We start from the raw sequence: 444,134 nt of genomic DNA on the forward strand, positions 1-444,134 counted from the left end.
TGTATCACATCATCGACATTGGCAATTGAGGTCTTCAACAAAATGGATTTTGCTCACCTCTAGCAATTTCCTCCCTTTTTCTATAATTCAGTGTGTGCTATGTTATGTGTGGTAACTGATAATCCCAAATCTCAGTGTCTTAAAACTACATAAGTTATTTCTTGCTCATGCTACATAGTCACTGCTATATGCTTGGTGGTATCTGCTCTGTGTCATCCATATTATGGGGCCAAGGCTGACACAGTAACCACCAGTTGGAGCATTGCTAGTAGCTGTAGCAGAAGGAAAGAGAAAATGGCTGAATTGCATGTTGGCATTTGAAGCTTCTTCCCAGAAGTCATACATGTCACTTCCACTCACATTTCATTGGCAAAGCAAGTCATGAAGTCATTCCTAACCTTATAGGAGCAAGAGCAAGGAAGAGCAATTATATCATGTTCCTGAAAGTTGGGAGAACCTGAAATATTTGAGAATAGCATAAATGTGAACAACCACTTCCAAGGTCATTACTAATATTCTTCAGCACTCAGGAAAATATCTGTTCAAAACTTCAAGCAACTAAAATTATTTCACTCATCCTTACTAAGAGCATTCACTGTGTAGGACATTATCAGCCTTTTACTAGTGTATTGTAAAACAGTATAGATGACAAGTTTTGTATTTCGAACTCAACTTTAACACGCTATTATCGTTATATTGAAATATTCATATACTTGTATTTATTTGCAGGGTCTTATAGAGATAAGGGTCGAACTAATGCAATGGTGGAAGAAATAGAAAGTAGGAGTTGGATAAAAAAAGAATGTTTAGTGATAGAAGCAACAGAACTTTGTGACCAATTGAAAGTGGAAAATAAATGAGAAGGACCAGTTAAGGATAGCGGAGGTTTCCCTAGTTGGGAGACTTATTGGAACGGTGGTGTCATTGCCCATTTAAGGGAATGCACTAGTAGGTGGTGTGAAGGTGATGAGAGCAATACTTAGTTTTACTTTGGAAATACTGAATTTCGACGTCTATGGGAAGCTCTGCTCTAGCTAAGTGTCCCTTTGCTAGGAATGGATAAAGGCAGGAGAACAAACTACCAGAAGGAGACTGGGAAGGAAGAGTCTAACACATTGTGTTATACAAATGAAGAGAAGAGTGAGTTTTGAGGATGTCTTTACTCTGAGGTATTTAAATGTAAACAATTTTTAACCTCCTTGGAGTGCAGGCACAGGTGCCTCCTCTACTCTCTAAGAATCTCTGTGTTATCATTATTTTACTTCAATAATGTCTCCAGTTCAGCATTTTAATGTAATATGTTAAGAGGAAAAAAAACTTGAAGGTGGGAGATAATGTAACAATATGTACCAACAGATGGGCAGCAGCCACCAAGGAATCTAAAAAAGATCTGCTGTGTAAGAATCTGTTAGTGTGCCTCTAGCACTGTCTAGGGGAGAAACAGAATAGTGGAGAAAAAAAGACTCAAGAATATACTGTATTGGACAGAATACAAGATGCTGGTTAAAATACAACCTTGACCACTAACTAGTACTCACATTTATATAGTGCTTCCTATTCACCATGGACTGTGACAGGTGTTCTAAATATTTCTGTCTTGGAATCATCATGATGATACAAAGACTAGATATGTTGGCCCCAATTTGCAGTTAAGGAACTGAGGAACAAATTGTTAAAAAAAAAAAAAAACTTTTCAAGGTCAAAGTACAGTAAATGAGAGAATTGTAAGTTCACCCAGATGGGTCTGACTTCAAGGCCTGGGCTCTTCCACTATAGCCAATATACCCCAACCTAGGTGTGCATCACAATTACCTGGAGAACACGTCGAAACACATTTTCCAGTTTCTCACTCAAGACTGTCTCAGAAGATGGTACTATTAGTATAGTACTTTTCTCTTAGGGTTGTTGTTAGGATTAAATGTAATAAAGTATACTGGAGTGTTTGATAAACTGCAAGTGTAACATAGATATGCTTATAATTTACTCGTTTCATTATATCTGATTGCCTAATTCGCTTTCTTTTGATTTTCTGGTCAGAAAATAATTTTCTGATAAGTAATTAGGCTTATAAAGTGCCTTGAAATCAGGAAAGGGTGCCTAATATTATAAATTTTGGTTTAATAACTACATTATAAATTAATACATTTAATTTCTAGCTTATAAATCAGCATTCTTGTGAGTCTGACCAGTGCTAGTCAAATTCCCCCAGTTTAATCATCTTTTTGTTAACTGAAGAAACAAAATTGAAATCAGCAAAGCTGAGGAATAGTTAGAACAGAAGAGATTTGAAAATTGTTTTTATTGGGAATAGAATATCAGGTTTTTGCCCTGGAGGTCAGTTTGTTACAAAATTAACTCGTTCTAATATGCAAGACCACCTTTTCTCAGCATTAGTAGAAGGTGTTTTTCTCAGTTCTAATACGTCATAGCTAGATTAGGTTTGATAAAAGAATTTTTCACACATTGAGGTATGGGAAAGTCATTCGGGCTTATAAATGAGTTAACTTGAATTTTATGCTAACTAAAACAGCCTGTTTGTACCTATCAAACATATGTTGTACATCTGCTTTAATTATTAAAGAAAAGGGCACATTGACCAGGAGAATGTCCATGTTAAAAATAAAGATTAAATGACCCTCTTCCTGGGATGCCAATGCTGGTATGCCTTTGATGATAAGACTTCCTTCCCAGGTGCAGGGGCCATACTCTACGTGTTGTACGTGTATGCGCTAGTCTGGTTTTTTTTTTTTTTTTTTGAAATCTTGAAGAACTATACCCCTTACTTGTTTAATGTTGTTTGTTCTGACAAAATATAAAACTGTGCTGAAAACCCTCCTTCTCCAGAGCAGTTCATCAGAGTAATCTGGAAAGTGGGCTTCTGGGCTAGACTTCAGTTTGACTCAAAACAAAACCTCCTTTCTGTTCTTGATTAAAAATTTTTTAAAAAATTGAATTACAGTTACAATTTATCAATTTCTGGTGTGCAGCACAAAGTCTCAGTCTTTAAGACTACTACATACATATATTCGTTCTTGATTGTTGATTATTTTCCTCGACAGGATGAAGCAGAAAATGTTATAGGGCCACCAATACAATGTAATCTCCCGCCCCTTTAAAATGCCTCCTGCTTCTCTTACCTCCACTTTCCCCCACAATAGCAGCTTTCCAAGAAAGGTCTGGTCTATCCCAAGAGAAATTCTAAGCATTATTTCTACTTGCTTCTGACAGTTTACTTGTAGGCAAGTACCCTTGCTGTTTTTTTTTTTTTTCTTTCAATATTTAAAAAGGAACTCAGCAGGCACATAGTAAAGGCATGCTCCATGAAGAAAGTTAAGCTGTTTCCCTAAGACAATACATATCAAACGAGTGGGGGGGAGGAAGCCTGAAAGTGCCGGTTATATCCAGTCACACTCCCATAATTACCCAAACCGCCTCAATCTCAGCCCAAGGGCAGGGCTTTCAAAGGGACAAGAAAGGAACACCAGGGAGGTAAGAGCCAGGAAATCGGGAGAGGTGCTTTTCCCGGCATGCTCTGCAGCACACTGAGGGGCGCCAGACGTATCCCGGCGTGCATCGGGGAGCGCCCAAGGGCGATGGTTCCCGGCTCCTGGAGAGGCACGCGAAGTTAAAGCGGTAGGTGTGAGCTTACTTGCTTTTGAGACCATGCTTTCTCATTCTCCCTTTATGAACGTAACCCCATACGGGCAGAAAAGGAGGTCCTCTGACTACCCTCCCTTTCCGCGTGCGAAGGACTTTCGGTGGCGCCGCTTCGAGCTCGGTGCCAGGTGATTAGCGGTTAGGGGCGGGCCTGAGCCGAGCACGTGACCAAACCTGGCCGCCAATGACTAGCCGGGTGGTCCAGCAGCGCGAGGATTCCCGGACCCGTGAGCGGAGCGGCGCGTCGGCCCGCTCCGGTCGGCCCTGGCAGGTATGCGCAGGCGCCCTGGTTGTCGCGCGCCCCGACCGTCCCCACGCGCCCAGCGGCGTGTACTTGGCGCGAGGTGTTAAAAGTCTGGTTGTTTTTTGGGGTGGTGGGTAAGGAGAGGGTGGGGGGCGATGGCGTCACGTGGACGCCACAGCCAATCGCAGGCCCAGGCGCAACCACAGCTTTCCCTGGCGCCCCGGGGTGCGACGTGTTCAGTGAGGTTCGGCTCAGTCCTGCCAGCCCCAGCGCTCTTTCGAAGCGCGTGTGCGGCCTGTAAAATCTGGCCGCGGGTTTTCGTGGAGTCCCGCTCCGCCGTGAGCACGGACGGCAAGTTCTCGGCAAAATGGCTGCTGTAAAGAGTCGCCTAGCAGGGGGAGCGCTGGGGCCGCGTGAAGGTCACATGACGAGGTTGGCAGCGCGTGCTGCTGGCGCGGGGAAGGGGGAGGGTGGGAGGGCAGAGGCGTGGCCAGTCACGTGCTTTCGACTGCGCCGTCCCTCGGTTTTCTAGCGCCTTTGCTTTGGTCGGATCGTCTTTTACTCCTCCCACCTCGAACCTTGGCAAGTGTCGGCGAGAGGCTGTATGGTGTGGTGGAATGAGCAGGATTCTGGGAATCGGGAGACCTGGGGTCTAGGCCTTTGGTTACTTTCGCAATTAGCAAGTCACGTTGCCACTTCTGGCCTCCATTTTCTCTATTTTAGCTCTGTATAGGAGGTTTTTTTTTTTTAGGACCCTTTAAAGGTATGTGACTTCTGCCTAATCCCAGTGTCATGCTGATAACAAAATTAAAACGATTAGGTCATTAACAATCATTGTGAGACAAGCCAGTCTCACAAGAAAAAAACCCACCACAGCCCCCCTCCCCTCCTTATTGACAGTGATGTGGGAATCTTGGTGGAGTTAATTCGTTGTAATATTCTGGGCATGTCTGTCCATATTTATCGATAGCATTAATACTCTATACCTGTCTGGTATCTCATTTGAAAAGTATTCTTTTGGATGTCTAGTCCCTATGTGTTTTCCTGGAAAGAAATCGAGTTAAGTAGTATTGTCATAACTATAGAGATAGGGAAATAAGAGTGGTTAGAGGAACATGTTAGTGCCCCTTTCAAGCTGACTAGAAAGAAGCTGTCTTCTCCACTTGGTGGGCCAATCTTTTTTTTTTTTTAACTTATTTTTTTTATGGAGGTATGGGGAATTGAACCCATGACCTCATGTATGCTAAGCATGTGCTCTACCGCTAAGTTATGCCCCCTCATCCGCTAATCCTTATAAAAATTTTGAGGCTTCTTGCCAGCAGCCTTTGGTATTTTTATGCTTCTCTGCTCCCAGTTCCAGCTCTTCATTTTACGGAGGGTCAAGGCCTTAGTGAAATGAAGCAGGCATAAATTATATATTTTTCGTATCACTGCTATGTTTTATGCTACCCTTTGATGTAAATTAAAGAGCCTTTGAATTTGTGGGAGCACAATCTGGAAAACATTTATTGAGCAATCATTATAATAGTTATCACTTTGGAACAATTATAATAATGGTTTATATCTTTCTAGTGTAGTACTGTGTATGTCTTAACTTCATTTAGTTCTCACAACAGGTCTATGAGTTAAGTACTGTTATCTCCATTTTACCAGTGAGGGCAATAGTGACAGAGAGATTAAGTAACTTGCACAGGGTCATATGGCTGATGATTTACATAATTCCAACCAGGATTCCTTTTGAAAACTTGACGAAATTATTTTAAATTTCATTTGGAAGAGTGAACCAGTAAAGTATAAAAATGTTTGAAAGAGACAAGTGCAAGGGGGGATTTGCACTAGTGAATATGCAAATAAAGCTATGATTAATGAGACACTAAGTGGTAACTCTGGCCTGGAATAGACAGAGCAGTGGGACAGAATAATAAATCTAGAAATATATAAAACTCTTTAGTATTCTAAAGATGACATTTCATATTAGTTGAGAATTTCAAAATTGTGTTGTAACAATTGGCTAACCATTTGAAAAAAATAAAATGGAATCCTGCCTTAAAATGTAAGTAAAATCTAGGTGACTTAAATATTTGTAAAATATGAAGCCAGAAAATTACTGCTTTAAAAAAATGTGTAAATGATTTTCTAATCTTGACATAGGATGAGCTGTTCTAAACATGACTGCAAAGGCAGAACCTATAAAGGCAAAGACTGATAGAATTACTGCATAAAACAACCTCTAGTTGGCAACAACACCATAAAGTTAAAAGACAAACTTACTCATTTAGTATTTGCTTTACATTTATTGAGTGCTTACCATGTGCCAGGCAGTTTTTCAGGTGTAGGGGGCCTAGTGATGAGCAAAGCCAGGCAAAATGGGGGAAAAAAAATTTGCACCATGTGTTGGACACAGAAAGTTAATGACTTTAGTATCTAACAGATAGGCAAAAGATCTGAATAGGTAAATCACACACTTAGAGAAATAAAAATAACCAATAAAGTTACATTATATATGTACAAAAATACGTTATTTTCCACTTATAAACAACATAAAACAACCCCTCCACCCAGCAGATTGGCACATATGTAATAAAATGTTAATATCTAGTATTGGCATAGGAGTGGAGAAATTGACACATTTCTACACTGTTGTTGGTAGATATTTACATTTGAACATCCTTTCTGGAGAGAGTTTTGGTCATACCTAATTGAGAGCATTAAAAACTTGTATGTCAAAGCTTTGAATCAGCAGCTCCTTTTCTTTATTAAGGAATTAATTGGTAAGTTTGCGAAGATGTTCATATGAGTTGTCTTTGTAGTATTTTTTTATAATAGCAAAAAACTGGGAAAACTTAAGTGTTAAGTCATTGGGGATTGGTTACATAAATAATATGCCTTTATGGGGGGCATATTTTGTAGTTAGTAGACATGATAGAGATTTCTAGTAGTGACTTAGGAAGCATATTTTATATATTGTTAAGTATAAAAAGCAGATTATAAAATTATGTGTAGTATGATCACATTTTTGTAGTTATATATCTCTATCCATTTACAGAGAAATCTAAACAAGTATATATCAAACATAAGCTAACAGTGATTTTATTTGAGTGGTAGGATTTTCGGATGAATTTAATTTAAAAAAACGTATTATTTTTTAGAACAGTTTTAGATTTATAGAAAAATTGCAAAGACAGTATAGAGAGTTTCTAAATACCCAGCACCCAATTTTCCCTATTATTAACATCCTTTGTTAATATGGTCTATGTGTTATAATTAATAAACCAAGATACATGATTATTAACTAAAGTTCATAGTTTAATCAGATTTCTTTAGTTTTTATCTAATGTCCTTTTTTGGTTCCAGAATCCCATCCAGGATACCACAAATACTTTTTTTTTTAATGTCCTAATTCTTTATTGATGGGTCAGATTCTAGGGAGAAAGGTGTGAGGGACAAAAGAAAGTAAGGTAGGCAAAAAGTGAGAACAACCATAAGGGATGTGTTACCAAGATGGCCATAGCTTCATTGCAAACAAAGCTGGCTAGTTGATCTTCCAAGGCATCTCCGGAGAGATCATATAAAGCTCCTGCCTTTCAGAACCTTCCATTATGCAACCACAATACTTTCAGTAATCATGTTCATTTAGGATCCTTGTGGTTATGATTTCTCAGTTTCTCAGACTTTCCTTGTTTGTTTGTTTATTTGTTTTTAGACTTTTGTAACAAAATATTTTGTTTTATTTGTTTTGTTTTTGTTTGAGGAGGAGGTAATTCAGTTTATTTATTTACTTATATATTTTGATGGTGGTACTGGGGATTGGACCCAGGACCTCGTGCATACTAAGCACACACTCTACTACTGAGCTGTACCCCTGCCCCAGCTCTCCTTGTTTTTGATGACCTTGATGGTTTTGAGTGGTACTGGTCAGGTATTTTGGAGTATACCCCTCAGTTGGGATTTGACTTTATTTTCATGATTAGACTGAGGTTAGAGTGCATACTGTCGACATGTTTTGTCACTCTTCATGTTGACCTTGATCACCTGCTGTGAATGTGGTCTTTAAATGTTTGCTTTTCTGTAGTTTCTATTTTTTAAAATAATTTGTGTTACTTGCAATATAAGAAAATTTGTTATAATATTCTGGGCATGTCTGTCTATATTTATCCATAGCAGTTATAACAAGCAGTACATTGACAAGCTGATAATATAGAAAGAGGATAACTGAAGTTACAGTCAAAGAAAAATAACTGGCCAAGTTACTGGGAAGGGCTAAATATAGAAAGGAATTAAAGGCATTAGTATAGTATAGCTTGTTTTAACAGTCTTTAAACTGTTTTAGAACTCTGTTCTAGGAAGAACAGCCTGGTAACCATGAGTTAGATCTAAATTTAAAGGTGAGGACAGAATTATTCAATTATACATAACAGGATGAAAATGTAAATAAGATAGATTAGGAGAGTTAGGTAAATTCATTCATTTGACAAGAGATAATTAATGGGCCTTACTGTATGCCAGGTATTATACCAGATTTAGGGATTGAGCAGTGAATAAGGCAAAGTCTTTAGTGTCATGCAATTTATATTCTAGTGGATAGACAGTAAACTAATAAATAATATGATTTCAGATTTTGTCAGTGCTATGAAGAAAATAGTGCAAGAGTATAGAGTCCTACTCAGCCATAAAAAAATAATAAAATAATGTCATTTGCAGCAACATGGATGGACCTGGGTATCATCATTCTAAGTGAAGTAAGCCAGAAAGAGAAAGAAAAATATCATGTGATATCACTCATATGTGGAATTAAAAAAAAAGAAAGACACAAATGAACTTACTTAAAGAACAGAAACAGACTCACAGACACAGAAAACAAACCTATGGTTACCAGAGGGGAAAGCGGGTAGGAAGGGATAAATTGGGAGTTCGAGATTTGCAGATACTACTATATATAAAATAGATAAGCTACAAGTTTTTTCTGTATAGCACAGGGAACTATATTCAATATCTTGTCATAACCTATAATGAAAAAGGATATGAAAAAGAATGTATATGTGTATATGTATGACTGAAACATTATGCTGTACACCAGAAATTGACACAACATTGTAAACTGACTGTACTACCAAAAAAAAAAAAGAATATAGACAGTGGTGGTGGTAGGTTTGGTGGTTCTTTTAGATAGGTCACCAAGAAAGGATTCTCTGAGGTAACATTTGAGGATAAAGAGACCTGAATGAGAAGGAGCAAGTCATGCTACATGTGGAGCATTTCAAGTGGTGGGGATACTAATGTAAAGATTCTGGGACAAGAATCAGTTTGGGATTTTTAAGGAAGTGCAAAAAGGCTAGTGTGGTAGAGTTTGGAGATTGCTGGGGTATTAATTGGTGGTGGTGGGGTCTGGTCATAATGATTTAGGGACCTTGATGGGTCTCAGATGCTATAGAGCCTGTGGACTAGAAGGACTTTGAATTTTATTCTACAAGTGGTGAGATCCATTGGAGAGTTTTATGAAGAAGAATGATACAATCGAATTTGTGTTTGAAAAAGATCACTTTGATTACTGTAGAGGCAAGAGGTGCAGCTGGAGGCCATTTAGGAAGTCATTGGAACCCTACAATGCAGTACGGTGGCTTGGATCAGGGAGACAATGATGGAGGCAGTGAGAAGGGGTCGGATTCAGGGTATATTTTGAAGTTAGAACAATGGAATTTGCTGATAGATTTGTTGTGAGAGGTGAGAGAAAGAAAGGAATCAAAGATGACTCCAAGGTTTTTAGCTGGAGCAACTGGTGCTGTGTACAGGGAAAACTGGAAGGAGCTAGTTTGGGGTTTAAAATAAAGAGTTTAGTTGTATGTGTTGAATTTGTGATGCTCACTAGGTATCCAGGAATAGGCAGTTAACTGTTCAGGTCTGGTGTCCAGAGTCAAAGTCATGGTTCTGAATGTACATTTGGATTGTCATCAGTAAAAACATGGGTCTGGTGAGATCAGCCAAGGAGCAGAGAAGAGGGCCAATGACTGAGCCCTGAGACTCAGCTGAAAGCATGAACAGAGGAATAGGTCACACTTAGATTTCTATTGTATCTGCATCAGCACAGTATTTACTGATGTCTATATGATGTAATATTAAATAATGCCTTTGAGATGATTGTAATGTAGCTTAGGCTCTTCCTGTTACATGAACTGGTTCTTCTGGGTTTTGTCACTGTCCTGCCTGAAGATTTCTCTCCATTTCCTGGGGGCTTAAACTCCATATTTCATAGCTTAGCATACCAGACCTATCATTATCTAACTTTATCCTACCTTTGTCTGCTCTTTATCCTCTCTGCTGTTTATCATTCCTGCCATGCCCAACATGTTCTGCTTGTGTATAGCCCTCTATTTGCCTGGAATACTTTCTACCCCTCTCCTGCTCTTTGCCTTAAACTCCTACTCAGTCTTCAATATCCAGATTAAATTTGCTATGTAGTTTCCCCAAATTTCCACAGACAGAAGTTGGCTCCTCACTGCATAGTACTTCCTCCGCTCTGTTGTTTGTACTTTAATTTATAGCAGAATACAAAGTCAGTTGATTTTGACTTTTTAAAATTCATTTGTTTCCCCAGTGCTTGACATGTTTTAGATGCTCAATCTAATGCTTTGAAAAATTTTAGAAGTTTTGTTTTGGCAAAAGAGAGTAAATAATTAAAACTAGATCTTATAATATGCAATCATATGTATCATTAGTAGAGATTTTTAGGATTTATCTTATGGTGAGTTTTTGGTTTTAATAACATTCATTGTGATGAAATTTAGCTAGTACAGAGTTTAATGAATTGATGTCAGTTAGGAGTCTTAGTTCAGAGACATTTTAGGAATGGTTTAATCTCTAGAGTTGAATAATGCTTATTCTTTTGAGGCAAGCTATTATAATAGATTCTTCCTTCCCTTGCCCACTTTCCCACCCACCTTCTCAGTAGTCAAGAATTCTATTTTAACATTACACTTGTACTTTGAGCTCTTTGCTAGAGAAGAAACCTAATGTAATAAATCCAGTAGAATCGGCAGTAGGCACCCCAGGAATGTCCTTTAAACTGTTGCATAGAGAGAGGCTTATTGGTGTTAATTGTAGGTGTGAGAGTTTCAGTCTGTGAGCTCAAAGTAGGGTTAATTATTTTGTCTTTCAGTTGTAAGCATGTACTGAGCACCTGCCATATATGGGCACTGTGTGTGGTGCTGTGGGGGACCCACAAAAGCAGTAAAAGTCATGGTTCCCTGCACATGAATGCCTGACAATTTAGTCAAGGAACTGAAACATAGCATTAGAAAGGAATTTAATCTTAGCAAGCAATATATCAATAAATGCAAAATCCCGTGGTGTAGATCAAAAACTTTGCATTTCTTGAGCCTAAGTAGATTCTCAGAGCTGTATGCCATTGTATCTTGCATCAGTTTTCAACATTTTGATTTGATTTGCAAGGTCTGCATTTTCTCCTATCCTTTAACATTTTTAGTTTCAAAAAGATATTATTGATTTGACTCTTTGATGTGATGAAAGCGCTATACAGGAAAAGAGTGCCCTGCCAGTACATCATTGCTTTCAAACATTTCATTCTTTCACGTCTATAAAGCAAATGCGTAATTGGTAAAGGTGGAATTCATTGATCCTTATATGTGTGACAGAGGCATTCTTTTATACTTTTGGTATGCGTAGGTTTTCTTAGACATATCTTTTTCTACCTATGACTCTCCAGAGGCTAGGGGGTGGAGAGGAGAGAAGAGTATAAAAAGCCTCGAGAAAAAATTGTGTGTGTGTATGAGTTTTAAAAGTACTTATTTTTGGATTTGAATTATACAGGGAGGTTTCTTCTCATTTAAGAAGATATAAAAAACATAGATAAGCACAAAAAAGGAAATAAAATTTTCTAGTATACTGCATTGTCAACCTTATTGGTGTGCTTCTAGGCTTTTTTTTTAAATTGGCATGTTTTGTTTTTTAGTAAATAAAATTAATAGTGCAGATACCTTTAGGAATAAGTAGATAATTGTCTTTACATAAGGTGGATCTGATCAGTTTATTCTCAATAAAATTCTTTGGTAGCTTCTCATAGTAAGTGGAATCAAGTTGAGACAAGTTCAGATGCTTTAGCCTAGTACATAAAGTCCACTATCTTATAGCTTATCTCATCTACCATATGTTTTATCTATACTACTTTCAAGCCTCTAGACCAGGGGTTGGCCAACTTTTTCTGTAAAGGGCCAGGTAATAAATATTTTAAGCTTTGCGAGCCTTACTGTTCCTGTCAGTAACTACGCAAATATGCTGTGGTAAAATGAAAGCAGCTGTAGACAATATGTAAATGAATGATCATGGCCATGTTCCAGGGAAACTTTGTTTATGGACACTAAAATTTGAATTTCATACAATTTTTGCAGGTTATAAAATTTTATTATTTTAATTTTTTTCAACCGTTAAAGAATGTAAAAACCATTCTTAGTTTATGGGCTGTACAACAGAAAATGGCAGGACACGGCCTGCGGGGTTGTAGCTTGCTAAACCTTGCTGAAGACTACCACACTTGCTGTACCTCTGCCTGTATTCAGTAATCCTCCCCCTGTTTCTTTCCCACGTTTGACTGTCTTGTTTAAAATTCGTCTTGGGAGGAGGGCATAGCTCAATGGTAGAGAGCATGCTTAGCATGCACGAGGTTCTGCGTTCAATTCCCAGTGCCTCCACTTAAAAAATAAATAACCCTAATTACCTCCCGCCACCAACCCCCCAAAAAAAGCCAGTCCATGTCATGTAAAATTCATCTTAGATGTCATAGTCTTGGAAATCAGGGTTTCTTAGATCCTTTTCTGGTAATGAAAGTGCTTTTCAAACCTTTATCATTGCACTTATATGATTGTATTTTTAAAAATTGTAGTAAAATCTGTATAAAATGTATTGGTTTAACCATTATTAAGTGTTCAGTTCTTTGACACTGAGTATGTTCACATTGTTGTACAGTCATCACCACCATCCATCTCTAGAATTTTCATCTCTCCAGGCTGAACTCTGTACCTGTAAAATACTAACTTACTATTCTCCCCTCCCTCTAGTCCCAGGCATACCATTCTACTTTTTGTCTATAAATTTGACTGTGCAGGTACCCCATGTAGTTAAATCATACAAAATACTTGTCCTTTTGGAACTGGCTTATTTCTCTTAGCCTAATGTCTTCAAGGTTCATCCATGTTGTAGCATGTGTTAGAATTTCCTTTCTTTTTAAGGCTGAATAATATCCCATTACATGTTTATACCACTTTTTTTTGTATATCCATTCATCTGTTGATGGACATTTGGGTTGTTTCTACCTTTTGGCTATTGTGAATAATGCTACTATGAACATGGTGTAGAAACATCTCTTTGAGTCTCTACTTTATTCTTTTGAGTATATTTCTAGAATTAGAATTGCTGGATCATATGGTAATTTTATATTTAATTTTTTGAGGAACGGCAGTGGCTGCATCATTATGACTGAGTTTTTTTAAATAAACTTTTTTGGGGAATAATTTTAGATTTATAGAAAAGTTGCGAAGATTGTACAGAGTTTCTGTATACCTCTCACCCAGTTTCCCCTAATTTAACATCTTACATTACCATGATATGTTTGTCAAAACTAAGAAACCAACATTGGTCCATTACTGTTAAGTAAGCTCCAGACTTTATTTGGGTTTTATTAGTTTTTCCACTAATATCCTAAATCTGTTCCTGGATGCACTTGACGATACTACATTGCATTTAGTCTATATGTTTTTTGTTTTTTCCAGAGTACTTAGCACAGAGTGTGGTACATAATAAGCATAGTAAGTGTTTCTTGAATGAATTAATCATTTCCTTTTAATTTTTCTCCCCATTTTGGGGTATGTTCATTAACTTTCCTTTAGATTTACTCAACTGATTTATTTACCCTCATATCCTTTCATCCCTCTTCCCCCACCATCTGTTTCTAAGGTCCATTACAATTTTTTTCACTAATTTTTTTGAGTAAAAGTATTCATGGTATATGTGGCAAAGACCACTAAATGTCACATCTGCTCTCCGCTTCTTTGGGCACACTGCTAGTCAGAATCCCTCAGTCTCCTTTGTAGTTTGATGAGACCACGTGACTGAAGTTTTCTCTAGTGGAATGTGATTGGAAGTGGACTTGACCTCCTTCATGTGTTTCTCTTTGTCTGCCTCTCCTAGCTATCTAGGATGCAACAATCTGGGACAACCTTGGAAGCCTTGTACTCAAGATGGCAGAGTCCTGGAATGGCTCTGGAAGAGAACTGGCTTAATTAATAACCTGAATTTTCAAAATATTCATTCCCCCCAGGCTGACATTTTGGATCTGTTTGTGTAGTGTGCCCTACCCTTTCTAGTAAGTGTGCTATATGCTCAGCTCTGAATAGGATCATTATGAACCTTGCGTAATTAGAATCATATAATTATATTGGGAAGACATGGGAAGTGTGCACATGTCTGGAAATATGAATGGAAGGACAGCTAAATTCTCATCTTCTATAGTGGGAAGTTAATAGTGCCACAAAAATTGATTGCTTTTTGCTAAATATATCTGGTGAGAGGGAGCTTACCACTTTGTGAGCAAACCTGTTTCATTGTTGGATAGTTTTAGAAGTCATAAGGTTATTCCTTTTGCTGACATGAAAACTTCCTTTCAGAAACTTCCATTCCAGGACCCACTAGAGTATATGTTATAGTCTAATCCTGCTTTCATGGCAACTTTCAAATGATCCTTTAAATTATCTTCATGATTTACCCCCACATCTTAAATTTTCTAATCAATGATGATGAAAATCATCTTTGATTTTGAGACTGATTATCACCAAATCCTTCCATATCCTGGTCCCCTGGCTCGTGACTGTTCTTTAGATATTGATTTGGTGGTTGTGTTGCAGTTGACTGTGTTGCACAAACCTCTACTGCCTGGTGGCCTTAATCTGCAACTGGTGTTCTTTTGTGATCTTCTCAAGAGCTGACCTCAGTGGTGCCTTTGGGATTATCAAGTGTTGACTTTATAACCGCCTTTATTGGCCTTTTAGCTTCTCCTGGTAGCACTACACTTCCCATTAAGTTTCCTAAAGGTTAGCCTCATGCTTTTAATTTCTTATAGCTTAGACTTCCAAGGAATTTAAGAAAAGCTCTTCTTGGGGCTAGTGCACGATCACATCATGCCAGAGGTGTCCTTCCTTGCCAGTAGCCAACCAGGGTTCCTGAATAGAGCCCATATACCTCTACTCTCTTTCACCTCAACAAGAATTCTCTTTTCTACCTGAGGTTTTGCCTAGAGTGATGGGATATGGCCTGTTTCCTTATTATTTAAGTGTGTTAGTTCTAATGCTCTGGACTCCTACTATCAGTTTTAAAGTCCTCCTGCAAACCTAACAGCTCACTGCCTACTCTACCCAAGTTCCTCTGGAGAGTGAAATCCCTCCCACCCTAGTCCTCTGTTGCACTTATAGCAAAAGCTGGACATAAAATGTATTGACAAATAGAGGAATATTAAGTAAATTGTGGCATTAAAAGTGAAAAATACAAATCAAAGGCCGTGTAGCAACTTGGAGAGTATGTTTTAAAAATAATGTTAAATGAAGAGTAGAACCCAGATTGCAAAGATCTTGCTTTAAATTATGGGGAAAAAATCCTATAAAAATATATACAAATGCATGTAGAAATTCAGAAGAATGAAAAGTCATGGTCAGCGGTAAGATTGTAGGTGAGGTTGTAAGTATCTGGAATTATTTATTGATCTTCTGTGTTCCCCATTAGAATATAAGCTCTAAGAGTTCAGGAATTTTGGTCTGTCCTAGAATAATGCCTGGCCTGGAGTAGTTTTCAGTACATCTTTGTTGATTTTTTTAATGAACTGAATGTGGAAATTTCTTCTTGATAGTCTTAGTGTTTAATGCTATTGTAATGCTAGTTAAAATTAAAAGAAGAAAATTAAAAAGAAAATTCTCAATGATTTCAACCTTTTAAAAATATATTTTAATTTCTACATATTTTCACCACCCTTGTTGCCCTTCTCTGGTCTTCATAAAAAGTGGTGCCCAAAACAGGATATATTGTCCAGTTTTTGACAAGCCAACCTAGCATATAGAAGAATAATTTCCTCTCAGGTTCTAGATACCACACTTCCATTTTAGAGTTTTTTGCAAATATGTCCCACTGTTGACTTACACTGAACTTGCTTTGTTGCTATTTAAAACTTTAGTTTTGCTAACATAACAATTTTCAGCTCTTTCCCAGTAAGTGTTTGCCTGCTGATACAACAGTACTAGCCAGCTTGACTTTTGAGTATTTTTGTTTTCCCTGTCCACCTTCATTGGAAATGCTAGTAAGTAGCAGAACATTCAAAAGATGGGCAGCCAGAGAATAAAAGAAGCAAAACCTCTGGAAAGTCTACATATTTTATAATTATCTTCCAAGTAATTTCATGATGATTATACATTTTCTAGGTGCTTTCTTAAGAATTTCTGAACCGGCAGGAAGTAAGTACTTAGATAAAAATCAGAAACTGATCTCTTGGCTCTGTCTTCAAATAGTATTGAAAACCTGTTTCTTTCGGAAGATGTGCCATTCCAGTCTTACCCTTATTCTCCAAATGCTTATCAACTGCCATCAGCTTTCCATTTTTCATGGCCATTATCGGCTCTTACATTCATTGACTAGGAGTTGGCAAATTTTTTCTGTAAAGGACCGGAAAGTGAATATTTTAGGCTTTGTCTTAAGAACAACTCTTAAGTCTTTGCCTTAAGAACAACTCATCTGTGCTGCTGTATCACAAAACCAGCCATAGACAATACATAGATGAAGGACATGACTGTGTTCCAGTAAAACTGTTTATAAAAACAGATATCAGGCCTAGTGGTCTGATGACCCTTGTCATACACCCACCACCTTCACCATCTAAGAAGATAGAATGATGGAACTCCATGGTAGAAATCATTTTCTTTCAGAATTTTTGAAGGCTTTGCTTCTAGCTTCCAGTATTCTTTGGAGAAGTCCCTTGCTATTCTGATTTCTTGATCCTTTGTTAAACCAGTCTCTCCCTCACCCGGAGTCTTCTCCTGGCTCCCATCACTTTCTGTGTGCCTCCTAAAAGTTACTTAAATTCTCATCACTTTTCCTCCTCAGTATGATGGGGATAATAATGTCTACTTAGGCTTGCCGTGAGGATTGATTAGATAAGACTGTAAAGTGCTGCAAACAATGCTTGGCCTACAGTAAACACTTAGTAAATAATTGTTGCTGTTATCATCAACATCATCATCATTTTACAAACCAAAATACCTTTTTCAGCGTTCTTGACTGTCCATAACTATCTCCTGGAACTGTGGGGTTCCTTTGGTGTGGAGTCTTGATTTCATAGACCAAGTCTGGAATAGCTTGAAGTAATACTATAGGGCTTTAGGGTTGAGGAGTGGGAATGGGATAGTCCTGTAACCCTGAGCCTAACATGGAGGTTGGAGGCCCATAAGAATTTGGTCCCAAGTTACATTCACCAAGTTTGGAAGGAGAGGTCAGGATACACTTGTACCTTTCTCCGCTCAGGTGACTGCTTACCAGGACTTTGCATGTTAGTGTCAATCATACTGTTTTTCAAGCCTTTAACCTTATTTATATTTAAAAAATGAAAGCTTTTCAGCACTGCAGGTTACTTTTCAGTTCTTTTTACAGAGTTACAAGTCCCTTTTTATTTTGAATAGTGCTCGTTCTTGCTACCAGCATTTTATATGGCCAGTAAGAATTTAAGATAATTAGATCAATAGAGATAACCAATCTTGGTGCTATTTTGAAACAGTAGATTTGAAAAGAGCAGATTTTCCAGATTGAAATATTTTTATGTAGAAGCACAGTTTATGTCCTCAAATTCTCCTTAATTTTGTTTTTTGGGACACTCTGACTTCTGAGTGGCGTTCTAGTAGAGATGTGGATAGGAAGAAACCTTCCTGTGTCATTTTTATGGGGAGTAAGGAATCATTATAAAAATCATCAATTATTATTTGTTTAAGCATTTTTATTTTTGATGAGCCTAAGATTATATGAGATACACTTGCCTTGCCCCAAACTTCAGCCTTAAATTTAGCTGGTTATTTTACTAGCGTTTGGTCCAACAGGATAGGAATTCATTCTTACTCTGGGAAAAAATAGCCATCTTTTAAGAGACACTTATATGCCAGACATTGTGTTAAGCATCATAATCTAATTTAATTTCCTAAACGGTTTCTTCCTCCTGACTTTGTTTTCTAATAGAATATTCTTAATGTAGTGGCCAGGGGAATGCTGTTAAGTCAGGGATGCTGTTAAAGTCAGGTCATGTCATGCTCAAAACCTGCCAATGGCTTCCTATTTTTGGCAGAATAAAAGCTAAAATCTTCACAGTGGCTTATAAGGTTCTGATCCTCTCTTAGATCTCTGACTTCATCTTTTACCACTTACCCCCACTCTGCTCCAGCTACTTAGCTTCCTTGGTTTTCCTTAATTATGCCTTTTCATTTCTGATTTCCTCTGTTTGGAACACTGCATGGCTGTTTTCTCAATTCTTTCATTTCTTGATGCAGATTTTGGTATTTCCCCTACCCTCCTTCTCCGCTTTATTTATTTATTTTTTCCGTAGCATCTATCATTAGATAATAATAACGTAGCCTATATTTATTTATTTTGCTTGTTTGGTATTTCCCTTACTAAAATTTAAATACCAGAGAGCAGAGATTTTTTTACTGTCTTGTTCACTGCTGTCTCTGCATCACTTAGAACAATGCTGGTGCACAGAGTAAGTGCTCAGGAAAAGTTTGCTGAGTCAGTGACTAAATTGCCTCAATACTGTGGCATGGGCATTGTTAACCTTCATTCTTCAGATGCAGAAACTAAAGCCCAGAGAGGTTAAATAATTTGTGTAGGGTCATATAGCTCTTAACCATCCTCCTGAATGGTTTTGTTTCCTCTTATATATCACCATGAATTCTGTGCTCAGTCATAGGAGACTATTTTTGTGTGTGTGTGAATCTCATATACATATTCAAGCTCCTATGCCTATGCTCATATTGTTTCCTCAGTGGGAGTATTCTTTCCTGTCTCCTACTGAGGCAGAACTTTATTTACAGAAGAAATGTTGATTTAGGGAAGAGTCAAGTGTATGACTTGTTTGAGGAGATGGAGGGATGAATATTGTGAGCTAAGGTCACATGGTGGGAAATGGATGTATGTTCAGGGGGCAGTTTGGCTAGAATGAGGTTCTGTTTAGGGATATGATAGTAAAGATAGAAAGGGAGAAAGTTATGGCCCTATTACTGGGAGCTTTGAACTTCAGGTTAAGGAGCTGATGTTTTTTATCTTGTTGCTCTTTGAAGGTTTTTGAGCAGGAGAGTGATCATGTATAACACTGCTTTAAAAAATACTTGATTTTGCTATGGTGATGAGAATGCCTTGGTGTGGGAAGAGGCTAGATGGACTGGGGGAATGTTTAGGAGATTATTATAATGATACAGTCTTTAAGTGAGATGATAAAGGCTGAAGTTGAGAAGTGAGAGTGGAAATTAAAGCACAGAGATGAGGTACTTAAAGTATGACTTGTAAAATCCATACTCTTTACTGCGGCCTGCGATGTGCTGGATGATCTGACCTTTGCCTGTCTCTGCAGCCTTATCTCCTGCAACCTTTCCTCTCATTTTCTATGCTCTAGCCACACTGGCTGTTTTTTTCTTTGAATGGACTGTCTTGACTTTAACGTCTTTGCATGTACCTTCTCTTTGCCTGGAATGTTCTTCTCCAAGTCTGGTTCATTCAGTTTTCAGTTTAAATCACCTCTCAGGTCTTTCCTGATCACCAGTTTTAAACCACCGTCTCTTATTTCTTCATTCTTTTTTGCTATCGTCATAGTATGTACTCATCTGGTTTTAAAAAATGTATTTGCCTGTCACTTACCCTTAGAATGCTGATTTCATGACAGAAGGGACTTTATCATTTTCACTGCTGTATTCTCATACCTGGCCAGTACTTGGCATTTAACTAGATTTGAAATAGGACTTAAATCATCTGAGTTGGAGGAGTCCTCTAAGTCCAAGGTTTTCAGTTTGAGTATCTGTACTATTGATCAAAATAGGAAAACCTAGAGGGATTTTGGTTTTTGAAGGAAAGATGGAGTCTGAGGTCGGGGCAAGACATCTAGATGGTGTTGTCCAGTAGACAGTAGAGATGTATACCTGCAACTTATGAAAATGGTTAGGACTGCAGCTATGATTTTTTTTTAAACTGTGGTGTAACGTATATATAGAAAAGTACAGATGTCATAAGTGTACAACTAGATGAATTTTTACAAAATGATCTAGCACCTGGATCAAGAAAGAATGATTACCAGCACTCGTAAGGCCCCCTAGTGATGAGCTATAATCTTTTAATTGGTATTTGTTCTGTATCCCCTTGATTATAAGCACTTTGAGGCAAGGACCATACTTGTTTAACTTATCAGAGTGGTCCAATAAGATGATTTTTGTTAATGATTGCTCAGGGGAGTCTTATTTTCAGGACTTTCTGTTAATTGCATCCAGTCATTGTTTTCCTTGTCTCTGAACTTCTGTAGCATCAGTCCACTCCACTTGATTTAACACTTCATTTCTGTTATCTGTTGTTCTTTACTTTTTTCATGTGTTCAGTTAATGTCCCTAATAGTAAATTCCTTGAGATTAGGAACCTTGTCTTATACTTCGTTCTGAATTCTCTTAGCTGCTGTTAACAGCGCTGAGTAAGTGCTAAGTAAGTACTTCATGGTGAATTATTTTGAACCAATGCTAGATTTGTATAGCATGTTGTAAGGAGTTCTTCAGATGTTAATAACAATAGTAAATAAAAAGAACACGTTAAAGTGAAAATTTATACTCAGCATATAACGAAAAGTTTTAAAACAATGTAAATAGTGTTTTGACAAAATTTTTTTGAAAATAAACTTTTATTTTTGTTTTACCTGCTCTTAATTACTTTTTGTGCAATACGTATTTTAAAGACTAAATTCCAACTAAGAATAATGGAAAACCTTAGATTATCCTTAAGTAATGTTTTAATTATAGTGAGCACTATAAAGTAGCAGAGAGCTATTAGGTTTTCTTTTTTTTTTTTTTAATGTATTCTTGTGGGTAAACTGTCAAGGAATGCAGGCATATGTTAATATTATAACATTCCCATATTTATCATATCTTCATAGATAGTTTTTAAATATAAAAATGTTTTCAGATTTTCATGATTCTATTTTAAAGTTTTTTCAGTCTTCATATATATGTGTATGTATATGAATCTCAGGTGTAGTTGATTTTCTCTGGGAATCTTTTAGATTCAGTATCAGGTAGGCAAATATGAAGAAATATATGACATGGATTTTTGTTTTTCTGCATGACTTGAAAATAGCACAGCATGAGGCCATGCAGGTGGGTTGGAAGAATGCTCAGTTCAACTGAAGATTAAATACCTATGTATGTAGTTGAAACTGAAATTCTGTTTTCTATAATACTTTTCACTGGGTCATGGAGAACCTCCTATGAGGTCAACACATCTAAGTATCATAACCAGGGAGAAGCAAATGCCCTAGGTGTCTTATTTCAGTGAATATTCCTTTCAGGAAAAGTGATTTGTCAAATGTATAATTAAATGCAATTTAACTTTTATACTTAAATGAGATTTTTCAAATTCACTTTTTTTGAAAAGTCTTCATCAGTGTTAATTTAGAAAATATGAGCATTATATTACTTAATTCTGAATACTTCATAATGCTATCCTTGTTCAGTTTTCTCATGGCACTTGATTATATCATCTCATTTCTGAGAATATTTGTAATTGAAGGAGAACCATATCTAAATTATTTTTTGTTAATTTTATTGTAAGTAATGCATTATTTGTATGGTAAAAACTCAATACAGAAGTTTATAGATTAAAAAAGGAAATTTCCTTTCATGTTATCTTCTCTGCACCCTGCTTTCCCTCCTCTCCTCCAGTCTTCCTTCCCTCCCATCAGTGCTGCTGTTAATAATTTGGTATGCATCTTTTTTTTAACTTTTTCATTTGTATTTACATATATGTATACATCTAGTTGTTTTTTAAACTTAAGTGGAACATCAAGATTTTTTTTTTTTCACTTAGTATGTTTTAGAGCTATGTCATTATTTGTATATAATCACACTGTTGTATATTATGGTTGTTCTGTAATTTATTTAACCATTACTTAAATGTCCTTCAATAGGGTATTTCCCAGATTATTTTAATCATCAGTATAGTTAAATCCATGTTACTGTTCCTGGTTTATATTTCTTTGTGTAAATGTTCATATTTCTAGACATGATAGGTACCAAGAAGTGGTATCTCTAGTTTGAAAAAGAATTGATATCTTGTTTTGATTTGTATCTCTCTGATTGGTGGTGAAGTTGAGTATCTTTCCATATGCTTACTGGCCTTTGTACTTCTTTTTCTGTGAATTGCATACTCATATTTTTTGTCAGTATGTATACTGGATACTGGAGTTTTTATGTTCTGGATATTAGGCCAGATATTATTCCTCTGCATGTCAAGTACACTGTTAATATTTTCTCTTCACCTGTTACTTGCTTTTACCTTTTTTAAAATAGTGTGCTCTATTACATAGAAGTTTTAATTTTGATGTAGCGATAGCTGCTAGTCTTTTCCTGTATGACTTCCAGATTTTGTTTTCTTACCCTCTGATTGTATAAAATTATCTTGTCTTCATATATATATTTTATTTAAAATATTTAGCTTTTTTAATCCCTCTCAGTTTATATTTGTATATGGCATAAGATAGGGATTTTTTTTCCATGTGGTTAGCCAGTTGTGCCCAATACAATTAATTAAATCCTTTTTCAGTGATTTGAAATGCCTCTCTCTCTCTCTCTCTTTTTTTATTGTGGTAAAATACACATAACATAAAATTTACCATCTTAACCATTTTTAAGGGTATAATTTAGCAGTGTTAAATACATTCATAATGTTGTGCAACCGTCATCACCATTCATCCCCATAACTTTTGTCATCTTGTGAAACAAACTCTATGCCTATTAAATAGTAACTCCCCATTCTTCCATCCCCATCCCCTTGCAACCACCGTTATACTTTCTGTCTTTATGATGAAATGCCTCTTTTATCATATATTTGATTCTCAGTCAGTTAATGGAGTCTCTGTTCCCTTCATTTATCTGTGCATCAATATTATATACACTTTCAGTTTCCTATTTTATAGGAGTTTGAGAGCAGATAGAGAAAGCTCCTCTACTCTTCTAAAACTTTATTGGATATTTGCATTTTAATTTCTAGTTTTAGAAAATATTCTGTTGGGTTTTGATTAGAATTAGATTGAATTTATAAAATAATTTGAGGAGAATTTGACATCTTCACAATATTGAGTCTATTATCCTAGAATATTATATTTTCTTTTCTGTTTTTATCATTTTTATAGTTTTATCATTTTGTAATTTTCTTCATATTGGTCTTGCATGTTTCTTATTAGACAGTTAATTAAAACTAATCTCCTTTGGTTAACTTTACCTTTGTAAAGCTTTTTTTTTTTTTTTTTACCATTTTAAAATTTATGTATTTATTTTACAATATATTTTTAAAATTGAAGTAGAGTTGATGTACAATACTGTATGTTACAGGTATAAAATACAGTGATTCACAAAATTTTAAAGGTTATACTCCATTTATAGTTATTATAAAATATTGGCTATATTCCCTGTGTTGTACAATACATCCTTGTAGCTTATTTTATACCTAATAGTTTGTACCTCTTAATCCTCCACCTCCATCTTGTCCCTCCCCCTTCTATCTCCCCAGTGGTAACCACTAGTTCCTTCTTTACATCTGCGAGTCTGTTTCTTTTCTGTTATATTCACTAGTTGTATTTTTTTAGAGTCCACATGTAAGTGATATTTTACAGTATTTGTCTTTCTTTGTCTGACTTACATGACTTAGCATAATGCCCTCCAAGTCCACCCATACTGTACACCAAAAACTAATAACGACATTTTAAATCAACTGTACTTCAATTAAAAAGCAAACAACCAACTAACCAACTCATTTAAAATATGGGCAGAAGAGCAAAACAGACATTTTTCCAAAAGAAGAGGTGCAGATGGCCAACAGGAACATGAAAAGTTGCTCAACATCACTAATGTCAGGGAAATGCAGATCAAAATCACAATGAGATATCATCTCATACCTGTCAGAATGGCCATCATCAAAGAACACCAATAACAAATGTTGGCAAGGATATGGAGAAAAGAAAACCCTGTACACTGTTGGTGGGAATGTAAATTGGTGCAGCCACTATGGAAAACAACATGGAGGTTTCTCAAAAACCTATAAATAGAACCACCATATGGCCCAGCAATTCCACTCCTGAGCATATATCCAAGAAAAACAAAAACATTAATTTAAAAAGATACATACACCCTGCTATTAACAACATTATTTATAATTGCCAAGATATGGAAGCATCCTAAGTGCACATCAATAGATGAATGGATAAAGATTATGTAGCATACATGTGTAATGGAATACAACTCACCCACAAAAAAGGATATTTGCCATTTGCAGCCCTTCATTCATTTTTTTTCTTCACTTCAAAAACCAGATTTTTATAATTGGCATAAACATTTTCACTGCATCAAAAACAACAAAATACCTAGAAATAAACTTAACCAAGGAAGTTACCTATACTCTGTAAAACATTGATGAAGGAAGTTGAAGATGTTACAAAGAAATGGAAAGATACCTTGTGCTCTTGGATTGGAAAAATCAACATTATCAAAATGGCCGTGCTACCCAAAGCAATCTCCAGATCCAGTGCAACCCCTGTCAAAATACTCGCTACATTTTTCATAGAGTTAGAATCAAAATTTATATGGAACCATAAAAGACCCTGAATTGCCAAAGCAATCTTTTGTAGGTCTTTTTCTTTCTTTCTCTTTCTTCTTTTTGTTCTCTTTTTTTTAATGGTTTGATGACTAGAGAAGTTCCTTTAACATTGTTGTAAAGCTGGTTTGGTGGTGCTGAATTCTTCTAGCTTTTGTTTATCGTTGAAGCATTTGATTTCTCCATCAAATCTGAATGAGAGCCTTGCTGGATAGAGTATTCTTGGTTGTAAGTTTTCCTCTTTCATCACTTTAAATACATCGTGGCACTCCCTTCTGGCCCCTGTAGAGTTTCTGCTGAAAAATCTGCTGATAACCTTATGGGAGTCCCCTTATATGTTATTTATTGCTTTTCTCTTGCTAATTTTAATATTTTTTCTTTATCCTTAATTTTTGTCTGTTTGATTACTATGGGCCTTGGTGTGTTCCTCTTTGGGTTGATACTTTGTGGAACTCCCTGTGCTTCCTGGACTTGGGTGACTGTTTCCTTTCTCATGTGGGGAAGTTTATGGTTATTCTCTCTTTACAAATTTTCTCAGGTCCTTTTTCTCTCTCTTCTCTTTTTGGGACCACTATAATGCGAATATTAGTGTGCTTTGTATTGTCCCAGAGTTCTCTTAAACTATCTTCATTTCTTTTTATTCTTGTTTCTTTTCTGTTCTGCAGTAGTGATTTCCACTAATCTGTCTTCTAGCTCACTGATCCGTTCTTCTGCCTCATTTAGTCTATTCTTGGTTCCTTCTAGTGTGTTACTCATTTCAGTGATTTTATTTTTCAACTCTGGGTATTCTTTATATTTTCCAACTCTGCTAAAAACTTTGCTCTGTGCATCCATACTCCTCTTGAGTTCTCTGAACATCTGCGCCATTAATACTTTAAACTCTTTCTCAGGTAAATTGCCTATCTCCTCATTACTTATTTCTTCTTCTGGGATTTTATCATGTGCCTTGACCTGGGAGATCCTGCTCTGCCACCTCATATTGTCTGTCTTTCTATCTGTATTTTTACGTAGATTAGTTACGTTTCTCAACCTTGGAGAAGTGGCACACTGTGGGAGACGTCCAAGTGTCACAGCAGTATACGCCTCTCTTGTCACCTAAAGGCCAGGGTCCAGCTAGTCCCAGTGTAGAGTTTGGCCTGTGTTTGTGGATTCCTTCCACAGGCTTTGGCATTGTTGTTTTCTTATTTCTGATATCTACTCCCTGGTGGATGAGACTGGACTAGAGGTTTATGCAGGTTTCCTGTCAGGAGGTGCCTGTCCATTGTTGGGTGAAGCTTGGTCCTGGACCTCTGGTGAGTACGGCCGCATCTGGAGGCATTTGTGGCTCAGAAAGTCTGATAATGGGTGGGGCTGTGTTCCCTGAGGCTTTGCAGCCCTTTTGTCTACAGGCTGTTGGGTGGAGCTAGGGCTTGGTGCTAATGATCCAATCAAGATGTCAACCTCCAGGAGAGCTGATGTAGATGAACACTTCCGGAATGTCCACCACCAGCTTTTATGTCCCTTGGGTGAGCCACAGCTGTCCTCTACCTCCCCAGAAGACCCTCCAAAACCAGCAGGCAGGTCTGGCCCAGATTCCTATGAAATCACTGCCTCTGCCCTTGGCCCTGGCACACTTAAGATTCTGTGTACTGTTACCAAGAGCATGAAGTCTGTGTTTACCCCAGTGCTGTGGGCCTCCTGGAGTTAAGCTCCACTAGCCTTCAAAACCAGATGTCCTGGGATCTCCTCCTCCCAGTGCTGGAAACCCAGGCTGGGGAGCCTTATGTGGGGCTCAGAACTCTCCCTTCTGTGGGAGGGCCTCTGTGACCTAATTATTCTTCAGCTTGTGGGTCGCCCATCTGAGGGATATATGGTCCGATTATATCACAAGCACGCCTCTCCTGCTGTCCTGCTGTTGTTCCCTCTTTATGTTTCCAGTTGAAGATCTTTTTTGCTAGCTTCCAGTCTTTTTTTTTTTTCCCCCAATGGTTGTTTAGCAGTCAGTTGTGGTTTTGTTATAGTCGCAAGGAGAGGTGAGCTGGTGGTCCTGCTACTCTGACATTTTGACTGGAAATCTACTTTTATAAGGCTTTAAGAGAAAAGAAATACCCAAAATTGTTTTGGTGACTAGATATAATAGACTTTAAATAATTCATTTTGTTTTTCTTTTTTGTGTTGACAGTACTACAGAGGCTTTTTCTTCAAACTTGTCAGTGTCATGATAGAGCAGCTATTGTTTCTTACATTTGGTAGGTGGCACCAGTTGAGGTCAATAAACTCCCAGCCTTACTCTGGAGTCTGGGATCAATACTGTTCCTGATCAAGGAGAATTTAAGAAGTTCTAGGCTGGTAGTACAGATGTAAGTAAAAAAATAATTTTTTTTTTTGCAATTGTAAAAAATTCTGCAATTCATGCTTCTGTAGAATAAATTTCTAGAAGCGTAATAATCCCTAAGTAAAGGGTGCAAAAAAGAAACATTGATAATTTATACTCCCACCAAAAATATATGCGTTCTTGTTTCCCTGTAGCCTCACCAACAGTAGATACTGTCTTTTTTATTTTTATCAATCTGATAGATAAAAAATGGTATTTTGCTGTTGTGTTTAATTTGCATTTCCTAATTTCTAGTGATATGAGGCATATTTTAATAGAGTTATTGACGTGTATTTCTTTGTATGTGAATTGCCTGTTCATATCCTTTGCATATTTTTTAAAAAATTCATGTTTTATACTGGTTTTCTTTTTTTCTTGTTTTTAAGATTATGTATCATAGTTGATAATTTGTCTCTGTATGTTTAGAGACTATCTCCCAATCTGTCACTTATATTATTTTTTAAATGGGTTGCCTACTGTAGTTTTAAGAAATTATTATTTTTATATAGTTATATCTGTGTATCTGTTAGTTTTTTTCCTTTTCGGCTTTCTCCAGTGCATTTAAATTGAAATAATTTAGATATGACTTTTAAAGAATATATTCATTATATAAACCTAGTTGTGTTTATATAATAGTATTTTTACATATATTTTATTAATAAAGATAAAAGTTTTTCTGCCTCCTAAGCACTTGACTTCTCCACGAAGAAGTTGCTGTGATTTGAGCTAGACCTTGAAAGAAGAATGGGATTTCCTTTGTGGTGAGCATATGCACATAATACTTCATGTAAATTTTTTTCATTTGATCTTTCCAGCAACCCTATGAGACAGGTATAGTTTCCATTCCTCTTATAGAAATGAAGAAGCTGCAGAGTAGAGTGTATGTTTTCAGTGGGTCCATGTATGTATGAAAATCATTAAAAAAAAGTCTGGAAGGATACACACCCAATTTAAATATTGGTTACCTCTGGGGAATGGCACTGGGATTTTGGAGGTAGAGGTCAAAAAGAGGCTTTGGAATTTTGGGTTTCATTTAAAGGAGATGTATTACAAGAGAAATGAATATTAAAAAGAAAAGTAAACATTTTGGAACTAAGATAACAGGAAAGGAAATCTCAAGTACGAAAGTTTTTAGAAAAGAGTAGAGACCTACTTTGCAAAATAGTCGGAGTCAGATTTAGACTGGCTTGCTGAATCAAAAAATAAGGGTATTTATTGGGACAAAACATGGGATCACTAAAGTTATTGAGTGTATATTTGTCATGGTGGAAAACAACAGTTCTTTAACATGATTATTATATCCACAAAACTCATGACATTTTTTGGATATTAGTGTTGTAGAAGTTAGAGAAAAAGATGTTTAATTAGGGAGTCCAAGCTTACTCCCTAGAAAATACTCAAGATTTCATTTATCTTGGGGATCACAATTAGAGCAACTCTTATTTTTTATTTATCTCGAGACAAAGTTTTCTTTTTCCTATTTATGGGATGTGACGTTTATTCATAATAATGGCAAGGCAGTGTCAGCTTTGCTTTCCCAGTGCTTTGTTCAAGGTCACATAGCTAACAAGTGGTGCAGGCAGAATCTGAACTCAGATAGTCTGGGTTCAAAGTTCTAGATCTCAGCTACTCTGCTACTAAAAATGAGGAAACAGGAATTCCAAAGGGAGAAGCAGAGTTTACAGAGGAAGGTCAGTACAAGTTATGTTGAGGGTGTAGTAGTAAACCAGTGTGATTGAAGGGCAGTATTTATGGCAGGCAGTGATGGGAGATAAAAGATTAAGGGGCTATTTGGGACCACAATGTAGATTATTTTGTAAATCAGGATAATTAAATGGCCCAAGGATGGATGAAAAGGATTCATTCATTTTACAAACATTGTGTCAAAATAAAATTGCAGATACAGAAAGGATCATCCTTTGAGGTAAGAATGAGTGAACTTGTAGCATTGTGATTTATCCTTTCTTTACAAAGGTTATTTATTTAGCATCAGCTGATCTTTATACCAGATTCTTTTCAAAGGAGAGAATAAAGTCCTATCTTAGCAATTCTACTCAAATTTTACCTGGGATGCCTCTTTGAAATTGTTACCACCACTTTTCATTGTGGTAAATATACATAACATAAAAGTTGCCAATTTAAGCATTTTTAATTGTATAGTTCAGTGGCATTAAGTACATTTACATTCTTGTGCATCACTACCATCTGTCTCCAGAACTTTTTCATGTGCCCAAATTGAAACTTTTTTTTGAGAGTTTAGAAGAACTTTATTGGTGTGGGATATAAGAGCAGGACGTAACATCTAAGATGATGAGTAACATTTAAATTCACCTGTCAAGTAATATTTCATAAACCAAGACTTTCTAGATCCCAACACTAAACAATACAAGGTTAAAACACATTTGGTGTTCTCTGGGCAAGGCATCAATCATGCTGGTTCTTTCCAAAGTTTCCCTATCCTTGCTTGAGTAAGCCATCTCCATAAATTGATAGTTTGTATGAAGAAATTTAATGATATAAATCCCAACTTGTGCCTTGAGGAAAAATAGCTTAACAACAAATTTGTTTTATTTTACAGAGGTCTCTGTGGATACTGCATTTTGAACTATTTGTCTTCTGTAGTCATAAGGAATAAATCAGATTTTGATAGATCTTTCTTTTTTGTCTTAGGTTGCTTTATTTTTAATATATATTTTTTAATTGAAGTACAGTCTGTTACAATGTGTCAGTTTTTGTTGTACAGCCCAGTGTCCCCGTCATGCATGTACATATGTATGTTTATTTTCATATTCTTTTTCACTGAAGGTTATTACAAGATATGGAACGTAGTTTCCTGTAATATACAGAAGAGATTTTTTTGATGGATCTTTCTAGCTTCAAGTTCAGTCAATGCTAGTCCAATGTTCATTTTCCTGACTTTTTCCTAAATTGAAACTTGTACTCATTAAACTCTAATTCCCCATTCCTTCCTCTAATCCATGGCAGTCACCATTCTACTTTCTGTGTTTATGAATTTGACTTCATTAGATACCTCATATAAGTGGAATCATACAAAATATTTGTCCTTTTGTGTCTGGCTTATTTCACGTAGCATAATTAAGTTTCATCCATATTATAGCATGTTAGAATTTCTTTCCTTTTAAAGGCTGAATAGTATTCCATTGTTTATATATACACCACAGTTTGTTTATTTATGGACATTTGGGTTGTTTCCACTTTTTCCCTTTTGTGACTAATGCTGTTATGAACATTGGAGCAGAAGTATCTATTTGAGTTCCTGCTTTCAGTTCTTCCAGGTATATACCTGGATCATTTGATAATTCTATGGAATTGCTGGATCATTTGATAATTCTATGTTTAACTTTTTGAGAACTAACCAAATTGTTTTCCACAGTGACTGAACCATTTTACATTCCTACTAGCAATCCACAAGGGTTCTAATTTCTCCACTTTCTTCCCAACATTTGTTATTGTCTGTTTTTTTTTTCTCTTGATTATACCCATCCTAACGGGCATGAAGTGGTGTCTCATTGTGGTTTTGGTTTGCATTACCCTAATGGCTAATGATGAATGGTGTGGAGAATGTTTTCATGTGCTTGCTGGCAATCTGTGTATGTTCTTTGGAGAAATACCTGTTCAAGTCCTTTGTCTTTTTTTGAATTGGATTGTACCACCACTTTTAAAATCTAGTAAGTCTCTCAGTTGTCATTTGTGTTGAACCAAAGGCTCTTGATAATTCATTGCTACCACTTAATTTGTAACAGTGTTGTGAATTGTGATAGAAAGGGACTTATTAGGAGATTGATATTAGCTATTAAATTAATCTGAGAAACCACTTAGCTGGGGATGACTGGCTTAGATTGTTTACCTAGATATATTTTTCCTATGCTATGATCACCATTATAAATTATCCATGTGTTGCATAATCTCTGCCAGGAAGATGAAAGCCATCATTGTATTTATATTCTTTGGTTTTTCTGCTGCTAGAAACTATTTCTGTTTTGATTTCTAGTTTTGACTAAGGGTGTGCTTAATGGTCACCTTGCTTTTAACCTTTGGCCTCTGTCCACTTTCTCTAACTCATTGATTCAGATGAATTTTAATGTTATGAGGGAAAGCCCTTCACTTGCTCTCTTTAGCAGTCTTATAACCTCATGGTCATTCCAAATGGAAATATTTTCCAGTATGGTTCACCTGATAAAAAGATGAGTAGAATAAGTAGTACTTTTGCATAAGGTAGAATAATAAAGCTTTAATTTTTCTCTAAAAGAAAGCTACCGCAAATATCTTTAGATATATGAAAGCTCAAAGCAGTGAACACTACAAGGAAAGCACTAAAAAATGTGTTAAGAGGTAATTTTTAAATCTAAGGACGAGTTTTCTTAAGGGTTGCCAAAGAGGTCTGTTACTCTGAGTAATTACACGCCTCCTGAGAAAAAGTATGTATTGACATTTGGTATCACTCTTTGGGACTAGCTAGAAAGAGTTGATATGTTCAGAGTACGATTCCTGCTGGCTTCCTGACAGTATTGGTTTAAGTGACAGGTAGAATATGTTAGCCTAGCTTACAGACTTCAAAGTGGAAATCTAGATGTAAAGGATGTGAGCTCCTTAAAGGACTTAGTCTTTTTCAGTTTTATATGCTCCAGTGGGTACTTAGGCACTTGTGGAGTGAAAGTATGTGAGTGGACAATTGCTTTCAAACATTTATTCAGTAAAGTGAAATGTACCTCCTTTGCTAGGCATTTAATTTGTCACTTCTATTTTGCTAAATGACTTAAACATTTTTCTGAATTCCAAAAATTTGTTGACATCTTTTGTTGTGTTCTTTCCTAATCTATTTGTCCTTTTTTTTTCTTCCTTCAGTCTTGTCATCTTTTTTCTTTCAAAAAATGATTTTACTGTTTTTGGAGGAGGTTAGGGAGGGAAAGAGCTTAATTTTATATAAGCATTTCTCCAGTTAACCAGCCTCCTTCTAAGTGACTGCTTAGTATTTCATTGTGAGAACATACCTTAAGCTTTGACTAGGCCCTATTGTTGGAAACTTGAGTGTTGCTATTACTGTTTAAACAAACCATGATAAAAATTTTGGTGCATAAAACTTTTTCTAAATTTCAGGTTATCTCCTTAGAAGCAGTACTTAGATATGTCCTCTGGGATAGAGGATAAGAACATTAAAAAAACACTATTAATTATAAAAGTAATACATGTTCATTATAGAACATTTGAAGACTATGGAAATATTATATAGAAGATAATTAAAATTAGCCATAATCTTATAATGCTGTGATAACAACTGCTTTAATAGTTTGGTGAATTCCTCTCTAGAAATTTAGTATCTGTCTACCCATATATATTATGAATTTTAAAAACCATTTGTGATATGTGTTGGGGCTCTTTCCAAAGAGGTTATACTGTTTTACATTTCCATGAGCAAAGTATTCTAATTCACTGTTCACTTGACAGAATTAGGAATGCACTCATTCATCATTCATTCAATAAATAAATGTTTAGAGTAGAACGCTTGTCTCCATGCCTACAATCAATCTCCTCCCATTTTTTTCTTGAATTCAGTTAGGCTTTTGACCCCAGTAGTCCTCTAGAATTATACCTTGTGACCGTCTATCTCCACATTGTTAAATCCAGTGGTCCTTCCTCATTTTACATGATCTGTCAGTAGCTTTGCCATAGTTGATTACTTCCTTGTTCTTGAAACTGTTTTTCCATTTGCTTCTAGGACATCACAATCTCCTAGTTCTCCTTATATATCAGGATCTCTCCTGCTTAGTGGGTACTAATTCCTCCTAATCTCCCTACCCCTCAACGTTAGAATGCTCTAGGACTCACACCTTTGTCTCATCTTTTCATTTTCTTTCATATTTTTATTGAAGGATAGTCATTGTATAGTGTTGTGTCAATTTCTGGTGTACAGCATAATGTTTCAGTCATACATATACATATATATATTCGTTTTCATATTCTTTTATTTTTTAAAATTTTATTTATTTTTAAATTCTTTTGGTGGGTGGAGATAATTAGTTTTATTTATTTATTGAGGAGATGCTGGGGATTGAACCCAGGACCTTGTGTATGCTAAGCATGCACTTTGCCGCTGAGCTATACCCTCCCCCCGTTTTCATATTCTTTTTCATTATAGGTTACTGCAAGATATTGAATATAGTTCCCTGTGTGATACAAATTTGTTGTTTATCTATTTTATATATAGAAGTTAGTATCTGCAAATCTTGAACTCCCAGTTTATCCCTTCCCATCCCCTTTTCCACCGTAAGTTTGTTTTCTATGTCTGTGAATCTGTTTTTATTTTGTAGATAAGATCATCTGTCTTTTTTTTTTTTTTTTAGATTCCACATATACGTGATATCATACGGCATTTTTCTTTCTCTTTCTGGCTTACTTCACTTAGAATGACAATCTCCAGGTCCATCCATGTTGCTGCAAATGGCATTATTTTATTCTTTTTTATGGCTGAGTGGTATTCCATTGTATAAACATACAACAATTTCTTTATCCAGTCATCTGTTGATGGACAGTTAGGTTGTTTCCATGTCTTGGCTATTGTAAACAGTGCTGCTGTGAATATTGGGGTGCATTTGTCTTTTTGAATTACGATTTTCTTCTGATGTGTCATAATCTTTTAAAAAATCTTTATTTCCTTGGCTTAGTCTCCTACACTGATGACTTCCAAATTTATGCCTCTTGCTTTGACCTTTTCTCTGAAATCTAGACTCATATTCAGTTATCTACTCAAGGTCTCTGGTTGAATATCTGGTAGGACTTTAAATTTGACCAGTCCAAAACTGAGCCCTGCCCCAAATCTCCAACTTGGGAGTGAGCAGTCATAGAATAGTCATGCTGTGGTTGCCTTGCTTTGGTTTACTTAATTGTCTATGTGAGTAGCTACAGAACTGGCTCAGAATCAGAAGACAATTAGGTCTTGTATTTTGGCATACTTAGCAGAGATGTGCGGAGATACTCAAGGCCCATGGTGGACATTAAGTGATCTGCTTCTTCCTCTCTGCATTACCTCTCTGATTTCATTTTCTATTATTGTTCTTCTGCATCATTTCTCTTTAGTCCTAATATCTCCTTGCTATCCCTGTATTCCTCAGACACTCTTGGAAAGCTCTCACCTGAGGGCCTTTGCCTGGAATACTCCTCTTCCACATAGGGCTTATTCCCTCAACTCTTCTAAGTCTTACTTAAATGCCACCTTTTCAGTGAGCCCTTAACCACACTATTAAAACATGTAATCCTTCCCAGTACTACTAGTTTTCTTTCCCTGCATATTTTCCTAGCACTTAATCATCATCTTAACATATGTTTTACTTCTTTACTTTTGTCTCTTCCTCCTCCCCCCAGATTAGAATCCTGTATAAGCTTCAGGGAGACAGTGATTTTTATCTATTTTGTTCACTGCTGTATCCTCCAGCACCTAGAAGACTGCCTGACATGTAGTAGGGGAGGCTTTGAGTGTTAAGAACATTTCATAATGTTATTTAAAAAGCAAATGCAGCAATACCTTGAGCTCTTCCTTTCTGACCTGGACCAGGCAGAATGGCTCCTGTAAAGAAGAGAGGCAAGAAGAAGATGGGCCATTCTGCCATCAGCAGGGAAGTGTCCAGAGAATAAATACATCATTACCATTCACAAGTGCATCCATGGAGTGAGTTTCAAGAAGTGTGCCCTTCAGGCACTCAGAGAAATCCAGAAATTTGCCATAAAGGAGATGGGAACTCTAGATGTGTGCATTGACATCACGCTCAACAAAGCTATATGGGCCAAAGGAATAAGAAATGTCCCATACTGAGTTCAAGATTTATAGATACTGACAAGTATATATAGAATAGATAAACAAGTTTATACTGTATAGCACAGGGAAATATATTCAAGATCTTGCAGTAGCTCACGGTGAAAAAGAATATGAAAACAAATATATGTATATTCATGTATGACTGGAAAACTGTGCTGTACACCAGAAATTGACACAACATTATAAACTGAGTATAACTAAAAAAAAAAGTCCAATACCATATCTGAGTGCATTTGTCCAGAAAACGTAATGAAGATGAAGTAACCAAACAAGCTCTATACGTTGGTTACCTATGTACCTGTCATCACTGTAAAGAATCTGCAGTCAGTGTGGATAAGAACTGCTAATTGTCAAGTAAAGTTATAAAACTGCAAAAAAACAAACAAACAAAAAAACCCAAAAAAACTAATGGCAGTTTTGGAACATAAATAGTAATATGCCTAGAATGATAATTCTTAGTTTGGGAGTGCTCAAGGACAGCTTTAACAGTTTTATGAAAGCTATATGAATTGCTTCATTATTAAAAAAAATTAATAGGTCTGAATTGAACTTTCTGAATTGCTAGTAATGTTGAATGTTTTCAATGGTTTTAAAAAATAGTCACTTTCTTCTTTTGTAAATTTTCTGATTTTTCCATTTATTTATCAAGTTATATATTTATAGGTATGTGTGTAATCAGTATATGTATGTGTGTATTTTATTTACATTCCACATTGTTTATCTGAGTTTACAGAACTTTAAAAATTTTATGCAGTCAAACCTGTGTTTTCATTGTGATCTGTTTCTAAACTTAGAAAATTATCCCATCTTCCTCTTTTCTTCCTTCCTGCTCAGAGATTTGATAAGTATCAATTTTGTTTTGTTCTAGCTTCTTCCTAAAAGAATGAAAGGGTATGTGGAGACCATAGAGTTTAGGAAATCATAGGCATATGGTTGGTAACTTAGGTCATGGGAGTGGAAGAGATCATTCAGGAATAGTGTTTAGCTGAAGAGAAGAAAAGAGAGGGGGAACCCTACAGAGGATCAACATGTAGGTAATTTGCAAAAGATGAGAGTTAAGTAAAGGAGACTAAGAAGGAAGTCAGTGGTAGGAGAATAAGGAGAGAGAAACAGAGCCCAGGGTGAAGCAAATTTTAGGAAAAGTAGAGTGCTCAGTGGTATCAAATACCTTAGGATAAAGGCCGAAAACTTAAGGATAAGAACTGAAGAGTGGTTATTGAGTCTGGGCGGTAGGAATTCTTGGTGATCTTTAAAAAGGAGCGTTTTAGAGGAGAGGTGAAAGTTGTACAAGTGCTTACAGTTGTAGACTTTGAGTTTATTAGGGAAAGGATGGAGAGAGAGTGGGTCACAGCTTATGGAATAGGTAGACTTGAGGAAATTTTTTTTTTTAAGAAGGAAAACTTAAACATATTTATAGAATGAGAAGATACAGTTATAGGAAAGGCAGATACTGTGGGAAAAGGAGTTAATTGAAGTTTCTGCAGGAGGTTGGGGGTTCTAGGGTTAAGAGTCTGGGTAGGGATTAGTTTTAGAAAGATGGCATTCTTTTCCTTTAAGATGGATAAGAAGAAGGTAAGAATGAAAATGAAGGAATAGGAGGGATAAGAGAAAATTCAGAGCCTGGACCTGATCACCACTTTTTAGCTATGGAAACTTATAATCAGTAAACAACCTAGGCTTTAGTTTTCTCACTGTAAAAGAATATTAATGCTGCCTGTTTCATAGACTTGGTGTGAGTTAAAAATGAAACAAGTACATGTTAAAATGCTTTAGAAACTTAAAATGCTGTACAAATCTCTAGCCTATTGTTAGTAGTCAAGTGTTACCTATGTACTTTGCTTTGTATAGAGAATATACTTAACTAAATAAAAATGCTCCACATAGGAAGAAGGTACAGAGGATTTTGGTGTTTGGGGGCCATAATGTTTGGTCTCTGAGTCTTTATCTTGTATGTGGAAAGGTTTCTTTACAAGTCAAGAATGTGTTTTAATAAGTACTGCTGCTGACTTTAGCACCTGAAATCATTTAAAACGTTGACGGTAGGAGTAATTAAGGGAGAAATGTGTGGGAAGAAATCTGCTTAGAAACAAAGTGAATTTTCTGTGGTTTAAATTTGGCTTGAGATGGCAGTAATTCTTACATTCTCATGTGTGTCTTCTGCTAGTTCACTTCTTACAACTTTTGAAAAACTAAACTTCAAAGTTTATTTATGAACTCTTAATTATTTGGTGCTTTAGACTGATTTATGCTTAGCTCTTTTCCTTTATATGTGTCCTCATGACAAATAGGTATAGTTTTTGTCAAATATAGGGAGTTTATTTTATGATATTTAGGAAAAAATGCAAAAGGTTTGTATTGTGCTTTTCTTAGCACCCTAGATTCCTTTAGCAGTTTCATTACTTTTTCCTTGCTATCATCAGTCCTGTTTTCTGTTTATGATTTCTGGTGCTGAGGGTGACTGGTGAAAATCATGTAACTGAGCAAATTGTTTCATTACTGATATGTGCTGCTTAGTCTAATTTGGTCTTTGATGTTGTAGTTAATTACCATGAATATTTCATGGAATATTGACTGATTCTCATTCTCCAGATAGAGAAATCCTTGATGTTTCACTTTGTACCTTTATTCATTTATTCATATATATTTGAGAGTCTACTGTGTGATGCCCAGTGTACCATTGTGTAGAATAGTTTAAGAGGGAGACAGCAACAGTGTCAAATACAGTACATTGGTATAAAACAATAAAGACAGGAAAGATGTTCATTTGATTTGGCCATTAGGAAATCATGTTAACCTTAAAAGCAGTTTCAGTAGTGAGTTAAGTGTGGAATCCTCCTTACAGTTGGTGGAAGAGTACATGGCAGGTGATAAAGGAAGAGGGGAAGAAGAGGCTAGAGAGAGGGGAGGAGGAAGGAGTGAGGGAGTGAGAGGGGGAAAGAGAGGGAAGGAAGAGAGGGAGAGTTGCGGGAAAAGAAGAAGGGGAGAGAGGGAAGGAAGGAAGGAGAGGAAGAAAAAAGAGTAACTTCTCTTTGAGAAGGTTTGCTGAGAAGTGGAAGAGACTGGATGGGAGTTGGGAAGGATTTTCTTTTTAGGATAAGACCTGACCTTGTACATGTGATGAGGGGAAAGATGCTGCTAGGGAAGGAGAGGTTGAAGATTCAAGCTGTGGTATGACTGATAGAGCAAGGTGTTGAAGGAAGTAGGAAGAGGGTGGGAGTCACAGTGTGAGTCAAGGATCCAAGTAAACGGCTTTGAATAGGGTGGACATTTCATTTTCTAGAACTGAAATAAAAATAGTTAAGGAGTGGTATAGATATAGGTAAGGTTACAGGTAGGGGTATGGAGGTGGAGGGAGAGCACTTTTGAGAACTTCTGTATCTCTATAAGATGAGAAGCAAGACTGTTGGTTGAAATGGAAAGGTCTGGGCAGGTGGAGGTGGGGCTTGAGTTGAGAAAATGAAAGAGTTGTTGAGGGGCATGAAAGAGAGAGTTTATCACATTTATTTTAAAGGACTATTGTTGGAGACTCTGTAGTGGTATCAGTATTTCTTTGGAGTAGCTCAGTTTCCAGAAACAGTATTGACCTGGAGCTGTGGTTATGTGGTCAGGTTCAGAGATAGGGGTGAAAAACCTGAAGTTGCTAAGAAATTTAGATGTCCAAATGTAGGATCTGGATTGGGAGGAATCAGGATTTGAGGGACAAGAGATTTCTGTAAAGTTATAGAGTAAGGTCAGAGTAAGATTTTTGTGAGCTATCAGAGTAATCAAGGGACAGCAGTTTCAGATGATGGCAACATCCAGAGTAAAGAGCTGAAGAATAGGTGCCCAAAATTGAGTTGAGCTAAAAATCTTTGGAGCTAAAGAGGTCTGTGAATTCTAGTGTACTGTAGTTAGATGGGTAATCTTCATGGACATTGAAATCTACCAGGAGAGAATTTAGTAGAGAAGAACTTGAATGAGGTTCCCAGGTCTTCAGTGAAGGAGGAAGGTATGACTAAGGGATCAGAAGATGATAGTAATGAGAAGAAGATAAATCTTGAAGGTGGGGCCATAAAGGCCGTTAAGGAGGATGATCATGATCTGGACGTTGCAGTAGAAAGGCAAGTGAATGCTCTTTAGGGGTATGGATTACAGTAAAAACAGAGAATTGTGAGAAAATCTTCAGGGGAAAGCCAGGTTTAAGTCAGGGTAAACAAGTAGAAGGAACATTGTTAAAAAAAGATTGAAGAAGCCTGGAATTTAGTAACAAGAGAATGATTATTATCTTGGGCATAACGGAAAAAATTTGGGCAGTGACAGTATGGAAGAAACCAGGGCTGAAGGCATTTGGATGAGGAAGGTAGATCATGGTGGGGATCTTGTTGCCTTTGCATGTTGGAAGTTATTGATTGGGCTCAACTGTGAACTTTGACACAAGTTATTTTGGTAGTGAAACTGGTTTAAAGTCCCAAATAGTATGTGGCTTGATCTCAGAGGTGGTGAAGGCTTTTTATAAAGTTAATGGCAATGGCAACAAAGGGCATATTCTGGGTGAGAGATTGATGTCCTCAGCAGAGGTGAAGTCCCTTGTTAGGTAAAGGCTCCCAGGAGGAAGTGTATGGTCAAGGGCTGGTTGTGCCCAAGGACTCCCCATGATACTTACAGAAGGACTGTATGTCCATGTTGGGGGAGGGGGAATGTGGTGACAAGGATTATTTTAGAATAGAGTGATCATCTGTTTAAAATTAAATGGCTTATGTAAATAAACTAGAAACAAATGAGTAACTATTGTGTTAGGATGTTGAGATGTGGGTTAACTTTTCTGTTATAAAATATGCTAAGATTTTTGTAAAAAACTAAGAGAGAAATGTGAACTATAGATTTTTGGGGAGCTTCTATATGAATTAAACTTGGTTGCAAGTGACAGAAAACCCAACCCAAACTGGCTTAAAAAGAGAATAATTTGTCTTATATTATTGGAAGGTCCAGGGAAACCATGGCTTTTGTAGTTTATATCGTGTCATCAAAACTTAGTCTCTTTTCTGAACTCAGATGTGCTTTCCACTGTTTGTTAATTTGATCTTTATGTTTCATCTGGCAGCAGGATGGCTGAAATAGCTCCAGTTGCTGCCCTTCCTCTTCAAGTGCAGCAGGAAGAACTTCTCATCTAACAACTCTAACAAAAGTCCTGAGCTTGACTGTCATTGACCAGAAGAGCCATGTGTCCATCTTTGATCCAGTTATAGCCAGAGGAATGTCATGTCCTGATTGACTTATGTGTGGGTCACTAGTAGTTATTGATTAGGATCAGAATCTTTCTCACTGCTTTGGACCTCTTTGTGTACAGTGGAATAGTCTTATATGTCTGAATTTTCCTTTGTATCTAGATTGCTTCTGGTATCTGGTATCTGGGTATCTGAGACTTCATCCATTTAGTATTTCCACAGTAAATGCCTTGAGTATTGAGTTTTGTAAAAGGCACAGTTCCAGGTATTTTTGAATTCTAAGTTGAATAAACCTAGTCTTTGCTGTCAGGGAGGTGACTGCTTATATAAGGGTTATTAGGGTATGTTAGGCTTTTTTCTGTCACAAGTAATGAAGAGAGACTTGGGTTTCTTCAAGGAGTGGATGTTCATTGCACAGGTCCTCATGGTAAAAGGGAACCTGGAGTCCCATGGTAATCCAGGATGAGCAGTGTGGACCCAGGCCTCAGGGAGACTGGGATGTAGTTAGGGAACTGGAAAGATCCACTGAAGCTGTGGAGTATATTTTCTTACAGCTTTTTCAGCTGTAAGACAATGGGAATTTGTCATTATTTACTCTGCATTGGGGTTCTTTTTTTTTTAATCTTAATTTTTTTATTACAGTATAGTTGATGTACAATATTATATAAGTTTCAGGTGTATAACATAGTGATTCATAATTTTTAAAGGTTATATTCCACTTATAGTTATTATAAAATATTGGCTGTATTCCCTGTGCTGTACAGTATATCCTTATAGCTTATTTATTTTATAAATTGTAATTTGTACCTCTTAATCTCTACCCTACTTTACCCCTCCCCCCTCACTTTCCCAACTGGTAACCACTAGTTTTTTTTCTATATCTGTGAGTCTGTTTCTTTTTTGTTATATTCACTAGTTTATTTTTTAGATTCCACATGTAAGTGATTATCATACAGTATTCATCTTCCTCTCTCTGACTTGTTTCACTTAGCATAATCCCCTCTAAATCCATTCACATTGTTGCAGATGGCAGAATTTCATTCTATTTTATGGCTGAGTAGTATTCTGGCATGTGTGTGTGTGTGTGTGTGTGTGTGTGTGTGTGTGTGTGTGTACACACACCACATCATCTTTATCCACTCATTCTATATCTTGGCAATTGTATATAATGCAGCTGTGAATGTGGAGGGTGCATGTATTTTTTCAAATTAGATTTTCCAATTTTTTCAGATATATACCCAGGAGTGGAATTGCTGGGTCATATGGTAGTTCTATTTTTAGTTTTTTGAGAAACTTCCATACTGTTTCCCTCTATGGGTCGTAACATTTGCAAATATTTCCTCCCATTCAGTAGGTCATCTTTTCATTCTGTTGATGGTTTCCTTTACTATGCAAAACTTTTAAGTTTAATTAGTTTCATTTATTTTTACTTTTGTTTCCTTGGCTTTAGGAGACAGACCCCCAAAAATTATTGCTATGATTTATGTCAGAGAGTGTGCTGCCTATGTTTTCTTCAAGGAGTTTTATGGTTTCTGGCCTTACATTTAGGTCTTTAATCCATTTTGAGTTTATTTTTGTATATGATGTTAGAAAGTGTTCTAATTTCATTCTTTGACACGTAGCTGTCCAGTTTTCTCCCTCTGCATTGGGGTCTCTTAATGTCTTTTTTTAGTCTTTGGTCATTCCTGTCTCATCCAACTCCTGGTTTTGCTCTCTTCTTTGTATATGGTTTTTCTTACCTTATGGTTTCATCCTCATGTATGGTCCATGCTATCTTACGGCCTCTTCTCCAACAATGTTTTAGTTTCTCTTCTTGCTTCCCAACTACATGAATCTCTCCTACCACTTTCCATTCGGTTGAGAGAGAGTGAGAGAGTGCATTTGTACATCTGAGAAAGAGAATCTGTCTTGTTATTCCTGTTGGGCTAAGCTCCTTAGCAAGCTCTTTCCCTATAGGCTGACAGCTAGACTGTAGGTCTGGTGACTTTTGGGTCAGGTGCATCCCCCTATCTAATAGGCTAGGCCCAAGCACCAGAGTCATATGGTACTTAAATAGAGATTAGGGGAACACTGAATTAGAGGCTACCACACAGTTCTTTATAAGCACAAGGGTCTGTTGGTAAAGCTTGTACCTTGAGAGGGAATTGTGTTGATTCTGTCCAGCATAGTGAGAACTAGATTGGATGCACCAAAAGAGAATTACAAACAAAATTCTTGTGATTTATAAGAAGAAGGCTAATGTTTACCCAGCAAGGGCATCAAGACAGGCTCCATGAGAGCACTAGACTTTTAAGAATGGGGAAGATTTCAGAAGGGGATTAGGGAGAACAATGTTGATGAATTTATGGACTGCAGTGGCAGAGAGAAGATACAGTATGGACAGTGGCAATTGTAAATGCAAAAGGTTCAGGTTAAAAAAAAAAAAAAAGAAAGCGTGAGGCCTATTTAGTCCAGTATATAGCAATAGTGAAAAAGCCAAGTCCAGAGTAATGAAGTCTTTTTCTGCAAAGTTAAAGAGTTTAGATACAACTCAGTGCTCATTGTTTAATTGTCTTGAAGTTCTCACTGACCTTAAAATCACTATAAGAATTTACAAATGAGCAAAGTTTAGTCCAGGGAAGTGAAATAACTTTTTTCTTGGAGTTAGGATGAGATCACTCATCATTTGCATCTTAATTTTGTGACATCACTACTATTTTTTTCTGTATATGTATTTTTTAATTGAAAAAATATGGAATGCTTCATGAATTTACGTGTCATCCTTGCACAGGGGTCATGCTAATCCTCTCTGTATTGTTCCAATTTAGTATGTGTGCTGCCGAAGTGAGCATGACATTACTACTCTTGTTCAACATTTATTTGTAAGACTTTCCTCTGTGATTAAAAAAATTGGGGGGGGATATAATTCACATACCATAAAATTCACCCATTAAAGTATACAATTCACTGGTTTTTAGTATATTCACAGTGTGCACTCATCACCACAGTCAATCTTAGAACATTGTCATCATCCCAGCCAGAAACCTTATATCCATTATCAGTCACTCCCCCATTTCCTCTCATCTCCTCAGCCCTAGGAAACCATCAGTCTACTTTATATCTCTGGATTATACAATATGAGGTCCTTTATGACTGACTTCTTTCACTTACTTTTTCAGGATTCATCCACATTGTAGCCTGTATTGGTTCTTCATTCCTTTTTGTGGCTGAATAATATTCCACTGCATGGATATACCATATTTTGATTACCCATTGTGTATTTGATGGAAATTTGTGGTGTTTTCCATTTTTGGTTGCTATGAATAATGCTGGTATGAACATTCATGTACTTTTTTTTTGTGAAGATATTTTTTCATTTTTCTTAGGTATATACCTAGTAGTAGAATTACAGGATCATAGGGTAATTTCATTTAACCTTTTGAGGAACTGCCAAATGCACCTGTACCATTTTACATTCCCACCAGGAGTATGAAATTTCAATTTCTCCACATCCTTGCCAACATTTATTATCTGTCTTTTTGATTAAAGTCAACTTAGTGTGAATGAAGTACCATCTCATTGTGGTTTTGATTTGCGTTTCCCTAGTCACTAATGACTGTGACCACTTTCCATGTGTTTATATTGGCCATTTGTGTATCTTTGTTGGTGAAATGTCTAGTCAAGTCCTTCGCCCATTTTTGAATTGGCTTATTTGTCTTTTTGTTGTTGAGCTGTAAGAGTTATTTATATATTCTAGTTCTTTTTTTCTGTTTGTCTAATCTGTCTTATCTGTCTATCTCCTGTATCAGATATATGACTTGAAATACCTTCTTCTATTCTGTGGGTTATCGTTTCACTATTAATAGATTCTTTTGATGTACAAAGGTTTTACATTTTAATGGAGTCCAGTTAATTTATTTTTCTTTTGTTGCCTGTGCTTTTGGTGTCACTGCCAAAATCCAAGGTTGTGAAGATTCTTCCAAATGTTTTCTTCTGAAAGTTTTATAATTGTAGCACTTACATTTAGCTCACTGATCTGTTTTGAGTTACTTTTGCATATGGTGTAAGGTAGGAGTCCAATTTAATTCTTTTACATGTGTATATCTTGTTGTCCCAGCACCATTTGTTGATGTTCTGTAATAGTAATGAAGTGTTTCTGCATGCTTTGTGTAATAGGATATTTCTTCATAATTTATAAGTTGGTCTAAGCTCTCATTCAAAATATTATTATACAAAGTGAATATAAAAATTATCATTATTGAAATATTGGAGTTGGAAAGTACCATAGAGATTTTCTTCAACCCCCTTCATTTTATAATTGTAGAAACAAAGACCTGGGAAGTTAATTGATGTCCAGGGTTGTAGTAGCTAATCAGTTAGAGCTAATGCTTTAACTTAGGAGTTGGCAAACTTTTTCTGTAGAGGGCCAGACAGTAATTTCAGGCTTTGTGGGCCAAGGAGCTGATAGGGTATTATGTAGGTACTTCTATAATGTTTGACAAGAGAAAAGAATAATAATTGAGTGTTTTTTGTAATACCTGTCTGCTGATAAGAATGGATTTCTGTTTTTGAAGGATAATATTTTATTTAATTGAAGTTCAAAGTTAGTGTTCCTAAGCGTCAAAATTGATGGCAAATGTTATCTGTTATTGCTGATCTGTTTGAGGTTTTGTGTGTTTCATCTTTGAAAATGTCTTTTACATAGACAGTTATTGCCAAATACTGATACCAGTTCACAAGCCTATGTTTCTAATTGTGCATATTCATTGCTTAGAAGGCACGTATAGAATTCTGTTAGATTTTTTTCTCCTGATACTTGCCATTTAATATTAACTGCAGATTAATTGCTTTCAATCTGAAGCTATATGGAAGCTCCTCAGTTGCACAGGTAAATGGATTTTGAAATAGGGGAGTACCCTTTCATTTGTATCAAGGTCTGAAAAACACTGCTGGAACAGTAGGTGTATTGGAAAATATATCTACTACAAATTTGTATAGGAATGGACATTTCCCCCAACTTTTTAATTTCAGTTTTATTGGGATATATGACATATAGCACTGTATAACTTTTAAGGTGAAAGTATAATAACTTGACTTACATATATGTGAAGTGATTGCTGCAGTAAGTTAACATCCATCATCTCATATAGATACCTAAACAAACAAACAAACAAACAAATAAATAGTTTTTTCTCCTTGTGGTAAGAACTTTTAGGATTTACTCTCTTAGCAGCGCTATACCATACAACGCTGTTAACTATAGTCATCATGTTGTACATTACATCCCCAGTACTTACTTATAACTGGAAATTTGTACCTTTTGACCATCTTCATCCAATCCCCATCCTGGCTTCCCCTCCACCCCACCCCCGATCCCCTGCCTCTGGAAACCACAAATCTGATCCTTTTCTATGAGCTTTTTTTTTTTTTTTTCCAAGATTTCATGTATGTGAGATCATACAGTATTTGTCTTTCTGTATGACTTATTTTATGTAGAATCATGCCCTCAAAGTCCATACCTGTTGTTGCAAATGGCAGGATTTCCTTTTTTTTTTTTTTAAGGTTGAGTAATATTCCATTATATATATATATATCTCACACTTTATCCATTCATCTGTTGGTGGACACTTAGGTTGTTTCCATGATGTCTTAGCTATTATCAATTCTGCTACAATGAACACAGGATGGTGGTGGTCGTGGTGGTGGTGCAGATGTCTCTTTGACATAGTGATTTCATTTACTTCAGATGTATACCCAGAAGTGGAATTGCTGGATCATATGGTAGTTCTGTTTTTAATTATTTGAGGAACCTGCATACTATTTCCATAGTGGCTGTGCCAATTTATAGTCCCATCAATAGTGCACAAGTTTTCCTTTTTCTCTGTGTCTTTGCCAGCATTTGTTATCTCTTGTCTTTTTGATGAAAACATGCATGAGGTGATTATCTCTGGGAATGGACACCTTGAGTATTTGTTTAACTCTTGATGGCATGGGACGTGTATGCAGCTTGACATTACTTGTGACTCAAACTGTGTTAGTTTTCATTGAAATAACATTGCTGCAGTATATATTTTGAATATAATCACTGTTTTGCCTGTTGATTTTAGGTTAAATTCATTGAGAAACATTATTGAGTCTGTAGGAAAAGCTAATTTACAAAGCTATTCACTGTTCAGTAATAGCTGTTTAGGGTAGTTCTTCAGAAAAATTTCAGCTCAAAAAAATTGCAGTAAAAGGAAACCATAAACAAAACGGAAAGACAGCCTATGGAATGGGAGAAAACATTTGGAAATGATGAGACCAAGAAAAGGATTAATTTCCAAAACATACAAACAGCTCCTATACCTCAATAACCAAAAAACAAACAACCCAATCAAAAAATGGGCAGAAGGCCCAAACAGACATTTCTCCAAAGAAGACATACAGATGGTCAACAGGCACATGAAAAGGTGCTCAACGTTGCTAATTATTAGAAACTACAATGAGGTATCACCTCACACCAGTCAGATGGCCATCATCAAAAAATCTACAAATAATAAATGCTGGAGAGTGGAGAAAAAAGAACCCTTGTACACTGTTTATGGGAATGTAAATTGGTGCAGCCACTATGGGGAACAGTATGGAGGTTCCTTAAAAAACTAAACATAGGGTTACCATATGATCCAGCAATCCCACTCCTGGGCATATATCTGGAAAAGATGAAAACTCTCATTTGAAAAGATACATGTACCCTAAGGTTCACAGCAGCTCTATTTACCGTAGCCAAGACATGGAAGCAACCTAAATGTATATCGACAGATGAATAGATAAAGAAGATGTGGTATATATATATGAATATTACTCAGCCATAAACAAGAACAAAATAATGCCATTTGCAACAACATGGATGGACCTAGAGATTATACTAAGTGAAGTAAGTCATACAGAGAAAGAAAAAATATCATATGATGTCACTTATATGTGAAATCTAAAAAAAATGATACAAGTGAACTTATTTACAAAACAGAAATAGGCTCCCAGACATAAACAAACTTATTGTTACCAAAGGGGAAAGAGAGGGGAGGGATAAACTAGGTGTTCAGGATTAACAGATCCACACTACTATATATAAAATAGATAAACAACAAGGACCTATTGTATGACACAGGAAACTATATTCAGTGTCTCATAATAACCTATAATGGAAAAGAATCTGAAAAAGAATCTGTCTATCTATCTATATATCTGTCTGTCTGTCTATCCATCTGAATCACTTTCCTATATATACACCTGAAACTAACACAACATTGTAAATCAACTGTACTTCAAAAAAATTTTTAAAAATTGCAGTAAAACTTTACCACTGCTAAGCCTGCTAACTGCTTAGTGCTAGGGCAAATCAGGATATTCATCTTCTATTTCTGAAAAAAATTCATTAAGTCAAGGATGGTTAAGTCCACAAGAAGGAAGTTAACCATTGACACTACTGGTTGAATAACACTTGATAGATTCAGTTGTTTTCTGCAAGGTATCTTCCCATGAATAATGGAATGAATAACTAGGCTTTAAACATCTTAAATTTTCATCCTAAATTAAACTTTGTAAATTTGTCCAGTTAAATCCTTTTCTGCTCACATATATTTTTACCACCCTCAGTTGTAATGTGTCTTAGCATATTCCACTTCAGGTTGCACTGAATTAGTGTTTTCCCAGATTTTTTGAAAATATTCTTGCTTGTTTTTGTTTCATGTTGATTACTCATACAGGCTAATTATTTAGTCACTTCAAACTTGTAGTACCTTCACAAATAAATTACAATAATGAAGAAATATTGGTAACTCCTACTAACTCATCACAACCAAAGCAAGACCCTCAGAATCATTTGCCTTGATATTATGTGATTGTTTTTTAATTGATGAATAAAATATCTTTATTGATACTGCTACCAGTGTCTTCAACTCCTTGACCTACTGTTCTTGCCCAAAGGCTTATAATCCCAAATAAATTTGTTTTTTCTAGACATATTTCTTTGGCTGCTATAGTTAAACATGATTCAATCAACTCATCATTGATAAGAGGCTTTCCTAGGCTGGCTAACAAATGAGCCACTCAGAAGTTTACTTTGGTTGCACCCTCATTTTTATTTTTGTGAAGAAATTTTCACCTTAAATTTTCTATTTTTTCTGTTTTCCTATGAGTTGGAAATAATATGACGAGTGCTTAATCTGGTAATGCATATTGTGTTCTTTCAGCACAGCTGTAGTGTCATTGCATAATAAACATGCTTTGCCAATCTAATTTGACAAGATTATATACACTCCATTGTATCTTAAAAGTATGACTTTGGAGCCCACTTTTATCTTCTTGTTTTGACTTGAAGGGTAGGCATTGAAAGTAAAAAATAAAACATGGGGATAACTGTAGTACTTGAAAAGCTGTTGTTATAATTGCATTGCTGTAATTCGTAGGGCTCTGAGCAGCAATGCAAAACCATTAGAGTGCCATATATGGTCTCTTATAAATACTGAAGTCTGTCATTGTAAAAGCAGCCATATACAATGTGTAAATAAATAAGTATGGCACTGTTTTAATAAAGCTTTATTTATGGACACTTAAAATTAAATTGTATATAACCTTCATATCATGAAACATTCCTTTTTTGATGTTTTTCCAAACATCTAGAAATATAAGAAACATTCTTAGCCCGTGGGCTGTACAAAAATAGGCAGAGGTCTACACATAGTTTGCCAACTTCTCCCTTAACCTGAAAGAGTAAGTCTACTGGGAGGAAAATCATGCTTGACGAAGGTAGATTTGTGAGGGAAATCATTCTGGATGATGTTTTGACAACCCTTAAGTCATACTTCTGGTTTATGTCAGGATTAATATCATCCTAGAAAAAAAGTTAAAAAAAAAAAGAGAGAGATCAAGAGTTTACGTAGTTTGTTTTTTACTTATTTAAGGGAAGACTTGTACAGTTTTGTGTCTTCTGTGTACTACCTGAAGAACTCTTAGACTTTGGAGTTTCTAATCCTAAGTGTTTTGTTTATGTAAAAAAATATATATGAATATGAACTTTCTTTTCCCTTAAGAAAAATGTGTTTATTAATAAGGCTTATGACCTAGAAAGGAGTAAATCTAGAATAATTTAATAAAAATGCCATGTACTGCTCTTACTTTGATTTGAAATTTTAATCTTGGATGATTTTGTGTAGGATAGGAAATAATAATAAAGTTTTTATTTTTGTAACTTTTGTTTCCACGTCTCAACATGTTGGAGGAAGCTTTGACAGAGATCTATAAAATTGTAAGTATGGGGAATTTATCCTCAGAGACCATTCAGGAAAGCTAGGTATACTCTTACCATAAATATGGTATAAAAATCCTTTATTAGAATTGAGTGGCGGGGAGGGTATAGCTCAGTGGTAGAGTGCTTGCCTAGGAAGCACAAGGTCCTGGGTTCAATCCCCAGTGCCTCCATTTAAAAAATAAATAAGTAAATAAAATCTAACCACCCCCCCGCCAAAGAAAGTATACAGTGCTGTATGTCAATTATATTTCAATTAAACTGGAAGGAGAAAAATGTAAAAAAAAATTAAATTGCTTAAAAAAGAATTGAGTGAAAACCATATAATCCTTCATTCCTTCTTTCATTGTGTATATATGTGGTTGTGATTGTTTCTTTATTGTTAATTTTAAAAAATGGATTTTAAAAATAATTTATTGATGTATAGTTGATATACAGTATTATATAAGTTACAGGTGTACAGTATAGGGGTTTACAATTTTTAAAGGTTATACTCCATTTATAGTTATTTAAAAATATTGGCTATATTCCCTGGGTTGTACAATATATCATTGTAGCTTATTTTATATATAATAGTTTGTACCTCTTAAGCTCCTACCCCTACTTTACCCTCCCCTCTTCCCTCTCCCCACTGGTAATCACTGGTTTGTTCTCTATATCTGTGAGTCTACTTTTTTGTTATATTCACTAGCTTGTTGAATTTTTTTAGATTCCACATACAAGTGATACCATACAGTATTTGACTTTGCCTTACTTGTTTCACTTGGCATCATCCCCTCCAAGTCCATCCATATTGTTGTAAATGGCAAAACTTCATTTTTTATGGCTGAGTTATATTCCATTGTGTGTGTGTCTCTGTGTCTGTGTGTTTGTGTGTCTGTGTCTGTGTGTGTGTGAATTTTTGACAGGCTATTGTAGCTTAACTGTTACAGGTGAATTAAATTAAACAAACCAAGAACATATTCTTAAAAAGATAAGAGCCAATACAAATGTGAGATTATCTTTTGATGAATTTAGCTGTGTAAATGAAAGTGATTTTTGATTATTTTATTGCTTTTTTGGTAATAAACTTAGCATTTATATGCAATTTTCTATTTTTAGAGTAGTTTATGGTGATTTAGAGAAATTCTTGGTTTTTCTTAAAAGACATTTTAAATTAAGTGGGAGAATATAGGAGAATAGGGGAAAACAGCCTTAATATTCAGAATGAACAAAAATACTTAAATTTAGGGCTCAGAGACAATGGTTATAAAGTACTATTTGTCCTGGTTATTGTAGAAAAATAGTTAATTAAATACATGTACATCATTGATACAAAAGACACAATTCCTGCTCTGTAGGTTAACTTAGAGTGGTGATATTTGAAGAATCTTAACGTTTAAATCCATTGTTCTCTGTTATCTAAGAAAGTACAAAGTCTACTTTGAGACTGATTTTTTTCAAAGTTTTGTTTATTTTAAGTAGTTGCTGTAAACATAATGTAATAAATGACTAATATTTTATTTTATTTTAAAATCATTATTATTATTTTTAATGGAGGTACTGGAGATTGAACCCAGGACCTCAAGCATGCTAAGCATGTGCTGTACCACTTGAGCTATACCCTCCCCGTTACAGTGTTTATTTTTAAGTCATCTTTACAATCCCATTAGGTTTGCTTCTCAGGTAAAATAAGTAGTCCTCCCTCCCACCGACCTGTTTTTCCATCTGTCTGATATGCCTGAATCCCAGTTAGATCTGCCTCTCCTTTGACACTATGAGCCACCATATGTCCCACAGTTTTTCTTAAGTATGCTGTGATTGAGTGGGTGGTTCACCCAGTCTGACCTTGACTCTCGATTTCACCGCAGTGTTCTCATATAGCTCTACCAAGGTTCTAGGATCTTTCCACAGTGCAAAAGCTATCATCCTGTTTTCAGTGACTCCCTACCCCCCTCCACCAGCACACACTCAAAGTAGTTTGCTAATCATGTAGCTGTCCTTTAGTCTGGATTGGGGTGTCTCCTGGCTAACATCCCCTTCTTTTCTGCTGTTGCTGGTGAAGAGAGGCTGACTCTTGACTTCTTGGCAGGGTGACTTATACCCCATCACTTATATGTTATTTTTCCTCAGGAGACCAAATCTTAGTTTTCCAGGGAGCCTGCTATATGGCTAGCAGTCATTTTTAAATACCTGCTGCAAATTTTCAGTGGTATACCATGAAATAAGGCCAGTGTAGTACATTTTTCATCTATCTAAATATATTCAAAATAAATGACTATTATTCATTATGAGATATGTTCTTCTTGATTTTTGGCCTTAAACTATCCATTATTTTAAGAAAGAATGGTAATAGTAGGTGGTATACTTGGTAAGATAAAAATTTCATCATTTTATGATGGTCATCTGAATCTTTTTTAGAGAAATTTTACTGGTTTATGATGGCCCAGTATTCTCAGAACTGCTGGGTTGACCATCATAACTCATTCCCATGAGGCAGTGGTGTCCTTCATGTAAAGTAAGCATGGCTTTCGTATGCATTTGCAGACAATTTTTCAGGGTGTTTTTCTGTCATAGGCTTCTTGATTTTGGCCTGATTCCAGCCTTGCAGTTTACTTACTATCTTGCAGTCTCTTCTTTGGCCAGTAGTACTAGTTTTAGTTTTTATATGTTCTCGTGTGTTTTAAAGCCCTGTGCTGCTCTAGGCTTAGTTAGATAAAACTTCTTCCTATTCTTCCTTTTATGTTTTCCTAGATAAGAAGTTTCTTCTACAGAGTCAATACTCCATTGAAAACTTACTGTTTCTGTTTCTTATAAACCTATTCTTTTTTGTTTTGTAATCCTTCTGAAACTAGCTTTCTGAACTAAGAAGTACAGGGTACCATGAGAGCATATAACAGCAAGAACTTACCTGATATTGGGGGGTTAAGGAAAGTTTCTTGAAGAAGTGACATTTAAGCTTAGGTATAAAAAGTGAGTAAGTCAAGTTTGAGGCATGTGGGAAGTTCTTAGGCAACAGGTAAGGAATATGATTGTGCAGCTTTGAGATATGGGGCAGCAAGAGGGAATGGTGTTTCTTCATGAACATTGGTAACATTCCATCACATTTCTATTCTTTTCTATCCTTACTTTTCTTAACAGATATTTTCTAAAACATGCTTTTAATCACATTACTATACTAATTAAGAGACTTCAAAAGAATTTTTGTTATAATTCTTACTTTTTATTAACGTGTAGTTGATTTACAATGTTAGTTTCAGGTGTACAGCAAACTGATTAAGAAACTTTTAAAGCTCTTCATTGGATAGATTATTAGGTCCTTGAGGGTAGTACCCTTGCCACTTTTAATTCCTTAGTCCAAGTTTCAGATACTAGAGTCAATCATACCTTGCCCCTCTACATGAACTGGTTTCAGTTGCAGTACTAAATGGTAGGCAAGGATGGAGTTGTATATAAGTTAGTATTATTCCCTTTTTCCCTCCTGCCTAGCACGCAAGTTTTTGTGAAATTTGGCTAATATATATATATATTTTTTTTGGTAAAAAACAAGCCTCTTTTGTAACCTAGTCTGTATGTAGCTCTTATTCTAAGAATGGTCTTTTTGTATTGAATTAAGATATTGTAAACAAGACTACAACCCTGGAGTTTATGAAGAGTGGTGATGTCGTCTGAAGAATGTGATCATTTTCTCTTTTAGTCATTTGAAGGATGTATGTCTTCAGTAGAAGTTGGAACTGGGAAGGTGGAGTCTGGATAGATTGGGTAAGGAATATGGTTTGTCTTGCTGGTGGATTCTGTTAAGTTCTGCTAACTCTTTGGGGTTCTAGTATAGATATTTGAATAGCACTTGAGGTGCCCGTCTTTCTCCTATCTTCAGCATATTCAAGGCACTTAAATATTTGTTGAATAGGAAAAATGTGCATGTAAATGGGATAGGGTTTGTGTGTTCATAGGGCAATCTTGGATCAAAACTGTGTACTTTCTAGGCCAGATTGTTTATATTCCATGCATTCTCTGTCCACACCTCCCTAATATTTAGTAGAATCTCTTTGAAATTGTAACCAAAGAAAACCAAGGAAAAGATTTTTGTATCAGGCTGGATGAACAAGGTGAGTTTTGATAATTGGAATGAAAATTTTAGTAGAAAAGTGAAACTCCCAAGCATCAATTCAAGCAGTTAGCTTGGCATTTTAAAAACTTGGGTTATATAAGGCTGCTTTTTAAAGGAAGATCTTATATATCCAAAGAATATAACCAATGATTCTATTTTGAGAAACATTGCATTAAACGTTTAATGTAACTACAGAGGTTCCTTGAAAATGTGGTTACTTGGTTCCTGTGTGATGGTAAATCAAAAGTAGATCATTGAAAAAGTGTGTCAGTATTATTAGTTTTAGATTATCTCTATAAAAACATAAGTTCCCAGATTCTTGATGGTACATCTCTAAATCTTTATAGGTTAGGCAGACCCCACTTTGAAACATGTTTGGTGGTATGTTTTCATTTAAGTATCTGGCATTTCATAATATGTTTGCGTGGTAGAGGGAGAGAGTAGCACAGGAAAAACTCTGTCCTCCCTCACCCCCAAGGTGTCCTCACAGATTCCCTAATTAAGATTATATCATTTGTGATAACTTGTCCTTTTTGCGATGCAACTACCACGAGGCATGGTTCTTAACCAGGTCACCATTCATTTACACCTTAGGATGAGATGCTTTAATGCTAAGTCAACACAAATTTTATTTCTGCTTCAGAAAATGGAAATTTTGTATGAGGAAACCTTAGACCTTTCAGAGAAAGGCATTTTTGGATGAAGTGGGAGATTCTGACAAGTCAGCTTGCAGGAAAGAGGTTCTTGGGGTCAGGGAAGAGGAGGAATGTGTAAAGGAAATAGTTACTTTTCAATTTTGCCTAAGATTTGGGATATTATTCATTTGTTGCACTGCTAATGCTCTGGTTGACAGTGTCTGAATGGGGGTTTCAGAGCAACTTCAAAAGTCCCTAAACTTTAGCCTACACATTTTCCATTCCATACTAATTCCAGAACAGTTTCTCCCCATGGGGTGGCATATCCTTTCAGGAAGAGCAGAAGAAAGAGAAAGAAGACCCTTAATATGCCTGGAGTCCAGCTCAGATCAGTCTTATTGAATAAGCCTCTTCCTCTTGGCTCCTTTCTTATAACCTCCTCAGTTCTCCTTCACAGTGTTTTGTATTGTCACCTACATGTAGAAGGTTCTCAGTACTTGCCAGTTCTTCCAAGAGAGTGAAAGAAAAGTTTGGAAACATGGACCACAATTTCTGCTCTGTATTGCGTCTTTTCTCTCACTTTAAACAATTCTCCCCCCCCCCCCTTTTTTTCAACTCTCCCTTTTTAATGGAGTGTTAGCACAGAAGAAAGAGCGGCTGGTAGAGGGTTGGGAAGAAGAAAGACAATTTTTGATGTTTGGGAGAAATACTGTTAACTCAGTTCGGCAACTGCCTGATACATAAATATTTGCTTGCACCTCATAGCTTAAATATCTTGAACAAACAAAAATTGAAAATGCAGGATCAGGGCACTAAAGCTCAGATAATACTATCGTGCAAAATTCTCATTTCCACGTTTTACTGTTTTATCAGGACATTTTTCATCCTTACATCAGGCACACTAGTGGCAACTCTTCTTCCCTTTCCACTCTGCATTGAGGTTTTCGGTCTCCTCCCTACTTTCCTAGTGTTCTTCAGTCGTGGATGTGGCAAAGTCGATCACCGTCTCTTAAGGTCTTTTCTTCAAGGTTTCCCGACGTCCTGGCCCTCTCCAAGCCCACAGCACATTGGAGAGGAAGATCTCGGATTCATTTGACGGGCTCGTGAAGCCTTGGGGGCTGAGGAACCCTATGTGGGTGGGGCTGGGCGCGGCAGGGGCGGGACCGGCGAGGAGCCCAAGGGAAAAGGTGGAAGGCACAGTTGAGAAAGCCAGCGGGCAAAGGTTTCACAGTTTTCGTGAAGGCTTCGAGTGCGAGACTGAGGGAATTGGGGTGCCTCCCTCCTGCCTCGCCCCTCTTGATTCTGGAAGCTTCAGTAGGCTTTTCTCGGTTGCTGGGACCCGGAAAAGCAGCGGCTTGAGCTCCAGGGGCGGGTCCCAAGGGTCTCGTCGCTGCTCCGGGGCCGTTTGGCCTCCTGGTGTTGGGGGAGGGGCGAGGGAGGTGCTGCCCGCGCCTCCTTTTGCGCTTGCGCGGCGGGCTCCGAGCGGGTAGGAGCGCGTGCGCGGTGACGTGGACGTCCGGTGCGCGCGCAGGCTCTTCAGCTGGAGCGGACACACGGTGTGCGAACCGAACAGAATAACCCGCCCCCAGCGGAATGTGAAGGACTCCGGGTGAAGCCGGCCACGCCCCGCACGGTAACTCTCGGGCCCGGGTGGAGGGCGTCTCTTTAGTACTAGCCTGATTGGAGTTTTTCGAGAGTTTGAAGCTCTTGTGTATTTTAACGGCGTGAGAAGCGTTCCGCTGAGCGATCTTCGCACGCCCCAGCCAGGCCGGGCCTTGCGCGGGGCTGCCTTTGGCGCGCGCCTATGGCCCTCTGGGCGAGGCTGCGCATGTCACCTCGCGCGCGTCCCCGACCTCACTTCCGCGTCGCGCAGCAAACTAACTAGGAACATCGACGCCAGCGAGAGCGGCCACGAGGCGGGCGGGGTGAGAAGCGCCCATGGCGCGGCCCTGCCCTCGCGTGCGTGGGGTGCCGCACCGCATGGTACGATCCGCGTGACGCCTTCCAGACGGGCGCGGGGCTTTAGGTCGAGAGCGGTGCTTGTGCGCTTTGCCTTTTGGAGCCCAGGTCTAGGGGTTCCAAAACTCCGAGGGAAACGGTGGTGACCTCGCTTTTCTAAGGAGCTGTGTGAGGCGTTTTGACACCTGTACAGACCTCTCTTCTAGCATGTAATTTCCGGGCAAGTCGGTTGAGGCAAGACCGCGAGTTTAATAAAGAAGGAGGGCGAGGAAGTGAGCTGTATAGGAGTGGGAACTTGGTAAACAAAGGACTGGTGGTACGTAAGTGCAGAAATGAGGGCGGGGAAAACAGGTGGGAAGAGCAGGTGTTATTTTCCTTTTCCCTCTGTGGGGCGGCCTTTGGCTAGTTCTCCGTTTATGAGGCTTCCGGTTTCTGTTAAATTGTCAGGTAGGTCTCTGCCCTCATTGGTAGGTGGGTTTGGGACATGAATAAACCGCTCCGAGTACCAGTAACCATAGTTGAGGAATCTTTGTGCGAAGAGTATAGAGAAGTTAGGGATCATTTCAAACTGGGTTGAGTTATAGTATCTCGCTGTGAGCATTTTTGCTTTACCTTCGGAACTCTGGAGATGTCTCCTGGCGAGGGTGGAAGCAGGGAGGGTGAAGGAGGTCTGAAAGGAGGGGTTGCTGATGGCAGAACAACGTAACCGAAGTACTCTTCCCTCTGAGGGAAGCTGCTCTCCCAGGGTTCACGTCGCGGGAGCAGACACGTGGATCAAGAGAATTCTGGAGCCCACCCGCGCGCAGCCTGTGTGTGTTGTAAAGTTCTCGGGCTTCTGCGGCAGAGTCCCTGGCAAACACTGCCTGATCTGCCTCTTTTTGGGCACGACGCCGCGGTTAGGCTGCAGGGGAAAGTGCCTGGAGGTGGCGTAACGGCTGCTGGGAAAGGGGCTGGCCTGGGAGGGCCGGTGGCTGGTTCTGTAGTCTCCACGGTAACAGAATGTGACTGGGTCCCGCCGAGCGATCGGCGGGTTCCGGCTGGCTGCACGTGATCTGTCGGGACTGTTCTTCCCCGGAAGAGCTTTCCTTGCGGCATTTTTTCACGTGGTTCTTGGCTAGCTGGTCCCTGCAGTTGAAAAGCTGTGATTGTGGGCCCTCATAGTCGACGGTGACTATCATTTTCCAGGACTGGCAGGCTTTTTAATTTCCAAGGGTATGGAGTCAGCGCTAGTGCTTTATGCTGCTGTAGGGTTATGTTTCCCGTTGTTGTGTGAGTTCAGTGGGTTGGGTGCACTTTACAGAAAACACATGCTTAGAATTTGAGGAAATCCATTGTCCCCTATACCTTGCTATACTTACTCCAAGGCAGGGTGGCTGTTAGATGGCTGTCCATTTCTGCCATAAAAGTTGGTTCTTCAAATTCTATTTATGCAATTGTTAGGGACCCGAGAATTTGCTAACCCCCGAGATGTAGTTAAGGAATTATTCCTCAGAATAGAAAATACTCATGAAGCCAGCATTAAAGAATGCTATTTGGGTAGAGGAGAAGAGGGGGCATACTGTCTTCGGCAATTGCAACCGTATGTCTTAAAAACTAAAGCATTTTAGATAGTATTTTGAAGTTTACCTTTCAGATTTAAGGTTGTGGTGATGATAAAATGCCCAGAATATATAGTCTGGTGCAAAGTAAGTGTGTGGTAGTAGATAGCAAAAGCCATTTATTTAAATATTAATCTAATGACAATTAAGAATGAGTAGTTGCCTCTTCACACCATTTGTTCTCATATTTTCTAATTATATTTATGTCCAAATTATGCTTTTTGAAAGGTTTTTCAAATTGCTGGGCCCGTTTATTGCTAAATACTGAAATTCGAGTGAACCTATTTTCTTACAAATTTGAGTTTCATAAACGTAATTTAACTTAATTCACTCTTGTAGTGAATGATTATATTAAGGAGAAAACTAACATCTTTGTGCCTACCATACAGAAATGCAGTTGTATGAAGTGTTATGATTATTTTTAGCAACTTTGGAAACATAGGCTAGTTGACCAGCATTTGAATATTTTGTGTTTTAAATACAAAATATTCAAATTGAAATGAGAATTTTATTGATTTGGAATTTTAACTTGGTGTTTGTTTGTTTGTTTGTTTTGGGTTAGTACCTGAATCATTGAATTAGGTGGCTACGCAGTGAACTAACTAGTGTATTTTGTCGGTTGCTTGAGGGTCATGGCTTTAGTAGTTAAACATTTCCCAAAGAGGTCATTGGTGAAAAGACATTCAGAATAGGGACTCTGAAGTTGTAGCAACTAAATTATGGAATTTGCCACATTACCTGAAAAAAAATTCTGTGAAGTTGCATTTGTGTGTTTGTGCCTGCCCGTGCCTTCTGATGTTGACATTTTCAGAATGTTACTTAAGAGTATTTCCCATTTACAACTAAACTTATTTCCTTGGGTCATTATTATAGTTATTTTATGTAGATAAACGTTTTATCTTGAAAAGCTGAATTGAGTTTTTTTTTTTTTGAATGTTAAGTTTTATCTGTGTACCAAAACTGTGATCTTCCTTAAGTCTTTTAGAGAGCCAAACTCAGAGTATTTTTAAATCTTGCTGGATAAAGATTTATTGCTTCATGAATAGCCTAGCTCTTCCTAAAGTACATTTGATTTTTCAATTGGTTAAAGTTATCTTAGGCTTTAGAATGGTATTTGTGTGTCTGAAACAGCTGAATTTGCTGAGCTGACTATCCTTTCATTAGAAAATCCAATATAGTATCCCAGAGCATAGGCATATGCTTATAGTGAGGTGAAATTTGTGCTTAAAGATTGTTACGGAATAAAATTTTATTCCTTGTTTGTAAATCGGTAGCAGTGTATGTCTCAAGATAGAGATTGTTTTGGTCATAAATTAGGTTTTTGGTTTTATGCATTTTGATCAACTCACGGGATTTACTGAAGGATTTAACAAAAAGACCTTATACAAATCATAAGTCTAAAAGTTCTAACTTTTTTTCTTTTTCATACATGTTTTTACATTTATTAGATACCTGTGTACAGCAGAGTTGAAATAGGACAGTCTGACTTTTCGGCACTTAATTTTTTTGTTTAGGAAAAAGGAAAATTTTGAAGTGTGTGTTTATAGCATAAGCATAAAATTTACTTCAGTACAGTCTGTAATGTCTGAACTGGATTTCTTTCTGTAGAATTTTTGATCCTTCATAGATTAATTTTTAAAAGATAGTGATTTTCACAGCATTCGTTAACACTTCTTTGCCCCATCCAGTTTTACCTGTAAAAATGATCTGAGAAATCAAGGTTTTAATATTATAGAAGGTTTAATATTATAGCTGAATTTTTTATTCAGAGAGTTCTTTGCTGCCTGTCGCATTTAAATGCACTTAGTAAGTGTTTTTACATAATTGCTTACAAAAATACCTGATTGGTAACAAAACTTTGAACTTTATGGACTAAATACAGGGTAGGAGTTTGTATTGTTTGACTTATACATCATTTTAGAGGTATTGGTTTCTGTGAGTTTTCTGAATGTTATTATTTTTATGAAGTCACCTAATTTGTGTGTTCTAAGTGTTTAAATTTGTTTTATCAATCTCTGATAGGTGTTACTTAGACTTCTTAGTTTTAGGAAACCAGTAAACTTAATTGCCTTAAGCCTGAGGCAGGTTTTGAAAAGAATCACCCTAAATTTTATCTATCTCTTGAAAATGAACTCTAAATCAGAGGAGAGACTCTTTCTTCACCTTTCTGGGTATTAGTGCTTTAGTAAAAGGACCTGAGTATCTAAAATAATATCTAGCTATAATAGGGAACAATAGCCAGCCTTTTTTGAAGTCTTGATTTTTGAAATATTATCCTTAGGCTAATGAATAATTTAAGTTTTGGAACCTTTTTTGGGGGGAGAGTGGGGCATCATGTGGCCAGTTCTATAAGAAGAGGTAAAATTCAGGTCATATGCTTTTGTTACTTGTCAATAGCTCTGATGAAAAGTAAAATTAGACTTTTAATTAAAATGAGGAGCACCAGTAAGTGGCTGAATTTGATTAATCAAAATTACTGACCCATTTAAACAGGAGTAGTGAAGTAGTAGCATTTTCCTTTTTTGTATAAAAGCTAATTGGAGACAATAGCTTTATATCTTGTAGATATTTTAACACACAACTTCACTTAGATGTTACAACCTAGGATTTCTTTATACTTTATTGAGATACAATTGACATAAAATTCACTGTTTTAAAGGGTATGTTTAAGTGGTTTTTAGTTTCTGAATATTTCCCTCACCCCCAAAAGAAACTCTATACCCATTAGCAATTGTCCCAGTTATCCCTCTCCCTGTTCGCAGGCAATTGTTGCGCTACTTTCTGTATAGGTTTGCCTATTCTGGACATTTCATAAATGGAATCATACAGTACATGTATGTTTTTCATTGTAACTTTTATGGATTAACTATTTTAGTTTTAACTTTATTTTCTGAATAGGTCATATGTTCACAAGATACAAAATTTAAAAAGTGTCAGAGTATGTATTTTTCCAGCCACCCTCTTTTCCCTTGGTAAAGCCAGTACTACCAGTTTCTTTTCTTTCTTTACAGATGGTTTGTCTATATCAAGCAAATACATATTCTTTTCTTTTTTTAGCCTTTTGAAATAACTTTCTAAAGAAGTGTGTGGCATAGTCTACAACTTTTTTGAACATTATGCCCTTAATATACCTTGTAGATAATTTTGTATGAGTCTATAAAGTTTATAGTTCTCTTTTCTAGCTGCAGAATATTCCATTCTGTGGTTGTACCACTATTTATTTAACCAGCCTCTATTGGTGGACTTCTTTTCCTCCATTTTTTTACTGTTATGAATGGAAATGCTGGGAATAATCTTGTACATACCATTTATCATGGGTGTGTATGTGTGTATTTGCATGCACATATATAAGATAAACTCCTAGAAGAACTGCTGTCACATGGGATGTGTGCATTTGTACTTCTGATTTTAATGTTACCCTCTGAGATTCTGTCATCTTGTAACTCTGAACAACTTGTTAGATGAGAATGCTGATTGATGTATCCTCTTTCCAACACCTCTGCCAAACTTTGATTTTTGCATTGTGATAGGGTAAAAAATAGTATCTTAGGTTGGCTTTAATTTCTGTTCTGAGACTAAGTACATTTTCATAACCATTTGCTCTTCCTATCCTTTGCCTACTTTTCTATTAGAAAAACTGAATTTTTTTTGTCTTGTTGATTTCTATAAAAAGATCCCTTTTTATATTAGGGAAATGCATTCTTTATGATATTAAGTTGCAAATACCTTTTTCCAGTTAGTCATTTGTTTTTTAATTTTGCTTAGTTGGTTTTTGCCAGGTTAAAAAAATTTACATGATGTTGAAGCCATCAAAAATGTCTTACTGACTTTAGGATTTGTATCCTACTTATGTCACAACACTTTTCTCGGGATTGCTTTAAGAATTAAAAAACATTACACTGAGACTTGGATGGTGATGAGGTGGGAGGATTTAAATGTTTGGCCCATCTGGAATTTTTTTCAGTGTAACATCTGAGGTAAGGAGCCAACTGTTTCTTTCCCAGTAAGTTCCAGTGATTTGTCATGGTTTCTTTAAGTGTATGTACCAAAATATTAAGATAGCATTTTACTTAAGTATGAACTCATGCCACTACCATAATAAAAGAGCTAACTGTACAATGGTAACATGGAAATTTGTTAACTTTTGCTCATCCTAGGAGAAGTTGCTATGTAATGGAATCCTCTAGCAAATTAATTCATAAAGTATTGGGATCCATTTTAAATGCATACAACCTTCCAATTTAATCTTCTTAAGTCTGTGTACTTTTATACTTTCATACAGTTTTTCTAAAATGAATATACACTTTTGCTTATTTTCATGTGGGATTATAGTATGTATGGTGAATTATTGGAGGACTGGGCTATGAGTAATTTAATTAGATTAAAATGAACTTTAAAAAGATATTCAAATATTCTAGAGGAAGGTAGAAGCAAAGTTTTAGAAGAATTTAGAGGTATGTTTTGGGAATAACATAATCATTCTTGTATTTTTGTTAACAGAATAAATGTTCACTTGATTAAAGGGTTTTGGGTTTTTTGTTTGTTTTTTAGGCTGGGAATGCCATTGTGACTATGTGGTAACTACAGTTATCGTACTACTGAGCTTCCCACTGGAATCATGGAGGAGAAACAGCAGATTATATTGGCTAATCAAGATGGAGGGACAGTGGCAGGAGCAGCACCTACCTTCTTTGTCATCCTAAAACAGCCAGGAAATGGCAAAACTGATCAGGGAATTTTGGTTACTAATCGGGATGCCTGTGCTTTGGCTAGCAGTGTGTCATCACCAGGAAAATCTAAAGGAAAGATTTGCCTTCCAGCTGATTGTACTGTAGGAGGAATTACTGTCACCTTGGATAACAATAGTATGTGGAATGAATTCTATCATCGAAGCACAGAGATGATTCTGACCAAGCAGGGAAGACGCATGTTTCCTTACTGTCGTTACTGGATAACAGGTTTAGATTCAAATATGAAGTACATCCTTGTCATGGATATATCTCCTGTGGATAACCATCGTTATAAATGGAATGGTCGCTGGTGGGAGCCCAGTGGGAAGGCTGAGCCCCATGTTTTGGGAAGGGTTTTTATTCATCCAGAGTCTCCTTCCACAGGTCATTATTGGATGCATCAACCAGTATCTTTCTATAAACTCAAACTTACCAACAATACACTGGACCAAGAAGGGCATATCATCTTGCACTCTATGCATCGCTACCTGCCGAGGCTTCATTTGGTACCTGCAGAAAAGGCTACTGATGTAATACAATTAAATGGCCCTGGTGTCCATACTTTTACCTTCCCACAGACTGAATTCTTTGCAGTAACAGCTTATCAGAACATTCAGATTACCCAGCTGAAAATAGATTACAATCCATTTGCTAAAGGCTTCCGGGATGATGGGCTGAATAGTAAGCCCCAGAGAGATGGAAAGCAAAAAAACAACTCTGACCAAGAAGGGAATAGTGTTCCTAGTTCTCCTGGTCAACGGATCCGTCTTACAGAAGGTGAGGGGTCAGAGATACAGCTAACCGATGCAGATCCTTTATCAAGGGGTCATGAAACATCAAGCAAGGGTTTGGAGAAGCCTTCCCTTAATATAAAACAAGACTTTCTTGGTTTCATGGATATTGATACAGCACTTGGTGATGTTCCCCAGTTGAAGCAAGAGGTTTCTGAAAGGTAGGTAACAGTTTTTCTGTTCTTAGAGATAAAAGAAGGATTTTGAATTTTAACATATTGGTGGTGTGGACTGCTGCCTTTAGATACTGATAAATGTAAGCCAGTATAGAATATATCACAGTTGTTTTTATACTCTGTGAAGTGACAGTTCATTTTTCTGTAATGAATTGGGTCAATCCAGAATTGTGGGCAAATTTTAGATGATTTATCAGAATGGGGATCTTTCATTCCTTTACGTTTAGACTTTTGTTAATCATGCATGATTGTTCCTTGTTAACATATAGAGACAACTTTTAAAAAACTGAAGTACAGTATACATACACAACTGTTGATTGAGAAAGGGAAAAAAATGACCCCCAAACCATAACTGAAACAAAACTTATATCTTATTTATATGTAGTATTTAAGAATTTGCTGCCCTATGGACATCCTAATCCATAAATTGCCTGATTAAAAAACAAGCCTAAGTTAAAATAGCATGATACACTGTTGTGCTTTTTGTATTTGAACTTGTGTTTTTTATTTTTATTTTTATCAAAGACTTTTTAAAAGAGCATTTTAAGGTTTGCAGCAAAATTGAGAGGAAAGTATAGAGATTTCCCATATAGCCCCTGCCTCCACACATGCATAGCCACTCCCATTATCAACGTCTCCGACCAGAGTGGTGCATTTGTTAAAATTGATGAACCTACATTGACACGTCATAATCACCCAAAGCCTGTAATTTACATAAGGGTTCATTCTTGGTGAAGTATATTCTCTGGTTTTTGACAAATATATAATTCTTTGCCCTAAGAATCCTCTTTGCTCTGCCTGTTACCTGCTCTGCCCCTGATCTTTTTATTGTCTCCATAGATTTACCTTCTCCAGAAAGTCTTACAGTTGGTTTTTTTTGGTTGTTTGTGGGTTTGTTTTTTGTTTTTACAGGGGAGAGATAATTGGGTTTATTTAATTTCTTTTTTTCTTTAATGGAGGTACTGGGGATTGAACCCAGGACCTCATACATGCTAAGTATGCGCTCTACCACTTGAGCTATTATACTCTCCCCCCACTGAATGTCATATAGTTGGAATCATACAATATGTAGCCTTTTCAGATTGGCTTCTTTTACTTACTAGTATGTATATAAGGTTTCTTTGTGTCTTTTCATGGCTTATTAGCACATTTTTTTTTTTAGTGCTAAATAGTGTATTTCCTTGTATGGTTGTACCAGTTCATTTATTCATTCACCTACTGAAGGGCATCTTGGTTGCTTCCCAGTTTGGGCAGTTATGAAGAAAGCTGCCATAAACATCTGTGTGCTAGTCTTCAGTTCATACAGGTAGATACCAGGAAACATGATAACTAGATCATATGGTAACAATATGTTTAGAGTTGTAAGATACTGCCAAATTCTTCCAAAGTGGCTGTACCATTTTGCATTCCCAGCAGCAGTGAATAAAAGATCTTGTTGCTCTACATCCTCTTCAGCGTTTCATACTGTCAGTTTTCTGGATTTTGGTGTGACTAATAGGTGTATAATAGTATCTCATTGTTTAAATTTGCATTTCCCTGATGACGTGATTTGGTGTATCTTTTTATATGCTTATTTGCCATCTGTGTATCTTCTTTGGTGTCTATTAAGGTCTTTGAGCTTTTTTCTAATCAGATTGTTACAGTGTTGTCTTAAAAGTTCCTTGTATATTTTGGATAATAGTCCTCTATCAAATGTATCTTTTGCAGATATTTTCTCCCAATCTGTGGCTTGTCTTCTCATTCTTTAGATGTTGTCTTTCACAAGGTAGAAGTTTGTTAATTTAATGAGGTTCAGCCCATTAGTGATTTCTTTCATGCATCATGCCTTTGGTGTTGGTCTGAAAAATCATTGCCATATATATTTGAGGTCATACAGTTTTTGTCTTATGTTATCTTTTAGCTTTCTTATAGTTCTGTGTTTTACATTTTGGTTTATCATCCATTTTTAATTAATTTATATGATGGTTGGAAGATCTGTATCTAGATTAGTTTTTTTGCATGTGGATTTCTTGCTGTTTCAGCACTATTTGTTGAGAAGACTCTCTTTGTCTTTGCTCCATTGTCAAAGATCAGTTGACTTTATGTGAGTTTATTTTGGCTCTCTAGTCTGTTCTATTGAAGTATTTGTCTATTCTTTCACCAGTACCACACTGTTTTCCTTACTGTAACTTTATAAGTAAGTCATGAACTTGGGTAGTGTTAGCCCTTTGACTTTCTTTGTCTCCTTCAATATTGTGCTGGTTATTGTGGATTTTTTTTCTCCACATAGACTTGAGAATCAATTCATCAATATCCACAAAATAACTTGCTGGGGTTTTGATTGTGGTTGCATTGAATCTATGGATCAAGTTGGAAAGAACTGATGTCTTGATTGTATTGAGCCTTCCTATTCATGAATATGGACTGTCTCTGCATATATTTATTTCTTTACTTTTCTTCATCAGAGTATTGTCATTTTCCCTGTATAGGTCTTGTACCTATTAGATTTATACCAAAGCATTTCACTTTTTTGGGTGATAATATAAATGATAGTATTTATAACTTCAAATTTCAGTTGTTCATTGTTGGTATATTGGAAAGTGATTGAAAATGTACTGTAACCTTGTATTCTGCAACCTTACTATAATCACTTAATTAGTTCCAGAAGTTTTTGTGGATTCTTTTGGATTTTCTACCTAGATGATAATGTCATTTGTGAACAAAGATAGTTTTAGTTTTTTCTCCCAAATCTATGTTCCCTTTCTTTGTTTTTCCTGTCTTATTGCATTAGCTAGAACTTCCAGTATGATGTTGAAAAGGAGTGATGAGAGGAGATATCCTTACCTTGTTTCTGATCTTAGTGGGAAGGCTTCTAGTTTCTCACCATGAAGTATGATGATGTTTGCTTTAGGTTTTTTGTAGATATTCTTAATCTAATTGAGGAAGTTCCCTTATATTCCTAGTTTACTGAGAGTTTTTATCATGAATGGATGTTGAATTTTGTCAAATGATTTTTGTGAATCTATTGATATGAGCATGTGATTTTTTTTTTCTTTTTGGTTTGTTGATGTGACAGATTACATTAATTGATTTTCGGAATGTTAAACTAGCTTTGCACACTTGTGATAAATCCCATGTGGTCATAGTGTACAATTCTTTTTATATTTTTTATTTGATTTGTTTTATTTTGTTGAGGATTTTTGCATTTATATTCTTGAGAAATGATGGTCTCTTGTCTGGTTTTGGTATTAGGGTAATGCTGGCCTCATAGAATGAGTCAGAGTATTCCCTCTGCTTTTATCTTCTGAAAGAGATTGTAGAGAATTGGTATAATTTCTTTCTTACATGTTTGGAAAAATTCACCAATGAATCCATCTGGGCCTATTTTCAGTTTTGGAATTCAATTCAATTTTTTTGTTTCAGTTTTTTTAAGTATAAGCCTGTTGTGATTATCTGTTTCTTCTGTGAATTTTAGAAGATGGTGTTTTTCAAGGAATGGCCCGTTTCATCTAGGTTATCAGATTCGCAGGCATAAAATTGTTTGTAGTATTCCTTCGTTACTTTTTGACGTCCATGGGCTCTGTAATGATGTCCCCTCTTTTATTTTATTTTATTCTTTTTGAGGGGGGAGGGAGGTAATTGAGTTTTTTTATTTTTGGAGAAGGTGCCAGGGATTGAACCAAGGACCTCATGCATACTGAGCATGTGCTCTACCATTGAGCTATACCCTGCTCCCCCCTTTTATTTCTGATAGTAATTTGTGTCTTCTCTCTCTTTTCTTTTTTCTTAGTGTGGGCTAGAGGCTTATTGATTGATTTTATCGTTCTTTTCAGAGATCAATTTAAAAATCAAGTTAAAAATAAGCTTTTGGTTTCATTAATTTTTCTCTTGATTTTGTTTTCAATTTCACTGATTTCTTCCCTAATTCTTATTTCTTTTCTGCTGTTCTTTGGATTTAACTTGCTGTCCTCTCTCCAGTTTTGTAAGGTGGAAAACTAGATTATTGATTTTAAATCTTACTTATTTTGTGATACATGCATTCAGTGCTCTGTTTCCTTCTAAGTACTGCTTTCTCGGCATCCCACAAATTTTGATAACTTGTATTTATATTTTCCCTTAGTTCAGAATATTTTAAAGTTTCTCTTGGAATTTCTTCTTTGGCCTATGTGTTATTTAGAAGTATGTTCTTTAATAACTTACTTTGGGATTTTCAGTACTTTTCTGTCAATGATTTCTAGTTTAATTGTAGTTTTTAAAATTTGTTAAGATGTGTTTTGGGGTCCAGAATGTAGTTTATCTTGGTGAAAGTTTAATGTGAGCTTGAGAAGAATGTGTATTCTGCTGTTGTTGGATGAAGTAGTCTATACATGTCAGTTATATTCAGTCAATTGATGGTGTTATTGAATTCAGCTATCTCTTTACTGATTTTCTGCTTGCTGGATCTGTCCATTTCTGATAGAGGGTGTTTCAGTCTCTATGATAGTAGATTCATCTGTTTCTCCTTGTGTTTCTTTTAATTTTTCTCCCATAGTTTGATAGTGTTTGGGGCCACATACATGTTAAGGATTGTTATGTTTACTTGAAGGATTGACCCTTTATCATTATGTAATGCCCTTTTTTATTCCTGATAAACTTCCTTACTTTGAAGTCTGCTCTGTCTGAAATTAAAAAGGCTACTCCTCCAGAAAGAGAAAGAAAAATACCATATGATATCACTCATATGTGGAATCTAAAAAAAAAAAAAGACAAATGAACTTAAATATAAAACAGAAACAGACTCACATAGAATACAGACTTGTGGTTGCCAGTGCAGAGTGGGGTGGAAAGGGACAGACTGGGAGTTCGAGGTCTGTAGATGCTGACAGGAGTGTATAGAGTAGATAAACAAGTTTATACTGTATAGCACAGGGAAATATATTCAAGATCTTGTAGTTCATGGTGAAGAAAATATGCAAATGAGTATATGTATATTCATGTATGACTGAAAAATTGTGCTGTACACCAGAAATTGACAAGCATTGTAAACTGACTATAACTCAAAAAAAAAATTAGAAAAGTTAAAAAAAAAGGCTACTCCTGTTTCTTTTGATTAGTGTTAGCATGTTTTTTTCTCCATTTACTTCTAATCTTCATGTGTCTTTATTTTTAACGTGGACTTTGTAGACAATATATACAGTATATACTTGGGTCTTTTTTCTTTTTTTGGTGGGGGAGGGGGAAGGTTTATTTATTTATTTATTTTAATGGAGATACTGGGGATTGAACCCAGGACCTTGTGCATGCTAAGTGTGTGCTCTACCACGGAGGTGTACTCTCTCTACTGGGTCTTGTTTTATTTGATCCATTCTGATAATCTTTGTCTCTTATTTGGTGCATTTAAACTATTGACATTCAAAGTGATCAAAGTGATTACAGAAATAATTGGGTTGATATCTACCATATTTATTATCGTTTTTCTTTTGCCCTTGTTCTTTGTTCCTATTTTTGTTTTCCACTCTTTCTGCTTGTTAAGGTCTTAGTTGAGCATTCTATAGGATTTGGTTTTCTCTTAGCTTGTCAGTTATCCTTTTTTTTTTTTTTTTTACTCTTTTTAGTGGTTGCTCTTCAGTTTGAATATGTATTTATAACTTACTTAAGTCCACTTTCAAATAATACTGCACTGCTTCATAGGTAGTGTGTAATTCCTCCTGTTCCTTGTATCGTTGCTCTCATTCATTTCACTTATATATAAGCATGTATATGTTTTTTTTATATATATATATATATACACACACACACACACTCTCTCTCTCTCTCTCTCATACATATACGTACTCATATATGTTGTTGCTATTATTATTTTGAACAAACTGTTACCTGTTAGGTCAATTAAGAACCAAAAAAAAAAAAAACCCCGGAAGTTTTTATTTTACCTTCATTTATGTTTTTCTCCCTTTTTTCTTTATGGAAATCCAGTTATCTCTCCTGTGTTACTTTCCTTGTGTCTAAAGAACTCCTTTTTATTTCTTGCATGTTAGATCTACTGGCAGCCAATTCTCTTAATGTTTGTTTGAGAAAGTCTTTATTTCTGTTTTACTTTTGAAGGCTAATATTGCAAGGTACAGAATTCTAGGTTGGTGTTTTACTCTCTGAGTGCTTACAGTATTTCACTCTCTTCCTGATTCTTTGGTTTCTGAGGAGAAGATGGTTATTATTCTTACCTTTATTCCTCTGTAGGTAAGATGTTTTTTTCCTCTGGCTGCTTTCAGTATATTTCCTTTATCTTTGATTTTCTGTAGTTTAAAAATGATATAATTACATGTAGCTTTTTTTTTTTTTTTAAACATTTATCCTGCTTAGTGTTCTGTGAGTTTCTGGTTTTGTGGTATTTGGGGAAATTCTGTCATCATTGTTTCAAATATTTCTTCTTTTTCTTTCTTCTTCTGGTACTTCTACTATGTGTATGTTACACCTTTTATAGTTGTCCCACAGTATTTGGGGTTTCTGTTCTTCTCAGTCTTTGTTTTCTTTCCTTTTCAGTTTTGGAGGTTTCTGTTAATATTTCCTCAGCTACTAATTAGTGTCCAGTCTGTCATTTCCCATCAAAGCCATTCTTCATTTCTTTTACCATGTTTTTGATCTTTAGCATCTCTTTTTGGTTCTTTCTTAGGATTTTCATTTCTCTGCTTACATTGCATATCTGTCCTTTATCCATTAAAACCCTTAGCATGTTAATCATGGTTTTAAATTCCCAATCAGTAATTGCAACATCCCAATATGGTAATTTTGATTCTTATTTTGAGTCTTCAGATTGTGGCTTTTTTTTTTTTTTTTTTGGCCTTTTAGTATGCTTGTTAATTTTTTCTTGGTAGCTGTACATGATGTACTAGGTAAAAGTAAGTGCTGTAAATAGGCCTTTAATAATACAGTGATAAGGTATGGATATGAGGAAAGAGCAAGTGTTCTTTAGTCCTGTGGTTAGGTCTCAGTGTTTTAGTGAGCCTGTGCCTCTGGACTGTGAACTTCACAAGTGCTGCTTATATCCCTCCTCCCCTCTTAAGTTGAATAGGATTGACTAGAATAGGTTGGAGCTGATTATTTCCCTTTCTCCAGGTCAGTTAGGCTCTGATAAAACCCCAGCAGGTTAGGCTCTGGTTAACTAGTTTCTCCAGAGGTCAGTATTTGCTGTTAAAAAGCATCAGACTTCCCCCGCCCTTCAGATTTTTCTCCTTTGGGGATATTTACTGTGAGAACCTGGTCTAGTTCCTGGAGGAAAACTCAGAGAAATGTGGGAGCCCCCCAAAGACTGGTACCCTTGGAGTTTTTAACTCAGACTTGTCTACACTGATCCTCCAGCAATTTGTCAGTTACAGTTCAGATTTTTCTACCCTGATACTGGTTTGAAAGGTGGTTTCCATTGTCAGTCACTGTTCCAGTGAAGCCTTGATTACCTGTACTCACCTGTCTGTTTCAGCAGTTTGCACTGTGTCTTCACTGTCTCATGAATCCAAAAGAGTTGATTTCTTAGTCGAATTCTTACTTGTTAAGACATAGTGTTTTAACAAGCTGTTTGTATATGCAACTGGAAACTTGCCTTAGTTTGAACGTTAAAACTCAAGTTGGGCAGAAGTACATCCCTGCCCAGGACTTTTCTTTTACCCTCCTTTTATCACTTAATTCATAGCCCATTAACAACTACTAACTGTTCTTTGAGTTCGGAGTCCCCACATTCATGAGTTCCCCTTGACTTGGTCTATTGCCAAGTTAGTACTTTGCTATTTTCTAAGAGTTGTTGACAGGTGGAGTGAATGTTGCTTAAGCAATATAGGGTTTTCTATTTTTCTGTCAAGAAGGAAAGATGTTTTCAGTTTATGCTTTTCACTGTTTTTTTTTTTTTTTTTTGTAGTTGCAGCTAGCGGATGCCATCTATAATACTTGGTTGTCCAACCATAGTCTAATCATCTTGATTACCCAACACAATTTAAAAAATGTAAACACTTTATCACCAATATTTTTACCTTCAATATCCAGAAGCAGTTTAATATATCCTTGGATGATGGAGAATTTACTTTTAAAAGTAATTTGGAGGCCAGGGTGAGAAGGAGTTTGTTAGTGAGAAGGTCATTTATTTCTTTGTTACAGACAGTAGTTTTTGGTGTTATATGTGGTGTTATAAGCTTATGATCTTAATTTGACCAGAAAATGGTTTAGAGTTATGAATGAGTGTCTCTGTCACTGGAGGGAAAAAAATAACTTGAAGTGCATGCTCCAAGAAATAGCATTATCTTCATGTCTGAAAGTGGTATTTAGCTATATGCAAACCTTGCCTCCAAGTGCTTGATTTGAGAGCTGAGATTATTTTGAGGCAGGCGTTGGCCAAATCTGGCCTGCAGCCTCTTTGTATATATGAATATGTGACAGAGACTGTAAGAGACTTGTAAAGCCTAAAATATTTACTGTCTGCCTCTTTATAGAAAATGTTTGCCACCCTGTGATTTACTGATTTAAGTCTTTAAAAAAATTACATACATTTTTTGAATTTCTTGTTTCCTATTTTCTTAGTCTACTGAAATAATTGCTCTGTCATTCTATTTTAATTAAGAATAAATTCTTTACTTGTAAATTTGCTGATCATTATTCAGCCTTAATTTGTTACGTTTGCTATTGTTTGACCATCTCCTGCTTTAAGCTCTTTTTTTCTTTCTTGATCTATACCAGACCATTCACCGGGTTTTCCCAACTCTTGATTTTTCCCTTTTTTTCAGCCATCTTTATGGGTTCTTAATATATTCAGTCAATTATTAAATTATGGTATTTCCCAGCATTATGTTCTTACAGTCTATCCATGATTTTGTCCTTTGCTCCCATGTAATATTGATTGTTTTGAGAGCTAGTAGTACTTCAGCTTAGATTTGACTGATTTCTTAGCTCCAGACCTCTAGATCATCCTGGCTCCAGGAATTCTACCTATAGTGTTCATTGTTACTGCCAACTCCAATTGAATTTTTCACCTTAAAACCTGCTCTTTTGTATCAAGTGTCATGGTTATTCACATTGGAAATGTCTATATTATTTTTGCTTCCCTCTGCAAATCCATTATGTCATTCTCCTATTGATTGACATTTGGATTGTTTCAAGTTTTTAACCATTAGTAATAAAGCTGCTAAGAATATTCTTATACATGACTTTTGGTGGACATGTACTAATTTATTTTTTGTTATAGATCTAGGAGTGGAATTACTGGATCATAGAGTCATTGTACTTTTAGTTTTAGTAGATATTGCCAGAATTTTTCAAAATGATCGTAGCAGTTTACACTTGTACCAACAATGTATGGGAATTTCTTTGATTTCCACAGTTTTGTCAACATACGCTGTTTTCTGTTTTTAGCTATTCTGGTCTTACTAATCTTTTGAGGCAGCTGATTCCATTATTGGATGACTGACTGCTTATTTCCTGTAAGTTGAAATTTGTATATTTGCCCTCCTTTTTTGTAAGTTTGCCCCCATTTCTTGATAAAAAGATAATCGTGGTTGTAGAGGGCAGAATTAACCCATATCTTTTATATGACTCTTTTTAATGTTTAGAAAAATTACTTTTACCCCTTTAAGAGTTCTGTTGTTCTTTAACAGGTATTAACCAAATAAGGCTGAATACCTTCTGGTTTCAGGCATTTTTCTAGGTCCCAGCCAAAATAAATTCCTGCCTGATGGATCTTATATTCTACATAATTACAACCAGAGCATTCATAGATCCTTCAGCTTTTCCATCTGTGGGAGAGTTTTGAGATGTTTTCCCATTCGATTGGTTAACTGAGCACTACCATGGGTGTGCCTGGAGTTATTGACACATGTGTTTTTCTTCCAAGAAAGCACATCATAAGGCAGGTGAGCAAGAATGACATTATTATAAAAGAACCACTCTGGTTTAACAGGGAAAAAAAATACTGAATCACAAATACCAAAATTTGCCATACATGAGAATAGTTTTGCAAAAGTAGTGCTCTAAAGTCTAGAACCCTGCTTTTCTTTCCTCCCCTCAACAGTGTACAGTCATTTTTGTAGGGCTTTTTGTTAGAATCCATAAAAATGGAGGTGATCAGTCTTCTAGATGGACCTTGAGATTTTTTTACTTGTTGAGCCACTACAAATAATGCTTTCAGTAAAATTCCTATGTACATATTCTTATACACTTTTGCAAATATAAGGTTCAGTTCTTACGAATGAAATTGCTTGGATCAAAGGGTATACAGATTTTAAATTTTGGTTAATTGTTAAATTATATTTCAGAAGTTTATAACCATTTATATCTTCACCTATAGTATATGAGCGCACTGATTTTTGTACTGTCTTTACTACCACCATTTTAGTCCAAAACACCATCCTACTACAGAGCATGTAACTGGTTCCCTCAGCTGCTGCTTTTCCCCCCTGCAATCCATGCTCTACTAAGTTTTTTGTTTGAAAAATGTGAATCATATTATGTCACTCCACTCTTAAAACCCTTCCAAGGCTTTCTATTGTACTTAAAGACTTCTTGCCTCTTTCTCTCATCTTGTCTTGTACATACTTTTCCTAGTGTGCTACGATTCAGCTATGTGAGTGTATTCCCACCTAAGTTAGACCTTTTTCTCTCCATATTCCCTCTGTCTTTAATGCCTTTAGTGCTTTTCTCTGTTATAATATTGTTGGTACACACTCAGCGTTGAAATCTAGTCTCATATCTATCTTATTTAACCTATTATACCATTTGTAGTTTGTCTGTTTTGGTCCTTTGGGGTCTTCATAGCATTTATCACCATCATCTTATTTGTTGGCTAGTGTGTACTCATTTTTGCGTGAGCTTATAAGCTTCCTAAGAGTAAAGATCTTGTTTTACTTGGTACTGATTCCTCAGTCCTAGAATGATAGCGGGCAAGTACCTTATAAATATTTGAACCTGCTTACTTTCTCAAAAACCTGAATAGTGTTGATGAAGTGAAACTTTTGGAGTATTAGAAATACCATTTATAAACACTCATTTGGTTTTTCATTACCTTGAGTAGTTGATAGTAAGTTTTTTTTTTTTTAATTGAAGTATAGTTGATTTACAGTGTTGTATTAGTGTCTGGTATATAGCATAGTGATTCAGTTATACATAAATATTCTTTTTCATTATAGATTATTACAAGGTACTGAATATAGTTTCCTGTGCTATTCAGTAGGACCTTGTTGTTTATCTATTTTATATATAGTAGTTAGTATCTGCAAATCCCAAACTCCTAATTTATCCCTTCCCCACTCTCCTGTTTGTTAAACATAAGTTTGTTTTTTATGTCTGTGAGACTGTTTCTGTTTTGTAAATAAACTCATTTGCATCTTTTTTTTTGGATTCCACATATAAGTGATAAAAATATTTTTCTTTCACTTACTTCACTTAGTATGATAATTTCTGAGTCCATCCATGTTGATGCATATGGCATTATTTCATTCTTTTTTAATGATAGTAAATTTTTAACCTGTTATTAATTTGATATATTTTTGTCTAAGGCTGTTAAATGTTTCAGCATAGGTTGAGAGGATAGAGTATTTTACCCTTTGGAAATTAAACTTTCTTATTAGTGAAGGATGGTGTTTTTACATTGTACTCTTTCCAGGATCTTTAGTTTCTTTCTACTTCATACCCTTTTTTTTTCTTTTTAAAAACGTGAGAAACAGAAGTTTTTAATTGTCTATTTCTATTATCATTTACTTTTGTTCTTTTGTTACCAGCTTTCTTGAACAATTGTCTCCACCACTGCTTACATTTTCTCACTTTTTTTCTTTCTTCATATCCCCTGTTGTCTACTTTTCCTAGACATACTAATGTACTTATTTTCTCAAAGGTCACGTGGGATCCACTTAACAGATTGATCAGATTGATCCACTTGACAGATTTTATTTTGACAAATAAGATACTTCATTTCTCTTTAGATATTACTATCCTGATTTTTTGTTCTTGTTCCTTAGAACATTATCTTTTCAGTCCTCATGTTGGGTTTTTAAAAAAGTTATTCTAAATTTTATTCTGTCTACACTGTCATTTGCACTGCACCCTTATGACTAGGTATCATTGTACAGTGATGACTTCCAAAAGGGCTCCATTTTTAGATGTTTTATTCAGCTCCATTATTTAGTTACAGTAGACTATTACAGTTTCTTTTGAGGCTCAAATTGTGGGAGTCATCTTTGATGATTCTGGGGTTTTTTTGCCTTTTTTTTGTATATATATATTTATTGAAGTATAGTCAATTTACAATGTGTCAATTTCTGGTGTACAGCATAATGCTTTAGTCATACATGAACATACATATATTCATTTTCATTTTCATATTCTTTTTCACCATAAGTTACTACAAGATACTGAATGTAATTCCGTGAACTATAAACTTGTTTATTGGATTTGGTGAATCCTCCTGTATTTTGAAGCAAGAGACACTGTCAGAGTTCAGTAGGTGTTCTGTGTGATTCAGTGGGCTTGTAGATGTAATTCTTGGTGTTTATTAGTCAAAGAGGGTGAGCTGTGAGTCTCTACTCTGCTACCTTGGCACCTTCTTGTTTTTTTGCTTTTATTCTTATTCTACTCTGCTATCTAATCTTACTGGTTCCACTTCTGTGGCATATGAGATTTACACCCTTCTTATTACTTCTTACAATCATTACTCCTAAATTATCTGCTGGTATTTTCCTTACATTCTCTCCTGCATAATACCAACAAATTTATCTTTTTAATACTTTTTTCTATTTATTTCTTTTTCATTTTTTCAGTTTATTAGGTAGAATTGTTACAGTTTGACTGCACATATACAATATATTGCATGTAAATACATATACACAATATACTACTCTTTTTTAAAATTTACATATATGTACTGTTTATTGTTTCTAAGAATGTTTAGAGCTTTAGCTTTTTAAACTTACGTAGTTATCAAAGGAATAAAGCCATCCAAAAATAAGAGTTAATTCAAAAAGATACATATACCCTGCTATTAATAGCAATATTATTTATAATTGCCGAAATATAGAAGCATCCTAAATGCACATCAATAGATGAATGGATAAAGAAGATGTAGCATATGTATGTAACAGAATACAACTCACCTGTAAGAAAGAAGGGTATTTTGCCATTTGCGGCCCCTCATTCACTTTTCTTTTTTCTTTTCTTTTTTTTTTTAACTTCAAAAATGAGAATTTTACAACTGGCATAAACATTTTATTACATCAAAAACAACAAAATACCTAGAAATAAATTTAACCAAAGAGGTTACCTGTACTCTGAAAACTGTAAAACATTTATGAAGGAAATTGAAGATGATACAAAGAAATGGAAAGATACCTTGTGCTCTTGGATTGGAAGAATTAACATTATCAAAGTGGCTGTGCTACCCAAAGCAATCTCCAGATCCAGCGTAACCCCTGTCAAAATACTCAAGGCATTTTTCATAGAATTAGAACAAAGAATTCCAAAATTTATATGGAACCATAAAAGACCCTGAATTGCCAAAGCAGTCTTTTGTAGGTCTTTTTTTTCTCTTTCTTCTTTTTGTTCTCTTATTATTTGATGACTAGAGAAGTTCCTTTAACATTTGTTGTAAAGTTGGTTTGGTGGTGCTAAATTCTTTTAGCTTTTGTTTATCTGTGAAGCTTTTGATTTCTCCAACAGATCTGAATGAGGGCCTTGCTGGATAGAGTATTCTTGGTTATAAGTTTTCCCCTTTCATTACTTTGAATATATAGTGCCACTCCCTTCTGGCCCCTGTAGAGTTTCTGCTGAAAAATCAGCTGATAACCTTCTGGGAGTTCCCTTGTATGTTATTTATTGCTTTTTCTCTTGCTGATTTTTAATATTTTCTCCTTATCCTTAATTTTTGTCTATTTGATTACTATGTGCCTTGGTGTGTTCCTCTTTGGGTTGGTCCTGTTTGGAACTCTGTGCTTCCTGGACTTGAGTGACTGTTTCCTTTCCCAAATTAGGAAGTTTTCAGTTATTACTTAGGTTTTCAAAGTGGTTTTACATCCATGTTGTAGTATGTATCAGTGTTTCATTTCTTTTTGTGACTGAATAATATTCCATTGTGTGTATATACCACACTTTGTTTATCCATTTATCTGTTGATGGACACTGGGTTGCTTCCACCTATACTGGCTATGGTGGATTATGGTGCTATATGAACCTGGGTGTACAAATACCTCTTTTGAGACTCTCCTTTCATCGTTTTAGGTGTATTTCTAGAAGTGGAATTTCTGGATCGTGTAGAAATTCCATTTAATTCTTTGAGGAGCCACCATATTGGTTTCCATAGTGGCCACTGTTTTACTTTCCCACCAGCAGTGCACACGGGTTCCAGTTTCTCCACATCTTTACCCAACACTTAATTGTATCATTATGGTTTGGGTTTGTATTTCCCTAATGATTAGTGATGTTGTGCATCTTTTCATATGCTTATTGGCCATTTGTATATCTTCTCAAAAAAATGTCTATTCCAGTCCTTTGCCCATTTAATAATTGTGGGTTTTTTGTTGTTGTTGTTGAGTTGTGGGAGTTCTTCATGTATTCTGGGTGTGAAACCAATTATTAAATAAATGATTTGCAAATATTCCCCTATCCTGTGCATGGAGTCTGATGATAGTGTTTTTATTGCACAAAAAAGATTTTAGTTTTGATGAAGTACAGTTTTTCAATTTTTTTCTTCCACTGGCTTGTGCTTTTGTGTCTTACTTCAGAAACTGTTACCAGTTACAAAGTTAAAAAGATTTTCTCCTAGGTTTTTAAGAGTTATATATGTTTCAGTTCTTAAATTTAGGCCTTGTATCCATTTTGAGTGTTTCTGAGTTTAAGGTAAAAGTCTAGCTTTATTCTTTTGCATGGGTATATCCAGTTTTTTCCAGCAACATTTGTGAAAAAGGTTGTCCTTTTCCTATTCATTGGTCTTGGCACTCTGGCCAAAAATCAGTTGATTATATATGTGTGTGTTTGTTTCTGGGATCACTATTCCATTGGTCTGTATGTCTGTTTTTAAGCTGATAGTACAGTGTTTTGATTACTGTAGGTTTGTAGTAAATTTTGAAATCGAGAAGTCTGTGTCTGCCAACTTTGTTCTTATTTTTCAAGATTGTTTTGGCTATCTGAGTCTCTTAAAATTTTGTGCGAATTTTAGTATTTGTTTTTTCTACTTCTGCAGAAAGTGCCATTGGGATATTGATAAGGATTACACAGAATTTGTATATTGCTTTGGTTAGTGTTGTTACCAAGTCCAAACTTGTTTTGCTTATTGCATGACAAGTCAGTACGTTGGGAGATGAGGTGCTGGGGCAAGGAATAACACTTCATTTGGAAAGCCAGCAGACTGAGAAGATGGCAGGCTAACGTCCTGGAGAACCATCTTCCCCAAGTCAAAATTCAGGCTCCTTGTATACTAAAAAGTTGGGGAGAGGGGGTGTGCTTGTTGCAAACTTCTTGGTTTTGGAATTCTTTGTTCTTACAGCCATCCATGTGGGTCAGGTTATGGTATCCCTGTAAACCTCCAACAAAACAAATGTTATTTTCTATTCTGCAACTTTTAATCTTTATGTGAATGCGGAAGTGTTAATACCCTGTAAGGCCAGAGCCTTGAGAATAGGCTATCCTATTCTTATATTTCAGACTACAGGCAACATTCTTTTGCAAAAGGTGCAGAACCAGTCTAGGAGACAGAGCACAGGGGTAAAAGCCAAAGGAACAGATCTAATACGGAGTCAAATTTGTTCTTTTCTGTTACAGTGTTGTTACCTTAACAATATTGTATCTTAAAAACAATCCATAAACATAGTGTATCTTTCCATTTATTTAGATCTTTAGTTCCTTTTATGAGTACTGTAGAGTTTGCAGTATAAGTCTCTTACCTCCTTGGCTGAATCTAGTCCCATGTAATTTATTCTTGTTGATGCTATTGCAAATTGGATAATTTTCTTAATTTCCTTTATTTTTTCCCAAATGACAATTACTCATGTTTATTTAAGGCATCTAAACAAATCCATTACTTTAATTTGAATTCATGTTACGTTAACATAATTTTGCTCATTCCAAGCTACATCAAATAACTGTTATAGCATGGTTATATCACAATAATAGCAATTTTTAACGTCTGTTGAAAGCAGGTCTGTGCCAGGAATTCCCTCCCTCCCTCCCTCCCTCTCTCTGTCTCTCTTCCTCCCTCCCTCCCTCTCTTTCTTTCTGTGTATGTGTTTACTTCCAATGTTACTGAGATATAATTGACATGTAGCACTGTATATAAGTTAAAGGTGTACATCATAATGATTTGACTTACATACATCATGGAATGGTTATCACAAGTTTAATGAATATCCATCATCTTATGTAGATGCAAAATAAAAGAAAAAAATTTTTCCTTGTGATGAGAACACTTAGGATTTAACTCCCTTAGTAACTTTAATATGTAACATACAACAGTGTTAATTGTGTTGTACGTTACAAACTTAGTATTTATTTATCTTATAACTGGAAGTTTGTACCTTTTCACCACCTTCATTCAATTTCTCTCTTCCCTGCCTCTGGTAACCACAAATCTGATCTCTTTTTCTGAGTTTGTTTTGGAGAATAATTGACCTACAACTCTATGTTAGTTCTGGTGTGCAACAGAGTGAGTTGATATTTCTATACATTACCAAATGGTCACCATGATAAGTCTAGTTACCATCTGTCACCATGCAAAGATATAAACTTCTTATTGGTTATGTTTTCTATGCTGTTTCATCCTTGTGACTTACTTATTTTGTAACTTGAAGTTTGTACCTCTTGATTTCCCTCACCTATTTCATTCATTCCCCCACCCTCTCCTCTGGTAACCATCTGTTTTCTATATCTATGATTGTGTTTTGTTACACATGTTCATTTGTTTTTTTAGATTTCACATAAAAGTGAAATCATACAATATTTGTCTTTTTGTGTCTGACTTATTTCACTTAGCATAATATCTTCTAGGTCCATCCATGTTGTTGCAAATGGCAAGAAATTTATTCTTTTTTGTGACTAATATTCCATTATCTGTCTGTCTATTTCACATCTTTATCCATTCCTCCATTCCTCTATCAGTAGACACTTAGGTTGCTTCCACATCTTGGCTTTTGTGAATAATGCTGCTATGAATGTAGGGGTACTATGTCTTTTTGATTTAGTGTTTTTGTTTTCTTTGGGAAAATACCCACAAGTGGAATTGTTTGGCAATTGCTATGGAATTTCTATCTTTAATTTTGTGAGACTCCTCCATATGGTTTTCCATAGTGGCTGCACCAACTTACTCCCACCAACAGTGCGTGAGGGTTTCCTTTTCTTCACATTCTCACCAATACTTGTTATCTATTGTTTTTTCAGTAGTAGTTATTCTGTTAGGTGTGAGGTGATAGCTTGTGTTTTGATTTGCATTTCCCTGATGATGAGTGATGTTGAGCACCTTTTCATATGCCTGTTGCCCATTTGTGTCTTCTTTGGAAAAATATGTATTTAGGTCCTCTGCCCATTTCTTAATTGGGTTGCTTGGTTTTTTGTTTGTTTTTGATGTTGAGCTATATGAATTCTGTGTATATTTTGGACATCAACACTTTATCAGATAATTGTTTGCAAATATCTTCTGTCATTCAGTAGGTGGCCTTTTCATTTTGTTGATGTTTCCTTTACTGTGCAGAAGCTTTTTAGTTTGATGTGATCCCATTTGTCTATTTTTGATTTTTTTTTCCCCTTGCCTGAGGAGACATATCCAAAAAAATATTGCTAAAAGTGATGTTAGAGAGCATACTGCTTATGTTTTCTTTTAGGAGTTTTATGATTTCAGGTCTTACCTTTAAGTCTTTAATCCATTCTGAGTTTATTTTTGTATATTGTGTAAGAGAGTAGTCCTGTTTGATTCTTATGAGTGTAGTTGTCCTATTTTCCCAACACCATTTGTTGAAGAAGCTGTCTTTTCCCCATTGTTTATTCTTGCTTCCTCTATTGTAGATTAATTGCCAGTATAAATGTGGGTTCATTTCTAGGCGCTCTGTTCTGGTCCATTGATATGTGTCTGCTTTTGTGCAAGTACCATACTGTTTTGATGACTTTAGTTTTATAGTATAGTTTGAAATCAGTGATCATGATACCTCCAGTTTTGTTCTTCTTTCTCAAGATTGTTTTGACTATTCAGGGTCTTCTGGGTTTCCATACAGATTTATAGTTATTTGTTCTAGTTCTGTGAAAAATGCCATTGGTATTTTCAGAGGGATTGCATTGAATCTGTAGATTGCCTTGAGTAGTATAGTCATTTTAATAATAATATTTCTTCTAATCAATGAGCACAGTGTATCTTTTCATATGTTGTTGTCTTCTTGAGTTCTTTTCATCACTGTCTTATAGTTTTCCCAGTACAGATCTTTTACCTTCTTAGTTAGATTTATTCCTAGGTACCTTAATTATTTTGGATGCAATTGTAAATGGGATTGATTTTGTTAGTTTCCCTTTCTGATAGTTTGTTGTTACTGTATAGAAACACAACAGATTTCTGTATTTTAATTTTGTATCCTGTACCTTTACTGAATCATTTATTTTTTCTATTAATTTTTTAGTGGCATCTTTAGGATTTTCTATATATAGTATTATGTCACCTGCAAACAGTAGGTTTTACTTCTTCCTTACAATTTAGATTCCTTTTATTTCCTTTTCTTGTCTGATTGCTGTGGCTAGGACTTCCAATATTATGTTGTATAAAAGTGGGTAGAGTAGGCATCTTGTCTTGTTCCTGATCTTAGAGGGATTACTTTCAGCTGTTCACCAGTGAGTGTGGCACTATGTTTGTCATATGGCCTTTATTATGTTGAAGTATGTTCTTTCTATACACACTTTGTTGATAGTTTTTATCATAAGTAAATGTTGGATTTTATCAAAAGCTTTTTCTGCATCTATTGAAATGATATTATTATTATTCGATTTGTTAATGTGTATATCACATTGACTGATTTGCATTAAATTAACTCATCTTTGAATCCCTGGGATAAATCCCAGTTGATCATGGTTTGTGATCCGTACAACTATTGTTGAATTTGGTTTGCTGATATTTTGTTGAGGATTTTTGCAGCATTTCTGTTATAGATACTCGTCTATACATTTTTTTCTTTTTTCTTTCTTTTATGGTGATGTCTTTGTCTGATTTTGTTATCAGGGTGATGCTGGCCTTGTAGAACTTCAGAAACATTCTTTTTTCTGACACTTTGGAGTATTTTGAGAAGTACAGGTGTGAATTCTTTAGAAGCTTGGTAGAGTTCACCCATGAAGCTGTCTCTTCCTGCGCTTTTGTTTCTTGGGAGTCTTTTAAATTACTGATTGAATTTTATTATTGTTAATTGGTCTGTTTATATTTTGTATTTCTTCCTGATTCAGTCTTGGGCAATTACACTAGGTGATTATTTCTAGGAATTTATTCAGTTCTTCTAGGTTGTCCATTTTATTGGCATACAATCGTTCATAGTAATTTCTTTATGATCCTTTGTATTTCTGTGGTATTGGTTGCTACTTCTTTTTTATTTCTGATTTTATTTGGGTCCTCTGTTTTTTTCTTGATGAATCTGGCTAAAGACTTGTCAGTGTTGTGTATCTTTTCAAAGAAGCAGCTCTTAGTTTCATCCTAATTGTGTTTTTGAAAAGGAAACTGCTATGTCATACTGCGTATTTCTCAGTGTATGGAAATATAGCTGATTTTTGATTTTGATTTTGTATCCTGCAGCCTTGCTTAATTTACTAACTGGCTCTGAGTGTGTGTGTGTGTGTGTGTGTGTGTGTACTTAGAGCTTTCTACATATAAGATGTCATTTACTAATAATGATAGTTTTACTTCTTCCTTTCCAGTTTTAATTGATACCATTTTTTCTTACCTAATTGCTTTAGTTACAGCTTTCAGGACTATGTTAAATAGAAGTGATGAAAGTGAGAGCATTTTGGTTTTAATTTACATTTTTCAAGTGTATTTTCAGTAGTTTCCTCAGAAAGGATGTATGAGGCATCGAATTTTAAAATGTTTAAGTAAAACTACTTCTGAGAAAGATGGTAGTCCTCTTCTTCACCCCTCTCAACCCATGATTTTCTTCTTGCATATTGAAAAAATAGCTTTATTATGTATCCTCTTACTTGATAAGATTTTTGTGGAGTATAGAATTCTGTGCTGAAAATGTGTTGTTGTATTCCAGTTTGCTGTTCAGAAGTTTGATTCCTGGTAGTTTGAAGGCTCTAAAGATCTTTTGTTGGTCTCTCATGAAATTTTGGTGCTGAGCTTTGGCATGGTTCTTCTCAGCATTGTGAGAAAACAGTTTTTCAAAACAAGAAATTGAAGTTGCTTGGTCCTAGAAGCATTTAAGTATTATTTCTTTGATAATTTTTTCACTTTCATTTTTCTGTTTTTAAAAATACAAGTCTTGATAGTTGGATGTTCCATCTACTGAATTGATTATCTTATATAATCATCTTTTATTTTCTTTCATTGTCTTTTTTTGCTCTACGTTATGTGAGATTTCCTTGATCGTGCTTCTAACTTACTAATGTTTTTATTACAGCTATCAGATTTCAGTTTCCAAGAGCTCTTTTCTTTTCTTTTCTACTCTACATTCCCTTTTCCAGTGGATTTCTTTTTTCTTTTACTCTAATCACCAACTTCATGGAAGACATTATGTTATGGCCTTTTCTAATATGCACCCTTAGTACCTGTACATATCTTTACCTTAGTACCTATTAAATTAAATAACATTATATTGTCTACTTGTCTTTCTCCTGCATTGGTCTCTAACTTCCTTGAATGCAGGGACTGGCTTTATTTATATTGGTAATCCCTGTGCCCAACAAAATGTGTCTGGCACATTGTAGGAGCTAAGTAAATGTTGACTGAATGAGTTTGGCTTATCCACAGCACTTAAAGCTTTTTAGTGTGTTTCAGAAGTGGCTGCTATATGTCATTTATTTATTGCATTGATTGTGTATGCCAACAAAAAAGTAATCCTTTAAGTTAATTCATGTTTACAAGTCAGAGGTTTTACTCATATTCTTGATTAGATAATATTTCAACTAGTTTTTTTGTGTAGATACTTCCCAAAAGTATGAAACTTCAGGGTGCTTACAAAATCTTCCTGCCAAGAAAAAAAAAATCATGCTTTATGCATAAAGTTTTTATTGGAAGAGAAAGAGAAATCCTTTCTGAGAATGTTTCTAAGTTAGCAAGTTTAATTTCTCAGGAAATGTGAAAGCAGTTAATTGCAGTAGCAGCCAAGATTTAGCTTCATGAGGTTCTCAGCTACTGCAAACATAATTCAAGTCATATGGTTAAGTGAAAAGAAGATAGAGATTATTTTGGAAGTTCATGTCTTGAAATATGAAGATTATGAAAGAACTATCATTAAGTGTGAATTATAAATTACTTGATAGGGAATTACACATAAATAGACATAAAAGCTTAGATAATAAGAAAAGGGAAAAGAGGGGGCTTGTTTTGTTTAACCTTTAAAAACAGGTTAAGTAAGAGTGGATTGTGGTGTTGACAAAACTATAAATTTAATAAAAATCATTGAGTTGTCACCTAAAATGGGTGGGTTTTAGGATATGTGACATATATAATAAAGCTGTTAAAAAAAACCCAACAGATAAAGAAAAAGGTATTTTCACCAGTTAAGTGAAATTTTTCAAACGGGGAAGATGTTTTAGCTTTCACATTCAAATCGAATCCATCTTGGCTTAGTTTTTGGGTATGGCATGAAGTTGGAGGTCAAGGCTCATATTTTCCATGCAGGTATCTACATGCTCTAGCATCATATTGAAAAGACTTTACTTTTCCCATTAAAATGCACTGGTGCCTTGGAAAGTCAAGTGACTATATGTACATGGATGGGTCTATTTTTAGACTAGTTTTTTGTTCTATATATTTGTTCTTTTGCCAATAACATATAGGCTTGATGACATAAGGTGTAATAAATCTTTGAATTAGGTAGTGTAAGTTTCCAGCCTCTGATAGTATGTAGAAATACAGTTGGTTTTTCTGTCTTGATCTTGCATCTGAAGACCTTGCTGAATTCACTTAATTTGTAGTGTTTAGGATTTTCTACATACACAATTAATGTTGTCTGTGAAGAAAGTTTAACCTCTTCTTTTCCAACCTTTATTACCATTTTCTCTTTTTTGCCTTATTGCACTGTTTGGATTATGTTGAAAATGAATTTTGAGAATGGTCATTCGTGTCTCTTAATTTTTAGAAAAAATCCTTCAATATTTCTTATTGGATATTATGATGTTGCCTGTAGGTTTTTGTAATGCCCTGTATCACATTGAGAACTTTCCTTCAAGTTCTAATTTCCTAAGCATTGTTAAGAATGATTATTAAATTTTATTGAATGATGTTCTTGTATGCATTGAGATTTCCTATGTTTTTCTTCCCTTTTTTTTTGTTAATATGGTTAGTTACATTGATTGATTTTATAAGTAAGCGGGGATGGGGTGAGAGGTCTGGAAATGCTATAACAGCTTTGCATTCCTGTGATAAATACTACTTGGTCATAACAACATTCATTTTAATATTGCTGGATTTAATTTACTGATATTTTATTCCTCACATTTGCACCTAAATTCATGAAGGATATTTGTGTAGTATTATTTCTCATATTTTGGTTTCAGGGTTTTGCTTTCTTCATAAGACAAATTGTAAAGTGTTGCATTCTCCTGTATTTTCTGAGTTTGTGCAAGATGGTAGTTTTTCATGTTTTTGTTAAACTTTAGGGCAGCCATGGAGTTTTCTTTATTGTCAGATTTCAAGCCATAAATTCAGTTTCTCTGTTGTTTTCTATTTCATTGATTCCCCCCCCCCCCTTTGTCTTATTTCCTTTTTGCTTGCTTTTGATTTAATTTGCCTATTTCAGTTCAGGGCTTGGTAGACTAAGACCTGTGGACCATACTAGCCTGCGTGCCTTTTTTTTTTTTTTTTTTTTTTTTTGGTATGGCCTGCAAACTAAGGTTTTCTTTTGTTTTTTGTGGGGAGGGAGGTAGTTAGGTTCACTTATTTGTTTTTGGAGAAGGTACTGGGGATTAAACCCAAGACCTTGGGCATGCTAAGCATGTGCTCTACCGCTTGAGCCATATCCTTCCCCGCTCTAGCCTGCAAACAAAATGGTTTTTATGTTTTTAAATGATTGGTGGAAAAAGACAAAAGAAGAGTAATATTTTTTGTAACATGCAAAAATTTTGTAAAACTCAGATTTCAGTGTCCATATGTTAAAACACAGCTATGCTCACTTGTTTATGTATTGTCTTGTGGCTTCTTCTTTGCTACAGTGTCAACTCGTTAAGTAGAGACTATGGATCTCAAAGCCTGATATTTTTATTTACCTAACCCTTTACAGAAAAGTTTATCAATCCCCAAGATAATTGATTTTAGATTTCCTCTGAGCACTGGTTTAGGTACATTCTACGATTTCTGATATGTTGTGTTGAAATTGTTATTGATTTGTAGTTTGATTCTATTGTCAGAGAACCTGTGACTTAAGCTTTGAAACAGAAATTTGTCATGACTTTGCTTTTGCTTTACTGTCTAGCATATGGTTTGTTTGATTAATACTTCAAGTACAGTGGAAAATCATGTATGTATTGTACAGTTGTTGGATGGTGTTCTATAGAGTCTTATCAGGTAAATTTGATTTGTGGCATTGTTCAATTCTTCTGTTGTCCTTACTGATTTTTTTGGTGGGGAGGGGCATCTGGTTTGTTCCATCAGTTACTGAGAAAGGTGTTTTAAAATCTCCCACTATGGTTGTAGATTTGTCATTTTTTTCTATTTAATACTGTGAATTTTTGCTTAAGATATTTTGAAGCTGTTTGATAAGGTACATACACATTTAGGATTATTTTTATGTCTTTTTGGTGAATTGAGCTTATAAAATTTTTAAAAAGACACTTTTAATTTCTTATGGTACTCCTGTTTTAAAATCTGCTTTGACTGATGTTATTAAGCTGCACTGGCTTTCATCTGATTTTCTGTTTGCATAATTTTATCTTTTCCTCTCCTTTTACTTTTAGCCTATGTGTCTTTAGATTGAAATTGTGGGTCTTTTAAATGGCTTACAGTTGGGACTTTTTTCTTTGTCCATTGTTGACTTTTGATTGGACTGTTTTGTTCATGCACACGTAATATTACTGATATGGCTGTGCTTTAAGCATTTCATCTTGTTATTTTCTGTTTAAATCACTTATTCTTTGGTTATCTGTCTCTGTTTTCATTTGGATTGCATTTTAAAATTTCTGTTTGTGTTGCCTGTGGTTTTTCAGCTGTGCCTCTATAATTGTTTTTATGTGGTTGTATTAGTCTTCTGTGGTTGACATAACAAAATACTGTGGACTGGGCAGATTTTGGTGTTTGTGGGGAGATCTGGAACCAATCTCCCTCAAATACTGGGGGAATGACTGTATACAAGATCATGTCATCTGTGAGTAGAAAATTTTACTTCTTCCATTTCAGTCTGGATCTCTTATTTCTTTTTCTTGCCTGATCACGCTGGTGGAACCTTTAGTACGAGAGCTCACATCCTTGTCTTGTTTCTGATCTTAGGAAGTAGTATTTTTTGTGAAGTCTGAATTCCTTCAGATGTTTGGAAGTGTCTTTAGCGTTGAAGGCTTCTTTTGGTAGGTCTAGAACATTTGGTTGGCTATTTAAATACTTTATGAATGGTGTTATTCCATTGTCTTCTGGTTTACATTGTTTCCAATGTGTAGTTTGCCTGTTACTGTTTTTCCTCTAGTGTTGTGTCTTCTTTCCTCCCCTGCTTATAAGGCTTTTCTCCTGATCTTTTTTCAGGTGCCTGATCTTCATGTGGGTAGATGTGACTTTATGCTTGGTGTTTGCTGAGCTTCTTAGATCTGTGGATTAAAATCTTTCACTTTTTTGGAATATTTTTGTTCATTTTCTCTTCAAATGTTTTTCCTTTTTTTTCCTGCCTTTTTAGAAGTGCAGCTACTAATATGTTACATATTTGATGTTGTCCCACAGGTTCTGACACTTTTTTTGCTTTCCCCTTTTCTCTTTCAGTCTAGATGATTTACTTCAGTAAATTTGAGCTCACCTTGGCTTTGTTTGGACTCCTCTTTATGACAGGGCCTTGGGATCTAAGTGCTGTGAGACTATAAGTACTCTGTTTTCAGGCCAAGTTTCCTGCATCATTGGAAATTCTGCAAAAGTCCCCTAGATGATAGTTGGTAGGAGCAATGACTTGTTTTCTGTTTGGGTCCTCCGGATTCTAGTCTACACATACTCAGGCATTAGAAGTTTGGTTTCTCTGTGTCCCAGCAAAGATTCTTTGCTTATAGCAGCTTTTTTTCCTCTCTCCACTTGTGCTTCAGGCAGTGTAAATGCTACTCAGGGTGGTTGAAAGCAGTAGCGATCTGTGGTCACTTAGAGAAATAGAGAAGGCAAATCCTGGAATTAAGTTTAAGTTCATTTAGACTTATTTGTACCCAGAGGTCGTCAGTGGCTTTAAAGAAAATAGGGTTTTTAATTTTCTAGTATTTTGTCACTTTTGTGGCAGAAGTGATGGTTTTTGTGATCTTCTACATTCTAATTGAAAGTGGAAGTCCTCCACTGAATTTTTGAATAAGGTCAAGATCTTAAGTTTTGTAAGGAATAAGTATCTACACATTGATGTAATGGTTGCTTGTGCATATTTGAGATAAATGAAAGTTTTACAGAGAATATCAGTTTAATTGGGTTAGTGAGTAGTTCTAATGTGTCCTCAGAATACATTGGTATAGTTAATGTACTTTCAGTGGTCAGCTGGGAGAAAAGGGAAACTAAAAAGATCATTTGTTTTTTTTGATGAATTATAAACATTAAATCTAGACATGTAGTCGCCTTCAACTACCCTACCCTTTTACTTTGGAAGAATTATGGTGGAATCTTTACATTGAAAGTGAGTTTTTAAATTTTAAAGTCAAAATAATCACCTGAAAAGAGTATTGTGAATACACTGAAAAAAACTGCTGGATTGTACATTTTAAAATGGTTAAAGTGTTATGTTTTATGTTATGTGAATTTTATCTCAAAAAAAAATCCCTGAGCAGTTGAAAGGCTCTTCCTGATGTTTATTGCAGTTTTTAATTGTAATGGACATTAGTTTGCTTTTGTTGGCAGGTGTCAATTTGTGTAGATTTCTAGAGTTTGATTTCAGGTCAGTGCCAGTTTACTTTCAAAATTGAGTTGGCTCATTTGAAGAATACCATTAGGAGAATAAGTGTTATGATAGATCTTGCTTTTTTATTTAGTGATGGGAGCTACTTGTTAAAACTTCACTCTTTATTTTATATATTTTTCATGAGAATTTGAGAGAATATGTTAAAGTGTGATGTTGATAGACAGTTGTTGAGAACCTTGTTATGCTATAGTGTTTTTGTTTTGATGAATGGTTCTTGAAATGTGATGTTTTTACTTGGTTTCCAACAATCTTTTTTTCCCCCTCCTGAATCTTGTTTGTGGATAGTTCTTTCCTTTTTAACAACCCCTCCCCTGTCTCTCTAGTCTTGTTGCCAACAGTTTTGAAGATGGCTCCCATGTAACATCACCATTAAACCCGAATGGAAACTTCAATGTTGTCATTAAAGAAGAGCCTCTGGATGATTATGAATATGAACTTGGTGAATGCCCAGAAGGGGTCACTGTGAAACAGGAAGAGACAGATGAGGAAACAGATGTATATTCAAACAGTGATGATGATCCTATACTAGAGAAACAGCTCAAGAGGCACAATAAATTTGATAACCTAGAAGCTGACCATCTGTCTTCTAAATGGCTACCAAGTAGCCCATCAGGTGTTGCTAAAGCTAAAATGTTCAAATTAGATGCTGGAAAGATGCCAGTAGTCTATCTGGAGCCCTGTGCTGTCACCAAAAGCACAGTGAAGATTTCTGAGCTCCCTGATAACATGCTTTCCACAGCTCGGAAGGATAAATCTTCTGTGTTGACAGAATTAGACTACTTGCCTACGTACATTGAAAATTCTAATGAGACTGGCTTTTGCTTAGGCAAGGAATCAGGAAATGGTCTTAGAAGACATTCACCAGATTTCAGAGTGGTACAAAACTATCCCTCACTTAATGAGCCTCAATGGAAATATCCTGATATATCTGACAGCATTAATACAGAAAAAATACTTGATGATTCAAAGAGTTCAGCTGGGGATTCATTTTTAGGAAAAGAGGACTTGGGCAGAAAGAGAACAACTATGCTTAAGATTTCAACGGCCTCTAAGGCTGTAAATGCTAGTCAGAATGCCCCCCCAAACGTCCCTGGAAAAAGAGGAAGGCCACGGAAATTGAGACTCTCTAAGGCAGGGCGACCACCTAAAAACACAGGAAAGTCTTTAACTTCTACAAAGAACACTCCTTTGGGCCCTGGGAGTACCTTTCCGGATGTGAAACCTGATCTGGAAGATGTAGATGGTGTTCTCTTTGTTTCCTTTGAGTCTAAGGTAAGATTGTCATTTTCAGTATTCTTTTTGAGGCCAAATAGTTATCCTTGAATTGTATACTGGCTGATAACTAACTTAAAATGTAGTTGTTATGAATGCGTCCATAATGTGAGGTTGTGTGCGTAGGGAGGGGACTATCTCCAAAATGTTGGGTTAACAGGCATCGTTAAGGTGTTTTGTTTGAATGGACTTTAAAAATTATGTCTGCTTTGATCTCAGACTATGATTTTTGCACTGTGTTTAGCTGGATTTTTAAATATCTTTGGCTTTTACTGGAATTTTCATTATTATATTATGGACTTTGAAATTGTGTAAATAAATGAAAAGTTTACTAACTCTTTTGGGATACTCTATCCCCTGATTTTCATCAGCAGTAGCAGAATACCAGTGCAGAACCAAATATCAATAGTTTTATTAATTCTGCTGTCACAGTGATAGTTGCTTTATTTTACTCCAACTCTTCAACTAGATTATTTTTCTTTTAGATTTTTATAGAAGCCTAGTCTTTGTAAATTGGCTGCATAGAGGTTGAATTCTCTCTCCCTGGTCTTTTCTTTCCTCCTTGTTAATTGCTGAGTAAGCTATCTTTACAAAGGCTCTAAGAAATCAGTATACAAATTGGGATAAATAGGCATACATATAGTTTTAAGTCAGTTAGCTGAATATATTAAAGTTTTTTGCGCCCTCCCCGTTATTAAAGTGATGCTAATGTATAACATTTAGAAAATAGTGAAAATTATCAGAATGAAAAAGATGCTCCTGGTTTACTTTTAAACCTTTAGAAGTGATGTGAACTACTTTTTGTTTCTTTTTTTTCAATATAGGAAGCTCTAGACATTCATGCAGTTGATGGAACAACAGAAGAACCCTCTAGTCTTCAGGCATCAACCACAAATGACCCAGGTATTATATAATAGTATAAAAAGATATATTGGAGTGTTTGGCTCTAGAAGGGAAAGATGCAATGTGTATTCTTCTGTAGTATATAGTAGCTTATTTTATCATTGTTTTTTGAGCAGGTTGCAGAGCAAGAATTTCCCAGTTAGAAAAGGAATTGATAGAGGATTTGAAGGCCTTGCGGCACAAGCAGGTGATACATCCTGGTCTTCAAGAAGGTAATACTCTCTTAAAAAATACACAAGCCAAGTTTTAATTGTGTTCTCTTCTTTCCTCCCCCACCCCCCACTCCTTTTGCTCCTTCCCTCCTTTTTTCTATTTTTCCTCCTTTCCCCCATCCTTGATTTCATTTCCTTCAGCTTGCATTTTTCTCTTCTCTGTATGGTTGTTTCCTTTAACTTAAAAACATATCTAGGTCTTTTACCCTAAGAGAAACTGTTCCAACTCTGAAGATACTGTTTTATCTTTGTGAAGCATAATATATTATGCATTAAAAATGTATCATCATAAGAAAGTGGTGTTTTCTCTTTTCTTTCTTATAACCCAGTTTTATTTCTTCTAAATTCTGGTTGATTTGTTTCTGTGGGTTTTTTGTTTTGTTTTGTTTTGGGAGGGGAAGGTCCTTATTCTTCTATACTTAGTAATGTATTTAGCTATGTAAATAGAACACTTTTTTCTCATTGTGTGGCTGTAAACATATTCCATATATTGCTTGAGACTTAATTTAAAATTTTCGTTATTATCTATTTTGTTACAATAGTTTATCTTGGCCTTGATTATGTGGCTTTAATCCTTTTTAAAAAAATAACAAAATTTACTCTACTTATTGTCATCATAATTAACTACTGATTTCCCTGTTTGTACTGTAAATGAAAGACTGTAAGCCATGCCCTAGTAGTTAATTTCCTTATATTTTTTATTTTAGGCGTACTTCTTGGAGTAGTTTGTTGAGTTTTTGACTTAGTCAGTTTTCTTTTCACAAGACTGTCTAGCTGATTTATATTATCTAGTAGATCATTTATATGAGAGTGGAAGCATTATTTGCCAACAAACAAAAGGTTGACTTATAAAATGATCGTTCAGTGTCTAAATTAATGGTAATAACTAGAACTTTTGCTTTAATGTGAGACTGTGTGGCAGTGTGATCTTAAAGTATGCAAATCTCAATCCAGTGATGAGGACTGGATAGTATGGATTGCAATGTAAAATCACAGTCACATCCTAGTAATCTTGCTGGTAATATCGTCTGCTATCATTTATTAGCTTTCACTTCTGCTATTTTATTTAAATAATATTCTCTTTCCCCTATCAGTTAACTTTCTCCCCTACCTCCTCTTTTTTTTTTTTTTTTTTGGGTTAGTTACTCTGATAATGTATAAATATTATTTTTATATTGTGTTCTTTCAACCTAATCCCACATTTGTTTTAGTCTTAGTTTTAGAGTTAAACATATATTCAGTACTCCCTGCTGGTCTTTTTGCTCTGGTTTGTTTGCCTATTTTTTCTTGTTTGGCTAAGGTGTGAGTTTTTTCCTTCTCTTAAGACGTTTTAGTCAAATCTGTAATTTTTTCCCTTTGTGTAATGGGTGTTCAAAGTCAAATGCTTATGGAAACTAAGCAAGTAACATAAGTAAAGAGAAATTAGCCTGAATTTGTGGGTGGGGTTGGACTCTCGTGAGCTGGAGTGAGGGGCAGCCACATCAGTGAATTGTTGTCATATGGAAATGTAGGCTACTGTTTTCAGAAATTCCCATTGCTCTTTTTCTGAAGTCAGTATTTTTATGTAGTGTCTTTCAATTTTAAGTGGTGGTAGCTGATAGTTTTTTGGGCAAAAAAGTGTGTGAATCGTCAGTTTTCACTTGTGATACAGGTTATGCATTTGGTGTTGTCATGTTTAAGTTTTTACGTAGTCCTCACATTGTTAAAATTAATTCAACTGTTTTCCTGTGTAGTTTTATTTTTTAAAATGGTTAAATCTGTAAGCGGTATAGCACTTACCTAATGAGGTAAAGTTTTATTTTGGATTTTTCCTCTATTTTATTTTGGCACACGTCTCCCCAGCCAACCAGCCTTTGCTTCTTAAGACTTACAATATTAAAAGATTTAAGTTAGTTTGGCTAAATATTTGTAGTAACTGAGTGGTGCCAACCCCAAGTGTCTGAAGATAATGAAAGCATTCTTCTAGTTCCCTTTTGAAAATTGATGCTTGAAGTAGATTGTCATATTTCAGTTCAATAATGTCATATTTCTTTGCTTTTCTATCAATTATAGATTTTCATTATTCTTTAAAAAATAAGCACTTAAAAATCCAAGAAGTTTTTGAGCTGAAAAGAACTTGAAAAACTTGAAAAGCTTTTTGAGCTTGCTTTGAAATAGTGGAAATGTTGGTTAAACTGAGAAAATATTTTTATTGTTGTTTGTAGTTTTGTTGCTAAAGTAGAATGATTCTTAATTTTGTTTTCCACAGTATTATGTTTTTCTGTCTCCTGTACTATCTTTGCTACATGCAAATTGTTTATTTACTAAGTCCATCAACCTGAAATTATCATGTTTTTGATCTTTAAAGGTATTTTTCTAAAAGCATTTCTACATCACTGCTACCAATTTAATTCTATGTCAGTTTTTAAATGAACTTTTAATTTTTGATAAATTTCAGATTTGCAGAAAAATTGGGACTATAGTACAGAGTTCTCCTATACTCCATCTCCAGTTTGTCCTATTGTTAACATCTAGCATTTAGTGCAGTACATTTGTTACAATTAGTGAACCAATATTGATATATTATTACTAACTAAAGTCCATAATTCATTCACATTTCCATAGTTACATTTTTGTTGTTGTTTTAAGGGTCCCCTTGGAGAATTACATAACATTTAGTAGTTGGGGGTTGTAATTGGCTGTAAGGAGGCTCCTATTGGCTGAGACAGTTTCTCAGACTTTTGAAAAAGTTTTTACTTACCTTGACTATTTTGAGGAGTATTCATCAGGTATTTTGTAGAATGTCCCTCTGTTGGGATTTGTGTGATGTTTTTCTCATGGTTAGACTGGATTATATGTTTGTGGGAGGAAGACCACAGAGATAAAGTGCCATTCTTTTCTCACCATATCATGGGTACATATTATCAACATGATTTGTCACTGACCTTTTCATGCTGCATTCTTTGAAAGGAAGTCACTGTGTAGTCTACACTTAATGAGTGGGAGGGAAGTTGTTATGATCTGCTTTCTTGAGGATGAAGTTCTGTGTAAATTATTTGGTATTCTTCTGCAATTAGAGATTTCTTGTTTCTTCCTCATTTTTATTCAGTCATTTATTTATATCAGCATGGACTTCTGTCACTTTTAATGTTAAATTCCTTTATGATAATATTCTCAGAACACTGCTATTTCCTTTTTAGTTATTTTAAAAAAATACTCTGTAGTGTTAAATCAGTGGTTGGCTGGAGTTTTTCTTGTATCTACTTTTCTGTTCTATGTTGACTAGTTATGTAGGTGTTTTATTCTTCTTGAGTGTATTTTTGTGGCTCCTTCATATTTAGTGGGTTTAGCCAGAGGCAGGCATTTTCTTTTGCTAGTTGATTGTAGGTGATTCTGCCTTGGAACGTAGAGGTTATTTTTTTCGTTTCTGTCTTTTGGGTCTTTTTTTGTAATGATGTGATAATATGTCTTTAAGAAGTAGCTTCTAGTATGATAAAAAGGTAAAAAGTATTTAGGAGTATGATTTAGTTTACATTAACATATGTGGAAAGGGTTTTATGCCTTTTTGGAGGAAATGTTTTCTATGAATTATTTAACTATCTTATTTTGGCAAGCTAAAATTCTCATTCATATGAAACCAACTAAGTCTAGGTCTTATATTCTGTTATTTGGGGAAGGATTTTTTTGTAGGGCAAACACTTCAGGATGTGCACATAAGGTAAATTGGGCATTACATTGAGCAATGTCCAGGTGACATTGACCTTGTTACTTTTTGGGCTTTAAAAAAATTAATACATTATACTTAAAATAAATTTGTCTTTTTTTGTTGATGTTTTTAGGATCACTTGGTATCACTTTTGGGGAAAAGTGGCTGTTCGAAATATAAGTAAATGCAGACAAGAAGATACATAGGAAAAAGTCTGAATTTGATTGTATAGATGTCTAGATTTTACACGTCTACCTACTTGGCTGTATGGATACTTTTTAACAACTTAATTCCTTTCTCCTTTCTCTGCAGGCAGCTGTCTGGCTTTTTTTTGTCAGTTATAATAATAGAGTATTTTTCTCTTTTCAAAGCACTACAGTATCTCATGTTATCCTTTGTTTAGGACTCAGTTTCACTTGAATCTCTGCAGTATCTTGCTTTCTGTTTCTACTCTCTCTGTCTACCTTTCCTAATTAATTCCTACTTAATTCTTATTTAATAATTACACCCTCTGTGAAGTTTTACCAGATTGCCTTAGGCTTTTCAAGAGTCATTTCTTTTTATTTACCTCTTATAGGATTTATTTACCCTATTGTTAACTACTGCTAATGAGTCAGTTGGGAAAACAACGCAAAAGCTCCTTGAGGTCTGGGAAATCTTTTATCTCTATCATCAACTGTATTCCAGGGTATTTCAAAGAGAAGGTGCAGTTATTCTTTCTTAAAACATAAAACCCAGTGTGGTGGATTGGTATTTATTTCACTGATGAGGAAGCAGAAGCTAAGAGAAGTTTAGCCCAAAGACAAGATTAGAAACCAGCTGTTTTGACTCATAATCTTATTTTCTCCCCAGTTGATTGGAAACATGAGGGAAGAATGTTTTAGTTTATTGATACTAGCTTTAATTACATTGTGTGATTGAATCAAATAAAAATGATACTTAACGAACTAGACTTACAAATTAAAACAGAATAGCTGTCTTTTGTTTAGTTAAGTTCTATGTAGAGGATACATAAATTAACCTTAAGAACTTGTAAATTATAACCTGCTTATTATCTTTACCTTTTAGGAAGCCAGCACTACATAAGCTTTTTATTAGAAACCTGTACCTATGACTTTTAGTGGTTATTACTATGATACTTAATGCTTTGACTTACTTTTGGTTTCAGTTTTGTTAAAATTTAAGTTAACTACTTCCCTGCTCAATAATATGAAGCCATTCACAAATGAGGAAATCCAAATTAAAAGATCGTCACTAGTAACAGAAAAATGAAAATTTAAGAACAATAGAATATAGGCTTCTACCAATAAGATTTTTAAAGTTCAATGATACCAGATGTTGGAGAGGATGTAGATCAGCAAGAACTCTTACACTGTCTAGCACAGGGAACTCTATTCAGTATCTTGTAGTAACCTATAATGAAAAAGTATGAAAAGGAATATATATATATATATATATATATATATATTCACACACACACACATATACATATATATATGTATATATATATGACTAAAACATGCTGTACACCAGAAATTGACACAACATTGTAAACTGACTATAATTTAAAAAGAAGAAAAAGAACTCTTACACTGTTGGAGGGTGTACAAATTGAGAGTAATTTGGCAATATCTAGTGCACAGCTTCACAACTTGTGTGTTGTTACATATGGTTATCTATGATTGTGTGACTGGTATGCTCTTGAGACACTGATCTCCTCAGAGTGGCCAGGCAAGACCAAGAAAAATTAATATCAGTAGAACTGGCTGCCTCCAGCCATAAGTAGCCTCATGTTATCCTAGTTTATTATGTAATTATCATTTTCTTATACATCATTACATAAGGATTCAGAGTAACTGAATGTATCAAAATTCTTAATTGCAAGCATCAGAATCCACTATACAAGTGAAATGGAATATGAATTTATTAAAGAATATCAAGTGACTTACAGAGAGAGTCTCCTGAAAGGCCAGAGAAACAGACCCTAGGACTGTGCAGTCAGGAGAAATGCCCATATTACCAGACAAGCAATCTTGCAACATTGGATGATTATACCATTTTTAATAAGAACACTGAACACAGTGTAATACAGCTAGGACATTGGTAACTTTTTACCTCTAAAAGTTCTTAACTTGGCCAAACACAGTCAACCTCATTTACACAATTCTGCACAGCATCCCTTTCATCACAGTGTTCTCTTCTAAATTGAAGCCTTTTGTGGCTGCATCTGTTTTTTAACACCTCAACCTTGAAGAGGTAATGTGGAAAAGAAATAGCTATAGGAAAGGTGTTTGGAACATTTTGGGCAGCCACATGTATGTCAAACACAACATCTAATAAAATTGATAGATGAACATATCCATTACATAGCAGTTCCACTCCTGGGTAAATGCCATAAGGAAAAGCTAAATGCACTAGAGAATTTCACACATATCGTGTGTGATGTACATTGTTGTGCAAGATGTGTAGTTAATCTGCAGTGTTGTTTATAATAGTTTAGAATAGAAAACAACTTAATTCTCATCAAGAGGAGAATGGTGAATAAATTGAAGGAATTAATCTGGAATAGTGTGCAACAGTGAAAATAAATTATCTAGAGGTTATCTGTCAACATAGACAAATTTCAGATGTAAAATATTAAACAAACAAACTAGATAGCATGGAAATCAGTGAAGTTAGAGCATTTCCTCACACCATACACAAAAATAAACTCAAAATGGCTTAAAGGCTTAAGATACTAAGCCTCGTAGATGAAAACATAGACATAGGCAAAACATTTTCTGACATGAATCTTAGCAATGTTCTCCTAGGGCAGTCTACCCAGGCAATAGAAATGAAAGCAAAAATAAACAGATGGGACCTAATTAAACTTACAAGCTTTTGCACAGCAAAGGAAACCATAAGCAAAAAAAACCCCAAAAAACTACAATGTATGGAATGGGAGAAGATACTTTCAAATGAAGTGACTGACAAGGGCTTAATTTCCAGAATATATAAACAGCTCATACAGCTTAATAACAAAACAAACAAAAAACAACTCAATCCAGAAATGGGTGGAACACCTGAAGAAGCAGTTCTCCAGTGAAGACATACAAATGGCCAATAGGCACATGAAAAAATGCTCAATATTGCTAATTATCAGGAAAATGCAAATCAAAACTATAATGAGGTATCACCTCACACCAGTCAGAATGGCCACATTAAAAAATCCACAAATGATAAATGCTGGAGAGGATGTGGAGAAAAGGGAACCCTCCTACACTGTTGGTAGGAATGTAGTTTGGTGCAGCTATTACGGAAAGCAGTATAGAGATTCCTCAAAAAACTAAAAATAGACTTACCATATGATCCAGCAATCCCACTCCTGGGCATATAACTGGAGGGAACTTGAATTTGAAAAGATACATGCACCCCAGTGTTCATAGTAGCACTATATCCAATAGCCAAGACATGGAAACAACCTAAATATCCACTGACAGATGACTGGATAAAGAAGTTGTGGTATATTTATACAATGGAATACTACTCTGTGATAAAAAAGAATAAAATAGTCCCTTTGTAGCAACATGGATGGACCTAGAGATCATAATTCTAAGTGAAGTAAGCCAGAAAGAGAAAGAAAAATACCATATGATATCATTCATACGTGGAATCTTAAAAAAAAAAAAAAAAGACACAAATGAACTTACCCACAAAACAGAAACAGACTCACAGGCATATTAAATAAACTGTGGTTACCAGTGGGGGAGGGAGGAGGGTATGAAGGATTAAATTGGGAGTTCAAGATTTGCAAATACTAGCTACTATATATAAAATAGATAAACAACAAGTTTATACTTTATAGCATGGAACTATATTCAATATCTTACAGTAACCTATAATGAAAATGAATACAAAACAAATATGTGTATGACTGAAACATGCTCTACCCCAGAAATTGACACATTGTAAACTGACTATATTTCAATAAAAAAAAGTAAAAGGATATGTAAAATAAATCCTTTCCCTAAAAGATTGCTTCTTAACCTAGAAATAAATCATAATATGTATAGGCTGAATTAATCATAAATGCCGTTAATAATAACTAGAGAATTAGTAGCCATAATAAGGACAGAAGCTTAGACTGTCTGCCACTTTCAATTTTTATTTCATTATTTCTGCTCTCTACTTTTTCTTTATCTCAGTTATCCCCCTACCTCACCACATCCTCCAACCTAAAATGAAGAAAGCCAAATACAATTTATGGTCCTTTTTTCTCTTGTAGTGGGCTTAAAATTGAACTCGGTGGATCCAACAATGAGCATTGATCTTAAATACTTGGGAGTACAGCTACCTTTGGCTCCAGCCACTAGCTTTCCTTTCTGGAATCTTACAGGAACCAACCCTGCCTCTCCTGGTAAGTGCATAGCGTTTGTAAAGTCAAACAAATTTGTGCTATAAATAAAATGCTACCATTGTTAGAAATATTTAGGATATTCTAAAGTAGATCTTTTATCTAGTGGTGAGTCTGATTTGTACATTTTAGATGAAGTCTTACTAATTAATTGGATATTAAATGTTGGATTGCTAGAATTTTGATCAGCTCTTTTACCTTTTCTTTTATAGATGCTGGATTTCCCTTTGTTTCTAGGACAGGGAAGACCAATGACTTCACCAAGATCAAGGGATGGAGGGGAAAGTTTCATAGTGCGTCTGCATCTAGGAATGAAGGTAATCTTCTTTTTAAAAATTTATAAATATGTTCTGAAACATGTGGCCAGAGCCTTTTGTTAAAAGTAAGCCTTGGTGACTTTTCTTTATGTCTTTTTTCCATGCTTTGAAATAAACTGAAAATAATTGTCTTGCCTATTTTTGTTCATTTTCTGTGTCCTGAAGTCCTGATCCTGGGGTTCAGTCCCTAACCATGTCAGGCTTAAATAATCCTTGCAGTTTTTTCAAACTGTACTTTCTATTTCTACAGTTATAAAAAGCATCATTCTCAAGCATTATTTCAGAGCTCTGTACTTCAGAGCTGTATGATTGATTCCCATTAGTGTTATAGTACTTCAAAGTAAACTTCTAAATCCAATCTAAAATCTAAATTTTGACTGTATGCCTGTTGGTCTCCTTTCTTAGTGCTTCTCCTTTCCTACTGTACTTGTTTGCAGTTTATTCTCTAACCAGATACATTTAACATTTGTCCATAGAAGTTTTTTTAATCTTTGAATCTTTGTACAGTGGTCTTTCTACTAAATTTGCTTTTTCTTCCTTAAAAACTAAATTTTATACTCCTCTTTTTGTGCCTTTAACCTTGTGTTTTGTGTTACAGTTCATATACTGCAATCTCTTAAGTAATCTCTTGGTATTCTTTTAAGGTCAGATTTAAATATATTTTTTGCTTTTGTGCTTTTACTTATGTATGATCTCTGTATTAAGGTCATAAGTTGTCAGAGGTTGTTGAGTCTTAGTGTTAATTACTACTATTGTTAGCACTTTGCAAAAGTTAACACGAAATATACATAATAAGATAATTTTAGATAATAGATTTTAATGTAATTAGTACGACTTTCAAGTGTCTTCACTTGACTTTATATTTTACATTTTTCCTTCTTTCTGAGGAGGTACAGTTTAGAAGATTCAGTAGCTTATAACTTAATGCTCCTGGCCTTTTTAAGTGTATCTTTCTAGAGATCTAAAAATCTGTCCTAGATTGCTTTAAGTATCTGTGTCTCTTTACTTCCAGGTGGTAATTCAGAAGGCTCACTGAAAAACCGTTCTGCTTTCTGCAGTGATAAGCTAGATGAGTACTTGGAAAATGAAGGCAAGCTGATGGAAACAAGCATGGGTTTCTCTTCTAATGCTCCCACATCTCCTGTGGTATACCAGCTTCCCACCAAGAGTACCAGCTATGTTCGAACACTTGATAGTGTACTAAAGAAGCAATCTACCATTTCCCCTTCTACCTCTTACTCTTTGAAGCCTCATTCTGTACCCACTGCCTCTCGAAAGGCAAAGTCTCAAAGCAAACAGGCAACTTTCAGTGGCCGAACTAAATCATCTTATAAATCCATTTTACCGTATCCTGTTTCACCAAAGCAGAAACACACTCATATAATTCTAGGAGATAAGGTTACCAAGAATTCTTCAAGTACCATCTCAGAAATTCGGGTGAATAACTTGGTTGTGCCAACTTTAGATGAAAATACATTTCCAAAGCAGATTAGTTTGCGGCAGGCACACCAGCAGCAGCAGCAACAGCAACAGGGAACTCGCCCTCCAGGCTTGTCTAAATCTCAAGTGAAGCTAATGGATCTTGAAGACTGTGCACTTTGGGAAGGAAAACCAAGGACCTATATCACTGAAGAGCGAGCAGATGTATCCTTAACAACTCTGCTTACGGCTCAAGTAAGTTATCTGTTGTTTTCTAGGAGCATATTAGTTCTTGGCTAGAAAGAATCAGGTACTGAGGAGAAGTGGTAATGGGGCTTCTTGACAGAAGGATGGGGCATTTAGTTACCTTAGTGACAACTAAGGAGATGTCTTCCACATTTGTTGTTCTTTATCAACTAGATATCAAGTGTAGATTCCTCTTGTCAGCAAAGGGAGACAGTACAGTTGTGCTTTTGAATTGTCCCTCTCCTGTATAAAGGCAGCTGGCCATTCTGAAAGTTCCTGGTTTCATTCTCTAGTATATGGGCAAGTACATTTATTGATCTTGTTAAATAAAACAGCTTTGAAAACTACTTAGAAGGTACTTAAATCCCAGAAAATCCCCCAAATTGTAAACCTATAGGGAAAAAGCTTTTGTCTTTTGTAAAATTTTATATTGATAATTTTTCATTAATTGTAGATTTACCTATGTTAGTAACCTCTGGTGCGTGTTAAATGGTACAGCAGGATCTGGAGAATTCTTTTGTCGTGAAATTTCTATACTTTATTTTCTGTTTTTAAAATTTTGTGACTAAATTCTGGAGCTGAAGATCATCAGATATTGGGACTAAATACTGATTGTGTCCTTCATTTCTAAAGACTTTTATGCATGTTTTATCTTACTCCCTTTTTAATTACCGTAGAGCAGAGATTGGTAAACTATTTCTGTAAAGGGGCAGATAGTAAATATTTTAGGCTTTGCAGGCCATACACTCTGTTGCAGTTACTCAGCTCTGCTATTGTGTGCCATAGATACTATGCAAATGAATGAACCTGGCTGTGTTCCAGTGAAACTTTACTTATGTAACAGGCTTGGCCCATGGACCTTAAGGTTGTCAACCCCTGCCCTAGGACATTATTATGTGTGATTTCTATTGAGAATAAATTTATCCTTGTTGATATTTTGGCTCATAATTAATTAAAATATTTATTCTCTTGCTTGTCTGTGCTGTGCATTAGAATGGGGGATTGCTCAGCATTCTGGTTATATTCCTGTTTTGTCCTTTGAGTCTGCTCTTACCTTATATTGTTAGTACTGAGTGCTCAGAGTTGGAGAAGGCAGACCACTATATGATTGTAAATTGTTAGGGGATGATTTAGTAGATTTATAATTTTCTACTTTAACTTTAGGCATCTCTCAAAACTAAACCTATCCACACGATCATAAGGAAGCGAGCCCCTCCATGCAACAATGACTTTTGTCGATTGGGTTGTATATGTTCAAGTCTAGCTTTGGAGAAGCGCCAGCCTGCTCACTGCCGCCGACCAGACTGCATGTTTGGCTGCACTTGTTTAAAAAGAAAAGTTGTGCTTGTTAAAGGGGGATCCAAAACGAAGCATTTCCAAAGGAAGGCTGCTCATCGTGATCCAGTATTTTATGATAATTTGGGAGAGGAACAAAGAGAAGAAGGAGAAGAGGGAGTCAAGGAGGAGGAAGAACAATTGAAAGAGAAAAAGAAGAGAAAGAAGCTGGAATACAGTGAGTGTTAACTGAGAGTTAAAACAGTATAGTTTTTTTTAGAAAAGTATAGTTATTTGAAAATCTATTTCAAATATTACTATTATTTACTTTATTCCTGATCAGTGATCTAATCAGAATTTAATTCTTAAATGCTTTCTATATGGCATTTGTGACATTGACACATGTGCTTATTTCTTAAATTGAATTTTTCTCTTGAAGATAGCTATTTTGTGCTAAATATGAATTATTCTCTCATTTGGATTTTCAGAATACCTTTGAGGCTTCATCTCTTTTCTTGTGTCTAGTTCCCCACTCCCTACCCCCTATATTCTTTGAGTATACAGATGATCATGATAATCCATCATTTTCTCTGCCCCCCCAGCTGTATTTAGGTGTAACTGACAAATAAAATTGCACATATTTAAAGTATACAACATGATGATTTGGCTTAGGTATACTTTGCGAAATGATTAGCTCAAGTTAACCAGCACATTTCATTTTATTTTTTAAAAGGAGAAATTCGTAGAAAGACCCTCTGGTTGTTGTTTGAGCCATTCACCAGGTGGTTGGAGATTGGGGAACAGAATAAGGGCATAACTGAGTTGAGCATTATGTACTCTTGAAAAGTTTATTTTTCCTTATTGGTACAATACTATGTAGACCCAGGTTATGTATTATTTCATTCTTGACTTTTTTTTTCTTTTTTTGTTTAAATATATTGACTATAATTTTACCATATAATTGAAGAGTATCTTGCTTCTTAGTTTGTTAGAGGATTGATTTTCATTTTTTGGCAGTTTATGTTTATATTTGCTATTGCTTGCTGTATTCTTACTTCAGTCAGATTGAAAGAATATTATTTTAGTGTATGTTCGTCTAGGATTTCCTTTAATCCACTTGTGTGTATGTGTACATACATATACGTATTTTTGGCCTTTGCTAAACTATATTTATTTATTTATTTTTAATTGACGTATAGTTAGTTCACAATGTTGTATCAATTTCTGGTATATAGCACAATGTTTCAGTCATACATGAATATACATACATTTATTTTCATATTCTTTTTCACTATAAGCTACTACAAGGTATCGAATATAGTTCCCTGTGCTATACAGTATAAACTTGTTTAGCTATTTTATATATACCAGTCAGTATCTGCAAATCTCGAACTCTTAATTTATCCGTTCCCACCCCTTTCCCCTCTGGTAACCGTAAGTTTGTCTTCTATGAGTCTGTTTCTGTTTTATGTATAAGCTCATTTGTCTTTTTTTCACATACATATATTTTTATAGAAATGGAACCACTATATATGTGGTAACCTTCAGAAATTTCATATCATAAGGTCATGTTCTGCTTTCCGTGTTAGTAAGTGTAGATCTATATTGTAACTTTAGTTGTAATGGTTTCATATTATAATCCTTTTGGTTGGACATTTGGCCTTTTGGGGTTTTCTTTATTATAAACTGTACAGTTATGAACATCCATGTTCAGTACAGGCCATTAAAAGTGGAATTGCTGTGACAGTGAATGCTCTTTAAACATTTATAAATGTTTCAAGAGTTGTACCAACTACACATTTATCAATACTTGAATAGCAGCAGTTCTTCTGTATTCTTAACACTGGATGTTCAAACTGATAGGCAGAAATTGATATCTTGTTGTAAATTTATACTTCTTTAGTGATAGGTTTATTGACCATTTGTCATAAGCTTTCTACTGTAAATTGCTTTTTCAAATTCTTTGCTAACTTTTATTAGAGTGGCTTTGTTTTTTTCCCACCTGTTTCCAAGAGTTTTATTTTTTCCAGGTTGTAATTTTGTAACTTATATTTTAATTGTTAAAAATTCTTCACACCTCTCCCTGAAAAAGAAAAAAGCAGGGATGGTTAAGTGTGGAGGTCTCTTCCTATTATAGTTTAGGTTCTTTGGAATTGTACTTAGAAGGTCTTTCTCTGTCCTAAAGGTTTAAAAATATTTAGATTCACAAATAAGCTTGAAAAATTGTTAATATATCTGGAATTTATTTGATGTGAGATTTATGCCAGGAAATTGTTTCTCTCCCAGATCGCTAGCCAGTTGTACCATTACTTGTTGAGAATAAATACTTTCCCTACTGGTCTAAAATGTCACCTATGATGTAGAAAATTAGAATATATTAATGTCTGGGTCTGTTTCTGGTCCCTGCTGTTTTGACACCAGTGCCAGGCTGTTCTAATTGCTATTTCAGTGCTTAAGTATTACCTTCATATACCTAAATGATCTTTTTGTAAATAAGATTTAAAAGGTTTAAAATGAAATACAATACAAAATTACTAATTTAGTTTTATCCATATCTCCTTACTGAGTTTTTCTCGCATCTTGCACTTAGAGCAACACTGTTCCATTTCAAAGCAACAGGAATAAGTTATAAAAGTCACACCAGTAGGAACACTGTATCTGTGAGGTTTATTACTTTGCTTTCTTAGTTAGCATCTTTACCCTGTGTCTTAATCAAAGTTAAACTCCAGAAGCAAGCCACTTATAATTTTTTTTAATGCTGTTAGGGAAAGATGAGGAAAGAAGGGAAGATACTATTAAGATATGATTGCTGTGTAAAAGGAGTATAAATAGGAAAGAATTTTGGAGGCAGAAATGTTGCAGAGATTAAAAGCAAACAAAAATAAATACAAAAACTGGAAGAAATTGAAATCTGTCAGTATGTTTTGCAAGAATGTTACATGGAAATGAGAAAAAAAATGCTGATGATTTAAAGGAGTTGGGGAAAGTGAGGAGAAAATGAAAAAGAGAAATTACTCAAAGAAATGATGTTAAAAAATGTCTTAGAGCTGAAGGACATGGAATTTCAGGTTAAAAGGAGCCCCTGACAGGGGGTCTTTAAGGAGAGTCTATCTGGACACATCCTTCTGACATTTCAGAACATTGAGAATAAAAAAGATATCCTGAACAGTTTTAAAGAGAAGCCACTTCTCCCAGAAAGAATGTACAATCAGTTTGATGTCAGAGAGATTATCAGTAACACTGGATGTTTGAATAATTGTTTCTAAAATCAGAGTTAGCTGAGGATTGGATGAATATTTGACCTAGAACTCTTAGCCAACCAAATTATAAATAATAATTTTTGCCTGAAATAAAGATATATTAAAACATACAATCAGGATGCGAGATGTTGATCTCTTACAAACTCCTGATGAATTTCTTGAGATTGTGCTCCAGAAAATGAAAAAAAAAAGAAAAATTCAAGCAGCATGAGATAACATCTAGAGAAGAGTGGACCCAAACCAAAAGGGAAAAACAATCTTAAGATAACAACTACAAAGCAAGAGTAGAAAGCAAGCAGTCTGATTTAAAGTAGGAAATCTGAAGATGCTGAGAAGACTATATTTAAGAAGATATTAGATCAGTTTTAAGAAATAACATGGTTAAGAATCTGGATAATTCATCATGTTTAGGGGTACATACCACGTTCATCAATTAAAAAAAAAAGAGAAAAACAGAACAGTGGAAAAAAGATTTGTATAGGAAAATTGTGGTCTAGCTGTGAATCAATAAAATTTTTGGTAAAACTTTGAGCAATTACAGTATGAGAAAAAAGAATCTGTTTCATCTGAACTATTTGAACAAATTAAGTGGTATACAGTTATATTTCCTGAGGGGTCAGTCACATTAATTGATTCTGCAAGGATTAATCACAGAAGCATAATTTTGTAAGCAAATGGATTGATACTTTGGCTTTTAGCGGGGAGGGTATAGGTCAGTAGTAGCTTGTGTGCCTAGCATGCACAAGGTCCTGGGTTCAATCCCCAGTACCTCCATTAAAAATAAGTAAACAAACCAAATCGCCACCCAAAAAAAAATTTAAAAAAGAACATAGTTGGTAAACTTACACTACCTGATTGTAAGACTTACTATAAAGCTGATGTAGTTGGGATAAAGAAAGACATATACAGGCATACCTCATTTAGTTGTACTTCACATTATTGCCCTTCACAGATAATGCACTTTTTACAAACTGAAGGTTTGTGGCAACATAAGGTCCAGGAAATGTATTGGTGCCATTTTTCCAACAACATTTGCTCCCTTTGTGTCTCTGTGTTGTATTTTGGTAATTCTCAGAGTATTTCAAACTTTTTCATTATTATTACACTTGTTGTGGTGATCTTTGATCAGTGATCTTTTATGATACTTTCATAATTGTTTTGGTACCCTATGAACTGTGCTGATATAAGATGGCAAACTTAATAAGTGTTGTGTGTGTTCTAACTGCTCTGCCTGCTGGCTGTTTCCCATCTCTCTCCCTCTCCTCAGCTTGAGACACAATATTGAAATTAGGCTAATTAATAATCCTATGATGTCCTCTAAGTGTTTAAGTGAAAGGAAGAGTCATACATCTCTCATTTTAAATCAAAAGCTAAGTTTGGTGAGGAAGGCATGTCAAAAGCTGAGATGGACTGAAAGTGAGGCCTCTTGCACCAAACAGCATATTCAAGTTGTGAATGCAAAGGAATAGTTTCTGAAGGAAAATAAAAGTGCCATTTCAGTGAACACATGAATGGCAAGAAAGCAAAATAGCCTTATTGCTGATACTGAGAAAGTTTAAATGATTTGGTTAGATCAAACCAGTCACACCATTCCTTTAAGCCAAAGCCTAATGCAGAGCAAGGCCCTAACTCTCTTTAATTCTGTGAAGGCTAAGAGAGGCGAAGAGAGGCTAAAGAAAAAAAGTTTGAAGCTAGTTGAGGCTTTTTCTTGAGGTTTAAGGGAAGAAGCTGTCTGTAGCATAGACGTGCAAGGTAAAACAGCAGGTGCTTATGTAGTAGCTGTGGCAAGTTATCCAGAAGATCTAGCTCCAAGACTGCTACACTAAACAGATTTTCAGTATAGGTGAAACAGCCTTATGATGGAAAAAGATGCCATCTAAGACAATTCTCAGTTTTTGCTTCATGTATTTTGATGGTCTGTCATTAGGTGTGTAAATGTGATAGTTATTTCTTCTGTGTATATTGAACCTTTTATTAATATGTAATATCTTTGTCTTTCATAGCGTTTTTTGATTTAATGTTTATTTTGTCTGATAATAGTATAGCTACCCCTGCTCTCTTTTGGTTATTATCTGCATGGAATATCGTTTTCTATCTTCCATCTTCCCATTTTTTTCCTTTCACTTTAAACCTCTTTATGTTTTGGGGTCTCAAGTGACTCTCTTGTAGACAGGATGTAGTTGGACCATGTATTTTTTAATCAATTCTGCCAGTCTTTTGATGGGAGAATTTTTTTAAACCCTTGATATTAAATACAGACATTGATGGGAGAATTTAATCTATTTATATTTAAAATAATTATCGATAAGGAGGGACTTCGTCATTGTGCTATTTGTTTTGTATATGCTTAAAACTCTTGTCCCTCATTTCCTGCATTACTGTATTGTTTTGTGTTTAGTTGGTATTTTGTTGTGAAATGTTTAAATTTTTTCTCATTTCCTTTTATGTATATAATATAGCTGTTTTTTTGTGGTTACCATTGGAGTTACATTTGCCATCCTAAAATTATACTCTAATTTGAATTTATACTAACTTAACTTGAATAACCAAAAAAAGAACCCCCAAACAAAAAACCTCTGTTCCTTTATAACTATATTCCTACACCTTTAGGTTGTTGATGTTAGTGTTAACATATTTACACATAATGTGTCCAAAAGCATAAAACAATAATTTTTTAAAAGGTGTTAATCTCTTAAATTATGTAGAAAACAAAATTTGGAGTTACAAACTAACTGTACCGTAACAGTAACTTTCATACTAATTTTTTTCCCTTTAAATATACCAGTCTTTTAATTCCTGTAGAAAACAAAAAGTGCAGTTACAAACCACTGATACAGTAATACTAGCTTTTATAATTGCCCATGTATTTACCTTTAGTGAGACATTTCTTCTCCCGTATAGCTTTGAATTATTGTCTAGTATTCTTTTATTTCACCTTGCAGAGCTCCCTTGAGCATGTCCTGTAGGCAGGTTTAATGGTTGTGGACTCCCTTAGCTTTTGTTTATCTGAGAATTTCTTCATTTCTCCCTTACTCTTGAAGGGCAGTTTTGCCACATACTGTATGCTTGATTGATAGTTTTTTTCTTTTGGCACTTTGAATATATCAGCTGTCTGCTGGCTTCCAAAGTTTGATGAGTAGTCTGCTCATATTTCTATTGAGGATCCTTTGGATGTGATAATTTGTTTCTCTCTTACTGCTTTCAAGATTTTCTCTGTCTTTCTCTTTTGAAAGTTTGATATGATGTGTTTCATTGTGGTCTCTGTGAGTTCATCTTACTTGGAATTTGTTGAGCTTTTTGAATATTTATATTCATGTCTTTCCTCGAAATTGGGAAGTTTTCAGCCATTATTTCTTCAGATATTCTCTCTGCCCCCTTCTCATTCTTTTTTCTCTCAGAAATGCCTGTGATATCTATATTGGTCCACTTGATGGGGTCCCACAGGTCCCTTAGGCTCTGTTCACTTTTCTTTAATTACTTTTATTCTTATTTCTCAGACTCCATGATTTCCAGTGTTCTCTCTTCCAAGTTCACTGATTCTTTTGCCTTTTCAAATCTGCGTTTGAATTTCTGTAGTGAATTTTTCGTTTCAGTTACTAGACTTTTCAGCTCCAAGATTGCTTTTTGACCAGAAGCAGCAATCAGGACAGAGATCCCTGATATTTGGAGGACAGGGTTCTTTCTGCCCACCCTGGCTCCCACTGTGTGTAAGCTGCTCCGGGAACACATGCACTGCTGCCTGTCAGGTGGCTGAGGCGATGAGGAATGGATAGCTGCTATTGTGCTGAGAGCTGATGTTGAACACAATTAATGAAAGTTTACTATCCAAGTCTTCCCCAGGAAGTTGTAAGCCTTCAACAGACTCTCTTCAGAGTTTCAAAAGAAATCAGACAGACTTTGCCAGTGCAGTTGTTATTCAGATCTGGGGACATATATCCTGGTGCTACCTGCTCCACCATCTTCCTAGAATCCTCTCAATATCCATTCTTAATTAAAACAAACTTAAAAAACCTGTTAGCAGGCAAAACTGAATATTGTAATAGTATCTCTTCTCTTTTTCATCTGTAATTTCATTGTAATCGTAATCAAAATATTGACAGGTTTTTATATGAAACTTGAAAAGCAGATTCCAAAATTTATATGAAAAAGCAAAGAACCTAGAAATAGCCAGGGCAATCTTGAACAGTGACAAGGTGGGAGGACTTGCTCTACTAGATGTCAAAACTTATAAAACTCTTACATTTAAGACAGGGTGACACCGGCTTGAGTATAAACTGATTAGGCCAGTAGACAGAATAGTGAGGCTACAATAGATTCAAACATATGATACTTGGATTGACAAAAATGGCAGAAGATAAGGAAAAGGATGATCTTTTTAAATAAATGTTGGTAGGATCATTGAATATCCATATGGGAAAAAGTGAAATTTTATTTATTCCTCACACTATACATAGAACTAATTTCTAGGTAGATTATAGACCTGATTGACAAAAACAAGCAATACAACTTTTAGAAGATAATATAAAATATATATATGATCTCATTAATAAAAGAGTTCTTAATCATGACCCAAGAAAACACCAATCCTTAGTGTAAGTTGAAGTAAGGGGTTCTTTGGGCTGGACTGTAAACATTAATACATTTGATTAGTTAAAAATGGAGAAATTCAGGTCTTAAAGACATTAAGCAAATGAAAATGTAAGCTATGGTGAGAAAACAAATGTTTGCAATGTTTAAGGACCTGTATCCAGAATATATAGAGATGTCTACAAATTAATTAGAATTAAACAGTTCCATTAAAAAAGGACAAATCTGTTAGAGGCACTTCATGAGGAGGGATGTTGAATATCTCATTTACAGTTGAAAATCCAAACCACATCCACAGCAGAATTCCACTACATGCCTGCCAAAATGGTTAGTTCCTCTGATAATATCAGTTGTTAATAAATGAGAACTCTCATTCACTGATAATGGAAATGTAATTTGATATAACCACTTTGGAAAGTAGTTTGGCAGTATCTGCTGAGATTGGTTATTCACATGCCCTTGATCTAATAATTTGACTCCAAAGTAACCAGCAGAACTGTGTTGTACAAGAATGTTTATGGCATCACGAATCACAGTTAACTAAAACCTGAAAACAATGCCAGGTATCTAATAGCAGTAAAATGAATAAACAGTAGTATGAAGAATCAGTGGTGTAGTATACCACAGTAAAAATAAATGAATATGTACAACAACATAGATGTTTTTTTACAAATACAATGTTGATTGAAAAGGAAAAAAGCTAGGCAGAAGACTGTATCTCTAATTATGTTTATGTAAGTTTCAAAAGCAGGCAAAAATTAAACTCTGATATTTAGGGGTATGTACTTTGGCATTGAAAAAGGAAAGCTGAGAGGTGACTATCATTAAAGTGATTCCCTTTTGATAAAGGATTGTGATTGAGAAAGGCATGCAGAGCCTTCTGGGGTATTTGCAGTATTTCATTTCTTGATCTGTATAGTGTTTACATAGTTATATACTTGTTAATATGTATTAAGCTGTATATACATTGTTTCTGAACTTTATGGGTTTTATATTTCACAGTAAAAAGGTTTAAAATGCTTTCAAAAATGGGAGGGAGGTGAATACAATATGCTGATTACTAGTGTAGCAGTTTTCTGGGGCTTACATGTCTGAAACTTCATTTATGGAGCAACTACTCTGGGCACTGCTAGGAGTTTAGAGGAGGTAAGATTTAGACAATTAAAACTAAGGCCATTTCTAGGAGGTTACTGTCAGTTTGATGAAACATATAGATACATGTTTATGATAATATTAAGTGCCACAATAGTGAAAATGTCATGTTTTATGGTTCGTAAACAAAAAGACTTATTTAGAACTCAGAGGACAGAGTAATAATGCTAGGGAACCTTGGGAAGGTAATATATATTAGAAGGCGTTTGAATAGAAATAAATCTTTCTTGAAATAGGTTTCTGTTCTTGGCATCTGTGAATATTTGGTACTCTAGTTTTCTTCTTACTCCTGCCTTTGCTAGCTCCTTTTTTCTGGGCTTCAGATGGAAGGTAGGAGGATCTCTAATGTATTATGAAGGGAAGCAGATAAGTGCTCTATCTTGGATTCTAGGCTGTGTAAAAGAATCAGGTGGATATAGTGGGCTAATGGAGTGAGGAATTGGTTTGTTGTTCTGGCTCTTGTGTGGAGTCTGTTTTCATGGCTTCAGATGTAGTCTTTACCCAGTGACAGTCCTGATTTTTATTGCTTTCTCTATTTGATAATGTGGCTTCCACTTCAGTCTTAACATTTTCTAAACAGAGCTCCATTCTCAGTTAGCCTCTTTTATATACTCCCCTGTTTACTGGAACCACCATTTTTCCTTTTATCCACAATTGAAACTTTAAAGTTGTCTTTGAGTCCCTATGAGGAATTAAGACGTTTTAAGACATTTTAAGAGATTTTCTTTTGATGTACTCTACTGTGTATTTAGGAGTACTGTACTATGTATTAATTTTTTCAAAAGATGAAAAGAGATCTTAGTATAATCCTTGGTTTACGGAAGCTTAGAAAATCTTTGAAAGATGATTGAGAGAGGTAAGACAATAAACTGATAAACTGACCTGAAGATTTTTAAATGTAGAAAATGTAGAATTATTATGTGTATAAAATGATTAGTAAAACTAGACAAAGTTTTTACTATATACACCACCTTCATTGTGAAGGTGTCCCTTGTTACCCTTTTAAAAATTGCAGCACTCGCCCTCAAAATACATACTCATACATACTTACTAAACAGACTTTTTACTTCTCTTCTTTTTTTGTCATAAACACCGCAATCCAACATATTTTCCTTATTTGTCTTATGTATTGCCTGTCTTGCCCCCCCCCCAACTTTAATGTAAACTCCATGAAGGCAGGGTTTTCATCAGTTTTGTTCATTACTATGTCTAACAAAGTCTGATACATAGTAAGCATTCAGATACTTGGATACATGGATGAATACTGCCGTTTTAAACAGCCTTTGTGAGTTATATGATGAATGACCTGTTAAAAAGGTTGGTTAACAGAGACTGCTAACTAAGTAATTGGCTCTCACTTTCTAGCTGTAAATGTTTTTAACTCCCTATTTTAATCTTTAAGCCTTTATTCAGTATTTTATGGTTATACTCAGTATTTTATGTTTATGTATGTGTGTGTATGTATATATATTTTATATATATATGTAAAATATATATGTATGTATGTATGTATGTATGTATGTATGTATGTTAGCCTTAGGAGCCTTTTAGGCAAAGTTGTTCTTTACTAGTTGGGTCTTTTTTTTTTTTTTTTTTAATGTATTTTTATTGAAGTGCAGTCAGTTTACAATGTTGTATCAGTTTCTGGTGTACAGCACAATACTTCAATCACATAGGAACATACATTCGTTCTCATTAGTTGGGTCTTAATGTTCAGAACAAATATACTTATGAAATCAGCTAGTAGTTTGGATACTGCTTTGTTAATTAAAGATTAATCAATGCTGCATAGTCACATTTTATGTGACTTTAGGCAGAAATTTGGGATCTTTGGTTTAGAATCAGCTATAGTGTCTGATCACTGACCACTGAAATGCAGAATACAGTGTTTGCTTCTCTGTAGCTGTCTTCTTGATAAGAATAGGCAGTGTGCTTTAAGAATAAAGCCAGCAGCTTCTTAACCTAGATCCTCCATTTAATTTGGTTACTAATCAGTGCATAATTTCCTTTGTGGAGAACTTCTTGATAGTAAGATTTCATCTCAGTTGGGTTTCTTGCTTGTCTGTTGATTATATTTTTGCTCCTGTGCTGAGTTCTGGCTAGCTTTTGAATAGAATTTGTCATCAGAAGGTAACGGTAACAGCTTGGTCTCTGGAGCTGGATTGACCAGGTTTGATCCTGGTTCTGCATCTTACTGTTGGACTTCCCTGAACCTCTGCTTCTCAAGTACTATTGTTACAGTTATGTGAGTTAAAACATACTTAGTGCCTAGAATCTGTATATATAGTAAGGTTCAATAAATATTTGTTATTTGTAAAATTAAAAACTGTAGTATAGAATGATTACCTTTCCAGGATAACAGAGAAGGCCTCTTCTGACCATGCTAAATATAAATAGCATCTCCTGTTAAGTCTTTTTTTTTTTTTTTTAACAGACTTTATTTTTTTTAGAGCAGTTTCAGGTTCACAGCAGAATTGAGCAGAAAATACAGAGAGTTCACACATATCCCTCCCTACCCACAAATACATACTCCCCTACCCTCAACATCACTCATCAGTGTAGCATATTTGGTACAATCGATGAACCAACATGGACACATTATTATCAGCCGAAGTCCATAGTTTACATTAGCATCTCTGGTTAACTCTTCATCCGTTACCCTGCTTTATTTTTCTACCTGGCATTTATCATTATTTGATACTGTATGTCTATTAGTTGATTTTCTTCTACTGGATTACGAACTCTGAAGGCAAGAACTTTTCTTTTATTCATAGCTGGTGTTCACTCATGTCTAAAACAGTATTTGATTTATAATAGGTATTCAACAAATATTTGGTTAATAGATGAATAAGTTAAAGTGCATGAGGGTAACTAAAGTTTTTTTAGGGGGCATCTGTTTGATTATTTTAATGGGTTAATGCTTTTTATGAGGGAGAATATTTTGTTTTGGCAGTGCCTCAGTGAACTTTTGTTGCCAAAGGCATCTAAAAATCTTCCCCTTTTTTTTTGTTAAGCTATATGTGAAACCGAGCCTGAACAGCCTGTTCGACATTATCCATTATGGGTGAAAGTAGAAGGTGAAGTAGATCCAGAGCCAGTTTATATCCCAACGCCTTCTGTCATTGAGCCTATGAAACCATTGTTGTTGCCTCAGCCAGAAGTTTTATCTCCTACTGTGAAGGGCAAATTGCTCCCTGGAGCTAAACCTGCACGGTCATATACTCCCAAACCCAATCCTGTGGTAAGCTTGGAGTTACATCTTTTATTGCAAGTTACAAAAATCATTTGTAAAGATGATAGATGTCCACCAGATTTTTGGTTTGTATTTGTGAATCATGGTGCTTCCAGCTAATATGTCTGCAAGCCATCTACCTTTCTGACTTAATCAGTTTAGTTGATGGCACTTAAGAATGTAATAAAAGTAAAAGTAAATAGTAGTACAGTTGACCCTTGAACAACGTGGGGATTAAGAGCATGGACCCTCTGTACAGTTAAAAATCTGCATATAATTTTACAATCAGTCCTTTGAATCTGTGGTTCTCCATGTGTGAGTTCAGCCAACTGAGGATCGTGTAGTACTGTAATATTTACTGTTGAAAAAACCTCCATGTAAGTGGACCTGTGCAATTCAAATTACAATTCAACTGTAATTCTTAAAGATAGCCAAATCTCTCTTCGGGAGGATCAAATAAAGATGGGCTTTTTTTTAAAACATGACATGCAAAAACCTTCTTAAAGATATTCTTATTCCTGTAGTGTAAGAGATTGATTGAGATATAGTACACGTTATTAGAAAAACATCAAGAAAAAGCTTTAAAAAGTAAATGTCTTTTTAGAGCAAATTTCTTTATATACAATAACAATAAAGTTCAAGATTTAACATAACAGTTGACGTGACTTTGTGAATTCTGACAGGTAAAAGCTGATGCTTCTCTTGTGTTAAAGCTTAAGCAGTTCTGATTATTAAATCCATTTCAGTCTTTCCAGTCCATTAAATTGAAGAAAGATTCATTAGTACAGTGCTATTCAGTGTGGTCTCTGTACCAGTGCTGATCCATAACTGTTTGCTACTAGTCTGTGATGAAATAAGTATAGAAAATGAGAATAGATGTTTAGAAATTTTCACTACGAGTTGGTAGGGTAATTTTATACCAAATCTAATACTGAAAAACTTGGGCTTGTACTTTCCATGTGTTTTTCCAGTATTTTATATAAGTATCAGCCTATGTGTGACTGGTAATTAAGAAATTTATCCTTCACTGCAGATAATTTAAGAAACACTGCTCTGGTGTGCTGAATTTTCTTGAAAGAGAGGCAGGTCCTTTCTGACTGTCCCAAGATCCAGCATATACGACTGTAACTGTACTATTTAAAGTTTACATTTGAAAATGTCAGGTGTTGTAATAGAACACTTAGATATAAGATTAAACATCTTTTTCCTTTTGATGTGCCAAGATGTTTTTCCCCAATGTTTGGAATGTTTTGTTGTATGAAACTTAACAGATTCGGGAAGAAGACAAGGATCCAGTCTACTTGTACTTTGAAAGTATGATGACTTGTGCCCGAGTTAGAGTATATGAACGAAAAAAGGAACAGAGGCAACCATCACCATCCTCATCATTCCAGCAGCAGGGCTCATGTCATTCGAGTCCTGAGAACTGTAGCGTAAAGGTGAATTACTTATTGCATAAATTTCTCTTTTTAACTTCCAGTTCTTTGTTGCTGGTATTAGAATTTACATTACTATCAGAATAATTGGAGTAATTCTTGAGGTGCTGAGGTTTACATGATGTGTATATCAATTTGTCTGTTTCTCTGCATACTTCTTCTAGAGAATAGTCCCTTAGGGGCGTTGAAAGTTATTCTTTCTGATGTTGGAGTAATTTTTAAGTTTAAACATTTCTGGTTTTAATTAAATCATTTATCCACAATTAGGATTTGCATGTATCCACATAGGTGAATTTTCTGAATAAGTGAAACTTGTTCCATTAAACATCAAATTTTTTTCTTCTTTATAGAATTACACTATAAAATGCAATGTTAATTCTTTTCTTGGTAATTCAGTCATTATCAAGGACTTGAGAGAGCAAGACTACTTGTTTTTGTGGTTATATAGTATGATAGTTACGCATGTAGGTATGAAGATACTCTTTGAGCTCAATCTTTCTGCTCTTTCAGGCTGCTTTGAGAGATTATGTCCCACTTTCTGTTGATATTAAATATGTATCAAATTGAAGTATTTCTGTGTTATTCTCATCTTTAGGAGCTGGATTCTGAACAGCAGCCCTTGAAACCAATGACTTGTGACCTGGAGGATGATTCTGATAAATCACAAGGTCAGAATGAAAACTAGATTTAGATAGTAATTGTATAGGTGTGGTTTCAAATAATAATGGGAAGAAACCAAAGCTACTAATCCAGAATATGTCTAACTACCCTGTTTCTAGTTTTTGCTAAAAATAGAGATGATAAGTTTTTTCCAGTTATTTGCTGTGTCTGTCACTCCTTTTCTAAGAAATACAATTCAGTGGTGTTGACGTGATATGTTGTTGTAAGAGATATTTAGGATGAAGTCCGTGATTTTTTTTTCTAACCCTCTTTACAAACCTCCGCAACATTGGCATCATTAGCTATTGAAATTTTCCCACAGGTTCTTAATAGCTCTGCCATTGGAGAAATGCAGAGGGACAAAGGAAGGAGTATCACTGATTTATCTAATAAAGGTTACTGCCAGAATCACTAGGTTGAGGGATAGTGTCTAGGGAGTTAACTATTCTTGGTTTTGCTTCTTTTTTTTTAAACATTTTTTTTATTGAGTTATAGTCATTTTACAATGTTGTGTCAAATTCCAGTGTAGAGTACAATTTTTCAGTTACATGTGAACATATGTATATTCATTGTCACATTTTTTTTTGCTGTGAGCTACCACAAGATCTTGTATATATTTCCTTGTGCTATACTGCATAATCTTGTTTATCTATTCTACATTTGCATGTCAGTATCTACAAATTTTGAACTCGCAGTCTATCCCTTCCCACTCCCCTCCCCCTTGGCAACCACAAGTTTGTATTCTATGTCTGTGAGTCTATTTCTGTTTTGTATTTATGTTCTTTTTTTTTTAGATTCCACATAAGAGCAATCTCATATGGTGTTTTTCTTTCTCTTTCTGGCTTACTTCACTTAGAATGACATTCTCTAGGAACATCTATGTTGCTGCAAATGGTGTTATGTTGTCGTTTTTTTATGGCTGAATAGTATTCTATTGTGTAAATATACCGCATCTTCTTTATCCAGTCATCTGTTGATGGACATTTAGGCTGTTTCCATGTCTTGGCTATTGTAAATAGTGCTGCTATGAACATTGGGGTGCAGGTGTCTTTTTGAAATAGGATTCCTTCTGGATAAATGCCCAGGAGTGGGATTACTGGGTCATACGGTAAGTCTATTCCTCCTCTTTTGAGGAATCTCCATACTGTTTTCCACAGTGGCTGCACCAAACTGCATTCCCACCAGCAGTGAAGGAGGGTTCCCTTTTCTGCACAGCCTCTCCAGCATTTGTCATTTGTGGACTTTTGAATGATGGCCATTCTGACTGGTGTGAGGTGATACCTCATTGTAGTTTCGATTTGCATTTCTCTGATAATTAGTGATATTGAGCATTTTTTCATGTGCCTGTTAATCATTTCTATTTCTTCTGTGGATAATTGCTTGTTTAGGTCTTCTGCCCATTTTTGGGTTGGGTTGCTTGTTTTTTTGTTATAAAGTCGTATAAGCTGCTTATATATTCTGGAGATCAAGCCTTTGTCGGTTTCATTTGCAAAAATTTTCTCCCATTCCATAGGTTGTCGTTTTGTTTTACTTATGGTTTCCTTTGCTGTGCAGAAGCTTATAAGTTTAATTAGGTTCCATTTGTTTATTCTTGCTTTTATTTCTATTGCTTGGGTAGACTGCCCTAGGAGAACATTTTTGAGATGTATGTGAGATGATGTTTTGCCTGAATTTTCTTATAGGAGGTTTATTATATCTTGTCTTATGTTTAAGTCTTTGATCCATTTTGAGTTTATTTTTGTGTATGGTGTAAGGGAGTGTTCTAGCTTCATTGATTTACATGCTGCTGTCCAGTTTTCCCAACACCATTTGCTGAAGAGACTGTCTTTATTCCATTGTATATTCTTGCCTCCTTTGTTGAAGATTAGTGGACCAATCTAGATTTGTAGATTCATTTCTGGGCTCTCTGTCCTGTTCCATTGGTCCGGTTTTGCTTCTTAAGACTTCATTTGCCTCCCAGCTTTTTCTTTATGGTATGATACACAGAAAAAATGACAATATTTCTAGCACATTGAGGTAAGTGGAGGAGGCTGCCTAAGAGCATGACCACCCCAAAGGCTGAGGAGATCTGTATCCTGACATACCTGTAACTATAGCACTTTGGGAGATTCTGCTATAGAGATCCAGGTGTCTAGTGAAATACACATTTAGTTAAGATGTTGCCATGAATATAAATACTTGAGACCACTTGAGTAGTCTTGCATAAAATGTGAAAGTGAAGCAGTCATATCTAAAGGCACAGAAGTAATTCAGAAGTATTTTTAGTAGAAACTAAAGGTAGAGTACACCTTAAAGAAAAAAAAAATATCTCTTGCTGTTCTTTAGGATTGACTCTACACATCATGTATTACAAAGCATCTTGGAAAGTATCTTTGGTTTGCCTATATTAATGTCAAGAATACCAAACAGTACCAAATAAGCCTAACCTTGGTTATAGGTCATGCTTTGTAAGCTAACACGTTCTTATGTAATAGTTATGACTTTTTAGAGCCGTCTTTTAGGACTCCATTTTATTAAGAGATCCCAGTGAGCAGGATAGTGAAGACTGTTATTGTCTGATTCTCTAGAGTCTTTTTCTTGGAAAACTCTCAAATTGTGAGTGTTTAATTACCACTAAAAGTACATGGCAATGGGACACTGGGCAACTGTTGAATTGTTATGCCCCTGACACTTTCCTGAGAACTCAGGAAAAATAAAAATCTTTCAAAGTTTGGTGCAAAATGCTTTGATGCAGAAATATCTTTCAATTCCTTATCAGAAAAGAGCTGGAAGTCTTCCTGCAATGAAGGGGAATCCTCTTCTACCTCCTATGTGCATCAGAGGTCACCTGGTGGTCCCACCAAACTGATAGAAATCATCTCAGACTGCAACTGGGAGGAGGATCGGAATAAGATTTTGAGCATCTTATCCCAGCACATCAATAGCAACATGCCACAGTCACTTAAGGTGGGCAGCTTCATCATTGAGTTGGCTTCTCAGCGAAAGAGCCGGGGTGAAAAGAATCCTCCTGTTTATTCTTCTCGTGTGAAAATCTCTATGCCATCATGTCAAGACCAAGATGATATGGCTGAGAAATCTGGATCAGAGACTCCTGACGGTCCATTATCCCCTGGGAAAATGGATGATAACTCTCCTGTGCAGACAGATGCCCTGGATTCAGTAAGGGAGAGATTACATGGAGGCAAAGGTCTGCCCTTTTATGCAGGGCTTTCTCCTGCAGGGAAGCTTGTGGCCTATAAACGTAAACCCAGTTCAAGCACATCTGGGCTTATCCAGGTGAGAATTATCTTTAATCTGGATGTAGCACCTTTTTATACTTAGGTAACATCTTGATTTTTCAGAGCCCTTTGTGGGCCTTATATCATTTATTTTTGCATTTCCTGGGAACTGGGTGACAAAAATCATTATTTCTTTTTGTAATAGGCCTAGGTTAGATGCATACCTAGAATGAATTTTGGGCACTTTTACAAACAGAATGGTAGAGCCCTGTGTCAGCTTACTACTTTTCCCAGACTTGAACTGCATTTTCCTACTTAAAACTGTATTACCTGGGCTGTGGTGATATTTTGACAGCCAAGCAAGGATAATAAGGGGATTCAGTCTAGTTCTCGGGCTATTAGCAGATAGCTTTCAATATAAAATGAGGTGAAATTTTGAGATAGGCAGTAGATGTTTGGAAACTTGGGAGAAAATTTTAATTTAGTAACGTTGTTACTCAAATACATAAATTGAAAAATGTTGAGCCACAGTTTACTTAATTACTTTTTTCATTGATTCATAGGATTTTTGCCAGTATAATCATTGTTATAGGACAAATATTTATATCCTTGCTAATTTACTAATTCAGGCAGGTATATTAGTAAAATTATACAGACATCTAGAAAATCCTTTGGAAAGAAAAGTTCTGAAGTAAAATGTAATCACAGTCAAAGATTTTCTCCCTTCTGCTCAGTGACATTAAATGCATTTTTATATCAGAGTAGCAAATGTGGGGTGGTATCTGACATTGTTGCTAAGGTTACTTGACTTTACTAGCTTGACTGCTTCTCTGGGCTAAGGATTGTTCCATTAATATGACTGATCTACTTTAAAAAATTTTTTATTGCAGTTGCTGTGTAACTGCTTCTTAAACTCTTAGTGAAGAGGAGAGTATTTTCTTCTCATTTAGTTTGTGATTTCATACTTTGAGAGCAGAGACTTACCTGAGATCATTTCTAGTGAGACTAGGACCCCTCCCCCCCAATACAGTCAGAGAAATTTTGTGTTCCTTCTCCTATCGAGGACTCAGAAAGCCACCATAAAACATGAACTTGCATAAGCAGTCAGGGCATTGTAATGTACTTTTTGGGGAAGCCGCTGAATAGTCTTCAGAGTGAGTCCCAAAGGAGCAGACAGGGATATTTGACCCAAACTCCACAGAGCCTGGAAAACTATATAGTAATGTTTACTTTAGGATGGGTAAATCATATTCTTTGTACCAAAGTTGAGGCATGTATTTCTGACCTGTCTGGAAATAACAGTTTTACTTAAGTAGCAAAGAGTAATTTTGTTTTGTATCTTAGAGGAGAGAATAGCTTGCTGTAGCTGTTCTCACCAGTTCCCTATTAATTTAGAGTAGGATTTTCTCTCACTCCACTCTCTTACCCCCTTAAACAATGGAAAGGAGATACAGGAAAGGATATCTTCTCTAGTCACTCAGCAGTATGACAAAGAACTTGGTTAAGAAACTTGGGAGGTTTTTTTTCTTTCTTTTTAAAACTATTCTGCTGCCCAGCTCTGTCAGTCTATCAACTTAGGCAGCAGAGGAAAATCTTTACCTTGTTCATTCATTGACTTTCATCTGACAGTTTAGTGACTATTTTAAAAATTACGAGTTTTGACTAGTATTTATCATAAGCCCAAGTTTTGTCCAAAAGATGATGACAGTTACCTTCAAAGTTGAGTTTTTTTTTAAAACTGAAAACCGAGATGACTTTGTGGCTTAGGTATTTGTAACAGTGGCTTTCTCATAACTTAAAGTAGATTCACCATATATTTTCCAAATATGAAGGATGCCCTAAAGGACCCTTGTGAGAAGGCTTCATTATGCCTCTGGTCTTGTCAGAGAGATTCTGTGGAACACAGTTACTCATTTTTTGTTGATGATTGTTAATCGCTTAACTAGAATTGCTATTGATAAGTAAAACAATTGGAGGAGTCCTTAGATTTGACTGTATCTTCCACATATCTAGGATATAGGTATGATGAGTTTTTAAATTCTGTTTCCAAACTACTAAAATGAAGATGAGTTATAGTTCAGTATATCAAATGACACAGCATTTTTTTTCACCTCCTAAATACTCAGATTATACCATATGGAAAAAGTCCATCTCTTTTTCCCTTTAAATATGAAAAATAGACTTTTAAAACCTTGTAAAAATGAAACCCTTGTCAAGGGAGATGAGTTAGCAAGAGAATTTTATCTTTACAGAATTTCTCTTTGCCACTTGTTTCAGGTTAATGGTAAGAGTTACCCGCAGGCTAAGTTGCTATTGGGACAGATGGGGGCATTGCATCCAGCCAATAGGCTAGCTGCTTATATCACAGGCAGGTTGCGACCCTCAGTCCTGGACCTCTCAACCCTCAGTACTGTCATCTCCAAGGTAGCATCCAATGCCAAGGTGGCTGCATCCAGGAAACCACGTACCCTGTTGCCTTCAACATCCAATTCCAAAACGACATCCTCCTCCGGCACTACAACAAATCGCCCTGGGAAGAATCTGAAGGCATTTGTCCCGGCAAAAAGACCAATTGGTAAGTTGGACTGTGTGTATGTTTTGGAAAGGGTTGTGACTTGGTGCTCGGCCAGTGGATACAGATACGGGGGTTGTAAAAATTAGAGAAATACAGAATTTGGCATTACTCTTATTCTTGATGTCTATCTTCCGTGAATTTTTAAAAAATTGTTTAGTAACTCTTCTGATAACCTGCAGCACTAGATGAATTGAATTCTAGTTAGTTTTACAGTTATTTCCCAGACTTTTAGACTGTTTTATTAATGTAGAAAAGACTTAGGTTTTTAGTCTTGTTTTTAAAAAGGGAAGGCATATTCTTAAATACTTATCCTAATATAATATTTCTCCTATAAGGACTGGTGTTTTTGGTACGAGTCATCTGTATGTTCCTTAAACTTGTGAAACCAAGGAGCTTGCAATATCAAAGTACGTTGAGTTAGTATGGGCTTAGAGTAGAAGGCTCTTGTAAAACACAAGTTTGGATACATTGCTTTATTCTGTTCATTCCTTTTCTGTGAATAAAAACCTCTTTTGTTCAGCATCGCAATGCTAGAGTCTGTAATAAATTACCTTCTTGAAATTCTGTTTTAGCATTGAGAATATATACAGTTGGCTTATTGGATTCCTCTTTTTGTTGTTTCAAATCTGTTTAGGAGTGTTTAGTAAAAATATCATTTGCTCTATTCTTATTCCTCTAATAGGAAATTGAAATCTCTGGCTGAATGCTGGAGTTGTGTGAAGATGGAGGATGGGCATTGTATGCCTTAAAAAGAACCCATTTTACCACTTTCTTTAAAAGTAGCTTTAATTGGTGAGGTTAAAAAAATAATAATCTTATCCTGCCCTTTTTTGAAAAATGTCTATACATTTTAGAACTATGCAGAACTTAATTGTCTTGTAAAAGGACAGCAATAAAGAGGTGGAGGTGCTGGGACAGGAGGAAGTAGTGGAAACAAGTTTTAAAATTAGAATTAGGAATACAATTTCCTTCTTACTTTCTTCATCTGTTTTAGATGATGAAGTTGTGTGCTACTGTATTGTCTTTCTAGTTTCCTGGCAGTTTGACTGTATGGCTATATTACATAACCAGCAGAATTTCAGAAGGAACACCCAATTTTAATCCCTTATTGTTAGAATTTTAAAGGTTTGGTTGGGTTGAAGGATGTGTTGGATTTCTGTGGGTAGAAATTGGCATGTGTAATGCAGGTAGGTAGTACCTGTAAGAAATTGACCCAGTGGTACACAATAAATGTTGATAAACACAGTCACTATGAGAATAAAATATGAGAACTGAAGAATTTTGACCTGCAAATTTTTATTTGCAGCGGCTCGACCCTCTCCTGGTGGTGTGTTCACACAGTTTGTGATGAGTAAAGTTGGAGCCCTGCAGCAGAAGATACCTGGAGTTAGCACACCCCAACCCCTAACAGGGCCACAGAAGTTCAGTATCAGACCTTCTCCAGTAATGGTCGTCACACCTGTGGTTTCTTCTGAGCCAGTTCAGGTGTGCAGCCCTGTGACTGCTGCTGTCACTACTACCACCCCTCAAGTGTTTTTAGAGAATGTTACTGCTGTGACACCTATGACTGCTATTTCTGACGTGGGAACTAAAGAAACTACTTATTCTTCTGGTACCACCACTGCAGGGGTTGTTGAGGTCTCTGAAACTAATACCAGCACCCTTGTAACACCTACCCAGTCTACAGCCACTGTGAACCTTATCAAAACGACTGGGGTAACTACCCCTGTGGCTTCAGTTGCTTTTCCTAAGTCTTTGGTAGCATCTCCTCCAACCATAACTCTTCCTGTTGCTTCCACTGCTTCCACCTCCATAGTCATGGTGACCACAGCTGCATCTTCCTCCATGGTGACCACACCAACTTCATCTCTGAGCTCTGTTCCCATTATACTCTCTGGAATTGATGGGAGTCCACCAGTGAGCCAGAGACCAGGTAAGGCCTAGATGTTACTAGCTGGTTTACTGTATAGCTATTTGTATAACTTTGTGGTTGTGATAGGATTATAGGAATATCAGGTGTTTCTGCTAAATATGATCCATATCTTCCTAAAAACCTTTGCATTCTGCAAAACTGAACATGAAAAATAACAGAGCTCATGGTTAATACAGGGTTAGGACAGTCACTGAGAATTCATGCAACTTTGTAAACAGAGCACTAATAAAAACTATGACTGGTGCCTTGGAGATAATTTGAACAGCCTTGACAGCTGGTTTAGTGGGGCTAGAGATCCTCAGGAGATTAAAAATACGCAAAAACATTAGAGTGGAAATGCTATTTGCAGGATCCTGAAATATTGTGTATGGGAGTGGAACTCTGAGCCAGTAGAGCAGCTGTTAACTAAGGTGGACACCACAGCAAGTGCACACTGTTGTGTGCTGTGTGCTAAGTAGGGGCACACACCTCTGAGGAGGGAAACAAGTGTAAGTGCTCCCTCTTGTGTGTGTGTGTGTGGAGGATGCTGCTTCTTTATAATTAATAAAGAGAGGGCTTCTGCTTCTGCTGCATCCAAGTTGAGGGCTTTTTCTTTCTCCTCCTTGTTGAAGATAAAATTCTAGTTTCTCTGGCCTAGTGAAAATCATTTGTGAATCAGCCCAACTCCTGTATGCTGACTGACAGTATTCTCCTTTTTAATTATTATACATAAACTTATTGAAATAGAAATAAAGAGGACTGTTTCTTTGTTTAGGATTCTTATATTTTATATGTTTCTCAACTTTTTTGTTAAAGTTAAAAATTTTCTCTTATTGGCTAAGGTTAAGTGAATTTGAAATAAGAATATCTTACACTTTGGTAATTTTTATATCCTAATTCAGCCAGCTAAAGTAAGTTGTTCTCTTAGTATACTCAAAGAGGCATTATTGTGGAAAAGAGTGTGAAAGACTTTGCAGGATTTAAGGGGAAATAAATAGCCAACAGCAGTTCTGTCTTGGTTATTGATATTTTTCCTATTAGATATTTTTGTTTTTGGTGGCATAGTCCAAATCCTTGTTGATAATTTTAGGAAAGAAGTGATTTATAAATTGAAGTGCTGTTGAATGGAAAAGTGGATCACAGTATTAAATTTGTTTTTTGCTTCTTCCCATAAATATACATACCAAAAAAATGGTTAAAATACAATTTCAGAAGTAAAGTTGTTGATGATGAAACTGTTTTGATTTCCTAATTGAATCTCAAGGTTCATACCTTGTCATATTTTAACTGGTCTGGTTTTCTAAGTCATGGATTCCAACCTTTCGTTATATTTTTAATTCTATCATGAAACTGTAAAGTAGTTTAGCTTTTTATAGTTCATTTTTTCTCAGATTTCAGTCACTTGGAATATACATCTAGGTATTTTGCTCTGATTCCCATTTGTACTGGCATTGACTTAATATTCTTATTTAATCAAATCATTTGTTCACTTAAATGCGTTTTTTAAAGGAGCAGTATTACTATAATTGGAAGCCAATATTACTTGCCAAAATAGAGGTTAACCTCATAAATAAATACACTGGAAACAACAATAATAAAAAAAATACTAAATTCTGACTAGCTACTGTATGTTCTTAGCATGTAGCTTGCTTTTTCTGTTAATGAAGAAAGCTGGAAAATACACATATCAAAGACTGGTATATAATCTGTATATAATCCAAAGTTTAATATTTTGACACTGTGAAACAGTGTTATTCTATATCCATATTATCACCTTAAAGTATCTTCTGTAATACCACTTGAAGAAATAATATTATTAACAAATTTTCTTATCTGCTTTTTTATAAATGGAGCTGGCTCAAATAACTGCAGCTTTTAAGGAAGTGTGTGTGATTTTGTTCTAGTTTCTTAAAGAGGATCCCAACTTGGGTGTTCAGACATCTATGACTTTTTCATTTGACTTACCTTCTTTTGTCTTTCCCTTTTTTACTGTCTCACACATTTGAGTAAATAATCATAATTGTCTTTCCCTTTTTTTCCCTCTCACACATGTGAGTAAATAATCACATAATGTATTAAAGGCTACTTTTATTCTCTGAATTGGAGTAATTTGGTTTTAGATCACTCTCTAAAACTAAATTTGAGTGGGAATGTTCAGGAAATTAAGAATGCTTTAATATGTTTCTAAATTCATATAAGATAGATGAATGTTTTTGTTTAAGTTGCACACTTTTTTTATGAACAGTTTGGTCTCTTTGTTTTATTTCATTTTCAAAAGTAGTCCTGGAGCTTCTATATATAATTTGTTATGTAAATGTTAAGATATGTTTTGTGGGCAGAATGCCTGTCTGATAGAATATCACATATTAAGCTAAAATCTTTGTTTTGCTTGGCTTGTTGATTTTTCTGTTTGGTGATAAACTAATGAAAATTTTTGATTAGTAATAATGTTAAAGAAGTTCCCTAATTTGAATGCTAATGTTAGACTACTTATGCTTTACTATTATCATTATTTCTGTCTCTTTATCCCCATGGCCAATGTTTTTTTCCCCCACATTTTAGTATTTCTAAATATCTCTTCCAAACATTGAAGTGCATCTTTAGGTACTATTAATGTTTTGAAATCTCTTTTAATTCACATTTTCTGCATTAAATTTCTCCTTTTTCTGTTCGTTTTGAAACGGTCTTTTGCCTCTTCCTAATCAGGCTTTATTTCCCTGCTTTTTTGATGTCTCTTAATTTCATTCCATTGGGGGGGTATGTTTTTTTTCCCTTCTGAAAAATAATTTCCACAAATCTTTATACTTTGCTTATTTGTCAGTGAATTTAAAAGCCAAGTTTTTGTACCTTGTAATTTTTAGCCCTTGACTTTATCTTTCTTGAGTATGACCTGTGGAACTAAGTCATAAGTCTAGTAAGTGTTAACAGCCTGAATTTTTAAGTTGAAAAAAGAAGACTTTATCATCAACTTTAATGCAAATCCAGGTTTAGAGGCCTGCCCATGTTTTTCATTAGGCACAAGTATTATCTCTTCAAATGCACCTCTTGACAAGTGATACGTTCTTTTTTTTACCAGTATAAGTGTAAGGCCCTGCAATGTATGGTTAACTTCTAGGTTTTTTAAGATAAATTGTTTTCATTCAGTAGACTAGTAAGTAGTATTTCATAGAGGTACAGGATTTTACCAACTCTGTGATTTAGATTAGGAATTATTTGTAACATGGTTAGATCCTATGTCATAATTTTTTCCTGTGCATTACAGGGAAATTCTGATACTATGTTTCCATTTCCTGTTTTTCAGAAAATGCCCCTCAGATTCCAGTGGCTACTCCACAGGTCTCTCCTAACACAGTGAAACGTGCTGGACCTCGACTGTTGTTGATTCCAGTGCAGCAAGGTTCTCCTACTCTTAGACCTGTCCCAAACACACAACTTCAGGGACATCGAATGGTCTTACAGCCTGTTAGGAGCCCAAGTGGAATGAACCTGTTCAGGCACCCTAATGGGCAGATTGTCCAGCTCCTCCCTTTGCATCAGCTTCGAGGCTCTAATACCCAGCCCAGCTTACAGCCTGTCATGTTTAGGAACCCAGGTATAAAATTAGAGATCTTTCTGATAAATTTTTCTTTTCTTGAATCATTTGATTATGTGGTATGTTAATACACCAGAATTGGCTGTCTTAGTGTCTTAGAGTCACCTGTTAAAAAAGAAAAGCATACTTTGGAAGTCTTGATACGGGCAATGGTGATTTAAAGTGTTCTTTTTCTTAACAGGATCTGTGATGGGAATCCGGTTACCCACTCCTTCCAAACCTTCAGAGACTCCACCGTCTTCCACTTCATCCTCTGCTTTCTCTGTTATGAATCCTGTAATTCAGGCTGTTGGGTCTTCTCCAGCGATGAATGTTATTACTCAGGCACCATCATTGCTTTCTTCTGGACCTAGTTTTGTGTCTCAGTCTGGCACATTGACTCTGAGGATCTCCCCTCCTGAACCGCAAAGCTTTACAAGTAAAACAGGCTCTGAAACAAAAATAACCTATAGCTCAGGAGGGCAGCCTGTTGGTACAGCCAGTCTTATTCCTCTCCAGTCTGGTAGTTTTGCCTTGTTGCAGATTCCAGGACAAAAGCCGGTTCCCAGCTCCATTCTTCAGCATGTTGCTTCACTTCAGATGAAAAGAGAATCTCAGAATGCAGACCACAAAGATGAAACGACCTCTTTAAAAAGAGAGCAAGAAACTAGGAAGGCCCTACAGTCAGGAGGAGAAGCTATAGACCCTGAAACTAATATAAGAAACCAAAATTCAGCAGCTGCTGTCTCAGAAGAAACCCTGAATGATTCCTTGGAAGATAGAGGTGATCATTTAGATGAAGAATCCCTTACAGAAGAAGGTCCTGCAACTGTTAAGTCTTCTGAGCATGCCAGTATCACTGGGTCTCATTCAGGTGAAGACTATTATAAAGATGTTGATGAAGAGTATGGGACTAAAAATCGTAACAGTTCCAAAGAAGAACTGACTATTCTAGAAGTTAAGACCATTTCTGAAAGAGCCAGTCAGACAGTCCAAAGTGTAAGTAATATGCAGCTTAAAAAACTTGGTGATGTGACAATAGAACAGCAGAAGGGCTTAGACAATCCAGAGGGAAAATCGAATGAATTTCCAGTCATCTCTAAAGAAGAAAGTAAACTTGAATTTTCGGGGAGCAGAGTTGTGGAGCAGCAGTCTAATCTGCAACCAGAGGTCAAGGAGAAGGGATGTGGAGATTCTCTGGAGAAGGACAGCATTAGGGAGAGATGGAGAAAACACCTGAAGAGCCCTTTGACCCAGAAATGTGTTAGAACTTCAGAAGAATGCAAGAAAGAGGCAGATGAACAGTTAATTAAAGAAACAAAGACTTGTCAGGAAAATTCAGATGTGTTTGAACAGGAACAAGGCATCTCTGATTTACTTGGAAAAAATGGAAGTACTGAGAATGCCAGAGTTTTAAAAACTGAATGTGATTCTTGGCGTAGGATTTCTAGTCCTGCAGCCTTCTCCATTGTTCCTAGGAGAGCTACAAAAGGGAGCAGAGGGGAAGGACATTTTCAAGGTCACTTACTGCTATCAGGAGAACAGATAAAACCAAAGCAAGAGAAGAAGGGTGGGAGAAGCAGTGCTGACTTCACTGTTTTGGATTTGGAAGAGGATGACGAGGAAGATGAGAATGAGAAAACCGATGATTCTATTGATGAGATTGTGGATGTTGTTTCTGACTACCAGAGTGAGGAGGTTGATGATGTAGAAAAGGTGGTGAGCCCATTTTTGTTGTGACTGAAACCTCAAGGATTTAAATGATTTATTAGAGACAAGTAGTTTTTTCAGAAGATCACTAAGTCCTGATACATTCACTTGGATACCTAGGTTTAGATCATGATTAAACGACTTTGTAGTTTTTAGGCTGTGTCAGTCAGGTAACATTTATTGAGCTTATTTTGTTCTTGTCTGATACTATGGGAAGGCTGGCTTGAGCCTTTAGGGGGAATAGATGCTTGAGAGTCCCTATCAAATTAGTTAAAAAAAAAAAAAAAGTCCTGAAAACACTACTCTCATTTGATCTCAGTTTCTTTGACATTTTCTATGTGAAATGTTATAGCTTATCTGGTAGATATATAAGAACAGGGAATGGGTGGCCTTAGAACTGGAAGATAATTTATAGATCTGCATTTATAGAGATGTTTTTCATTTTAGAGAAAAATGAAAAATACCGTTTAATATTTTACTATAACCCTGATTAAGATGTTTTCTAATTATCTCCTGAAATTAAATAATTAGTTTCTAGAATTAATATTCTGAACTTTGGTCATCTTCCTTTGTAATATGACCTTTATAATTTATTATTTTATTATTCTGAGGCCATTTTGGTAGACTTTTATTTAGGGTTGTATTTGCAGAACTAAGTAACTGAGAGTCAGGTCTGATACAGAGCAGGGAGTTGGACAGACTTTTTTTGTGAAGGACCAGATTATAAATATTTTAGACTTTGCAGGCTAGCTGACTTGCTGTTGCAGCTACTCAAATTGCAGATTGTAGAGTGAAAGCAACCATAAACAATACTAAGTAAATGAGTGTGGCTGTGTTCCAGTAAAACTTTATTTACAAAAACAGGTGAGGGGCTGTGGTTTGCTGATCCCTGACATGGGGTCTGATGTAAAAACATAAGGAGGTCAGCTGCCTCTGGGGTGGCCTGAAATCTAAATTGTGTCCTTCTGTCCAGGAGCAGATAATATGGCCCTCTGCAATGATTGTCATGCATAGCTGTTTTAGAATCTCCCTTCCTTGAGATTCATTTCAGCCTCTGTGTTACCTGGTCCTTCTCTGTTAATGCGTAACTTCCTTATGCAGATAAACTAAAACAAAAAAGAGTTTAAAACCCTAAAATGTTTAAATATTCTAATGTTCCTGTGTTGGTTATTTCTGTACCTCAGCTGTCTCATTTGTAAAATGAGGATCTAGCTCTACAATTGGCTGCTTTTATATGCATTTGCCTCACATTCTGTCTATAGGTTATTCCTTTTTGAGGACTTGTATCTATAGGTAGTTTTAGGAGTTAGATTGTAGATCTTCTGGCACTTTTTGCAGAGTCTCTCATTGTAGTTAAGCCTATGTAAGTATCAGACCAAAAATAGTCCAAATTTAAAACCAGTGAAAAACTATTGAAATCAGTAGGACTGATTTAGTAGTACAACTTTCAGAGTGTCTTAATCATATGGGGTGGCAATGCTTGAGTTTCCTAATAGAGAATATGACAGAGGTACACCGGCCTTTTTTAAGTAAGGGCATTATATTAAATGATCTCTCAGTCTTTATTCTATATTGTATCTATGTACATGTCTGACACCTATGATAACTTTATGCCTTTGATTAGCATTATATTGGAATAGTATAAGGAAAGTTGTGCCTCTTTAATTTAAATCTTCCCCAATGAAGTTTATTGGATATTATTTACAAAGCCTGCAATTAAAGCCGTGCAGTATGCATTCTTTAGTTTAAATATTGTAAAGCATCTACCTAACATTACTATTTAAACTCTTTAGATTCTGTTGGGGCTCTGTTGATTTAGCTTCCTGAAGTTAATTTTAATATACATTGTTTACATTTAACAGACATTGTTTAGATTATGCTTAAATTGGGCAGCATAAATGATGGCTTGCATCATTTATGTCTATCAGCCATATGGAGCGTGTAATTTGGGGGTAAGTAATATTTCCAACAGGTTTAAACATAGAATTAATAAACTGATTGGGATGCTTCATTTTGAGTTGTGCCTTTCTGGTACAGTACAGTTAAGTAGATAACATATTCTCTGTTTAATTTCCGACATAATGAACACCACTTTTAAAGGTGGACTTAAAAATATTTGTGTATCTCATAATCTGTGTAGTCTACTGATAATATAATAAATTTACCATGAGTTTCTGTGATGGGTGCTCAATAAATGCTTACTGATTGACTCATTTTTGGCATAATTAGCAAGTACAGCAAGCCTGGGCTTCTTTTGATACATGAAATTCTTTAAAAGTTCTCTTTCTTTGGGGTTGAGAGAATTAGAAGATTGGGCTATATATTCTGTTTCCATATCTGCCTTGAATATATTTTTGTGGATATTTAACATGGAGTTAGCCATGAAGCACTCTTAAACTAGAACCTGAATTTTTCTTATACCTTCTGTCTCACCAAATTTTGTTTTACTCCTATTTAATCTTAAGATCTATGCAACTTTAATATATCTGAACCTGAATTTGTCTGCTAGAAAGAACTCTGAAGCATCAACACAGCCCCTTGTGGACTTTATCTGTTCAGTCTAATGATACCTGTTTAACATATATCTGCAATTTATAATGTAGTTCTTAGTTGTTAGCTCTAGCCATATATTATCTTTATGACTTCATTCCTTCTTACCATTCATGAGTTTAGGATTGTCAGTACACATGGTTTAAGATCAATATTTGGCACTGGTTGGTTTTATAAGGGGAGTACTCAGTTGAAAAGTTTAGGTGTGCTTGTTTCCCAATACTTTATTTACTGTTGGAATGCTGTATTTCAGAATAACTGTGTAGAATACATTGAGGATGATGAAGAACAGGTGGACATCGAGACTGTGGAAGAGCTCTCTGAGGAGATTAATGTTGCCCACATGAAGACCACAGCTGCCCACACACAGACTTTCCAACAGCCGTAAGTCTTTTTTCTCTTTGGCTTGTTGTAGGGGTTTTGGTGGTGGTTTTGTGACCATAAGCAAAACCAAATGTTCTGTTCAGAAGTTTTGGGTAACTGACATGGTTCCTTTATTTCTCTAGCTTTTTTCTTATTATGTAGGTGAGGAGAGGAGCTGAAATTCAGAGGTAATTAACTTGCCTTGTTATTGCTAGGAGACACTGTATTAATGTGAATAACATGCTTTTGGAGCCTGACTAGTTTTGCTAGTTCGTAGCTATTTAACCTTGCAGAAGTCTGTAATCTCTCTGAATCTTAGATTCTTTACCTGTTAAATGAGGAAAATGCCCTCATTTAAAGTGTTGAGTGAGATAATACATGAAATAAATAGCATAACTGGCACAAGGGGACTACTCAACAGTGGTTCTTCATCTTTTAAGAATATGGCATTAAATTCTAAATTTGGTTTCTTTACTAGTCAGACAGGTGAGATACATTTAGGGGAATTTTCTTAACTTTTCAGCTGGTGAGATGAAAATGTAGAGCAGATGTCTTAGAAAAATTTGTTCTGTTTTCTGTTTTGATATACCTTGTATTGATTAGGAATTGGGGTATAAAAGAAAGAAGGGAGGAAAGAAGAAAAGAGTTCTTATTTTGTAGCAGATATTGTGCTTTTCCTGCTATCTCATTAACTACCATTTAAGTAGCAATGACAAATTTTAAGGAGTGAGAGGAGTATTCTTCACTCCAGGGTTATTTGGAGGCTACATCAATTGTCCACTGGTTAAGGTTGAAAGAATTTAAATCTCTTAAAAACTTAATTAGATTTAAGTTCAGCAGTATTGTGGGGTATAAATTCAGTACACTAAAATCGAGTTCCTAACCAATAGAAACAAACAAACAAAAAACACAATTAAAAATACTGTTTACAAGAATAACAGAAAAAAAGCTGTTTGCGACTTCCATAAAAGCTGCACAAGACTTTTATAAAATGTTATCAAAAGACACTGTTAGGTAAACAACAAGTTTATACTGTATAGCACGGGGAACCATATTCAATATCTTGCAGTAACCTATGGTGCAGAAGAATATGAGAACAAATGTATATATGTTCCTATGTGACTGAAGTATTGTACTGTACACCAGAAATTGACGCAACATTGTAAACTGACTATACTTCAATAAAAATACATTGAAAAAAAGGACACTGAAGTACGGAGAGATACCATGTTAATGGACTGGAATAATAACGGGCCGAGAATAACCAACACACAAGTAGCACAGATCCTAAAGGAACAGATTGTTAAAATGAAAATAATTTTTGCCAGTGAAAAGGCAGTCTCAGACTATAAGGAAAATATTTGCAATATGTGTTTGACAAAGGGTTAGTATCAAGGATATAAAATAATTATTACAACTGAGTAAGAAAAAGATGATCCAGTAAAAAAGTAACTAATGGATATCACAGGCAGTTCACCAAAGAGGAAACCTGGGCTGCCAGTAAACATATACAAAATTTGTTCAACCTCACAATTAATTAGGGAAATGCAAGTTAAACCATTTGACTTTACCAGTTTATACCTATAAAATTGGCAAAAAAAATTGAGATTTCTGCTAGTATTGTCTAGTTGTGGAGTAATAGGAGTATCCTACAGGTGGGAGTGTAAGTTGTTAATAATCACTTTGAGGAGCAGTGTGCCATGACTAAGTTACTGGATGGGCATGCATTTCTTCCACTCAGCAGTTCTCTCCTAGGTATGAACCCTAGAAAGGCTCACACACAAGTACAGAGCAGCATTTGTCCATTGCAACACTTGTCCATTGCAGCATTTGCTGTTGTGAAGTTTGGACACAACCTAAATAACTATTAACATTCTAAAAAAATAAATTTTGGAACATTCACACTTTGGAATATTATATAGCAGTTAAAATGATTGAACTGAGATGTATCAACATATCTCAGATATAATATTGAATAAATCAGTTGAAGAAGGGTATACTACATATAATGTAGGTTTAAAATGCTACATAATATTTTCTGTTTAGGGATCTATCGATACATTCCTGCTGAAACTGAAGATGTGCATGGTAAACCCAGTTTGAGAGTGTTTACTTATGAGAAGGAAGGCAGTGCGCCCATATTTTGGAGATATTTTTTTCTCAAGCTAGGTGACAGATACCTGGATGTTGATTATGTATTTGTACAGTTTTATATATCTGAAATAGTTCATGATTGTAAAAAGGAATGTGCAGTTATAGGATCTAGGGACACTTTTATTTGAAAAAAAAAGTATATTGTTGAATAAATCATATTGCTACATATTGGACTTTGAGGAAAAGAAGCTGGTTACAGTTTAGACAGTTTGTGATGGTTTGGTTTAATATAGCTGTAAAATAGGTCTTAAATGATTGAATTTCAATAAGATATTGGAAAATACTGTCTTTATCTAGGTGCCGTACACATATCTCTGCAGATGAAAAAGTTGCTGAAAGGAGTCGAAAGGTATTTACAATGTATTTAATGAGAATTACTCATTTAATGAAATTGATAACATTTGTCTTTAGGGATAAAACAACATGAGCTATATTAGCTATGACTTTTTTAGGGCCATTTTTACCAGTGAGTTAATATAATCAGCCCCCTTAATGAAATTATACTATTAATGCTTTTTTCCCCACTTATTCTCTCCTATCCACATTTGATAGAATAATTTGGAGAAATTAAAATGGGCGTGGAGTTTATGAAAATTGATGTGCGTATTTGAAAACTAGTCCTATAATATAATGATACGATGTAAAACAGGCTAGCATTCTTATGTAGGCTCATGATTTTTCTAGTGACCTAAAAATTTAATTATTCTCTGAAACAATGGCTCGCAGTTCAGTGAGTCATGAAATCATAAATCTTCCTTGACTTAATGTATTCAGGTATTGTGGTACCATAATTAAGCAAGATTTCCTCTTTATCCTTACTAATAACTAAAAGTGGAGAAGAGTTTGGTTGTTTAACCACTTTCCACTTGTTTTTCTGTCTTCTAAATTTATGAGATAAAGACAGCGATGAGATTGGGTTGATGTGGAGGGTGGTATTCAGGTCCTTTGAAAAAGTACTAGGAGATTAGTTTGAGTTTGGTCTGATTTGGGAGATCATATGATGCATATTTGTATGGTTGTAATTATTTGGCATATGTCACTATTTTCACTGTATTTATTTTTTCATTCATCCTAAAACATTTTTTAGATGTAAGAATTTTTACAATAGTTCATTATGTAGTCCTTTGTTTTATATTATAATTATTATATGCAAATTATTTGTAGTGTCTTGGTGTATTTAAACTTGGTATTAATTTTCTTTCTATCTGGTTGTATCTTTGATTCTCTCACACTATTGTAATGTACAATCAGTTTTGAGCTTTAGAAAGACAGTAATTTTGTAGAAGAGTTTTGGGTGCTATCCTATCCCATGATATAGCACCACTATTACTATGATAAAGGTGAACAGTATTAGAAACAAACACAGTTAGAAACATGGGGGGATTTAAAACTTCTATAAAGTATGGAAGACAGTTTCAATCTTGAAGACTGTGTAAGTACAGATGACAAACTGGGAGGTGAAAGAGGAAGGAAGAAATAAAGAGAAGAATACAAGTACCAATACCCTTATTTTACAAAGAGATTCTGTCTATTGTTGATAAAATGAGAAATGGAGATAGAATTATATTCTGGTTGCAAAGGGATCAATAGAACTAAAATTAATTTTATATATTTATGGAAGGTGGGATAGTGAGATGTAAGAGAATGGTGAGCTTAGTTCTTTTCTGCATAAACAGAAGTAAATAGATTGCACTGAAAATTGTAAAGAGTAAGCTTGTTTTACTGTTTTAAACTCAGGATGTAGACTTAACCGGAAAAAGCCACTAAAAGAATTAAAAGATGGTTGTTTCTGAGGATCCAGGTACAGGCACAGTTGCTTTTCATTATAATCTTTTCACATACTTAGATTTAAAACAGGATATGCATTTATTACTTCTTACAGTAAATAACTTTAAAAATTGAAATAGAATAAATAAGAAAAGAAGCCTAAGGCATTCTGAGGGTCAAGAAAGACTTTCCTGAAAAATGCAGTTTGAGTTTTAAATGTTAAGTTATGGAGGGGAGTGGGAGGGAATAGGTACGGGCAACAGCTTGTGTAATGGCGGGAAGTATGGGATTATGGTGTGTTTAGTAAACTTCTAGCACTTTGGAATGATTGCAGAGAATGGTAATTTAGAAAGAATGGCAGTTGATCCTTTCTCAAGTTGTAAAAAGTTTTAAAATTTTTTTCCAGCAATCAAGATTTTGTTAATTTTTTTTCCAGCAATCAAGATTTTGTTAATTTTTTTTCATGTAATTTGTGTCATGAAAACAAATTTAAATGATAAATTATATAGATAAGCATTTTTAGGTCCCCTCTCAAATTCTTCCTCATTTGACAACTTACTGAAATTTGAGCTGGGAAGTGATGATCACATTAACATGTATTAGGATTTACACAGTTGAAGTTAGATTTGGAGGACGGATAGACTGGTAGGTAGTAAGATGACCAGTTCAGATAGTCCAGGCAGAAGATGGTATGTGTCTGATACAGAGCAGTGCCATTTGGGGTGGAGGAAGGGGGCAGGCACATGTGAGGGATACTTAGGTGGCCATCTTTTGTTTGAACAGGCTCCACCAGTTCCTCTAAAACTAAAGCCTGATTACTGGAGTGAAAAACTACAGAAAGAAGCAGAAGCTTTTGCTTATTATCGCCGGACACACACTGCTAATGAGCGGCGCCGGCGTGGTGAAATGAGGGATCTCTTTGAGAAACTGAAGATCACATTGGGGTTACTTCATTCTTCCAAGGTTTCCAAAAGTCTCATTCTTACTAGGGTAAGTGTTTTGTGTAAATGACAGACAAATAAGAGCTTGACTAAAATAATCTTCTAGAGATCTAACTTATGAGAAAGAGGATGGACTAAATTAGAGCTTGTATTTAACATTTGAATGTGGACTAGTGAATGCCCAATAAATCCCTTAGGAAGAAAAGTCCTAATGTTGAATCAGAGTAGCATTTCATTGAGGGTCAGAGTCTTAAGTGGCAGAGTTATTATTGTCCTTCCTACAAGTAAAATGGTAAACTCTGTTTACCACAGCTCTTTACACTGGTGTTCTCCATAACACACAGGAAAGTTTATCACAGTGAAAGGCACAACGTAACTAATATTTTGATATACTTTTTAACAGTTGACAGTCATTTTAAAGGAAAATCTGCAGTATTCAAGCTAGCAGAAGTGTTAATTTTGCATGTAGAATATCTAAGGTAAGTAGGAGTTGGAAGAGTCTAAGGCAAGCATTCATAACAGTTTAGAACAAAGTTACTTCAACCAGACTTTACTTAGTAGTTCATCTTAAAGTTGATCATTGAGGTCTAAACCGAGTAAAATGTATCTCTTTGCGGTAGTGGAAACACCTATTAACTACTCAGTGATGCTGTTTGTAAACAATTACTTTCCCTAAAAGTGTAAGCCAGAAAAACCTCCTGCAGTTTAACAAAATGTAAATTCCAAAACATCAAAAATTGTTTTAAATGACATTATACATTTCTGTAAAATAATAGATTAATTTTTTTTCATTAAAGAAATTGTGTAGGCCTCACCTGTTTTTCAGAAAAAAGGGAATTGATGAACATGATATTACTATTTCTGTTTTAGGCATTCAGCGAAATTCAGGGACTAACAGATCAGGCAGACAAGTTGATAGGACAGAAGAATCTCCTGACTCGAAAACGGAATATTTTGATACGGAAAGTATCATCTCTTTCAGGTGAGATATGTGAATGATCTCTGATAAAGAGTATGAATACAGCTTTAGTGTGGAGAAATCCTTAGTAGACCTCTCAGATACTACTTAGTTTAAGGCTTGGTTCTTGGAGTTAAGAGCAGAATTATCTTTTGGTTGGGTGGGACATTTCTTCTGGATTATAATCACTCTTGCCTTCCATAGTTTTGGGGAATATAGTTAAATCAACTGGATTTCAGTTGACTCTATTTCTCATTATTATGTGGGGTCATATAGAGTGACAGTTTATTTCCTATCAATCTATAGGTAAGACAGAAGAAGTGGTCCTGAAGAAGCTAGAGTATATTTATGCAAAACAACAAGCACTAGAGGCACAAAAAAGAAAAAAGAAGATGGGATCAGATGAGTTTGAAGTGTCTCCCAGAACTAGCAAACAGCAGGAAGGATCTTCTGCATCATCTGTAGATCTTGGACAGATGTTTTTAAATAACAGAAAGGGGAAACCTTTGATTCTTTCCAGAAAAAGAGACCAGGCCACAGGTAGGAGGGACATTCTTTGCTTTCCTTAATGTAGATGAACATTAGTTTAGTTTGGAGGACTGAATGTCTTCACTTGGCCATAATTTTAGTTTAATGAATTAAAGATGGGTTGTATAAAAGCTAGAATATTAACTACATTAGATTTCAGTTTCTAGCTTTATACACTCTAGCAAATCTTAATAGGCTATCAGTCATGGTAACATATAAGATCTACTTTTGACAGCATTCTCTAGACATTTATTTTCTTCTAGTGTTGTCAGTATTTTTTTTAAGCTGTCATCTTTTCAGACTTTATAAATGAATTCTTTTTTTTTTTTTGGTAGTGGGTAGGTAATTAGGTTTATTTATTTATTTATTTTTAGAGGAGGTACTGGGGATTGAATCCAGGACCTCATGCATGCTAAGCATGCGCTCTACCACTTGAGCTATACCCCCCCGCCAAAAATGAATTCTTGATTTCCTTGCAGTTCCTGCTCGTGAGTTGAGGACGTTTGAATGTAGCTGAGACAAATAAATTGGAAATTCAAAAAAAAATTTTTTTTTGGTTGTTAATTCAGGCTCTGTTTTCCAGCACATTGTAATCTGTCGATGAATTGGTATTAAGGAACAAAGTAAATTGGTTTTGAATTCTAACTCTCCTATCTTGATTTTGGAAGTGAGGTTATACTGATTCTACGTGACTTGTTCATATCCTTTGAGAATGGTACATGCTTTTTTACTCTTTGGGTAGCCCAGTGGATAAACCAAGGAAATCCGCTTTATTACATCAACTAAGAAGTGGTGAACACTAAAATGTGAGTTAGTTTTAACATGCACATTCAAATGATGTTACTTCTAAGAAAAGATTTTAATCATCATTTAGTGCAGTCACCTTATTTTACAGATGGAAAAAGTGAGGTCGAAAAACTTGAAGTAATTTGTTAGAGGTACATAGGAAAGCAAACCCTAGGGATAGAATTGTGTGTGCCTTCATCCTGATTCTCCATCAAGACTATCAGAAGCATTCCATTGAAAAAGTGGTTCCATAGCTCTATTCCTCAAGAATAAGAAATTCTGTCTCTTAAGAGAGTCATTGGACAGGTAATCATTACTCAGTGAAAAGTGATTCAAAAATTATATTCCTAGTTGAGGTTCCCTAACTAAATTTGAAATTTACTTCTTGCATGTTAAGTCAGAGTATGTTTTTAGGGATGTCTCCTAGGTCCTAGGCTATATGTACACTAGCATTAGGTGAAGATCTTTTATCCTTAACTAATTTCTGATCTTCCTTACAGAAAATACCTCACCCTCTAACACTCCACACACCTCTGCTAACATCGTGATGACTCCGCAAGGGCAATTGCTCACCTTAAAAGGTCCCCTATTCTCAGGACCAGTGGTAACTGTTTCTCCTGCTCTCTTAGAAGCAGATCTAAAACCTCAAGTTGCCAGCAGTGTTGTGGCTCAATCAGGTATGTCATAATTGTTGTCCTCTATGGATGGTAAAAAAGAGTTATCTCTGGTATCTCACAGTGACACAGAAAGCCATTGAATGTGTTCTGAAATGTTAAAGAGCTATTGTATTCGAGTGTGCCTCTATCAGAGAAGATTCTCTTTTTAGAACATGTTTGGCTCGATCTGTGGTATTGATTAGTCTTTTTTATCTGGGTTTGGGAGCTATTTTGTGATGTCTCATTATTTCTAAGTAGGAAAAGAATTGGAAAGATATGAAAGTAAAAGGAGGATGAGGAATCATTGTTTTAGTTTTTGGTGTTGATAAATATTTATCAGTTTTGTATTGTACTCAGTGATGGTGCACTCCTACATTACCAGCTTGATTTAATTTGAGTACCCTCCCTTTTGGGGATAAGGAGTAGAGTTGAAAAGGAAGTCTCACTTTGATGATTTAGGTTATAGGCACCTAAATTTCTATTAAGGAAAAAGAGTATCCTTACTAATAACTGCTAAACCCTATCTGGAAGAGTCATACTTTCTTACACTGCTGCCTTTGGGGCTTCATTTTTCCCTCAGTAGCAGTCAATGGGGTAAACAGAATTGATATTCATGTCTGCCTCAGGATAAAAAATAAATTTGGTGAGCATTTCTATAAAATAATTAAATAGAACTTTTATTGATGATGGAATATCAGAGTCTTTTGGTTAGATTTTACCTATTTTCTTGTTAGGCTAGGTCTATAATTTGAAACAATGGATATTTCCTTTCATCTTCTTGATAAAAGTACACTCGTGAAATTTTAACTACAACTCCCTGAGATAGTCATTAGGTATGAATGAAAGAGATGCTTACCATTTAGATATAAATGAATTTTTTTTTCCCCCCCCAGAAAACGACGACTTATTTATGATGCCAAGAATTGTTAATGTGACATCATTGGCCACAGAGGGAGGTTTGGTAGATATGGGTGGCAGCAAATATCCTCATGAAGTTCCTGATGGCAAGCCACCTGACCACCTGAAAAACACTGTCAGGAATGAAGATAACTCCTGTGAAGATTCGGGTAGAGTCTCTTCCAGAGGCAACCATAGAGATGGCCGAGTGACATTGGGCCCAACACAGGTTTATCTGTCAAATAAAGATTCTGATTTTCCACAAATAGTTGATGTTTCCAGTATGCAAGAAGCACGAGAGTTCTTACCCAAAAAGATTTCTGGTGATGTGAGAGGGATTCAGTATAAGTGGAAAGGGAGTGAATCAAGACGGGAGAGACTGAAGCCGAAGGAATCTTCATTTCATAAATTAAAGGTGAAAGATCTCAAAGACTCAAGCATAGAGATGGAACTGAGAAAGGTAGCATCAGCTATAGAGGAAGCAGCACTGGATCCCAGCGAACTGCTAACTAACATGGAAGATGAGGATGATACTGATGAGACACTGACTTCTCTGCTCAATGAGATTGCCTTTCTTAATCAGCAGTTAAATGATGACTCTGTTAGCCTGGCTGAATTGCCCAGTTCTATGGATACAGAGTTCCCAGGGGATGCTCGGCAGGCTTTTATCAGTAAGCTTCCTCCTGGGAACAGAGCAGCTTTCCAAGTTGGCCACTTGGGAACTGGTTTGAAAGAGTTGCCTGATGTACAAGGGGAGAGTGACTCTGCCAGTCCCCTCCTCTTGCACTTGGAAGATGATGACTTTTCTGAGAATGAGAAACAGCTTGCAGAACCAGCCTCTGAGCCAGATGTCCTTAAGATTGTTATTGACACTGAGATAAAGGATTCCCTTCTTTCCCACAGGAAAGTTGGTGATGGAGGGAAGAATACTTCTGGCATCCCTGCAGAGCCTGAAAGTGTGTCCTCACCCCCCATCCTACACATGAAGGCTGGCCTAGAAAACAGCAGCACAGATACCTTGTGGAGGCCTATGCCAAAGTTGGCACCTCTGGGTTTAAAAGTAGCTAATCCTTCCAGTGATGCAGATGGTCAGAGTCTCAAGGTGATGCCTTGTTTGGCACCTGTAGCCACCAAAGTTGGATCAGCTGGACACAAAATGAACTTAACAGGGAATGACCAGGAATGCCGGGAGAGCAAGGTGATGCCTACATTGGCACCTGTTGTGGCCAAACTGGGCAATTCTGGGGTCTCACCAAGTTCTGCAGGGAAATGAACTTATTTGTCCTCAGGCAGAAGACAGGCTGTGAGGGGAAACCTCCTTTCTCTGCAGGCATCTGTTTATTTGTGTCATGGAACTGTGATCCTTGACTTTGATGCAGTGGATAATGGTAGAGAAAGGGGGTAGGGTGCTGACCTCGGTATAAGAAATTACTACTATGAAATTCTGATCATGTTAAAATGTGTTACCTCACTTGTGGTGCTGGGTCTCCTCATCCTCTTAGAAGATGTGATCCATTACTGAACACGAGGTGCCCCTCTTACCCAAGGAGTTCATAGCAAGACTAGGGTCCATAATGGTTCCTAGTTCTTCCCTCCCAGAGAAAAAGCTGCTTGAGACTTTGGAGTTGCTATGGACTGATCCTTAGTTGATAGTGGTGTTCTAGTTGTTTTAAGTCTGAAATCCAAGGAATGTGATGCACTTGTGCAAAGGGATCCAGAAGAGATAGTTTTTAGATGGTGTTTCAAGAGTAGGGAGAGAGAGGATGGGTACCATGGAATACCAAAGTGAAGGACTTTGTGTCGTTCAACAGAATTTTCTCTTCTTTCATACCCCAAGTAGCTTCCATTCCCTCACCTTTTCAATCAGAATTATAAATCCAAGCCTTCTGGTAAAGTAGGAATGCTTTAAAATTTTTTTAAATTACTAAGGTAATCATTTTTGAGATGTTAAAAAAAAATACTAGTTCTCCCTTACTGTCTTTGGATGTTGAAAAGACCATTTCACAGTAGTAGGGTTTTCTACCTGGAATATATATTTTGGAGGTGTAGGCATAGAGGGAGCCCCTTTCACAAATCACATCACTCAAGAGAGAGCTAAAGTGAAAAGCATTCCCATACCAGAGACAGTGGCCAAAATAAAAAACTGTGGGGCTGGATATTTCCCAAATCAAACCAGCCTCCTGGTGCTTGAAGGTTTCATTCACTATTACCTGCACAGGATGTAAAGAAATGAAAAGTCACAGTAGGCACTCTTTACCAGGGAAATAAGGCAGTATTTGAATCACAAGATATATTTTTTATTACCTGCTACCATGGATTCAGTGATCTGTAGAGCTTTTTCACTCATTAGCTGTCAGGATGTGAAGGACTGACAGCCTGTAAAGATAAAGATATTTATATTTTTGTATAGTTGTTTTCATAGATTTCTCAAAGGCTGAAGTTTTCAACCTAGAAGATGAGATTTGTATTGAGTATAGAAATGATGTTTCCTATCTAGTTTGTAAATAATCATGGTGCACTTGAGGGGTCTCTTGGAAACTCCTGGGGGCAAGAATCACTATTCTGAAAATGTATAAACTGGGATTTAGCTGCTGCATTTTGCCTTTCTTAAGTAATTATATTTGGAATGTAACCCCTGTTCTGTCTTCATTGACAGGATTTGCTTGTGTTGTGAAACACTAACACAAGAGCTTCCAGTGCCTGGGCTGTGCCTAGGTAATGCTGTTTCTTCTACATCCCCTGCCTTCTTTATCCCAAATCCCACTCAACGTATCTTCAGAACTAGGTTGTGAGACCAACTTTGGAATGGTCCTAGCTGGTGAATTACTTCCATGGTTGGTTCCCTTTCTAGTAACTCTGGTAATAAACAGATTGAAAAGGGTGGGAAATTTTCCTCTGCAAATTGCAGTGGGAGCAAATTCTTTGTTGGTTTTCTGCTACTTGCCTTTCTAGACCTGCTCATCAGCATTCAACCTTCCCACCTCTAAAGGTTACTGAAGAAGCTTGAAGTAGGTAATGAGTACCCCTCAGCTTCTCATTATCCCTCCCACTTCTCTTTACCCAGGAGATTTCATTCAATGCCTTAGCCAAGGAGTCCAGCACCTGTCTTCCCTGCTAGTAATTGTCCTTGGAGATGCTAGTACTTTAATCCAGGTATAGCAGTTTCCCATTATTTCTTTGCTTGTCTTGTCTTCACATTTCCTCCTGACTTCCCAAGGCTCTTGTTACAGCTTTTGAGGGTCAGCCAAGGAGCAGGCAAGTGAGCGAGTAATCCTCAGGAAAAGAAGGACCATTCTGCTTCTGAACACTGTTCTCTTTTTTAAGAAAATAGACAAATAGAAAATACTCAGTTCTTGATGGGAAGATATTTGACTCTGTTTATGAGATGTGTACAAAGATGGAAATGAGAGATGAGACCAGGTGTTCAAGGAAGGCTGCAGATGTCATTACAAACCTCCAAGATAATGGTGTTTTCAAGATCTCTTAGAATTAGAAAGTTGTCAGGGCTAATTTGAGGAGGGATCAGTCTTCAGAACAATCCTGCAGTCTTGATAGAAATCTAAGATCTCCAAAAACTCCTACCCTTTAACCTTACCCCAGGAGAAACTGATCTATGAAAATTACATGTGTGATTATGAAAGATGTAGTTGAGTGAGAGGAGTTAAGGAATTGGGAGGTTAGTGAGCTCTCACCCTAACTCTGTAAGAAGCATGATCTCAGTAGACCAATAATTCGCCTTTTTATACATCTGTAAATAAATGGAATGTTTTTAAGAATATAATTATGTCAGATTTAGCTTTTTCTTTTATATATTAAATATATATCTTTCTTTTTCTGCTTTTGAAAAATGACTATTTTTTTAGAACCCTAAGAAGAAATTTGGCAAGTGGAAGTGAGAATGTATAAACTTGAAATAAATCAGTTAATAATAATTAAAGCAGGACTTGGTTGTTGGGAGGTTTTTGCTGAGTTGGAGTAGAGAATGCTAATTCCCTGAAACATTTGGGAGAGGTGTCACTGAAGGAGTTTAATCATAGGAATTCCTTACTGTTTTCAAAGTTTCTGACATGCCATTTGGGAGAGGTTTGTGGTATTCTAATCCTTGCAATGTGTTTTACATGGAGACTTTGAAATTTTGTACAACTTAATGGCAAGTATTTGTCTCAGAGTCATTCTACAGTGAAGAAAGATTAGCCTCATACTACCAGAGTTCAAGGTAATATACCTGTTACCTTGAGGAATAACAGGACATAAACAGGTCTTTGTGGCTAAGGACAACAGATGTTCTTAAAGCAAGCTATATGTTAACTAGTATCACAGTTTACAAAAACTTGACATTGAACTACTCTAAGGTCACCAACAGATCAAGCCCAATTAATAAACTTCATACAGTTTACTTTGTGTAACTTTATAGTAAATGCAGGGTGTCCCCCCCCCCCCCAGTTATGATGAAATATTTGACAATATGCCTTTCTGTAACAAATTTAAAAATGTTTTGAACAGAGAAGACAGACAATCCATATACTATTTGGAGCAGGGTTTAATTAGTATAGTCCCCCCCTACCCAATTATACTAGTTGAGATTTTGAAATGGAATGGTATCAGGTGAATTGAGAGGTAAATGCACTTTGAAAATGGGTCTGAAAAGTGGGGATTAACCTTCATTCCTCACTCCTAGAAGATTAAAAAAAAAAAAGCACAGAGGCACTGAGTAGGCACGTTTTCAGGGTGCTTTTATAGAGAGTGAGTGATAAACAAGAGTCAATATATTTCTTGCACAGAATTGTTGATTTTTAAGAAAATGCTTATAAGGAGATCAGTACTTCATTTTATTGTATTATCGCTAATGAAATTTTACATGAATATGAATTTGCTGGATGCAGAGAAAAATTAAAGGTTGCGGTTAATAGACACTGCCATTTGGAGAAAAAAATATCAGTCAAAAATGCATTTTTGAAACTAAATTAGAAAAATAATTTGACATGCAGCATTTGAACTGAGGCATAATAGTATATTAAATATGACTCAACTACTCTACAAAGATAGGTTGAGTGCTGAATAATAGTGATGGAGGTTTGTGTGGTGGGTGAGAAGGCTAAACCATGGGATGAGTTGGAAAATTCTGAGACATCTAAACTCAACTAAGTTCTTATTGTAAGTTCTGCTGTTAGATTCTGTTAAGTAGGAAAGTAGGCTTGGAAGCATTTTGAGATCTATCCTGTTTCCAACTGCAAATACTGGTCTCAGCAGTCCCACAGTGCCTTGCATGTAAAGGTGCTCAATAAATATTTGAATCAGTGAGCAAATGTTTACTCTAGACTGTTAGTTTTCCAGGATCTTATAATTGCATCTATTTGCATGTTAAGCCTAGGGTGAATTTAAAATCTGATCTAATGAGCATAGTGCAAAACAGACATGTACAATTTTAGTATCTGACAACCATGTATACATATTTAGGATGTAGACAAGCAGAATAAAAAGTGAAATAGCACATGGATAGTGAAATACATAAGGGACAGCTGCATTTTGGAGGGTGGGATAGCAATTACTTAATTCGGAGAAAAGGGAATAATGCTTCTATTCACACTGGACCTGGGACTACTATTTTCTGAGCAGAAGTCTCTTCATTACACTGTTCTCAGTTGGTTTTCGCCTAGATCATCTTAAGACAACGAAAGCAGGAGCTTGGATTTTCTTCTGCAACTTTATAGCTTCAGATGGGAGTAATTTGGGGAACATTTTCTCTAAGGGGATAAACCAGGGTAGCTCCTGACAGGAAATGACCAATGACATTTTTTTGTAAACTCGTTTCCTGGCCATAAGTGGTTAGGTAAGTGAGAAAACCACTAGTGGACACAAAAGGATCTGGAGAGAATTAGGGACAATTCTAGTGGGTGGAGATGGCAATTGCTGGGGAATGCAGCACATAAACAAGGACACCAGGTGGCACCATTAGCAGTGTTCCATTACCTCTTGGAGATAATCACAGAATAGCAAGGAGGTGAAGGAATCAACCCCGTTTCATACTGTTGTGGCTAATGACCCTTGCCTTCTCAAGATTTGAGAAATAAATGTGAAAATCCCATTTTATATGTCATTTCATCTGCGGTGCATGCTTAAAGGGAAGGAAGCCTCATGCCTCTGGTAGCTGTTGCCAGTTGGTCTTCTAGGAGATGACTTCCCAGATCTTTATGTCAATCTGTGAGCTTTACAGTTTTCATTTTTAATACGTGCTACCATATACACAAGTACATAACCTGTTTTGCCTCTTGGCTGTACAAGACGCAGTCGCAGCAGTGGGTTGGGGTTCCTTCCCTTTTGCTAACATTGCCAACTTCCCCAGGGGTTCCAAGGACCTGGATTGGATGAGTGATACATTAGTGTACTATTTCTCTTTTGGCGTAAGCTAACCTTTTTTTAAGGTAATTTGTTGAAGTAGCAACGAGGCAGAAAGGCTACTAGAAAATAAACCTAGGTCGAGACACGTGTGAAATAATACGTAAAGGTATTCTTCTGTGTGTCCCCCCCAGCCCCGCTCAAGAGCTAGAAAAACGATACCAGTAAATCTAGTGCCAGGAGGCTTGGCGGTGACCTTTACTGGAAAAATGTTTCACCAGTAAAATTTGACAGGAACATGGAAGAGATCTGGAGCAACAAAACTCTAGTTAACTCTAGATGAGCGCGCGATGGGACACTGGAGGCTTAAGAAATCACGAAACAAGTTAAGTCCCATAGGCACATTCACTTTTGCCCCCCTCCCCGCCTAAAGCGCTGTTCTAGACTATCAGCTCCCACCCCTTTTATCATGGTCAATCAGGTAACCTAGTTCAATACACTTCTTAGCTGTCGAAAAAATTACGCAGGAGAGTCATTTCTACGTAGGCCAGGACTCCAGGCAGGCGGCAAGCAGGAACTATTCCAACAGCTTTAAATCCCAGCCCCTGGCTGGGGTCGATGGGAGCAGAGCCTTACGGCTGTACCTCAGTCGTGTAATTCTGAGCTAGGAGTTAGTTTCGCCTCTGGTCCCTAGGGCCTATCGAATGCCAACCGTAACACCCTGGGGGCGTGGTTACCGTCTTGTTGGGGCTCTGAGAAGTGCACTTGTCTGGGGGACCAGGCCTGATAATACCATAAAAGGCTCGGTTTCTCAGTTGTGAAACCATGTTCTGTTGACCCTCCTCTAGGAGCGATACCCGCGACTGCATGTGAGGAATCCGTGGTTCTTGAGTCCCGCAGTCCTTAACTTCCTAGGCCCTTTCACTGGCTCCGCCCCTCACAAGCCTTACTCGTCCACCCTGGGAACGCCCTCTTGCGTACACACCGCACCCCCCGCTTCGGCTCCTCCCATCCAGCCTGTAGCTGAGCCCGGGCGGTAGTTCGCGTTTTGAGCCGCTCGTGCCACCATAGCTGCTGCTGCCGCTGTCGCTACGAAGCTGAAATCGCTGAGCGCGATGCCTGAGGGCGCTGTGAGCCCTGCGGCCCCCGCGCCCCGGGGCTGGTGAGGCTGGGGCCAAGCGGGGGCGCTGGCGAGTAGTAGGGGGCTTCTGAGGGAGCTGAAAGAGATAAGTCTAGGGCTCCTGTGGAGGGCCGAGCGACTCAGGAGGGTCGTGGGTGGGGGAGGGAGGCTCCCGTGGCAGAACGGGTTGCAGGGCCACAGCGAGCCCCGCCGCCCTCAAGGTCCCTGCGGCTGCCAGCGCAGGTGCCCGGGCCCCCTGCGGGATTCCTCGGTGACCTCGGCGGCCTCCTTCTTTTGGGCACTGCAGTGGCCATGAGAACAGTTGGGAATTAACGGGAACCAGACTGGCCACTAACCCTACTAGGGCCCATCCCATCCTTACAGTCGAACATCTCTGGCAGGTGTTGGCCTGGCGTTTCTTCACAACTCAGGCTTTTTAAACGCCCCCTAACCTCCTTTTCAGGAGTCTGTCCTTCGGGCATTGTAAGAAACCGTTCAGGGCTTGAAGGCGGGGATGGAGAAGCGAGAGGGCAATACCTAGAGATAGGAGCTGCAGATGGCTAGGCAGAAGGTAAGGTGGACTCTGCCGTCTCAGGTCAGTGAGAGGGCATACTGAAAGGCCCTGTGGAGTGGGAAAGCAGAGCCGCTGTTGAGACAAGTCCCAAGATTGGGCCAGACACTGACCCGGGGGCTCCTCATCATGATGGCTGTAGAAGGGTCAACCATTACCAGCCGGATCAAGAACCTTCTGCGATCCCCCTCCATCAAATTACGCAGAAGTAAGGCAGGAAACCGGCGAGAGGACCTCAGCTCCAAGGTGAGTCCTAGTATTGGAAGCCACCTCTTTCCTCCCCTTCCCTCCTCTGCTCCATGTACCTCTTTTACCTTACACTTTCTTGGGAAGGAGAACTAAAAGCTCATGTTGGCTCTAAAGGATCAAGTGTGCCCAGCTCGGCCCCTCAGAAAAGCAATGATTTAGTTTTAGATTAAAGGAAAAAGAGAAGCACCGGTGAGCATACTAAGACTCATGGATGAAAAGAAAGGAACGTGAGGAAGGCAACCTGGGTTCAGTTGTGGCTTCACTACGAAGAGTTGCTTGAGGAAGCCTGCTGTTATGCTATGACTCAGTTGCCCTTCTTAGAAGAGGGTAGTGGGACCACATACCTTGTGAAGGGCTAAGCTACCAGTAAGGTAGCCGCAAGTGTTAGTGTCACAGCTGGGGTTATGTAAGACATAGCAGCAGGAAGAAGTATGCTATAACACCTAGTCTGAAGAATTGGCTTGGTAAATGCTCTTGCCTGGGCTCAAAACAAATTTATTTGTTTATTCAAGGGACCTGAAATAATTTAACTGGAGCTTCTTGGCTTCTTAGGAATGATAACATGCAAGGGGCCAAATACTTGCCAACCAAGCAATTCTGGTTTGCCCTTGAGCATTGCTTTTCTCATTCACTGTATGCCAAGAGCCATATCCCACCCTGCTGCAGAAGTTCCTCAGAGACCAAGTCCCTTTCCATCCCTTCACTTGTCTGGGTGTTGGTGTATATGCTCTCTTCAGCTTTGTAGAGCCCCACAAGTTTGGGAATACAAAAGTAGACTTAATTTATTTAATCCCTGAGGGAATTTAGGGCCTTGTTTCCTCAGGATCAGATTAGACTTTTGTGTCTTACTAACAGCCAGTGAACACAGTAGCCTTGTGTGGTGCAGGAGTGCTACAGTGCATTTGAGACAGCCTCATTTTATTGCCTTGCTGTATCTCTTCAGAGATGAGTAGAACCAGTGAGGAGTGATTTAGAGTGCTAATGTACAGCATGGCAGAGTTCTGGGCAGACTTAGATCCCTGTCCCTTAGCAGAACCATACTTGGATTTGGTCAGAAGGTGAACACCTTTCCTGTATTTTTCAGCAGAGATTGTGTTGAATCAAAATTGGCCACAAGTTTACATGGCCGTGGAGATAGTGACTTTTCCAAGGACCCTTATTAATAATTGTTCATAGTCTCCTGAAGCAGGAGAATGAGCCTGAAACATAGACATTGTGTTAGATTTGGCTCTGTTCACTCATTTGTTGTGTTGGGTCAGTCTTAGGACTGTAATCTCTCATACTCTTGGTTGGTAACTTGGCAACAACTAGCACTGTTAGAACCATCTTCTCATATCTTTGGCCTCTTTTTCTGACCAAGAATGGTAGAGGTAATAGACATGTATGATGGGAGTTTAGTCTTCAGTATTAATACTGTAATTTTGGTCTGAAACTCAGAAGGTACGGTCACCATTCTTTAAAATTTACCATGTCATTTATCATTGATGCATTCAACAAACGTTTATTGTGTGCCTATCATGTGTAGAATCAGTGATAAATAAAGCATTATCCTTGCCATCAAAGAGCTTGTGGCCAGTCAGACATATAAACAAATAATTACAACATAATGTGGCAAGTGCTGTCCTAGAAGTATGTATAAAGGAATGCTAATGGCAGCACAGGGGAGGGAACCTAAATCAGCTTAGGGGAATTAGAAAAAAAACTTCACAGAGGAAGGGATGCTTGAACCATGAATCCTGAGGCAAGAGGAGAGGAGAAGTGCTGCAGGAAAACATTAAAAAAAGGGCATCCTTGGTGTCACCATTAAACATCCCTGTTTCAAACAGGAATTCAGTGCTTCAGACTGCTTTAAGTGGCTTTGTTTGTCCCAGAGCTGTGAATGAAGGAAATACTTAGCTGAAGTTGAATGACCCTTGAGTAGTCTGACAGAACAAGAGTGCTGGTGTATATCTTTAGCACCCAAAAGTAGTAGCTATCTTTGTGTTCCTGGGACCCTGCAGATGCCTGACTCCCCATATTCCTTATTGAAGACTCTCTATCAAAGATGATTCTAAAAGCCTGCCTCATGGTAACCAACGTTAAGACCTGGAATATAAGACTTTGTAAGCTGCTCTAATATGTGGTAGCTGTGGGTAATCATGGCAGTAGTCAGAGATCTTGTGATTCATGGATAACTAACCCTGAAACAAAATTTGAAGACCAAAAGACATATGCCTTTCACGAGGTGGGGGTAGGGGCAAAGAAGGAAGTGACAGGGGGCCTTTATGCAGCTCTTACCTCATATGGCCTGCTGCTTTGAATCATAACTGTTTCTTCTGTATACAGTAGCCTTTTCACCAAATTCTCCACTTATTTTTAGATCCAACTTTATATTTACTGGAGCCACACAGCCTTCTCTGACTAGCCCCACTACCTGGGAACCAATCTCTAATTGTTCTTTTATGTATGTCTTCATTTCCTAAGGTCATGTTCTTTTTCCTTTGCTTCACACTGTTTAGTATGGTGTAAGATATGCAGTAAATATTAAATGAATAAATGACTGAGAGTAATTTAAAGATGTCAAATATAGTAGAGATATACTTGAAATTCCAGGAGAATAGCAAGTGATTAGGAGGAGTTTGTCACCTCCTTAGAAGAGAAATCAAAGTTAGGAATTAAAAAAGAGGAATAATAAAATGTTGAAAAAGAAGTAGACATGCAGCCTATTTAGGTATGAAGGGCATTAAAGAGAAGGGGAACTACATACATGCGGAAAGTCGTGCTCATTAAAGGCTTTTTAATTCAGGAGAGACCTAGTTAGAAATATGGTCAAAATATGGCTAAAAGCTGAAGTGAGAGCCAGAAGAGATGAGGATTTAAGTTATTAGAGAGAGAGCAGATGAGAGCTGGAATTTTTACTAAACTTTTTCCAAGGGAGGGAAGTCTCTGCAGCATAATAGAATTGGAAAGGAGTAATTTGAGGTTTTATGCCAGATCTGCTGAGTCTTGATGAAGTGTAACTCAAAGTTATCAGATGTAAACACCCTTCAACTTCAAATCCTGTGCAACTGTCGGTTCTTTCTGTCGTCTCAGTTGAGGCTGTGCTTTCCTTAAGAAGCCAATGCGTGTGCTCTTGGTTGCTAACCCTCCCCCTCTTTTCTTAAAGTTCCTGAAGGATTTTTATGTGGAGGGAGCTGGGTTGTTTTTCATTTTAACAAAGGACAGAAATGGACTGAAGCCGAGCAGGCAAGATTTAAGTTAGAGATACAAAAGGATTGCCTGTGCTAGAGGGTTGTTAGGGTTTTAAAAAGTGAGTGAAGAAGGTTTTGAAATTTTCTTCCTCCTTCATAGCCATTAATCCAATCTGAGTTACATATTATACCTTTGAAAACAATGGGCAAGGTGGCTGCAACTTTCTTCTCGTTCTTAGTTTTCATGAATATAAGTCCAATCTTCCCCACCCCACCCCCAGTTTTTCTCCTGCCTGCTTGTATGGTGGTGTTTTGAGCCTTTTAAGCCTTTTAATATGTGGCTCCAGGAAGAGTTTGTGTAGGTGAATTTCATAGAGGAGAAAAATACTGGCAGTAATCTAATTTCAGCTTTTGCTTAATATTTGAGCCCTATATCAGTATTGAGATTATTTATTCTGCCTGTTTGGTAGTAGGGGATCATACTCACTTTCAAACATTCATGGATCACTGGCTCTAGCTTGATAGCGCTCAACATCGGGGTGGGGTCTGGAGGGCAGTGAGACATAATTTAAAAGATATACATTCCTGGGCCCTATCCTAGCTATATGGAATCAGAACCTCTGGGGGTAGAGTTTGGTAGTTGTGTATATATTAAATTCCATCAGAAGCCCAGTTGGATTATGAACTCCTGGCTTAAGTGCTAGGACCCTGAAATCTGTCGACTTCGTACCCAAGTCCCCATTGAGGCTTCTTGAGAATATATAAATATAAATATATATAAAATATAAAGCTAGCCCAGTAAGTATACTCTTCTCCTTGAATAGTTTTTTTGGTGGTGGTTGTTTTTAAATCTCCTTTGTGTCTTCTAGACTGACCGCTCTGTAAACTGCTATATGAGGGATAGATCTGAGAGAAACTGCCCTTTGCAGGGTCAGATATGAGGAGCTGATCATTGCCTTACTAAGACAGATCAGCAGGAATTTCCTCAGGAGGCAGGAATAGGAAACTTTATGATAATATCCCTGAGTCCTGGCCAGTTTTTTTATGTCACTGTTCCACCACCCACTTACCTTGGGATTCATAGGAACCAAGAGTTTTTAGTGTTTAATACACACTCCCTGGGCTCCCCAGCTAGAATAGATGACCAAGAGGAGAGGCCTCTGTGGCCAGCAGCCCTGCCCCTCACCTGTCTTTGTTGGTGAACTTGGGTAAGTTCTTGTTGGATTTTCTGTCTCTGATGTATTCTTTAAGGCTTGCAAAGTGTCTTGAGATCCTCAGAACAGGTGGTGTACAATGAAAAGTGTGAGGTGTTCTGTTTTTTTCCCTTTGATCTCCATTTCCTTCTCCTTCCGGTGTCTGCAGCTGCCCTCAGCCTTCAAAGTGATTCTCACCGGAGAGAGAATTCTTCTCTCCCCAGCCCAACACCTCTTGCTATGCTGTCTAAAATAGTCCAACCTCTTCAGGCTCTAAGTTGTCTTATAAAATCTTCCCTCATCTACTTGGCCTCACTCGTTTTGGAGTCTACCAGCACTGCTACTGTCCAAGTTTCTTTTCCCTTTCTCAGCTTGCAATTTAGGGCAAGTTTCCCCTGTTGGATCATTTTGAGTCACTGTCTTATTTCTTGCCAGTATTTTGAATGTCTTTGGGGCCATTGGTGTTTCTCTGACTTCACTTCTTTCTTCCATTTGTTACCTGTGTGTTTTCATTTCTTGATTAATTAAAAAAAAAAATCATAGAAATGAGGCTTCAGCTTGACCTCTGTAACCTCTGTCAACCACCCGAGTCTAAAGTTGGACTTGTGGCTGTCATCCCTGCCCCTTTGGAAAACAGTCTATGGCTTAAAATTTGGGACTATGTTTATTGAAACTAAGCTTCTCTGGGAATGTGGTGTGTCCCACTGTTGTTCTCAGAGTGTCTGTTGGTTTTTACTTCATGTCCAGACTGCTGTGTTGGTAGGGAAAGAAAGCTACAGTGTTTTCAGCAGGGTTTGTTGTATTATGCATCACATTCCCACTGCTATAAGCTATGCCTCTCCTCTGAGCTCCATTGTTTTCGGTCAGCTTCCTTTTACAGCAATTCTCAGTAGAGATGTGGGATGAGAATTTCCCACCTGTTTGGAAGTTTACTGAATCAAATCCACACTGTGGATTTTTCCTTAACTTCTGTTACCTCTTAAAAAAAGGGAGAAGGGTAGGGAGAGCAAGAAATAAAGTGAATATGACAAACAAATTGGGCAGTGTAGATCTTGAGGGTTGGTATTTTTGGTTGTTCAGATTTTCCAGATCTTGGTTTCCTTCCTCCCAACAGTTATATCAGCAAGTCCACAGTACTTCTTAATTGGCCACAGCATTTTCCTCTGGTTTTAAAGAGCGGTTACAGAAGAACGAGTTCACAGTATGGATATCTCCTCTTCGACTTTTAGGCAGTAAATTCCACCCTCTCTTATTTTATTGCAGAGAATGTTTGTAATGCTTTGTGTGTTGCTTCCCTAGTGTATAAAACTATCTTTTTTAGATTATATATATATTTTAAGTTTATATACTTTATCTCTCCCACTAAAACTGGAATGGAGCTAAAGACATTTTCCCTTCCCTGCCTCTTCACTCATAATTGAGATTTAAATATATTGGAAGATTTTGGAACAACACTTTGAAACCACATGGCTGTCCCTCCACCCACCACCACCACACACACACTTTGTCAGATTCTCTTTTGGAGGAATCCTGAGAAGGAATTCCTTAGGTTCTTCTGGATTTGAACATTGCTTCTCATTTGTGCTGAGCCCACTACAGTTTCTGGCTTTCCATCGTACCTTTCATCTGGCTTTGCTAACTCTGTTCCTTTAATGGTGCTTCTGGTCATTTACCTGTAAGTTCAGCTGACCCTTTAAAGATGCTGGCACTTAAAAAACAAAACTTAAAAAAAGATGAAATATAACATGGAAAAGTTTATGGAATATAATAATACAGTGTTATATTGTGAGTGATTATAAAATGATTGCTCCTGTTACCACCACCCAAGTCAAGAGATAAACACTGCCAGTGTGTTGGTAGTTTCTGAAGGATGTGATACTAGCGGTGTCATTAAGGTGAAATGAGGTTTTTGTCTTGCATAACTGAGATGATTTTATTGTTAGAAATTAAAATACCCAAGGACTTGATCTTGTCTATTTGTCCTTTGACTTTTCAAGTTGCGTCTTTTCCCATCCATTATAGATTGTGCCATTCAGCACTTCTAGGCAATATCCTTATTGAAACCACCCCTTTCCAACCTTTGTTGTCAGTGCTTCTTGTCCATATCTTACTCTCCCAATCCTGGAAGCAATAATATTTGTAGTGGTGATAATGGCTAACAGTTATTGAGCTTTTTGCTATGTACTGTGCTAAGCATGTACTTATATTACCCCATTTAAGTTTCACACCATCCCACTACAAGTACTATTACTCTCCCCATTTTGTAGATGAGGAAACTGATGCCAAGAGAGGTCAGGTGAGTAGGGGGTGGTTATATAGCCAGTAAGTGACTGAGCTGGTGTTCAAACCTTGGCTATCTTAACTCCTTCTCTTAATCTTTATCCTATACTCCTCCCAGGGAATCTTCATGTGCAAAACGTGACACTGAGCACAGAAGTTTGCCTAATATTGCTAGAGCCAAGAGTCACATCCAGCAATCAGCTTGGAAAAGCATAGTACCTTAAAAAAATACACTTTTCCCCCAACATTCCCCATAAAAGTTAATGTAATGAACTTCTCAGACTGATATTTTAGAACCATCATTCGGTATCCCTTTTCACTCTACATCCTTGCTCCTCTTCCCACTCCCAACTCCACAGATTTCCTGAACTGTGTCCCCACTTTTTGTTCTGGGGTACGGTTAGGAACTGTACAACTTGTGGTTCTGGGTTACATGCCTATCAAGTTGACAGGATGCAGCTGTGTGGTTCCAGATGCTTATAAGCTACAAGCAGTTGCTGCTTCTCTCTTGAGGTTGGAGCAAGGTAGAGGGGGTGAAGTGGAGACCAACAGATGCCTTGGTTGTTTCTGTGTGTGGGTATCGTGGGGCTTTAAACTGTTCTCCTCTTAGGTGGCAGTTGATCATGTAGCCCACACTCCTCACTGCTTGCTCGTGCTACCTACCCCAAATCTCTCCCTCTTTCCCTCTGTTCTCCATCTCTTTGTTACCTCTTTGGCTGTCCCTACCCACACCTGACTTGGTCTTTGAAACTGGACAATCACTGAGTTAAAATGCCTATTTTCTGTGAAAGAAACTGGATCTAAAATGCCCTGTGCCAGGGCTGACCTGGATGATGACAGTCACAGTTCAATGAACATGAAAATGAGCAAAAATGAGGTCATTTGCCCACCTGACTCTGTTTGGCTAGGGTGGCTCCAGGGTTGCTGAGTGCCTTGCCTCACCTGATCTCAAATGTGTATTATTTTGATTTCTTTCCTCAGATAGGAAGCAGTGATAACATTATGGGTGTAAAATCATAGGATCTTAATGCATGCTTTTCTGCAGCTGCCCCAGTTAGTCCTGATGAGAAACCCCAAGCTAGTTTGTGATAAGGGGGGGAGGAGCTGAGAGCATGCTCGGAAACCTTGACTCTTGCCATCACTCAGCTCCTGCCTGGTGAAAAGCAAGCAGCTGCTTGTCAGGACGAAACATGCAACAGGCTGGCTGCAGGCTTGCCTCCAGTACCCTGACACTGTCAGTCAGCTTCTATTTGGGAAAGCATAGTATCTTTGCACATCATGATGGTTTTCATACGACATAATAACCTGCTGCTGACTTTTCTAAACATGGCCTTTCTCCTTATGATGTCCTTCCTTCCCCAGGCTGCTTTAGTCTCCCTTGTGAGGCCTCCACAGCAGCTGTGGGAGAGACTTTCCCTCATAGCAAATCCAGAACTGGCTAATGAACAGGGCTTTTAAGAGTTAAGGTGCAGACAGATTAGTGGCGGGGGTGGGGTTGGGGCAAGAGGCCAGTGGTCTTGTTAAAATGCAGATTGAGTTTCAGACCCGCCCTGAGACTCTGCGTTACTACCAGGCTCCCAAGTGATGCCCCTAATGCTCTAGCTTGGGCAATATTTTAAGTAGCCGTGTGTGTGTGTGTGTGTGTGTGTGTGTGTGTGTGTGTGTGTGTGTGTGTGTGTGTGTGTGTGTGTGTGTGTGTGTGTGTGTGTGTGTGTGTGTGTGTGTGTGTGTGTGTGTGTGTGTGTGTGTGTGTGTGTGTGTGTGTGTGTGTGTGTGTGTGTGTGTGTGTGTGTGTGTGTGTGTGTGTGTGTGTGTGTGTGTGTGTGTGTTGTAATGGGGGCTGGCGAGACAGCTTCCTTCCTCACTTCCTCACTTCTGAGCTGGTTTCTTTGTGAGTATTAAATGATATTTAATGAACGTGAAAGCACATTGTAAGATCTAAATAAGTTTACAGCTATTACGGTGTTGCTAATATTATCAGGGTCCATAGATTTCTAGAATACCCAGGAGTTTTCTTCTAATTTGTTGGCAAGATTTTATTCCTTCAAGTTTCCATTTGTGAGAAGTCCTTTTTTGCAGGTTCAGCTCCTTCTGTTCTAACATTTAATCATCCTCCCTGTGTAGCTTTTTATCATGACCTATCTTCAGTACCTTTTTCTTGCCAATATTCTAACTTGTATCAATAATACTTTAACTACCCTGACCAAAAGAAAGGCTTAGCAAATATTCCTTTCGATACTAACTACTGTGTAATTTATTGCAGGGCTATGAATATGATTTTGGGGAATTAAAAAAGTCAAACTAGTGAACCAGGAATAAGGAGAGTCCTAATTGACTGTGTCTGATTGGAAATCACCGAATAATGAGCATGCTTTTTAACAGCAGTATCTTCTCTAGAAATAGATAAAACTTTTTTCTTCTTTTAGGGCTAATTCATTTATATTGAGAAATTATTTGGGAAGTGAATTGGTCTTAGAGCTTCCTTTTAGACTAAGAATTTGAAGGCAGAGTAAAAACTGTTCATTTTAAAACCCATTGTTTTAAGTTTCTAATATTGTGATGAGTGAAATATTCTATTTAAATAATTTTTGCTTAAAGAAAATTATGTGAAGATGGGGGAAACAAGTGCATTCGTACCCTTACACTATTGGTAAGAGCAGATGTTGATCTCATGTTCTTAGAGAACAACTTGGAAATGTCCTTTAGCAAAAAATTTACGTATTTTTAGCTTTTGATCTAGCAGTTATAGTTTTGGAATCTTATTCTATGCAAACATTCACACTACAAAAAAGTGTATATAACTGAAAATTTTTTGGGGGGGGTGTTATTCGCAATAGTGAAATCTTTGAGGTAATCCAAGTAATCATCAATAGGAGATTGGTGTACATCCATAAAATGAAATACCTTATACTTGCTGAAAAAGAACGAGGTTAATCTATATGTACTGACATGAGAGGGTATACAAGATCTATTAAGTGACAAAAAGCAAACTGTTTAACAGTTTTTATGTTAATGATTATTTATATTTTGTTAAAACATGTTTATTAGTATATGTGTAGAAAAAATTGTGAAGCTATAAATACCAAACCATTGTTAAAACTGGTTACCTCAGGGAGGGATAGTAGATTATGGTGGACATTCACTATCTACATTTCTATATTTCTGTAATGTTGGAATTTTGTACAACGAATCTGTATTATTTTTGTAAGTAGAAAAAAACAATAAAGGTAAAAGTCTCTCCAATTTAAACGTGTATTTCATACTTAAATCTAAAATGTTTAAATTTTAAAATCTGTATACTCATTAAAGCATTTATGTACAAATGTTGGAAAATATATCTGGTATAATAAACTTGGTTTGTTTTTTAAGTAATAATAGGACATAAAAATATTTTCTTACCCATTTGTCATTAACCTGTTAAATTTGAGATCATTCATTTCTGATATCTTCAAAGATATTTCCTTGGTAAATAATTTTTTTTTTGTATTTTCTGAAGTACGTGTCCTTTCTGAAAAGATTTTTTTTATACTATATGAAGAACCATAAAGAAGAAAACAGGCCATTCATAATTCTAACATCCAGAATAACTACTGATAGCTACAGTCATTTCTGATTAAAAAGGACAGTAAAGCTCTTTTTTTTTTTTAAAGTTTTTTTTTTGAGGGGGAGGGAGGTAATTAGGTTTATTTATTGATTTATTTTTAGAGGAGGTACTGAGGATTGAACCCAGGACCTCGTGCATGCTAAACATGTGCTCTACCACTTGAGCTATAACCTCCCTCCTCAGTAAAGCTCTTTTTAAACAATAGTATTGTTACTTTTACGAAACAAAAATTATCTCTGATCCTTTTAGGCTTGTTAACTATAATTTTGTCAGATTTATGAAGAGCCATGCCATGCATGTATTTGCTAAAGTCGGGGATAAAACTGTTTTGTTTGTAATCATTGAAGGCACATGGCTTATTCCCTTTAGGCTTTCCCCAGTCTTTTCTGGAAAGGTGTCAAAATACTGCTTCCTACTCCAGTTTCTACAGCTGGCTGTGATAAATGGAGAATTCTCTAGGAGCTTAAAGAATTTACCAAGTAAGATAAATCAAAGAATATTCACAAATATTTTTAAAGTATTAAAAGTGGATTCAACAAATATACTATATTAAACACTGTGCCCTGTGCTGTAAGTATAGAGTTGTGTGAGACACAGCCTCTGCCTCCCAGGAGATTATAGGCTAGTAGGAGAGATAATACAAAATCCATGAAGAATTCCTGTACAAAGTACTGAGTAGTACCTACCATGTGAATGATGCAAATTAAGTGCTGCTGTAAAGAATACCAACGAGGGAGGAGTAATTTATGGCCAGGGTGATCACAGAAAGAATCATAGGGGATGTGATATTTGAGCTGGTTCTTAAAGGAGGGGTAGGGTTTCAGTATGGGGTGGTGGAAGGGAAGAGCATTCCAGGTAGAAGAATATAAAATAAAGCCGCGAGGCTCCTTTCCAGAATAATGAATAATCCAGATTGACAAATACACATGATTCATGGAAGTGACTACTAGGAAATAGAAGAAAAAGAGGGCCCACTGACGGATGCTAAGCCAAGACATTTGTAATTTATTTAGTTGGCAGTAAGGAGCCATTGAAAGTTTTTGAGCAGGGGAGAGGTGTAATCATAGTTATGCTATGGAAAGGTTATTTTGATAAATTGGCAGGGGTAGGATAGGGACTGCAGTAAGGAGATTGATTGGAAAGCCATTGCCATATCCAGGAATGTGGTACTGAAAGTCTTAGCCAGGGCATTGGCCTTAGGAATGGAAAGGAAGTGAGCATTTTATAGAGAATAACACGTTGAAGAAACCTTCCTTCTTCTAGGAGAGTCTCATGGCACAAGTTTGCATGATTGTGTGGGCACCAGGAGTCCTCCCCACTCCCCTTGATGTCCCAGAACACACATTCACTTTGCACACTTAGTCCAGATAAGAAACAGTTAGGATTCTCCCTGGTTACAACGTTTGGAAACCAAAAGATTAAGAAAACCCAGGCATGTAGAGTTGGTGAATGAGGAAGAATTCGACCTTTCTTGATGATTAGACTTTTAGCTCATAAAGCTTTGTTTGTGATTCTGGTCTTGCTGTAGCGAAGAGTGACCTTAGAGAGGAAAAAAATATTTTTCTTATTCTGGTTGCTTAAATTGAGCTGTCCTCTATGCTTATCTTTCTGATAACTGGAGGAGAAAGGTGGGGTAGGAATCCCTGCTTTATCCCAGGCACTGTGTTGCCAAGGCTTCTCTTTGGACTTGGGCGCGTGCTGTTGGTTATATTATAATTGAGTCCTTTAGCTAGAGGCCCCTCATTCCCTCCTTTCTGGTCTGAGGTCTGATACCATCCTTACCTCTTCCTCCATCTGCACACGGAATCAGATTCCTCTTCTTCTGACTCTGTAATGTCAGTTGCCTTGGAAATGAGTGTCAGCTGTCTGTTGACTGTAAGTTCTGGTGCCAGCTGGACGTGGGCAAGCTCTGACCACGTGGGATACTCTGACATTGGAAGACCCTCTGTGCTCTTTCTCTGCAACCATCTCAGTGTGGAGAGGTCAGAACCCATTTTTAGACCATTAAGCTACTGATAAGACCAGCTAATTTTTTAAAAAACAGTAAAGCTAGCAGGAGAGGACTCTGTCACCTCTCTACTACATCCTGTGCCCTTTACCTTCTCCGTTGGTTCTCAGACCTGTCCCTAAGCCTCTGTGATGGCATGGTGACTTCCCCGTGTACTCTTTCAGAAACTGCCAACATTCTGGTGATTTTGGACAACCTGAACTCTCTCCTTGAACCCTATGGTTTCTGGAACCAAGCAGACCTAGGTCTGAATCCTGGTTCTCCCACTCGCTACTTACCTAACTCCTTCATCTGTAAAATGGAGATAATACTAGTCCTTCATAAAGTTGTCAGAAGCATTAAATGAGGTGATCTTGTAAAGCGTTTAGCACAGTTTTGCCCACAGAGTTCACATTCAGTAGATGGTAGCTGTTATCGCTGCAGATCCTCTCTCTGCCCAAGACCCTTCACAGCCCATGTGTCTTTTTGAAAGAATACTCGGAACATTGTTTTTCTTCTTAGTCTCAGGAGGGGTTAAAAAGGCCAAATGCTTTATAATTTAATGGTTCCCCACCTGATTAATCACTAGAACCACGTGGAGAACTTTATTATGCAGATTCTTGACCCGCTCCATGGCTGTGGATCTAGAATCTTGCGGAGACAGGGGATGGGGAAAAGCTGGGGACTGCTATCTGAAAAAAACTCGTTAAGCCCTCTGAGTAATTCTCTCAACGGGCCAGGATTGGGAACCTCTGTTCTCTAGTCTCCAGGGGCTTATGGCTAAAGGATCTCTAAGGTCACCTCCTCCCAAGCAGTGACAGACTCACCTTCCTTAGAAGCTGAGGCTATTTTAATCCCAGCACTGTGGAATTGGCTCAACTCCAACTAATCTTGAGCTCTAAGTGAGGGAGCCTGGTTTTTCTGTCATATTAAAAGTTGTTTGTTTCTGGGAGACTTCATGGTAATAGACAGTAAGACTATAAATCAGCTAGATGGGGGAGAGATTAAGAGCTGAGCAGAGAGGCAAAGTCTGTTCTACAGTCTTGTGGTGGCCATTGTGTCCCTTCCTGCCTCTGACCAGATGGCACTTTGGACTCTGAAGGAGCAGGAATGAGTGAGCTTGGGCATGATACCCACCTCCCCCTTCCTCCTACCAGGGCTGGTCCCTGGGTCTCTGCCTAGCTGGCTAAGTCTCTGCACAAAGCCTGCTGGCCTTGGGCTTCCTCTGTGGCTTTTGCATAAGTGGCAATTCTCAGAGTCTGGGAGAGAATCTGCTTTGTGAGATGAGAGTGTAGTGTGTGGACAAGAGACAAGCATAGTTATTCTTAACCTGCAGGAAGGGAGGGAAAGGCAGAGAGGGCTCTGCCTCGGACAGGTCTGTGACATGTTTGTTTATAGAAATAGCAAGCCCATAATTTGGCTGGAATGACTTATAACTCAGGTATTTATAACTTGTATTGAGTGGGATTCAGAAGTGGAGAAAAGGAGAAGGGGGAAGAAAGAAACTGGTGGCAACAAAACATGGCAACCAAAACAGAGATCCACTTCCTCCCAGTTGCTGGGGCTTCTTTACCAGTTTGAGGTCAGCTAAATCCTAGATGACCCTGTCCTTTTGTGGCTCTGGGCTCTTAGTTTTTGTCTCTCCAGGAAGCAGCTGCTCCCTCGCTTCTGCAGACTCCCTGTAGAAGTCCCTCATACTAAGAAAGGAAGAACAGATTCAAACCCCCTATGCCATGGGCTCAGGCAAGAAGCCTTTCTCTGGCAGTGCCGTTGTCTTGGCTCCACACACTGGATCTTTCATTGGCTAGTGCCTCTCCTCTAGCTTGTGAGCTGATCAAATCTCGGGACTGGGTGGGTGGGAGGGGAAGAGGGAGGGAGAGAGAGAGAGAGAGGAAGAGAGTGAGGGAGAGAGACCAGAAAAGCTTAGAAGGCTTTGCCCAGAGTTCCTGAGATCCTGTGTTAGAGGTTTGGGGCTGCTTGGGACCCTGTGCTGTGCCACCTATGTTGCAGATGGTTCTGGACTCTGGAGAGTTCGTTTCTTGCCTCCTTCACTTCTTTATAGCACTTACATCAACTACCCCTTCCTTCTGGGAACTCTCCCCTTCGCTGACATCTTGGTTCTCCTCTTCCCTTTCTGACTGCCTAGGACCTCATCTTCTCCATACTCTAAAAATAGGTATTGCCCACATCTCTCTCCTCAGCCTCAGCCTTCCCTCTATCTTCTGTCTCACTGTATTTTCACTGGTGGTTTTCACCTCCATGTGAATAATTCTCAGATATCTATTTCTAGTCCTGACCTCTCTCCCAACTTCTTGTATATGTTGCTAAATTAAATGTTCCATGGTTCCTACTAAATATCCCTGAAGCATCTTAGGTTCAGCGTGTCCAAAACAGATGTCATTGGTTCCCGTCCTTCCTCCTTTGTCCAGGGCCTCTTTCTGATCATCGTGCCATTTCTTTTCATAGCACCACCTAGTTCCCTATCTCTGAGGTTCAAAATTTGAGTCTTTTGTCTTTTTCCTCCAGAATTGTACAGTTCCCAGTCTTGCTAATTCTGTTTGCTTTGCCATCTTTTCTTTGTCATTATTTCTTTTCTACGCCCACTGTCTTCTTACTGGGCTAGATCCTCATTCCTTCTCACTTGTACTACTATAATACATCCTAATGGGGCTCCCTGCCTGTGTTATATGTCTTGTATACATCATCACCAAGCATAGCTTTGATCGTGTCCCTCACTTGAAACGCTTCAGTGACTTCCCAGGGCCCACAGTTGACCACTTAGTTTGGCAAACAAGGCCCTTCCTGGTCTGGATGCAGTCTACCTCACCTCACCTAATTCTCCTACAAAAACCTTTGCTTTTCCTGCTGCTCACCTGCTCTGTTGTTTCCTTCTGCCAAACTCACTCATGCAGCTTCTTCTACTGAGAATTCCTTCTCTCTGTATTTCTGTTTGTCAAATCCTGTCCTCACCGCAAGGCCCAGGACAAATTCCATTTGGTCTTCCAAGAAACCTTCATTGTTTCCCTTTCCTGATCTTGTTCAGAAATCATCTCTCTTCTTTCTCTTTGAGCGCTTTGTATCTTTCTTATGACCCTCATCGCATACTGGATTGCTTTGCGGTGTATCTACTCATCTTCCCTAATGGATTTTGAGAGTAGAGGGTTGAGTCTTATATTCTTCATCCTAGGATCCCCACAGCATCCCAGTGGCTTTTAAACGTTTTTGAGAACAACTCACATTAAGAAATACATTTTGCATTGTGACCCAGTACACATGCACACACTCACAAAGCACAGACCCCTCACAAAGTAAAGTTTCATGATCAATACTTACTGTTACTACATGCCATGAAATCTGCTTTTTGTTCTATTCTAGTTATTTGTTACCCACTAAATCAATTTCAGATCCCATTAATAGGCTGTAATCTGCACGTTGGAAAATACTGTTCCATCTAGTATGAATGAGTAGTCCTGTCTGTCGCCTCTGAGCCACCTGTTTTCTCCATCTTCTTTAATGAGAGCCAAAAGCGCTCTTAAACAGTTGGCTTTATTCTTTCCTTCTCTCCTGGGGATAGGCGATTCTGAAGTTATCCCTTTATCTCATTACAGTGAGGGATGATTTTGCTTTCCTTCTTTCTCTCGAGAGGATACAATCCTGCCTGGCCTGGTGCATGTTGGGAGGGTGGGCATTCAAGCCTTCCTCTGCAGTGTGTCTGTGGTAATTCTGCCCTCCTGCAGACTTGCTTCCGGGGGAAGATGACATTATCTTTCAGGTTGATATGGGCTTTCCTCCATCTTAATACTCTCCACCTTCAGGGGAAGGCTGGGCCATAGCTTGAGTGTTCTCCCTGCTTCTAGGCTGTGTTTCGGATGTGGAGGCAATCACTGCAGAGTACAGAAGCGGTGCCCCCTTCTCAGTTCTGAGTTTTCACCTGTGCATGATGTTCCTAAATCTGTGGATGTGTCAGGGTGCTAGCTGCCCGTAGCAGTGGTGTCTCATGTTACTGGCCGTAATCAGTTACTTGGACTGGTGTGTCTTTTGGGCTATGTTCCACAGCATTGGGCCACGAGGATTTGGAGCTGAAGTTCCTGTCAGGACTTGGGGCCCTGTCCCTGACTAGAGGACAGCTGTTTTCTCATAGGGCCTCTTCCCTGCCTCAGTTTCCTCAAACGATGCCTGAGGCAAGAACTCTCATACTAGTGAGAATGCTTCCTTATTGTGAGAGATGCTGTAGTAGTGTTCAGGAGGAGCTAGGTCATTGGTTCCCAAAGTGTGATCAGAGAATCCCTGTGGTCCCCGAAACCCTCTTAGGGGATCTCTGTGATCCCCCTTTTACAATTACATTTCCAAATGAGGTCAGATTTTCTTTTATCTTCACCTTGAATAACATACCACAACAGATAGAATGCAGATGCAGATAGAAGAATCCAGCCATTTGCTATTAACCCAGACATTAAAGAGATCTGCAAAAACATTAAACAGTGCCACTCTTCTCACTAAATTTTTTTGCTTTTGTTTTGGAAAATAGAGTTTCTTTTAATAAAAGGGCTAACGTGATGGATTTATTGTTATTTTTAAATGATTAAATGTATTTAAATATTTCCATTGTAATTTCTAATATAGTAAATATTGATAGATATAACTGGTATAAACAAAAGCTCCTTGGGATCCTTGGTAATTTCTAAGAATGTAAAGAAACCAAAGAGTGGAAGAGATCAAAAAGTGTGAAAATTCCCCAGCAGGTCATGCTGTGGTAACAAATCACCTCCAAGTCTCCCTGACTTAGTGGATAGTTTATTTCTTGCTCATACTTATGTTCAGTGTGGATCGGTGTGGGTGTTCTGTTCATCAGAGTTACTCGGGGGCCCAGGCTGAGGGGGCCGATCTCATCACCTGCTGCCACATTTAGCAGTCAGGGAAAGGGATGTGCACAGTGAACCTTGAAAACTTCTACTGGAAGTGGAAGTGACGTGTCAGAGCATCAAAAACATGTGCAGACTTATGAGCACTTAAGTGAGAAACCTAAATCAAATAAAACCATACGTTCTGGAGTTCTTTCTACCCTTTCTCATCACATTGCTTGGTCACTGGGTGTCAACGAAGTGGCCTGAGGATAAAGAGAAGTCAGGTATGTGAACTGCAGAAGGATGTTGCTCATGAGGTGCTAAGCCCCACGCCACATCCCAGACCCTATCTTTTCTCTCTTTTTAACATTTGCTCTGCAAGATTTAAGACATACAGCAAAGACATAATCAGTGAAGGGTAGCAACTTAGGCCTTGCCCTCAAGGAGCTCATATTTTGGTAGAGGAGACAGACAGTAAATATGTACACAAAGATATAATTGATGTTGGGTCACCATGTGACTCTAAGTGCAACAACAAAAAAATAAAGCAGGGTAAGTTGGGTATCAAGTGATAGCAGTAAAGCCAGTCTGAAAAGTCCTCTCAGAGGAGGAGACCTTTGAGCAAAGACCTGGGTGAATTAGCTGTGGGAATAGTTGAGGGAAGAGCATTTTATGGAAGGAATAAATAGCACATGCAAAGGACCTGAGGTTGGAATCTGCTTGAGGTGCTTGAGGCAGCCAGGGTGGTTGTGTAGGAGGAGGGTGTAGGAAACGAGGTCAGAGAGGTAGCCAGAGGCCAGATGACTTAGGGCTTATAAACCAGGATAAAGTTTGGATTTGACCTTAAGGATTAGAGGCTTTGAGCAGAGTAATGACATGATCTCATCTATATTTTAAAAGAATCACAGTGGCCTGCCATATTGCGAAAAAGACTATAGGAAGTAAGGCCTGAAGTAGAGTGAACACATGGGCATTACAGCCATAGTCCTAGTGAAAGAGAGAAGTTGCTTGAGCCCAGTGGTGCCCTGGGAAATGTTTACATGCTCTCTGAAGAGGAGGAAAAGGGCCCTGATTTGTAGCATTGTCTGATTTCATGGTGTAAGTACTCCTGCCATGGTGATTTCAAGCTACCAGTGTGCTGTCACTGAACATGGAGCTGGGAAAAGAGGTGCACAGTCGGTCCCCTGAGCCCATGCAAGCCAGCTGCAGCACACCGCTGCTGACCCCGGGGGCTTTCAGCCTGGGCGTGTCTGCAAGGGGGTGTCCAGGTTTGTCTCCATTCCCTAGGGTGGATGAAAGCTATACCACCTTTTTGGAAAGAAGGGATATAGAGAGGATTATGAGAGGGAGAGAATCAATTTATAAAGTCCACCGTGCTGGAGCCTTGTAGAATAAGCCTAGATGTTGGAGGCCTTGCAGGAGCCCTGGACTCTCAGATCCTTTGAAAGTGGAGCTCAGCTCCAAACCTCCCTGCAAACAGGAAGCTGGTTTGAGTTAGAACATAAAATAAAAACCAGCTGATGCCCCTGAATGTTTTTCCCCTGCTCCTCCTCCTCCACAGAGCCAAAGGAAACTGCCTTTTTTCCCCTTGGATAGCTGCTCAGAAAGCCAGAAAAAGCCAAAAACAAAACCCATAAATCCTTTGAAAATCATCCAAGTTTTGAGCCCAGGCAAACTCCTGTCTGTGGGGTTTCCTAGCCCGGATGTCTCCGCTGCCGAGAGTCCTAGGAGGAAAGTGACAGCAGGACACAGAGGTGCCAGGGACCAGGCTGAACCCAGGCCCAGCGGGGAGAGATGGTCCTTATCAGGGTCTCTCAAACTGCAGCTTCCAGCCCACTTGTAGGTCATGAAGTCAGTAAAGTAAAGACCAGAACTGTTTTTAAATGAAATAGAATATAATAGAAATTGGAGTATATAACATGCAGTAAGAGTAAATATTGTTCTGTGAAACTTTCGTTTCACTTTTATGAACATGCTCACACATACATGTATATTTATACTGGGTCATGATATAAAATGTGTCTCTTACTGTGGCCTGTGGTGAAACTTTCCTGCTTTTTTTTTCCCAGTGTTTTTTTTTTTTTAATTGACATATAGTTGATCATTTTTTTTAATGGAGGTACTGGGATTGAACCACTGAGCTATTATCCTCCCTTATAATAAATCTTTAATTTAAAAAAAAATTTTTTTTTTTTGGTGAGTGGGAGGTAATTAGATTTATTTATCTATTTATTAATGGAGGTACTGGGGATTGAACCCAACCTCGTGCATGGTAAGCATGGACTCTACCACTGAGCTATACCCTCCCCACTCCTTCCTGCTTTAGATTGCTGTTGAAAACTCCAAGCTAGTTCCAGAATTAATCTCTGTGGGGCTGGATCATCTACCCACGAAACACCTACCTAAATTCCTGTCAGAGGAAAGGGAAGCTGAGAACCAACAGACTGGTCTGATTCTTTAGGACCAAAGCTGAAGCATAAGGGAGGGACTGATGTGAATTTGAAGCCAAAGGATTTGCCTGAAATCAGATTAGCTGGAAGAGAATAGGCGTTGAGTGGCCTTTTAGCTCACTGCACTTGCTTTTGTGACCTTTCCCATCTATGCAGGTCATGCTGGCCTCAGGCTTCTCTTTCTCTTTTCTCTGCAGTAGGCAGCTGGTGCAGCAGGAATGTTCCTGAGTACCCCTCCCCCTGGGAGAGCCAGGGGCACACTGCCAGGATGGGGAGTGGCACCCTGAACTGAGTATCCCCAGACTTCCCCAGGGTTATTTTGTACTCTGGTCAGTGTGCACGCCTTTCAGAAAGGTGATTGGGTGCCAGGGGGTCATTAAGTATGGAAGGAGGCATAAATTAGGGCAAACTATCAAGAATGCATAGAGTAGGCTAAAGTTTGTCCCCCACTAGGTTTAGTGCCTCACAAAGGTCCAAGTGTAACTGGCAAGTTTGGTGCTTGCCACGTGCCTGGGGTAGGTACATTGCCCTGGAATTAAACTGCCTCTGTCAGTGACACATGTTGGACACACATTGTAATTCCTGGTCCATATCATCAAGAAGCACAGAAGACTCTTGGGGACCTTCCTGGGGAATAAGTTTTAACTATAGCGTCCTTATTTTGGTCTTTGGCCACCTCAGGGAATTTCTTTCCAACCTAATTCAAACTAAAATGGTCCTTGGAGATAAGAATTTAAGCAGGCCCTCTAGGAGCACTGAGAATCCTCCAGCTGGGAGAGTAAGAGGGAAGGAGCAGTCCTAGAGTACCCTAATTGACTCTGGGCTTCCCCTCTCTGGATACTGGCCCGAACTAGGAGTAGATGGCCCTGTACAAGTGTGAACACCCCTGAAGTGTTTCTGGTTCACATGGCTCTCTTAAGGCCCCTGAGACTCTCTTAGCAGAGTACACTCTACCCTGTTTACATTGCCATTTTATGTTCAGAAGCCCCTCTCTGAGCCAGTGAAGACCCAGGACATACCTGGGGAGGGCTGTTGCAGGGAGTCCAGACAGGGCTAGACCTGGACATGCGAGATGTCGTGTAGCAGACGGTGAGGTGGAGTGATAAGCAAGAGGTGACAGGGCTGTTTGAAGCCTACATGGCATCATCTAGCAGAAGTAATTTGAGGCTAGTCCATTGTGCATCCCGGGCCTGCAGACAGTGCAGGGTAACAATAGTGATGATGAGAGCGATGGTGAATGGCTCATGTGGCCATGTCCTCTCTGAGCACTTTTCATGTGTTTCCCTTTCATCTCTGTGGGAGTTGTGGCTTAATAATAATAATTAGAGTACTCTGAGCATCTGTGCTTTGCAAAACACAGCATTAAGCCATGTTTCTGCCTCCTAAGCTTGTAGTCCATATGAACTGGCACACATGGGTGGGTGGAGTCCTCTGATGGAGGGCAAGAACATGATGGAATGCAAAGATCAGGGATAGTCTGAGTCACCTAATTGATGCCTAACATCCTAACATTCTTCTGGCTCTTGGAGATCAGAGTGGCCAAGGCACGAAGATTAGTGACCTCCCCTGATTCTCAGAGTGACCCAAGAGGCCAGCCTGGGGACCCACAACTCTTATCGTGTAAAGGGAGCCTTCCTGGATTGGGGGAGTACTTGTTCCTCTGTGGCCATGAGCTGAGTTTTAACCACTTTATTTTCAGTAGTTTGATTGCTGTTTAAAAGCTAGTGATGCACACTGGCTTTTTTCCATGTGGTCAGGGGGCCTATGGCCAGGTCAGAACCTGGACAAGTCAGTAGCCCCATTCCCCAGAAGCCAGGGCCATCAGGAAAGCAGTCAGCATTGCAGAAGGTGCTGGGTACCTTCAGCACTTTTTTCCCAACCCCACTCTGTCCATGACATAACACTTTTCTGTCTTTCTCTAACAGGTGACCTTGGAGAAGGTGCTTGGAATAACAGTGTCTGGAGGCAGAGGACTTGCCTGTGACCCCCGATCGGGTTTAGTTGCCTACCCAGCTGGGTAAGTGGCTTGGAAGAGGTCTTACTGCATCGGAGCATAGCCATGCTAAACCAGTTGGGGTGGGCATGGGTTTTCTGGTATCTTCTGGGAGATGTGTCCGGGTTAATGTTTTGGTGGCATTTTTATAAAGGAGATTCAGGGCCAGGTGAAGACTCTTTGTTGATTGTTGTCCTTGTAGCCATCCTGTCCTGCTTTTTGGCCACTCACACCCACCCACAGACTCACACTTTCTGTTACACATAGCTTCCAACACCATCTTCAGTATCTTTGACATCTGCCTTCTAGTCATTTTTAAAAACAGCTTTATTGAGATGTAATTTACTTTTTACAACTTCCCCATTTAATATGTACAATTCAGTGGTTTTTAGTCTATCCACACAGTTGTGCTGCCATTACACAATTTTAGAACATTTTCATCACCCCAGAAAGAAACTCCATGCCCCTTAACAGTCACTCTGTACTTCCCTCCAAGATCCCCAGCCCTAGGCAATCTCTCCTCTACTTTCTGTCTCTGTAGATTTGCCTGTTCTGGACATTTTATATAAATAGAATCATATTTTTTGTGACTGGCTTTTTTTTACTTAGCATGATGTTTTCAAGGTTCGTACATGTCATGTTGGGTGTCAGTATTTCATTCCTTTTTATGTCTGAGTAACATTCCACTGTATGGATACACCATATTTTAACTATTCATCAGTTGATGGACATTTGGGTTCTTTCTGCTTTTCGGCTGTTACGAGTAACGCTCTGAACATTTGTCTACTCTGGTCCCTTTAAGAGATTATCAGTGCCATGGAAGAGAAGTAGGGTCCTGGGGCTGGAGTTCCTCTTTCCCTTGCTGCCTTTTCACTCCTCTGCTTCTTCAGATGAGAAACCCACAACCGTAATTGCCTTAAGCTTCTGCAGAAGTGTTTCTTTTGGAGGCTTGGGGCCTCTCCTGCTTTTGGTTCTGTCAACCTCTGTTCCTTGCTGTTGGTCACAGGAATGTGAAAATGGGAGGGCCACTGCTCTGCCTCTTTCCCCACTGTCATGTTGGGAATGCTGAGTTCCCCAGTGTGATTTCCGTAGCAACTCCTGTAGTTTTATATCTGTTACATGATTTTTTTTTTTTTAGTTTTAGCATCCCATCAAAAAAGCTGCCTTTATCAAGAATTTTTTCTGTGCCAGACACTTTGTTAAGCAATTTGCAGGAATTATTTTGTATAAGCTTAGAGCAACCCTGTGAGGTTGGTACTATTATCATCCCATATTTTAGAGGAGGAAACTAAAATTCAAAGAGATTAAGCAGTTTGCTCCAGGTCACACAGCGGGTATATGTCTGTATTGGGATTCCAACCCAAGTAGTTTGATGGCAGAGCTCATTCTTAAAATGGTGTGGGGTGGGAGAAGACCAGATTTTCTGCTAGGTTTTAAAGCTGCTTTTCCCCTAAGCCATCTACCTGCCCTTCAAATAAGAAGAGGCCAGTTGATGGGGAGCTCAGTCTATGCCAGGGAGACTTCTGCTCCTGGGCTCTGGAATGTGTTTCTCCTGGGTGGCTCTTTGGCATGTGATGACTGTGAGAGTTGCACTGGCTTCACCCTGCAGAGGCTGAGTTGGCCACCTTCTCCCCCTCCAGAAGCAAGCTGATGAATGATCTCTGTTGCTGGATCCCCTCTGCAGTCTCCGGGGAATTCCACTCGTGCTGTCTTGGCCTGGGAAAGCCAGGTTCCTTCTTGTTGGAGGTGGAACTGGTGGCTGGATGTGGGGCAGGCAGGAAAGGCCTGGGCTGCTCCTCCGTACATGCTGAGCCCTGTGTCCCTGCCCTGGGGAGTGTGGAGCCCTGCTCCACCTCCCTCCCCACACACCCAGACCTCAGGCCCAGAGCCTTTAAGGGTGTGTGCTTCTGTTTGTGGGCAGGTCCCAGCCTGGCTCGTGCCTGGGAGTCATTTTCCTTCCTGGTGGTGTATGGAAGCTTTCCTGCTGTCACCTCTAGTAGGTTTCCTGAGTGTGTTTGGCTTGGGCCAGCCCTGGGCAGTGTCCTGATCCACTCCCTGACCTTTTGGTTTCCTAAAACTTTGAGTCCTCTCTTTACAAATAGCCTTTTTCTGGGTGTTTTAGTTTTGCTCTGTGCTCGAGCTCCCTGACGTGCCTCTGGGGTATCTGGGGACCACCAAAGCCTATGTGAGCCAAGCAGACTCTTCCCCCTCAACCCCGTCTTCCTATCTGGTGATCCTACCCCACCCCCATCCGCCACTCTCTAGTTTCTACTGTGCTTGTTGCTGTAGAAGCAGCTCAGGTATCCTAGAAACAAGAAGAGAAACAAAGCTCAGAAAATTCTCCCAGAGGCCTAGAGGCAAAGATCAAACCAAAACAAAGTTTTCTGAAATGAAACAGCTCAGGGAGGGTGGAGTGGAGGGCGCTGTGTGTCAGGCAGAGGTGGGTTGAAGTCTCTGGGTAGAGACCCCTCGGTTTTAGTGGCTCCTGCACCTCTTCTCCAGAGCTCCCCCTTTGCTGCTGTTTCCCCACAGGAAGCCCACCCCTCACCTGTCACATTTTAAAGCTCCCCCTGCCCTGGAAGGCCACGCTGGGCCCCAGATAGCTTCTTTGAGGCACTCAGTTTGGTTGAACCCTTGTAATTGACTTAGGCCCCTTCCCTAGCGGCTCGGTAGAGGGGCCAGGGCCTTTAGAGCCCAGCACAGCCCTTGTCGCTGTGGAGCCGGTCAGTTTGGAGAATGGGTTTCTCTTGACCCCTAATGCCTGAGTGCAGGGCCTCTGTGCAGAACAGCTACTGGAGTGGGAGCTGGCCCTATCCGGCAGCCAAGCACCAAAAGGCTGGTTTAAGTAGGGAGGAGGAGGGGAAACCCAGCTCTCCTGAGAAGGCCCTCCACTTACTCAGCCCATATTGGAATGTATGCTAAGATCTCCAGCGCCAAAGCTTTGAACTGTGTGTGGAGCCACGGAATCTCCTCCTGAACTGTGTTCTAGTAACATCTGAGCTGAAGGAGCACGCAGCTGCCTTCTTCCTGTCTGTGGTAAACACTGTGTGGAGGGTTGCCAGGGAGTGTGTGGAGTCGTGGGGAGACTGGGTGGACTGGGAGAAGAGGATGCTGGGACTCGCTGTCCTGATGGCTATGAATCATACACCAGGGCACTCACAAGCATCAGTCCTCTCAGCGCCTTTTCTCCTGGTTTCCCAACAGAGCTCACACCTGAAACCAGGGCCCCTTAGTTCTTCCCAAAACAGCTTGTTCATCGATACAGTCTGTTCATTCATCTGTTCAGCAGATACTGCTCTGGTCCAGGTAGTGTTCCAGCCACAGGGTGTACAGCAGTAAGACAGACAGTGTCACTCACTGCTTTTGTGAGGTTTAGGGTCAAAGAGGACAAGCAGACAGTACACATGTAAACAAATAAATGAGCATATCAAAGAGTTGTAAGTGTTCTGAGGAGAATAAACCCGAATGATGGAAAGGAGAGTACGTGAGTAACTAAGAGCAGGGTAGGGTGGGGCTACTTTAAGATTGGATGGTCAGGGCTCAGTGGGTGCTAACATTTAAGCTGATGTCTGAATGATATCAAGGAGGAATCTGCAGTGAAGAGCTGCACTTCCAGAGGGAGGAGACCTCAACAGCAAAGGTCCCAAAGAAAGGAGGAATCAGTTCATTGCTTGAGTAGCTGAACAGCGGCCATGGTGGCTAGACCATAGTGAGTGAATGGAAGGGGGCTCAGACACTGTCTTTTGGACCTGGCTTGTCATTCTTACAGCTCACAGAGATTCACCTCTTGTCCTGGAAGGGAATATGTTTAGAGTGCTCTGGGCAGAGAGAAGTGTAATTCTCTCTGTTAGTGTAGTGTAATTCGCTGTGTTATTCACTGGCTTATTACCACCAAGTCTTTTCTCGTGCCTTTGGGGGACAGCGCCTCATAGAGCATACTAGAAACTGAGATCACAGTGGGTCTCATGGCCTGGCCTAAGAAAGTTATTTATTTGGAAAGCATTGGATTCCAGATATCTAAAGAGGACCACAACCAAGGATGTCCTAGGAACCATCCTAGACTCAGTATCTCTTAGAATAATTAAAGCTATAAGATTTCCCCTTTGGGCGCGAATCTGGGGGGACAGTTTATAATTCCACACCTGAATGAGGACCCTAGCAAGTCCTGCCTGGGATACCGTAGTTTGGCTTCCTGTTCTAACTGCTGACCCTCTGGCTAGCCCTTTCTTTGTTGTTGGTGCACCAGAGTACTCGTCAAGAAGATGACTAGGAGCACCATGCTGGTTACTTTGCACATTATTCAGTTCTCAAAACAATTCTGTGACATAGATATTATTATTCCTGTTTTACAGATGAGAAAACTGAGGTTCAGAGAAATTAAGGAATATGCCCAAGATCACACAGTATGTTAGCAGACAGGTCTGCCTGACCCCAGTTTTCTTGTTCTTTCCACCATCACCCCACCCTCAAGTGTCAGTGAGTCCTAATAGTCTAAGGGAGAACTGTGGACCTACCCTGGGGCCTGCTACTCAGGAGGTCCCTTGGCAGTCAGGGCTTTGAGATCTGGTAGCTGGTGACTTACAGATTTATTCGCTAATGTTTACTGAGTGCCTATTTATTTTCTAGGCCCTTGGGATGTACCAGTAAACAAAATAAACAAATACCACCATCATAGAGCAGTCTAGTGATGAAAACAGATCCTCTCACCCTCCCCCCTCCAAAAAGTAAATTATACGGAATATTACAAGTTGATTTATGCTTTGGAAAAAGTATAAGCAATAAGCAGTGAAAGGGAGTAGGGAATGTAGAGCTGCGGGGTTGTAATGTTAAACAGGGCTACGTGGTGACATTTGAGCAAGGCTTGAAGGACCTTTGGTGTACCTCTGTGAGTCACCTTCTGATTTTACTTGGTCTGAAAGAAATTCTGCGGTGCAGGGTTGCTGCTCAGGCCTTCTGTGTCCTGCTCCCTGTATGTGCTTCTGCATTCATTGTCCACTCAAGTCTCATTTGTTTCTGCCTTCTGGAGGATGGAGTCATAGGAGGTGGACCCTGTGGGCATGCTGGGCTCTTTGTGATGGCACTGGACCTGTCCAGGGAAGTGGCTGTCGAGGACTTGGCCCTTCCTGGTTCAGAGAAGTTCCTGGGCAGTGGGCCCAGCACCCGGCAGTGGTGCTCTACCATGTGACTGCCGGGTTGAGGCCCTGAGGGCCGGAGGCCTCACTGTCTCCCTGTGAGAGTGAGCAGCCTCCCTGCACCCTGGGGTTCTGAATTCTGAGCCAGCCTAGCCCTTGTCACATTGGGCGCTGCAGCCAGTACTGCTGCACAGACATGTGCAGATGACTGCCTGCTGGGCTGGCCAGGGTCAAGGGATGTGGAGGCCAAGGGCCAAAGTTTGATGCAAACCACACCCCACCGTCCCTTCCCCAGCAAACTGAGGAACTTGCTCAAAGGTCAAAGAAGACTGAGGAGACTCCCACATCAGTGTTTCTGAGGTCTTTTTTCTTGGGAAGACCTCAGCAAGCTGGGCACAGGAGGACCTTAGATGTCTTTGCCAGGATCTGCCTTCACTTCACCATCTGCATTTTTGTCCTTGCAAGTGGAGCTGTGACCATGGGTTGGTCTTTTTCTTCCTCTTCCTCTGTTTAGAAGATTTCCAAATTTGAATAATTGGAAGTAAAAATTTCAGCTTAAGGGCCTACCTCTGTGTGTTTCCCTCCTTTGCTTAACTCTCCCATGCCACAGGTGAGAATTCTCCAGGCTATATATACCTGAGGGGAGGGTTGGGAGGTGTTAGAGAAGGGAAGGGTTGCCTCATCGCCAGTCTCTATTTTTCTGTCTCCATTGACTTCCTACACACACAAGCCACTCTCTTTCCTCCTTCTACTGTGGAGTCAAATTGAGGGGAAGCAGGAAACAGAAGACGTGTGGCCCAGCAAGACTCAGAATTTATGTGTAGTGACTTGGAAAGTTGTTTTAAGCCGTCTAATGCACTGCCCTTGAAAGGTCACCATGCAGCTTTGGGTTTAAAGGAAAACTCAAAAGCCTACCATAGAGCCCTCATCACCTGCCTTTTCTGGATTTGAAATGTGACTGTCCTGAATATGCATTGAGTCAGTTCAAGTCAGGTCAGCTCTCAGCCGGAGCCCTTTGCCATGGTTTATCTCGAGCTGACCTGAAAGCTAGGTAACCTGGAACCACTCAGACTGGAAGCCATTGCCAGAGAGGTGAGCCTGCAGAGGGCCTTCTTAGCAGGTCAGCACAGAGAGCGAGAGAACGTCTGTTCTCCCAAAAACTTGCTGGGCTTTTCATGATGGTGGCCTGGGGGTTATCAGTTTTCATACACTGAATAAAGTATTAAAATCTAAATGTCTAGAGCTATGAACTTTGCACTATAACTGCTATAATTTTCATGTACCCTGTTATGATTTCCAAAATTTCTGTAGCCTGAATCCTTTTTCCCTCCAAGTGTCCCTGTCGTTTCTTCCTCTTCTCAGAGGCGCCCCAACCCCTCCGACTCCCTGAGCATTAGGTCTGTGTGCTTCCTGCGTTTAAGTCTCTCCTCTTCCACTTCGGTTTTCTCTACTTTCTCCCATTCACTCCACTATGCTTTTCTTAGAGCTCGGCTGCTGGAATCCTGGCTCTGTTTTGCGTTAGCTGAGAGGCCTTGAACAACGCCTCTGAACTTGTTTCTCCATCTTAAAGTGGGGATGATTGTACCAGCATCACAAGCTTGTCATAAGGATTAGCTAATAAGACCAGACGTCTAAGGTGCTTAGCAGAGTACCTGCTACACAGAAAATGCTTGATAAATGGTAACTCTTGTTATTGAATGGGAAGAGCAGTAGACCGGTTACTAAAAGCAGTGGAAGCCTTCGTGTTTAGAGTCCGTTGAAGCTCTCGTGTAGTGCTTGCTTTTTAGCTTAGCCAGGAGATGTCACTTCCTCCATCTTTATGTTTCTGTGCTGCTGTCCTAGACACTCGAGGTGGTTTCTCCCTCTCCATTTCCTCCATCCCTTTCTTGCTACCTTCCAAGCTCATCATCTCCTAAGTGGGTGAAGATGGAGATATTTTCTTTCCCCAAGCTTAACCCAGCTCTCCTTCCTTGGTTGCCTTCCCAGAACAAAAAATAAAGCCTCTTTTAAAGTTTTTACCATTACTCAGATCTTAACAGGACTCACCTCCATTTTTCAAAGGAAAAACCCAACACAGTCCTGAGCACCTTGTTCCCCACTGCCAGGAGTCTCTTTTAGCGTCCTGTCTGTGCTCCAGGAGGAGTAATAGTAATTTGCTATTTGTTTGGCTCCCGCTATGTGTCAAAAATTTTTACTTAATCTCCACAGAAGTTCCAAGAGCTCAATCCTAGTGGCTTCTTTTTTACAGATAAGGTAATAGGCTGTGACTTGCCCAGCCAGGGTCACAAAGCTGTAGATGGCAGAATGAGGACTCAAATCCTGTTCTCTGACTCCAAAGCTCACAGTGTCCTCACTGCCTCACACTGTCTCAGAGGACCCAGCGGTCCTCAGTGCTTCCTTCCACAGAAGACAGATGGGGTAGGCAGGAGGGAGGAGAGCTGGACCTACAGATACCTGAGCGGGACCAAGCTAGTGGACCAAGGCGGGGCGTTCATACATTCAATAAATGGTTCTTAAACAACTGCAATGGGCCAGACTCCACTAGGCACAGGAGACAAAGCAGTTAGCGAAGCTAGACACACTTCTCACCCTCATGGGAGGCACAGTCTAGTGGGAGCGGCAATCAACAATGAATGTAAAATTGCAGTTGTGATAAATGTCATGAAAGGTTGATACAACTGTGTTATGAGATCATATACTGAGGCCATCTGACTTGAGATCGAAAGAGGACTAAGGGTTAACTAGTTGGAAAAGGGAGAGAAGAATGTTCTAAACAGGGGAAAGGGCTCTTGCAAAGGCCTAGCGTAGGAGGAACATAGCAAGTTAAAGGGAGTGAAAGAATGTGGTTGGAGCATGGTTCGCGGTGAGGATGGAGACTGGTCAGGGGCCACACCACCCAGGGCCTTCATGTGTACTTAAGGGCTCGGGTCTTAGAAGCTCCCCAGGGACGCTCAGCAAGAGTGACACCGTCAGATCAGAGGTGCGCACCTATTTGGTGTAAACAGCAGTGGACACTGGCAGACCTGTGAGTTCTGGCTCTGTTCTTTATAGGAGCCTATGTTTCTGAGCCTGAGTTTCCTCATCTCAGAATTTTGGAGGGTTGGACCAGGTGACCTTTATAGTCACCTAGCACAGTGTGCTTAATTCCTTCCATCCTTCTTTCCAGCTCTAAGGTTCTATGAATCTTATCTATTTTGGAGGAATTAGGCCCCGTGTATCTGGGCCTGCCCCTAAAGGAAGCTGGACAAGTGTGCATGGTGTGTGTGTGTGTGTGTGTGTGTGTGTGTGTGTGTGTGTGTGTGTGTGTGTTGGGAAAGGGGAGAGAGACTGATGGGACACAGGGTTTCCAAAGCCATTTAATTTTGGTCATATTTTTAAAAACCCTCCTGACATGGCATTCTAGAAGGGAAGGGGTGGGAGAGTGGAAGTTGGTATAAAGAGAGAAATGACAAAGTACTGAGGAAAGGGAAGCAGAAAAGTTAGCAGGTAGGAGAGAAGAAAGAAAACAGTGAAGAAGGATTTGGGGGGGGGGTTAGAGGAGAATATGATGTGACTCCGGAATTCCAAGGCTGTTGGTCAGCCTGGCAGCTCTGAGCATAGCTGGTATACCTCTGAGATCCCAGCATCCCCAGCAACTACCAGTGGAATTTGCATATTGAAGTGGTTTATTGAGCCTGAGATGCTGAGCACTCACCCGCAGCCTGTGCCTGCCTTCCTTTCGAATTTCTAGCAAGCAGTGGGTTTCAGGTGTGGGGGTTGCAGTGGTTTCCAGCTAAACAAGGCTGTGTCTGGGGGATGTAGCCCTCTGACAGTTCTCTCCCCATCCTCTTATCTGGTGTAGCAGGCTCCACGCTTGCTCCTGTCAGGTAGTTACAGTGCTGATGAAGTGATGAGGCAGAAGGGCAGCCGGGGAGCCTGAGGGAGAATGCTGCTGGCCGTGGCTTCCCGCTTCCTGCCCCTGACTCCTGCTACCCGGCCTCCCCTCTGGAGCTGCCTCTGGAAATCAGTCTGATCCTGATCCCATCCAGCCTCACCTTCTGGCTGGAGAGGGTGCTCCCAGCCTTTTCTGATTGTCTTCTGGCAGTCTGGAGGGTTCTTCTTAGGCTCCTTGGGGCCAGGGATTCTCAGAGCTGGGCCCAGGAGTTCTGAGGCACTGAACAGGCTTCCCTAGGCCCTCTGAGGCTCTCCTGCCTCTCCCTCTAGGCTTGCTGAGCCTCCTTGCAGTTCTGGCCCCCTGCCTCCCACCCACTCCCTCACCTCCATGTAGAAGGTGAGAGGGGTTGGCCCCTGCCAAGTACACACATGGGCACACACTCACATGAGGTCTTACTCTTCCTTGGAGCACAAATACTTGATTCATGTGTGGCTCCAGCCTGGGAACTGGCTATCCATCTGTGGCCTGCTTTGCCCAAATCACGTGAGTTCTTCCTCCTGGGCCCAGTCCTGGGCTATGCATGAGGACCGTGGGAAGGTCTGTGTCCCTGCTGCCCTTTGTGGCAGAGATAGTGCTGGTGCTTAGGGACCCGGTGGAAACAGACTTCCAGGGAGCCCTTTAACCCTCATGCAGCTGCAGAGATAGGCCCCTGTGGGTGGTGAAAGGGAGCAAGAGGAACAGGTTTCCAGGAGAGAGCAGTCAGTTGCCCTCGGTGGCAAGCAGAGCCCCTCTGAGCTTGCTCACCTGGTCTCCTTCTGCTGGGTGACTGGAGTTCCTAGGGGAGCTGTGGTTTGGTGCTGAAGTTGGTTGTCTCATTCATCTCCCCAGGTGTGTGGTCGTGCTGTTCAATCCCAGGAAGCACAAACAGCACCACATCCTCAACAGTTCCAGGTAAATGGGCCTGGGCCCTTGGGGAACATCTCCTGGGGGCTGTGAGATGGGCACTGTTTGGGGTCTCTGTGGCCCTGGGTACTGGGACCTCGTTGGAACCCAGGTCCAGATAGGGAAATACCACATATGCTGTTGATGTCCCTGGTCTTGCCTTTTGGGGGGACTGTGAGGGAGTCAGGCTGCCAGTGCCTTTTTGAGCCGGCCTCATTTCTTGCAGGAAAACCATCACTGCCCTTGCCTTCTCCCCTGACGGCAAGTACTTGGTCACTGGAGAGGTGAGTGGGGAAAGGGGGGCTGGAGTACTCTGAAGCACACGGGTGGCCTGGTCTCAGCAGAGGGCTACAGTCCTATAGGCCTGGTTAGGGCCTCTGCCCTTCTGGCCTCCTGAACTGATGCCAGATCCCAAGTTTTTGCTGTGTCTTGAAGCAGTGGTTCTGCAGCCTTAGTGGTTTAGTGGGTACCAGAATCATCTGGAGGGCTTGTTAAAGTGCACGTTGCTGGGCCTACCCGCAGAGTTTCTGGTTCTATAGGTCTGGAAGGGGACCCCAAAATTTGCATTTCTAACAGGTTCCCAGATCATGCTGATTCTGCTGGTTTGGGAAGCACGCTTTGAAAACCACTGCCTTAGAATATTCCTTATCCCCGGAGGCCCCCTGCTGGGCACAGGAGGGACACCTCTGCCATCTCAGCCTTGTACAGGGAGGCAGTGGGGGCAGAAATAGGCGTGGGTGGTAGTGGTTCTCAACCCTGGCTGCTCACCAGAATCACTCAAGGAGCTTTGAACAAAAACAGAGGTGCAAACCCTCACCGAGAGATACTGAACCAAATCTGGGGCTGTTTTCTCTATTAATTGTTGTTGTCCTGAGATATTTATCATGTTTTCTCTATACCTTTGCTCTGTGTAGCACTCTGCTCTCATCCAGGGGGGGTCATTAGACTCTACCCAGGAGCTAGAGGGGTGGGGGCCCCTACCCTGAAAGGCTGGAGGCTGCTATGTGCCTCTGGCCCTCACTTCCGGTTCTTTCCTCTCTGCAGAGTGGGCACATGCCAGCCGTGCGGGTTTGGGATGTAGCTGAGCACAGCCAGGTGGCAGAGCTGCAGGAGCACAAGTATGGTGTGGCTTGTGTGGCCTTCTCCCCTAGCGCCAAGTACATCGTCTCTGTGGGCTACCAACACGACATGATCGTCAATGTCTGGGCCTGGAAGGTGAGTAGGCTTGGTGGGCTAGCCTGGCAGCCTCATAGGGGTCCAGGGGCCTTCTGGGAAGCTGGGAAACTGCTGACCTTAGCCCTTCCATTCCACTCTGCTGGTCTCAGTCTCATTCTAGAAAACGAACTGAAGCAGAAAAAAGCAACTGCGCAGCCAAGCATGTTGGTAGAAAGAGGCTAGCTTTATGCCTTCGAGGATTGAATCTCTTCAACTCCTCTAGAAAGTGATTCTCCTCCCTCCCCTCTTTTTCTGACCAGTGAATCCTGGAAAGAAACTTTTTTTTTTTAAGTACAAATCCTATCTAACCTTCCTCCATCCTCTGAGCCTCTTTCTTCTTGGCTCCAAGAGGCAGAACTTTGATTCTTCCTTTGGCTTTCCCTCCAGAAAAACATTGTGGTGGCCTCCAATAAAGTGTCCAGTCGGGTCACAGCAGTGTCCTTCTCTGAAGATTGCAGCTACTTTGTCACTGCAGGCAACCGGCACATCAAATTCTGGTACCTTGATGACAGCAAGACCTCAAAGGTAAGGTCCTGAGGATGGAAGTAACCCTGGAGGCCAGGGTCTGCTCAGCCCACCCCAGGAGACCCTGCTCCCTTTGGGACCCTCTCTGCTTGCTTGGTCGCCATCCATAAGTTTTGGATGAGCCAATGCTATCTGGGCCGAGGGATAGTCTCAAAGGGTAAGGGAGGCTTACTGTGTCTCCTCCCTCACTCTCCCCAGCCCATGGTGTCCGGGGCTGGCCCCCGGGAGGATGGGTGGGCAGCAGAGATGTGTCTCCACAGGTGAATGCCACTGTGCCCCTGCTGGGCCGCTCAGGGCTGCTGGGGGAGCTGCGGAACAACCTGTTCACCGATGTGGCCTGTGGCCGAGGGAAGAAAGCGGACAGCACCTTCTGCATCACGTCCTCAGGGCTGCTGTGCGAGTTCAGTGATCGGAGGCTTTTGGATAAGTGGGTGGAGCTGAGAGTAAGTACCTCTGTACCAGTGCGGGGGTGGGGAGGCTGCCTGCGTCTCAGCTCAGGGGAAACTGATGCTGCGGCTCCATGCCGGGGGCAGAGCCCTTGTGTATGCAGCAGGGGACCCCAGGAGAAAGGAGCTCGAGGGAGCCAGAGCTTGGCCCGGCTCTAGCCCATGCAGATCTGTATAACTGCCTCGTCTCTGCTCTCTCTTTCTGTCTTTCTTTCCCCTGCTTTCCTCTTCTGCTCAGAACACAGACAGCTTCACAGTAAGTGGTGCTAGACTCTCCTCTCTTTCTCTTGCTGCTCCTTTCTCTTTGTTGGGCTTTTCCTATTTTGTCCTCTTTGCCAAAACCTCTAGTGCCCTAGAAGGGTCCCCGACACCCATCACCCATCTGCACGTGGCTGTGGGCCCTCTGGCCACCTGCTGCTGGAGGGTGGGGCATCTCTACATGACAGCTGAGGGGCTCAGGCCAGAGCAGCTGGGCTGCTTTCCCCTCTCCCCTGCCTTGGCTGGTGTCTCCTCTTGGCAGGTAACTGTTGAGGAGGGGTTGAGCAGGTGGCCCACGCTGACCTGAGCCCCTCTGCCTGCAGACCACCGTGGCCCACTGCATCTCCGTGAGCCAAGACTACATCTTCTGTGGCTGCGCTGATGGCACCGTGCGCCTCTTCAACCCCTGTAACCTGCACTTCCTCAGTACCCTGCCCCGGCCCCACGCGCTGGGGACAGACATTGCCAGTGTCACAGAGGCCAGGTGAGCTGTGTGGACCCCCTGCCCTCCATCAAAGCCTTACTCTGTGCCCAGTCTTCCTTGCCTGTGCTTCAGGGAACAAGGTGAAGAGTGTATTGATACCCCAAAGATTCTCAGAGGAACACCTTTGTACACACACAAATTTGCTTTATTGGTACCCCGCTCACCTGGGGGACTTTGGAGTGTCTTAGCTGTAGGTGTTAGGAGGGGCTTACTGTAAGATTTGGGCTTGTGTTAGATGATTTTAGGAATGGTTCCAGGGACTGCAGTTTTGTTCTGGTTGGATACTGTGAGGAGATGGGGGCAATTCTACTATTGGACATTTAATAATTAAAGGGAGAAGGAAAGGTACGAAACTCAGGCTGTAATTGGTAAAGAAGGAGCCATCAGTCCTGAAAGATGGGAAAGGGTGATGTTCGGTCATTTTTGTGGTTTTACAATGATATTTTTATCTGTCTCAGACACGGTTACAGAGTGGTCTTGTTTTTGTTTTGCCCCTTCATGGCCACAGAGTTACCTTGTCTGACTTTGGCGTTCTGTGACCTTGTTTGTGTTCATCAGGAGAGACCGTGGCCCAGCAGCTTGTGCTGGGGCGGCTCCCAACTGAGAGCTGTCAGAGGCAGCTTTTTCCTCTCAAGCAACTGCTTCCAAACCTACGAGTCTGGAGCGGCTCCCATGCTCTGCTCCTTCCTTTGTGGATTGGCTTCTGTTTCCATTCCCCTCGTCCTTCATTTCATCAACTCCTCACTCACCAGTTTGCTCTGTCCTCTTCCCCACAGTCGCCTCTTCTCTGGAGTGGCCAATGCCAGGTATCCAGACACCATTGCCTTGACCTTTGATCCTACTAATCAGTGGCTGTCTTGTGTGTACAACGACCACAGCATTTATGTTTGGGATGTGAGGGACCCCAAGAAAGTGGGCAAGGTGTACTCGGCTCTGTATCATTCCTCCTGCGTTTGGAGTGTGGAGGTAGGTGCGCTGGCTTGACCCCAGCCTGGTTTTGGGGGAGTACCACTGCGAGGTTGGAAAGTGGGGATCCCCAAGTAGAATGTTATGTTCCTGCTGCCTCCTCATTTCTCCAGCAGCATCCCTGTGTATCTGCATATCCTCAGATGGGTCCTGAGGACGGCACTAGAATTTTAGTGCTTATACATCTCAGGCTTCTTCCAGTGTGCCCCTGTCCATCCATAGCTTTGCCTCATCCTGGGCTGGATGATCTTGGACAAGTTATTGAACCTGACCGAGCCTCATTTCTTCAGTGGTAAAATGATGTACCTGATTTATCTAATTGTTCTAAGAATTAAATGAAAGAATGTAAATGGGAGGCATGGAAGAATGCCTGTCCACAGTAGGTGCTTGGTTAATGTGCTTTTCCATACTGATTTGAAGAGTATCTACTAGTTACAGCTTACTTCCTATGTAACTGACACAGGGCTAAGCCTTGGCCAGCATCAAGCCCTTGCTCTCATTCCCTTCTATCTCCGTGGGCAGACAAGGAACTGCTCCTAACTGGAGATCTGACTTTGTTCCCTCTGCCCCTTCAGGTCTACCCCGAAGTGAAGGACAGTAACCAGGCCTGCCTGCCCCCCAGTTCCTTTATCACCTGTTCCTCTGACAACACTATCCGCCTGTGGAACACAGAGAGCTCTGGGGTGCATGGCTCCACCCTGCACCGGAACATCCTCAGCAACGTGAGCCACGGGGCCCCCGTCCACACCTAGTACCGCATCCCCTTGCCTTCACACTTCCTTCTTAGGAACTGGGTCCCCAGCTCTTGTTTGGCTGGCCTCTGTGAGCCAAGGGTTTATCTTGTCCAGCATTCCTCTCCCCTTGCCTCTTTTCTGGGTCAGGCCTGCCTTATCCACTTCTCCTCCTGACCTGCTCCGCTAGGACCTCATTAAGATCATCTATGTGGATGGGAACACTCAGGCCCTGCTGGACACTGAGCTGCCTGGGGGAGACAAAGCTGATGGGTCCCTGATGGATCCCCGCGTGGGCATTCGTTCTGTGTGTATCAGCCCCAACGGACAGCATCTAGCTTCAGGGGACCGTGTGGGCACACTCAGGTAAGGCCAGGTCTGGAATGGGTACTGCCTGAGTCACGTGGTGCAGGCTGGGAGAGTTAGGTCCCCGAGGACACAGCTTTTGAAAAGTTTGGCTCAAAGAGACTGGAAAAAAGATATTCCTATACAAGGGAAAGACAATTACTTTATAATGAAGAAACCCAGCAGAAAGCATCTTAATCAAGTAACCAAGCTTAGCATCCTCACATCAACATCATGAAGCCCATAATATGATGCACTAAGAAGGACATAGCACTTCTTTTGTGATATTCTTGCCAAAAATGTGTAAACTCAGTCTAGTCATAAGAAAAGTCAGACAATTCAAATTAAGGTGCGCGTATGACAGGATGCCTGTACTGATCAGTACTCTTGGTTATGAAAGGTAAGCAAAGACTGAAGAACTGTTACAGATAGAGGACTAAAGAGAAATAACTCAATGCAGCTTGGACTCTGGATAGGATCCTGAGTCTAGAAAAAGGACATTGTGGAAAAACTGGTAAAATTCAAGTAAAGCCTATGTAAATTTCCTGGTTCTGACAATTAAACTGTTATGTCAGATGTTAACATTAGGGAAAGCTGGGTAAGGGAAATAGGGAAATCCTCGGTACTCATTGCAACTTTTCTCTAACCTGAAAGTTAAAAAATAAAGATAAATTTTTAAAAAGGTCATAGGAGGAGATGTAGTAGAGAAAGCAAGGTGACTCTCTCCTCCTGCAGCCTGGCAGTGACCTCCTCCCTCCTCTCCTCATCTTTGCAGGGTGCACGAACTGCAGTCCCTAAATGAGATGCTGAGGGTGGAGGCCCATGACTCGGAAATTCTATGCCTGGAGTACTCTAAGCCGGACACAGGTAAAGAATGGATGCCCAGTACCTAGACCAGAAAAGCACAGGGCTTCCCCAGTCCTGCTAGTGCCAGTTACGTCTACCCTGGCTGTTGTATGTGGGACTGAAAATCCTTGGAATAATTTGGTGTCTTTGCAGGTTTGGAGGAGGACAACTCCATCCCTGCTCCATGGTCCACTTGGCTTAGGGATATGGGACTCAGTTCCTCTTTGCTGGGCCCATATAGAGGCCTGCTCTGGGCACTCATGGGCTGATGGAGTTCTTCCAATCTCAGGTCTGAAGCTGCTAGCGTCAGCCAGCCGGGACCGGCTGATCCATGTGTTAGATGCTGGACGGGAGTACAGCCTGCAGCAGACGCTGGACGAGCACTCATCCTCCATCACTGCTGTCAAGTTTGCAGGTAGGGGCAGGGCAGTTGAGATACATTCTGCCACCTACCACTGACATCTCCCCCGCCACCCACTGCCACCTGCCTCCCACCTCCATGAGAAGGGTGTGCCTGTCAGGGGAGTGATGGACAGGGCTGGCAGGCCTGGGGATGGAACATGGACTCTTAGTCCAGGGGACCTTGAGCAACCAGCCTGGCTGAGGATAGGGGGAAAGAAAAGAAAGCTTGGGTTTGGAGGGATGCATCCTGGTTTAGTTGGTAGTCCCAGCCATGCAGAGTAGCTCCACAGGGGGAAAATATGGAGGGAAGCAGAGGAAAGGCTGGCTCCCTTGTGGTGAGAGCAGTGGGAACAGCTCGGCCCCCTTTCTCCACAGCCAGCGATGGGCAAGTCCGCATGATCAGCTGTGGAGCAGACAAGAGCATCTACTTCCGCACTGCACAGAAGGTGAGGTTGCTGGGCTTCCCTGAATGGGGCAGTGGGATTGGGGCTGGGGGGCAGAGGTCGCTACTGTTCCCCTACCTAGGGTTACAAGGAGGGAAGGGAGGCAAAAACTGGGCTTTCAGGGCCTGGTGAGGCATTTGGGCATGGGGGTCTGCCCATATGCTCCACCCCTGCAGTCTGGAGATGGAGTACAGTTTACACGGACACACCACGTGGTACGGAAGACGACCCTCTATGACATGGACGTGGAGCCCAGCTGGAAGTACACAGCCATCGGCTGCCAGGATCGAAATATTCGGTGGGCATCCCCTTCTCAGACCATCCGACCCTGAGAGGGTCAGCTCTAAGCAGCTCAGTCCCCGGGTCTGTCTTTTTGTCCGGGACTCTGTGCCCCGCTGAGCCTGCAGAATAGGTACTTGGCTTCACCCAAGAGGTGGTAGCCCCTTTGGTGTTGGGGAGAAGCTTCCAGAGAGCACAGGGCTGGGAGTGAAGCTGGCGTTGCTGCCACCCGAGGGTGCTTGATTGTGACCGCCTCCTCATGTGAGTGTCATTCTTTACAGGATCTTCAACATCAGCAGCGGGAAGCAGAAAAAGCTGTTTAAAGGGTCGCAGGGTGAGGATGGCACCCTGATTAAGGTAAGGGCCCAGCAGACTGGGCAGTGGGCCAGAGAATGGGAGAACAGAGGGGTGCTAGGTGGAGAGGGACTGGTGCTCCCTGTCCTCTTCCAGCTGTGTGCCCCACTCCTCAGGTGCAGACAGACCCCTCAGGGATCTACATTGCTACCAGCTGTTCCGACAAGAACCTCTCCATTTTTGACTTCTCCTCAGGCGAGTGTGTGGCTACCATGTTTGGCCACTCAGGTGAGTGTAGCCCCAGCACTGGACCCCGGGAACTTTACTCTTCCTTCCTTTAGTTGCTTGGGTCCCAGCAGAGCTGTCTGTCCCTCCCCTTTAACCAGCCTTCCATCTCCACCTGGCTGGGACTTCAGGGTGGCTCATCAGCCATATTCTTTGTTCTTCACAGAGATTGTCACTGGCATGAAATTTAGTAATGACTGCAAACATCTCATCTCTGTGTCAGGGGACAGGTGAGCAGAGGCCAGCTTCCCTGAGACACAGATTCTCCCTCTGTGCCACAAACACACCCTGTCCCTCCCCTCTCTTCACCTCAGTGATGTCTTGGGAAGTGGGGCTGAACAGGGATATTTCTTGGCTGGGTCTGACCTGACACTGGAGGGTGGCTCTGGTCTCCTTGTCAGCCCGTGGAGAAGGGGTACTAGTGGTGTTGCCTCCCCTAGAGTCCTGCCTTCCTCCTCCCTCACCCACCTCTGTGTCTCTACCCCAGCTGCATATTTGTGTGGCGCCTGAGCTCTGAGATGACCATCAGCATGAGGCAGCGTCTGGCTGAGCTGCGCCAGCGTCAGCGAGGGGGCAGTCAGCAAGGACCATCCTCTCCCCAAAGGACTACTGGGCCGAACCGGTGAGAACAGAGTGTGGGATGTGGAAAAGCAGTGGGTGGACATCCATATTGCTCGCTGTGATCTCACTGCTCACCCCACTCGCTCTGGACCTGCCACTCAGCAGCTTTGTTTCCCAGCACCTGTTTCTCACACAAAGACCCATGATGCTGGCCTCTTCCCCTCGCTGTTCTCCTCTCCCCGTGACCTTCCTTGTCTTGGACTTAGGCACGAGGCCCCATCGATGCTTTCTCCTGGACCTGCTCTCTCATCAGACAGTGACAAGGAGGGAGAAGACGAGGGCACTGAAGAAGAAGAGCTTCCAGCTCTGCCCATCCTTGGTACCAAGAAAGAGCCAGGTCCGTGGAAGTGCAGTGTAGGGCCAGACACCAACTGGTACAGTGGCTAGGTGTGCCCTTGCTGGGACCGTGGGGTGAGAACAGCATGAGCTGAGGGAACTGGAGCATCGCTGTGGCCTCTGGGCTTGCGTGTGGCGGGAACTCCAGGTTGGTTGGGCAGGATACACTCTCTGACTGCCTGTCTCTGTCTAGCCTTGGTGCCCAGCCCAGCACTGCCCCGAAGCCTGTCCCACTGGGAGATGAGCCGGGTGAGTCACCATCATTAAAATGTTCTTCCAAGGTTACAAGAGGTAAAGGAGGGTGAAAGCAGGGCTCTCTGCACCTGGCAAGACATTTGGGCACAGGGTCTGCCCACATGCTCCACCCCTTGTGTCCAAGGGAGTTGGAGCCACTGGGCTGGTCCCAGGTGGCGGGTGACAGAGCTCAGGTGTTTCCTCCCTGTGACCAGGTAAAGTGGCCTGCAGGGTCAGTCACCACTAGGGGAAGTACTCCACTTGTTTCGCTACCTGGGAGCCTGGGGGTAAATGTGAACAAAGGACGGGTTGAAGTGGGGAGTAGAAAAGGGGTCTGAGCAGAATGGTTAGAAGTAAATTTCAAGAAAGTCAAAGGGCTAAAGAGGAGAAATCTGGAGAAACCGTGGTTCTAAAGACCCAGGATAGGAGGTAAGCCCAGAACTTCTAGAAGAGTTAGAGAGATGCCATAAGAGGACCAGTAACTGAGTGGTGACTTCAGGGTAGCGAGTGGTGGGGGGCAGGATAAAGGCTTTCAGAGCAAGCCCTGCGGCAGCCTGGACTCTCCCTTAGTCGGGATTGCAAGAGCCAGCACCTCTCGTTGTCAGCAGTAGTGTCATAGGATATAGTGGTGTGGTGTCCAGTGCCTTCTGACCAGGTCAGGGGGGCTCAAGCCTGGGCTATTGGTTTGTCCTTGGTGCTGTGAATGGATTGAGGCTGTCCTCAGAGTGGGGGACTTTTAGAGACTCCCAGCTCTGAGGTGTTCATGATACTAGGTGAAGACTGAGACCAGAAGGTCCTCTGGGACAGGACACAGAGGGAAGCTAAGAGTGTGAACTCTGGAGCCAGACTGCTTGAGTTGTAACCTGCAGGCAGACTGTCTGTGGGACTTGGAGAAGTTACTTAAGCCCCCTGTGCTTCAGTTTTCCCATCTGTAAATTTGAAGCTAATAGTAGTACCCACTTCATAAGGTGGTTGTGAGGATTAAATGAGCTCATGTGTGTGAAGTGCCTGGAGCACAGTAAATGGCACGTGTTTGCTAATACTCTTGTGTGATTGTTACCGTTACTCTACTCCCACCCCCCACCCCACACCAGGCACAGGAGACAGAGGAGTTCCTGGACCCAGCTCCTTCAGCCAACCAAAGACCCAGAAGAAGGGGGCGCTGGGCTCAGCCAGGTGTGGAGCTGAGTGTTTGCTCCATGCTGGACCTGCGGCAGCTGGAGACACTGGCCCCAAGCCCTCGGGGCCCTAGTCAGGACCCTCTGGCCATGACCCCTTCTGGTCCTGGGAAGCATGGTCAGCAGGCCTCTGAGACCTCACATGCTAGCCAGGTGAGCCCACTTTCTCCCAGCAATCTAGAGATCTCCAAGGAGCCTCAGCCAGCCTTGTGCCAACAACTGGGGCCTGAGCCTTCATCCAGCTATGCTTGCTCTGCCCCTGTGGGACATGGGTAACCTGAATGGCAAAGACAGGTGGAGCCGGCTAAGCTGTGGTACAGTGATGGGGTGGAGAAGCAAAGGATTGCCTTTGTCCTTGGCTGGGTTCCTTGGAGGGCTCATGATGTGAAATGGTGGCTGGAGGTTGGCAGCCCAGAGTGCTGATGTAGATCTTCCAGAAGCTCAAGAACACTTGGAGCCCAGCCTGGCTTCATGGGGTCTGACCTCAGAGTTGGAGCTTCCCTTAGAATTGGTGCCCACTGAATCCTTGCCCACCTCCACCTCTTCTCCCAGACCCTTGCTTATGTTAGCAAACACCCTGCTGCCCTTTTGTGTGTTCCCAGAATGAAAAGCCCCCTCGGCCTCAGGCTTCCCAACCCTGTTCCTGCCCCCACCTTATCCGATTGTTGTCCCAAGAGGAAGAGGTCTTTGCCCAAGACCTGGGGCCTGCACCCATCGAAGATGGTATTGTCTACCCTGAGCCGAGTGACAGCCCCACCCTGGATACCAGGCAAGGGTCCTGCAGACCTCTAGGGCCATGCACCCCTCAGTCTTCCTTCCCTCCACATGTTCTGTACTTGGGTGGGGGACTGGCCCCGGGCACTCAGGGCTTGCCCACCACTGCACCTCTGCCTCATCCCCAGTCCTGCTCATGGGTGGGGCAGAAGGAAGGCAGGACTTACCACTGCTCCTCCAGCTCACCACTGCCTACTGCCTCCTCTTTCCCCTGCTGGCCTTCCTGGCAGTGAGTTCCAGGTGCAGGCACCAGCCCGAGGGACCCTGGGAAGACTGTACACTGGCAGCAGGGGCTCAGAGAAGCACAGCCCTGACAGCGCCTGCTCTGTGGACTTCAGCAGCAGTCGTCTTTCCAGCCCTGAGCACCCTAATGAAGGTGAGGCTGCAGCCCTGAGGTGGGGCCAGGACCGCGAAGGTCGGTGTGCTGAGGTGGGAGTGGAGGCTCGCGACAAGTGGGTGCAGCGTGATGCTTCTCTCCCCTCCCCTACGTCCAGACTCTGAGAGCACGGAGCCCCTGAGTGTGGATGGCATTTCCTCAGACCTTGAAGAGCCAGCCGAGGGTGATGAGGAAGAGGAGGAAGAGGAGGGAGGCACTGGCCCCTATGGGCTGCAGGAAGGCAGCCCCCATACCCCGGACCAGGAGCAGTTTCTAAAACAGCACTTTGAGACTCTGGCCAATGGGGCTGCTCCAGGTGTGGTCAGAGGGCCAGCATTTGGTTACTGCAATCTAGCCTTCTTCCCTCCTCGCCCAGCTGAGAGGGAGGGTCTGAGGGCAGGCCGTGCCCTGGGGTTGCCTTCTGGGAGAGGCAGAATCTGGGCCAAGGGCTCACTCCCATACATGATTTCTGTCACCCTGGCAGGGGGCCCAGTCCGGGTACCAGAGCGGACAGAGTCTCGGAGCATCTCTTCACGATTCCTGTTGCAAGTGCAGACCCCCCAACTCAGGTACTCTCCCCACAGCAGCGCTTGCTTTCCTACAAGGAGCTCTGGCTCTCTTGACCTCGCAGTGCTCCCAACAGGGCCAGTACTGCCCCTGGGGCAGCAGGCAGCCTTCCTCTCTCCAAGGCTCTGTTTCTATGCCCAGCAGTATTTTGCACTCTAAGTTTTGGGACAGCCGGCTTGGCTGGCTTTGTGCCTGTCCTTCTCTCCTAGCACCTCTCTAGTGTTGTGAGAGCCTCTCCCCGTCTTGGCAGGCAGGAGCCCTGAGCCTTCTCTGGGCCTCCTTCCACATTTCCTCCCTGTAGGGAACCGTCCCCATCTTCCTCAAGCTTGGCACTGACGTCGAGACTGGTCCAGGTGCCGCAGGCTTCTGGCGAGCAGCTGAGAGGCAGTGGTGCCAATCCTCCAGGAGCACCCCCAGAGGTGGAGCCTTCCCCAGGGAAGCCTGGCCCCCAGCAGGCAGCCCCTGTGCTGTTGCCACGACGCCGTCTCAACCCAGATAGTAGCTGCGCCCCCAAGAGAGTATCCACAGCCAGCCCCTCAGGCAGACTCCAGAAAGCCCAGTCTGTGCAGAGTCTGGTGCCACAGGGTGAGGAGCCTGGCGGGCTCAGCTCCGGGTGTGGGGAGTGTGGAACACGGGGGTGTGCTAGAGGAAGGTGGGCTCATGTAGCCCTAGGTGTCACTGTGCTTGCCAGTGGGTGTCCCTTGGTGGGTATGTATAAGGCACAGCAGCTCCTAGGGAGATGACCCTTAGAACCTGAGACGCTGCCTCACCCCCTGACCTGTGTGTGTGTCTCTGTCTCTGCAGATGAGGCCCCTCCACCAGGCCCATTGCTCTTACAGGAGATGGAGGTACAGAGGCGCCTACGTTCCCTACCCCAGGCTGATAGTCGTCTGTCTCGGCCCCATTCCTACCAGAACCCCACCACAAGTTCCATGGCCAAGATATCCCGCAGCATCTCTGTTGGGGAGAACCTGGGCCTGGTGGCTGAACCTCAAGCTCCTGCCCACATCCGAGTCTCACCACTCAGCAAGCTGGCCCTGCCCAGCCGGGCTCACCTGGTCCTGGATATCCCAAAGCCACTGCCTGATCGTCCTACCCTGGCCACATTCTCACCTGGTACCAAGGGCCGGGCCCCTGGTGAAGCAGAACAGCCTGGCTCCCCAGTGGGCCTAGGAAAGGCTCACAATACATCTGAGAGGCCGGCCTGTTTTGGGGAGGTTGCCACTCCCAAGCCTAGGACAGAGTGCCAGGCTCAGCCTGGGCCCAACAGCCCCCATGCTCAGCAACTGCCAGTCAGCAGCCTCCTCCGAGGCCCTGAGAACTTGCAGCCCTTACCCCTTGAGAAGACTCCCAGCCCCATGGAATACACCAAGCCAGGGGCAGCCCTGAGCCAGGACTCAGGTGTGCACAGCTACCCAGCTCTCACCTCCTGCCCCATCCTCTCTCTCCTGTCTCTGTTGGCCACTCTCTGGCTCCATCCCATTTTTGTGTGTCCAGCCTCTGGCGTTTTTCGTCCTGTCTGCTCCTGTCTGAGTCCATAAGTCACACCCCTGATGGTGAGACACTCCTGTCAACCTTCATGAGCTCCCTGTGGCCCACTTGCCCCTTCAGTGCCTTTTAGCCCCTGGGACTGGGACTGGCCCTTTCCTCTTGACCTTGTTTTCTGTGTGGTGTTGGGAGGGTGTTCGGAAGGAAGGAGGCAAGAGGAAGGGACTGAGTGCAGGTGATGCTGGGGGTGGGGGTAGGCCTTTTTCACTCTGAGTGGCCCCTGGGTGGGGAGGACTGAAAGGGCAGCTTTGCCAGGCCTTACTGAGCTGTATCTGTCCTTCCCAGAACCAGCCATGAGCCTGGAGCAATGCGAACAACTTGTGGCAGAGCTCCAGGGCAGCGTGCGCCAGGCAGTGCGGCTCTACCACTTGGTATGTGTCGGGTACCCGCGGGCAGAAGGAAAAAGCATGTCGGTAGTGCGAGCTGAGTGTCCAGAACATAATGATAAGGCTCTTGCACTGACGGGTGGGTGGCGCAATTAAGAACATTCTGAGGAGGCGAGTGGGTTAGAGTTCAGGGCTCTTAAACTGAGCACATTGGTCATTTCTGGCTAAGAGCTGGAGATATCCTCAGACAGGGGGGTGGGGTGTAGAGAGCCCACGTGTCCTAGTTTGCTCAGAACCATCCCAGCTTATGTCTGTTGTCTCAGTGTAATTATTATTCAAAAATGATTTGGCTATAGACGTAGGGGACAGTCCAGCAGAGGCCAAGAGTTGAAGAGGAATTGATGACAAGATGTAGATGGTGCCATAATCTGATGGTCACCCCCAGGGTCTGCCGCCATCCCCTGGCCTCTGGTCATACCTGCTGATCTTGGGAGCATGGAGCTCCCAGCCATGCCCACCAGGGCATGTGGCCACTTCTTCCAGGGCAGGCTAGACCCAGGTGGGGCCTATCCCTTTTATGCAGTCCCCTCCGCTGTTCCTCCAGCTCATTTCTGGGCTCCTGTTGCAGGTGTCCAGCTGCAAGACACCCTCAGTGGAGCAAAGTCGCATCACTCAGCTCCTCAGAAACACCTTCTCTTCAGTGCGGCAGGAGCTTGACATCCTGGCCGGGGCTGCAGTGTCCAGCCCTGGCGGGAGCCCTGGGGCAGTGGGGGCTGAGCAGACGCAGGCCCTGCTAGAGCAATACTCAGAGCTGCTGCTTCGAGCCGTGGAGCGGCGCATGGAACGCAGACTCTGAGTTCCAGAAGCCTGTCCCAAGTGAATGCTCCCCCTCTTCCAAACTGTAGCCCTTCCTCCATTCACCAAAACCTGTGGGGATGCTTGGAGTGGACAGCAGGGATCAGTGCTCAGAGGGGAAGCAGCTTTCCCAGCTGCTCCTCATGGGACCCCTGTATTTATTAATTTATTTCCCTGACTGTTGCCTCACTTTCTTGGAACTCCTGCCTCCACAGCCCTTCAAGTGGCTTATGCAGGGGTAGGTCTTGGTTGTCTTCGTCATCTTGGTGCTGTGAGGAGTAGGAGGGCAGCATGCCCCATCTAGGGGAGAAGCTAGCCCTCTCTTCTTAGAAGCCATTTGAAATTACTGCAGGGATCAGCTCCCTGGAGTGGAGCACACACAGGGTATTCAGTGGGGTAGAGGTGAGAGGTGATCTGGTATCCATGCCTTTTAGCCAACAGCGGAGCTTTACCTCTACCTCCACTTCCCCTCCCACACCAGCTGCACTCCCCTGGCTGCCAGAGCAGCGGTTATCTATTTCCCCCACTTCTTGGCAGTTCAGAAAGGCAGAGCCCTCTGGCCCTCCAGGGCACTCCCAGCCATCAGGAGGCTTGAGTTGGTATCAAGGCCTGAGCCCCCACATTCCACTCCCATTCCCCCTCCAAGAGGGCCCTAGCATTGTCTCTTCCTGTGCCCCTCTCTCTCTCCTGGCCGGAACTTGTGGAGCCAGCTGTGGGACATTGCTGCAGGACAGTAAAGCCCTCTGCTGGGCATACATGAAGCCCTGGCCTCCTTTCCTCAGCTCCTTGACCTTCCCTGTCCTCCAGCCCTGGTCCCCAGCAGGTTGCTGGAGGCCACCTTCTCCCTGCATCCTGAGTGATGCTTAGTCAGAAGCCTGTGTTGGAAATTCCCTCATGGTTTACAGGGCGCTGGCTCACCTTCTAAGGACCTTGGTCACAGATGAAATCTATATAAATGCACGCGCGCACACACACGTACGTACGTACGTACGTTGATGCTGGCTGATGTGTGCCTGGTTTCCTCTCATGGCCTGCCCTAGCTTTACCACCTTGCTACTATCAAAGAACGTGAAAGGGAATGGAACACACTAAACCTGAATTCTGGATTCTTGGTGTCCGCAGCCTAGTGGAGATGGCCCACAGTTTATCTGGTTTGAGTAGAAGGAGCCTCCTCAGAGGGGTGCTCTAGATACTGGAGGTTGAAGAGAGGGAGGTGCATGGGACTGCAGCAGGGGTCAAGAGACACTGGAGAGGTGGTAGGTGGGACAGGTAAGTCGTAGAGGTGAGGGGATAGATGAGAATTAGAAGGGCAGTTTTAGAGGTGAGGAGATAGGGCACAGTGGGTAAGTACAGTAGGACCAAGTAGTGAAGCGAAGAGTTGGGGTAAAGAATATGTGTCTCTGGGCCCCACTGCTTCCCTCTGTCTCAGGTAAGTCAGGGCAGCTCTGCCACAGCTCTAGGCCACTAAAGCCCATTTTCCCATGGACAGGCCTTTGGGCCCTGCTGGCTTTATTGGTGGAGGCTTAGAAAGAAATTGGATTCTGAAGGGTGCCAGCTCTGTTGCATCAGTCTGAATGCACCTGAACAGATGAAACTTATTTCACCCTCACTTTTCTCTATTACCACCACCTGCGTCGCCAAGCTGCAAAGAATCCTGGCCCAGGAACTCTCACAGCTAAGGGTGGACACTGGGCATGACTGCGGCTGCCCGGGTCAGGTTAGAAATCCACTCACGGTGTACCCCTAACCAGCACACCAGCCACAGTCCACCCTAAATGAGCTCAGGCCTGGTCCTCTGGTTCTTCACCATCCTCAGCCAGTCTGTCCCTCACAGAAGGAGCTACACTCCTGCCAAGGTTTGTGAGAAGGTGGCCGCCCTTTCCCTACCCCAAGCCCAGCGTGGGGGAGGTCTTGCGCCCGTCCTCTTCTGCATGTCTGAGGCCACCGGCAACTGCCGCCCCCGTTGAGATTTGCCCTGACCCAGTTTTGAAAGACCCTTATTTATAACTTTTATACTTTGTCCAGGCCTTGGCCCTTCCCTACTCCCCAGGTCTCATGGGGCAGAGGCTGTTTTTTTTTAACATGTTCGTTTGTATTGATGTATGAACTCGTCAATAAACACAATCATTTGCTAATTCTGGGATGCCCTGGAGTGGAGCAGGCGAGAGAAGGCACGGTTTCTAGCTCGCCGCTTGGATTCAGAATCTGTCGTCATGTCGGGGCGGGGGAGGAGGCTGCAAACGTCAGCGGTAGGAGGAGCACAAGGTGTCGGGGAGGGCTGGCAGCCTGGCGGGCTGCAGGAGACAGCCCTGGAGCGAGGCCGCGGGGAAGGGCGGGGCTTCGGGGCCGGGGCGGGGTCTCGGGGCGGCGGCATCATGGCGGAGGCGGCTTTGGACGCCGTGCGGAGAGAGTTACGAGAGTTCCCTGCAGCGGCAAGGGGTGAGTGGGCTGTCTCGAGCGCGGAGCAGCCTCATGACGCGCGAGGCGCCTTGGGCTTGCTGGGAACCGGGTCCTGGATTCGGGCGCGCCCTGCTCCTTCCTGGGCCGCTGACACCAAGGTGCACCCTGTTTCTTGTGCACAAGGCCCTCGTAACCGCGTGCACGTGACTGGTGGGTGGCCCCCTCTGACTACTCTTCTTTCACAGCCCCCTGGGTGGGTCTTCAGCCCTCCTGTCGTGTTCCCACAGCTTCGTGGCTACTTGGGGGTGACTCTTCACCTTATTCTCACGGCCCGGTCCAGTCTTGACCCTGGTGCTGTCCTGTATTTCCCGCGGTCAGCCCGCACCGAATACCAGAACATTCTCTCGTTGCCCTTCCTATCCTTTCCCGTCTTGAAGTCTAAGGCGGTGGCTTCGCCCTCTCTCAACCCCAGCTGGATCTCTTCACACAGGAAGAGACTCCTCCAAGCTGGGAGAGCTGCAGAGCTTTGGGAAGATTGGAGGCAGCTGTGCTAGTCATCCCTGACTCTTCCCCTGCTTGGTTTTTATTTTTCTCTTTTCCTTCCTCCCTCCTTTACTCCCTTTTCTCTTTCTATTTTTAAGCAATTTCTTATCATTGAATAGTAACAGAGGTACATATTTTAACAAACAGAGGGCTTATAATGTAAAGTAAGCTTCCCTCCCATTCCAGGCTCCAGTGTGCGTCCTTCCAGAAATGCCGTTGGTATCTGCACACACGCATATATCTCACTTTTTATACAAATGGTAGCCTGCTAAGTACACTCTCCTGTACTCTGTATCTTGAAATCATTCTATATTTCTCTACTTCGATCTTTTTCAGTTCCACAATTGTGTACTAGTGCTGTAATTTACTTAATCAGCCCAGTATTGATAGGCATTTTGGTCTTTTCCAATCTATTGTTTTCATTCCTGCAACGAATACTTCAAGTATTCATTTAATGAAAACTTTGCACTTCAGTGTGCCAGGCTCTATTCAGTACGTTTAGGATACATCACTGAACAAAACAAATCTCTGCCTTTGTAGAGCTGACATTCTAAGTGAGGAGACAGGCCATAGGCACGCTCAATGAGTAAATTATATGGTAGAAAAAATGGGTTAGAAGGTAAGTGCTATGGGATAAAAAAGTAAAGCAGAATCAGGAGGCTCAGGATGTGGGGGTGGGGCACAGGGCACAGGTTTAAATAAGAAGGTCAGAGTTGGCCTACTTGATAAGGCGACATTTGAGCACTAGCTTGAAGAAGGAGGGCATCAGGTGAGCCAAGAGAAGCACAATCCAGATGGAGGGCACACGGGGCAGATACCCTAAGGTGGGAGTGTCCCCGGTGTGTTCAAGGAACGGTGAGGAGGTCGATGTGCCTGGAGCAGAGGCTTTGTGCACATGTGTATTTTTGTCAGTTGAATTCCTAGCAGAAAGATTGTTCGACCAAAGAAGTTGTTTGGATCCTTTCTGAAGTTCTCACTTTGAAGCCCCAGGAGGGAACAGTGGCTGTTCTCTAAAGGAAACCTATTAAATAGTGAGAAAGTAAAACTGAAATAATTGCAGAAAATACAAAGCGTTAAAAAAAAAAAAAAAAAGGCAGTTTCCACGTATTTTAGGAATGCCAGTGAGAATAAATGGGATTTTTTGAACCCCAAATCACCCCCCGTCCCAGATGACTGTTTGGATGGGCTGACATGACTGGGAAGGTCCTTTGCCAAATTCTTCCCCCTTGCGCTCTCATCTACCTGGTGGTTTCCATCTTGCCTCTCTAGCCAGTGAAGCAGGCACACTTTTCCAGGGTTCACCAGTCTTCCTGCTCAGTTTCAATTTTTGATCTAAAGACATTTCACCTTCCAGCTGATTGCAAGGCCAGGATGATGAGCATAGAGATGTTGCTATGAGAGACAGCATGACCTCAGAGGTGAAAATGAGGGCAGTGGCTTTTAGGATAGGATGTAATAACCACCCACTGTGGGCCAAGATATTCAGGCGAGACTTCAAGGGTGAAAATAACACAGCAAAGCCTTTAAAGCCTTTATAAAAGCCAGGAGGAAGGCATTCCAGTCTGAGCTGTAGGAACAATGTTTGGCACCAGCTGAGTAGAATGTGTGCTAAGGGACAGGCACCAGACAGGAGGAAACCCAACTGGAAAAGTAGGTTGGGCCAGATCACAGAGCACCATGAGTGTGCCCCAAGGCAGACTGTATTTTTGTAAGGAGTAGTGGTAAGCCATCAAAGGACTTTTTACTAGGGGTGTGACGAGATGAGATTGTATTTTAGGAAGATGACTGGGGCCAGCATGAGGGATGCTTCGAGGGGGAGTAGAATTAAGCCAAGGAAACCAGTTAGTTCACTGCAGCAATCATCCAGCCAGGAGATGCTGGAAACTTTCATCCAATCATTAAGCAAATATTTACCGAGTACCTGTGTGTGCCAGGTACTATTCTAGGTCATAGGGATACGTCAGTGGACAAGACAAGCATCCCTGCCCTCAGAGCTTACAGTCTAGCAAGAGAGAGACACCAGTGAATAACTGGGATAAGTAAAATACATAGCGTGTTAGATGGTACTACATGATGGAAATAAAAAGGAAAGGGACATAAGGATTGTTGGGGGCAGGTTTCGATTTTAAAAAAGGTGGCCAGGGAAGGAAGTCTTGTTGAAGTGGTGTTTGAGGACCCACATGAGCTAACTATGAATGTGGATACCAGCAGAGGAAAGGGGGGTGTGCGGCTTGAGAGGTCTGGGAGGTAGAATTAACAGGACTTAGAGATAACCAACAGGATGACAGGAGTGAGGGAGAAGGAAGTGTCAAAAGGGAGAGATTTTTGTTAAGGGGGACACAGAACCACTCTAGACGACTGCGTAGGTGGCACACTGCACAGGCTACTCAAATGCACGTGGTAGCCCTGGGTGTCTGAGGGTGGTGACGCTGTTCGGTTAAGACCAGAAAGACACTTCAGCCCTTACTTTTCCTCCAGTGGTTTTGCGTAGCAACCTGTCTCCTCAGTTAGGTTGTAAGCTTCTCGAGATGACACAGATCATTCCTGAATACCTCCACACTGGTCAGTACTGAGCTCATTTTAGGTGCCCAGTATATACTGCTGTTGGAGGGCGCTTTCCAGAACCTTGGCCCACCTATACCAGCGTTGGCTTTGGGGCATCAGCTCTACCCATTCTGGACTCACAGCACTGCCTCAGTGGCTGCCTTTCCTAATGGTGCCAGGAGGTTGGCCAATCCAGAGTAGGAAAGCCAAGGGGCCACTGTGACCCCATGAAGGGTTCGGGTTGTGGGCTGAGCCCCTGGCCACGTGGATTCTTATAGGCCATCCTGGCATGTTTATGGTGGTTTCACGCTTTCTCCCTCAAATTCCCCTCCTCATTCTTCTATTCCCGGTTGTGCAGGGTCCCTTGGTCACCTATAGGGATTGCCCCGGGGCACAGTGGGTCCTGCCCTTCTCCATCTCTTATGCAGGCAGTGAGGCAGCAACTAGGTGCTTTTGACTTCAGCCCCCGACCCCATCCTCTTTCTCTCAGAGCTCAGTGTGCCTCTTGCTGTGCCCTACCTGGATGAGCCCCCCAGTCCACTCCACTTCTACCGTGACTGGGTCTGCCCCAACAGGCCCTGCATCATCCGAAATGCCCTGCATCATTGGCCGGCCCTCCACAAGTGGTCCCTTTCCTATCTCAGGTGAGGGCTGTCCTGGGTGGGATGTGGGCAGTGCTTTGAGGCCTGTGGGCACGGGCCGAACATCCATTCCTCCAGAGCCACAGTGGGCTCCACGGAGGTAAGCGTGGCAGTGACCCCAGATGGTTACGCGGATGCCGTGCAAGGGGACCGCTTTGTGATGCCTGCCGAGCGCTGCCTGCCCCTCAGCTGCGTGCTGGATGTGCTGGAGGGCCGAGCCCAGCACCCCGGAGTCCTCTACGTACAGAAGCAGTGCTCCAACCTGCCCACTGAGCTTCCTCAGCTGCTGCCTGATCTGGAGCCCCACGTGCCCTGGGCCTCTGAGGCACTGGGTGAGTGGGGGCCAGGCAGGGGAGAAATGGGAAGGAGGGAGCCAGCCCTGCCTGCCGTTTCTCTCCCTTTGGTGATGAGGCCCACACAGTTGGCCCCAGAGGGTCAGGTCCCCTGGTCTTGACTTCAGATTGATGAACTACTGAAGGTTGCTGCCCTTCCTTCTGCTCCAGGGGACAGAGGCACTTGCCCATGCTTGCCCACCGCTGCCCCTTCTCCCTGCTCTCTCCCTGGGGCCCCTCTGCGCCCCATCCCGGTTCTGCCCCAGTATTACTGTATGGTGCTAATTCCCAGCCTGGCCTCCCAGGATGCCCTCTCCTAACCGACCCTCCTCCCTCTGACCCACAGGAAAGATGCCTGATGCTGTGAACTTCTGGCTGGGGGAGGCATCTGCTGTAACATCGTGTAGGTGTCATGGGAAGGCAATGGTGGGGAGAAGGTGAGAGGGAGGGAAGGCAGGACCGAGAGTGGAAGGCTCGGCCTGGAAGGAAGTTGGGCTGACTGTTCTCTGAGATTTCTTCGGGGATTTTGGGGCTCAGGCACAGCAGAGAGCCTCCCCCGACAGCTCAGGTGGGTGAAGGTGCCCATGGCACTGGCGGTGGGGGACACTGTTTCTTCTAGGTGCCTAGAAAGCACTCTGAAGGCCAGCTAGGTCAGGGGGTAAACACAGAAGAACCCTGTCTGTGCGAATTCCCCTCTTGGTGAAGGTGAGCCCTGGGCTTGGCGAGCATCAAATCCCTGGTGGGCAGAGATCTGAGATGCCTGAATGCCCGCTGGACTCCTCGGCATTGCCCTGAGCCTGCTGTGAATTTGCGTACTCTTCTGCCACACCACAAGCTGTCTTGGGGTGCAGGGCCCCAAGTGTGATCATCTGCCTCGTCCTGTGCCCTGCCCCTCATAACCCTGCCCACTGGGCCCTCTGTGTCACAGTGCACAAGGACCACTATGAGAACCTCTACTGTGTCATCTCAGGAGAGAAGCACTTCCTGCTGCATCCTCCCAGCGACCGGCCTTTCATCCCCTATGGTAGGGGGCGTGGCCTGCAGGGGCGAGGGAGCAGGTGGCCCAAGATAGAGGGAGGGCAGTGGGGAACCCCAGGCAGACTGGGCCCCAGGCCTGAGGTCTGGGCACAGCATCTCCACTGCACTGGGACCCTCTTGCCCCTGCACCCACAGAACAAGTGGCAAGCTCCAGGCCCTTTGAGGGTCCCCACACCTTTCTTCCTCTGGCTTCAGAGCTGTACACACCGGCAACCTACCAGCTAACTGAAGAGGGCTCCTTCAAGGTGGTGGATGAAGAGGCTATGGAGAAGGTGTCTGCCTTGTTCCTAGGCCCCAGGGAGGGGGAAGCCTTGGAGTCTGGGCTGTAGAGAAGTAGCACCTTGCTCTGAAGAATCCCTTTGTGTGGGGCCTCCCAGTGCTGAACAGGGCTGGGCCTGTGATGTTTACTTTTGGCAGGGACAGAGTTGGAGGGCGTGGGGGCTTTGGGCCTGCTTATTGGCATCTGCTATGTCCCCAGGTGCCGTGGATCCCACTGGACCCCTTGGCTCCAGATCTGGCCCGGTACCCCAGTTACAGTCAGGCCCAGGCCCTTCACTGCACAGTGCAAGCTGGGGAGATGCTCTACTTGCCTGCCTTGTGGTTCCACCATGTCCAGCAGTCCCATGGCTGCATTGCCGGTGAGGGGCTGCCCAGGTCACCTGGGGGTGGGTGGGGAAGCTTAGGTTAGAAGGGGGACCCTCATGCTCTGGTCTCCATTCTCCCCCCCAGTGAATTTTTGGTATGACATGGAGTATGACCTCAAGTACAGTTACTTCCAGCTGCTGGACTCCCTCACTAAAGCCTCAGGCCTCAACTGACAAAGCCCTGGTGAACGTCGCCAAGACAACTTGTGAAAAAGGTCGTGCTTGTCCCAGGCCGGGTCAACTCTAGAGGCAACTTGGAGTCAGAGGTGCTGGCTGCTGGCCCTGCTGGGCTTAGGGTCAGCTTTGGAGGCTGGTGAGGCGGTCTGCAGGACCAGGAGGTGCCAGGCAGGTCTGGGCTCCCTGGGAGTTGGCGCACAGGTCAGCAGCCTGTGCTGGAGGGGGAATGGGGCTTCAGGTGCAGCCTCGCCTCGCGCCAGCACCATGACCTTGGGCGAGTTACTGCCTCAGAGCACTGGTGTCCTGTCTGTAAAATGGAGATAATGACGGTTCCTACCTCACGGGTGTTGAAGATGGTATCTGTAAGGATGACACAGGTCTGGCACAGGGGAGGTGTTCAATAAAAGGCAGCTGTGATTCACGTGTGCTCAGACTCCCTCGCAGTTGCCTGCTGTGGTCTGGTGAGGGCTGGAAGGTTTAGGTGACCTTGGTTGGGGGTGAGGGCTGGGTCTAGGCTGGGGCCTGAGGACCTCTCTGCTGCCAAGACCCCTCTATCCAGGATGGCCATCGCAGCCCCCCTGGGGCAAGCAGGCTGGCCTCAGGCCTGTAACTCTGGCGTGGAACTCATTGACGCAGGGCCGGTAAAGCTCTTCCTAGCTTTGCTCTGGCCTTGCTTGCTCTCCTCCGGCTGGGGCCCGGTGCCCCGAGAGTCAGCCTTTTCTCTCTCACAACAAGCACTGGTAGGAGGGGACAGAAACCCTCCTGAGGCTGCTCCCCAGATGAAGGAGTGGGTCTCTACACTCAGACTCCGGCCCTGCCCCACCCTGGCCCTGGAGACGGAGGAGCCCCCTTGCCCAGGTGCCAACCCAGAGGCCTCCTCCCCAGCCACCCAGCACCCAGCTCCAAGGTGGAGGCAGCCTGGCATGTGGCTTTCAAGGGCTGTTTCCTGGAATAAGCCGCAGCCCTTCCAGTTTGTGCTGGGGCTTGGGGTGCTCCTCAGATTGGCCAAGCACTTCAGTCGGGACTGGGTGGTTCAGTCACTCTGGCACCAGGCGGTTGCGAAAGGCCCTACGCTGGGGGACACAGCTCTTAGATTTGCTGCTGCTGCTCCGGGGCCCACTCCCTGCTTCCTAGACCTCAGCAGCCCCTCCAGGCCCCCCCCTCCAGTCTTGCACGCAGCCTCTGACATTGAGGTCTCCTGGGGGCCCCTCTAGGTCCAGGCAGGGAGAGCAGGGCCGGGTGGGTAGGTTAGACCCAGATGGTGATGGCTGGAGAGAATGTCTTCCTGTGTGTTGAGCCCCCATCATGAGGGTGTCAGTGACTCCATGTATGTTTAAGGTGTCTCATTTCCCGGACAGGTGGTTGGTCTGGGTCTGGGTATGGGTGTGGGGCTTGGCTGGAGCGGAGGCGGCTGGGAGGAACCAGGGAGGAGCTTGGGACTAGCTGGGACATCCCTGGCTCTGGGTTAAAAAGCTGACAGTCCTCAGTCCTGCAGGCACAGCCCGTCATTCTTGCCTCCCGAGGACTCCACCCTATGGCTCTGGTAAGATACGGTTGGGCACTGGTCCCTCTGGGGCCGACTTAATGCTGTTTTTTAAGGGAGTTGTGAGTTTCTCCAGGCATTTGCTGGCCTTGGACCAGGGATGGGAGCAGAAGCCCGGGAACGGGCAGGGTCTTGGGATGAAGGGTCATCCTGAGTTCTTTCTGCCCTAGAGATGGGCTCCAGGCAGAACTCCCTGGCACCACGGACTTGGACCCTGAGAACTCAGGCTCCCAGCTGCTGTCCTGGGGCCCCAGAGGAAGTGGCTGCTCCAGTGTTCCTTGTGACTCAGTTGCTTCGGGTGTTGGGGCCCCAGGGCTGACACTGATGGATGAGCTTCCCCAGCTCTGCCCCTGGACTCCATCTGTCAGAGCCTTTCTGAGGCAGGGCCGAAGGCCAAAAGGAAGAATTGGTTGGCGCAGGGTCTACATCCCCATACCCAGAGTCATGGGTTTGGATGGGGCCACCTGGGGTCTATCTTTAGCCTGAACTTGTAGGACCTGGAAGATGGGACAACCTGTGGGTGATCTGAACTGGTAACTGCCATCCTAGCCTAGCGGAGAGCCCTTTCCAGAACTGTCCCCTGGCCAGGGGTGGAGAGTACAGGAAGCAGCTCAACCAGGGGCCCTGACATACCTCTCCGTCTCCCTCTGTAGCCTTATGTCCACACCCCTCCACCACACTGGGACCCCCCTCCACCCAAGACCAGCCTCAAGGCTGCTTAGAAAAAGGGAGCCGGGGACGTGGAATGGCAAGAGTAAGGATACCATACCAGGAACTGGAAGCAGGGAGGTGTCGGGTGAGAGCTCCAGTCAAGCTAGCCCGGTCCAGTCCTGGCCCTGGACCTCAGGGAAGCAACGACTTCGCCTTTCTGTGCCTCTCTTTCCTTGTGGGGTTGGTCATGATAAGTAGTCCCCACGCACAGGGTGGTTGTGTGATTAAACTGAATTACTTTACATAAAGCCCTGGACCAGAGGCTGCCCGGAGTGTTGTGTAAGTGTCGACAGGCGTCATTAGGAGATACTGTGGCCTCATTTTGGCTCACAGCTGGTGGGTGGAGGACAGGTCTTTGGCTGGGCAGGGCAGGTCCTTTGATTTGGGATTAGGCCTCGGGGTGTCACCCCAGCCTCCCCTTTGGCCCTTGTTGCTTTGGGGCCCATCAGCCTGCAGTAAGCCTGTTTCTCCCTCCCTCCTCAGCAGCCAAAGGTACCCGGGACATGCTTGCTCACCATTCGTGTCCTGCAGGCCCGTGGCCTGCCCTCCAAAGACTTAGGTGAGTGCTGGGTCCAGGGAGGGCAGTGGTTCTGCAGTGGGAAATGGAGTGGGGCAGGGCAGTGGGAAGAGGCGTCAGCAGGGCTGGGTGTGCAGGGGGTTCTTGGGGAGGGTGCTGAGAGGAGGTACCAGGTGGATCGTTGAGGTGGGGCCTGCACCTCCTGCCCCTAACCCAGCACCATTCTGTGGGTCTCTAGGTCCCCTGCTGGAAGAACATGGGCTCCGGGCAGCTGGACTGGGAAGGACTCTTGGCCCTCACTGGACACTCGTTCTTCTATCCCACAGTGACCCCCTCTGACTGCTATGTAACTCTGTGGCTGCCCACAGCCTCCAGCCACCAGCTTCAGACACGCACGGTCAAGAACAGCAGAAATCCCATCTGGAATCAGAGCTTTCACTTCCGAATCCACAGCCAGCTCAAGGTGGGCGGGTGTCAGCCCTGCCCTTGCTCGCTGTCCCTGTCCACCCACTGCCACTGTCCCCTCCCAGCCCCTTGTCCCCTGCCCCACCCCTCCTTCCTGCAGCCCCCTCACTCTGTTCCCCTTTCAGAACATCGTGCAACTCAAAGTCTTCGACCAGGACCTCCTGACCAAGGATGACACCCTGTTGTCGGTGCTGTTTGACGTGGGGACTTTGCGGACGGGAGAGTCCCGGCGCGAGACTTTCTCACTGAACCCTCAGGTAAGGCTGTGCGCAGGGCGGCAGGGGCCTCGGCCCTGGGAAGGGGGTGCTTTGGCGGGTAGCCAGGAACATGGCTGCTTTCTCCAATGAGTGGCCCAGGCTTCCTTGGCATCCCAGAGGCCTCTGTCAGCCAAGAGCTACTGTCCACCAGAGAGCAGTCCTGTCCTCATTCTTTTTCTTGGTTCCTCTTTGTAACTTGCTGCTTTCTCTCTCCAGGGCAAGGAGCAGCTGGAAGTTGAATTTCGGCTTCAGAGTCTGTGAGTTGGGCCAAGGGGCGGTTCCCGTGTGGGAGGGATTCCAGCGCACGCAGAGCTGACACCCTTCCTGGGAGGCACCAGGGTGGAGGAAAGCCCAGGCCTCCTTGGAGGGTGAGAACCTGAGAACCTGGACTCTTCCTAAGGGTCAGTGGGGGCTCTTTCCAGGACAGACTGTGAGCAGCTGGTCAGCAATGGCATCCTGGTGGTGAGTCTAGAACCCTCCCTCTTGCCATCTTCTCGCCGTCCTCCCCGGGCCTGAACCTTGTGCCCCACCATGGGGCTCAGGGGTAGAGCTGAGTGGGGGGCCCTGGGATTTCAGTTTAAAGGGATACAACCCCAGCCACATGATTGGTGACTCAGAGCCAAGGTAATAATATGCTGAGGAGCAAGACCCAGGGTCCTGGGAGGGTGGGGTCTCCAATAGGAGAGGGGCTCGAGTCTGAGGGGCTCTCTTCATGCCCCAGGCCCGGGAGCTCTCCTGCTTGCATGTTCGACTGGAGAAGGCAGGGGATCAGAAGGGTGAGTCCCCCACCCTCTTCTTCTCCTTTCTAAGGGGACCCTGGAGGGAGGGGGTCTTGTACTAGCTGCCCTCAGCTCTCAGGCAGGAGCAGGGGTTGGAGGGAAAATCCACACCAGGGCTTTTCCCCTTAGACCTCAGAGGGGCTGTGGTGAGGGCTCCATCTTCCAGCCTAGGTCTGGGCCAGACCTCCATCGCAGTAGAGATGGCCCCTTAGGTAAGACAGGGGCCTCTTTGGGGGCCTCCTATTCCCAGCCTCTCTGCTCTGGTTCCTGTTTCCAGGGTCAGAGGGCAGAGTTCAGCTGGTGCTTCCTGGGTCCCGTGAAGGTCCGCAGGAGGCCTCGGTGGAAGCCGGCTCCTTCTGCTTCCATTGCCCGGCCTGCTGGGAGCAGGAGCTGAGTGTTTACCTGCAGGTAGTGCACGGCTTCCTCCTGGGTGCCGGAGCTGCAGGGCCCCTCCCCCTCCTTCCCAGCGCCTCCTGCCAGCCTGTCCCTCTGCTCACCCTGAGCCCCACTCCCCATCAGAGTCAGGCACCTGAGAAGTGTGGAGTCGACCTGTCTCCTGTCCCCCTTCCTATTGCTTTTCTGTCACTCCCAGGGGCCGTTGGTGAGGTCCCTGCTGGAACAGAGGGGTGGAGATTCTTAGGTCTTCTTTCATCCTCCCTGCAGGACGCCCCCCAAGAGCGACTGAAGGTGCCCCTGAGGGCCCTGCCCTCTGGCCAAGTGGTGAGACTCGTCTTCCCTACGTCCCAGGTACTGGTCACCCAGAGAAAGAAAGCCAGATGCACGGGCAAGGCTGGGCCCAGGCCCCGGGCCTTGAAGGGCTGGCCTGCTTCTCTAGCAGCTTCTGTCCTCAGGCCCTGACCTGGACAAGTGCTGGGCCAGACTCTAGGGAGGGGGTCCTCTGAGCATCCCTGCCCTCAGGCCTCAGACCTGGCCCCTGTGGAGATGGCTGGGGCCCAAGGGAACATCGAGCAGTCCTGGGACATGGCTTGGGTTGGGATGAGGGAACAGAGTGGCCAATCTTTGTGACTGGAGTGTTCATGGTTTTCAGGAGCCCCTGATGAGGGTGGAGCTGAAAAAAGAAGAAGGGTGAGAGGCTGGCTGGGCCCTGGGGAAGGTCACGGGGGACAGCAGCCAGGGCATTCAGCCTGGAGGAGCGAGAGGGATGGGCTGACTCCTAGCAGAGATGCTCAGGGGTTGCTCCCAGGGTGAGGCATGAGGTGTGGGAGCCTCGGCAGATGAAAGCTCTTTTTGTCAACTTTTCACATGCGTTTTTGAAGCAGTCCGAGGGCTGTGTGCCTAGTCCTGTGCCTGGCACTTAGGAGGCACTTGCTAAATGTTCGGCTGGAAGAACAGGAGAAGGTGGGAGAGTGGTGAGAGGCAGATGGCAGGAAACTGAGAGGCGCGCAGTCAAGGCCCTTCGGGAGGCAATTGTGGACGGGCCTCAGCTAACCTTCAGGAGACAAGAGGAGCCGCCCACAAGGGCCCCCCGCATGCCCGAGACTAGCTTCCCCCCATGAAGTGGTGGGAGCCCTGTTCCCCACCCACTCTGAAGTCATTTTTGGGTGGGTGACACACAACAGCTGAGAGGTGGAAGTGGATCAATGGTGTTGGGTCCCACCCAGGGGCCTCTGGTCACTGCTCCTGGTCCTGTGCACTTGTTGTGCTGCATTGCCCAAGGGTGTCCCCACAAGGGTCTGGGTTCACCTCCCATCATCCACACACGTCACACGTCAGTCAGGGCACAGGAGCAGGGCTGAGAGTTGGGGAGAGGAGGGAGAGAAGGATGGTGGTGGGCCTTTCCGGGGAGGCAGGCCCAGCTTCCCTTTCTCTGACGAGGCCGGGAGCTGCCTCACGGTCCCTTCCTTCCCACCCAGACCGAGGGAGCTGGCCGTGCGGCTGGGCTGCGAGCCCTGCGCCGAGGAGCGGGCCTTCCTGAGCAGGAGGAGGCAGGTGGTGGCCAGGGCCCTGAAGCAGGCCCTGCAGCTGGATGGAGACCTGCAGGAGGACGAGGTCTGGGGACTGGGCTGGATTGGGTGGGCGTCCCCCAGTTCAGTGCCTGATGCTGGGACCGGTTGTTCCCTAACCGGACCAGAGCCGGTGCCCAGCCAGGCTTGAGCCCTGCTCTGCTTCCTGCTCACTTGCTGTTGTCAGGAGCTCGATGGCATCAAATGCAGAGCATTACATGAGGCACCTGCAGCTTTCAAGCTGCCTCGCTGGGCTAGCTTTCCTTCTCATTGTTTCTTGATTCCTGGCCTGGTCCAGATTTTGAGACTAGGCCCAGTCTGATGGATCAGTGAGACATACAGCCTGAGGGCCACCGGCTGGCCCAGGGCAGTCCCTGGAGGTTTGGATCGACCTGGTGCATCTCCTAAGGAAATGACCTCTCCTTGCGAGAGGGAGAGGGGTGGCCATGTGGGGGACTTGGGGGCCCAGGGGCTTCAAGAAAGCAACCACCAAACTCCTCAGGGGCTGGAGGTGAGGAGATGAGGACTGGAACTTGTCCGTTCTTCCTGGAGTTCTTAAAACCAGACAGGCCTGACCCTCGCAAGGTTACTTTTGACTAGACCCTTCTTAGGAGGCTTGACTAGAACTGGTCCCAAAAGCCCTGATCAGATCTTGACCAGCCTTAGCTATGGGTGAGCTGAGTCGCCTCTTGGCTTGCTACCTCCTCTCCTGTGGCGTGGCCTTCCGTCTTCCTAAGGCCTCTCTGAGCCTGGCTGTTCTCTCTTCCAGATCCCAGTGGTAGCTGTTATGGCCACTGGTGGTGGGATCCGGGCCATGACCTCCCTGTATGGGCAGCTGGCCGGCCTGAAGGAGCTGGGCCTCTTGGATTGCATCTCCTACATCACAGGGGCCTCTGGCTCCACCTGGTGAGCTGGCAGCAGGTCAAGTGCTGGAACCTGGGGGTGGCTAGTTGGGTCTTGGCAGGATGGTGTGGTGGTACGGCTCTCCTAGACTCCACAGGCCTCTCTGACCAACTTGGAAGGGCTGGGAGAATGCACGTGCCAGAGAGAAACGTGTTCAAGTGGACCCGGGCCCCTGGATGGTGCTTGTCAGACTCTTGTCCTAGGGTACAGAGCCCAAGGCCTACGACGGGGTCCTTGAGTGATGATCCCTCTGGCTTTGGCTTTTCCCAGGGCTTTGGCTAGCCTCTATGAGGACCCAGAGTGGTCTCAGAAGGACCTGGCAGGGCCCATTGAGTCACTGAAGGCCCAGGTGACCAGGAGCAAGCTGGGCGTGCTGGCCCCCAGGCAGCTGCAGCGGTATCGGGAGGAGCTGGCTGAGCGTGCCCGCCTGGGCTACCCGAACTGCTTCACCAACCTGTGGGCCCTCATCAACGAGGCACTGTTGCACGGCGAGGTGCGGGGAGGGGTGTGGCTTGGGAGGGGAGTAGGGCGGGGAGTTGTTGGGGGGCGGGTGATGGGGGGTGGCCGGCCACCAAAGGGCCAGGTCCAGGGCTGGAGAGCAGCCTTGGGCATCAGGGGGTGGAAAAAGCCCTGGGAAGCCATGGCTTTAGGTTCAAATGATCTTCCCCTAGCCCCATGACCACAAACTCTCAGACCAGCGGGAGGCCCTAAGTCGTGGCCAGAACCCTCTGCCCATCTACTGTGCTCTCAACACCAAGGAACGGAACCTGACTACCTTTGAATTTGGGGGTGAGTAGCCCCAGAGCTGAGGCCCGTGCCCTTATAGTTGGCAGGATGAGAGGTAGCTGGGCCTGCGTATGAAAGTGGGTGTCACACCTAGCACTTCTGGGCCTGGCCCCATGCTTTCCAGAGCCTGTCATCCTACTGGAGTCACTCAGCTTTGGGATGGGGCCAAGGGCCGTAGGTCCAACACTCAGGGTGCCAGCAACAAGGCTGAGCCTCCTGGTCACCAGGCTGCCTGTCACGAGGCCTGTGGTGGGTGCATTGGTGCCCAGGGTCCTCAGGTTCTGGGCCCCACGGTGAGTCCGTGTGGCCTCTTCACAGAGTGGTGCGAGTTCTCCCCCTACGAGGTCGGCTTTCCCAAGTATGGTGCCTTCATCCCCGCTGAGCTCTTTGGCTCTGAGTTCTTCATGGGGCGCCTGACAAAGCAGCTTCCTGAGTCCCGCATCTGCTTCCTGGAAGGTGAGGGGTCTGGGAGGCTGGGGAAGCGGGGATAGTGGGGAGAATGGGCCTGAGTGGAATGGTGGGCTCTGCCTTCCCAGCTCAGTCCCTGGGTGGGTTGGGGGAGGGTCAGGTTGCAACAAAGTGGGAGACTCTCCCACTCGTGTCTCCTTCTCAGGTATCTGGAGCAACCTGTATGCAGCCAACCTCCAGGACAGCTTATATTGGTCCTCAGAGCCCAGCCAGTTCTGGGACCGCTGGGCACAGGATCAGGCCAGCCTGGGTAGGTGTCCAGGCTCCTTCACCTGGATGGGAGAGGCAGCCAGTGGAGCTGTATTTGGGGAGGGTGGGGGTGCCTCTCAGGCCTTTGGGAGTCCATAGAGGCCAGACTAAAGGTCCAGGGATCCCTGTTCCCCCTTCTTGACTGCAGACAAGGAGCAGGTTCCCCTTCTGAAGATAGAAGAACCTCCCACAGTGGCTGGCAGGATAGCTGAGTTTTTCACTGACCTTCTGACGCGGCGTCCACTTGCCCAGGCCACCCACAATTTCCTGCATGGCCTCTTTTTCCACAAGGACTATTTCCAGCATCCTCACTTCTCTTCCTGGAAAGGTATCTGCTTTTCTCTTCCTGGTCCCAGCTCTTCAAAGTCTTCCCATGGCCGCCTGAGCCTTGGGTCCCTGGTCCAGACATGTCAGCCCCAAGCCCTTTGAGCTCAGTTCCCTGGGTTGCTTGGAGCTGGAACCCTTTTTATTCTCCTTATGTTGGGGTCGGGGCCCATCCGTGAGACCTCAGGAATTGAGGTGCTGCTTTGGCAGGATTGAGCAGGAGCTGGAGGGCAGGGCCTTCTTCCCTCAGCAGCAAGGAGCTGGTGTTAGGCTGGAGGGGGCTGGTGCTCAGCACCAGTGACAGCTGCTCTCCACCTGACACCCTACCTTTCCAGCCACCAAGCTGGATGGCTTCCCCAACGAGCTGACACCTGCAGAGCCCTACCTTTGCCTGCTGGATGTTGGCTACCTTGTCAACACCAGCTGCCCACCCCTCTTGCGGCCCACACGGGACGTGGACCTCATCCTGTCACTGGACTACAACCTCCATGGAGCCTTTCAGGTGGGCTGGGGGCAGGCTTGGGAGGTGGGGGGCAATCCAGAAGCATCCTGACTCCTGCCTCTGGATAGATTTGCTTAGGAGTCTGGTTTCTGGGCCAGCTTCCCTTGGGGGCTGTGACATGACTCTGTGAATGGAAGGCTGTGGAATCTATGAACTCACCACCAGGGGAGTAGTGATGGGGAAGCTGGCAGTGTTTTAAAATGTATCCTATCTGGGTCTCCTTTGCTATCTCTGCACCCTGTTTGGTCCTGGACCTCTAGAACTCCTTGCTTTGAGTTTCTGTGTTGGTCCAGTGAAAATTTTTGTCTCCCAACTGCAGAACCTGGGGTTTGTTAGCAGCCCAGCTTGGTTGAGCCCAGAGGAGCTGCTGTAGACAGGCTACAAGGTTTAGAGCGTTTTTTTAAGTCAAGTCTGGCCTTTTGGGTCCACAAGAGTCTGACTTGGCATCTGGGCACTCAGTTCCATGTCTTAGTGGCTCTCCACGTTCCATCAGCCTAGTGTGGAGGACACAGGAGCCCATGCAGGCCCATCCCACTGACACTGCCTCTGTTCGCCCTGCAGCAGCTGCAGCTCCTGGGCAGGTTCTGCCAGGAGCAGGGCATCCCGTTCCCACCCGTCTTGCCCAGCCCAGAGGAGCAGCGCCAGCCCCGGGAGTGCCACCTCTTCTCTGACCCCGCCTGCCCCGATGCCCCCGCCGTGCTGCACTTCCCGCTGGTCAATGCCTCATTCCGGGAGCACTCGGCCCCAGGTGAGTCACTGTCCCCCACCCCCCGCCCCCAGCGGTTGCGCCCATGCCTAGGCTGCATTCTCTCCACAGGGGTCCGACGGACAGCCGAGGAGCAGGAGGCTGGGGAGGTGAACCTGTCTTCATCCGACTCCCCCTACCACTACTCGAAGGTGACCTACAGCCAGGAGGATGCGGACAAGCTGCTCCGCTTGACGCATTACAACATCTGCAACAACCAGGAGCGGCTGCTGGAGGCCCTGCGTGAGGCCGTGCAGCGGCGGAGGCAGCGCCAGCGGTGCCGGCCCGAGTGATGGGCGGGGAGGCTGCTGTGCCCTGGCCTGCGGCTCTAGCCTGGCCCCCATGGCCCCTGACTCCTTTTTTAGGCTCACTCTCTGGCCGCCTTGCTTCTCCAGTTGAGTAGGGGTGGAGACCATCATTGACAAGTTCCAGAGCTGCTGGGAGTTTGGACGGCGCATTTGTGGTACCCAGCACCGCAGCCACGGCCCTGAAGCCGACACCCTTGGGTAGGGCGAGGATCTTAAACAGGGGCTGGGCCCTCTCTCCTCCGGTTTTGGTCTCCATGCTGTGGCCAGAGAAAATGCAGACGTTCTGTGGCAGCGGGGGAGAGTGGAGCAGGATTGGCCGTATTTGTAAGAGCACAGAGGCCGGGGCCTGTGTGTGCTTTCCCTTCCTGGCTACCTTGAGTAGCTGTGCAGAGTGAAATAGAGCACTTCTTGTATTACAGAGGCTCACACAACCACGAGGCGTTATGGAGATTACTGTCACTGCTGCCAAGAGGGACATGTATCATTCCAGGCTCTCAGTTACACATGCTGAGAACTGGTTTAGAAAACAAAACATCTCTGGCAACTTACAGAGCTGGCAAGTCAGCTTGGTTGGGCTTCCCCAGGACTGCAGTGTCTGCTCCACTCAGGCCAGAGAGGAAGCCAGTTCAGGCTGGTGGCCTTGCGTCTGCAGGCCTAGCCCTGCTCCGGGGAGCAGACTCACAGGCCATGATGGCCATCACTCCTGTCCTCCTCACCCAGGGACTCAAAGGGCTGCTGCCTGTCTCGTGGTAGGGGTGTCCAGACCTGGGTCCAGAGGAGCCAAGGAAAGAGGCCAGTGCTAACTTTGTGACTTCAGCAAGCTGTGACATTGGTGGGGCCTGTCTTCTAACAAGGAACTGTCTATTCCAGAAGTTGGTCCTGAGGGGCCTGGTAGCTGAGTCTCCTGGTCCCCTCATGGGTGTCCTCACTTGTAGCCCTCAGGTTTGGTGCCACAGGGTTTTTGCTTCAGGGCCCAGACCTGTTGGGAAAATAGGGAAGTGGAGTGAATTTAGGGCATAGCTGCCCCCAGAATCTTCTAGTACTGGTGCCCTAAGCCTCCCTTGGAAAACCGCACCTGCTCCTAATATTGATGTGGGATGAGGACGCTGGGAGCTGAGAGGCACAAGTGACCGTTACATGTGGGATGGATGGGAGATGATTGGGTCTCATGACCCCACTCACTGCATCTGTCTGCCCTGGGCATGTGGCTAGACTCAGAGCAGAATGAATGGCAGACCTGATAACCTTAGAAGCCACTGTATCCAGGACAAGGCCTGTTCACGGAACAGCACATCATCTGAATCATAAATTGGAACCTGTGGCCCTTCAGGAGCAGGTGGACAGTTACACCAGAGACCACAGCTGTGGCTGCAACCCGTTTTGATGTGACTGCTCCCTCAGGTACGGGCCTGTGTGTGTCTCTGTGTGCTGCATCGGTGTCTGTATGTCTGCTGTGCGTGTGTGCCTCGGTGAAATCCACTCCCAGCCTGTCTGGGACAGTAAGGCTCCCTTCCCCCTTGGAGCAGGGACCTGGTCCTTGGACTGGGGAAAGCACAGGAGGATGGAGGCAAGGGTGCAAGAGGGGTCTAGCTGTCCTGTCAGCAGTGCCCCATCTTGAAGAGGAAGGAGTGGAGGAGGCCGAGAAGGGAGGTGTGTGGGGCCCCGGGCAGGCTTCCTGGCATGTGCCCTTACCGTGGGTCTGGCCTGGTGGGACAGCCGCTAGGAGCCTGGTGCACTTTCCTTTACGGGGCCAGCCACCTGCGGAAGCTCCTCGGGCTGCAGGTGGCTGTCAGTGCACACGGGCATCTCCCTCAGTGAGGAGGGCAGGGGACAGCCATGGAATCTGTGGGGAAAGGGAGCCTCAGGGTCCGGACTCCGTTGCCTCTTATGAGAGTCGGGGTGGAGGTTGGCCCCACACCCTCCAGCGTAGGTCTGAGTCCTGGGACCTTGGGCTTAGGAGGGCAGCGTCTGTGCCTGTCGTGGGGGCTCAGGACTCCCACCCACACACCCGGGTGCCCTACCTGAGCGGAGCGGCCGTGCTGGGCCCCCTCGCAGCAGCCTGCTCAGCCGGGAAGCCCAGGGGTCCAGCTCGAAGTTTTGGGCTCAGACTAGGTGCTGCAGAGCAAAGAAGAACACAGTCATCCTGGGCTGGATGCTCGGCTGCAGCCTCCCTGCCACGGCCTCAGTGTTCATGTCCTCCTCGACCTCATGTGTTGAAATCCTAACCCCAAGGTGATGGTATTAGGAGGAGAGGCCTTCAGGAGGTGAATCTGGTCCTGAGGGTGGAGCCCTTATAAAAGAGACCTCAGAGAGCAACCTCCCCCCTTCTACCCTGCGAGGACACAGCAAGAAGGCGACATCTGCAGCCTGCAGGAGGGCACTTACCAGACACCCAGCCTGCCGGCGCCTTGTCCTTGGACTTCTCAACGTCCAGAACTGTGAGAAATAAACATCTGTGGTCCATAACCTACCCAGCCTGTGGTCTACTTGTTGCCGCAGCCCAAACAGACTAAGAGGCACCCAGAGGCACACACCAAGCCTCGCCCCCGAAGAGGGGTGCAGCCCAGGCGGGGCGCACAGGGGCAGGCTCCCCCAGTGCACCCGGCCTCCAAGGAGACGGAATGCTGGTGGTCCTGGAAAGGCTTAGCCTGGAGGAGATTCTAAAGAAACTCGGTTCCCTTTGGGATTCTGGAAGGACAGCCTCAGGGCGCTCCCAGGGGAACAGGCTGACGAATAGAGCCAGCAACCCAGAGGGACTCCTGGGTGGGGCCCCTAAACACTCTCCACTTGGAGCCTGTCAGACCACAATGACGAGGGGCTTCTGGTCTAGGGGGTGCTGGGGTGCGTTCTGTGTTTCCCTCCTGGTAGAACTGGGCTTGGCTACTGGCTACAAGATACCCCAAGGGAGGTGCATTCAGAGCTGGTTTAAGACTAGAAGGTTAGAAAAGGCCTCAGCCAGACAGAGCAGAGCCTGGGGAAGCCCACAAGGGTCCTTGAAGGAAGGGCTCAGGGGAGTCAGACTCCAAAATGGGTGAAACAGAACTAGGAGGCAGCCAGGGGGTCGAGCCTGGGCCCACCTCTGCTACTAATCAGCTTTGTGATCTTTAGTTAGTTGCTTACCCTCTCTGAGCCTTAAATTGAGAAAAGACAAGTCCTGTTTACCTCTCAGACTATAGAAGTACCAGATACGAAACTTCTGAGGATGCGTTAAACACCAGCAGCTTGGGGCCCAGGGAATCAAAGCCCCCTGCGCCCCCCAGGCTTCCCCTGGAGCCTACCTGCCGTGCTGCTCAGGGTGCAGTGCCGGCTTTCAGCCTGCCCTTCAGATGGTGCTGCGAATAGGGTCTCCATCCCAGACAGCCTGCCACCCAGACAGCCATAGGTCAAAGCCTGCCTCCCAGGCAGAGGACCCTGCCTCCAGCCCCTTCAGCTGCACTGGGGAGGCCATGCCAGCTGAGTTAGCATGTCTGGGGGCCAGCGTCTCTCGCCTGACTCGGCCCTCACCTTAAGGAGGTGTCTTTTCCGTCATAGTGGTCCCTTGGCCTCTCACACTGGGCTTCTATGAGGTCGAAGGAGGCTGTGGAAGCCACGTTCTGAGGGGAGATGAGAGGCAGGGGTTACCACGGCCACCCCTGCTTTCCCCTGTGGGGCCTCTGTCCTGTGCCCGTCCGCCCACTGCCCGGTACCTCTGCCACCGCCCTCTCATCCCAGGACAGGCTCCGGCAGCTGTCCCCCAAGGCCCCATGGCAGCTGTGCCGGCGGCTCAGGCTAGGCTGTGGAGAGAAGGCGGTGAGGCCACACCAGCCTTGTCAAAGCCTGTGTGTCTGCAGAGGCTCCCAGGGCAGGTGCTAGGCTGGACCAAGGAGCCCACAGGAAAGCGGGAGCCAAGGAGCGACTTCCAGGGAACCCAGGAGGAGGAAGGGGGCCCACCCCATCCTGGATGAGGGCAGAAGCTGTGCAGTGGCCCCAGGGAGCCAGATTGTTGTGGCGGGGAGTGTGTCCACCACAACTCCAGGGCGCCTGGCCCTGTGCCTTCCGAGGCCTCCAGCAGTCCTGTGGAGGGAGCTGCAGCAGAAGGAATCCCTGGGCACTTACCTTCCTCCCCCACGGCAGGAGCTGCTACTTAAGCTCCCCTGAAGATCCCTCCGTGGTGGGGGTACCCTTTGCATCCTTACCCCTACGGCCCCGGCTGCATGCTCCAGGGAGACAGTGGTGGTGAAGGTTATGTGCGTCCCAACAGGGACGTCTGGCTGCAGGTCCCTTGTCTCAGCCAGCTGTGCTCCAGGCCACCAGCTTCCTGAGAAACTCTGCTGGAGGGAGGTTAGCCCACTGCCAAGCCTCTCGGGTTGCAGCCCCTTCACCTGTTGCAGCAGCTTCTGGTCCATCTTGGGGAGAAGAGAAGGGGGGCCGGGTCAGGGTTCCTGTGGGCTCTGTGCCCCAGCCCCTCCTCCCCACACCGCTCCCACCCAGAGGGAGCCCCTGTCTCCTCGTTTTTCAGCTCTTCCTGCTTCAGCTCAAGAGACTTCCCTCTCATCCCAGGCCACAGGGTGCCCTAGCTCACCAGGAGGTGGGGGTGACAGGACACTCTAGCTGGCAAGGGAAGAGCAGCGCTCTCCTGAAGGGTCAGGTGTGGGCTCAGTGCCTGCGGATAACCCAACTCTCAGGCTAAGACCAGGATCGCTCCCGCCATCGGTCCCCAGGCCCCTCCCTCCTAGGACACCCAGCTTCTGCTCACCCTCACCTTCCTCTGAAGCTGGGCAAACCTCTCTTCCTGGGCAGCCAGCAGCTTTTCAAAGTCCTGGTGTCTGCAGAGCAGCAACTCCACGTCTGACACTGAGTGCTGGGGAGAAGGCAGCCAGGGTGAGGCCCAGCTCGTGGGGGCACAGAGAGCCTTCCCCTCACCCTCCACAGCCTGGCCCAGGGGACAGTGAGCAGAGGAGCCATGGGATCTGCCCTTGGTTGTGGCTGTCAGTGCAGCTGGCTAAGGGGCAGGGCCCCAGCTCACCCCGAAGTTGGGGTCCAGCAGGAGGCCCTCCCGGGAGGCCAGCCAGGCCTCGGCCTGATCCATCCCCTGCCACAGCTTCTGCAGATGCCAGCTCTCCTCACAGCGTCCCTGGCGCAGGACCCAGGCCTCCTCGAGCGCCTGCAGCCGCCCTTCCAGCTCCTGCAGACACTGGGTCACCTGGTGGGAGGGTGCCGTGGGTGGGATGCTCAGCCAGAGCACCCGTTAGGGCAGGGCTGGAGTGCCCAGGAGAGGTGTGGGGGAAGACCCTGAGGCCTGGACCGTCCTCTTCTCTGCCCTCTCTCCCCACCTCTTTCCTGGCCTTCCCCTTCTGCTGGGGGTTCCGAAGCCCTGGGTAACTGGGCTCTGTGCCCAGCTCAGCCCCAGACTCATCTCAGTGCTCATACCTCCAGGGACATGAAGTGGCTATTGTCCACCAGCTGCTGCCCTTCCTGCCGTACATTCTGGGCTTGAAGGCAGTGCTCCTTGATGTCTCGCCCCAGCTCCTCATGCTGCTCCAGGAGCTGCTCAGCTCCAGTCACATCCCCAGCCAGCTCCTCTGAAGACACCATCACCTGCTTCTCCTGAGCCCATGCTCTGCGGGCAGGCAGTGGAAGCTGCTGTCAGGGCCAGGAGCCCTGTGGGGTGGGGAGGGGGGTGGAGCAGGGCAGGAGCTGCACCAGGGGCTGAGGACGGTAGCTCCCCAGAGAGCTGGGGTGACCCTGCAGGGTAGAGCTAAGCCAACAGCCGGGGAGGACCCACTTACAGCAGTTCCCGACAGCGTCCGAGGAAGGCGTGGCCCTGGGCAGCCTGCTCCAGCTGCTGACCCCGCTCCTGGGCCTTCACGTTCAGGCTGGCCCAGGCCTTCTGCACCTCAGCCAGCTGCTTGGCCAGGCCCTCCTGAGCCTCGGGGTGTAGCTGGCCCAGCCGGCAGGCCTCGGTCGGCACCTGTGCCACCTTCTTCTCCAAGGCTGTCAGTTCCCTCTGCCGCCAGAACACATGATCAGGCCTCACCCCCCGGCACCTGATGCCTGCTCCTCTTCAGGGAGCACCCAGTTCCTCTGGGGAGTCGGTTCTGCTTCCAGACTGCTCCACAACCTGAGGCAGGCCCTCCCTTCCCACCGCCTTCAGGGAGGGGCTGAGACGGGCAGGCCGTGGCATGTGGATCCTCACCTCCAGACATCTGTGCTGTTGCTGCAGGGTCTGCACCGACGACAGGCTGTGGCCACAGGCATCTCCTGCCATCAGGCTGGCCTTCTCCTGCATCCAGCCCCGGAGCTCGGCTGCCATCTGCTCAAAGCCGCGGACCTCCCGGGCTGCAGCCAGGTTCTGGGAGAGGAGGGAGGGCCTGCTCTGGCCATGGTCCTCTCTTCCTGGAGACATGGCCTCCTGGGCTACCTCCTTTTATTTTTTCCTTATTTTTCAAAATTGTTTATTTTTAAATTAAAGTATAGTTGGTGTACAATATTATATAGGTTATAGGTGTACAATGTAGTGGTTTACAATTTATAAAGGTTATACTCCATTTATACTTATTATAAAATATTGGCTATATTCCCAGGGTTGTGCAGTATATAGTTTTAGCTTATTTTGTACCTAATAGTTTGTACCTCTCAGTCCCTCACCCGTGTCTTGCCCCTCTCCACTTCCCTCTCCCCCTGGTAACCAACAAGTCCACGGGGATTGGTGACTCTTCCATGAGCACCAGGTGCAGAAAATGTCCTAGATGTGGCAGCCACTCAGTGAATGTGTGATGTTGCTGATGACACGTGGTGGGGCCCCAGGGGACATTCTGTGAGGAGAGGGTCTTCAGTGCATACTTATGAGGAAGGCAGAGGTGGAGACTCGGAAGCAGGCGGGAATGGGTCTATGTGAGGGGGGAAGTTGGTTTGGGGGATCTGGTTGAGGAGAAGAGGGTCTGCTCAGGAGGCTGCCCAGCCAGGACTCTCAGAGACAGCCTCCCTGGGCTGCAGGCTCTGGCAGGGGCACAGGGATCTGGGCTGCTTTTCTAGAAACTGCCAGCTCTGGCTGAGAGCTAAGGTGATAGGGGAACACTGAGGATTTCCTTGGCGTACAGATCCACTCAGAGCATGAGGATGAGATCTCACCCAGTGAGCTTGTGTGGTGAAGGAGACACCAAAGAGGCATGTGTCTTAATGAAACTGAAGCCTGCGTTTAGCTGGGGGTTTAGAGGGGGTCAGATGCTGGCCAGACATGCTCTTTCTCCCTGGAGGTGTCAACTGCACAAGGAGGAAACCAAGTTGGTGCAAAGACTCAGAGGGGGCTGGAGGTGGAAGACTTTGAGCCTCTTGATCTGCTTGGCACTGGGAGTTAGAGGCAGACACCTCCCTCCACTCACCCACCCACACCCAAACCCAACTGAACTGGTGGGTCTGCTGTCCCTGGCCCAGACAGAAGGCACAGATGTCCCCACCCCTCGGCTGCCCCTGGTCTGGTCTGGAGGCACCCACCTGTGTGCGGGCTTTCAGTGCCCTGTCCAGCCTCTCCCAAGCGGCCTCGACGCGGCTCCGGTGCACTTGAATCTGGGGAGAGCACCTGGGTGCTGCTCGTTCCAAGGAGCCTGCCCGCTCCCGCAAGGCCTGCACCCTGGCCTGCCCCAGGCTCTGGACTTCCTTTCTGAAAGCATCAAACTTCTGTTCCAGCACCTGCAGGGTGTAGGGCCGGGGAGGGTCACTCTGGAGGTGGTATCCTGCAGCTCCCAACGCTGATGAAGGGCTTGGCAGAATCGGCCACTTTTGACATCCTGAGGCCCTGCCTCAAGAACTGCAGGGATCTGCCCAGAGGCCCCCACTTCCCATCTGCTCCCCTGTCACCCTCCCTCTTTGCCTTTGTAATCCACTGTCCTCCAGGTTCACTCAGGAGTGACTCACCTTGACGGCCTCCAGGTCCTGCCCATAGTCCTGGGACTCAGCAGAGGCCACTTTGCTGGCCAGCCAGGTGTCCAGGAGCAGGGCTTCCCGCTCCAGTTGGTGGAGCTGCAGCTGCTCCCGCAGGCCTTGCCCCCTGCCCTCCACTCTCTGCAGCAGCCCCGAGTGGGCCTCCCTCACTGCGCGCATCTGGGCGAGCACCTTAGGGCTGCGGCAGGAAGGACAACCCATTAGAGCACTTCCTCACCAGGCTAGATCAGCCTTCTGCCTCTGTAGGGACAGGAGGGGCCCTGCTTCTCCTCCCTATTTGGTCCTGGCTCCGACCCACCTTTCTGGGTTCGGCCTGCTCTCAAGGAGGGCAGCTCTCTGCTGCAGCCTCTCGATGAGAGGACTGAATGCCTCCAACTCTCTCCTGGTGGCGTCCAGCCTCCGCAGAAAGGCCTGAGTGGCCTCGGCACTCTGGCCCATCTCCTCCGTGTCCAGGACACAGCCCCGCTCTTCCAGCCAGGATTCTGCCTCCAGGAGCTTGGGTGACAAAGGGGACAGTTTTCCCTGGGTGGTACCCTCCAGGGCTCTCAACTTTGAGTTCATGACCTTGAGATTTAGAGCAGTGAGTGGTTCTCGGCCTGGCTGACTGGGATCACCTGAGAGCCTCAACAACTCCCTATGCCTGGCTCTCCCCCCATAAGATTCTGATCTGGTCTGGAAGGGAGCCTGGGTAGCAATCAGCATTTCTCCAAGGTTCCAGGTAATTCTCATGTAAAGCATTGATTAAGAATCACTGGTTTAGAAGAAACAGCAAAGCAAAACCAACCCAAACCCGGGGGGCCGTTTTCTGGGAAACAAGCTGAAGGAAACGACTCAGTGGAGGTGACAGAAAACACACAGAGAGCCTGGAGCCCCAGCCGGGGGTTACCCTCCAGGCCTGCCTACGCCTTGGGTGTCCTCCTGCCCGGCCCCACCTCACCCCTCACCTCTGTCAGGAACTGCTGGGCCTCCTGAGCCTCCTGCAGCCTCCGCCGCCTCTGTGCAGCCTCTGCCCGCAGGCAGCCCACGGCATCCTCCAGCTGCTGCACCCGGGCAGCCACGTCGCGGGCGGCAAAGTGCCCAGCCTGCACCAGCTTGCGCCCTGTGCCCAGCACTGCCCGGGTCAGAGCCTCGCGGCTACTCATCTCACTCTCCAGGTTCTGCAGAGACAGGACCCGGGGATGCTCCTGGGTGCTCCTCTGGGGACCCAGAGCTGTGTTTGAAACCTTGTGGGATCCCACAGATGCCCCCAAAGAGAACCCTGTCCTTGTGACCAGCAAAGAATCTAAGGCCCCAAAAGCCTTTTGGAGGCAGGAAGCTCCCAGCACCAGTGGCGGATGGAGGATGGCCCTGCCCTTCCTAACGGGCCCACACCTGGTGCTTCTCCTGCAGGTGCCGCACGGTGCTCAGGCTCTGGCCACAGTCTCGTGAGGCAGCCAGGGGCAGCTTCTCCCGCACCCAGGCCAGCTCCTCATCAGCGTCCCTGAAGAACTGCAGGAGGAGGCTCCGGGCCTCCAGGGCTGTCCTGCGCTCCCGCAGGGGCTCCCTCAGGCCCTCGAACCTGCAGCAGTGGAGGGCGGGACCAGGGTGGGGGACCCTGGTTGTCACTATGATGGCCAGACTGTGACCCACCCTGTGCCCCTCATCATGGGCTGGCTGGGGGAGGCCCTGGGGAGATGCGTGAGGGGCAGGGAGGAGGGATGGATCTACCTCTGAAGCAGCCGCTGGAACTGCTCTTCCAAGTCTTGGGCGAGGCTGGGGCTTTCCCGCACAAAGGCCTGGGCCTGGCCCAGCAGGGCCTGTGCCCACCCGGCCTGCCTGTCCACTGCTGCCTCCAGCTCTCCCTGTGCCCCTAGGAGCTCGTCCAGCCCAGGCTGGTCCGGGCCCCCGATGGGGGCCCTTAGCTTGACCTCCACGGGCTCCAGCCAGCTCTCCAGTTCCTCCACACTCCGCCGCAGATGCTGGGCCTGAGGCAGAATGTGAGGTGGGCATGCAGGGGAGAGGCCTAGAGCTGCATCTAGCCTGCTCTGTAGCCCACAACCTCACCTCACGGGCCTCCTGTAGCTTGACTGCCTTCCTCTGGCAGTTGGCCTGCAGCTCCTCCCAGAGCTTTCTCAGCTCCTGCAGGCGCTCCTGGATAGTCTCCGAGGCCGGGTGGCCTTCCTGCAGCAGCCTCTGCCCCTCCTATAGTCACAACATGGCACACACCTCATGGAGTCAGGACTGCTGGTATCAGGGCCCTTGTGTTGGCTCCAACTACCACCCCCGTGGCTGCAGTCTGTGTGCTAGCTGTGTGATCTCAGGCAAGTTCCTTAACCTCTCTGAGCTCATTTTTCTTAGCCACATAATGGAGACAGTAATGGTTATTTTGTTTAAACGAGAGAAAACATTTCAAATACTTATATTAGACTGAGGCAGCCTGGGGTCAGGGCCTACCCTTTGTAGGTGGAAGAGGGTAAATAAAAAAGGTGCTGTACTTTGACTCCTGCACCCACAGGACTTCCAGCTGGGCCCTGACTCTCCTCTGATGTCTTTCCAAGAGAGTTTTCAAAACCATCACAACAAAACACTATCTTTGAAATTCTTGAAAAGGCACCATTTTTGGAGAGGGTGCCCCAGGGAAGCCTCTGTGACTCACTACCCTTTGGTGCTTAGTACAGCATCTGTAAACAGAAAGCATTCACTGAAACTTGGCCATCCACTGCTGTGGTTCAGAGCCAGTTGCCAGGGCTCTGTGGGGTTGCCCTGCTCTGGCCAGTAAGCCCGGCCCAGGCCCCCAGGGCCTCACCGTCTGCAGCCTTTGTTGGTGGTGCACACCCGCATCCAGCTTGGCCTGGAGATTCTGCTGCTTCCGCCACTGTGCCTGCAGCCCGGCTGGGTCCTGCCAGCCCTCTTCCAGGGCCACCAGGTTCTTCTCCCTCAGCCATGTGGCCACCTGGGCACACAGGGAGGACCAGGCTCTGCTGCCTAGGGTGCTTGTCCACCTCACCTCTGGGCTGCCCCGGGGAAGGGTGGCTTTTTCCTGGGGCAACTCCTTCCCCCCCCAGCACAACCACTCCCCACCCCAACCAAGGAGAACCTCGTAGAAAGCCTGCAGGAAAGCCTGCAGCTGCCTGAGCTCCTCCAGCTGGCGGTGACGGGTCCTGGCTCGCTCCAGGAGTGCCTCTTTCCTGCCGGAAGGAGGGTGTCAGGGGCCTCAGGTCTGCTCACTGGGACCTGGAGCTGCTACGGGGATGTGTGTGCACACATGCACACACGCGTGCACATGCGTGCCCTTCCAGCCCTTCTTGTGGATCAATATACCCTGAGTCTGGGCTTTTCTTTGTTTCTTTAATTTTTTTTTTTTTAGGGTGGGGGGAGGTAATTGGGTTTACTTATTTCGAGGAGTTACTGGGGGTTGAACCCAGGACCTCACGCAAGACGATACATGCTAAGCATACGCTCTACCGCTTGAGCTATACCCCACCCCTGGGCTTTCCTTTGAAATAGAGACACACCCTACTTCCTCTCTTCATTAGTGCCTGTTACGGGCTGAATTGTGTCTCCGCAGATTCTTAGGTTGAAGTCCGAATCCTCAGTATGTCAGAATGTGACTGTTTTTGAAGATAACGTCTTTAAAGTAGTAATTAAGTTAAAATGAGGTCATTAGGGTGGGCCCTAATCTGATACAACAGGTGTCCTTATAAGAAGAGATTAGGACAGGAAAACACACACAGGGACGGACTGTGTGAAGGCAAGGAGTGAGGCCTCAGGAGAAACCAGCGCTGCTGACATCTTGATCTTGGGATTTCTAGCCTCCAGAATTATGAGAAATAAACTTCTCTTGTTTAAGCCACCCAGTCTGCGATATTTTGTTATGGCAGCCCTAGCAAACTAACTCAGTGTCTACATCACTGTTTTGATCAGACACTGCTATTAGTGCGACTTTGTTGGGATGTATTTGTAAGTGTGCGTGTGTATATTTGTACTGATTTATATATGTGTGTACTTCTGTACAAATATAGTAAGTCCATTACCATATGCGCAAAAATAGACATCAGAAGTGAGATCTATTAAAGAGGAAAAGAAGTTCTAACACCCCTCACCCTCACCCCACCTGGGTGCACACACACCTCCCACCAGTGTAGCCCCGACGCTGGCGTGAGTGGGAACGCTTGTGTCCTCCTGCTGGGGCTGCCAAAGGGGGCTGGGGGCAGGGGAGATGCAGAGTCTTGATGGAATGAAAATGGCTTCAGAGGATGCAAGGAGCCTGAGAGGGAGGGGGTAGGGTGGCACTGTCCTGGGGGGCAGCCAAGTCTGCCAGGAACTACCTAAGGGGACTAGGGGGAGGGAGTGTTGACAGAGACCAGCAAACCAACGTTTGCCATCTGTCAGTCAAAGACCTCAGGCAGCCAGGTGGGGCCCACCTGCAGGGAAGAGGAGGGGGTGGCTGCCAGGGCTCCAGCACAGGAGCCACAAGCATTGTGGGCCCTGGTGGGCTCTCTGGGAAGGAGGGAGACCCCTGCCAATCTGGGATCTGGCTTTTGGCCAAATATGCCTTGGCCTGAGGGGCTGGACGGGGCAGCTGAACCAGATGGGATTTTATGAGGGAAAAAGGCAGAGCTCATAGCTATGCCAGCTTCAGTTACATGAGCATAAGAAATCTGCCAACTGTCAGGCACTGCGTCAGGACATCAAGGGTCCCTTTCCCATCCTCACCACAACCCTAAGAGGCAGGTACTGTTACCCCCTCATGGTGAAACGAGACTCCATGAAAAATTTGCCCCAAGTCCCACCGTGGGTGGGCAGCACAGAAACTCAGCTGTCTAACCACTGTGCTCTGGTATCGCCATCCCATGAGGTCATCTCTCTCTTAGTTTCTCACTATATGCTGCTCTGTAAAAGTCCCTTTTATCTTAGCTGGGTGACCATGTGCTGTGTGACTCAGCAGGCTGACACACTGCAGGGCCAGGAGTGGTGGGGTCCTGGCATCCGACCTCAGCACCCGGAAAATGCTGGGAGCCCAGGCTAAGAGGCAGAAGAGCCGGGGAAGAGCCAGACACTCGTGCCAGCCCACCCACCACCCCTTAGCCCCAGAGCCGCTGTACCTCAGGAGCATGGCCTGGCACCGGCCCAGGGCGCCCTGGGCCTCGGGCTGTCCACCCTGGAGCAGGCTGCGGGTGGTGGCCTCCAGCGCGCTGATCTTGTAGGCCCGTGCCTCCAGCTCCCGTTCGTGCACCTTGTGCTTCCACAGCAGGGTCTCCACGTTGGCCGGGGAGTCCTGGGGATTGATGCTGTCCACGGGGCTGCCCCTCCTCCTCCCGAGCTATCTGCTTTCCCACCTAGAACCATCTGATCAAACACATCCCCCGAATCCCTCCAGGCTGTATCTGGCTTTAGGGCAGTGATTCTCAACCAAGCATGGGTCAAGAGTCAGAATTTCCAGAGCAGGTGGAGCTTCTCCACATAACAGGGACACCCCCTCCTCTGCACTCCCAGTAAGGCTACGTCAGCACAGGGCGAGTCAGCCCTGATTATTCTCTGAGCGCCCTCATGGGTCAGGCCCTCCTGCCACAGAGCTTGGGACAGTGGTGGGAAAAGCAAACATCTGGGTGTAAGGAAGTAAGAAGGGCAGAGGTGAGAAGCATGTTGGGAAGGAGGCAAGAATGTGTCCAGGGCCACACACTCACCCTCCAAGCTCCCACGGCACCTCCTGGTGCACAACCAATACCAGTGATGGATGGGTAAGCAACTGCATGTGGTTGAGGGCTGGGAGATGCCCTAGGGCTGGGAGATGCCCTTGGCCTGGGAGCTCAGGCAGCACTGTCTGCCTTGATCTCTAATGCTGCTCTTGCAAACCCTCCCTCACTCTTGCTGGGCACCTACCCCTAGACCCTCACTGGCTGGGCAGTCTTCCTGGCTGCAGAGCCAACTTTCCATCTGCTCCACAGAGCTCAGAACTAGCTGTTGAAAAAGAAAAGGAAAAAGGCAAGAGGAAGTGAGCAGAGGGTTCAGGGAGAGTGAGCCTGTTGGGGTTCCCAGTGGGGAAACCAGGATGCTGGGGCCTGGCTTAACAGAACGAGCCCACAGCAGGAAGACTTGCAGCGCACGAGCTGAATGGTGCGTGGTAGGTGGTGGGAAAAGCCCCTGGTACAGCAGTCTTTCTGGCTTTGGCTTTGACCAGGGGCAGTGGGTTTAGCATAGGCCTCAGGGGCAGAGTTGGGATGAAGGCTGCCTACCTGCAGCTCCAAAGCCTGCTGCAGCTGGAGCTGGTGCTCCTGCCAGGCCCGTTCCAGGCTGTTCAGCTCCTGGTCTAAACCAGCCAGGGCCTGGCGGATGTCGGAGGTGGCTGGGTGCCCGGTGGCAAGCAGTTGCTGCCCGGTGCTTCGGGCCAGGCTGATGCTGTCTGTTCGGGAGTCCAGCTCGGCCTGTAAGAGGACTGGGCTCAGATCCCAGAGGCTGAGGCTCCCTGAATGGGAGGGAAGAAGCCCAGTGGGAAGGAGGAGAGGTGGGGAAGACAGCTGAGGGGATTAGGGTGGAAGAGGTGAAAGGCAGAGGCAGCTGATGCAGAAAGAACCCAAGAGAAAATTGGGATCACAGTAAGGGGGAGGCCAGGGAGGACATGAGATCCCAAGAAAGGCCCCGGGGCCTGGGCCGTTCACCTTGCACTCCTGCTGTTCCTGCAGCATGTGCTGGACCTCCGCAAGGCTGCGTGGGGTGCTCCGGGCATCCATGTCAGCTCGCAGCCTCTGGGCCCAGACCAGAAATTCCTGCAGCATCACCTGCAGCTTCTGAGCTTGGTGCAAGGCATCCAGCGACTCCTTCCTGTCCACCAGGGTCATTAGCTAGTCCCAGGGCCTCCAAGCCCCTCCTTCCCCCTGTGCCCACAGGTGCCTTCTCTCCCTGAATCCCCTCAGCCAAAGAAAGGGCCCATGGGCTGGGAATTAATACGGTGACAATACAGATGGTTATTGCAAGGACAGAGGAAGACTCTTAGGGGCAGTCTGGGGACTGGGATGCTACAGGGGATGGGTCCACGAGGGCAGTGAGGGAAAGAGGCCCCAGGCTTGTACCGCTTCTGGGCCCTGCTCCGGAGCTGCCACCAGCTGTCCATCATCTCCTGCTGCTTGAGGCTGAGGCTGTGGGCTGCCCCAGGGCTTCTCTGGCAGAGACGGCCCACCTCACGCTCTAGGGGCTGTGTGAGAAGCTAGGGTCAGGGGCTGGGGCAGGGAGGCAGGTTGTGCTCAGGGGAGCCCCAGCTGCAAGAGGCCCCAGCCTGTGGGTGTGCAGCTGAGTGGATCTGGCTGGCTCTTGAGGTCCTGACCCCCACCCTGCCACCACATGCCTGCCCAGGGTCCCACAGTGGAGGTCCCCTGGGCCCGGGCCCACCTCCGCGCCCAGCTGCACACCTCCACTTGTTCCTGGATGAGGCCCATTTCCTGCTCCACCTGCTCGTGTTTCCGCATCAGCCTCTGCACACCCTCCAGATCTTTCCCGTAGTCCAGGGTCTGGACCAGGGTGGCCTGGAGAGGAATGGGGTGTTACCAGTGGCCTTTGCTTCAGCTCCTCCCTCGTGGCAGATGGGTCACCGGCAACAGGGTTTCTGTGTGCGAAGCAAGCGCCCAGCCTGATTCCCTTCTCAGTGTCCTCCGTGGGCTGGAGCAGGACGCTGACCCTGACCAGAGGGCCCTTCCTTTTGTGGAGGGGGAAGATTCCCAGGAGGGACTTGAGCTGGAGTTAATACCCTCCACCGGTGGTGCCTCCACATGCATCGTCTCACTTGCTCTCATTCCTTCACGAGGACAGTGCACGGACCGGCCTGGCTGAGGCAGGAACCAGAGGGGCGGTAGGAACAGCTGGCAAGAGCCCTTTGCGTGCCCAGAACAGGGCACCACCTGCTTCCTGGGGGGCTTCTCAGGCTGCAGACCACTCTTCCGCTCCGGCCTCTGCCAGCACCTAGGCCACGTTTCTCTGTGGCTGCTGACACAATCCGCGGGCAAACCTCCTGCGGGTTCTGGCCTTGCTCAGGGACAACAGAGGAAACAGTGTGTGTGGGGGGTCCTCTGGCCTCTGGACACAGTGCTTCTGAGGGAGAAAGGAGCCAGGTGGGCCAGCCTCCGAGCATGCAATGGGGGCTTCTAGGTCCAGAGTTAACCCCGAGAGCTCCTGGCAGACCCCCTGATGGCCCCCTGGCGGGACGTGCCTCCCAGTACCCAGCTGAAGAGGAGAGGCGGATGAGGGGAGAGATGCAGAGACTCAGGCGGCACTGGCTCCTGGGCTGAACCGGCTTTTCCACTGCTTACCTTCTCCCTAATCAGCTCAGTGATGTCACCCAGCTTTTGGGACAATGCATGTATCTCCAGAGCCCCTTCAAGCTGCTGCTGGTACCGGAGCAGGTTGCCATGGAAACTGTTCCACCTGGCAGAGAGAGTGTAAGGCTGAGTCTGAGGTGACCCTCCAGCCCGTCTCCAGCCCCGTCTCCAGCCCTGTCTCCAGCCCCACTGCTTCCGGCTCAGAGACTGGCCTGCTGTTGAGCTGGTGTCGCCGCTGGCAGATGGTCTTGACTTGCTTGGGGTCCTGGTTCTTGAGCTGTAGTGACAAGTCGTTGATAATCCTGATGCGGGCGTCATCCACCGTGTCCTGTGGGGGGTGCAGGGTGAGGGCATTGGCAGCACCTGCTCTGAGACCCTTCTTTGCACTGTAGTCAGCACTTGGAGGGTTTGCTTGGTCCCAGAACAGCACGAGGAATAACATGTCTGGGGAGTGGAGGCAGCTGCTGCTTCAGCTGTGGACATCCCACCCCATGCCGGGTGCAGTGAGGAAGATCCACTTGGGGATTGTAGCCCCAGGGCTGTCTCTAAGGCTGGAAAATATGCTCCCCAGGTCAGGACCAGGCAGGAGGGAGAGGGCAGGCATGCACAGAGGAACAGAAGCTTTTAAAGTTGCAATGAAGCTTCTCAGGATAAGAAAAGCAAAGAAAGTGTAGAAGGAAATGGTGAGTGCCAGCCCCCTGGGGTTTGGGTGTCCCCACCCCTGGGAGTCACTGGGCCTCGGCTGCCACTGCTTAGACACTGGGTGTGGCTCATGGGTACATGGGGAGGGGGTCTGTGGCACTGGGTGGGATGGCAGGCATCCTGACCCTGTAAAAGCACCTTGCATTGGTCTACGTTTTCAAAGCACTTCCCAATAGGTGTCTCATACGAGGTGGGCAGGGAAGGGGGTTGCTCTCTCTTACAGAAGCCAGAGCAGAGCTCAGAGGCTAACATGGTGAACTTATGGCACAGGCAGGACTCAAGCCCAGCTCCTCAAGTGTATCTAATGCTCTTTTTACTACGGCATCTGGCACAGTGGCTGTGAAATTCCACCATTAGCAAAGGCTATCTTAGATCAGAGCATTGCAGCTTTTAAAAAGTCATACATACTTACCTCAGGGGGTGAAGTTGGTGTGTTTAGGCTCTAACACTTGATTCTGAAACATTTACCCAATTTCTTTCCTCTATACCTTATAAGAAAAATAGATTTTCGGATTGTGTGTCTGGGGTAGGGGGGTGAGCAGGTGCTGAAGTGCTGAACGAGCAGCTGCAGTTTTTTGATTGTCCACTACGCCCAGACATGTGTGTTCTTTATTTTAAAATTTTGAAATAATTGCAGATGCACATGAAATTGCAAAAGTAGTACAGAGAAGTCCCATGTCACCTTCACCCAGCTACCCACGATGGTAACATCCTATGTAACTGCAGTACAATATGAAAACCAGGACACTGACTTCAGTACAAATGTTAACTAAACTACAGACTTCATTCAGACTTCATCAGTTTCTACATGCACACACCTGTGTGTGTGGGTGGCATAGTTCTAGGCAGTTTTATTATATATACAGATTAGTGTAACCACCACCATCACACATACAGGCTCCCTTACCTATGAGGTAAGCAGTAGCCCCATTTTAAAGATGAAGAAACTGAGGCTCGGAGAGGTGAGGGCACCTGCCTAAGCATGTGCAGGTTGTAAGTGCAAAGCCGACACGAGAGTTCACATCTGGCCCCAGAGCCCGTGCTCGGTCACTGCTCTGAGCTGCATTTCCCAATGCAGGGATGCACTGGCCTACCTCTCCCCCGTGGGGCCCCCTTACCCCGGCCCAGACTCCTTGCAACTTGTGGAGCCGCCTGCGGAGCTGCAGGCAGTGCTCAAGGTCCTGGCCCAGGTCGCCGACGTCCACCATCACCTCCTGTGGAGGCCAAGTGTCCGGAAGGCTGCACTCTGAGCATCCGGGCCCAGGTGCACCCATCCCTCAGGCACCCAGCTGCTGGGGCTGTGGAGGGGCAGGTGGAGGCTTTGGGAACTTCCTGCTGGGGCTCCCTCCTATCAGGCAGGGAGCTGCAGGCCTGGGGCTCCCTCCCCAACCTGTCAGCCCCACAACCCCACCCTGGCTCTGTCCTTGCTCAGCTGGGTCTCACCATCTCCTGGATCCAGGCCTCTGTACCATCTACTCTCTGCAGGAATTCCAAGAAGTTCCGCCTGTCCTCTAGGTCCCGGCCCCGGAGAGCCACCGTCTGTCTAAGCTTCTCCCAGTGCTCCTGCAACTCCCGCAGTTTCTGGGAGACCTCTCCCGCCCGAGGGTGGCTTTGTGCCAGGAGAGCCTCGCCCTCCTGGGAAGAGAGGGGACACCAAGAGATCTTGACTGTCACCCTTTCTCTTGCTTGCTTTTTCTCCATCACAGGCCCCCCCCCGCCCCCCCCCCCGCCTCAGACCTTTCCCTTTGGCCATCCTAGAGTCTTCCCTCTGGGGCAGGGTGGGGCTAAGGGCCTGGCTGTTACCTTGGCAACAGAGGTTATGACCTCTTCATGGGCCTGGACCTCAGCCTCAAAGGCCTGGTGTTTCTGCAGGTGCCTCAAGTTATCTTTCAAGTCCCCAGGAGGGACTGGCTCTTTCAGCCACTGGATTCGCTCCTGGATCCAGTCCTCAGCCTGGCGGGGGTGGGGACATGAATCTCATGATGCTGATGCTGCCTCAGTTCAGAGACATCCCCTACGCCTGCCCTCAGCCATGCCCAGGTAGCTGACTGCTGGGCTGGGCAGTGTCCGGTAAATGAGATTCAATGGTCTGAGCCCAGGAAGACACCCCCAGGCCCAGCTGGTCCCCCAGCCACAGGAAAGGGCTGAGCAGGGACCTTGGGTGGGATCTCATTTTAGAGATTCAGCTTGCCTGTCCTAGGTTCCTAGACTGCTCTGCTCCCCCTCAGCACCTCTCTATGTTCTGGCTCTTCAAGAGCTTAGGAAGCAGACGGGTCTCCACACACAGGGTCTTCAAATCAAATGTTCTGGGCTCCAGTATGGCCTCTGGGAAAGCCATTTAACTCTCCAAACTTCAGTGTCCTTATCACAGGGCTGTGGTGAGGCCTGAATGAGCCCTTGAAGGCGAACATCATTTGCAAACTGTAAAATGTGCCCAGGTGGCAGGCACTGGGCTGGGGTGGCCCTCTGACCTGGGTGGTGGCCCTGGTGAAGGCACCCATCATCAGGGAGGTGTGCAGGGTGTGTCCCCGGCTCTCCACCAGCTTCTTCACCCGAGCCCGGTGCTCCAGCACTGTGTGGAGCATGTCCTGCGTCCTGGGGCCCCCGAGCATCTTCGCCTGCTCACGCAGAGCTGCCTCCTGTGGGCAGGGTGGTAGGACGGGGGACACAGCCCACTGTTTACCATACAGGGGAGGCTGGAGCAGGGGCTGGCCCTAAGGAAAGCCCTACCCTCAGCCCTGCGTGACCTAGGGCTGCCCAGTCCTCCCAGCACTACCCCCCAGCTCCCCAGTGACCATGTGATATGGAACCAAGTGGCCTCTGTGTCCCTGCAGTGTGATTCACCCCATCCCAGGCCCTCCTCTTGTACCACACGTCCAACTCTGCACAGTCAGCCCCAACCAGGCTCCCCTAGCCCCACAGGCCACCCCCAGACATAAGCATTACCTGTGGGTTCACACCAAGCACCCTGAATTCCCCATTCAGAACTCTCCAAATTTCCCAGACTCCCACCACCCACCTCTGACCACATGCAGGACTCCCCGGACCCATTACCTTCTCATCCTGGGCCATCAGCACCTTCTGGAAGGTCTCATGCTTGCTGATCAACTGCTCCACCTCTTCCACTGAGCTCCCCAGGGCACTGGTTTTCAGGATGACCTGGATCAGCCCACAGAAAAGTCAAAGGGGCCATCAGGGACTATCCAGACAACCAGCCCCCCTCCCCATTTGCAGCCATCTGGGCTAAGGCAGTGAACAGCCCCTGGGCTCTGTATCAGGGAAAAAACCAGAAGCCCCAGGAAGCAAGAGAGCGAGTGAGGGAGGAGAGGGCCCTCTAGGAGGCAGGTATGCCTATTCCAGGATGAGGACACCTGCCTCCCAGGCGGTGAGGATCTGGTCCAGGTGGCCGCACTTTCTGAGGAAGAGCTGCTCCTGGTGCACGGCCTGCAGCCTCTCTTGCTTTTGCTCCCAGGCCTGGAACACCTGCTCTCGCTTGTCCCGCAGGGCTCGCAGCCCTTCCTGGACCTGGGGATGGGCAAGTAGAGGGAGCCTGCGCTCAGGAGAGCCACGTGGACCAGACAGAAGTGGATGCTGAGGGAAGCCTCCGAGGAGAGGCTGGTGTGGCACAGCGGGGCAGGGTGTGAGCACAGTTGTCAGGTGTAGGCTTGGCCAGGATAGGCTGAGGGGGCACTAGACAAGGGGGCCCACCTCCTTGCCGGATGTCCCGGCAGCCAGAAGCGCCTGCTGGCCCAGCTGGGCGGCGCGCTGGTACAGCTCCTCCTGGGCCTCCAGCTCTGCCCGAAGCTGGTGGTGGGTGCTGAGCTTTAGCAGGCTGCTGCTGGGCTCCTGGGAGCTCTCCTCCACCTGCAGCTCCTGCCACATGCTGGCCGCCCAAGAGGTGTAGTCCTGCACCTGGATCCCAGGGAGACAGAGGGAGAGAGTAGGGTGCAGGCTGGGATGGGCTGGGTGGCAGAGAACAAGGCTCTGAGGCACGACAACAGCCCACGTGGATCCACGCACGTACTGGAGTGGCCCCAAGGCGTCCCAGGTCAGAGCCTCAGGTGAGGGCCCTGGGTCACCTGGTTCCCTTGCTGCCATCCAACCCAGTGCTCCCAGGGCCACTGAACTTCCACAGGTGCCAGACCAGCCTCCTCCTCACCCACACCGAGACTTCTCTCCATCCTTTGCTTTCACTGCCTTTCTTGCTTAGAAGTTCTTCTCCTGCCTTCCATCCCTTCCAAGCTCACACATTCATCAAGGACTGAGGCCTTCTTTGCCTCATGAAGCCTTCCCTGGCCCCGACTTGCCTTGTCCTCTGAATCTCCAGTTCAACACTCACAAGTGGCCTTCTACAGATTTGTGTGCAAACACATGTTAGAGCTGGAAGAGCCTCGGAGCCTTGTCCAAAATCATTGCACAGATGAAGAAGGGTAAATGGCACACGTGTGCGAGAGTTTTGAAATCTCCAAGCGCTCACACACAGTGGGTAACAAGCTAGGGGTAAGTGCCTTGCTCAAGCCCACGCTGCTAGAAAGTGGCAGAGTTAGGTCTCTAAATGCAAGCCTTTCTGCAGTGTCACACTTTGGGCCTTGCAGCCTACCAGGCACTGGGACATGGGGACTCCTGGGAGAGCCCAGGGCCAGGCCCGCTGTCCCCATCTGACTCTCTGGGGTGTTAGGCTTATCCCCCAGCGAGACAGGCTCCCTGACGGCAGTGGTCCCATCTTTCATAGGCTCCATGTCATCCTCCTCTCCCCACCCACAGCTCCTAGCAGAGAGCCTAACACAGAGGTTAAAAAGATGGCTGATCCAGAGGTCACTGTCTAGGACATTTGAGTCTCCAGTTACGGGCTTTCCTGGGCTGTTTTTCCTCCCAAACTCTGGCTGGGACCCCTGTCTCCTGACTGTGCTGTCACTTACCTGGCCAGGCGGTGACCTAAACCTAAGGAGTCACTGCTGAGCCCCATGCTCAGCCCTCTGACCAGCCAGATGGACATCGCACGTGTCTACACTCGTCTTCCACCTGGAGCTGGAGGGCCTCATTAGTGCTTGCACACTCATGGTGCAACACAGACACGCGTGCACACACACACACATGCTGCCCTGGGGAATGATGGCTCACCGCTGTGTGGAAGCGGGCCAGGAGCCCTGCCCGCTCTAGCCGGGCCCGGCGCTGCTCCACATGCAGCTTCAGGGCCTCCCAGGCCTGCACCAGAGCCCGCTGCCTCTGCTGCACCGCGTGGGCTTGAGGCCTGGGGCCCAGCTTCTGCACGGTGCCTCCAGCCTCCAGCAGCTCCTGCAGCTGGGGACAGGGTAGAGGGTAGGGAGGGAAGGAGGGAGTCCTCCTAGAGGCTGAAGGGCCTGCCTGTCCCACAGCTCCCTCCTGGGGTCATGCCCTGCCATGCACAATGGGCCCAAATGGCGGCCCTGAGGGAGTGGGGACAAGTTAGAGAGCAGATGGGCAGGCCTGAGGGGGTCTGTGGGGCCTGCAGTAGGAGAGGCGGCCAGACCTGGGCTCACCTGCTGCTCAGTGCCCACAAGTTCAAGCTCCAGCACCTTGTGCCTCCTCAGCTGGGCCTCCAGCCCACACAGGTTCTGGGCCACGTCACAGGGGAGGCTGGTGGCTTTCTCCTGAGGAAAGGAGATGGCCAAGGGGATGAGGAACGGAAAGTGGGGTGCTGAGCCTGGGTCCACTTCTAGAAAGGACCCCCTTCCTCCCCCCAGGCTCACACCTGGACCTGGGTGAGGGCTTCCAACAGATCTCTGTGAACTTTGAGGGTGATCTCAGCATCTCGGAGCCGGCGGCCACGGGCCTGGGTCAGCTCCCACAGCTCCGACCAGGCAGCCCTGCCCATAGGTGCGTGGGAGACCCGCAGCACATCAGCTGTTGACCTAGCACCTCGTTCCACCCCCTTGCTAGGCTGGTCAGCCCACCTGCTCTCTGGGCTGCATCTAGGACTGGCCCGAGTCTTCCCTTCTTAACCCCCTCTCCTGTCTGGCCCTGTTCCTGGAGACTGTCTTTCTAGCTTTGCTTTGTATTCAGTCCTTTGCTGCTGTCACATTCAGCACTTAACTGATTTCTGTGCTTTGTGATGCTCTGTTCATCTTGCGCCTTTGAGTCTCAATAGGTCAACGAGATTATAATCACTCGAGCGCAGAGGCCACATCTCCTCTCCAATCCTTATTCACTCAGCAAACTCTCCCTGAACTCCTAAGGCTTCCACTGGACCAGGCTCTGTGCTGCGGGTTATGAACAGGGACGACCTTGCCTCAAAGCTCACAGGTTGGGGGAGGCCCCCCACCAGCCAGTAGGCAGCTAGGAAGACTTCCCACAGCAACTCCTCCAAGTCCTAGGAGCCAGTGGTTTGGAAAAGTGCTGCTGGGGGTCTGGGCAGGGCTCTCTAACCTGCACACCCAGCCTCCCGGCCCCACCAGCCCAGGCCACCTGCGGCAGGCTGGGCTTCCCCGGGGGCAGGCCTCTCTACAGAAAGACACCTCAGGGGCAGGCAGAGCCCAGGTGACCCTGGGAGCACGTGCCCTCTCTTAATGCTCCGGGCCCGCCGGGCACTCACTGCAGATCCTGCTGCGTCTGCCGAGCCTGGGGGGCAGCACTGTGCCCCTGCTCCAGCAGGCTCTCCGCCAGCTGCTGACAGGTTGCTACCTGTCGGCCGCCCAGCTCCACTTGGTGCTGAAACTTCGCAAACTTGGTGCAGAGACGCTGAAGAGAGAGGGGAGTAGGTGACAGGGTGGCCCCTAGCTGGTGAGGCAGCAAGTGGCCCGGGAAGAGAGGCACCTCAGTGACGTCTGGGCCATGTGGGTTGGATGGCCGCAGTGCCTGCCCACTCTAGTCAGAAGGCCTGTCCTCAGCTCCTGACCCATGGCCCCTTCTCCACACAGTGCAGCCGGCCCCCTGGCCCGCAGTGTCTGGCCTCTGGGCTTCCTCCTTGCCCCAGGCCCCTTCTCACCAGGACGTCCTCGTGGTCCTCCCCAAGGCTCTCTCCTCCTCTGGCTGCCTGCTTCTGGCTGACCAGCCAGCCCTGTAGCTCCTTGGCTTCCCTCATGAACTCTTGCAGCTTTAGGGTTCCTTTCAGCTCCTGGTCCCTGTGGGGATAGCCCGTGGTTCCCCAGGAGTTAGCCCCCCCACCCCGGGACATCTGGCCCAGCCAAGATGGATGACCTGAAGGAGGACCTAGTTAACTCAAAAGACAATATTCAAATTTGTGGTCTCTGGCCAAGCTTGAGACTCTGGATTCAGGAAGAAGTAAACATAGGAAATCCAGAGTAGGGCAGGTAAGGGTGTGGATGTGGGGAAGGGATGGGTAGTTGGGAGCTAGAGGGTAGGAGTTCCTGCCCAGTGAAATTATGGAAAGAGGGGATCAACACAGCAAGGAATCATCTGACAGCTCTATGGGCCTGGGTCATGGGCCCCTTCGAACTCAGGGTTACCATATGGAAACAGTCAACCGTGGCTAGGCCCCTAAAGCTTGGGGCACAGCAACCCTCACCGTATGGCCGCCAACTCCTGCAGTGCCCGCAGCCGCTCCTGCAGCCTCTCCCACACCACGCCTAGCTGCGCAGGGGCCTCAGGGCCGGTGAGGGTTTGGGCCCTCTGTTCAAGCTCCTCCAGGGAGCTCCAATAATGAGCCAGTTCCTGTTGCAGGGCCTGCCAGCACACAGGGACCTGTGCCAGGCTCAGGTCCACCCACCTGTCCATTCAACTGTTGATAACACACCCATACATCTTCTCCTTCCACTCATCCACCCACCCGCTCACTCACCCATCCTCTCACCCCACCCCATCCGCTCACTCATGCACCCATCATCCACCTACACAATAGGGATGGAGTTCTGACTATACCATGAGGTGAAGACACAGAGCCCCCGCAGAGGGCTCACTGTTTAGCAGGGAAGAGTGAATGCTGGGTAACGTGGGCCAAGGAAGACAGGCCAAGGGAGGCACTGTACTGGGCCCCAGCATCACAATATGAAAATGGACAGAGTTAAGCAAGCTGCCCAGGATGCCCGGGAAGTCAAAGTTCCACGAGGCCAGGGCTATGATGTGCCCCTGAGGAATGGCTCACTGAAAGTCCTCAGGAACAGGACCCTGAAACACTGACCGCTAGGGCTATGTAGATGAAATGCCCAGACAGGAGGACACTTCCATGACCAGAGGAACCAGGACTCCTGTGGGGTCCAGGGCTCGTGTGCGGTTCTGAGAGTCAGATTCCAGGAAGGAGGAGGGGTGCTACAGGTCTCCCTCGCTTTAATCAGGGATGCTTGTGAGGGGAGGTAGGTTTCCGGAATGGCATTTGGTTAATTCAAAAGATGATATTCAAACTATAGGAGGAAGAAACCTGTAGAAGATGTGGGGATGGTGGGAACAGGTGATCCTGAGAGAGAGAGAAATGCCTGGGGAGGAGAAGCAGGAAGAGAAGGCAAAGACATCCTGGGGCCACAGGAGTGTGGCTGCTACAGAGATGGAGGAGGAGTGGACTCCTCAAAGGGGTGGCCTCTGAAGAAGGGAGCTCTGTGAGGAGCAAGGGGCCCTGGAGGATCTGGGTGGGAGTGGGGAAGAGGCTGGACATTCTCCAGGAAAAGAGCAGGGCGCTGTGCTTCTGAGAAGCAGGATGTGCCCTTTGTGCATGTGACAGATGCGTTCCTCACAGCCCGGGATCATTGTGGTCCAGACCACGCCAGGGATGCTCAGGACACAGTACCTGGTGCTTCCTGATGAGCCTAATGGTGACTGTCTCGTCCCCGCCGTAGTCCTGCCCACTCACCAGCGGCCACTGTTCCTCCACCCAGTCCTCCAACTCTGACACATCCAGGAAATACTGCCAAGAATGGTGCCAACTCACCCTGACGATCTCAGATGGGCCCCTCCAGCACCCCTTGAGGGCATCATGCCCTGCTCTCCAGCAGGCAGCACAAAGAGGCTTCTGTGCCCTCGGGCACCAGGCAGCTCCGGGCCCAGACTTCTCCCCACTGACCCAGCTCCCTGAGAGTCCCAGGTCCCGCACACCTCGCTTACAGAGGCTGCCCAACTTTGGCTACTCCCCCAACCCTGTGCTCTCTGCATCCTACCTGCTGGAGAGCAACAACATGCTGCAGGCGCTGGGCCTGCACCTCACATGCCTGCTCCAGCTCTGCCCAGCGGCCTTCCAGCTTCTGGCACTGCTTCATGATATGCTGGGCCTGGGGATGCCCCGAGGCTGCGAGGCTTTGCCCAGAACCCAGCACCCATTGCAGGTGTCCCTGGTGGCCTTTTACCTCTGCCCAGAGTACCTGCCAAAGAAGAGCATGAGGGGCTGCCGCCTCTAGGGCTCCCTTAGCCACACTGTGCCCAGAACAGAGCTGTGGATGCAGCTCTGGGGCCCAATCATGGCAAAACTTACAGGCAGAGAAGGGCTGGAGGCAGGGACTTGGAAATCAGGGCTCCCTGAGGAGTGGCGGTGCAGAGCATCTAGGGTCTGGGAATGGAATGTCAGGGATCCTGGAAGAAAACTGGGACCATTACCTTGTGCTTGCGGAGAAGCCTGTTGGCACCATTCAAGTCTTTGGCAGAGCTGGCGCTGGGTGCTGGCATGTGCTCTGCCACCCATGTGAGCTCCGTGTCACTCAGGTGGTAAAACTGACACAGCTCAACCGAGGCCTGCAGCTGTATTCGCCGGGCGGCCAGATGTCCCTGCAGGGACTCGAACCTGGGTGGAGGGAGGAGATGGGAGAGGCTGGGAACAGGCGAGGTCCAAGGCTCAGTCCTTTCCTCTGAGCAGCCAGGGACCCACGAGGAATGAGGCAGGGGATGCGGAAGCCTCATCTGATGAAGGGGAGGCAGCTGGAGAGGGCCCCAGGTGCAACCTCTCGCCCAGGTGAGCTGGCTGGCTTCAGGCTGTGGGGTGCTTAGGATGTCCGGCTGGGGTCTCTGATCCTCCTATCCCAGGAATGGCTCTACTCATAAGAGAAGGAGGTTTGGACCACCTCAGGGTTTCCCTGCTGGGCTCACTGGGCGAAACCATCTCATGTTCACATGGTGGCAGTTACACACGATAGGATGGAGACAGAAGAAGCAGGCGAGTACCTCTGGAGGTACTTTTGGGTTTCCTCCACGATGGTCTGGGACTTAACCTCCTGGTGGGCCTGGGAGACGAGGGCAGCCATCTTGCTGGCCAGCGCCTGGCTCTCGCCCTCCAGCTGGCGGTGCTGTTTCTGCAGCCTCCGGCTCGAGCCCAGGTCCTGCCCCAATTCTGCACTCTGCAGGGCCCCCTCTAGCTGCTCCATCTTCTCTTTGGCTTCCTGGGGAGGGAGGTGGGCTGCTGCATTAGGCTTTCCATGTCCAGGCTAGCAGGCAGCCCTTCTTGGGCTCTAAGGCTGCAGGGCTTGTAGCACACAGGATTCACCAAGGACTTCTGTCCCTGCCACTGTCCACCCTCCACCCTTGGTGCCCAAACCTCGTCCCAGAGTCTCATGAATACCCCCGACCCCTTACACTTCTTCCTCTCTGGGGGACTCAAGTTGTGCTGACCACACACGGGCACACAGGAGACAACCTGGATTGGCCAATGATGGTTAAAGCCAGGCTTAACGTGCCGGAGGCCAGAGGCCGCCACAGCTGCAGGACTTCCCAGGGCCGCCTGAGTCAGCAGACCACCCAGACTCCTCCTCTCCCCTTCCTGTCCTGTCTGTTCCCAGCCCACCCCAGCCTCAGGCTCCCTCCCTTGCCGTGCCCTGCCCTTCTCTTCGGCTGACCTGCAGCAGCCCCAGGAGCTGGTCCTGTCGCCGAGCCCGCCAGAGCTGCTTCCCAAGCTCCGCCACTTTGCGGTGCAACTCTTCCCACTTGCCACTCAGGCCCTGGAGCGCCGCCTGCACGTCCTCCTGGGCATGGGGCCAGCTGCTCAACAGCCCTCTCCCGACCTGCCGCGGACACAGAGGCCCCGGGTATCCTGTTGAGCTGCGGGTACTGGGAGTGGCAGTGGCGGGCTGGGCCTGGGCGGGGTCGGGGAGTGGGGGTGGCTGTAATATGCACTTCACAGGCAGCAAGGGCTTGGGCTGTTTGTGTGGCCCCAGATCTGTGGGCAGAGGCAGGAGGGCTTTTCTCTGCTGCCCACAAATAGTGTGGGGGGGAGCAGGCACCAGATTGCTGGTGGGAAGGGCTGTGTTCAGGTGGAGGCGGCAGGTTCTGGGGCTGCCTTGGAGAGTTGAGGGGAAGGGAAGATGGCAACTTTCTGGGCCAGTTTGGGTACCAAGACCAAGGGCGCCTGCTGAGTGAAGGGCAAAGCTAGGGGATCATAATTTCATCGTAAGTGAGGTTGATTCTTCCTTCAGGGAGTGTGTTCCATGAAAACATGCTGTGAAGCTGGAGATGTGAAGCCAAGTAGGCCCTGCACCCTGTGCCCAGTGTCCCACACCTGCTGCAGGCCCTCCACGTGCCCACGGGTGGCCCGCAGCTCGCGCTCAACTGCTTCGTGCCACTTGAGTTTCCACAGGATGTTGCCAGGCTCTTGGGAGCACTTGTCCGCCACCATCAACCCCTTCTCCTCCAACCATCGCATCAGCTCCGCCATGTCCTGCTTCCATTCCTGCCCCGGAATAGGGAGAGAGTGGGTGTCACAGAGCGGGGATGAAGACAGGTATGAGGTCCTCTGGGGGAGGGGTTTCAGGGCCCCCAGGGGAAGAGCAGGATGAGGAGCCCATCCAAGGGTGTAAGAGAGTCGAGGCCTGGGGACAGGGAAACCAAGATGGGGAGAAAAATATCTCAAGGAAAACAGCTCAAGAGGCCTGGAGAATCACAGTCCGGCCCCACGGCACCCTGTGCCCAGAGAGAAGGAGCGCTTGGCCAGGTCCCCACCACTCAAGCTGCATCAGATCACATACGGCCCTCTGCATCCAGACAGGCTTAGGCTCCAGAAGGCCTGTGGACTGGCTCAGCTTTGAGCCCCCATGTGGGCAGAATAAATATCTGACAAAGCTAAAGTCTACAGCTGGAGCCCATGGCCCATGCAAGAGCCTGGAGTATGGCTAGAATGGGGACACATGGGGGCGGGGAGCACTGGATGAAGGAGGGTGAGGGGTTATTCAAGAAGCCTAGGCTTTGTGCCCAGTCCTGCCTCTGAGCGGTGTGGTCTCAGCCTCAGTTTTCTTCATCTGGAAACATTAGAGCCATAATGCCTGTCTCAGAAGAGGTGATGGGAGGGTCAGTGACATTAATGTGTGGGGAAGTGCTCTGTCAACTGTAAATTGCTCCACATAGCACAGCTGTTAGTGTGGCAGAGGACTCAGCCTTTGCCCCTAGGGAGGCCTCGGGCACCAGGGCTGGCCCCTCACCTGGAGCTGGAGGGAAGCCAGCAGCTGCCTCCTCCTCTGCTCGCTCCGCTCCTGGACCCTGATCCACTGCACCTGGACCCTCCGCAGCTGCTCTCTGACCCTGGAGGGCAGCGGAGTAGGGGAGGGTATGGGGAGGCTCCACTCCACCTGATGCCCACCCTAAAGGTGGGGCCCACTGAAGTTCAGGGTGCCCCACTGTGCCCCCACTCCCTGCACACTCTCCCAGCCTCAGAGCGACAGGCTGGGTGTGCTAAGAAACCTGGGGCATGCAGGTGCGACCCAGACAGGCCCAGGCTCACTTGTGAGCAGCAGGCTGTTGTCTCTGAGCCAGCTTCTTGCCCCGTCCCTGTAGATCCTCTGCCCGAAGGCCAAGGGCACCCAGGAGCTGTCCAAACTCCTGGTGCCGCTGCAACAGGCTCTGGGCCTCCCCCATGTCCTCCTGGGGATGCAGAGACTGAGGTCATGGCTCGGCGAATGGGGTCAGCACCATCTCACCCACTGAAAATCCAGAGGCCTCCCTCCCAGCCTGGCTTCTAAGCTCCTACTTCCTGGGGAAGTAGCACCCCAGCTGCACACTCCCAACTCCGTACCCCAAGGCTGTCCAGCTGTAGGAGGTTGGCCTCATGGTTGGCACAGGTGGCAATGAAACCATCTACTTCTCGACCAAACCTCTGCAACTCCAGCCCCTCGCGCAGCTGCTGCTGTCTCTGCTCCCAGGCGGCCTTCAACCCCCAGCTTTGCTGGCCCAGGAGCCTTAGAGCACTGGCCACCTCTCGGGAGTCTGCGGAGTCTGAGGCTGCCATGCATTGGCCCTGAGCCTCCAGCTGCTGCAGCCTGTCCAGGACAACAGGCAGAGATGGTCAAACTCTATCTGCTCCTCTGGCCAACCTTCCTCCCCGCTTGCCTCCACATTCTTTCATCTTCAAGTTCTGATGTGAGGGTAACTGGTTAGCCCAGGAGGTTCACATGCCCCGTAAGACAGCGGTGCCCTGGCCCTCTAGTGAGACATCAAATGTAACAAGCCCAGCACAGCACCGGGACTCACTAGTTCCCATGCTCCCTGCCGTGTCACACCTTTGCTTCAGTTGGCGATGCTCACGGTGATGTCCAGGCAAGTGGATACATTGGGACAGCACAAACCAGAAAAAAATCACTCAAACCACTTCCCTGCCCGACTGCAGGGCCCAATGGAGCCTGGAGCGATTAGGAAAGGTGCCCCTCTCTGCTGGGTGCAGCCCATAGACTCACAGCTTGGGAACAGGTAACACCTTTGTGTGAATTAGGAAAAGGCTCCCCTTCCCTGAGCTGATGCAGCCCTGAAGTGGGTAACAGAGTCTAGCGAGCAGGGGCCGGGCTATATTTCAGTGCCTGCTTGGCTACCTGTCAGGCTCCTTCATGTGAGGCACAGCCTGCAGACTGTTTGCAGTGGCCCTGCCTGCCTGACAGGCCTGAACCATCATCCCTGCAGGAAATGAGGTGGCATCGCCATACCAAGGAGCTAGGTGTCCCAGGGGGGCCCTGAGCCATTTGACTCCAGGGGCCAGTGGGGTCCTCATTACTCATAATAGGTGTGGAGGCTAGGCCTCCCTGGCAAAGCAATCCACCAGGCCCACCTGGATGGGGTATGGTCAGGCCTGGACTGGACAGAACCTTCTAGGAAGCTCAGATTCTGCTCTGGGTCCCTCCCCAAAGTATGTAGGATGCCTGACAAGTCCTTGGTTAGACCCTACTCTTTGTAAACCTGCCTCAAGCACCATGCCAGACACCAGCCCGGGCCACTCCCTCGGGTGCAAGCTGCTTCATGCCTCTCCCTTTCTGGTGCCCCATCCCCACCAGCCGTGGCCAGCCTGAAGTGTGCCCTGTCTGCCCTCCTGTCCTGACCTCTCCTGAAGCAGGCGGATCTCCTCCAGCAGGTCTCGGTGCTCCCCCAGCAGCCGCTGGGCTGAGGCCACGTCCGCTGCATCCTCCTCGCTGAGCAGCCGAGCCCGGACGCTGTCCGCCCACAGCAGTAGTCGCCGGCTGTCCTGCAGGAAGGTCTGGCGGGTCTGCGCCTCGGCCTGGGCCCGGGCCCGTTGGGCCCCTTGCTGCTGCACTTGCTCCAGCAGCCCCTGCAGCGCCTCCACCTGTCCCTCTAGGGACTGGCTCTCTGCGGGGCCCAACTCCTTGACTCTGGGAGACAAGGCCCACCGCCCAGTCAGTGTGCCGCCCTGGACCCAGAGCCCAGGGCTGTGCTCCCCAGGGAAAGTGGTGGCAACTCTAAACCCCTCCTCGCCCTCGACCCAGGGGCAGCAAGCATGTGTGGCTCTCCCCTGCACCATGAGCATTTCCTCATGTGGTTCCCCAACCTGTGTCCCTGCCCTTTGGACAGCACATCTTGCCCATCCTCCCCACTCCAGTTTCTGCCCTCTTCCTCATTTCACAACCCTGCTCAGGCCTTCACTGTGCCAAACCCAGGCCGTACTTAATCGCTGCCCTTTGCAGATAGTGAATGCCTCTCTCCAGCGCTAGCATCTTCTGCCGGTCCACTTGCAGGATGTGGTGGCTGTCCTCTAAGTGCCCCAGCTCCAGGGTTTTTAGCTGGAGCATCATGTCTTGCAGCTGGACCCGTGTGGATCCACACTCCTGCAGAAAACTGCACATATGCATGGAGCATGCCAGCTGTGTTTCCTTTTCTTTCTTCAGGGCCTCCAGCTGCTCCCACCTGGGCAGAGGGAACAGGGATGTCTCCATCACAGGGGCACCTCCCCATCCATCCTGGGGCCTTGGCCAAAGGCTCACATGACAGAGGCTGCCAGGCTGGCTGTCCCCACGCCCTCTGTCTCTGACACGTCCGGGAGTCAGGCGAGCAGACATTCAGGCCCAGGCACTGCATCCAGCCTTCCCCTATTATCCTGCACTCCTTCCTCATTCTCACCTTTGGCTCAGTTCCTCCTGCTTTTGCTGGATTTGGGGGGAGTCTCCAGGACATCTCTGCTTCAGCTGCTCAGCGGAGTTGCTAACCTCAGCCCAGAGGCCTCTTCCCACAGCCAGGGTAGTGAGGAAGTTCTGGGGAAAGGAGGTTCCAGGCCTTGAGGGGGCTTTTTCTCTTTCCACACTCCCCTTAAGACTAGGAATGACCTCAGATATGCTCTGCTACAGAGATGTTTGAGCTGCATTCCTTTGAAAGGACAGTGATCTGCACCCTTAAAGGCCTAGGAGGATCCTTTAAAAATTCAAGGTCAGGGACAATGTGGATAGAACTTGACGGCATTATGTTAAGTGAAACAGGTCAGATGGAGAAAGACAAATACCATATGATCTTCCTTACATGTGAAATCTTAAAAAAAAAAAAAAAAAAAAAACCAAACCCCCAAACCAAACCAAAACAACAATAACAAAAAACAAGCTTATAGATTCAGAGAACAGACTGGTGGTTGCCAGAGGAGAGGAGTGGAGAGAGGGTGAAATGGGTGGAGAGAGGGTGAAATGGGTGGAGAGAGTTTGAAAGGTACAAATTTACAGTCATAAAATAAATAAGTCATGGGGATGTAATGTACAGCATGGCAACTATAGTTAAGAATACTGTATTGCATATTTGAACATTGGTAAAAGAGTAAATCTTAAAAGTTCTCATCACTAGGGAAGAATTCCATAACTGTATATATGGTGATGGATATTAACTAGATTTATTGTTGCGATCATTTTCCAATATATACAAACACTTAATTATTATGTTGGACATCTGAAATAATATAATATTGTGTGCGAAAGATACCTCAATTAAGAAAAATTCAAGGCCAGCTCCATCCCTGCCAGGACCACATCTAACCCGGAGCCCTGAGGCAAGGAGTGAATAGCAGGGAGGCAGAGGCAAGGTGGGGAGGGGGGAGGACAGGAATATGGAGGGGCAGTGGGGCCAGGCAGCTAAGGCTCCCCATACTGTACCTCATACTTGAGCTGCATGACCTCCAAGTTGTCGGCCTGGGGCCGCAGAGTTCGGAATTGGGCTGTCTGGGTTTCCAGCCAGGACTGCAGCTCCCCACATGAGCCATAGAAGCCAAACAGGGCCACCACTTCCTCCAACCGGGCCCTGCGGTGCTAAGAGGCCGGCCCAGAGGTCAGTGCCCATCACTGGGTGCTCAGAGGAGGTCACTATCACCCCTCCATGCCAGCAGAGCCCAGAGCTGGGACAGAAATGGTCCCTGTCCCCCTGCTGGGTCTGTGCCCTCTGTCAGAGGTAAGGGCAAGGAGCTGGCGTAGGGCAGAGGGCCCCGGCAGTGTATACTCTTCAGATCTTGTCCTGCTCATGCCCTTTGGCTCTCAGGAACAAGCCATGCTTCTCCCACAGGGCCTGCTCACCGGCCCTGCTCCTCTCGGGCTCTCCTCTAGCCACTTACTTGCTACTCCCTGGCCTTACTGCTATGCCCCAAGCACCCTGGCCCTCACTCCTCCACTGGGCCTCTTTCCTGCCTTGCACAGGTGCTGCCTAGAACACTCCTCCCCGCTCTCTCCCCCTGCCCTCCCCCTAGCTCCACCTGCTCCCAGCTTCTCACTGTTCAAGTCTCAGCCTAAATGTCCTTCTCTCAGAGACGCCTACCCCCACACCCCAGCCTGACCTGGGCTGCCCTCTCACGCTCCCATCACACCCCCATCCATCTAACGAGTTGTTTCACATCTTCTCCGCCATGATATAAACTCCCCGAAGGCAGGGCGCACGGCCAGTCACTGCTCCGTCCCTGGGCTCACAGCTCAGAGTCGCGTACAGAGGAGTGGCAACGTGAATATTTCTTGAACAAGGAGCATTACCTCTGCCAGAGCCCGTAGGCCCTCATAGTCCTGGCTCAAGTGGTCCTGTGTCTGGAGGATGGTGTTAGGGTCAAAGTCTGGGTCAGGCTCATCTGTGAGGACCATCTCCTGGTTGCCCCGGGGGCCAGAGTAGCAGGAAACCTCATGCCAGGCCACTGGGTTTCTTGGGCCTTCCCTTGGAGAGCTCGGGGCAGACACCACCTGTGCCGACAGGGTAGATAGAGGGCAGTGTGTCTGGAGGGGACTCCCGGCAAGCAGCAGAAGGCTTGGTGGGGGTGAGGAGGCAGTGGCGGTACCTGGGACTTCTGTTCCATGATGGGGCCGATGGGCACTGTGGCCTGGCAGCCCTTCCAATCCTTCAGTTCCCAGGTGTCGGGCTCCATGTGGTACAGGGGCTGCAGGGCCTCTCCTGGGAGCTGGGTGAAGCGCGCCCCTGCGGGAGCACAGGTTCTAAGGGCCATGCTGGTCCTGCTCCTCTGCTTGATTTGGGAGCTGGCCAGTGGGGACGGGCCGGGGGATTATTTATTACTTAGCCCTGTGGGGGCTAGAAGAGGATGAGGGGCGGGACTTCCTGTCCAGGGGCTTACAATCTTCTCAGGCTTGCAAGCCCACAGACTTGGAGCCAGAGGGATACTTCCCAGGACCGTGCAGAGATAAGCTGAATGTGCACTGTGTGAAATAAATACTATGGGGGTGTCTAGGGGCGGGCGGAGGGGATGACTGGAACAGTCTGGGGCTGCTGGGAAAGATTTCAAGGACAAGGTAGGCCTCAGTGAGCCCTGCTGGGGGAGTAGCATTTGCAGAGTGGGAGGCAAAGTGGTTCTGGTGGCAGGAGCTGGGGCAGAGATGGGTAGGGGAAGCAACAGGCTGGCTCTTCTGAGGGGGGAGGATGAGCATCTTGCCTCCATCCCTCTGTGCCTCTGGCAGCTTGAGGGGACTGAAGAAAAGGAATAGGCACAGAGAAAGACTGAAAATGGGGGAAAAAAGAGTTGTTCAGATCCATTCCTCCCTCTTTGGTGGGAGGCTATAGCTCAGTGGTAGATCACATGCTTAGCATGCACAAGGTCCGGGGTTCAATCCCGAGTCCCTCCTCCAAAAATAAATAAATAAACCTAATTACCTCCCCCGATTCCCCCCAAAAGAGACTGGAAAGGGGGGAAAAAAAGGAAGACTCAGAATTTCAGACAGCTCCACATCTTTCTGCTGAGCCCCAAGTGGCCTTTCCTTAACTTCCTCCCTTCAGTCCTTAGAGATGCCACAGAGAACCACATGGAATAAATTTATGAAGCTCTGTTAAGGTTCCCACATGGGGTCTTGGCCTTGTACCTCTGCAGATGAAGCTCATCTGGTCCTGAGGGCACTCTGCCTGGTGCTGGCTGCCCGGCACTGCCAAAATGCGGGTTCCAACCCGGGGTCTCCCGGTCGCATGCCCATCAACTCTGCTCCAGCCTTCTGGGGGCTCCCTCTGTATGGAGGAGGGAAAGCTCTGCTTAGCTGCCAAAGTGGCGCCTACTCCCAGCAGAGAGGGCATCTCTGCACCAACCCACCAGCATTATTAGGCAAAGCAAGGGTCTGAAAATACCAGGGACAAGGAGTAACCCCTCTATCAATGCCAAGGGGGCTGGGCAGGTGAGGACACAAAAGAAGGATAAGGTTCCTTGCATTCATTCATTTAAAAAATTAACTCAAGCAGGCCACACAGAACAGGAGGAAGGCAATACCAAAAGCAATATGCGTTAGTATAATGCAAGGGCTAGGCTAGGAGCTAAACATCATAGCTACACAGTGAGGGATAAGGTGGAAACAGCCCTGGACCAGGAGTTGGGAGGCCTCTCCAGCAGGTCTTAGGGCAGGAATTTGGTCTCTGTGGAACTTGGTTACCTCATCTGTAAAGTGAGGGGGCTGGACCAGACTACTTCTAACACACTGTGAATCTATTTTCAAAAATTGTTAATTGTGTGCTCCAGGGAATAAATAAACGCAAAGGAAAAGGGTTAGCTCAACTTCAGCTAACTTAGAATCATAGACCTTTCGGACCTGGTAGTCTGGTCCTGGTAGTCAGGACCAGGACCAGGACCAGGACCAGAATCCCAGTCAGCTGCCGACTAGCCACCAGGCCCCGTCCTAAGATATGAGGACTTGAGCTGCAGCTCTGCGGGTGCATGGGACATGGCTGGGCAGAGGGAGGGTGTGCGGGACATGGTGCTTCCTTAGGATGAGTAAAGGGGCCAAATGAGAGCACAGGGTCTGAGGGCCATGATTTACACATCTTGAGCTACATATATGCTTCTTGAAAGATAAGCATAAACCCTCATAGGGCTGGATCAACCTGCCCACCAGGTAGGTATGTTTTTTTAAAGACTGTAGGCTTAATGAACTGCAGAGGTGGGGTTCAGAAAGCAGTCTGCTGTAGTGATTAAGCCACCCAAAGCCTACAAGGGCCAAGTCAGGAGAGAGAGCTCAACAGGGCTGCAGGTGAAGGGTCAGTCTTAGGCCTGGTGGAGACAGTAAAGGGACACTCCTGGAGGAACCTGAACAGTGCCTGGAAACTGGTGGACGAAGTGAGCAACACCAAACTACACTTGGATGGCCTCCAATCATGGGCAGACAGGACTCCACTAACTCAAGGCGGGGTTGGGGGAGGTGGGTGGCAGGGGAGATGCTGCTGAGGAGGGATGTGCACCCTGGAGCCCAGAGAAAGCCCGCAATTTCCGGTTCAGGGGCCACAAAAGCCCTCCCATTTCCACCCTCTGTGTGACCGAGGGACGAAGGGCACAGCACGTGCATTTGGTATCCGAAGCCTGTGGGTCTGGGTCCCTGCCCAGTTGGTCCCCACGCACCAGGAGTGACGCCCGGGCCGCTGCCGCCCGCGCCTGCTCGTCCAGTCGCCGCAGCTCGGCCCCGAAGGCCCACAAGGAGCGCTCCTGCCGCAGATGGCGCCGCAGCAAGGCTTCGGCGGCCGCCTGGTCCTGCCCAAAAGACGAGCTCTCCAGCGTCAACCGCCGCTCCCGGAGCCACGTGGCCACCTCTGACACGTCAGCGAAGTACTGCGGGGAGGAGGGCAGGCTGGGCACTGGCCCACCTCGCACGCCACGCCCGGCCGCCCGCTGCCCGCCCGCTCCGCTACCTGCTGGACAAGCAGCGCTGCCTGCAGCCGCGCTCCCCGCCCCGCCGCCAGGGCCTGGAGCCGCTGCCACGCGCCGTGCACCGCCTCGGCCCTCTCTCGGGGATCCGGCCGCGTTGGGGGCCCGTGCGCACTCAGGTCGCGTCCCCTCTGCACGAGATCAGCGCACAAGGCCTGGCGGCGGCAGAGCTCAGCTTCCAGGACCTGGAGGAGCGCAGAATAAGGAGCTAGTTGAGAAGGGTGGCAGGGCAGGGAGGGGGGAACTGACAGGGTGCAGGGTAGCAGGTACCTTGTGTTTCTGCAGAGCCGCTGAGATCTGGCTGAGATCCTTGCCCAGGGCTGCATCCTCCATCAGCTGTCTGCACTCCCTCAACCAGGCTTCCTCCTCCTCACAGTCGTGCAGGAGCTCTGCCCTCTGCAGGGTCTGCTCCAGCAAGGCCCTCCTGAGGGACAGTAAGGGCCATCGAGGGGCTGGGGGAGTCATGGGGCTTGGGGAGGGGGTTCCCCACCAGGCTTAGATACTCCTCCTTAGACAGGAGTTTTCTTTTCCTTGGATGACTCAACAGAGGAGACAGAGGCCTTGAGGGGTGAGGGTCAGCATAGAGGAAGTCGCAGGTAGCAGTATTTTATCCTGGGCAAGAGGTAATTTGGGTTACAGAAAGTTCTGGAGAAGTTAGGGGAGTTCAGGGGAGCTCTTACCGGGACCTGGCAAGAGACACGAGGCTCTGGTGGAGCTGGGCCAGTGCCCTGGCCTTGGCCTGCAGCACCTCCACACTAGTGCCCAGGGAAGAGTCCAGCTCTGTTGTCTGGTGGGCAAGATAGCTCACATGGGCTCCATGGGCTGAGAGCTGGGCCTCCAGCAGGTCATGCCTCTGCAGAAGCTCCACTACCTCTGCCAGCTGCTGCCCACTGGCCGTGGAGCTGGCCAGCACCTGGCCAGGGATGGACGAGGGGTTATTAAAGTCCCAGAGTGCTGAGTCCCCGTGAGTGCTAGGGCTGGCACAGCCTGCTGTGTTTCCCAGGTGTTGGCTGGTCCGGAGCCCACCTGCAGCTCATTGAGCTGGTTGGAGGCAGTTTCTACCTCCTGCAGCAGGCTCAGCACAGCCTGCATGCCTGCCATCTGCTTCCTCTGTCCTTGGAGACGCTGAAGCAGCCTCTCCCAGCGCTGAGTGATCTCCAGTTGCCTGGGGGACACGAGAATTAGGGTGATGTCCACAGGACTGGGGCATGGAAGATACCTCGGGGTGCATAGTTGGTGGTGGTGGGTCTTGGCTATGCTGGAGGGGCCTGAGTTCCGTGGCTGGGGCTGTGAGCATCCTACCCTGGGGCAGTTGGGGTAGTGTCCCCAGGATTTAGACAAAGGCAGAGAATCTGGAAGGAGGGCCTGGGAGGTCCCGACATCCAGAGTGATCATTGTAAGACAAAAGTTAGATTGTGTCACTCCTCTGCTCCAGCCCTGCTGTGATTTCCTATCCTTGCTATGCCCTGCAGGGCCCAGCACTATCTCTGCTCGCACCCCTCACCCCCACATCTCCCTGATATCAACTCCAACTTGTTCACGTGGCCAACACTGGCGTCTGTGCTGTTTTTCAAACATGCCAGGTATGTGCCCACCTTGGGACACTGAGCTAGCCGTTCCCTCTTCCTAGTAGAGTCCGTCCCCCTGTCTGTATGGCTTCTTCTCACTTCTTTCTGGTCTTTGCTCAAAAGTGAACCTTCTCTGACCACCCAATCTAACCTCCTCCCCCCACCTTGGCACCCCATATCCCCTCTTCTGCTTTATTATTTTTTAAAACCACTATCTCACATGTTATGTATTTTTCTGTTCTCCTTAGTAGTATGTAAGCTCTTTTAGGGGAGGGATTTTTGTTTGTCCTCTTCACTGCTAAATTTCCATCACCTAGAACAGTACTTGGGACATAGTAGGCACTCCATAAATGCTTGTTTAGTAAATGAATTAATAAGAGGCTCTCTAGAAAGGACAGTGCTTTACCAAAAGGGATCCATTATGGATGGTAGAATTTCAGGCATCAGTGGGAGCTAGATTTTTTTTTTTAAAGGGAGCCTTGAACCCATAAGTCACTCCCTCCTCTGTGGCCAGGAATGGGCAAATGTAAAGACAGGGGTATGGTAGTAAGGCCCTAGTCTGTTTTGAAGACGGTTCATGTGTTCGGGGCTCACCTGCAGGCCACATCTGCCCAGCCGTGGTAGTGCTCCTGCTGGAGGATGTGCGCAACTTCGGCTAGGGCCTGGAAGCGCCCCTCCTGGGGCAGGATGCTGGCCTCCAGCATGCCCAGCCTCTGGGCGGCCACTTCCATTGTGGCCGGGCTGGCTGGCAGGGCTGTGACCTGGTCCAGCACCTGCTCTGTGTCTGCCAGAAAGCTCTCCCGGAGGGCCGCCTTACGCTGGAAGCGCCGGGCTAGGGTTTCCAACCGCTCTAGTTGCAGGAGCCTCTGCTGCAGGGCCTGGCTCCTTGAGGCCTCTGCCCGCTCCAGGCCTGCCCAGCGCTGGGACAGCTCCACAGGGCCCAGGCCCTCGTGAGGCAGGAAGGGCCTGCGGTTCTGGGCTCGGAGTGCCGTCTGCAGCCGGAAGAGCAGGGCCTCTGTGGCCCCTCGCTGCTGCAGCCGCGGTGGCTTCTCCTGGGTGCGGAAGGCGGCAAAGGCCACCAGTAGCTGGCGCATGGCCAGCAGGGTGTCTGGGAAATCCCGCGCCTCCAGCTGTACCTGCTTCTCCGCAATCCAGCAAAGCAGGTCGGCCACCAGCTGCTCGTACTGGGTCTGCAGAGCTTCTGTCTCCTGGAGCTGAAGCAGGATCTGGAGGGGATGAGAAGGGGTCAGGGCGGCACCTCAGGACAGGCCCTGGAATCCAGGCCCTGGAAGCCCTCCCCTTTGGAGTGCTGAGTGCCAGCCGCTTGCCCAGGTGGGCAGCAGCTTCCCTCAGCTGAGGATGCACTAAAGGGAGGGTCCTCCCCGCCCCCAGAGAAGCAGGTCTGCCTCCATTCCACACTCAGAACTTGGAGTGTGGGGCTTCTGTCCTGTCTGCCTCTGTATTATCTTACCTCATTTGGCCTCAACTCTAGGGGTGCTATCCTTCTGAGCCTTTTCCCCCCTCCCTGAGGCCCCCACACCCCTAAAGCAGCTCAGAGCCCTTTGCCTGGATCCCCTCTCCCAGGCCCAGCTGAGACACCCACCCTGAGAACAGCCCTCCCAGGCCTCAGCCTCTGCCATCGTGCCCAGAGGGTAAGAAAGCCCCCCAAAAACATGGACTCAGCCAGCGGAGCCGCTCTGTGCTTGTCCTTGCAGATGCCAGCTCTCTAAGCCTTTTAATCCCATTAGGAGCTCAACAGCCTAGGAGCAGAGGGGGCGGGGCCGGGGGCAGGAAGAGGTGCCGCTCCCCCGGCAGTCCTGTGTGCCAGGCACTGTGCTCATGCTCCCGTGAACACTCAGAGCAGCCTTCTGTTACCCAAGATTAATTATCTATTACCCAGGCGGTGGCGTCTTCTTTTCACAGATGGGATGCAGTAAAGTTAGGTGACATGGCGAAGGCTACTAGGCAGCTAGAAAGGGGCAGAGGCAGCCTTCAAACCCAGGTGTGTCTGACTCCGTAGCCCACTTTCGCCCCACCTCTCCTCGGTGCCACCTTCCCTTTGTCACCAACCTTCGAGAGTCTCCTCTGGACAGTCTGCTCCTGATGCAGGCGGGAGAAGTGGTGGTAGTAGAGGGAGACGTAAGTCATGATGGACCGCTCATCAGGCTGCAGGGCCGCCACGTCCTCGGGGTCTAGCAGCTGAGCGATACCCAGGTCCTGCTCAGCCACGCAGAAAGCACAGTGGAGGTTGTGCAGTGGGCGGTCGGGTCGCAGGGAGCTGTAGTCAAGCAGGTCAGGCCTGGGCGGAGAGCAGGCAGGGCTCTTCACCGGAGTAATTGATTGCTTGGGTTTAAGTGGACTTGTTAAAAAGGCAAACCAGCTCTTACTGATCACAACTGATCATTACCATCACAACTGATGTGCATCAGTTTCCCCTGATGATTATTTGAGACCACAGCTGAAGGAATAGGGCTTGGATAGAGCTCAGGAGCCAGGCTCCTGGGTAGGGGGAGAAACTCCAAAAGGTCAAGTACTTGATAGGGAGAGGAATGAAAACGGAATCAGGGTCACAGAGGGTGGAGGAAGGCAGATTAAAGGCAAACCTGGCCAATTCCATGGAGTGGGGAGAGGTAGCAAAGACCAGGGCCTCAGCTGTCAGCCATCTCTACCTCTGTGCCTAGCACAGGGGCCAGAGGGACGTGGAAGGATGGGCAGGTTGAGGACTCGAGTCCTGGAGCAGTTGGCTCAGTGGAGGGAGGCCTCTGGGAAGGAGGCTGAGGAGGGTGCTGGGTCCCCTCCCTCATGCACCTGTGGGCATGGATGAGGGCACTGAAGCCAAGCCCATCACTCCAGCTTCGGGAGAAGTCGGTGATGTTGACGCAGGCATAGCCGGCCGTCTTCCGCTGGCACCAGACCAGCAGGGCTTCCTTGGAGGACAGGAGGGCTGCGCTGGCCCCAAACTCCTCCTGGAAGGACAGGGCAGCAGGTCGTCATGCAGGTACGGGAAGGGGACAGCAGAGCCTGCAGGAGAGGCAGTCTGGGCATGGTTGGGATCCTGCTCCCCCCACCTGGAGGCGGTACGGACTGCCCTCTCTTCGTAGCATCTAATTGTACTTGCTTTCACTTATGGTGGGCAGGGATAAGAGGTGTGAGAGAAAGACTCCTTTCAAAGAAGCAAGGTGCTTGAAAGCTGTCGCCTCTGAGCAGCTGGCTTTGAGTCACAACTGGTGACAACAGCAGCAGTAGCTCTTGTTTCTCTGGCCCTTCTGATGCCCTGGGCACTGTGCTCACTGACCCTTGGCTGCATGGAATTGAGGCTGGGCTCGTCATGGCGGGCTTCCTGCCAGCCAGGCACCAGGCCCACACAAGTGGCTTTTCGCCCTCACAGCCCTCTGAGGGAGGCACTGTTAGTATTTACTTGCTATGGACGGCGCCGTGAGGTGCAGTGAGACTGGGACACTGCCCTGGGTTCCCCAGCTCATAGGGGAGGGTTTCTCTTGATCCAGAAATGTCTGACAGAGAGCCCGCCTGTCTGTCCCTTCAACGTCTCAGGCTGGGCTGCTTCTTAGGACTGGAAAATGACCATCTATATTTGGTTTCAATCCCCGCATATTCCTCTGGTTGATAATTTCCTTTATTCTGCGTCTGCCCACCTGCCCCCTCCCCATCCCTCTTTCACTCAGGGCTTCTTCCCCTCCCCCTTCCCGGCTTCTACTTCTTTCCCTGCCTCCCTGCCTTCCATTCCTCATCCCTGTAGTCCTCAGTGGTTCTCTCCTTCTGTCCACTCCTTTCTCGCCAATCACACGGCCCAGAGTTCTCATCTCCTTTCTCCCCTCTGCTAATTCCTGTTTATAAACTCAGAGTGTCAAAGCACAGCGGGCTGCATTTCCTTCCCTGCCCTTGGGGCCCCCGGAGCTTGGGGAGGAAGGACAGGTGGGTGGCAGCGCAGGGGAGGGGGAGGGGGAAAGGGCCCCGGGCCTGGAGCCTGGCTCTGCCACAGCCAGGCCGGCCCAGACACCCTGAGCACTGCACTAGGCTGGCGGACAAGAACCAGGAGAGATTCTGGGGACAAGCATGTGAAGGAGCAGGGTCAGCCTGGCCCCAGACACACCTGAGTTTGGCAGGGAGCAGGGCCTGAGCAGGCTGCGGGCAAGCAGAGCCAGCTGGGTGGTTGGTGGCTAATCAGGGGATGATGTGGACCTGCTACTCCCAAGGGAGAGGGCAGCAGCGGCACCTGGAACTGTCTGAGGGTACTGGGTAGGGGAGCAGAGCTTCCTGGAAGGGCTTGAGGTCAGTGAGAAATTCACCCACCCATTCATTTGCCACATAGGTGCTAGGCTCTGGGCATGCAGACAGGCAGGGCCCTTGCTTGCCTGGGGCTCACAGTCCCATCATGAGGGTCAAGGGTCCTCCTGGATTTGAGCCAAATCTGTGGCTTCTTTTCATTAGGATTCTCCAGGTTGGCTTTCTTAACCTACTGGAATCGAGTTTTTGGTGGGGTTTTGGAAACCGTGAAACAATAAAAATTAATAAATGTAAAGACTTCATGCGTTTACTCTTTCTGACCCAGTTGTGGGAAAATAAGAGGTAGAATGGAGGAAGATGGGGGACCATCTCTTTGGTCTTTAGAATACTAGGGATTTGGAAACGTCCAGGGCTGGGCGTCCCTCTATGTTTAATTTCCTCCAATGGTACATTAAGGGGTAATGAAAGTTACAGGGCTTCAATGCCAAGTAGGGAACAAATTTGGGGGTGAAAGGAAGGTGCTAGGCTGGTATCTTGACCCCCTCACTAGTGAATGACTTGTCTCAGATCAGGTTTGAAGCCCCTGAATCTAGTTCTCACTTCAGTATATTACGGTCTCTCTGATATTCTGAATTCTTTGCCTGTGGTTGAAGAGTGAATGGTCCTTGTGTGGATGGCAAGGGTCTGCTGTGGGATCCTAACAGTTGGTGGAACTGCTCTGCCCTCAGGGCTCTGAGGTGAGGCCAGGGCTGGGCTGGGCTGGGTAACTGGGCACTAGGGTCTGAGACATACCCTGTCCAGGGAGATGTGGGAAATCTGGAAACGCAGGATGATGACCCAGATGAGTCCCAGGATGAGTGTCTGGTCTCCATCCACGATGTTCTCTGGCCCAATGAGAGGTATTGGCACCTGTGGGCACAGTTGGCTGGGCTCAGCTGTGAGGGGCACGCACCAGAGAAGACTCAGAGAAACCAGAGGTCCAGGGTGCCGGCTTCTGGATGGGAGGCTCCTAGAATCTGTCTGGCTCCAGGAGGTCCCCAAGGGAGAAGCAGGCAGGCACAAGGTCAGCAAGCGAAGGCTTTCTAAGTGGCTGGGGCTTCGGCCCCAAGCCCCTCTGAGTGAAGCCCCAACCTGGTGAACTGGACTGGACCACTAGAGTGGGAGGCCTCCCCGTGTGTGTGTAAAGCCAGGCCAAGATCAATGAGGAGTTACAACAGTCCATGTATGAGCTCAAGAGACAGCACCAACAGTCTGCCTCCACCTCCCGGGGCATCTGGGGGAGGGCTTGGATCTCAGGCTCACACTTGAACCTCAGCCTTCTTCATCCATGTTCCACTTCCTATGAAATACTCAGATTCCCAAGCTCTACCCAATCAGACTCTCTTGGGCCAGGGCCCAGGAATTTGCATTTGCACCCAGGTCAAACACCTTGGTGGTTCTTATGTGCACTAAGGTTGAGAACCTGCTGCTCCAGACCTTGCCACTTGGACAGGGAGGGTTGAATCAGGGGAGAAAGGAACAGAATAAACATCAAAGCCACACTTGGCCTGGGCCCCCTCACCCTCTGGCTCCATCCTCCTCTTCTGGACCCCACGGCGCCAAGGCTCATGAGATTCTTGCGGTTCCTCGAGATTAAGCTCAGGCCTTGGGGCCTTTGTACTGGCTGCCCCTGCTGTCTGAAAATATTAGCTCCCAGATAGCCCCATGGCTACTACCTTCTCTTCTTTAAGTCTCGACTGAAATACTACTCTCTCAGTGAGGCCTACCCTGGCCCCTTTTAAAAAATCAAAACCTGAGGACTATTCATCTTCCCTAAATTAACAAGCTTGATCCCCTTGCCCTGCTCGGTGGGGATCTTGGTTTTGTTCCCTGATGTCTCCCAAGTATCTACACCGTGTCTGGCATATAGCAGGTAACGGACACACACGCACTGAGGAGAGACCCTCCGTAAGGCCTGGTGGGGAGCTGGCTTCAGCCAACCACCAGCCTGGTGGGAGGGCCTGCATTCTGGATGCTCCCCCTGGGGACACATTGTTGTATCTTCTTGTCTCTAAAGGATCTGCCCCACGCTCTGCCCTGTTCCCCTAACAACCCTGAGCCTTTCTGCCTTCTCCTCAGCTTGGAGTTGGAGTCTGCTCACATCAGCTCATGAGGGCTGATATTCCTGACTTAAGTGTTTAGTAAGTCGGGTACCAAGGCTTGGTCGGGTACCAAGGCTGCAGAAATCAGCAAATGCTGCAAACCAGGGCTTTTATTCACCCCCTTCCCCTAACCCCTCTGGGCCAGATAACTGGTTGTTAAACATTTACCAGCACACTGCTGATCTGGGTTCAAATAAACCGTATTCCCTGAAACTGCAGGCCCCTTGCACTCAGGTCTGGGCTTTGTGCTTGTGGTCCCCAAATCGGGCATCAGCCCCGGAGCACAAGGCAAGGGCTCCAGAAATGAGTGCATCCCGCATTCTGCTGCTTATTAACTATGTACTGGGAGCCACAGTTTGACCACAGCTGCCTTACGTGTAGAGCAGAGACAAGGCTGACGCTGTCACAGGCTGTCACTGTCACAGGCTGTGTGTCAGTGACATGCTGTCTCTCTGAGCTTGAGGGGGTGCTGCAGAGCCTCTGACAAAGGCCACAGGGCTTCACCCTTCCCAGGTTCCGGAGAGGAGGTAGCTGGCTCACAGGCCACTGCCCCTCTGTGTGGCTGGCAGCCTTCTACTCTCCCATGTGCCTGGGGACTGCAGTGCTCCTGTCCCTTGCTTTGGTTTCTCACCTTCCTGGCCTCCTTCCAGCACGCCAGCCTCCCAGGGGGCTGACTGTGACCTCCATTCCAGGACATAAGTGATGGGCACACACACCCAGGCTCAGCCCAGCCGGTTTCAGCTGGGACTTCGCAGTCTCCAGGGACAGCCACTTCATGCTTCAGCACCTGAGGCCAGGGGCCCCTGGGCTTCCCAATTCCCATTTATATTCTCAATATAAATGACCCCTGAACTGCCCCCCGACTCTGGCCATGAGGTTCCCTCCGTGTCCCTGGAGATCTTGTCGCCTTTAAATGACTATTTCTTTCGCCTGGCCCTTTCTCTCAGGGTCCCTCCTGTTTGCTGAGGCCCCTCCCTGCTACCTGGTCCAGCTTCTCTGAGGCAGACCCTGCATCCCTTCCCTCCACGGCCTGGCTCAGTCCCCTGTGTCCAACCCTCAGCCTCCTTCCATGGCCCCACATCCACGATCTGCTGGCCAGCATGGGTGTTGCCCAGTAAATAATGTCCTCATTTATGAAAAGAAAAGTTTAAGAGTACACTGACTCTCTCAGCGTGGGCTCCAGGGATTCCTTCATCACAGTTAATTCATGCCTACCCACTGGGGAAGATGGCCGTTCCTGCTCCCACAGGGTTGGGAGCTCCCTAGGCTGGGAGAACTGTGCAAGGAAGGGCTTTGCTTCCTGGACCTGTGTAATCCAGCTGCTCTTCCTGGGTTCTGGTCCCAGATCCTCTGCTCTGCTCTGTGGCCAGCCCAGGAAAGATGATCTAGTCGTCCAGCCTGGCCGTGTTGCCTACCTCAGAGCACATCCAGAAACCCTCTCCCCAGACCCACCTTGGCCCTGAGGAAGGCCAGAGCTCGGCTGCTGTTCTCCAGAAAGTGCACACGCATGCGGCCCCGGCTGGGGGGTGGCAAGGCCTCCCCTGAGATGAGCTCCAGCAGCCGCAGCAGGTGGGTGCCATCGGCCAGCTCTGTGAACAGGTTCTGGATCTTGATGCCCACCTGGAAGGGGATGGGGCAGGCCTGTGGTCAGCCCAGCCTCACCTGTCTGCCCTGTCCCAGGACCTGTGTGGTGCAGCCCAGAGCATCTGCTCTGAGGAAGGACCACTGGCCTCATCTGTGCCTTGGGGTCAAAAGAAGTGGCCTCAGTCAGATGACCTTATAGTCAGCCCCCCAGTGTCCACTGTCCAAGGAGCTGGGGGGATGGTAGAGGTGGGCTGGGAGGCACACCCGGCTACACTCACCCGGCCACGCTGGAAGATATTGTTGATCCACTTGGTGAAAGTCTTCTCCTGCATCCGCACGTGCCGTGCCTGCAGCTTGCGAATGTGGCCCATCTCATATGCAGAGTCCATGGTGGGACTGGACTGGGAGAGCCGCCCCAGGGCTCTGCCACTGGCTGCCTGCTTCAGGTACCCTGTAGCCCCAAGGAACTGCTGGGGCCTGTGGGGCTGACCAGCCATCAGACCTGGAGCCCTTTGGTGTTGAGGGACCACTAGACATTTCCCAAGCTGATGTTGGGGGCGTGGAGGTTGGGGGAGGAGTGGGGATACTGATGACTCCCTGGGAGAGGCATGTCTCTGCCAGGGGTGATGGGCCCTTCCCTGTCAGACTGTCCCCACATTTGGTGGGGGGTTGCAGCCTGGAACCTAGCCAGGTAAGTTCTGGTGCTCCTGGCTGGTGTCCTGTGCTCGAATGGCCCAGGGCCCCTTTTGTCCCACCCCACTTTCCGGATTCTTCTTTGAGAGTTCCTGCTGCCAGAGGTTTCCCCAGGACCCCAGCATTTGGCTGCTGCTCTTTGGGATGAATAGGGCAGGTGGAAGGAAAAGAGGAAACTGCTTACCTTGGTGATGTCCAGGCCCTGGGAGGAGAGCCGGCTGGACGGTTGGAGATGGCAGATAGCAGGGGCTGGGTGGGGAGGGAGAGAAATCAGGAGAGGCTGAGGCTGGAGCTGGGGCCACGCCATGGCCCTCCTCCTGAGCCAGCAGGGCAGGGGTGACACACAGCCGGCATTGTCCTCCCACCTGCCATGAGGCGTGGCCCAGACTGGGAGAGGGTGGCTCAAGAATGCTCCAGATCAATGTTCCAGGGTCTCCTCCTTCATCATCCTCCACTGCAAGTGCCCCTAGCATTAGGTGGGGGTCCTGGTTCCCAGACAAAGAGGCCCATGGGATGGTCTCCCCTGGCTCTGGGTGGGAGCACCATGGGGGCGCTGCAGTCTGGGTACAAGGCACTGCAGGGTAGAGCCTCTGGTCTGAGCTTCTGCACCCACTTCTTGGGTTGGGGCTGCCCTTCTGCACCCCTGCAAGGCCTCTTCGTAATCCCCACAGGGGTGGGAATGGGGGTGACCCCACTGGGCTGTAGCCTTTGCATCCTCTCCAGGGAGATGCACCACAGACCCAGGGAACCATTGGACCAGGGCTGGGCTTTCCAGGCCCTGATGGAGATGCACCCAACCTAGCCTTCATGTCTGGTGCTCCTTCACGCCTGGGGGCCACTTTCTGAAGGAGACTCTTCCTGGAAAGGGGTCACCTGGAGTTACAGAGTCCATGGAAATGACAGAGTCTCCTCCAGAATCAGAGACACAATGTTCACTCTTCAGGGCCACAGCGAGGCCCCATCACCTGTGCTCCCTCAGGGCTGGCTGGGCCCAGGGCTTGGAGGCAGAGGCTGTGGGGGGCACCTAGCAGGCCCCTCTCTCTCCCTCCCTGCAACCTTGGAGCACATGCCAGAGGGAGAGTGAGTTTTAATTCAGGTGGCTTCACAGAACAACCTGACTAAGCTCAGGGTTACTGTCACTGGGATGGGGTGTGTGTCTGTGGGTTCATCCACTCAGCAGCCCCAGCAACACTTCTCAGGGAGGCGTCCCTGACAGCCCAGGCTGGCAAGAGGGGCAGCGACCAGAGCCTGCCCTCGAGAGCTGGGCAAGACCCATCATCCCTGAATCCCGGCCATGGCTGGAAGTGAGGAGAGCAGTGCTCTTGGCCCAGGGCATCACGTGTGATGTGACCACCAGAGAGGATGGAGCTGCATGACGCTTTGCACACAGATCTCAACAGAAGTGGTTGTATTTGAGGTTGTTGAGTGGTGCTGGGGAACTGCTCTTCTTCCTCCCTAGATCAACTGCAGTAAAGCCACCGCACATGCTGCCAGGACTGGCTCATCTTTTGTCGTGACTAATTGCAGCCCCTGCTGAAATGAGAACCCCTATTGGTCAGTACAGTTTTGGAATATGTGTTGCAAGTAATTGAAATCTCAAGTCAAACGGGTTTAAACAATATAAAGGGAACATTTTGGCACACAATGGAAAAGTCTGGCAGGAGGAGGACTTTAGGTGAGGTTTGATCCAGCAGCTGAAATGATGCCATCACAGGCTTGGATTCCCTTTGCCTTTCTCAATGCCTCCTTCGTCTTTATCCTCCACGGCTCCACAAGGTGGTTGCTGCCAGCCTAACCTCACTCCTCTTCCCCCACCACCTCTGGGCACTTCTCTTAATGTTATTTATATTGTTGCCTCAATAGGCTCACTTCTTTGCACTGCATGGTTCAGAAAAAAGAGAACATCTCTCCCAGGAGTTGGAACAGAAGTCTGAGGGGCCTGGCTCTCATAGCCACAAGTCCATTCCTGAATAATTTCTGTGACGGGGGGGATGAACTACTCTAACTGGCTCAAGCCAATCAGAAGCCATCCTGGAAAGAGTGGGTGGCGTCTATCTCCCCAAACCGCATGGCTCAGACTGAGGGTGGGAAAGTGGGGAGTGTTCTGCAAAAGACATTCCTGGTCTAGATCACCAGAAGGGTGGATGGTGCCGGGGGGAACCCCAGATGTCTACTATGGGTGGTCCACACCTGTGAGGTGCGGCAAGAGGCAGGAGCAGGGCCGGCCAGCCAGGGGCTTCCCCCAAGCACTACTGTACCCTCAGGTGCTCAGGCCTGCTTCAGCACTGGACAGAGGCCACCTCCTGTGATGTCCTGTCCCCAGCCTCAGAAGGGTCTCTTCATGGTCCCCTCCAGTCTTGGCTTCTAGTCACTCTCAGTTGGGGCATGAGACTCCCTTGGGGCCTGCTCCCAGACCTGGCCTCTGCCCCCAGAAGATGGAGCTGCTTTCCTGCTGAGGAAGCCCCAGTTTGAGAATCTCCCAACCAGAGAGGATGCAGGAAGGGTCAGGGGTCACAGGGATGGCATGCAAAAGGGCCCAACTCCTCTGCCTTGTTTCAGAATGGATCCAAGGGATCCCTGCTTCATTCCCGAGATAGCTGACACACAGTCACTGGGAAAGCAGAGCCAGTGGGGAAAAGGTAGTGATTTTTTTCAGAAGTTTATTATCAGTAGATTTTTTTGTCTGACACTCCTAAACAAGATTACAAAAAAATAGAAGCATTGTATGTTAATTGCATTGGCTAATCGACAGGTCACTTGGTACACTCTTAAATTCGGCTATGTTTTCCCAAAAAAACCCAGTGGTTATCTGTCCTAAAAGTGTTATTCTTCTGCCACATTCCATGGAGGAAGTAAACAGTGCCTCAGTTAAATGCTTTCCTTATCTCCAAGGCAATCTGTCCAGGGTATTGCTCTGGACATCAGGAAGGAGTGTAGCTGCTAAGTGGAAAGGTTCCGGCGGTGGCTGTCAGGTCATGACTCCGGTGGTTAAACCCCACACTGGGCGGCAGACTCCAGCACAAGACATTCCTGGTGTGGTGAAGGGACACAGCGAAGGACCACGGCCTGGGCTTGGCCAAGGCCTCTCCTGCAGGCTGGTAATGGGGGTGGTTGGTGGGGGAGAGCAGGGGCGTTTGGCTTCTCATGTGCTCTCTAAACCCCCTGGACACCAGTCCCATGACAACAGTGTAAGAATCCAACTCTTAAGGCCCACTTTCCTGTGGGAGGAGCCACAGCCCCCAATCCAGGCGTTACTGCTGCATGACGACAAGCGTTCCAGAGAACGCAGTCCAGCCCTGGAGAAGCCAAAGCCAACCAAATGCATGACCCTCCCGTGTCACCCAAGCCCGCGGCGAGGAAAGAATCCATGTATGATGCCAAGCAGGTTGAATGTCAGCGTGTGGCTGTACAGCTGGGTTGGGGGGTGTCTCGGCAGGTGTCAGTGCAACCCTTCTGTACACGAAGGTTCAGGTGGGCATTATGAGCAGGCTCACAACTTGGAAGTCAACTTTCGGAGGAGTAGCAGAAGTTTTCATTTTTCCCCCCTAAACTTAAGAATGCAGAGGTTTGTGTTATGTGCTATCATGTGCTGATACAGCAAATGGACTCAAGATTCTTAGGTTTTCTTTGGTGGAATCACAGAGAGCACGAAGGTAGTTTCCGAGTTCTAGAGTTTACCTACCTCCACCCTCCCACCCATCTGCGAGCACGCTGTCAGGGGCACTGGGACAATGGGGTGGTGCAGGAGGGCAATGCGGCCGGTCAGAGTGCAGATCCTGAGGGCTTCGTGTTTGTCACCCTGCCATGTGAGGTCAGGGGACAAGGGTGTTTTGCACACAGATTCAAGGAACTCTGTGCAGGTCCTGGGGAGATATGGGTCCTTGCTTGGCCGCCGTCCCAAATGTTTTCCAGTGGTCTTCTTTCCAATCAACTTTTCATAATGGATAACTTCATGTTTTAAGAGATGATAACATGTGATTTCCTTTTTCTTCCTTATTTCTCAGCAGGGAAAGCATTCACAAAGATGTTTTCCCACCTGAGGGCATGGTGGGCGGGGATCACAACCTTACGAGGCGTTTCCATCCACGTAGAACCAGCAACCTTGTCTGCTGCTCCTCTAAAACACTATACCTCTATGTCCCTATGTCAATAAAACTTGGCCGTATCTACATTTGTACACACACAGTGTCAAAAATACATACTCATGTGACATATATGTGTATATATTTATCTTTATATATGACAATTGAGCAGAGTTAAATAAGCAAGATCATTCTGGATGGAAATCAGCTAACTAACCTTGGCATCTCTAAACTTTTGGACAAATGGACTCTCTCCTCTCTCAACCTTGCCCTTTGGTGGATCCACCGTGCTTACACGCTTGGGCAGTCCTCATGCGTTCACAGAACTATCTGCTCATATTACAGTACTGGAATTATTACAAATGTCTCTTTTCTATGTGTCTAATTTAAAAGTGCTCATTAAGATTAAAAACCAGGTTATGCATTTACTTCTCCGAAAACTAAATTATTTAGAGAGTAAGCTAGGGAGTGTGAGGGCTGGCATCTGGATAAAACCTTCTTTAAAATAAACATTTTCCCTTAAATCTGCAGTTCTGACCCTGATGTCACAGGTGACACCAGAAAAAAAAATGTGCTTTTTGGAAGACTTAGGTGGGACTGTTCAGATTTCATTCATTTTTGGTGCCGGCAGGGCCCCATGCCACATGGCTATCACTATTTCGAGTCTCTCTTATTGCATAAATAATGGAGAAAGGCACCTGCATCCTCCAGCTGGAGCCCACGTAGTTGGGAGCGTGACCTCCACTGGACATACGCATTTGAGCAAGTGGTCCAGGGAGGTTTACACGGGGCACCCGGGGTGAGAACACTCAGGTGCCGATGTACAGGTAGGTGCCCAAATCCTGCCTTGTGAGGCATTCATGGTACGAACCACACAACCTGTTGAAGATAAGGCTTTATACCAAAGATTCCATCTTGTTTCTGTATAAAGGCCTTTATCTTTTGTACAGAGACTGTATTTTAAAAAAAAGTGGACATAATAAAAATGCCTATTTTTTATAAAAATAGTGTTTAATGCTAGTAGAATGACCTCTTCTACCTGAGAGCCAGCGCGGGCTGGTCCCTCATCCCGTTGGTGTCCACAGGGCCAGGAAACTGCACACACCAAGCCATGTTTTTGCTGAATTTAAATCCTGCCATTGACCAAGGAGCCTTGGGGACGTGTAACCCACTAACTGACGACTGGGGAGAACGACCTCTTTTCTTACTCTAGTTTAAGTATGATAGACTTTGCTACAAATTATTGGATAGATCAGGGAAGCTAATCTTCTGATTTCAACGTGACTTGAAATGAATACTAGAAGTCTTGCAAGGGGTTAATAAAGGTTGTGAGTCCCAAATTCCTAACCAAACAGAACTTTGCTGGGAAGGCCCCAGGGGTAGGGGAGCCCTGGCGGGGGTCAGCCAGTGGGTGCTGGGACGGATGCCCTGGGCGACCTGGCTGCCTGCGTTGCAGGCCTGCAGAATGGACAGGGACACACAGACATGGGGCCGCCTCCTCTCAGAGCGGGAGCAGCAGGCTTCTCTTTGGTAGACAGTTTGGAGAGAACAGAAAGCCTCTCTGCTGCTTTTTTTCAAGCAGGAAATAAAATAAATCGGCTCCCCTTTGCTGCCTCCTGGCGCTCTCTGGGGGACAGACAGCCAGGTTCGTGATGATGAACAGTCCAGGGAAGCCCAGCAGAGCCCCGGCTCACTTCCCGTGGCTCCTGGGGTTCCACGTCTGCTTCTCCCAGCTTCTGAGCACTCTTGGGATGATTTCCCTTTCTTCTCAACCCTTCAATCTCCTAAACCACCCCCTCCCCCAATATTTTACTAGAAACTCGGAATTTTAGAGGTGAAGGACTTCATCTGGTGTCCAGCGCCTGCCCTCCGCATTCTACAGATGGGAAGATGAGGCACAGAGAGGGCAGCGCCTTGCCCAGGGCCGCTCAGTGGGTCGGCAGCAGCGTGGGCCTCAGGCCCTGGCCTCCGGATTCCCACCCCACGCCGCCTGCCCCGCACACGGCCTGCCCCTCAGTCGGCCTTTGACAAGGACTTCCGGTGGGAGGGGGGCACGAGGTGGGGGGGCAGGCTGTTGGGCAGCTCGTAGCCATCGAGCTTGATCTTGATGAGGTGCTTGGCCAGTGCGAACTCCTCCTCGTCCAGCATGCCGTCGCAGTCGCAGTCGGCCAGCTTCCAGATCTTGCCCAGCACGCTGTTGGGCAGCTTGGAGGTCACCATCTCCTTCTTGGCGTTGACGCCTGATATCTTGCCGTTGACGGGAGACAGGGTGTAGAAGAGCTCGTCATAGACGGGCTTGTCCTTGGCCACAACCCACTCCTCCTCGTCGGCGCCCTCCTTGGCGCCCTCCCCGTAGCCCTGGTTGAAGGGGCCCTCGGCCGTGCCGTCGAAGGCACCGCCCTGCACCAGCTGCGTGGGCATGCTCGTCTCCTCCTGGCTGATGAGGCTCATCAGGGACGAGATCTTGCTGCTCAGCATGTTGTCCACGGCCTCGATCAGCTTGGGCTTCAGCGAGTGGAATTTGGTGAAGTCATAGTTCTCAAGCTGTTCCTGGAAAAGGAGAAACCACAGGCTTAGTTAACGCCCTCCCTGTGGGAAGCAAATGGGGAGATGGATGGCCAAAGGAGATGAATGCTCCCTGAAAGCAGGCAGCGCATACCTGGAACTTTCTCTTTGGTGAGGTTCTCACATCTGAACTTGCCAGACACGGGAGTGGAACTTTAAAGCTGGGCCCTTCATCTTTACCCGGCAGGGCAGACAGACGATGCTGTTATTCAGAAGTGGAGCCCTGAGCCTTTGGATGGTGCAGGGGACAGAGCTGAAAGCTAAACAGCCTGACATATCTCTGAAGAGGTGCCTCCAACAATCTTCTCAGTAGCAAACTCTATGGCCGTCAAAGCAGGCTGGGCTGGGCTGACACCCGTTGGGCAGCCTGTGCTCGGTACGGAGCAGTGGGGTAGTTAGTGCAGGCTTGGCTGCTAAAGCGCATTCCAGTTTGTGTGTCCTTCATCCTCACTGATGGACGCAGTCACCTGCATGTCACCCCAACATCAGCACCAAACAGTGCTGCCAACACTTTGGGCGCCTGCTGCCGGCATCTCAGTTAGCCAAGGGAACTGAGAAGAGAAAGCCTGGGAGGAGGAGAGCAGGCAGCCTACACAAAAATCCAAGTGCTGCTGGGGTAAACAAGTCTAGATTCCCCTGGGTGCACGAACACCTACCCTATTTCCTCATGAATGAGCCTGAGCTCTGGGTACACACAGAGCCCCTGTGTCTGGTCAAGTGGACGAATGAAGGCGGTACCCACCCAAACTTTCTACCCGCCTGTAGGGGACATGGATTCAGACTGCAAACTTCTGGAAAACCGGCCAGGGGAAATGGCCACATATTTGCAGGAGTGGACAGGAAGCAGCAGCAGGAGCCATTCCCACCCTGAAGGGCACAGAGGAAATAAACTCTGCACTCATATCCCTGCGGTATCCGCCTCCTCAGCCCTGACCAGGGATGCGTGTGTAGGGGAGTGGGGTCCAAGTTACACCATGCCATCCCTGCCCTCCACCAGGGTGGCTCAGGGACTTTTTACTGGGATGAATGCACTGCAGAACTGAAAGATTTACCCATCAACAATTGTATCCATTGAAGCCACCAAGCCCAGGATCCTGGAGCTGCTCCCTCCCAAGAGACAAAAGTCAGTCCCAGCCCAGCCTCTGCTGGGGTCTCCCTTGCCCGCTCACTTCCAATGCGTACCAGAAAAGCAGTTTATGAATCCATTGGGAGGGTCCAAGCAGATGGGGATGGCTCTGCTGCCCTCTGTTGTTGAAACACTGCCAACTCATTGGCTGTAGGGGCCCAATTCTCCAAGGATAACTGAGTCAGCAATAAGGCTTTGCTAGTGCTCCCCTCATTCTGCAGTATGGATACGTCAGTGCAGCAAACCAGATTCCCTCCCCAAAGGCTGTAGGGTAGACACAGGCAGATGCACCAGCAGGTCATGGGCCTCCCCCAGCACTGGGCAAAAGCCTGCAAAATACAGTCAGCTCTTTGCTACAGCAAAGAGTCACCCTGTCCAGCTTGGTCCGTGAGAGCACAGGGAGAACAGAGAATTAAAGCTGGCTGCTGCATGATCCTGAGATGTGCAAAGATCATAATTAAGTCAGTTCCTAGCTTCTGCCCCTGCTGCTGTCCCAGACGCAGTCCATGAGAGGTTGAATGCCTGTGTTGGGGAGGATGTCAGATGCTCAGCAGACTCAGGGATGACAGAGGTCTCGACCCACACTGGGAAGCCCCAAAGCTTCCTGGGTGACTAGCCTGAAGTATCAGGCGACAGTAAGCATGTCTTTGGGATTCCAGGCCTGACTTGTTCCCTGGAGATTCCCTGAAAGGACTGGTGTGGTGGGATCAAGACCCGGCCACCTTCCTGAGGAATAATCCTTATCCAGCTTCCAGGAGTTTGCTCTGGAAACCGCTTATCTGTAAGCCCGGTGGGAGTCTGAGCCGGGTCAGGGTCTAAGAAACTCACTACCCTAGAGCCTGCTAGGATATAAACCGACGCTAACTTATTAACTCATTCAACATGTATTCATCGAGCGCCTGCTACACTCCAGGAGCTGGGGATATGGCTGGGAACGGGACATGGTCACTGGCTTCTTGGAATTACAGCCTGATATGGGAGAGACACACCGAATAAATTCATTACACTGAAGCACAACAGCACTTACGTCATAACAAGGAGCACATGTCCCAACAAGGGACTTTGCTGCCAAATCTTCACTGCTGGTCACAGTCATAGCAGCCAAGACTGTAACTCAGAATGGACCTCTGTAGGGGCAAGGAGTTTTATTTTTGCTGTTTGTTCATGGGTTTATTCCAGGGGCTGAAAATAGTGCCTGCCAATAGCAGACTTAATTAGTATTCTTAGGTGAATGAATACATGAACACAGGTGAATGGAGCGTCTGTCAGGTGGGACTCCTGCTCCTGGAAGTCCCAGGGAACACAGGTGTCCACTGAAGGTTCAAAGGCACTTGGTGTGGCCCTGACCACAGGGCCCTCAGTGAAGGTTCGGGCTCTTCCGTATCGTCCAGCTATATGGGCCGTGGCCGCTCCCAAGACCCAAGGTGAGGGACTGCCCCACTGGACAGCTCTGAGGGGCCTGAATGCCCTCTGACTGCCCAGGCCCAGGCTAGCGTGGTCAGGAGCAGTTCTGCCTAGAGATTTTCCCCCTCACATAGGAGCTCCCTGAGGACGGGCAGGGGAGGCCTCTCAGGGAGGCTCCAGGTCTGGGGAGCAGCATCTTGTGGGTGGGGCATCACGGGAGCCTCAGAAGGCCAGCAAGCCACAGACGCCCCACTAGGCATCGTGTGCACTGTGTACTTACTCATAGCTTTCATTTCAGTCAAGAAAACAATTTCCCTGCGAAAACATCTGAAGGCTACAAGGAAACAGTTGTCTTTCTGGTTGATCATGGGGTGCAGGGCATAACCCAAGGGTGTGAAAGCAGAACCTGCCTGGGAAGAGGCCCCAGAAGCTGTCAAATTAGCCATCCTGTGACCAGAAGAAAGCCCAATTCATCCTCTGAGTATAGGAGTACCAACCTCACTTCTTAAAAAAAGATGTTTCTATAAATATATTTTAAGTTGACTAAATCATATTTGACCAGAACACAGACACCAGAAGCATTCACCCGGAACCCAGGCATCACAACATAAGTGTAACCCACTCCTATTTTAGTGTGTACTGTACATGAAGTTTACATTAAGAAACCCCTCAGGATTGACGCGTCCCCTCCTGTGGCCTGCTGGTCTTGCCTCCACTGTTTACCTTTCCTCCTCCAGGTGGTCACGCTGGTCAGGTCAGGGTGGCAGCACCCACTAGGGCTCAGCTGGGGCTGCCCAGACACAACTCAGGGAGACTCTGAAATTAGGTCAAAGGCTGCCCAGTGTTGACCTTTAAGCAGGTCTTCAGTGGGCACAGCTTGCTGTGTCTAGGGAACTCCAGCCACGTCCACAGACCACCATGGCCCCTGACTGGGCCCCTGAGCCTGTGACAGCAACCCTGCCTGAGCACATAATCCCACAGCGCCGGGGAGGGCCAGCTTGAGGAGGCCACCTGAGGTGACCTCCAAGGTCACTCTCAGCTCTAATTCCCTTAAGGTTCTGGGATTCCAAAAACAGGTCTCACTTCAAGGTCAAAACGACCTTGAACACAGCCTAGGGGGCTGTGCGTGTGATTTTTTTTTTTTTCAGGTGAGCCTCATTTACATCTTGAAATGTCTCCCTATTGTTTACATGTATAGAGAGGCGGGCAATTTCTGCTTTGTCATTAGGAGCCTGTTATCATGGATTACTAGAGAGAGAAATTCACCGTGTTATCCTCCATTCTAAACCATGAAACCCTCACTGGTCCCCAGTAACCAGCTGGACAAAGTTGCAGTGCCCCTCTATCCCTGTACCTGCATTGCCTTGACCTCGGGGAAGTCCCCTGCAGATATCTGGTATTCTCGCTGCAGCTGAATGTAGATTTCTGGCAACCTGCTGATAAGCTCTCTCTTCTTGTTCTCCTTTCCAAATACACTTGGCATCTCCTTCTTCAGATGGCTGATGATGTAGGCGTGCACCTGGAGGGGTGTGTATCAGTGAGGACGAGCTATTCAGAACTGCACCAGAGAAGGACAAACACGACGGCACCTTCCACGCATCACAACACCCAACAGGTACCCCCACAGAGTCATGGTCCTTGGGACAGGAGGAGGGGCAAGGATCTGGGGAAAAGGAAATGAGGGGGTCTGAGTCGGAAAGATCTTGGCTCTGGTGATTAACCTAAGAAGACCTAAGAGGAAGTTTCACCAGGACCAGTGCACGGAAGTATCAGGAAATGAAGCTGGAAGTCAATCTGCATGGAAATCTGTGCCCAGTGACCAATGAGATGAGAATTCCCATAACTAAACTCCCCGCGGACAGTGTAGACCCGAGATCACTGAAATCATTTCCGCACAAGACCAGCTGCCTAGGACCAGGCTGGATGGCAGAAGCTCCCTGTGGGAGAGGGAACCACAGTACACGAGGAGGAAGCCCCAGAAACCCTGGTCACCTAGGGGTAGCAGGCCTGGCACTGTTACCCAAAGAGGGTGAATCCTGCTGTTAGGGCTCTGCTTGGACTGCGTCACCCCTTCCTTAACATTTCTACCCTTCTCTGATCTCCAACTTTAGGATGTTAAGAAATGTTCATTACAAAACTTCTCTTTGTATATCTAGAATTCTACAGAGTAATTTCCAAGTCAAGAAAATAAGTAAAATAAGAAAAGATGAAAAACAGGGCAGTGATTACAAAAAGAAAATGAGTATGTAGCTATGGAAAATCCTATTAGAGAAAACAGATGTCTACTGTACTCTTGTGGAAGAATGGCAATTGAATAAAGGGGGTGAGCAGATACATCCCACGGCTCAGCTGAGGGCCTCTGTGTAGGGATATACACTGGGCACAGCCAAAAACATTTTGCTAAGATTTGAACACTAAAATAAGCACATAATGCAAATGCTGACATGCTCGGACCAGACAATGCTAACTTCTCCATCTATATAAAGGTCATCTTAACATAAGCACACATTGTGCTGCCTGGCTGCTGTGACAAGTGTAGACTGGGAGAGATGCTTCTAAACCTTTCTGTCACTAGTAAACTTGTTTATTTACTTGTTTTTCAAGTTAAAACAATCAAAAATATTTACACGATTTAAAAAGATAACTAGAGAAATCCAAGGTTTGGGAGTCCTCTGTTTAGAATGATGGGCTTTAACTGCATTCCTGAGGATATGATGAAAAAGTGGTAAAATTAGTGAGACTAGTAACTTCCTTGCCTTGAATAGTGAATGCCTGGCTTCGTCTGGATGGGGCTGGGGAGGGTTCTGTGCAGCACCAAAGGACTTGGAGGGGCCGCCATACTCAGTTGGGGTGACCCAGCTGCTCACCAGCTGTCCTTGTGTCATTTCCTTGGCCTCGGCCCTCCTGGAACCTCAGGACTGGGCCTGTGGACACCTCTCTGTTCTATGCTCAGGCCCTGCCCTGCTCTGGAGCCAGCCCCACTCGAAGCAGGAAGTCCCACCACCTGCTCAGTCTCCCAACCATAAGGGCTTCTTTCCAAGACCCCTTCCCAGAGCTCAGGCCTGGGGCAGCTGCCAGTTCCCTGCAGCCCTCCCTGAGCCCCCTCACCACCTATTAGTGTGGCTCTCGGAGCTGCCAGGCCCCTGCTCCAGGAAGGCTGACTCCCTACCCAGCCCCTGGCTCCCCTGGGACTGGCACCCTGTTCTTGAACACTGCCTGGTATCCAGAGGCCTGTAGGTCACGTGCACCTGCCACAGTTCTCCTCCCACCACCTGGCACCTGCTCCCTTATCCCGCCCTCAGGGGTTCACTGCTGATGACCCAGGCTGCTGGCTAATAGGCCACCCTTGGATGCCAGGCCTCCGGTGCCCTGACATAACTGGGGCGGTTTCTGTGCCAGGCCTCAGCTCCCTCCTCCTCCTCCTTCTTGCCTGGCAAGCTACCTGAGTCATGACCCTCAGGTGACCCAACCAACCGGCTCATGCTGCAAGCTGCTCTCAGCCTCCACCACCACTTCCAGGAAGCTCTACCAGCCTGTTTTGTGGAGTCTCCTGCTGTGCTGTCACTGCATGGCCACCCCTTCCTGTCCTTCCCTGGGCATCCTAAGATGATAACTCAGGGTCAGATTCTATGCATGGGCCCTGCTTTTAAGAAGTTTATTGAGCTACGAGATAAATTATAATCCTCAGAATCATAGAGTATTAAATCTGGAAGGGCCCCCTATATCTGATTGAACTCCTGGTTCCAGGAAATTCGTATGACTTACCCAAGGTCATGCAACTAGTTAGGTGATGCCGAGCTGGCACCAGCATTCAACTGCCTCATTCCCTACCTTATAGAATTAAACTGCTTGTTGTGGATACAAATTAAAAATCTTACTGAAGCTGCTGAAGTCTGAAATTCAAAATGAACAACTTTGAGGTTTGGCTTCTGATCACTCCTAACCCACAGGGTCGCTTTGGGAAGGTTGTTGCCTCTCCCTGCCCCTCCCCATACACAAAAAATGGATACATTATGGCATGTAACCCTGTGAACACCACACAGAATGTGGGTAAAGACTACACTCTTCTAGCAAGTTGGCACCTGTGATCTTTTAAGGACTCTTGGTAAACAGGGCCTGAAATCCCCAAACCTCAGAAGTGACCTCAAAAGCTCACTTCTGCCCTATGGGTCAAAGGTATGTCTCCAAATAAACACAGGACCCAGGACCAGACCCGGCAATGGTCCCGTGGAAGGAGGTAGGAACAGCCTGAATGTCTGTTCTTTATAATGAGAGAGGAAGAGGAATGGGAGGGAGAGGACAGGTAGAAAGAGGAGGTGGGCAGGGCCTTCCTAGTTGGAAGGCGGGGTCGGGACCTGCCACTGCTGCCCACTCGCTGGCTGAGCAACTCTGGGCCAGCCATCTCCTCCCAACCTCGCTCATCCGCAAACTGGAGATTGCAAACCTTACCTTATAGGGTTGTTTTGAGAACTGAGAGAAAGCATGTACTTGAATGCATTTTGTCGACAAGAAAGAGGAGTAAAAATGTTGTCAGTGACCAATGGTCAGAGCCCTGCTGCTGGACAGGTATTCAAAACAGAGCAGTCCCCTGGCTATTTAGTCCTCACTGAATAATGAATAAACTCTCTATATTTAAATAGCTACATGATGAATTTGGGTTCTAAGCTTTTCATCCACAAGTGAATGACATTGGACCCTGGGAAACTTTGAACATTCTTACCGTGTCCAATTCACTCTTTCCCTTGTATAAAACTGGAAAAGTCCCAGCTCATCAGATGGTGATGACTGGGGGCAAATCAAATGGATCAAAATGTCAATTTTTCTCTGGGCTAATAATTCAATCAGCAGAAAGAGATGTTTCCCTTTTAAATGAACGTGAATTTATAGTTCACACCTACACTCAGCCACAATCTCATTAATTGTGTCCAGGGACAAGTGACTGAGAAGCATGTGTGCAGAGTGACACTGGATACATCCACCCTGGGCTTGGAGGGCATTCCCTGGCAGCGAGTGCTGGAAGCTTCTAGGGATCATGGGCAGTAGGAGTGGAGATGCTCATGGAATGTGGATGAGCTGGGTGGAGGGTGTCAGGCTGGGAAACACAGTTCAGCACTGGGTAACCTCAGGGTTGCCCAGACTTTACATGCCCTGCTTGGGAAACCTGCATCTTTGTAGACCCAGTTGGAAACCTGCTTAGAGCATTTAACCTCTGGGGATCAGCACATTTTAAAAGTGGGTTTATGATGGTATAAAAATTTAATTCACAAACTAAAGACCCAGAAGATGAACCCACAGGGTAGTGAGAGTGTGAACCTGCTAGAGGCAGTTGATTGGCTTCCACTTGGGGGTTTGTTATTCTTTTGAAATTGAAGGCGGCACCAACAGCACGTGATTCTGAAGAGCACTGAAGGGGGATGTGCGGGAGCCCACCCAGCCCTCTGAGGCCAGCCTTCAAAGAAACAGGCTCCCCTTTGTGGACTCTGGCAGTGACACACCCACAGTAGCTTGGGGCTACAAACGGAGCCACTTTTAAAAGTGCCCCTGGTGGACTAAGTGTTAAAAGGATGGTCATCGGCCACTGTGGGATGATTCTTACATCACTTAGCTTGGGTCCACTTGGTGAATTTCAAAACGTCTGACTCCTCCACAGAAGGGATGGGCAGGGCAGACAGACCGGAAAGCTGGGCCCTGCCCGCGGCACGTGACTAAGAGGAGAACACGCTTTGAAGATGAAACTAAGTTCCCCAGAACTATAGTAAACCCCTAAATCACCGACCTGTCCTTTTCTTTCTCATTTTTAGTTGTTCCTTCCTCAGATGTTGATTAATCTTTTATTGAACAAAGCCCTCCAAGTGAGTGGGAAGCTTTTCTATTCTTGGGCAGCGTGTTTGCAAAGGGTGGGGTCCTGTAGTCAATTTGTCTTGCTTTTTACCTTTGGGCATTGATCCCATGAACTACTGTGACTTGGAGTTTGAGCCTTACTTCTTTCACTTGGCTATTTTAATTATAGCCAAATAAGACTAGATTTATATTTTCTAAACCCCTTTTTGTTTAGCTTTCCCAAAAAAGATTACTCTAAAAAATCATGAAATGAAACTTGACTGGCATCTTAGATTGTGAATAGTCTTCAAAGAAGGTATCTGTCTACTGATATCATAAGACATAATCTTTGAGGCTAACCAAAAAACCCACTCTAAAGGTTTCCTGTTCCTTGAAATAGAGTTGTGAAATATATATACATATACATATAAATAGAAAAAGCAGGGAAATCATTAACTTTCAAGAGATTGTTGATAAGAGTGTCATTTTTCATATTATTAAAATGTCATCTTTACGAGAGCTTGTCTTGATTACGGCAGAAGCTGGCAGGACGCTAATGCTGCATGTCTGGCTTTCTCTCTGTATGGGCCACGAATTCGACCTAATTGTGGTCTTCTATCAATAGACATACTCCACACCCCAACTCAGATCCGACACCTCACAGGTGACACCTGAAAACTTATCCTTTGCATGCTTTCAAAATGAGCTTGATAAACCTCTAAACTTTGTAGGGTTTCTGTGGATGGAGGATTTTATAGAATAAACAAAATGACAGATTAATGCAGAAAGCAAGGACATAGTAAGGAGCAACAGATGCTGTCCACTCTGGATTTCAGGTGAATGCTTTCTGGACCAGGGAGTCAGGCCCACTGGAGTGTGAATCTATATTTTGTAACTTCAGGCTGTGAAGCCTTGGGCAAGTTACTTCACCTTTCTGAACTTCAGCTCTCCATGTGAGAAACGAAGAGAATGCTCAACTTTGTGCACTTATTGGCAGGATCAGACAAAATTACACAAGAAATGAAAATTGTAGAGCTTCTGGAACCCTGCAGACCATCATAAGGATTGGCTTGCAAAAGTAAAACTGGATCAAGAGAAATAAAATTAATATACCAAAACCAAAGAGTGTTTGTATGAAACAGAAATGTTGCAAAAAGAAAAACTCAGGTGACTCCTTGCCCATTTCAGCAACAAGTTCACAAATGGAACGTAAAACAGCAGATGGCGTATAGAGTGGATGGCATCGGTCAGTGGCCAAGGCCATTGTGCTGAGTTCTGCTTCTTATCCGCCTGAGTCTATTTCCTGTCCCCCTTCTCAGCATGGTACCGCCCCAGGAACACACTGGCACTGAGAAGCTCAGGCTGGAAACATCCGTACTTCAAACATTTTCCTTTATGAAAAGGAACAAGCCAGATACTATTCTTAGCAAGAAAAAAAAAGAAGCTTTTTTCCTAGAAGTAAGATCAGCAAGTTGACTGCCCTCTGCCCCCCACCCTCAACACAAGGGCTTTCATTATTCCTGGTGTCAGGACAGAGCAGCATTCTGTGCCTCTTGAAACCCAGGCCATGCCAGCCCATTCACAGCGTCCAATGCTCCAGGACAGCAGCAAAGTAAGTCCCATGTGCTCGGCACCCCCAGTGAGCTCTCTGCCCTCTACTTTTTTATGTGACCGAATAGAGCTGCATCTTGAGTCACTAGGCCCTCAGCAATGACTGGTAAATGAAAAACGTCCACAGGCATTTAAAAATAATTCACAACATCTTGAAATCTGCAGACGCTATGACATCATTTCCCAGCCTTGGTTCTAAAAGCACTTTGGGTATTATGTACCCTGAAGGTTAAGTCCAGCTGTAGCAGCTGGAGAAGAGAAAGGCCACGTGCCAGGGGGTCACCAGATGGGCAAAAACAGACTTCCGGCCACCAAGCATTAGGCCCAGGACAAGCAGGGAGGGAAATCACTTCAGGACAGCTGCAATAAGTGGATTTACATGCCTTGTAGAACTGGAACAAAAGTGGCTGTAGTTCTGGGAGGAAAGCAGCTGGTACCAGGAAGGAAAGATAAAGAGCAGTGACTCACAGGAGCACAGGTGACCGCAGACCAGCTGGGCCACGCAGGAGGAGTGCGTGAGTATGCACAGGGTGGGGAGGTGAGTGGAGAGGAAAGGAGCAGATCGAGGGACTGCGAGTGGGGCCACGCAGACAGGGAGGTGTCTCTTTCCACCTAGAAGGGATGCTGCCCTGGCAGAGCACTGGCAGGAAGGCAGTGATGATGAGGGATGAGGAAGGAGGTGTTGGATGGCTGGTCACGGCCCAGCCATCACACTCAGCGGAGCCCTCCCCACGCCCCTGCTCCCCTATCAGGGCCCCTCCTCAGAGCAAGTGTCCACATCCATCAGCACACAGCTCACCATTCTGTAACTGGGGGGTTCGCCACCCCCTTCTCCACCAGACTAGGCTGCCCATCCCTGGCCCAGGGGTGCTGAGCAGCTGCTGACTGAAGGAGGCAAAGTGATGGACTCCAGAAGGCTGGCCTGTGGGCCCTGAGGCCAGATCAGAAGGCACTCACGGTGCAGCAAGAGGAAGTGGGAGGGGACATGGGTTCTTTGCCACCAGAAGATAAAGGAGAAGTGAGCTGACCTCACTTGCTGACCAGGGTATCTGTGGATCTGGAGAGGCAGGCCCGGGGACTGGTTTGAACCGAAGGGGGAAGTCCGAAGTAGAAGGCTAGACTGAGAGCCAGGAGGGCTGCCTTTTCATCCTAACTTTGCCACTAATGGATTAGGTGACCTTGGAGGAGTCATTTATCCTACCTTGTGCTTGTAAAGTTAGGGAGTCAGGACAGACATTTGGTCCCCAAACTCACACACACACACACACACACACACACCTCTGAACCAGAGGCTCTGGGGCAGGGCCTGGGAGTTTGCATTGCTTAGAGTCCTTGGGTGCTTCTGATGCTCGCCGGGACTAGATAAATCTGGGGGCACTTCTAACACTAGAGGAATATGATTTTATGAAATGTACGCATAGATTTTTAAAAATCACTTTTTCTATACTGTTTCTTAGAGGAGTCACATGCTCTTCTCTTTTTAGAGACACGACAGAATTGACTCTACTACTTGAGTTCGGTCAGATGACCATCCACTCCTGTGGGGCAGAGACTCCTGAGGCTGCTGAAAGGCTCAGCGACAAGGTGGGGGAAAGGGAGCCACAGCCCAGAATGGGGACGGGGTGTGACCCCCAAAACCAGCATACTTGGTGGGCTGGGCTGAGCCAACCTTCCTCCCAGGGCCACTCTTCATCCAGGTGGTGACACAGGGCTCTATGCTTTAGGCCACCCCACTGGTCCTGCCAACGCCACCTCTCTCCGGTTCAGCCAGTTACTTCCCTCTGTCCTAACATAACAGCAGCTTCAGGCGGTGAGCACCTGGATTGGATTCCTGTGTGCCTGGCGCTACACCAAGCACTTTGCAAGCCAGGTCACATGAATCCTCCCCGGCACCCTGTGATGTGCTCTTATTAGCTCCATTTTATAGAGCAGAAAACAGATTTGGAAACAGGTTTGATCATTTGCCCAAGATCACAGAGCAAGGAGCCAGAATCTAAAGAGGGATGCTGATCATGAGGCTCTCTTCTTAACCCATTCCACATCCTGTTCCCTGAGGCTCCTGGAACGGAGCCTCCCCTCGACTTTCCCTTAGAGAGCAGAGCGTGGGAAGGGTCCCCAGCGGGGGCATCTCCTGGCTTACCTTGGCCAGCCTTGCTCGCTTGATGAGGTCATTGAGTTTGCGCACTGCTGCCTTCTGGGGAAGGCTCTGGATGTCTCTGAACAGGTCCTGGGCCTCAGCCTCAAAGAGCCGGCGGTTGTCAGTGTTTTGCAGAGGCTGTGCCCAGAAGGAGCCGATGTAGACACGTAGCACCTCGGGCGTGTTGATGACCTTGCCCAGGGACCACATGAGGGCCCCATAGACGCGCATGAGCTGCTGCGTGTCCACTTGGTCGGCCTTGTTCAGCACCACGCGGATCTTGTCATCCTGGCCCCGGAAGGCCTTGATGGCCTCCGAGAACTCGTCCGAGATATCCAGTTTGTGTGCATCGAAGAGCAGAATGATCCTGTCTACCCGCTCAGCGAACCACTGCAGGACCTGGCAGAAGTCATACCCTACAGGGAGGGAAGGGCACATCAGTGCAGCCAACTGCTGCGGGGAACACGCTTTCCAGGAGGGCTTGGAATCGCAAGGGTCTCCAGCAGCTGCCAAGGAGAGAGCCCTGTCTCCAAGCTGGAGGGCCTCATGACCTGCAAATCATTTCAAATGGGCCCCGTGGGCTGGATGCACTGAGTTAATGCTGGGGATCCTGGGAGCCCTTCCTTGGGAAGAAACAGAGAATAGAAAGGGGCTCTTGCTCATTTTGATCGGGCATTGCTTACTTCCACATCTGTAATTTCATTTAGTCCCTATGAGTCTCTTGTTTTACCTTGGACAGTCCTTTAGATCAATGGCAAAAAAGATCAATAGCTCTGTAAAAATGCAGGCCATGGGTCCAAAGCTCTTAACTCCTGCCAAAGACTCATTTTGACGAAAGAACCAGAGATGGAGAAGGAAGAAAACTTGCTTGGAGTCCCATGGGGTGCCCAGGAAGGACCACCAAAGAGAAATCACCTTTTTATTTTTTTAAGAATGTTAAGGAAGAGGGGCAGGTATAGCTCAGTGGTAGAGCACGTGCTTACCATGCATGAGGTCCTGGGTTCAATCGCCAGGACCCCAGTACCTCCATCAAAAGATAAACACACAAATAAATAAATAAATAAACCTAATTACCCTCCCACCCCCCCCAAATTAAAAAATTTAAAAAAGAGTGTTAAGGAGGTCAAAGGTTGGCCTGATCCAAACTGTGACCTATATTGTTTGGACCATTTATATCTTAAGTATCTTGTAAATATTTAAAAAATTGTGTCTCACAGCCATTCTGTGAAATGGTCTCTTGCCAATTTCTTTCTAAAAATGGCTAGGCCCATGACAATTCTGTTTAGTTTGCTTTGGCCACGTGCCAATACGCTTCAAATCATGCAGCTAACTCAACACTCCCCTCAGCCTTTGGTCAAGACTTTCAGGCATTTCCCCAGGGAGGCGAGTCCCACGAGAAGCAAACAAGAAGGGCCAGACCCACAAGGTTTATTTTTCACTCTCAGTCTGATTAGCTGTGGGGTCAGAGCCTCAATGCAGCCCAATCAGAGCCCAGATGGCACCTTTCCTGACCCCTTCTTTAGTGCTCTTGTCTCTTTTTAAGATTTTGAAAACTTCCAAACACATATAAAAATCTAGAGACGAATGTGATGAATGCTGATATACCAATTTCACACCTTAAGAAATTTTGACACTTGTCTTTGTTTGCTTCAGATACTTAAAAAAAAAAATTGAAGCCTAGTTTATTTATGTAAAAAAATACCATACAGCAGTGAGCATAAACTAGATTTTCACTTGTCAACACAGGCAAATCTCCCACAAATTGGTGAATAAAGAATCAGTTTCAAAAGGACACTTACAGTATGATCACATTCAAGTACAATGTTAAAAAACAAAGCACCACTCAGGAGCCTGTGGAGACACGCTACAGCACGGACACAAACATGGTACACTGGTTTTGGGATGCTGGTTGACTCTGGGACGGAGGGAGTGAGGGATCTAAGGTAGATGAGAAAGAGTCTAGAGGAGAGTGAGCTTTGGGGCAAAAATAAAGGGGGTCCATGGACTGAAGAACAGGTATAAGGGGAGTACTTGGTCAAGCAAACTGGATTCAAACACATTTTTTTAATAAGGATTTATTTTTTTGGCGAGAGGAGGTAATTAGGTTTTACTTATTTATTTTTTAGAGGATGCACTGGGGATTGAACCTAGGATCTCCTGTATGCTAGGCATGCACTGCACCACTGAGCTACACCCTCCCCTTCAGACACATTTAAATAAAGAAAATGTTCAGAAACGCTGAAGCCCCCTGAGGACCCCTCCCCAAGTCCTTTCCTCAACCTCCTCCACAGAGGAAACCACGGCCGGATGTGGGGTTTGATGTCACCGAGCACGTGTGAAGGCTGCCTGTCCACGCTTTTCACTTCTCTTTTCCGGCTGTCTCCCTGCGGCACTCCCTGACTCCCCGGGGGTGAGGAGGACAAAGGTAGTTCCCGGAATGTGGGCCAGAGTTTATTTTGATCAGCAGCCAGGTTAGAACAGAGGGAAATCAAGGACCTACTGGACTGGCGACACAGTAGTATGTGAAGATACAGAGTCAAGATTTCACTCCGAGTTCTGCCCCTGCGAGACCAGACCCTCCTCCTGAGATAACAGTAGGTTCTGTCATTTGACACAGTAACCTGTGCGCCAGACAGCTTGATCCACCTGGTAGATCCTCAGCAGATGAAAGACAGTGCTGCTCACTGGGGCCGGGAACAAGCCCTGCGTGTGGGCTTGCTTTTCCAATGGGATGGTTGACACTCTGACACTCTCACTCGGTCTCTTTCATGACCAAAACTGGGTAACTGAAGGTTCAGAAACAGATTAAAGAAAATGCTGTGTCTGGAGTGCACACTGGAGAGGACACGAATTGCATTTTTCTGAACACTCTTCTTGTTGGGCAGGGAGTGGGGAAGGTCCCTTGGGGGCCACAGACACTGACGGTGGGGCAGACAGTCTCCTGCCCCACTTGTTAGCAGGTTGGGGTACAGACAGGTGATCTAGAATCAGACATCTCCTTCCACCAGAGGCTGCTGAATCTTGAGGGAATGATGCAAAGACCCAGGGAAATGAGAATTTATTTATGGCAGAGGTGGCTGAGTTTAGTCAGTGGTGGTGGCTTCCTAACCTAGTTTCTGAGCCCAGCTCTCCAACCTTCTCATCAATTCTGTGAACCTGATTTTCTGAAAAATTCCTCTTCTGCTTAAGTTAGCCAGAATCACCTTTTTTGGTTTGCTACCAAGGACCATGATTGGTAAATAATTTTTCCCCACATCTAAATATTTCTGATCTCTGGATGCCTCTTACAATTAGTACCAAAATAAACTTGCCACCCCAATTGTTATCACCACCACTGTGCACGTGCGCCGTGCAAAATCCAGCCATGCATGCACGCCTCTCTTCCTCCAAGGGCCACCTGGCCTCAGTGGTTACCTTTGATAGACACACATGCGTTTAAACTTTAACTTAAATTTGGGTTCTTAATTGTTATTTTATAAAAGACTTTATGCCAATGCTTCAGGGAAATAAAAAGTTACTGGGAATAGAGCTGCGAGATGTAAGTTTATTATAAGTGAAGCCAGTACTCATCTCTGGAGGAAGGGCTGCAAGTCCCTATTTTCTTGCTTTGAAGTAACAACGAAAGCTTCATTAGGTTTAAGAAGTATAAGCAGGTAGTGAACTGTTTTGTTCACCACTGAGCAAGTGTGAAAAGATTGCTTGTTACACATTAGGCAACACAATCAAAGGCCAAAAAAAAAAAAAAATCACCAAGTGTCTCAAAAGAAAGTAAAGAAATGCAGTTTGGTGCAGCCACTGTGGAAAACAGTATGGAGATTCCTCAAAAGACTAGGAATAGACTTACCATATGACCCAGGAATCCTGCTTCCAGGCATATATCCAGAAGGGACCCTACTTCAGGATGACACCTGCACCCCAATGTTCATAGCAGCATTATTAACAATAGGTAAGACATGGAAACAGCCTAAATGTCCATCAACAGATGACTGGATAAAGAAGATGTGGTATATTTATATAATGGAATACTACTCAGCCATAAAAACCGACAACATAACGCCATTTGCAGCAACATGGATGCTCCTGGAGAATGTCATTCTAAGTGAAGTAAGCCAGAAAGAGAAAGAAAAATATCATATGAGATCGCTCATATGTGGAATCTAAAACAACAACAACAACAACAAAAAACCAAAACACAAACTAAGCATAAATACAAAACAGAGATAGACTCACAGACATAGAATATAAACTTGTGGTTGCCAAGGGGGCGGGGGGTGGGAAGAGATAGACTGGGATTTCAAAATTGTAGAATAGATAAACAAGATTATACTATATAGCACAGGGAAATATATATAAGATCTTATGGTAGCTCACAGAGAAAAAAATGTGACAACGAATATATATATGTTCATGTATAAATGAAAAACTGTGCTCTACACTGGAATTTGACACAACATTGTAAAAAGGATTATAAATCAATAATAAATAAATAAATAAATACAGAAAAAATTTTAAAAAATAAATAAAAGAAAAAAAAAAAAAAAGAAAGAAAGCAAAGAATCATCAAAGCTGGGAGAAGCTGGTCTGCTCAATCCCCACCCCCAACACAGTTATTACTATTTTACCATTTTCAAGCATACAGTTTAGTGGCATGAAGTGCATTCACACTGATGTGCAACCATCACCACCATCCACCTCCAGAATTCTTTCCATTTCCCAAACTGAACCTCTGTACCCATTAAACAGTAACTCCCCTCTCCTCCTCCCCCAGTCCCAGGCAACCACCAATGCTACTTTTTGCCTTTACAAATTTGACTTCTCTATAAGTACTTCATATAAATGGAATCATACAGTACTTGTCTTTTTGTGACTAGTTTATTTCACTTAGCATAATGTCTTTAAGGTCCACCCATGTTGTAGCATGTGGCAGAACTTCCTTCCTTTCTGAGGCTGTATTGGTCTGCTCAATTCTTACATCTTCACGAAGTAAGATAGGCACCAAATATCTAACTACCAAAAAATTCCAGCTGATTTTGAAGAAAGGATTGGATTTAATATGTTATTTAGTCTGCCTCCTGAAGGAAATGATTCAGAAGGACCTAGAGACCACTTATTCTCAAAGTATGGCTGTGTAGCTGAATCAATATGGCGCTTGTTAAAATTTAGACTCCCAGCCCCTCCCAAGAACCATAGACTCAATCCTTGGGGCTGGGCTTGGTGACTTGCATTTTCTAAGCTCCCCAGAAGATTACTATGCCTGGTAAATTTTGAACATCCCTGAAGACCAAGATATACGATGGCAGAGATGTGCCTAAAAACAAACCAAAACAAAATATATTAAGTAGTTTTTTTTTTCCAACCATAAGATGGTTAGATGATGTATCACAGAATTGAGGAAACAGAATTTAAAATTGCTTATTTAAAGATGCATCTTAAAATTTATGAATGCCCTGCCACCTTTGCTCATGCTGGGCCTAGACCCTAGCAAGTCCTTCCACTCTGGCTTAGGACCTAGAAATCTAGCCCCAGTCCCTCCATCCTTTAAAAGACGGGGCTGAACCTTGATTAAGTGGCATGTTACTTAACTTCTATAAGGTTCAATTTTCTCATCTGTAAAATCGGGTTGCTGAATGACTACACGAGAAAATGCTTTTAATAGTCTCAACCACAGTGTTGAGACTTAGTAATCTTTCAACAAATACAAACTTTCATTATTATTTCTGCCCCTCATCCCCCACCATAGGTAGATTCAGGTGCTCCCTATTCTGAGCTCCAGAGCCCTTTGCCTGTTCTCCTATTATACCCCTTGACACAGAGTATTATAATCAGATGAATGTACAGAGCTCTCTCATTAGATCAAAAGTTCTTCAACCATAGGGACCACATCTCCCTCATGGTTGCACAGGACAGTGGCTATCAGTGTGGGCTCTGGACTCAGGCTGCCTGGATCTACTCCTGGCTCCATCACTTACTAGTTCTGTGACCTTTGGCAAGTTACTTCATCTCTCTACACCTCATTTCCTCATCTGCCAAATGGGGCAAATAATAGTGTCCACATACTTCAGGGGGATGTGGAGTTAATATACATGAAGCATTTAGAATCACCTTGGCACCTAGAAAGCTCTCCCAAAATGTTATCTACTGGTTATTTAAAAAATCCTTATATCCAGTCCCAGTGCACGGTGGGGACACAATAAATGTTCGTTGAAGGATGCTTGGTTGAGGCAAAGGATAACCATGGAGAAAACTGACCTAATTAGGGTAAAGGTAACAATGCGATGATGTTTGAGCCAAGAGAGAGAATCAGTGCTTAGGAAATAGCTAACAGAATGTACTGGCTGAGCAGAGAGCCCTCATATTTTATGAATAGAGCTAGTGGGCTCACAAAGGCCCAGTGGCCTTTCCTTCCTTGGTTGTGAAACAAAGGGAGTTCTATCAGTTGGTTTTAAAGACTCTGGTTTGCTCCTAAAATAAAGTGATGATTCCAATCACTGGATCCTCCCTGGCTGAGGAAAGCCCTGTGCACACCCCCAAGGGCCAGGACAGCTCCAGGCAGACATTCGCACTCAGCAGGTGGAATACAATTAACTGTCCCAGAGGTTCTGTTACAGACAGAGGGTGCTCGGGTCCCTGTCACCACCAGAGTCAGTCACACTATGCTAAGGGGAAGCTGCCACTTAAAACAAGGTTGAAAACCAGTGGCCCTCGGACTGAAGTGCCCTCGGCTGCTGTTTTGTTTGGTCTACACATCTATTACATTTTGAGTTGACTGTTTGGTCAGGACATGCACTGGCCACTTCTGAGTACAAACACCATGGCTCTGACTCAGCCTTAGAGACAGAACTGCGCCCTCTGGGGAGCCGCCCAGCTCTCCCGGGCTCCCTCGGGGCCTTTCCTACCCTGCTTTCTCCAGCACCGGAAGCGTGCTCGCCAGGAGAGGCCTCAGCAAGGCTTCCTGAAGGATTCCGTGTTTTCTGTGGGGAAATGTGCTCAAAATTTCCAGAACTGGCTTTAAACAATCTTTTGGAACATGTCCCTGTGGAAGTGGAAAGTACACTAGACATCTTGGAATTTAACAAGATATTTCAAATACAAAAAAAATGTTTTAATGGATTAATGAATAGCTATCGAGCATCTAGGATGTGCTTGAAACTGTCGCTGAGGGACATACGTCTATAAAACTAAGGCTGCCAGCTGTACTTACAATAACCCCAAACTAGAAATAATCCAGATGTCCTTCAGCAGGTGAACAGATAGACTGCGCGGCACCTGTACAGTGGAAAGCTATCAGCGATAAAAGCAGTGAGCTAGCGGCACGTGTACCCACACGGGTACAGCTCAGAAACACAGAGTGAGAAGCCAGACACTACAGAGCACATACTGTATGATTCCATTTACAGTAAATCCCAGAACAGGCAAAGCTTCGGTGACAGAGAGTAGATCGGGGGCTGCCCGTGGCCGAGGGTGGGGCTGGGACTGACTGCAAAGTGGCACAAACAGAGAAGGAACTCCTCAGGGTGACAGAAAGTTTCTATTTCTTGATGTGGGTGGTGGTTTCATAAGAAACACAAGTACATGAGCAAATCTGCAAATTTATCAAAAAGCACTAAGTTGAACAATTCAAATGAGCACATTATCGTGTACTATAGATGTCAATAAAACGGACTTAAAAAGCCAAAAATTGAAAGAAAGAAAAGAAAAGAAGGAAGAAAGGATAAACAGAAAGATGGAAAGAAGAAAGAAAGGGAGAAGGAAAGAAAGAAAAAAATCCATGGCTGCTAAACTTGTTTGAAGATATACATCTTCACACATGGCTGAATGGACCAGGAAGTTGAAATCTGTTTGTCAAGGGAACTATGTCACCAAACTGGCTGTAGCTGGAGTTGGATTTAGCTAAAGCAGGAGCCCTACACAGAGGTTAATGTAAAACTTGGCTTGTCCACTGGAACTTCGAGAGCTGTGTAATTCCACAGTGTCTCGCCATGTGGCCAAGGTGATTAAAGAGCCTTCCACAGTGATGGATCAGGGTCAAGAATGTAGAGTTTATGAGAATCAGTTCTGGCTGGGCAAAATGCAACATGACCTGGGGCACACTCAGACCTGGGTGTGTGCACACGGGTGCAGTGTATGTATGTGTGTGCACGAGTGCACATGGAGGGCACAGGAATCACAGTAATAGAACTGTTCCTAGGGTGCTTAATATATTTTAAAAAATTTATTCATTCAATCACATTTCCATTCTATATGACCTCCCAATGGAACTTCTAATAGTCTGGAAAAAACCAGAGGTGTAATCAGTCCTATTGTTTAGAAATATAGTTTCCATCTTTGCAAAAGGACCCAAAAGCTATATAGCTTTGGGAGCTGGGAAAGGGAATTTGTCCGGCGGAAGATCCCAGCTTGGCATTTGGCTTCATGTTCTGGGAACAAAGAGGGGTGGCAGGAAGGAAGGGGCCCCTTCCACCCAATCAGGGCTTCCGTCACAGCCCTATGGGGACCGTGGCCTCCATCCCTGCTGAAAAGACCCACCAGGAAATGGCATCCGAGGTTAGAACAGTGGCCCTCGGCTCAGGTAAACACAGGGTGGGGGCCCTGAGGGAGCAAATTGGGCAGACTATTTTTAATAGAAGAATAGAAAAAATAAAAATGCTTTAGTTTCTTCCCAGAGCCAAGTTTCCAATTACATGAGCTTTAAACAAGATGTGTGTCAACAAAAGGATGCAAGATAAGGGAGGAGACTGAGACTGAGGCCATGTTCTCCCTGCTCACGCCCCAAGTGCTGTTCTTGGGGTGGGCAAGGCCACCTGGCCTCTTCTCGGACCTCTCCTCTTTGGTGGGGCACCGGCCTGCCCCTCCCAGAGCTAGTAGCATGGTTCCACACCAAGGCATTCACACCCCTACCCCACCACTTACTGTGTGGGTTTGTTTGTGTAACATGGGCCTCTCTCCCCAGTTCCCCCAGGTATCAGGTCCATCTTTGTGTCCCTCCAGCACCTGGTTGATTGTCCAGCACAGACTGTCCAGACAGGCACTGAGAGGCTGCCAGTGCCCCTTAACTGCCCATCCTGTCCCCAGGCTCCATCCTCTGTGATCTAGCCCTGAAATGAACCCCACCCCTTCTTAGAACTCAGATAATTGCCCAAACTGAGTCCCTAATTACTTCTAGAGTAAAGGTTTACAGAGTCTTCATGACTAGCTCCAGCATACCTCTTCAGCCTTTTCTGAGTTTTACTAAACTACCCTCCACACCCCAGGAACCACACTGTGCTCTTTGCAGTTTCCCCAAAGCCCCCTGCGGCTTCCTGCCTCTGCACCTTTTGCCTGGAATGCCTTCCCTCTTTTCCCTCTCCAACTACCCACCCCTTTGGTTCAGTGCCCCCCAGGAAGTCTTCCCCAGCCCAGTGGAGCTAAACCTCCCTGCCTCCTGAGACAGTCTGTTCTCCGCCACGGCCAGTCTCCTAGACGAGACTCTAAGCAGCCTGAGAGCAGGGACAAGTTGTTATCACGTTTGGAACCCAAAAGCCCATTGTAGAATGCTTTACACTATCTAATCAGGTTCCCTTGTGATATATTCTTCCAGCACCAGTGATTCTTCTTTTGTGCACTTATACTCTATAAGGATACATTTATTTGGTGATAATAGGACAGAAATTCTGAGGGCAAACTCCACCCTTTATTCCATTCACCACTGTACATCTAGGATCTACCACTGAACATAGGAGGTGGTCAATAAATTTGGTTTACTCTTCAAAAAACTAAAAATAAAACTATCGTATGATCCAGAAACACCACTCCTGGGTATTTATCCAAAAGAATTTAGATCAGGATCTAGAAGAGAAAACCAGCACTCCTGCGTTCACTGCAACATGATCCACAGTAGCCCAGATGTGGGAACAACCTAGATGTCCATTGGCAGATGAATGAATAAGGAAAACATGGTTTATGCACACACTGGAATATTACTCAGGCTTAAAGAAGGAAATTCTGTACCATGTGACAACCCGGGTGAACCTTGAGGACATTAGGCTAAGTGAAATAAGCCAGTTGCAGAAGGGCGAATACTACATGAGTCCGCTTACATGAGCAATCTAAAATAGTTAAACTCAATCACAGCATGGAAAGGTGGTGGCCAGGGGCCGAGGAGAGGGGGAAATGGGGAGCTGCTAATCAATGGGCATAGAGCCCCAGTAACACAAGGTGAATAAGTTCTAGAAATCCACGTACAACACTGTGCCTACAGTGAACAGTACTGTATTGTACACTCAGTTATTTAAAAGGGTAGATCATATGTGCATGTTAAGTGTCCTTACCACAATGAAAGAAAAGAAAAGAAAAGGTGGCTTAATGAAGCAAATTGACTTGAACAAGAGGTATATTTTTTTTTCTTGATTTTTAGCAAGTTAGAGGGTTTAGTTGCTTAAATAGTGTCGTGAGTTTCTTTGAAAAAATGGCTGTTGCTAATTACAGGAAGCACAAATCATCTCAAAATAAACATCAAATACCTGGGTTCACTCAGGTGTTAAATACATATTTTCAAAAATAGTCACTTCAGTTAACAATAACAGCTGCTTCAATTAAACATGGGCAAGGAGTCCTTGTATTGTTTCCAGGTTGAGTTTACTTTGTAACTGGAAAAGGCTGTTCCTGAAAATGTAGTGGGGTTGGAAGCAGAATGACAGCTAAAAATAAAGAATTGTAACAAATATTTACTGAGCCCTCTCAACATCCCTGCACTGCCCAGAGAGCTTTCCATCAATACAGCCTCCTGGAATCCTCATAATAACCCCATGAAGCAGGTACTGTTATTGGCCCCCTTTTATAGGTGAGGCTACAGACTCAGAGAGGTTAAATAACTTACCCAAGGTCACAGGGCTATTTCCCTGGGGAGCCAGGATTCAAGCCCAGGGACACTGATCCCAGAGCCTGCAATTTCACCCACTGTACTGCCCCATACGTACGCTGGGATGGTGGGATTAGAGGTGAGTGTTATTTTCTTCTTTATTTTTGTAGTAAGAAAAAAATAAGCACGTGAAAGATGATGGAACCATGTGTGACTGGGCTAGCAGCATTACTAAGGAGGCTGCTTCCCCCCTGTCATGTTTACAGCTAGGGTCTGAATTTCTAGCGCTTTCTGGTCTACCACCACCTCAAGAAACCTCTGAGGGTGAAGTGTCGTCTTTGCAACTACATGATGCTCTGGGGGAAGAGGGTCCCCTTCAGCTGTGCTGGCAAAGCCAGCAGTGAGCTGGAGTGAAAGGGGCACGGACACTGCTCCTGCCACCTCTGAACCTGTCCTCCTCCCCCTCCCAGCGGACCACATGCATGGGTGGGGTGGGTAGGCTGAGAGTGGGGAGGGGCTGATACTACACCTCTCCTTGGATCCAACAAGACTGCCAGAGAGGACAAACACCTTGGTCTCCACATCTGCACAGAAGTCACCTCTTTTTGCAGAAGTTCCAGGTGTGTTTGCCTCAAAGTTTTCAGATGGTAGTGCTGCCTCATGAAGAACATAATTGGCTACAAGAAAATCCCTGTGGTTACAGAGTTCCCTGCCTCACTGTGCCTGGCTGGAGGTGTGGCCAGTGGGCAGGCGACAATTTGAATTAAACCAAGGACCGAACCGGTCCTGGGATGGGCTAGCTGTTGTTTATCTTCTGTCTCCTCTCCCCACTCCTTCTTCCTGTGGAATTTAGTCCAAGACCTTGTGAATTAATTTTTCTGTGCCTGTTTCCTCCTAAAATAAACAAGCTAGCCTCATAACCTGTCTCTCCTTCCTCCAGGGGATGTTGTAAAGATAAGGCTGGGGCAGACGGGGCCACGTGACCCAGAGGCCCACGACACCATGCACAGACAAGGACCAGAGAAAGGCTCTCCTCGAGTATTCAGCCCAGTGAACCAGTTGCTTCAGGTCACGTGACCAAGTCAAAGGGAAAAGTGGGCTTCATATTTAATTTTCCATTTCAGATTAAAAATTAGGTTAAGAAGCAGGTCTGAGCCTTAGAAAAAGACAGCAACAGTACATAGCATTTCAGGCTCTTTGCTGGAGAGAGAAGTTGGTGAAAGTCTACCATGAAAAACCTACATGTCCTGGAGCCTGGCTCAGACACCTGTCTTTGCCTGGTCTCAGTTTCCACTTTTATCAGAGGGGTCAGGTGATCAGCATGGATTCCTTCAAATCTTAAGGTTATATTTGGGGGTTCTGAATATTAAGCTTTTCTGAAATAAAAAAATCAAATTCCCAGGAAAATCTATTTAATGCCTGTAGAGAAGATATCATCTAGTTCCAGTACCAGCATAAGAATATAAAACCATTTGGATGGTTACAGGAATACTCAGTGATTAACTCTAAGTGACAAGACTAACAGGTAACACGTTTCATTTTATATACTTGTTCCACTGGACTCCTGTGCTACGGCACTGTGGGCCGATGTGAAGGTCCCTGCATGTTGCCAGAGGGGCACTTAGTTGCCCTGCAAGATTAATTTCCTTGTCATCCAATTCTAAACACCTCTCTGTTGAAAGAAATTACCAGAGGAAAAGACAGAATTTGAGACTTTCCAGGATGCTGAAGTGGTCATTACATTCAACCGTCTAACACTACAGTTAATAGAATCCAGGAATTAAGTGTCACGCACATAGAAATAGCCCCTTCCTCATTTTCAAGTGGGCTTTGTGTACCTCGAGCAAGAAGGTTTCATACAATATGGCTCTAAATCAGGCAGAGGCAGTTTGTACTTGTATGGAATTTTCTTGAGGCAAAATACCAGTGGTATATAGATTCCACTCAGGCGTGGAGACCAAATATTTACAAACAAGGCCTCAGCTCTGGCAATGCATCTTGTCATTTTGTGGTTCAGAAGGGCAAAAAGACAATGTCTCTTCAAGCCATGCTTTTCTAAAGAGAAATGTTAAACCCAGAGGGTGACAACTTTGGATCAACAAATGGCGTGCAAGTGTCCTCTGACCTTGATCCCCCTCCTCCGGCCCTGCTCTGTTCCTCCATTTAAATATTCTCAGAGTTGAGTGAGTGTCTAAGCATTTGGATAACAGTCATGAAGACCAGCTCCAGCAACGAAGTTTCAGTTAACTGACTCCGAAAGCCAAACCATTACTCAGAGAGGGTTATCTCTGTGTTTATGTCCCAGATAGAAAGACAGATCAAGTCAGTAGGGAACATATGAGTCCACACTGGGTTCTTTATTTAAAAAAAATAATTCACTTATTTTATTAAATAAAAGTCCATGTAGTTACCAATAGTATTTCAAAATGGTAAAATACCAAGGGACAGCTTTGAAAAGATCTGTAAATTTGAAAAGATGCTCAACCACACAAATAATGAGAAATGAAATTAGTATTATAATGAGATGCCATTCACCGATCAGATAATGCAAAGATAAAGCGAAGATTAAAAAAAAATTAGTAATGCCCCAAACTGGGGAGGATGTGTGGAAACAGGCACTTCTGCATTGCCGGTGGGAATGTCAACAGGTACATCTTCTAGAGAGGGCATTTTGGCATCAGCTAACACGGTAAAAAGATCACAGTTCCTTTTGATTCACCAATGCCACTAGCAGGAGTATATCTTATATTACTATGCAAACTGCATATACTTGCATTGCACCTGCAAAATCTGCACTGTATATTCTCCATGGCACCAACAGTGAAAGATTAGAAACAGCCTGAATGTCATCCATCAGAAGGACACCAGCTATTAATTCCAGGGCACATCCATATGATGAAATAGGAAGGAGACAGCTCTGAAGTCCCGACAGATGCCCTCCAAGACTTACTAAGTGGAAAAAGTCTTGGTGTGGAGCAGGGAGCCGAGGACCCTCCAACTCAGAGGAAGCCCATGAGACTGCTGATGGGGTTTGTTCTGGGAGAGGAACTGGGGGATGTGGGTGGGACAGATATTCCTCATTATCTCATTTTTCATCCCAAGAATGTACACACATCCACACAAAACAGCAGTACTTCCCAAGAGTACTTCAGAAGGGCGAAATGCTGAATAAATGGTCTGACTTATGCTTTGCATTGTGATTTGGATTCAAACAAGAGGTGGTTTTGAGAAAGAGACTGAAAGAATCCAGGCAAATGGGAGGTTTCTAGAGGAAACTGCATCACGGAACATGTGAGAAATACCCCTAGGTACCAGAAAGAGGATTATGGAAAAAGAAGTGGAAGATTGACAAGAGACGAGGCCCTCGCCACAAGAGAACACCCGCTCTGGGTCGTTCTCTGTGTCAAGTTCCCTGAAAGCCATTCTGTGGCTGTGTTCTCCGGGTATTCTTCCCACAGCTCTATGTCAGGTCCAAAGACTTCCCTTCCCCGTCCCCCTCCTGTTTTGGAGTCCTGGAAGAGCAAGGTCCCTGTCTGAGTCCCAGGGCTCGAGCACCATCCACTCTCTGGGGGACTCTGGAGCACTTGGCCGGGCTGACCCTGCGATCCTGGTCAGTCTTATCTGGCACCACCTTCGTTCCGTGAAACAAACAAGACCACCGTCACCAATTCTGCAACACAATTCAGTGCCAGATGGCTTATACATGTTACGTTATTTTACCTTCAAACAAGCTGGTGGAGGGGGTGTGTGGGAGATTCCCACACTTTATAAAAGTATAAACTGAAGCTCAGAGGGTCTGACAGTGAAGTGGGGGCACTGGGATTTGAGCTCAGGTCAGCCTCCTTCAGGGCCCACAGCACTGGAAAATAAAGGTGTCCTGGAAGCAGCACTATTTTCAGCATGTGTCTACGTCCACCGGCTGGAGACACCTAGCTGCCGGCACCCGTGCCTGAACCTGATCCCCACCAGCTCTGGGTCCTCTCATTGTGCTTCAGAGCTAATGCCAATGGAGCACTTGGTATGTACATAGTTATCCAGATCTAACTCTTTGAGAGAAAGTACTTTTCTTCTCATTTTATAAAGAAGCAAACTAAGGCTCCCAGAGGAGGAATAACTTGCCCAGGGCACCCAGCTGGTCAGTGCATGAGCCAGGAAAATGGAAAAAGTCCCAGGCCAGCGTTTCTCAGCACAATACTGCTCCTCGCCTGCCGAGAACCCTGCATGTACAATCTCTCACTCTCACCCTCCAGTCTGGGGGTCCCCCGTGAGTGCACAGGGGTTGCGGGGAGAGGGCTCTTGCCACACATAACAGCAGGGATGGCGGTTGTATAACAAGGATGTCCCCACTATAGCAGTGAAGTTATTAAACGCCTGAGAATGTAAATGAGAAGTCTTCAAAAAAAAATTTCTATTTTTTAAAGAGGCTCCTAAAAACTTAACTTTCAGAGAAGTCTCAAATGGTTTGGGAGTGCACCTAGATGCGGTGAAGGCACAGATGGGGGACGGCAGCACCAGGCAAGGAGTTCCTGGCAGATGCTTGTAAGGCTAAGGCAGTCGGGTCACCCGGTTACCTGGTGACGATGGTGGGGTGAAGTTTCCCTGCTCCCCGTCAAAGCCCCCGCCTGGGAGGATGCTGGGTAGTCACAGAGCCCAGCCCAGTACTGGGCTGCCCCTCGCCCCACCCAAAGACCACCCCCACCACTTACATCCTCCAACCTGTTCTCTGAGAGGGCAGCATTCACACTGGTGAAACGGAACATGGGACACAGCTCAAGTCCATTTTGGTAGGTTTTCCAAGTTTGTGATCATCTTTTCTTTCATTTGGTGTGGGGGTGGGAGAGCACATAGGAGGGGACAGGCTTGGTGCTACCCCAGATTCCTCAAAGTGGGGACACCCTGCACCAGAACCCCTGGACAGGCAGCTTCTGGGTCCCACTCCACATCCCCCAAATTGTGCTCGAGGCCAGGGAACAGCATATTAACAGCTCCCTGGAGCCTAAGACTTGTGGCTCTAGGCTTCAGTGCCTCATTCACAGGGCAGAAGGGAGTGGAGGGGAGAGGGGACCTGAGAACAGGTAGGACAGAAGAAAAAATGACAGCGACAACCTGGCATCAAGGGAAGAGAAAACCAACCAAGCAGATGAATGCACGGAAACAGTGGCAGAGCCAGGGCTGGATCTGTGACTGCCCAGGATGGGAACACCTGGATGTTCACAGAGATCATTCTGGGTAAGGAGATGGTTAACAAAGATAATCCCTGTTCTTCTCACAATAAACCTGGTGTGCTTCCCTAAAGCCAACAGCTCCTACCAGCAGGCCCTCCGGACCCCACTGCCTACCACTTCCCAGCCTCCAGCCTTCCCTGAACCTGCCAGCTCTTACCTTCCCTCAGGTCTTTGCCTGCAATGCCCTTCCCTCAACTCCCTGCCAGGCTGTCCCTTCATTCTGTGGGTCTGAGCCTAAAGTCACCTCCTCACAGAGACCTCCCCTCACTACCCACCTAAAGTAGGGCCACCCCTGCTGGGGCACTCCGCTTGTTTCCTTCAAGTCTTCGTTTCAACCTCATTTGTTTTGTATTTTAGCTCATCCGTCTACCCGCCCCCCGCCCCATCTCACCCCAGTGCTCCAAGAAGGCAGCAACAGGCTCTATCCGGGTGCTGTTAACACCAGAGTGCCTGGTACCTGACACGTGGTAAGTGCTTAAGCAAGGGACCAGGAGGACTAGCAGAGCGTGGCGTAGGGCAGGCTTTCAATGTAAGGAAACCTCTTCCCCTTTCTACTATCCTTTGAATGAGAATGCAGGCTGGTGTGTACTACCTTTCCCAAAGATTGCTATCAAAAATCGCTAAAGGAAAAAACCCAGGAGGTTTGGTGTCTGTAGGAGAAAAGTGTCAATTATATGGAAACTTACCCCATGTGGTATCCTTCCCCAGTGCTGTCTTCTCAGTGAGAGAGAGTGTGTGTGCGTGTGAGTGTGTGAGAGAGACAGACAGACAGGGTCGGGGTGTTTCCCTGGTTTGTCTCCTTGTGTCTTGGGGTTAACAGCATCTGCTCTGGAATCAGGCTGTCTGGTTTGAATCCCACTCAGCCTCTTACTAGCTGCTTTGGTTATCAGTTACCTTAAAACTTAGTGGCTTAAACAACAACTTATTATTTTCTCTGGTCTGAGGGTTGACTTGGCTCAACTGGGTGGGTCTTGACTGGGGTCTGTCATGAGGTGCGAGTCAAATGGCAGTTGAGGCTGGAACCACTGAAGGCTCAACTGATCTGACTGCCCACAATGGCTTCACTCATGTCTCAGCTGGGGTAGCTGGACCAGCCGGAGCCTCCTGGCCGCTCCATTGACGAGCTTGGGCTTCCCTCACAATACGGTGGGCTTGGGGTAGTTAGACTTTTTAGCTGGCAGTTGGCTTTCCCAGAGAAAACATGCCAAGAGATCCAGGTAGAACCTTTAGGGTTTCTTATGACTTGGACTTGGAAAGTCATAAAGCATCACTTCTGCTGAATTCTACTGATCAAAAAATGAGCTGGAATGTCATCACAGATTCAAGGGGAGGAGACAGCACCAGGGCTTAAGTACTGGGAGGCACAGTTCATGGTGTTGGCAGTGGCAGGACGAAAAAGTGTCTTTTGAGACTAGCTAACATACCTGCTATAGGACTCTGGACATAATCTCTTTGTGCCTCAGTCTTTTCTCCTATAGAATGGGGTAAGAGTTCCTATGTCGCAGAGCTTTTGCGAGGAGCAAATGAGTCAATAATACATGGAAGATACTTAATGCACTGTGTAAATATCAGTTGTTGTTGTTGTTGTTATCATCATCCAAAAAAGTAAAGAGCAAGCCTTTTCTGTGATTAATCTCTGTATCCCAATGTTTGTGAAATGTTTTATGATTATGAGCTGCTCTCTATGGAAAGTAAGAGAACTACCTTTGTCTCTACTAAAAAATTTTGTATTCATTTAAAAATCTAGTTAGGTTTAAAGTTTGGGTAGAAGCAGTCATTTCTCATGATCAAGTATGGATTTTAAGTATTAACAAAAACTAAGAATAGCTTTCAGGGCTCAGCAAATGCCATTCTGAGTCATGATGATGACGCGCTCACATTAGAGGCAGAAGCAGCCACTCTCGTGGTGTGGAATTTCCCGTGGCACCGGCGGAAAAGGAGCCATGAATGTGTTTGTCAGCAAACTTCCTCGAAACAAAAAGAAACCCGGATTTCCTGCTGGAGGCCCAAGAAGCAAGTGATGTCCAGGACCTTGCAACCCAACCTCAGCCTGGCTTAGCTCTGGCCAGAAAACAGAATCTGCCAACAAGTTATCAGAGGCTGGCCTCAGGCCCTGGGGGTGCACACATTTTTGTTGTTGCCAAACTCAAATAAAGCTCAGAGACAAGTCATTGAGCTCAAGCTCTAAATATAAAAATGGCTTCATGATCCTAGACTCTGTAGAACAAAACCTATGGTGTGGACAAATGTTCCACAGAATTCTTACAGAATTCTCTACCATGTCATCTTCTACCTTATACCCCTCAGTTTTCCATGCAGCCTTCAGGACAAAACCCAGACTCCTGACATGTGTGCCCACCTGTCGCATACTCATGTCCCAGCCACGTGCACAACTTGCATTCCTCCCGAGGGCCCTGAGATCACACATCTTCCCATCCTCGCACACCTCTTTCTGCCGCCTGGGAGGGAACAACGATAGTAAGGGAAGCCAGGCTGTCTCTCCCTCGACTGTGCAGCAGACAGGTGCTGTGGTAAGAGCATCGTATCATCACCTCACTTTATCCTCACCCCAGCCTATAAGGCCCTGACCTTGCTGGCTGATGAACTCATCCATTCACCTGGAGTCTCTGATCAAGAAGAGCTGCTTCATAACGTCAGACATACAGATCAATGAAACAGAATTGACAGACAGAAAGAAACCTCCATGTTTATAGCCAACTGATTGTCAATAAGGGTGCCAAGACAATTCCACAGGGAAAGTATTGTCTTTTCATCAAATGGTCCTGGGACAACTAGATATACACATGCAAAAAAAAAAAAAAAAAAAAAAAATCAAGTTGGACCCTGATCTCACACCATATACAACAATTAACTTAAAATGGATCAACGACCTAAACATGAGTGCTAAAATTATAATCTTCTTAGTAGACTATAGGAGTGAATTTTCATGAGCTTGGGTTAGGGCAAAAGCACAAGTAGCAAAAATTAAAATAGCTAAATTAGATTTCATTAAAATAAAAAACTCTAATGCTTCAGATGATACCATAAAGAAAGTGAAAAGAAAATGAGACAAATATTTGCAAGTTATATGTTTGACTAGTACATAGGGCATATTAAGAATGTTAAAACTCAACAATTAGAAGACAAATAATCCAATTAAAAATGGACAAGGGCTCTGTATATACCTTTCTCCAAAGAAGATACAGAAGTAGCCAACAAAGCACATGAAAAGATGCTTAATATCATTAACCATCAGAGAAATGCAAATTAAAACCACAGTGAAATACCACTTCATACCTATTAGGATGGCTCTAATCAAAATGGCAGTGTTGATGAGGATGTGGAGAAATTAGAACCATCACACACTGCTGATAGAAATATAAAATGATGCAGTCACTTTGGGAAACAGTCTGGCAGTTTCTCAACACATTAAATATTGAGTTACCATATGATCCAGCAATTCTGCTCCTAGGTTTATACCCAACAGAATAGAGAACGCTCGTTTTCACTAAAACTCACACATGAATGATCATAGCAGCATTACTTAAATTAGCAAAAACAAAACAAAACAAAACCCAACAACAACAACAAAAAACAAACCCAAAGCCCAAATGTCCATCAACTCATGAATGAATAAAATATAGTAAAACCATACAATGGAATGCTATTTAACCATAAAAGTGAATGAAGCCCTGACACCTGCTTTGACACAGACAAAACTTGAACATGAGATGCTAAGCGAAAGAAGCCAGACACACAGGTCGCACATTGTATGATTCTATTTATATGAAATGTCTAGAGTAGGCAAATCCAGAGACAGAAAGTAGATTAGTGGTTGCCAGGGTCTGGGCAGAGGCGGAGAATGGGTAGTGATTGCTAATCAGGACAAGGTTTCTTTTGGGGGTGATGAAAATGTTCTAAAATTGACTGTAGTGATGGTTGCACAACTCTGTAAACATATCAAAAACCCAATGAGTAGTTTCAAAAGAGAGAGAAAATATAAATTTTTATAAAAGGGAAGAAGAGCCCCTTCTTGAAGCAGCTTCACTGACAGCCCACCTCCCATCCCCAGCTTCTTGACCTGAATTCCATATTAATGCACGAGATCCGAGTGGATTGTTTACAAGTCCATCTATCCTGGCATCCAGGACAGTGCTTGATGCCGGGTAGGTAATCAGTATAAATGTGTGTTGAACGAGTAGTCTCTAGTGTGCCCCTAACATTACCTATTGCATCTTTACCCTATCACTTCTCCAATAAAGGAATGCCAAAAAGATCACACACACACAAAATAGCTCTCCATTATTTAAAATTCTTTTTCCATCAAATATTTTTAAATGAGATGATCAGTTAGTGTTGTCCCTTTTCTGCTTCCAGAGAGATAAATGATTTCAAATTTTAAAGTTAATCATCCACATAATGGTCCAGATATGTGGGGAAAAGATAGAAACACTTAGCCAAAAATAGCATATTCAGCCCCCGAACAACAAATTTCATGTTGCAAATAACCTGACAAAAATTTTCCCTGCTCTGAGACACAAGACATTAAGAGGCAAGAAACCAACATCAACCAATATAAAGACCGATTAAATCAGCCTTTGAAAACTCTTTGGCCTTCAACAGTAACAACATGATGAATAAAATCATGATGAGATGATAAAAGAAATAAAAACAGCTAACGTTTAGTGAGCACTTACTATGTACTAGGATGGGTATTATTTTCTGATTTCTAGGTATTAACTCAGTTACAACAACATGATGTGGTAGTTACTATTATTACCCTGTTTCACAGAGATTAACCACATCTCAAGGCTGCACGGCTGGTAAATGGCGAAGCTGAATTGGAACCCAGGAGGTCCAATTCCACTGTCCACACACTTCCCCCCACACGACACAGGACAGCCTACAGGGACTTCAATCCCTTGACTGGACCTAGGACAGCAATTTGTTTGATTCTTGGTTTACAGACTGAATAGTGTAGGTTATAGAAAAGACCTCAGGAAAAAAACATGAATATGCCGGAACTGAAATCCACGTGTGAATACCTGGTATTTGAATGTCTATTGTTTTATTTTTCTTTTATATATCAGGAGGAAAATTTCTGAATAGACAATGTAGTCAGCCCAAATTTGCAAAACCTTGACCTGCCCCACTCTGCGAGGCTGGCTCCTTCTGAACTTTCAGCCGCAGGCTCCCCACCTTCCAAGACTGTAACCCTCCCACCTCACCCTCTTCTCACTGAGCTCAGTGCCTCATCTGGTACTCACCACTCCTTACAATGATTTTATTCATTTGTTCACCTGTTTTTCTTGTCTAACATTCCCATTAGAATGTAAATCCCCCATAAAGGCACTGATCGTGTCTGTCTTTTTGCCTAGCGTTTGCTGAACAAGTAATAACTCTCTACGTAGGGGACACCTTTCTTTTAGAACAACTTGGTGCACCAGTCACTGGCAGGATGGGCACACCAGGCTGCAGCAACTCCAGGGCAGGGCGGCACCTTGAACCTCTTTACTGTCCCAGGTCCCAGCTCGGTGCCTGGCACACGGGAGCTCAGTGCATCTGGACAGAGCTTGCTCACTGATAAACTGCTGTCAACCCAGAGGGCGGTCTCTATTGGGATACCTCAAGGTTCCACCTTGGGTCCTGTCTGCCCAACTTCTGGATCCAAGGGCAAGGGTCTAAGGACACGATGATGAAGCCGGGGGATGCCTTAATGCTGGGAGGAGCCACAGATGACAGGGAGAGGAGCTGAGAGAGCTCGAACAGTTTTAAGGTCAAACCCAAGAAACAAAACAAAAAAAATCAAGAAACCCCAGTATGGGGGAGGGGAAATTAGATGAAGGCAGTCAAAAGGTACCAACTTCCAGTTAAAAGATAAATAAGCACTGGGGGTGTAATGTATCACACTACATATAATTCACATTGCTGTATGTTATAAACGAAAGCTAAGAAAGTAAATCCTAAGAGTCCTCACCACAAGGAAAAATTTTTTCCTATTTCTTTGATGTTGTATCTGTAGGAGATGATGGATGTTCACTACACCTATGGTGGTCATCTCTTTATAATGTAAGTCAATTCATTATGCTACACACCTTAAGCTCATACAGTGCCGTATGTCAATTATATCTCAATAAAACTGGAAAAAAATAAAAGAAACTGTATCAACCATAGGCTGGGAAGGTGAGGACAGAAGCAGCAACTGTATTAAGGGCCCCATGTCCAGTGAGCTCAGGTGACTGCAGCCTGAGGTGCGACAGAGAAGGAGGAACAGTCCTGAGCTGTGTCTGTACTGTGTGGTGAGCAGAATGAAGGAGGGGACAGCGCTGCCTCGCACCCCACTTTATTTATTATTCCTACTCTTATTTGTATACCACCCAAGCAAGGCCCGGACTTCTTACTCCAGGGATACTCAGCAGGCACTAGCAGGCCCCAGGAGTCACTCTCCATGAAGCTCAGCCTTGGGCCATGCAGTCTACCCGAGGGACAGGCTGCACCTGCCGGCATTGCCCTGCCCTGGGAGTTGCTGGCCTCTCAAGCCTCCCACTCTAGCTCTCCAGGTGCTTCTTAGAAGGGTCTTTGCTGCCATTGAACCTGGCTAACATCCTGTTCCAAGCCTTCTCGTTCTTTTAGGGAAAAAGACTGATTTCTCCTGTGCACATGTGTGTTTTCCGCTCTAGTCCTCCTGGATCCCAAAGCCCAGGAGGGGAAGTCAATCTTATCGGGACATCTCTGAATGTTCTCTCTCCTTTCTTGGGCAGCCTTCAAAATCTGGTCTTTTGTCTTTCAAGTTCAACAAATGTGTCAAGGAGGTGTGTTTATACTTCCCTGGTTACAGTTTGTTTTCGCCGTCACTATTTTTCTGGCACCTTTTATAATTACCGGTTGGATTTCCATGCCCGGTTTCCCCTTCTGTCAGTTCTTTTGTGATTGTGTTTGGGCACCTCCTCTGTGTTGGCAGATCCTTAAAAACTACCTGCTCACATGTATCTGTCAGTATTTAGATGCCTATTTTTTTTTTTAATTCCTGAGGGCTTTCCTTAATTGGTGCCAAAATCAGGAGGACATAAGAATGTCTGTATGTAAATGTTAAGACACTAATCAATGATCTTGAAGCTAATGTTAGTGCCTGTTATGTTATCTGAAGCACAGTTAGATCCCTTCTGTTTCATGCATTCTCATTATTGATTGTTTTTTGTAGCAGGACATTTCTGCCCTTCTATTTCCCCCTGTCTTTTCTGCTCTATTCAGTGATTTATAATGTGCAGGGCTTACACATCAGAAGATGCCCTCATACTTTCATTTGAAAGCTGCTGGCCCTAGGTCCTAAGTCCTATCTGCCAGTAGATCTGTTGGAAAACTCAGATCAAGAGGTTTTTTTTCTTCTAGAGTTATTAACATTTTTTAAAAGAGAAAAATTATACTATTTTTGTTATCAAAGTCAAGTCTGTTGAAGACTACACAAAATCTCATGTTTTCAGGAAACCACAGGAATAATTACTTGCCTGCTAAAATAGCACCTTCCAAACGCTTATGTGCTAAATAGATGGACAAGGTCACCAGCTGCCACATTAGACTTTTCCACAGTCTTCTCATCACACAGGGATGTGGTGATTGGAGCCAGGACCCAAAGCTTTGTACCAGAAGCTGTGTTCATGCTGAGCCCAGGAATAAATCCTAGAGGATGTTTCAGCTCAGCATGGCATAAACAGTATTTTAGGAAGCAAACAGTTCAGGTGCTGGAATAATAAGAGACTGGGAATGAAAATAAGGATGTGTGGATAAATGTGCTCTTTTCCTGTCACAAAGGGTCAAAGATCTGGATGCCATCATCAGGGCAAAGGATGTTCTCAGGAGTGAACCTAGTCAGATTTCACCCACCCACTTCAAACATAATTTAGAAAATCTTAAGACCTCAGTCATTCTTTTACCGGCTACAGAATCAAGAAGTTTGTAGGAATTTTACATAGATCTTGCTTCAGAAGAATAAAATTATGATTAGAAATGTATCGGAACACTTTTATCCCTGCTTGGTGGGAATTCTCTATGTCAGCCAAGAAAGCTACAGTTTAGTATCTAAGTTCACCCTTTTGTTCCTAAAGATTTTCTGTTAACTATAATTAAACTAAGGAACATCTGAAGGATAACAGGTTTCCATATGTAGTATGCTAAAATTTGCTCCAAAATCCACTACTCTAGTGAGTTTTATTTATAGCGCTTCCAAAGAGGAGATTTAGATAACATTTACTCCCCACAAATGCTGACTATGCATTAATTTAAGTATAGTTGACTTACAATGTTGTGTTAGTTTATGGTGTATAGCATAGTGATTCAGTTGAATATATACATATAAATATATATATATTCAGTTATATATATATTCCTTTTCCTATTCTTTTTCATTATAGTTTATTATAAGATATTAAATATAGTTCCCTGTGCTATATAGTGGGAACTTGTTGTTTATTTATTTTATATATAGTAGTTTGCATCTGCTAATCCCAAACTCCTAATTTATCCCTCCCCCACCTTTCCCCTTTGGTAACCATAAATTTGTTTTCTATGTCTGTGAGACTATTTCTGCTTTATAGATAAGTTCATTTGTGTCATTTTTTTAGATTATACATATAAGTGATATCATATGATATTTATCTTTCTCTGTCTGACTTACTTCACTTACGGTAATCTCTAGATCCATCCATGTTGCTGCAAATGGCATTATTTCATCTTTTAATGACTGAGTAGTATTCCCTTGTGTATGTATGTATACACACATACACACACACACACATCTTTATCCAGTCATCTGTCAATGGACATTTAGGTTGCTTCCATGTCTTGGCTATTGTAAATAGTGTTGTTATGAACATCGGGGTGCATGTATCCTTTTGAATCAGAGTTTTCTCCAAATACATGCCTAGGAGTGAGATTGCTGGATCATATGGTAACTCTAATTTTAGGTTTTTAAGGAATCTCCATGCTGTTTTCCATAATGGCTGCACCAACTTACATTCCCACCAACAGTGTACGACTATGTGTTCTTGTTTTACTCTGGAGCGCAGAGCAGGGATCTGACCTGCAGGGTCCATGTTAAGGTCCTGATGACACAAAGGCCATGCACATTCTAACTGGTAGAGGTCACTTCTAACGTAACAGCGGGTTTGCCATGTTTTACCTAAAACCTAACTCCTGAAAATACGAATCATCGTGTAGAAATGTCAAGTGTTTTTTCTTGTCACCTATGACTTTGGCAAAGAGAAGAGCAATGACTGTGAAACACCATGTCCTCCTTGTCATCACACTTGCCCCCTCTACTCAGCACAGAGTGAAAAGGAACCAGGCTTATGATGTCATGAGAAAGCACAATGAACAAGGGAGAGGCAGCCACAGGTGAGGGGAGGCATGGGACTGAAGCCCAAGTTCAGGACTCCTACCTGGAAACACATCTTCACTAGGCCACCTGGTTCCCAGAGCTCCAGGAGACCTGGGAAAATCATGGGGGCACCTGAGGGTGGCCAGTGATGATGAGGCCAGCTCCCCAGTTCAGGCTCCTCCTTTCCCGTTTAGCCACCAGCAAAGTAGCACAATGCTCCACTGTCATCTGCCTTGTCCCACACAGATGGGCAGAACTCTGAGTGTGGTGCAGTCACAGGTCTCCATGGGGTGCTCAGCATCACCCCATGCTCATCACCTCCTCCTGCAGCTGCACCATCTGTCCAGCGTGCACTCAGCCAGGGTTGCACAGCCCCGCAGGCTGGAGGGTGGGCTGGGTCTACACAGCAGCGTCAGCCTACAGCGACCGCCTAAAGCACTCCACCTCTCAGCCTGCTCTTCAAAGGTGGCACCATGTTAAAGCTTTCACTCTGTCCACTCCCCAGATGTCAAGCCTGGTCGCCTATCCGCCTAGCAGTTGGGGAAAGAATTCATATGATTGCTGTTAGGCTCTGCTTTCCCAGAGCAGCGAGGGTGAGGAGGTTCTTTGGTCAAGGCTGAGCTTCTGTCTGTGCGTGACTGCCTGCTGGTTTAAGTTAGCAAATCCTAAATGAAGAGCACAGCGCAGACACACAGCAAGGGCTCAAGACCCGGTGGCTGTTCTCATATTGTTGATATGGGGACACACTTCAAGGAGGCGCCATATGTATAAGAGGGGCCTGCCTGATGAGTCTCTGCTTACTGAGAGTTAATCCATCAACTGCACAAAGGGACAGGGAGGAGGTGCAGCAGCTGCCACCTTCCCTCTTTCACAGACCAGACACTGTCAGGGAGGCAAAGCCCTATTAATAAAGGCAATGGTAGATGTTTTCCTATGTTTTGTGGGGTCACAGTTGGTACGTGTGTCACGTGCAATGTTGACACAGATAAAGGCAAAGGTGGTGCTGTGATTTATAAGCCGGAGGTGGAGGGATGGAAGCAGGTGTGAGTGTGTGTGAGAACGCAGCACTCTTTGCAAGACTTCAAGCTGAAGCAGCTTTAAAATAGTATATATTCTTTGGGTTGATGTGTTGAAACTATCAACACTGAGTGAATCCAACCACCAACTGTGTCCGAACACGGTATGGTACCCAAGCCTGGGGACCTGGTGGCAATGCCTGAAGCTGTCATTGTTTGCAGGCCTGGGTCCTTCCCCACCAGCCGCTGTCTGTCAGTGCGGCAGGGACTGGCAGACTGGTTGGAACCATATGTGCTATTTCTGGGCATAGGAACTGAGTAAGGGGACCTGTCATGGTAAGTCAGACCAGGATATGAGTCAGTTATTACAGTGTTAAAAAGAACTGTCTTCAAAGCATCCTGAGAGCATTGTGCCATGCTAGCTACCCCAGTTTGAAGGACACTTGGAATTACTAAGCCAAGGAGAAACCCTGAGGAATATGGATGATCAGCACTGGCCAAAGGCCTAAATATGAAAAGGAGTGAATAAGGCAGAAGCTAAAATCTAGAGGTCCTAAAATTTAGAGGCAAAAAGAATGATTTATTAACAGAACCACATATATCTCTAGCATACTTTCATCAGATTTGCAAAAGCTATGGAAAAGCGGTTTGCTTTATTTTTCTTTTAAAACAAAACATTTTATTTGCAGAGCAACTTTTATAGGGCCAAATAAATGATCCTAAATTGGCTCTCAGAAACTAAATCTATTGGCACTGAGGTTGTAAAGATACAAAAAAGATGTCAATCTGTAGCACTATATGTAAGAGAGAAAAATTATTAACCATCACAATATCCACAAGTTAGTTAAATAAACAATGTTACATCCTTTTGACAGAACCTAAGCAGCTGTTAAAAGGAATAAAGTAATTTGAGTTTATGGGCATAGAATGATGTCCGTGATAGCTGTTACGGCAAAAAATCATGTTGTAGAAAATGTGCGTGGTAATCGCATTTCTGTTAAAAATGGTATTTTGTATATGCATAGGAAAGAGCCTCTAAGGAGCTAGAGACAGCCATTAATAATTGGTATTTATGGCTTTTTCTACGAGCACAATGTTCTTGGAGGCCTCGGGGAGGCCTAATGGCCCACCAGGTCCCTGAACGAAAGGGTGAAGGTACAGTAATGCTGCAAAACCAGCATTTCTGAAATGCCTTGAGAAGGGAGGGCTTATAACCTCAGAAGCCCTTCCCTGACCCGTGTCATGGGACTTGTGCTTTCCAGCTCCCGGGTGTCCCAGGGCCTGTGTAACTGTACTTCTGGGGAGGTCACTGTCTGACCATAACCCCGGCTGCTGCTATTCAAGGGGGTGTCAAGAGTTATCAGTGAGAAGCGACAGCAGCAATCAATCCGCTCCACCACCTTCTCCTTCCCAGCAAAGCCTCCAGGAACTGTCCTTTGTTTCAAGGGCCAGGGCACAGGGAACTTGACCTGCCTCCAGGACCACAGGAACCCATCCTAGGGCCCTCCCTGTCAGGAATTTCCTCTCTGTAAGTAAACTGTGTCCTCTGGGCTGCCCCTGACGGCCCCTTTCTCCAGAAGGGTGGGGAGACGGCTGGCCCATCTGTTTAACCACGATGCATGGGTCTGGAAACAGTGACTGCCTCAGCCTTGCATTCTGAGGGCTGAAGAAGCCCAGACATCCCCGTTCTTCATAAGCATTTTCTATTCTCTGTAGATCTCCTCTGAATGCCATGTGGTCTCTCCTTCCCCACCCCAGAGCTCCCCTTAGGTCATTCTTGTTCATCCTCCAGACTGGCTCCAATGTCACCTTCTCTGGAGAGCCCTTCCCAACACCCCAAGGCCTGATACACCCCTTACAGCCTGATACACGGCCCCATTGCAGAGTGATTATCCCAGCTCTCATTTTCTATTTATTTCTGTGATTACTTAACTAATTATCAGTCTTCTTCATGAGAACACAAGCTCCCCCAGGGCAGAAACTGCACCTGTCTTTTCCACAGTGTGCAGCACAGTGCGCCGTGCCAAGCAGGTACCAATAAAGGCTCGCTCAACGGAAGGCTGCTGCAGAGGCGACTGGGGTAAGTATGTGCCAGTGGGGTTGGGAGGAAGAGCAGCTGGGAGGGCTCTGTGACTGGCTAGTCTCCTTGGTTTTTGGTCATGTGTCCGCGTGAATGTGATAGGTCCCCTCTTAAAGGCTGAAATTTGTGAGGTGGGTACTGGTTGTAGATGACAGTGTTTAAAGGAATTAAATGCCAACATCAGAGAGAGCCTCTGCCCGGGTGGAGGGGGGCTAGGGGTGGGCACTGACCTCGGCTGATGCGCTGCTTCTCCCCAGACAGGATGCCGGGGCTGTCGATGATGCTGATACTCTTCAGGACCTGGTTGGGCAGCTGGGAGCACATGAATCTGGAAGAAAGGGATCAAAGGTGGGATCAGAACCTGCATGTCGCGGAGCACTCTAACCTCGGAGCTCCTTGGCCTCTCCCAGCTCCTGACATCTTCTGAAAAGCAGGGGCTTGGAGATTGATGGCACCCCAACTGGTGCTGAGGAGACCAGATGCTGGTCCACAAGGCAGGTATGGGAGGGTGGCCTGGCACCGGCTGCTCCCTGCCACCAGATCCCTTACTGTTAATTTTATTTTAGCTAGCATTTATTGAACACAGGTATTTTACAAACCTCATTTCATTTGCTCTTCATATTAGTATCATGAAGAAGAAATTACCATTTACCTGAGAGGTTAAGTAACTTGCTCAGGGCCACTCAGAGCTGAGCTTTACACCCAGGTCAGTGTGACTCCAAAGCCCATCAGCCTCACCTGCCCCTCCTCTGCGCTGCTCCTCAGACAGGCATCCTGGGCTTCTCCTTCCAGGGAATCAACCCCATGCTTCCTTCAGGGTCACTGCCCCTGGGCTGGAGTATACCGAGCTCCATTCAGCCCCGCCCACACCCTAATGTGACAGTGGAGGTACTAGGGCCTGTTTTCACTGTCTGATCTCCCAAGGACTTAGCATCCTGCCTGGTGCTTGCAATGGCTCCAGGCTCAGGGTGGGGCAAGCGCCCACAGGCAACACCCCGAACCCTCCAGGTGCTTCAGTGCCCTAAGAGTGGACAAAGGGCAGGGCTGGGGAGAGCCCTGGCCAAGCTTCTCCAAGCCTCCCCCCTGGTCCATCACTTCCACGATACCACCTCCTCCTCCTCATCCCCATCCCTCTGCCACGGCTCCAGTCGGCTGCCCTGGCATCAGCCTTGGAGGCAGAGTGAAGTGGCAGGAAAACCGTGGACTGGGCATCAGCAGACCTGGGTTCAGATTCAGCTCAGCCTTTGCCAATAACTTGCTTGGGACCCTGGACAACGGCTTCCCCACTCTGGGCCTCCGTTTCTTTATGTGTAAATGGAGATGCTTGGACCAGGGGCTGGCGAGGTTCTTTCAGCTTTAACACTATGTCACTCTAGGGTGGCAGAGGTAAATGCTTTGTTACTTCCACCCCAGGCAAGAGAGTCCAGGTTGGGGTGGGGTGGGGTGGGGTGGGGTGGGGGGTGGAATCTCTGTTAGGCACTGCGTCTGTTTTGCACAGGAGCTGGAGAGTGCCTCTCCTTTTCCTGTACTGCAACTGGCTAACTTTGGTATCTGTGGGGGCAGAAAGTTTGAAAATCCTTGGTGAAAGCTCAATTCTTCCATTCAGTGGAGCTGGTGGGATTACTCAGAAAGTAAATATGCCGGGAATGCAGGAGAGGGAGGCCTGCCCAGCCTTCACAGCGCTCCAACTCCTGTGGGCTCCTGTCAACAGCGCAGCCCGGCGGGATGGGCTGCCCTGAGCAAGGGGAGCAATTACAGACTTTTCAAAAGAACTTCCACTGAAGGTGCTCAGGACAAGTTTCTCTTACATTCTTTCCCACATTTTCTAGCCAGCCCAGGAAGATGAAGGAGTGATATTATAATTTTGCAGTTGGAAAAGTTGAAGCACAGAGGAGTTATGACATTTCGAGGTCGTGCGGCTAATGCGTGGCTGGCTGGGGGCCACACCCTGAGATTTCTGATGCCAGGGTTGAATAGAACTCAACTCATAAAGGAAAAACCTCGTAACACTAAAAGTAAAGGATCAAGTTAATCTATAAGAAGCCCCTCATTTCTGATTTTCTCCTGCCCCTCCCACACTCTCCACCTTTATAAACCCCGTTGCCCAACACACAGATAGCAGATCTGTGAGAATAAATTCACCAGGATCACTACGCAGCCTTTGGAAGCTCACAGAGAAAAAAATGCCACAGTCAGGTCCCTAGACTTGGTGGTAGGAATGGAGTTCTGAGCACATCTGTGGTGGACCGCATTTCTTGTTGGTGATGATTCGGTCTCTAATCATAGTCCCACCCTTTTTATCAGATGGCTCGAGACATCTGGCAATGCTGAAAAAACTGCACATGTGTGAAACTATTTCACATACAGGATTCCTGTGAGAGGCTGACCTTTTTCTGAAACCACAAACTCACACTCAGTATCAATTTTTTCCAAACCACAAAACCCCTGGATCTTAGTAAGAAGTTAAGAGAGGGATTCAAAATTTATAAACTATGCACTCGCAGAGACAAGGTTTCAGCAACTCCCATGCCTCCCAACACGACGGCAGGGGCTAAATGTGTGAACTACAAAGCAAGATGGTCAGATGTGGTGATGTCACCACACAACATACAAGGGAGCAGCCCCAGGGGCCAGGAGGGATGACTGCAGGCAAAAGGGGGTGGGGAGGAGGGAGAGGGGGAGAAGGAAGGGAAGAAAAAAGGGAAACAGAAGGGAGCCCTCCAGGGGCACCCCAAGACAGGGTGACTGGGGCTGTGTGTGCAAAGCTGGACTTTGCACAGCCTTGCACAGCATGTGGGAGGGGGGTGCTGGGGAGGTGGGCAAAGGAGCACAGAGCACAGGTCAGCTTTCAGACTCCTATGTGGGGCCGTGGCTCACACTCTAGGGGTTAGAACCACACACACACATTTTCTTCGATAGTTATACTCCAGTCAGAAAAAAACCCAGTGCAATGCTGTGAGAACAATACTGTCTCACTTTTACGTTCTACAAAAGGAAGGTGAAAAGCAGGGTTATTTACTCGAAATAACACAGTCAGCCTTGGGTGAGGCCTTCCCTGCTGATGTGTGTCTGCTGAAATGTTTCCAAGCACAGATTTGCTGTCCCCAGATGGATTTCCTACTTCCTCCGGAGTGACTGTAACAAACACAAAATGTATCTGTGCTTGCCTTCAACTTTATACGTGAGATATGCAGACATGAGCTGGTTCAGCCCAGGAGCCTCACATAAGATTTATGAAAGACCTCCCTCACCCAGGGCTGACTAGATATATTTTATTTTCTGATAAAAGGAGAGGAGGAGGGGATCAACCCTACACTGGACCCCCACTCCGTCACTCCCACAACCAAGAAAGGCTGAAGTGGGTAGCAGAGAGCGGGTGGGTGAAGGAATGGTCTGGGCTGTAAGGTCTTGGGCCAGTTGCTACCAGTCCTGGGCACAGTAAGACAAGGAGGTAAGGGGATTCCAGTTCTTAAAATCGCCTCTAAACACTAACATTCCAATTCAATGATCAGCATTTTAAAGGAGCCAGGCAGTAGCTTAATAGTGATTTGATTTCCAGAGGAGTGATATCCAGTAGCTGCAGCAATAATAAAATGGCACAAACATCTACTGACCACTCACTGTGTGCCAGGCACTGTCCCAAGCACTTTCCATTAACTCACTCAACCCTGGCCACAACCTCAGCAGTGGGGCTGGGCACCTCCACTCTACAGAGGAGGAGACTGGGGTGGATGGGAGCAAATTTTGCCACCCTGAAAACGTGCCTCACTGGCATGAGGATTTATTTAGGCTGATTATTTTTAAGGCCCAAGAGACTCAGGAAGAATCTCTGACCTCCCTGATAACTGCCTAAAGAATGTAGATGGAGGACCTTTCCAGGAAGGGAGCTGTCACCAGAGATAAATATAGTATGAACTAGGTGTGGAGACAGGGAGGAACCTTGCAAAATCTGTTTGTTAAAACTCCTCTCTGTGTCCCATTGTCTCTGCGTGACCCAGCAAATGTTTGTTTACCAAATATTTGTTTTTCCATTTCATGTCAATTGCCTTCCTCCTCTTTAAGGTTCCAAACTACCCCCCTCCCTCAACATCCTCTTCTGTCTTTAACTGAATATGGTACTTAAGGTGAGGGCTTCAGCTATTTTGGCGAGTTCTTTAGTTTTCCTGGGTCTTCCTCATGTATACATGTGATTCAGTTTTTGTTTGATTGTCTCCTGTTAATCTGTCTCATGTCAACTTAATTCTGAGACCAGCCAGAAGAACCTAAGAGGGTAGAGGAAAATTTCTTCCTTTCCAACAGGGGCACAGAGGGGTCACATATCATAACTTGCCAAGTCACATAGCTGCTAGGTGACAGAGCTGGGATACGAAATGGGCATTGCTGACTCCAGGCCAGGCTGCTACAGCTATTTCATGCATTTGAGCCTCTGCTGTGTATCTTTATCACACAGAGGGCAACATCCTAAAACAAAGGAGCAACATGCCATAGTGCTAGACTCCCCACTGAAGAGGCCCCTGTGTGCAGCTTGCTGTCAGTCCTCTGGTGTGGGGTGGAGCAGTGACCGCAGCAGAAGATCCGGTTCTGGCTGTCTTCCTTCTCACTCACTGCTCAGGTCTCTGAGCAGTTCCACAAGTCTGAGGACTCACAGGTTGTCATCAGGTTCAAATAAACCTAAGCTTACAGTGGAATTGCTGTTTCGACCCTGGTTTCTTTACCAATAGGGGTAAGACCAGAGAGATCACACGACTTCCTATGTCGGCACAGTGAATAGCACACACTATGTAGAAAGACTTTGACAACTAAGCTGTGGTAATTATTATTACGAGGTCCTACCACAAAGGTCTGATCTAATCATTCACTGCCCAGGAGGAATTTAATTTCATATCCAGACTACAAAAAGCCCATGGCTACCACTCAGATCAAGTCTTATGGAATTACCACCCTTAACAAGTAAAAGATGGCTGAACATTGGCAGTTTCACATGGTTCCACCTAAACATGGACTTTTCTAAATCAAGCCTCCTTCTCCCAACCACCGCAGGGGAAAAAGGTGGTTTTCTGGGAAGTCGGGACCAGGGCTGTATAGGCAGCTGCCAAAAGAGAGCGATGGTTTGATGACCTGGGAGCCACCACAAATCCTGAGGTTTAAGATTAATGGGAAGAGCTTCAGGGAGTTTATGATGGATAAGCATGACACACAAAACAAAACAACCCCCACAACCCAACCAACCCCAGTTAATCTCTCAGGTTGGGGAAAAAACCAGTTTTCCTGATGAATCAACAGTAATTCTTGGCAAGAGCCTGCTTTCCTTTATCTCTGCAGCTAAATTATCTGGTGGAGCCAGCATGTGTCTGGACTGATGCTGGAAACTTGTATTAAGTCAGTAATTTAAAAATTCCCAATGGTACTAAATGACTAGGTAATATTCATAGTCTAATAATATTTAATGAAGCCTCATTCAATTATAAACATAGAGGTAACAAACAGAGTATAAGTCCAAAAATACACATATGTATTCTATTATTGCTAAATCATTATGAAAATTTAAGACAGTGTTTTTTGTTTTGTTTTGTTTTTTGGGTTTTTTAGGGTTTTTTGGTTTTTTTTAAAATCATCACCATCACCATCATCACGTCTGGCTAAAATGACAGGAGCACTAGAAGTACTGGTCAGATTCTCTTAGCTCAAAAGGAAGTTTCCAAATTTCAATCCCTAGGGCCAGTGAGTAGTTATTTTTCAAAGAGAAACAGAGGAAGTAAATGAGATTAAGAACTTCTTCTGTGGAAGACTACAATTTAAAATTATACTAGATCTTAAACTAAAAACGATGTCTGTAGCTATCTGGATTTTAAAAAAGACAAGTATTTTCAGAAAAGGAGATTGAGGGGGAAATATAATATCCAGTTCAAATGCAGGCTGCAGAGGGAAATGTCACAGGCCAATTCCTGACACTTCTTGACTGGACCAAAATGCTGGCATCTCCCAGGACTCGTGCCCTCAGGGTGCCGTGGGTGTTCCTCTCCTCTGGGAGGTGGAATTGCCTCCTGATAACAGAATTTGGAACCTCAATAACCACAAATTCCATGGAGCAACTCCTAGACAGGCCTGCCTGTGGAATTCTCTCGAAAGTAAGGCAGCATGGTGGAGTTCCAAATGTCGCATTAAAGTCTTTTCCATAGACACCTTTGTTGTAGACTCAACTCCTTCTTCTATTGTTCAGGTATGGCATTTCTCTAATTTGAACCTGCCTTTTGGAAATTTGCCTTTGTTGTTCAGAAGTGCACTGAAGACCTCCTGTTACTTTCTTAGAATCCAGTCTTGAAGATTGTGACTCAGGCTCCGCTGGTTTGCTTAATGCTTCGAGGCTGGTACCACCTTGCTAAGTACTAAACTCTTTTAAAGACACCCCTGGGGGCAGATGCCCAAGCTCATGCCCTGTACTGAGAGGTCAGGTAATGAGACCTATCCCGGGGTGGGGGACCAGTGGATGCTCAGTGGGGTAGGGGTAAAAGTTCTCCATAGCAGACACCCAATTCTTTTTCCTACTAAGTACTCTATTTTGACCCAGTTCCCAGAAAGTATGCTACGTAAAAAGTCTGCCTGCCTTTAGAACTAAGCTTGCTGCTCTTCCCACGGGGATGCTATAATTACATACACACATTTGAGCATCCCATACTAACCGACTCTCCTCTATACATCACTGCTGCGTGAAATGGCAGCGCTGTTGTGTGGATACAACTTAATCAGGCTGCTTACTCTTAAGTGTGCTATTAACTTCCAGGAGGTACATCCCTGACATGTAAGCCTCAGATATACACAGCTGCCAGGTGGCTAGAAGGAGAGAGACTCTACTTTGTCAGGTACAGGGAGGTAGACAAAAGGGAAGAGGGAACCTGAATCCTAGTCCTGTCTCTGCCTCTTCTTGGGCAACTCATTTTAATTCTTTCCTCCCAGTTTTCTCATCTGTAAAATGGCCCTGGTATCATGTCTCATTAGCCTTGAAAAGAGAGTGTACATGAAATCATCAGTCTATAATTTGGGACATAAGCATGATCATCTTCGTCACCATTGTTGGTGAGCTAAGATTAAGGACAGCCTTAAAACTTAAATAGAGGGCAGTCGGCAGTGATTCTCAGTCCAAACATCCTACCTCTGGGCAGCTCAGTACAGTGGCCACTAGCAGGACTCTGGGCCAGACGCCCCGGTTTCCAATCCCAGCACTGCCACTTATCAGCCGAGATGCCCTGTGGAAGTGAAGTGGACCTCTCTAGGCGTCAATTCCTCCCCTCCACCTTGGGGATAATAGTAGCACCTGTGTCACAGGGCTTTTGTAAGAATTTAGAGCTAATTGACAAGTAAAGTTTAGACACAGAGTAAATGCCATGTAGTTATTTGCTATTATTTTTCTATATATTCTGAATTCAATTAACACTTGATTACATAATGCATGGATTATTTTCAGCAAGTTTAAAATTCTGAGATAAGTAACCTTGCTATTCAAAATCTTTCCTGAGTGCTTCTTTTCCATACTCATCTACTGAATGCTTGGGATTTGAGAAAAATAAACTTGTTGGGGAAATAAATCATCTGCCAAAATAAAACGAGCCAGTAGCCACTCTTCCTAGTTTTCTTCTTGTGAATACAGACTTTACAGAATGGGAGTTTGACAAAGGCAGTGGCTTCTTTCTTTTTTAAGCCTTTGTCAGGCAAAAAGAGAGTAAGACTAAGGACAGTGGTAATGAAATCACAGGACTCCAGGCAGCCTTCAGTGGAGAAGGAGCCTGTGCCTTGCACTTTCCAGGGCCTCCAGAACCTTCCAGGGCCATCTGGGGACAGGAAGCCCACGACCACGGCTCCCAGGAGGCCCTGCTGGGGGAGCATCTTGTCCCACTTCTCCTCAGCTGTGGTCCACTGGTCCTGAGAGACCCTCTGGTGTTCTCCCTCCCGGCTCAACCCCCACTTCTCCCACAAGCTGATGCTCTGGTGCCAACCACAGCCACTCTGGAGCTGAGTTGTACACTGCTTCTAGAGGAGAGACTCTGCAGGTGAGAATGTCTCTGGGTGGTATTCTGCCCATCACTATCAGCAGCAAGATGAAATTTCTCTGTGACTCCATCCACATCATCTGCACATTTCTATTCACCCTGCTGCCAAGTTCCCTTGCTGCCAGTTGGATGCCTTCTTTGGAGCACAAACAAGTGCTTAGGGTTGAGGACAGATCCCTAGAGAGTTTAGTTCTTCACAGAAGGCACCTGTGGACATTGCCTGGGCCCCCCTTGGCAGAGCCACTGCACAGCATCTGGGCACATTATTCATCCCATGGTCCTTGTGAATGGTGCCCCTTGGGGTTGTGCAATAAGGCACCTCAGCCTCTGGGAGGATAGCAATCAGCTGGGAGGATCTGTTCCTATTTTTAAAAAAATCTAAAAAGGAGAAGTGCAGTTCAAGTCTCTCGTCTGGTAGCTCTAGTGCAATGTCTCCCTAAAGGGGTATGGAAGACCCTTCCCCGTGCCTCCCACAGTCCACTCCCCACAACCACAAAGACCAGTCTAAAGCAGAAGACTCATCAAAGAGGGGAATGGCGGGGTGTGGGGAGCCACAAGAAAGAAGGAAATAAAAAGGCTTTCAAAAAAATAGGCTGGGAGTGGCAAAGAGGAGGGAGGGGGAGGTAAGAGCAGATGGTGTCAAGAGTGCAGAGCTGCATCCAAGAGAACCTGCTGGCTTGTTCTGTCCCGTCCCCTCTGTGTCACTGGGAACTCTGGTGGAAGGCAGAACAAAACACAACTCCAATCAAGACAGAACCTCAGCTCTCTTACAACGGCAAAGCTGTGAAATAATGACCATGCAACAAAATCAACGTTTGGTGTTGCTCTGACACTATAGCCCTGCCCTGCTCGAATGAGTAAGGAAGCAGCTCAGAGCATGGCAGTGAGAAGCAAGAGGGACAGCCAGGGAGGGGGGTGACCTGTCTTGGAATAACCAAGACTAAATCTGGGTGTCAGGTGGACCTCTGCGCCCTCTTGGCTTAGCCCTCTGTTCAGGAGGCCCCAGCACACCATGCCTGAGAGGTGGCCATCCAGCTACCATGCAACATGGCCAAAGATGGGGAGCTCACTACCTCACAAGGTGACTTGGTCCACTTCTGTGCAGGCGAAATTATTAAAAATATATTCCTCATACTGTGTGGCCTTATCATGTCCAATCCTAGGCCTTAGCTCTGCTCTCTGAAGCAACTCTGAATAGACATAAATGATCATTTCCTAAGAGAATCTTTCTGATTTTCTTATAATTTTTCTCTTTTAGAACACACCTGCTCTCTTCTTCTGTTTTTGAACCTTTACATGTAATTGGCAAGAATTCAAAGAACAGGTTTAAACGACCTGACCAAAAATGGCAGCTTGCTGGTCCTTACCGATTGAGGAAAGCATTTCCAAAGCGACTAAGCTTTCGAAATGGCTTTTTGGGGTCCACGACCAAAGCGTTCCCTGGGGTGCTGCCCTCTGTGTCCCCATACATCACAGCGATGAAGGAGTCGGTGGTGGGCTCTGGACCAATCCTCATGCCTGGGAAATCTTGCTCCAGTAAGTATCTGGGAGAGGGGAAAAGAAAAGAAACTTAGCATGTTGTCACAAAGCAAGAGGCTGGAAAGCTTCCTGGGGCTACCAATTTTTAACAGAATCATTTAAAACCCTGAAATGTAATCCCCAAGGAAAAGAGAATGATTGGCATTTTACTCTTTGGCTAATAACAAATTTTCAAAGCTTAAAATCTACAGAGCTATTTGCTCCCGGTGTAGGGAGCGTAGTGAAAGAGGCAGACGTCTTGCAGGCTTGCTGGGCCTCTTGAAAGTGGACCTTAGCTCAGCACAGCAATTTCCGTCACAACAGACGCCACCCCAGAGAAGGGTACCCCGCCAGCTCCTATGTATCCTGGAAGACCCTGCTCAGACCCACCACCTTTAGGGAAGTGTCCCTGTCCCTCCAGCATGTTGGGGACACCTGCTCTGTGGGCCTGCAGCTATCATGGTGCTTACTATAGTGCTGCACGTCTCCGTTTGTGGGCCTTGAAGGCAGGCCCACGTCTATGGCCACATGCATATCCCTGGTACCCAGCACAGTGTCTGCCACAGAGGGCACCCAATGTAGTGAATGAAATAATGAATCACTTCCTTCCTCGTCACTGGCAATCAGTGCGGCCAGCACATCCTCCCTAATGATTTTATGGCTCCCGTGGGCTCCTGGAGGTCGTGGCCATGGAAGGCGATCTCCAAAGAATTCAGCAGCAACAGAGGCTGCTATGGGGGGTGGGAGTGAGGAAGGGGGGCGGAGATTAGATACCACCAGGGCCATCGCTAGCCCTTTGAGCAAATCGGAAAAAGACTCCCCTTCCTCTAGGTGCACCCAGCCTGCACCAGGGCTCGCAGCTTAGTGATCAGAACTCCAGTTGGATTTTACCTCCACGTGCCCCCTGGGCAAGGTGCCCTCATGTAGTTTAACCTGTACAACTACATCCAGTGGCTGTGGCTGCCGTTATTGAGGGTTCTCGTTCAGGGGGCTGGGGAGCCCTGCTGATGTGTTACAAGGCATAGGACTGGCCCAGGGACATGGTTGGGGTGGGGCAAGGGAGCCAGAGGGAGAGCGGTGGGGGAAATCTGCTTTCTGTGGGAAATGGCTGAGTCCTAAATAGCTCCTCCCCACCCCCACCAGCACTCCATTCTGCTGAAGCCACTCAGAGCCCCTCCCTTCCTCCCCACCAAGATTTCCTTTTCCATGAAGTGTGTTCCCAAAAAACACACAAATGTGTTCATGCATATATAGAATGGTGGGGGGCAAAGACCACTCCCTCCTTCCTTTGCAATCAAGGGGAGCATGAAGAGGAGAGTATTTTGGAATTCACTTCGCTCATGATCAAGCAACAGGTGGAAACGCAAACCTTCAGAGAACACTTGGTAGTGACAGTGAACGGACACTGCGGGTGGGGAGTGGCGGAAGGGAATCCCTGTCTGAGGTGACTGGGGCAGAGCTGTGTCCCCCCTGCCCTGGTGCAGAGGCTCAAGGGCAGAAAACTGCACAACTTTCTCCAGCTCCCCATCAGCAGCAAATAATCTGTTTGGTCCTAAACCATTTCTTTGTTCCTAAAATGTCCTGACTGATCAAATTTAAGCCCAGAACCTGTGATTTTATTTCCAGGGATAGAGGGAAAGAATGGAACTATCGAACATCCAACACAATTTTGCCATTTTTCTAAGAATAAGAAATTAAGTAGACTTCTGTTTTCTGTGTAAGTAAAATTGAAATTGTTTAGCACTCTTAGCAGGCTGTATTCTAAACATTTAATTGGTTTTTTAACATCAGCCAAGCTTTCTACATTTCTGTGAACTTGTGGAGCACCAGAATAGACACATCATTTAAATAGATCCCCTAAATTTGGAGTAAATGTGAAAAAAGATTAGATAATAGCACCCGGCGTTTATCAAGTACAGTTGACCCTTGAACAATATGGGTTTGAATTGCACTCACACATGGATGTTTTTTGGTAATAAATACTGTGGTACTACATGGCCCACGGTTGGTTGAATCTGCGGATGTGGAGGAGCTGAGGTTAGGGAGGAACCATGGGTATGGAGGGCTAAATACATGTTATGTGTGACTTTTTGACTGCTCACAGGGTCAGCACCCCTAACCCCTGTGTTGTTTAAGGGTTGACTGTACTCACGATTTACCTGATATCACACAAAGCTCTCCACATGCACGGTGGTTTCATTTAATCTCCACAACACTCTGAGGTGGGTACTAACATTATCCCCACTTTACAGGTAAGAAAACTGAGGCAACAGAAAGGCTAAGCAACATGCCCAAGGTCACACAGCAAGGAGATGGAATGCAGGCAGTTGGGCTCCAGGTCTTGTGCTGTCTCCAGATACATTCAGACCTGGGCTTGAGCTGGTGTTTGTTCAGAGATGAGGAACACAGGGGGAGTTCAGGGCCCTCACGCAGAGCATGCCACTGAGCATAGGGCACCAATGACCCTATATTTCCTAAAAGTGAGGGGAACGAGCTCTCCCACCAGTCCCCCTGCATGGTCCTTGGGCGCCCAGATATAAAAAGGGGTCAGCTCTCCTCACTCTGCCTGGGGAAAAGCTGGGGAGAGGAGGTACTGTTTTTCAAAACATGTTCAAATTTAATTTTTTTTTTAATTTCAAAACTTTTCCAGGCACCTAGTAGACTAGAACATATCCTTAGGAGCAGAAATATTCCTGTTTATAAATTCCTGTGAAATTCTACATTCATCTTAGAAATACTGGTAAAAGCTACAGTGAGAGCATCTCCCGCTTTGTGCAGCCCCAGCACTTCCGGTGTGTACACAGAGCGTGCAGACCACACACGCACATGTGAACGTGGAATTTATGTTTTACAGCAACTCTGGGATCTCAAGTCTGAAGTCATTCAGCAGCAAGGCTAGAATTCAAGTCCACAAAGATCACACCCCTCCCACGTCCAGTTAGATATCCACGCCCCGCCGCCTGAACGAGGCAGTGTCAGGAGGCCCGTGGGAGAGACGGAGGAAGGGGAGACAACTGGGGAGAGGGACTAGGGCTTGAGGAACCTCAGCCAATGTCACCAGGCTTCCTGCAGCACACAATTCCCAGCTCACAAAAGGGTTAGCTCCGAGGGCTGGTATGAAACTTGTCAGGCCCTTTCTCATAGAGTCAATGTTAACAGCAGTGGCTGGCTTGCCAAGACAGCCAAAAGTTTACACACACCAGTAAGACAAACCAGACAAGAAACTGGAGCACTGCCTACTCAGCTCAGTGCTGAGTTCCCCCTTGGGTGGCTCCCTGCACGCTCCCAGGCCTAGGCGGGAGGAGGGCCCTTCAGCTCCAGGCCGTGGGGAGGTGAGGATGGGGTCCAGGCTGGGGTGGAGGGGCATGTGGATGCTCTAGTTGAGCAGTGAATCCCTGGTAGGGCAGTAACGCACATGTAAAGGTGTGTAAGCCAGACCATCATTGCCAAGGAGAGCCCGAACTGTTCCTGATGTTTCATTTACATAAAAGCACAGCAAATCCCACTGATTCTATGTTGGAGGTTTCAGTGAAAAACTTGAAGTATGAAATTGTTTAAAGAAGAGCAGGGGTTTCTTACTTTCAAGTTCACACTGTCAGAGACACTAGAATTTCCAAAGTAGCAACCCTGCCAGACAGAACTTTAATAATCATTTTAAAGTATGCTGCTAATGTCAATCAGTTTGAAGCAAAAGGTGCCCCCTGAACTGTGACCCTGGCCAATCCCTCCATCTCTGGGTCCCAGACACACAGGCTGTACTATACAGCGTGTTTACATTACTTATTTGCTGAGTGATACCTTCTCTCACATACAATAAAAAGCCAGAATTTAGCATTCAATTTCATTATTGAAGTAATACCAATTAATATAGCATAGCATATTAGCATTGTAAAGACTCATAATACTCAGTGCTAGGGAGGGTGTAGTGAAATATCTTTATGTATGTTGGTGGGAGAATAAGTTGGTATAACCTCACTGAAAAGCAATTTGATACTTTGTGTTAAAAGCCTTTAAAATGGTGCAATTCTAGTTTTAGAAATCTATCTTAAGGAAAAATCCTAGACACGTGAAAAATATTTATGCATGAAGATTCCATTACAGCATTATCTTCAACAGTAAACAAAAATTAGAAAAAAAGAAGAGTGTGTTTCCTTTCCCATAGCCCTTATCCGTCCCCTAGAATGTAAAATTTACTTATTATTTTTATGATTTATTCCCTGTCCCCCCGGTAGAGTGTAAGCCACTGGAAAGCAGGGCTTTTGTCTCTTCTGTTCACTAACACTTCCATGTGCTTGGAACAATCTCTGGCAAGTGGGTGAGGTGCTCAATAAATCCTTGTTGAAATAATGAATGTATAGGTGTCCAGGAACGCTGGTCCGTGTTCCACCTTTCCAATATGCCAAGGCTTCTCACAGCTCAGGGTTGATTGGAAGGCCCTCCCCCAGATCTCGGCCTGTCAAATGGCACTTTCTGAGCCCCTCCAGCCTGTGTGACCCCCCACACCCCTCTCTCTCATTACCCTACTCATAGTACTTATCAGTATCTGAAATTATCTCATGTTACTGTCCCAGGATGTCAGGAGCACTTGAGAGAGGGGCCCTTGTCTGTCTGACTCATCACCGCATCCCCACAGCTAACACAGCATCTGGCACACAGCAGGTACCGAACCAGAGTCCGTCTGCATGTTGTAGGTGCAGAACCAGTATCTGTGAACTGACCAATGTTCTCCTCGCCTCCCAGCCTCCCTCTTCCCCATTTGCTCTCAAGGCTCAGATTCTTCTTCTAAAGTACCACTCTAATTAGACAGCCTTCATCCACAACCCAGTCCTTCAGGATGACTTCCGTTTGGGGCCCCCAACAACCTCCACCTTCCACCTGGCAGTGGGGGCTCTTGCTCTTCCTCTTTTGGGGACCTTCTTCCCTCCTTGACTGGTTTCTTCCAGGCCTGAAATTCCTGCCCCTCCCTGTCTTCCCTCACTTCATCTCCTCGTGTCTCACCATCTCCACTATCTACTCTACTCACTCCTTAAGTCACTTTACAAAATGGCACCTCCTTTGGGGCAGTCCTCCCTGATCACTCCAGGATCGTTTTTTTGGCCACTCCCCGCCTTCCCTTCCCTTGTGGAGCCCCTCACAGGACACCTAGTATGGCCGTTACTTGTGGGCTTAGCTCCTCTCTTCTGATAGGCTGCCATTTCCCACAGGGCACGGTGCACACACTGAGAACGTTAGAGCCCCAGAGTCTCTTAGGAGACATTTGGTTCAACCCCACATCTACAGGTGACGAGAATGAGGATTAGAGCAGGAAAAGGGCTTGTTGCTGGTTAAAGGTGTGAATGGCCGTGTAGCACTGAGCCTGGAGCTCCTCCCTCCCGGCCCGAGGTTTTTGCTTTTAGACCAGGCTCAGCCCCATAGCCTTGGGGTCCCACACAGCCTCCAGGTTCTGGTACCTAAGGAGGACCTGTCAGGTACATGAGTTACTATTTGACTGCCCAGAGGAGTCTTTACACTGGGGGACTGTGAAACTCAGATCCCCTTCTGTCACACTGCTGGACAGGAGGGGACTGAGAACAGTCCGGACACAGAGTATCCACACAAACAAAGTGAGAATGAGGAGATGAGGCTCAAAGCCAGCAACCTTGGAAGGAAGTGTCTGAGCGGATCTGAGGTGTGATGTCCCAAAACAGTCACCTACACGGCCACGCACACGAGGCTGATCAACTGTAAAACTTTTAAAGTTTTTGGACTTCCCCGAAGCTACAAGTTCCAGGGACTCTGTGCTGTTATCTGCAATAACAAGAATTCAAAGGAACAGGGGACCACAGGAAGACTATGGAAAAGACTCCACTGCGGTTCAGAGCCAGTGAGCCCACTACACAGGCATCCTGTGCCCTGGGTTACATTTTGTCCCTGGCTCCACCTTGCTCTCCTTTTCCTGTGTTCTCAGAGAGGGCTGCCAATTCCAGCGGTGACTGCTCCAGGAGTCTCGAGCCAAGTCATCAATGAAAAAAGGGACAGACGTTTGGATTCCAAGCAGCTGGGTGGAGGGGTTGGTGCGGAGGACGGGAGACCCAGCATCACCTTGTCCCTGTCTGCTGAGGGCCATGGTTCAGCCTCATCCAAGTGGCTCCCAGCACACCAGCTGCCGCGCTCAGCCAAGGTCAAGGAGCTGCTTTCATGAAAGGCTATATGTGGACAATGCCTTTCTTTTTCCATTGCTTAGGTGAGAAATTTTCTTTTTAACTTCATAGAGAAAAACTGTCATTTGTGACAAGGGGAAGCAAAAATTTAAGACAATGAGAATTCCGTCAACAACCCAAGCACCATCTTCTCAAAGATGAGCTTAAGAATATCTAAAAAACAATCAAATAAACGATAAGGGGCACTCTATTCCATGATAGACATCCAAAATTCCAAGCTGCAAACTTAGTCTCTCCTGGGTATTCATCCATGAATTCTGTCTGGGTTTTGTCTGTCACACTTTTGCTTGGAATAGTGGAAAGGGCATGACTTATTTGAGTAATACACTTAATGTTTGAGGACTTGTTATGTGCTAAAATCTTTATATGAATAAACTTATTTCATCCTCAGTACCTTATGGGGTAGGTACTACTTTTAACCCCCATTTTACAGATGAGAAAATGAAGGCTCAAATACATTAAGGGGTATATTAGAACCTAGGATTTCTCACTAGTTCTGTGAGAACATTACTCGCCCTAAATCTGAGCTTGAGAGGCTGAGTCAGCCTCCAACAACGTGTATACAGTAACTCATTTTGCGAATCATGACAAATATACAAATCTAAGACTTTAGTTGGTATTCAGTAATTAAGTAAGCATTCTAAAAAGTAATATGGCATACAGAACTGAACCAGGAAGAAACAGACAATATGAATAGACCAATTACCAGTACTGAAGTTGAATCGGTAATTAAAAACCTCCCAACAAACAAAAGTCCAGGACCAGATGGCTTCACAGGTGAATTCTACCAAACATTTAGAGAAGAGTTAACACCTATCCTTCTAAAATTATTCGAAAAAATTGCAGAGGAAGGAACACTTCCAAACTCATTCTATGTCACCCTGATACGAAAACCAAAGATATTAGAAAGAAAGAAAATTACAGGCCAGTATCACTTATCAATATAGATGAAAAAATCCTCAATAAAATACAAGCAAATTGACTCCAACAATGCATCAAAGGATCATACACCATTATTATCAAGTGGGATTTATCCCAAGGATGCAGGAATTTTTCAGTATCCACAGATCAATCAATGTGATACACCATGTTAACAAACAAAAGAATAAGAACTATATGATCATCTCAATAGATGCAGAAAAAGCTTCTGATAAAATTCAACATCCATTTATGTAAAAACTCTCCAGAAAGTGGGCACAGACAGAACACACCTCAACATAATAAAGGCCATCTATGACAAACCACAGCTAACATCATACCTAATGGTGAATAGCTGAAAGCATTTCCTCTAAGATCAGGAGTAAGCAAGGATACCCACTCTTGCCACTTTTATTCAACATAGTTTTGGAAGTCTTAGCCATAGCAATCAGAGAAGAAAAAGAAATAAAAAGGATCCAAATTGGAAATGAAGTAGTAAAACTCACTGTTTGCAGATGACATGACACTATACATAGAAAATCCTAAAGAAATGACTAGAAAACTACTAGAACTCATCAATGAATTTGGGAAAGTTGCAGGATACAAAACTAATATACAGAAATCAGTTGCATTTCTATACACTAACAATGAAATAGCAGAAAGGGAAATTAATGAAATGATACCATTTACCATTGCACCAAAAAGAATAAAATACCTAGGAATAAACCTACCCAAAAAAGCCAAAGACCTGTACTCTGAAAACTATAAGACACTGATGAAGGAAACTGAAGATGACATAAACAAATGGAAAGATATACCGTGCTCTTGGATTGGAAGAGTCAATATTGTTAAAATGGCCATACTGCCTAAGGCAATATACAGATTCAACGCAGTCCCCTTCAAATTACCAATGACATTCTTCACAGAGCTGGAACAAAAAACTGCTAAAATTTGTACAGAAACAGAAAAGACCCTGAATAGCCAAAACAATCTTGAAAAAGAAGAAAAGAGCTGGAGGAATCATGCTCCCTGACTTCAGCCTATTTTACAAAGCTACAGTAATCAAAACAGTATGGTACTGGCACAAAAATAGACACCTAGATCAATGGAACAGGATAGAAAGTCCAGAAATAAACCCACACACTTACAGTCAATTAATCTACAACAAAGGAGGCAAGCATATACAATGGAGAAAAGACAGTCTCCTCAGTAAGTGGTGCTGGGAAAACTGGAGAGCTACATGTAAAATACTGAAATTAGAACAATCTTTAACACCATATAAAAAAATAAACTCAAAATGGATTAAAGACTTAAATGTAAGACAAGATACTATAAAACTCCTAGAGGAAAACAGGCAGAACACGCTCGGACATAAATCACAGCAATGTATTTTATGAACCAGGTCCTGGAGTAATGGAAATAAAAGCAAAAAATAAACAAATGGGATCTAATTAAACTTAAAAGTTTTGCACAGCTAAGGATACCATTAACAAAACCAAAAGACAACCTACAGAATGGGAGAAAATATTTGCAAATGATCTGACTGTCAAGGGACTAATTTCCAAAATACACAAACAGCTCATACACCTTAGTGTCAAAAAAACAAGCAACCCAATCCAAAAATGGGCAGAAGACCTAAAGAAGCAATTCTCCAATGAAGACATACAAGTGGCCAGTAGGCACATGAAAAAATGCTAGGCATCGCTAATTGTCACAGAAATGCAGATCAAAACTACCATGAGATATCACCTCATACCAGCCAGAATGGCCATCATTAAAAAGTCAACAAATGATAAATGCTGGAGAGGATGTGGAGAAAAGGGAACCCTCCTACGCTGTTGGTGGGACTGTAGATTGGTGCAGCCACTGTGGAGGTTCCTTAAAAAACTAAAAATAGACTTACCATGTGATCCAGCAATCCCATTCTTGGGCATATACCTGGGGAAAAATATAATTCAAAAAGACACATGCACCCCAATGTTCATAGCAGCACTATTTACAATAGCCATGACATGGAAACAACCCAAATGTCCATCAACAGATGACTGGATAAAGAAGATGTGGTGTGTGTGTGTCTGTACACACACACACAGACACACACACTGGAATACTACTCAGCCATAAAAAAGAATAAAATAATGCCATTTGCAGCAACATGGATGGACCTGGAGATTGTCATTCTAAGTGAAGTAAGCCAGAAAGAGAAAGAAAAATGCCATATGATATCACTTATATGTGGGATCTTGAAAAAAAAAGGACCAAATGAACTACTTATTATTTATAATTTAGATGACTGATTTCTTGAATATGTGTAAGCACATTTGATTGTCTTTTATGATTGGATTACTGCATTCTGTTGATTCTTATTTTGTGGGAGGCTTTATTCCTTTGATAACTATGTAAGTTTAAAAAGCTAAAGCTCTAAACTGTTCTTAAAAACAATGAATAGTACATATATGTAAACTAAAACAATTATGTGCAGTAAATTGTATATATATTTACATGTAACATATTGTTTACGTGCAGTCAAATTATAACAATTCTACTTAATAAAACTGAAAAATGAAAAAAAAACTAATATGGCCTATATATTTGGGGTGCTTTATGAGCACTATTTTTAAAAAATTCTCAAGCCAAATTCTAGAGAAATGGCTGGTGTAATGCTAAATGAAATTTTAAAATATTTGTGAAAATATTGGCATCTGTGCAGAGTTCAGAGGTTCAATTCATTGTTGTGGCCTTGAGCATTTTTTAAAAGAGCATTACACTTAACCTCAACAGTCATTTTATTCCTTTTAGTATTACTAAGGTTTTAAACCACATAGATGTAAAAGAAATATATGAAGTATAACTTCTGAGTTGAGTGGAGAAACAGTTTTATTTTCTTATTTTTAAATCCAGGGCTATGAGTTTGAATACATTTCAGTTTATAATCTTTTGGTAGGTTTTACATAATGATTTTTAATTAATAATGCTTGATCTACCATTTCATGAGGAGAGGGGCTGAAAAGAAAGGGTTAATCTTTTGATTCTGATTTGTCCTGAATTTGGAAATGATGTTTTTAAAGCAGTCTCCTTTGTTTATCCTCATGTATGATACCAAGAAATGGAAGTGGGAGAAGAATTGAACATTCACTATCACAAAAGTCTTAATAAAATGGTCCAGAATACCTAATTATTTCCTAGCAAGTTAGTATTACCACCACCACCGCCACCATTTGTAGACAACCAAACAACAGGTTATTATGAGACCATGCTGTTCAGTTTATAAGGCATGTCACACATAGGCTTTAACACTTCAGCCTCTCGGTCGCTGGAGCAGGTATCTTTATCCCTAGCTTACAGAAGAGAGAACTTATAACAAGTTGAGCAACTTGCACGAGACCACATTAATACAGGTAATGACTACTTTTAACACTTTGTGTATTTCCATTCAGTCATTTTCTTTATGAAGTTGAGATCAAAGCATTTAAACAATTTTGCATCCAGATTTCTCACCATTAGTTTTTCCTCAAGCTATTAAAATTTATTTGAAAACACAATTTTTAATGGCGGCATACTATCCTAAGGCGAACGTGAATCATTTAGTCTGCCATTTCCTTACTGTGGGGCATTGAAACAGCTTCCCATCTCTATTATAAATAATGCTGAGATAAATATCCCTGAACAAAGATCTCTTCTACTTAAAAAAATGTTTTCAACTTAACTCATCTATTTATTAATTATTGAAGTATAGTTGATTTACAACAGTATATTAGTTTCAGTTGTACGGCATAGTGACTCCATATTTTTTTTTTACAGATTATATTCTATTAAAATTTATTACAAGACTACTTTACATTTTTAATCTTCTTGGAGTGATTGAAAAACTATGGCCAAGCTTCACTTCCATTTTAAAACTCCATGTCTTCTTTAAGTGTGAAATATTTTATTTTTATTTTTGTTTTCCCCTTACTTAAATCATTGACATATCACCAGGACTGCTTGTTCAGATGACATCATCCTTGTAACTACTGTATCTACTGAGGGGGCATGAAACTGTGATGACCTGTTGGAACAAGAAATTGGACTTTGCTGGATAAAGCCTTTCACATTTCCATTTTCCTGGCTATGAGTGAGGATTTAAGCTACATGGGGCTGGGATGTGCTGCAGGCTCCCTGCTGTCTGACCTATGCCTTTACCTGCAGCTGCTCCACTGTCCCTCCTGTGCTGTTCTGGAAGGAGGGTGGAAGACAGGGAAAGGAAGGAGAGAAGGAGAAGAAAGGGGGAGGAAGCTTACCGGATCAACAGCAACACGCTTCCCCCATTCCTCACAATCCTGTTTATTTTTCCAGTCATTCATTTGCTCATGCAATGGAGATCTATTAAGTGTTTCCTACAGTGTAACTTATAATATATGAATCTGACAACTGACTTTAGGTTGATCTGGGAGCAGTGGAAAGCTTCACACGGAGGCTCTCAGACAGAGCACTTCCCAAAGTTACTTGACTAGAGAACAAGTCTTTTCTTTGAACACCTGTTAACAGTCTCCCAGGTTGCATTCTACAGAACAGACCAAAGGAAGAGGTAAAAAGGCATTTAATAAATTTAACATCCACTCTAATACTAATTTTTTCAAATAAAATTCTTTTAAAATTAGTAATAGGAGATAATTTCTTATTTATAAAATAGTAAACCAAGAGCTAACATCGTATCTTAAGGTAAAATAAGGCATTACCATTAAAATTAGAAGTTTGATATGGAAGCTCACTTTCCAGTACAATAAAATATGAAAGAGGAGAGGAAGCAAAGTAATCATGAATGCAACTGATACAGCGGTCTGTCTAGAAAACCCGAGAGAATCTACTGAAAAGCTGTCAGAATAACTTGAAGCAAATGACCACATACAAAACAAAACTGCAAGAAACCAGCTTTCTTACACACTAGCTATATGTAGCTAGAATATATAAAGGAGAAAAAATCAGATTCGTGAAATATAAAATACCTAAGAACAACAACTCTAGTAAGAGTGTATAGACCCTGTAGGAGTAAATCAACCACCTTTCTGAGATACATAAAAGAGGTCCGAGTGCAAGTGATGCTGAGGTTCTGCACGGGAAGAGCAAGTACCAAGATACACCACCACTCCAGTGTGAATGGATCCCAGGGGGACTTTCTGGGAAGAAGTTAATGAAGTGATTTTAAAGTTCCTCTGAAAGAATAACAGGAAACGATGACTGCCAGCATTTGGAAAACAAAGAGAAAATGAGATCAGAAGGGTCTGTGCTACCATTTATTACAGAAAGTCTTAAAGTGACAATACTTAGGACAGTATGGTGTGGGTATCTGAATTTACTATCAGAACAACAGATGAGAGGGAAAAGTCCTAAAAGATCCCAATATTTAATAAATTAGCCTTTGAGGAAGCCTCATGTGACAGCAGGAAAAGGTAGGATTATTCTATAAGTAGGGTTAAAAAACTTAAAAACAAAATGGATATTTTCAAAACAGATTTTACTTCTAAATGGATTAAAGAGATAATATTTTTAAAAGCCTATTTAAAAAAGAAAATAGAGGTGAGTATTTACTGAATCTTAGGATAAACAAGGATTTTCTAGGCATAAGGGTGATAAAAGACATCTTTTATGGAGGGAAAAAAATGTCAGATTTGGCCACAAATGTATCTGCATGTCAAAAATTATAAAAAATTAAAGAGGCAAATCTCAAACTGGAAAAATATTCACAATAACTATGACAAGAGACTGATAGCCAGTATTGAGTAAAATATTTAAACATCTACAAGATAAAGACTAATACTCCAAACAAAAATTGGGTCAAGTTCACAGACAATTCATGAATATAGATGACTATATATTTTATAAGTTCAACGTCATTAGTTTAAAAACAAGCAAATTAAAGGAAACTTTTTCCTACCATATTTGTTTTTAATGGTAATACTTAGTTTTACCAATGGTTTTGTGACATAATGATCCTCATATTAGACTCCCTGGTGAGTCTAATTCGGAAGAACTTTTCTGAAAAGGAATATGTGTATATATATATATACACAAAATCAGGAATATATATAAACTTGAAAAATATAACTTTTGATGCAGTAATTCATGCTCAGCTATTCTAAGAAAAAACTAGATATATTAAGATTTAGAGGCAAGAATATTCATTGTAATATTATGAATAACAGCATAAAACTAAAAACAATGGTCCAAGCCATATGACAGAGTAAGATGCAGCCATTAGTTATTTTTTGAAGATTACTTAATGACACAAGAAAAAGATCATCGTATTAAATGAAAAAGGCTGTTTATTAAACTGCCTTTACTGCATAACCCCCAGGTTTGTAATCATGACTTTTATGTCTTCATCTAGGTCATCTGCTAAAAATGTGTACAGACAGGCTTGGACCACATGCCATGGAAGGTCCACCAGAGTGAGCCTCCCGCTTCAGGCTTGATGGTTCAGTTGTCATGATTCCATCAGCTGAACCTTCATCTAGCAATTGTTCCCAGACGTTTCCTGGAGGAGGCTGCCTAACAATCACCCTGAGAGGTAGTTTATGAAAACAGAAACAGATTGGAATCTCCATAGAGATTCCAATTCACAAGGGCTGGGAGGAGGCCCTGGAATCTGTTTCAGAAGGTCTCCTGATGATTCTGACCCACAGACAGATTCAGGAATCACAGCTTTCTAGATCACAATTTTCCAAGCTTTGAAAAGTATACTGAATGTCTCTAGACGTAAGCTTCCAGATGTAATTTCTCCGAATCCTCAGGCACCACTGCCGTTTGTTGGGTAGATGATGTAATGAGCGGACAAGAGGCCAAGTCTCGCCAAGCTGACTGCTGCCACCGATGTCACACTCAACCTGCCCTGTACCGCCCCCACCTCTCAGAATCCTTGCTGCAAGTCCTGCCTCCTCCCAGGCTTCAGAATGCCAGCTGCTCCCCCTCCACAGGCCCCTTCCAACTTCTGAGGTCATGCTCATCAACCAAACCTCCGGAATGCCTGTGACCAGGGCACAGTTCCTCCCCTTCAGTGCCCAGTTGCTGAGAGTTTTCTATATTTGATGCCTCACCTCCCACTCATTCCTCAACCCACCGCCACCTGGCTTCCATCACCACCACTTACTGACACAGCTCTTGCCAAGGTGACCCAGCTCCTGATGGCTAATCCACTGGTTCCATTTCACTCCTCTTCCCAGAAGCAGCTGACACTGCTGACCACCCCCTCTCTTTCCCTGGCTTTGGTGGGGGCCGCCTGCTGTTTCACCTGTCTAGCATTCACTTCCCCTTTTTTGATAGCTGTACCCTGAGGAGCTACCTTTCCTCCCTCTTAGTGCATGGGGTCTGGGGGCTGACCATTGCACTCCAGGCATGGATACTTCATTCCACTGGCTCGAGAGATTGGTTCGGGGATGGGCATATGGCCAAAGTTAAACCAATGAGACTCAAACCTGAGACTTTCCCTGAAACTATTGGGGGACGAGGGTTCTCTTTTTTTCCCACTGGCAGAATGTGAGTCTGGAATTGGAGACGGCCATCTGCCCAATCCATCAGCAACTGCCTGAGAAGGAAGCCAACATGAGGAAGGCACCAGAGCTGAGAGACAAGAGTCCTGACAGCACCACGTGGGGTCCTAGACCAGGCCTGAAGCCAGCACACCCTGGTCTGAACAGTTTCATGAGAAAATGTGTATCTTTTTACTTAAAAGTTTCTTAGTTGAATTTCCATCATTTGCAACCTAAAGAGACAACCACCATCCTCCCCTGGCATTACTTCACCTCCTGGTGCCATTTTCCCCAGCATCTCTACAAGGTCCTCTTCCTCTGGCTCCAGACCCATATGTCTGATCCCTCATGGACCCTACACTCGGGTGGTGTCCACTTACACATAGGTTTAAATCTAAACTTATAATCATGCCCCCACTCTTCCTCTTCTTGTGTCCCCATCTCAGTGGACGGCTCAACCACCCACCTGGTTATCCAAGAAACCTGGGCCTCATCATCGACACTTTGTCGCTTTCACCTCCATCTCCTCTGGGCAGCTAACTCTGGGTCATTCTGCAGGGCTCAGCTTTTACATCATAGCCTCGGGGAGGCCTTTACCAACCTCCAAACCTGAATGAAAGGTCGCTCCTATGCTGTGATCCCACCCTGTGCTTTAGCATCACAGCTCTTATCCCCCAGGGCCCTAATGTCTTGATTCCTTTCCATATTCTGTGACAGCTGGGCCCACCCCTGAAATCAAGGTTATTTGAGTAAAGGAACGCCAGGGTGTGTAGGTATGATCTTACACTGTATATTGTAAATATAGTGTATTCTTCGGTGAACATTAAATATTTCAGTATTTCAGAGAGATTTGCAAAGGGCATGGTATTTGGCATGGAAGACTATGATTTCAGGGGTCCAGCACCTGAATGAGTGAGAACCACCAAACTGGGCCCACAGCGTTTCCCTAATGGGATTGTTGTTGTTAAATGGGTAAACCAGGCTGCCTCCTAGTGAGTGCCTTCACTTCTCTTTAATAACATGGAGTCTAGAGCTGATCAAAGGGATGGAGTAGAGCTTTGTTCTTAAAATTTATCTTCCCCCCCTTTTAAAAACTAGGACATTTGCCTGCTTCCAATTTTCTGATATTTTTCATTTTCTTTATAATTTCTTACAAACCACCAAATCCAGTCCTATGAGCACAACTGCAAGTTCTTCCTGTACGGACCACCCGCCCCTCCTTCCATCCCTCCCCCAGGTATTTACTCAGTTCCACCTGTGCCAGGCCCTGGGAGTGTGTCACTGTCTGAGTTTAAGTCCCTCTCAAACCTGGCTGGTCTTCCTTCTACCATCTCTGGAGCATTTTCTTTGAGAGAAAAGGAGGAAGCAAAATAATAGTTGGATAGTTCTGCTTTCTGTTAATGTTATAGCAAGAGTCCCATGCAGTGGGCCTTTCACTTCCTGATTCTTTTTTTTTTTTTTGTTCTAATCATACCAAAAAAGGCTTTTTTTACTGTCCAAGGCACTGGTACCCTCTCAGCCCACTCACTCCAGTTTCTTAATGTTTCACACTGTCCATAAATCTTGTTTTCACCCTTGTCTGTGTAACCCTTGCCTTCTTTTTCCCCTATTAACACTATATTTAAGTAATAAAGTTTTAAAACATAATTACTTTAATCAAGCATTTTATAGGAAAACAACATACCTCGATTTTACTAACTGGAGTGCTATGAAGAATGAACATGTTTGTACAGTGACTAGAACATACAGGGAGAAACCAATAGAGATTGTGTCAGGGCTGTTTGTACTTCCTTTTGTCTCATGCCTACTCATTAGTTCCTTTTGTCCTTGTGTTCTTTTAGCCTATTTCCACTTTTCTTCATTTGTTTTCTTTCTGGTATCCATTTTTATTTTGAATTATTGCACACAGGTGCAGAAATTACTTGACTGGCACTAACTGCAGAATTATGGAAATTAAATCATAGGATGCTTAATATTGAAAGGCTGAATTGTGTTACATTTTTTATTGAGATACAATTCATATGCCACAAAATTCGCCCTTTTATAAGGGCACAATTCTGTGGTTTTTAATATAGTCACAAAGTTGTGCAACTAACACCACTAATTTCAGAACATTTTCATCACCCAAAAAGAAACCCTGTACCCAAAGTCACTATTTCTTCTGCAATATGGCTATCCAGTTGTCCTTCCATCATTTGTTAAAAAGAATATTTTTCTCCCATTGAATTGTCTTGGAACCCTTGTAAAAACAAATTTATCATAGACGTACAGGCTTATTTCTGGACTCTCAATTCTATTCAATTGATCTACTTGTCTGTCTTTAAGCTGGTATCATGCTATCTTGTTTACTGTAGCTTTGTAATAAGTTTTGAAATCAGACGTATGAGAACTCCAATTTGGGGCTTGTTTTTTCTTTTTCAAGATCGTTTTGGCTATTTTGGATTCCTCACACTTCCATGTGAATTTTAGGATCAGCCTGTCAGTTTCTGTAAAGAAGGCAACCAGGATTTTGCTAGAGATTGCAGTGAATCTGCAGATCATTTTGAGTAGTATTGCCATTCTAAAAATATTAAGTCTTCCAGCCCATGAACACAGAATGTCTTTTTTTTGCTTTTAAGGTTTTCTTTAATTAATTTCTTTCAACAAAGTTTTATAGTTTTCAGTGCATAAGTTTTACATTACTTTTATTGCATTTATTCTCTTAAATGGAATTGTTTTAATTTCATTTTCAGATTGCTCATTGCTGGTGTATAGAAATATTAACAATTCTGCATATTAATCTTATACCCTGACACTTCGCTGAACTTGTTAGTTTTATGAATTTTTTTTCAAGATTTTCCTAAATCCTTAGGATTTTCTATATACAAGATCATGTCTTCTGTGACTAGAGGTGGTTTTACTTCTCCCTTTCAGATCTACATGCCTTCTATTTCTTTTTCTTGCCTAAGTGCCTTTGTCTTTGCTCTTTTAAAGCCTATACAGTTTCTTGAATGAATTCCTTCTTTTTTTCTCATTAGAATAATTTTTTTTTTGAGAGAACAGGCCAGGGTGTAGGAGGAAGAGAGAAAGTGGAGCTCTTAAATATCAGAAGTTGCATTTGTGCGGTTTGAATTGATTTTTGGCGAACCTCACATCCTCTCAGTGGAAATGTCTTCCTTCACTATACCTGGGCCCAGGGGTTTTCTGAGGGAATCTCTGAAATCTGTTTTCCTCCGGTTTTGGATATAAGCCTGGCGGAGTCCAATATCCTGCCTTCCTTGATTGCTGAAGAGTCTACGATGACGTGGCCCCTTTCCCTGGGCCATCCCTTCTCCTTCTCTGGCCAGTTCTTCCTTGCAGGTCAGAGGCAGAGCACCAACAGTTCCTCCCGTTGCACCCTCTGCCTTCTGAGAAACAAAACTGCCAATGAGATAGTAGAAGCTGTTCTGCTTCTAACCCAAAGAGACTTGGACAAGCATCTCCTGAAGTTCTGGGCCAGCTTTGTGAGCCACCTGAGCGGAGTCCACCAAGACTCTCCTATCTGTCCTCCTCCTCACACTTGGGCCCCTTGAGGTGACCTTCCAGGCAGAAGTGAGCAGAGGCTCTTGACACTCAGGCTCTTCATCCACCCCTTTTAGGAGACCTTCTTATTAGAACACTGCACGCACTTCATTTCCTCACTCTTGATGAACGTCCTGGCTCCCCATGTGTTGGTGGGGCTCTTAATTCTTCCCAGTTATGGGACAAAAGGAAGAGTAAGGTTTCATTAAAGGTGTGGAATGTACACCAAAGGCCTTGCTGAATGGCTTTACAATGAGGGAGGTTTCCCTCAATGTCAGTGCTGGTTCTATGTTACCAGTAACCTCTTGGAATGTGCAGGAAGCCAGGTGGGTAAGAATCTGACTACACAGACATGTGCACCCCAGAGCCAAGTATGAACTTCCAGTGCTCATTGGTTAGAAGCAAACCACCCAGGCACTGACCAGCCTCAGAGAAAAGATAACCATGGATGCGGGCAGATTCCAGGATGGTCAGCACCCTGGGCCAGCACTTGTGCTTCCCAGCTCCAGTGCAGTATAGAGGGCAGCTGCCCTTTGGTTTGGGGCTTTCCTCCCAGAAGCTCCATCTCTTCCTCTTAGTGCCACTCTGAAACCAAACTCAGATCTCTGGTGTCTCACCAAGCTTCCTGTCCACCCTGATTTTCACCAAACCTCACAGGTCCACTTTTGTGCCTGCTGCCTAAAGGCAAAGTCATTTAGGTCAGGGAAGGTCTCAAGACAAGCGACTTCCTGATTAGGTGACTCCTTCCTCACCTAGTGTTGCACCAGTGCCTCCTGAGAAGAGGTTCATTTGGATGCAGTCACCAGGAGGCAACTCTCAAAATCCATCTTAAAACTATCCTTAGCTATTCCACAAAGCTCCCCTCAAATGGTGAAACAGAAAGAAGAGTGAGAAGTAATATAATGAAGCAGTAAACTGGAAAAAAAAATTGACTCATGTTCCTGGGGGTCTGTTCTCTTGCCTCAGGCTTGCACATTATCCAGGCTGTGAGAACAGAGAGAGAGGGCCACAGTACATTCAGGTTGGCACAGCATCATCAGGGGCTCCCTCATCACACGTGGCACAATAAAGCTCTCATGGCAAAGACAGACAGAAGGAACTACCCGGGATGCTATGAACATGACACTGCTAATGCCTGAGACTATTACAATTATAACAATGCTACCTTCTTATCCTTTATCTGCAGATTTCAAAAGGTCCACCTCCCTCTCTTGTACCAGGTGGTTGTAATACTTCATTGTCTCATATACTGAACTGGTTAGTATTACTGAGACCTTAAATGTATTGTCTATCATGTTTCAAGGTACCAATTACTGTAATATTTCTATGGTTCATTTTGAGTGTCTGAGGTAACATATTTAGTACTATTTTCAGCTTATTAATAAACACAAAATAAAGCAATTTAAAATTATTTTCCTCAGTCATCCTTCACATTCAATTGACTATCTAGAAATATATTTCAACAGAGAACATTTGCTTTGTTGAATTCATTCATAGTGTATCTGCAGGCCTGGATTGAGCATATTTTCTGTAGCGACAACTACTCTATTTGTGGGAACTATTTAGGTCACTAGAGTGGAGAAAAAGAGGCTGCTACTTAATAGAAGTGGCATGTATCCAGATATAGATGCAGTTTTCTGAACACCTGTTGAACATCAATGATGAAGAGACCGTTACAATTTCCAAAACCCTAGACCGAAACCTTAAATGATCAGTCACTTTGTTTAAACTGACAGAGTTTAACCCAGGAAAACCAGTCTCCTAAGCAAAGAAAGAGTCTTGAAATGCCAGCTGCTTTAGAAGTAAAACAGCCTCTTCAAAAAGCAATCTGTTTCAATGTAAATTATTTCCCATCAAAAATCACTTCAGAGGGAGCAATACGATGTGAACGTCAAGGCATGCTTTTGCTTGCTTTTGGAGACACAGGGAGCATGACAAACATTTTCAGTCGTTAAGGGTGAGCGAGGAGGGAATGAGCCATCTAAGAAATGGAAACTAACGAATAGTAATATGACACTCCCCCTTAGTTCCACTGGGCGCTGGCTAATGTGGCTGCTACACACAGCTAACTTCCTGCGGCAGGATAAAGGGAGGCTGTGAACCGTTGAATGAAGGCGGCTTCTCTACTCTGCCCCTACCCCACCCCCGCACACTGCGGTGGGGGGCAGCAAGGAAGGACCTCAAGGGAAGGGGGCGTGGGCAATACCCTCTACTGTTAACATTCATTCATTCATTCATTCAATAAATAGTTATACGCTGGACAATGTGCCAGGGCTTAACTTTTCAACTTTGACTCAGCCCATTCCAGTATCTCACACCTCCGTCCCCATTTCCAGCCCTAGGCCTCATTCGCTCATCAAGGAGGTGCTTATTATAGCTTCCCCTCCCCTCCCCGGGTCCCCTGGCTAGGATGACAAAATAAAGCCAGTCAGAGGAGTGCCTTTCCAATAGAAAGGAAGGAGGGCTCGGAATACACGGAGAAGGGGTTCCGAGGACCCGTCTGGCCTCATAGGGACAGCCAGCCCCACTCTGGCGGCCGCGCCCCAGGCGGGGCTTCTGACACCGTGCTCGGACGGGGAACCTGAGGTTACGCCGATGCTGGAGGAGGAAGCAGCGGCGAAAGGGTTTCTCAAAGAGGAGCGGGAGCTGCAGGAAGCCCGAGGGCGGCCGTAGGCTGTGGACAACACGCACACACGGGCAGGACCGCCTCCACCTAGGTGGTGGGGGACAGGGGTCGAGGCAGGGGTGAGGGTTACCTGATGAAGGTGGTCTTGCCCGTGCTGTACTGGCCCACCAGCAGGATCATGGGCTTGTTCTCGAAGTCGGCGTCCTCCAGCGCGGGCGAGTGGAACTCGTGGAAGCGGTACGCCTCCTCCAGTGGCAGCACCTTGCGCAGGTAGAGCGAGCGCAGGCCTCCAGTCACCGTCTGCACGGCGTCCGCGCCGCCCGGGCGCTCGCGCCCGCCCGCCTGCCGCCCCAGCCAGCTGAACATCCTGCTGCCGGTCAGCACGTCCGCGCCCCGAGCTCGCCCTGTTAGTGCGAGTCCTGAGCTCCCACCCTACTCGGCGTTCGACCCTCACCGGCACGCACTGAGCTGCCCGAGACACGCTCGCCGCCGCCCGAGCTGGCCCCGCCTCTCGCCGTCTCAGCCAATCCTCAGTCTACACGTCACGAGAGCTCGTTCACTATTCAGGAGGGCTCTCTCAAGTCCTTCCTCATTGGGCCGCTGCCAGCATGGGTGGAGGCGCCAACCAATGGAGAGGAAGTTCTTAATAAATTATTGATGACGGAATCCTTCTGGAGGACTCGGGCGGGGAACAGGGCGTTCCTCCAACTTGCCCGTGCAATCCCGCCCTCGGAGGGGCCCACCTGGGTTGCCGGGCCCCACCTCTAGCCAGGTGGCGTCGGCTTCCAGGCAAATCTGAGCTGGTAAAAATCGAGCCTCCTGAGGTGCTTAGTCTCCAGGAACGTTTACTCATCGCAGCCCTAAAGACAGCGATACGGGGGGAAAAACTTCATAAAGTTGACAGGCAGGTTCTTTCTACCCACTGGAAGGTTATTATTATTCTAATTTTATTGACGAAGAGATTTTGAATCACGGACATAACTGACAAAATTTGAAGTACGGGAAGTAGACTCTAATTTACTCGGGTAGATGTTTCTCCTACTTCTTGACGCTACCTCCACCAAATTCTGAATCGATTAAAGGCCTTTTGCCCTTAGTTTTCTTTGTTGTTGTTGTTGTTGGTTTTTTTTTGTAAAATTGAAGACTTAGTCATCATCCTTATTACTACAACCTCATTTCCACATATTGGCATTAAAAAGAGTTATTGTTACCGCCTAGCTGTCTTTTTTTCAGGTGAAAAGGATACATCTAAATTGAGATTGGGAGAAATAATCGGCCATCATTTTTTGGTGTCACCAGGTTACAGTTTTAGAATATTTCTCAGTTTTAGAGTATTTCTCAAGTATGGTCCAAGGAGTCAGTTACATAAGAATAACCTGGGATGCTTGTTAAAATGCAGATTTCTGGTCAACAACACAGACCTATTGAGTTAAAATACTGAGGAGGGAAGAAGGTCAACAAGAACCTTCAGGTGATTCTAATGCACCCTAAATCTGGGGGAATAGATGCACAACAGTACTTCTCAAACTTGAAAGAAATGCAGATTCTGATTCAGTGGGTATGGGATGGGACTCAAGACTGCATTTCTAACAAGCTCCCAGGTGTTTCAAATGCTGCTTGTCCATGGATCATACTTTGAATACCAAGGCTGTGGTGAAGAGAACAGGACTTGGCACCCAAAGATCTCGGTTTGAATCCTGACTATATAAATTAATGACTATGTGACCTTAAATGCAATGAGTTACCTCTCTGCCTCAGTTTCCTTGTTTGTAAAATGGGAGTTGTGTGTAAATAGGAAAGTGAAAAGAATGCCATGGGAAAATGAAGTTAGATATCTGCCTCATATCAAAATAAAACAAAGATTGAAATATAAAAATAAAATGAAACCACAGACCTATTGAAAGAACTATTTTAGATGCTACTGAAGATTTGTAGAATTTGGATAGGAAAAACCTTTCTAATCAAAATGAAAGATAAAAATTATGAAAGAAAGGTTGATAGATTTGTCAACAAAAAAAGTCAAGGCTTCAATGAGTTTTAAAATTCATAAAAAAAAGAACCCATATAAACATACTTTTACCATATGATCTAGAAATTGCTCTCCTTGGTATTTACCCAAATGAGTTGAAAATTTCTGTTTTCACAAAAACTGCACACAAATGTTTGTAACAGCTTTATGCATAATTGCCAAAAATTGGAAGCAGCTAAGATGTCCTTAGCTAGGTGACTGGATAAATAAACCGTGGTATGTTTAGACAGTGAAATATTATTCAGCTAAAAAGAAATGAGCTATCAAACCAGGAAAAGACATGGAGGAAACTTAAATCTATATTACTAAGTGAAAGAAGCCAATCTAAAAGGGCCAGATTCCATACGATTGCCAACTATACAACCTCCCAGAAAAGGCAAAACTATGGAGACGGTAAAAAGATCAGTGGTTGTCAAGGGTCAAGGAGGAGAGAAGGACAAATAGGAAGAGCACAGATTTGTAGGGCAGTGAAACTGTTCTGTATGATAATGTATTTGTGGATACATGTCATTATACATTAGTCCAAATCCATAGAATGTATAACACCAGGAGTGAACCCTAATGTAAACTATGTATTTGGGGTAATAATAATGTGTCAGTTAAGGCTAGGTTCATTGACTGTAACATATGTACTACTCTGGTGTGGGATGTTGATAGTGTGGGATGTTGATAGTGGGAACCCTGTGTTGGAGGGATAAGGGATACAGGGGAACTCTCTGTACTTTATACTCAATTTTGCTGTGAATCTAAATTTCATTAAAAATAGTGAACATAAAAAACAAATCCATAAACAAAAGTAAAAGGCAAAAGACAAATTGGATAAAATACTACAGACATATACGCTAGATATATTTAAGGACATTCGAAATTTAAAAAGTTACTATGAAATTTCTAAGAAAGAAATGAATAAAATGAACACTCCATTAGACAAAATGAGCAGAGGACAAAGACAACTAATAATATAAATACAATTGGCCAGTAAACATTAAATGATGCTGATCTCCCTTAACAGTCAAAGAAACAAACTTCAAATAGCTAGATAACATTAAGAATGGCAGGCTTTAATTTTTCTAAGATGATGCCTAACATTGACAAGGGTGTAGGAAAAGATACCCTCTCACACGTTGCTGGAGGTTGTGTGAATTGGCACTTTACTGGAGTCTGTACTTATCAAAAATCTCGAAAATGCACATTCAAGACTTCTGCTTCTGCAACAACGTACTTAAGGTGAAATGACTGAATGTTTCCCCTCTAAGATCAGGAAGAAGATAAAGATGTCTTCTCTTACCACTTCTATTTAACATCATACTAGGGGTTCTAGTCAGTACAATAAGGCAAGAAAAAGAAAAGGTATCCAGATTGGATAGGAAGAAGTAAAACTATCTTCACTTGCAGAAAATATGATCATCTATGTAGAAAATAATATGGAATCTAAAAAAAAGCTACTAGGAATAATAGTGAGTTTAGCAAGATTGCTGGGTATAAGACAGAAACCAGCTATATTTTTATATACTAGAAATGAACAATTGGACAATGAAGTAAAAAATCACTATCACTTGCAATAACATCAATAACATCAAAAACATTAACCACACAGGGACAAATCTAACAAAAAATGTACAAGGTCTATATGCTGAGAACTACAAAGCATTTTATTCTGGGAGAAATAAAGAAAGCCTAAATAAATGTAGATACATACCATGCTTGTGGATCAGAAGACAATATTAAGATGACAATTTTCTTTAAACTGATACATAGATTTAGTGCAATCCCAGCAGGCTTTTACTTTTGTAGAAGTTGACAAGCTGATTCTAAAATTCATATGTAAATGCAAAGGACATAAAATAGCTGAAATAACTGAAAAGTAACAAAGTTGGAGAACTTACACTACCTAATTTTAAGAATTATTATAAAGCTATAGAAATCAAGACAGAGTGGTATTGGTATAAAGTTAGACTCATGTATCAGTGGAATACATAGCCTATAATAGAGCCACACATATATGGTCAATTGATATTTGACAAAGTGGAAAGGCAATTCAATGGATAAAGAAAAGTCTTTTCAACCAATAATGCTAGAGCAGTTGGATGTCCATATGTGAAAATATGAACTCTGATCCATACTAAAGTATATGTAAGAATTAATTCAAAATGACTATAAACATAAATGTAAAACTAAAAATTATAAAACATCTAGAAAAAAACATAGCAGTAAATCTGTGTGAACTTGGGTAGGGGAAGGAAGATTTCTTAGATGATACTAAAAGCATGATCCATAAAAAAATTGATAAACTGGACTTTATCAAAATTAAGAACTTCTGACCTTTGAAAGATACTGTAAAGAGAATGAAAAGACAAATCGCAGACCAGGAGAATATACTTGCAAATTGCATATCTGATAAAGGACTTGTATCTAGAACATATAAAGACCTCTTAAAACTCAATAATAAGAAAACAAACAACTCAATTTTAAAAATGGAAAAAATATTTGAATAGATATTTCACTAAAGAAGAGGTATGAGTCATAAATAAGCACATGAAAAGATGTTCACCAGCACCAGTTGTTAGGAAAATGCAAATTAGAACCGTACCAAGATACTGCTGTATACCTAATTAGAATGTCTAAAATTAAGTCTGATCATACCAATTGTTGGTGACGATGTGGAGCAACTAGAACTCTCAGTCATTGCTAGTGGGATGTAAAATGGTACAGCCACTTTGGAAAACAGTTTGGCAGTTTCTTAAAAAGTGAAGCATATCCCTACCACATAACCCAGCAAGGGAGGAGGAGAGGGAAGGACTACAAACGGCATGAGAAAACTTTTGGGGGTGAAGGATTTGCTCATTACCTTGATTGTGCTGATTGTTGACAGTTACATGCATCTGTCAAAACTCATCAAACTGTGTGCTTTAAATATGTGCAGTTTATTGTATGTCATTATACCTTTATTTGTTAGAAATGCTCACACTTCTTGACTCAGGAATTGTATCTTGAGGGAGTAGTGACTGTAAAGCTTTATCTAAGGAATGGCTTTATCTAAGGAATTTCTATCAGTATATCATTTATAAGAGTGAAAAGCTGTGACTAGTTATTCCCTCATGGAGGATTAGTTAAGCAAACGATGGATTCCTATGCAGTCACTGAAAATTGTATCATATAAGAAGAATATTAATGACCTGGGAAAATTCTCAGACTATATTTTTAAGTGGAAAAAAGGGCAGATTACAAAAGTGAATCCATGCAATTGCTGTGGAAAACAGTATGGCAGTTCCTCAAATAATTAAAGATAGAACTACCATATTATCCAGAAATCCCACTTCTGGATATACATCCAAAAGAATTGAAAGTAGGGTCTCTAAGAGATATTTGCACATCCATGCTCATAGCCACTCTGTTCACAATAGTCAAGAGATGGAAGCAACCCAAGTGTCAACTGGCAGATGAATGGATAAACAAAATGTATGTATATACATGCAATGAAATATTATTCAGCCTTAAAAAGGAAGGCAATTCTTTCACATGCCACAATCTGGATAAGCCTTGCTACATTATGCTACATGAAATATGCTTAGACCACTTTATCCTCCCTGCTGCTTGGAATGTGCACATGATGGGTGGAGCTCCAGCAGCCATAATGGACCAGCAGGAAAATCTGAGGATGACAGAAGCAAGAGCTGAAAGTGGCCTGGGTCTCTGATAAGAAATAGAAAAAATAAGCTTCTTCTAGCTTGTTTAAGCCATTTTAGATCTTTTTGGTTATGTAGCAAAAGCAATGCTAACTGGTATAGAATTTAAATACATGAATCAAGAACTTAGGACGTTAGCTTGGCTGGAGCTAAAGGTTTGAGAGTTTCAAAATAGAAGCAGTAGTTGAAGTCCTGAGTGTAGATGTGATTGCTTAAAGGAGAGTATTGAGTGAGAAGAGAGAAGAGCTAAGGAGATATCAGCAGTTAAAGGAGAGAGGTGTGGTGAGGTCAGGGAAGGGGCTTGAAAGTGGGAAGAAATCCAGGACAGAAGGTATCCAGCATATTTGGCCCCACCCATCTAGGGCTGGGTTGGCAGCCCCTAATATGTGCCCCTTGTGTACGCAGCTGATGAGGCACTTCCTCTTCGTACTGTAAGCCTCTGTTCCCATGTAGGCCTCCTGCGTGGGACCAGAAGGAAGCTCCTTGAAGTGTGGGGTGGCTTGTTAATCCTTTTTATTGTCCCAGTGCCTCCAACAGTGACTGGCACGTAGTGGGAAGGCAATAAATATTTTCAGGTGGAACTAAACTGAACTGCTGTTGGCAAGGAAGTCATGGGAAGGGAGGGTTTCAGGAAGGAGGGAGTGGTCTTCGGTGCCAAATGCGCAGAACAATCAAGTAAGATAAGGCCTGTAAAGGGCCAGTGTCGTTTGGCTCAGTGTATTCTGGCAATTAGGAGGATGCTGGTGACCTTGGGGAGAAGTGTTTTCACGGGGATGTAGGGGCAGAAAACATCTGCTGTGGGGCAGGGTGCTTGGACTGCGTGGCACTGGTGTGCTGGCTGCTCTTGGGAAGGAAGGGGGAGACAGGGAGACAGGGACACTGGGGGAGAGAGGAGTTTAATTTTTCCACTTAATCATGTTGCAGGCAGAGAGCAGGGAACCTGAGGAGGGAGCCCCCTGACCTCTCCAGGACACTGCACCCTTGCTCCTCCTGGAGCTGATGACACTTGGCTCTGATCCTTTGTGTGGCCCTTACTTATCTCCTGCTCTGTGACATCGCCAGCGTCATTTTAGAAGCTGGGTCACCATGTAACTTCTCAAGTCTGTATAAAAATCTCTTCACAGTTTTCCTCCAACCCATATATAAGTTTCCAGAAAGCTGAGGCTGTTCACGGACAGCTGTGCACCAGGTAGGTGTTCGGCCAATGCTGGCGGCCCTTCCTTCCTCTCCATCACTGCTTCCTAAACACCATCTAAGCCTCAAGCAGCATGTGTCAGCAAGGGTCACTGACATGGCTTCGTAAGAACAGAGGAGCACTCCCACCACAAGAAGTGGGGACCCTGCAGAAGGAGAGGAGGGCTGGAGGGACATGGCCTTCTCACATCTCTGGCAATGCTTGTGGGAAGCCCAGGCAGGGAAAAGGTCAGGAGTTAGGCATGTTTTGCAGTATAAGATAATGAAAGCCGATGTGTCCACAGCATTTATCCACATGGCCATTTTATTCCAGGCTCAAGTGACACAATGATTTAATAAACCTCATTTTACATACTTTGATGAATCTGAGGCAGGGCTGCCTTCACCTTACAACACACAGATCTTGCCCATGGTTCACTCTGGTAGTTTAAGGAGAACCTGCTGGTTGCAGATGGAAAGAAAAGATGGCAAAGTGGAGGCAGCTGGCGGCTCTGGTGGGGGGAGGGGTGGCGTCCCAGGTCAGCCTTCTCTGGGAGGGGACCAGCCTTGCAGGTCCAGAGGCCCAGTTTATCAGTGGCTCAGGGGAGTTGATGGATTCATGCCTTCTAGCTTATGGGAGCGCATGACATACATTTGCTCCTCTTGGACTTTGATATGAATAGGCATCACCTGGGGGCAGTGGAGACGAGGTGGGAATCTCCTTAAAAATGCAGATTCTGATTCAGTATGGCTGGGGTGGGGCCTGAGATTCTGCATTTCTAACCAGTTCCCCACCACACTTGGAGTAGCAAAGATGTAAATTGGAGGACAATTTTGGTAAACTTTTGGCACCTGTCAACTAACATCCAAAGGACTGATGGCCCAGAAAGAGAGCTATGCCTTCCAGGTTTGCTGGGCTTCATGTGGACCACATGCCTTTCTGGTCACACCTTCCATCGGCCCAGGCATCTCAACGGCTTGGGTTACATGCTTCCTTAGTTAAGTTGCCAGCCAGATGGGAGACCTGGATACTTTGACTGGGCTGCTCTGTGTCCCAGGGGTTTCCTAGCGATTCATATGGAAACCATCTCCAAGGATGAGCTTCTTCCTCAGGGTTAACCTAGTCCTTCTTGGGTCAGTCCTTTCCGGTTTTGTTTTCTCAGGGTGACTTCAAGAGTTGAGATGTGCTGGCCATGGTGTTTACATAATAAATAAGAGGAATCCCTTTTAGAAATAAATAACCCCATCTGAAAACCAGAGAGGAGGTGGTAAGAGGACTGAGATGTGCTCCTCCTGGAGCAAGCTGGCCAGTGAGCGGGGGCCCCTTGGAGTGGGCAGCACCTGGCAGCATCACCCAGGCATCCCTAAGCCCCATCCCTGATCCTTGTTCGGCGAATCTGAGCTGTAGACTTGGGTTTTGCCTGGTGTTTCACTGCAGCTGGATGCTCAGTCAGGGCTGCCTGATTGGGGTCACGGAGATCGCCATTCCGGGGGCTCCGAATGGCTGGCAAGGGGCCACTGAAATCCCATCCCCTGTCTGTGCTGTTGTTGAGACCAGGTGTCTCTAGCGCTCCATCTGGATCTTCAAGCATCGCGCTTCCTATTAATACGCTGACTCATAAAAATAAAAACCACAAAATACAACTGTCTATAAACATCACAAGAATATAACTGCCTTAAATTTAAAAAAAGGCATTTTTCCAGAGAACCCAGAGTGATTCTCAGGTCCTCTTGTGCATTCACCAGAGAAGATTATTGGCAGTTGGGGAGGGTAGGCTGTGTGGGTGGGTGGAGTTCCAGCTCTGAGTCCAAGGTTTCTGGGGAACCAGCCTCTTCCAGAAATAAAACCTGGCCATGCTTTTATTCTCCACACTTTAGGCATGTGTGGGAGCCTGCGGCTATTGGACCCCTTTCTCTGCAGGGAAGGTTTAAAAAAATTCCAATGAGTATAAAACCCCAGTATGTCCCCTTGTTATTTTCCTTTGTCTCTTTCTCTGTCTTCCTCAACTTTTTTTCATTTTAATTTTTTTGATGGAAAGCCCAGACCAGCCTGCCTGCATCCCTTGCCGGAGAGTAGAACCAGCTGTGCGGGCCGGTCAGCCCTGATGCGTTCTGCGCCTCTGACTGCGACAAGATCAGTGAGGCCCCCTGGGACTTAAGAAGGACCCTGGCCCTTCAGGCGTTTCTTCTTCTCCACCGCCAGTCTCAAGGCCTCAAGGAGCTTGTCCTTGTTATTCAGGATGTTGTACTCGGAGAGCTTCACCAGCTTGTCAAAGGCGGCCTCCGTGTATGTCAGTTCCTTGGTGGCGTAGGGAGTTTTGGGACCATAGATGTCAACCTGGCCCTGCTCCAGCTCCTCGGGGCTTCGCTCCACACCTGGAGGAGCAGAAGGATTCGCTGTAGCCCCTTATTACGTGAGGTTGTAATGGCTTGTTTCTGTGCCTCTCTCCAAAGCCCACCCCTGTACACACACACACGAAAACATGCACGTGTGTGCACACTCACATATGTGTGCGTGCACACACTGCCAAGCCCCTCAGGGCAAAGATGCACCTCACCCATCTCAGGACCACTCTAGCACCAGCACAGTGCCAGGTGTGGAGTTGGATGTCACTAAGTGGTGAATGACTGAAAGAACAGAGTTTGACATCACCAGCACATGGGGCCGTGGGGGGCTGTTCTTTCTCACCAAAGCCAAGGTTGGCTCAGACTGGAGCTAAGTCAGGCTTCCCCGTTAGTGCTCTCAGAAGACTGCACAAATCTAAGAATAGGAGCTCTCCATCCAAGGCCAGCAAGTGGTGGGACCCGAGCTTGGGGCGGCTTACCTGGGGCCTTGTACTTTTGGAAGGTGTCATTGATGAGTGGGAAGAAAACCACAGTGGGGGCATCAGGTTCCTGGGAGTTCTCCATCAGGTAGCACTCCTTCAGCTTATCATCCTCCTCCTGCAGCTCATATTTGGGAAAGGGGATGTTCTGCACAGTGGAGTACTCGCACGTTTGTTTCATGGGCTAGAATACCGCAGGAGGACACATTTGAGTATCAGGATGGGTGGGCGAGGATAAGAAACACAGAGTTCTTAGCTCCAGCTTCTTGATTTCCCCAGCTAACAACCCATCTCTCCAACTGCTTTGCCTATTTGTGCTATTTTTAGGACAAAGCTGGGTCAGGATGAAGAGCCTGAGGCAGTAGGTTGGTATGTGTCCAGCTGCAAGCTCCTTCCCCAAGTAAAGTGGACAGAAGCCCTTTCAATGATGCTTCACCCAAACACAGACCTGGAGATATGGGTGAATCCCTGGGAGGGTGAGAGCCACTACTGGCCGGCTCCTGTGGGACATGCGTGGGCTTTGGAACAGACAAAGTGCCACAGGGCTGAAAGGACCCTAAAAGGGCATCTTTATAAACATGACAACAGAAAGAACAATGGACTTAGAGTATCAGAATCTTCTTAGTAAGTTCTACCCTTGTTCTATGCTTGCTAGCTGTATGCTCTTAAGCAAGCCACCTACACTCACTGTGCCTTACTTTCCTCACCTGTAATGTGAATAATAGCAGTTGTGCCACCCACCTCAAAGAGTCGGCATAAGGATCAAGTGAGATCATGTAGGAAAGTATGTTGTCTCACATTTACAAACTTAGGTCATTATCACTGGTGTCACCCTTGTCATCAGTCTACACGCCCCATTCCCTGGCTTCAGGATGGGGCTGGATTAAAGCAACCCAAAAAACAGTTTCTTTCCCTTGATAATCCAGAACTTTATAAATAATACAGAAGTAAATAAATAAAAGTGGTCCTAATTCTTTAGTGTGATTACATGGAGGTTCTTACTTCCTCAGGGAGGTGAAAATAAGACATTATTATCTCTTGAAGTGGTATAGTACTTTAGAATTGACTGGGCTCTATCAAGGTTATTTTTTAAAACTCCTTTTTTTTTCAGCTTAAGAATTGCCAAATATAGGAAATGATCAAATGTAAGAATAAAACTGGAAGTAGCTCAGTGAGTCTTGTAAACCCTGGGCCCCACTGTGTGAGGGCCGGTGGGCTGCCCTGCTGAGGTTCGGACGTCTAACCTCCATGAAGCAGAGCAGCTGGAAGCTTCTCTGATGCTAAGTCTAGGAGCCTGCGGGAGTGGGGCGGCAGGCCTTTCTTTGCCGCACTTGCCTTTGTCTGGGACCCCGCACAGTAATTGAGGTGGATGATGAGGTCAACTTTTCTCTCAGGCCTGAGGAGGGGTGGGTAGCTGGAGTTGACAAAGAACGCAGTGTCCAGCAGGCACAAATGGTTCACGGACGGTGTCAGCTGGTTTGGGAAGCTGTCCAGCACCGTGTCTGAAAGTCAAGGCTTCTGGTTATCTTCATTCCTCGGAGACCTGAGCTTAGCGGATGCTCAGAGGCACCAGGAAGAAGGGATGGAGTGCCCTGCCCAGAGCTCCTCCACCTCAGCCTGGCCTCCTTCTGGCCTCGCGAGTCCCAGTGCCCCTCTGGGTGGGCTGAGGAAGAAAAGCATTAACTTGGGGGTTTTGCCAGTCTTTTATGGAATATGCATAGAAAACCCACCAAGGCTCAGCCACAGAGCTTGTGGGGTTGGACGAGCTTATGACTGTCTATAAATCAGTGCAAACCCTGGGTCCGAGCCAGCTGCCCTTTCTGCCCTAGACAGTGAGGACAAAGATTATTAGGCCAGGTGCAAGTAGCCGTTTGCAGGTGTGGCCAACTGAAATATCAAAGATGGTGGAGAGTCAGCCTTAGCAGGGAAGGTACGAGGCACTGAGTCGAAGCTAGCTGTAATACCACAGTTTAAGACCCGGCTCTGCCACTTGCCATTTGGAGGCTCGTGCTGGGCCATCCCATATTAAAAGGTGCCCCCAGAGCACAACTGTAGAAAGTCAAGGCCCACATTTCTCCAACAGTAAAACAGGGCCAACTTTTACCTGCTAGGATTGTTGCACAGATGCTGTATAGAGTTATTGTACAGATTCAATTAATTAAATGTGCCACTGCACCATCCACTGTTCGAGGCTTCACCAAATATGGAATAGGCTGCAGGGAGACTCTGCCACTCGACCCAATGAGCGTGGAGAGGAGTTTTCTCACCCTTTCTCCATGGCAGCCTCCACAGCCACTTCTTCCTCTGAACAGAGGCAGGCCCCAAGTGGGCAGCAGATGGGGTTACCTTTCCACTTGGAGAACTCGCTGCTCTGGAGGTAGTCAGTGTGCAGCTGCAGTCCCAGCAGGAAGTTGTGGAACTCAGACACGAAGGATCGATAGGTGAGGATGGTGCGGAAAGTATTGGACAGCCAGGATGCCGGTGTCACCACTGTGGTTTCCAGGACATTGGCATCACATTTAGGGATTTCAGGCAGGAGCGGCTCATCTTCTGCAGGGGAGAGGAGGGGATGAGGGCAGGTCGCAGAGCTGGAATCCCCAGATTGCCCCAGTGAAGCCCCACACCCAAGGGTCAGCCTTTAACGGCCATGCACACATCCTTGCCTAGTTCTCAAGGCGCTGGCCTTGGCGCCAGGAGGACCTGGGTGAGATACAGAGAACAGGAGCAGGGGAGTGGAGAGGAAGTGGGGGTGACAGGCAAGGAAGGGTTCCAAGAGGACAGAGCATCCGGAAGAGTGACCTTTAACTGCACTCATAGGCTCCCCCCTGCCACCCTCCTCAGGTGTCCTGGGCACCGTGCAGCTCTGCCAAGCCTACTGCACAGTACTTCCACTCTCCTGGACCAGGCCAGAGCAGGCACAGGTGTCTCCACCTACTATCACCCTTGCCTCCAGGAGGGAGGTCCCTCTAGCCCTAGCTGCCTTCCTACCTCTATGGGCCACAGGGATGATGCTGAAACACGTGGCAGGTGGACTGGTCCTCAGTTTGTGATCCACACGCCCCACTCCCTTATCTCCCAACCAAGATGGGAAGCCAGTGGGTCACCCACCAATATCGTGCACTCTCTCCCTTGTCCACTTGTAGAAAAACTCCTCCGAGGTATGGGACAGATTCCAGGCATCAAGCAGGTTCAGGGAGAAGATGCTGCTCCACAAACCTAGGGAGCATGACCAGCCATGAGCAGCTCTGCGCAAGAGCCCCCAGGCCCACTCAAATAGTGATTGGCTCCACCTTGGCCTTGAAGCCCCCTCCAAGTCAGGCTGCTCAGGGGGTGGGACAGGCACTGATTTCCCGCCCCTCATGGTGCAGTTCAGCACTGGTGACTCAGCTCTTCTCCACCCTCCTCTTGGAGCTGGGACAGGGTATGGAGGCATATAAGGCACAGTCCCAGCAGGGACTTAATGCTGACCAGTGCAGGTTTCAAGTTCAAGTGCAGACATCACCCCTTGCATCAGTTAATACACTAGTTTAGGACAGTGCCTGGCACATGGTCAGCACTTGAGAAATGTAATGCCATCTCTTATTTTTACAATTAAAAAATGCAACATAGAAATAATGATGCTCATATAGTCTTTCACATACATCGACCCATGTGGATCCTCCATAATGCTGGTTTTACTCTTAAGCCCAGTTCACAGGTGAGAAAACTGAAGGTTAGGAAGGTTAGGTAATTTAGCCAACTATGCACAGCTAATAAATGAGGAACCGGAGTTCAACCTCTAGTGTCTTAACTTCAGATCTCTCAGCCATATGCCCAACAGCACAGTTGTTCAGAGGAAGGAGGGGCTTCTGAGGGCTGTGGGCTTTAGGGCAGGTTTCACAGAAGAAATGAGGCTTAAGTGGGACTTTCTGGGATGGGTGGGATTAGGATAGATGGAAGGGAGGGGGTGCAGACAACTAGCTTAAATAAGGGCATAACTGTTATTGGGGTTGTAAAGGTGGGTCTGCTTTTTTGTGGTCACCCTTTGATGGATGTTGTTCAGGCTCTGAAGGGGAGAACTGAAGGAGTGGGTATCACAGCCAGGCCCCTGCACTCCGTGAACCCAGCTTCTGGAGGACTAGGGAGTGTAGTGTTGGGAGCTGGGCCAGGCTTCCCCAGAGACTGTCTTCACTCTGAGGTCCCCTCTGGCCCTTTGGATCCTAGGGGCTGCAATGGCCCCTGGAAACAGGTGTATTGCTGCCTAGAGCCAGAGGAGGAGGGGGTAGGAGTTCCAGAAGCTTCCCTCTCAGCCTGCCACTCCCAGTTTGGTTCTGAATAGACCCCAGAGAAACCACTGGAGAACAGGACATTGGGAGAGTCCCCTGGGGTCCCCAGGTCCTTTTGGGCCCAAAGGGTCATAGGGAGATCAGAGCAGTCTGGGAGGCTGGTCTTAGGGTAGATCAGGAGCATCTCCCGGGATGACGGGTGCTGACAAATGACAGGAGGGTCACAGCCCAAGGGATAACCCAAACCAGGACCTGGGACAAGATCCTTGGGGAACAGAGCCTGCCTCCTTGTCATTCCTCTAATTCAAAGGCGGAGCCTGTTCAGCATGGGGCGGGGTTCCCGGGGGGCCACCCCCAGCCAGGAGTCACCTAGCATGTAGCACATTCGGGACTCTGGGATCCTCCTCATCAGCCGCCCCATGAAGAACTCGGAGCCAAAGAGCTCGGTGGGGATGAAGGCGCCGTACTTCTGCAGGCCCACCTCGTAGGGAGAGAACTCGCACCACTCTGCACACGAAGCATCAGGGTGGGGTGTCAGTCTCAGGCCTGGACAGCCCCGTCCACCCGCCTCGCCGGCCCTCGCTCTGGCTCGCTGGCCTTGAGGAGCCTGGAACGGGGAGGCCGCACTTCCCCCGCAGGGCACATGGGGGCGCCCGCGACCGGTTTCTGCTGGCCCGGCAAGACAGTTTCGCAACTTGCACGGGCTCATTTGCTCCTCAAAACGGGATAGACCGGGACCAAAACGGACCTTGAAGCAGGGCAGTCTCTAGAGTCCCTCCTTTTAGGCAGCTTAAGAAACATCTAGGACCCTTCCCCTCCACGACCTTTATTTCCTCTGTCCTATCAAACCTCTGCTCAGGGAAGCCACGGGACCCCTGCCGCCCTCCCGGTAGGTCGTGCATCCGAGCAGGAGCTAGCGAAGTGGATTTCTTTAGCTGTCAGCACAATCTTTTGGTGTGGGGATTGGCAAAGATGTGTGGTGGGGTGTGTGTACTAGGGTACTGAGAGCCTTTCCCTGCTGAGAAGGGACCCCCTCATAAATTGCTAGCCATCAGTGTTACCTCTGAAATCCTGGTTGCTTACATCATCCTTGACATTGATGGTGAGGTAGATGGGGAGGGGGTTCTGGCCCTGGCACAAAGCAGCACGCTGCTCTGAAAGTTTGCATTCATTTCTCTGTGGGAAAATGAAATGGTTAAGGAGAAGCAGCAGATAGCAGCCAGGGAGCAGCACAGAAGGGAACAGTTTGGACCTGCAGCAGCCCATTTCCTGACTCCTGAGCCCATCAGGCTGCTGTGGAGGTCTCAGCTGACATCAGTCAAACCTGCTCATAGAATACACCTGTCCGTGGGCTGTTCATCCCAGACACATGGACAGGGGTGGGACTGGATCTGAAGTGGAGGGCTGTCCCTCAGGGTCCCAGGGTTCTCTTTGCATCTCAGGGACCAGAGAATGAAAAGGCAGCGATGGAAGAGGCCACTACCCATCTTCATCCTCATCATCTTCCACCCACTCAAACTGGAGCAGCTCCACATAAAAAAAAAAAAAAATCTGCTTTGCACGTTGGGATCCCTCATAAATTCATTTGGGAAGGAAAGAAAGATTCTTCATCGTTGTCATCATCTTCTTCTTCTTCTTTTTTTTTAACAAAAGCCTTGGAAACTTGGCACCAGATGGCAGTCAAGTTCCCTCTAAGTTCCCAGAGCTCTGTGCTGTGTGTGATCAAAGCGCAAGTCCTGCATGGGAATCCCACCAAACCTCCCCATACCAAACCCTGGGCAATGCCCAGACTTCTAAGGAAAGCCTTAGAGCTTATATCCTTATCACATAAGGCACTCACTATTGTTAGAGATATTAACTACCACTTATTGACGACCACTTATTTAAGAAATAGCACAGAGTAGAGTCAAAATTCATATGAAATCTCAGAAATGAAGTTTAAATGCAGACATCCCTTAGTACTGTTAACTGCTTTCAATGATTAACTTTTGCTCTTGCTCTCTCTTCCAATCTGAGATGAATTATATACTGGATATGTTCAGTTTGGGTCTTGAAATTTCCTTACATATGACTATGTTAACAAGTGTGAACCTGCTATCACATATAATTAATCAAAGCATCTGATGACTAATAGAGAACCAGTATTCTGTTCTTGTTTTACTATACAGTACTATACAGATTTGATAAAGTTTCATGCACAATAAAAGACCCTGGCATTTTAATCAGTCCGAAAAAAAAAAATTCAGACTGTCCTGCCTGAATCCAAAAGCCAACACCCTCAGCCTCTGCCTGCCCTGCTTCACCACAAGGGCAGATTGAATGGTGGGACCCATCAAAGGCTGTGAGTGCCTGAGTCTTTCTGGAAGAGGGGAATCTACTAGAAAATAATTTGCTGTTCCACTTCCTTCTGGTGCATTCTGATTTGAATTCAAAACTCCTCAGACACCTTTGGGAGTGACGCAGACAGCTGTAGGTCTGGATAGAAGTTTGATGGAAGCCTTGCTTTGGGGCCAAGCAACAGCCAAAGTTAGTTCCTCCCCAGGGCCTTGCAGTCAGAAGTGTCCAGGTGTTTGTTAGCTGAGCTCACCCTGATGCCCGGGGCCACAGCATCCCATGGGGATCCCACTGCCCCACCACGTCCCACATGGCTCTCACAGCAGCTGGGTCCCAACACAAGCTGATTCTCTTCTTGGGCACAGACTGCTCTGAACATTGGATACCAGAGCTGGAAAGAATCTCACTGGGCCCATCCTCTGAGTGGTGGCCATGAAAAGGGGCCCAGCAGACCTCTAACTACAGGGAGTGTAGTTGGCTGAGTCCTAGCTGCTATGCTCTGAAATCCATGGCTGAGTTTGTGCTGAGGCCACACTTCCCACTGGGCTGCTCCCAGACCATGACTGAGTGTGGCAGGGATCCTGAGCAAGGTGGGCAGGTAGACTCCTCTGGTGGCCAACTTGGCTGGAGGGCTCCCCAAGGGCCTTGCTGACCTTTCAGACCAGACAGTGGGCTAGGATGCTTCCACCAAGCCTTCCCTCCCTCTCTCCTCCACTAGGGGTCAGACTTGCATCACAGTCCGATGGCTCCTTCTCCATTTTTTCTCACAGTTGGCTTGGCTCTTGGAGAAAGAGCTGCCTCTCAGCAGGGCTGCACCTAAGCCACCCCCAGCACAAGGGACTCAGTCACTCTAAAGGGACATGAGAAGACAATCCCACCACCTGCCTCCATCATGCATTCTGATGCCTCATGCTTCTTACAGCCCAATCCCTGCAGGTCTAACTTAACTCCCTTCTGCTGTATGTCCCGACCCCCTGATGAAGGAAGGGATCTGGGCATCAGCCAGGGCAGGCTGGGCCCCAGGAGAAGCTGAGCACCCACCTCGTCCCCCAGACAGGCCTCAATCAGCAGGCCCCAGAAGTCTGTAAAGGTGACCTTGTAGCCTTCCTGCCTGCGCTGCTGAAGCTCCTCCCGGAATTTCAAGAGCTGGTCTGGATACAGGGCAGGCAGCTTGTCCTTGACTACGTGCCTCCGCGCCTCAAAGATGGCAGGCTCCAGGTTTTTGGAGGACCAGTCAGGGTCACGGTACAAGGTAGCCATGGTCCTGGAGAGAGATGGGCGGGGTTGGTGGAGCTGAGCCAGCCCTGGTCTGATTGACTTTGGACTCTGTCAGGGAAGAAGGTCACAGGAAACCCTCACCTGCCAGGAGAGAGGCATGGAGGAAAGGGGGTGAGGTGGAGGCCTGGCAGGGAAGGGGGAACATTATTACGCATAGTCACAAGAGATGCCATTTCTTGAATTTCTTGATTGCCTGCCATGTGCCAGGTATATACTATGTTGCTTAAGAATGAGGATTCTGGACCCAGATCTTCCTGGGTTCAAAACCAGACTCTGCTGCTCACCAGCTGTGTGATCTTGGGCAAGCTACCTAACTGCCCTTCATCTCAATTTCCCCATCTGTGGACTGGGGAGAGTGCTGACAACTGGACCTACCTCACAGCGTCATTGTGAAGGCAATGGGAGTTAATGCAGAGTAAGATGGTTAGGACAGCCCCTGGTATGAAGTGATGTGCTGGGCCATGGAGTGCTGGGGCCAACATTTGTACCCAGGCTTGGCTGATCCCAAATCCTGGATTCTTCCCACTCTGCCACATTAATTCCCACAATGACAATGCCAGCTAGAGATTTATTTCCCCTTCTTCTTAACTTATAATGTGAGCAGTGGGGAGGAGCAACACAAAGATGGAGATCCCCTAGCCATGGGTCTCTGTCTCTGTCTGCCTCCGCTTGGCTCGGATCCGGCTTTTCTCAGCCTGGATCAGGACAGCACCCAGGAATTGCCCTCCCCACAGTGGACCTTGCCTGCAGCCGCACAGCTGTATGAGCGCCAGCCTTTTCCTTCAGATTTCTTCAACAGAAAGTACCCTGATCTCCATAAGGCTCTTGCTGTTATTTTTGTTACTTTTGACTTTTAAAAAACTTTCAAAAACATTACAAATGATTGATTTTGATTTTAAAAGACTCCCTCCCAGTGCTTTTCCAGGCCAGGAGACACCCCCACCCCCTCCCTGCTGGGTCTGAGTTCCTTCCAGTTTCCTGCCAGGCCCAGTAGTCAGCCAGCAGGATGAAGGTGCCCCTCTACCCTGATCCAAGTAGGTTTATCTCCTTAACCTACTTCCTGCAGGCAGTGGTTTTATGAGGAGATTAAGAACTGGGGCCCTGGACTCAGGCAGCCTAGGTTCAAATCCCAGCTCTACCACTCATTAGCTGCGTGACCCTAGGCAAATTCCTTTGTTTCTCCAGTTGTAAAGTGAGCCGAATGACAACATCTTCCTCACAGCCTTCTTGTAAAGAAGAAATAAGATGGTCCATTGGAAGCAGCTAACCCAGTGCTCGGTGCAGAGGCAATGCTGATAACTGTCAACTATCCTTCTGTTTCATCTGGGCTGACACCTCAGGGCTCCTGGTGCACCAGGAACCCTTGGTTTTCCTATGACAAGTTCACCTCCACCTGCTCAAATGAACTTACCCAGAGCTCCTCCAGGATGAGGGCCACAGCTAGTGACCTTAAGGGCTACAAAGCCCATGAGTTCCGAACAGAATATGACACGGCCCTGGCTGAGAGGCTGTGGGTGGTCCCAAGGCCCTGGTACCCCTAGACCAGGACTGAAGGGGCTTTGGTGGGCCCCTTCAACCATAAAAAAATTAAAAGTTTTGCTTTATGATTGCTGTATAGACAAATAGAGTAATGTTTTTCATTAAAACACTTTCTTCAACCAGAAGTTCATTTCTTTCTTCTAATCTTAAAAGACATTAAAACATTTTTATGGGCCCCCACAGGCATCGTGAGTCCCAGGCACCGTGGTGGCGTCTGTGGAGAAGCCAATCTCATACTGGCCTCATGGGCAGGGCAGGGAGCTGAGGGCTCACTCTCCCTGCTCACCAGCAAGAGTGAGAAGGGGGAGACTGGGAAACCCTGCAGGGCAGAGGCAGTGTGCAGGGAGGGGGTGGGCTGGAGTGTGGGCAGCCAGAGCAGCAGGTCAGCTCCACCTGCCCCAGGAGACTTGGCATAGTCCGAGGGACTATGTCGGTTGTACAAAGTTGGCCACCACACTTCTGGGTCTGTGCCTCAGCCCCTTGGAAACAGTAATGTACAATGACCAACGTGTACGACGTACACAGTGTCCTTCGTGTACTGGGGGAGCATCTCACAACTACCCCATGAGGTCAGTGCTATCTCTATCCCCACTTTACAGATACGGAAGCTGAGATTCAGAGAAGTAGAGTTACGTGCCCAAGGTCACACAACTGTAAAGGTCAGAGCTGCCCCCGGCATCATGAGTCACTCTCACTTGGAGTGGAGGGAGTGTCACCAGAGACCCCTGGCCAGCCTGCTTGCTGCCTGCTCTGGGCTTCCCCAGACAGCGGCCCTTGGCTCCTTACCAGGTGGCCCCTGACAGGCCAGTGATGTAGCTGGCACAGTTGAGGATGTTCAGCTTCTGCAGCCCGAGCAGGTGGCCGTACATGGCGGTCATGGATCTCGTTCCACCCCCAGTGGCCATGATGGCTATCAGTGGTACCTGGGGGCACACAGAGGCAGACTGCTGGGGCAGTGCTGGGTGGGAGAAGACCTGGAGAGACAGGAACTTAGGGAGAACAGTGGAGGAGGCAGAGCTGGCTACAGAGAGCAGAGAACAGGGGCTGACTTGAAAGCTGCCTTTCCCAGTGTGTCAGGCCACCTGGTGGGTCTAGAATTAGACCTGAGCTCCAAACCCAATGGTCAGTGTCAGGCTCGGTCAATTAGAAAGTTGTGGCTGGAAGAGTTCTTGGCACTGCCCATCTAGCCCTCAGTTAGCAGATGATGAAACTGGGGTGCAGAGGGCTGGGTGGCTTGCTCAAAAGATCAGCTAGTGTGCGATTCCCTAGTGGCTGCAAATCAACATCTTCTGTAGAGGGATTTGATGTCAGGGCACCAGGCCCAAGCCTGGCATGTGATATGTGCTCAATATGTACCATATGTGTAAGACCAGGAGTAAATGAATTTTTGATGCGGGAAGAAGCAGGTTTGTCTCCTATGGGTTTACATAGGTAAAAGATGTCCTTGGTGTGTTTCCCTAAAGGTGGGAGAGGTGGGCATGGGGTCTTTGCCAAGACTCACTCTGCTTCCATTTGAGGGGGTACTGTAAGATCCTCTGTCGGCCAAAGCCCCGTCACACCCCTCCTCAGGCATGAGATCTCTGCCCACACCTGTGGTTGGCCTCTGACGGCAGGTCCATGGAGGGCTGATCTGCTGCCCAGGGGAGCGTGGGCCTCAGCCCACACCAGGGAGTTGGCAGAGGGCTCTGCGCGCAGAAGCTGGCCTTGTAAGTAGGAGCTGCTTCTCTCCAGCCTCCAACTGCTGTTCACTCTGGGGGCATGTGTCTGTGTGTGTGCATGCACGTGCATGTTTGGGGAAAGGGAGAATTGAAGAACGAAAGGTCGAGGGCCTTTTGGGTGAAGGTGTGTGGAGTGTGGGAGGTGGTGGAGCTTCCAATGTTTTCCTGGCTGGGGAGAGGAGGCCTTACTGTCCCTGGGTAAGACAGACATCATTGTCACCTGAGGATCTGTTAGCGCACAGGGAGGAGCGGCTGGGGAACCTTCCTTTCTCTCTGTTCTGCCCTCCCCTTGTGAACACACAGCTGACTCACATCCAGCACAGCCCTCACCTGGGCACTTGGAACCTCAGCAGTAAGAGTCACCAGGAAAGGCAGTGCTGCGGCTGCCCCAGGGCAAGAGCAGGTTGGGGGCGGCTGGCAGGCCCTGAGTTGGAGGGATGAGCTTGTTTCGGAGAGGACCTCCGCTTACCCACCTCGTCCACCTGCAGGTCCTCCTCCAGCTGCAACACCTGCTTCAGTGCCTCGGCCACCACCACCCTCCGCTTCTGCAGGAACTCCTGCTCTGCCTGGCACAGGCTGAAGCCCAGCCGCACGTCCAGAGTCTGGGAGCTGTGGAGACAGAGGACCTTGGCTGAGAGGGCCTGTAGACTCCACCTCCATGGAGAAGACATGGCTTTAGGGTCAGTCGGACCTAGGCTTGAAGCCTGGTTCTGTCACGGCTTGCCTCTGTGACCCTGGGTCTCTGCTTTCTTACCTGTAAAATGGGGCTAATCATGCTTAACTCCCAGCACTGTCTTCAGCACTTAATGAGATAACAAATGTCAAGCCCGCAAAGCCTTAGCTGGTGCATTGTCAGCAGTTACTGAACAAAATTAGGGACTCATTGAACCCTCTGCCCTCAATGGCAAAATTTGGAAAAGTCCAGAAAGGCCTCCCCACCGAGGCCAGACATGAGTGACAAGGGGCCCTAAGATCCTTTTGGCTAATCTCTCAGGGTAAGGCTGTACAGGGAGGGCTCTTCAGAGCTGGGTAAACAAGGCCCTGTTCCTGTGAAGCTCACGTTCCTCAGTGAGCTTTTCCTGCTCCCAGAGTAAGACTCATCCTGTGTGTTTATGCAATTGACAAAACCCCTTTACAGCCCTGATCTCACCCTGTCGCCCCCTCAGGTCTGCAAGGCAGGTAGGGTGGGAGCAGAAGGCCCAACACTTGCCTTCTTTTTATCACCCTGACCTGAGTAAGTTCCAGTTCCTGGCCTGGCATCCAAGCTCCTACCTGACCTGTCCCACCTCACCTCCTGCTACTTCCAAGAAGGGGCTGTCAGCTCTCAGAGCCCAGGAGCAGTCCAGGTTCTGAGACTTTGCTCAGGCCCTTGCCTTCACCCAAAGCTTCCTCTCTCTGTCCGCCTACATCCTTTGCATCCTTTGAGGCCCTGCCCCCCAGTGACTCCAGGTAAATGGACTTGACGATTTCTGACCTAAGTCTTAACGACCTGAGTCACTAACAAAGTCACATCTCATTGAAGGCAGAGCCCGGGAGCTCTCCCATCACATTTCCTCCATGTCTAGTGCAGGCCTGCAGACACATCTGTGAGGAAACCTTTCCTTGGCCTCAAAAAGGAATGAATAATAAAGCGAAGAAAATAACATTAGTTGATATCTGCTGAGCACCCCACTTGTCAGATCACTGATTTCTTCACATATGTTATGTTACTGGATCCTCAAAGCAACCCAGTGATGGACAGTACTCCTGGTGCTGCTCCACTTTACAGACGAGAAAAACTGAGACTTAGAGAGGCTTAGTAACTTGACCAAGGACACAACTATCAAATTGTAAATGGAAACTATGTCACTTGATCTTTGACAAGGCTGCCAAGACAATTCAAAGAAGAAAGAATAGTCTTTTCACCAAATGATGCTGGGATAACTGGATATCCACATGCAAGAGAAAAGTTGAACCCCTATTTACTGTACATGCAAATTAACTCAGAATCAATCATAGACCTAAATGTGAGAGCTAAAACTATAAAACTCTTAGAAGAAAACATGGGAGTAAACCTTCATGACCTTGGATTAGGCAATGGTTTCTTAAATATGACACCAAAAGCAGAAATGACAAAAGAAAAAAATATGCCTATATTGCACTTCACCAAAATGGAAAACCTCTGTGCCTCAAAGGATACCATCAAGAATGTGAAAGAAGGCCCCCAGAATAGGAGAAAATATTTGCAAATCATATATTTGACAAGGGACTTGTATCCCTTGTAAAATATACAAAGAATGCTTGCAACTTAACAACAAAAGGCAAATCACCCACTTTAAAAATGGGCAAAGGATTTCAATAGACTTTTCTCCAAAGATGACATATAAATGGCCCATAAACCTGTGAAAAGATGCTTAACATTGTTGGACATCAGGGAAATGCAAAACAAAACCACAAGATACCACTTCACACCCCCAAAGATAAATACATCAGAGGGACAGACAGAAAGAGGGCATTTTACCAGGGTGTAGACTTCATGTGCAATTCACAGTTCTCGCTCTGGGAAGTGAAAGATGAAAGCATGTCAGGGATGACAATTCAGAGCCAAGTGGTCCCAACCATAGAAGTGAAGGCTCACCACACTGTCCACTCCCTGACTTGACTCAGCATGCTCACGAGTCTTACCCACACACACGCTCTCCCTCTTCTGGACATGACCCTCCTGACCATCCTCAACTCAGCCTCCACACACTCTCTTTGGCTCCACACTGCAGTTCAGCAATCTCCACCCATGACCCCTCCACCCTGCCTGAGAGACCCCTACAAGTCATCTTCCCCTATGCGACACCTCAGGCTCTCCCCATCTCCCTCCCTCCCATCTCCAGGCTAAGTTGCCCAGGGGCCCCTTCCCAGACCCAGATCCTCACCACAAGCAGGTTCACTGTCTGGCCATCGGGGAGGCAATCAAGGGGCTGGCAGACAGGGCTGTTCTTGTGCGCACAGCAGCAGCAAAGCTGGAAGGGTGGATGGTTCTGTGATGGGGGGGGGCTCTTCTGGCCCCAGTCCCCACCATGGTCCCCACTGCCGCAGACTGTACCTTGCAGCTCCACTGGCTCTTGGGCACCTCCACGTGTACCTGGGGCTGGAAGTACTTGGGGTAGTGGAAGCAGGCAGGATTTGGGCAGCAGGGCTCCTGGCTGCATGAGATGCGCTGGGTGTGCTCGAAGGACTGCGTCACTGTCACCAGGAAGTCCGTCCCTGGAAGAGGGGATGAGAGTGCTGAGACCCCAAGGAAGCCTCTCACTCCCCACCCCAACTGGGCCCACTACAATTCTTTTTTTCCTGCTTGACGGAGGTAGTGGGGATTGAACCCAGGACCCCATGCATGCCAAGCACGTGTTCTACCACTGAGCTGTATCCTCAATCCCAAATCCATAGTTTTTTTTTCTCCCAGTGGAGGTACTGGGGGTTGAACCGAGAACTTTGTGCACACCAAGCATGAGCTCTACCACTGAGCTATACCTGCCCTCATCCGGGCCCAGTAAAAAGCCTAGCTGGAGGCACTCAGGACAGAGATTTAGAATCACCAGGGGCACTGGTTAAAATGTCTCAAAGAGTCTCATTCTGAAGGGCAGGGCAGGGTGGGGCCCAGGAACTTGCATTTTAACAGGGCTTGTGTGTGGGATCTGAGATGCTGAGTCCTCTGGACTAGTCCTGGGTTCACTTCTCTACAAGGTGCCCCAGAGTCACAGCCCCACTGCACTGAAAGCAGGCCCTTGCCTTACCGCGAGTTTGGGGGTAGAGCCTTCTCCCCCCGCCCCACCACCACACCAGTGGGGCTGTGCCTCTCCTCTCTTGGGACAGGGCTGGAAGCCTTGTATGCAAGGATGCTGTGACGTCAGGTGGTGAGCTGGAGAGTCGTGTTTGTGGATCTGGAGTCCCTGCCAGCTATGCCAGTTCTGAAATGCTAGGACTCTATGAACGGTAATCTGACTAGAGGAAAGCGAGTAGCTACAGGGGCCCTGGGTGCTGTCGGTGCCCCCCTGCCTCCAGTGCTGACCACCGCACTAGCCCCAGGGGACCCTGGTCTGGCAGGGGTGCAGCACAGACCGGTGAGGACAGATGGGCAGTGCTGTGCTGTGCTTTGCCAGGACTGGGAAGCACTGAGGGTCATGCTGGTGCCTGGAAGATCAAGCCCGTTTTAGGGCAGAGGGATGACGGGTTCATGACCCCTGAGGGCGAGGTGATCTGGAAGAGTCTCCCCACTCTGGGGAGTCCACGGAACACCCCCAGCAGGCAGAGGCGGTCAAAGGGCTCACTTTTCCTATTCTTCTTCTGCCTCCTGGATTCTGCATGAACCTCCAGGCAGGACATTTGTCGAGACTGAAACGAAGGAAGGGGAGGTCATTTTGAGCACGAGCTGCCCCCATGCTCTACCAGGCCACTAACTCCCAAAGACTGATTAGGGGGTGGGGAGAAGATCTCCTCGAGTCCTGAGGCTTCAGATGCATCTAACTGAAGTGGCTGTACCAAATGGTGAAAATCTTTTTAATACTGAACTTGTGCTTGTAGAGAGATTGGAGCTGGGGAAACGCGACAAGATTGATTCTGGGAGGAGGCTGCCACCTAGTGGGTGCTTTTATTGGGGAGGTGTCCAAGGGGAGATGCTGGACCAGGGCGGTTGATGTCCCAGGTACTTCCTCCCCTGGAGCAGAAACCCAGCTGCTGCCCCCACCACTGCCCGCGCCCCCACTGTCTGGCTTCAGTTAGTCTGACTTCCAGCGGGCTCTGGGACAAGGGCCCAAGCTGAGCCTGGTTTTCCTCCCACAGTTCTGTTCCCTGAGAGCAGCAGTCACAGGCTGCCCCTGCAGCTACGGGAACCTGGAAGGACAATTACCACCAGCACGCCGTTGGTGATGAGGCTCTCAGGTGGAGAGGGACTGAAAAACAAAATGGGAACTCCTGGTCAGTCATATAATCCTCTACTGATTTCTCACAAAGGTGTCAAACAGCCTACAGAGCATCAATAAGGAGACAGCAGAGCCTTCTTTGTCCTTGTGAAAAATACTGGCTTAAGAAATCTTAAATTGTCAAGGAGAAAACTGGCACACATTTTAAATAGAATTTCCAGAAAAAATAATTATAGGTTCGAGGGAGTAGAAGAGTACCTCCCCCTTTTTTTCCTTAAATGATAACTGTTCTTAATGTCCAACCAGAGGCAAATGTGTGGAGTTATGAGGATAAACAGGCTGCAAGGAAAGGTGGAGGCCACCAGCTAGAGCAGATGTAAACAGCTGTGGGCAAAATTGACCCATCCTCCCTTCTGTGCTTTAATATGTGAGTTTAACAAACAGCTCTGACCCAGCCAGAGAGGGGCCTGGTGAATATGGAATATCTTTGTGTTACAAAGCTGAGAATAGAAGCCTCCAAGGTTACATTCAGGGTAGGGAAGCCCACAGCTCCCTCACCAAAATGAAGCCCAAGACGACTGTCTCCAGATCAACTCTTATTACCAATTTTGACATATTTCATTTTGTAAGAAACTTTCTAATTCAGCCGAGAAATGTTTCCCCCCCTAAAAGTCCTGTCAAACTCAGAATTGGAGGAGAGAGCCCAGATTTTCTTGAATGTGAAACAAATGAAGTTGACTTTAATTTGTCAAACTGAATTAAAATTATATTTTAAGTTGATTTTAATGAGGCATCCCAAATAGTTAAATAGTTCCAAGAGCCCTAGGTGGAAGATTCTCCTGGTGGAATTTGACAAGCCCTCTTGTTCTAGTTCCTTCCTCTCATTGTCCCCCTGTCCGAGGCTAATCATAAGTCGGGGGGGCTCAGTCCTGTCAGGGCTAAGGAGGGGAAGGAGCCGGCCGCCCCATCACAAGGGGCACTGCTGCCCCGGGGGCAGGCTTGTCCCCTCCCTCACTGCTCCTTCCCTTCCTTCCTCTCTGTTTGTCCTCTTCTTCTCATACTCCAGCTCCCTGACCCAATTCCACTGGAGTCCACAACACAGTCAGACCTCCAGGACCCTAATTGGAAATGATGGGAAATGACCCCATACGTCAGCCCTGAGCCTCCCTATGACTTGGTTCTGGAGTTGGCTGCAGAGGGGGCCGGCATCTGCTTCGGGCCAGGGTTTGAGGGAGTTTGTTCTATCAGTTCTGGGTCCAGGAGGAGACTCCTTGGTCCTGACCTCTTTGTCAGCCCGGCCTCAACAAGACCCCATCATTGTGGTGGCGGGAATTATTCCCAGAGGCCACGCTCGGAAATGCCAGGGAGCTGAGGCAGATGATTTGGCCAGAGTACTAGATCCTTAAAGCAAGACTGACATCAGTAGAACTGGATGAGCAGAGGTGGGGCCCAGGCACCTACAGTATTCAGAAACTCCGAAGTGATTCTGACGCCCAGTGAAGAGGGCCAGGGGTGAGAGTGGAAAAGGGGGGGACAGCCAAAGGGAGGACCTGGCTCTGCAATGCCTGTGCCCAGAAGCTGCCCTGGGGTCAGGACCTTGGTGGAACTCTGTGGGCTGGAGCCTACTCACCTCTCTTCTAGCAGGAACTCCACCTCCAGCTCCTCCATGCCCTGCAGGGGGAGGAAGAGATGGCAGTTGTGAGCTGTGTCTATACCTCTCTGCAGACCAGGACCCTCTGCCACCCCAGGAGTCCCTGTGGACCTGCCCCCGTCCTTCCCATGTGGCTGTCCTGCTGTCCTGGAGTAGGGGCAGCTGCTCCTGGCTCCTGTTGTCCCCTCTGCCTCCCTCTGACCCCAAGTCTTTGATATCAGGAACATCACTGACCACTCAGGGGAGGGGAGGGTGTGGAGCCCCAGCAGGTAAGTCCCTCTGCCCCAGAATATTTTCCCTTCATCTTCTCCCTCCAGCTTCCATTGCTCTCCTGCCTCCCCAAGGGGCTCAGTGCCAGGGGCAAGGGAGAGCCGAGATACTGCCCTAGGCAAGCTCCACTCTGAAGGCAGGGCCCTTTCCTTCATCCACTGCTTTGCATCTCTTGCTGTATAACTTTAGGGAGTCATGACCTCAGTGGATCTTTATTTCCTTGCTAGAGTGTAAGCCATGCGAGGCCGGGGATGCTCATTCCCTGATGTGTCCCCAGTGCCTGGAACAGTGCCTGGCCCACAGTAGGCATTCAAGTACTTAATGAATAATTGAATCCATAACATCCTTTCCAGCTCTGACTTTCTCTGATTTGCAGATGTTCCCTCCTTTACCCTTATCCTCTGGAGCCATGCCAGCAGCAGGACCCTCGAGGGAAGAAAGGGAACCAACACTTAGCTATGTCTCCATTGTGTACTGTGAACAGTGCCGGATGCTTTACTACGCATTCCCGCTTAAACCTCACAGCGACCCTGTGTGGTAGGTATTACTATTGCCATTGTGAAGACAGGAAACAGAACTCAGAGTAATTAAGTCATTTCTACCAGGTCACACAGTAAGCCGAAATGCTGGGATTTGAACAGTAGCACTGTCTTCTCCCATCTTGGCTACAGAGAGAGAAACCTGTGAATTGGCATCATAAGAATAACCAGCTACCCCCCGTGAGGCAGGAGGCTGAGGATTGGGGCACCCGCACCAACCTCTGGGTTGAGTGGGAACTTCAGGTGGGTTTTCTTTCGGAAGCAGAGCTTGGTGAGGTCATAGAGAACTGTCAAGAGATGGTCATCTGGTGTCATTGTGTCTTCATCACAGACGCTCAGCTCTAGCACGTTCTAGGCGAGAAGGGGTGGGTGCCAATCTGGTTACCAAGGTTGCCCCCAACTAATTCCTAGGATGAGGGGCCTAACCTTAGTCCTAGTGAGGACGTGGGTCTTTGGCATGGGGACCAGCAGAGCTCAGCTGTGAGGGACATTTGTAGGGACATGAATTAAGGGAGGAAAGTGTCTATTCCTTCCTTTCCAACTCTCTGAAACCTTCCTACCCCTCTTCTCTGACTCGCCTACTGGGGAATTTTGCTCTTTTGCAAGCTTGGCAGGGGCCTGGGGAGTGTGAGGGATTTCATTTCACCTAGGGGAAGGATGAAGGGCAGAGCAAGCAAGACCACTGCCAAGACATAGACTATGTCTAGCACTGGGACCCAGGAGCTGAAGACAGTTCCTTTGGTTCTAGAAACCCCAGTTCAGGGAAGCTAACATCTTAACACTCCAGAGGAGTAATGTGGCCAAGATTATAGGGGCTTTGATGGGACTGGGGTGACATATTGGAACTCTATCCTTTGGCTCATCAGCCCCTAATGAGGTCTCATGGATGGTCCCAAAGCGGCATGCTAAGGGTGGAGCAGCTACCCTGTCATCTAGCTGAACTTTGAGGTCAATGATCTTAAGTGTCATGGATTAGCCTCTGATGAGCCTCTGGGTCTTGTTCCAGGGATCCTGGGAGATGTAGGTTGGGGCTGGGTTTGCCTCTTTGTTCCCTACCTAGTGGAAGTGAGGTGGTTCTGGGGGTTCCCAATCAATGAGATCTGTTGACTTTGCAATGACTAGAAACCAGGTGTGTTCCAGAATCAACCCAGCAGCCCCACAGATCTTCAGACAAAAGAAACACAAATTCCTGTTTCAAGATGGCAGGCTGAGCCCATTACTGAAATCCTCCTTTCTCACCAAAACCATATATGTGATAGAAAAGATACTTTTAAAACGATAAATATAAAGCCCTTCTTGAAAACAAAAAGGATACATCATGAGCTAGAAATAGAGAAGCATCACTAAAATATGAAAGCAGTAAGCAGGATGGAGCTGTCAAGCCTCAAGTGCCTCAAGACTGGGATTGATGCCACCATGATGAACCCAAGTTTGTCTTAAAGGCACTCTGCTGAGTCACAACTCAGGATGTTCACAGGAGAATTCTCCCTCAGGAAATGCGCACTCAACTTATAGTCACCATGTGTCTGAAGAAGACTAATCCCATGAAACAGCAGCTCAGCAAATGAAAGAGCACACATTCAAGGAATTAGAAATAATAAAGCCACCTAAAAGGGATTTAAAAGATACAGAAAGCCCTCTGGCTGGAATGAGACTGGCCTTGGATTTAGCAAGTAGAATGGCTCCTCTCTGTATTCTCCTGCTTGAAGTATGGTCTGGAAGTTACCAGAAACACACCTATTTTGGGTCAGGAGACACCCAGTTTCAGCAACAACTGGGTAGAAGGACGAGAGAGACAGGCAAGAAGGTAGAAGGGTAAGTAGACTCAGAAGGACAAGCATGAGCTGGGCAGAAGGAAGGAGTGCGTCAGGGAGGGGAAGACAGGGCAATGGAGGACAAGAAGTCAGCAGGAAGAAAGACAAATGGGCCTGAGTAGGACCCACGAGCGAAGAGAAGGACAAGCAGCAAGGTGGGGACTAGAACTGCAAGCAGGGCAGGCAGGTGCAGGCCTCCACATCTCACCTTCACTCGGCTCTGGATCTGGAAGTTGAAGGTCTCATTCCACTCTGGATTTGGGCAGTTGGAGATGGTCCGAGTCCTCAGCCTCTTACAAGAGGCGGTGGGCAGCCAGAGGCTCACAAAACAGTCTGTTTGGCTCACTGTCCAAGGAAGACAAGGATGGGAGGGGAGGGTGAGGAGCCAACCCAGGTCCAAAGGGCATGGAGGCAGAAGCCAGGGCAAGGCCTTGTCTCAGCTCCAGGTCCCCTCCTGACTCCTCGGTCTGACTCTTCAGAGACCTTTGTCCCAGAACACTGGGAAGGTCACAGACTGCCGGCTAGAGGTCTCACAGAGGGGACCCAGGCCCCACGGACTGTTCTCATGGACCCAGGTGGCCTCTGGCTCTCTGAGCAGACACCTGTTGGCTTGGGAAAATATAAGGCTACAGAGTTTTCCCTCTGCCAGGGGAAAATTTGGAGGACTAGCCCCCAGGGGTCAAGTTTATCTCTTGCCTTAGCTCAAGGCACCAGGGAAACCAAAGTAGGGCACAGCTCTTCCTATTGGCTAAGGAGAAGCAAGGATTAGAAGGGACACAGTCTGCCATGAATCAGCCCAGATGGCCCCCATGGGAATGGGCTTGAGAGGAACAAGATATTCAGCAGGATTCAGGAGCAGGGACTACCATCTACATGTGACTCAGATGCACCCAGCTGGCTCTTCATGTCTACACTGGTGTAGTACGTACAGATGGGGTACATGACCCAAGCATGGGGTGTGGGACTCAGGAAGCCCTCACGTCTAAGGCCACATACTTTATTTTTCATTTGAAAGAACAACCCCATTGCAATGATGCTGTGCATGCTCTGGAAAAGGGCAAAGTCTGTGATCCCAACAGGCCCTCCTAAAGTGAAAGAAGGCCTCCAGGGTCTTCTGTTCGGAGCAACAAAAGGCATAGGGTGAAAAATGGCAGCCCAGCCCAGCTCCTTCCCTTCATTCTACCGGGGAGGAGTGAGGGACAGGTACCACGATTGCCCTGTCACTCTTCCAGCAGTCTGATGGGGCAATTCCCAGGGTACCCACCAGAGACAGAGAGCATGGGAAAAGTCGTTACAGTTTCCAGTGTCAGAGTCCATTAGATGGTAAAGCTGGGTGGGGATGAGAGTTCTGTACTGACCAGACTGTTCCAAAGTAGTTCATAATTATAATTAATAATGTCCTGTGAGAGTGGAACCAGAGGTGTCCCCCCAGACTGACCTAGTCCTACACTGTCACTATGGGGAGGACTTTATCAGACTTGATGACCACGGTGTGCCTCCCAAGCATCCCTAGCTTCTGATTTCATCCCCAACGTCTGGTTAATCTTTGAGGGCTCACCATTCAATGAACTGGAATTCACGACTTCCTCCCATTGAATAGAGGTGAGACGGCACTGTCCTTTAGATGTCAAAATCATCATTAATCCAGACATGAAGAATGACCAAAACCCAACAGAATAAAAAAAAAAAAATAGAGACATCATCCTCACCTTTCCTTCCACACTCAACCTGTTCCTCCTCACCATTCACTCAAGTGTCCTAACCAGACACCAAGTGTCACCCTTGACTCTCACATTGAGTTGACTTAACTCCTTGGACCTCTCTAGCCTGTCCACTTCTCCTTATTAGCACAGCCACTGCCTTGGTGTAGGCTACCGTCATCTCTGCTGCCATGTCCCTACTGGGCACCCTGTCTTCTGTCCTGCCCTACCCTATCTTATCTCTCAAAACAAACCAAAGGGCTCTTTTTCTATCTGATCATGTCACTCCCCAGTTTGAGATCCTTCAATGGCTCCCATCTGCCCTCAGGAAGGAGTCTCACTCAGCATGGCTGCCCCTCCCTCTTCCACAGCCTCAGCCTCATCTTTCCACCCTCCCTATCATCACCCCAGCCCCTGCCCTGCCCACCCCCACCGCAGGCGCATGCCCACACACATGCACACATACATATTCACGCACATGTGCTCACATTCTCACTCTGGACTCCGGCCAAACCCAGTCAGTTGTAGGTCTCAGAAAGCCATACTGTCTTGCCATGAACACCCTTCTCTTCCTCTTTCACACCACCTTTCCTTGGTTGGCCTGTTCAGGTTGCAGAAAGGACCTCCTCTGGAAGCCTTGCCTGAGCCCCCAGGTCTGGGCCAGGTGCCCTCCGAGCCCAGAGACCTCTGCTCTGCTCCCAGTGGAGCACTGACTACCCTACATGACAACAGCAGTTTGACACATCTGTCTCCACTGCCCCCTGTCCCCTGTGAAGTCGGGGAGACCGAGTGTTGGCACTCATTAGATATTTGTTAAATGAGTACAAAAGCCCAACTTCCTGTGAACGGGCTGTATCAGTACCCCAGAAATCCTGGGCTGAGTCACTGCAGATATAGGTAGGCAGGTTGGCATGTCTAATTGTTCTGCCCAGTCCTCCTGGACCCCTCCCTTGACTTTTCCTGGACACCGAGGCCCCTCCTCCTGGTCTGCCTCCCTGTGCACAAGGAATCTTCAGCCAGGGACTCCACCAACCCTACACTCACGTGCTTGGCATGATTTGAAGGAACCTGTAAAGGCCCCTTTCCTTCTAAAATCCCTTTCCTATCATCAGTCCATGCCTAAAATTCTCCCATTAAATCCATTAAATAAAGTCTCAATATTTTTGGCCTAAGGCTAAAATCCCTAAGATAAAAAGACTCCTGAAAGAGCCAGGATTGATCAGACACCCACACTTCAAGTGTTAATTTATTTTTCAGTCCTTTCGCAGACAGCTGTTCCGCCTCCCTTCCCACAGGGTTGGGAAGGAGAGTGTGGCTCAAGAGTGGGTAGTCCTGGGGAGGGAGGGGCGACGGAGGGAGGCCGCCGGGCCCAGATGACAACCTGGGGCATCATTAGCTGACTGTAAGGATAGTGACTGTCATGTTGCCAATGAAGAGTGGTTAAGAAAGGGTGACCCAATTCTGAGAATTTCAGGGACTGCAGGGGATTTCCTAGGCATAGATAGTTCCTAGTCTTTGTTCCTCATGAAGTGTCAGAGGGCTTGGTCATCTGAATGTCATGTCTCCTCTCCTGGAATGTGGGTGGCCAAGATGACTCAATGATCTGTACAGAGATCAAGAACATTATCTTCCTCACACCTTTGAGACACCTGCCTCACACCCCCTTGGGGTGCTGGTTTGAGTTTTAATTCATTTTCCCAAGAGGAATGAAAATTCGTGACTGCTGGGAAATTCCCAAGCTGATTCTCTCCCAGTCCTGGCCCAGGGAGTCACCCCTGAATCTTATCCCTGAATCGCTTCTCTTTTGGGCTCCTGGAAATCTTGGAAACTCAGGCACCCATTACAGGACTGAACCAGAGAGGAGCTTGTTTCTTATCCAAGCTAGAAGGAAAATTTGGGGCAAGGGTCACCCAGGACCTGCAAGATATCAGGATAGTCTCAACCCAGGTGAGGCAGCTACAGAGCCCAGCCTGTGACAACTGTGGATCCAGACACAACGTGACCTGGGCTGACACCCCCAGCCACCATGGATTCCCCCACCCTGTTCCTCAGGGGAAATGAGGAAAACATAAACAAGGGGTTCCCAAAGGGGACCGGGTACCCTCAAAAGACAGCCTGTGTACCAGACGCACGTGTGGGGAAGGGAAAGAGGAGGGTGGTGGAGTGGACCTCAGTCCATTTCTCTGGCTGCCTGTTCCCCCATCCCAGCTGCACCTCTGGGACCTGCAGGTGATGGGTGTAGCAGGGAGAAGACAGAAGGAAGGGCCCTGGATGATGGAAAGGTCTGAGCACACAGGTGCAGGCATGCTGGGGGAGTGGGAGGCCAGCGTGGACCTGCAGGGCTGGGACAGACACACCTCCAGAGGGGTGGAAGCAGGTGAGTGCAGCTGTGGGCATGTGGGAAGCTCAACCATTCCCAAGGGGAGCGGGGTGAAGTGTCTGATGACTCATGTGGCGTGGCAGGAAAGGCAAAAGAGGCAGCCAGTCCCCAGGTCTGGGGGATACTTCCAGGCTCCTCAGATCATTCACAGTGGCCTGGGAGGCCCTGAGAATCCCGAGAAGTCCCTGGCCCTCTGGCCAGCCTCACGGCAGGGCCAAGCCCAAAACTCCACTGGATGGAATTGCTCCCCCTGGCATGGGCTCTGGACACTTGCCTATCCGGGGACCTGGTCTGAATCCTGCCTGATCCCTTTGCTTTCTCTGGGGCTCCAGGGCCCTCCCTCCTCCACCCTCCACACTCATCCCCGCATTGCAGTGTTGCAGGGGCAGCTTCCCAGCAGGTTTATCAGCCTCTCCCACCTGTGCTCCTGAACCATCTGCATATTATCAGGAAGTCCTGTAATCAGGTGCCCATCACTTAGATTCCTGTCCCTCCTCTGAACACCCAGCCTGCTTCTCCTGGCTGGTCTCCTCCACCCTCAGTAGTCCAGACCTGGGATCAAACACTGATTCTGCTTTAGGCAGTTAATCCTCATGTGCAAAACAGGCCCCACAACATTGCCTTCATGTTGTTGGGAGGGTGAATGGTGTTTGGACATCTGGCCCCGGGCCAGTCCCTAGCAGGTGCTCAGGGACTATGGGTCCTCTCCCTCCCTCAGGAGGGATCCTCCCCCAGATTGGGCTCTCCAGACCTCTGGATGCTCACACTCTGCCCCCTCAGGACCCAGGCCCTCAAAGCAGCCTTCCTTAGCTACTCCCAGCTTTCAGTGTCCTCCTCCGGGTCTAAATTCTGTGGTGACGAGATTAGAATGCCATCCCCCATTACTACTCTATAGGTGCTTTGGGCATAGAGTCCTCGCCTTGTATCACGGCTCTCCCAGCCTAGGGGGAGGGCAGTGTAACAGAGGTTTGGAGAACATGGAGTCCTTGGGCCATTCCTATAAGGTCATTAGTAAGTGGGGAACCCCTCAGCTGTGGGGCCTTGGCAGAAAGCTTTCTCCTCCTCGGAGGCCAACCTTCCTCCCTGGGTGGCAGAAGATGAGGACAGCATAGGGAGAAGCTTTTGTTCTCCTGCCAATCCAGATGCCTTCATTTCTTCCTGAAGCCAGAGACTTCCCTGGGCCCCTGTGGCCTGACAATGCAGCAGGGGCTGGGATGCAGGGGAAGTTAAGGCTGCAAGAAGATACTGCACCAAGAGCCCTGAGTCAAACACACATGGGCTGAGCTGCAGAACCAGGAGCTTTGGGGCATCTGGCAGGCGCTGCAGAACCCATTTTCCTGAGAAGGGCACTGGGGCTAGGCCAGTATGTGGTGTCCATCCCTAACCGCCCTTAAACTCATGCAGAAGCAAGGAGCAGTCAATGCCCAGTGTGGGAGAAGCAGGTGCTCCTGGAATGGATCCCAGGGAGGGGAGGGCGAGGAAGAGAGGGCGAGGAAGAGAGGGCGAGGAGGAGAGAGCGAGGTGAACAGTGCTCTGGGACGAGCACTGCAGGGGCTGGTAAGTGCCAATTTTATAGCAGAGGGAGGGGCCTGGAAAAATGGCTCAAACCCCAAGGTCTGAAATACAACCTGAATATAGAACGCACACACACGCATGCACACACACTCATGCACACACACAGAGTCACATCTGACCATTTCCTTACCCAGGGTCCTGTCTCCATCTAGGCCCCATAAGCAGAGAAGGGGGGATGTGGGAGGGGGCTACTCACCCAAATCAGCCTGTCGGACGTTTTTCATCCGGACGACCCTCACTGTCAGCAGGTGGCATGGAGACAGCTCCTCCTGTGGATTGAGAGGACAGAGGACTCACTCTTCAGGCAATGGTTGTAGGTGACCTTGACGTATATGGAGCTGCTCAACCCAGCATAGACTCCCACTGCTCAGACTCAAGCAGCATCCCCATGGTCGAGCTAGCTGCCTTTCTGGGCTCTGGAGGGCTCTTCTGGTCCCCAGGGGGCCTGAGGCTGCAGAGGTGAGGGGCTTAGTCCTCACCCCACTCTGGGCCAACTCTCCCTGGAAGAGGGCCAGCTTCACACCTGTTCTGTTCCTGGCTTTCCTGTCTGGATCTCAGAATTGGAAGCCCTTCCCTTGAGAGTTTTCCCCAGGCTTTGATGAGTCTTTTTACTGTTCACTCCTGGCCCATGCCCATGGCAGACACCATCAGACTCCTCCAGCCCACTCAACGGCTACATTTTTAGAGGCCTCTGAACTGGAACCCTTCACATGACACATGGTCCACTCCATGCTGCTAGAATCACTTTATACCTTTTTAAGAGAATGTACTTCTCCATTTAAAATAATATTAGGGTTTAGGGAAAAACAGAAGAGTGTGAAGAAAAAGAGTTTCCATAATGCCATCACTCAGTGAAGGCCACTATTATCATTTCTGGTTGTTTTTTTAATGCTATAATTCTTTTTATTTTCAACTCAGACTGTCCATGGATAGTTCATCTGCCTTGGCTATTATCAGAGATAGTAATATTTGTAATGATATCTAATGAACTATTTGCCAGACAATTTTCTTATAGTTTCTAATCCTCCTAAGACCTTTATAACAAAGGAATAGCTATGTTTTTAAAAACTAAGCTATAATTGACATATAACATTGTGTAAGTTTGAGGTGTACAACATAATGACTTGATATACGTATTTAGTATTGCAATATGATTACCACAAGAAGTTTAGTTATGCATTACCACACATAGTTACATCTTATTTTCCTTGTCATGAGAACTGTTACCATTTTGATGTTTGTCCTTCCAGCCTCTTCTGAGGCTTAATCCTAACCAGCAACAACAGGATGACAGCAGGGAATGCTGTCACAGAGTCCCTGAGATAGACATGTAAGTCATTTCAGGGCTCTCCCTCCTCTGCCCCCAACAGCTGCCTCAAAATCAGAACAAAAGCCAAGTTAACAGTCACATATAGGTCTGAGGATTCCTCTTGTGAGATTAACTCTGAAATATTGAATATCTTCATGGTTAATAACATGCTCTAACAGGATTGTGTTTTGAACTTTGTAACTTGGGCCAAAGGCTGCACACACCACTTCTCTTCTGATTCTGGAAATATGTCTGTGTCTTTGGCCCGACCCACTCTGGGCACAGAGGGCTCCTCATTTCTCACTCCCTGCCTGGGCAGAGCCTGTGTGCTGATCTGATCTGGCGAGGAGGCAGGAGTCAGCTTTCCCCCAGGAGAGCAGTTCTGGAAAAGGCTGTTCCCTCTGGCCCACTTTCTCAGAGGGCAGCTAGAAGGCTCCAAGCGGGGAGCCGCCCGGGTCCCAGCCCAGTCAGGGGTCACTCCTCAAGTCACAGTCCTCCCGGCCATCAGAGCCCTTCTCCTGCCTCCAGGAGAGACTGCCCTTGGCCCTGCCCAGCTCCCTTGTGTCTTCTCTGGGAGGGAACAAGCATTCACAACTTCCTGCAGGACCTCGCTTGAGGTCCCCCTGATCTCCAGGAAGGGCTCTCTGCTGTCATCTAACCTGATAACTTCCCATGAGGCGGACCATTTCTTTCTCCTCTAACTTAGCAGCAACATCTTCAGCTACGGTCTGCTACGTGTCTGCTGCATGCTGTGTTGTCTATACAATCTCTGTTTTATCTTGCTCAATTCTTGTAACACTGCACAGAGCAGTTATTATTAACCTCACTTTAAGATGGAGAATCTGAGCCTAAGTCCTGGGACTTCGGGCACTCAACTAGAGTCAAAGGAAACCAAGTCTGAATCCAGTTCTAATTCTTGGGCCCATGTTCACAACCACGACTATACTGTCACCTTTCTTGAAAGCGACCCTTAGCAAACACGAAGACAGGTGCTGCTCGCCCTCATCTCCTCTTGCTTGGTCTCCTCTGAGAATCTATTTTCCTGGCAGATTCTTCTTTTCACCCTGTATTCCCCCCAAGCCCCAGAATAACCTCCAAACTCTGGCAGCTCTTCTACTTAAAGTGCTCTACTGACACATTCCATCATCTGTCTCTTTTTCAAACAGCCAGAGCACATCAGAGCTCTAAGGGTTCTGGGAGAATTTCCCACTTTCTAGTAGCCACAGAAGGCTCTTTTGTGGTCAACCTGGAGCCTCAGATCACACCTCTAGCTCAGGAGTTTGCAGGAGACACTCAATTTCATAGCACTCTGCAAAGGACTCATATCTGCCAGCAAAAAGACAGAGCCTAGAGGGTTTGAGAGAATGCCCAGAGGGGCCATGCCAGGAGGAGGGCAGCGGGAACATGGGACTCAGGTCTTGGGCCCAGATGATTACAGGTACCAGGTCTGTGAAAAATGACCTTTGGGGATTAAAATGAGTGTACATATTTTGCTCCTGGTATAATTATCTCAGTTGGAGTGGTGTTAGATATAAGCAAAACTTCATGGCCCCAGAGGTAATTGGTAACACAGTAGAAAGATGTCATAGAAAAAAAGCACAGTGTCTGTGACTATGGGAACCAGAAACCAGTGAGCTTATGGAACCCAAGTTTATGGGGTGGCTTATGGAATCAGGGTAAGAACTTCAGGGACTTGGACAAGCCCATCCCTAGGACAGGATGCCCTGGCTGGATATCAGGATGAAAGCTTAACAATAGGCTGGACCAGGCACTGTCCAGCTAGGCTGCAGTCCTGGAGTTAATCCTCCAGTTCATGGGGGCATTGGAGGGTCCTGAGGTCAGGACCATGGAGCATTCAGGGGATTGGAGCTCAAGGCAGGGACTATTTGGCAAAGAATACAGAAGTGTATTTAGACACTTTAAGAACCAGAACAACAGAGGGTATGGCTCAAGTAGTAGAGCACGTGCTTAGTATGCACGGGGTCCTGGGTTCAATGCCCAGAACCTCCTCTAAAAATAAATAAATAAATAAACCTAATTATCTCCCCCGACCCCACACAAAAAGTAAAATAAATAAAAAGAACCAGAACAGCTGTGCGGCAAGGACAGCCAGATGGCAGTATTCTGGAAGCCTCTGCTCAGGCTGCAGACACAAATGACCCCAGCCTCCTCCCGGGCCTCGGCCCCTGGGGCTGGTCTTGACAGGACTCCATTTCCCTCGAGACCTCCTCAGGACACAGCTCATATGGAAAAGAGCTTGACTCTCAGGATTGGCTATTTTGTGATCCAATAATATCCCTTTCTAAAACCCCTAACTTTATAGATAGGACTTTGGCGAGGAGGTAGGGAACACAATTCAATACCCTCCTCTAGTGCTCCAGGTGCTGACTCCGCCTGGGGGCACTGCCTCTGTTGTAGTCTAGCCACCCAAACCATTTTGCTTTGCAGAGGAGAAGACAGAGTTTGGAGAGCTGGCATCTCACACAGGGTCACACAGACCAGAAGGGGCAGTGCCAGGACTCAGGTGCAGATCCACCTGACCGCAGGGCAGCGCCTTTTCCATCCACGTGGAGGCTGGCTCTCACCGTGAATTAACCAAATCAGTTAAAAGCTTGCTCCAGGTCATGCACCAGACTAGTTAATAGCAGAGGTAGGAGTAAAACCCTCAGCTCCCAATTCAGGGCTCTCCTTACATCCCAAGAATCTAGCTTTCACCACAAATTAGTCAGAAGAATGTTTAGTTGCAGATGGGCTCTCAGGGTCAGGCTCCCAGGTTGGGGTGGGAGTTGGGAGGAGGGTCTGACAACTACATTTCAGTAGTGGTGGGGCTGAGGCCCATGCCTGGGTCAGGCATACCCCAACCAAACCAGCCCACAAGGTCTGCATGCTGGGGAAAAAAGACAGCTCCCTGGGAGCCTGTGGGAACTCTCCTCCCAGGGCTTCTCAGGGCAGGTCCCGCTCGTGATGCCATCTCCTCCTCCCCAGCGTGCTGGGTGTATCCATCAGCTCCTTGCAACACTCGAGTCAGAGCTCAGACCAGCCTAGTGATAGCTTCCAGGAAGCAATGGCCCTGCCTAAAAGAACACTGGGACAGGGAATTTAGGGGAACCCAGAACATTTCCTAGCCAGACATCCTAGACCAAGGGTCACCTGAGAGGAGCCTTTATGGCTGTTTTCCTTTTTGTCACCCAGGCTATGTAAGGGTCAGGGCAAGAATCTCAGCTCTGACTCACCGACCCTCCAGGACCATAGAGGGATGAGGGAAGCTCCCAATTGCTTCATGGCCCCCTTCAAGGTAAACTCCCTACTATGAAGGTCTCCCCAGGTCCAGGCTCCTGGAGGCTCAATGAGACAGGAGAGACAGGGATGCTGTTGATAGGAGCCCCTCCAGCCCCTGAGAGCTGTGGGGGAACATAGGCCAGAAGGTGATGTCTATCCTGGCCCAGCAGCAGGACACCGGGTACCACGTAGCATGGAGCGCCCCTCCTGGGTTCCTTGGGGGCTGAGCAGGGTCTTCACTTCACACCCCAAAGGGACAGGACAATTTGAGGGCATCACTCATCTTATTCTGTGATTTAGTGTGGGCCAGGTGAAGGTCAGGAGGAAGAAGTTGCTGCTGACAGCCCTTGCCATGACATGCTTACAGCAGGAAGACCGAGGTAGACGAGAAAGCTGAGGCAGAGCCAGTCTAGAACCCTGGCAACCTGACCCACGAACCTGGGGTCTCCCCAAGAGGCTGGGCAGGGCCATATAGAGCAAGGAGTCTCAACCACAGACCCAGTTGGGGGCCCCTTGGCTGATGGTGACAGGCCCCCATCCTCACCAGACACCACACCACGTGCTCTCACGGCAGTCTGTGGAGGATGTCCACAGGGTACATGCCTACTCACCACTGGGCTGGGCTAAGCGTGACCACCACAGGCAGTGCTGAGACTGTCCTCCTGGCCCCAGGCTGGCCCTGAGCCACTCCACAGTGTCTTGTCAAGCCCGTGAATACCCACAGCTGGGCCATCCATCCAGGAGCCAGGCCCCAACTGGGCCAGATTGCATCCTCAGGTGCTAGGGAGGGACTGCCTGTGCCGAAGTGCCCCATATCTCTGGAGTCTGCAGTGCCCCCAGCCCTCCATGAGTCTGTCTCCGGCCCTCAGCCCCTGGCCTTCCCACCCAGCACTGCTCCCTCACCTCCATGGCACAGGTGGTCGGGGGCCTGCCATCTTCTGCTTGGCATGAGTCTGGCAGGGTGTGGGAGACCCAGACGGGCATCTGCCTCTGGAGCATTGTGAGGCTCTGCAGCTGGGTGGTGAGCTGGGGAACTTATACTCTGACTCAGAGCTCCACCCTCTGGATGCCTCTTGGCAGTGGCTGGGATTGCCCGGGGAGGGGTTTAGGTGGGTAGATGTATAGGGGGCCTGGACCTAGGCCTCTGAGTATCAAGGGATCCTCAGGTATTCAGATCTTGGAAATGCAGGGTCAGCAGTCTACTGCCCCCAGAAGCTCAGAACAACCAGTCTGTCCACTGGAACAGGGAGTGGCAGGAAGAGGCTGCTGGACCCTCACAACTTTAGGATGAGCCCAGCAGTGATTTGGGAAAGCCCTTTCTCTGCATCTTCTCGAGGTCATGATCAGAGGTGCCCCTCTGGGGAATGGTGCCCTCCCTCCTAACTCCACTGAGTCCCACAGCTTCGCACCCCAGGAGCTGTGGGCAGGGACCTCAGGAGAGTCAGGGGCCATGGCCAGGACTCCTGAAGTTAGAGGATGAAGAAAGAAAGTAAACGCCTGAATACTTGGTGAGGAGACGATCAGGGGAAAATGCTCCCCACGCTCCCTCCTGGGAGGCTGGGTCGGGAGAGGGTGTGTCCAGCCCCTGCCTGGTCTCAGGCAGCTTTGAGGATGCTCCCACCCCACCCAGCTGATCTCTATCTCTGGCCCGGTGGTTGGCTGACTCGGGGGGCTGGTGAGGCCACTTCACTTGCTCGACAGCCCAGCTGGGTGCACTGGGAGTTTCCTGCCTGAGCAATCGCCTGGGGCCCCACAACCGGCTTTTCTGGCCTGTGGATTAAAGTGATTTTATGAAACTAAGGGTGAGATCTGAATGCAGGGCTGGCTGGGCCTGAGTGCAGCGATGGAACCTAGTCAGTGGTATCTGTGGGGCCTCGTCCTCTGCCAGGTGGCGGACATTCCCATCCTGCCCCACTCTGCTTTCCACAACCTCCAGAGAAGGGAATGGGGCCTTCGCTTGGACCCCTCCCAGCTCCCATCCTTCCCTGCCCCTGCCATACCCCACTGCTAAGTACACAAACTCAGCAACCACACCCTTTGGTGAACTATACTAAATTCAATTTAGTTCCAACCCCAAGTGGGCACCTACTGCATACATGCTCCTGAGAGAGGAAATCCCAGACTTGAAGATGGGGAGCCAAATGCTTCCAGCCCTAGAGGTCTGAGTCTCTAGAGGTGACAGAGGGCATCCTAGAAGGATCAAGGTACACCCTTCACATTTGTAAATACCTGTGGTTCACAGAGCTAATAATTGGCTAGAAAGTACAGAAGCAGGAAAATGGGTGTCAGCTGGGAAGATAAAGAGTGGGTTTGAGAAGGCCTCATGGAGGAGGTGGCATCTGAATTGGGTCTTGGAGGACAGATGGGACTGCAATAGCTAATGATAGATGGGAAAGGCTTGCATGAGCAAGTATAGGGAGGCCAGAAAGCAGGGTATGCTCAGGCATGTAAGTGGTCTGGTATCAGAGTAGTAAGTTGTGTGGAAGGAGATGTGGGGGGTGGATAGTGGGACACAGAGGGTAGTGGAAGTTGGGCAGAGAGAGGGAAGATCTGTGAAGGAACAAATCTAGGAAGATACACTAGGGCCCAATAGGTGTTACTCTTAAAAGACATGCTTTAAGTTTAAACTTATTCTCTAGGTAATAGGGAGCCATTGATGGTTTTTGAGCAAGAGAGTGACATGATCAGAGCTGAACTTTAGGAAGGCAATGCTGATGGACGTTGTGGACAACCAGCCCACAGCACTACAGTGTCCTGAAAGTGATGAGGTGAGGGCTATGGTGAGGTCCAAGGGACCTCCTCCCTGAGGATTCTACCTGTCTCCCCTTTTCCTCCACTCCCTGATCCTTCACCACCAAACAGGCCCAGGGCAAGTCCCAAACTCCAAAGTATTCCTCAAAGCCTGGAACTTGAGCCTCTTCTCACCAAAGGAGCCTAGCCACAACCCCTAACCCCACCACCAACCTGCTATCTATCCTAGGCAGTGCATGGAAATTCTAGGTCTCCAATCGTTTTATTTCCTCATTGTCCATAAACTCCTCAAGACCAGGGCCTCACTTTAGTTGAATGAAACCAAATTGAAGAGGAGGCTAATAGGAGGTGGGGTGGAAGTTTCTTCCTGGACACCCTCTGCACAGCCTTGGACCCAGGTGGGAGCTGGTGCATCAGCAAACTGAGTGGACCACCTGCTAGCATGTACTGACTGCTTACTATGTGTCCAGCTCTGTGCTGACAGGGTGGTGTCTGGAAGGAAACACAACAAAGAATTTGTGATCTAGTAAGGGGGGAAGAGGGCTGAATTAAGTGGTAAACTGTCCAATGTGGACTCTAAGTAGAGCAGGAAGGGACAGGGGACTCCATGGGGATGGTGGGGAGTGGGCTGGGAAGGCAAGGGGTACCAGGCAAAGAAGTCCACACGATGGGGTGAGGGGTGCACAACAGCCTCCTCTAATCCAATGTGTCTCCAAATGAACATACAATTTAACCTACAGTTTCTGGTTCCTGTGTCCCTGGTACACAACTGATGTTCCAAATGAATGCCCCTGCCCCCAGAGTTCCTTCATGTGGAAACTACGAAGCCATCTCTGCACAAAGTGGAGGCAACTGGATTTCTACCTACCATCCTCTCCTCCCTAATGAGCAGAGAGCCTGAGATCTCCCCAGAGACCCCCAACCTGCTCCTCTGAGGCCACCCCTCTGACTATGTCTGGGGGTCTTGTTAATGGGCTCCCATTGATTGCAGTGACCTGGATCTGCCTCTCGCCAGCAGCCTCTTGGCCTCAGGTAACCCAGCACTGAAGAGTACATTCCTCCCAGTGGCTCGGCTGACATCACTCACTCCCAGGTGAACCCGAAGGATGAATCCTTCACCTTTCCTCTTTCAAGATGCCTCAGATGCCTGTCCCTTTCTTCCCACTCCCTCAGCAGCATCTGATTGTCCTGCCTCTCACGGGTTCCTCCCACACACACTTGGCTGGCTGATGAGCTTCGTAACCACCCCCTTCAACCTGTCATTCTCCTGCACAAACATAGCCAGTGCTTTTCCATCCTTGCCAACAAAGTCTCGATCCCAATACCTTCCATAAAACAAGTAGAGCCCAGAAACAGCTCTATGTATATATGAAATTTCAGTATACAATGAAGGAAGAATTTCAAATCAGTGATGAAATGATGGATTCTTCATTATCAGAAAAACTAGCTTACCATTTGGAATAAAATAAAGTTAGATCCCAACTTCATAACTACACAAAAATAAATTGCAGACTAAATATCTAACCATTAAAATAAGACTACAGAAGAGTTAAAATAAAATATTAGAGAATGGTGAGGATGAGGAGGATCTTCCTAAATGAGGTGCAAAACCCACAAACCAGTTTCCCAGTAGGGAAACACTGCCAGATTTAAATTACAGAAGTGTAAAACTGGGGTAAAGCAACAGGTCTCATAGCACAGTCTTACCTCCAGACATATCCCACATTTCTTCCTCTTAATAAATATCTGTGGATAACAAACTCACCCTTAAAAAATAACAGTAAAGAGGAGAGTCTTACCGGGCCTGATATTAAAATAGACTACAAAGTCACATGAACACAAGCAGTAGGTGGTTGGTGTAAGAATAGGACCAAGGGAACAAAATAGAGGGATCAGAGACAGACCCTGACACTTAAGGGAACTTAAAATATGATAAAACTGGCACCACAAATCAATAGAAAAAGAACAGATTAAGAGGTGACATGGACATGAGTAAATTAAAACAGCATCCCTACTTAACCCCGTATGAAAAGATTGGTTATAAATGAGATCAACATAAGAAATGGAAAATTATAAAGTTAACAGAAGACCACATAGGAGAATCTATTTGTGGTCTGGGGGCAAGGATTTCTTAAACATCATTCTGAATCCACGAACCATAAGGGAAACTATTTCTAAATTTGATTACATAAGAATTAATGATTTCTGTCAATGAAGAACAAGCAGAAACGGTTAATAGCTGACAGAATGACAGAAGATAACCACAATGCAGCTGCAAATCACCAAAGGATTAATGTCTAACACATACAAAGAATTCTCACATACTCCATAAGAAAAAGATGGCCCGCCAATGTAAAAATGGACCAAAGGTTGGAACCTGCAATTTATAGGTGGGGAAACCCAAAAAGCTAACAGGCGTTTGAGGAGATGCTCAAAAATCATTGGTAATCAGGGAAATTAAAACAACAATGAAATTTCTCTACAGCTATTAAACTGGAAAACACTGAGAAGGCTGAATAATGACTGCCTTTCTTCAGGGGGAGAGAATGGCAAAGGATTTGTGGGTTCAGGGAAATAACCAGCAAGAAGACGGGCTTGGGGCTCACAGGCACCAAGGATGTAACAGGCCATGTCCGCAGCTCTCTGCACTCAGGTGAAACTGTTTTCCCTCCAGCTTCTCCACAGAGTTGCTGCCCCTGCACCAGCCCAAGCCATTATCTCCCTCATCTCAACTACTGCCTTAGCCTAACTGGTCTTCCTGCTTCCACTTTTGCGTTCCTATAAGCCATTCTCTACAGAAGAGTACAAGTGATCTCCTAAAAACATAAACCGGATTATGTGACAGCCTTGATTAGATCCCTCCCATAGCTTCTGGTGGCTTTCACTTCTTGTCTTGGCTCTGAGAGTTGCTCATGGTCTATTCCTTCCCGGGAACACAGTTCAGCTTAAGTGGAGTTGCTGTTTTATTTTACTCTCTATAGGAGCCACCTGTGCTCACATCATCTTTTGGACAGTTTGCTCTTTTCCTATTGATCTGTGGTTTTATCATACCCTTAAATATCAGGGTCTCAGCCCCCCATGTCCTGAACATGCCAAATTCTTTCTCACATCAGGAGTTTTGCACTTGCCGTTCGCTTCCCACTCCATGCACAGCTGGAACTTTCTCCGCTGTCATGGCTCTCCTTAAATGCCATTCTCTCCAGCAGCCCTGCCCTGACCACCCTCCATAACACATGTGCCTTTCACCCACCTACTTGCTTCTGTGTTGCTCTGATTATCAATTAATTATTTAGTTTAGTTTAATTGTATCTTGATTTATTTTGTTCATTTATTCTTTTTGCCTTTTCAGGGCAGGAACATTGCTTGTCTCATTCACCAACTGGAAACAGCTAACGCCCATCAGTAAGGGGATGGTCAATTATGGTACATTCACACAGTGGACCACCACACAGATGTCAACAGGAACAGACTAGCTACCATTTATTGAATGTTTACAAAGTGACAGGGACTAGTCTTCATATCTTATCTTTCTGTGAAGTAGACACTATTGTTATCTCATTTTAAAGAAGTGAGATGTAGAGAGGATAAGCCACCTAGCCACTTGCTTAGGGTCACCACAGTAAGCGACAGGGCTGTGATACAAGTCAGTCTATTCCAGAACTTCTGGCTTAACCATCATACTCTCAGCCTTTCAGGAGATGCTACTGGCCTGGAAAATTGAGATTCTGCATTATGTTTTTCAAAGGCTTGTTTATGCTCCTATGCTCCTTGATAAAGTTCAATTTCCTAAAACAAACATACGAAGAGTAAATACATTTTTGACAACCTAAAGTAAAGCAAACATTATACCTTCCAAATAAGGGGAGGTAAAAAAAAATCAGCCATTGAAGTTAACATGTCAAGATGTCTCAGAACTTCTGGCCAACAAACTAGACATGACTATTACATCATGACAAGATACAAAATAAGGATAAATATGACAAGAACCTTCATTCCAAAGTAGGTAATGTTTATGTTCTTAGTGTTGTCAAGATCCTGTCCTTTATCTTTATAAGATGTCAAAGTTCAACTCAGTGTTTTGCATTCTCAAAGCACTTGTGTCCAGAGCTCAACATTTCTCAATCTTGTGAAGTTCCTGCTACTAAAATGTGTGCCTCTGGTTTCAACTGGATGATGGATTTTACCTTCCTCTCCTGGCTCTCTTTCTCTCTCTCTCATAGCAAGACTGCCTGGAGCCTTTTGTAAACTGAGTTTGCTCTTTGTCACCTCTGTGAGGGTGACACTGTCATTGTCTCAACCTGATTGAACATAGTCCAGTTAGTTCAAGGTCTAGACTTTGAAGTTTCATAGAGCTGGATTTTAACACTGGTTCTGCCACATGAACTTGGGTAAGTTTATTCCTCTGAGCCCGAGTTTTCTATCTATTAAATGGGAAGCATAATAATTCCTACCTCATCGGGTGGTTGTGAAGACTAAATGAGATAAACGTCTTTGCACGTGGCCAGCCATTAGTTAATGATGGACTCACTACAAGATGTCATCTCCGCCCAAGGAACTCACAACTTAAGTTGGGTGAGCCAGGAAGGTCACACAAATGGTCTCAGGATGATCATGTCACATATGAGGAAAGGTGTAAAAATATGCTGCCCTGGGAACATGGCCACCCAGGGCTGGGAAGGTCAGAAGAGGCTGCCTGGAGGAGGAAGAACTTGAACTTGCCCTTGAAGGAAGGGTAAGGATCCAATGAATAAAGAGGCAGGAAAGGGCCTTTTTTCCAAGTAATACAGCATGAGCAAAGGTACGGAGATGAGAAAAGACATTAAAGAAGATCCCAGATGTCAAGGGTAAGAATCATGGTCATTCTTTTGTTGGCAGTGGTGACCCATGAGCAGAGATTGTTTAAGAAAGACAGCAAATCCCACTCCTACAGGAAGAACAGGTGACCATCAGCACCGTGTGGTGTGGATGAGCTGGAAGGCAGGTGTGCCTCCTTCATCAGCCCAGAGTGGCTCCTTGGGGCAAGCTGTGGCCTGCAAAAAGGCACCCGATAAATAAAGGCCTCTCCCTCTTCACCTGTGAGGAATGGCCACTGGTCTTGTCCTATCCAAATGCCCTGCAGTCAGCCCCTCAGCCAGGGCTCGAGGAGGGACTCCAGACACCACAAGGAGAGGGCTGGGTGGGTCTTATAGCAAGTTCAGCTCTGGGCTAACTCGACAAGGCCAGGTTTGTCCTGGTGCTGTTGTTTTAAGAACTGTATTTGATGGTTCTAGTCTACCCCATTCACTGGCATTCTGTCTTTAGACTGAATTTGGTTCCCAACCAGGTTCTATCAGAGGAACATAAATCCCCTCTGGTTCCATCCGGTTCCAGGCCCTGAGTCAAGGTTCTGCAGTCACTTCCCAAGAGCCCCTCTCCACCATCTCAGAGCAGGGGAGACAGGGACCCGGCGATGTTGGCAGGAGAGGCCGTCATACCAAGTCCTGGGTTGGATGGGGACCTGCAGGGATGAGGAAGGCCTTGGCTCCCTATTAGTTTCAAGGTCGGTGTCCATTCGTGTTCGAGAAGGCAGTGTGCTGTGGTAGGCAGAGCACTGCACCAGAAGCCAGGAGTCGTGTGCTCCAGTTCCAGCTCTGCTGTGCCATCAAGACAAATGGCTCCCTCTCTCTGGGCCTCACTTTCCTCTTCTGTAAAACGGGAGGTTGGACTAAATCAGTCCAGAATCCCAGGAGTGGAGCCTGGCATCTGTATCTTTTCATCAATTCAGGTGAGTCTGAGACACAGCCATGTTGAGATCATAGAAACGGCAGCCTCAGGGCCCTTTCCTGCTAACTTCTGGGGTCTGACCGAAGCCGCACCTTGCTTGGGCATCAGCTCAGAATGAGAATAAATGGGGGATTCACAGGGTCTTTCTGAATACAATATGATCGACAGCAAGCTGTCAAGGCAGTGTGTTTAGTGCTAGAAAGGAGGGGCAGCCAAGTGTATGGTCAGGAAAGAGCTAAATATGATGAAAATAGGCTGAGAGTTGGTGAAAGGGACAGGAGACCCTATGAAGAGGGCTTGGGGGTGGGCGTATGAAAACAGAGCTTGTGGCCTGGGATCCAGGGCCGGCAACTCCCCTCCCTCACCCCTGCCCCCACATCATGTGTGAGCATGTGTGTGTGTGTTTACTTGGGAGAAGGAGGCACCTGTGCTCTTGTTGGGGGAAGAACCCTGAACCCTCAGGAGGACAAAGTCCTGTCACCAAAGACTGGTTTAGCATCATTCGCCCCTGGGTGGCCTAGAACAGGACCCTAAAGACCCGTTTCCAGCTGTCCCCACGAGCCTCAGCCCTGCTTTTCCTGCTAGATTTTTTTTTAGCGATGTTTGGTTGATTTTAAGGTAGTGATCAGGAATTTGCACCAAGGAAGTGGAGAGTGGCTGAGCTGTCTCTGACACAGTGGTGACTTCTGGGAGGCCCAGTCCCACCTGCTGCCCTCCTCGGCCCTGCCCAGCCTCCTACAGGCTCTGTCTGGTTGGCGGCAGATGGGCTCCAGGGCCCAGGCCTGGACTGAGGCCTGAGAGGAGGCACTGGGACAAAGGGTGTCCTGGGTGACAGGGTGGGTGGGGCCACCCTTGGGGCTGACTCTGCAGTCTTATTGCTGTAATCGAGGCAGCACCTGGGTGAGGCTGAAGACATGGGTAACCCAAGCACAGGCAGAAGAAAGGGGCCTCCAGGCCGTGGGGCACAGAGACGGGCAGGAGCCTCCAGCAGTGCAGGAAAGCTGCCTCCTGCTGCCGATTGGGTCCTGCAGATCTGTCCTGAGAGGACGATGGGAGGCTGGACTCAGGCCTCATGTCCAATGCATGGGAGCATTGCAGACATCTTCCATCACGTGGAAGCCACACCTCCCTGCTCCCTCTGCTCTTGCCTTGTATGGGTGTGGTGGTGGGGAGGGAGTGGGGGCGTTTTGTCCTCTTTCTGGTGATACAGAGTTTTATCACCAGAGTGCAGGGAAGGACTCTGCGCCTGGCCTGGAGCCCTCAGTTTCTGTATGCCGCAAACAATAACTGAAGACTCTTCATGGTGACCAACCACCTGGGTTGGCCCAGGACTGAGGGTTCCCTGGGACAAAGGACTTTCAGTGCTAAGACCAGAGTCCAGGGCAAACTAGGATGACTGGCTACCTTATTTCTAACTTTCTTGGGAAATATTTTCTGAAGCAGAGAGACCTGGTATGCCAGACCTGGAATTTATAATTATTTGTATTTATCATTACTCTTAGGTTTTATAATTATTTGGGGGCAAAATAACTTGTTTTCCGATTTTATTTTGGAGTATACTGACAAAATCTATATGGGACAATTCTGAGGTTAAGGGGTGACTGAGTCTACATGTGGGATTCTGGTGCAGTGGACATAATGACCACCAGCATCCCTTTCCCCTCCCCCCAATAAGAGAGAGCCCCTTTCCTTTGGGATCTTACGGAACTGTCAGTTGTGGGGAATCTTCCTCCCACTCAAAGGTGGGCCCCTGACCAGTGTGGCCTGTCAGCATTCCCGTCCCTTAGACTCAGTGATTTGTTCAGGAACCATGAGATCTCCTCCTCCTCCTCCTTTTTATTTTTAGGATGATATGTGGGAGGGGAGAAGAGGGGGAGAGAAAGGGGATTATTCTTTTCTCTGGATTATGAACTCAAAGGAAGAGTAAATCTTTGAGGTATTTTTGGTCATCTTTGTCACCATATGGAAGTGATGCAGGAAAACAGATGTGGGGCGTGAGGAGGGCCGTGTCCCAGGTCTTGGTTGAGCCCCTGGGACGTGCCCCACCAGGTGTGGGTCCTTGGCTTCGCAAAAGAAAGAATTCAAGTGCGAGCCACCGTTGAGTAAAAGTAGATTTATCTAGAGAGATACATACTGCATAGAGTGTAAGGCAGAAGAAAGGCAAGGAAAGAGGTGTGGGAATTGGGTGCTCAGGTTAAAGTAAAAGTAGGTACATGCTCCATAGACAGAGTGCAGGGCCGTCTCCGAAGGGGAGGGAGCAAAAAAGGGCTGCTAGGTGTGGTGGTGTCAGTTTTTATGAGCTCAGCAGCTTCACTTGCCTACAGGTGGGACCATTCCAACTGCCCTGGGGAAGGGGCTGAGATTCCCAGGAACTGAGCCATGGCTCATTCTTGGCCCTTTGCAGTTAGCCTTAGGAGTGTCATGGCGCCTGTGGACATGTCATTTATCATGCTGTTACAATGAGTATGTAATGAAGCTCAAGGTCTACTACAAGTCAAACCTCTTAATCTTCAAGGCCAACTAGGAGTTGAATCTTCCACCATTTTGGTGAATCTTCCACCATTTTGGTGTTAAATTGCTGTCATTCCTTTAGTGGCTGTGCCCTGCCCCCTTCCCTCCTGTCTCATTCCCCCCTCAGAGATTTTACTCCCATAATCTTATGGGGTTGCAGAGGGGCGAAGGTCCATCTTCTGAAACTACTTCCAGGCTGAGTAGGGGCGTTGACCCTGCCTATTAGGGAGTAAATATCTCCGAATGCCTAATCTAGGGGCCCCAGGGGCAGGACAGCCTTTTGTTTTTGCTTCAGGGGGACAGGAGGGAAGGGGGCAGGGCACAACCATTCAAGGAATGACACAGCAATTAGCACCAGTTGGTGGGAAAAGTCAACTCCCAATAGACCTTGAGGCCCAAGATGGCGGGAGACTCGACCTCCAGTGGACCTTGAGCTTCGTTATACACACTGCAATGTATTAGCATGAATGACATACCCACAGGTGCCATGACAGTTCCGAAGCTAACTATAAAAGGCCAAAAGAGGGCGGTGGCCCAGTTCCTTCCCCAAAGTGGTTGGAATAATCCTTCTACTCATTAGCATATGAAATTTCCAAGCCCATAAAAACTAACAACCCCACAGCTCGTGGTTGCTCTCTCTTGCCTTCTAAGACAGTCTGCATTCTGTCTATGGAGTGGATCTACTTTTTTATTTTAACTTTTTTTGTTTTTCCTTTTTTTTTCTTTTTCTTTTTTTTTTCCCCTGAATAAATCTACTTTTACTCAACTGTGGCTTGCTCTTGAATTCTTTCCTGTGTGAAGCCAAGGACCCTCACTTGGCAGGGTGCATCCCAGGGACCTGACCGAGACCTGGGACATGGCTATCCTCTCATGCTCCATTTTTTCCTGTATTAAACCCACTACCCAGCTTAAAAACACAGGTAAAGAGTTGGAGTCTACTTGTGTGCCCCTCACCTAGACACTGCCCCCCTCCCTTCCTGGGGATAACTGCCAACCTGAATTCGTAGTTATCACTCCCACGCTTGTCTTGACTCTTTTTCTAAATATGTATGTATTTCTAAGCTGTGTTTGCAATTGTTTCGCATGTTTTAAACTTCATATGTAATATCATATAAAGGAAAAGTATTCTGCAGTAAACTTATTTTTCACTTGATATTACGTTTATAAGATTTGCCTATATTCATGTGCGTATATCTGGCTCATTCATTTTCACAGCTGTGAACCATACCACGATTTATCCATTTTTGTGCCATGGACATTTAAGCTGTTAAATTTTTGCTATTATCATGTTTCATCAATTGAAAGGCATGTGTTTTTTTTTCCCATTTTAAAATATCTGAATTATGGAATACTTATTAAAAATGATGATATGTAATCCTTTAAGTGGTGGTATTTTCCCTTAGTGAATGATACGCCTTAGATTCAATGAGTCCTACTGTAAGTTTTCCTGTACATGTTGCATTTCTTTAGTATGTATGTCCCTGGGAGTAAAAATCACTGGCTTAAAAGATATACTATCCCCAATTTTGCTAGATATTGTCAAACTGTTCCCCAAAGGAATTTTTACTGATTTACACTGCCACTTTCACGTAAGAGAGTTCCCACTGGGGAATACCAAGGGGTGTCTGACTTTCTGAGTTTTGCCAAGCCAATGAGCATGAAATGGTCCCTTGCTGTGGTTTCAACGTGCATTTCCTAACTATTAGTAATCTTGGGCATCTTTTCAAGATCTGTTACTTTCTCTAACCCATATTCTTGGGACTCTTCATCAACTCCCCTGCTTCCAACCGCTTACCATCCTTTACCATAGTCAAATCCAACCTCCCTCAGTACTTATCAATGTGCAGCAGTAGTTATCCAAAAAAAACTACAAAATTACTTATGCCTAAGTAATTCCACTCTTAGAAACTCACACTGAAGGAAAAAATGTTACATGCTTAACAATGTTAATTGTATCTAAATTTTTGATGCTGAAGAAGTGAAAAATCACCCAAATGCTCAATATTGGTAGCTATAGTAATAATGTTCCTATGATTAAATTCTATGCAGTCATTACAAGGAGAACTATAAAGAGAATGTATCAATATAAAATTATATAAGTATGTATATTTGAATTTAGGTTATAATAAGAGTGGCTGATTATGAAAATAAACACACAAAAATCACACATTTTACTATAAAAATCGTAGCCACAAGGGAAAGCAAGATCACATACACAATGGCAATAAAAAATAAAACAGATAAACCTCAGGGAAAATAAATAAGAAATTTACTTGTGAAAATGATGGCATTACAAATTAATAGGGGAAAGATGAATTATTTAATATTATGTTGGAAAAATAACCATTTTTTGAAAAAATAATCATTCTCCTCCTTGGAGAAAATATAAGCTGGTTCCATACCTCACTCTTTATATTAAAATAAATTCCAGATGTAAATATAATCTAACCGGTTATTGTTTTACTATCATTAGTGAGGAAGTAAGACACAAAACTGAGATGCAACGAAAGAAAACATAAACTCTCGCACAAATCCTCAAAGATGTTCAATTTATTATTATTCCTGTAACTGCTTTTTATTGTTGCTGTGTTTGTTTGGCTTAACAAATGCGATGACTTAGGAGCCACTGCTGGATCCAAGCAGCAGTCATCCCCTCTCCCTCATATAGCCATGGCACTCGGGCCTCAGACATCGCTGACTGGAGCTAGGTAGCATTCTCCCTTAGAAATCTAGTTGCATCCACAAATTTACGTAGAAGCAGAGAAGCCTCTTGTGGGGGGGTGGGGTGAAGATGGGGAATGAGGTTGGGACCCTGATCACTTCCAGTTGAGGATTCAAGTTATTGAAATGTATATGATGAACCAAAGAGACCCTCGAGACCCACTGAGGTCAAGTGGCAAGGAAAGACAATGGGAGAGAGCAAAGGCCCCCTAAGGATGAGCGAAGTTTGGACCAGTGTCTTGGGCTCAGTATTAGGAATTAGCTTATTGGAAGTTACGGCACAGGGATAATGCTGAAACTCCTTTGTATTTATTCACCTTGCTACCATAAATCTATTTTGGGGGAACTAGCTCCCTGTGTGTGTAGACTGAGCTGTATCATTACCAAGTGACACTTGGTAACCAAGTAACTTTGCTGGAAGATTTGCCTCTTTGATTCTGATGGGGTAGGTGCATCCCTTAGCCTGGGCAAATCAGCAGAGAGGCTTTTATAGAGAAGTCAAGAGTCAGCAGACAAGTGATGGGGGAACAGTCTCACAGACAAGGACAACAATCCAGGGATTGTCTGGGATGCTTGGAGGGAAATCTTGGGGAAATACTGAATTCTCTGCCAACGTGGCAAGGAGGAGAGAGGAGTCATTGTAATTTGGATATTAATAATATGTTTTCTGGGTTTTTGGGTAATATTCATAGCATTAAAAATTGGAAAAAACATAGATGATATGATGGTATATTATACAGCCATTTTTAAAATCTTTTTTTTAGTGGCAGGTGGAATGATCACTATTGCTATTAGGTGGAAAAGACATGTTTTATAATATGAGCTCAGTTTTATATGTATAAATATATGTACATATAAACAAATTCAATTTCTGTGTATATACATGCCTAGAAAAAAGGCTGAAAGGAAATATATTGAGGTTTCAAGAGGTTATCTCTGGATAGCGATATTGTCAATGTTTATTTTCTTTAGTAAACTTTTAAAATTTCCTAACGTCTATACTAAACATACATTACATGTTCTTTATAGTCAGAAAACCAATTTTTTTAAAAAAGACACACACACACAAAAACCAATTTTTAAAAGAGAGGACAATTATTACATATAAAATAGATTCAGTTATTATATGTTAAGTTAAAAATTATTGTATAATAAAGGAACAGAAAGAAAACACATTTATTTTGTGCCTCCACATGCCAGGCCACTATGCCAAATATTTACAGACGTCAACTCTGTAAAAAGTACGCAGACGTATTTTCTCCTGCCTGTACTCTGAGAGTCGCAGGAAAGCAGTGAGCGAAGACAGGGGCAGGTGGGTCCACCCAGGGGAGGAATTTTCCCTCAGGTGCTGGGAGGCCCTCTCCTCCTCCCACCAAGCAGCTGGCCCACTGCTCACTGCCTGGATCCTCCTTTTTTTTTTTTTTTTTTAAGTAAGCTTGCTTGCTTGCTTGCTTGCTTGCTTGCTTGCTTGCTTTCTTTCTTTCTTTCTTTCTTTCTTTCTTTCTTTCTTCCTTCCTTCCTTCCTTCCTTCCTTTCTCTTCTTTTTAAGGTTTGTTTGTTTGCTTGTTTCTTTTGGGGAGGTAATTAGGTTTGTTTGTTTGTTTGTTTGTTTAATGGAGGTACTGGGATTGAACCCAGGACCTTGTGCATGCTAAGCATGCACTATACCCTCCCCCCACCCCAATCCTCCTCTTGTTCCATTGAAACATCCACACGGGGACCAGGAAGGGGGCAAAACCATGGTTCACTGAGCACTTGACTGAAGTGGATGCCGGAGCCCAAGATGGTAGCACCTTGAAACTGCTGAATATGGAAGCTAGCTTTGGGAATGAAAAGTGCTGTCGAGCACAGTAAAGAATTAGACTGATGTTGTGTTACATCTGATGGTGGAAATGGGGCCTGTGTGGGTGGGTGGATTTGGCTTCAGTGTAAGAAAGAACTTGATCATTTGGGAGGTAATAGGTTTCTATTGCTGGAATTATGCAAGGGGTTACTGCCTGCGAGAGTCCTCCACTGGGCAGGAGATTCCTCTAGTATGATGATCTAGTATAAAGGCTGCTCTCCAGATGATCTGTTTCAGCTTTGAGATTCTGTTACTGTCCATCCCGCCATGCCCCTGATTCAGTGAACAGTTTGCTAATCCTGTCAGCTGCCTGAAGCACCTGTGAGAGGACCTCTGGAGGCCAGGCCAACCTATGTTGCCAAATGTAAGTGACCCTAATGGTGGGACTTCCACTAGGCAGGAAAAGAGGGCAGGGCAGGGCCAGGTTGGCCTGGTGAGGGAGATACTTGGGAAAGACGGGCCTTTGGGCCCCCGTAATTTGGGTTCCATGGATGGCCATCAACACTACCTTTCTTAGACCCAGTCCTAGAGCTCACCTGTCAGGGCAACTTTGACAGAAACATGGAATGTTCTGTCCTGCATGGCTCTCACCTGCCCACTGACACACTTCACAAAGGGCAGGTGGTTAAGGAACACCTGCTGTCCACAGGTGGAGGATGCAAAACACAGACAAACAAAACCACCAGGACCAAAGAGGCCACCAACAGATGCTTACAAACAAAATTTCACAGACAAGTTGGAGACAACACCCACACAGACAAAGGCAGAGGAGAGAGTAAGAACTTTGAGTGAGAGGCCTGCATTCCTATCTTGGCTGTGGCACTAACTAGCTGAGGAGCATTAAGCAACTACTTTGTCTCTCTGAGACTCATTTTCCTAATCGGCAAAATTGGGTTAATTGTACTATTTCACAGGATTAAGGTAAAGACTAGAGAATTTCTGTAGGTGTATATGTAAACGGCATGGAGACCCCAGCATACAATAAACCTTAACAAATTGTGGTAACTATTGCTGGTTTTATTATTTTTGCTACAGGACTAATAAATTGGGAAGAACTAACTAAGTGGACTTGGAAGGCAAGAACCTAAAGGCCAGTATGGGCCGGAGAAGTGAGGGAAAACTTCATTCAGTGATGACAATGATCTCCGAGCACCTACTAAGTGCCAGGCACTGTGCTAGAGTTCTGGGTGTCAAAAAAGGTGTGGTACCTGCACTTGTGTCCAGTGGAGGTGCTAGACCACGAACAAATAAATACAAAGCAATTTCTAATCATAAACGGCGGTAAGTCTTATCAAGGAAAAGAACAGGTGCTCTAAAAAACAGTAACAGAGAGTGCCTGATTTCAGTTGGGGAAGGAGTCAGGGAGGCCTTCTCGGAGAAAGCAGACTTTAAGCTAAACCTAGCAGACAATTGGAATTAGCTCTGCTGGGCTAATCCTTCCAGGCTGCGGTCACAGCACGTGCAAGGTGCTGAGAGGTGGTAAAAGCTGGTGTGTTTAGAAACTAAATGTGTGTGTCTGGGGCACCGTGTGTAAGGAGCGATGAGGTGAGAAGTGTCTGGGAAGGTGCGCAGTTGGCTGGATCACATGCGGCTTTGAAAGACCCGGTAAGGATTTGGTATTTTCTCTTAGGAGACTGGATGCCATTGATGGGTCTTAAGCAGAGAAGGTATATGAGTCAGATCATTCCGGCTACTGTGTGGGGGCTGGACAGGGCAAGACTGGAGGTGGGAAGATGAGTTGTAGTGGTTCAGATGGGAAACAAATGGTGACTTAGGCAAGGGTGAGAGGCAGAGATGGGGGCAAATGATGGGATTCAAGACATAATTTGGGGTAGAACCATCACAGTAAGATGGATTAGAGATGCAGGGTGGGGCAGAGGATGGCCAGTGAGCTTCAGTAACCTGGAGAGAGAAGGTATAATCCACAGTGGTGGTCCCAAGGGAAATCCTTCAAGTACCAACATGGAGAGTGAAAGGGGAGAGATTAAGACCTGAGCTGAGCCTGAAATCTGGGCCAGGCTGGGAAAGGCAGCAGGATTCTTGAAGGGAGGGCCCTCCAGGAGGGGATGCAGCAGAATCCAGGTGAAGAGGTGGGAATGAGCTTGCTCACTCCCTGTAGGTGGCACAGAGTAGGGTGAGTCTGCCAGGAGGGGAGGGTGGGGGCCAGGTCACAGGGTGTGAGGCAGGAGCAGGAAAGGAGCTGGGGTGGAGCCTGATTTCACCAGGCCTCTGGAGCCAGGCAGAGATATCAGCCTTGATGGCACAGATAATGGGAAGCCGTATGCGCTCTGAGGCCAGCAGCCAGTCAGCCAGCCAGCCAACCGTCACTCAACGTCCCAGGTCTGCACCAGTGGCTGCAAAGGTGCTAATAAGTAGGCAGGAAGCTTGCGCTTCCTGAAAATATTTACTGACAACCTACTCTGATAAAAGCATGGGATGTTTACAAAGTCTCTTGGCTTCCTTGGTTTCTTCTAACCTCATTGGCTATTCCTCCTCAATCTCCTTTGATGGTTTTTCTGCTTCTGCCAGATGGAAGAAGGTGGAGAGCAGGAGGGCGGACTTCCTCCTCTTCCCTTCTGTCTCATCCCCCATCCTTTGGAGATCTCATCCAGCTTCGTGGCTTTAGAAACCATCTATATTCTGCTTCCTGTATTCAAACCGATTATCCCCCCAACCTATGTCCTGAGTCCCAGACTTGTATTTGCAACTGCCCACCTGACATCTCCACTCAGATGTCTGTATATCTTAAGTTAAAAATGTCCAATGCAGAAACCTCCAGACCCCCCCCACCCCGATCTCTACCTTGGTGTTCCCCAGCTGAATAAGGGGTACCGCCCAGTTTTTTAAGGCAAAAACGTAGGCAGCATCTTTGAGTTCTCGTTCCACATCTAAACTATCAGCAAGTCCTAGTAGGTCTACCTCCAGAAAAATCCAGAATCTGTCCACTTCTATTCAAGCCACAATTTTTTCCTAAACCACAGCAAACACCTCCTCACTTGTCTCCTTGTTTCCCCTCCTGTCCCACAGGCAATCCATTCTCCACAGACCAGACAACATGATCGGTGTAAAACATAAATCAGATCAAGTCGACCCTCAAATGAAAAACCTCCAATGGCTCCCTCTGCTACTTAGGGACAACCCCAAAGCTGCTTTCTGCAGCACCTGGGCCAGAGGAAGGCTCTGACTATGTCCTCTTTCCCCTGCTCTCTGCTCTCCAGGAACTCTTCTCTCTGTTTCTAGAACAGACCAACCTTGCACCCACCTCAGGGCCTTTGCACTTAGAACTTGCTCTCTCTGGAACATTTTTCCATCAGTCTTCTCATCATTCAGATCTTGGTTCAATGTTACCATCCTACCTACCTCTCTGCTGCCAGTCACCCTCTATCACATATTTTGTTCTGATATCTTTGACACAGAAACAGTCATGTATTTATTCACTGTCTGTCTCCCCCACTAGAATGTAAGTTTCAAGAGATCTGCATCCTGTCTGACCTGTTCAGGGCTCTGTCTCCCACTTCTAGAACAATACCAGGTGTACAGTGGAAGCTCAGTAAATATTTGTTCAATGAATGAATAAATGCTTCAGATGTGGTTCCTGGTCTTGTGAGACGGAAGACATGTAACAAGCCACAGGAAGAGATAGCTACAAATACAGTGCAGGAAATGGTAACTCTGGAAACGAATCTGATAAACTAATTTTTGCTGAAGTATTGCTGGATGACAGTGTACTAACCAGTAATGCCAGCCTCTAAGGGGCCCTAGAAAGGCAAAGGTATAATCTACGGGTGATTCTGGAGGGAAACCCTCGAAGGACCAACATGGAGGGCAGACGAGGAACTCTTTGAAGATTGGTGGGTCCTTGTGTTTCCCTCAAAATTTGCCATGTAAGTGATGGAGGATTCCTCTGTCCCTGAATGCATGCACACTCCCCCCATACATGACCCCGCCCCCCCACACCCCTAACGTTACACCTTCTGCAGAGCTTACTGTGATTCTTCTTATCTTGTTCAGATATTTTATAAAGGTCTTAGGGAAAGACCAACTGACAAATTTCTGAGAAATTCCATGGAAGTTTGCAAAAATAAAGCACCTATAAACCCTGACATTTCACCATAAATCTTAATAAATTACAGTTATTAATTGGAATATTATTCAGCCATTAGCATGACAATCATGAAATTTAAGTATCAACCTAGAAAACATTCATGGCTATGATTTTAGGTTAAGGGGAAAAAAAAACCCAGGCATACATCTAAGAATTATAAGCACAATCATATTCACATTATTTAAGGAGAAAAAAAGACTGAAATGGAATAGTTATTGTACTGAGTTAACGGCATTATGGTGGGTTTTTCCCTTCTGTTTCCAGATGCTTTTTGAAATTACTTTTACAAAATAAAAATGAAAATATTAAGCACAGTGTCTTTGTGCGGTTGCCTCTGTCCTAGCCACGTGGCCTTCCTGATCTATCCTTAGGCTGCTGAAACAGGACAACAGGCACAGCCTCATCCCTGAACCATGTCAGGCATGGGGATGATGGCGCAGAAGGGGAGAAATGATCCTAAAGTCACAACAACAATAGTCATCCTGGTTCTGGCTTCGTGTGCTCCAGACACTCTGCTAAGCATGTTATTTGCTCCTCATGTGATCCCTACCCCCCACCATGGAGAGGTGAAGAAACTGAAGTCTGAAGAGGTTAAGGAATGGTCTGAGGTCACAGGGCTGGCAAAGGACAGGGAAAGTTATGGAAGCTCTGGTCTGATTGCACAGCCCATGTTTTCAACCACCCTCATGAGGACAGCACTCCTACAGATACTGAATCACTGTGTTTTAAAGGCTTTCGTGGCCTTCTGGTGGCCTCCTCCATGTTTGTCAGGAGGCTTCTAGTGCCAGGGCCGCGGAGACCAGAGGGGTACAAGAACACTGTCCCCCCACCCATGGCATTGCTGGGAGCTGACAGGAAGATCACACACCCGCCCAGCGGAGAAGACGGCAGGCAGATCTGGATCCACTGATAAAGACACTGTTCAATTTTTTGTAGCCGCCTACAATTGACCAGGTGAGATTTATTCCAGATTTTCTCTTCACTGGCCAATAGGGGGCATCCATGAGGGAGACCAAATTGGGACATCCTCTCCAACTCCGTCTAAGCCTCATGTGGTGACATTTCTGGCCCTGCCCTGCCACTCTGCTGAATGGCACAGACTGAGCATCTGCTATGTGCCAGGCGGTCTGCTAGGTCCTTCACCTGCAGGACCTTGACCCATCTTCTCAGGATCACCTTAACAGAAACATCTCCCATCTCAGCTCTCCCATCGGCGAGCTGTGTGAACTTAACCCAACTCTGAGCCCGTTTCTTCATCAAATAGAGGTGCCAGTGCCTCCCTAGCACATAGAATGCACATAGTCACAGGTCATCGCTGTTTTAGTTAAGAGCCCTCTGGGGCACAGAGATAGGTAAGGACAGGTAGGTGATGAGGTGGGGCCAAAGGGACTCACCTACGAGAGAAAGAAATGAACAAAAACACAACCTCTTAACTCTGCAGCAATGCTGGTGATACTATTATTCAGAGTCAGGAAAGGGGGGGGTAAGTTCCAAGGGGCCAGCAACCCTCTCCCCAGGAACACAGACATACCTGAGAGCCCCCAGGGGCCACGGGAAGTAGAGGTGGGAGATCGGGAGTCTCCAGGACCTGTGTGTGCTCCAGCTCACTGACGGTTCTCCCTGACATGCTGTCTTCCTCATCCCCTTGCAGGCTCTGCGGGACAAACACATCAGTTTCCAGGCCTGGCTGGCCTTCCGAGGCCTGGAGAGCCATTCCAGCCACATCTATCGCTCTGGGGCTCAGAACAAGCCATGTGGAACTAGGGCTGGTCCTTAAGAGCAAAGCAAAGAGTGAACATCCTTGGGAAATTTCAAGGGAGTTTTGCAGAAAAGCTAAAGCAATGTCATTGGATTCCTCCTGAGGATAAATAAGCCTGATGAACCATGAAGGCAGTGGAGGAAGACAGGGCTTAGCTAAAGGAGTCCCATATATTTCAAACAATCTGGGCCGATGATGGAGACAACATTCTCGTGCTGTGTGAGAAGCAAGCAGGGAGCTAGAATGACGCCCACGTGAGGCAGCTCTCCGTCAGGGAAGACCTGCATTTCCGAGCTGGATCCAGGCTCAGAGACAGCTCCTCACTGCTCAGGGCTATTTTTAGAAGTGTGACACTCAATATGTCAGTGGGGAGGTGAGCTGGCTGAGGCCATGCAAGCCCCTGGTGGGGACTCACTATCCTGGGAGGGTGAGGCCACTCCCCGGCTCTTGGCTGACACCCCCAGATCTCTCTTTTGAGCCCTGAAAATAATCCCCTAGCCTGGTGTTCAGGGCTGGTGGCGGGGCCATGAGCCAGAAGGGAATTTAATAATTTACTCTGCCTCTCATTTTCAGCCTTCCTTTAGTTTGATAGATACTGTGTCTGGCAGCTTAAAGAGAATATGTCAAAGCTCCATGGTAAAAACAAATACAAAAGTAAAAACAAAAACCAAATCCTCTTTTTGTTCACAAGTGTTTTAAAATATACCTTCAAAACGTCCATCTTTCTGTCTCTCTGGGTGGTAACTCTGAGTGATCTAGCATCCTCTCTATTCAGGGACACCCCCCTAACCCCCCCATTTAAAGACTCTTTTCTGCGGCTGTGGTTTTCCAGTGGGGACAGTCTCTGGCCCACCGAGCCCTATCAGAAATCAAGCAGCAGCCAGGCCCGAAGTCTGACTGACCAGAGTCATGTATTTGGGGAGATGTGTGTAAAGTGTCATTTTTCTGTTTGTTCTAAAAGGTAGCAGAATTCATACCCTCCACTCCCAAGTATGTTACTTGGCATAAGGATTCTTCCGAGCTGAAGACAATTAAGAAGCAGCAGATACAAGAAAAGCTCGCTGCTCTCCTCTTACTTGCCTAAAAGCAGGACATACATTTCCTTCCCTCTCTGCCAGGAAGAACAGAAGTTAATTGGCAGAGACAACTCCTCACCCTCATCAGCCCAGAAAAGCAGCAGCACTAGGGCAGTACACTGTGGAAAAGCACATAATGAGGAAGATAAGGGTGCGTTTAACCAGGTCTGCTTGTGCCTCGACTCCCCGTCTTGGGCGGTAAGAATGTTCTGTTTCTCCTGGTAGAGGGAAGGCATCTTACACAGGGGAGATTCATCTCCAGCTTTTAGGAATTAAAAAAAAAAAAAAAAGGTCAAGAGTATCCTTCTGTATCTGCTGCTTTTTTAAGTGCCTTTAACTCAAAATAATCAACACGCAGAGCAGCGTATTTGAGAGCAAATCTGGTTTCCTTCAGTAACTTCACCTTTGTGAATTTTCTTTTGTGACAAGTTTACTTTTCGCCAGGTCATTTTTTTATCCCCAAGATATGATTCTTTAGAAGTATACCATGTGAAATTTCAGCTGTTCCTGGTTTCACTTTGCATTGATTAGTCCTAAAAATAATGCTCCCCAGAAAGTGGATAAAAGACTGATTTTTAAAAATCTAATTAAATTTTTTCCTTCCAATTTTATTGAGATATAATCAACAAACAGCAGTGTATAAGTTTAAGCTGTATTGCTTTTCTTTTTTATTGCAAAAAGCATTGATAAAGAGAAGGCATTTTTCATTGTATGGTTAAAATGGCAGGGTGCTTTCTTAAATTAAAATAATCGTTTAGAATGCGGGAACTCCTACAGATTTAAAAGAAAATAGGCATCCTCAGTTTCCAGGGGCAGGTTCTTTAAGGAAGTTAGTTTTCCAACAAGAAAGCCCCCTCACTGAGAAATAGAGGGAGAAAACCATGCAGAGAAAGGGATTGTCAAATAGACCAGCGATACCAAGGCATTCCATAATAATTGTCCCGTTGGTATTTACATAAAATTACGTCACATTCTGAAACTGGCTCCTGGCACAGTGAACTAATTAATTGTGTAGGGCAATATTGTGACTCAAGGTTTTGGAAGCTAATGACTTTTGTTTTTAATGGAGGTACTGTGGATTGAACCCAGGACCTCCCGCATGCTAAGCACACGCTCTACCACTGGGCTATACCCACCCACTAAGGACTCAATAAGCATTCTGTGCACCTGCAGGACTTCAGTTTTAGGAAACAAAAAAGAAAAAAATTCACAAAAAATAAAACACATACAAATATTGTGTGTTATTTAAATGAACATTGGCTATGGTCTCATTTGTTAGAAGGACTGTCTTTTCTCAAATATCTGCATCTAGCAGGAAAGGAGGATTTGGCAGAGTATAGTTGGGGACAGATATTGGGGAAAATAACATTATTCCATATTTACCTCAGGAACTGGTTCCGGGTGTCCGACGTTCAGGATCCAGTGGTGCCTGGCAAGCCCCCAGGGCACATGGCTGTCACCGTGTCAGCTGTGGGCAGGCTCTCCTGAAGGCGTTTTGGTTTCAGGCAACAAAACCCCACTTCATTTTGCTCAAAAGAGGGGATGGGGCTTTATCAAAAGCAGTTGATTTATCTCCAGTCATGGCAAGAGGCAAGTAATAATCCATTAGGGTATCTCCTTACAGGCCCAGAAGGAAAGTATCGGGTGACATCAGGAGAGACACAGAAGTCTAGGTCCCTCTCGGGTAGTCCTGGGTCCCACGCCGGATGGAGTGAGCCCCCTGAGGAGCCGACGTGGGTTTGCGGGGCAGGAAGGGGTTCCCACAGCTCCAGAGCAAACTACTGGCAAGTACCCCACCTTTCTGAGCCTTAGCTTCTTCATTTGTAGAACAAGGTGAATGATGATGATGCTGACTTTGTGGAAGTGTGAGAATGAACACCCAGCAAACAGTGGGCTGCAGTCAACGTTAGTCCCTTTCCCGCCCAATCCCCGTGACTGAAAGTGTGGCTTCAGTAACCCAGCTGAATACCCGAACTGATTCACATAAATGTCTTATCCATCGACGGGCAGGGTGGACATCTTCCTAACTTTCCTTCAAGCACCAGCTTTAAGGGGGGTGCGCTTAGCCCCGGACCCCCATCCCTGCCCCTCCTCCCCCCACAGGACGTCTACATCACAGAGCTGGAAATGGGACAGGGCTTGTCTCGAGTTAAAATTTCCCTCATTCCTGGGGCCGGAGTGCAGAAATGGCGAAAGTAAGAGAGCTCACGGCCAGTGTAGGGCTGAAGCTGCTGCGAAGAAAGCCTTCTGGACCCTGCCACCCCGGCCTGTCAGACCTCGGGGAAATTGGCTGTGGGTTGGTGCGAGCGTCGGCAGCTGAGGAATCCAGGGTGGGTCTGAGCCAGGAAAATGGCGGGCAGCAAGCGCAAAAGCTGCCCCAGGGGAGTGGAGCCTGTGGGCATGCGCTCTGCGAAGCCCTCGCAGCCCCATCCCCCGGGAGAGACAGACCAGGCAGTAGAGAGGCTGGTGGGGTCTACGGTCAGCCTACCCAGCTCGTGCAGCAATGGGGCAAAGAGGACAAGCCCAGAGTAGCTGGAGCACCTGGATATCGTCATCAATGCTTCAGGACAAGAGCCGGGGGCAGGACTCAGGTGCTGCTAGGATTGCCTGTGCGTCAACAGTGACACCATGTGGCACCAAGAGCAAAAATACCCGAAGAGTCTGCAGAAAACCTTGGCTGAAGGGAGGCTGTCCAGTTTCCTCTCCCAGGGATTTAAATGGCCAGGACCCACCTCTTTGGACTAGCAAGCCTCCCTGGGTGTTTTGCGGTTATCACTGAGGGGAGGAATCCAGGATGGAAAGACATCTTTCTAAGCTCGATTAGTTGGAGGCTCCAAGTCAAATAGATTAACAATGAAAAAGATTAAGTCTCAGTTTGAACCCTCGCTAGGGGAGTGATTACACATTGTTACCTTGGGGGCTAATCACCATCCCTGGTGTAGATAAAGATCTTGGAGAAACATCAACGTCAGCTTGTGAAACTTCCTGCCATACGGGAAAGCACTCATCTCCTTCCTGGATGAGATGGATTCGCGATCGTCACGCTTTCTCCAGAAGAGAATTTTCTTCTTCTTCTTCTTGCCCACATCAGTAAGTGCTGTCATCCGCCCAGTTGCTCAGTGGATGAGTCAGGACTCTTTACATTGTAGGTATCAGGAGCAAGCTTAAGCATAAACCACAATGTATTGCCTCATCTAGCTGGGAAAATGCCGGATTAACTCACAAAATTGAGAAACAAAGATCCTGGGAAGTTGAGAAAGGATAGAACCTGGGAGTCAACGCAGCAGGACTCTTTCTCTGTCCTGTTCCGTCTTCTCTTCCTCTGCTTCTCTTTGCCCTGGACCTCATTCTCTTCTAATGTAGACAGTCCCCCTCTACCTGCAGGGGCTATAGTCATTAGCAGCCCAAGCTTGCAAGCCCCACATCAAGGGAGGAGGATTTTTTTTTTTTTTTAACCAGGTACCTTTATCCTAGGGAAGGGCTCTGATGGGCTTGTTTGAGGTCAGCGTCCAACCCTGGGCCAACTCCCAGTGCCAAGGAGATGACATATTGTGATAAGCCAGTCCTGGTCACACCCTCCTGCCTGAGGCCACTGGGCAGGGATTGTGGACGAAGAAGAGTGATGGAAATTCTCAGTGCTGGGCACAAATTGAAGACTAGTACAGCCCACCCTACAGATGCTGGCATCCCCAGCATTTGAAAATAAACTCTTAACTGGAGTTCAACATACATACAGAAAAGTGCATGAATCAGAAGTGTGCAGCTCAGACAATACTACAGAGCTACAGTGATCAAAACAGCATGGTATTGGCACAAAAACAGACATATGGACCAATGGAACAGAACAGAGAGCCCAGAAATAAACCCACACACCTATGGCCAATTAATCTTCTACAAAGGAGGCAAGAATATACAAAGGAGAAAAGACAGCCTCTTCGCAAGTGACATTGGGAGAATTGGACAGCTGCATGTATATCAATGAAGTCAAAACATTCCCTCATACTATACACAAAAATAAACTCAAAATGGCTTAAAGCCTTAAACATAAGACAAGACACTATAAACCTCCCAGAAGAAAATATAGGCAAAACATTCTCTGACATAAATCTTAGCAATGTTCTCCTAGGGCAGTCTACTCAGGTAGTAGAAATAAAAGCAAAAAATAAACAAATGGGACCTAATAAAACTTACACATTTTGCACAGCAAAGGAAACTATAAACAAAATGAAGAGATAACCTATGGAATGGGAGAAAATATTTGCAAATGTTGCGACTGATGAAGGCTTAATTCCCAAAATATACAAACAGCTCATATGACTGAATAACAAAGAAACAAACAACTTGGTCCAAAAATGGGCAGAAGACCTAAACAAATATTTCTCCAATGAAGATGTATAAATGGCCAATAGGCACATGAAAAAATGCTCAATGTCGCAAATTATCAGAGAAATGCAAATCAAAACTACAATGAGGTATCACCTGAAACCAGTCAGAATGGTCATCATTAAAAAGTCCACAAAGAATAAATGCTGGAGAGGGTGTGGAGAGAAGGGAACCCTCCTACAGTGTTGATGGGAATGTAGTTTGGTGCAGCCACTATGGAAAACAATATGGAGATTCCTTAAAAAACTAAAAATAGAATTACCCTATGATCCAGCAGTCCTATTCCTGGGCATATATCAGGAGGAAACCTAATTTGAAAAGATACATGCATCCCAATGTTTATAGCAGCACTATTTACAATAGCCAAGACATGGAAGCAACATTAATGTCCATTGACAGAGGATTGGATAAAGAAGTAGTGGTGTTTATACACACACACAAAATGTAATACTACTCAGCCATAAAAAAGAATAAAACAATGCCATTTGCAGCAACATGGATGGACCTGGAGATCATCATACTAAGTGAAGTAAGCTAGAAAGAGAAAGAAAAATACCATATGATATCACTTATATATGGAATTTTAAAAAATGACACAAATGAATTTACTTACAAAACAGAAACAGGCTCACAGACATAGAAAACAAACTTATGGTTACCAGTGAGGAAAGGGGTAGGTGGAGGAATAAATTGGGAGTTTGAGATTTGCAGATAGTAACTACTATATATAAAATAGACGAACAAGTTCCTACTATGTAGCACAGTGAACTGTTCAATATCTTGTAATAGCCTACATTGAAAGATAATATGAAAAGGAATATATTGTGTATAACTGAATCACTATGCTATACACCAGAAAGTAACACATTGTAAACCAATGACTTCAATTTTAAAAAGTGTGCAGTTCAATGAATTTTCACTATTGAACACACCCACAGAACCAACACCTTGATCAAGAGACAGACCAGTCTCCTAAAAATCCACCTTATGCTTCCTTCCAATCACCAGTCTCCTGATCCCCAAAGGTAAACACTATCCTGCTTTCTAATACCAGAGTTCATTTTACCGATTTTGGAATTTCATACAAATGCAGTCATTCAGTATCATTCTTTTATGCCTGCTTTCTTACACTCAAGATTATGTTTATGAAGCCCACCCACATTGTATGTAGACAGAGTGTTCGTTTTCATAGCTGCCTAATATTCCATTGCCTGAATACAGCAAACCTTATCCATCTTAGGGGCTTTACTTAGGCATTCATGTCTTTGAGTTTTGCTCTGAATCATGTCCTTTTTTGAATATACATGTAAATGCTGGTTACTAATTAATATTTAACGTTGCAACATTAGCTTAAAAGGTGGAAAGGTTTACAGAATAACGAGCGTGCTATGCACACTTGGCGCCCACCATTCCTCGCCTTTTTGTCTTGGCAAGAATCTTTGGCAACATTTCCCTCTGGTGGCGGCTTTCTGAACTGCAGCCACGGCTCAGAAGAAGTGAATTGCCGGCTTTTCAAAGCATTATATAAAGTAACCAATGATCACTCATGTAAATAAAAGTGCTCCATCTCACAATTAGGATACAGGTCGGTCTCTAGAATGATGATAAAAATTTTTTTAAATAACAACTACCGTTTATCAAGTACCTGCTATGTATCAGATACTATGTCAATTTCTACACATGCAATATTCTGTGTAATCCTTCCAGCAGGGCTGTGAAGTGGTTGTTGTTGTCTCCTTTTCGAGATGAATGAGAATACAGACTTAAAGAAGCTCAATAATCATCTCAAGGCACACAGACCAGAATTTGAACTCCAGCTCTCTCCCGCAAGCCCGATCCCTCTGCACACCCAAGGAGAAGCACTCGCAAGAGGCAAATAATTCTGGCTCGTCCTTTCAAATCTTCCTCTCTGCCGAATAGAGAGGGACATGCACTCCTGCTTTCCCCTGTCCATTCCCACAAGGGGACACGTTGCTTTTCCGATTGGTAGCAGACGGAGACACCGACTGCGTCATGTTGTACTAGTGGATGGGTTAGTACTGCTAAACGTCAAGCGTTGGGTGGGTTTTTTCTCTACCTCCCCGCAGCTGTGCAGCATCAGTTCAGCCTGCTTTCTGCTTCTCTGCCCTTGCTAACAGCCCCAGGCCAGTTATTAGGAAGGGTGACAAACCTTTCTTGGTTTCCTGGAGACTTTCCTAATTGTTGCCTTAGAAGTCCTGAGTCCCAGGAACTTCCTCAGTTATAAGCAAGTTTATTTCCCTTCTCAGCTGTGGGCAGGTGGGGCCCAAGTTGCACCACAGATTCAGCTGTTCTAGATTCTGTAAGAAGAGGAGACATTCTTTAGGCCTTTTGATTTGTGGCACATGAGCCAATCAGCAGCTACCAGAGCTTTACATCAGGACTGAGGATCATTAGGGCCCTGTCCTGCCTCCAAAGGTGGGTTTTGGCAGCATGAGGGGTGGTGCAGCATGTGGTTCTCCAGGTGGCCTGGGCTGGGGCTTTGCTGTACACGGAGCTGCCCACTCAGGTATGGAGATGCCATCCTGTTAACCACATGCTGTGACAGCCTCTGGGGGGTTGATCCTAAGTCTTTCATTTATTTTTATTATGAAATGTTTCATAATACAAAAGGATGTATCTCATATATGATGTAAAAAGTAATAAAACATATACCCATGTACTCACCACCACTATCACCCCCACCTGAGAAACAGAATATCGTCAATACTTCTGAAGCAACTGTGTGCCTCTCTGTACTCATCATCTCCCTGCAAGGGTAACAACTCTTCTGAATTTTGTGTTTATCACTTTCTCAACTTTTATGTTTACTACATATGAATGTAAAACTAAATTTTATATAAATATATATACATTAAATATAAATATATATATTTAACTTTTGGATACTCGGGTACTAATCCAAATGCAACCATATTTACTTTTCTTTTTTCACCTAACATTGTGTTTTTGAAATTCATCCACATCAATGTGCAAAAACCATAGTTCATTATTTTTCCTTGCTGTATAGTATTCTGCAATTTATTTCTCCACTCTCCTGTTGATGGGCATTTGGATTTAGCTTTTTGGTAACAAAAACAGTGCCGCCACTCATATGTGTTTCCTGGTGCACATGCGAACAAGTTACTCTAAGGTATATACCTGATCCTGAACAAGTCTTTATTGGTTGCCCAATGGCAAAAGCCTGTTCTCTGGCTTGATTTTCCTTCCACCTCAGGGTTCTGAGTCCAACACTTTCCTTCCCATTAAACCTTCTTTCCCGGTGTATTAGAATTCATGATTGTGAGTGACAGAAACCACAGCTCAAGTAAGATTAAGCCCTAAAATGGGTGGGGTGCAGGAAGAACATATTGGAACAAATGATTGAGTGGTCCGGGGGGGACCGACTTAAATTGGCACTCAGTACTGTTGACATACCCAATGTCTCTCCCCATCCTTGGGCCTGGCTACCTCTGTCTTGCCTCCATCCTCAGACAGGCTCTTCCCACCTTAGGGCGGATGGGAACACTCACTTCAGCCCTTCAGCCTCACATCTACCAGGTTCAATTCCAGTGGGAGAAATTAGCCACCTCTGTAGCCTTAAAAAAGTCTCTTGGTGTCCCTCTGGCTGGTCAACTTCTCATCCCTGAGCCAGTCTCCGTGCAGTGTGCTGCTCTGATTGGCCAGGTCGAGCAACAACCCCAGCCCTGTGCTGGGGTGGTTGATCAGAGACCTAAGCTTGCAGGTTAAGAGTGGAGGAGAGTTCCTTACCCACACATGGGTACTGTTCCTAAAAGAAGGGTAGTGACCACAAGACAGCCTAAAACAGTGAGTGTCCGACTCACCATGGGCTTGCCGTGTGAACTTGGACAAGGTCCGGCGCGTCCTCAGTGTCCTTTTCTTTACGTGCAGCGGAGAGGGAGGTGCTAAAAGTCTCTGGGATCTCATCTGCGGGCTCTGGCGGCCTCGTCATTTTCTCCCTGCTCCTCTCATGTCTTTCCAAATCACAGCTGGGCCCGACCTCCAAAGAGCTGCGCACCTTAGCACCGGTTTCTCCAGTCTTCCAGAGCATTCCCCCATTTTAGTTCTCAGAAATGCCAGACTGCGGTTCCAAGTGCACATTCCTGTGGCCACACAGCACGGCTTCTCAGAGGCAGCTCACCCGGAGGACAGTTTCTCCAACCAAACCCACTACAAAGGCCAGACTTCTTTCCAAAGCACCTCATGGTTTTCACCTCCACCTTTCTTTCAGGCTGCAACCCTCTCAGTCTTCTGTGGACATTCATCTCCCTTACACCTCTGAATCTGATTTGTCACAGAATTGGGTCATTTTCTTTCGCTAGAATGTCCCTCAGACTTCCTCTCTGCTGCTTCTTGCTTGCTCACTTTGACGAAGCCAGCTGCCATGTTGTGACCTACCCTGGGGACAGGCCTGGCAACAGGGAACTGGGGGCAGCCTTGGGCTGACCGCCATGGGGACCTGAGTCCTGCCAGCAGCCACATATGTCAGCTTGGAGGTGATCCTTCCACAGTGGAGCCTTGAGCTGATCGCAGTCCCAGCCAACACCTTGACTGTGGAGGACCAGCTACATCTTGCCTGGATTCCGGGACCACAGAAACAGAATGAGCCCCGGGCAATTTTTTTCTTTTAATGGACACTGTATTAGTCAGGGTTCATCAGAGAAACAAAAGAGAGAGGTGAGGGTAGGGTGTGGGGATTTACTTTTAGGAATTTCGCTTACCCAGTTGTGGAGGCTTTGTGAGTTGAGTCCAAAATCTGCAGGGAAGGCTGGCAGGCTGGGGACTCAGGGAGGAGCTGCAGCCTGAGTCCACAGGCCATCTGCTGGCAGAATTCCTTCTTGCTTGGGGGAGGTCAGTCTCTCTTCAATTAAGGCCTTCAACTGATTAGATGAGGCCCATCCATATTATGTAGGGTAATTTGCTTTACTCAAAGTCTGCTGAGTTAAATGTTAATCTCATTCACAAACACCTTCATGGAAACATCCAAAATACTCTTTGACCAAATATCTGGACACTGTGACCCATCCAAGTTGACATAAAATTAACCATTACAGAGACCCTACCCCAGCTTAAATAAATGCCCTTCTACTCCTAATTCAGGGCTTTTCATAAATCCTGAGTCTGTGTTGAATTTTATCAAGCAATTACTGTTATATTACTTTATATTACTATTCTCATTTAATCTATACATTGTTAAATAAAATGTGCAAGTTTTCTAAAAACCCCTCTTGCATTGTTGAGATAAATCCAGCTCGATCAGGAAAATGTCTCTCAGGTTGCCCTTTGCTCATCATTCCCGTTGCCACCACCTGTGTTGTGCAGAGGGCAGAGTGTCAGCCCAAGGCCAGGACTGATGACAAGACAGCCTGCAGGGACTTCCTGTCACCCCTGGCTGTCTCTGGGCCTGGCCCAGGAGGGGCCCACGGGCTGCAGGAAGAGCCTTGTGCAATCCACACAGAGCCTGTGGGTGGGACCTGACAGCTTCTCCAGTCACAACCCTCTCACCCAGATTGGGGTGGGGCTGATGGGACGTCCTGGGGAAAGAGCAGCTAGTCAGGGAGCTGGGGGGGGGTGAGACAGGCACACACACACTCACACCAGGTATGGCCTCGAGCCTCAGCACAGCCCACTCCGGGGGATGAGGTTTGTATCCTTTATCATATCCTTTAATAAACTGTTAAATGCAAGTAAGTATTTCTCTGAGTTCTGTGAGCCATTCTAGCAAATTATTGAACCCAAGGAGAGGGTCGTAGGAACACTGATTTACAGCTAGTTAGTCAGAAGTACAGATGAAACCTGGGACTTGCAATTGGCATCTGAAGTGGAGACAGTCTTGTGGGACTGATCCCTTAACTTGTGAGATCTACTCTTCAGGTAGATCCTCTCAGAATTGAGTTGAATTATAGAACACTCAGCTGGTGTTGCAGAGAATTGCTTGATGTGAGAGAAAATCCCACTCATTTGGTGACCAGAAGTGTCAGGGGTGTTCTGTGTGAGGAGTAAAGGAGAAACAGGGCTGGTTTTTCCTACTCAAGGCAGTAGATAACATCGTTATCACCGAAACAAAAGAGTTTGTGATAAAATGGAGAAACTGTAGAATCAAAATAAAGCCAAGTACATGAGAGGCAGAGGCAAGAATGTCCCTGAGGAGATATCATCAGATGAGGGCAATCCCAGGGCCAGGGTCTGCCAGTGTAACACCTACCTGGGGCCAGAGCAGCCAGAGGTGTGTGTGAGTTTGTGTGTGTGTCCCTTTGATTGTGGGAGATCATAAATGAGTGTGGAAGCAATATGTAAAATGGATTATATATCATGACCAAGTGGAATTTATCCCAAGAGTGCAAGGTTGGTTTAACATCCAAAAACCAATATCACATTCATAGAATAATGGAGGAAAAAACTACATAATTATCTCAATATACACAGAAAAAAAACATTTAACAAAATTCAACACCTTTCATGATAAAGACACTCAAGAAACTAAGAATAGAAGGGAATTTCTTAAATGTGCTAAAGGGCATCCTTAGATGCTAATAGCTAATGTCACACTTGGTGGTTCCAGATTAAATGCTTTTCTTCCACTAATAGTTACAAGACAAGGACATCTGCTCTTGTCACTTCTATTCAACATTATTCTAGAGGTTCTGGAAAAAGAAATGAATGGCATTTAGATCAAAAAGAAAGGACTAAAACCGTTACTTTTTGTGACATGATCTTATATGTAGAAAATTTTAAGGAGTCCAAGAAAAAAAAGAAAAAAAAAACTATCAGAGCTAACTAATAAGTCCAGCAAGTGTACAAGATGCAAGACCAATATACAAAAGATCAATTGTATCTTTACAATAGAAAGGAACAACCCCAAAATAAAATTAATAAAATAACTCAATTAACAGTAGCATCAAAGAGGATAAAATATTTAGGAATAGATATAACAAAACAAGTATAAGACTTACACACTCAAAACTATAAAACATTGTAGAAAGAAATTAAAGAAGACCTAAATAAATATAAAGACATCACATGTTTATGAGCTGGAAAACTTTATTAAGATGGCAATATCCCCCCAATCCATCTACAGATTCTATTCAACCCCCATCAAAATCCCAGCTGTCTTCTTTGCACAAATTGACAAGTTTATCCTAATACTCATATGGAATTTCAAGGGACTCTGAATAGCCAATACAATCTTGAAAAGGAAAAATTAAGTTGGAAGACTCACACTTTCTGATTTGGAAACATACTACAAAGCTACAGTAGTCAAGACAGTGTGGTATCAGCATAAGGATAGACAAACAGATGAATGAAATAGAGTCCAGAAATAATTCCTCACATTTACAGCTAATTGGTTTTCAATGAGGTGTCAAGACAACTCAATGGGAAAAGAACAGCCTTTTCAACAAATGCTGCTGGAAGAACTGGATATCCACACCAAAAGGATAAAGTTCACATTATATACTAAAGTTACCTCAAAATGAATCAGAGACCTAAATGTAAGAGTTAAAACTATAAAACTATTAGAAGAAAACACAAGTGTAAATCTTCATGACCTTGGGTTAGGCAATGGCTTCTAAAATAAGACACCAAACACACAAGCAGCAGAAGAAAATATTGATAAATTGGAAATCATCAAAATCAAAAATTTCTGTACTTCAGAAGATATCAGGAAAGTGAAACGACAGCCCACAGACTGGGAGAAAAACTTTTCAAATCATCAGATCAGAGAATATATAAAGAGCTCTTCCAACTCAAAAATAAAAAGACAAATAATCCAATTAAAATGGGCAAAATATCTGAATAGGTATTTCTCTAAAGAAGATATAGAAAAAGCCGGTAAGTATGTGAAAAGCTTCTTAACATCATTAGTCGTTAGGGAAACACATATGAGATACCTCTTCACACCCTCTAGGATGTTATCATAAGAGAGAAAGCAGAGAAATTGGAACCCTCATACAATGCTGACAGGAATGTAGAATGATATGGCTTCTTTGGAAAACAGTTTGGCAGTTCCTCAAATGTTTAAGCAGGGAATTACCATAGGACCCAGCAATTTCACTGCTGGGTATACGTGCAGGAGAATTAAAAACACTGTTCACACAAAAACTTATATATGAATATTCATAGCAGCATTATTCATAATAGCCAAAAAAGCAGAAATGATCCAAATGACCATCAATGAACGAATAAAATGTGGTGTATGGACAGTGGAATATTATGCAGCCATAAAAGGGATCAAGTATTGAGATCTGCTTCAACGTGGATGAATCTTGAAAACATTATGCTAAGTGAAAGAAGCCAGACACAAAAGGCCACATACTGTATGATTTCATTTATAAGAAATGTCTAAAATAAACAAATCTATAGAAACAGAAAGTAGATTAGTGGTTGCCTAGGGCTGGGGGCGGTTTGAAGTTGACAGTTAAGGGGTGAGGGATTCCTTTTCGGGTTAATAAAAATGTTCTCAAATTGATTGTGGTGATGGCTGCCCAGCTCTGTGAATATATAGTAAAAGCCATTGAATTGTACACTTTAGACGGATGAATTATATGGTATGTGGATAATCTCTCACTAAAGCTGCTTTAAAATAGTATAAAAGGAGGAGGAGGAGGAGGAACAAAGGCAGGATGTACCGTGATTCCTGCTGCCTGGAGCCACCTCTCGGTCAGGCCGGTCCCTGCCCTGCCTGTCCCCATCCCTGGCCTGGCACCTCCAGCTTACATCCCAAATCCGTTCTGTCAGGCGTGAGAAAATCTACATGTGAATGTTTATTTGGTTGGACCAGCTGTTCCACATACTGGCCTGATGAGGAGTTTATTTTTTGCTTCTCTCAAACCAGCACTGAAAGTGAGGGAGAGCTTTGGGTGAGACGTAGTCCCCTCTGGGCCGTGAGGCCAGCTGCAGAGGTGGCCGAGGCTGGGGAGAGCCTGGGAACTCCAGCCCTGTGAGGGCTGGGCTGTGCTCACTGCAGCTGGGTTAAGCCCCCAGCCCCTGGAGGGTCAGAGTGTGGCCCTCGGGGTCCTGGGGCCCCTGAGCAGCCTCAAGTTTGTGCCCCTGGAGGCCTGGTCCCCGGGGCCCGGTGCTTGAGAGCAGTCCTCAAAGCCTGCAGGATGGTGTTCTGGCTGTTGCAGACATTGTAGTCACTGAGCTGCAGCAGGCGGTCAAAGTCTTCCTCCTTGTAAGTCATGTTGAACATGGAATAGGGGGAGGTGACCCCCGCGAGATCCACTTGGCCAGCCGGGAGCTCTGCAGGGCTGCGCTGGACACCTGCCCGGGGGTGGGAGGGGGTTAGGAGGGGCCTCCACAGTTGGGCAGAACTGCTCCTCGCAGCTGGGCACAGGGCTGAGCCGCTCCCCACCAAAGGGGCTCCGTGCTCTTCTCCCAGCGCTGTGTCCAGAACTGTAACTGCGGCTTAAAGGATGCTGTTTTGAGACATGAAGCATGTGCTGCTCCCTCCATTTCCTTGCAGCATCACACTTCTTCCCCCGCTCTGGCCACTCCCTGGTGTCTACTTCACCTTCAAGGGTAAGGTGGGAGCAGCAGAATAGCGAAGTGCATTAGGTCAGTGAGTGGATTCTTTAAACTCATGATGGGAAAAGTCTGAAAACCAAAGGGCTTTTGCTCTGCAAGAACCAGTCTCTGCTGACAGAGAAAGAGAATTCTAAAATGGGGGCTGAGCACGTTACAAATAAAGCTGGAAGTTTCAGAATTACAGTGGGAACTAGAAAGCCAGGAAAATGCACAAAGGCAGAACTAAGTTTTCCCATCAAAAGGAGATAACAGTCTGACCAGATGGTGGAAGGCAAGGATTAGAATCTGATGAGAGTTCAGATTTCGAGGGCCCTGGAGTAGAGACCCAGCTCCCTGAGAAAGGACCCCAGAATGGGCAGAGGCAGGATGACAGAGAGGCCAACTGTGACCCCAGGTAGGTTTAGGGGAGTCTGAGAGAGAAGGGACTGGGGCTGTCCAGCCTGGGAGACCTTTAGGAAGTCCTCCAACAACGTGGTGCCCATCAGCGGTGGAGGTGACAGTGCAAGGATTCCTGTGTACCACCCCACAGAGCAGGAGAGCAGAGCCCAAGTGCAGAGACGGACATTGGGGGGGGGGCAGGCCAAAGGAGCCTGGGGTCATGACAGAGGACAGCAGCACAGCGACTGCCCACGGAGGGCCCCTGCAGGGATGTGGGCATCCACAACACACCAGGGTACTGCCATGTCCCAAACCGGGTGGGACTAGCCTCCCTCTGCTGGATGCAGGGACACTGGGAGGGCCCAGGGTAGTGCCTCTGAGGGCCAGGCTGCCAGGCTGTTAGGGAGGGAGGGGCTGCCTCACCGGGGGCTGAGTGGTCCTTGAAGGAGGCATTGACCAACGGGAAGTGCAGCAGGACAGGGGCGTCAGGGCAGGCAGGGTCTGAGAAGACATGGCACTCCCGGGGCTGGTGCAGGTCCTCAGGGCTGGGCTCCACACGGGGGAACGGCAGCCCCCTGGCCCGGCAGTCCAGCTCAGTCTCCTGCAGCACCTGGTGGGGGAGAGGGGACCAGAGAGAACCGCTACATCCTGGTCATCCCAGGTCAGCGCTCAAGAAAATGCTAAGACAGCTCCCACCCTGACTGACTGCTCAGTGTCGAGACAAACTGGTTCTGTCCTGTTGGTGGCCCAGTCAAGCTGCACAGTGCCTCGGAGCAAGGCGAAGGATCCTGGGGTCTGCAGTGTTTGGTGGGGTACAGACCTAGCAACCTTGCCCCCATCTGGGATTGCTGTTTCTGGGTTATTCAATCCCAGACCCTCGAGGGGACCCACAGTAGGGAACACACTTCTATCCCACAGCCCTATCCAGCCCCCTCCCGAGTCCCCAGGGAGGCCCTGGAGGGATGGATGTGGACAGGCCAGGCTCTCCTCCCAGTTCTGTCCAGCTGTTCCTCTCGGGGTGGGTGTGGTGAGCTTCCTCCCTGACTAGCATCCCTGGGAGCCCAGGGCCCCAGCACCTCCACAGCCCTTCCCATCCCTGACGGGAGCCTGTGGGTCAGAGCTTATCACCTCTCCCTCCCCTTGGGGACCCAGAAGGTGGGCCAGTCGCCCTGCTGCTTGCCCTTGAAGCATGGCCTGGTTGGGAAGAGGGTTTGGGGTTCCCATGGGGAGCCCAGAGGTACCGCAAAGGGCGAGGATAGGGAATAATCGAAGGAAAGTATGAGGTCCAGCCTGCGGCCTGGCCGGAACATGGCAGGACAGCTGGTGTTGATGAAGTAGCCAGCATCCACCAGGCAGAGCTGAGGCTCCTGCGGGGTCAGCTGGCCGGGGGAGGAGTCTAGCTGGCAGTCTGATGGAGGAGGCAGCAATGGTCAGAGGGAGCCACCTTTTTTTTTTTCCAGCCACACAGATCATCCACTCACCCCTTCCATGTTTCATTTGCTTTCATGTCCCCTTCTTACCTCTGGCGTCACTCCCTACATACACATGCCACCCCAGCCCTTCCCAAAACCTTCTCCAAGCCACACCCCAGAAGTGGATGCTGTGACCCCAAGTCCTCTGCCAGTCCCAGTCATGGTACATCTCCACCCAGAAGCCCAACCCTGTTACTGGGGGAAACAGGGCAGTGGCCCTTACCTGCCCAGGTGGAGAAGTCTTTCTGGGCACAGTAGTCCTGGTGCAGCTGGAGGCCCTGGAGGAAGTTGGAGCTGTGCTGGCAGAGTGGTCTGCCCGTCAGGATGCCCTTAAACATCTGGGCTAGCGCTGTTCCAGGCTGCAGCCACAAGGCCTCTGACCTTGAGGAGGTGTCCGAGGAGGCAGGGGGCTCCTCTGAGTCCAGAGAAACAGATATAGGTCTAGTGAGGGGCCTGGAAACACCTGGTCCTGCCTCCCCATGACAGTCCCCCACCCACACCCTCAGTGTCTGCAGGGATTGTGGCCTCATCCCAGGCTCCCCTCAGTGCCTCCTCTTCCTACCCAGGTTCCTGATCTTGTCCTTGATGTGCTGCTTCCAGGAGTCTCCGGTGCTGGTGAAGTCATACCAGGCATCCAGCAAGTTCAGGGAGAAAATGTTGCTCCAGATACCTGAAGGCCAAACCCCCAACCCCAAGAGAGGTCAGCCTCAGGCCTCAGTGCCCTGCCCCACATTGCTTGGAAGCTGGTGGTCCCCACCCTGGGGTGTGGATGGAAACTGGAAGAGGGAGTGTGTTGCTCCTGATGGCCCTTCCCCCCAGCCCCATCCCCGCCCTCACTGGGGGCTCTGCCCAGACCTGGGGACAGGAGTCACAGTCAGAGAGGCCTGGCCCCAGGACTGGCCAGGGCCTTCAGAGTGACTACTCCTCACCTTCCAGAAAGCAGATCCGGGACTCAGGGATCCTCCTCATCAGCCGCCCCATGAAGAACTCGGAGCCAAAGAGCTCAGAAGGTACAAAGGCTCCATACTTCAGGAACCCAACCTCATAGGGGGAGAACTCGACCCACTCTAAGGGGGCAGGAGGGGGAGGCAGGAATGAAAGGATAGTGGGCTGGTGGGGGAGCCCTAGGTCTGACAAGGGCCAAAGACACTGCCCCCAGAAGTCCTCAGCCTCCTCCCTGCAGGGCTGACTCCTGGGATGACCACTCCCCCACCAGCTCCTTGTCTACACCGGCACCATCACTAGCCCCTTGTCTATACCTGCACCACCACCAGCCCCTGCCCCCAGGATGGTGAGCTCTGCTGGCTGGCTCATTAGCCCATTAAAACAACCACCCTTCCAGAAGGCTGGCCATCTGTGCAGGAATTTCCTGTGTGAATTCTCTGGAGACCCCCAGGGTGCAGAGGGGGTGTGTGTGGTGTGTATGTTGGAGGGTGAAGTGAACAGGACTGAGGACTGTACCCTTGAAGTCGAGGGTCTGCAGATTGTTCTCTTTGACATTGAGGCTCAGGTAGAGGGGCAGAGGGTTCTGGCCCTGCTCCAGTGCGGCTCTCTGTCCTGACAGCTTCTGATCCATCACCTGGCGTGGGGGCATGAGGACCTAAGTGAGGTTGGGAGCACCCTGGAGGAGGGTGGGGACACAGGCTGGGGGTGAGGAGGCAGCTGCCCCATTGGGCTCTGGGTTGCATGGGTGGATACATGCCTTCAGGTCCCACTTCTGCCCCCATGTTCTGACCAGCCCTACACACAGTGTCGCCATGCAGGGTCACATAGGTTGTGTCCTGCATATCTGCAGAGTGCCATTCACAAGGACCACAATGTCAACAGTGACACCCACCCCTGCATCCTGTGGTTCCAGTAGCCCATCTTTACGGGTTGAAGGGTGGAGGGGACATGAACCCTGACACAGGCACAAAGGAGCACACACCCTTCAGTGCGCAGGTGCACACACAAACACACGTATTACTTTCCAGAAAGGACTCAGAAGCCCCACTTCAGTGTCCACTGTAAGCTTTGCCAGGGGATGGGCTTCCCCTTCTAGGTTCACCTTGATGCAGTTCAAGTGTCAGCCCCTCCCAAACACTGTCCTGACACCCTCATCTCTCCCTCATCTCCTCCTTGCCTGCTTTGAGCCGTATGAAGTTGTACCCCACTGTTTATTCTTGCCTTCTGTTTCTAATTTTTGCTCCAATAAAACTCCAAGCTCTGCCTTTGATGGCAAAGACTGTGGCTTGCCTGCTGGGGGAGACTCCACAGAGCCTCACAGAGTTCTAGGGGAACAGAAAGATGCAAACAGGGTTCATCTCAAGCATTAGCACGGGTAATTCTGGTGGCTGCCTGGAGCCCCACTTTGGGAAGGATCCTGCTTCCAGAGGCCTTGGGCTGTTTCTCACGGAGCAGCACATGTACCTTGAATGTGCCATCTCTCTCTTAGGCTCTCTGAGCTGGAAGGCACTTCACTTAGCAGCTAGACCCTGGGGGTTCCCACCCTGCCATATCAATCAGCCTTTTTCATCAGATTTGCTTAGAGTGTGTTCAATATACAGATTATTGGGTCCCTTCTGAGAATCAGCAGAAGCCACTTAGGAATTTACCTTTTTAAAACCTCCCCAAGTGATTCTGATGATCAACTAGGTGTACATCCCGGAATTCCAGCCCAGAGTCCAATGAAGAGTCCTGCTCCCTCACCCTCAGCACAGCCACCACCCCCATGCGTCCTTTCCCCGAGCAGCCCCCTGTCACCCAGGGAGAGCACTCATGTCACCATCATCTTTGCCCCCAGGTCTTCAGTGGTACCCAACAGGACGAGTTATGGGGAATCCACAGGAAAATCCCCAAATACGGCTTGAGTGCCCTGGCACTGACCATGTGTCATGTTTACAAGTGAGGCCTGTAGGTGAGTATGTATGTGTGTTGAGGAGGGAGGGGGCTTGATGAATACCTGCCATTTCCCTGCTCAAAGTCTTTTACTTAGGAATCCTGTTTGCCTGAGCTTTTGACATGTTCAATGAGGAGGAAAGTACCTTTTATTACAAATGCACAATTTCTGCCCTGTGAAAGGTTTGGAAAAGGGTCATCAGACCCCTCTAACTACTGAAACAGTACCCAGCATTCTTTTTCCTTTTAATGGCTCGCCAGTAAGGCACGGCAGGCCTCTGGATCTCTAGCCTCTCAGTTTCCAAATGAGGGTTCCCAACCGTGCAGAACACCACCCTGATGACTCAAGGGTCCCACCTGAAGTGTGGGAGCTGGGTGCAGGGCTGGTGATGTGTTGACGTGGTCTGAGCCTTTTACAGGGTGGGATCAAAGCGTGTGCAAAACCTTTTGTCCAGAGTTGAAAAAAAATCTGTTAAGACTTTCTTAACTCAGGAAAAGATAAGAGAAAACTAAGAGTTTCTCCTTGAGGAATGGTGAGCAGCTTCTAAGCAGTTCCTTGCCTTCCAGCAAAAGATTAAAGACAAAAGTTTCAAAGAGAGTCTGAGAAGCACTGATTATGATGGTGTATTTTACAAGCAGATTTTTTAAAAAAACCCCGAAGCCGTATTATAAAAGTACGTAGACTAATAAAGCTGTTCTGAGTAAAGTTTCAAGGTATAGTATTTCTCTAATAATAATATTAATGAACTTATGATCTGTTATGAGTGGAGTTATGTTTTCTGAGAACTTAAAATGACTTGGTACTGTAGGTTAGTATAGTATGATGATAATGCTTATTTCTATCTAAAGATTTAACTTTGAAATCAACACTTAATTTGTCTGAATAAAGAATTATTTTATAAAGCACACAATGAATGTGAGCTTTAAGGCATGATGACTGAGGAAAAAAGAAACAAAATTTGAAAAGCTTTCATATTGGGACAACATTTTTAAACCACCTATGTACTCCTTTTTAAGAATGCACTGTTGTTTAATGATACCACAAGGATTCTTCATTCTTGTGAACAACAACAAAAAAACTAATTAAGTTTGTCTTTTTTAAATGACTATAAACCGTGTACATAAAGTCGTGCATTAAATAATTACTAGAGGATTAAATGGTAATTAAATATGTCTTCTTTATAGGCTGGGATCAAACTGCATTTTTTAGCACCTCATAAAATGAACCGTTGCCTATCCAGGTAGGGTCTTTGCTGTTAGAGACACAAGAATAAAGGTAGAAGGAGGGTCTTAGGTAAATTTTATATAAGTTGGAAAATGATTGTATTGTAGTCCTGAAATAAAAATAGCCTGGGTGCAAAAAGCCTGCTAACAACAACAAAAAAAGAACTCTCGAAAGCTTCCTCTACTCTTTAGAAACTGTTTGCTGCCACCAGGCAGAAAAGTCATTTAAAACACAGCACCTTCAAAACTGAACCTGAACTTAAACAGTAGATCCAAAGAATACATGTGCTATATTAATAAAATAAAAACATTTCAAATAATTATGTTGGTTTTATAAATTCAGTGCCATTTCATTAAAAATCCCAACAACATTTATCATAAAATTTGACTAGCTGATTCTATTGTACAGTATATAACAGGGCAAAGGGCCAAAAGTAGCCAAGATAATTCTGAGAAGAACCAAGATGACAGATGGGGGTAGATCTGCCCTATCAGATACTGAGATTTATCACCAAGGTAAAGTAACTAAGCCAGGGCAGTACTGGCACAGGGACAGAGAATGAGCCCCATTAGAATGGAATGGAGCACTCAGGGGAAGTCCCATGAATGTGTGACTTATGATATATTCACGCTGACACATGACAGAAGTGGCAATGGGTATCAGTAGTGAAAAAAAAAACTCAGTGAGTCATATTGGGAAGGTTTGCTATCCATGTGGTAAAAAAATAAAATTGGATTCCTATTCACATTATACCTGAAGTTAAATTGTGGGTGGATTAAAGCCCTAACTACGAAAAAGAAATCTTTAAAACTTTTATCAGAATTTATAGAAAGATATTTTATAACTTTAGGAGAAGGAAAGATTTCTTAAGGAAAGACTGTGAAAGTACAAACCATAAAGGCAAAAAGTGGTACATCAGATTACATTAAAATTGTGCTTCAAAATCTATTAGAAATGAAAAAGGACTAATATTCTGAATTTATAAAGAATTTCTACAAAATAATATTAAAAAGATGAATTAAATAGAAAAGTAGAAAAGGGTTTGAGTAGGTCATCCGTACAAGAGGAAGTCCCAATGACAAACATACTTGAAAATATGGTCACTAATGATATAATTAGTCTCACTAATAATCCAGGAAATGAAAAACTACAATAAAATTTCATTTCACATCCACAAAATGAACAAACATTTAAAAGTCTGCAGGGCATGCAGAGAAAAAGTAACTACGATACACTGCTGATGGGAGTGTTAATACAACTCTTTCGGAGAGCAGTTTGGCCACAGCTAGGAAAGCTGAAGGCACACTACCCTAATGATGGCCTCACGATTCCACAACTGGATATACATCTTCAAGGCTTAGAGAATCTCTAACACTTGGGCACAAGGAGACTTGAACAAAACCATTGTGCAAAGAGTATTGTATTTTCCTTAAGGATATATATTTTTAATAAAAGTATATATGATAAAGGTAGAGCTAATAAAGTATACAATAAAGGTTTCTAAAATATATATTCTATAATTATATGTTTTGTATTATACAACACTAGAAAGTGCCCAGATTGCAGATATGTGTGTGACGATAAAACTAAATTCAGGGTGGTGGTTACCTCTCGGGGTGGGAGGGAAGCATCTGGAGAGGGGCCCACAGGGGGCTTTGGCTCTTCCTGTAACATTTCATTTCTTAGGCTGATTAGTGAGATCATGCATGTTCATTACATTATTCTTTATACTTTATGCATTTTTCTTAGGTCTGAAGATTATTGTAATAAATATTTAATAAACATTAAGATTTTATACTATTTTTAAACTAATAAATCAAAAATGAGAACAGTTGATAACTTCCAGATAGCACTGTGCTTGCCAACAAGAATAAAGTTTAAAGAAAAAATTTAATAGAAACAGACTCACAGACATAGAAAACAGACTTATAGTTACCAGGGGGAAGAGGGTGAGAAGGGATAAATTGGGAGTTTGAGATTTGCAGATACTAACTACTATATATACAATAGATAAATAACAAGTTTATACTGTATAGCACAGGGAACTATATTCAATATCTTGTAGTAACTTATGCTTAAAAAGAATATGAAAATGAATATATGTGTGTTCCTACATGACTGAAGTATTGTGCTGTACCCCAGAAACTGACACAACATTGTAAACTGACTATACTTCAATAAAAATATATTTAAAGAAAAACTTTAAAGCAAAATCATTTTTGGTTAGTTCACATGATAATCATTCTTGGCTAGTTCACATGATAATCATTCTTGGCCAAACACCTAATATCTAAAGATAAGAAAGGTTAAGAATCGTTCCTCTGCTAATGTATTTAATAGTTTACTTTTGTTTTGCATGTTAAAATGCTTTTTGTGTTTCAGTTGTTTCAAACCCTTTAAAAGAAACTTTGTTCAGATAACTATATGTGGTAAAACAACCTGATTTCAAAAATTGTATCAGTTAATGTAAGATTCAGCAATTAACTTACTAAATTTTCCTTAAAGAATATATTTAAAAATGCTCAGTTTCATCTTGATGGTTAGTATAAAGAAATAGAATAGCTAACACTTAACGCTTACTCTATGCCAAGGCGCCACTGAGTGCTCACAACAAGGCTATGCGGTAAGTACTATTCTCATCCTCATTGTACAGATGAGAAAACTGAGGCACCAAGAGGTTAAGTAACTTGCCTAAGGACACATAACTAGTAAGAGGCACTGGGAATAGAATCCAGGAAATCTGGCGCCAGAATCTGTGCTTTTACCATGAAGATGAAAAGACTATGTTTCATACTAAAGTATAAATAAAATAAAATAAAATAAAAGCTGTTCGAAAAATCTAATTCAAACACAATGCTTACCTGACTTTGGCATTGACTGGACCCTAGCTCGTGGGAGATCTAGAAATTTCGGTTTCATGCTAATTAACTGAAGAATAATCTTTATCAAAAACTCGGTATCCCAAAGTTGGTCAGACACTGAAGCACAGTGGTTCCCACATCTTTTAACCACTGGCCTCTCTGACCCATCAGGAAGTGCACATGTACATCAGGTAGCTGCAGGGCAGCCCCAGCCTCGCCTGCGCACACACGCTCCGCCCCGTGTGCACAGGCTCCCTACCTGACCGTGGAGCATGAACTCCAGCACCAGACCCCACAGGTCCACAAAGGTCGTGGGGTGGCCCTGCTTGGCCCGCAGCTCCAGCTCCCGGTAGTAGCTCGCCAGGCGCTCAGGAGAGAAGGCCTCCAGCTTGCTCTTGGCCAGGTGCTCCCGGGCATACCTGATGGGTCCCTTGAGGTCCCTCTGCGACCACTCAGGGTCCCCATACAGATGGGCCATAGTCCTGGGAGAACAAAGGGACATTACAGTAGGAGGCCAAGGCCCAGCATGGGTCACAACAACTACAACTTCCACCCTCCAACTTCTCCCCAGACGTGGCTCCTGCCGCCAAGGCCCCGCCTATCTGGAAACTGCATCTCTGGGCCTTTTCTCCTTCTGGATCAGTGCTGTCCACTATAAATACAATGTGAGCCACATACATAATTTAAATTTTCCTAGTAACCACATTTTTAAAAAGTAAAAAGAGATCTGAAAAAGTTAATTTTAACACTATATTTCATTTAATATCTAAAAGTTATTTCAGCATATAATCAATATAAAAATGAACATAAATTTATATTTTTTCAAAATTCACTGTGCATTTTATTTATAACACATCTCAATTTGGACTAGCCACACTTCAAGTGGTCAATAACCACATGCGGCTAGTGGCTACTGCACTGTACAGCACAGCTGTAGACCCTACTCCCATCTTCATAGGGCTGCTCTGAAGCCCTTGAAGACTCTGCTAGTCAACAGCTGTCACCTAAACTCCTTTGAGGAGTTTACTCCTCTTTTACTTGTTAAAGTCACATTTCAATAAGACTCAAAGGAATGAATCTCTAACAGTGAAAAGTCCCACCTCATCATAGGCAGGGTGGAGTGTAGGTAGGCAATGTTCTCTTTAGGTAAAATAGCATTACTTGACCTCAATTTCCTCATCTATATTGTAGGGACAATAAGAGAAACTAACTACCCTAGAGATTGTTGTGAGGATTAAATGAGGTAACAACCATTAAAGAAAAAAAGAGCTACCAATTTTGAGCTCCTGGTACGTGTCAGACACGTTTTATTTGGGCTGTCCTACTCTAATTCTATGGAGTACCCATTTTGGAGATGAGTCAACTAAGAATCAGAGGGAATAAGTTGCTCAAGGTCACCTAGCCAGTAAGTCATGTTGCAGAAACTCAAACCCAGCTCCTTCTGGATCAGCTACCTTATACCTCTTGGGTAGAATGAAATGAATGTCCTGCAACGCCTCACTCATGGCAGGACCTGAATGTCTGTTTCCTCCCTTTTGAGAAAGCCACTTGGCAACCATCAGACCATACTGTTCATACCCACTTTGCATCCCCACATAGAGGGTCCCTCTGATGTCCACTATACTGCCCCCAGGGCCTGATCATCACTGCTCTTCCAGTCACCAGGGCCCTCACCATGTAGAGCCCGAGATGCCACTGAAGTAGGTCACACAGTCCAGAAGGCCCAGCTTCTGCAGGGCCAATAGGTGGCCGTAGAGAGAGGTCATGGCCCGAGCACCTCCTCCTGTGGCCATGATGCCCACAACAGGGACCTAGATTGCACACAGACACAGCCTGGCTTAACAAGGACAGAGATGGAGCTGCCTCCTGCCTTCAGGGAGGGGACCTAGTGGTCAGGGCCTGAAGGAGTCAGGGTTAGAGCCAGCACCCAGCTCCTCCCCAGGAAGTGACAGCTCTCAGCCTTGGACAGATCCCCAAAGAGAGCTTGCCCATGCCCCATATCTCCCCCGACATGTCCACTGCCCAGTCTCTGCTAACTGGAGTGTCTGGAGAGGGCATAGGAATGAGGTACTCCCCTAAGGCCAATGCAAAGTGTCTGTACCCACATCCCCCTGCTCCCACAAACCTCATCCTCCTGTAGGTCTCTGTCCAGCCGCAAGACCTGCTTCAGGGCCTTGGCCACCACCTGCTTCCTCTTGCTCAGGAAAGCTTTCTCCTTGGCACACAGATCAAAGCCCAGATGCACAGCAAGCTCCTTGGGGCTGGGGCAGTGGATGATCCAAGGGTCAGGGGGCACCTGCATAACTCAGCCACTGGTTGGCCAAGCCCACAATGGCTGCCAAATAACATCCCTGCTCCCAACCCCCAGGACCACCCTTTCCACAGTGCTCCCCTGCCCCATGACTACTCCTGTTCCTTACCAGCTCTCAGCTTTGAGCTGCAGCTTCACTCCTGGGGCCTGAAATCAAAGGAAGAGACCCTTCTCAGATGTCCTAGATCCTGAAGGGCATATGGGTATCCACTGGGGGCCTTGGGTTCCCCCATCTTTATTCTCACTGACACTTCCCATCCAGCTGAGGGCACTTACACTTGTAGCAGGAATGTCAACGGTCACCTCCTTCCCCATGGCCAAGGACATCAGGGGCACAGTGAGGTGCCCAGTGGAGTTACCTGAGTTCCAGCCCTTGGTTTTGGAGCTCTGAAGGGAAATATTCATTTATTTATTCATTCACTCATGAAATCCTTACTAAATATCTGAACAGTGATCCAGACAGACACAGGCCCTCCATGATAATACAAAAATAATTAGAATATTTACAATTACTCTAATTATAATAACTATAATTACTAATAATTATAAATAATAAGAGCTAGTATTTATTTAGTGTATTAATAGCTAATATTTATGTATTGTTCTAACTGAATCGTGTGCATGAATTTATAAAGAAACAAGTAAAGAGCTGATGTTGGTAGGTATTACAAAGGAAATAAGCAGTGTGATGTGGTAGAGTAACCAAAGGTGGGGTAGTGGGGTCTATTTAAGATGTGGGGTCAAGGAGGTCCTCTGAAGAGGTGCCGTTTGAGCTGAGTTTGGGGAAGAGGAGAGGGAAGAGGAGCAGGCAGCCTTGGAAGGAGCGACAGGAGGACAGGGAAAGCACCTGGCATGTTGGAAAAGCACAAAGAGACAAATACGGATGGAGCATCATGAACGAGGGGGAGCATGGAACAAAATGAGGCAGCAGAGGTGGGCAGGGGCTAAGTGATGCCAGGCCTATAGACACAGACATGGGATCTTACTGTAAGAGCATTCCTGGAGGAGCCATCAAAGGGTTCCAGCAAAGACTGACATGGAGTAGCAGTCCCCCACACCCACCATAGGCCCCTGGTGATCCTCCTTGTCTGCCAAGGGCATGGTGCCTAACTGAGGGAGGCTGACAAGGCCACAGGGCAGGGGGAAGGCCAGGGAGGGGCCTGCAGCAGCTGGAGCTGGCGCAAGGCTGGGGTTGGCAAGAGAGCTCCAGTGCCGAGACCCACCCTCAGGCACCCGCTTAGCTCTGCCTCTTGGGCTGCCATGTAGTGGAAGCGGAAGGCAGAGGCTGTGCCCAGGGTGGAGGTCTGTGTGTCTTCATATGACCCCTTCAGCACCAGCTCCAGCTCCAGCTTGTCCTGATCTAGGGAGAGAGTGGTCAGGTTAGCATGAGAGGAACAAGAGCCCGGAACTGCAGCTAGGATCCAGGAAATTGGCAGAGCTGCCCGGACATGGGGAGGCCGGGTGGCTGGACCATGGCCAATAGCATTCTGGAAAGAGTTCTCCCCACAAGCCCAGTGGGATTCCCACATCTTGCGACATGCCATCCCCCAGATGCGGGGGACTCTCCTGCCCAGAGGAGATCCACTGCTCTCGTGCTATGTGGGTAAGGAGGGAGGGGGCAGCTCTGCCCTGGACAGGTTCCCCAGCTGCCCCTGGCCACCCCCACCTTCCAGGCAGAGGTCTGACCTCATTCTGAGCAGGTCTCACCTGCAGCCACGGCGGTGCTCCCTGTGTTGTCTAGACGGACATCTAGGCATGACAGCTCTCGGGCCTGGGGCAGACCACATCGTGGGCAGGGGGCTCAGCAGGGGAAGCTGAGATCCCTTCAACCTCACCCTTGGAGCCTCACTGTCCCAAATCCACCACACACAGAACCAGAAGTGGGGACCAGAGTGAGACCAGATGCAGAAACCCCTCATCCTCTTGTCTGCTACAACTGCTGAGCCAGATGTCCCAGAGCAGCCAGGAGAACCCATCTCCACCCGGCCCCCAGCACTCCTAGGTCTGCCAAACTTCTGGGATCTCTGAAAGCACCCCCAGCCCTCAGGCTCAGTTCTTTCTTATCTGTTTCTCTGCGGACACAACCTGGAGGACACGTTCTATTAACTGCCCCTGAATAGTATTATGCAAGCCACTGGTTTACAGGGTGATGAGCTGAATCAGAGAAACCCTTAAAATTTTAACTAGAATATCTCCTGACTGTCCTCCACCTGATGGGTTTGCCAGGTGAGCCGCTACCTTCTCTCTGCAATGCGTTTCAGCTGATGCCTGCAGCCCTCAGCCCTTGCCACTGACCCTCTGCCGTAGAACCACCCAGTTTATCTACAAGCCGCTGGTCTCCATCACCTCAGATAAAAGGCAGCTGCCTTTTATGGGTGTGGCTATTTTAAGGTGTTTCGGAAAAGTAATACTAGCCACCCCCACCAAAAAAACAACTCCCCCCCGACCCAGAAAAAGTAACACTAGCCCATCAAACGGGGATTCTCAGGACCCAGAGAGTGGGTGCCTGCTTCAGTTTGGAGCTCTAGCTGCCTTCCTCACCTCACATGGGGCTTGGCTCTGCTCCCAGGTCATGCCTGTGTTGCTGGTCGGGGGCCTTACTTTGAGTATTGAATTTCTAAGGGATCGCTCACCACCCATCCCTGTCCACTGCAGCTTTGTGAGCTTGCTGTGTTTTAGGAGAGCTGACAAGGACTCTCCTCTGTCCCAAGGAGGAACTGCATGACCCCTGACACTATCCCAAAGCTCCCAGATCGGAAGCCCACTGTAGGGAAAATGGAGTCAGTCAGGCTCCGTCGCCGGACAGCCGCTGCCCAGTGACTCAGCTGTGTTGGGCCGCATGCGCAGTACCCGTGTATATAACGGTGACTTGCACTACGGGAGCGCACTGGTTATCCCATAGGTCACAGCTGGACAGATGCCGGCTTTGTTAGCCCTGATGCATGAGGCGGATGGGACTTCCTGTGCTGCCGCTGCCATGGAAGCCAGTGCACTCCTCCCCGCCGTAAAGGCACGTCAGGGATACCTATGGCTGCACCAGCGTTCTTCGGTCTGCCCAAATCCCGCGTGAACCTGCCAGGCCTTGAGCGCTTGCAGTGCGCCCACCACACTGGAAACTCCCTCTGAGGCTTCATTACCTCACCAACCTGAGCCTGGCCTGCAGGACTTCCTCGCCGCCTTCAGGGCTAAAAACTATGAATTCATCACATGTCAATAAAAACCATCGGAAGCACCTACAGTTCCCCCAGCGCTCCCTCAGCCATCCAGCCTGGGGCTAGACTCCTCTCAGCAGAGCCGTGACCGCCCCTCTCTCCATGTTTCCTTTAGCCCCAAACCCCTCCAAGCCCTCCAGCCCCAGACCAGACTGTAGCCCCAGGTGACCACCTAGCAGGGAGGCCAGGGGTGGTCTTACCACAGAGCCTTGTCCTCGCCTTTTCCCTTCAGGCCCACCCGCCCAGGCAGCCACCCGCTACCCCCACCCCAGTGCCTGCTCTGGGGTGCCTCTCTCAGCTCCCCCGCACAAGCCTGGGAAAGGTGGTTACCACAAGCACATTGTTGGTGATGAGGTTTTCTGGGCAGTCTGACCTGGAAAAAAATCAAACCATCCAGAGTCCAACCTTGCAAAGGCAAATGCTTCTTGCATTGACGTGTCCCCTAACAGTCGAGGCTGCACCTCAGCAGGGCCTCCCTGGGTGACACTGAGGGTTCTAAGTCCTGGGTATGATTCAGGGTGTGGGGAGATGCTTCTGAACAGTGAGAGGTGAGCAGAGAGAGTAGAGCAGAGCAAACACTGATCTTCCTCTCATTTCTCTAAGAGGACCCCCCCACCCAACCCCAACTGGCAGGGGTGGGAGATGAGGGACAGCAAATCTTGGCTGGACAGACCAATGGGAAGATCTGTTCAAAGACATTTCCTTAAGGAAAACCTGGGCCCTGAGACACTCCCTGGGCTGTGTGATCTTACTCACATTCTCTCCATCAGGAACTCCATATCCAGCTCTTCCTGTCCCTGAAATCAAAGGTGAGCAAGTCATCCACATGCACACACATCTTTAGAGTTGACACAGTTCCTTCAAGTGCATTAGCTCATCATCTCAAGCAGCCTCTAAGGGAGGCACTGTGTTACAACCCTTCCCATTTTACAGAGGAGGAAATTGAAGCTTAGAGAAGGATGGGCGACCTGCCCAAATTATCCACAGCTAGTAAGTCTGCAGAGAACAGGTCTCCTGCCTGGCAGGGCTGAAGGGAGAGATGAGGGGCACAAGCCAAGGGGGGCTTGAACATGCTTGGGGCCCATTTCATTCTCCTCTCTGGGTGTGTGTGTCGGGGGGTGACCCCAGAACTCTGTCCTCCCCACCCCCAGGCTTCATCTGCTGGAGAGAGACCTTCATTACGGACTATGGGAGGGTCAGAGACAGTGAGCAGGAGTGATGGAGCCCACATCCCCGAAGGGGTGGTCACACCAAGCTGTGTTTTGTGGCACATGAGGAAGTCCACCACTCAAAACCTTCCTCCTCTCCTAGTTGATTAGAATTCCTCTAGTGATTCAGCCAGTAGCTGTCAAGTTAAGCCTCCTCTTTTCTTATTAAGATGTAAATATCTCTGGGAAGGGCTTCTGTCTTCTTGCAAAGGAGTTCAACTGAGCAGTGTCCCAACAGCTGGGAGAAACTGTGCAAATTCCTCAGCCTGGATCCAAGAGGTGGGGCTGATGGGGACTCCCCCACCTACCCACCCACCTGGGGATGCGGGGAGAATGTCTTCCGGAGCAGCCTGCCAGGGAGGACTTCGGAGATGTCATAGAGAACCTTGAAGCAGACATCGTCCTCTGTGACTGAGTCCTTGTCACAGACACTCAGCTCCAGAACATTCTAGGGACCAGAGAACAGCAGATTAGCACCTTATATTAACTCATAGCTGTGGCTCACACCTATTGAACCCTCCCTTGATGCCCAGGGCCAGAAAAGATGATTATGCCTCCATACTTTGTACTTCAAAATAAAAATAACGATAAAACTTAAAAGCAGTTAAAAGGAAATCCAGCAACGTTCCTAATTTCCCCCTGTTAATTTTTGTTATTATAAAAAATAAAATTCTTTCAAAGAGTTTCCCCACCCCCACCCCCACCCCATGCCCCACCCCCAGGCATCCTGCTTTGCTGGTTCCCTAAGGCATGATCGCTACCAGGCACCGTACTGAGGGTCTTCCATGCATTATCTCATTTAACCTCAAAACAACCCACTCCAGAGACTCCTACTGCCTCCGCTCGTTAGACAGGCTTAGGGAAGGACCAGCTGCTTGCCAGAGGTCAGACATTCTCCCGTCCACAGCACATCCAGGTTGGGGCACAAAGACACCACCTGTCCAATTTCTCTGCCTGAGCCCCAGAAGGAGGTGTGCTCAATCCCCCAAACCCTCCCTGTGTGGGGTACAACTTTCCTCAGGTGGGTGTCCACAGGTGCCCTGGCCTTTACCTTGACCTGCCTCTGGATCAGGAACGTGAAGGTCTCATTCCACACAGGATGACTGGAGTTGGTGACTGTTTTGGTCCTAAACTTCATTCCAGGTGCAGTTAGCAACTGAAGCGTCACATAGGGGTCTGCCTCGCTCACTGCCAATATCGAGAGAACCGTTGTGAGAGAGAGAATTCCTCACACCCCTCTCCAGGGGCCTCACTGCGTTCCTACCAAGGTCCCAGCAGCCGCTATGGGCGGCCCAGCCCAGCCCAGCCCCAAGGCACTGGTCTGCACCTTTCCCATAGGACCGGTCATCCCTATACCCCTGGAGCCCAGGAAACAGTTACTCACACAGGTCAGCCCAGCCCAGGCCCCGTGCCTCCAGGACCCTCACTGTGAGCCGCCAGCAGACAGAGGCCTCCCCCTGCAGAGAAATAGCAGACTACCAAGTGCCTCCTGCTCAGTCACGAGCCTCATTAATTGGTGCCAGGGCTTTTCCTGAGATGCTTGTTGATGCTGCCAGGCATTCTAAGCCAAATAGCCTTTGCCCACCACTGTCCTTGGGGCCATGGTCCTGGGCTGTAGCAGTCAGGAAATGCAGACCACCCAGGGGTTAGAATTTGTGAGACCGCCTCCCTTCAGGGACAGGAATGCACAGTGTAGGGCAGAAAGCAGGAAACGGAGGGCCAGCCCTGGACGTGTCAGTTTGTGGTTGGCCACCCCCAGAGCTCCCAGGGAGGGCAGCCCTTTGGTGAAGCCTGTGACCCTGCCGCCCTCAGGACAGGAAGTGGGCACATGACTCCAGGATGCTGAGCCCTTTGGAGCCCAGTGCTGTGACAGCCTCAGGTACAAACCCTCTCTTCAGTGTGAATTGGGAGACTCCAAGAGCATCAGCTGTTACGCTAAGCAGGGGTGAAAGGTAATTAAGATGATGGCAAGGTCACATCAGCCCACAGACAAGCCCAAGAACGCTGAAGAAACTGAGTGGGCAGAAGCTCGGACGGATCAAGATGAACTGAAGTGAGTGGCAGGAGGAAAAGCAGGGGCAGGTGGGGCGTGGCTGAGTCCTGCAGGGGACAGGGCACTGGGGGGGGGGGGTAGGGCATCCTCAAATCCCTACTGCTGAAGTCCTTGGCACTCCTGGGATCCAGGGAACCCTCAGGTTTCTGTTCCTCCTCAGGCCCCACTGGGTAGGTTTTTCTGGACACCCTGCACATGTTTCTTATAATAAAGCCCTGCCATCTGAGGCAGAGGCAGCCCTGTGCTCACATGGCAGACATTCAGCATGGCATGGTTGAAAAACAACACTGTGGTGAGATCAAAGCTCTTTCTTCCTCTGCATCCTCCCATGACCAGTCCCACTTCCGAAAGTCTCAGCTCCTACCAGCAACCCATCTCTGTCCTGCACAAGCGCTGCCTGCTAGGGGCTGGCTCAGTGTCCATGCGACCGGCTCTCCACGTTCCATGGAGAAGCTTAAAGGACAATGGACCACAGCAAAGCCAGTCAGGCTTGTGCCTCTGTCCCCATCCTTCCCCCCATGGATTCCCCATGTCATCCCTGTCCTGTGGCTACTTGCTGAGTGTCTTCGTCATCCCAGTCAGCTCTCTGGCAGAGCACACAGTGACTCTCCCAGCAGGGTAGACTTGTTTCTCCCTTCTTAAGGATTAATGCCAGTGACACCAGCAACATTTCAACTGTGTAGGTAATTAAGCCAAAGGTTGTAGCTGACTAGAATTTAGTGACTTTTTAGACACTTGGCCCCGTTTCCATCCTGCACCCAGATTCCATCACTGCCCACTGCAGGGAAGTTGCTGGCTGGGCCTTGGGTTCCTGCAAGGAGATGTGCTTCACTTCACTTCAGCCTAGGCTCCCCCTAATCCTTGGGGCTGCTCTAAAGCCAGCTGGGGCCACTGAGAAATGCCCCCAATTGCTCACTTTCCAGCCAGCCACCATGCCCAAACTGGGTGTTGCTGTCCACTTCCCCCTCTGGTCACTGGGAGCCTCTCCACCTCAGAAAGCCCACTGTCTCCTGGAGGATATTTTTCCTTGTGTGAGACCCCATTCTTTTCACTCCTAAAAGCACCACTAACACAGAGCACCCAGAAGATGCGCTGTGATAATCGTTACAATGACTGGTCATCGCTGGGGCAGGAGAGTGGAGTGGTCACCGGCAGCCTCCCAGCCAAGTTGTCTGGATTCAAACTCTGGTCCTCTGCTCTTGCTATGTGACCCTGGACAAGTCGCTAAACTTCTCTGTGGCTCCATTTCCTCATATGTAGTGGGACTAACAATAGTATCAACCTGACACAGTATTCTGAGGCTAACTGTGTTAATGCCTTAGAATGCTTGGGAAAAAGTAGGCAGTTTCTAGATAATTGCTCTTATTACTGTTTATTAAGTTCTTGTTATGTTTCTAGATGCTGTACAAAGCATATTGCATGTTCAGACCTGATTTATCCTCCCGACACCCTCATAAGACAGTACTCTCATTTCCTCCCACTTTACAGATGAGAGAATTGAGGCTTAGCAAGGTTGACGTACCCTACGTCACACAGTAGTTAGAATTCAAACCCAGGTCTTCAAGGCCAGAGTTCACAGCCCCGTGTGGTTCTACCTTCCTGGGACTTTGCTTCTTTGTAAGAGCATGCAACATTTCCCCACTGCCCTATGGATATCTGGACATTAGAATTTCCTGGATTTGTTTAGACAAATATGATGATCGAACCAACTAACATGTTAACTAATAGAATTCTTTTCTCCTGAGGGCTCTGGGGCTTCACTTGGCCTGTTGACCTCCCATCTAAAACACCGCCTTAATTGACAATTGACCCTGGAAGCTCAGGGAGGGGTCTCCAACAGAGCCCCCCAGCCCAGCTTCCTGTAGGATCTTGGGAGTACCTGTCTGCTGAGAGCCGCAGCCACCATCTCTCCCCGGGCGCGGGGGCCCCACGGCCTCCTCCTTCCCCCTCCATGGCTCAGTGCTGGCCCTGCCCATCACAGGAGATACGGCCCAAGGGAAGCTTGAGGGGCTGGAATCCCCAGGCAGGGGTCCAAAGGATCTATGACCATGGGGTTTTCAGCTGGAAGAGAGAAATGAACAGGCTGCCTTTTCCCCCTGTTGGCACCCCGTGACCCGTGGTGGAGCAGTGTGGGGAGGCTGGAGAGAGGAGGAGTGACAGATGTGGGCACAGCCTCAGGCCCTGCGCCTTCTGAGTCAGGCTGAGCTGATGCTCGGGGACCACACAACCGACACATCCCAGACCAATTCTTGGATGCCTGGCCTGCCCTGCCAGCCAAGCTCCTGCTGCCAAGGCAGGCTCCAGATCTCAGGCTGACATGGGCTAGGGCAGCAGGTATCTTGCAGTCGAGGGGTCCCTCTCTGTCTTCTCCAGGAATCCTTAGTGCTGGCCTGGCCCAAGAGAGTCTTCATCAGGAGCACCAGACTACAGCATACCTGGGTCTCAGGGCTAAGCTCCAGAAACCTGGCCAGGTCTGTGAAGGAGGCAAATGCCACAGGACAGTGAGCTTGGCCTCCTTCGTGGCCACCATCTGGGGCAGCAGGGACCCGAGGAGTCAGTCCTTCTGTCCTGGGTCCCTGGCGGGGGATGAGGAATCTGGGCTGAGGGGAAGCACATGGTTGGGGTGAGGGCAAGCAGTTTGTAGGCCTCCTTGGCCTGGTTGCAGCCTCATAGCTCTTGGGCCCAGTAAGTAATTTGAGGTCAATGGGGATTTGGGTTGACAGAGCTCCTGAGACACACAGAGTGGTCATGAGCTCCAGCCAGTTCCAGGAAGCCCACTGGCCACAAGTGGTGGGCTGTGGGCCTGGTGGGGTCTCCTGTGAAACGTAGCAATTGCGTTCCCTGATGCGGTGCGTGAACCTTTGTGGGGAGGAAGGGGAGGGGCTCCAAGGTGGCTGCTGCCTGGTCGTTCACAACCGAGACCCTGGTTTCCCGGGTCCTCACTTCTATGGATGCTAATCGTCCATCCCAGCCAGTCCCCATCCCTAAGCACAGTTTCCCTCTCCTTCTGCCTCCCACCCTCAGCCTCTGTCTAGACAAAGACCTCAGGTCTAGCACCCAGGCCATCTCCAGAGACCAGAATCATCTTGGTTTCAGCTGTGTCAAATTTCTTGAAATGCACCCTGGCCCCAGGCCCAGCCCTGAATGATGCCCACATGCTCGGCAACACTATTACCTGGTGAGGATGGCCAGGTGGTCCCCTAGGTGTCGGTCTCTCCATGCGAGCCTTTGGTTCCACTCCAGGCCCAGCTCCTGCCATGATGCCAGCTCCCTGGCTGGCTGGCAACAACCGCTCCAATGGGATGGGACTGACTGTGAACCTTCCAGCCTCTGAGAAGCCTCTATAAACAGCCTGGGATCCACCTTCAGGTCACTCCCTCAGCCTAGCACCTTTTCCTCCTTCCTCAGGAGGCTGGGTCAACCAGCATCTCCAGAAACTTCTGGCTGGGCTCCAGGACCCGCAAGTGGAGCATCCCTTCCAGACCTGGGGTGTCAGGACACCACAGGGGAGAGGCAAGTCCCAGGAGCAGTGGCAGGAAGCTAGTTCCCCTGAGGCTGAGGGCAGGGGGCAGAGTAGGGCGGAGCTAGGAAGTCCCTGTGGCCCAGGTTCAGCCCAGCCTGGTTTCTAGCCCTTGTCCTCATTTCAGGGCTGTTGGAAAGGATGAGCCTCTCTCTAAGCACGGGGCGGGTTATCTCCCGGCCAATCTATTCATTCATCCAACAAATATTTATTGCATGTCTACCATGTCCCAAACAGAGAGCCAGATGAGTGAAGCAGGCCTGATTCTCACCTGAGGAAGCTTCTGTCTAGCGTACCATCTGCCTTCCTCTCCATGTCCCTCAGCCAATGGAGCGCATCAGTGTCTGAGAATCTGGGATGTTACATTGCAGGCCTGGAGTGCTGGGGTGGGTATCGGACTCAGAACAGACCCTCTGGATTTTCACGGTAATGGGCCAACAATAATATTGTAAGCAAATATTGTCCAAATAACTAATTTTGTCTGGAGCCAGTGGTGGCAGGTAGGTGAGCTTTGGGAAGTTAAAAGAAATAGGAGTATGTCTCAAGAACTACTGATGCATCTGGACCCATCTCCCTTCAAGATGCCTCTGCCTCTCCGACCTGGCCTTCTCCAACTCTGGGGGCTCTCCCCGGGCCCTACTCTGCCATTGGTCTTTTTCTCTCTGATTGCTTTTTTCATAAACCTTCTACACATTGAAAATATGTGTGAGTGTTTAAAATTTATTGTGTTTTTAATTTTTCTATTCTAGCTCATAATTTAAAAAATTAAGCTTTATATGTTTTCAAAACAGAAACTCAACCTAAATTTTTTGATGCATAAATAAGGCCCGTTAATGATATTTTATTTTTGTGGGTTAGTTTATCTCCATGGAAAAAAATCTTTCTCTAAACTCCAGGGGTGACCTCCTCCTGAACCACCAGCTTTTACAGGAGAACGCCATCTGGACCCCATGTCCAGAGTTTCAGGTATCCTGTTCTGCTACCAGGAGTTCATGTGAAATCTCCCCTTCTCTTTCCACCCAGCACTGAATCATCTGAATGTGACAGCTTTCCTGTGAACACGCAACAAACCAACAACTCCCCACCCAGGGGAAGGACCATGAGGCAATGATCTGCTTGCTGGGGTTCAGGAGGGGTGTGGACTACACTTAGCCAACCCATCCCTTCCTGCAGCTGAGAAAGCAGCACCCAAGGCTCCCCTCCAAGTATCGAGAAGCCTTCCTTCCCTCTGCTCCACAGAGGGGCTGAAATGAGCTGAAACTGAGCGCTGCCCCTCATCACACTTCCCAGCAACAGCTACAGAAAATACCTTGTCTTATGTAACAGGAGTTAAAATATATATGTAAATATGCATTTACCGTTTTGACCCTTCCTCCTGTTCATCGTCCTTTCTTTGGCCAACGGCACACGAGAAAAGGAGCCTCCTACTGTTGTAGGTCTCAGAGTCAGCTCTCCAGAGACAAGGCTTGAAGGCTGAACATGGCGAGGAAAATGAAGGGGTTGGTAAATGTCAAGAGTTGCAGGTCACGAGCCAAGCTTTGAGCTGTGAGTCCTGGGTTAGAGAGAGAACACTAAGCAGACGTGCTCATCCAATGTAAGATGAACGGAGACAGGCCCTGTGCAGCCGGGAGGGGAGCAGGGAGAGCACAAGAGGGCAGGGGTTCACGTGTCTTAGCCCCTGCCGCAGGCTCAAACCCTGCCAGCGCATTTCACACTAACAAATCATCTGGGTGAAATCATCTTACTGCGGGCTTGGTCCTCTCTGCATAGGTGGATCACGGGAAAACTCATGTTCCTGAGAGAAGCACCTGTCCCACACGGTGATGCCCATGGTAGTTGTTAGAAATGACTGAGGAAGACCTTAGGTAGGGCAGGTGCCAGCAATGGTGCCCCCCATTCTTCCTAGGGCCCCCTGTGGTATGGAAGGGATCCAGAAGCCTTGCTAAGCTCAAACTGAGGGTGAAGAAGAGAGCTAGGCTGAGAGCCAGGGGCCTGAGTGGGACTGCCATGGAGCTGTGGGGTGGCCAGCCTGAGCCAAGGGATGGACAGGGTGTGGATGAGGGCCAGAGTGTTCTCAGCCCCCGAGGGAGCTGCGGTGGGTCCAGTCAGCTGGGGGCCCGGCCCTGACCCGGCCTGCATACAATAGAACGGCTGTCCCTCCAGCTGTGGTTTTAGTTCAGGTGCCCAAAGGCCAGGCCACGGAGACCCCAGAAAACCCCAAGTAGATGAGACGCTGTGTCCCCCTCAGGCTGTCGCTTAGCTGCCATCTTGACTGTAAGGATGGGGGTAGGGAGATCTCTGAAAAAAGCATTTCCCAAAGGAATAAAGTTTACCCAAAACTAAGCCTGGAGTTAGTTTACAATAGGTGGCAAATTTCAGTTCCTCTCAGAACTGGGCAACCTCCCCCTCACACAACCTTCCAGAGGTTTGGGACCTGGGAAACAAGATGATGTGAGTTAGAAAAGTGAAGAGAAATCTAAATAGAACTCCTGGAGAAGGGTTCACAGAGGAGCCTCCTCATTTGGAGACTTGGGATTTGGGCTGGTACTTAACTGATGTGCCTTCATCAGATGCATGTGTTACATGGGGAGCAAGAGATTTATTTTGGGGGGTGGGGGAGGTGGTAACTAGATTTATTTATTCATTTATTTTTAGAGGAGCTCCTGGGGATTGAACTCAGGACCTTGTGCATGTTAAGCACACACTCTACTACTTGAGCTACAACCTCCCCTCTAAGAGTTTCTGTTTTGAGAATGAAGAATGACTGCATACTTAGTCATTCATGGCTATGATCCAATAGAAGAAAAAGAGGATGCAGAAGAGAAGGGAAATTTTCTGGACCCATGTCCTTAAGCAGGGGAGAGAAGATGGGACCTAGTGGGCAAGTGAGTGGGTTGGCTTTTGAGAGTGATGGACGATTGACTTCTAGATACAGAAGGGAAGGCTCAGGACACAGTGTGGTTGTAGATGGTTGGTGCTAGAGCTTGGGGAAGTTCTTTTTTTTTTAAGTTATTTTCTAATTGCTTCTATTTCTCAGTGAAATAGGAATCAAGGTCATTGGCTGAGAGTTTGGAGGAACTTTTAGAGGTTTATGGATAGCGGACAAAGTATGACCAAGTTATTTGAGTGGCAGAGAGGATGGACTAGGGACACAGATCAGGCCTCTGGACAACACAAGGGCCCACTTGAGGCTGTTGCCAAGTTAATATAACAAAGCAAGAGATGGGCAGGTGGATTAAGAGTGGGTGTCAGCGAATGGTTGTAAAGATGGGCCATAGAACAGACGATGTTCTCATTATTCCTGGAAAAGCAATGCACCCCTAGAATTCTCAGATGGGGACCCCAGGAGTTTCCAGTTCCAAACATGAAGGCCAGCCTGTACCCAGCCTGGAAGCCTCGTCTTACCAGCTGAGTGGCAGGCTTCTGTGGCCTGCTCCTAACCTCCTCTTCTTCCCCCTAGACAGGTGTCCAGGGCCTTTTCGACGTCTCCTCATGCTATTCTGTTTTTCCACTTAATGTTCCAGGAAAATACTTTGATCACTTGTTGTACCTGTGGGACCACAGCACCATGTTGTGGACCTCCAGGCTGATACAGGCGGTGGTTAGGGGAGGAAGGAGGCAGCCGAGACTCTGAGGGCCACAATCTGACCCTCCAAGGGCTGGAAATTTAACCCAGTCTGCGTTGGGCACAGCCACAAGCCTCCCAGGGCTGGAGTTTCCCAGCCCTTCCAGCCCTGGGCAACCTCTCAGCGCCCAGGGAGGGAGCGCAGAGCTCACCCCATCTAAGTCTCTCCTGTACATCCATGGCTGGTTTGAGAGGAGCCGACAATTAAACTCTTCCTCAGGCCTTTGTGGAATCCTGCTGTGACCTGACAATAGTCACACGAATTCTCATTCCTGAGCAGAATGGACTTGAAGTGCAGGACAGAGGGTCAGACCAGGAGTGGGGGCAGCAAGGGTCAGGGCTGCCCGGCCTGAGTGGGGAACTCCAGCCCAGGATGGAATGTGGCCCTGGGGCACCACAGCATGGCCTCAGGACACACCCTTCCCACTTCCCATTCCCACATCCCACGTCTGCACAGGAGCGTGGCTGCCCTCCACCCCAGGTGGCACATGGGAGGAGTTTGGGACAGATTCTCTCACGACCCTTCTCAGTGCGCTCCCTCCAGGGAAGCCCATAAGGATGGGCCTGTGTTAGTTCAGGTCCTCCAAGAAGAGGCTTCATTTGTGCAAGAGACTTATTGAGAGAAACACCTGTGAATGAAAACAGGGAGCAGGAATAGGAGGGAGAGCCTTCAGATAGTAATGCCGTTGGAACACCTGTAAAAGGAGGTGGAGGAGGATGAGGGATGAGGAAGACAGAGCCTCAGTCTGCAGCACAGTTCCAAGAAGATTCCAGCCTGGCTGATGGGGAGTCCTGGCACCAAAGTTGCCCAGTAGAGGAACCCCACATCCCTCAGGGATGGGCCAGCCCTAGTACCCCAGCGTGTCAGTCATCGGCCGTGTTGGCATGAACACAGTGGTGGTCACAGAGGGTTGTCAGGGCTGTCAGTGACCTGTGCCCCCTGTAGCTCATTCTCTCTTTTTTAAATTTTTTAAACTGAACTATAGTTGATTTACAATGTTGTGTTAGTTTCTAGTGTACAGCATACTGATGCAGTTATACATTTATGCATGTTCTTTTCTATTGTAGGTTATTACAAGCTATTGCATGTAGTTCCCTGTGCTGTACTGTAGGACCTTGTCATTTATCTATTCTGTACATAGTAGTTTGTATCTGCTGATCCCAAACTCCCATTTTATCCCTCCCCCCTTTCCCCGCTGGTAACCATAAGTTTTCTATGTCTGTGATTCTCTTTCTGTTCTGTGAGTGCCTTCTCCGCCAGCTCTGCAAGGGCCACTTACAGACTGAGATACAGGGAGAGGAGGCAGGAACCTCCAGTATGACGGTGACTGGGGGTCCTCTGCTGGAAGAGCCACCTGAGTCGAGCTGACCCTCCCTGGCTGGTGAACCAGGACTAAGCGGAGGTTTGGGCGGGGTTGTCAAAAAACGGGTGGCCCTGCACCACAGGCAAGCAGTTTTCTCCCTGCACCAGTCCACCTAACAAACAGGCTCCAGTACAATTCTGCATGCCCAGCCTGCTCTTTAGCTGCTGTTTTCCCCACCCATCCCATTCCTGCAGCCTTGGGCTCCTCCCAGCCCATAGAGGGTAATTCCACCTGCTAATGGGTGATGTCCTCTGGGGCAGCTGGAAATGTCAGGACCTCAGGCTGGCACAAGCTCTGGTGGCAAATCCTTGGCCATACTGTCCCTCAATGAAAGGGGATCTTGGGTCCCGGGACCCCACACTGCCTCTCACTCCTGGATTCCCTGGAGTCAGTGTGACCCCACAGCAGGTCTTCTCTGGGAATTACGACGGGAAGCTGCTTGTCTAGATGCAGCTCAGGACTAGATTTCCAGAATCAAGGCTCCACAAGCCAGGCATAGTCAGGCAATGAGAGGAGCCTCAAGATAGTGGCCCTGTCACATGTAAGCCTATATGGGACATCAGGGGAAACCTGAGAAGGCAGCCTGCCTGCAGTAGTTCTTGCTCAGAGGAAGGCACAGATCAGGAAAGTGGGGTGACAAAGTATCTAGGGCAAAGGGCATAGGGGCTTCTACTGAACATGAAACCCTGCAGGTGCCCCTGGGGGCCACTTGCCAGCCTGGTGAGGGCAGGGAGAGGGGCTTGTGTGGATGCTGCGGCCTCAGTTGTTGATCCTAGCAGGTAATGCAAGAATGTTGCAGCTGAGGAAGGCCAGATGGTCTCTTAAGCCTGTACTCCCCCTTCCTTCACCCACAGCACGCCCGCGCAGTGACAGCGTTGACTTGGCATACTGGGGTAAGCGGACCAGCCTGCAGGGAGTTGGAGGAGAGTGGCCAAGAGGGATCCAAATGCCCCAGGCCCTTCCAGCCACCTTGAGGGCTGAGGAACTCTGTCTCTTATTCAGGGATATCAGGGAACAGTAGCCACTGGCTGGTAAGCCCTGCCCCTCCCCCTCCTGCCTGGGTTCCAGCTCTACTCCAAGCCCAGAT

The 444,134-nt window shown here is 45.2% G+C and overlaps 8 protein-coding genes and 3 non-coding genes across 51 annotated transcripts; 6 read left to right on the top strand and 5 right to left on the bottom strand.

Moving 5' to 3' along the window:
* The first annotated feature begins 3,533 nt into the window (after window positions 1-3,533).
* On the top strand, window positions 3,534-146,234 carry MGA (MAX dimerization protein MGA). 26 transcript variants are annotated; one of them, XM_045524300.2, is made up of 24 exons: window positions 3,534-3,633; window positions 62,310-63,440; window positions 89,986-90,934; window positions 91,759-91,837; window positions 91,954-92,049; window positions 99,999-100,130; window positions 100,340-100,444; window positions 101,457-102,118; window positions 103,274-103,622; window positions 115,398-115,624; window positions 116,887-117,054; window positions 117,647-117,719; window positions 120,470-120,987; window positions 123,207-123,504; window positions 124,811-125,437; window positions 128,718-129,008; window positions 129,190-130,706; window positions 133,501-133,631; window positions 136,062-136,113; window positions 138,315-138,521; window positions 139,343-139,454; window positions 139,737-139,970; window positions 141,245-141,421; window positions 142,294-146,234. In XM_045524300.2, exons 2-24 carry the CDS (start codon window positions 62,377-62,379, stop codon window positions 143,568-143,570), a joined length of 9,345 nt encoding a protein of 3,114 aa, XP_045380256.2. In that variant the 5' UTR covers window positions 3,534-3,633; window positions 62,310-62,376; the 3' UTR covers window positions 143,571-146,234. The 26 variants fall into 26 exon arrangements, with proteins under 26 accessions (XP_045380256.2, XP_045380257.2, XP_074222033.1 ...); XM_045524301.2 differs by lacking the exon at window positions 3,534-3,633 and adding an exon at window positions 3,794-3,928; XM_010965333.3 differs by lacking the exon at window positions 3,534-3,633 and adding an exon at window positions 55,679-55,834.
* LOC123619733 (U6 spliceosomal RNA) lies at window positions 42,937-43,041 on the bottom strand. Its single transcript, XR_006728399.1, has one exon. It is a non-coding gene; the product is annotated as a U6 spliceosomal RNA (small nuclear RNA).
* TRNAP-AGG (transfer RNA proline (anticodon AGG)) lies at window positions 49,577-49,649 on the top strand. Its single transcript has one exon. It is a non-coding gene; the product is annotated as a tRNA-Pro (tRNA).
* Window positions 146,235-149,189: 2,955 nt separating the features above from the next.
* MAPKBP1 (mitogen-activated protein kinase binding protein 1) lies at window positions 149,190-198,511 on the top strand. Its single transcript, XM_074365937.1, has 31 exons — window positions 149,190-149,795; window positions 150,349-150,570; window positions 172,027-172,118; window positions 181,989-182,051; window positions 182,269-182,326; window positions 183,087-183,257; window positions 183,645-183,782; window positions 184,043-184,225; window positions 184,810-184,970; window positions 185,747-185,936; window positions 186,512-186,658; window positions 186,858-187,033; window positions 187,788-187,879; window positions 188,148-188,273; window positions 188,636-188,706; window positions 188,880-189,001; window positions 189,264-189,339; window positions 189,453-189,564; window positions 189,728-189,791; window positions 190,049-190,183; window positions 190,389-190,519; window positions 190,712-190,767; window positions 191,847-192,083; window positions 192,533-192,699; window positions 192,935-193,080; window positions 193,199-193,396; window positions 193,565-193,649; window positions 193,949-194,232; window positions 194,452-195,048; window positions 195,481-195,566; window positions 196,150-198,511. Exons 2-31 carry the CDS (start codon window positions 150,454-150,456, stop codon window positions 196,375-196,377), a joined length of 4,509 nt encoding a protein of 1,502 aa, XP_074222038.1. The 5' UTR covers window positions 149,190-149,795; window positions 150,349-150,453; the 3' UTR covers window positions 196,378-198,511.
* A 69-nt stretch (window positions 198,512-198,580) lies between these two features.
* JMJD7 (jumonji domain containing 7) lies at window positions 198,581-205,116 on the top strand. 2 transcript variants are annotated; one of them, XM_074365941.1, is made up of 8 exons: window positions 198,581-198,815; window positions 202,354-202,507; window positions 202,583-202,836; window positions 203,183-203,239; window positions 203,765-203,860; window positions 204,010-204,146; window positions 204,353-204,512; window positions 204,604-205,116. In XM_074365941.1, the coding sequence occupies exons 1-8, from the start codon at window positions 198,590-198,592 to the stop codon at window positions 204,690-204,692; spliced, it is 1,173 nt and encodes a 390-aa protein (XP_074222042.1). In that variant the 5' UTR covers window positions 198,581-198,589; the 3' UTR covers window positions 204,693-205,116. The 2 variants fall into 2 exon arrangements, with proteins under 2 accessions (XP_074222042.1, XP_010963485.3); XM_010965183.3 differs by having other exon boundaries at window positions 204,070-204,146.
* Window positions 204,725-217,686, top strand: PLA2G4B (phospholipase A2 group IVB). Of its 10 annotated transcripts, none has more exons than XM_074365939.1 (21): window positions 204,725-204,863; window positions 206,892-207,034; window positions 207,433-207,508; window positions 207,793-207,929; window positions 208,057-208,188; window positions 208,405-208,445; window positions 208,611-208,650; window positions 208,910-208,964; window positions 209,245-209,375; window positions 209,631-209,714; window positions 210,016-210,053; window positions 210,842-210,977; window positions 211,701-211,837; window positions 212,105-212,327; window positions 212,506-212,623; window positions 212,939-213,076; window positions 213,234-213,338; window positions 213,486-213,665; window positions 213,997-214,163; window positions 214,725-214,911; window positions 214,981-217,686. In XM_074365939.1, the coding sequence occupies exons 2-21, from the start codon at window positions 206,984-206,986 to the stop codon at window positions 215,199-215,201; spliced, it is 2,397 nt and encodes a 798-aa protein (XP_074222040.1). In that variant the 5' UTR covers window positions 204,725-204,863; window positions 206,892-206,983; the 3' UTR covers window positions 215,202-217,686. The 10 variants fall into 10 exon arrangements, 8 of the variants coding, with proteins under 8 accessions (XP_074222040.1, XP_074222041.1, XP_045380274.2 ...); XM_074365940.1 differs by having other exon boundaries at window positions 206,892-206,992; XR_836035.3 differs by lacking the exon at window positions 204,725-204,863 and having other exon boundaries at window positions 205,258-207,034; window positions 214,981-216,617; window positions 217,449-217,686.
* On the bottom strand, window positions 216,142-262,851 carry SPTBN5 (spectrin beta, non-erythrocytic 5). The gene is made up of 72 exons (XM_074366589.1): window positions 262,790-262,851; window positions 262,191-262,363; window positions 261,781-261,948; window positions 258,980-259,096; window positions 256,751-256,908; window positions 256,013-256,241; window positions 254,537-255,168; window positions 253,401-253,539; window positions 253,055-253,287; window positions 252,645-252,798; window positions 252,359-252,559; window positions 252,072-252,278; window positions 250,558-250,696; window positions 249,528-249,664; window positions 249,232-249,432; window positions 248,371-248,523; window positions 247,361-247,491; window positions 246,908-247,147; window positions 246,328-246,615; window positions 245,037-245,280; window positions 244,746-244,885; window positions 244,447-244,546; window positions 243,531-243,701; window positions 242,872-243,036; window positions 242,204-242,418; window positions 241,643-241,826; window positions 241,210-241,410; window positions 240,843-240,959; window positions 239,631-239,788; window positions 239,091-239,226; window positions 238,698-238,843; window positions 237,858-237,972; window positions 237,646-237,756; window positions 237,248-237,427; window positions 235,835-236,038; window positions 235,502-235,651; window positions 235,181-235,285; window positions 234,598-234,765; window positions 233,930-234,079; window positions 233,570-233,761; window positions 233,245-233,340; window positions 231,637-231,752; window positions 231,416-231,530; window positions 230,522-230,635; window positions 230,186-230,307; window positions 229,775-229,937; window positions 229,352-229,540; window positions 228,999-229,076; window positions 228,221-228,393; window positions 226,213-226,303; window positions 225,922-226,068; window positions 225,180-225,317; window positions 224,844-225,100; window positions 224,508-224,694; window positions 224,081-224,293; window positions 223,435-223,631; window positions 223,110-223,314; window positions 222,690-222,884; window positions 221,392-221,547; window positions 220,985-221,202; window positions 220,626-220,815; window positions 220,222-220,398; window positions 219,958-220,056; window positions 219,778-219,858; window positions 219,392-219,601; window positions 218,903-218,989; window positions 218,721-218,809; window positions 218,495-218,577; window positions 217,602-217,652; window positions 217,238-217,331; window positions 216,963-217,059; window positions 216,142-216,195 (listed from the first exon to the last, which is right to left on the bottom strand). The coding sequence occupies exons 2-72, from the start codon at window positions 262,299-262,301 to the stop codon at window positions 216,142-216,144; spliced, it is 11,472 nt and encodes a 3,823-aa protein (XP_074222690.1). The 5' UTR covers window positions 262,302-262,363; window positions 262,790-262,851.
* A 2,397-nt stretch (window positions 262,852-265,248) lies between these two features.
* EHD4 (EH domain containing 4) lies at window positions 265,249-340,754 on the bottom strand. Its single transcript, XM_010965184.3, has 6 exons — window positions 340,364-340,754; window positions 319,294-319,470; window positions 310,112-310,209; window positions 281,354-281,766; window positions 273,137-273,301; window positions 265,249-269,237 (listed from the first exon to the last, which is right to left on the bottom strand). Exons 1-6 carry the CDS (start codon window positions 340,597-340,599, stop codon window positions 268,701-268,703), a joined length of 1,626 nt encoding a protein of 541 aa, XP_010963486.1. The 5' UTR covers window positions 340,600-340,754; the 3' UTR covers window positions 265,249-268,700.
* TRNAG-ACC (transfer RNA glycine (anticodon ACC)) lies at window positions 282,299-282,379 on the top strand. The gene has a single exon. It is a non-coding gene; the product is annotated as a tRNA-Gly (tRNA).
* A 6,665-nt stretch (window positions 340,755-347,419) lies between the features above and the next one.
* On the bottom strand, window positions 347,420-405,360 carry PLA2G4E (phospholipase A2 group IVE). Of its 3 annotated transcripts, XM_045524248.2 has the most exons (21): window positions 404,399-405,360; window positions 401,712-401,834; window positions 376,095-376,167; window positions 370,452-370,588; window positions 368,649-368,780; window positions 367,600-367,640; window positions 365,957-365,999; window positions 365,379-365,442; window positions 364,157-364,317; window positions 363,987-364,073; window positions 363,581-363,618; window positions 361,554-361,689; window positions 360,149-360,285; window positions 357,587-357,809; window positions 355,273-355,387; window positions 354,581-354,718; window positions 353,055-353,162; window positions 352,293-352,496; window positions 351,282-351,448; window positions 349,947-350,130; window positions 347,420-349,497 (listed from the first exon to the last, which is right to left on the bottom strand). In XM_045524248.2, exons 2-21 carry the CDS (start codon window positions 401,805-401,807, stop codon window positions 349,277-349,279), a joined length of 2,505 nt encoding a protein of 834 aa, XP_045380204.2. In that variant the 5' UTR covers window positions 401,808-401,834; window positions 404,399-405,360; the 3' UTR covers window positions 347,420-349,276. The 3 variants fall into 3 exon arrangements, with proteins under 3 accessions (XP_045380204.2, XP_010963487.2, XP_045380203.2); XM_010965185.3 differs by lacking the exon at window positions 404,399-405,360 and having other exon boundaries at window positions 401,712-402,100; XM_045524247.2 differs by lacking the exons at window positions 401,712-401,834; window positions 404,399-405,360 and adding an exon at window positions 381,390-381,492.
* Window positions 405,361-414,437: 9,077 nt separating this feature from the next.
* Window positions 414,438-437,892, bottom strand: PLA2G4D (phospholipase A2 group IVD). Of its 4 annotated transcripts, XM_045524236.2 has the most exons (21): window positions 437,714-437,847; window positions 436,418-436,599; window positions 433,870-433,942; window positions 433,537-433,673; window positions 432,802-432,933; window positions 432,034-432,074; window positions 431,608-431,650; window positions 429,773-429,836; window positions 429,289-429,425; window positions 428,342-428,452; window positions 428,175-428,212; window positions 427,880-428,015; window positions 427,429-427,565; window positions 426,014-426,236; window positions 420,253-420,370; window positions 419,721-419,858; window positions 419,354-419,461; window positions 419,015-419,206; window positions 418,561-418,727; window positions 417,743-417,929; window positions 414,438-416,677 (listed from the first exon to the last, which is right to left on the bottom strand). In XM_045524236.2, the coding sequence occupies exons 2-21, from the start codon at window positions 436,442-436,444 to the stop codon at window positions 416,451-416,453; spliced, it is 2,436 nt and encodes an 811-aa protein (XP_045380192.1). In that variant the 5' UTR covers window positions 436,445-436,599; window positions 437,714-437,847; the 3' UTR covers window positions 414,438-416,450. The 4 variants fall into 4 exon arrangements, with proteins under 4 accessions (XP_045380192.1, XP_010963637.2, XP_045380194.1 ...); XM_010965335.3 differs by lacking the exon at window positions 436,418-436,599 and having other exon boundaries at window positions 437,714-437,891; XM_045524238.2 differs by lacking the exons at window positions 419,721-419,858; window positions 436,418-436,599 and having other exon boundaries at window positions 437,714-437,892.
* Window positions 437,893-444,134: the final 6,242 nt, after the last annotated feature.

The sequence above is a fragment of the Camelus bactrianus genome, chromosome 6 (assembly GCF_048773025.1).
Source record: "Camelus bactrianus isolate YW-2024 breed Bactrian camel chromosome 6, ASM4877302v1, whole genome shotgun sequence".
NCBI classification, from domain to species: domain Eukaryota; kingdom Metazoa; phylum Chordata; class Mammalia; order Artiodactyla; family Camelidae; genus Camelus; species Camelus bactrianus.

What these genes read in the sequence shown, in the direction of transcription:
- MGA (XM_045524300.2), top strand. Translation starts at nt 62,377, where the DNA reads ATGGAGGAGAAACAGCAGATTATATTGGCTAATCAAGATGGAGGGACA. An exon ending in AAGCAAGAGGTTTCTGAAAG is followed by an intron (nt 63,441 to 89,985) that starts GTAGGTAACAGT and finishes CTGTCTCTCTAG; the next exon opens with TCTTGTTGCCAACAGTTTTG. An exon ending in GCACATCTGGGCTTATCCAG is followed by an intron (nt 120,988 to 123,206) that starts GTGAGAATTATC and finishes CACTTGTTTCAG; the next exon opens with GTTAATGGTAAGAGTTACCC.
- MAPKBP1 (XM_074365937.1), top strand. Translation starts at nt 150,454, where the DNA reads ATGATGGCTGTAGAAGGGTCAACCATTACCAGCCGGATCAAGAACCTT. An exon ending in CACATCCTCAACAGTTCCAG is followed by an intron (nt 182,052 to 182,268) that starts GTAAATGGGCCT and finishes CATTTCTTGCAG; the next exon opens with GAAAACCATCACTGCCCTTG. An exon ending in CACTGCTGTCAAGTTTGCAG is followed by an intron (nt 188,274 to 188,635) that starts GTAGGGGCAGGG and finishes CTTTCTCCACAG; the next exon opens with CCAGCGATGGGCAAGTCCGC.
- JMJD7 (XM_074365941.1), top strand. Translation starts at nt 198,590, where the DNA reads ATGTCGGGGCGGGGGAGGAGGCTGCAAACGTCAGCGGTAGGAGGAGCA. An exon ending in TGGTCCCTTTCCTATCTCAG is followed by an intron (nt 202,508 to 202,582) that starts GTGAGGGCTGTC and finishes CCATTCCTCCAG; the next exon opens with AGCCACAGTGGGCTCCACGG. An exon ending in ATGAAGAGGCTATGGAGAAG is followed by an intron (nt 204,147 to 204,352) that starts GTGTCTGCCTTG and finishes CTATGTCCCCAG; the next exon opens with GTGCCGTGGATCCCACTGGA.
- PLA2G4B (XM_074365939.1), top strand. Translation starts at nt 206,984, where the DNA reads ATGGCAAGAGTAAGGATACCATACCAGGAACTGGAAGCAGGGAGGTGT. An exon ending in GAATCCACAGCCAGCTCAAG is followed by an intron (nt 207,930 to 208,056) that starts GTGGGCGGGTGT and finishes TTCCCCTTTCAG; the next exon opens with AACATCGTGCAACTCAAAGT. An exon ending in GAAGGCAGGGGATCAGAAGG is followed by an intron (nt 208,965 to 209,244) that starts GTGAGTCCCCCA and finishes TCCTGTTTCCAG; the next exon opens with GGTCAGAGGGCAGAGTTCAG.
- SPTBN5 (XM_074366589.1), bottom strand. Translation starts at nt 262,301, where the DNA reads ATGGACTCTGCATATGAGATGGGCCACATTCGCAAGCTGCAGGCACGG. An exon ending in ATCCGCCTGCTTCAGGAGAG is followed by an intron (nt 245,281 to 246,327) that starts GTCAGGACAGGA and finishes TGTCCTGGACAG; the next exon opens with GCTGCAGCAGCTGGAGGCTC. An exon ending in CAGCCAGTGAGGGTCTAGGG is followed by an intron (nt 228,394 to 228,998) that starts GTAGGTGCCCAG and finishes ATCAATCCCCAG; the next exon opens with GACTCCCCGGCCAACGTGGA.
- EHD4 (XM_010965184.3), bottom strand. Translation starts at nt 340,599, where the DNA reads ATGTTCAGCTGGCTGGGGCGGCAGGCGGGCGGGCGCGAGCGCCCGGGC. An exon ending in GAAGCAGCGCATCAGCCGAG is followed by an intron (nt 281,767 to 310,111) that starts GTCAGTGCCCAC and finishes CCCTCCCTGTAG; the next exon opens with GGTATGACTTCTGCCAGGTC. An exon ending in CCGAGGTCAAGGCAATGCAG is followed by an intron (nt 269,238 to 273,136) that starts GTACAGGGATAG and finishes CTCCTTTTCCAG; the next exon opens with GAACAGCTTGAGAACTATGA.
- PLA2G4E (XM_010965185.3), bottom strand. Translation starts at nt 401,894, where the DNA reads ATGGCTCTCCAGGCCTCGGAAGGCCAGCCAGGCCTGGAAACTGATGTG. An exon ending in AGTTCCCACTCAACCCAGAG is followed by an intron (nt 367,641 to 368,648) that starts GTTGGTGCGGGT and finishes CTCCCCCTGCAG; the next exon opens with GGCATGGAGGAGCTGGAGGT. An exon ending in AGAGCCAGTGGAGCTGCAAG is followed by an intron (nt 364,074 to 364,156) that starts GTACAGTCTGCG and finishes CCACCCTTCCAG; the next exon opens with CTTTGCTGCTGCTGTGCGCA.
- PLA2G4D (XM_010965335.3), bottom strand. Translation starts at nt 437,797, where the DNA reads ATGGCAGGAGCTGGGCCTGGAGTGGAACCAAAGGCTCGCATGGAGAGA. An exon ending in TTGACATTCCTGCTACAAGT is followed by an intron (nt 428,213 to 428,341) that starts GTAAGTGCCCTC and finishes CTTTGATTTCAG; the next exon opens with GCCCCAGGAGTGAAGCTGCA. An exon ending in CAGCTCAAAGCTGAGAGCTG is followed by an intron (nt 428,016 to 428,174) that starts GTAAGGAACAGG and finishes CCACTGCCCCAG; the next exon opens with CCCCAAGGAGCTTGCTGTGC.